This window comes from Lithobates pipiens, unplaced genomic scaffold (assembly GCF_037356315.1).
Source record: "Lithobates pipiens isolate NorthernLeopardFrog02 unplaced genomic scaffold, aLitPip1_a1.2 Scaffold_19, whole genome shotgun sequence".
Lineage (NCBI taxonomy): Eukaryota > Metazoa > Chordata > Amphibia > Anura > Ranidae > Lithobates > Lithobates pipiens.
The window spans coordinates 109,861,239-110,437,954 of record NW_027507764.1 but is presented as its reverse complement, the minus strand read 5'-3'; the positions used below and the strand labels follow the sequence as shown (position 1 = coordinate 110,437,954).

Here is a 576,716-nt window from a genome sequence, read left to right as displayed (position 1 = left end):
ATACATATATTAATTATGCGTAGAGAGTGACCTCACTACTGGGGTCAGACTTGTACTGCCCACCAACAATGGGCAATGGGCGGGGTCACCGGGTGGTGTCACATGGTGACCCCGCCCCCTTATGATGTCACAGTCCCGGAGGATGGATTGATTGGGGTTTATCCGAAGGCCAGTTGTCCATGTTTTATGCGGCCATATGTACCAGCGGAGGAATGTGATGGCTGGAGAAGCTGCTATATTATTCTTATGCTGTTTGTGACCTTCTGGATTAGGGGTCAGAATCTTCTGGTAAGGAGCCAATCTTCACATAGGTGGTGGTGGATTTTACATGGCTCACAATTTTTGAAGATATTGGAGGATGGACTTTTATTTCATCTTTTTTCACTTATTTTCACATATGGGTGCATAAGTTTTGCTGGACTTTATTCTGTGGGACTCATTTTTCAGTTTTTATTTTTTATTTATTAATTTGAGATTGATTTTCATTTATCTATATAATACCCACATTTTTCACTTGCACGTTTATTTAGCACACATGTGAATTACTGGATACTTAATTTTCTTTTCTTTTCTTGTTTGTTTTTTTGGATTTTTTGGTACAAAGTAGAATTGCAGCTTCCATTATATCTTCACAAGATCCCTCATAGATTAAATCCTGTAGCGCAGTTTCTTTCCAATTTATATATATATATATATATATATATATATATAGATAGAGAGAGAGAGATAGATAGATAGATAGATAGATAGATAGATAGATAGATAGATAGATAGATAGATAGATAGATAGATAGATAGATATACTGTATATCTATTGTCTATTAAATAGTCCACAATACTGACACTGGATAAGTCACAGAATGTTGCTCTGCATAGATACATGGTGTGGCAGCAGCATTTAATGTGATACTAAACAGAGAAAAAAATGTGTTAATTGCTATAATTCATTCACATAATTCACATATATCACACCACTGTATTTTGTTTTGTTTTTTTAAATTAAAAAAGTACCTTATTTCTGCAGTGCTGTTGTATGATCACATGATCTTTCCCTGTTATTTTGCATCTGCAGGGAATGATCCTTGAGGGAGGGGCTTCTATTACTCTTCTAATGTATGCTCTCTACACTGTGAGTCTGTGTCTGGCCAGCCCTGATTGGTGCTGTTTCAGATGCAAAATTCAAGTTAGATTATAAATATTAAATAACTGTTTTACAGCTCCCAATAAACCTTTATTGAACATCAAATGTGTATATTCTGTGCATTGATATGATGTAGACAAAATCAGGCATGAGTAACACTAGCTTTAATTTTTTCAGACGACAACCAAGGCTCGTTTTTTTACTTTACAGGTATTCACAATTACTTTTTATATATTTAATACTGATTTATATTAAAACTAAACTTATTGTGAGTTTCTTAGTGAATGTATCCAATCAGCCCCCCACCCCAATGTGTTTAGAAAGAGGAGGAAGAAGGGACGGGAGTGTCATTCACCACTGTGCATATGCCCATGTGACTCTAAAATAATGGGACATTTTCTAATCTTAATGCAGGGAATGCATTAAGGTAAAAATATTCTGGCTTTAGGACCATTTAACCCTCGAACATTTAACCTTTTCGTTTACAGATTTTGTAATGGATTCTAGAAATTGAGTGCTAATAGTTTTATGTTTATTGTGTTAAATTTGTTTTATGTTAAAGAGAAACCCCTAAACACAAATGCAATTCAGGTCTGAGGAAATCATAAAAAAATTAGAAAAAGGCCATTGCTGTGTTTTTGCATTCTAATAAAGGTTTTTTCATGTTGTCTGTGTATTATTTTCACTAGTGAAATACGTTTTTTTTTTGGCCTGCTCCACCAATTGAAAAGGCAGGGAGAAGGGATTTACTTCCCTTGGGGGTTAAGACATTACCTGTAAACCGTAAATAAAAAAGAAAGTGTTGTTTTCTTTGAAATGCTTGACTTATAATGTTAGAGGGTTGAATACCCCAGAAAGAAGGCATTAGGTGTTAAAATAAATGGAAAGATATGGGGCAGATATATTTTTGCAAGGGACACATGTAGCACAAAACACAAATACCAAATTATATTCAAAAATTCAGCCAAGTTGGTATTATGGGGACTCACCTACAAGATCTACAAGGCCTTTCAAAAGATATAAGATTTGTATTGGAAGACAGGTTAGTAGATCCAGAAGGACGATACTTATTCCTGAGAGGAAACTTAGAGGCGTTGAAGTGTACCCTTGCCAATGTGTACTGCCCTAACCGAAGCCCAGAAAATTACCTGAAAGAGATCTTGAATAAGTTGGCAGACTTCAAGAGAGGCAGTACAGTATTGTCAGGAGACTTTAATTTTTGCCTAGACTCTCGAATGGACAGTACTTCAAATGCACCAAGAACAGGAAATGGTAACGAAAAAACGACATCAATATCAGCTAGTGGGTGTATGGTGTGTCCAACATCCGCAGGCAAGAGAATATACCATCCATTCTGCTGTGCATAACACTTACACAAGGCTAGACTATGTCATGTCGGACATCGACTACTAGAGGTAATAGCAAAGTCATCCATCAAAATAACATCACTCTCAGACCATGCCCCAGTAATTGTGGAGTTGAGACCTCTGGGGACCCAAAATGGGAAAAAAAACTTGAAGATTGAACGAAGATTTGATACAAGACACAGAAGTAGAAAAATAAAACAAAAAAGGAAATAGAGCAATATTTTTTGTTGAATGGGATCCCGGAGGTCTCAATGGCCACAATATGGGAAGTGCATAAGGCATATATTAGAGGAACATTGATCTCTATCAGAGTCAAAAAAGAAGGATGGAGTAAGAGATATGGAAAGGACAAAAAAAGAAATCCATGATTTAGAACAAAAACATAAAAAAGCCCTGATTCTGAAACAGATAAAAAATTAACCACTTTAGCCCTTGAAGAATTTACGTTGTGCGTCGCTGTACCCAAACACAATTTATGTCCTTTTTTTCCCACAAGTAGAGTTTTCTTTTGGTGGTCTTTTGATCACCTCTGCAGGTTTTTATTTTTTGCACTATAAACAAAAGAAGAGCAACAATTTTGAAAAAAAATATATTTTTTACTTTTTGCTATAATAAATAACCCAAATGAAAAAAAAAAAGTTTTACCTCAGTTTAGGGCGATATGTATACTTCTACATATTTTTGGGGAAAAACAAAATCTCAATGAGTGGATTGCGCAAAAGTTATAGCGTCTACAAAATAGGGCATAGATTTATGTCATTTGTATTATTTATTTTTTACTAGTAATGATCAGCGATTTTTATCAGGACTGCAATATTGCGGCGGACAAATCGGACACTTTTGACACTTTTTTGGGACCATTGACATTTATACAGCAATCAGAGCTACAAAATAGCCACTGATTACTGTATAAATGTCACTGGAAGGGGTTAATCTAAAAGATCTCAGGGGAACAGGAAACTAGAAAGGTCTTTAATAAGGCAGCCAAAGATAGATAACACAGTGGGGCTCGAAAGTTTGGGCACCCCAGGTAAAAATGTGTATTAATGTGCATAACGAAGCCAAGGAAAGATAGAAAAATCTCAAAATGGCATCAAATTACAGATTAGACATTCTTATAATATGTCCAAAAAAGTCAGATTTTATTTCCATCATTTACACTTTCAGAATCACAGAAAACTAAAAATGGCATCTGCAAAAGTTTGGGCACCCTGCAGAGTTAATATCTTGTACTGCCCCCTTTGGCAAGTATCACAGCTTGTAAATGCTTTCTGTAGCCAGCCAAGAGCCTTTCAATTCTTGTTTGAGGTATCTTTGCCCATTCTTCCTTAAAAAAGTGTTCCAATTCTTTGAGATTTCTGGTCTGTCTGTCACGCACTTCTCTTTTAAGGTCTATCCATAGATTTTCATTAATGTTGAGGTCAGGAGATTGTGAAGGCCATGGCAAAACCTTCCGTTTATGCCTCTTGATGTAATCCCCTGTGGATTTTGAGGTGTGTTTAGGATCATTATCCATTTATAGAAGCCATCCTCTCTTTAACTTCAGCTTTTTCACAGATGGCATCAAGTTACCATCCAAAATGTGCTGAAATTTTATTGAATCCATTTTCCTTCTACTCGTGAAATGTTCCCTGTGCCACTGGCTGCAATACAACCCCAAAGCATGATTGATCCACCCCCATGCTTAACAGTTGGACAGGGGTTCTTTTCATTGAATTCTGTGCCCTTTCTTCTCCAAACATACCTTTGCTCATTCTGGCCAAAAAGTTATATTTTAATCTCATCGGTCCACAGAACTTGTTTGCAAAATGCCTCGGGAGCTTGTCTATATGTTCATTTGCAAAGTTCAAACTTTGTGGTGAAGACGTAGAAGAGGTTTTCTTCTGATGACTCTTCCATGAAGACCATATTTGTACAAGTATCTCTTTATAGTGGAATAGTGTACCACAACTCCAGTGTCTGCCAGATCTTTCTGGAGGGATCGTGCAGTCAAATGTGGGATTTGAATTGCTTTTCTCACAATCGAGCTGTTCTGTCTGATATTTTTCTTGGTCTTCCAGATCTTGCTTTAACTTCCACTGTTCCAGATGACTGCCATTTCTTAATTACATTCCGAAAAGAGAATTTTTACATCTGAAAACGCTTTGCTATCTTCTTATAGCCTTCTCAAGGTTTGTGAGGGTCAACTGTTTTCAGTTTCAGTTTTCTAGACAACTGCTTAGAAGAACCCATGGTGCTGATTTTTGGGGCAAGGTCAGATGAGTCTGGCCATTTAAAACCTTTGAGATTGACATCACCTGGTCTTCCCAGATGATGATTGAGAACAATCCATGACACTGGCAGGTCTCAGCTTTGCAAAGGGGGCAGTGCATGCTATAAATTCTGCAGGGTGCTCAAACTTTTGCAGACGCCATTTTTTTGTTTTCTGTAATTTTGAAAGTGTAAATGATGGAAATAAAATCTAACACACATATTATAAGACTGTCTAATCTGTAATTTGATGCCATTTGGAGATTTTTCCATCTTTCCTTGGCTTCGTTATGCACATTAATACACATTTTTACCTGGGGTGCCCAAACTTTCGATCCCCACTGTAAATGGGGAAATAAACCAGGAAAATATCTCGCAAAAGACCTAAAATATAAAACAAATCATCAAATTACATAGAAAAGATGAAAGATATCAAAGGGGAGATGGTGCATGAGACATCAGAGATTGCAAAAGTATTTCAAAGCTATTATAGTGTTCTCTACTCTGTAAGAGAGAAGGAGGCACAAGAAGCAGAAAAAAAGAGGGGAAAAAGTGCAGGATTATTTAAGAAAAGCAAAACTACCGAAGGCCCCAGTAGAAAAATTACAATCATTGGAAGACCCAATAACACAAGATGAGATTAGAACTGCTATAAATAGCACAGCAGGAAGAGTCCAGGGCCAGACAGATTTACAATTAAATATTATAAAAAAATGTAAGGAACAACTCATTCCAAATCTATGTGAATATCTAAATGGTTAGGGTGAGGAGGAAGAGATGAGGAGAGAGTCACTATGGGCGGATGTTACGGTAATACCCAAAGAGGGAAAAGATGCCACATTATGTTCCAGTTACAGACCAAGTGCACTGTTAAATGCTGATACAAAACTATTCACCAAAGTAATAGCAACGAGGCTAAAAAAGCTGATGCCGGAGTAGATTCGTGAGGACTAAACGGGGTTTATAACGGGTAGGGAAAGTTAAGATAATGGTATAAGAACATTACTATTGTTAAAAAAAGAGAGAAGTGGCGAATCCCCTGTATTTCTGTCTATAGATTCAGAAAAAGCATTTGATAGGGTAAACTAGAGATTCATGATGGAAACAATAGTAAATCTGGGATTAGGGCCAAAAATGATTGAATAGATCAAAAATTTATATAATCACCCTACAGCATCAGTTAACATAAATGGAGACACATTCTTACCATTTGAGATGTTCAATGGGACAAGACAAGGATGCCCAGTGTCACTTCTCCTATACGTATTGATGCTGGAACCATTTTTGACAACTATTCAGGACAGAGTGGATGTAGAGGGGGCAAAGATATGGGGAATAGAAGAAGGTAGCGGCATATGCCAACAATGTTTTATTTTACATATCCAAGTGTAGCCATGGTGTTAGCACTACTGACATACAATCCGCCAAATCACCCCACTGCCAGACTTCATGCATCCTTTCCAGAGACAATGAACAGTCTTTTGTAAGCTTTGTTTTTGTTGTTTTATTGGGGGGGGGGGTACAACTTTGATAGGGATTGGGATATGGGATGCCCATAGAATCAATTATTGCAAACATATTTACGTATTTCAGTATACTTTGATCATAGTTAGAGCCTGGTAATGGAAATGAATGAAAGCCCGCTCATCTCCCCATCATCTGCTCGTCGCAATACAGAACCTTGAACACACGGTCGGAACACAGTGAGGTGTGATGTAGCCCCCATTTCCCCTTGTCTACCTTCATCAACCAGCACTGTCCAGAGACTTGGCTCACACCATTTTCCCAGACCCAAGCAAGATACAAGCGAATAGTAAGGGGTTGTGGGGGGGGGGGGGGGTTTGACATTGCCTCAGGTATCCTTCCAGCTTCTACACTACCATATACTCTACCCCACACTGAGAGGAACACATATGGTTCATCCTTCATGTTCTGAGGAAAAACACTTACTTGATTAAGCACAGAAGTGCCCGGAGACCAGGATACATTGGGCTTTATAATGAGACCTGGACTTTAAACACGGCAGAGGTAAGCACCTACCTCCCCCAATGCCCCAACCCATCTGTGACCTTATCTGAGATATACCCCAACCCCAGCCAGGGCTTAGAAAGTCTTTTCCCATTTGATGAATCAGCTGACCTTTGGGAAGGAGCATTCTCTTCCCTTCACACAGCTCCGAGCCAGCTAACAGAGGATACACAGTCGCTGCAAGGTAAAGCCGGAGGCCCTTTCACATTCAATTGGTCCGGGCCTTCCTCTCAATGAGACTCACTTCGCAGTCATCATAGCAGGGATCCTAGTTTGATGGACACACGTTGCCTCTGACAGCCATCCCGCTGTACCTAATACTTAGGAACAGTCATTTTGTCTCCCCCTCACTCAAGGGCACCATGCCACTGTTGCGCACACCTCACTGGCAGCGCAAAACCCTACTACTGTTGCTTCCTATTGCTTAGGCTCAGGATGGAGGGTGACCCTTGTGGCCCACCGACTCTGGGACTGTGAATGTTACTGTATACTGTTGTTTGTTTTTTGTTTACTTTTGACATTCTCTCATAAATAACCACCCATAGGCCGGGATACTTCATAAGGTACCCTATGAGGTCCAACCCTGACCTATGGCTGGTTATTAGACTATAGTTGGCTGTGACCTGCGGATCTAGGAAACCCACAGCTCAGGGGCACGTGCTCTTCACCTGAGCGGGGAAGAGTACGAGCCCCCATAGTTTAACTTAATTAAGTTGGATACGATTATACAAGGTCACTTGTTCACTTTCGGATGAGTTCACTCAAGTATCTTACCTTGGAGACTCTTTGGTGGGTGGGACCCCCCACTTTGGTAGTGTCCCAGATTTGGGTGCTCCTGGGGCTGAGGGCCTCAATATACCACCAGGGTAGCTCACGTGGCAACTGGGTCAGTTAATTCAAATTTTTTAGTGTGGTATATTTAACACTTCATAACTTTTCTACAGGCTACTCTACATGTCCATAGAATGTGCTCATAGGATGTTATGGGTGGCCCTGGCTTGAGGAGAATCCTGTACTTTCCGGCGCCCAGGAAGCCAGGAAGGACTGTCCCCACCAGGCTTGACTTGTCCTGCCCAACACCCCTCCCATCTGCTGGGACGGATGTCCCCACATCAAAGCCTATGTTTGCCCTTTGGAGCCCCTGGATGGCAGAGTGCGTACCTCTGTTTTTGGTGCTAAGTTCTCACCCCACCACAAGGAGGCAGGCTCCCCCCTTGAATCGATTCGGAATACTCTTTTCTTATCCCCCCGCACCATAGCCTCCCCTCTTAGGTAACTCAGTGGGACTGACATTACCTCTGGTGAATTTGAACCACTCCCTATTAAGGTACTGGGTGTACCACACCTGTTTCAAGCCCCTCTTAGGTTATGCTAGTTATCTGAGCTGCCCCTGAACCAGGCTCGATCCCTTTCCTTATCTTTTCTGTTTTTCTACCTTCTTCTTATCCCCACTCCTTATCCCCCATCCCTAAAACTTTCCCACCCAAACCTAGGAGGTGTTATTAACAAACAGCCCCCTTTTATTAAACATGTCTCCTACAGTGCAGATGCCAGCTCCTTTATCCCTCAAGGTCTACTCCCTAAACAGAAAGGGTCTCAATATACCCAACAAAATGCAGTAGCATTCTTTCAGAGGTACACCGCCACAGAGCTCAAGTGGTATTTTTGCAAGATACACCCTTTAAATTGGGCTCCATACCCCGCCTATCCAATAGTAGATTTCCTGAGGTATTCCATGCAACTTGTGCAGAAACAAAGAGGGTTTCAATACTGCTTGCAAAATCGTTTGTATTTTATATATATATATATATACTTTACACTTTTATTTGTAACTGTAATGCCACGTACACATGGTCGGATTTTCCGATCGGAAATGTTGGATGTGAGCTTGTTGTCGGAAAGTTCGACCGTGTGTATGCTCCATCGGACATTTGCTGTCGTACTTTCCGCCCACAAATGTTTGATAGCAGGTTCTCAGAACGTTGTTGTCGGAAAGTCCGATCATGTGTACACAAGTCTGCGCACATTAGTTCACGCATGTTCGGAATCAAGCAGAAGGAGTCACAGTGGCTATTGAACTTCCTTTTTCTCGGTTCAACGTACGTCTTGTACATCACCACGTTCTCACATTCAGGATTGTTTGTCTACATTTGTGTGACCGTGTGTATACAAGACAAGTCTGAGCCAACAACCTTCGAACAAATATGCACGGTTTTGTTGGTGGAAAGTCTGATCGTGTGTACGGGGCATAACGGTTGTAGTGTTTGTAACGGTTCGGGTTTCTCAAAATGCGATGGCATCTTTGGAGACCCTGTAAAAGTGTGCCCTCGTCTGTGCAGTGCTGTACCCTACTCTAATACTCCACTAGTGTGTGGTAGCTTTCAAAACATTCATCAATGTAAAGACCAGGATGGTCAAGACAGGAGGGACGATAATAGCGTCTATATCAGTGCTTTCTACAAACACGACATTTCCTTTGGGGGGGCTCGTTGGGTAGGGGTACCAGGGAGGACATACAGAAAATGCCTCTCATGCAGCCGGCTTACTGCATTTAGATTGGGAAGTTGGGCCACAGCACCGTCTGGAAACAGAAGGGCTGTGATGAGCTCTTCCTGGAATTTAGGGAAGGATCCAGTTCATCCTGAAGCTTTGTATAGCACATAAGCAGTCAGCAAAGCCAATTGAAATAAGTATACAGACACTTTTTTGTACAAGTGACTAAAAAGTGGCACGCTCGTGTAATAATTGTCCACATACAAGTGGTAACCCTTTCCGAATAAGGGTGACACCAAGTCCCACACAATCTTACCAGCGCTCCCTATGTAGTCTGGGTAGTTCTCCGGCTCTACGTGAATATCTCTTCCCTCATAAACCATAAATTTATATGTATAGCCTGTGGCCCCTTTCACAAAGCTCTTACATCTTGACCCCATATCTGGCTCACTTGCTTGGAAGATACTGTTTGAAAGACAAGCGGCCAGAAAACGTAATCAGGGACTCATCAATGCAGACAATTTGATCGGGAGTAAATAAGGCTGCAAACTATTGGTTGAAGTGGTTTACAAGGGGCCAAATTTTGTAGAGCCGATCATATCCAGGGTCACCCTGAGGACGACAGAGTTCATTATCATTGAAGTCCATTAACCGCAAGATCTGCTCGTGTTGTGCCCTGGCCATGGAGGCAGAGAACATGGGAATATGGGGAATTGGCTCAGTGGACCAATATGACCGCAACTCACTTTTTTCTATTATTCCCATAAGGAGGGATAGGCCCAGAATGGTCTTAAATTCGCAAACTGATAGGTTTCCATCCTCTGGCAAGGGTCAAATGGGGATTAGCGGCGATGAATTAACCAGCATACAAATTGGACAATAGATCTATAGATATCTTCCATGAAAAATAGTGAATAAAATTCAAGTGATGTAAAATCAACGGTTTCTACCTGAATTCCGGGTTGGCCAGTGAATAGAGGAAGTACGGGAGCTGCAGAAGTGGTGGGCTCCCAATTAGGATTGGCAAATGCAGCAAGAAGGGCACTATGGGCTAGACGGGCCTGTGTTTGTCTTCTTCTTGGTGGCTGCGGGACACTAGTTGTGCTAGCCACCTCACCAGCTTGAACTGCACTTATGGGACTCGCCACTTCACCACGTGATACTGCAGTGCTGGTTTGACTACGACCCGGGTGTACTAGGCCGCTGGTGCTTGCCAGTTCACTCGAAGGATGAGCGGCACTAGTACTGGTTTGCTCAGAAATGTGTAGGCCTCTTCACTACTGTACCTTCGATTTGACATTTTGGTCTCTAAACTTACTAGTACAGTAGTGAGACTCACAGGAAAAAGAGCTCCTGACTGTCAGCCACTGATTCAAACGCTCCCCAAAAAACTGTTAGCGTTCATAGAGATCAGGTCTTACTCTGCAAACACTGCAGTTATGTGTGTTGTGTTTTTGTAAGTGACAGTGATCGATTGATATCTGGGCTGATTCCGCTAATGCTGCGTTTTTGGGAACTCTAAACTATTGGGGATGCTAGTATAGATCTGATCAGATCAGATATTGATCCGTTCAGGCACTATACTAAGGGAGGTATATGGTGCATGCTTGGATGTTAGCACTACTGGCACTTATCTGATGCTGCCTGGGGCGACGCAGATCCTGACTGATAATAAAACTTAACTGATATCACCCGCCGGGCGATCAGGGGGTTAAACCTTTATTGGGTAATATACGGCGGGTGCCCTGACGCTATAAAAAACAAACTAACCAGCGTCACCCGTAACACTAATATGGTGATCACTGGTGAGAGGGGGTGAAAGAGTTAACTAGGGGGCAATCAGGGGGTTAAAACCTTTATTAGGTAATATATGGGGGTACCTGACGCTATAAAAATCTGACAGTGAAACGAATGAACTAACTGGCTAACTAGCGTCACCCATGACACAAATATGGTGATCAGAAAAAAGATCTATTAGTGACACTGGAGACAGGGGGTTAACTGGGGGGCAATCAAGGGGTTAAACCTTTATTAGGGGGGTGGGTTTAGGTGGGTACCCTAGACCTAAACAGGCCTACTACTAACTGCCCTAACACTTATTACAGTCACAAATTACACCAATGCAGTGATCAGTGAAAAATCTGAAAACTGCAATTGGTGACACAGTGACAGGGAGTGAATGGGTTAACTGGGGAGGTGGGGGGGGCGATCGGGGGTGATCGGGGAGTGGCAAGTATACCTGTGTGTACTGGTGTTAGTGTAGTGTTGTGCAACTCACGGTAAGACGTCATCTCTCCTCTCACTGGAATCGAAAAGACTCCATGAGGAGAGATGACATTACTTCCTCCTGTCTGTGTTTACACTTACACAGAAAGGGGAAGGATTTCATTATTCAGGACCAATCAGCAGGTCCAGGCCAGAAAACATTGGCTGGGACCTGAGGACTGATCAATCCTATAACAAATCTGACCGCCGCGGGCATGGGGGGAGGAGCAATTGCACCCCCTGCCCACAGGGAGGGAGGGACATACAGGTACGCCCGTGCCATTCAGTCACCCTATATCAGCGTGCGGCGGTTGGCAACTGGTTAAAAAAAAATCAGGAATTCCTGTTTTTGCTGTGCATCCAAGCAAGCCATTGAAGGCACAGAGTGTACTTTAATTAGGGAATGTTCATTTACCCACTTTCCGATCGGCTCACGAATGAGTACAGTAGCAGAGTGGCTCTCCTGTACCGGATCACGTACCTAGTACATGATCCAGCAGGTAGGGGATGCGCCAGCTGTGCTGTGATTAGTTACAGCACAAGCCAATCAGCAGGTGCAGGCCAATGGATGACTGCAGGCACCTGCTGATCGGCGTGGAAGAAGACAGGACAGAGCTCTGTGTATGTAAATAATACAGAGCTCTTCCCTGTCAGCCCGGATGTGCTGGTTTTTGTTTCCTTGCAAAGCAGAGAATAAAAACAAGCACATCCCTTAGTAAAAGCACCTCACAGTAAACACACCAAACACTGTTAGGCCCACATTTAACTCTTTTATCGCCCTAGATGTTAACCCCTTCCAAGCTATTGTCATTAGTACAGTCACAGTGCATATTTTTAGCACTGATCACTGCATTAGTGTCACTCGTTCCCACAAAGTGTCAGTTAGTGTCAAACTGCTCACATTACTATCACAGTCAGTGGCGGCCTGTCCATAGTGAGTGCATGGGCGCCACCCCTCTATCTATGCATTTGACCCCCTCATCTACATATCAAGGAGCCAGATTATGGAGTCCGATGGGGGGAGTGTTTTTTTTTAAGCACGTGATTAGAGCCAGAGACTCTAATAGACTTCAAAAAAGGGTGGGCTCAGGGCAAAGAACGCTCCGAGCCCACCCAGTTGTGCGACGATAGCAAATAAAGTTTCGCTATTTGCGCACTAAAGTTCCTCCCTGCCAATCAGTAGGGAGGTTGTGAGGCCTATTTCCTGATTAGCCAAAGCATCAGGCGATCCTATTAGATGCCTAGCGCTTAGGCGGAAGAGAGAGGAGACGGCGGAGGAAGCTGCTGGAGAAGCAGACACCGAAGCCGATGCCCTTACCCCACCACATGCATGGCGGACGGACCCCGCTGGAGGACACCACAGAGCGCCAGCTAGTTTGAATAAGATTAAGGGGAGGGGGGCAAGGGGTGGTAGGACGGCCGCCCCGCTGCCTGGAGTAGTGGTTGTTTGCAACCCCCCCAAAAGAATAATTCCCTGCCAGTGACATTTATACAGTAATCAGTGGCTATTTTTAGCTCTGATCACTGTATAAATGTCAATGGTCCCAAAAAAGTGTCAAAGGTGTCCGATCTGTCTGCCGCAATGTCACAGTCCCGATAAAAATCGCAGATCGCTGTCATTACCAATAAAAAAAAAAAAAAGAAGACAAATTACATAAATCTATCCCCTATTTTGTAGACACTATAACTTTTGCACAAATCAATCAATATACGCTTATTGCACTTTTAGTTTTACCAAAAATATGTAGAAGAATACATATTGGCCTAAACTGATGAAGAAATTCGTTTTTTATTTATTTTTTGGATATTTATTATAGCAAAAATACAAAATATTGTGTTTTTTTTCAAAATTGTCATTGTTTTTTGTTTATAGCGCAAAAGAATTAAAACCGCAGAGGTGATCAAATACCACCAACAGAAAGCTCTATTTGTGGGGAAAAAAGGACATAAATTTTGTTTGGGTACAATGTTGCACGTAATTGTCAGTTAAATTGACGCAGTGCCGTATCGCAAAAAATGGCCTGGCCAGGAAGGGGTAAATCCTTCCGGGGCTGAAGTGGTTAATCACCACTGTTTTTTTTTTTTTACTTTTTACTATATAAAGGAACTGAAAACTTTTACTACTGTATAAAAAACAAAGAAAATTGAGAAAAAATTTTTTTCCTTCGTTTCTGTTATAAAATTTTGCAAATAAAAAATCTCTCTTCATAAATGTGGATCAAAATTGTATTCTTTATATTTCTATATTTATATTATATTTCTTTTGTAAAAAAAAAAAAAAATCTGTGAATATTATTTAGTGGGTGTGTGTAAAAGTTGCAGGGTTTACAAACTATATTGTGTATATATTTAACAATTGTATACGTATTTGAAAATTGATCAATCCTGATGTACTGTCTCAGTTCTTGACAGACAGTATAAATACTCCCAAAATTACCCAATTTCTGCAAAGAAGACAGTCCAAGGTATATAGTAAGAGGAATGGTGTGTTTTTTAAAGTTGTAATTTTTTGTCAAAATTGTTTGGAAAATGAAAAAAAAAATTGAATATAATGTGTTTTTTTTTTCACGAAGTTGTCATTTTAACAAGTTATTTCTCACACAAAGCATACGCATACTTACAATTCTGCTACTCCTCTGAGTATGGGGATACCACATTTCTAAGGCCGATCTAGTAGGAGCCATGTGGTCGCCTAGGTAGCAGCTTGTGCCATCCCACTTTTTAATTTCTCAATATTGGCTGGATGACACAGAATAATTTTGTCCTTCTATTAATATAGACCTTTTTTGATCTTTCGTGTCTTTCCTACAGTCACTTTATACTGCCCTGGTACTGTTGGTTGGGGTAAACCTTGGTCATAACAAAGGAAGTGTGTAGAACTTTTTGATTAAGTTATTGTGGTCTTTTTATATGGATGGCATATCTTTATCATCAACATGCCCCCTGAAAAAGCGAATGTCTGCAAAACATGTATGGAAAGTAATATCTGTGTAGCTGCCATTGAAGAAATGCTGTAAACATTTCATATTGTGAAGCTTTTATGTGATTTTAAATGACATATTATTAAAAACTGTTCATTTTTTCTTAGTTATATACGCTCAAAAAAATGAAAGGAACACTTTGAAAAGACAGCAGATCTCAATGGGGAAAAATATTATGCTGGCTATCTACACTAATATGGACTGGATAACGTGTTAGGAATGAAAGAATGCCACATCGTTTGATGGAAATGAAAATGATCAACCTACTGAATTCAAGGACACCCAAAAATCTAAGTAAAAAATTATGCAGCAGGCTAGGCCATTTTGCTGAAATTTCATTGCAGCAACTCAAAATGGTACTCAGTAGTTTGTATGGCCCCCACGTGCCATTGCCATGCATCAGGAGGAACCCAGGACCCTCTGCACCAGAATAGGGTCTGACAGTGGGTCCAAGAATTTTATCCCGATACCTAATGGCAGTCAGGGTGCCATTGTCTAGCCTGTAGACGTCTGTGCATCCTTTCATGGATATGACTCCCCAGACCATCACTGACCCACCGCCAAACTGATCATGCTGAACGATGCTACAGGCAGCATAAAGTTCTCCACTGCTTCTCCAGACCCTTTCACATCTGTTACATGTACTCAGGGTGAGCCTGCTCTCATCTGTGAAAAGCAAAGGGCGCCAGTGGTGGACCTGCCAATTCTGGTGTTCAATGGCAAATGCCAATTGAGTTCCACAGTGCTGAGCAGTGAGCAAAGGGCCCACTAGAGGACGTCGGGCCCTCAGGCCACCCTCATAAAGTCTGTTTCTGATTGTTTGGTCAGAGACATTCACACCAGTGGCCCACTGGAGGTCATTTTGTGGGGCTCTGGCAGTTCTCATACTGTTCTTCTTTGTATAAAGAAGCAGATATGGGTCCTGCTGATGGGTTAAGGACCTTCTATGGCCCTGGTCTGTCTCTTGGAATTTCCTCCAGTTCTTGAGACTGTGCTGGGAGATACAGCACACCTGCAGGCAATGGCACGTATTCATGTGCAATCCTCGAGGAATTAGACTGTTTGTGCAACCTCTATAGGGTCCAGGTATCGCCTTGTGCTACCAGTAGTGACACTAATCCTAGCCAAATGCAAAACTAGTGAAAAACAGTCAGAAAAGATGAGTAAGGAAAAAAAATGTCAGTGGCCTCCACCTGTAAAGCCATTCCTGTTTTGGAGGTTGTCTCATTGTTACCCATCTAGTGCACCTGTTGTTAATTTCATTAACACCAAAGCAGCAGAAACTAATTAACACCCCCCTCTGCTATTTAACTGACCAGATTAATGTAGCACCCTCTACCAATAGGTAGGTGCTAGTAATTTTTTTTACTAGGAACTGTCAGAACAGGCAAGTTTAGGCAGGCCTATGCTGCAAGCTAGGCCTGTCTGTTTTGATCTGGGGGCTGGGAGTGGGCTGAATAGCAGTGGGTGTGGCCACCTGTGCACTAGTTCTGAGGTACCTCCCCTGCTACCAGGCAGAATATTCTGGAAGAGGGGCTGTACCTAGAACTAGAGTGACAGGCAGCTTGTGTGGGAGCCCTGACCAATCCCCAATTGGTATTCGCGGGCCTCCTATATAAGCTGAGGTAACATTCCACTGGGGGAGTTTTCGGCTGAGTGAAGTGAGGAATGGAATACTAGGCAGCAGCAGGAGGGCACCCCCATATGGAGGGGGTGCACCAATCGCAGGAGGAGGCCTGGAGAGAGCTGTGAGGGAACTTTGTCTCTACACAGTCATTGGCAATGTCTTTATAACCACACGGACGGTGGTAAGGAACTCCTGGAGCAGAGGGGCAGGGGAAGCTGTCAGAACATATGGTCCAGTCAAGTTCTTCATCAATGACTCAGGGCAATGGAAGGTTGGTGAGTGTTACCACCATGGAGGGCTGGATGTGCCAGGAAGTCTGTGAGGGAACTTTGTTTCTACGCGGTCATTAGCAAAGTCTTCATCAGTCACACAGTGACTGATGAAGAAGAGACTGTGGGGATTTGTGTCAAGTCGATGTGGCCTGAGGGCACAGGATTTGCAAGTTGGGCTGGCTGGGAGCAGTAGTCCACCACCTAAAGACATGCTTTTAAACTACTAGGCCTCCGGGGAGAGGTGCTGCAGGCCTCAGGCCTAGTAGCGGTGAACAATCACAGCCAGGGACTTATTCAGAGTGGGTCCTTATCTCTCAAAAGAAGAAGATGTGACATTACTTTAACTCAGTAACATTAAGTTTGTGCAGACAAAAGTGATGTCTTCATCCTTCACACGGATGGATGGGGAATTCTTAGAAGAAATAGTCTGCGGAGGTTGAGCAGAGGAGGAGCAACAGTCTGCATGGAGATGCAGGAGGAGATTCATATTCAGTATAAATTCACATCCAATTTTGAGCACCTAAAAAAAATCCTGCTAACCTTTTTGTTGTATTTTACTTATTTACTGCCCTGTTTCCCCAGACAGGAAGTGAGGGAAACAAAAAGCTGATAGTGAATCTAGTCTTCGCCTACTGTAATGCCTCATACATATGATCAGAAATTCCGTGAGAAAAAAGTTGGTTGGTTTTTCCGATGGAATTCCGCTCAAGCTTGCCTTGCATACACACGGTCAAACAAAAGTTCTCTGAACTTTCGCTTGTCAAGAATGCAGTAATGTACAACACTACGACAAGCCGAGAAAATTAAGTTCAATGCTTCCGAGCATGTGTTGAATTGTTTCCGTGCATGCATGATTTTTTTGTGCGTCCGAATTGCATACAGACGAACTTTATCCGACCGAAGAATAGAGAACCTGCTCTCAATCTTTTGCTGGCTGGAATTCTGCCAGCAAAAGTCCAATGGAGCATACACATGGTCGGAATTTCTGACCAAAAGCTCACATCCGACTTTTGCTGGCAGAATTTTTAATAGTGTGTATGGGGCATGAGAATTTTCTTTCTGTCACTGGGACACTAGGTGCTGAGAAATCGAGTTCCACCCATTTTATGCACTTTCTCTGTATTGTATCCCCTTACCTTATAACTTTTCCAATGGCATTTTTTTTCTGCTTGGAAATACCTTTTTTTGTGTTATTTCTCCTTTACTTCAGCCCGTCCCTGTCTAGGCGATTACATCACAAGGTGATTCACAAGGGTTCCAGGGATAGCGGCGTCATGTATCCCAGGAGTCCTTGCGAATCGTCAACTGACAACATCTCACATTATTTGCAGACAGGAAAGAAGGAGAGCCACGCAGAGGCATTACTGTGCCTGCTGGATAACCAGCTACACAGAAATCCAGGAAATGAACACAGGAGGGCTTCAGATGCCCACAGCTAAAATGGAACCTGCCTGCTTCTGAGATCTGTAAGTAAACAATTTTTAAATAAAGTAAAAGCGCAAAAAAAATACATGTTTCAAATGTTCATGTACAGGTTTGAATAATTACAGAGCAGTCTTTAAAAAAAAAAAAAAAAGTTTGAGGGAGTGGGACTCCACTTTAAATTATCCTCCAGAATGCTGTAGTGCATTGAGGAGATGGGAAGTTAGCATTGCAGAGAGTTTACAGGTTTAGAGCCCACTAGACATGGAGATACAAGCTGGTATGTACACAACGTGTAGCTGGGCTGGTAGCTGGTAGAAAATTTGTGGATTGATCAGCAAATAAAACCCCACAAATTGGTCAACCTAAGCCCTTGTACACACGGTCGGAGATCGGACCGTTTTGTTGGATATTCCGACTGTGTGTGGTCTCCATCGGACTGTTTCCGTCCAACTCGTCCGTAAAATTTTCCCACAAAATGCTCTGATCGGACACACTCCGATCATGTGTAGCCTACTCCGACGGACAAAGTGCCACGCATGCTCAGATCAAATTCCTAGATCAAAGCTATTGGCTACTAGCCTGAACGTAGTCCCGTCGTAACGAAATAACGTCATCACGTTATGTACAATTGGATTTTCCGACAACTTTGTCCGACCGTGTGTATGCAACAGTTTCGGACAAAATCCGACGGACAAAATCCAACGGATTTGGTTGTCAGAATGTCTGACCGTGTGTACAAGGGCTAAAAGCACTGAATTACAACTCATGAATTTCCTCACCTCTGATAATGAATCTCTAGTTGTTGAGGGAGAAAGTTAACTTTATGAATTTACACTGTTTCCAATAGTATGTAATCAATAGAAGCAGAACTTTGTCTGAGGCAGGCTTCATATTTTACTCCTGACTCAAACTTTATGGAACACAAACTTGTTTTGCATTCAAAAACAAAAAAAGGCACAAGTAATAGTTTCTTGCTTTGCAAAACTCATAACTGTAATTTATATTTGGAAAAGGTTCAAATCTCTGTTATGTGTTTACTGTTCTGTTCCCATCAGGTATTTTACCCCTCACTTTTTTGTCCCAGAAACACAGGAAACAAGAAATCTTCCCAAAGTCAGAGAAAATCTAGGTCTGCCACCATGTAGTTAAGAGGAGGCAATGCCCCACAAAATAGATTATGTGTTTATTTTTTTTATAGAACTTGCCTTTATTTTTTTCATAGTAAATCAGTGATCAGTGTTCAAGAGCCAGCTTTGGGGAAATACAACCATGGCCCACTGTCACCAAAACAGGTGTGCCTTTTGGAAGATATCCCATCTACTTCTGTATCATTGACTACTTGGATTTCCCTTCACTTTTGTGTCCTGGTGACAACAGTCAAGGTAGCAATAGCAAATCTCCAAAACCTGATACTCTATCTAACACTAATAAAAATGTGTTTTAAGCCAGTTTTAACTAAAGTAATTATACATTTTGATCAATGTTCCTCCCTATTTACTTCCTTACAGAGCAAAATGAGTAATAACACTGTAATCTGTAGACCTTCAGCAGAGTGAGGGGCCACAATTGAAGCCACAACAACATAACTGGTTACCCAGTACTGATCTAGCATAGTCAGACCTTTGTCAGCTTACATTTGTCTTTTATTTATTTATTTATTTATGTGTTTGTCCATCTTTCCGGCTATAACTTAGCCTAATAGCATTGTTCACAACACTTCAGTGAACATGATCAACTTTTCTTGTCCACTGGCGGGTTTACATTCACACTTAGCTAAGTTACATTTTTTTCCTTTAAGCAAAACCCATTCCATCTTTTAAAGTACATGTAACTCTGTGTAGCTCGATAACCCAATGACAGCATTCTTCTTGCAGCAACAAAGGATAAACAGTGCACCTGAATTTTGTAGAAGAGGCAAAAAAAAATCACAAAAAAAGGATCCAATTTCTTACGAGTGTATGGAATCACTGGGGTGGTAAATATAATGATGGAACCTCATGTATTTTGGATTACTGGCTATCCAGCTGGCCTTTCCCAAGATAATCTTATTCAGCACATTATATGTGGATCTGAGGAACTGCAGCCAAACAAATGTCTTGTTTGAAAAAAAAAAAAAAAGAGAAAAAGAAAAAAAAAGTAACTGAGGGGAAGCTGCAATGTTGAATTAAAATAACGGGAAAAGCAATAATACCAAACATAAAAATATTAATACTATTTCAGCATGATGATTTATGCGATTTTAAAATTTCAGTTGCTTAATGCCTTTTATTGTATAAGTAAAGAAATTCCTTACGCCACTGGCTCAGCTTTGCAATATGGGAATACACCTCAAATTTTAGCCCTCAAGGTTGCATCACCATGAAAAGCACAGACACAAAAAAATGTTTCAGCTGTATTGGGAAAAAAAGGTAAAGAATAAAAGACTAAGGCCTTTTGTTAGAAATGGAGGGTTTGGCTTAGTTTAGAACCTTATCCATATTTTATTTCTAGGGTGCATTCAGCAAGGGAAAGAGAATCGATTCTGCCTCTTCCGCACTAAGCTACAACCTTGCCAGTATTAAACCGGAGAAAAAAAAAAATCAAACAATGCAACAAGCTGCTATAATTAAATGCATTAGCCTCAGTCTAGTACAGTACTTTCAGCTCATTGCTAAATCATAATACCACCGTATTCAGGACAGATTTATGAAATGTGTTTCAGATTTCGTAGTCACATCTTTAACAGAAGCATAGTTAAAATCACCCTCCCCTCTACAAAATGCTAAGTTTGATATAAAAAGTTTTAAGTCTATATAAAGTTACAATACATAAAGCTGCCTAGAATTAAAAGTGATCAATAGAAGTTTGATTTGACTTTGCCATTATTCCAAATCTTTTTTTTTTTTTTTTAAAGGCTTCTCCATTTTCTGAGAAAATTGTGTTTGAATAGTAAATGATACCAATGGCAGAACTCCTTGAGAGAAAGATTTGGGGAATTGCACACAATAGACCCCGGCATGCATACATCTGCATAAGGAGACTACTTTACATCCAACCATGACATATAAATGAGACCTTTGAGCTAATTTGCATACAGCTACCCAGAATCCTTATCTGCAGCTGAAAAGTGGTAAACCCTCCTTGGACAAAAGTGGCATTTTTTAACAAGTGAAATGCAGATATGCAACATTTTGACTGTCAGAGTGTAAGTAAGTAAAGTATATTTCAAAAGCAGAGAAATGCTGTAGAGGATTTCAGATACTTTGTGACTATGAAGGGTCTAGTTATAATGCTGGTTTGTTAGTCACAACAGATTAGACAGTTACTTCTGTTCTTGCTATGAATCGTGTTGGGGTTTCTGTCATTAGTCAAACACATGTAAATATATCTGAACTAACAGGCTGGAGAAAAAAAACAATATATGCAAAGCTAGAACAACCTATTTTTTCAGGTTCTGTCGCGCATCTATAAATTTCACCTAGATAGAAGGGAAAAGGTCTGTTTAGAAAGAAGATTGAGCAGTTTCTGAGTCCCCCTTAGTTTTATTTCCTTCGTGAGTAGATCCAATATTTTTCCATTTACTATAATAGGGTGACAATGCTGTTCATTCTGCACTGAAAGTTTAAAGCAGAGTTGTCACCCTGGGGATAGGGTAGACTTAGCTGAAATAAAACTGGAGTGGGAGCACTGCTTAAATCATCTTACATGGGCACAAAGAAGTTCAAACCAGTGAGCAATTTTTTAAAAAGCTTGACATGATGATAGGTGACCTGATGAAGGTGTTAATCCCCCAAACATGTAGGCCGTCCTGGACCAAGCTGTCAGGAATCCGTCCGTTCCGTGCGATCGGGTCTCCGTTCGCGCACGCGTGTTCGTGCCGCGGGTCGTCATGGGCATGCGCGTCTCCAGACGCGCGCGGGTGCACGCCGTTCGTATGTGCGCGCGGCACACGCACGCACGTATGCGCGCTAGCGCGATTGGCGCCAGTGGCCCTTTTTAAAGGTACAGCTGCAGATGTTCTGTGCTGTTCGTCTGCAGCTAGTACCTGAAGCAACCCGTTATTCTGCCTGTATCCTACCTGACACCTGACCCGGCTTCCGTTTGACTCTGCTGCCTTCTCCTGCTCCGACCCCGGCTTGTTTGACCCTTCTTGGACTGATACCTGTTGCCGAACCCCTGCTTGTTACCTGATTCTTCTGCTGGCTCCTGCTTGCTGCTGTTTCTGCTGCTCTCCCACCCAGAGATCCTTCCGGGCTTGCTTCTGCCTCTCCAGACCCGTGCACTACCCGGTCTGATACCACAGCCAGTTTGCCAATCATCATCGGCTGCCTTCTGCTGTAGAGAGCTCCTGCATCTGAAGATCTTCACCTTCACCAGCACCTGCTGCTGCATCTGGCCAGACGCTCCTACCCCGCTGTGCTCCTGTCCCTCTGTTCCCACTTCAGAGAGACTTGAACCAGAGTCGTAAGAGAGGTCTCCTTCCACCAAGTCAGACTCACCATCCGAAAAACCTAACACAAGCTCTGGCATCTTCTCCTATTGGATTCTATTGCTCTGCTGTGATCAAAGATTCTACACAGGCCGTCTGTTTTTTCATCCTCTGTTGCCCACACTGCACGGTGGAGCACTTCTGACAACTCTTGACTTCATCTCTAGCCGACGGGGACAAGCTCCGCTTGTGGCTGTCACTTCTGGGTGTGCTGGCCACGGCTGGACCTGTCCATCCACCCAGCCTCTATTGAGTTTACCGCTCACCACAGGAGCTCCAGGGAAAGAGTCATCCGCACATTCCTCTGGGCCTTGCAGAACTAACAGTGGTACCTGTGAGTTATGGTGCCTACCTATACCTCCCTGCATGGGCTTATGAATTGACCTTAAACTATCAGTATGTCAATCTTTTTTTTTTTAGTTTATTTGACAAAAAGTTTCATTTTTAAACATGTGCAAAAATAGTGCATAAAAAGGTAATGTTAAGCTTTTTAATAAATTGCTCACTGGTTTGAACTTCTTTGTGCCCAGTTAAACTCATTGGAACAGCACTCCCATTGCTATTTTTTTTCCTGTCCCTCAACTGGTCTTAAGAGTTGAGAAGCAGCGGCCTGGGTTTTATCCTTCCTTTTTCACAAGCTACTTTTGCATACACATATGCGCCTTGTTTTTTATTGTTTTTTTATAGTCTTAGCTGAAGTCAGACTTTAATGTGTTTATTTTTTATGCAGTTTGTTCAAAGTGTTATTTCACATTTACAAAAAAAAACTTAAAAGGTGAATTAACACTGTATACTGTCTCAAGTTCCCGATCCCTGCTGTATTTACATCCAGGAATGCTGAGCTGTCAGTGCCCATGTAGCCTATCCAGTGGTCTTGGGATTTGAAAGCCCCATTCTTGTCCCTCTTCTCTGTGTAGTGCTTTCAGGACAGACCAGAGTGATTCTGGTCAATGTCTGCACAGTGAATAACTCTGGTCTGTCCCAGAAATTCTGCACAGAGGAGAGAGAACACGGATTTCAAATCACTAGACTGCTGGACCGGCTGTGTGGGCAATGACAGTTCAGCATTCCCAGAGGTAAGCATAGTGGGGACGGGGGGGGGGGGGGGGGTTGGGGGAGAGGAGGATGCAGCGCTAATTCAACCTAAGATTTTTTCTGAACAGGTGAGCTATCATTTTAAGGCGTCATGTCCATCTGACACTTTGCAAACAGTATGTCACAATTTAGCCTACAGTTTTCCTGCCTGTGTAATTCCTACCTCCTTGCCCAAGTGCTTCTCCTAGTCCTCTGATTCCTTTTACATGTGCTGCTTGGCTTCTGTTCTCACCTATGGCCCTCCCCTGCTGTTCTGTGAGTTTATATTTCTTTTCGCTTCCATCACTTCCTGGGCCATCTCCAAGTTTGATTCTCTATATAACACATGCCCGCATTGCCTGCACAACTTCTCAATTCACTTTGCCTACTAATACGTGTATTCTTTGTCTGACTTCCCATGTACCGACCCTGGCTTCATCTACCATTTGTGCTTGCTTGTCACTTGCCCTGGCCTTGGCTTGTTTCCTGGATTTCCTTCTGTCTCTTGTCGTTGTACTCTGCACACACAAATGGTCTCTACATCCTCAGTTGGGGGGACCTGGAGGCCGCGATCTGGTTCCAGCTTGCTGGGGAATAAGCAAGCTGGGGCTTAGACTCCGCTCCCTGGGGAACCCCAAGTTGGTGATCTACATAACCTTGGACAGAGGTGTGGCTGTGGTAGTGGTATACTTGGATATCACATCCACAGTCACCCTTCTGTCCAAGGTTTTACTTACCTCTTCATAAAAAGAAATCAGATTTGTTTGACAACTTCTGTCTTTCATGAATCCATGCTGTCTGTTGCTTAAAATATTTTTTTTTACAGCAAGAACTCATCTACGTGGTCTTTTATTAAACTCTCCAATATCTTCCCAACTATAGAAGTTAAACTAATGCCGCGTACACACATAGCAGATTATCCGGCAGACTTAGTCTGGCGGACTTTCCGAACGAGCTACTTGCCCACACACAGTACGCTGTATTAGTCCGCTGAAAAAGTGCCAAGTCCGCCGGACTATCCACCGTACTTTTGAAATGAACGGACTCGCCCACACACGCGGAGGAAAGTCCACTCATTTTGAGCGCGTCTCCAGGTAGCCGGAGCCAGCGAAGGAGGCGTCGCTGGCCCAGTCACCTGGTATGAACTTAAAGGGGAACCCCTACGCCGAAAAATCGGCGTGGGGGCCCCAAGGTCCATATCAGACCCTTATCCGAGCACGCTACCTGGCCAGTCAGGAAAGGGCGTGGGGACAAGCGAGCGCCCCCCCCTCCTGAGCCGTACCAGGCCGCGTGCCCTCAACATGGGGGGGTGCCTTGGGGAGGGGGGGTGCGTGGCCCCCCCACCCCAAAGCACCTTGTCCCCATGTTGATGAGGACAAGGGCCTCTTCCCGACAACCCTGGCCGTTGGTTGTCGGGGTCTGCGGGCGGGGGGCTTATCGGAATCCCGGAGCCCCCTTTAATAAGGGGGCCCCTGGATACCGGCCCCCCACCCTATGTGAATTAATATGGGGTACAATGTACCCCTACCCATTCAACTGTGAAAAAAAGTAAAAAAAAACACAACACACAAGGGTTAAAATAGTTTATTGCACAGCTCCCGGGGTCTTCTTCCATCTTCGGGGGTCATCCTCTGGGACTGTGACATCATAATGGCTGGGGACATCATCCGGTGATGTCCTTATATAAGTCGCCACGCACCGCGTCCCTGCCATTGTGCTCCGAGGCAGCGAACAGGCAACATCTCCAGAAGAGAAGAACAGAAGAAGAGAAGAACAGAAGACGGCGACAGCGGCAGCGGCGACAGAAGACTGGTCCACCGCGTGTAAAAGAGCTCGAAGAAGGCGTGGTTGCCCGGCAAGAAGAACCGAAGAGGGGGGGGACAAGACCCCCGAAGAGGGGGACAAGACCCCCGAAGTGAGAAGAAAAGGGCGGCGGCAGCGAAGAAGAAAGCCGGGCTCCTCCGCTAGTGAAAGAGCTAGCAGAAGATAGCGGAGGAGTCCGGTGAGAAGACCCCTGAAGACGGAAGAAGACCCCCGGAGCTGTGCAATAAACTATTTTAACCCTTGAGTGTTGTGTTTTTTTTTACTTTTTTTCACAGGTGAATGGGTAGGGGTACAATGTACCCCATACTCATTCACATAGGGTGGGGGGCCGGTATCCGGGGGCCCCCGGATTCCGATAAGCCCCCCACCCGCAGACCCCGACAACCTACGGCCAGGGTTGTCGGGAAGAGGCCCTTGTCCTCATCAACATGAGGACAAGGTGCTTTGGGGTGGGGGGGGGGGGCTGGTACGGCTCAGGAGGGGGGGGGGCGCTCAGGGACCACAGGCTGAACTGCAAGCTCTCTATCCCGGAATTTGTCTTGGCGTTCAGCATGTTCAGGGATATTGTATGTCCCCATAGGAGGTAGGAGCTGGACCATTATCTGTATGCAGTGGTGGAGTTGGGACATATGTTTGGGGGCATGGCGTTCTATGATTACCATTGATCGTTTTCCGCTAAAAAAGCCACTGCCATGTTTGCCCAACAACAGGTAGTCGCAGTTTGGAGTGGGGTGGATACTGAGCTATTTTGCCAAAATTTTGCTGGGCTGAGGTCACTGGTTTGTGCCACATGCCAGTCATCCTCGCATACTGGTGCCTTAATACTGAACTTCCTGTTCTTCCAGGCACGTCCAGGGCTTTCCCTAGTTCCCTACAGGCCCCGGCTCAGGCGACTGCTTTTGACAAGTTAGGTCGACCTATTCGGTATCTGAGGAAATCTCAGATTCGCAATAATTTCAATCATGGTGTATGCAACTGCAGTAAGTGCTGTCTTTTGCACGTAAGCTGTTTTAGGGCCCACCCAAAGTCGGCCTGTTCTCTGAAACAGGGCAAGAGCAGTTGACTAAGCAGTATCTACGTGTTATATTTACAGGCTTGTTAGACACAAACTTGAAGAAGGTTGGGAGATCAGTTTCTGATGGAGGGTTCCATAGATGCTTCCAGACTGGGTTGATCACTTTGCCTTCAGGCACATTTGAGAGTCCAAATCTAAGATAATCAGTGGCAGATACGGAGGCAGTAGACGCACTGCTCCAGTCTGAACGAGATAAAGGGTTTGTCCTCGGTCCATTTTGTATACCACCTTTATTGGAGGATAAATCCTCTTGGGTTGGTTAAAGGGAAGTTCTCAAATAAACTGTTTCATTTATGATTTGTCCGCCCCTCATTGCTCTTAGGTACCTAGCTTAAATTCCTTTATTCCATTGGAAGAATTTTCATTAAAATATGCATCTGTGGATCAGGCAATCCAACGAATCATCAGGGTTGGGGAGGGCACTTGGCTGTCCAAGGCAGATATATTGGATGCGTTTAAGCTCCTTCCAATCTTACCATCACTCAGTGGCATTGGGTAAAGTGGAGGGGGTTGTATTATTTTACCGTCAAGCTCACATTTGGTTCCAAAAACAGCCCATTTGTTTGATACCTTTGCACAGGCGCTCAGTTGGATTCTTACTCATGTGGAAGGTTGTCATGAAGTCATTCACTATTTTGATGATTTCCACCTCATAGAGAGTTCCAAGCAGGCCCTTGCTGATTTACAGAAGTTGCTGTCACTTTTTGCAGCTCTCAATGTCCCACCAGCAGTCAAGAAGATGGAATGCCCGGTGACAGCGCTTACCTTTTTGGGATCATTCTGGATACGCAGGCCATGCGGGCTAGTCTACCTGCAGACAAGCTTGTTAGAATCGGGAATTGTATTCATACTTTTACAATCTCTCAAGCTTGTTCCAGAGTGGAATTGCAATCTTTGTTGGTCATGTTAAACTTCGCCATGAGAATCATTCCGCAGGGTAGGTAATTTATTTCAAGGTTATTGGCTTTGTTGCCATCAGCCCCTGACTCAGACTCTTGGGTCAAGCTGAATGCTGCAGCTTTGGCTGACCTGTGTATGTGGGATGAGTTCCTCCAGCATTGGAACGGGACTGCCACGTTCATCCCCGTGGAGTCAATATCCTCTCATCAGGTTGTGACGGATGCAGCGGCCACTACAGGTTATGCTGCCATTTTTGGCACTCACTGGCTTGCAGGGCCATGGCCAGAGATCTTGGCTATCCCATGGTTCACAGAGTCTTCAGCGTTGTTTGAGATCTATCCTATAGTGTCAGTGGCCCAGGTGTTGGGTGGGTTTTGGTTGGGGAAAACGGTTGTTTTCTCAACGGACACTCAAGCTGCCATGGAGATTATCAACAAAGGTAGATGTAGGTCGTTAATCATCATGTCCTTCGTACACAGGCTGATTTGGCTGTCCTTGCAGTTTCATTTTCACATGCATTGTAGGTTCATCAGTGGGGCAGAAAATGTAGTAGCAGATGCTCTGTCGTGGCTTAATTACCCGTTGGTTTTTTCACAGATCCCAGAAGCAGATGCCTACGCCACTCCATTCCCATAGTCCTCGCTACTGATGATGGATTTGTTTTCCATTGGGTTAATGCAGCAGCGTTGATTGCTAAATCTCTATCGGTCAATACTAGGAAGGCTTATGTCACGGCATGGAAAACCTTCCAGGTTTTCCAGTGCCATTATCCTTGGTTCAATGGTCATGACGTTCAGTACCTACTGGCTTTTGTTGCTTTTTGCCACTCACAACTGAAGCTGCCATATGGTACAATAAAGACATATCTGTCAGGGGTTCAGCATGTTTTGTCCTTACAGGACCCAAATAGACCGTCCATCTTTTCAGTCCATTCCGTCAAGGCCATTCTGAGGGGGATTCAGAGGAGTAGATCTCCTTCTTCTATCAGCAAACCTTGTCTTTCGGGGTAGATCAGATTTGCTGACCAGATCACCTTTCGGGAGGCTGCTCGGCGTGGTCCTCAAAGCAGCCATATATTTGCCGCTCTATTGGTTCCTCAGGCCAGACAAGTTTAGCCTAGAGGTCGACCGATATGGGTTTTTCTCTGGCCGATGCCGATGCTGATATTTAGAAATCGCGGCAGCCGATGGCCGATATATGATGCTGATATGTTAGGCCGATTTTTTTTTCCTTTTTTTTCCCCCTTCATCCCATAAAATCTAACAGACACCTTTCACACTGGGGTGCAGTGCACCAAGGCTCCCCTGCAGTCTGTGTGAAAGCCTGAGTGCTTTCACACGGAGGCGATGCACTGGCAGGATGTTAAAAAAAGTCCTGCAAGCAGCATCTTTGGAGCAGTGTATACCGCTCCTCCACAACTCCTGCCCATTGAAATGAATGGGCACCACTGCCGAAGCTCCTGCAATGCGATTTGGCAGCGGCGCTTCACTGGCGCATTTAACCCATTCCTCAGCCGCCAGCTGGGTTATAAGTGCACCGCTAGCAGCCGAATAGCACAGCTAAAATGATGGCAAAGCGCCGCTAAAATTAGCAGCATTTTACCGGCAATGCCTGCCTGTCCAGTGTGAAAGCAGCCTTAAGTAATAAGTGATACAGAAAATTTCTTACATTTAAACATTTATTAAACAAAACAGCCCTCCAATCAGTTCACTTGTATGTATAATTTAGATTAAAAAAAAACTATATATTAAAATATTAAATACACAAAAACAGGTAATCAAAACTTTGGACGAAAAAAATGGGCTAACTTTACTGTTTTCATGTTTTTTAAATCATTAGTGTGTTTTTCCCCCTCAAAAAAATGCGTTTGAAAGACCTCTGCGCAAATACCGCGTGATATAAAATATTACAAAAACCACTATTTTATTCCCTACGGTCTGTGCTAAAAAAAATATATAATTTTTGGGGGTTCTAAGTGATTTTCAAGCAGAAAATACAGGATATTTACTTGTAAGCAACAAGTGTCAGCTTTAGATTTAGTCTTTAAATGGTTAAACTGAGAACTCCTACACACAGAGTTCAGTTCATTGAAGAAGAAGAAACATTATATCTCTTTGATCTTTTCTTGGCAGACTGCCCAGAGAGGAGAAGTCACTCCGCTAAAGAATTCAGGCAACTTGCATTGACTTCTATTACAGAAGTCTTTTGCAAGTTGCGCGGAAGTTTTAATCGGCCGATGCCGATTAAGTAAAAAACTCCAAATATGGGCCGATATATGCTCTAGTTTACTCGCACAGGCTCGAGTTCCCGTGTGCTCACAATTAGCCAGTTGATTAGACATTCAGATCATTTCCAGTTACATTTGGTTGCGTGCAAGATGCAGCAGTTTGGGGCCGGTACGGTTTTTCAAGACTGGCAGTGCTTGGTACCCCGTTGCAGTGTTGGACCAGCTGATGGCGCTGGTCATAGACAAACCTAGGGATAGTCCCTCGCTACCCTTCCCTCATTCTCCCCTCACGGCGGTACAGTTTACCAAGCATTGCCGCACATTATTGACCAACCTGGGGTTAAACCCTGCAGTTTTTTCTGGTCACTCCTTCAGAATAGGGGCTGCTTCCTCAGCTTCTCGTCAGGGAATCCCAGCTCACATTATCAAGAAGTTGGGTATATGGAACTCTGCATGTTTCTCCAGATATGTCCCGGATCCACATGTTGAGATGTCTCAGGCTTTCAGGCATTTAGCTGACTGATGTTATGTTACTTCAAACAAATCTTTCTTCTCATTTATCCTACTGTCTTTATTTTTGCCCCCTTTTAGGCGTACTGACCACATGACTTTTGGCACACCCTAGGTCACTTCTTATGTTCCTTTATCATGTTTTTACTTGATCTTTCATAAAGACTCCATGAACAAATGAGAAGGCTGACCACAATTTGTAGGAGGAGTCTGGCTGTACTTAAACCCGCCCTCCTCCTTTCTCCTGTCAGCCTTCCCTCTCGTATCCCACCCACCCGGTCCCCCTTATTCTTATCTTTTCTTTCTCATTTTCATATTTGAGTATGCCCTCTTTTAGGCATACTGACCAGGTGACTTTTGGCACACCCCAGGTCACTTCTTATGTTCCTTTATCATGTTCTTACTCGATCTTTCATAAAGACTCCAAGTACAAATGTAAAGTTATGCACTTGGGAGCTAAGAATTTGCATGCATCATACATACTAGGTGGAGTATAACTGGGGGGTTTTGGTAGATCATAAGCTCAATAATAGCATTTTTATGACAAGCTGCGGTTTCCAAAGCAAGCAAACTCCTTTCTTGTATTAAGAGAGGTATAAACTCCACAGAGAGATAATTTGCCCCTGTACAAAGCATTAGTAAGACCTCATCTGGAATATGCAGTTCAGTTATGGGCACCAGTTCACAAGTGCAGAGAAGGGCAACCAAACTGATAAGAGGCATGGAGGAGCTCAGCTATGAGGAAAGATTAAAAGAACAGAATTTATTCTCTCTTGAGAAGAGGAGATTAAGGGGGATATGAACAACATGCACAAATATATAAGGTATATATAAGGTCCATATAGTGAACTGGATGTTGAGTTATTCCCCTTACAGTGAGTCAACACAGCGGACAAGGGGGCACTCTTTACACCTAGAGGAAAGAAGATTTAATGTCCAAATACAGAAAGATTTCTACACAGTAAGAGCAATGAAGATAACAAAAGAAATTAGAAATCTGCGCTTAGTAAAGTAAAATAAAATGATATAAAAACAGCAGCTGAACACTATAACCCGGATACTGGGCACACAAAAGCAGAAAAAAGTAAAAGTGCAGCGCTTAGGCTCTTAAATATAAATGTGACTTAATGGGTGTGTATAAAAAATGGGAAAAACCTAAATAATGTGAAAAATCATTAGTGAAAAATACTTTGAAAACCCAAATGTCCAATGAAGTCAAAAGAAATTAATCTGTGACTCAAATGTCCTTTAAAGTGAAAAACCAAATAATCATAAAAAATAATATGACACAATATAAAGTCCCATGTGAAATCTAAGACAAAAAATGATGGTTGATCTTGTTTGTTCAAAACAACAATAATAATGCTTGACCTCGTGGACCCTTCACCTCTGTAAACCAATAATGAATGGAGGCTTACCAGATCTCCAGTGACCCCCTGTTAAGGGAGGTCAGTCTGCGCAGATACGATCACATAGACGTTTCGATAAGGAAGCCGAAAGCCGACCCAATCGTTCGGTGCAAGAAGCCGGGAAACGATTCAATCCTTCGGATATCACGTAGTCTCCAAATACACTCGGATCCTCTCTTGGGCCTCAAAACGTCATATCACCAGAAAAAACAAAACAAAAATGCGCCCGATCGTGTAGTAAGGTTTAAGCAGATTTTTATTCAACCGAATAATTGGAGCGCTAAAGAAATGACTCCACCGAGTCACAGAAAGTAAACATAACGTTTAAAAACGAACATATTGCTAGCAAAAAAAAAATATAAAAAACTCATCAACGTGAGTGTAATAGCCACGCTCACACCCTTGTGCATTTACACTCACGTTGATGAGTTTTTTATATTTTTTTTTTGCTAGCAATATGTTCGTTTTTAAACGTTATGTTTACTTTCTGTGACTCGGTGGAGTCATTTCTTTAGCGCTCCAATTATTCGGTTGAATAAAAATCTGCTTAAACCTTACTACACGATCGGGCGCATTTTTGTTTTGTTTTTTCTGGTGATATGACGTTTTGAGGCCCAAGAGAGGATCCGAGTGTATTTGGAGACTACGTGATATCCGAAGGATTGTATAGTTTCCCGGCTTCTTGCACCGAACGATTGGGTCGGCTTTCGGCTTCCTTATCGAAACGTCTATGTGATCGTATCTGCGCAGACTGACCTCCCTTAACAGGGGGTCACTGGAGATCTGGTAAGCCTCCATTCATTATTGGTTTACAGAGGTGAAGGGTCCACGAGGTCAAGCATTATTATTGTTGTTTTGAACAAACAAGATCGACCATCATTTTTTGTCTTATATTTCACATGGGACTTTATATTGTGTCATATTATTTTTTATGATTATTTGGTTTTTCACTTTAAAGGACATTTGAGTCACAGATTAATTTCTTTTGACTTCATTGGACATTTGGGTTTTCAAAGTATTTTTCACTAATGATTTTTCACATTATTTAGGTTTTTCACATTTTTTATACACACCCATTAAGTCACATTTATATTTAAGAGGCTAAGCGCTGCACTTTTACTTTTTTCTCTTTTTTTTTAAGAGCAATGAAGATGTAGTATAGATTCCCTGGAGAGGAGGTTCTGGCCAGCTCAGTAGATTGCTTTAACCACTTGGGATCCGCGCTATTGCAAAATGACGGCAACAGCGCGGACCCACATTTCCGGGACTACGTCTATTGACGTCGTCCCGGATACGAGCGGCCTGCGCGCCCCCTGAGGGGCGCGCGCGGCGCGCTCTGTGATCGGCGAGTCCGTGAGACTCGCCTGATCACCGATCCGTGTAAGGGGTCGATCCCGACCCCTTATCACGTGATCAGCTGTCAGCCAATGACAGCTGATCATGTGATAAAACGGAGCCGGTAATCGGCTAGTATTCCTCCTCGCGCTGACAGCGCGAGGAGAAAAAAAAAAAGCCGATCGCCGGCGGCCGTGTTCGGGACATCAGTCCCGATCACGGCCAGCAATTTAAGCGGACACCTGCCCCCTGCCAGTGCCCACCTGCCACCCGCAGTGCCATCCTGAAATAAAGTAAGTGCCCCCCTGTCAGTGCCACCCAGCAGTGCCCATAGTGCCCACAGTGCCACCCAGCAGTGCCCACAGTGCCACCCAGCAGTGCCCACAGTGCCACCCACAGTGCCACCCAGCAGTGCCACCCACAGTGCCACCCAAAATCTGCCTCAAAGGTGCTGCACCCCAGTGCCGCCCATCAGTGCCCAGCAGTGCCGCCCATCAGTGCCCAGCAGTGCCGCCCATCAGTGCCCAGCAGTGCCGCCCATCAGTGCCCAGCAGTGCCACCTATCAGAGCCACCTATCAGTGCCACCTATCAGTGCCCATCAGTCCCATCTATCTGTGGTACTTATCAGTGCCCATCCGTGCCACCCATCCGTGCCACTTATCCGTGCCACCCATCCGTGCCATCTTATCTGTGCCCATCTTTGCCCATCAGTGCCGCCTTATCTGTGCCCATCGGTGCCGCCTTATCTGTGCCTATTAGTGCCGCCTTAACTATGCCTATCAGTGCCCACCAGTGCAGCCTATCAGTGCCCACCAATGCAGCCCATCAGTGCCCACCAATGCAGCCCATCAGTGCCCACCAATGCAGCCTATCAGTGCCGCCTAATCAGCGCACTTCAATGAAGGAGAAAAATGACCCGTTTGCAAAATTTTATAACAAACTATTAAAACATGATTTTTTTTTTGCATCTTTTTTTGTTTGTTTAGCAAAAAATAAAACTCCGAGCTGTAACTAAATACCACCAAAAGAAAGCTCTATTTGTGGGAAAAAAATGATAAAAATTTCATTTGGGTACAGTGTTGTATGACCGCGTAATTGTCACTCAAAGTGCATCAGCGCTGAAAGCTGAAAATTGGTCTGGGACTGAGGGGGGTTTAAGTGCCCAGTAAGCAAGTGGTTAAGAAAGGCCTGGATTCTTGCCTAAATGTACAGTATCGCACAAAAGTGAGTACACGTTTTTGTATATATTTTATTCCATCTTTTCATGTGACAACACTGAAGAAATTACACTTTGCTACAATGGAAAGTAGTGAACGGCTTGTATAACAGTGTAAATTTGCTGTCTCCTCAAAATAACTCAATACACAGCCATTAATGTCTAAACTGCTGGCAACAAAACTGAGTACACCCCTAAGTGAAAATGTCCAAATTGGGCTAAAGTGTAAATATTTTGTTTGGCCACCATTATTTTCCATCACTGCCTTAACCCTCTTGGGCATGGAGTTCACCAGAGATTCACAGGTTGCCACTGGAGTCCTCTTCCACTCCTCCATGATGACATCACAGAACTGGTGGATGTTAAACTTTGTGCTCCTCCACCTTCCTTCATCACCTTTACCCTCAGCTTCTTTAGCAAGGCAGTGGTTGTCTTGGAGGTGTGTTTGGAGTTGTTATCATGTTGGAATACTGCCTTGCGGCCCGGTCTCTGAAGGGATCATGCTCTGCTTCAGTATGTCACATTACATGTTGGCATTCATGGTTCCTTCAATGACCAGTGCTGGCAGCACTCATGCAGCCCCAGACCATGACACTCCCACCACCATGCTTGACTGTAGGCAAGACACACTTCTCACCTGGTTGCCACCACACACGCTTGACACTATCTGAACCAAATAAGTTTATCTTGGTCTCATCAGACCACAGGACATGGTTCCAGTAATTAATGTCCTTAGTCTGCTTGTCTTCAGCTTTCTTGTATCATCTTTAGAAGAGGATTCCTTCAGGGATGACAGCCATGCAGACCAATTTGATGGAGTGTGCGGCGTATGGTCTGAGCACTGACAGGCTGACCCCCTACCCCCGCAACCTCTGCAGCAATGCTGGCAGTACTCGTACGTCTATTTCCCAAAGACAACCTCTGGATATAATGCTGAGCACGTACACTCAACTTCTTTGGTCGCCCATGGTGAGGCCTTTTCTGAGTGGAACCTGTCCTGTTAAACCGCTGTATGGTCTTGGCCACTGTGCTGCAGCACAGTTTTAGGGTCTTTGTAATCTTCTTATTGCCTAGGCCATCTTTATATAGAGCAACAATTCATTTGTTCAGATCCTCAGAGAGTTCTTTGCCATGAGGTGTCATGTTGAACTTCCAGTGAGCAGTATGAGAGAGTGAGAGTGATAACACAAAAATTTAACACACCTGCTCCCTATTCACACCTGAGACCTTGTAACACTAATGAGTCACAGGACACTTGGGAAGGAAAGTGGATAATTGGGCCCAATTCTGACATTTTCACTTAGGGCTGTACTCACTTTTGTTGCCAGCGGTTTAGACATCAATGGCTGTGTGTTGAGTTATTTTGAGGGGACAGAAAATTTGCACTGTTATACAAGCTGTACACTGACTACTTTACATTGTATCAAAGTGTAATTTCTTCAGTGTTGTCACATGAAAAGATATAATAAAATATTTACAAAAATGTGAGGGGTGTACTCACTTTTGTGAGATACTGTACATAATATAACTGGGTACTGACATTTATGGGTAAAGTTGATCCAGGGAAAATCTGATTGCCTCTCGAGGGATCAGGAAGGAATTTTTTCCCCTGCTGGAGCAAATTGTACCAATGCTTTGCTTGAGTTTTTCACCTTCCTATGGATCAACTGTGGGTATAGGATTGGGTGTATGGGATTGTATGATATTATTTTTTATTTATTAATTTATTTCTATGGTTGAACTAGATGGACTTGTGTCTTTTTTCAACCTAACTATGTAACTCTGAAGGATCATAATTGCCAGTGTTAAATATTCAGTATTCAAAATCTGTTTACTGCCCTTTTCACATAACTCAGAACATCCCCGGCATCTTGTTTTCTCATGTTTAGGGACAATTGAGAGTGAAGGGCTTGACCCAATGATGGAGCAGAAGAATGCCAAGTGGTGGAGGAATGTATAAGCCAATAGGAGCAGGCAGATACATGAGTACTCCCCAGTACAGCTATAGCAGGCAGGGGACTAACTTCCTCTTTCAAATAACTCCAGGATTCTATACTGAATTTTGTGTTTTACCTGTAATTCTCCTTCAGTGCATCGTATATAAGGCACATTATCAATTGATTTAGGCTGACAGTTTTTTGACATTTTTTGAATCTCAGTCACCAATTTAATAAATGAGATGAGAGCCCCAAAGGTTCAGTGCTTGGCATAGCTGTTGCTTCTTCTGTCTTATCATCTTTATGACTATAGCTGTATATGTAACTGGCCTGTAAAATCTGGAATACTTGTGAGTTTTTTTCCTTTTTTACTATGCCTTATGACTCCTTGGAAAGCAAAGTCCCTAAAATTATCCATGTACTGAATGCTAAAGCAAAGCTGCTTAATCAGGAGGGTTCTAAGGTGAAAAAAGAGCATGCTTATTTCAGCAAATGGTATCGTCACTATCTCATTAAGACACGTGAATGTTTATAGAGTTACATAAAGAGTCTAAATTAACTTCATTTGGCATGTGAATAGCAAAATAACAAGTCAAATTCAACAAATCTTTCTGGTATTTTGTCTTTTTGCAGGCCAGGTAGCAGTTCACTCAATTTTCAAGAATCAGAATTTTCTGTAATCCCTTACAGTCAATTTTGCATAGGCCACCTCCCAGGGTCAGTAGGAGGGTAGTAGAAGTGTACTTCCTGAAGTCTTTGCTCTGTAACTATCTCTCTCTCTTTCTTTCCTGTAGAACATCACTTCCAAGACAAGTTTAAGCCTAGGTTCACATTGATGCGATTTGGCATGCGACTTGACATGTCAAATTAAATGCCAAATCGTTGGCTATTGCCGGCAATGGCACCGTCCGAATTGGTGTGGCGTAGACTTTACAGTGCCATACCAATTCCCAAAAGTAGTTCCTGCACTACTTTTGGCGACTTCAGGGTGCAATTTGTATAGACATCTGTGCAGCAAACCTCACAATGTCCCTGAAATCTCCCCCAAAGTCAGACTGACAGGTGGGTATGAAATCATACGATTTCAATCCCACTGTCATTGTGAACCTAGGCTTAATATGATTGTTTTCCCACTTGCAGCAGGATGGCAGTGGTATCATATTTAATTGGATGAGCTCCACCTGGTAAAACCTTCCAGAAGTAATTGTAGGAGACTGTTTTGTCTGTTAGACTGTTAGTTAAGCTTGGTTCATACTGCCTCAAATTGGTATTCGACTTGTGAGGCCCCAAGTCGCGTGACATGTGAAATTCCAATTTAGCCAATGAGAGCTGTCTTAATTAGCACTCGCTCCAACTTTAAAAAAAGTTCCTGTACTACTTCAAGGCGACTTCTACTTGACTTTTTCCCATAGACTTTTTTTTTAAATCTTTTTATTTTGTTTATAACAAACACATAGACAAAACAAACATACAACAGTAAAGCCTACATCTGGCTAACATCAGGAGTGAGACCTGCGCAAGGGTCACAAGTCAGGATAACGGAACCAAGAAATGTTAGATTATTTGCGACTGCCTGGATATACCATGATACATGTGCAGGCCTGGCTCACGCTCCCGGGGTAGGTTGATAGTTAACTATCTCACCTAAGTTACTGTGCTGGCAAGGGATGGTTCATCAAGACTTCAAGGGAGGCCATCAGATAGCAAGAAATCTCCTAGTCTACTGCAGCAGTGGAGGGTTCTGCCAACCTGTGTTAGACCAGACCCTGTCATATTTTTTCAGACAGCCTCTATGAATATAGGTATCTTTGTATAGGGGTATCACATTATTGACAAGTGTTTTCCATAGATCTATAGAGGGAGGAGTTTTCTGCTTCCAGCATAGGACGATGGACTTCCTGGCATACAAGAGCAAGAGACCCAACAGGATTCTCTCAGCCATCCTGGGAACCAGGTTCTCCACCAGTCCCAACAGGCATATTCTTGGGGATGGGACAATAGAGATACTTAGTAGTTCATTCACCTCCATAAGGATTTGTGACAAAAAAACTGAAATTACCGGGCAGGACCAGAAGATGTGAATGTAGTCCCCTGGAGCCTAGTCACACTGCTAGCACTCCGGGGAGAGGGAAGACCTCATCCTGTGCACCCGAGCGGGAGTGAGATATGCTCTATGAACAATCTTGTACTGAATGAGCAGATCTCTCAAGCAAACCAGTATTTTAAATGGGAAGTCCCATACATCCTCCCAGTCATCGGAGTCTAGCTCTGGAACGTCTTGGCACTATTGCTGAAGGAGCCTGGAAAACTCAGGAGATGAGACCCGGAGGAGATGTGCGTAGAGCATGGAGGTGGGTTTTTTGGTGCAGTCAAAGCACAAAATCCTTTCCAAGACTGCAGCAGCTGCCCCTCGCCTGGTGGAAACTGGGTCCTGAAAGCATGGGACAGCTGAAGATATCTGAACCTGTGTGAGGGCGGAACATTGTGGTGAGATATTAAATGATCGAAGGGGAAGATCAAGAGGTCTGAGGTGACATCTGAGAGAGCTTTGATATGGTACTTGGTCCACAACACAGGGTCTGGAATTTTGAAACGTTGATGTAGGTTGGGATTGTTCCAGAGGGGTGGTGTTCGGGGATATTGCATTAGAAGGATACTTTTCACAGGCCAAGCCCTCCCGGCAGGCCATAAGGGTGGTACACATAGAGGGAGTCAGGTCATACAGAGCCTTTGGACCCCACAAAAGGAGATTTGACAAAGCCTCCGCAGATCGTAACACCGCAGCTTCCATGGCTTTGCCCATAGATTTTAAAGGAAGTTGCCTTGGATCCTCATCTTAAGTGATGTGATTTGGATATGATATAACAGGAAGATTACACAGGCATTCCCTAAAGTTGCTTTAACCACTTCTGCCCCGGAAGGTTTTACCCACTTTTGTGATACAACACTGCGCCGCATTAACTGACAATTGTGCGGTCATGCAACGCTGTACCCAAATAAAATTTATGCCCTTTTTTTCCCACAAATAGAGCTTTCTTTTTGTGGTATTTTTTGTTCTTTAAACAAAAAAGACTAACATTTTTGAAAAAAAAAAACTCTATATTTTTAATTTCTGCTATAATACAAATCCAGAAAAAAAATGTAAAAAAACTATTTTTTTCATCAATTAAGGCCAATATGTATTCTTCTACATGTTTGGAAAGGAATGTTTTGGCGAGAGAATTTAATGGGTGGGGCACCTCATCCCTAGTTACAGATAGAGAGTATGAATGTAGGGAAAGTGGGATTATTACGGTGCCAATTTAAATATAGAGTTATGTCATAAAATGACCAGTGTCCCAAGAGTTTAAATATTATGCATAGAAGGATTTTTATAAATACAACAAAGCTTTATTGAAAAAACATTTTTTAAAATACAATATTCTGTGCAAAGCCAAATATTTTTACAGGAATTACCAGAATACATAGATAAAAATTCAATCCATTCAGTTTAGGTTGTTGGTCAAGAGAATCCCGACATGTTTCGCCAAAATCATGGCTTCTTCAGGGGAATAAATTCTTTGACCCAAAGAAGAATGAATAGTAACTAGAAATAACAATAGACAATACATGATTATTTGCATAAAATTACAAAATAGCGCACCACCCAATAACCCCCACTGGAATGGTCTACACAAAGAGATAGAGCATAGAGATTCACTTGTGGTTAGTTTTTCCAATTAAACTATAGGTGGATACATACCCCTGGCTCATACACAAGCCCACAGTCGGTGGAGCCCTCCCACAAACGGGAGAAGAGAATGGAACAGCCAAGCCTTAGGTCCCACCCATAGTGGCTGCAGGGTATTTTAGATTTCTCTTTTAATTTATATTGATTGGCCTTTCCTCTGCCCCCTGCAGCCACTATGGGTGGGACCTAAGGCTTGGCTGTTCCATTCTCTTCTCCCGTTTGTGGGAGGGCTCCACCGACTGTGGGCTTGTGTATGAGCCAGGGGTATGTATCCACCTATAGTTTAATTGGAAAAACTAACCACAAGTGAATCTCTATGCTCTATCTCTTTGTGTAGACCATTCCAGTGGGGGTTATTGGGCGGTGTGCTATTTTGTAATTTTATGCAAATATTATTCTACATATTTTTGGTAAAAAAAATCCCAGTATAGTGTCTACAAAATAGAGGATATTTTTATTGCATTTTTATTATTATTTTTTTTACTATTATTGGCAGTGATCAGCAATTTTTAGCAGGACTACGACATTGCAGCGGACAGGTCGGACACTTTTTACAATTTTTTTGGGACCAGTGACATTTATACAGCAATCAATGCTATAAAAATGCACTGATTACTGTATAAATGACACTGGCATGGAAGGGGTTAATACTAGGTGGCGATCCAGGGTTAAATGTGTTCCCTGGGAGGTGTTTCTAATGGGGGGGGGGGAGTGTTACACTGTAGCAAAAGAGAGATCTTGATTCAGCTTAGCTGAAACCTGAGCTCTCACTTTTGCTCCCTGAGAGATCAGCGGTGTGCTTTGTTTACATTGGCACAACGCTGATACATTTCTTCTGTGAATGATGGTGAGTCATGGTGGCCATTGCGAGGGCAGAATTGACTCCCGCTGTGTCCAATCACAGTGGGAGTGGCGCGCCCTCGGCATGCATGTGCCACCTAAACCGCATGCACTAAATCACGTACAGGTGCGTGATTTTGTGTACCCGGGTGGCCCTGCCACAGTGAATGTACGTGGGGCAGTCCAGAAGCCGTTAAAGTCACGTTGAAGTCGCTCCAAAGTCGCCTGGTAAAGTCCCACTGTGAGTCGTGCAACGTTCAGGTTGCAGCAGTGTGAACTGAGCCTTAGGGATGTAGACTAGCTATAGAATGCATTATTAACAAGTTTACAGGAACAGGAGCTGGAACAAACTTGTACATAGCACAGAAAGTATTATACACATAACTCTAGATTTATATGTATAGGGTAGAGATATGAACACCATATATTCCTCTCATAGAAAAAAAAATTCTATTTTTTCTCAATGTTGAAAAATATAGACAACAATATGAAGAATTGTTTCATAAAACAGTACTATGCATTTTAATTACATCACATAATTCTTGGTCCACCCACGAGGCCTTCTGATGCTTTGAATATGTTTGAGTAAATTGAGTTCCTTGTCTTCAGTTTGGTTATGAGTGGGAACTGGAAAATGTCCTTTAACAAATTGATGAGGATGCAGGATGACTGGCATTCAATATTCATTGATCAGACAGTTCACAGATATTTGGTCCACATTGACTTGTCACTCTAAGCAGGTTGGAAAATTTGGATTGTCCAAGACTAAGTAATCCAATTTTTTAACTCTAACTAGTGATTCAGGCCACATTTCCAATCAGTATATGTGTTACTTTTATCTTGTTGATCTTTAACCATCTTATCAACAGAGGATTTCTGTGGCACTGGACTTAGAGGTATAATATTTGTCTTCAGTATGTAGTTTAGAGCACACTTGTCTGCCATATAGTAGTTCAGTTGGTTATGATTATGTAGTTGCATGTAGTTGTGTAGTTGCATGTCATGTAAGAATTTTGTAGTAAAAATATGCCAAGATTTCCCTATATGATTTGCAGTCTAAAGAGCTTCCTTTGAATCTTTCAATTTCTGTTTGTTTGGGGGTAATAAACGGAGGATTTCCTATGAACAATATTTCCTTCTCAGGAAGGATTCAAGCTCAGATGAAACAAATTGTGATCCATTGTCAGGCGCTATCTCCTTTGGGTTACCTTCCCTGCTGAGGACTGTGGAGATAACTATAATTACAGTAGCAGATGTTATATTTGAGACAAATGCAATTTCTGGCCATTCACTGTAATAATCTATTAATATTATAGCAAATTGTCAGTCCACGGGTGCCTCTGTGATAGGATCCACAATATCTTTCAAATTGGGTTTTATTAAGGAAGCACTGTTTAAAAAACACATTATAATTTATATAATTTCAGTAAAGTGAAAGTACATTTCCAACAATAGAGGTAATATTGATTTACATATCTTCCCGATGTATGAATATCTAATGAGAACCTCTGAGGTTGGGTCAAGAAAATGATACAGTTTAAGAATAGGGTAAGGATAGGGGCGAGTTTAGTGGTAGTTGAATCATAAAGACCAATAGCCTAATGTTCATAGGGAAGACGTTTTATTAGAATAAGGAACAGATCAGAAAATCCTTAAATATCTGTGAATTTTTATATACTATCAAAGCTGACCATATAGTCCAGAATATACTGTATCTGTTGCATCATGGTCAATTATTCCATATGCTTTATATCAATTAGTAAATCTGGACCCAGAGTATCAATAGCAAGCTTCTTTCAAGCAGTGGCACTAACTGAAGTGGTTGAAAGTATAATGCCCCATACACACGGTCGGACTTTCCGCCAACAAAACCGTGGATTTTTGTTTGAAGGATGTTGGCTCAAACTTGTCTTGCATGTACATGGTCACACAAATGTTGGCCAACAATTCCGAACGTGGGAACGTGGTGACGTACAAGACGTACAAAGAGCCGAGAAAAAGGAAGTTCAATAGCCAGTATGACTCCTTCTGCTTGATTCCGAGCATGCGTGAACTTTTGTGTGTCGGACTTGTGTACACATGATTGGAAATTCCGACAACAAGGTTTTGTTAGCGGAAAATGTGAGAACCTGCTAGCCAACATTTGTTGGCGGAAAGTCCGACAACAAATCTACGATGGAGCATACACACAGTTGGACTTTCAGCCAACAAGCTCACATCCAACATTTGTTGTCGGAAAATCCGTTTGTGTGTATGTGGCAAAAGACAGTAGATTCTTCCTGAGTGACAAATAACATAAAGCTGAATGCCAATTAGTACTTGGACACAGTTCACATACTCTTTGCTTTGTTCTTACATTTCCTTTCCTACAATTCCAATTTTTTTGTTTTGGCATGTTTGCTATGTGACAAAATGCATGTCTTCTAACTGCTTTTGAGGTGATATTAACAATTAAAGTGGTTATAAACCCAAGTCTAGCAAGTTTCTTTTGAATTAATCAATGCAGCCTATAGTACTGCCTGCTTTGTGTTTATGTCTTCTTACCTTCTTGCTTTCTGTGTAATCTGTAGTTTTCTTCTTAATGACATCACCGTAGCATGCACTTTTAGTCCTATTTTTCTGGAAAGCTTTTAGTGTCGGGAAAATGCTGTGTATATGCTGGGGCCGCGCCATTTCCTTAGGTTGACGTCAGCCCTGAGATCCAGCAACACTCATTCCCCATTCAGTAGAAGAGCCTTAACTCCATGTGTCTTGCTATGTCACAGGGATTGTAGAGATGAAGAGGCTGAGAGACAGAGAGCGGAGCCAAAGACAGATGTACATGGGCAGGATTATGGCCACGGAGACATAGTGAAGGCGGAAATACATTACTATTGGGACGCAAAAGACAGGACTTATAATGACGGTGGCAACATACTAGCTGGAGTGTTCATAAAAAGTTTATTTGAGCAATTAAGAATGTTTTATTTGCATAATGTATTTGGCACAATGATTATAAAGCGCAACAGGAAGAAGTTCCATATTGCAGATTTGGCGTTAGATTGTCTGAGTTTACTACCGCTTTAATGGCACTGCCAGCGCGAAATGTGATTGCAGTACTTTTTCCAGGTCTCTGGTACTAGTAAGCTATGAGATCCATGGAAAACGTAGCCATAAACTAAGGACATTTAATGTATCGTCCTGTAGCAAGGTTATACACAGGGCTCAATTCACTTTCTGAATTTGGCACTTTCTTTGTAGAATGTCCTCTAAATGTACTTATACTGGGAATGCAAGACAGGCTTGTTCTACAATTTTTTTTTAAGTTTTTGGGAAAAAGCTTTCCTTACAGAAAAGAGTAAGTGTCTTAATTTATGAAACACTCTTTTCACATCTGATCACACTTTAATTTTGTGTACAAAGTTCTTTGCACAGACCTGTGAGGTGTTGTCAATAGGTGAAACTCTGGACACTGGTAGCATAGGGGTAACCAAAGCTGTTGTGATAGTTCCATACACTAAGTGTAGGTTTAGTGCAGCAAAATGATCCCTGCCCAGCAGGGCCAGGAAAAGGGGTGGACAGGAGGGGGCGGCTGCCCATGGCGCAATGGTTTATTGCAGGGGTAGGGGGCACCCTGACCCTGACCCTAAGGGAAAGGGTAGAATTCAGACTAGTTGATTCAAATTGCACAGTCTTTGGAAGCCAAACAAGCATAGAAACTAACCAGTTTCAAAATAGGACCAATAAGCAGTTAATTTGCAAAGTAACTCTGGTAAATATCCTCAAGCAATATAAAGATAGCAGATACTATATAAAGCGTTAGGATAGAGTAGCCCTTGTTGGTTTAAAGAGCAGTAATAGCTACAGTGCACAAAAGTTTATCTGGAATAGAAGCTTCATATTTATCAACACATCAAAAGTGTCACTAAACCCACATAATAAAAAAACTATCAATAAATTCTGTATTTGACTTCAGTCCCATTTGGGGCAATTGCACATACGTGGAGCTGGCCAAGCTGCAGCAGGGGCCCAGGTGGAAGGTACATGGTGTGACTGTCTCATATATTTGAAAATGGTAAATTACTCCCTGTCTCAGAAATGCGGACCAGGCTAAACGTGCCAGTTAATATGTGGTATTCATTCCCCCAGCTACGGCACACGATTGCGGCTCAGGGGGATGCTGGGGAATGGGTGCTTTCGCCCACCCTGGTGTTCCATGTACTGCAGTCGAATAGTTCAACTAAAGGAATTATATCCCAATGCTATCAAATGTTACTCACCACGCATCTAAGGGCATATCCATGCAGGGCCTTGAAAGCGTGGGAAAAGGACCTAGGCCAAATTACGGGAGATCAGTCGGAGGAAGCGTTACAGTCAATAACCACCTGCTCTCTAAATGTAGCCAAAAAAGTCTCCCAGCTGTACATAATATTAAGGGTACAATACACCCCTGAGAGACTACATAAGATGGGCAGGCTGGCAGACCCTGTGTGCTGCCTCTGCCGGCGACAAGGAGGGGACCTCATCCACCTCCTGTGGCACTGCCTGAAGCTCCACCGGTACTGGACCGAGATGATGGACACGCTTAATATGGTGTTCCAGACAAAAGTACCCAAAGACCCAACATGTTGCATACTTGGGATTCTGGAGGCGGTAGTCCCTGAAGAACTGGTCAGGGTTGCATACTCGAGGGCATTGTTCCAAGCCAGGAAGCTGCTCCTGATGGGATAGAAGTCAGCATTGCCACCTACTAGCACCTCATGGATAACACATATGGGAAACACCCTTATTATGGAAAAATACATTTATCAACATAGAGGATGCCCGGACAGGTTTGAACGTATATGGGCACGATGGCTGGATACACCAGGTCTGAGTCCCAATGAGCTAGTAATGTCCCTAGTAGGGTGGATATATTTGGGATGTAATATGAATGAATCATGTATGCTATAGACTATACTGGCGGAAGAATGGAGGGAAGGAGGGAATATGTTGGAGATGTTGTGATGTGTGACAATGACATGATACTGTATAAGGAGATGATTAAGGATTGTTAATATGTTAATATGTACATGCACATTGGAAGATATTGTAACTTGACAAGCTCAATAAAAACTTTTCTGATTTAAAAAAAAATAAATGCTGTATACCATGCTGTTCATACTCACTCTCTATCTCCAGTTTTCAGCGAGTTTCTATGCTAAGCATCCCTACCCTATTAAATATGAGCAGTCCATGGTGACTATAGAGTTAAACATTTGGGCGTACACACAATGATAAATGGTAGCCCACTCCCTCCCTCCTCCTCCATGCCCACTAACCAGCTAAACACAATGAGGAACGGTATATTACATGTAGAATAATGGTGGCTTCACCTCCCTCTTATTCTAAGACACAGGCTGAAGGGGCATGACATAGCCTGTGACTGGCAGAAGTCTGCCCACACCATGTTATTTCCAAAAATAGTTTGCAATGTGCTATATTGAACCACATCTTAAGCAGTACCTGTTCTGTGTAGGCTTCGCTCTACATTGCAGTTTATCTATTGTTATACATCTGTATTGGGCTTTGGTATGTGCCTAAGCAGAAGCAGAATTTGGAATTTACAGCCTGTAGGGTGCCAGAAGTTCCCTTTGCCTCAGCCAAAGCAGTGTCACTTTAGCTTGAAAAGCAAAAGCCTTAAAGTAGTTGTAAAGACACATGGTTTTTCAACTTTGTGAGATCTATGCATGAAGGTAAAAAACCTTCTGTGTGCAGCAGCCCCTCCTAAGACTTACCTGAGGCCCCTCTTGATCCAGCGATGTCCACAAGAGCCTTCGCTCTCCGGGGACTCGCACTCCTGATTGGCTTTTGGCAGCAGCAGAAGCCATTGGCTCCTCATGCTGTTAATCACAGCCAGTGAGCCAATCAGGAGATGGAGGGTGCAGGGCTGAGCCGTGGCTCCATGTGTAAATGGACACAAAGAGCTGTGGGTCGGGAGTACGACTGCTTGGGTGCCCCCAGAGCAAGCTGCTTGCAGGAGGAGGGACCCAGGAGCACTGGCGTGGGACCCGAGAAGAGGAGGACCCAGGGCGCAAAACTACTGCACAGAGCAGGTGAGTATGACATGTTGTTTTTATAAAAAACAAGGCTTTATTATCGCTTTATAAATGGTACACACAGTTTATTTTCTTTCAACCCAACGTTAGTGATCTCTCCCACTGAGCTGTTGTTTTCTGACAGCCCCCCACCAGTACACTCCGGTGAGCATTTTCAGCCATTGGCTGAGAGCACTGATCGGGAGTGGGTTGGCTGCTGATTTTACAGCATGATCGTCCGACAGACTGACATACATGTGGGTCGAAAGTTGGCTGTTTTTTATTGGACCGGTTAATGTCTCCTGACATTCGGCCTGTGTGTACAGGACTTTAGCTAAAGTTAAAGCCTATTCCCAGAGCAAGTTGTTTTATCTACTAATCGACCTTATTATTTTATCTATTAGAGCACCAAACTCACAGATAACAAACAGCTCTCTCAAAAGCTGTGATAAATTGTACTGTAGATTCGCCATTTAATGCAGTCGGAGCTGTAGAGGCATCCTCTTAAAGCGGAGATCCATTCACTTTTACAAGGTGGTCTTAAACTAAAGACCATGCCTCAACCGCTCGTTTTGGATATCTAAAATTATTTTTGAAGTATTAAGTGTACTATCGTCCTAGCTTGGCCGTGGAGCAGGACATCATATCCTCTTCTGCAGAAAGCCCTCCTTCTTCTCCCCCGCTGTATTCTGGGACCTGTGTGTGTCCCAAAAGATGAGCTGGACATTCACAAAGCGCCTTGAAAAAAGGAATTTTTCAAAAGTGTGTTTGTCTTATTTAACTATTTTTTACACTTTCTTTGTGAAATGGTAGGGGTACTTTTGTACCCCCTTACCATTTCAAACAGGGGGGGCAGGATCTGGGGGCCCCCTTGTTAAAGGGGGCTTCCAGATTCTGATAAGCCCCCCCGCCCGCAGACCCCCACAACCACCGGCCAGGAGTCCCATAGACTTTAATAGGGGTTCTAAAGTATGCTATATACTAGCTCCGTCGAATCTTCTTTATACATTCAACAGACACCATAAGCCTTCAAAGACAGATTCGACCGTAATTCATGTGGATTTTCGGACGAATGCAATTTTTGAACGAAAAACGAAATAAATAAAAACGAATTTCAGGAGTAACTAAATAAATTAAGTTTTCGGACGAAAACGAAATTCCGAAACGAAATATTTTACTCTGCACATGTCTAGTGCTTTATTAACAGAAACAACAATTAACATGTCAGATTCTAGAAAGTTTCATACATGAAAGAACTGTAAAGAGTGACGTCAGCAGGCCAGAGGTATGAACACCACAGGAACCTTATTGTGTTACTTCAAGTAAAATCACAGACCAGGTTTTCGTTTTAGACAAACACATATACATGAATTACTCAGATATGAATTGGCAAAAAACAAGCGCTGTGATAAAATAGAGCAAGGTATTAAAAAAAATTAAATCACAGTCAAATATTGCATTCAAATCAGAATCAGTGGCCTTAATTCTTATTTCAATAAACAAAAATGAACTCATAAATATGGATATCAGGGACAAGAAAAAGTTTAATTATTTTTCCTGTGAGGGGTGAATTCTGTTTGTGGAAAAATAACCAGCTCCAGGAGGACTATTTAAAATGCACTGAGCAGGGATTAAACTATGTCCGACAAAGGCAACATTGTTCTATACACTTCAGAGATGGATTAGTTGAAGATATCAAAGCAATTTAGTGATAAACCTCATTATTTTATCTAAAGACTACGTGGTTTCCTTTCGTAATTCATTTTTTTGTTATTTTAAATATTATTATCAGTAGAACTGTGTGACCAAAAAATAACTATAGAAAATATATTCAACAGGAATGTATAATCATGAAACAAGCATGTAAAAATAAATACAGTTACAACAGTTAAAGTGATACTAAAGCCGTATTTTTTTTAACAAACAGTTATACTTACCTGCTCTGTGCAGGGGTTTTGTATAGAGCAGCCCCGATCCTCCTCTTCTCAGGTTCCTCATTGGTCCTCTGGGCTCCTCCCCCCTGCCGAGTTTTCCAATAACAAGCCGCTTGCTATGGGGGAACTCGTTTGTGCCCGCTCCTGAGCCCTGCTCTGTGTGTCAATAAGATACACAGAACGGGTCTCAGACCAGCCACGATCATCCCTCACTGGCTGTGATCGACAGCCGCAGGAGCCAATGGTTCCAGCTGTTGTCTCTCAGCCAGCGAGGAGGCAGAGAGCCAGTACAGCAGCTGCTCTTATGCACATCGCTGGATCGGGATTGGGTAAGTATTAGGGGGGCTGCACCGGGGGGGGGGGGGGGGGCTGAATACTAAAGTTTTTTTACCTTCAGGCTTTACAACCATTTAAGGTCTCATGAACACTGGGTGTCAAAAATGGCACTTTTGAGTCCCAAAATTTGGGTTGTCCCCAGTACAGTGATAGGAGGGAAAATCTTCCAATGGGGACCATGATTCTGGTGACAACCAGGGATTTCCTTTGGAGGCATCTTTATGTTCACTTCCTGTTTTGGCTCTGGGACAGGAAGTGAGGGAAAATCTCCCCAATGGGATGCCTTTAGTTACACTTTAAGCCAAAAAATAACTCTTTCCCCAGAAAACAAATATAATAGTGGCCCTGGTCCTCGAACATTTACAGGCATTTGAAATAATTTGAAAAAATAGGAGCTGTTTGTGGCCATTTTCCCTGATCTGCAGGTCATATCACCCAATTGAGAAGCAGACACAGGGTATCTTCCAATGATCTTAAAGAGGGAACAAGCACAGAAAACGGATTATCCTGGATGCCAGGCTATGAAAATCAGATTATTCACATATTACCAGCTTTCCCAGATTCAGAAACCAAGTCAATTTTATGTTTAGAGATCTAAACTGCTCTGCCGTGAAATAAAAGATATAGAAAAATTTTGTTTAGGACAGTGTTCTTCTTTAAAACAAGTGACATTTTTAAGAAGGTAGAAAGAGTTTGTTGCTTGCCAGAATTGTGTTCTTCCTTTACCCCAGTGAAAGACATATTGGGGTCTGTTCTGCACAGAGTTGAGCCACTATTGCCAGTAGTGACATTAACTTTGAAGGAAGAAGCCAGGTTGAAATTTTGACGCTTAGATATACCGTACATGACTGGGGGCAAGGAAACTCTCTCTTGCCTTTAGGCACGGAAACATTGACATTAATTTGTAGCTTGTCACTGCAGGGACTGAGCTTAAAATATTCTATACATTAAATGCACAGAACTTTATACAGTGGGCTGCAGGGGAGCTGCTTTCTACCATTATAAAAACTGCCTTATAAAATACACTTTTGGTTTTAAATATATTTGGAGTAAGTGTCACTAATTAATCATTTCTAAATAGGATAATTGTGAAAAACTGCATACTTAGAAGAACATTTTTGCGAGTTTTGCTGATTCATCATCTTCATAAGATGGTAAAAGCTGCTGCTTTGTTCATTTCAACTGCATATAGTTTGCTAAATGTTTTACACATTCCTTGCATATGATTCAAATGTTGGTAGCAGTTTTTTAAACAAGCTGTTAAAGTGGACCTAGCTTTGGACTTTGGAAATATATATATTTTTTCAATAATACAGGTGTCAATATTGAATGACTTTCCCTCTATTCCTGGTTTTGGTGACAATTGTGGACATTTTGGATTTCCCCCTGCTTTCTGTATTGGGGACCACATTTACCGGGGCAAATAGGGTGAATCTCCCCAGCCAATACAATTTTTCCCCAGCAAAACAGGGATAATAAAAACATAACAGCTCCCGCCTGTCCAGATGGGAAAAAGACCTACACTGCACGTTCTCAACGCCACAAAAACAATGCATCATTAGTCTTGTTCTCGGAACCTTGATGTGTACTAAGATACAAGAGACAAATTTTAAGTTGCTCTCACAATGGTATCTAACACAATGCTTTCCCTCCACCTCAAACTAGTGCTGGCGCTGTAGAGAGGATGAAGGTACACTGATTTTCATTTTCTGGTCATGCTCCAAGTTGAAAAACTTCTGGAGTAATGTTAGCCACATTACCCAGGAATTTACTGACTATCCTGTCCCAGATGAGGCAGCGTTCTTTTTATTGCACCATTCAAAGATCCCTACCAAAATATACAAAAAGTCTCTAATACGACACTGAATGCAGCAAAGGCGTGCATACCCCTCTATTGGAAATAATGCGCCCCCGCCCATTTCACACTGGTTGCAGAAAGTAGAGAAGGTGAGGAAAATGGAGGATTTAATCCTCACGGCACAAGATAGGCAAGAGACCTATAAGACCTCTGGACAAATGGCTTGTCTTCCTCTATTCTGCTGAGGGACAACGACTTCTAGGGACACAGAACACCTTGCCAGCCATACCAAACCCATAACCTGGAATCTCCGTCATGCTTTCTCCCCCCCCCTCCACGCTCCCCCCATACCTACTTTAGCACTCTTCTTATATAGTTAGGGAAAAAATGGAGGAACTAGGGCCCCCGCCATCTATAAGGGAATGCAAGGTGGTGGGCATAGTTCCAAATAAGAACTGATACCTGGATTTGTATCTCATGTGAATATGTATAGCGCAGCATGATTTATCAGTAATTGCCATATTATATTATATTTGGATTGTATAACCACGATACTGGACCCTACCTTATCTGTATTGTGGGGACCTTCCCCCTTCCTCCTTGGTATTGAAGAAAGTTTATATTTGAAAAAAAGTGTACAAACATAACAGCTCCCAACTCTATTTAACATGTAAAGCCTGTCACACACACACACACACACACACACACACACACACACACACACACACACACACACACACACACACACACACACACACCTCCCCAGCTATTTGTAGTTTATGTTTTTTTGTTTTTCTACTCACCATTTCTGAAGTCTTTAGTCCGCTCACATGACAATGCAGGGTCCTTTTCATCTACGTCTTTTCTCCAAATTAGACCATCCTTACTAATGCAAACAGAGGCACTGATGTGAGGACATCCATTAGGAAGTGGGACACAAAGCCCTGCGTAAAATCCTCATACAACCTGGAAGACTGAGAACAACTTGAGGCCAAGAAAGGGTAATACAGAGGGGAGGCTCTGGATTAAAGGTGACCATTGCAGCCTAAACTACTTTTTTCAGCCACAAGGCATATTTATAAAAAAAGGTTTTCTTGTAATTGTATTTTTTTTTTAAATGGCTACAGATACACTTTATTAGAAAAAGCCACAACATTGTTCAATGAATTACTGACCTGCAGCATGGAAATGATTAACTCTCTGTGCCTTTTAGACAATAATAGCAAAATTTTATATTAGTAACTGTGATAGAGCTAATATTGAATACCTTTGGCCTGATGTTCTTTTCTCTCCCTTCTGACCATGTTGGTCTCTTCTACTTATGTGCAAAATGAATACCTAGAAACACTATTACTCTAAACAGCATGAAGCCAGCAAAATAAATTGCAATATTTTACCTGTCAATTCCTATTTATAAGTTTATTGGTTATAGTGTGAATCCTTAATTTGGTGAAATATGTTCATTTGCATACTAGATTAGCACTCTGTATGGGATTACCACAGCAATACATTTCTGCATTATTTCTAAAATTGAAAAATATGTATTACTAGTGGGTTGCAAGTCCATTTCCAAATGTGCAAAAATAAAATTTTCGTTAAATAGCTCTATTTAGGACACATAGGGGTTGATTTACTAAAACTGGAGAGTGCAAAACCTGGTGCAGCTCTGCATAAAGCCAATCAGCTTCGAAATTTTTTTCAAAGCTTAACCGAACAAGCTGAAGTTAAAAGCTGATTGGCTACCATGCAGAGCTGTAGCAGATTTTGCACTTTCCAGTTTTAGTAAATCAACCCCACAGACAATAAAGTTTCTAAACATACTTTTACATATGTACAAAGAAATTTATATGTTACCTATATTAAAAGGTAAGACCACCAAACATTATCATTTCAGTTTTTATTAGGCCTTAGAAAGTTTATCTAAGTGAAAAAGCCACCTAAGAAACTTGGGTCACATATCACTGTCCAGGGTCACAGCTAAACCTCTCCACACCACTGCTTAAACCCTCTACTTCTCCAACCAATCACTATACTGAGTCAGGTCTATATATATTCTACCCTAACTAGAAAAACAGGAGACCTCTAGAGGCAAACCAGGGAGTGGTGCCTTTCCCCACGTATTAGGGAAATCAACATAGCAATGCTCCCTATTTTATTCGAACAGCGCTTCATACACAATTTTCTAGTGTCACTTACTCCCGACACCTGCCCTCTTTCCATTATTTACTCCTGACCCCTGAACATTACTTATTTCTAATCTCTGCATCCTGTGCATTGCTTACTCCTGCCCACTGCACTTTGTGCATAGCTTGCTTTTGATTGGCTCATTTTGTGTATTACTTATTCCTGCCCTCTACACTTTGTCCATTTCTTACCTCTGACTCATACAATCAGTGGGGTCGATTTATTAAAGCGAAATTGTCTGTGCACTGAAAGTGTAGGTGCTTTAGATCTGAGGGGAACATGCAAAGGAAATAAAGGGAAATTTTTGCTTGCACATGATTGGATGATAGAAATCAGCAGCACTTCTCCTCATTTTAGAGAGGAGACATTGCTGGACCTGGTAGTAGAGGAGGAAGTACTACTGACGGTCAGTAATTACCAGGAGTCCAGGGTACCCTGACAGGAGGATTGCCACCAACACCCGGATAAGGAGGTTACATGCCTGTTACCCCAGCAGGGGTGAGACGCTCTGGTGAGTGCATTCACAAGAGGGGCCACTGAAGGAAGGAGGGGAGCACTGACAAGTCACCTGTATTTCCAGTGAAAAGTTACCTGTATTTTCAGTGGTGTTTTTTTGCACAAAAGAGATTTTTGCACTTATGGACACCAATTAATTTTTAATTTTAGCTTTTCATTTTCATTAATTTTATCCTTTTACATTTGTTCACAATCATATCTTCTCTGGGTATTTTACACTTTGGACTTTCACTTTTATGATTTTTCGGACATTTCTTTATATATTTTACTTTAATATTTTTATTCACAATTTTCTGGTTGTACACGTAGGATTGATAGTTGATGGATTATTGAATCATTTATACCATGCGATATATTAATTTTCCTTATTGATGTTGTCTTTGGATAATAATATATGTACAGTAGATATATGTATTTTTTTGCACTGTTCACTTTACACACATATCATTTTTTGCACTGTACCCAAATGAAATTTTTATCATTTTTTTCCCCACAAATAGAGCTTTCTTTTGGTGGTATTTGATCACCTCTACGGTTTTTATTTTTTGCACTACAAATAAAAAAATACTGAAAATTTTGAAAAAAAAAAGTTTTTTTGTTTCAGTTTCAAAACTTTGTAAATAAGTGCGTTTTCTCCTTCACTGATGGGCACTGATGGGGCTACACTGATGGGCACTAAGGCAGCACTGATGGGCACCAATGATGTGGCACCAATGAAGTGGCACTGATGAGGTGGCATTGATGGACACTGATATGTGGCACTGATAGGCGGCACGGATGGGCGACACGGATGGACACTGATAGGTGGCACAAATTGGCACTGATAGCTGGCACGGATTGGCATGGATGGGCGGCACAGATGGGCATGGATAGGCGGCACAGATGGGCATGGATAGGCGGCACAGATGGGCATGGGTGGGCACTGATAAGCGGCACAGGTGGGCACTCATAGGCAGCACAGGTGGGCACTCATAGGCGGCACAGGTGGGCACTCATAGGCGGCACAGGTGGACACTCATAGGCGGCATTGGTGTTATACTGTACTAATGGATGCCAATCAGTGACAAACAATAATGCATGCCAATCAGTGATGCCCATTGTGGGCACTGATTGGCATCCATTATGGGCACTGATTGGCATCCATTGTGCTGACTGGCATCCCTGGTGGTCTAGGGAGGATTACCTTTTCCCTGGTGGTCTGGTGGCGTCCCTGGTGGTCCAGTGTGGGCATCCTGGGGGGGGGGGGGCTGTGCTGATAATCGATCAGCACAGACCCCCCCTGTCAGAGGAGCAGCCGATCGGCTCTCCTCTACTCGCGTCTGACAAACGTGAGTGAGGAAAAGCCGATCACCGGCTCTTCCTATTTACACTGTGATCAGCCATGATTGGACACGGCTGATCACGTGGTAAAGAGTCTCCGTCGGAGACTGACACCCCGCAACAACGATCGCCGCGATGCGCACCCCAGGGGGCGCGCAGCGGCTCATAATCCTGATCACGTCATATGACGTCCGATCAGGATTATGAAACCACTTTGCCACCGTCAATTGTCTATAGGGCGGGCGACAAGTGGTTAAAAAAGGGAACTGGATCACAGAGTCTGCAAGACACAGGGGTTGATTTACTAAAGGCAAATCCACTCTGCACTACACTTGGAAGTGTAGTCGCTGTAGATCTGAGGGGAAGATCTGAAATGAGGGGAAGCTCTGCTGATTTTATCATTCAATCATGTGCAAGCTAAAGTGCTGTTTTTTATTTTCCTTGCATGTCCCCCTGAAATCTACAGCAACTGCACTTCCAAGTGTGTGCCTTCAGTAAATAACCCCCATTGTGTTATAGATTGGGTGAATATCAAGCACTTCTATTTTTTAATTTGCAAAGAAATACATTAGAAAAATTCAATCAGGGAGATAGCAATATGGAAGCTGTCTTTGCTAACATTGTTTTTTAAAGGTGCTGGCTTTTGGAATGTCACCCTATCAAGGAAGTATTTTCATATCTGCATATATCTGTATGAATAACCATGATCAAATTACTGAACAGCAAACAAGTAAAATCTAAAAGTCATGTCAAATGTTAATTTCAGGAAAATTTAATAACAACTCAAAAATGTGTCGGCTCCCTTTAAAAACACATGTGGCCAGGTTGGTCATATTTATACAGAACAAAGATTTTCCATCTCTTATTCAGCTGGCATTTGAATATATGTAAAATTGATTGGAGTGCGACTCTTGGCTTCAGACAGAAGTAATTAAATTAAGACAATACTTCCTTCACACTGCAAATGGTTTTTACCATTTCTGAAGTTATGGAAGGAGGTGAACATGGCGAAAGTTACCAGCAGACAATTGGGTAATTGTAAATTACCTTTATTCACAGAACTGATTTTTATTTAAACACTTTAATGAAAATAAACATAATGTTAAATTGTGTTTGCCTCTTCGCATGGTCCACAGACCCTCTACTCAAGTGTTTCTGTCTAATTAAGAGAATTATTATTTTTTCCTTATGGTGGTTTAAAGATAACTTGTATTCCCGCCTGGTGCTTGTAATTCTTATTGCTGGAACACGCGGGACCTTGGCGCCTTCATGTGAAAAGTCAACACAGGATAATTTACCATACACAACAAATGTCAGATCGAATGCAAATGGAAAGCACGACACGTTGGACATATGAGCAAGGGAGTTTTTACTGCACGAATCTGTCCTTATTTAATCTAGTTCTCTTCTGTTTTCTTCTAGTTTTGACTCTAATGAAGAATTCTGGGAAAAGCATGAAATTGACAAATATAAAAGCTAAAAACCAACTAATCTGTGTCTGTGTATTTTAACGCACTAATAAATAAAATATGTTTTTAAATGAACCTTTCACAAAACCAGGCAATTCAAGCAGTGCATATAAAAATAAAAAAACATCAGTAAAAACCATGCTAACATGATCCACTGAGATACAGGCAGCAAAATGTATTAACAAATCTCAGGGTTTCTGTAAAGATAGAGCTTGACTCTACCGGACACAAATATTTATTATCTTTCAACAATTCCATACATGGAAAAACACAATATAAAACAGATTAAGTCTCCCAACTTACAGCATTATAAATTACGCCCCCCCCCCCCCCCAACACCTCAACTTCGTTCCTATTTTATTCAGGCCCTAATCCTCCTAGAACCAGCATCTCTGCATATTTCCTCTTTTTATTTAAACTTTGTCCTACTATCCCATAGATCCCCACTTATTCCGCTCTCATCCCAGTCACTATTTGAAAGCTGTTCCATTTTACATCAACATTTAACTTTCATTAGCCATTCCCCCTTGAAATTTATTTTTGCTCAGAACCAAAAATTGTATTTTCTGTATCCTATTCTGCCAAATATATTTTGTTATAATCACTTTTATTGTTCTAAAATATTTCAAAGGGAGTGGGATTGGCAACATTTGGAATTTATATAATATTTTGGGTAATATCACTTGTATCAAGTTTACTCGTCCAATCCAGGAAATAGGTATAGTTGATACACTTTTTAGTACTGATTTTATCTCATTCAGGAATGGTATGTAGTTTGATACAGTTTTTCCAGAGTTGTCAGTTTTATTCCTAGATATTTCAGATCTGATGTCTACCATGGAAATGGGAACTCTTGTTTTAATTTCTGTTCTGCCCTTTTGCTTACGTTTATGTTCAGAATGTTTGATTTTGCCTAGTTAATTTTGAAATTCAACATTTCTCCGTACATTTTTTATGATTTTCATCAAATTTGCTAATGTTATCTTAGGGCTGGAGATGTAGAATAGGACATTGTCTGGATGTCCTATTCTACATCTCCATATGTCGCTACTTTATGCTTCTCATCTCCGATCCTAATTCCTTTTATATCTACACTATTAGGTATTGTTGTCAATAAAGGTTCCAAGGAGAGGACGGACAGAAGAGGGGATAGGTGACATCCCTGTCTTGTTCTGTTAAACATTTGGTGCTGGCGATGTTCCATTTATCCTTACTGTCACATTAGGATAATTGTACAATGTTTTAATCCAGTTTAACATCCTAGCACCTCTAATATGCTCATCATAAACACCCAGTCTACTCTGTCAAATGCTTTTGCAGCTATTGACATGAGAAGAGCTGGGGACCTATTTGCACTCATTTTATTCAGCAGTAATGGTGTTCTTACCCCATTGTCCCTCCCCTCTCTTCCTGGGACAAAGCTGACCTGATCAGGATGTATCCATTCTCTCATTAGAACCTTCATCCTTGTTGAAAGTATTTTAGCAAATATTTTAATATCTGTGTTTAGTATTGCTATTGGCCTATAACTTGAACACAACGTTGTGTATTTCCCTTCTTTGGGTATTACTGTAATGGATGCTAATAATGCTTCCTTTCTCATCTCTAGATGTGTTCCTAGCCCGTTCATATACGAGCACATTTTTGTTATTAACTATTCTTCGAATATTTTATAGTACCGGGATGTGAACCCGTCTGGCCCAGGGCTTTTCCCAAATGGTGCTCCTTTTAACGCAAGATTATCTCTTCTTCTGATATGGACTTCTCTAACCTCTTCAATTTATCTTCTGTTATTTTGGGTAATTTGACCTCTTTTAAATAGTTCTTTATCTTCTCTCGTCTGTTTATTTCCTTTTCCTGAACTCTAATTTGGGTTATGGAATATATTGTACTATAGTATTTTTGAAAAACTTCCACTATTTGTTAGGTTGAGAATACATCTCTCGTTCTTTGTCTTTTATTTTCTCCATAAAATTTCTTAATATTTTCGTTAGTTGTTTTTATTTGCCCATTGGTATCTTTCCTTACTTATTCTGTTATTAACTCGTCTCATATCTTGTTCCATTAACATTTTTAGTATATCTCTTTATTACCAATGCCTCCTACCTCCATATACATTTTTTGTTTATGTTTTTGTTCGAGTTCGAATATTGATTATAATAATATTTCCCTTTTCTTACTTCTTTCTTTTTTTGCGAGCTAATAGTGATCAATTTGCCCTTTATATAGGCCTTATGGGCCTCCCTTACTGTTGCTTCTGATGCTTCTAATAAGTTTTCATTTATTCTCCATCCATTCATCTTTTTATTTATTCCTGGTATCCTCAATTTCATTAATACTGGGGCGTGATCTGAAATAGATGTTATTTCGATATTTGATCTTTACACTAGTTCCAGAAGTCTGTGTTTTACCAATATGTAATCGATTCTAGAGGATGTCCCATGAACTGGGGAATAAAATCTGTCTAGTGTTTTCAGATGTTGCATCCTTCAGATGTCTACCATTTGGTTTTGGTGCAAGACCTTTTTAATCCTACCTATCTGTTGGTTCTTCACTCATATATGTGACGTACTATCTGTGTTTGGGTTCAGACAAAAATTAAAATCCCCCACTAAAATCACATATCCTTCTTTGAACTCTATTCATTTTCCTCTAGATATCTTATTGGATTTTTATTTGGACAATATATATTTGCTAATATGCACTCTATATTATATAATTTTCCTTCACCGGACAAAATTCGAACCAATACAAAAGTTTGGAAAATATTAAGGGGGCAGGGCTACCCCTGACTTTTACTAGAAAAGTCACCTTTTTTCATGTGGTGCTCAAGTTGAATTTCCTAGGATTGTAACAGGGTTACTTCATGTTTTGGATCTATACCAAAGTAGGAATTCTGTTGACAAAAGTATCTTTGCGACTTGCATACCAGCTACACATTACATAAAATGCAATTCTATCCAGGAAGTATCCTACACTATATTACCACAAGTATTGTGACGCCTACCTTTACACGCATATGAAATTGAATGGCATCTCAATCTTAGTCTGTAGGATTCAATATTGAGTTGGCACACCCATTGCCGCTATAACAGCTTCAAATCTTCTGGGAAGGCGGTCCACAAGGTTTAGAAGTGTGTCTATGGGAATGTTTTACCATTCTTCCAGAATCACATTTGTGAGGTCAGTTGGGCTTTAAAATTGTTTATTAGTAGAAATAAGCATGCTCGTTCTCTCAGTATTTGTGTGGCTCTCCTCTAAGGGCTGTGTTTTTCTCTCACAATAAAAAAAACACAGAGTATAAGCTCATTGGAACACAAGGTTCAATTTCCTCTGTAAAGTGCTTGAATATTATTTTGGTGCATATAAACAGGGACATAAATAAGGCTCTATGCCTGAGTCATTCTAAAATGTAACCTAGAAGAACGCCCTCATCAATGGGTTAATATTTGTAATATACTGTATGGTTAAGTACCCTGGTTACAGTATCTACTTTATTCATACAATCCGCAGAACAGGCACTAGCCTTCTTTCCTAATAACCAAGTTTTATCTCCCAGTTGAGCTAACTGTAAAACTTTTTCTAAATAAATTAAAATATTTTTAACAGCATGATTTGCAATACAAAATGTAACTGAGACAGGGGGAAATATATGGAGACAAGACTAGATGATCCTGCTGTATTCATTAAGAATTTTATATGCAGAAATGTCATTAAAAAATCATGTCCTTTCAGTGTCAGTGTTTTGTCTGACATGATTTCTCGGATTTTTGCCTTAGTAAATATTATAGACTATCACTGAGGAAATGCGTACAATTTGCCTTGAATGTACAGCAACAGAATGTAACTACACTTTTTATTGAATTTGAAAAATCCCTGTTGATTGACTAGTCTAGTGGTCACTTGGTAGTAGGGACTGTGCATTGTCAAGTTTGCACATTTTAATGTGAGCATTTCCTAATATCATAATTATGCACTTTGTGGGGTGAAACGCATTGGACAGGAGATGGACAGTTGAGACGATATTGAGAATTCTCTACTTATTATAATAAATGCTAAGTTCACTTTTTACAAAAAAATAATAAATGCACATTTCTTGCAGGTTAAAAAATGTGCATTTATTATTTTTTGACAGGAACCCTCAAAATATTGCACCTGCGATCAGCAATTTGCGGGGGCAATTTCAGGCTCCTGCACAGTTTCCCTCTAACTTTCAACCGTACCCCTGTAAGGGCTACCAGCTTGCAAGCTGGAAGGAGCGTGGGTGGACTACAAGAGCGCTAATCAGTATGCTCATGGCCCATTCAAACTACGTAGTGGTAGATGGGACTTGTAGTTTTTTCATTCACAGATTCTTGTGAATAAATGATGTGGCTGTGTGTGCTGTTTTCAAAATGTGACAGCGGGTGCAGTGTCACAGGGAAGAGAGAGAATGGGGGTGTTGGGGCAGCTAAATATGGATGTAAAGTGTAACATGCTCCAGAAGTAGTGGTGGCTGGTGCTCAAATTTCTTGGGGTGGGTGGCCTGCGGCCATCTGATCACCACCAAAAAGGACCCTCCCACCCCCTCCCCATCGTTTGATCGATCACGGCTCTATGCCCCGAGCCCACCCTTTTTATAAGCCAATTGGAGCCTCAGGCTCTAATCAAGTGCTTCCAAAAAAACCTGTTGGAATCTATGCATCCCCTGCCCTGCATGTAGATTAGGGGCTGGCACATGGATGGGGGGGGGGGGTGGGTGGCAGTGCCCTTGCACCCTGCATGAGTGGCCGCCATTGTCCAGAAGGTAAATCTATCTTTTAGAGCTGGTTTACATTGGTGACGGAGATCAGTGTGGGGGCCATTCATTTCCACTTGACAAGCTGAACAGTTGAATGGGGACTGAATGGGGACTCCTGGGCATGAACCTGATGAGAGCTAAAATTACAGAGAAAAAGGCAAGTTTGGAGCAGCATAGCTACCACTGATTCACAACAATCAGCAGCACACATATTGAAGAAATTGTAAAGACTAAGGCAGGCCATAGATGGTGCGTGGTTGCAGGAAAGAAAATAGCTCAATACCCCCCAACCCGCGATTCCTCCATCAACAGTCGCTAGTGATTATTGCTAGCTGCTATAGCCACTGGCAATAATTACATGCCGATAATCCGACATGCTGGTTTACCCAAGTCTATTGATGGATGGGTACATTAAGCCTGCCCATAGATGGTTCAAATCTAGGCTGGTCCCTGCTGAACCGACCGAGAGTCTATTTTTTTCCGGCTTAACACAGGGACACCTTGAGCGACAAAAAGGATTCACTGATATGTTGTTTTACAGTTTACCGGCTCCTTTCTCAAGAGTGGAGCACAGATGGGGACAGGAGTGAAGCACGGAGGTGGACAGGAGCGGAGCATGGGGGGGAGGGGACTGGAGGAGCACGGAGGAGGACACAGAGGGGGACCGGAGGAGAATACGGGGATAGTCAGGGGTGATCAGTGCGCGGGGGGGTGTTACAAGCACCGATCCCCCTGTATAGATTTCAATAAAGCAGCTGAAAGCCACGGGAGGGAGAGAAGGAGAAGCGAATGTCAGCTGCTTTATTGAAATCTATACAGGGAGGCCGATGCTTGTAACTCCCCCACCACCGCACCGATCATCCCTGACTGTCCAGGTAAAGGATCAAGTATCGGAACATTTACAAGTACTCAGGGAAATGCTCGGTATTGGCATCAATACCGATACTAGTATTGGTATCAGTGCAACCCTAGTGCCAAGGATCCCATTAGAAAAGGAGGCTAAGTAGACCTAGATGCAGTAAAAAGCTTTTGGCTCCTGTTTGTCAAATCCTGGTGTTTTCACGTGCCTGGGAGTTAGGAGGTAGAGTGTCCAGTCCTGCTGCCAGCAACCTGTCAAAATCTTTGGGAGGCTAAAATATGTGACAGCTGAACATGGCTGTCTAAAGAAAATAAAGAAAATGCTATCTAAAGGGATGCAGGCCCTACAGTTTTCCTCATTAGAGTCCTACAGGTGCAGCAGGACTCTAACTCCCATTAGATACACTTTCCACATGGACACAGACAAACATGGACAGACATGTTCAATAGTCCTGTATAATTTGCTTTTAGATTTACCAAAAGCCATATAATTTGAGGTAAAAACAAAACAACTTTCAACTGTATCCAATTAGGCAGGCCCTTCCACTACATAGTTTAGAATAAATCTAAAGGAAAATTGTACAAGCAAATTGACCATGTATGGCCAGCCAAACACACAGGGATTTCTTTCGAATAACAAAAGGTAGGAATCTGCAACAAAGGTTGTTATAATCCTTGCAATGCACATAGATCCCTCAGAGGGGAATGTTTTTTTCTCAACAAAAAGTGGAGTTGCCCTTTAAACTTCCCAGATAACTTGAATGAGGTCTTAGGGCTTTGGTTTAAATGTTGGCCAGAGATTACCCCAGACAATGTCATTTTATGACGAAACGCGTGTCGGGTGGACAGGATGTGCTGACGTCATCGCATTTGATCCTCTGTGCGAACGGGCATTTGCAAGCCGGCCGGCTATCCATGCTTTTAAAAACATAATTTCTTGTAAGTGTGTTTTCTATTACCTTAATTAAAGTTCATACCAGTTTTACACTATGGGAAGTTCCCTCTTTCTTATTTTTTGTTAATACCTGGTGTCCATTCATGAGTCCCCCTGGAACCTCATCATTGGTTTAGTGGCTGCACTTTGATCTTGTGCCTGGCATTCTTTGAGCTGCTTGCCCTGCATTTTGTTGGACAGAGGCCCTGGCTGGGTTTTTAGCCGCAAGCTCTTGTTGCTTGCCTTTTGGTAAAAGCATAATTTACTTGCACTTATCAGTGGTGGAAGATTGCACTAATTTATTCATCTTAGTCACTTGTTCAGATACCAAGCGTTCTATGTACATTTAATGACACTTATATTTTTTCAGTCACAGTTTCATTGTCATGAATTTTTAATACGTGTTTTTGGACTTTTTCACCAATTACTTTTGGTCACAAGTGTGCCCACTTATTCATTAATTTATTATCAATTCACTCAATATTGTTTCATTAATATGTAATAATTTTTATTGCTAGCGCAGCTATTTCTTTTTCTTTGCTGTTTTATGTGTGTATATCACAATATAGTTGCTGCTTTATTTTAGTTTCTTCTTCATTTTTTTTTCATTAGCGCGTGGTATTTCCTCCCTTGTTCCAGAGATTACTATTAGTTCTGTTATACTGGTATAGAGGCAGGTTTTTGGAGAGTACAGTATCAGAGGAAGATTATGGGGTTGATTTACTAAAGGCAAAAAGGCTGTTCGCTTTGCAAGAGAATTTTCACTTAGGTTATGAAATGTGTTAAAAAATCTCTCTGCAATGAATACCCAATTATGTGGAAGGAATATTAAAAAAAAAACACTTTTTGCATGCAAATAGTTGGATGAAGCAAATCAACAGAGCTTCACAACATTTACTAAGCTAGGGGAAAATTCCCTTGCAAAGTGCAAATTCCCTTGCAAATTGAATGGCCTGGTTGCTTCAGATTGCAGAGACCATGACAGCTTGTAGATAACAGCGTACTTTAGTTTAGTGCCAAGCAAGAGAGTGCTGAGAGATTGAATAGCATTGTATGAACTAATTACCAGCAAACGGCAAAGCCGAACATGTCTAATTATCTTTTCTTACCAACTAGCAGTCAGAATTATTGATTACCTGCCCCAAGGTCATCAAAGTTAAGAAGCCCAGGCCAGATTTAGCATTCAGTAGGCATTGGTTAACTTCACTATAACTCTCTAACTAATTTATCCACCTAAATAATTTTTAGTTTATTTTATTTCTGTACAGATCAACACACTGACAGACTACACCCTGATCTGTGCATAGGACCTACATGGATGTACAGTTGGGGACGCGTCTGGATATCCGTGCAGTGTCCATACAATTGCCCACCTATCATTATTCTCAACAGGCTGCTTGCACAGATCATAACAGAACACCTGTGTATCCCACGAGGGTGAGGACTGCCCTTCACATGGGTTTATGGATCAGTATACCAGTGTGAATGTAGCTTTACATAAAATATATCACTTGTTGCAATAAACATTGGGGGTTATTTACGAAAGGCAAATCCACTTTGCACTGAAAGTGTACTTGGAAGTAAAGTCACTGTAGATCCGAGGGGAACATGCATGGAAAATAAAAAACAGCATTTTAGCTTGCACATGATTGGATGATAAAATCAGCAGAGCTTCCACTCATTTCAGATCTACTCCTTAGATTTTGAGCGACTGCACTATTTTGAACTATCACGTATAAAACACTAAGATTTGCTGATAAAAGTTACTTGCTGATATTAAAAATTTTAACTGATAATTCATCTTTTACAAATGCATTTCCTTATTTCTGTTTTACCACGCACCTTAATATCTGCTTCAGATGACAGCTCATCTGTCATGATCCATGCTTTCCTGAGACATACTAAAGAAAATTACATAAATGTTAAAGTATACAAAGGACACTTTATCATACTGATTGTTCATTTGAATAAGAATCTGTCCTCTTTCACCCAAAGGCTATTTTATGAGTCAGCTTTCAAAGAGAAAAAGTATAAAAGAGTAATAAACAGCACTCTTAAATATATATATATATATATTTCAGGAGGCCTATGAAACAAGTTGCCTTAGGGCTCTTACAATTCCTACATAAAGGTAAATTGAGTTGCCTTTGCAACAAGCACATATAGAATGTTTCCTCCATCATATTCATTCATGGATTGGTTTGATTTGTTACCTGGTCAATGGTTTTTCTCATTAATGAGTTTAAAGTTACTTCATCACCAGGAACCTTACACAATATGTGGATTTGCAGACACTCAGATTGGTGCTCTTTTATGCTGAAGATTAAAAATCAACTTCCAACAGCTGAGGACAACTGTCTAATCAAGGCAAGTGAATGGGTAAAGTGCCTCCTCACGCTTTGTTCCCCCCATCCCCTTTCCCCTTTCCCCTTCCTTGTTTCCTCTCTCCTGGCCCTTTTTCTTTTCTTCTTTTCTCTTGCAAACCTCTTTTGGGTTTCCTCCTGATCTCCCAGTTTTTACCTTTTTCTCAGCTGCCTGTGTTATTTTTTGAATAGTATTTGTATTGGCAATAAAAAGGATAATAAGAAAACATGGGATATATTGTAATTTAGTAAACATGGAAAGGGGTATTAAAAAAGGATGAAGAAATATGACTATTTGTGAAATATCATTAATTTCCTCCATAATATTTTATAATATATATAATATGTAAAATATTTATAATATTTTTTTGTAATAAATATGTTGATTTTTAAAGTATATTTGTTTGGGACGGGGGGAGGGGGGTATACAGGTCTAATGAAATGTTTGGTAATGGCTGGAATGGTATGAATGGTAACAGGGAGAGGTTGGAATACCTTTAAGAATTAAATGATAATCAACACTGAGAGACTAAGTAATTTATTATGAATCATTTAGAATTCATATTATGGGGTGATTGACATCCTTCATTTTATTCAATATCCTTATTTTAGGGTAAATAAAATCATCATATTAATAAAACTATATGGTAAGACATGGTAAGACATCTGACATGGTAAGACATCTGACACATCTGACATATTTCATAAAGAGACAGGAGAACTCTTATACTTTTTTTTTTTATAGACTGTACCACCAATCTACAGTATACTTTGACTATATAATCTGAGCACTAATCATGCATTTGTTGATACAATTTGTCCTTCTTAAAAGAATTCAAACATAAAATAGTATAGAGTTTATTATTTTAGAAATTCTATTTATTGACATGTTCTGCATTTTTTCTGGTGTTTTTTTTCTCCTACTCTCAAGAGTCTGATTAAAGGTTTTTAAATTAAAATCGAGGCAGAGGGGACTCCAATGTAGATGTATCCACAGCATGATAGTCGATGGATAATCAAGATCTGGGTTTGAAGAAATAATTGGTAAGCTTTGACCATGCCACACACATAGTTACCTGGCTCCTAGGGAACAGCATGGCACATATGTATTCTTTACATTGAGCAATAACATAAATAAATGGTTAATATAAAAATATAAGATTCAAATGATGTAGGAAAAAAACCTCACTTTTACCAATTTACTAACATATTAAAAAGCATATAAAAAAAAAATGTTGCCTGACCCTGATTTTGGCATTGCCTTTTCTTTAAGGCAGAAAGGATAGGAGCATAAACTATTTTACATAAAAGTAAATTCATTTTCTAAGTCTCGAAAAATGGGCACATGTGGCTTCTTTGTAACCATGGAAACAATAAAAGGCATTGTGTTTATGGTAGGTATAAAGAACACCTACCATAAACAGAACTTAAAGTATAACTAAAAGCAAACCTTTTTTTTTTCATTTTTTCATTAATCCCATATTTTGGGCTGTCCCCAGAAAAGTAATAGAGGGGAAATATTCCAATGGGGACACTAGTTCTGGTGACCTGGGGGGGCCCCAAGAGATTCTCTTAATCTGCAGAGATTTCTTCTCACTTCCTGTTTGGATGTGGAACTGACTGTGTAAATCTCCCCCCAGGACAAAGATAGCAAAAATAAACCTTACAGGGGTTATAATCCTCCCTTACGCTATCCAAAAAAAATAAAAAAAAATAACATTTTGCCTTTAGTTCTCCTTTAACCACTTGCCGACCAGCCGCCGCAGTTGTACTGCAGCAGAATGGCACAGCTGGGCGAAACGACTTTGCTCTGTGGCGGTGGTGTGCGGGCCTCCTGCTTACCCACGGACCTGATGCGAGTGCCCGCCGGGCTCCCGCGATCGCCCAGGGCACATGGAGAACTGAGATCTGTGTGTGTAAACACAGTTTCTGGTTCTCTGAGGGAAGAAGTGACAGATTGTCTGTTCATACAGAGTATGAACAGCAATCTATCTCTTCCCCTACACAGTCCACTCCCCCTTCAGTTAGAACACACACTAAGGAACACGTTAACCCCTTGATCGCCCCCTGGTGTTAACCCCTTCCCTGCCAGTGACATTTTTACAGTAATCAATGCATTTTTATAACACTTTTTTATAACACTGATCGAGGTAAAAATGCCTATGGTCCCAAAAATGTGTCAACATTGTCCATCGTGCCTGCCATAATGTTGCAGTCCCGATAAAAATCGCAGATCGCCGCCATTACTAGCAAAAAAAAATAATAATAATAAAAATGCCATAAAACTGTCCCCTGCTTTGTTTTGCAGAAAACATTCAATATACGGTTATTGCGATTTTGTTTACCAAAAGTATGTAGAAGAATACATATTGGCTTAAACGGAGGAAAAAAAAAAAATTCTATATTTTTGGGGTATATTTATTATAGTAAAAAAGTAAAATTTTTTTTTTTTTTTTCAAAATTGTTGCTCTTTTTTTGTTTATAGCACAAAAAATAAAAAACTCAGAGGTGATCAAATACCACCAAAAGAAATCTCTATTTGTGGAAAAAAAGGACGTCAATTTTGTTTGGGTGCAACGTCACACGACTGCGCAATTGTCAGCTAAAGTGACGCAGTGCCGAATCTCAAAAAGTGCTCTGGTCAGGAAGGGGGTAAAATCTTTTGGGGCTGAAGCGGTTAAATTTCCATTTCATGTGATTGGATTTTTATCTCTCAGTGTTCTCCTATTATACCAATTGGACTGGAAGTAGAAAGCAAAAGTACATTTGTGTGTCAGTTTCAACAGAAACAACAGTAGGAGTGAAGGTACACCTTGAAAATGCATTAAATTTCATTTATCTCCAATTTTATCTTAACCACATAACATTAGTAAAGCTGGCCACGGACAGCGCAATAGCAGCACATTATGCTTCTAATTTTGAGAATTGTTTTCAACTACTGCAGCATGCCATTTTCTTACTACTAAAAAGAGATAACAAGGCAGTCAGAGGCGCTCATTAAGAGTTAGGGAGATTTTTCAATTTGTTAGAACATCTGCCTGTGAAGTCCTGGATTCTTTATTCTTCCTTTGAAAAAATGAAGGATCAAAATATATAAAAACATAAAAGCTTACTAAAAAGACCCATACACAAATTTATAGTGGCATACAATAAAAAATGTAAAGTCAATATCTATATTAAGTTCTGCTAGTTGTAATGATTCCACATTAAAGCCCTTTCTTGTGATTTTTACAACTATCCACAGATCTCTAATCCAGTGGTCATCAACCCTGTCCTCAGGGCCCACTAACAGGCCAGGTTTATGTATTACCTTGGGGAGATGCAAACTAGAATACTGCAATCACTAGCAGCAAATTATATCATCTGTGATGTATTTCAGTTGTCCTGCAAACCTGGCCTGTTAGTGGGTCCTGAGGACAGGGTTGATCACCACTGCTCTAATCCACTGTAAAAGTATATCTGAAAAATACATTTTCCAGGATAATACTCTATGGCAAGTTGCTAAAATAATGTTTGTTAAATAATGGAAGTATGGAGGTCACCATTGCTGACCTTCTGAAAATGCTAATTGCTTGGCCATTATGCTAGTCTTGTGGCTCAAGATTTCCAGGTGCGATAATAGATCTTCCTTGTGGAGCCTTTTCTTACTTTTAGCAAAGTAGAAATCATAGACTCAGAGACTCTTCTATCCTTTACCACTTGGGTTTCAAAAGCCATGCCCTTAACACTAAAGAATAAGAAGCAGGATGGAATATAGAGAGCCCTGAGATAGCAGGTCTGGTCTGCTGGAAATAGGCCAGGTGTCATCTGCTAGAAGTCTGAGTATGTCTGTATTCACAGTTTTCCTCTCTATTTTCTTGAGCAGAAAAGCTAAGATTTGCACCAAAGGGAAAGCATAAATTAGCCTTAACTGAGACCAGATGAAGTTTGTCGTTGAACTTGGAGGTCTGATATATCCACATCCAGAATCACCCATTTTCGGCATATCAAATGGACGACATCTAGATGAAGGGCCCATTACCTTTGATCCAGGTGATGGTGACTGGGATACCCCACTTTCTAGTTGTACACTCCTGGAATGTAGACCTCATAGAACACTGGGCAGTGAGCTTCTGTCCATGAGATCATATGGTTTTCTTCCTTGAAGGCAGCCTGACTCCTGGTGCCCCCTGGATGGTTGATGTAGGCCACAACCATTGCATTTTCTGACTGTAACCTGATTGGGTGTCCCTTTAAAAGGGGGGCCCAGTGCTGCAGGATCAATAGACTGCTCTGAGCTCCAAGATGTTGAGGAAGATCTTGGTTTCTCCCAGTGACCATATTCCTTAAAACTGTCAGGAATTGGAACATTCCTCTCCAGTCTGGGATACTTATGTTTGTTGTGATAACCCTTCAGTGATAGGGTAGAAAGGACTTCCCCACTGTTAAGGCTTGGATAGCGATTCATCAAGACAGTGAATCTCTTGCTTGGCTGGACATGAGCATGGGCAAATCAAGAAAAGATGCCTGCTTTTTGCATGTTTACAGGAATGGAGAGATCTTGAATGGAATTGGGCAAATAGCATTGCCTCAAAGAAGGCTACCATTAGGCCTAGAACCCTCATAGAGAATCTCATTGTCTCTTCGATCCTATGTACACTTAGGTCTCAAATACTTAAATTCTCTCTCATGTGAGAGATTTGAGATATATATTTTCTGGGAGAGAGATTTTGGTTGGGTTGTGTCCAGGACCAGACCCAAATATTCCAGACAAAGGGAATTTTTTTGTAATTGATAACCCTGCCAACCCAGAAAAAGACCTGGAGGATTTGAATGTTTTTTGGACATTTCTGATAGCTGGAAATGAGTACTTCTGATGAAGGCCATCTACTTGGATGCCCTGCATTCTTAGAAGGGCAAGAAGAGGTGCTAAAACCTTTGTAAATACTCTGGGAGAAGAGAAAACTGAAAGTGCTTGTCTGCCACCCTGAAGTACAGAAGACATTAAAGTGGAAGTAAACTTTGTTAAAGTTTCCACCTGCAAGGCAAGACCTTAAAACGAAGCCCTCCAGCGGTGTGTTGTCACTGCTGCAGCGGCTTCCATTTTCAGCCAGTCTTCCTTATGGGTTCGGGGACTCCGGGCGTCTGATTGGCCAAGCTGCGATGACGTCACTTCACCGAGTCTCAGCTGCGGCACACAGCTCTGAAGGAATGGTACAGGTATGCCTTTCCTTCAAAAACGCATACGCTGGGGGTGCATGCGTGGTGGCACCTGAGATGGATGCTTAGTCCGGGAGCTCCATTCTGCCCCAGCAGCACAGACCTCATTGAAGCGCCACTACAATCTCCATCCGCATGGATCGGCATCCCTAGAGGGGCGGAAGACCCGGGGAACACCTCGATGTATTCCGGAGCAGTGAGGGGGAACCTAAAACCCGCATTTGATGCCGCTCAGCATCTGACCGGGACACCTAAAATGGGGCTGCTCCTCACAACGCAGAGCCGGCCTGCTTCTCCAGCGCGCAGCCAGCAGCCTCTCCCAATATGATGCCGCATGGACTCACAGCAGGTAACCCTACGCCTCTTCCAGTATTCCCTGCTTCCACCGAATCCCTTCTTGAACAGACCCTATCTGACATGGACTTCCCCCCCATGGAAGCAGGCCCTCCCCAGACCCACCAGCTACCACAGTCTGGGGATTTGGGCCTAATGCAGCCTGTGAATGTAGCCGACCTGTTCACCAAGTTTGCTGACCTCCTGCACAATACAGCCAACAGAATCAACAGTGACATCAAAGCGGACATTCAAAACATTGGGACCCGCATAGAAATCATTGAATCTAATCTGGAAGCCACCATTTCCAGAACTAACCAAAACACTGCCTGTATACAAGTTTTGCAGGAACAATTGGAGTCTGCCATGGCTAAAATTGACGACCTCGAAAACAGGAACAGGAGGTGTAATTTCAGGGTACAGGGACTCCCAGAGTCCTATAAAGACATCCCTGAAATAATAAGAGCTCTCATTAAAGAATTGCTCCCTGACAGGCCTCAACACAGACTTGAGCTGGACCAAGCTCACAGAGCTCTCAGACACCCCAGGGCAGACGGCCTTCCCCGTGATATTGTGGGTAAGCCACACTTCTTCTGTGTTAAGGAGGATGTGATGAGGAAATCGAGGGTCATGCCCAAAATAGTGTTTCAGGGTCAACACTTACAAATTTTCACTGATCTATCCCCTTCCACCATTCAAAAGAGGAGAGCCTTGAAACCGCTCCTCCAAATCTTGACGGACAGAGAAATTAAATATTGGTGTTCCTGTTTCAACTTAAATTCCTCTTCAAAGGCAAGGCTTACACCTTCGGATCCCTACAGGAAGGCGAAAAACTCCTCCTGCACCTTGGCATCATCACCCAAGACCCGAATGTCCCACAGCAAGGCTTCCTACCGAACTTGGTAAAGAGACAACTCCCCACCAGCCCCTTGAATCTGGTCTGGGAATCGGTAAGATCGAAGAATTCCAAGGAAACCATCCCCCCTTGAAACCCACCAGCTGAACTTACTTTTTTCCCCCTTTTTTACCTCCCATCTGGCACTTGGGAGGACGTAACTTCAGTTTCGGTGTTCCACAAGATGAGCACATCTTTTGAAGTGCACTCACGCCTCTGTCGAGGCGGTCTTGCGATACACCTCACACAGGGAAAATCCTTGATTGACTAAGTCCTTTTTTTGTATTCCCTTAATGGGGGGAGGGGATTGTATAATGGATTTCCCCCTATGTACACCAAGGGCACAGATCATTACAGTCCTGTCAATCTAAAGTTTCTCATCCCCCGAGTTCTTTCTCACTTCACCATACTCTCCCTTCGCCCTTCACCCTCCCTCCTCCTTGCTCAGCTTATACGGTTCCCATTGGCCTTCCAATCTCGAGGTTACCACCATCACTCATTGTGGGTTGTTTTGTTTATACTTAGTTAACGGATATTTACAACATCTTCATCTCCAATCTGCCTGTCCCTTGGAAAGGGATACAACGGAGGCAATCACGTATCCGCAGTACCAAACGCTCACTTTTTTTTTTTTTACTATGCAAGATCTATTACACGAGACCTTTCTGCTGGGGTGGTGTTCATGCACCCCCTCCTGTCTAGTAGAACAGGTACTTTACTCTTCTCCCGACGGGACCACTCTCTGTTTTTCCCGTTTTCCTTTGTTTTTGTTTTGTTTTTTGGTTAGGAAAGGAATCTCAGAGAGACTAACATTACCTGATGGAGGAATCACTCTCCTCCACTCTAAGGAAGGCTCCCTTGCCTTCCTCTTTTCTACTCTATCCTTCGTTCCTCCCTTTTCCGCAAGGTTTTAACTATCCTTCTCTTTCAGGAGTCGACTGGGGGGCATCCCCCGACATCTACCAGTGTGCATTGACGTCTCTGACTTGCGCTTGGACCGCACCAAGTTCCCTGGACTCCTTTCAGTAAGTACCACTGATCTCCTAGATTTCCCCCCACCTCTGCCGAATGGCTAATGACCCCTCAGTAAATTTACCCCTTACATTGGTGTCTCATAATACCCAGGGCCTGAACTCCCCAGCTAAGAGATGCAAGGTCTTCCAATATCTCCACACTCAAAAATTGGATATAGCTCTCCTTCAGGAAACTCACTTTCTCAAACGATTCAAACCATCCTTCATTCACTCCAAATTCCCATTTTTTTCGTTAGCTAATGCTGATAACAAAACTAAGGGCGTGGACGTCTTTATTTCCAAACAATGTAAATTCACTCTCAAATCTGAAGACAAAGACCCAGAGGGCAGATATATTCTAGTAATAGGGGAACTAGATGCCCCTATCTCTGCAGAGGAAGTTTGTGCGGTTATTAAAAACTTGAAATCTCATTCAGCTCCTGGCCCAGACGGCTTCTCTGTACCCTACTACAAATCATTCTCTTCCACATCAGCTCCCTACATGGCCTGCTTTTTATTGCACTTAGGCAAGGAGGTGGCTTAGACACAGCAATCAACACAGCATATATCACGGTTCTACCTAAACCAGACAAAGATGCCAGTTTAGTTAGCAATTATAGACCGATATCTCTCATAAATAACGATTTGAATATTCTGACTAAAATCCTTGCAGACCGCCTGGCCTCCTTCATTAGCCTATACATTAACAAAGACCAAGTAGGCTTTATTCCGGGGAGACAGGGACCGGATCAAACCAGACGCGCAATTGACATAATCTCTCTCATCAACTCTAGGCAGGGTTGTTTGCTCTCTCTGGACCTCCAAAAAGCATTTGATTCTGTTCAATGGACTTACCCTGGCTAAAGCCTGGAAAAAGTCCTCTGTCTCAACCCTTCTAGCTAAAAGAAATATCTCCTGGATAATGAACCAGGAGAAGATGGCGGGTGTGGTCTTGGATCGCTCTGAGAAATTTGTACAAACTTGGGAACCCTGGGCGACATTTGTCGGAGTCCCTCTCCACCATTGACCTCAAGTACACTTACTGCTTGACCGTGCCCTCCCAGTCGACTTCCATGAGTCTCTACCTCTACCGTTCTATCTCATCCTATCCCTCCTTCTTTCTTTTTCTCTTTCCCCCTTGTTTTCCTCCTTCCCTTTTTTTTATTTCCTTTTTTTTCTCCTCCTTCTCTACTTCTGTTTTCTCTAGAAACTAGGCCCAGACAACACAGAAAATTAACCTAGTCAATACTAAGGTCAGATACCGCTTCCATCCTGGTTTGCGCTTTCCTATCTGATCTGGAAATATTCCTGGTCATCCTCACATTAGGGTACTCTCTAAGTTACCAATTTGCTTGTTTTCCACTCCTTCCTTTTTTTTTTACTATTATCAGAAGGGGGGTATTGGGGCGTGAGGAACTCTGCCTCAGTACGATTCCTTTCGGGGTGGTGGGTATTCTCTCGCTCTATTGCTAAGCCCCTTCACTGGACATAACTTTTGTTTGAGGGGCTGCGAGAACCCGCTTGCAGTCCTACACCACTGACCATTCTGAACACTAGGTTGGGGTAATTATATGTCACTTAGTTCGTTTGTTATAGATTTGTTTCGCCAGCAACTGTAACTGTCTTTTTTAGGGCCGGTGGCCCCCACTGTTTTGTTACTGATGTTTGTACTGTTATATCTTTCTCTTCATGAAAATAAAACCTATTGAAAGTTAAAAACGCATACGCTGGTGACGTCCCTGGCTGCAGCATGCAAGAATACCTTCTAAACCGTGTACGTTTAGCAGATATTCATTTTACCTATAGGTAAGCTTTATTATAAGCTTACTTGTAGGTAAAAATAAAATTCCAGGCTTTACTACCACTTTAATGAGGAGGGTAAATGGGAACATGCAGATAGGCATCCTGGATGTCCACAGATTCCATATATTCCCCTTGTCTCAGTAAGGCAATTACTGACTTTGCAGATTCCATGCATTTTGGAATTTGGAGGAATCTGTTGGGGAATTTTAAGTCCAGAACATGACAAATAACCTCATTGTGCTTTGGTACAGTGAACAGGTGTGAGTAGATGTGGTGGTACTGGCAAAATATCTCCCTGGGATAAGAGATGGTTTAGGTCATTCTGTAAATCTAACGGTCCTTGGGCAATTTTTGGTTGATTTGATAGCAGTAAATGGTAGGAAGATTTAGAGTTTTGAACTGTAATTTGTACCTTTTTGAAACCACAGATTGAATCCACAAGTGTGGGATGTCTGCGACCCAGAGAGAGGCAAACTGTGAAAGTCCTTCATTGTTAAGAGAACTTTGGGTATGGCTTGATGGCCATTGTAGGCCAAAGCTTGCACTAAAAGGAAGGGCTGAACTTTGAAGTTAAAGCTTAGTTAGGCTGCTTTCACACTGCAGCGGGAGCGGCGTCGGCGGTAAAGTGCCGCTATTTTTAGCGGCGCTTTACCGTCGTTTTAGCGGCGGTCTGCGGGCGCTAGCGGGGTGGTTTTAACCCCCGCTAGCGGCCGAAAAGGGGTTAAACCCGCCCGCAAAGCGCCGCTGCAGCGGCGCTTTGCCGGCGGTATTGCCGCGGTGTCCCATTGATTTCAATGGGTAGGAGCGGTATAGGAGCGGTGAATACACCGCTCCTTCACCGCTGCAAAGATGCGGCTAGCAGGACTTTTTTCACCGTCCTGCCAGCGCATCGCTCCAGTGTGAAAGCCCTCCGGCTTTCACACTGGAGTTAAAGGGGCCGGTTTTTTTCAGGCGTTACACAGGCGCTATTTTTAGCGCTGTAACGCCTGAATACCGCCCCAGTGTGAAAGCAGCCTTAGAGCGGACAGGTGCTTTGCATTTAGAGGGTTTTTTATCTGCTGGTTATAAAGGCTGACACCTATGCAGTAAATTTCAATTGACTTCTGAAGTACTGTCTCTTCAGCACCTCCAACCTTTATATGCCAAATTTCCTATTTAAAAATCACATAATTTCCTTAACTTAAAGAGGGATTCCGCCAAAAAAAAAAATATTAAAAGCCAGCAGCTATAAATACTACAGCTGCTGACTTTTAATAAATGGACACTCACCTGTCCCGGGTTCCAGCGATGCCGGCAGCCGAGGCCGATCGACGCTCGGGCCTCGGCTGCTGCCGCCGCCATTCTAGGTGAGGGAATCAGGAAGTGAAGCGAATCGGCTTCACTTCCCGGTTCCCTACTGCGCATGCGCGAGCCGCGCCGCGCAATAGGAAATCTCCGCGCTGTCACTGGGACCCGTGTGTGTCCCAGCAGACAACGCGGCAGGGCAGGAAATGGCGTAGACTCCCGTGGGAGTCTATGCCCGGAAGTGGGTGAAAATACCTGTCTTTGACAGGTATCTCCACCCCCCTCCCCCCTGAAAGGTGTCAATTGTGACACCGGAGGGGGTGGGGGGAGTTCCGATCAGCGGAGGTTCCACTTTAGGGTGGAATCCCGCTTTAAATATGATTAATAGCATACATTTGCATATCTGCAATTACAGCCTAATTTAATGTAATTATTCCTTAGTTACAACTACCTGTAACTTATGCATAATGGTGAATACAGGACTGCAATTATCTGTGTCTTTTTATATCTGCCTGGAGTCAGCTTTAACATTTATTCGGCTGCAAATCAAGTTCATTCCTTCTCCTACCATTGAGAACACTTGACTGCAATCACATACTTTTGTACAAATTTTACATGAAATCTTTTTTATTACAATTTAGATTCTATAGGGATATTTTTAAAAACACCATAATTGTTCTCTTTTTCTAAAGGTTTGTTGGACAAAAGATAAGGCAAGGAAAACACTTAGCTAATTCCTTAGTAAACGTTGCTTTGTAAACAGTGTGCACATAGGATCCCACAGTCTGATCAAAGTGTCTGAACAAATCTGCTGAATGTGGCATTTCAACTTGATCAGTTGGAAAATAAGTTTTACTTTCTCATCCATATTTTGGGAGCATTCTTTTTAGCTGGATTTAATTGGAAAAAAACGTGGATTTTACCATAATGAGAAATGAATGCCATTGGTGTTTAGTTTAAAGTAACTCTACGATTTTAGTACACGTTCATTTGATAACATTACAACTGTAATAGAAATACAAACAATAGTTAATCCAATATAAGCTTACTTGAAGAATCTGCTTTTATGCTGTAAGTGCTGTCTGCTGCCCATCTCCTGCCTCCTGCCCATCTCCTGCCTGCTTCCTCGACTTCCTGGATTCCCTGCATGCTTTGCGGATTCTACATTTCCTACAGACTATACAGTAAAACGTTGCATTGCGAGCATATTTCTTTTCAGAAACATGCTCGTAATCCAAAGCACTTGAAATATCAGAGAGAATTTCCCCATAAGAAATAATGGAAACTCAAATGATTCATTCCACAACCATTTATTCATAAGCCCTTCAGTTTATAGTCCATATAAAAAGATTATAGCAATGTGATAGGTTGTGTAACCATAAAATGTCCATCCACAATTGTCAGCCTTCACAAGGGGATTAGAAGCAAAATCCAGCAGGAGCTACAGAGTATAAAAAAGAATAGAGGTGCCACTAAGTGTAGCAGTATGGTTACATTTAATGAATCTACAACATTCAGCAACTGACATGGTTGATGATTAAAAGAGGCACATCTAAGCCCTTGTACACGCGGTCGGAGATTCCGACAACCAAATCCGTCGGATTTTGTCCGTCGGATTTTGTCCGAAACTGTTGCATACACACAGTCGGACAAAGTTGTCGGAAAATCCGATCGTTCAGAACGTGATGACGTAATTTCGTTACGATGGGACTACATTCAGGCTAGTAGCCAATAGCTTTGATGTAGGAATTTAATCTGAGCATGCGTGGCACTTGGTCCGACCGGAATTCTCTACACATGATCGGAGTATGTCCGATCGGACCAGTTTGTCGGAAAATATTTCCAGCAAGTTGGAAAATTTGGTCCGACGGATATTCCGACGGAAACAGTCCGATGCATACCACACACAGTCGGATTATCCGACAAAACAGTCCGATAGGACACATTCCGACGGATTCTCGGACCGTGTGTACAAGGGCTAAGTATGCAGGCATGCGGGGTAAAGCTATCTACATAGACCATCCTCCTCACTGCCGGCTCTCACCGCTATCAGTCTGCAATCGTGACCAGGAACACTACCTTACAGTAGTGTGGTCTGAAAGCCTGGCTTGAACCGCTTTTGGAGTGTAGAGTGGAATGGACGACGTCGATGGCAGCGAGGAGGATGGTCTATTTTGACAGCTTTACCCTGGATGTCTGCATACTTAGATGTGCTTCTTTTAATCATCAACCATGTGATTTGCCAAATGTTGTACCTTGATTAAATGTAACCATATTGCTACACTTAGAAGCACCTCTCTTCTCTTTTATACTCAGTTGTGACATAACGCTACTTGTATATCAAGTCAAATTTTATTTTAAAAAGTTTGCTTGTCTTGTAAATGCTCTTAAAGTGGAGTTCTGCCATTTTTTAAAAAAAAAGTCAGCAACCACAAATACTGCAGCTGTTGACTTTTAAAATATAGACACTTACCTGTCCAGGGCGCCCGCGATGTCAGCACCTGAAGCCAATCTGTCCCTTGGCTCTCGGGTGCTGCCGCCGCCATCTTTGGTAAGGGAATCAGGAAGTGAGGCCTTGCGGCTTCACTTTCTGGTTCCCTACTGCCCATGCACGACTCACGCTACACATTCCCACTGGTCCCTGCTGTCTCCTGGGACCCTTGTGTCTCCCAGAAGACAGCGGGGGGGAGTGTTGCAGATACTGGCGGGTGGCGCGGGTATCTATGCCCAGAAGTGGGAGCAAAATACCTGTATTAGGCAGGTATCTGCTCCCCCCTGAAAGGTGCCAAATGTGACACTGGGGGGGGGGGGGGGAATTCCAAAAAGCAGAAGTTACATTTTTGTGTGGAACTCCGCTTTAAACCAAGTTACTCTTAAACCAAGTTTTTACTGTATATCCAATGGTACCTTGTTGCATGCAAATAGTGATTCCTGTACTGACTCCACCTCCTAGAACTCCTCCCCCTCCCAGCACCTCTATCGTTCAGAAGGCAGGCTATGTGAAATGTGTGACACAGCAGTGCCTACTCATTATTCAAGGACATAATTGTGCAAGATCTTCACAAAGTAAGTTTTCAGGCTTCAAGGTAGTTCAAATTACTAGAAGTAAGATAGAAATAATTGAAATACAATGTGGAAATGAGTTTTAAATATAAACATGGCTATGCTTTAAATTCATTATATGCAAACTGCAGTGAGGGTTTGAACAACTTGTGACTAAGCTGTTGTGAGCGGTTGAAATTGCAGGAAGCAAGCATAACCAGCTAATGTGTTGTAAACAAGCGCAAACAGTGGCAATTTTTACATAAGTGTATGGCTCCTAACTTAAGTTCTTAAAAACAAGCAAACTGCTTTAGCGGCTAATGACAGAAAAACAATGTTTGCACTGACTCAGCAGTTTTCAATCTTTTGTGCAGAGTTTGCAGCAAGATATTGGTTAGAACACTGGTTACTTGGGACATTTTTTTTTTAACATTGGCTATCAAGTATTTTCAGCACTGTTTAGCAGTCAGCTTTTCTCTGCTACTTGACAGTGAAAAAGTTTGACTTTTTAATAATATAGCTTTGCTTAACCACTTCAGCTCCGGACCAATAAACACCTTAAGGACCAGAGGTCTTTTTGCAATTTCGCACTGCGCTGCTTTAACTGGTAATTGCGCGGTCATGCAATATTGCACCCAAACGAAATTTGCGTCCTTTTCTTCCCACAAATAGAGCTTTCTTTTGATGGTATTTGATTGCCTCTGCGATTTTTTTTTTTTGCGATATAAATGGAAAAAGAGCAAAAATTTTGAAAAAAAAAGATATTTTCTTCTTTTTGTTATAAGAAAAATCGAATAAACTAAATTTTAGTCATACATTGAGGGCAAAATTTATTCAGCCACATGTCTTTAGTAAAAAAAATGTCAATAAGCGTATATTTTTTGGTTTGCGCAAAAGTTATAGCGTCTACAAACTAGAGTACATTTTCTGGAATTTACACAGCTTTTAATTTATGACTGCCGATCTCATTTCTTGAGGTGCTAAAATGGCAGGGCAGTACAAATCCCCCCCAAATGACCCCATTTTGGAAAGTAGACACCCCAAGGAAATTGCTGATGGGTATGTTGAGCCCATTGAATATTTATTTTTTTTGTCCTAAGGGATTGAATAATGACAAAAAAAAAAAAAAAATTTTTTTTTACAAAAAGTTGTCACTAAATGATATATTGCTCACACATGCCATGGTTATATGTGGAATTGCACCCCAAAATATATTCCGCTACTTCTCCCGAGTATGAGGATACCACGTGTGTGGGACTTTTTGGGAGTCTAGTCGCGCACGGCACCCCGAAAACCAATCACCACCTTCAGGATTTCTAAGGGTGCAAATTTTTGATTTAACTCCTCACTACCTATCACAGTTTCGAAGGCCATAAAATGCCAAAATAGCACAAAACCCCCCAAAATGACCCCATTTTGGAAAGTAGACACCCCAAGCTATTTACTGAGAGGCATGTTGAGTCCATGGAATATTTTATATTTTGCCACAAGTTGCGGGAATATTACAAACTTTTTTTTTTTTTCACCAAGTTGTCACTAAATGATATATTGCTCACACATGCTATGGGCATATGTGAAATGACACCCCAAAATACATTCTGCTGCTTCTCCCGAGTACGGGGATACCACATGTGTGGGACTTTTTGGGAGTCTAGTCGCGCACGGCACCCCGAAAACCAATCACCACCTTCAGGATTTCTAAGGGTGCAAATTTTTGATTTAACTCCTCACTACCTATCACAGTTTCGAAGGCCATAAAATGCCAAAATAGCACAAAACCCCCCAAAATGACGCCATTTTGGAAAGTAGACACCCCAAGCTATTTACTGAGAGGCATGTTGTGTCCATGGAATATTTTATATTTTGCCAAAAGTTGCGGGAATATTACAAACTTTTTTTTTTTGCACAAAGTTGTCACTAAATGATATATTGCTCACACATGCTATGGGCAGAAGTCAAATTACACCCCAAAATAAATTCTGCTGCTTCTCCCGAGTACGGGGATACCACATGTGGGGGACTTTTTGGGAGCCTAGCCACGTACGGGACCCCGAAAACCAAGCACTGCCTACCGGATTTGAATATAAAATGCTATAAAAAACAAACTAACCAGAGTCACCCGTAACACTTATACGGTGATCAGTGGTGAAAGGGTTAACTAGGGGCAATCAGGGGGTTCAAATTTTTATTAGGTAGTATATGGGGGTCCCTGGCGCTATATAAAAACCTGACGGGGAACCTAAATAACTAACTGGCTAACCAGCGTCACCAGTGACACTTATACTGTGATCGCTGGTGAAAGGGGGTGAAAGGGTTAACTAGCAGCAATCAGGGGGTTAAAACCATTATTGGGTAGTATATCGGGGTACCTAGCGCTATAAAAACCTGGCGGTGAACCTAAAAAAATAACTAGCTACCTAGCGACACTAGTGACACTGATGCAGCGTTCAGAAAAATTATCGCTTAGTGACACTGGCAAAAGGGGGTGAAAGGGTTAACTAGCGGAAATCAGGGGGTTAAAACCATTATTGGGTAGTATATCGGGGTACCTAGCGCTATAAAAACCTGGCGGTGAACCTAAAAAAATAACTAGCTACCTAGCGACTGTAGCGACACTAATGCAGCGATCAGAAAAACGATCGCTTAGTGACACTGGCAAAAGGGGGTGAAAGGGTTAACTAGCGGCAATCAGGGGGTTAAAACCATTATTGGGTAGTATATCGGGGTACCTAGCGATATAAAAACCTGGCGGTGAACCTAAAAAAATAACTAGCTACCTAGCGACACATGCAGCGATCAGAAAAATGATCGCTTAGTGACACTGGCAAAAGGGGGTGAAAGGGTTAACTCTAGGGGCAATCAGGGGGTTAAATCTTTATTGGGGGGTGATAGGGGGCTACCCTGGACCTAACACTAACTGTCCTGACAGTTTTTACTGTCACAACTGACACTGAATGCATTGATCAGTAAAGAAATGATCAATGCAATCGGTGACACTGTGACTGGGGGGGGAGGGGGGGCAGGGGGGGGATCGGGGGGCGATCGGGGGGGGATCGGGGGGGGTTTGTGTGCCTGTGTGTACCTACATGTCAGTGTAGTGTTGGTGCACACTTACTTTTACTCTTCTCCTCGTAGTCCGGTCAAAAAGACCGCCCCGAGGAGAATGACATCACTTCCTCCTTCCTGTGTAAACAATACACAGGGGAGGAAGCTTCTCATTGGCCAGGAGCGATCCAGAGGGGGTGGCCGAAAACCAACGGCCATCCCCTCATCACGGAGCGCTCCTGGACCGAATCGGACCGCCGTAAACAGCGGGAGGGGGTCCGATCGGACCCCCCACCCGCTGGAAGGCAATCACATAGATGTACGTGATTGTGCCTGCCTGTGCCATTGTGCTGACGTACATTGGCAATACGGCAGTCCTTAAGTGGTTAAGCAACGTGAGTTTAGACATATTTTGAACCATCAAAAAGGGTCTGTATTGCAGTAAATTAAAGTAGAACTATAGGCAAAGCTTTTTTTTTTCATTTTGGATAGAGTAAGGGAAAGTTATAACCCCTGTCAGATTTTATTTTGCCATCTGTGTCCCATTGGGGAGATTTCCATCCACTTCCTGTCCCATAACCAAACAGGAAGTGAGAGGAAATCCCTGCAAATTAATCACTTCAGCCCGGAAGGATTTACCCCTTTCCTGACCAGAGCACTTTTTGGGATTCGGCACTGCGATGCTTTAACTGACAATTACGCAGTTGTGCAAGGTTGCACCCAAACAAAATTGATGTCCCTTTTCCCCCCACAAATAGAGCTTTCTTTTTGTGGTATTTGATCACCTCCGCTTTTTTTTTTTTTTTTTTTTTATGCTATAAACACAAAAAGCGTAAATTTTGAAAAAAAAAAGCAATTTTTTACTTTTTGCTATAATAAATATCCCCCAAAAATATATAAAAAATTTCGGCCAATATGTATTCTTCTACATATTTTTGGTAAAAATCAAAATCACAATAATCGTATATTAATTGGTTTGCGCAAAAGTTATAGCGTCTACAAAATAGGGGATAGTTTTATGGCATTTTTATTATTAATTTTTTTTTTTATCGTGACTGTGAAGTTCAACTTTAAAATAAAATGTTAAAGTATAACTAAAGGCAAAACCTTTTTAACCATTTTGGAAAGCATGGGGAAGGATTGGAACACCTATTCAGTTTTTATTGCTGTCTGTGCCCCCATTAGGGAGATTAATTTGTTCTGTTTACCATTATCCGAAAGTGAAAATAAAACAAAATCCCAAATTTTGGGATGTCCCAAGAAAAGTAATAGAGGGGAAATCTTCCAATAGGGTAGTTAGCTCTGGTGAGCTGGGGGTCCCCAAGGAATTCCCTTAACCACATACCGACCAGCGCACGACGATATACATCAGCACAATGGCATGGCTGGGCAAATGGGCAGCATACAGGTATGTTCCGTTTAAGAAGCAGCTTTGTGGGCACGTGCCCACCACGTGCTCCGTGATTGTTGGTCCAAGGACTCGATGTCCGCCAGGTGCCCGCGATCATGTCACAGAGCGGAAGAACAGGGAGACGCCCCTGTCATCAGAAGCAGTGATCACTGTCATGTCAGTGGTAGCCCACCCCCCCTCACAGTTAGAATCACTCCCTAGGACACACTTAACCCATTCATTGCCCCCTAGTGGTTAACCCCTTTCCTGCCAGTGTCATTTACACAGTAATCAGTGAATTTTTATAGCATTGATCACTGTATAAATGACAATGGTCCCAAAATCGCGTCAAAAGTGTCCGATGTGTCTGCCATAATGTCGCAGTCATGATAAAAAAATCTATAAAATAAAAATGCGATAAAACCTATTTTGTAGACGCTATAACTTTTGCGCAAACCAATCAATATTCGCTTATTGTGATTTGTTTTTACCAAAAATATGTAGAAGAATACATATCTGCCTAAACTGAGGAAAATTTTTTTGGGGCATAGTTATTATAGCAAAAAGTAAAAAAATTGGCTTTTTTTTTTGAAAATTGTCGCTCTGTTTTTGTTTATAACGCAAAAAAAACTGCAGAGGTAATCAAATACCACCAAAAGAAAGCTCTATTTGTGGGAAAAAAAGGACGTCCATTTTGTTTGGGTACAATATCGCATGACTGCGCAAATGTCAGTTAAAGCGATGCAGTGCCGAATCACAAAAAGTGCTCTGGTCAGGAAGGGGGTAAAACCTTCCCGGGCTGAAGTGGTTAAAATTCAAATTTGACTTGGCATCTTGTTTTTCTTTTTACAACAGAACTTAAACTGGGAGATAAAGGCAGCACCAGGACCCAATCAGGTGAGGTGTATGCAAACATGATGATAGGGAAAGAAACTGGATGAGCTTATCGGTCTGTTGCTGCTCCTTCACTGTCCATTCATAGTCAGGGGGCAGAAAAGTGAGTTGGCTTAAAGAGGAAGTAAACCCTGATGGTCTCCCTGCAAAGGTAAAGCATAATGGGCTACTATGCATCGCATAGTAGCCTATTATATGTCACTTACCTGACACAGGAGCTAGCGATGTCACCGATGTCCCCTGTAGCACGAATCGTCCATCTTCTTCCAGGTATCGCTGCTCCGGCAACTCACAGCACTGGAGCAGCGATGACGCATATCGCCGTTAGCAGCGGCATGCTCAGTGCGCTGCTGTCTACGCTGCATGCGCCGTAGACAGCGGTGCCTGTCTTTTTGCAAATATCTCCTAAACCGCGTAGGTTTAGGAAATATTTCATAGACCTACAGGTAAGCCTTAATCTAGACTTACCTGTAGGTCAAAGTGATCTGTAAGGGTTTTACAACCGCTTTAAGACCCCTTTCACACTGGGTCGTTTTGCTGGTACTATTGCACTAAAAATAGCGCCTGCAAACCGACCTGAAACAGCCGCTGCTATGTCTCTGTGTGAAAGCCCTGAGGGTGAGCTGGCAGGACGGTAAAAAAAGTCATGCTAGCAGCATCTTTGGGGCGGTGAAGGAACTCCTCCCCCGCTAATGCCCATTGAAATCAATCAAAGCTTCTCTGCAGTGGGGGGGTAAAACTGGCCTGCTAGTGGCCAAATAGCGCCGCAAATCCGACAGTAAAGCGCTGCTAAGAATAGCAGCGCTTTACCACCAACGCACCTCCCTCCCCAGTGTGAAAGGGGTGTTATTGCTGGAGTGATGTAGAAAAAGCGGTCATGCGCTGTGTATAGATAGCTCAAAACTTGACTGTTCAGCCCAAAAGAGCTTGCAAGCTTCACTTGATTCCCTCATCCATACAAACATTGAGGATTGAAGAAACTCTTTTATATTCAGACAGCCAATGCAATGCCTGCTGCCTAAATAAACGTGCGTTGTCAAGCAGTGACTGCATCCCACAGGTATTGAACCCAAAACCAAAAATGTAATATATTGCAGCTTCCCAATCCATAGATGTGGTGGCTGCATTTCTTTTCTTGTTTTAGGCTTTTCCCCCTCTGATTTCACTTGGTGATTTGGCCGGTAACACACCTCCTGTATTAGGGTGCCCCCATTCTAGATGAAAGAGCAAAGGCAGTCTCAGTCTGGGGGCAAGGTAATGTTAAATGTACTAGCAAATTGAAATACACTAACAAATTGAAGCCAAACTGCAGCTAACACTTTATAATCAGTTACAGGCAACTATTTTTTTTTCTTTTGGGAAAAAAATGACATAAATAAAAACTTATAATTCTAAGCACCCCTGTCAGTGCTGAATGGTTAAAGCATTTGTTACCCCAACACTTCATATTCCTGATACGTGCCTGCTGTACTTGTATGAGAAAGTATCCGGTTGTCTTTGTATTACTTTCTTTTGTTCCTGCTGTTCCCCTTGCTTGCCCATTAAAAACAAATAAACTAATCAGCTCTAGCTATGCTGGGAACTCAGCCTGCTCTCCTCCAAAGATCAGACTTGTTTGACACAACCCCTGCTGCACAGCCATTCACTGGGAAGCTCAGTGTGTTGCTGCTTCTCCTCCCCCAGCTCTAATGCAACTGAGAACATAGAATGTGATCACTTATAAAAAAGGAATTAATAATGTTTTTTCTATCTATACAAATATGTTTTGCCTTTTAATTCGATTTTTTCGATTTTGAATGGGTTGTTTTACAAGGTGATCGTCTCCAATCACTTTCAGTCCCGTCTCTGTGAACTGATACATCTGGAAGTCTGGAAGAGAGTTTGTTCTTTGGAAAAACAACAGACTTAATGACACAATCATCAGATGAAAATAAAAGAAAGTCTAAAAAAAGAAAATGATTGCAGCCATCCCATCTCACAAATGGTAAGCTGCAATATATTAAAAGGTTTGCTTTTGGGGTTAATACTGCTTTATTAATTAGTTAGAGAGAGGAACGAGAATTAAACAGAGGGGTGTGGCAATGTTACTTGTACTATTAAAACAACCTGTTAAAAGATATTATAGCATGTTACCTGTACTCTCAAAGCTGAAAAAATCAGCCACAATATAGGCAGCTGTGCTGTGCAGTATTACTGTAAGAATCAACTTTTATTATTGCTGGTGCCTGCACACTGAAAGGGAAATTATAATAACTGGCCACATGAGCAAGACTCCTGGCCAGCAATAAAATGCAATGTCATCTGTTATTATTTCCTGTTAAAGTATATATGTCCACGGGGACCAATAGCAACAAAAGAACTGATTAAATTCTAAACAGAGGGCATGAACTTCTCTCTGAAAACAACATGGCTTCTGTTTCATAGGACCATGTTTCCCCATGTTAAAAAAATACTACCAGGTGGTGCACTGGGCTAATGATGGACAAAATCTGTAATAGATTACATCCATACCAATATTCTTCACTACATACACAGTCTATTAAGACATACTACAGGTCTAACTTAAGGTAAAAAAAAAAATATCATATAATAATCATTTTTAACAAGTACAAAAAAAAAAAGACAAATACTACTGCCACTAAAAATACTAAAATAATTAGAGCAGTATTATATTGCAAGGATTTTAACAAAATTGATTGCAGGTTCCTGCCATTTTCTTTTCTGTGGATACTGAGCATAGGCCATAGTGCTATTCTTGCAGAATTTTTAAAAATATAATGCTAAGAGATTGTCAGAAAGGTAATTTAAAATTTGAATATCATCATTACAGTAAAATAAAACCTGGCCAATCTCTATATGACAAATTTTGCTAATGTCTTTAATTTGGTTTTATCTTGTTCTTGAAGTGAAATTACAAGCTAGAAATCCTTCCATAAAGGTTCTTTGTTCAGCCACTTCCCGGGAATGCATGAAGGTAAAGAAATCTTGAGTCTTTAAAGACACAAGATTCACCCAACCTTGAATTTTTAAGCAAGATTCAGGGAGAGAAAATTTGTGAATCTTTGGTAAAAAAAAACTAAAAATATATTGCTACGTTTCATTTGTTTTTTTTCTACAGGACCACTTTAAAGCAGCTCTTCATCATCGTTAAATCTTTAATGACTTATCATCATTTTCCTCCTTGCCCCACCCCATTACACAATAATGACTTATCATTTTCTTCCTTGCCCCACCCCGTTACACAATAATGACTTATTTTCCTCCTTGCCCCACCCTCCACAATTGAAAGTTCTTTTTATGTGAAAGAACTTGTTTTGTAGGTCCCAGCCCCACACTTGTGGCTGAGAATGATGTTTTCCCCTGATTCTGATGACACATATCACAAAAAGCTTTGGGCAATCTCCACTCCACTGCGCATGTGCTGTTCAATTTCCCTACCGCACGGTACATGCACCTTGATAGTTCATCGGGGCCAACTTCACTGGGCACGTTAGTATATTTTTTTGAGGGCAACTCTGAAGACAAAATAACAAGGAAAAATAATGTAAGGGAAGGGGGTGGGGAAGCTATGATGTTTCTCCTTAAGTCTAGTCTATTACATCCAAAAAAGGTAAACCATTTTAATGGACCTTGAAAGTAAGATATATGAAAAAATAATATCTGCTTAATAGAGAAGAACGTTTTTAAAATACATGATCTCAAGAAAAATTCAGCCACTTGTGATAAAATTTGATATTTTATAATAAAGAATGGTTCAACACAATCCTCTCCCTAAAGACTAATGTCATATGTGTCATATAGAATAAAATAGCTAAACCTTTAACTCCGACTAAAGTGGACCACATACTTAAACACTTGAGCAATGAAAAGTAGAAATTTCATCCACAACAATCAGACTCCCAATGTCACTAATTTATCAAAATTTAGAAAATGAAAGCTAAACTGCGATTGGCTGCTAAGGAATACAACTTTATCTTTCTTTTGCCCCAGTTTTTATACCTGAGCTATAATGTATTTAGGCACTTATTATCCCAGACTGCCACTTAGCCTGAAGCATCAGGAATGTCTGCATTTCCCAGTGAATTAAAAGGCTAAAAAGAAATTCCATCACCAAAATGGTAGCACACATATAGTTTAGATACAGTATCTAACAAAAGTGAGTATAACTCTCACATTTTTTTTAAATATTTTATTATATCTTTTCATGTGACAACACTGAAGAAATGACACTTTGCTACAATGTAAAGTAGTGAGTGTACAGCTTGTATAACAGTGTAAATTTTCTGTCCCCTCAAAATTACTCAACACACAGCCATTAATGTCTAAACCACTGGCAACAAAAGTGAGTACATCCCTAAGTGAAAATGTCCAAATTGGGCCCAAAGTGTCAATATTTTGTGCGGCCGCCATTATTTTCCAGCACTGCCTTAACCCTCTCGGGCATGGAGTACACCAGAGCTTCACAGGTTGCCACTGGAGTCCTCTTCCACTCCTCCATGATGACATCGCAGAGCTGATGGATGTTAGAGACCTTGCGCTCCTCCACCTTTCATTTGAGGATGCCCTACAGATGCTAAATAGGGTTTAGGTCTGGAGACATGCTTGGTCAGTCCATCATCTTTACTCTCCTCTTCTTTAGCAAGGCGGTGGTTGTCTTGGAGGTGTGTTTGGGGTTGTTATGTTGGAATACTGCCCTCAGACTCAGTCTCTGAAGGGAGGGGATCATGCATTGCTTCAGTATGTCACAGTACATGTTGGAATTCATGGTTCCCTCAAGGAACTGTAGCTCCCCAGTGTCGGCACCACCCATGCAGCCCCAAACCATGACACTCCCACCACCATGCTTAAACTGTGGGCAAGACACACTTGTCTTTGTACTCCTCACCTGGTTGCCGCCACACACGCTTGACACCATCTGAATAGAACAAGTTTATCTTGGTCTCATCAGATCCCAGGACATGGTTCCAGTGAACCAAGTCCTTATACCGCATACACACGATCGGAATTTTGGTCAGAAAAAGCTCTGATGGTTTTCCCAACGGAATTCCGATGGGATTTCGCTCAAGCTGTCTTGCATACACACGGTCACACCAAATTCCGACCCTCAAGAACGTGGTGACATACAACACGTACGATGGGACTAGAAAAAGGAAGTTCAATAGCCAGTAGCCAATAGGTTCCTTCTAATAGTTGAATCTGAGCATGCATGAGTTTTTGCGTGTTGGAACTGCATACACACAAATGCATTTTCGGATAGGAACTTTTTCCGACCGAAAAATTGAGAACATGCTCTCAATCTTTTGCTCAAAATTTCCGATCGTGTGTACGCAGCATAAGTCTGCTTGTCCTTAGCAAACTATTTGCAGGCTTTCCTGTGCATCATATTTAGAAGAGGCTTCCTTCTGGGATCACAGCCATGCAGACTAATTTGATGCAGTGAAGAAATAAGGGGAAAAAGGGGGGCAATAAGGGAAGATGGGATTTTGTATGGAGATTGCAGTCTCAGGGACAACCAACTGTCAATAGTATAAATGTAAATATATGGTACAGTGGGACCATGATTAACAAGATAAACAAAATAATTGGTAGTGATACTATAACCCATAAATTTCATCTATATACACTTACATTACTTAATCAGGTCAAGGCCAATCGGGTCATGTTTCTTGTTTTAGATCATCACCATGTGCCTGCTCCTGATGAGTGGTAACATCAAACCACGAAACGCGCCAAGCTAGTTTGAAGCCATGTTTGTACTTGTATAGTATTTTTGATGATCATGTCATACTATATACCAATCTTGGGGTGTAGGATTGAGACACCATCCACCTAGGTTCTCTTTCCTGACACAATTTGAAGTTTAGAGAGTTTGGAGGTTATTTTAATTATTGTAATTATTGCAGTCACTGCCTTGACATGTCAGTAACCAACATGTATGTACATAGCTAGTCAGGTTGAAAAAAAGACACAAGTCCATCCATTTCAACAACAAAAAAATAAATAAAAATAATATCATACAATCCCATATACCCAATTCTATACCCACAGTTGATCCAGAGGAAGGCAAAAAACCCCAGCAGAGCATGATCCAATTTGCTAAAGCAGGGGAAAAAATTCCTTCCTGATTCCGCAAGAGGCAATCGGATTTTCCCCGAATCAACTTTACCTATAAATGTAATGTACATTTAGGAAATAATCCAGGCCTTTCTTAAAGCGATCTACTGAGCTGGCTAGAACCACCTCTGCAGAGAGTCTATTCCACATTTTCACAGCTCTTACTGTGAAGAAACCTTTCCGTATTTGGAGATGAAATCTCTTTTCCTCTAGACGTAAAGAGTGCCCCCTTGTCCTCTTTTTTGACTGTAAAGTGAATAACTCAACGCCAAGTTCACTATATGGACCCCTTATATATTTGTACATGTTGATCATATCCCCCCTTAATATAGATGACATTTATGGGCTATATTACCATTATCAATTGTTTTTATTTAACTAATCATGGTCCTAATGTACCTAAATAAATACATTTATATTTATACCAATTGATAGTTGGTTGTCCCTGAGACTGCATGCTTCATACAAAGTCCCACTTGCCCTCATTGCCCCCCTCTTCTTGTACTTCTCAATATATGGGATGAGGTATATGACCTGATTGGTCTTGACTCTTGACCTCATTAATTCATGTATGTGTATAAAGATTTAATTCATGGGTTATAGTATCCCTACCAATTATTGTGTTTATCTTGTTAATCATGGTCCCACTGTACCAAAATAAATATATTTATATCTATACTATTGATAGTTGGTTGTCCCTGAGACTGCAAGCTCCATACAAAGTCCCATCTGCCCTCATTGTCCCCCTTTTTCCCGTATTTCTCAATAGATAGGGATGGAGGTACATGATTTCATTGGTCCTGACCTCATATAAAGTCCCAAACAATTGTTTTCTTTCCAATGCAATTTGATGCAGTGTGCAGCGTATGTTCTGAGCACTGACATTCTGACCCCCCCACCCCTTCAACCTCTGCTGCAATTCTGGCAGCACTCATATATCTATTTCCCAAAGACAAACTCTGAATTTGATGCACTCAACTTCTTTGGTTGACCATGGAGAGACCTGTTCTGAGTGGAACCTGTCCTGTTAAACCACTATATGGTCTTTGGCCACCATGCTGCAGCTCAGTTTCAGGGTCTTAGCAATCTTCTTATAGCCTAAGCCATCTTTATGTAGAGCAACAATTCTTCTTTTCAGATCCTCAGAGGGTTTTTTGCAATGAGGTGCCATGTTGAACTTCCAGTGACCAGTTTGAGAGAGTCAGAGCGATAACACCAAATTTAACACACCTTTTCCCCACTCACATCTGAGACCTTGTAACACTAACAAGTCACTGGGGAGAGAAAATGGCTAATTGGGCCCAATTTGGACATTTTCACTGATGCCGCGTACACATGATCAGACTATGCGCGGCTCCAGGTAGACGGGACTAGCGAAGAAAGTGAATGTTGTCCCCTTCGGCGGCGAGATCGACACCTCACTGGCACCATCACCTGGTATGGGCTTAAAGGGGAAACCCTACGTCCAAAAAACGGCGTACCCCCAAAGTCCATATCAGACCCTTATCCGAGCAAGCAGCCCGGCCAGTCAAGAAAGGGGGTGGGGATAAGCGAGCACCCCCCTCCTGAGCCGTACCAGGCCACGTGCCCTCAACATGCGGGGTGCTTTGGGGAAAGGGGGCTCTGCGGCCCCTCCACCCCAAAGCACCTTGTCCCCATGTTGACGAGGACAAGAGCCTCTTACCGACAACCCTGGCCGTTGGTTGTCAAGGTCTGCGGATGGGGGCTTATCAAAATCCGGGAGCCCCCTTTAATAAGGAGGCCCCCAGATACCAGCCCCCCACCCTATGTAAGTATTGGGGTACCTACCCATTCACATGGTGAAAAAAAGTGTAAAGAAAAAAACACAACACGTTTTAAAAATAATTTATTGCACAGCTCCGGTGGTCTTGCTTCTTGGGGGGTCTTCTCGCCGGACTCCTCTGCTATCTTCTGCTAGTTCTATTACTAGCGGAGGAGCCCAGCTTTCTTCTTTGTCGCCGCCGTCTGGGGGTCTTCTTCTGACTTCGGAAGTCTTGTCCCCCTCTTCGGTTCTTCTTGCCGGGCCACCGATATCTTCGTATATCTCTTTTACTAGCGGTGGCCCGGTCTTCTGTCTCCGCCGCCTCTTCTTCTGACTTCGGGGGTCTTGTCCCCCTCTTCGGTTCTTCTTGCCGGGCCTCCGCTTTCTGCTTCCAGCTCTTTTATTAGGGGTTCCTTGAGATGTTGACTCAACACTCTCTCTGGCCACAATGACAGGGACGCGTTGTGCAGTGACTTATATAGGGACAAGGGGCGGGGTCACCGGGTGATGTCAAATGGTGACCCCGTCCCCTTATGATGTCACAGTCCCAGCATCCTCCAGGACTGACACCATAAGGGGGCAGGGTCGTGTTTGGGCAGGTCCGCTCATTCGGAAAGTCCGGTGGACCTCCGCTTCAAAGTCCGGCGGTTTGTCCGCCGCATAGTCTGATCGAGGTGTACTCACTTTTGTTGTCAGCGGTTTAGACATTAATGGCTGTGTGTTGAGTTATTTTGAGGGGAGAGCAAATTTACACTGTAAAGCCCCATACATACTATCAGATTTTCTGCAGATTTTTTTCCTTCAGATTTACCAAAACCATATAATATGAGGTAAAACCTTAGGAGTTTCAATTTGTATGCAATCAAGCAAGCCCTTGCACTACATGGTTTTGGTAAATCTGAAGGAAAAAATCAGCAGAAAATCTGATAGTGTGTATGGGGCTTTATACAAGCTGTACACTCAATACTTTGCTACAATGTAAAGTGTAATTTCTTCAGTGTTGTCACATAAAAAAGGTCTAATAAAATATTTACAACAATATGAGGGGTGTACTCACTTTTGTCAGACACTGTAAGTTGGTTAGTTAAAAAGAACTCAAATTCAAATATATATCTCAAGAAATAACCGGCATCAATGTTTACAAATTCCCTAATATGATAAAATTTGTTTTCAGAAGCGAAGAGAATATTTTGTAGGCAGCACAGTGGTTTAAAGCACATTGAGGTGAATGGGTTCAAATCCCTTCAGGGACACAAACGGTATTTGGTTGATTTACTAAAGGCAAATACACTGTTCACTTTGCAAGAGATGTTGCCCCATAGCTTAGTGAATGAGAAGCATGGCTGACTTTGATCACCCAATCACGTACAAGCAAAAATGCTGTTTTTTATTTCCTTGCATACGATTGGGTATTATTTGCAAAGTGAAACTTTACCACATTCACTAAGCTCTAGGGCAACTTTTCTTGCAAGGGGAACAGCTTATTTAGGTTTAATAAATTCACTATTATATGCATGAAAAATCTACGCTTTCATCCTGTTTGTATGAATTTCTGTATGGTGCTGTATAGTTGTATAGTTTTCTCCAACAATCCAAAAATTGCAAGTTATGTGGCTACCTCTCAGACTGGCCATTATGAGTGAGTTTTCTTAGGGGTATGGGAACAATGAATGTGAATGGATTTAGGTAATATAAATACTTTTAAAAACTCTACCTGAAACCTATTATTTTAGATCAGATGTCTTCAAACTTTCAAAACATGGAGCTAATTTACTGTCCTTCAGACTTTAGGAGGGCCATATTGTGGCTATCAGGAGTGGAAAATGACCCAGCATCAGTTGGAGTAAACAATGCCCCACTGTTGGGGTCATTGGACCCCATTGTTGTTGTCATTGGGAGGAATTTTGCCCCATTGTTGGTGTCATTGGGAGGAATTGCACCAAATCACTGGTTTCAGTAGAAGGAATTGTGCCCTATTGTTGGTGTCACTGGAGGAATTGTGCCCCATCACTGATAGAAATAGTTTCTCATCATTAGTGTCATTGGAAGGAACTGTGCCCCATTGTTTGGTGTCATTGGGAGGAATTGTGCTTTTTCATTGGTGTCAGTGAATGAATAAAAATAGTGCCCCAAGGGCCGAATAAAAGCAAGAGAAAGGGTCACATCTGGCCCATGGGCCACAGTTTGAAGACCACCGTTTTATATAATGAGACACAATTTTATCACCCGCTTGATCTTTATTCCTGCCCATTATTAGACAGATAAATTCACACACAAGTGCATAAAAGTAATACAATTAAAGTAAACTGCACATGTGTTGAAAAGGGCAAAATAGTCCATATTAGATGATAAATAAGGTGCCCAGATTTCTTCCTTCAGTGTAGGCAGCTTCAGTGTGACAACATAAAGACAAATGGTGTACTTCCAGCCGATAGTGACCCCTCAGTGATCCTAGTATTCTCACCTTAATGAGTAATTGAATAGGCTTTTGCTTATATGTAAAACTCATCCTCTATCGATGCTAGCCCACTTGTAGTCCTTCTCAATTCATTTGGATATCCTATGGTGGTGGTCCCTTTAAGACTCCCAAACATGGGCATATCCGTATGTTAGGGTAGAAACAAAGAAGCCTCTCATAGTGTAATTTTGCTAATAATTTTGGTTTTTATTAAAGGAATAACTCTTACATTAAAAAAAAGCTGTAAAAACACCTTTGGTATCATATACACAGCATGAAAATGCTCTCCATACACCTCTTCCGGTCCAGAATGCCATACACGTTACGTCACGTCCATGTGACTTCATCAGGGGACTGTCTGATGATTTATCTATATCTCGCATAATTTGAGGTTATTCGTTTTAAGTATAATTTTATTTGATTTGCGCAAAACACTTAATCATATTTATTATTTTATTACTTACATAGTGTGGTCTTTTGCAGCAACCAGACTGTGAATATTTTTTGTGCAGGTATTAGTATATACATTATTTGGTTCACATACTATAGAGCTTTAACACAGAGGTAGCACAGAGGTATTTTTATTTATTGTTTATTCCTGCCTATTACCCCACCATGGAATACTTTTACCATCGCTACTGGGGAAACAAAGGTTTAGTTGTGAGCTGAATTTCCCAATTTTGTCTCTGGAATGCATTCTTCATATATTCTGATGGATAATCAGCTATGGGAATCATGATACCATGATTCTGGGGTCATCAGTCACTACACAGCAATATATGGAAAATGCACTTCAAAAAGAGTAAAACAAAGGTTCAGAGCAGAGGAAGATCTGGCAGCTTGCCAGAAAATCCTTACTCCACTCAAAACTAAAAACAAATTTCACTGACATGCTTCTGTAATGGAGAGCATGTTGGCATTGTGGAGATGTAGTCAATTGCCACTAAGGGCACTGTACAAATTAAAAATGAATGTTCTTCAACAAATCAAAATATACTTATAGGTTAAGTGTCTTATGCCTATACTTGCTCTTGTGTGGGCACAGAGCTTTAATACAAAATTTATGAAGAGGAACACTCTGACTTTGGCTGGGTTTGTGTTTTGATTCGTCTCCACTACGACCACAGGAATCATGATTGAATTCAGCTTTCCCTTTTAATAGGTGCACAAGACATGGTCTCACGTAAAAAAAATATATTAGTGGTTGAATTAATTGAATGTGGTTGTTTTATGGCACGCTTAAATGCATTGCTAATTTGACTGCTGTAGTACTGATTTGCTACATTAAAAAACATATTTGTATTATTATGAGCTACTGACTGGTTGCTAAGTCCGCTTGAAATACCACTTATTCTAAATATCCATCTTCCACAGTATTAATTTTTGGCTGAATATATATTCAGCTCTAAAATACTACACAATGGTGTATATAATATCTGTATTAAATGTCATACCGTATGTTAATCAGAAAAAATGGCAAGTGTTGCCAAATATATTGTATGGCAAAAAAACTACATCAGTTTCACTGCAATAAAAATGGGTGTAACTGAGAGAGTAATACTAAAGAATAAAGAGATCATATAGATCTATAATGTGGTGACACCATTATGAGAAATCATCTCTATTTAAAATAAGATCATTTTTTCCTTACTACTAGAAATTGCATTTTATAATCAATATGATGTAAATGAGCAAAGTATACTCCCTTTTACTGAGCTCATGTTAAGGGCAATGCTGGCTATTTGAGGGGTAAAGATGTGCATCAAGGTCAAACAAGGTTACTGTTACAGTAGAACACAAATTTGCCTACATTGGTACAATTAACCCCATAAATAACAGGTCCTACAGGAATGAAGGAAAATAAAATATCGACACATAGCATGGCAGACGGAAAAAATACACATTTTGTAAGTAATACTCTTTCAGTTAAAAACATCCTAATAATATCTCAGGATCGGGATTGTCCAGGAACCACCTTACACCAGACATTATTGTTCAAACTTTGAATATTACCATTCAACATATCCGCTTGTTATGATTTTTTACACAAACCTCATACAGCGATTATTTTAAATATAGTTTATTAGTAAGTGAAAAAACACTAAGTCCAAGTGTGTTTAAAAATATGAGGCTTTTTACTGGTATAGAATTTTTTTTTTTTAACACCGCTTATACACAAGTCCATTATTTTGCAGCAAACAATCTTTGGTATGTATCTCATGTCGAAGGATGACCAATCATGATTGAGAAAAAAAAAAAAAATACTATACAATTACGGTAATGCTTTGAAATAGGAAAATCTTCTAAAATGTTTTTTGGTCTTCTACAGCTCACTGTGTGGAATATCTTTACAAAAACCTATAAAAACAAGAAAAAAAAACACAGCTCAAATCATAAAAACACAACATATCATATGGTTTAAAAGAGTCATAGCTACATAAACATATTCAGTATGCTGCTAATATACTGTCAACAGTGTATTAAAAAAGATACCTATTTGATAAGGTAATATAGGATCAAAGGACATTCTATGAACTGCAATTTTAAGGTCAAGTACAATTGGCAGGTGAAATTTTTCTGCTTTATAATGAAGAACGATGACAGCAAAAGCAGTATTATAAATATTAAAATGAATGTACTCTAAAAGAAAATGCCATCTAATTTCCTTCCCAAGAGATCTAAATTTTTTTTTTTATAAAGCACCATTAAATGAGTTCTCTCCAGTCCAAAGCTTTACTTTAATATGTGACATGGCATAAGTAATTGTGCTCAGTAGATTGCTTGCAACATATATTTGGATTAGACCTGTAGATATAAAAGACTTGTGCTGATCACTAGGAAATAGTACCCCATATTAGCCTCCACATTCGCTTCTTTCATCAAGCTGTGTGGCAGGTCCACTGATCAGGATAGATTATCATTTTTATCTGGTCCACCATACATAATAAGCATTTGTGTATCTTGTTCTGTTCCTCACATTGTACCTACATTGTAAGACCACACCTTCCATTAGAATGAATGCTCCTGTACTGTTAACATGGTACAACTCACTCATCTATACTACACTGCGACAAGGAGTATAAATAAAGCTTTGTTTTACCAAACAATTGGCCTATTAAGCTACCCTCTGTTTTTTTGTTTTTTTTTGGTTTTGAAAGAGTAATTTAATCATGTTACTTTCCATACATTTTTCACGTATTCTCATTTTATGCAGCTCAACGTTTCGTGACTAAAATAACTAATTTTAAAGGTATCATCATGGAGCAATCAAAACATTGGTTTAGGTTAACGTGTTCTTTTGAATGAAAAAAATAAAATAAACACTTGTGCCAGTAAGCAGCAAACTGAAGTGCTCCAAAAACATAAGTAAAGAATTAAATTTACAAAGATTCTAACAATAAGCGCAAATAAAACACATTGACTATTTGCATTCTCTGCATCTCAATATGTTCTAAATTATATTATATTAAAGTAAAAGAGAGCTAACGTGACGTTAATCCGGAGTCTTCAACCAGCTTATGAATTTACCAAAACCAGTAAATACTCTACAATATTTTGTAACTTTATATCCAGCAAGCAATATAAACCTACTGCAGTTCAGACACTGTGCAACCACAAGACTCACCATGGCCCTAAACAGGCATGTAATGACTTATAGTTCAACAACATCTGGAAGGCCAGAGGTTGCTTGGGGATTTAGATTTGTACACTACACCTATGATGGCACGGGGAATTCTACAGTACTGTGTTAATATTTAAAAAAAAAGTACAAGTATTTCTGGTTCGTACATTAAAATATGCAAGTATAATAGCTGGTACGTCCTTTTGGAAGCAAACCTTTGTTTGCCTATTCAACTAAATTTTATCAAATAGAGAAATATTTTAAACATAAAGAAATTAAGTCATGACATTTAATCACAATGATGTGTTGTGATTTTCAAGAACAAACAAAAATAATAAAACTAATATTTTAGAGAAGCCTTAATGCACGTGGGAACCAATCATGATTAAAATGGCTATAGGGAAGGCTCGCAATATATTTTTGTACAGTTTAATTAGAACAAGCTATATGATAATAAAAACTAAAATGCAATTTGATACTCAGGGCATACTTCAGTTTAAATGAATTTTAAATGTATTTGTATCAAGTCCACTTTTGATTGATCCATGTACTGTACGCTGTTCAATAAAGGCTAGTATGCAATATGTTTGTTTTTGCCTTGTGTCTTTTATTTAACACCAATCACCTAAAAGCATCATATGAATATTTTTTTTTTTGGCGTAAACAACTGCATTTGGAGTCATTGCCATATGTCTCTGCCAAAATACAAAAAATATTCCTTGACTGGTGTACGAAGCAATAATACTTAAACGCAATCTTTTCGTTAAACTAAATTAAAAACAACAACCTGGTGATCAATAAAAATTCCTTAAAATAATTACCTGTGGACAAGCTAAACAGAAAACAAGGAATATGTTAAGATAAAGAGAAATGGCCATTGCGTAAATCAAGCTCAGGCTTCTTGGCCTATCCATATCGGCATAAAAAATACATAATTCAATAAAATATAAAGCTTTGTGGTTAGAGATTCCCAGACTTTTTAAACACACCTGAAAATTAGACAAATATTGAATAAACCTTGATATCTTACTTAGAGAAAAAGATTTTAAATGGTAAACATCGATTAACACGCATCACTTTTTTTTTTTACTTCTGAATATGCTTTGTGCTTCTGTGATGTGCGATTCAAAAACAAGTATTTGAAAATCTGCGAGTTTACCTGCATGGTTCCATAGATACAATACTGTATAGAAAAATGTCAAAACTGCTATCAACTTCATTTACAACTTGGGCTGCATGAGAGGAGATCTATAAGCACATACTGTTAGGATTAAATATTTATTTAAAACCTCAGGGTTTTTTCTTTTACATACCAAGATCTCAAGCCTTCATTTTAAGATGTCATTGGTTCTAAAAATCAATATTTTATCTTGGATACATAATGCATTCCCCCCCCCCTAAAACAGGCTGGCTCTATGTGGTGAAGCAAACTACACTGCCTGACTGCTGAACAATATAAAAGTGTGCTTGTTATTCGTTACAAAAAAGACCAAATTGTCTAGAGTGCAATACGTTCTGTTTTTTTTTCCAGGCCATTAATATTTTAAGCCATGCCACTTATTTAAAATGTGAATCACCTTCGGTGAAAGGACCAAGGGCTGTTATGGCTGGCATCTATTCCACGTTAAAGAAGCCAAGGAAAGGGCAAATGGTGGAAGTTCTTCACGTCGGCATCAAATATTTAATGGAATGCAACTGCAATTATTTGATACTTTTCCATAAAGCATATAAAGATAAAAAATAGTCTCCATTAAAGGCAACCAGTAGATAGATGTCTAAAAGTGCACAAAAATCGCTATAAAACAAATTTATTTTTTTACTTTTACAGATGAAAAAGTAATAAAAAATAAAAGCGTGAAGAGATGAGGCCTACCATTTGGAAGGTTTCACAATCAGCGAAAAAGCAGTTTTGACAATGAATTGCGATGCCATTTCAAACAGAAGAAAAAGTACACACATGCTATAAAGATTAAGACCATGCTATAGTAACTAAATGTTATGATTGTAAACAAGTAATACAATTTTAGGTATTTCTGCGAAGGGGAGGGATTTAGCTCTGATGCGACACATAGATGGCCCAACCTCTAGAACTAACAGAGCTGACATAGTAGCGAAAAATATGCAGCAGTATTGGCGATATCATAAACAGTACCTGCTATCTCAGTGCACAGCTTGTAAGCGAAATTGGAAGCCTCCTGGGTAACAAGTGAAAGTATTTCTTCATCATGCTCCTCTACAACATGTTCACACTGCAAGAAATTAGAAACCATGTGTAGTCAATACAAACTAACAGCAATCACTACATTACATTAATCAGATATTAGTGTCTTTTACTAGGTTTAATTTTTTTTTTTTATAGATAGAAATACTAAGATAATTAATGAATATACACGAGTATAAATACAAGAGAGAATTATTGAAATTTAAAAAAAGATATAAAGTATAAAAAAAACATCCAATCACTGCAACTTTATATCTGACAGAGAGATGCAACAACTTAGTAAATAAGGTTACATTTTTTTTAACAACTGCAAAGTTGTTAAAATAAATAAATAAAATATAGATTTTTTGAAGAAATCCTGCAAAAATATTGACTAAATTAATATTACACAAATTTTGGAAAGAATATTTGAACATTTTAAATATTACTAAATAACTGTTAAATTTGTTCATGAATATTAAAAAATAGTGACTGCTAAATAGAAGTTGAAACAAAATGCCTTATAATAGAAAAGGCCAAATGCTGACAAAAAAAAAAAGTAAAAAAAATAAAAAAATAAAGCCACAATGCTCTCTCTCAAATAGTTCTAAATACAGGTACACTGAAAAAAGCACTTGTAAATTTCAAAATACTCATTAGAATGTCCTATAGGATTTTGATATATATATATATATATATATATATATATATATATATATATATATATATATATACACATACATACATACATACATAACACAATAAAAAGCACCATACTGAACAACTTACGGCAAACTTTAAAGGACTGCCATCCACAGGATTGAATTGGAAATTGTTAAAGTCTAGTGAAGGAAGATCTTCGCTATCTCTTGGTGCAAACCGTTTGAATGACTTTTCTTTAGTTTTAGGGTCGTAATATAGGCTGTAGTCATCCATTTTTTCACATATGCTTTCCAAAACTTCTGTTAGGTATACTTCGGATTTCACTAAGGCAACCTAAAAAAAAAAGAAAAGGAAAGAAAGTCTGAATTATACTGCATAAAATCAAACCACACTTGCAAACATTATTCTCAGGGGAAAAAAAAAAAGTATAACCTTTAAAAATGCAATAATTGTCAATATATAAGTTATAGGATATAAATAGTTACATAGTGTCCATACTTCTTCTATGAATAAGAGTTGTATAAAGCCCACTGCATAGAATAGTTGTTGTTCGCCATCTCCAATGCAGCTGTTTTAATGCTTCCCAGGGGCTTTGTGTAGAAAATAATAGCTTACAAAATGTAACTTCTCCCAGGTTCTACTGTTTCAGCTTTATTTCATAACAGCTGGTCCATGTCTTTGTCTCATTCGCTTTCCTCCTGAATTAAGCAAGAATTCAAGAAGCTTTTACACACTACCTACATACTTAGTGAGTGCCTCAACAGCAAATACTCAAAGGGTCAAAGAGCACCCAGTATTCTTGGTAACCGGCACAAAAAGCCCACTCCCCAGTCTAGACAGGTCAAGGTGCAAGATGGTCCTATCTCTGTTGCTTCTTCCGGATTGGGGGTGTGAAGTGAAGCCAAGTGCACAGTAAACAATACTGATGCATCTTTGGGCCTTTCGGAGGCTTTCTCTCCACCCTCTGCTGATCAAAGTAGGAAGTTTTCATGACAACCACAGTCAAAGGGGTCGAATCACAAATGAACTAGATTTCTGCAATGTTGATATATCCAGTCTCTATTGTCTCCTTTCAGACACAGTATGAACCCTTCCGGTCTCAATGACTACATTATAGAGGCACTTTCACATGTGTGCTTCATTTACACAAAGGGTTTCCTTGCTTCACCACCATCTGGACACAAATCAAATAAATACAGGCTGGAGAATTAAAATTTGTGGCTAGCTTTTATTGTTTCATTCATGCTCCATTTAAAATTCAGCCTTCTGGATGTGACATTTGTTTCTGAGCTAAGTAAAAAAAAAAGACAAAGGAAACTATATTGTTTGCAGGACACATTGCATTGAATTCACAATTGGATTTTTTTATTGCAGAAAAAAAAATTCAAAGCTGTGACAAATCTAATACTACTGGCATTTGCAAAAAATATATACAGTGGATATAATATAAAAAACAATTTCAGTACTTAATGCCCGACTGTATTGTGTAGAAACACATGTTTTGGGGTTACCGGGCACCTATAAAACTTTCAGTAATGTTGGTAAATGCCAGACTGCCAGGTTGACATAATCTAAATTTTTTTTGTTTTTCTTTGCAGACTTTGTGGTGCACATTTTAAGATTTCATGAAGCTGGTAAATAAAAAGGCCAATGCGATGACCCAGCCACACATAAACCTAGCAGCAATACAAGAATACATTTAAAGCAGAAATGAGCTGGGGCAATTTTGATGTGTGTCACTATCAATTTCAAGTTGTGCGATTTATCCACACAATTAAACATTAAAATTTTTAACACCTAAATGTAATGCTCAGACAGCTGACGAAACTTAAATCCATTGAAAAGCATATGCAGACGGGGCCTGTCTGAGCTCTGCTGGCACCCATTGCAGAGGCTAAAACTGGCACCACCCACAGCTGCTTCAGTCATCTGAGAATGCGGCATTGTTACTGTGAGTGACAGCAACAGCACACAAACCTTTGCTTCCAAACTCATATCACAATATACAAATTAAAGAACATTGCCCACTGCAAGTTAGGTCACACTGCCCAAGGCCGACCACACAGACAGCATAACTTAGGTGAGTTCTGTCATAACTTTGATGTTCATTTATGGCATATGGTCTTTCTAAAACGAAGGCCCTCAGAAAATTCCCCTTTCTTCTAAATTGAACTTCTACTCTTTCATGCCTGTTGGGTGATCTTCCCTATGATGCACTTTATTTTCTCTGCTCTTTACCTTGAGGCACAAAAAATTAAAGATAACATTTTGAACCTATAAGATCTTTTGCTATGTAAAAGTAAATCTCCTGCAGACCGTCTGGTGCTCAATGAAAGGTACCCAATCATTTGTTTGTTAGGTAATTACCAGGCAATAATACAGAGACCTACAAAAACTTGAGCAGTTACCAACACATATTTTATGATCCATCCATGAATGAAGACATATTAACTGTCATCTGGGGTCATCTGGGGTGCAATGTAAAGCTGATAGAAAATATCCAACCTGGCGAGTAAATCCCAGTGTCCTGAGTTCATCAGATTTGACGGTTTGCAACCTACACTATTGTTGACATGTCAAAACTGCCATACTAAACGTAGCTTTGCTATGTGTATTTGCTGCATCTGAGCTTATGATAATTTGTCTTAAAGTGTATGTAAAACAACAAATCTAACAATTAACTTTTCTTTTTGCTTCCTGTTTGTCCGTTAAATATACCATTCAAAGTGTTTTGTTATACAAGCTCAAAAAGAACAGAGAAAAACGTATTGATCCTGCTAGAAATCCAGGAAGCTTGTATCATCCTATAGTGAAGTGCTAATGCTGCCTCTGCTGTACTGACATTCCAAGCAGTGTTATAAGCCTTACCCAGTTCACTTTAAATGAACTACTGAACCCTCCCCCATATTAGGAGGATAAGGAAATGGGGGTGTTCTATAGTCCATATCAGGAGAGAGAGGCCTACGGTGCTCCTACATGGATACAGTGAATAAGAATTGTCAGCCTAAAATAATTGTGTTCCTGGCGAGTCACTGAGAGAAAATAAACAGAAAAAGTCTAAGAAAAAAAAATCCTAATGCAACTACCTCATCCAATAACTAATAAGTTGATTTATACGTTACAATAATAGCAACTTATCAGCTATTAGATGTGGTGGCTGCGTTAGGATTTATGTATTTAGGCTTTTTTTTCTCTTTATTTTCACTTGGTGACCCTGATGTCTTGAGAAAGGCAGGCGGAGTCCTGCCGAAAAAGGTTGACATTGATTAAACTACGTTGGAAAATGCCTCCTGTTGTAGTGCACCTACTAGATGTATATAGTTAAGGTATGCTTTAATCTAAAAAAAAAAATAAAAAAAAATATTTTTTTATAGAATCATCTAAATTACAACTGAAGCCTGCTGTGCGGCCCCATGACAGGCGTGTTCTCGGAGGACGTCATACGACATCCTCCCTGAACAACAGTGCTCCCGCCTGGCCATGACTGTATTATAGGCTGGGCAGGAAGGTGTTCCAGGCTAAGTTCGCCTTTAACCACTTCAGGACCGCCGTATTGCCAATGTACGTCAACACAATGGCACAGGCAGGCACAATCACGTAGATGTACGTGATTGCCTTCCAGCGGGTGGGGGGTCCGATCGGACCCCCTCCCGCTGGTTACGGCGGTCCGGTTCGTTCCAGGAGCGCTCCGTGATGAGGGGATGGCCGTTGGTTTTCGGCCACCCCCTCTGGATCGCTCCTGGCCAATGAGAAGCTTCCTCCCACTGTGTATTGTTTACACAGGAAGGAGGAAGTGATGTCATTCTCCTCGGGGCGGTCTTTTTGACCGGACTACGAGGAGAAGACTAATAGTAAGTGTGCACCAACACTACACTGACATGTAGGTACACACAGGCACACAAACCCCCCCCCCCCCGATCGCCCCCCGATCCCCCCCGCCCCCCCTCCCCCCCCAGTCACAGTGTCACTGATTGCATTGATCATTTCTTTACTGATCAATGCATTCAGTGTCAGTTGTGACAGTAAAAACTGTCAGGACAGTTAGTGTTAGGTCCAGGGTAGCCCCCTATCACCCCCCAATAAAGATTTAACCCCCTGATTGCCCCTAGAGTTAACCCTTTCACCCCCTTTTGCCAGTGTCACTAAGCGATCATTTTTCTGATCGCTGCATGTGTCGCTAGGTAGCTAGTTATTTTTTTAGGTTCACCGCCAGGTTTTATATCGCTAGGTACCCCGATATACTACCCAATAATGGTTTTAACCCCCTGATTGCCGCTAGTTAACCCTTTCACCCCCTTTTGCCAGTGTCCCTAAGCGATCGTTTTTCTGATCGCTGCATTGTGTCGCTACAGTCGCTAGGTAGCTAGTTATTTTTTTAGGTTCACCGCCAGGTTTTTATAGCGCTAGGTACCCCGATATACTACCCAATAATGGTTTTAACCCCCTGATTGCCGCTAGTTAACCCTTTCACCCCCTTTTGCCAGTGTCACTAAGCGATCATTTTTCTGATCGCTGCATGTGTCGCTAGGTAGCTAGTTATTTTTTTAGGTTCACCGCCAGGTTTTTATATCGCTAGGTACCCCGATATACTACCCAATAATGGGTTTTAACCCCCTGATTGCCGCTAGTTAACCCTTTCACCCCCTTTTGCCAGTGTCACTAAGCGATCGTTTTTCTGATCGCTGCATTAGTGTCGCTACAGTCGCTAGGTAGCTAGTTATTTTTTTAGGTTCACCGCCAGGTTTTTATAGCGCTAGGTACCCCGATATACTACCCAATAATGGTTTTAACCCCCTGATTTCCGCTAGTTAACCCTTTCACCCCCTTTTGCCAGTGTCACTAAGCGATAATTTTTCTGAACGCTGCATCAGTGTCGCTAGTGTCGCTAGGTAGCTAGTTATTTTTTTAGGTTCACCGCCAGGTTTTTATAGCGCTAGGTACCCCGATATACTACCCAATAATGGTTTTAACCCCCTGATTGCTGCTAGTTAACCCTTTCACCCCCTTTCACCAGCGATCACAGTATAAGTGTCACTGGTGACGCTGGTTAGCCAGTTAGTTATTTAGGTTCCCCGTCAGGTTTTTATATAGCGCCAGGGACCCCCATATACTACCTAATAAAAATTTGAACCCCCTGATTGCCCCTAGTTAACCCTTTCACCACTGATCACCGTATAAGTGTTACGGGTGACTCTGGTTAGTTTGTTTTTTATAGCATCAGGGCACCCACCATTTATTACCCAATAAAGGTTTAACCCCCTGATCACCCGGCGGGTGATATCAATTAGGTTTTAGGGTCAGGGTCTGCGTCGCCCCAGGCAGCGCTAGGTTAGTGCCAGTACCGCTAACACCCACACGCAAAGCATACACCTCCCGTAGTGGTATAGAATCTGAACAGATCAATATCTGATCTGATCAGATCTATACTAGCGTCCCCAGCAGTTTAGGGTTCCAAAAAAACGCATTGTTAGCGGGATCAGCCCAAATACCTGCTAGCACCTGCGTTTTGCCCCTCTGCCTAGCCCACCCAAGTGCAGTATCGATCGATCACTGTCACTTACAAAACACTAAACACATAACTGCAGCGATCGCAGAGTCAGGCCTGATCCCTGCCATCGCTAACAGGTTTTTTGGTAGCATTTTATATTCAAATCCGGAAGGCAGTGCTTGGTTTTCGGGGTCCCGTACGTGGCTAGGCTCCCAAAAAGTCCCCCACATGTGGTATCCCCGTACTCGGGAGAAGCAGCAGAATTTATTTTGGGGTGTAATCTGACTTCTGCCCATAGCATGTGTGAGCAATATATCATTTAGTGACAACTTTGTGCAAAAAAAAAAAGTTTGTAATATTCCCGCAACTTTTGGCAAAATATAAAATATTCCATGGACTCAACATGCCTCTCAGTAAATAGCTTGGGGTGTCTACTTTCCAAAATGGGGTCATTTGGGGGGGTTTTGTGCTATTTTGGCATTTTATGGCCTTCGAAACTGTGATAGGTAGTGAGGAGTTAAATCAAAAATTTGCACCCTTAGAAATCCTGAAGGTGGTGATTGGTTTTCGGGGTGCCGTGCGTGACTAGATTCCAAAAAAGTCCCACACATGTGGTATCCCCGTACTCAGGAGAAGCAGCAGAATGTATTTTGGGGTGCAATTCCACATATAACCATGGCATGTGTGAGCAATATATCATTTAGTGACAACTTTTTGTAAAAAATTTTTTTTTTTTTTTTTTGTCATTATTCAATCCCTTAGGACAAAAAAAATAAATATTCAATGGGCTCAACATACCCATCAGCAATTTCCTTGGGGTGTCTACTTTCCAAAATGGGGTCATTTGGGGGGGATTTGTACTGCCCTGCCATTTTAGCACCTCAAGAAATGAGATCGGCAGTCATAAATTAAAAGCTGTGTAAATTCCAGAAAATGTACTCTAGTTTGTAGACGCTATAACTTTTGCGCAAACCAAAAAATATACGCTTATTGACATTTTTTTTACTAAAGACATGTGGCTGAATAAATTTTGCCCTCAATGTATGACTAAAATTTAGTCATACATTGCATTGAAGCATTGAACCCGCAATTAGTGGAATGCGGGTGCAATGTCATGCTACTATAGACACTTCCTACCTCTGTGCAAGCTTTCAGTTGGAAAGATGGAGGAAGTGTCAATGGACTACGTGTGCAGCAAATACCACGTTTGTCCTTGTGCAGTGGTGGTTCTCTGTGAATAAATGACACAACTGTGGTGGCGGAGCTCTGCACAGCCACGCCGATTTAAATGTGACAGCGACTTCGGGTAAGAAAAATCCCCTATATTTTCACGGGGGTAGCAGGTGCCTAGGCACATGTTACACCCTTAATATGGGTGTAACATGTTCCAAAAGGTGAACTTATCCTTTAAGTAGTCTTGTGATTCAGATATCACTATTAGCAGAGTCGCAGACCTTCATTACAGTGAAGCAGTACAGTCCGGTCAAAGCCACACCCTCAAGTCTGCTGACCAGACAAAAAAAAAAAAAAAACATGGATGAGTAGTCATTGCTGCGCTCTTTCATCCTGCAAGCATATTTACCATTTTCATCTGACAAGCACTGTGCTCTCCAGCAAATCACAAATGGCCCCTGAAGCTTCCATCTGTCTTCCAGTTCTATCATACAAAGGACTACAGTCAGTAAAAACAGGGATGTGGAAAGGATGTTCCCAGTAATGGGTGTCCTTCATTTACCATTATGGCAACCCTTTCGAATATAGACAATATAGACCTGGTGGTAACATGGTACTTCTATGAAAAGGTGTCATAGGCATGAGCATGGGGTGTGCCAGGTGTGCATGGCACACCCTAATCACCCTGAATGGCACAGATTCCCCCTGTTTAAATCCCTGATATTTCACAAAAAAAACCCTAATGGGGTTTCTAAGAAATGTAAAAAAAAAAAAAAAAAAAAAAAAAAATGAATGACACCATCCACTGCCCTACTGACACCAATCTCTGCCCTAATGACACCATCATCTGCTCTACTGACACCGTCAGTATATATACACATGGAACACACATGTGTTTGAGCTCTGAGGTGCACACTCTAATGCAATAGGCTGTGCACACCCATGAAAGGTGGTCATGGTCATATACAGCAAAACCTTTGATAAAAACCATACCTCTGTGATAAAAAGTTCTCTCCTTTACATGGCCCATCTTGTGAAGAAGACCCACTTATATGGAACCCCTGAAAATCCTGCACTAATCTATTTTATCTGTGAGCACTTCTATCTGATTGTATTCGTCTTTGATCTTATCAGGAAAACAGAGACAGGATTTTAGCTACAGTTATTGGGATTTTGAGTGTGTATTCTGTTTTATCAGTTAAATATGAAACACTGCACATGAATATGAAACAAGTATTGTTTCCAGCAAGGTGGATATCCTTTTCAAAGGTATACCAGGCTTTTCTGGAAAAAAATGATTACAGAACTCTTGGAAACGCAAATGACACACGTAGTTGAATGAGTCAGCGGACATATTCACCCCATAGATTTTCTTTCCTTCCACCACCCAAAAAAAAAGAAAATCGGTCGATTCCCCCATCAGCACATTTAATGTTGATAGGAAAATGCCTCCCACAGTGCTAATGTATTCTGCCAGCAAGGGGCGCGGGGAGCTTTCTCGGCCAGCAGAATACAATGATTACTGCTTGTGGCAGTAATCACATGAAGAAAAATCCGACAGGCTGGTTGTACCAAAACCGATCAACGGATCAACTTGGGTACAATCAGTCTGCCCATACATGATCGAAATGTGGCCTGTCCCTGCTGAACTGGCTGAATTCTGATCCATGCGTGACTGGATGGCCAGGGAATTTCCATTTCGTGTGACAGTCAGTAAATCTGGCCATTCATGGATCAAAATTTGATTCATCTATGGGCAGGATGGTTGTACCGATCCATTGATCGACTTGGGTACAATCTACCTGTATGATCTTTTACATGCAACTACTGCCGAAGGATATAGAAGTAATTAACTGTGTAGATGGGGGAATCAAACAACTTTCTTTCCTTCCAAATCAGATTGTACATGGTTTCCCTTAGAGAGGAGTGACTTGTTTGCTCTTGCTTTGGAAAGCCCAAAATTCTCTGCTACATCATGTTTCATGGTTAGATAGTGTGCTCATGTTTCCTTTTAGAACCCTTTCACACTTTGCAGGCGCTATAGCATTAAAAATAGCGCATGCAAAGCGCTCTGAAACAGCGGCTCCATTCACTCCAGTGTGAAAGCCCGAGGGGTGTCACACTGAAGCGGTGTGCAGGCAAGGCATCAGAAAAAGTCCTGCCATCAGCTTCTTTGCACTCACCACTCCTAAAGTGCCCCGCTCATTGAAATCACTGTAGCAGTGCTTTGTGGGCGGTTTTAACCCTTTTTCAGCCACTAACAGGGGTTAAAGGCGCTGCAAAAACGATGGTAAAGCACAGCTAAAAATAGTGGCGTTTTGCCTCTGATGCCCGGGGGAGCTCAGTGTGAAAGCGCTCTTAAAGTCTCTCCAATTTTTACCATTGCCGAAGAACTACAGTTTCTAAAGAATCCACTGTATCCAACACTTGTAAGTGTGTTAGATGCCCATTGCCCTGCTGAGCTCTGTGGTTCGATCTGTTATAGCCCTACATCACAACTGTGTCCTTTAGTAAAGGTATGCCCATAGCTATGAAGGAACAAAGTAAGTATAGGGCATCTGTGGAAAGGGAGCCAGACAGCAGGGGTTAATTATTTTTAAAGTTCTGTGGAAAGTTATGATTCTTACCTCATTGGTCGAACACATGAGGTGACTGGGAGGAGCATGTGAGGGTAGTTGGTGGGGAGGAGTGGTGTAGATTTACTTGCAGATCAGATAAACATCCCTCCTTTCCACCTTAACTGTTCATGTTATATTTGTTTTTTGTGGTTATTTTGGAGGTTTGGGGTCCTTGATGGGGGCGTCTAAATCTGGTGTTCTTGGGAAAATGGTTGGAACTTATCCTAGGTATGGTGTCTAGTTGGTACAGTTCAATTTATAGTGACCCGGTAATGGCAAGATCAATAGGTGTCTAAAGTCAGCAAACTTAGTCCCTGAGGTGATGTTTGGTGGCTGGGGACATAACATAGCTAACTGGTGCCATAGACACAAAGGGGGATTTACTAAAACTGGAGAGTGCAAAATATGGTGTAGCTCGGCATAGAGACCAATCAGCTTCCAGTTTTTATTGTCAAAGCTTAATTGAACAAGCTGAAGTTAGAAGCTGATTGGCTACTGGGTACACCTGCACCAGATTGTGAGTTCTCTAATTTCAGGAGTTTTAGTAAATCTCCTCCAATGTTTTTAGTTATATGGTACTGTCAAGGACCTGCAACCAGTTTCGACCTGGACTGTTATGTTATTATGTTTTGTTATTTAAAAACGTATATTTAAAAAAAGCCGATCCAGGCATTTTAACTGCTGAGTAGTGTTGTTCTTTCCAGGGATAATAGGGAGGAGGAGTTGAGGGAGATTTGCACAGGTGTCAGGTATTTGGGCAAGCTCTGATCTACCCTGGTAATGTAGGGGCTGCTGGAAGGAACCAACGAGTGTAGCGGAGGCTTAAAACCCTGAGGCCCCTTTCACAATGGGGCGCTTTTCAGGCACTACAGCGCTAAAAATAGTACCTGAAAAGCACCCTGAAACAGCCGCTGCTGTCTCTCCAGTGTGAAAGTCCCAAGGGGTTTCACACTGGAGCGGTGCATTGGCAGGACGCCATTTAAAAAAAACAGTTAGATACCGCAATTACTTATCTCTTGAAGTGGGATCCTTCAAAATCTGACCAAACACTTCCATTTTAGCATGCCAGGTATCAGAGGTACTGATTGTCTGACTCTGTATGGAAGCCAATCAATGCCTCTGTCTCACAGTGGCAGCGAGAAGATGCAGAAGTGAGAGTGTTTTAAATGGTAGCAGCATAAGACTTTAAGTAACTTTTTGAACTAAAGTGGAAGATAAGTCTAACTATTCTTAAACACTTTCCCTCCTCCCTCCTCCTACCCATCTTATATAGCCTGTATTAAAAAGATCAGTGTAAATACCTTTTTTATATTATGTCCTGTGATCCAGAATCTCTGTGTCGGAGATCAGCTGCTGCAGGGGAGAGGAGCGAGCTCTGACAATGGATGGGCCATGGGAGCTGGTGGGTAACATCACAGCTCCAGGACTTCAAAGCCATTGCTGAACACTCCTATGCACCAGGGGAGATGGAGCTGCTGGATTACAGACCAGACAAGACTGAATAAAGGTGTTTACACAGATCTTTTTTAAGCAGGCTATGCAGGATCAGTAGGAGGGAACAAATGTAAGAATAATTATAGTCAGCCTTTACTACCACTTGAAAGGTTGGCTTCAAGCATAAAAGGTTCTGTGTCTATAGACACCAGAGCAATAAATGTAGTTGTGGATGGAAAAAAACAAAACAAAGTTATTGCACAGAGCAGCCTCATCCCTCCTCTTCTGGAGTCCACTACTGGCACTGTCCACTGCTCCTCTTCTGCATGTGCCCCCATAGCAAGCTGTGCTGTGTCCTGAGCTGGGCTGTGTGCATCTATTGACACAAACAGTGTGACTCGGCCCCACCCCGCTGTCTCATTGCACAGTATTAGACTGACAGCAGTAGGAACCAATGGCTTCCACTATTTTTAGGAAGGCCCCCGAAAAACAACCCCAGACCATAATTCCCCTCCACCAAATGATTTGGACCAGTGCACAAAGCAAGGTCAATAAAGACATTCCAATACACACTACTAAACCTTGTGGACAGCCTTCTCAGAAGAGTTGAAGCTGTTATAGCTACAAAGGGTGGGCCAATATAATATTGAACCCCACAGACTAAGCCCCTGTACACACGGTCTGAGATTTCCACAACCAAATCTGTCAGATTTTGTCCGTCAGATTTAGTCTGACGGATTGTGTCTGAAACTGTTGCATACACGCGGTCGGACTAGGTTGTCGAAAAATCCGATCTTTCAGAACGTGATGACGTAATTTTGTTACGATGGGACTAGATTCAGGCTAGTAGCCAATAGCTTTGATGTAGGAATTTGATCTGAGCATGCGTGGCACTTGGTCCGATCAAAATTCTCTACACATGATCGGATTACGTCCGACCGGCCCAGTTGGTCGGGAAATATTTCCAACATGTTGGAAAATTGGGTCCGACGGAGATTCGGACGGAATCAGTCCGATGCATACCACACACAGTCGGATTATCTGATGACGCGGTCCGATAAGATGCATTCCGACGGATTCTCCAACCGTGTGTACGCGGCATAAGACTGGGATACAATTAAAATTTATGTGCGTGTAAAGGCAGGCATCCCAATACTTTTGGTGATTAAGTATATGTGTGAATGTGATAACCCAAAAGAAAAAAATCTGAAAGCAAAAGGTGCATCTTTTAAATAAAAAAATAAAAATCAGTATAAGTTCACCCGTTACGTAGTATACCCAAAGGCTGACCTTTAAATGTATTGCATTCTTCCACTACACAGCCTGGCTTTCAACTGTGTTTGGCAGTGTTAACTATCAATTTTCTTCCTGATGCCTAAGCTCCAGTGTGCAAGTAAGACTACATGCTCTATGGAGATGAATGGGACAGCCGAACTCCCATAATCATATCTCTAAATAGCTTAGCCTGTAATTTGTATTCCAGTAGCAGTCATTCAGCAAGTGGGGCTGACTGTACTTTCAGAGGTACAGATAAACAGTAAATTATGCACTTAATTAACCACTTGCTGACCGGCTCATGCCGATATATGTCGGCAGAATGGCTCTCCTGCACAAACTGACGTACATGTTCATCAGTCTGTAAAGGTAGGCCTGCGTGCCTGCTGCGGGGGCATGCCTGCTGATTCGATGTCCGCCAGCGGTCAGAGATCGCGGTGAGGAGAGGCAGAACAGGGAACTGCCTATGTAAACAAGGCTTTTTCCCATTCTGCCTAGTGACATGACAGAGATCTACTGTTCCCAGTGATCTCTGTCATGTTTCAGTAAGCCCATCCACCCTACAGTTAAAACACACTGAGGGAACACACTTAACCACTTGATCGCCCCCTAGTGTTAACCCCCCTTTCCTGCCAGTGTCATTTTTACATTGATCGGTGCATTTTTATAGCACTAATTAATGTAATAATGTTACTGGTCCCCAAAAAGTGTAATTTGGGATTTGTCCGCTGCAATGTCGCAGTCCTCCTAAAAATCGCGAATTGCCGCCATTACCAGTAAAAAAAATAGTAGTCTCTTAATCAATCCCGTAGTTTGTAGACACAATAACTTTTGCACAAACCAATCAATATATGCCTATTGATTTTTTTTAACCAAAGGTATGTAGAAGAATCTATATCGGCCTAAACTGATGAATAAATTATATTTTTTTAATATTTTTCTGGATATGTAGCTCTTCTTTTGTTTATAGCGCAAAAAATAAAGACTGCAGAGATGATCAAATACCACCAAAAGAAAATTTTGTTTGGGTACAACGTCGCACAACTGCGCAATTGTCAGTTAAAGCGATGCAGTCCTCTGAAAGCAACGCAGTGCCATATTGAAAAAAATGCTCTGGTCGTTTAGGAGGTAAAACCTTCTGGGGCTGAAGTGGTTAATAAACATGAAAGCTAATTATTTATAAAGTAGACTTGACAGGTAACGATGGACAATGTCTCATTCAGTGCCAGGGCAAGGCGTTCTGGCATCCCTTTCTGCCATAGTGCTACCCCACGTTCCCCTGCCTCACCCCAAAATGAGACAAAGGAAGTGAAAGCCACCGGCCCAGGAGTTACCATTTTTTTTGGGTCCAAGAACAACTGAATGGGGGTTAGAAGCTGCCACACTGGTAAACCCAGTTTGATTTAGTCATAACCATGTTACCACAGATTATTACTATAACCAATCTTTGTTTTGTTCCTTCATTTGGGTACTATAGTCATTTATACTGTACCTGATCAAAAGTGCACATGTTATGATTTCTCTCTTTTATACTAGGAGTGATGTTTCAAGTACAAATCCCATTTAAATATATTGCTACAAAAATGAAAGAATACAAATTGAAAACAATATATACAGATGAAATCACAAATGAAAGAAGAGGGAGTTAACAAAACAAGGTTAAAATGTTGTCCACTTTTTTTTTTTCTACAGATCCCTATTGACAGTAAACCTGAAGCTTTAATTCATAAATGGCGTTGAAATCACAGCCCCACAAATTGGTGTGTGGCTCTCCTAATGTAGTCAGCTGCTACTTTGACTGCTTGGGTCTGCTGTGCGCTGTTAATCACAGGAAGTGTAAACCTGACAGCAGAGCTCCACTGATTACATTTGGAGAGCCCCACCCTCTTAGGCTGCTTTCACACTGGGGCGGTGCGGGCGTCGGCGGTAAAGCGCCGCTATTTTTAGCGGCGCTTTACCGTCGTTTTAGCGGCGGTCTGCGGGTGCTAGCGGGGTGGTTTTAACCCCGGCTAGCGGCCGAAAAAGGGTTAAACCTGCCCGCAAAGCGCCGCTGCAGCTGCGCTTTGCCGGCGGTATTGCCAAGCTGTCCCATTGATTTCAATGGGTAGGAGCGGCTCCAAAGATGCGGCTAGCAGGAATTTTTTCACTGTCCTGCCAGCGCACCGCCCCAGTGTGAAAGCCCTCCGGCTTTCACACTGGAGTGAAAGGGGCCGTTTTTTTTCAGGCGCTACACAGGCGCTATTTTTAGTGCTGTAACGCCTGAATACCGCCCCAGTGTGAAAGCAGCCTCAGTGTAATTTGCAGGACTGAGCTGTCGGTTTGACAGCTTAGTCCTGTACAGTGCAGGAGATGGGCAGGCAACCTTGAGGTAGTAAAGGACCATTCGGAGCCAATCAGGAATGTGTGTTTGAAAAATGTAAGGAGAAGTAGGAGCAAAGCTTTTTTGGGCTATACTTCTCCAATAGCTCATAGGAGTGCAGTTCATTCTGCATTCCTATGACCCATTTTTCAGCTGACAGTGGGCTAAAGCCTGCTGTCACCCAATGTCTTTCAGCCGGTCCAGGCTGTGGAAAGATCCACCCAGATTCCTGGATCGGCAGCTGGCTCAACCTCTCAGCTGCATCGCTGGGAGACTGTGCCAGCCATTTCCTCCCCAACCCGGCACCCCAGTGAGTGCTGGAGGGGCAGAGCAGAGAGCTGGTGACTGAGAGTCTGGGGGGAGAACTGAGCAATAAGCGATGTTTGATCACTTGGTTCTCAGTGCAGAAGAGGTGGGGGACAGATGCTGAATCTGATCGATGGTGCATCCACCTAGGTGAGAATAAGGTTTTTGTTTTTTGTTAAACTCATACTTTTCTTTTAAACCTACAGGAAACTATAGTGTAACACAATGGACTTCAGGTCACTTTTTGATTAATACTCATTGCTTTAATGCCTGTTGTAGAGTTACTTAACCACTTCAGCCCCTGGAAGGATTTACCCCCTTCCTGACCAGAGATAGTTTTTTGCGATTCGGCACTGCGTCGCTTTAACTGACAATTGCGCAGTCGTGCAACATGGCTCCCAAACAAAATTGGCGTAATTTTTTTTCCCACAAATAGAACTTTCTTTTGGTGGTATTTGATCACCTCGGTTTTTATTTTTTGCGCTATAAACAAAAAAAGAACGACAATTTTGAAAAAAAGCATTATTGTTTACTTTTTGCTATAATAAATATCCCCCAAAAATATATAAAAAAAACAATTTTTTCCCTCAGTTTAGGCCAGTATGTATTCTTCTACATATTTTTGGTAAAAAAAAATCACAATAAGCATTTATCGATTGGTTTGCGCAAAAGTTATAGCGTCTACAAAATAGGGGATAGTTTTATGCCATTTTAATTAAAAATTTTTTACTAGTAATGGCGGCGATCAGTAATTTGGCGGACACATCGGACAATTTTGACACATTTTTGGGACCATTGGCATTAATACAGCGATTGATGCTATAAAATTGCATTGATTACTGTAAAAATGTCACTGGCAATAAAGGGGTTAACCACTAGGTGGCAGTGTAGGGGGTTAAGTGTTCCTAGGGCCATGTTTCTAACTGCATGGGGGCGTGGCTGTATGTGACACCACACTGATCACTGCTCCCGATGACAGGGAGCAGACGATCAGTGTGCTGTCACTAGGCAGAACGGGGAGATACTGTTTTCATCGGCATCTCTCCGTTCTTGAGCTCCGTGACACGATGGCGGGTATCCCGGCAGCGATCAAATCCGTGGGACCTGCGACTATGGTCAAGGAGCTCTCGGCAGGCGCATGCGGCGGGGAATTCAAAGTAACGTACGGGCATGTTACTTTGCCCAGCCGTGCCATTTTGCCAACGTATATGTGCAGGAGCTGGTCGGGAACCGGTTAAGGCAGGAAAAAAACATAAGCGGGTCTTAAATGTTTAATATGATGTTATGTAAGTAAAGGCTTATTTTTTTTTTTTTTTAAAGTGTAGATTAAAAAAAGGGTAATTTCAACAAAAACAGTCTATCTCTAAATGAAACAAATTATCTGTCAGAACATTTTCACAACAGGATTTAGGTAGCGGGTTATTTGAACCACTTGCTTACTGGGCACTTAAACCCCCCTTCTGCCCAGACCAATTTTCAGCTTTCAGCGCTGATGCACTTTGAATGACAATTGCACGGCCATACAACACTGTACCCAAATGAAATTTTTATCATTTTTTCCCACAAATAGAGCTTTCTTTTGGTGGTATTTGATCACCTCTGTGTTTTTTATTTTTTGCGCTATAAATGAAAAAAGACCAAAAATTTGGGAAAAAAACGCATTTTTCTTTGTTTCTGTGATAAAAATGTTCTAATTATTAATTTTTCTTTATAAATTTTGGCCACAATTTATACTGCTACATATCTTTGGTAAAAATAACCCAAATGAGTGGATATTATTTGGTCTTTGTGAAAGTTAGAGAGTCCACAAGCTGTGATGCGAATCGCACAAAATTGATCACATCTGATGTACTGGTGGTCTATCTCATTTCTTGTGACCCGAACAAGCCAGGAAAGTACAAATACCCCCCAAATGACCCCTTTTTTGAAAGTAGACATTCCAAGGTATTTAGTAAGAGGCATGGTGAGCTTTTTGATGTTGTCATTTTTTCCCACAATTCTTTGCAAAATGAAGATTTTTTATTTTATTTTAATTTTTTCCACAAAATTGTCATTTAATAGGTTATTTCTCTCACGTGGCATGTGTATACCACAAATAATGCCCCAAAATAAATTCTGCCACTCCTCCTGAGTATTACGATACAACATGTGTGGGACTTTTCCACAGCCTGACCACATAGAGAGGCCCAACATGCAGGGAGCACCGTCACGTGTTCTAGGAGCATAAATTACACATCTAACTTGTTGACTACCTATTACACTTTTGAAGGCCCTGGAGCACCAGGACAAAGACACGCGACACTGACGTGGCACTGATGACTGGTGGCACTGATGACAGATGCCACTAATACGTGGCACTAATGACATGTGACACTGACAGATGGCACTAATATGTGGCACTGATGACAGATGGCACTTATACGTGGCACTGGCACGTGGCACTGATGACACGTGGCACTGATGACAGATGGCACTAATACGTGGCACTGATGACACGTGACACTGATAACAGATGACACTGATACCTGGCATTGATTACAGGTGACACTGATAACAGGTGGCACGTGACACTGACAGGTGGCACTGATGACAGATGGCACTGATATGTGGCACTGATGACAGATGGCACTAATATGTGGCACTGACATGTGACACTGATATGGCACTGATGACAGGTGGCACTATGTGGCACTGATGACACGTGGCACTGATGACAGATGGCACTGTGTGGCACTGATGGCAGGTGGCACTGATGACAGGTGGCACTTATACGTGGCACTGATGACAGATGGCACTGGGGACAGGTGGCACTGGGGACAGGTGGCACTGATGACAGGTGGCAGTGGGGGCAGATGGCACTGACAGGTGGCAGTGAGGGCAGATGACAGTGGGGGCACTGGGGACAGATGGGCACTTTATTTTCCTTTTTTTATTTATTTATTTTTTACACTAACCGCTGTGAGATTTAACAGCGGTTCATCTCTCCCTCCTCACATGCTGTCTGTGTGAGGAGGGAGAGCGGCGATGAGAGATGATCTCATATGTTTACATATGAGATCATCTCTCATTGGGCACGTCGATCGCGCTGTAAACGGCCGCTGTGATTGGCTGTTTACAGCGATCTGTGACTGGCTGTGTCCGGGGGAACTTCCCCGATGCTCGCCCACGGCAGCGCGCAGAGGGGAAGTAAACAGGAGGACGTCCAGGGATGGCCTCCCGGCAGTTAGCGTCCGCTCTGTAGCCGTCTTTCAGCTATAGGGCGGGCGCGAAGTGTTTAATTACAGAGTTTTATTTTTTTGCTAAACAAACAAAAAAAAAATGCAAAAAAAAAAAAAAATCGTGTTTAATAGTTTGTTATAAAATTTTTCTCCTTCATTGAAATGCGCTGATGAGGCGGCACTAGTGGGCACTGATAGGCTGCACTGGTGGGCACTGATAGGCACAGTTAAGGTGGCACCAATAGGCATAGATAAGATGGCACCGATAGGCACAGATAAGGCAGCACTGATGGGCAAAGATGGGCACAGATAAGATGGCACTGATGGGTGGCACGGATGGTTGGCACTAATGGGCACTGATAGGTACCACTGATAGATGGGACTGATGGGCACTGATAGGTGGCTCTGATAGGTGGCACTGCTGGGCACTGGTAGATGACACTGATGGGCACGGATATGTGGCACTGAGGTGCAGCACTGTTGAGGCAAATTGTGGGCACTAATAGGTGGCACTGTGGGCACTGATAGGTGGCACTATGGGCACTAATGGGTGGCACTATGGGCACTAATGGGTGGCACTTTCTCCTATATTTAGGTGGCACTGGCAGGGGGCAGGTGGGCACTGATGAGCTGGCCCCAGCTTGCCGTGATCGGGACTGAAGTCCCTCTCACGGCCGCCGGCGATCAGCTTTTTTTTTCTCCTCGCACTGTCAGTGCGAGGAGGAAAAATAGTCGATTACCGGCTCTGTTGTGATGATCATGTGGTAAGGGGTCGGGATCAATCCCTTGCTCCGATCTGTGATCAGGCGAGTCCCATAGACTTAGGGGGCGCGCAAGCCGCTCGTGCACGGGACGACGTCAATAGATGTTGTCCCGGCAAAGCAGGTCCGCGCTGCAGCCATCATCTGGCTATAGCGTGGATCTCAAGCGGTTAAAGAACTCAAGAAAAAAAATAACAGAGGGCATTAATCCCCGACAGACCATCTTAAATCAGTGTAAAGCAGTTAAAACTAGCATATTCTTAAAAAACCTTTGTTTTTGATTGGGTGGTATGAGTTACAAAACACCACAACTTTCTGTGCTACTATTCATTTGAAAGTCCAGTTTTGTTGAGAAATACAGTATATCAATACCCTCCAGCTCAAATGGAAAATACTATTGCAGATTGTTACCGGCTTCTGTTTTGGGTTTATTGAGCTCGGCCATACTAAACAATCTGATCCAAATTTCTTCTCTAAACTGGGAAAATTCTCTAATCCCATGACCAGTCCTGGCACACCGTAAGATATGCTGTCTTCTACCAAATGCATTACATGCCTAAAGAGAAAGTGAAGGATGAATGTAAATTGGCCTCAAGTTCTGCACAGACATAAAAGAAAAGCAATAAGCCAATTACAGAATCAGTGGGTGAGAATTTTGGGAAAGTCTGCCTGCAAATTGAGTACTGTTTCTACGTTGCGAGGAAGAGAAGGGAACTTTTTTTTTTTTGGTCATGAAAACATTGGCTGTTGTAATTTGGAAAGGCCTTCTAAAAGAAAACAATTTGTAAAAAGGCAAATATATAGGTTACTAGTTTTGAGAAGGCAGTTTATTTCTAAATAAGGTCAACAATATAAAAAACAAGATGCCAAAGGCAAATCCCCTGCATAATACTGAATGCACTAGAGATCCTGGCATGCCATTGCAGATCATACCCCATGTAAAAGATTCCCTAGAAAATACCAAATAAATAAATAAACTTCCAAAATATCATCAGCTCAGGAAGAGGCAATATTTTTACCACATTTGAGTAATTGAAAAACTCCATTATTGCTCTTTTTCTATATAAAATTAAAATATGGCCTCTCTTTAAAAAATGGGTGTTGCAACACCTAATTATATAAGAATCTGCACTTAGTTTTCTTATAGTCAACTCTCTTTGTCTTGCCGGTTAGTAAACCTAATGCAGCTTCCTGTGATGGTGCAGCAACAATGCTGCACTGCTCCTATATTCAGAGCAAAGTTGCCACTCTCATGTAGGCTGTGCCTGCTTGCAGTACAGTAGGATTAAATGACGTTTATACGAATTCAAGGGGCATGGCTATTAGCATTGTTACTCCCAGTTCACAAACCTGTAGCTATTCATTTAATCCGCACTTGGCCATACCTAGTCCTGCCCACAGCTATGGCTTGACACTGGATTGACATCACTACCTGTGATGCTGAAATACTCCCAATGTTAGCTGCAGTGTCCGGAAGGGTGAGTGTGTGAGACACAAATAAGAGAGTAGTTGGTTCAGTCGGAGAAGACAATGTTTTAGGTTTACATAATGCTTGCGCATCACATAGTAACTGGGTTTGCCCCTCAGGCTGTTATACAGAAGAATATAAATGTACTTTAAAAATAATCCATGTAGTTTACATGGATTTATTTTGTAGCTTAAGCGACATAGCAAAATAGAATATGTTTTTCCCCTAAAGAGTAAAGCTCGGTTCACACTACTGCAAACTTAGGATCTGACCTGTGAGATCCAAAGTCGCAGGACATGTGAAATGCCATGTTTCTCTATGAAAGCCATTCCAACTGACACTACTGAAGTCAAAGTGACTTCAGAAAAGGTTCCTGCACTACTTTGATCCAACTTTGACAAGGTTTCAATGCCAGAGAATGTAAAAGTCTCATCAAAGTAACTTCAAAGTTGGACTCCAAAGTTGCACTAAAAATCACACAAGTTTGGAGTTGGCTAGTGTGAACCGAGCCTTAGGTGAGTTTGTAGAAGTTGTGGGATTTGTGGGACTGATATATGGAAAAGTCTGCCATAAGGAGCATTTTCTGCTATCCAAAGCAACCAATCTGCATCTACGTGCGACTTTGTTAACAGCAGAAGTTTACAAAGCTTTTTTGCTTGGTTGCTAAGCCCCACAGGAACATTTTTGTGCGCGCACTTATCATGCACCAGTCCATACAGTGGTGTGAAAAAGTGTTTGCCCCCTTCCTCATTTCCTGTTCCTTTGCATGTTTGTCACACTTAAGTGTTTCGGAACATCAAACCAATTTAAACAATAGTCAAGGACAACACAAGTAAACACAAAATGCAATTTGTAAATGAAGGTGTTTATTATTAAAGGTGAAAAAAAATCCAAACCATCATGGCCCTGTGTGAAAAAGTGATTGCCCCCTAAACCTAATAACTGGTTGGGCCACCCTTAGCAGCAACAACTGCAACCAAGTGTTTGCGATAACGTGCAATGAGGCTTTTACAGCGTCCTGGAGGAATTTTGGCCCACTCATCTTTGCAGAATTGTCCCAATTCAGTTACATTAGAGGGTTTTCGAGCATGAACGGCCTTTTTAAGGTCATACCACAACATCTCTATAGGATTCAGGTCAGGACTTTGGCTAGGCCACTCCAAAGTCTTCATTTTGTTTTTCTTCAGCCATTCGGTGGTGGACTTGCTGGTGTGTTTAGGATCATTGTCCTGCTGCAGAACCCAAGTTCGTTTCAGCTTGAGTACACGAACAGATGGTCGGACATTCTCCTTCAGGATCTCTTGGTAGACAGCAGAATTCATAGTTCCTTTTATCACGGCAAGTCTTCCAGGTCCTGAAGCAGCAAAACAGCCCCAGACCATCACACTACCACCACCATATTTTACTGTTGGTATAATGTTCTTTTTATGAAATGCAGTGTTCCTTCTACGCCAGATATACTTGGACACACACCTTCCAAAGAGTTCCACTTTTGTCTCATCGGTCCACAGAATGTTGTCCCAAAAGTCTTGGGGATCATCAAGATGTGTTGTGGAGAAATTGAGACGAGCTTTGATGTTCTTTTTGCTCAGCAGTGGTTTTCTCCTTGGAACTCTGCCATGCAGGCCATTTTTGCTCAGTCTTTTCCTGATGGTGGAGGCATGAACGCTGACATTAACTGAGGCAAGTGAAGCCTGCAGTTCCTTGGACGTTGTTGTGGGGTCTTTTGTGACCTCTTGGATGAGTCGTCGCTGCGCTCTTGGGGTAATTTTGGGCGGCCGGCCACTCCTGGGAAGGTTCACCACTGTTCCATGTCTTCGCCATTTGTGGATAATGGCTCTCACTGTGGTTCGCTGGATTCCCAAAGCTTTGGAAATGGCTTTATAACCCTTTCCAGACTGATAGATCTCAATTACTTTCTTTCTCAATTGTTCCTGAATTTCTTTGGGTCTCGGCATGATGTGTAGCTTTTAAGGATCTTCTGGTGGACCTTACTGTGTCAAGCAGCTCCTATTTAAGTGATGCCTTGATTGTGAACAGGTGTGGCAATAATCAGGCCTGGGTGTGGCTAGAGAAATTGAACTCAGGTGTGGACAACCACAGTTATAGTATGTTTTAACAAGGGGGGCAATCACTTTTTCACACAGGGCCATGATGGTTTGGATTTTTTTTCACCTTTAATAATAAACACCTTCATTTACAAATTGCATTTTGTGTTTACTTGTGTTGTCCTTGACTATTGTTTAAATTGGTTTGATGTTCCGAAACACTTAAGTGTGACAAACATGCAAAGGAACAGGAAATTAGGAAGGGGGCAAACACTTTTTCACACAACTGTATATGAGTCACACCATTATCCAAGAACACAGAGGGGTATTCTAACATAATCTTAGTTTATCTATATCAACCGCTTCCCGATTGTAAAACCTATATATACAGCGGTAAGGCAGCTCTGCTGCACAGGATCACATACCTAGTATGTGATACTTCACTCCCAGGTCTGGGGCACACAAGTGTGCTGCTGGCCACCCGCTCTTGCTGTGATTAGACACAGCAGGAGCTAATCTGCGGGTACCACAGACTCAATGTCCGCCTGCACCTGCAGATCATTAGGCAGATCACCGTTCAGTCAGTAGGGAAAGCATAAACCCTGTGTTCCTGCAAAGCAGGGACATGGATTAATACCTTCCCTTAGTAAAAGCACCTCTCACAGTACAAAAGCACTGGCTAGGCACACATTTAACCCTTTAATTGCCCATGATGTTAAACCCCTTTCCCAGCCAGTGTCATTAGTACCGTGAATATTTTTAGCACTTATGACTGTATTAGTGTCACTGGTCCTCAAAAACTGTCAAAGATGTCAGTTAGTGTCCGCTGCAATATCACAGTCCCTCTATAAGTCACCAGTAAAAGTGATCAGAAATTTTGTTTAAATGGGCATTGTAAAAATAAAAAAGTGAAATGAATTAAACAAGAAACAAAAAATTAAAAGCGCCTAATCCCTCCATGCTCGCGTGCAGAAGCCAATGCATACGCAAGTCGCGAGCGCAAATGTAAACGTGTTCAAACCACACATGAGGTATCAACGCAATTGTATATAATAATTGTAGCACAAGACCTCCTCTGTAACTCTAAACTAGTAACCTGTAGAAATTTTTAAAGCATTGCCTATGGAGATTTTTAACTACGTAGTTTGTCGCTATTCTATGAGTCTGCGCAATTTTAAAGCATAACATGCGGGGGGAGGGGAGGCTATGTGATGTGCAGGGGGGGGCTATGTAATATGCAGGGGGGCTGTGTAATGTAAAGGGGTCCAGATTATTATCTTCATTTATTAGCAGGTGAATGCAGCCCTCAATGCATTCACATACATTGAATTAGGCCCTTAAGTGGAAAACGGTTGCTGACCCCTGGTGTACAGTATTATCACTGTATTGTCACTAGAGGCGTGTCAGTTAGTCAGGGCTGGTGCAAGGATTTTTGACACCCTAGGCGAAACCTCATTACCGCTCCCCCGGCTCCACACCTGACTACAGCCCCTTTGCCCTGCCCATGTATACCCCACCTTTTTAATGAAGTGCCCATCAAATACAGCCCACCAGTGGCAATCAAATGCAGCCTCACCAGCACCCATCCAATTCAGCCTCACCAGCGCCCATCAAAAGCAGCTTTACCAGCGCCCATCAAATGCAGCCTCACCAGCGTCCATCATGCAGCCTCACCAGCGCCCATCAATGCAGCCTCAGCAGCGTGCATCAATGCAGCCTCGCCAGCACCCATCAAATGCAGCCTCGCCAGCACCCATCAATGAATGTTTGCTTGCTTCCATTTATTCAGGAGTCGGGACACAGTCCTCCACTGCAAATGCGCCTCTGACACTGTGCGAACAGAAAGGCAGCTGCCTGCTGATTCTGAGACTTAGTTGCTTACTGCAGAGAAAAAAAAGAGTAGGAACACCAGTGGATGGGCGCCCTAGGCAGCAGTGCGCCCTAGGCGGCTGCCTAGTTTGCCTAGTGGTAGCACCGGCCCTGCAGTTAGTGACCCCCTCAGCCAGTGTCTATTAGCACCAGATTGCCTGCCACACTAGCACAGTCCCACTATAAGTCACTGATCACCAGAATTACAGTATAGCGTCTATAGCTATAGTGTAAATTCCAGTATATATACCATAGTTTGTAAATGCTAACATTTTCACACAAACCAATTAATATACACTTATTGGTTTTTTTTTTTTTTTTTTTTACCAATGACATGTAGCAGAATACATTTTGCCTGCATTTAAGAACAATTTTTTATTATTTTTTACTATTATTATTATTATTATTTATATTATGATTGGATATATTTTATAGCAGAAATTGTTTTTTTTTTTTTTTTGTTCAAAATGTTCTTTTTTTATTTATATAATAAAAAAGAAAAAAAAAGTGGTGATCAAATAACACCAAAAGAAAACTGTATTTATGTCAAAATAAATAATATACATTTCATTTACATACAGTGTTGCATGACCGTGCAATTTCCAGTTAATATACCATCGTGATAAATAGCAAAAAATGCCCTGGCTATGAAGGGGGTAAAACCTTCTGGAGGTCAAGCGGTTAAAATTTTTAGTTTTTTTTGTTTTTTAGCAAACCCTAAATTCCGCTAATTTTAAATACTGCTTACTGTTTCAAGCTTACCGGTAAACCAAATACAATTTTTTAAAGAAAATCAAATAACTTTGCATGACTATTTGTTACCTGAAAAAAAAAAACACTTAAAGGGCCAAATAAGCACTTCAAAATGCTTTTGGTTTTAGTGGATGTTCTAATAGCATTTCAGAGCATGGTAACCTTTGATCTGTCGGAGAACCACTGGGGTTACAAGCACAACTGACCGGGACACTTCCTACGGTGAATGAAATTGAAACCCTTTTGTGTTTTTTTTTTTTTGCTGCTTAAGATACTAGTTTTCTATTAACATGCTTACTCATACTGTTTTAATTTAAATTAAAATGTTACTTAAAAAAATATAACATATTAGGATATTATCATTAATCCTAATAATTAAGCAGGCTCATTGTACTGAAAATGAAGAATATACATTAAAAAATATATAAAAAGCCATATAAATTATGAATACATATGGGGAGAGAAAAAAAAAATTACATTTTTATGTATAGGAGTTGTAAAATACATGTTGAAAACATACAAAATGTTTATTATACTTGATTGCACATTTTAGAAAAAAAAACTCTTTCCTATTCCATGCTTCGAAAATGCATATGAAAGCATCACCTTGAGATACCTTTATGGAAAAGCTACCTAAGGAATACATTGCAAGAGCATTTGATTGTAGCAGCTCAAATATTCAATTAACGTAAAGCACTTTTTAAAGTGATGGAGAACAGAGGATATTTCGGAAAGAAGCAAACTAATAAGTTCTTTTTAAAGCATTTAAGAGTATGAGATTTTGAATAGTGCTTGTCAATGAACAATTTCCTATTGTAATTATACCGGAGACAAGGCTTTCCACCCAGAACAGACTTTGAGAGATACCAGGCTCATTAGAATATCAATGTGGAAGGGGCCATCATTGTGGCAGCAGAAATTCCTTTTGACCAAAGTCAAAACCATTATCTTTATTTAGAGGATAAGGGCATTTATTACAGATACATTTCCCAGTTTCTCAGTATAGATTGGCTGCTTCACTAAATTGGTGTGTTTCTAACCAACTGGGAAATTGATATGAATACTTTTAGTTATAGACACTGCAAGGATTTTAGCACATTTTATTGCAAAATCTCACCTGCTTCTGCTCTGTAAATAATGACATAGGCTTTGACATCACAAATGCCGAAGTCTTTTTCCAAAACCTGTGCACAATAGGAGGTCTTCATAATCAGGTAATGCCAGTGTTGTAAACATTGCACCCCCAGCACCTCTTTAGACACACAGCACTCTTTTGATAGTATAAATACAAAATAAAAGTCTCATTGCTGGAAACCTAAGAATGTTGCAGAGGATGCCACATTCAATGCATCAGGCTGTCTGTAATTGCAAGCATATATGTTATTAGCATCAAGTTTATAATTCTGTCTTAGTATACTTTTGCCATGGTCGCAAGTAAAATATTTTTTACAGTTATAGAAATCACTGCTAGTTGCAGATTGATATGGGAAGGTAATTTGTAACATTATTACTAATAAAAACTATACTCCAACTAGATATATTCATTTTTAACAAAGGTGACGCTTTTCCTTTCTTTGGTTGAATCCCCATTTATTAGAGACTCATTTTTGAAGTTAAAGTGGCTCTAAAGGCACACTTTTTTTCATCTTAATGCATTCCCTATATTAAGGTAAAAACAATATTCCAGTGGTGGTATCGCCCTTTCCCCCCATCCCCGTCTGCAGCGGTACTGGTGTCTCTTGCTCTCTCCTCACAGGGCACAGAGGCAGTGGTGGGTGCCATTGACTCCTGCTGCCATCAATCAAATGCCGTGAGGAAGGGGCAGGGAATGGGGCTTAGCCACTCTTTGTGCATCTATAGATGTACACAGCCCAGCTCAGTAGTAAGCTTGCACGTGCATCCCCATAGCAAGCAGCTTGTTATGGTGGTGCACACAGAAGAAGAGGAGCTGAGAGCGCTGGTGGGGGAATCTCAAAAGAGGAGGTTCAAGGCCGCTCTATGCAATACCATTGCACAGAGTAGGTAAGTATAACATGTTTGTTGTTTTGGAAAAAAAAAAGCCTTTTGCAACCGCTTTAAGGTGGGGTACACACTATTGCAAATTGGATGTGGGTTTCCTCGCATCCAATTGGCATGTCAGGAGATTGTGACTGGCTCTCAATGGAGCCGGTTCACACATCTCCGGAGCGACTCTGGAGTGAAATGCACAGGAATCCTTTGCGTCTCCTGGCCTGTTTCAGATCCAAATTCAGCCAAAAATACAGACTGAAATCAGTCCTGAAATGGTGAACAGGGATGCACCGGACCCCTGCTGTGGGCCGGTCCGTACCGCAGTGTGAACCCAGCCTAAAGCATAATTGTAACTTCATAATATATACTTTACACAAACGAATGCCCTGTACACACGGTCGGACTTTCCGACACACAAAGTTTGAGAGCAGGATCTAACATTTTCTGACAACAAAATCTAATCGTTTAAATTCCAATCCTGTGTAGACATTTCCGACGAACAAAGTGCCACGCATGCTCAGAATAAATTACGAGACGAAAGATACTGGCTACTGGCCTCTTTATAGTCCCGTCGTACGTGTTGTACGTCACCTTGTTCTGAACGATCGGATTTTCCGACAACTTTGTGTGACCGTTTGTATGCAAGACAAGTTTGGGCCGACCGTGTGTACAGGGCATTAGAGTACATAAAAGATGATTTTTAAAGGGCCTTGTGTTTTTTTTCTGTATTTGTGATCCAGCCCTCACAACTACATATTCCTTCTCCTGCAGCAGGTAAAGACTGCTGTGCTCTGTGTGAGAGCAGGAGCCTATTTCCCCTGGTCTGATAGGCCCCCTGCACAATCACAACTTTTATGCTCCAATCAGCCAGGGTCATGCTCCACGCTCAGCATTGATAATTGAGGTGCAGCAATAGTGACTGTGCAGGGGGCACCTCAAACCACTGGAGGTAGATCGCTGCTCTTACACAGCAGTCTTTACCTGCTGCTGGGGAAGGGGTTTGGAAATGGGTTGGAGAGCAGTTACAGGGGAAAAAAAAAAGTAAGACATTCACAAACATATCTTCTTTATGCAGGCTAAAATTACCTAATACATTTATATAAAGGTAAAATTGAACTTTAAAATTATTGCAACAAATGAACAGCGATCATTAGGATTTTGACTGGGTAAGGTAGAAATTTATGTTCCACTGAGTATTATTCTTTCCTATTGGTAAAGAGATATGCTGCCAATATACACTACAGCTAATCAAGAGAGAGCCCAGTTTCCATTGCAAAGAAGAGCAAATCAAAAAAGGAGAGATTTTAATTTTTTTTTGAAGTTCTGATTTTTCCCATTTGACCGTTCTTTTTGGGCAGAATGGAGTAGACAATGAGTGCATTTTATGATATACGTGTTAATTTGCAAATTGTTCAGCTGCTGAAACATCCTTTTTTAACCACCTCATGCACTATTTAGGGTATACACCACAGGCTGTGAATAAAGGTCCTAGGCTTATCTCTGTACTGACAAAAAGAATAAGAAGGAACTGCAAGCATCTTTCCAGATGAGCTAATCAGCTTTTTTTTCTGGCTTTGTTGTGCCAAGGTTATCTGTCACAATTACTACCAGTGTATTCCCAGTCAGATTTTGTGTGAAGGTGTCACAATAGTCTATCCATAGTAAGCCATCAGATGTTAATGTTATCCAGCTTGGAGCAGACCTACTCCTACCAACATCAGCAGATCTTAAAACAATCACTGTTACCAAAATATATTATATATATATATATATATATATATTATATATATATATTTTTTTGTTGTTTTGTTTACACACACAATGGAATAGTGCTAACATTTGCAGCTATGGTACATAGATGGAAGTTTCCAAACCTGAACAGAAATTGATATACTGTGTATAGTCTATTGCCCTATGTGAGCTGCCAGTGGAGACAAGAACTCTTATCTGGTATTTTATACTTTGGCGATTCTTGAGAGAATGTGCTGCGCTGGGGAAAATGTATCCTTGTAACGCCAACCTATTTTTTACATACAGTTATACATTGCTTTTTGATGATCTCCTTAAACATTTACATATTTATCCATGATAACGATTATCAAAAAAATGACGGCAGGACAGTCCTAAGACTCAGCCAGGTGGGTTGAATGCAAATTTGTTGTCAAAAAACATGGCCACAGGAGAGCACAGAGTGATAGAGGGATAGCCTGGCCACAGGAGAGCACAGAGTGATAGAGGGATAGCCTGCTGCAGGCAGGTGACTAAGGTCGGTCATACAAGGTTCAAAATTTGGCGAGCTGGTATAACAGAAGCCGATCTACTGATCAACTTCTGTACAACCAGCCTGTTAAGTTTTTACCAAACGATCAGTGCCTCTGACTGTATTCTGATGGTGGGAACGTCTCCCTGCTGTCAGAACACAATAGCACAGTGGGATTGATACCCCCTTCCACCTTGAATGAGTGGATGAGGGAATCAAATCAGTTCGACAAAGGGCCACATTGTTATTGTAGACATATGTAACTATAAAATACATTTAATTAGTGGACAAAGATAAAGCTAAATGATTAACTCATTTCACACCTAAGGCCTCTTGCACACAGGATGTTTTGGAAACTATCCGAGAAGCCTTTCCTCCTGGCAGCAGCGTTTTGGCCGAAACGCCTGACGTTTGTAAAAGTGTAACGCGTTAAGGCGCATTTAGGACTCTTTACAGGCGTCAAGTCCTTGGGTGTTAATTAATTTCATTGGCCAGAAAAATTATTTATTCTGGCCATTGAAATTAAATAACGCTCAAGCACTAAACACGCCTAGAGAGCGTCAAACATTTTTTCAAGTTTTATTTCTGGATGCACTGACAGTTTTTCTGCCTCTAAAAGCCCTAACCACTAAACACTGCTATAAGCCCATGTGTGCATGGACACATAGGTTAACATGCAGGCAAGTTTAGATAGAGGCAGAGAAAAACAATGTCTGATGCCGCTGATGCCACTAGAAACAGCTGCAAAAACGTCCAGTGTGCACGAGGCCTACAAAAGCAGTTCAAAACAATTATTCCTTCTCATACATTTTAGCACTTTCTTAGATTTCACAAACTTTGAGCTGCACGTTCACATTATAGCCTCGGAACCCAACCACCTATACCACCTTCACCCAATAAAGGTGAATATTTTCTGCACATACTCCTTACAGCTCCTCTGTTACCACTGTTAATACCCTAAGATTTGTAAGTGCCATACATTTCTGAGGAAGTCTTACCTATCATTTGCACCTGAACACTAATTACTTTTGATTATTACATTTTCACAGTAAAACGTTTCAGTCCTGTTGTCTACCAGCTGAATGGGGACATGCTTTATTGGCAGTACACGTTCCACACTTTGGGAATCACTGTTCTAAGCCAGCTAGCAATGTCATGTCAGCCCTATCATGCATAAGCATCGTAAAAACCTGACACCTGAGAAAAATATGTTACATTTAGAATATCTGAAATATGTTTTTATTTTGATGTCAAGTTATCATTAAAAATAACGCAGTCAATGAACTGCTACAAAAAGTAGAAATTAATCACCCGTTATGGTTCCATAAAGATGTTCACTTCCCAATTAAACATAGTTAAAAGTCAATATTTAGGAGCTGCAATTCAAAACTTAAATGCTGTAGGCTAGAACAGGAGGAAGATGAAAACACAGTAACACTAAAGGGATGATGAATCCCATAATTAGCTATTATGTTAATTGAATCCACAGCGATTTTGTTGGGTGAGATTTCTTCATATAATATGCAAATGGCTTCTAAAGGTTTCGTTTATTAGACAATATAATTAGAAATCATCTAAGGCTGAGAATTTTAATGAGGCAGAATAAAAGGTTTGATGTGAGTAATAGAGAATGTGAAGAACATCTGGGTTCAATCAATAAGATGCCCCTTTTATAGGTGTGGTGGGTTTGATACAGGGTTTGTATAGATATGGAAATGCAGGTGTTTCCTAACTGGAGTACAAACATGCAGCTTAAAAGCCTTGAAAAATGCTCTTCAATCTCCTCGTTCAAGTCATTTATTGATTCATTTGAAGGAAGCCAGCTTTTTTTTTCTAACAGGCTGGAAGTGGAAGTGGATAAAGTACGCTTTGCTTTCAACAACTTCAAGCTCCCATGAGCAGCTAGTTTGATCACTGCATCGCAAAATTACTAAATTAATTAAAAAACGGTGCTGGAGATCATTAAGAATGTGGATATTTGAGAAATACATTGCCATACAATGTGCAAACACCATTACTGCTGTAACTGTTTTATTGCTGGATAGGAACTGTCTGCTATGCAGTGTGCAGACTCCAAGGCAGACCTGGGGTTAACAAAAGAAGCTTCTAAACCAGTGGTGCACAGCGCTCTGTACGCTGAAGATCCCACTGGCTGGAAACTGATTAAGAAAATGTTCAATTAAAAGGAGTAATATGTTTATGTCTGCCAGATAAATGCTTGCATCATCTCTTATTTTGTAATCGACTCACCCGCGCTCTAAGTAACAGTCTTAACATTTTAATTTTAAAGTCATATCCAATTAGAGAATTACAGGCATACAACCTCTCCAGAATATCGCAGATGAAATTCAGCAGGAACATTTGATTACGTGAAAGGAAAAAAAAAAATGAAAGTGAACTTATAATTTAGTTATCATGAAATTGTCATGAAAAGCACTTTCCTTATTTAATCAACGGGATTAAAAGATGCTGAAGAACCAAAGCAAATTGTTTCTAATGTATTCACATTTCCATGTTAAGTTACTTTATTAGCAGAACGTTACTAGATGAAGAAGTAAAGGAATCAAGCCCAAACCAAATGATCAGGTTGGCAGAGCAGCTAAGCGGTTAGCACTTTGGCTGCCCAGTGCTGAAGTCCTGTCTTCAGTTCCCAGAACACTATCTGCTTGGAATCTGTATGCCCTTCACCTGTTTTATGTGACTTTCCTTCCACAATCCAAAAAAATACCTGTAACAGGTTATTATCAACAACTGACCATTGAGTCTGTATAACCATTGCAGGGAGATTAGACAAATAGCTATTCAATTTATATTGGGGACAGAGACTAAAGTGAATGGTGTATGTTTTTAGTAAAATAAAGTTATTATATACTATTTACCAATCTTTCTAGTTGTCAAATATTAGTGAAATAATGCGCAAGGATGGCTGAAATATATGTTATTGAAAATTTAAAAAAAAATCTGATTTGGGAAATGCTACTCAAAATGGCGCTTCATGCTATAAAGGAACACGTTATTTTTAAAACAGTTATAAAGGACTTTGCCTAACAGTGTCATCCATACCAAATACCTGTTTTAGTGTGCCGCTACCCCATCTTCTGATTATAGCTTGAGCTCTATTGGTCACCTTAATACCTTCCCATCCTCTCTCAGTTCCTGAAACAAACAAAGCTGCTATAAAAAAAAAAAAAAACACCCTAGAGAGATGGCAGAACTAAAGTTGTCACTTATTAATGGTCTCATGTCAGTAGCCAGTTCAGGAAGAACAGTCATTTGGCAGATAGACATTAGGAAATGGTTTGATCACCAAAAGTTTGCCTATAACAATTCTTGAAAGATATATACACAAAGACTGTTGAGCCCTGAAAATGGCAATCAGAGCTTAAGGCTGGGTTCACACTATTGCAAATTGGATGCGGGTTTCTCTGCATCCAATTAGAACGTCAGGAGACTGTGACTGGCTCTCAATGAAGCCAGTTCACACATCTCTGGGGTGGCTGCGGAGCGAATTGCACAGGAGTTCTGTGCACCTTCTGGTCCATTTCAGGTCTGAATTCAGCCAAAAATGCAAACCAAAATCGAACCTGAAACTGTGAACAGGGATGCTTGGGACCCCTGCTGTGAGCCGCTCTGCATGAAAGTGTGAAAGCAGCCTAAAGCAAACCTGTGGCTTCTTCCAGTACAGCAACCTAGCACCAAGACTGCAGAGCAGGCACTTGAACAGGTGCTCAGTATAATTTGAGTGCAAAAAGTCTAGGGTGCTCTATTTTGCAAACCTCACAAAGGTTTTTGAAGGTTGTGCTCAGGACCCTTCCCTGTGTGCAGCAGCCCCCCCATACGTACATGAGCCAATCCTGATCAAGCGATGTTGCACGAGAAGCTCAGCTGCCCGAGACTCTCCCTCCTCATTGGCTGGGACAGCAACGCGGCGCCATTGGCTCCCACTGCTGTCAAAGTCAGTAAGCCAATGAGGAGAGAGAGAGAGGAGGTGGTGCTGAAATCATGGTTTCCATATCTGAATGGACACACAGAGTGGTGGCTCGGCTCGGGTTCCCCCATAGCAAGCGGCTTGCTGTGCGGGCAGTCCGCAGGAGGGAGGGGCCAAAAGTTCCAGTGAGGGACCCGAGAAGAGGAGGATTTAGGCTGCTCTGTGGAAAACCACTGCACAGAGTAGGCAAGTATGACATGTTTGTTAGTTTTAAATAAAAAAAAAACAGACTTTCGACATTGCTATAATGGAAAGCCATAGAGTTTGGGGCTTGAAACTAAACAAACATGTAATAAGGCACCTACAGATGTCTAGTCTACAATCCAGGGGTTTGTTTATCATACTGGTAGAAGACATTGGTACATTTCCATGGAAGTAGATCAAAAAGTGCATTATCACTAGAGAGACTGTTGATTTGTTTAACTTTGACAGAAATCTCAGACTCCCTGATAAAGTACTCCCTGATTTACTAAGCCTCTGGACCTATGGACCAAGGTGAGGCATGAATATAATAACGTAATTATTTATTTTTAAATATGTGATAAGTATTGTGCTGCTACTAATCATCATTTTTTTTGCACTGCACCCAGTGCAGTACAGGAGTTTAGGGCTCAATCACACCAGCTTTGTTGAGCTGCATTTCCCAGTGCAGTTCCAACACATGAATAAGGCAATCTGTAATATAGTTTGTTTTTCTATTTTGCCCCATCTGCCTTTAACTCAAAACACAATCTGAACGCCTTGAGGTTGGCATGCAGCAGTGCACTACAAAGAGACACTGAAAGAAGTAATAAAGGGGGTTGCTGGAAGGAAAAGTGCTAAAATCTCTTCCTCACTCTGACAGGAGCTAATGAAGAAGTTCTATGTGATCCAGATTCACCAAGAACCAACGTTTACTGTGCTTCTGCTATCCATCAGGTTCTATGCTGAACCCAGTGCCATTATATCACTGGTCCTTGAAGTGGCCCTGGTAATATCCCCTATCTATGCTTACTGTGTGCAAATCCATAAGAGAAGTTGGTGCTTAACCACTTGAGATCCGCGCTATTGCCAAATGACGGCATTAGCGCGGATCTACTTTTCCGGGACTACGTCTATTGACGTCGTCCCGGTTACGAGCGGCCTGCGCGCCCCCTGAGGGGCGCGCGCGGCGCGCTCTGTGATCGGCGAGTCCATGAGACTCGCCTGATCACCGATCCGTGTAAGGGGTCGATCCCGACCCCTTATCACGTGATCAGCTGTCAGCCAATGACAGCTGATCATGTGACAGAATGGAGCCGGTAATCGGCTATTATTCCTCCTCGCGCTGACAGCGCGAGGAGAGAAAAAAAAAGCCGATCACCGGCGGCCGTGATCGGGACATCAGTCCCGATCACGGCCAGCAATACAGCTGACCACCTGCCCCCTGCCAGTGCCCACCTGCCCACCGCAGTGCCATCCTGAATGAAAGTAAGTGCCCCCCATCAGTGCCACCCAGCAGTGCCCATAGTGCCCACAGCGCCACCCACAGTGCCACCCACAGTGCCACCCACAATGCCACCCACAGTGCCATCCAGCAGTGCCACCAACAGTGCCACCCACAGTGCCCACAATCTGCCGCAAAGGTGCTGCACCCCAGTGCCGCCCATCAGTGCCCAGCAGTGCCGCCCATCAGTGCCCAGCAGTGCCGCCCATCAGTGCCCAGCAGTGCCACCTATCAGAGCCACCTATCAGTGCCACCTATCAGTGCCCATCAGTCCCATCTATCAGTGGTACCTATCAGTGCCCATCCGTGCCACCCATCCGTGCCACTTATCCGTGCCACCCATCCATGCCATCTTATCTGTGCCCATCTTTGCCCATCAGTGCCGCCTTATCTGTGCCGATCGGTGCCGCCTTATCTGTGCCTATTAGTGCCGCCTTAACTATGCCTATCAGTGCCCACCAGTGCAGCCTATCAGTGCCCACCAATGCAGCCTATCAGTGCCCACCAATGCAGCCCATCAGTGCCCACCAATGCAGCCATCAGTGCCGCCTAATCAGCGCACTTCAATGAAGGAGAAAAATGACCCGTTTGCAAAATTGTATAACAAACTATTAAAACATGATTTTTTTTTTTGCATCTTTTTTTGTTTGTTTAGCAAAAAATAAAACTCCGAGCTGTAACTAAATACCACCAAAAGAAAGCTCTATTTGTGGGAAAAAAATGATAAAAATTTCATTTGGGTACAGTGTTGTATGACCGCGCAATTGTCATTCAAAGTGCATCAGCGCTGAAAGCTGAAAATTGGTCTGGGACTGAGGGGGGTTTAAGTGCCCAGTAAGCAAGTGGTTAAGAAATACAAAAAATACAGTTTATTTCAAAAAGACTGACCTGATTTCAAATAGGTATATTTAATAATGAAAATGTGTTAGTTACATAACCAATTACAAACGGTTAAGTAAGTCGTCAATTTTACTCACTATGTTATAAATACTCTATGTGCCCCCCACCTGCTCCACAGGTAGCATCAAGATGATAGCTGAATTAGTCCCCAACGCGTCTAAGATTGTTGGATGAAACGTTGTTTATATGACAGAAATCTACACGTTTTCTTCTGTCACAGGAAGAGCTTGCACCAGTTGCAATCGGTATGACCTCAGAAGCAAACGTCTTCTTAACACACACCATTCGTATGTGGGATCACAAGTCCTTGGTTAGCACGAAGAGCAGACTAGTGAGGGCTTCGCTGAAAAGCCTCTTGAATTCGTTCCACATCTTCCTCCTAAATGCGTAGTCGCTCTGGATTCTTCAAATTGTTTATACCAACGACTAATGTTCTTTGCCACTGGTGGATCAATCCCAAAACACTGTGTATTACGGACTCAGTATTGCTAAATTGGACAACACAAAACACCTTCTGTTGCATAGATGTCATCTTGTTAACGACTGAGGTTGGCATCTATTTGGGCACTAGTAGTGGTATCTAGTGGCCGTCATTTAAAATTCTAGGCCATGCCTGTTGAAGTAGTATAGGTTTCATTTACTGGCGGTGTATGGTTGCACAGATATAAGGTTTTTAAATCAGGTCATTCTTTTTGAAACGCACTGTATGGGTCACCACTGAAATCTGTGTCATTCTAACACTCTGACTTAGGATGGCCATACAATATGCAATTTTCTTTCCTTCAGAGGTTGAAGGAAAGAAAACCACTCAATTTCCCCACCAACAAAGTCAGTTTTGATAGGGGAATCCCTCCCATTGGTTATTGTATTCTGACAGCAGGAGGTTTCTCAGCTGTCAGAATACAATGATTATTGATTCCAGCTATAGTTGGTGGCAGTAATCGAACAAAAGAAAAACGACATGCTGGTTGTACAGCAGTGGATTGTTTTTCATTTTACCAGGGTGTTCAGAATCTGGATCCAGCATCTCAAGATTACTCTTTCTACACATCTATTAGGCCTATAATAGCCCAAACTAATCTGGCTATACTTCTCCTATGGATCACAGGAGAGCAGTTCATTCTGCACTCCTGTGATCCATTTTTAGATGACAGCAAGCTTCAGCTATTGTCAGCTGACGTTACAGAGTCAGTCCAGGCTCTGAAAAGATCCCGTTCTGCCCAGAAACCTTTGACTGACAGCTGGCTCAGCCTCTCACCGATCCACTGAGAGCCTGAGACAGCCCTTCCTGCCCCCTCCACATCCCAGCACACCAGTGAGCACTGGAGGGGCAGAGCAGAGAGCCCAAGACTGACAATCCCCTGATCCCTGCTCACAGAATGCTGTGAACTGCGCAATCAGCAGTGTTTGATCGCTCACTTCTCAGTGCAGAGACAGTGACAGAGACATGCTGCATCCACCTAGGTAAGTATAATTTTTGTTTTTAATCCTATACTTTTCTTTGAACGATATTAAGATATGATATTCACATAACATACTGCAGTATCCCATTAGAAGCACAAGTTGTCCTTTAATTGGAGCTGAAAGGTAATTATTTAGCTGGGTTGCTGTCCTCGCTCCAATATATCCACCCTTCCTCTTACTATGTTCAGCCCTCTTGGGCTTGTGTTTTTTAAATTGTATAGAAACATATAGAAATTGTATAGAAACTTGTTAAACTCAATTTTATCATTTGCTATATTTTATGGGTGAAAATGTCAATAAAAATTATTATGGAAAAAAAAAATCAGGGGATTTCAAGAAATCATGTTCTTAGAGTCTCAGAGATATGTAAGCAATCATCACTTCATTTACCACCACCGGTGGCAAGACAAACCTGAAATACTAGATCTGGAGCCTTTCATTTTAAAGTGGAGTTGCCCCCCAAAAAATAAAACTACTTAAAATTCTTAAAAAAAATCAAAAAATAATAATTGGCAAAAAAAAAAATTTTTACTCACCTCTAAATACCGGTTGCTAGGGGGTCCCTCGTAGTCTGCCTTCTTCATTGCCCGGGCTGGTGACATCACTTCCCCTCGCGCCGCACATTCACCTGGGACCTGTCACGTGTCCCAGGTGACTGTACGGCGTATCACGGCGCCCTGCGCCGCTCGCGCATGCGCAGTGGGTGCCTGGCTGTGAAGCCACAGCCGGGTGCCCACAGTATGCATGACGGCGCCGCGAGCGGAGCGGGGAGCGAGGGGGGGGCTTCGTTCCCCCGCATCGCTGGAACCCGGGACAGGTAAGTGTCCGATTATTAAAAGCCAGCAGCTGCAGTATTTGTGGCTGCTGACTTTTAATTTTTTTTTTTTAGGGGGTACCCCACTTTAAAAATGATATACTAAACAAAAGAAAGTGTAGCAAGCTTGTACGTTTTCAATGTCTTGCTTTTTTTTTTTTTTGTCAATAACCCCCAGGTCCAGCCAAAGTGCCTCTTAGTATTCTGCAGAAAGGGGCCGCTGTGCTTTAAGAACAGCGGCCCTTCTCTGCAGAATACTAGGACGCAAGGGGATTTTCAACTGGGGCTAGTGGCGTTTAAAAAAAAGATAAAAAAATTTAAATAAAGGCGAGACAAAAAACCTCCAAAGACAATTTTACTACACCTTGATTTTATTTTATTTTTTTTGTAGAATTTTGTCTGAGACTTTAAATAGGCTTTAAGCTGACTGGTTATAAATGCCTTCCATGCAGACCTACAAATAGAGCTTTTATTTCCCATTTTGTTTTCACTGACCATACAAGCCAACGTCACAGAACAATCTCTGAACTCGATCGATACATTGTCTTTTCTTAGATGAACTCTGAGCAGTGTATGTTGCCTCAGTGTAGTGGCAAGGGAAAGTTGATGGATATTGAATATCCCTAGAGAGGAATGCAAGCTCAGTAATTACATTTTAATCAAGACTGTTCACTCTTTCCACAGTGACTGCTTTACCACACATTAGTGTTTATCTTTTTAGTAACCACTTTGCTACTTGAATTTAATTGTCACTTGCCCCTCTCTGTAAAGGGAGCAAAATATATGTTTATGTCTATATATTTATATAAAATTCCTGTAACATTTATGAATTAGAAGGATGAAATGAAAATGTCAAATCCCCAAACTATCAAAAACACTAAAGTGTTTTCACAGACTATAAAAACTTTGCAAGTGCCCTTAACCTGATACAAGACACTTTTTTGGTGTTTGTGCAAACTGTGCTAATGTAACAGCAACATTTCTAAAGCTCTCATGCCCGCTTTTTCAACATATACAGTGGTAAAAAAATGATTTGATCCTTTGCAGATTTTGTAAGTTTGCTCACTTACAAAGAAATGGAGGGTCTATGATTTTTATCATAGATGTATTTTAAATAATAGAGACAGAATATCAACCAAAATTCCAGAAAAAAATACGAAACAAATGTTACAAACTGAGTTGTAGTTCAGTGAGTAAAATAAGTACAGTATTTGATCCCCTACCAACCAACAATAATCCTGGCTCCCTCAGACTGGCTACAGTATGTGCTCATGTGGTACACAGATTAGTCCTGTCAATTTAAGAACGTGCTTCTAATGAAAACTCATTATGTGTATAAAAGACACCTGTCCACAGAATCTCTTTCATCCGTTCAATCATCACAATCATGGGCAAGACCAAAGAGCTGTCAAAGGATGTCTGGGACCTGCACAAGGCTGGAATGGGCTACAAGACCATCAGCAAGAACTGTTGTGAGAAGAAGACAAATGCTGGAGTAGTTATTCGCAAATGAAAGAAATACGAAATAACTATCAATCACCCTGGAGCTCCACATAAGATTTCGCCTTATGGGGTAAGGATGATCATGGAAAAAGTGAGAGAATAGTCCATAACTACACAGGAGGATCTTGTGAACAATCTCAAGGCAGTTGGGACCACAGTTACCGAACAAGCCACTGGTAACACAATACGCCGCCATAGATTGAAATCCTGTAAGGTCCCCCCTCTTCAAGAAGGCACATGTACAGGGCCATCTGAATTTTGGCAATGAACATCTAAATGATTAAGAGAAGGATTGGGAGAAAGGGCTGGGGTCAGATGAGGCCAAAATTTAACTCTTTGGCATTACTTGACTCACCATGTTTGGAGGAAGAAAAATGCTGACTATGACCCTAAGAACACCACCTGCAGGGGATCAAATAATTATTTTCCCCACTATATAGTGAATATGTTAGCTTCCACTTGGTGCAAGTCCTGGACCTCTGTAAGGTTTTGACCACTTACTATTGTGTCCTACCCCTCTCCTTACATTCATATTGGTCCATCACTATGATAGGAAGTTCTAGGTCAGTGGTTCTCAACCTGGGGGTCGAATGACGATTTGCCAGGGGTAACCAAATCCTGGGCTGTTCCTGAAGCCCGCACCACTCTCCAAGCCTTTTCATGGCCGCACAGCAGGGCTGTTTCTGGGGCTGCTCAGCTGGGCTGTTCCTGGAGCCAGTGGCTGCCCATTCAGCCTATTCGCAGCCACCCATTCAGGACACGGCATGGGTGGGGGGCAGAGACTAGAGGTCAGCTGACTGGTGAGGAATGTGAAGTGGGAGGGGCTGGAGGAGACCCTAACTCCTGATATCGGCATAGGTGTCACTGCTGTGAGACACCACAGAGCTGGAGACACAGTGAAGCCGGAGACAAAGTGAGTAACACTACCTGTAATTAGAGTTGCCTATAAAGTCCCCACTACAGTTCTCAGATCAGCAGATGACCTTGTTTAAGAGCACCTAAGTTGTCTGATCAGAACTCTCCCCAGCACTGCCACTGATCCCACCCCACACCAGAACTGCCACTCATCCCAACTCCCCGCCAGCACTGCCACTCATCCCATTCACCCCACCAAGGAATAAAAATAGAGAAAACATGGGAGAGGAAAAGAGGGGGAGGAACAAAGAAAAAGGGAGAGAAAGAATAAGAGAAAGAGCAATAAACACGGTTAGAGAGAGGGATGGAGAAAAAAACAACAACAAGAAATTAGGATAGAGGGATAAAAGGGAAAGAAAGGAGAACAAAGTGAAAGAGTGGTACACAAGAGGTTTTAAAACTGTACGAGTGGAAGGGACTCTGGGAGCGCTAAATGTCCTTGGGTTAGGGGCGTAAATTACTTGTCTTGCCTTGGGTGCTGGAAACCCATGCTATGAAAATAATTTTACTGCTAGGGGTCCCCACAACTTGGGAAATTTGATCAAGGGGTCACAGCATTAGAAGGGTTGAGAACCACTGCTCTAGGTATACTATAAGAAGTAGTGAAAGTGAAACTAAATCCTCCTCTCTTTTACAGCCAAGGAACCTACCATCTTAGCCTCTGTTTGATGTGCAGTTGTCATTGATCAGTGATGGTGACATGTGATCAGTTATGATGCCAGCCATTTGATGGCTTGATAGATCAGTTAGGAGCACAAACACTTATGACAGTTATCATTCACATCATGCCTCGAATGTAACCATTAAATCAATGGGTTTCATTCCACTTTAAAACTGTGTACTTCATAATAACCAGAGATATGATTAATTTTAATAATATTGATAAACTATGCTTTATGCTTAGTGACTCCATTAGATTGTGTTATTTCTAATTTGTCTTTTGTTTTACAAAATAGCAATTTAACAATTGTAGATTACTCTTGTCAAGCTATACAGCCAGAATATGACAATTTTCAGCCTTCGAAGGCCAAAATTGAATATTATTACAGCGATGAAACACTCCCTGTGCTCTATTCATACTGTAAGTTACTTTGAAAGTTTAAAGTGATTGTAAAGTCTCTTTTTTTTTTTAAATAACAAACATGTTATACTTACCTGCTCTGTGTCTGTGCAGTGGATTTGCCCAGAGCAGCCCAGATCCTCCTCCTCTCTTGTCTCTCTTCGCTGCCCCTGGCCCCTCCTTCCTGTCGCTTGTCCCTACAGCTTGCTATGGGGGCATCTGAACCAAGCTGCAGCTCTATGTGTCTATTCAGACATGCCGCTGCAGTTTGGCCCAACCCACTTTCTCTCCGAATTGGTTAATTGGATTGACAGCAGCGGGAGCCAATGGCGCCACAGCTGTGTTTCAGCCAATCAGGAGGGAGAGCCGAGGGACTCATGGGCATAGCTGGATAGAGATTGGGCTCAGGTAAATATTAGGGGGGTTGAGGGGGGCTGCTGCATACAGAAGGCTTTTTATCTTAATGCATAGAATACATTAACCTCCCTGGCGGTATGATTCTGTCAGGAATTCCATTCCAAAAGCGGTACAATTCTTTTGCATGAAAATTTGGTGTTATGTATCATAGGCCTGTAATTCTTAGTAATTACTTACTAAAACCTGACCAAACAAGACTCTAGTAGACATCCCAGATGTGATAAAGTTAGAAACACAAAATCATGAATTATAATCTTATAAATAATATAATTTTATTCAATAAAGTAATGTGAAATAATGAAATTTGTCAAACAAAGAAAATTCAATAAACATCCTGAGTGTGATACACTTTGAAGCAGGGTACAGCACACAGTCCAACATCACAATCCGGACAATAGAACCGGGTTTCTTTTCGGACTTTTTTCCCACTGCCATCTCTCTTTGAGCAGCAAACCACGCACATCCTGGTAGGTGCTTCCTTTTTTGTGGTTGGTGGTATATAGTCCACAAAGTGACGACCTGTAAGGCGCTCTGGGTTGACAACGTCCACAGCATGTCGTCCAGGTCTGATCCCAGATCCTGATGGTGTCTGGTGTTGGAGGAAAATCTGCTCCGCCACCTTCCAGGTAAAATCCGCATGAATAAGAGGCTTGCGACTCTGTGCTCTATATAGGACATATGCGTTCCAAAGGCATTGCTCCAGAAGATGCCGGAAAATCTTTTTATAATATTTTTTTTGTTGCTTGCGCATAGCCGGATAAAATGTCATTGCCTGATCGGCTCTGTCCACGCCTCCCATAGTGCAATTGTAGTCTATGACGACTTGCGGCTTCAGCACATCTTTCCCACGTTTGGTGTGGACCATGGCAGTGGCGGTATTGTGCACGGTACTCATCAGACAAACGTCCTTCTTATCTCGCCATCGCATTGCCATCATTTTACCCTTCTGCCAGGCAACCATTTCTCCGGTTTTTAGATTTTTCCGGGAGAACAGAGATGGCATGTCACGCCGATTGGGCCTAACCGTACCATATGCATCGGTCTTGTTTCTTAGCAAAACATCAAAAAGTTCCGGAGACGTATAAAAATTGTCCAGGGTGACACAATATCCCTGGTTCAGCAATGGCTCCAGCAGTGTGAGGACCGATCATGTGGCCATCCCATAGCCGCTGTACCTGGGGTTGAACTTTGTGCCTTTACCGGTGTAAATGACCGCATTCCATATGTACCCGGTGGATGACTCGCAGAGCATGTAGGACTTTATTCCAAATCTCGCTCTTTTGGACGCAATAAATTGTATCCAGCTCAGGCGTCCCTTGTAGGCCATCAAGCTTTCGTCCACGCAGACGTCCCTTTCTGGCACGTAGGTCCGCTGGAAGTTGCTCACAATAATTTGCGATACCTCCCAGATTTTTTTGAGTTTGGGTGCAGGATGCGTGGCCTCATCAAACTCCTCATTGTTCGTGAAATGAAAATATTTCATGATGAGGGAAAAACGGTATTCCGACATCACGGTGCCAAAAAACGGAGTGGCCAATAATTTATTGGTGGTCCAGTACCATTTTTGGAGCGGTTTCCCCACCACTCCCTGAAGAATGATGAGTCCCAGGAACTGCCAGATGTCCTCTTTGGTCACAGGTTCCCACTTTCTGCTTCGGGAAAACCTGGCATGCAGCGTAGCGGATTGCTGTACCTGGTAGCGATTTGTCTCTCTGACAATTATTTCAATGACATCCTCAGTGAGAAATAATTGCAGGTATGCCAGGGGATTGTCACGTTCGACATCTACCTTCATCCCAGGTGATCCGGTGAAAGGGAATCTTGGCGGCGCTACCTGGTCTGTATCGCAGTTGATAGGGCACCAATTGCGCACATCGCTGAGGTCAGGTGCAGGATCATCACCGCTGTCACTTGTCAGATCCGTGTCAGTGTCAGACGACAAATCTCCCACCGACTCGCTATCGCTAATTTCTGCGAGCAACTCCGTGTCGCTATCACTCAGCTGGTCCAATGGCGATTTTTTAGCGAATTGGCGCTTTTTTGATGCCATGTTAGATATTATTTTATTGGAGGCAAGGGGCACTGTATGGTTTATCTGTCAGATAGAGATGATACAGTGTAATCCTCTCAGATTACAATGTATCACCTCTATTTATGTGTTTGTGTTGTGTAACTTTTTGAATTTCCCGCCCAGTTCCGCTCCCGTGCGCCGCTGCTGCTCGCAGAGAACGGAACCAGGAAGTGAGGATGGCGTGACCTCGCCGGCGATCGCGTCGGCGATCACAGGGGAGGACACGGAGGACAGCGGAGAACATCGCTGGAGCGCAGGGAGAAGGTAAGATCTCCGCTCGCCGCTCTGCAATATTACCCCGAGCGTGACTCGGGGTTACCGATAGTACAATAGAAAACCTAACCCGAGTCACGCTCGGGGATACCGCTGGGGAGGTTAAGATAAAAAACTTTCTGCCATTAAAACCACTTTAACTGGCTCACCACGCTGGCAATCCCATGCTGAACCTTAGGCGATGATTTACTAAAGATAAAGAGAGAGAAATCTGATGCAGCTGTGCATGGTAGCCAATCAGCTTCTAACTTCCCCTTGTTCAATTAAGCTTTGACAAAAAAAAAAAAACCTTGAAGCTTATTGGTTTCTATGCACAGCTGCACCAGATTTTGAACTCTCCAGTTTTAGTAAATCAACCCCTTAGCACTGGTTCACATTGGTACAATCTGGCATGTGATTTAACATGTCAAATAGCATGTCAAATCAGCGGCTATGGCTGTCAATGACACTGTCCTAATCAGTGCGAAGCTGCATTTGCGGCGCAGCACCGATTTCAAAAAGCCATTTCTGTACTATTTTTTGCAATTTTCGGGCTGCAATTTACATTGACATCTGTGCAGAAACCTGCACAGATGTCTCTAAAAATGTGGCCATAGCTCAGTGTGAACCTGGGCTTAGTGTATTAAAATGGAAGGAAAGGCGTAGGTTCAAATAACTCCCCACAATCAGTTAAACAATATAAGTCCATTGTTATGTGTACAATTTTTGAAATCTGTGCGTTTGTACCTTTTTAAATAAATTGAAGTCCATTCATATAGCTAGGGCAGTTGGTGGGTGTGTTTCCTTCATGCGAAAACATATGACATCAAAAAATGGTGTGGGAAAGGGGCGGGGCCAGGCGAGGCATGTGTGGGACTGGCCATGGTGTGGGCAGGGCTGAGCTGTGTTACTTGCACAGACACAGACAATAGTACCAAGAAGTGCCTGTGGGTGGCCACATTCAGCCGCACAGGCACACCGTTGCCGATGAAACAAAGGAAAATTGCTGAACATGTGGATTAGATTGTTATTTCTAATCAGACATTCAGCAATTATAATAATGCATAATATAACAATTGTACATATTATACATAGAAATAAAGGGTGTTTTTTCATTTTTTAACTGGAATTCCACTTTAGGGGTTTTATGGTAAGCTATATAAGATATAGTTGTAATAATCATGCTAGCATTAATTAAAAACACATGGAATGATTCTAAATATAAATAAAACTGCATTTTTTGCCTGTATTTTTATTCTAAAACATGTTTATACCTACAGATAGCAGATGATTGCTATCTGACCCTGAGGTTTGAGGGTTATGACAGGCACCCCCTTAATAAGGAATACTGGATGGGAAGTGAAAGTCTGGGAACTTGGGCCAGGATGGACTCTCTTTCCAATAGACACTGGTTTCCCTGAATGAATCTGCCTGCAGGGGTGTCTGCTGAGCACACACAGACATGCACACTGGTAAAATACAATACAGCTTGTCTTGGTGCCTGTGGGGGGGCAAGACATTACTCTGCAACTGGATAATTTCCTAATGTCAGATTGCCGTCTGCTGAACATGCCAAATGTGATCAGTGCTGCTTAATGAAATTGCAATATTATCTAAACATGCGCAAAAGTACACCTTGCAAATTGTACCCCTAACCTCATGCTTTAGTCACTAATAATAAGCTAAAGCATTTTGTGCCAATTAGCTATAACAATTGTTTAAAATTCCTGACCCAAATCATTTTAAGAACATGAGCTCAAATTGAAAAAGGTTAGTAAATATTTTTTTATTAAGTACAGACATTATAAAAGGCAAAATGTTTGTTCCACACATTTTCATTTTTATAAGTATTAATGTATCTATTGTACTAAAAACATTACTCAATGTACCTGTTAATTTTTTTATCTTTTTTTTTCTATTGTAAACGCTTCTTAAAACACATTGTGTAACTAAGTATGTGCTGAAAAAAATTTAAGTTTAAGATACGACAAAACTGCCTAAATGCTGATTAGTTTCATCATATGATCCAAGCATGTGGAAACATTTCCAACTCCTGCTAAAGAATAAAGGTCTGCATTAGTAAACTAAAGGGTTGGAGGTAAAACAATGCATAAAAAAGTAAAAAATAAATGAAATAAAAATTCCAGCCCTATACAGCTATTACTGCAAAAGGTTTGGGGACATTTAGTCAAATGATGTGATTTTGATTTTCTACACGAAAAGAAGATCATTTAACCTCCACAGGAATTAAACATTACAATATTTTGCAATTTAATTTTTATTGCACAATTATTGTATTATTATTATTTTCTTGTTTTACATTTAACAGCCTGAGAAAAAAAATGTAAATGCATAAAGTTTGGACACCCAATTGGTGAGTATTAAGCAATATCCTCCTTGCAGAAATTGCAGCCCCCCCCCCCCCCCCAAAAAAAATGTTTTGTACCTGGCCACAGTCGCTTATGGTTCAGAAATACTGCTTCAGATATTTTGCTAAATTATCTTGTATGCACTAAATGTTTGCTATCAACATATAGATTATCAGTAAACGATAATAACTAAATAAAAAAACATAGTAACTGCAGGCCAAAATTTTAAATAAGTTGATTTCTTCAATGCAAACATTTCTTCAAAAAAACATATGATTTGACCCAAGGTCCCTAAACCATTGCATACAATGACAAATAATGTGTAAATCTCGAAAATTATCACAATGAGAAACATAAAATGGTTTGGAAAAATGTACACACCATAGAAATATTAGCGATTATTCTTTAAGTATTATTTTTTAAGCTTCCTACTAAAAAGAAAAAAAAAAAAAACAGAGGGGAGAAGAGCTTCAGCTGCTAGCTAGGAAATTGATATGCATTATGTAAGAGAAATGAAAAGTATTAAGTGTTGTATTGAAGTTTGGTAGAGTGCTGTATGTTACCATAGCATGTCAGCTGCAGATTTGTGCTCTTGAAACTGTCTCTCAACTTAGGCAATAGTCCCAACAGTTTGCAGGATGAGCCGAGCGCTAAAGCAAAAGCACTTGCAGAAGAATGAAAACAAGAATGAAATTGTAGACTGAATTCATACAGGACCATGAAGTCACAGTTCACTAATGGAGGTTGCCATAAGGACAGAAAAATGGATTTGAACATAGTAACGTTACAAACCAGGTGGTATAAATCACATTTCCTGTAACCTGGGCTAACAACCTCTGATGTTGGATTGACCCTAGTCAGTCCAGCTTATGGTTAACGCTGGTGTGTTTAGCTGCTTTCGCTCAATGTTTTTCAACAATCATTCCTTTCTTCTTTGCATGTGGCCTCTGTTCTTTATCAGAGTTTGATGAAGCTGAAAAGGCTTAGCTAGGAAACCTTACATTTAACACTTAGTTTGCTCCCACCTCCAGATGCCACCTGGTCCTGTTGAGATTTCAGAAGAAAAAGAAAACTTCTATATTCTCCACCGTGTAGACACCAAATTGTAAACTAACTTAGTGTGAAGTCAACTCTTGGCTGAAAAAATGGGCCATTGCGGGTCATCAGAGTGGATGTTATTGCCCTCTAGTGCCACAGAGAAGACTCACTTTTAACTGATTGACTTTAACTAAAATAGAAATAAAAATTAGCTGTATGGAATTATAATCAACTTGCATAACGGTGATAATACAGTTATAAAAACAAATGTACAAGATCCTCCCCCCTCTAGTGTTTTCAATCAGATGGACATTTATAGCCTTTAAAAGGCAATTCACACCATACTTCACTGGTGCAATGCAATGTGCTGTATCGTAGGACGAGACACCCTGCATTAGCACATTATATTTGAAATGGCCCTAATGAAGTAAAAAAAAAAAAAAAAAAAAAACAACATCTGCAGTATTTTTTTCACAGCAGTGCACCATAATATGCTTAGTGCATTGCGATGTACAGGGGTGTTCTGCAGCACAGGATTCCTGCATATATGTTAGAGTACTATTCGTCAGTTTTGTTTGGGTACTACGACTGCGAAGTAGTATTGCAAAAAATGGCCTGGTCATTAAGGAGGCAAATCCTTCCGGCGCTGAAGTGGTTAATGCATTATGCATTAAGCTGAAAAACCTTCTTTGCTGTAGTTGCCCCTAGAATTTCCTTACCCGAGTCTGATCCGATCCAGCGATGTGCATGAGCCCAGTGGCTCCACTGTCCCTGCCACTGCCCAGCTGTCTCTCGCTTCATTGGACAGATTGACAGCAGCGGGAGCCATTGGCTCCCGCTACTGTCCATCATATCCAGTGACACGGGAGCGGAGGGCAAGTCTGACTCCCGCTGTCTGTGTTAATGAACGCAGCAGCGGGAGTGGGGGGCTGAGCCCGTAATGGGTGTCCCCAAGGTAAGCGGCTTTTCTTGGGGGCACCCAATGAAGGGGAGGAGCCAGGAGAACCAGTGGGGAACCTCAGAAGAGGAGGATTGGGGCTGCTCTGTGCAAAACCCTTGCACAGAGCAGGTAAGTATAACATGTTTGTTATTTTTATTTTAAGAAAAACTTTTACAACCCCTTTAAATTAACAATTACTATTTAAAAAACTTGCATTTACTGTATTTATTGGCGCACAAGACTCACTTTTTCACCATGAAAATCGGGTGCAAATAGCATGTGCGTGTTTTTTTTACTTCAATTTTAGCTGCCTTGGAGGGGGTTGGGACGAGCGCCATCAGATTACATACAGTGAGAATCTCCTGTTTACTTGGCGGCCTCTGTAGTAGGAAGTCCCATCTCCTAGGCCGCCATTGGACCAGTGTTCTGTCTATCATAGGAGATTCTCACTGTATGTAATCTTTCGGCACTCATCCCGCCCCGTCCCTGTCCCCTCTAGGCTGCAGATAGGCATTGATCAGGCTGCACTGATGGCAATAGTGAGGCTGCTGCATTGAAGGCAATGGTGAGGCTGCTCCATTAATGGCAATGGTGAGGCTGCCGCATTGATGGCAATGGTGAGGCTGCTGCATTGATGTGGACTGATGAGGCTGCATTGATGGTACTTGTGAGGCTGCAAATGGGCATTGATCAGGCTGCACTGATGGCAATGGTGAGGCTGCAGATGGGTACGAACGCATATTTTTCTTCATAGTTCCTTATTTAAAATTTAATTTTTTTCCCTGAAACTTCCCTCTTGAAAATGCATAAGAACACCGTATTTATAAAGCTCCTTTTCTCTTTTTAAGATAAATAGTACAATAAACACTCAAAATATGCACTCACTACACATTATATTTTACCTTCAAATTTTAAGAACTAACAAGTGTATGTATCCATCCACCCACCATTTAAATATTTGTTCACATGAGGTAACATGGTAAATAGTCATACTTTTCTATGGCACTCCAATATAAGCAATCTCCAACCTAGGCTACTATCCCACTCAATGATTTCTAAACCATGAAATCATATAGACCATACAATCATATTATTGTTTTCATCTTCCATACAATGCCTTGAAAAAGTATTCATACCCCTTGAAATTTTCCACATTTTGTCATGTTACAACTAAAAACTAAATGTATTTTATTGTGATTTTATGTGATAGACCAAAACAAAGTGGCACTTAATGGTGATGTGGAAGGGAAATGATAAATGGTTGTATTCATATCAGTATGTATTTTTATATGTATTATTATGTATTTGTAAAATTTTGTGGAACCAAATGCCTTCAGAAGTCACCCAAGTCACTTAATTAGTAATCAGAGTCCACCTATATGTATAAATACAGCTTTTCTGTGAAAGCCTCAGAGGTTTGTTAGAGAACCTTAGTGAACAAACAGTATCATGAAAGCCAAAGAACACACCAGACAGAACAGGGATAAAGTTGTGGAGAAGTTTAGAGCAGGGTTAGGTTATAAAAAAAAATATCCCAAGCTTTGAAAAGCAATGTTCAATCCATAATCCAAAAATGGAAAGAGTATGGCACAACTGCAAACCTACCAAGACATGGCCGTCCACTGAAACTGACAGGCCAGGCAAGGAGACCATTAATCAGAGGAGCAGCCAAGAGATCTGGTGGAGCTGTGGAGATCCACAGCTCAGGTGGGAGAATCTGTCCACAGGACTACTATTAGTCGTGCACTCTACAAATCTGGCCTTTATGGAAGAGTGGCAAGAAGAAAGCCATTGTTAAAAGAAAACCATAATAAGTCCTGTTTGCAGTTTGCGAGAAGCCATGTGGGGGGCACAGCAAACATGTGGAAGAAGGTGCTCTGGTCAGATGAGACCAAAATGGAACTTTCTGGCCTATAAGCAAAACGCTATGTGTGGCAGAAAACGAACACTGCACATCACCCTGAACACACCTTCCTCACTGTGAAACATGTTGGTGACAGCATTATGTTGTGGGATGCTTTTCTTCAGCGGGACAGGGAAGCTGGTCAGAGTTAAAGAGAAGATGCATGGAACCAAATACAGGGCAATCTTAGAAGAAAACCTGTTAGAGCTGCAAAAGCCTTGATATTAGGGCAGAGATTCACCTTCCAGCAGGATAACAACCCTAAACATACAGCAAGAGCTACAATGGAATGGTTTAAATCAAAGCATATTAATGCGTTACAATGGCCCAATCAAAGTCCAGACCTAAATCCAATTGAGAATCTGTGACAAGACCTGAACATTGCTGTTCACAGATGCTCTCCATCCAATCTGACAGAGCTTGAGCTATTTTGCAAAGTAAAATGGGCAAAAATGTCACTCTCTAGATGTGCAAAGCTGGTAGAGACATACCCAAAAAGACGTGCAGTTGAAAGTTGGTTCTACAAAGTATCGAATCGGGGAGCTGAATACAAATGCACACTATACTTTTCACATATTTATTTGTAAAAAATTGTGAAAACCATTTATCATTTTCCTTCCAATTCACAATTATGTGCCACTTTGTGTTGGTCGATCACATTGAATCCCAATAAAATACATTTACATTTATGGTTGTAACATGACAAAATGTGGAAAAATTCAAGGGCTATGAATACTTTTTCAAGGCACTGTAACTATCGATACACATACACTACTGTGCAAAGTTTTAGGCAGGTGTGAAAAAACTCTGTAAATTAACCACTTGCCGAACCATCGTAGCACATTTACTGTGGCAAGTTGGCTCATACAGGCGCAATCATGTAACTGTACGTCTTGGATGTATGCATGCAGACGCGGAACACTGTGCTGCCATTTGCTGCAGCACAAGGTCGATCAAAGGGTCCCAGCCAATGATTTAGGTCCAGCAGCCACTGATCAGCTTGGCAAATGACAGAAGTGAGCCCTGTGTCTCTTCATACAGCAGTGATGTGGCATAATGCATTTTGGCCAAAAGTTATGAAGAAGTTTGATTTTTTACATTTTTTGGGGGGATATAAAATGTTGTTTGGGTATAGCATTGCACAATAGCTAGTTAACCACTTTATCTTCACCCTATAGTAGTTTTACTGCTACAGGGTGGCACCTGTGCACTGGATACGCGATCCGACACATCTGGGTAGGGGAAGCCTGCTTCCACTGTGATTACACACAGCAGGAGCTGATACAATGTCCCCTAGAACCTGGACCATAGTCGGGCAGAGACATAGAACTGCAATCTTCCTATGTAAACAAGGCAGATCGCCTTTCTGACAGGAGGGAAGGGATGGAGTTTGCGTCCGTGCAAATCAGGGAATAAATTCCATCTCTTCCTCTACTAAAAGCATCTCACAGAGTTTAGTAAAACACTAGCTAGACACACCTTTTGATCGCTCCTGATGTTAACCCCTTCCCAGTCAGTGTTATTAGTACAGTGACAGTGCATAGTTTTTAGCCCTGATCACTATTAGTGTCACTGGTCCCCAAAAAATGGAAAAAGTGTCAGTTAGTGTCAAAATGTTTACCGCAATATTGCAGTCCCGCTATAAGTTGCTGATCGCCATTACTAATAATAATTTAAAATATCCCATAGTTTGTAGATGCTATAACTTTTGTGCAAACCAATCAATAAAAGCTTATTGAGATTTTTTGAATCCAAAAATATGTAGCAGAATACATATTGGCCTACATTTTTTAAGAAATTTGATTTATTATCTTTTTTTTTTATTTATTGGATATGTTTTATAGTAGAAAGTAAAAAATATTGTTTTATTTTCAAAAATAGTTTTTTTTTGTTTTTCGCTTAAAAAAAAAAAAAAATGCAGAGGTGCTCAAATACCACCAAAACAAAGCTCTACTACTAAGGACACACATTTTATTTGGGTACAACATTGCATGACCGCTCAATTGTCATTTTAAAGTAACACAGTGTCGCATCGCAAAAAACGGCATGGTCATGAAGGGGTGCAAATATTATGGAGGTCAAGTGGTTAAAGTAGCGCAGTACCGAACTGCAAAAAAAAGGCATGGTCATGAAGGGAGTAAAATTTTACAGAGCTCAATTTGTTAAGAATGCTTTCAAAAACAGAAGTATTAATAGTTTATTTTTTATCAATTCACAAAATGGAAAGTAAATGAACAAAAGAGAAATCCAAATCAAATCAATATTTGGTGTGACGATCCTTTGCCTTCAAAACAGCTTCTATTCTTCTAGGTATATTGCACACAGTTTTTGAAGGAACGTGGCAGGTAAGTTGTTCCAAACATCTTGTGGAACTAACCACAGATTTTCTGTGGATGTACGTTGGCTTAAATATTGTCTCTTCATGTAATCCCAGACAGACTCGATGATGAAATCTGTGGGGGCCAAACCATCACTTCCAGGATTCCTTGCTCTTCTTTAAGCCTTAGATAGTTCTTAATGACATTGGCTGTATGTTTGGGGCTGTTCTCCAGCTGCAGAATAAATTTGGGGGCAATCGCACACCTCCGTGATTGTAAAGCATGATGTATACAGTAAATATCTGCCTGTATCTCACAGTATTGATCCTGCCCAAATCTCCAAACTTTCAAGGAACCTCCACACCATGATTCACTGTTGCCTTTAGACACTCATTATGGTATCACTCTCCAGGCCCTCTGTGAACAAACTGTGTCCTGCAACAGCCAAATACTTAACATTTTGAATAATCAGTTCAGAGTACCTGCTGCCATATTTCTGCACCCCAGTTTCCTATGTTTTTGTGCATAGTTGTGTTACTTAGCCTTGTTTCCATGTCACAAGTTTGGCTTTTTGGCCACAATTCATCCACGAACACCACTTCTGGCCAGACATTTCCAGACAGTAGATGGGTGTACCTGGCTCCCACTGGTTTCCACCAGTTCTGTGCTGATGGCACTGCTGGACCTTTTCTGATACCAAAGGGAAGTAAGCATGATATGTCTTTCATCTACTACTTTAATTTTCCTTGGCCGACTACTGGGACTACGGTCCTCAACGTTGCCCAGTTCTTTGTGCTTCTTCAAAAGAGCTTGAACAGCGCATCTTGAAACCTATGCCTGGGAGAGACCTTGCTAATGCAGTATAACTACCTTGTGTCATGTTGCTGTGCTCAGTCTTGCCATGGTGTGTGACCTGTGACATAAAACTGCCCACAACCTCATCTTAGTAGCAGAGATTTTCGCTGTTCTTCATCCAGTTTTAAGCCTCATACAAAGCAGTTTCTGTTTCAGTTAATGACTGTGTTTCAAACTACATATAAAAATTGATGATCAATAGCAGCTGCCTGGTATAATTGGTTAATCATACACCTGACTCTGATCCTACAAAATCCCTGACTTTGTGCAAATTTAAAAAGTGTGCAAGTGTAAGAATTGATGCTAGTTTGAAGCCAAAGGGTAGTCACACTAAATATTGATTTGATTTAAAATGTTCGCTCACTTTGCATTTTGTATATTGATAAAAATAAACAAATGAATTATATATTTTTGAAAGCATTCTTACTTTACAGCATTTCACCATTTCTGCCTAAAACATTTGCACAGTACTATATATGCATTTCTAGTTCAGCCATATTTATATATGAGACATGCTAGCCCAATTTACTAAGATAAGATCTCACTTTGCTGTAGCTATAGATCTTAAAGGTGTTGTTTCTCAACTTAACCAAACCACATGTACCACTTTATGGAGGCTACATTTACAAAGTAGACCTAGTCAGAGTCATCTAATGTCAATAACAAAATAACATGTACCGTATATACTCGAGTATAAGCCGAGATTTTCAGCCTCTTTTTTGAGGCTGAAAGTGCCCCCCTCGGCTTATACTCGAGTCATCGCTGTCTGCCCGCTCGATCAGCGTGTCGAGCAGACAGACAGCGGCCATTCTATTCAAAAGCCGCGCCTCCGGCTCCGCCTTCGCCTGTGATAGGCGGAACACTGAATTTCCCAGCAGCCTGTGTTCCGCCTATCACGGACGTCGTATCATCCTCGTACTACGGACGAGGATGATACGACGTCTGTGATAGGCGGAACACAGGCTGCTGGGAAATTCAGTGTTCCGCCTATCACAGGCGAAGGCGGCGGCGCAGCTTTTGAACTTTACAATGGCCGCCGACGAAGAGGGCACGGGACGGCACGGCACGGGACGGGACGGGACGGGGGCAAGGCAAGGCACGACACGGGACGGATGCAAGGAGGCAAGGCACGGCACGGGACGGAGGCAAGGAGGCAAGGCACGGGACGGAGGCTCGGGACAAAGGTAGGCTGGACACGGACACACACACACACACACACACACACACACACACACACACACACACACACACGGATGGAGACACACACAGGGATGGATGGATGGATGGATGGAGACACACACACACAGGGATGGATGGATGGATGGATGGATGGATGGAGACACACACACACAGGGATGGATGGATGGATGGATGGAGACACACACACACAGGGATGGATGGATGGATGGACACACACACACACAGGGATGGATGGACGGACACACAGGGATGGACGGACACACAGGGATGGACGGACACACAGGGATGGACGGACACACAGGGATGGACGGACACACACACAGGGATGGACAGGCATGTCTCACCCTCGGCTTATACACGAGTCAATAAGTTTGCCAGTTTTTTTGGGGGTAAATTGGGGGCCTCGGCTTATATTCGGGTCGGCCTATACTCGAGTATATACGGTAGATATATTTATTATACATACCTCTTGTACAGTATATATACTTTTTTTTAAGCCATACATAATGTTGGCACTATACCTAAATTTCATAAAGTCTGAAAACCTTGGGTCTCACATTTCCTTTCAAATGGAGTTGATCTTCATCTACTCAACCATCTACAAAATTATAATGGAGGACCTGGGAGCAAGGAATGGAACAAGCACTTTAGAAATAATCCCACACCCACCTAACTGTCCCTGAGCCATCCCCATCAAATCATTTTCTGCAGCTATTACCTTTTGCACCACCACCCCCTACCTTTAGAATGTAAGTTCTACGAGCAGGGCCCTCATGCACCTTTTGTATTGCACTGTAATTGTGTTGTCCCCCCCCCCCCCCTATACATTGTAAAGTGCTGCGTAAACTGTTGGCGCTATATAAATCGTGTATAATAATAATATAATAATAATAAAAAATAAAAGAATCTGGGCACACATGCTTTCTTTGTACCAATCTTTGTAATTCAGTCCAGAAATATGCTTAAAGCTACTTTCACACTGAGGCGTTTTAGGGCTAAAAATAGCACCTGAAAAACACCTGTAAACTGCCTCTTCTGCAGCCCCAGTGTTAAATCCTGTCCTGAGTGCTTCCACCCTGGGGCGGTGCTCTTGCAGGACGGGAAAAAAAATCCTGCAAGCAGCATCTTTGGAGCGGTGCGGGAGCGATGTATACACTGCTCCTAAATCGCCCCTGCCATTGAATTCAATGGGTACCGCTGCCGAAGCACCTGCAAAGTGCTTCGGCAGCAGTGCTTATCGGGCACTTTTAAAGCGTCACAATTACCGCTAACGCCCCCCGCCACCCTCCGCCCGAGTGTAAAAACAGCCTTAAAAGGTAAAAATCACTCCAGCCTGACTTAGCACCCTCTTTTGCAGAGTTAGGCCGCGTACACACGGGCGGACTGTCTGTCCAACTTAGTCCGCTGAAATGTGTTTCAGCGGACTAAGTTGGACAGACAGTCCGCCCGTGTGTGGGCTTCAGCGGACTTTTTCAGCGGACAGTCTGGCGGACTAAGTCTTTCGGAATTTCCGTAATATTGTCCGTCCAACTTTGGTTTCAGCGGACAGTCCGCTCGTGAGTAGGCAAGTTGGACGGACTAAGTATGGCGCATGCTCAGAAAGGATTTACACGGCCGAAGGATGCATTGCAGTGTATTGGACGTCATATTTCTAGTCCCGTCGTACGTGCTGTACACGTCATTGTGCAAGCTTTCAACGGACTGTCTGTTCATCGTGTGTGGTCAAGTCCGTTCATTCAAAAGTAGGACGGACTGTCCGTCGGATTGTCTGACGGACTTAGTTGGCCAGACAGTCCGCCCGTGTGTACGCGGCTTTAGATTTACCAGTAACTATTTCTTCTTTTTTTTTTAAAGGCAACTTTATTGTTTGTAAAATATACCAAATGCAAACCAGAGTTAACAAAGCTTACATAGACATGTAGCATAGCATTAAACAGGGTGCCCGATAAATACAGAGCCATCCCAAAGAATTATGAACGACCATAACAAATAGACTGAATAAAAAAAAAAAGAAAATAAAAAAAAGGGGGGGCTGTCATTATATTGCGAATCATACATACCAAGTACACATTCGTAACATACGTGGTGAAAGAGATACGTTACAATATCAAGAGCTACCACACCCTTCAAGTGTTTTCGTGCATTCAGATTTTACCCAAGGGGACCAGATTTTGTGAAATTTTTTAGGGCATCCTCTGGTCTCATAGGTCATCTTACAGTATCTCACAAAAGTGAGTACACCCCTCACATTTTTGTAAATATTGTATTATATCTTTTCATATGACAACACTGAAGAAATTACACTTCGCTACAACAGTGGTCATCAACCTTGTCCTCAGGGCCCACTAACAGACCAGGTTTGCAAGATAACTGAAATACAGCCCAGGTGATATCATTTGCTGCTCAGCGATTGCAGTATTCTAGTCTGCATCTCCCCAAGGTAATACATAAAAAAACAGGCCTGTTAGTGGGCCCTCAGGACAAGGTTGATGACCACCATGCTGCAATGTAAAGTAGTGAGTGTACAGCTTGTATAACAATGTAAATTTGCTGTTCCCTCAAAATAACTCGACACACAGCCATTAATGAGGCAGATCATCTATCAATCAAGATGTGTGTTCTTTTTTAGGCATGGAGGAGGGAGGGACTAGGCTTTCATTTAGGATCTGTATACACACCCACATGCATGATGTCAATATCATGTGACCTGGCTAGCTCTGATTAACAAGGAAATGTTCTCTCCAGCAATAGAGACCAAACTGAGCATGTGCAGCAGTACCTTCACTGTGTCTTATCTGGCCTTGCCGAGAGAGACCCTGCAGGAGGGGGAGGATCTGTCCATACAGAATCAAAGAGCCTTTTTACACAATGCAGAGGATTAACCCGTTAAGTCCCACAGTGAGCATAATAAGCATGCTATGCTACACATAGACAGATTTTACTGTTGTGGGTTTAGTAACACTTTAACCCCTTCCTGACCAGCAGTTATACTGTGGCAGGTTGGCACTGCACGAGCCATCGTAGCTGTACGTCAGCTCTTTAAGACACTGTAGCAGGCGCGTGCACCCGCAGCGTGTCTCCGAAGCCGATGCACATGCCTTGCGGGCCGCCAGGCACCTGCAATCACTCGTCACAGACACACATGGATCCTGGTTCTGTCAGGGGATAGGAGACAGATCGTGTGTTCCTACTAAGTTCCTACTAACAATGATCTGTCTCCTGCTCTAGTCAGCCACAATCCCCCCACACAGTTAGAAACACACATAGGGAACACAGTTAACCCCTTGATCAACCCCTAGTGTTAACCCCTGCCCTGCCAGTGACATTAATACAGCAATCAATGGGCATTTTTAGCTCTTATCGTCGTTAAAATGTCATAGGTCCCAAAAAAGTGTCAAAAGTGTTCGATGTGACCGTGGAAATGTTGCATTCACGATAAAATCCCAGATCACCGCCATTACTAGTAAAAAAAAAAATAATAATAATATTAAAAATGCCATAAATCTATCACCTATTTTGTAGATGATATAACTTTTGCACAAACCAATCAATATACAGTTATTGTGATTTTTTTTTTCCCCAAAAATATGTAGAATACATATTGGCCCAAACTGATGAAGAAATTTGTTTTTCAATTTTTTTGGGATGTATTTATTTATTATAAATGTATTATATATTTATTTATTATAGCAGAAAATTACAAAATATGTTTATAGCGCAAAAAATTTTAAATTAAAACTCCACCAAAAGAAAACTCTACTTGTGGGGAAAAAAAGGACATCAATTTTGTTTGGGCACAGCGTCGCACAACCGTGCAATTGTCAGTTAAAGCGACACAGTGCTCTATCACGAAAATTGGCCTGGTCAAAAAGGGGGCAAATCCTTCCAGGGCTGAATTGGTTAAGATTGAACTTTGAAATAGGCTGAAAAGAAGACCTGCTTAGACCCTTTAGGAATATAGAAAGATCTAATTTTGGACAATACTCGCTTAGCCAGCCTCTCCTGGAATAAGGCTTTGAAAAATCTCTGAACTAGGAGGATTTTCCTGTAAGGATTTCTGCAGGTAAACACTGAGTGCTGCCACCTGGACCTTTAGAGTGCTCACAGATAAGGTCTGGTCAGCCCCATCTTGCAAGAACGCTAGAATAATAGGAATTCCACATAAAATTTACTATTCTGTTTAATGTGATTGTAAAGGTTTTTTTTTGCAAGGGATTTGCCCATAGCTGCCCCATCCTCCTTTTATGGGGTCCCCCAGTGACGCTTCTCCTCTTCATCGAGTGTTCCCACAGAGAGCCTAATTCCATGGGGGCACTCGTGCAGGCATGCTCCCGAGTACTGCTGCTTCGTCCATTGGCACAGACAGTAGGACTCGGCCCCACCCCCGGCTTCCGTGTCTCTGGATTTGATTGACAGCAGCAGGAGCCAATGGCTCCTGCTGCTAATAATCTATCCAATGAGGACCCGAGACAGTGGCTGGAGCTGCTGGGCTCCTTCTAGTCACTGGAAAGATGGGGTCCAGGTAAGTAAAAGGGGGGCTCTGGGGGGCAGCTGCATCACAAAAGGTTTTTCACTTTAATGCATAGAAGGCATTAATGTGAAAAACCGCCAGAGTTTACAACTCCTTCTAGCCAGGAATTGAATCTCTTCCAGACTTTCTTATATATGGTACTGGTTACTGGCTTACAACTGTTGATTAGGTTTTTAATCACACTGTCTGAAACCCCCAGACCTCTTTGGATGTCCTTCTCAGAAACCAGGCAGTAAATTTCAACCAGAGATATTACAAAAAAAAGTTTAATCAGTGCAACCCCAAGTAAATCAACAGTAAATCATTTGCAAGCTGAACACCAAGGGTAATTTCATAGAGCCCCATAAAGCAATATCAAAATAAAAACAGTGCAGCACAAATAAAACCATAAATGTCAGTGGACAGTCCAGAGCCCAAGTTGATTATGTCCTTAAATGAATATAAAATCCTTGTGTAAGAAAATCAGATCCCATGCATGAAAGCGGCCCACCACCAGCACACAGATTGCTTGCTCACCTCAAAATGTTGACCCCTGAGCCAACAGGCAGGTCGTAACACACTGAATCCTACTGACAGGAGATGAGGGATAACAAATGCAAAGCGGTCCCAGCCGCTCCAGTAGTTCCGTATAGCCAAGTTAATATGAAAAAGATAAAATAATCGAAGTGCTCTCCGTAATATTTTAAGACACACACTTTATTGTATAAAAATGTACAAATTCCCCCTCTTGTTTGCAGGGAAAAATTCAAGTACAACTTCATCGCCAAACGCCTGTCATTTCATTCGGGATCATCACGGATAGCAGCGGGTGACATCACGAAGCATCAATTTCGACCTATTCACTTGTGGATGAAGAAAATGCTCCCGAGAACAAAGGTCATATCTGAGAGATATAATTCAAGGAGGAGGTTCTTCTAGACAGCAAAGAAGAGTAAACCCATAATGAGCCAATAAGGAGTTATGAGAATCAGGTTTGTCTTCTCCTGCATGAACTTTTGGAAGACTTGTGTTAGAAGTTCTTTAGGGTGAAAAGCATAACATAGTGGGCAGGTCCAAGCTTTCTACAGAGCATGTGCTGCAAGGAAGGTTGCTGTAATAAATCCCAGGGCTGACATCACAAACCTTTAAAACACTAGCTGATTGGTTTGCACCTGAGATACAAGTAACCAGATCCTCTGTATTTTTTTCTCTTGGTAAAAGGGGCTTCTGATTGACTCTACAGAGAATGTACAGTAGCTCAAAAAAGGTGTTCTCTGAGAAGGTACTGCGCATTGGTTTTGTTCAGGTTTATTAACCAACCCAGTTTGCTCAGCCATTTCTGAATGAATAGGATATCTGTGGTTAATCAATCCTTTGTTGGCACTGTTACAAAGAGGTAATTTAGATATGAAATGACTGGTATCCCTTGGAATGTCAGGAGGTGCTGGAGCTTTCGGCCATAACCTTGAAGAAGACCCTCAGAGCTGAGCAGAGTCCAAACAAGTGCTCTTCACTGAAAATGATATACTACAGGACCTATTCTGAGAGCAACATGTAGGAGGTTCTGTGGCTTCTTCCTTACTGGTATATGAAAGTATACATCATGAAGATCCTACATGGCCGTAAAACAATCTTGATGAAATAGAGCTCTGATCAAGAAAATAGATTCCATCTGGAACTTTTTGTACTTTATTGCCTTGTTCGTGGGTCTGAGATTTAGAATTAGGCGAAACATTCCTGAAGGCTTTTTTTTTACTACCAACCTATACAAGTAAAAAGCTTCTCCTCCTATTGCTTATGGTACATGTACTAGCAGCCTTTGGTCCACGTGTTCTCTGTATAAGAGAGGCAAAGCTTTTTCTGGGTCTCCTGGCAGGTTCATTACCTATACCTGGATGATAGCTGGTAGTCAAATTCCAATTTGTAACCATGTACTACTAGATCTAGTATAAACCTGTTGGAGTTTAACCATCCCCACTGTGGGACAAAGTCCTGCAATCCTCAATGTCATCTCCCTTGTCCATCAGATCCCTGAGGATTCCCATACCTTCAAATGCAAGATCTGTTTTTTTTAGACATGGTAGCAAGAGGGGCATCCAGCCTTGAGCTTTTGTCCCAAACAAAGGCGTGTTCGTCATCAAAAGAATAACTCTAAACTATTAAAAAAAATAAAAAATGGGTTCCTCTCAGGGTTTTTACATACTTTCAAGATAGAATCAGATAATGCCTTATGTACAGGAATTAAGCCAGACATTTTTTTTCTTTTGTAAGCCCTGGTACATTAAACCATGCCTGGTTAATTGCACTTTATAGTCCTCAATATCAAAAGTGTCATAAATGACTCTCAGGCGTTCATCCACTTTCTCTAAAGCAGGATTCGCCAAACTATGGCCCTAGTTGTTCAGGAACTGCAATTCCCATCATGCCTAGTCATGTCTGTGAATGTCAGAGTTTTACAATGCCTCATGAAACGTGTAGTTTTGCAATAGCTGGAAGGACGTAGTTTGGAGATCCCTGCTCTAAAGAATAGCTTATACCTAGATGGGCAGGAGATTTCTTCCTCTGGATTCTGTTCACTATCTGAACTAGAACCAGAAAAATCAGGATCTCTGACTTCATCTCTGTTTATCTTGTCCTATGCTGAGGTACCAACATGGGATGACATAGGCAGGGAGAAGCATGCGAATCTGATGGAGGTGCAATATTAGAGGATGGTTTCTGCACATAAATTAGAAGTCCTAAACATATGAAAAGATGACACCAATTCTTTCCTGCCAACAAACTGTTACAGGCAGAAGCACATTCCAACCCCCCCATGCTCTGCTATGAAAAATAGGACTGGAAGGGGGCTGTGCTGTTAAGGCAGGCCTACCTTATGCAAAGAGTGGATGACATATAAAGGGGGGCTGCTAAAATGCAAAAGGTGTACTATAATGTAAAAGTAGGAAATTTGATGTGGAGGGGGGCTGTAGTGTAAAGGGGGACATAATGTAGAGGGGGAGCTGCTATACAAATGGGTAATTGTGATGCAAAGGGGTGTGCTGTGATGTGAACAGGGATGATATAATGTAAAGCGGGGCTATATTGTAAAAGAGACTGACTTTTATGTGACGGGGTACTGAGATGCAATGATCGGGGACTGTATTTTAAAGGGGGATGTGGTGCGAATAAGAGGCTGTGACATAAAGATGAAAGCAATAAAAGGGGTGGAATGATACAAATGGGGACCATGATGGAAAAGATTGCACTGTGATGTAAATGGGGGGACTGCGATGTAAAAATCTGCTATGTGATGTTAAAAAAGGGACTGTGATAAAAAAAGTTGCGCTATGATGTAAAAGGGGTGTCTGTGATGCAAAGTAGGGGGCTGTGATGTAAAGGTGGGCTGAGTAAAAGCAAAAACATGCGATTTGGACCTCTACTGGAAGAAAATTTTACTAACCAGAACGCCGTGAATTTTAAATCAATACCCCTGCTCTAGATGCCCTGTATCCACTCTGGCTGAAGGATACACAATAACTTAAAGCAATGCTTCCTCATTCCTCTTTTCTGGCGCTCTCTGTGGCCCTTTCAGGTCAAATACTTGCACCAAGGCAGACCAAAGAAAAAAATAATTGTCCCTGCGTTTAGTGCCATGACATCACCATGTTGACCCTGTCAGACTAAAAGGCTCTCTGATGACCATTTGGTGGATATTTTTGACAGCCAATGGGTAGCATCTATGTCAACAGGAAGTGACATGGGCACTGAAAGAAAGACCACCCCTCACAGTTAGGAGAAACAATGTAAAATGAGCATCACCATCATTTGCATTTTGTCAAACAAAAAAATTATCTCTTCAGATGTCTTTATGCCCTTACGAGAGTTATATTTCATTCTGTCTGCAATTAATTTTTAACAGGTACATTTCAATGTTGTACATTTTATTGTAACCCTTTCTTGTACCTTATATCTTTTTAAACAAGATGTAATAGCAATTACCAATAAAATAATATATTAGCTTGCCATACTGATACAACATTTTGAAATAAAATTACTTCTAGACCTCTGTGGGTGCAGGTGTTGATGTTTCATTAGATAGAGCACTGTGTACATATATTGTTTTCTCCCTTTTTTAATCCTCTGTTGCATATCCTTGCATTTCCTGTCTACATGTGTGCACTCCAGCAATCGCTGCACATCATTTCTTAGGCCCAGCTTTCTGACGGGGTCAACAGTGGATCTTGCAATGCCATTTGAAGCGTAGACTGAAAGAGCATGTGAGATGGTGACAACACGGAAAACAAATGGAAGATAGGGACACGGTGTTCTCATGTTTTAACAAGATCTGTCTGCACACATTCAGGGCTGGATCACCGGGAATTATTTTATGAAAACTGAAAGTGGTACTAAAAATGTATTTTCAAATTACTTTAAGCAGCATGCATGACTTTTTCCTGAAGCACAAAAGGTGTACTGTAAAAGTTGTAGTTCATTGCAGCTTGTACTGATTATGTTTTAACAAATTATTAATGTATGGCATTATGGCAGTCCATTTACAAGTGTGCTGGAACCTACTGTGAGAGTTAGGGTGCCATTCTAAATTAAAGATACTGCACTAAGTGCCATATTTTACCATTCGTAGTACATAATTGTAATGTATACGTTTGAGGTGAGGCTTTACATTTCAGTTATAATCTAAGCATAGTTTACTTTTTTTTCTGGTCAAAAGCCTGAATGGTGAAAAGCTTGAGTCTTTACTGACTTGGGTTCATCGACAATTTGGCTATTTACTATTAACGTACACAATTTATAATACTTAAATTTAATTGCCTACTGAATGATTTTGTTCTGTTCTTGTAACAAATCTCTGTGTAGTCTGGGATGACCATTAGGTGAACATCAGTCATTACAGACATAGTGCAGTCTTACCATCATTGATCATGGGCTGCAAGAGCATTTGAATGTCAGTTGCCTGTGAGAAGACTTCTATATTGTTATTCACCAAAAAAATTCCATAGAATTTAGTAATTTATAAAGGCTCCCAGACCCACCAAGCAGGATTATCCGTGAGCTTACATTTTACGTGGGTTGGGTGGCACTGTTATACCATATCTGCATGTCATGCATCCACAGCTGACCCGAAAACTTTTGTATTGACTGCCAAGACAGTTCACAAAATATTTTCTGAATAGATCTCACAGAAATGATCCTGCATGCAGACATTTTTATATAGAAACACAGGAAGACAGATGGGAGAAAAAGGAACAAATTGTCCATCTATTCTTCCCTTTTTTATTTGAATTTTGTTACCAGGATATCTCTATGTTTATCCCAATCATCTATTAATTCACTTATAGCAGATTAACTCCTCTGCTGGGAGTCTGTTCAAAGCTTCCTCTACTCTTTCAGTAACAAAAATAATTTCTAACAGTACTCGAGAACTTTCCTCTTGCTAGTTTGAGGTCATGCCCCCAGAGATGTTTGTCCCCATCATGCCCTTATGCTCTCTTATTTGTTCAGAGGAGCAACTGCTTGATGGCAAATACCCTACTCGACTACACAACAAATTATTCTCAAAGCTGTTACACTGCTTACAAAGCTGTTACAGCAATCGGGCTGCAAGACACAAGTGGTGGACAGTCAATGAATTACTTCATGAATCCATTCACAAAAGCATGCCTTTTGTATAAACAAGCAGAAATACAGAAGTAATTTACATTTTAAGCAATAACTGAAATTACATGGTATTCAAAAGTAAAAAAAAAAAATACACTCTTAAAAAGTATAGCATACAGTAAATATCACAAATTAAGCCATAAAGAAATATAACATGAATTAAACATCACTGACCGATTGGTTATTGTTTCCTTAAAACCCATTCCCTCAGGCCAGGAAAACTGATTTACTGCTGATGAGCGAGAAAACATACCGATCAGCAAGATATACTGGGTAGTAACTCGAACATTTGAATCCTGAAGGATGTGGCACTGTTATATTTTCACATGTGTTCTATATCAAGAAGGGCTTGATAAACACATAAGAAAGAAAGGGCTCCTTACATTTTTTTTGTACAGCAAAACAGCTAAAATAATCCCCCCCCAAACAGCTATGAAAAAAGAAAAAGACAAATTTGTGTGGATTACGCCAGACATCCTGTTTTAGTTTTGGCAAAGAAGTGAGGAGATGAACATAGCAGATCATATGCATTACATTAATCTAAAAAAAAAAAAAAAAAAAAAAAAAAAAGAATTTGACTTCAGTGGCCTTGAAAGATTCCCTGAAGGAATCCTAAAGGGCCTTCATTTGCAGATTTCAATTAGCCTTTATTTCTATGCAATTATACATTAAACTGGTGCATTGTGTCGGCTATCCTGATATCCCCTAATATGCATGAAAATCAAACAAAGCAAAAAAACAATAGTCTTCAATACATTTCCTAATGCTTCAGAAAGTGAAATAAAAGACAGTTCAAAACGGTTACCAGGAACACAGGAGTTACACAAGATATGTGAAAAGGAAGTTTAAGGTTATGTCAGCTCCCAGCGGGAGTAAATCCAATCATGAAGGCTCTAGGATTATGCCCAAACCACTGGCTTGTTAATATTAGCAGCATTTTCAATCCAGACTCTTCTTTATTTTCCTCTTACCTTATTCTGTACCTGCGTTCCATCCGGACTTATCCTGAATGACCCCACGTCAATTGTCTTACTCGGGTTCACTTTCCTAATTTCATGCTGCAGCTCATCTACCAGTGCCCTGCAGGCTGCAAAGGAGGGGAAAAGAACATCAAGAATACTGTGCAAGGATTATTTCAAAGAAAAGGTGAACTGCTGTTCTCTTAAAGGGACTCTATTGTTCGTTTTTTATGTTAGAATTTTGTACTTTTATTATTACATACTTTATATTAATATTGAATTTAATATATTATATATTCATGCAGAAGTATTTAAAGCCAAACTTCAGGAAAAAACATACATTTTTAGATTTGAGTAGTAAGCAGATTAGAAGCTCTATCACGTTTTTATTGCTATGTTCCCTTTGAGAAAATGTCCCTACTCTTCCTGCCCTCCTGTAATCAGAGGAAGGGAAGAAAAGGGAAGGGATGGGAAGGGAAAATGTCTCCAATAGACACATTAACAGCAAAAAAATAAATTGTTGAATGAAGAGATTTTTACTGGTGCTGGTGACTACTTTGGGGAGATCCGCCCTCATCTCCCGGTGATACTTTGGGGTTAATTTACTAAAAGCAAATATACTGTTCACTTTGGGAATTTTGCTCAGAGCTTAATAAATAATGTGAAACTCTGCTGACTTCAATCATCAAATCCTGTGCAAGCAAAAATGCAGTTTTTTTTTTTGTTTACATTCTCCTTGGATATGGTTGGGTATTCTTTGTAAGGTAAAATTTCACCACATTCACTAAGCTCTGGGGAAAATTTCCTTGCAAAGCAAACAGCATATTTGCCTTTAGCAAATCATCCTCTGTGTTCCAGGGTAGTAAAGCTTCAAAACAAACCCTTCCACCAAGTAAAGTGCAAATTCACCCAAAACTCCCATGTACCTATCATGTATTTCCAAGCTCCATAAAACTTCCTATAGCCATGGACTTACCCTTTCTAGTGACTAGATACTGAATATGAAACATTATGGACAGACTCAAACAATAGCTGGGCAAAGGAGTCTGGCCAGCCACTGACTTAAAGTGGTTGTAAACCCTTACAAACCACTTTGACCTACAGGTAAGCCTAGATTAAGGCTTACCTGTAGGTCCAAGCAATATCTCCTAAACCTATATGGTTTAGGAGATATTTCCCCGAAAACAGGCACCGCTGTCTGCGGTGCATGCGCCGTAGACAGCGGCGCACAGGCGCACTGAGCGTGGCATTCTCAGCGACGGAGCTGCCGCGCGTGTCGGCTCCCGTGCGCATGCTCGGGAGTGATGTCATCGTGGCTTCGCCGAATGACAGCAGCGGAGCTGCGAGACCCCACCAACAAGATGGATGCGGCGGACTACAGGGGACAGCGGCGACTTCGCTGGCTCCTGTGTCAGGTAAGTGACACATAATGGGCTACTATGCGATGCATAGTAGTCCATTATGCTTTGCCTTTGCAGGGAATAAAAGAGGAAGTAAACTCATCAGGGTTTACTTCCTCTTTAAGGAGGTATATTTAGCATTTGCATGTTACAACCTGCCTTTTGGACATCCCAGGATGCTCAGAAATACATTGCTGGGTACAACCCCCCATTTCCAAAAAAGTTTGGACACTGCGTAAAATCTACATAAAAATCGAATGCAAAGATTTGCTGATCTCATAAACCCATATTTTATTCACAATAGAAAACATAACAAATGTTTAACCAGAGAAAATGTCCCATTTTAAGAAAAAAATAATATCATTTTGAAATTTATGGCGCCAACACAAAAGTTGTGACATGGCAGCAAAAAACTGGCAAAGTAAGCGGTATTAACATGGAAGAGCTGGGAGAACATTTTGCAACTAATTAGGTTAACTGATAACAGGCCAGTAACATGATTGGGTATAAAAAGGGCATCTTAGACAGCCAATGTGTTTCAGAAGTAAAGATGGGCAGAGGTTCACCAACGCCTCCCTATACCATGAAGCAGCAGAGCACACTCTTCAACCAAGCTTTGGGTTCAGTTGGAAAGTTACATGAACCCAATGGAACTCTCCGCTCTCCCATGGACCTTGCCCACGGTCCGGTGGGGGGGGGGGGGGGCATGGCAAAAAGAAGATCATAGGAGACTTGCCCAAGTCCTTCGAGCAGACCCCACTTTAAGGACAGATACCCCTACTGGTCTGACCTCCCGACATCCCATGCAGTTCAGACTTCAGAGACAACAGACTACCTCCTACATCCAGACTTTCCCATCCATTCCAGACATCCTTGCTGATTCGACAGGATTTGAGGAACTGATCATGCAGGCAGAACCTCCAACACATGTGGTATCTCAACTTTACTCCCTCTTGCTCAACATCTCCTCCCCTGACCTGCCTCCATTTACGGTGGCCTGGGAGACTGAACTACAACACTATATCTCCCTTATTGACTGGCAAAAATGTTTTATCCTGACTCACAAACTATCCCTCGCCACTAAGACCCAGGAAAAGGGATTCAAACTGGTAACGAGATGGTACAGATGCCCATCGACTATAAACCATTTCAGCCCAGCAGTACCAGATACCTGCTGGTGGTGTCTTAGCTCCCGGGGAATCATGCTCCACATATGGTGGGAATGCCCTCCTATGCAAGGGTATTGGCGACAGATATTCAAACTTTACTGCAAGCTGATAGCAACCTCTATACACCCCTCACCTGAGGTGGCTCTCTTATCTATACTCCCTATTACGTTCAAATCCATCAAAAAAGATATATTACGACACTTTCTGGCGGCGGCCAGAGTAGTGATTCCCCGTCATTGGAGATCGGCATCCATGCCTTCCCTGGGGGATTGGGCTACTGAAGTGGACCACATAAGGGACCTGGAACGTCTGTTGGCAGAGGAATATGGTAAAGACGAACAGTTTGCTCTCTCCTGGAATTCATGGTCCATGTTCCAATACTCCTCTGAGTTTATCTCCTGGGCCGAACACGGCCTGGATGATATTGCCCTGGGACCATGATGGAGTGATCCTTGTCCCCTATCTTTCTGCCCCCTCTTAAATGCCCCTGCTCCTTTTTCTTTTCTCTATATTTAAATAGACCCCCTAGGAATCCATCAAGCCAATGTACCATGGCTTCGACTTATCTATTGTTACTGACTCAATGTGAGAACCCTATGTAATATTTTTCATACATATTTTTATATAATCTCGTCTGATGCACTGCGTAAGGGGCAGCCTTGATCCCCTTAACTGAACTGAGGATGAAGGGTACTTTAGCTTATATATTTTTTTTTTTTCACACGGATTCATATCACAAAAGGTCTCCTGGTCGCCTTTATATACATGCTTTTAATCCTTTTATCTGTAACCTGGACATGTTTTTGTTCTGACACACACGATGCCTATTGTTGGTGTATCTTGTCCTTGCTTGTAATGTTTAAGATAATGACTGTCTTTCTTAACTTTTCTTTTTAATAAAATAAGATTGAATTAAAAATGGACTGTTGAAAAGTAGAAAACTGTTCTGAGGTCAGATGCATCAAAATTTAACTTTTTTTGGCACCCGTGTGCGCCGCGGCCTCCGAACTATACAGTAGAGGGGAACCTTCCTGATTGTTACCAGCGCTCACTTCAAAAGTCTGCAGTAGTGCATATGGAATAAGGCCCAGAACCCCCCCGGAGGACCCACGGCCAGGTACATACACCGCACCTCATGCCCTGTCACACAGCGGCCCCAGCAGGGGGAGGAGGGAATGAAGGATAGGGAGAGAGGAAAGGGAGAGTGAGAGACCCCCTAATCGACCTCCCAGGGACTACCCAGCTGCTCCATCCTGCCGAAGCAGGGGGAGCCGTACTTACCCCTCCTGTCGGGACTGCTGGACACATTCCGACACATACCCATCACCCGAGCAGTATGGGGTGGCTGTTGGCCATTGCAGACTGTGACACAGACAGCAGTAGCCCAGTTATATGTGTGCCCCGGAGCATATAGCCCACCGGCCACCCCTAGACCAGAAGGGGCATGTCGTGGCCGACCCAGCGTATAGCTAGGGTCTGCTCAAGCTCAATGGCCAGGCTGGGGAGACTACAAGGATCTATATTATCCAGCCTGTCACCCAGCTGTTGATTGTAGATCACAGGATCAAAATTGCAAAAAAATGAAAAAATTCTGAGGACCAATGATTCCCTCAGGGAGCCAGGTCCTTCTCCTACACTAGGCAGAAAAAAACTAGGCTGCAGGAAGCAGGGCAATGGGCTATAGCCAGTGGGACCGCCCCCTGGGCGGTGCTGTGCAGTCTTACTGTTTTTACATGTTTTACATGTTCTGCCTAGTCCTCTCTTGAAGGTGGTGTGATAACCCTAAGGTCAAGATTAACCACTTAAGCCCCGGACCAATTGTCAGCCTAAGGACCAGAGGTCTTTTTACAATTTGCCACTGCACTGCTTTAACTGGTAATTGCGTGGTCATGCAATGTTGTACCCAAACAAAATTTGCGTCCTTTTCTTCCCACAAATAGAGCTTTCTTTTGATGGTATTTGATTGCCTCTGCGATTTATATTTTTTACGATATAAAAGGAAAAAGACTGAAAATTTTGAAAAAAGAAAAGTTATTTTCTACTTTTTGTTATAAGAAAAATCGAATAAACTCAATTTTAGTCATACATTTAGGCCAAAATGTATTCAGCCACATGTCTGCAGTAAAAAAAAAATGTAAATAAGCGTATATTTATTGGTTTGCGCAAAAGTTATAGCGTCTACAAACTAGAGTACATTTTCTGGAATTTACACAGCTTTTAATTTATGACTGTCTATCTCATTTCTTGAGGTGCTAAAATGGCAAAGCAGTACAACCCCCCCCCCCCAAATGACCCCATTTTGGAAAGTAGATACCCCAAGGAAATTGCTGAGGGGCATGTTGAACCCATTAAATTTTTATTTTTTTTTGTCCCAAGTGATTGAATAATGACAAAAAAAAAAAAAAAGAAGTTTACAAAAACTTGTCACTAAATGATATATTGCTCACACATGCCATAGTTATATGTGGAACTGCACCCCACAATATATTCTGCTGCTACTCCTGAGTACAGGGATACCACATGTGTGGGACTTTTTGGGAGTCTAGCTGCGTACGGCACCCCGAAAACCAATCACTGCCTTCAGGATTTCTAAGGGTGCAAATTTTTGATTTCACTTCTCACTACCTATCACAGTTTCGAAGGCCATAAAATGGAATATTTTATATTTTGCCAAATGTTGCGGGAATATTACAAACTTTTTTTTTTGCACAAAGTTGTTACTAAATGATATATTGCTCACACATGCTATGGGCATAAGTGAAATTACACCCCAAAATAAATTCTGCTGCTTCTCCTGAGTACGGGGATACCACATGTGGGGGACTTTTTGGGAGCCTAGCCACGTACGGGACCCCGAAATCCAAGCACTGCCTTCAGAATTTAAATATAAAACGCTACCAAAAAAAACTGTGAAGCCCCATACACACTATCAGTTTTTCTGCTGAGTTTTTCCTTCAGATTTACCAGATTTACCAGATTTAGTGTTTTGTAAGTGAAAGTGATCGATCGATACTGCACTTGGGTGGGCTGGGCGGAGGGGCAAAACGCAGGTGCTAGCAGGTATCTGGGCTGATCCCGCTAACAATGCGTTTTTTTGGAACCCCAAACTGCTAGGGACACTAGTATAGATCTGATCAGATCAGATATTGATCTGTTCAGATACTATACCACTACGGGAGGGGTATGCTTTGCGCGTGGGTGTTAACGGTACTGGAACTAACCTAGCGCTGCCTGGGGCGACACAGACCCTATCTGACCCTAAAACCTAATTGATATCACCCGCTGGGTGATAAGGGGGTTAAACCTTTATTGGGTAATAAATGGTGGGTGCCCTGATGCTATAATAAGCAAACTAACCAGAGTCACCCGTAACACTTATACGGTGATCATTGGTGAAAGGGTTAACTAGGGGCAATCAGGGGGTTAAAATCTTTATTTGGTAGTATATGGGGGTCCCTGACGCTATATAAAAACCTTTACGGGGAACCTAAATAACTAACTGGCTATCCAGCGTCACCAGTGACACTTATACGGTGATCGCTGGTGAAAGGGTTAACTTTAGGGGCAATCAGGGGGTTAAAACCTTTATTGGGTAGTATATGGGGGTACCTAATGCAATAAAAACCTGGCAGTGAACCTAAAAAATAACTAGCTACCTAGCAGCACCAGTGACACTAATGCAGCGATCAGAAAAACAATCGCTTAGTGACACTGGCAAAAGGGGGTGAAAGGGTTAACTCTAGGGGCAATCAGGGGGTTAAATCTTTATTATGGGGGGTAGGGGGCTACCCTGGACTTAACACTAACTGCCCTGACAGTTTTTAGTCACAACTGACACTAAATGCAGTGATCAGTAAATAAATGATCACTGCAATCAGTGACACTGTGATGGGGGGGCGGGGGGGGGGAATCGGGGGGGGGGGGGGTGACAGTGTGCCTATGTGTACCTACATGTCAGTGTAGCGTTGGTGCACACTTACTATGTCTTCTCTCCTCGCAGTCCGGTCAAAAAGACTGCCCCGAGGAGAGTGACATCACTTCCTCCTGCCTGTGTTTACCCTACACAGGCAGGGGAAGCTTCTCATTCGCCAGGAGCGATCGAGAAGGGATGGCCAGAAACCAACGGACATCCCCTCATCCCGGATCGCTCCTGAAGCAAAACGGACCGCCGCATCCAGCGGGAGGGGGTCCGGTCGGACCCCCCACCCACTGGAAGGCAGGCACGTACGGGTACGTGCTTGTGCCCGTGCCATTCTGCCGACGTATCATTACATGCGGCGGTCCTTAAGTGGTTAAAGGAGCTGTGTCTGTCAATGAACGAAAGAGAAATGTGGTTTTGCCCGCCTTCCTCTTTAAGGGTACATAAACATAGGACAGGAAGGTAATGGAAAGATGATCAATTAGTCATCAACAGATGGTGTTTTCCCTCTGGTAACCTTGTGGCAGCCATGTTTTTAAAGGTTATAGGCATGTACAGGGCCGCCATCAGGGGGGTACAGCCCACACTCATGTAACGGGCCCTGGCATCCCAAGGGGCCCGGATGTCCCAAGCGACTCGGGCCCCCAAGATATTTTCACCCGCTGCCTGAAGGATGGATGATTAACAGCCACTTTCAGCCGTTCCACCACACTTCCTGGTTGCCCGGGCAACGCCAAGATCACTCCTCACAGCGCCGCTGATTAAACACCTCGGGATGCACTTCTGCTGGGATTGGTGGAGGGGGAGGTGGGTGGAAAAGTTTCCGCCCACCTCCCCCTCCACCAATCGCAGCAGAAGTGTTCCCGGAGGCTTCTAATCGGCGGCGCCTGTGAGGAGTGAGCTTGCCGTTGCCCCGGCAACCAGGAAGTGTGGCGGAACAGCCGAAAGTATACAGGGTCTCACAGCCATAGTGGGACAGCTTCTTGTGACCAGGAACAGGACTGAAACTGGATGGGCACCTGCTGGTGTCATCTGATGTTTTCCTCCTGCTGCTCCCCCCACTGCCTGCCTGATCTACTTTACATCACAAGTGGCAGAGCTGCAGACACTGAGGAGATCGGGCGGCAGGAGGAGAAGACAGATTGCTTACATTAAACAGAGCTCATCCCTGCAGCAGATGGATATGGGGAGTGGAGTTCTGGGGAGGGATCTGAGGTGATTGGCAGGAGAGCAAGAGCAAGAGCTCTCCCTGACACACCCCTCCAGTCATCAGCATGCTACTTTCTACCTCTTTTCTGCAACAATGTCCTGGCTCCTCCACCCTGCAGATGCTGGTGAGTAGCTGTGTCTCTACACACATGCACTAAATGAAACGTTATGTTACAGGTTGTGTCTGAAATACTTTGATATCTCACAATTTATGTATCTTCCCCCCAGGTAACTTTTCATGTGGGTCTGCTAATTATAGAATCTGTCCTGTTAGGCCACTGTCACACTGAGGCGTTTTGCGCTAAAAATAGCACCAGAAAAGTGCCTGTAAACTGCCTCTTCTGCAGCCCCAGTGTGAAAGCCTGAGTGCTTTCACACTGGGGTGGTGCGCTTGCGGGACGGGAAAAAAAAGTCCTGCAAGCAGCATCTTTGCGGCGGTGCGGGAGCAGTGAATACACCACTCCTAAACCTCCCCTGCCATTGAAAACAATGGCCAGTGCTGCCAAAGCTGTGAACATGAAGACCAGAGACAGAAAGCAATAAAGCCACTTTCACACTGAGGCGCTGGCCGCATTGACGGTAAAGCGCCACTAGTTTAAGCTGCGATTTACCGTCATTTTAGCTGCGCTTTTCAGGCACTAGCGGGGCACTTTTAATCCATGCTAGCAGCTGAAAAAGGGTTAAAAGTACCTCACTAGTGGCGCGAAAAGCGCTGCTAAAACGAAGGTAAAGCGCTGCTAAAACTAGCGCCACTTTACTGTCAATGCGGACAGTGCCTCAGTGTGAAAGTGGCTTTAAAGAAGAGGAGGAGGAGGAGGAAGAAGAGGACAAGGGAAGGAGGAGGAGTGGGACTTGGTATGGGATGTCAGTGAGCAGATTCGGTGGTAAGGCCAGTGGTTAGGCTCTATGAAATGTTGATGGTCAGGCCTGGGGGGGCGACCTAAAGCTGTGTAAGGGGCCCCAAAATTTCTGATGGTTGCCCTGGGCATGTATAACCATATAATGATGAACTGTTTAATTAATTATTAATGATAATTCAATACATCCTCCTACTAACCAGTCCCTCCTCCCCTATTATGATTGGTAAAGTTGAACCAAATATAAGCTGTATACCCATCCAATAAAACTCAGACATTTCTTTGAACTAACACTGTGTATGTGTTTCTGTTCATTGAAATTGTCTCCCAGTACTGGGGGTCCCTCAGTGTCTTGCAGTATTAACCCTTGGATAGTCTGTCGTGTACCTGGAGTACCTGTAAATTCTCTCCATCTTCCTTAATGCAATGTGCCCAGTGTATCTGTTTTATTTTAAAAAATGCCATTCTATACTGTATTTCCGAGAGCCACTCGGCGCTCACGTGTCCGGTCGCTGCTCACGTGACTGGCCGTTGCTCCCTCTCCAGATAGGTACAGCAGGAGTGGCTGAGAATCCCCCTGCTGACGTCAGTCTGGAGGAGGAGAGGAGAGAGGCGGCCAGTTAGGTGATTGCAGAGCGGAGCTTGGAAATACAGTACAGAACAGCATTTTTTTACAGCTACACTGGGCACATTGCATTAAGGAAAACAGGTGAGTACCTGAAAGCAGTGTTTCTCAAATCCAGTCCTCAGGCCCCCCCAACAGATCATGTTTTCAGGTTTTCCATTATTTTTCACAGGTGATTTGATCAGTTTCACTGCCTTAGCAATTACCACAGCCGTTTCATCTGAGGGAAATCCTGAAAACATGACCTGTTGGGGGGGCCTGAGGACTGGATTTGAGAAACACTGCCTGAAAGTAACAGTTATTTTAGGAGGAGAGGAGGGGCAGATCCTGGCACAGAGCTGACAGGCAGGGAGGCGGGGGGGGGGGGGAGGAGAACAGAATAGGACAGGAGGGCTGCAGATGATGGAGGCATGTAAACTGACCACGGTGTCAGGGCTCAGCAGCTATGATAAACCATGGGCACATTACAGGGGGGAGGGTGGAAACCATCAGGATCAGCCAGGTATTTTAGGTGATACAGAGGCCAAATTACACAACACAAGCACTGTGCTGTTTAACATGCGTTAAGGGAACAGGATCCATTTTTTTTTTTTTTTTTTTTAGGGTAACAAGCACTTTAACTTCTGCCTTTGCAAGTTTTATTACAGTCCGTGAAGGTTAGCTAGATAGCTAGAACAGTGGCTCCAATGCCCATACTTATAGTGGTCTTTCGACTAAAAAAGCTAGGTAGGTCTGTAATGCTAGATTACACACACAAAAAAAAAAAAAAACACAAAGAAACATAAAACTTACTTTACTCCTGGGCTTTTGACAATTTTGCCATCACTGTGTCTCCTCCTCATGGGAGCAGCTGAGGATCTCAAATCCCACAAAAAATTGCTCCTGCGCAGTACTGGAGCATCTTCTCATTAGAGTTAGGATCCTGAGCTTTTGCAAAATCTTTTACTTCAATGTGTTATTTTTTATTGTTGCAATTCATGAACGTCTCACTTAATGTTCAAGTTTTGTGGCTGCCCACAAAGGTAGCTAAATTGCATTACTTGGATATTAATTACTCCAGGAGGCACATGTGGGTTCCATTAAAATCATATACCATTGGTGGACTTATTTGTTAGGCAAGTTCATCTAAATCTGCTAATGCATCTAATACTACCTTATCCTCACGTTGACAATGTTGCTGTTCAAAAAGTGTCTCCATTACTCCTCCAACCAGAATGGAGGCACCCTAAGACCAGAAAGTGTGTTAACGGCCGGATCACCAGGTTAAAAAAAAAAGCTAACTAATGCAGCCATGACATCTATGGATTGGTAAACTGCAAAGTATTACATTTTTGGGGGGTAGGATACTGCTTTGAAAATAGATGTTGGTGATGTTGATTTAGATAACAAATCTGAATGAAGGTTTAAAAAAACGCAGTCCAATATTCAGAGGGGAGGACAGTCACATGGTTTACACACAACTGAAGGCTGATAATCCCTGGGAGATATAAACTAATAAGTTATAGCCAAGATATAAGCTGTTGGGTGATTCAAAATCCCCGACATCAACCAAAAAACTGAAACAACTTACCTTTTTTATAGTCATATATGGATAATTTTCTCTAACATGAACAGATTTCTCTGATCATCAAAATCATATTAGTTGTTTTCTTGTGCTGAACTTTTTTTATCGTAATGTGCACATTTTCCAAATTCCTAATCACTGAATAAAAATATAGCATAATACCTTTCCTGTACCAGATTTAGGAATAAGCTTAATTTTCTGCTTTTATCCTGTAAAGGGTTTACACAGTTTTAGGTGGAGACGTGACAGGAAGTGTTACCCTCTGACGTGTCTTTCCAGTGATTGAGGCCAGGTAAGACCACAAATATATCCCTTGAGGTTTGTCCTGACCTTTCTGCTTGTCGATGGGAAAGGCCATCTCACACAACACTATTTTCCAGTTCTGCTCCAGTAACCTCTATATAATAGCTGTCATGTGAAGACACCTTTAGGTAATGTGCATGCTTTGGCATACTGGCTACTAAAAAGAAAGGTGATACATGCTAAATCTTGCACTACAACATTTGTAAGACAATATTAGCAAACTGAGAAACATAACTAAAGGCAAGTAAAATCTCAATTAGATAAAGGTTGTACATTTAAAGTGATACTAAAGTCATTTTAAAATAACAAACATGTTATACTTTCCTGCTCTGTACAGTGATTTTGCACAGAGCAGCCCCAATCCTCCCCTTCTTGGGTCCCTCACCTGCACTCCTGGACCCTCCCTCCTACCCCCACAGCAGGCATTCTATGGGGGTACCTGAGCCGAGACACTGCTCTGCTCAGACACACAGAGCAGCGGCTCAGCCACACCCTCTCTCTATACTCATTGGCTCATTTACTTTGACTGACAGCAGCGGGAGTCAATGGCACCCTGCTGCTGTCTCAGCCACTGTGGAGGGAGAGTCCCGGATAGCCAAGACTCTCGTGCAACATCGCTGGATCGAAATGGGGCTCAGGTAAGTATTAGGGGGGCTGCTGCACACAGAAGTTTTTATCTTAATACATGAATGCATTAAGATAAAAAACCTACTGACTAGAATTACCTTGGGGGTGGCCCATTATCTTGTGTAGATACACGCAAAATAAATAAAAATCACAGCAGTATCAGTTTCTTCATACTTTTATAGGTAGTGCTTAGTAAAAATATCAGCCCTGATCTTGCTGGATTTCAAGGCAACATGTAAGCCCTTGCAGGATGCTTCCTTTGTGTTTGTCCTGCAGGCTTTCCAGAGAGGGAGTGGAAGCCCTGCCCATATACCCTCTTAAACCCTACTGGTGAATGGCAATGGGCTCTTAGCCCAAGATTCCTGACACACAGTCTTCTTAAAGGGTAACTCCACTGCAGGCCCAGCAGATTTTCTCATTTGTGCCCTGCAGCTGCCACAGCTGACTGATATTTATGAAACCACTCCCATTAGACCCACTGAGCCCAGAAGCAAAGAAACAAACAAGGATTACTTCAGAATAACAAAAGGTAGGACTATGCAACAAAAGTTGTTATAATTCTTGCAATATACATAGATCACCCGGGGGGAATGTTTTTTTTCTTACGCTTTAACCAATTACAGACCAGAAGATTTTCCAGCTTAATGGCCAGGCACTCCGTCATTTTAACTGACACTTGCACGGGCGTGCAACTCTGTACCCAAACACAATTTATGTCCCTTTTTTTCCCCACAAATAGAGCTTTCTTTTGGTGGTATTTGATCACCTCTGCCAATTTTATTTTTTGCCCTATAAACAAAAAAAGCAAAAATTTAGAAAAAAATAAACTGTATTTTTTACTTTTTGCTATAATAAATATCCCCAAAAATGTTTTTAAAATACAAATTTCTTCATTAGTTTAGGCCAATATATATTCTTCTACATATTTTCTGAAAGAAAGAAAAAACACAATAAGCGTATATTGATTGGTTTGCACAAAAATTATAGCGTCTACAAACTATGGTAAAGATTTATGTCATTTTTATTTTATTATTATTTTTATTTATTTTACTACATTTTTGTTACTAGTAATGGCGGTGATCTGTGATTTGTAGCGGTACTGCGGCATTGCGTCGGACAGATTGGACACTTTTGACACATTTTTGGGACTGTTGACATTTATGCAGCGATCAGTGCTATTAAAATGCACTGATTACTGTGTAAATGTCACTGGTAGGGAAGAGGTTAACACTAGGAGGCGATCAATGGGTTAAATGTGTTCCCTAGTTAGTTTTTCTTACTTTGGGGGATGAGACTGACTGGGGGAGGAGATATATCACTGTTCCTACTTACTAGGAACAAACGATCTGTCTCATCTACCCTGACAGAACAGGGATTTGTGTGTTTACACACACAAATTCCCGTTCTAGCTCTCATGCCCACGATCACTGGTGACCAGCAGTCCATAAAAGGACAACGTACCAATACGTTTTTTTCGAGGGAAGGTGCCACTTTGCCGACGTATATTGGTGTGAGATGGTCAGCAAGTGGTTAAACTGACCATGTCATATCTTTTTGCTATCTAGATGTAGACTTTACCTGCATGGAGGCTGTTGTGAGGACTTTATTGCTCCCTCATGTCACTCTGAAACTCAAAGTTGAAATAGACATTTAAAGGTGAAGTTGGTTCTTAAACAGTGTGTCTGGATACAATAAATTAATTATTTCTCAATTGACCAGAACTATTATATTTTTTTCTTTTAATTTGCATTTCTGCACCATACCGAAAAGGCCAATCATCAATTTAAAGGTATTTATCTCAGATCTGATCCATGGTATTGTTAAAACACTGAGAGGCGACACCTCCAACCTATTCTCCAGCCCCCCTGCCTTCAATAATGTCTGAATGTGATTTGGTAACTAAATATTTCATGGCTTCTCAGAGGACTTTAGAGTCTTAACATTATATTGTTGATAAGATAACAAGCTGATTTTACAGCTATTCTTGTTTGAATTATTTCTTCTCCTATTGATTATTGCAACCAATGGAACAAAGCACATTACAGTTTTTTTTTATTGAAATGTGTTTCACAACTATGTTTAACCCCTTGACTAGAGACCATAGCAAATATCAAAATTTTCATGAATAAAATGTTTCTAATTTTAAAATAGGCAATGTTGCATTGATCGAAGGTGTTCCAACTGAAGTGACTAATCTCAATAAAGCAGGTTGAAGGGGTGCTGTAGTGCAGGAGCGCACACGGGAGTAGTGTAGAACCTCTATACAGCAATGTTCCACACATAAATGTAATGGATTAAAAAAAAAAAATCACATCATGTTCATATTTAACATTCCCAGTACAGACATTTGCAGGATCTCAAGTTAGACACCCCTCAAGCTAGAGAGGGGCAAAACAGAAGATTAGGACTGTAGTTGATGTTTATTTTAATAAAGTACAGAGCTGAATCATTTCTAATCACATGCATCTGTCAAGCTATTCAATACAATATACAGTATCTCACAAAAGTGAGTACACCCCTCACATGTTTGTAAATATTTTATTATATCTTTTCATGTGACAACACTGAAGAAATTACACTTTGCTATAATGTAAAGTAGTGAGTGTACAGCTTGTATAACAGTGTCAATTTGCTGTCCCCTCAAAATAACTCAACACACAGCCATTAATGTCTAAACCACTGGCAACAAAAGTGAATACACCCCTATGTGAAAATGCCCAATTAGCCATTTTCCCCCTTCCCGGTGTCATGTGACTCATTAGTGTTACAAGGTCTCAGGTGTGAATGGGGAGCAGGTGTGTTAAATTTGGTGCTAATCGCTCTCACACTCTCATGCTGGTCACTGGAAGTTCAAAATGGCACCTCATGGCAAAAAAACTCTCCTCGGATCTGACAAAAAGAATTGTTGCTCTACATAAAGATGGTCTTGGCTATAAGAAGATTGCCAGGACCCTGAAATTGAGCTGCAGCATAGTGGCCAAGACCATGCAGCGGTTTAACAGGACAGGTTCCACTCAGAACAGGCCTCGCCATGGTCGACCAAAGATGTTGAGTGCACGTGCTCAGCGTCATATTCAGAGGTTGTCTTTGGGAAATAGACGTATGCGTGCTGCCAGCATTGCTGCAGAAGTTGAAGGGGTGGGGGTCGGCCTGTCAGTGCTCAGACCATATGCCACACACTACATCAAATTGGTCTGCTGGGCTATCATCCCAGAAGGAAGCCTTTTCTAAAGATAATGCACAAGAAAGCCCACAAACAGTTTGCTGAAGACAAGCAGACTTAGAGTCCATTCACACAGGGGCAACACGACTTCCAGCGAGACTTTGGGAGGCAACTTGGACACGACTTGAGTATGAATCACAGTGCGACTTGGGGCAACTTACAAGGCAACTTGAAGTTGCCTCCAGGGCAGGGGACTTTGCCAGTGGCCAATCACATAATAATCAGCTCTGTGGGAGGGAGGTGTTTGTCTAGGAAACTATTTTTACTTCCTGGAAAGTTGCTTCAGTTAAGACAGAGGATCAGACTTGGAGGCAACTTCAATTGAAATGGGTAGAAGTTGCCTAGAAGTTGGATTGAAGTAGTACAGGAACCTTTTCTGAAGTCGGAGCAACTTCAGTAGTGTGCATTAAGACGGCTCTCATTCACTTACATTTTATCATGTTGCGCGACTTGAGGCAACTTGGGACGACTTCAAGTCGGATCCAAAGTTGCCCCTGTGTGAATGGATTCTAAGGACATGGATTACTGGAACCATGTCCTGTGGTCTGATGAGACAAAGATAAACTTATTTGGTTCAGATGATGTCAAGTGTGTGTGTGGCGGCAAGCAGATGAGGAGTACAAAGACAAGTGAGTCTTGCCTACAGTCAAGCATTGTGGTAGGAGTGTCATGGTCTGGGGCTGTCTGAGTGTTGCCGGCACTGGGGAGCTACAGTTTATTGAGGGAACCATGAATGCCAACATGTACTGTGACATACTGAAGCAGAGCACAATTCCCTCACTTCGGAGACTAGGCTGCAGGGCAGTATTCCAACATGATAACAACCTCAAACACACCTAAAAGACAACCACTGCCTTGCTAAAGAAGCTGAGGGTAATGGTGATGGACTGGCCAAGCATGGTCTCCAACATCCACCAGCTCCGTGATGCCGTCATGGAGGAGTTGAAGAGGACTCCAGTGGCAACCTGTGAAGCTCTGGTGAACTCCATGCCCAAGAGGGTTAGGGCAGTGCTGAAAAATAATGGTGGCCACATGAAATATTGACACTTTGGGCCCAATTTGGACATTTTCACTTAGGGGTGTACTCACTCTTGTTGCCAGCGGTTTAGAGATTAATGGCTGTGTGTTGAGTTATTTTGAGGGGACAGCAAATTTACACTGTTATACAAGCTGTACACTCACTACTTTACATTGTAGCAAAGTGTAATTTCTTCAGAGTAGTCACATGAAAAGATATAATAAAATATTTACAATGTGAGGGGTGTACTCACTTTTGTGACATACTGTAACTCTGTGCAACTATAAGGCCTTGTTCAAACAGGCATACTTTAAACGTTTGTTACCCCAACATTTTAAATTCCTGATACAGGCATACCCCACTTTTAAGTACACAATGGAGTTTATTTACCAAACCTGGAAAGTGCAAAATCAGGCTCACTTCTGCATAGAAACCAATGAGCTTCTAACCCCAGCTTGTTCAATTAAGCTTTGGTAATAAAACCTAGAAGCTTGTTGGTTTATATGCAGAAGTGAGCCTGATTTTGCACTTTCCAGCTTTAGTAAATAAACCCCATTGTGTACTTAAAAGTGGTGTATGTCTGTATGTGCCTGCTGTACCATGTACTTGTATAAAAAATATCCTGATCTTTGTATTGCTTCCTTTGTGTGAAATCCCTGGTGCTACTCTCAGGTTGCTTTCCTATTAAAAACTGACCACACTAAGAATGAGAGCACATCATGATCAGTTCTCTAGCTATGCTGGGAACTCAGCTTGCTCTCCTCCATTGATCAGACATGCACCCCCCCCCCCCCGCACAATCTTTCACTGGATAGCTGTGTGTCCTGCTGCTTCTGCACTCCCCAGCTCTTATGCAGCTGAGAACAAAAACAAAGGCAACAGAGGGAAGGTGATCGCTTCTAAAAATGGGGGGAAAAAAGGGTGCTGATAAGTATTGAGCCTTACCCAGAAAAAATTGAGCTAGGAAGCTGTAAATTGCAGGGTGTACTGGCCAATTTGTCTATATTCAATGGTGCAAAAATAAACTAACTTTGCTTTCTAGAGATGCAGATGTGGGACTTAAGCAGCTAATGCACTTACATGAATAGGAGAACTATATAAAAGGCAATGCTGTACGCCTGGACATATCAGATTTTGTTCTGTGTCCTGCCCTCTATTACCACAGGGTATGGTCTGGTTGCTTTGATGGAGCAACTAAATGGTGGCGATTGTTCCCAGTATTGTACCTTTTGTTTACATCTGGCTCATGTTTCCTATGACCTAAATCTGCTGCTATTGTGTTAGTGCAAAATTGATAGTGATACTAGTGTTGCTAGTGTTGTGATAGCCTCAGAGGCTGCCTGCATTGTGGTGGGGGGGGGGGAGGGATTTATTATTATAGATCCTATATTATAGATTTAGATTCTATATAGATTCTACTATATACCCTATCTTGTTACCCGTCTGATCAGTGATCACTATCACCAGTCCATTTTCTGTTTGAACTATCTACATTCAACATGAACAACAAAGATTCAACAAAGCAGCAAAAAACATACAAACGTCGAATCTTTGGCTTGTGGTGTCTGTTGAAAATTCTAAGAAGATTCTACGGAGCAGCTAAACTATACGGAGTCCTACAGTTTAGCTGCTCCGTCTAATCTTCTTTGAACATTCGACAGACACTATAAGCCTTCAATGACAGATTCGACTTTAATTAATTTGGATTTTCGGACGAATGCAATTTTTAACCAAAAAACGAAATAAATAAAAACAAATTTCGGGAGTAACTAAATAAATGCATTTTTCGGACGAAAACGAAATTCAGAAACAAAATATTTCAGTGTGCACATGTCTACTACTCACTGCTAGAGACACTGAGATCTGTACAAATGATTGCTGAGAACACTGAACAAGATTGACACCAATGAAGTACATTCCTATTGTTACTGTTATTGTGCATATTTTAACGATTAAATAAAAAAAAAAATCAATACAGCACTTACAGTTGTGATAAGGCAGCACTTTTCAGCTGCTAGCAGGGTGCTTTTAACCCCTACTAACGGCCGAAGAAGGGTTTAAAAGCACCTGTGTTGCTTAGCTTCCGAAAAACACTTTTCAGGTGCTTTGGAAGCACTGGCCATTCATTTCAATGGGCAGGTCATTTTGGGAGTGATATATACAGCGCGCCCAAACCACCCCAAAGATGCTGCTTGCAGGACTTTTCCGAACGTTACGCTAGCGCACCGCCCCAGTGTGAAAAGTCACACTGAAATGAATGGGAGGTGGTTTTCAGGTGCTATTTCTAGCACTAAAAACGCTTGAAAACCATCTCACTGAAAAGGGGCCTTACTGATAAACAACAAAGAATTGTCAATATGTAATATGGTCTCTTGCAACGTGCTAATGTGCTACAAATATGTAGAAAGTGCTGGAGTGCTTCATATGAAATTGCTGTGCCATGTACCACACTCCCCTCTTGTGTCCCCACTCACCAGAAACAATGGATCCTCAGTTTTGCAGTCTGGGGGTCAAACACGCTGTGAGGCTGTTGTTTAGGACAAAGTTCAGTTGAAGTACAATATGTGCTGATTAAAAAAGACTTTGTGGTAACCCTGAAGAAGGATTTGTGAAGTCCGTAAGTTAATTCAGATAATTCACTTCAGATACAAATTTCCCAAAAATTTAGGTGGTAGCAAAGCAGCAGTGATCATTCAGATCATGTATCTGCACTCTGCACTCTGTCCTCTGTATGGAGAGCTCTGCTTCAGTCTTCACCATTCATTCGCTATTCTTTTATTTCCTGACCCTCTTCCCTCCATACATGCAGCATGCCCCTTTATGTCACTATCTATCACTCCACTGCATTACTTACTACTAATCTCTTCACTCTGCATTACTTACTTCTGAACTCAACTTACTGCTGACCTCTGAACCCTACGTTACTTCTGACCCCTGAACTGTTCATTACATACTAATGACCCCCGAACTTTGTATTACTTACTCCTGCACTCTGCATTACATACTACTAAACTCTTCAAACCTTCCTTACTGTTCAATGGAATATTGCTAGGTTATCTCCTGAAAAAATAAACGCCGAGCCTTGGTGATCTTATATCACCCCTTTAATGCCAACCACTGCAATAAATTCAATTAAATATGAATTCTAGGCAAGAAAGTTATTTTTTTTATCTTTTGTTTTTTACTACTGATGTCACCAATAGTAATAGTAATATAAAACCTGTACTTAAGTAAAAAAAACATTGTTGCCAATAGCAATCCTGATGTAACTCAAAAACATACTAGCAGGTTACTCAAAACACAATATGTGAAGCACTCTAATTAAAATACATTAGCAGTGATAAACTACTTTATCCTAGTTATCCTCCTACCTATCTCAGTGCACTTTCAGTGTCACTCACATCTCCTCCGCTCCTCTTCCTTTCTCTGTTGGGGTATCCCAAGGCTCTGTCCTTGGGCTCCTCCTATTCTTGCTTCCAATATCACCTCTATGATGACACCCAGATCTATCTCTCCACTCCTCAATTCAATACTGAATGACAGATCGGTATGGATGTCACACCACGTTCTCAAACTCAATCTTTCTAAAACTGAGCTTGTTATATTTCCTCCTTCCTGGTCCCCCCCCCCATGAATTAACTATTAAGATTAACAGCACAACCATTGGTCCCTCCACACATGCCAGGGTCTTGGGTGTAATCCTTGACTCTGACCTCTCCTTCAGCCCCCACATCCAATAACTGGCTAAATCCTGCAACATCTCTAGAATTCGACCCTTCCTAACGACATCACAAACCAACTTAATCACTTCTTGATTATTTCTCGCTTTGACTACTGCAACTCTCCCCTTAATGGCCTACCCTTACGCAGGCTATCCCCCTTCAGTCTATTATGAATGCTGCTGTGAGACTAATACACCTGACTAACCAAGCCATGACTCCTGCCCCTCTCTGCCAATCCCTTCACTGGCCTCCCCTATCCCATTGTATAAAATTCAAAATGCTAACCACAACATACAAGGCCATCCACAAAATCGACCCAAGCTATATCCCCAACCTCATCTGCAGATATTGCCCTAATCGTCCCCTCCGCTCCTCCCAGGACCTCCTGCTCTCTAGCTTTCTTGTTACCTCCTCTAATGCTCGCCTTTGGGACTTCTCCAGAACCTCTCCCATCCTCTGCCCCCATATATCCGATCAGCCTCTAACCTGTCCACGTTAAAGAGATCCCTGAAAACGCACTTATTCAGAGAAGCCTATCCCACACCCACCTAACAACCGTCCCTGAGCCACCCCCATCAAATCATTCCCGATCTATTACCTTTTGTACCACCAACCCCTCGCTTTAAAATGTAAGCTCTACGAGCAGGGCCCTCCTGTCCCTTCTGTAATGAACTGCACTGTAATTGTGCCGTCCCCACTCTACATTGTAAAGCGCTGCTATATAAATCGTGTATAATAATACACCTGGGTGATAAAGTGACTAAGTGCTCAAAAACAATATAAATATATTTCTGCTGAATAAATAAAAATTATATATATAACTCTTGTGAAATAATTCATAAATATATAAAACACTCTAATACATATGTGCAAAAATATAAATGAGTAGGTCGATGTGCAAATATAATAAATGTCCAATAAAACAAAATAGTCCTTAAATCTCCAATTCCACCAAAATATAGTGAGTAGATCTTCTTAAATATTCACACAAATTACACCATCATGCCCTTTCACCATGAACTCCCTTAGGGTATGAGCTCACCTCATCCAGGGGACCCCTAAAATCACCTTATCCAGGGGACCCCTCAAATGAATGGGGGGGGGGGGTCATACATGCTTATCAGTGCTCTTAAAGGGGTTGTAAAGGCAGTGCTCACAATCACTGCCAGCCCCTTTACTAGGGTAACATGTACTATATAGTGCAATCGTCATTAAATGACAGCCCGTGGGGTGCTTCTGCCCTGGACCACCAGTGTAGTACCAGTCATTGGTTTGTTGGGACCGTGGGTTTCCCAGCAACCAATAACATCACATGTGTGTGCCCTGCCTCCTGTTACTCACGAGGCTCTCATTCCCGGCCTGGCGTGATGTCACGTACGCACCCCGCCCCCTTGCTGCTTGCAGCTCCCTGCTCCTGGCTCTCATGCAAGGTATATCTTGCAGGTTCCCCCCCACCCCCGCAGGTTGCCGAACGTGCTCTCTCCTGCCCTCAAGGTATGTGGGTAAATTTTTTTTAAGGTGCACACTGATGGGCAGAATGTGTTAAGGTGCACACTGATGGGCATATTTTGTTAAGAGGCACATTTTGTTGTGCCCATCTGGGTGCCCCTTAACATGAAATATGCCCATCAAAGTGTATATAACATAAAATAAGGGGCATGCTGATGGGCACATTTTATGATAAGGGACACTCTGATGGGCACAATTTATGTTAAGGAACAACGTGCCCATCTGCCTGCCCCTCAACATGCCCCTTATGAAGGCCTGGCACAGGTGATTTGGACCTCAGGCGGAAACACTTTTTAGTGACCGGACCTCCTTGAATTTTAATTCACTACCCCCAATACAGTGTATGCCGTTTTTTTTTTATTCTTCTACTAAATACCTTATTTCTCCTCGCCAATCAGCGGTCACGTGACTGCCTGTTGCTCTCTTCTTCTGATGTATGTGCTACAGAGGGAGGGGCCAACGTCTGCCGGGAAGTCACAAGACCGCTGATTGGCGAGGAGAAAGGCATTTAGAAGAATTTTAACCACTACCCTCCCACCCTATTACAAAATGACGGTTGCAAAGTGGTTTGAATATCCTGACCGGGCGCCATATGACGTTGGATAGGATGCACCGATATTGCACGCCCGGCGATCGGGGATGACGCTTGTCCCTCGGATACAGCGCATCCCTGATCAGAATAAACAGCCAATGAAATTGGCTGTTTACTAGATGATCATCTGTGTCCAATCACAGCCGGGGTCACATGTCAAAACAAATCGGATGCGTGACGAATGTGCTCCGCCGGGGGTGTGAATAGTGGCGATCGGGGACGGCCCGTGTTCCTCGGACATAGCATATCCTGATCAGGGTAAACAGTCAATGAAAGATGCTGTGTAAGTGTATACATCGCTCCTAAAGTGCCCCTGCCCATTGAAATCAATGGGCAGTGCTGCTGAACTGCTGGCAAAGCGCTGCTTGCAGGCGGTTTTAAACCTTTTTTCGACTGCTAGAGGGGGTTAAAAATGCCCTACTAGTGGCCGAACAGAGATGCTAAAATGACGGTAATGCGCCGCTAAAAATAGCGGTGATTTACCGTCCAATGACCCAGTGTGAAACCACTCTTATGCCCCATACACACGGTTGGATTTTCCGATGGAAAATGTGCAATCGGATCATGTTGTCGAAAAATCCGACTGTGTGTGGGCTCCATCAGACTTTTTCCGTCGGATTTTCAGACACACAAAGCTGGAGAGCAGGATCTAAAATTTTCTGACAACAGAATCCGATCACATAAATTACAATTGTGTGTAGACAATTCCGACGGACAAAGTGCCACGCATGCTCAGAATAAACTAAGAGACGAAAGCTATTGGCTACTGGCCCATTTATAGTCCTGACATACATGTTTGACGTCACCTCATTCAGAACGATCGGAAATTCTGACAACTTTGTGTGACTGTGTGTATGCAAGACAAGTTTGGGCCAAAATCCATCAGAAAAAATCTGACGGATTTTTGGTCGGTATTTCCGACCGTGTGTATGGGGCATAACAGAGGAAGCTCCTTCAGTCTGGAAAAGGTTGCTGTGTAATCTGTTGGCACTATATGAATAAAATAAACATGTTTTTAATAGATCTTTTGTAAGTACAGAAATGTATTATTCTTACTTTTAAATCGCATTTTGTATGTTAGACCTCTTGAATAGCTATAAGATTGTAACCAAAAGAATTATTGTTTTAATAGTATACATGCATCACACAAATAAAATCAATAAACTAAAAATCTGAATAAAAGATAAAGCTCTAATAACAATAACGAAAATGTGTCAAGAGGAAAATCTATTACATTTTTTTTTTTTACTTTGATCTATTCGTTAGAGATCTGGGAGGCAAAACAAGCAGCCATTTCATCATATTTTAGTGCAGAGAGAACCTAATGAATCCATAAGAGTATTTGACTGCAATGATGGAAGGTCATTGACTGTGTAAACTGCTTATGTACAACACCAATATATAAGTGGAAGAGGTTTGAGTTATTATATAGGATATTATAATTTACATTTTAGTGTCTTTTGAAGGCATAGCAAATCAATGACAATTCTCTGTGTACACTGTATTAAGGAAGAAAGCAACTTCCCAGCAAAGTACCGTAAGATACTAGAATGTATTGCAAATAAGATAATCTTTTATTTGCCTCAGGGCAAAGCCTCCAGCAAGTCTGACTCGGAACAGCATAAATGATGCAGGCTGAGTCTTGGTTATACAGTCGTGGTGATTAGAGAGTTTCATGGTAAAGAGTACAGCTGCATGCAACTTACATGGGATAAGGCGCACAATGTAAATGCACAGCTGCCAGCTCAGTGTCACACTGTAAGCTCTGACCGATTCTGATGATGCAGGATATACCTAAAGAATTCTTATCTACAAATGATACCAGCGCCAGACTGCAGAACAACAATGGTTCACATAAATAATGTCATATCTGAATTGCTAGTCTTTTTTTCCTCCAGCAATTAACTGAATGTATTCATTATAAAAAATAAAAAAATAATCAACTTGCAATAGATGCTGTATTCAGCAGTGTCATTTCTGACTTGGCAAAAATCAGATCCAAACTTAGCAGATATCAATTAAATGTATTTGGTTATAAATGAAAAGAAATGGATGTAATAGACATTGCTGGTCAATATTTAAATATTTATATTTTCTAAACAAAGGTAATTTCTGACAGCAAAGGCATTTCAGGGATTTAAACAATCAATTAAAAAAAATTTTGTATTAGATTATATACAGTGGATATAAAAAGTCGACACAACCCTTTTAAAATGTCAGGTTTCTGTGATGTAAAACTAATGAGACAAAGACAAAACATTTCAGAACTATTTCCACCTTTAATGTGACCTATAAACTGTACAACTCAATTGAAAAACAAACTGTAATCTTTTAGGGTGGAGATTAAGAATAAAAAAGTAAAATAATGTGGTTGCACGTTATACCTGGGGATGTAACTGTGTTCAGAATTAAGCTGCGTTCACACCTAGCGTTTTCAGCTTGTAAAATGCCCGCAAAAATGCCCAACAAGCATAATCACATTCATTTCAATGGCACCTGTTCACATCTGAGCGTTTTGTCACCTGAAGCAAAATGCCTGAAGCAAAATGCTCAAAAAAGAACATGAGCTTCTTTTTAGGGCAAATTACAGGCGTTTTCTACTTTTTACATTGGTGACCTTTTGACCTGAACAAAATTGCAGAAAATTCGCAGTAAAATCGAGTGACTTTCTGGCTGAAAGCAATACGCTCAAGTGTGAATGCGGCCTTAAGCAATCACATTCTTATTAAATAGGAGTCAGTACACACCTGCCATCATTTATAGTGCCTCTGATTAAAAACAAATAAAGTTCAGCTATTCTAGTAGGTCTTTCCTGCCATTTTCTTAGTCGCATCCTACAGCAAAAGCCATGGTCCGATGAGAGCTTCCAAAGCATCAGAGGGATCTCATTTTTAAAAGGTATCAGTCAAGAGAAGGGTACGGAAGAATTTCCAAGGCATTAGATATACCATGGAACACAGTGAAGATGTCCCTCCAAAATTGATAAAAACTATTCAGGGAGGCTGCCAAGAGGCCTGCAGCAATATTAACCATCTGACATCCGCGCTATGGCCGAATGATGGCCACAGCAAGGATGTGAATTCCCAGGAGGCCATCATATGACGGGGTTCCCTGTGCGCGCTCCCTGCGTGCGCCCTGTAGGGCGTGTGCGGAGCACGCTGTGATCACCGAGTCACTGAGACTCGGGTCATCACCAATCTGAGTAAGTGGCCAATCCTAGCCCCTTGCCATGTGATCAGCTGTCAGCCAATGACAGCCGATCACACGATCAAAACAAAAGTTCAGTGATCGTTTTTTTTTCTCCTCGCGCTGACAGCGTGATTGTTATTCAGCTGTCTTTTATGTAAGCCTTGTATTTACACTACATCAATGAACACAATTACTCAATTGTACTATTGTAAAATAAATTTTCCTTTTTTTCAATAAAACTTTATTGTGAAAAAAAATAAAAACAGTAACCAAATTAACATCTTCATGCAATGTATCAGCTTGCCTCCTATCTAAAATACATTTGGCATCATTCATGGACGACAGCATCTGCTTGGATTTTAAATTAATGAGACAGAGGATGAGCCTATTCAAGGGCTGTGTTACAGTACGCATGCTTATTTTTACAACTCTGCTGCTACTGTCCCCTGCACAATATTCACTGGCTGTGAATGCTATGCCCATGGCCTTATCTGTCAGTATTTAGAAGAACTTTATTGTCAGGATGTTGGATGATAAGATCCTACTCCAATCTCCCAATGACATCACATGCCCCATGGCCACAAACTTAGACTCCATGTTATTTCTGTCAGGTGTTCTATTCTCTATCCTATGTGTGTGTGTGTGTATATATATATATATATATATATATATATATATATATATATATATATATATATTAGCGCTGTTACTGATTAACATTTTCGTGTGAGATTAATCCATTTATTTTAAATCAGTTAACTATAACGCACATACAGATCCAACTACTTTTAGATTATCTCCTTGCATTGCAACTCTGCATTAGTTAGTGGTAGATTAAGTATACACTATATACAAATCACCCGACACTAAATAGTTTCTACAATCCATGACTTAACTTCACAGTTCACACAAATACGTTTTAAATTCAAACTGTAGCACTGACATAAATAATTTTGTTTTTCCACAGTAGCTTGACAATCCCTTCACCTCCGGTCTAACTAATCACTCTCACTTTATGGCATGGACCCTTGTGCAAACAGGTGGCCATGCAAGGGGGTAGTAAAAGGGTTAACACAGACCATCAACTTCTCTCATGTCTCCTTAGATCTCAGCAAGGATGCCAGGTCATGGGTAGAAAGAAAAGATCTAAGTGCTCACCGCTTCAATATAAGATTACATTTTTGTGTTCAAACACAAACTACTGACATAAAGATGATAAAAACACAGCATGTAAAGCTGACAATCGTGTTAGTTCCATAGGGCAGCAGCGGGTAATGTCATGCAAAGCTCCTCCCCCCGTACGCATTATGTTCAATCAGAACTTCAACGTCATCAGACTCCTCCCCCCTTCCCTTCATTAGCAGACGGAGGCACTTGGGGAAGGGGGGAGGAGTCCAGTGACGTTGATGTCCGTGACGTTACTGGATCTCCGATGGAACTCTCTGAAAACCTGGAAGGCGGCGGAGAGGTGAGCACCGATCAAAAAAATTTTGATCAATCAAAAAAATTCATTGATTAATCGAGGAATTAATCTTTAATTTCCACAGCCCTAACACACACACATATATATATATATATATATAAATAAACTCACACAGTAAAACCTTGGATTGAGAGCATAATTAGTTCCGGAAACAAACACCCTTGTAATCCAAAGCATTCGTATATCAAAGTAAATTTCCCCATAAGAAATAATGGAAACTCAGATGAGATATATATATATATATATATATATATATATATACATACACACACACATACATGCATACATACATACATATATATATATATATATACACACACACGCACACACACACAAACATACACACACAATACAGTGCAAACGTTTTAGGCAGGTGTGAAGAAATGCTGTAAAGTAAGAATGCTTTCAAAAATATATTTTTTAATTTATTTTTATAAATTTACAAAAAGCAAAGTGAGCAAACAGAAAAATCAAAATCAAATCAAACATTTGGTGTGACTACACTTTGGCTTCAGACCAGCATTCATTCTTACACTTGCACACTTTGTACACCTGCGCCCCCCCCACCCCAAAGCACCTTGTCCCCATGTTGATGAGGACAAGGGCCTCTTCCCGACAACCCTGGCCGCTGGTTGTCGGGGTCTGTGGGCGGGGGGCTTATCGGAACCTTTAATAAGGGGGCCTCCAGATACCGGCCCCCCACCCTATGTGAATGAGTATTGGGGTACCCATTCACCTGGTGAAAAAAAGTGTAAAGAAAAAAAAACACAACACATGTTTTTAAAATAATTTATTGGACAGCTGGTCTTCCATCTTGGGGGTTCTTCTCGCCGGACTCCTCTGCTATCTTCTGCTCTCTTGCTAGCTCTTTTACTAGCGGATGAGCCCGGATTTCTTCTTCGTCATCGCCGCCGCCGTCCAGGGGTCTACGCCGCTGCCGTAGGGCTTCCCCTTTAAGTCCATACCAGGTAACGGGGCCAGCGAGGTGTCAATCTCGCTGATGGAGGCGGCGACATTGACCTCCTTTGCTAGTCCCGTCTACCTGGAGCCGCGTTTTCCGTGTGTGGGCAAGTCCATTCATTTCAAAAGTCCGGTGGACTCCCGCCATAGTCCGGCAGTTTGTCCGCCGGAAAAGTCCGGTCGTGTGTGGGCAGGTCCACTCGTTCGGAAAGTCCAGTGGACCTCTGCTGTAAAGTCCGACGGTTTGTCCACCGGAATAAGTCTGCCGGATAGTCCGATCGTGTGTACGTGGCATAAGAAATATCTTCAGCTTAAAGAAGAACAAGGAGTCCTGAAAGTGATGGTTTGGCCCCCACATCGAGTCTGTCTGGGATTACATGAAGAGACAGAAGGATTTCAGGCTGCCTATATCCACAGAAGATTTGTGGTTAGTTCTCCAAGATGTTTGGAACAACCAAAAACTGTGTGCAATTCTTTTTCTGAAAGCATTTCTATTTACAAAATTTTTTTCACACCTGCCTAGAACTTTTGCACAGTATTCATGAGTCTTTCAACTGTGTAAACAGGCTTTTAAACAAAGAAGCAACTAAGAGGCTTTAAAAGGGAAAAAGGAAAAATAAGTTGCTGTCTGCCAGTTCAAAAGCAAAAGCCAAAATATTTAAATGCAATACAGTGATACCTTGGTTCACGAACTTAATTCGTGAACCGAAGCAAATTTTCCCATAGGGTTCAATGTATATCAGGTTAATCCATTCTGAACTTCTTTTTTGTTTTTGAACCACAAAAATATGAAAAATAGTACAGTACAGTATTAAGAGAGAGAACACAAACTAATACATTCTTGTCACCTTCATTACTCTGCAATTTCAACAGCATGCTTGCTCCAGTCTTATCACCTTCATTATTATTCCGCACTTTCTTCTTACCACTATGTTTGCTCTGAATTTTCTTTGAAGCCATACTGGATATCCGGTACAATACAATATGTGATAAAAAGCAAACAAAAAAGGTGTATAACAAGTGTGCATAGGAATGTATAGTACAGTACTGTACAGTATGTATGTCAGGGAAATAGTCGTAGGACTGGCGATCCTTCCAGTAACCGTTATGGTCGCACTGGGCGAATCCCTGGGTGCATGCGCGCACACAGGTGCGCAATGACGGTTGCACGCAGGTGCAATACGGCAGACACACACAGATGCGCTATGGCAGGTACGCACAGTGACAGTAGTTGGCACCTACTGCCCTATTTAAGCCTGCTGCAGATGTAGGCAGGTTGCTGTATTATCATCAGCTTCCTGTGTCCCCTGTACCTGCTGCCTGTATCTGATTACTGTTGACTACTTGGCTTTCCTGACTCCTGCTCTCCGCTTGCACGACCCCCAGCTTGGACCCGACTACGCTCCCGTCTGCACTCCTGTACGTTCGATTGTCCACACAGTGTTTAACCCCTGGCCTGGCTAGCGACTCTGTTCCTGATTTATCCTATTGTACCTCCTCTTGGACTGATCCTGTTGTGTATGACCCCTGGCCTGGCTTGATCCCGTTCTTGGTTGCTGCACTGGGATCATTCCATGCACAGTTGCCCAATTTGCTTTACCAGCACACCCCAGCTGCACTCAGCAACCCAGCAAACTGCATTCGGCATCCTGTGCACCTTTGGGCACTGTGCTCCCTGTCTCACTCCCAGAGGTACGCTGCCCTCAGCCACAAGGGGCGCCCTCTCAGCAATCCAGCCTCGCACAAAGGACTTGACAATGTGCTAAAAAGCAAACCAAAAAGCTTTTCAATACTGTAAGTGTCTTCACAGTACACTTTCAATGTCTCTCTGTGACCCCAATCTCACCTACAGGAAGTTGCGACCATGTGTCAGAGCAGGGAAGATGGCCGCGGCTCGTGTTCGTGAACCAAAGCAAATTTTTGTGAACTCTTCTGTTCGTGAACAGCAGTGTTCGTGACCCAAAGTATTGATGCATTTCATATTCACCTGATAAAAAAGCGAATTTTTTTAGTCCAAAAAATAGAACAAATTCCTCCACAGTGGGGTTTTTAGGCAGCGAAAAATTTTTTTTTAGTCCTGACCAGATACTACAGCTACTGTTGTCACTCGCTCAAATCTTACAGCTTTGCCATGAACATCCACTATGTTCAAGCGTAAGTGTTCCAGAGGCATGCGCCATCTAATGAATTAACTTGCAGCTTTCCAATCCTTTATGTAGTAGTATTACAGCTTCTGCATTTTTTTCCACAATAAACTAAACATTCCACAGTAATCTGTTATAACCCTTACCCTAATACTTGCAATTTACAACTTTCAATTGTGCTGGCTCCTGCTCTTTCAGTGCTGTTTTTATGAACTGCTGGTTTTAGCAGGTAAGAGTTAACAGTAGACTATACTCTAATGATGCACACAGTGTAGAAAGTCACAACTCTAGTCTCTGCTCCTTAGGATGCTACAAGACAAATGAACCACTTTTAAACAGGAAACCTGGGGCAGTGGTCATTGCACCAGCTTAAACTGGAACATATCAATGGAGAAAATTAATTTCTCATTGATTGTGGCTCATTAATGTAGAAAATGCTTCCAAAACCTGGTTAAGGAGGCAATACAAGCACATATAAGGATGGTTACCTTAGCTGACTTATACTATAGGAATGTCTTTATGAACTGACCAAATGACCAGTCATTTCATTAAAAAGTAATGTTGCTTTCATGGGTGGGTAGTTATATGTTACCAACTAGTCCTGTATATACAACAGCCAAAAATTTTGAATACCGTATATACTCGAGTATAGGCCGACCCGAATATAAGCCGAGGCCCCCAATTTACCCCCAAAAAAACTGGCAAACTTATTGACTCGTGTATAAGCCGAGGGTGAGACATGCCTGTCCATCCCTGTGTGTGTGTCCGTCCATCCCTGTGTGTCCGTCCATCCCTGTGTGTCCGTCCATCCCTGTGTGTCCGTCCATCCATCCCTGTGTGTGTGTGTGTCCATCCATCCATCCATCCCTGTGTGTGTGTGTCTCCATCCATCCATCCATCCCTGTGTGTGTGTGTCTCCATCCATCCATCCATCCATCCCTGTGTGTGTGTGTCTCCATCCATCCATCCATCCCTGTGTGTGTGTGTATCCATCCATCCATCCATCCCTGTGTGTGTGTGTGTCTCCATCCATCCATCCATCCGTGTGTGTGTGTCTCCATCCGTGTGTGTGTGTGTGTGTGTGTGTGTGTGTGTGTGTGTGTGTGTGTGTGTGTGTGTGTGTCCAGCCTACCTTTGTCCCGAGCCTTTGTCCCGAGCCTCCGTCCCGTGTCGTGCCTTGCCTTCGTCCCGTCCCGTCCCGTCCTGTCCCGTGCCGTGCGTTGCCTTGCCTCCGTCCCGTGCCCTCTTCGTCGGCGGCCATTGTAAAATTCAAAAGCCGCGCCTCCTCCTTCGCCTGTGATAGGCGGAACACTGAATTTCCCAGCAGCCTGTGTTCCGCCTATCACGGACGTCGTATCATCCTCGTCCGTAGTACGAGGATGAGCGGATGCCCGTGATAGGCGGAACACAGGCTGCTGGGAAATTCAGTGTTCCGCCTATCACAGGCGAAGGCGGAGCCGGAGGCGCGGCTTTTGAATCAGAATGGCCGCTGTCTGTCTGCTCGACACGCTGATCGAGCGGGCAGACAGCGATGACTCGAGTATAAGCCGAGGGGGGCACTTTCAGCCTCAAAAAAGAGGCTGAAAATCTCGGCTTATACTCGAGTATATACGGTAGTTTTTACTCTAACAGAACTGTGACAAGCACATGTCTGCCCTGATCATCTGCCAAGCCATTGGAAAATAGGTGGGGACCTTTGGAAGAGCATCTACATCCTACCTATATCTAAATATTCTTGTTACATTTTCAAAAATTATTACATTTGCTATCTATATTCCTTATCTGTAACGATATATACAGTTTGTTTTTATCTACAAGTGTTTGTGTGATCTCTCTTTGCACAACTCGAAAACCCCCAAAAACATAACCATGGTAAAACACATTGACAAGAAATAATAAAGAAGCTGCATGCCCATTACATGATTAAATGAGCTGAATTACTTAAAAAATTTAGCATTTAAAGTGTTTATTACCCCAACATTCCATATTCCTGATATGTGCCTGCTGTACCATGCGCTCGTATGAGAAAGTATCCTGTTCTCTTTGATTTGCTTCCTTTATGTGAAATACCTGGTGTTCCTGTCAATCTCCTTGCTTTTTTATTAAAAACTGACAAAACTAAGCAGAAGAACACTTCTTGGCCAGTTCTCTAGTTTGGAACTCAGTGTGCTCTCCTCCAATGGTCAGACTTGTCCTGACATGCCCCCGCTGCACAGCCTTTCACTGGGAAGCTCAGTGTGCTGCTGCTTCTCCCCCCCCTAGCTCTTACTCAGCTGAGAACAGAGGGAATGTGATCACTTATAAAAAAGGGAAAAAAGGTATTTATTTATATATTTTTTTTATATCTATACAAAAATGTCTATTTACTGAATGGGTTGTTTTACAAGGTAATTGTTTACAATCACTTTAATGTCACTTTAAATCTGGTGACTGCATTATTTTATTTATTTTTTACACCTAATGACCTGGCCAGTAACACCCTTCCTGTCTTAGCCCTTTTACACACGGTCGGACATTCCGACAACAACCGTCTGATTTTTTCAGACGGATTTTGTCCGAAACTGGTGTTGCATAAACATGGTCGGACAAAGTTGTCGGGAAATCCGATCGTTCGTAACGTGATGACGTTATTTAGTTACGACAGGACTACGTTCAGGCTAGTAGCCAATAGCTTTGGTCTAGGAATTTGATCTGAGCATGCCTGGCACTTTGTCCGATCGTAATTCTCTACATCCGATCGGATCGTGTTGTTGGAAAATTTTTATATCTAGCTCTCAAACTTTGCTGGTCGGACATTCCGACAGAAAAAGTCAGATGAAGCCCACACACAGTCGTATTATCCGACAACATTGTCCGATCAGACATTTTCCGGCGGAATGTCCGACCGTGTGTACAAGGGCTTAGAGTGGCTTGACTCTGTAATGAGGAACAACAGAGACAATTTTAGACAGCAATATTGTTAGTCTGGGGAGGGGGTACTGTTAGATGCACTAGCTACCTCTGTAGAAGTATGAGAGTGTTTTAGTTTGAAATATTAAGTAATTGATTTCTGTTCTGTAGGACTTTTGAATGTGTCTGTGTCACAGTGACAGGTAATTTTCTATTAGCACAGCCTGCCAAGAGCCCGGTATTCTTTTCACGAGAGACTCCCTTCTAAAATAATGTTGAAGGACTGAGTTCATGGATTAGCTAGTGCATCCAAACTCAACCAAGCTCTGAGTATACAATGATGCTGAGTATACAAGTCTTCTTTGAATGTCTGCCCAGGGTAAAGAACACCTTATGCCCTGTACACACGGTCGGACATTCCGACAACAAAATCCACCTGATTTTTTCCAACAGATTTTGGCCCAAACTTGCCTTGCATACAAACGGTCACACAAAGTTGTCGGAAAATCCAATTGTTCAGAACGCGGTGACAGGATTATGACAGGACTATAAATGGGCCAGTAGTCAATAGCTTTTGTCTCAATTTATTCTGAGCATGTGTGACACTTTGTCCGTCGGAATTGTCTACACACAATCGGAATTGAAACAATCGGATTTTGTTGTCGGAAAACTTTAGATCCTGCTCTCAAACCTTGTGTGTCGGAAATTCTGACGGAAAAAGTCCGATGGAGCCCACACACGATCGGATTTTCCGACAACAAGATCCGATCGCACATTTTGCGTCGGAAAGTCCGACCGTGTGTACAGGGCATTAGAATCAAAACTGGCAAACTGGAACTATGTGTTTCTACTCTTTCCAAACTTGTCATGCTTTAAAATTGTGCATGCACATGGAATGGTGACAAACTGCGGTACTGAAAAATCTCCATATTTGACACTTTAAACACCTTTACAGGGTACCCGTTTAGAGTTACAGAGGAGGTCTAGCATTAGAATAATTGCTCTCACTCTGAAGTAAGTGGTGATACCTCACATGTGTGGTGTGAATACCGGTTACATATGTGTGTGTGACTTATGTATGAGTTCGCTTCCGTGGAGGAATGGGGGCACTATTTAATCACTTTTATTCCTAAATGTAAACATCCCTTGTAATAGAAATAAGGATTACAGGTCTTCTTTATGGAGAGATCAAATGGCTCTTTGCGCTGTATGGGACTGAGAGCCCATGTGAATGATTCATAAAGTATATGCAAACCCTAACAATTAATCTTTCATATTTGTTCCCTTTTGTTCTGTTAAATTATACAATACCTTTTATGGCCTTTTGCACACTGTTCTGATGTATGAGAATCAGACATTCCTGGCAGAAAAAACAAAAGGATGGGCTGTTTATCACTTGTGCATATTTGCAAGTATGCACACACAAGCATAAAAATTATTCTAGCTTTTTATTTAATGAAGGAAGCGAGGCATATGTGTGTATTTGCGCATATTTGCACATATACATGCAAAAATACTGACCAGCAATTCAGATTTCTGTAATTTTTGTTATACTGATCTCTACACGGCACATGTTTGCACCTGTGTGTACAGGCACATTAAAAATAATGGTCTGCATTTACATCAGTGAAAAAATGCCTGCATGCAGTGTGTAAGAGGCCTAAAGGTTTATTGTTATATTTGTTGGATATATACAAAAATGCCTGTTAATCCTGCCAGAAATCCAGTGAATTCCTGTGCACTCTGCAGTGTTATCTCAAGCAAGATATTCAGACCTGTCAAATTCAACTCTGATCTACAGAACGCCTTCCCCTAGATTATGGAGTTGAGGGGATAGAGAGGTGTTTCTCCATGGAGCGTGCACTGAGAGTTAGCGTAGATCAGAAGTGTGTTACTGGCAGGATCATTAGGCAAAAATAAAGGCCTGAAAAAATTAAAACCAATGTAGCCATCACATCTAATGGCATGTAGAAAGATTTCTGATCAATATAATTTAGCTGTAGGCTTTTTTAAATACTGGTTTTCTATGGCCTACCTGCAAAGTATCAAATCTAGCCTCTGGTTGAAGTCCAAATAAAGGGTAGGCAACAGTAACATTACCTTAACAGGCCCACTGTCAGGGCTGGGCCCAGCCCTTCCTTCTGAAAGCTGGCCACTCAGCTGCCGCCTAATTGCCAGCTTCTGTCTCTCCACAGTGACTAACCTGTTGATGATATCCTACTTGTCAGTCCTGCCTACTTAAGCCATCCAGTCCAGATGATCTCTGCCTTCGCCCTGGTCACATCTCTAGAGACGTTCAGCTGTGTTCCTGTTAAAGACTTGCTTGGCTGACATTCCTTCTGGCTCCAGATCCTGCTTGCTGTTCTACTATGCTCATCTCTGGCTCCCTGACATTTTGGCTTGTCTACTATCTGTTCTGGTTCCTGAACTCTGGCTATGTTTTGACTACGTTTAATCTGTTTACCTGTTTTTATTATTAATAAACAATGTGTGAATTAACTGTACTTCTGTCTCAGTCTGATTCATGCTTTCTGGCACCCCCATAACAAGAATTGAAAACTGGGGACCGCCTGAGGCTTAAAGAGCTGCATGAATGGACCTAATGCCGACGTGTGTATCAGCTGAAGATCAAACTACTAAACTTAGAGAACAGAGGACCAAGTTGCAGCCTTGCGACAATGGGAAAAAGTAGCCTGATGTCTAAAAGCTTAAGAACCTCGCACAGATCTAATAAATTCCTTTGATAGGAAAATATGAAACTTTAGCCCTGAAGTGTATATTACCCCAAAATTTCATATTTCTGATATGTGCTTGTGTTACCATGTACTTGTATTAACCACTTAAGCCCCGGACCATTTTGCTGGCCAAAGACCAGAGCACTTTTTTTTTGATTCTGCACTGTGTCGCTTTAACTGACAATTGTGCAGTCGTGCGACATTGCTCCCAAACAAAATTGACGTACTTTTTTCCCCACAAATAGAGATTTCTTTTGGTGGTATTTGATCACCTTTGCGGTTTTTATTTTTTGCACTATAGACAATTTTGAAAAAAACGCATTGTTTTTTACTTTTTGCTATCATAAATATCCCCCAAAAACATCTAAAAAAATATTTTTTTCCTCAGTTTAAGCCGATACATATTCTTCTACATATTTTTGGTAAGAAAAAATCGTTTGATTGGTTTTCGCAAAAGTTATAGTGTCTACAAAATAGGGGTTGGTTTATGGCATTTTTATTAATATTTTTTTTTTTTACTAGTAATGGCGGCGATCTGCGATTTTTATTGTGACTGCGACAATATGGCGGACACATCGGACAATTCTGACACATTTTTGGGACCATTGTCATTTTTAAAGACTATCAGTGCTATAAAATTGCATTGATTACTGTAAAAATGACACTGGGGTTAAACGGGTTAACCACTAGGGGACTAGGGAGGGGTTAAGCATGTCCTGGCGAGTGTTTCTAACTGTTAGGGGATGGGCTACGAATGACACTTAACTGATTATAGCTCCCGATCACAGGGAGCTATGATCAGTGACAGTGTCATTAGACATTGTATAGCGCACAATGAGAACTGAATCGCCTCTAGGCGCTGTGGCGAGCTTTGATCATCTGCTAAAAGAGGAAGGTCTTGAGTTTTTTCCTAAAAGACAGGTGATTTTCTTCCAGGCGGATGTTGATTGGTAGAGCATTCCATAGCCGAGGCCCTTAGACAGCAAATCTCCGGTCCCCCTTGAATTTATACCGGGCTTTACGCACGAGGAGGAGGTTTTTGTTGGCTGATCGAAAACTGCGGTTTGGTGTGTAATGATTTATTTTCTCCATTAGGTATTGCTGAGCTTCTCTATGCACGCATTTGTGGGTGAGGCAAAGGGTCTTGAACGTGATCTGATTTTTTACGGTTAGCCAATGTAAGCTCCTCAGCGAAGGAGAGATGGATTCCCAGGGTTTTTTTCCTGTTATCAGCCTTGCCGCCGTGTTTTGGATCAGTTGTAATCGCGCAAGTTGATATTGTGGTAATCCTATGTAAAGCGAGTTTGCGTAGTCCAGTCGTGAATTAATGATTGTTCCAACTACCACTGCTTTGTCATTCTTTGGGATAAAAGGGATGAGTCTGCGAAGCATGCGTAGCAGATGGTGAGATCCACTGACTACAGATCCTATTTGCGCATCCATTGACATTTGTGCGTCTAAAATAACCCCGAGACTCTTCGCTTTGGTCTTTGGGGAGATAGTCTGCCCAAAGACAGTTGGTGGTGCTTGTTTACATTAGCATCTCCCTGTTCTTCAGCTCCGTGAGACGATCGCGGGTATACCCGCAGTGACCGAGTCCGCGCTACCCGACTCACGGAGATCACAGCAGGGTGGCGCGTACGTGACCACACTCTATATGTGAGATTCTCCAAACTGGAGTATATATAGCAGTGGATAAATTAAAGCCAGGTATGCCTGGAAGCAGCAGCTCCGCCTTACAGGTACAGTGGGGAAAATAATTATTGGATCCCCTGCAGATTTTGTAAATTTGCCCACTTACAAAGAAATTAAGGGTCTATATTTTTTAACATAGGTGTATTTTAAATGATAGAGACAGACTATCAACCAAAAATCCAAATGTACAGATACAAATGTTATAAATTGAGTTGCAGTTTAGTGAGTAAAATAATTATTTGATCCCCAAGCAAAACATAACTTAGTACTTGGTGGCAAAACCCCTGGTGGCAAGCATAGAGTTAAGACGTTTATTGTAGTTAGTGACCAGGTTTGCACACATCTCAGGAGGGATTTTTGTCCACTCTTTATTACAGATCTTCTCTAAATTCTTAAGGTTTCTTGGCTGTGACTTGGGAACTTGATATTTCAGCCTTCCTCCATAAATTTTCCATAGGATTAAGGTCTTCATGACCTTAATGTGCTTCTTCTTGAGCCACTCCTTTGTTGCCTTGGCGGTATGTTGTCATTGTTATGATGAAAGACCCATCCATGACCCATCTCCAGTGTTCTGGCTGAGGGAAGAAGGTGCTCATCCAAGATTTTACAATACAGGACCCATCCCTTGGACCCTAAAGGTCATCTAAGGGTCTCTAAGGGTCATAGTCAGCATTTTCCTTACTCTAAACATGGCAAGTCATGATGCTTTTCATTATCTGCTAAGGAAATATGTACTGTTAAGGAAGCATTTAATTTAAATGGGCACCGCAGATCACAAATATCTATTTTCCGCCAAATATCCAGCCTTATTGAAACAAATCACAAGTTTATTGTCAAAATGGTCATCAATTCCACTTTCCAGGTTAGGGAAAATCTATACCAGTCCTCCGAAATTTTTATATTTATTTAGATTTCTCCCTATACACATTCCCGCGTATATTTTAAGAATTATACAGCAGAGAGCGATACAATTCAATTGGTGACAAATTAAACCAAGATTGCCTAAAGAAACCTTATATCTCCCCAAATTGCAGGGTGGCTTGGGTTTTCCTAATTTCATGCCATATTATAAGGCTGCTCAAGTGTCACAACTGTCAAAATATCAAGTTACTACTTAAAGTGGAAGTAAACTCCCATATCATTTTCAGCCAAGGAAGCTGCCATCTTTGCCTCTGTTTAATCTTCAACTGCTATGGTGCTGCACATGTGATTCATTATGACACCAGCCACTGGATGGTTTGATTGTTTGGCTGAGAGCACAGCCAATGTGCAGTTAGCATTCCCGGCATGCCTTTTTTTTTTTAACTGTTTAAATCGATGGGTTTACTTCCACTTTAAACCCCAATAGAATCAAATCCCAATAGAAGCAGTGGACTGTGACCATTTCCCAATATATTATGGTTATGTCCAAGGGATCGTAAGAACCTTCTGAATCTGATCACTAAACATTCTTTATCACTATGGGATAGACACAGAACTATGTATGGTTTACAATCTTTACATAACCCACTCCTTTCATTCCACAAAAATCTGGCCTTCTATCCAGCATGGACTTCCCCATAACCTTCCAAGCCTGGTCAAAGGCTTGTATATCATGCTTACACAATTTGGTTTCAGATTCATCAATATTACCTTTTTCCAGATTTATGTAAATCCTGTGGGCTTCCCCAATCTGAAATATTTCAATATTTACAAATGAAAAATGTCTACACTCCCTCTAAATACAAAGATTGCTATGACAAAACTGTCAATTTTCACAAACATTTGCTTAAGATATCCACATTGTAGGGGAAATATACCACTATATTCTCAATTGCTTACCAAATCTGATGCATCCCCACCCTCTTATGTGGCCAAATGGGAAAATTATCTATGTCGTACTATTGATACAGAATGGTCTGAGATATGGTCCATAACAAAATCTTCCTCAAGAAATGTAACAGCAGTTGAGACTTGCTACAAAGTACTTACACAATGGTACTTAGTTCCAGCTAGAATCTCTAAATATGTTCCGGATCATTCGGCTTTCTGTTTCGCGGCTGTTCAGAGCTGGGTTCACATTTACACATATGGTAGAAATGTCCAGTGGTACAAGAATTTTGGAAATCTATTTTCATACTTGCCTCAGCAATGTTCAAAAGCACTATTACACCTGACCCAGTATTGGCGCTTCTAAACGTAAGACTGGAATTTCTACAACAAAAACTGTTTAAATTATTAAAACAGCTGCTAAACAGACTATAGCTAAAGCTTGGAAAACACCTACTCTAGAAAAGTCTATAGCAAACACAGAATGAACCAAACTCTGTTACATGCAAAGATAGAAGCTTTAGATAAAAACTAAAAAATCTAAAAAAGTAAAAAAAAATCTATGGAAATAATGGATTAAACATTGCTTGCCACCAGACTTTGAAGATCAAGTACTTTTACCATGGTAGATGAGGATTTAATGTGTAGATATATTACTACCCTCTGGGAGTAGCCTACCTTTGGGGGCCTCCTATCCCTCCCTCTTTCTACTTGTTTTCTTTCCCCACCTTGTTGTAAACCCCTTCCTCTACTTATTTTTCAGATTACCTTTATAATTCAGCTAAACTCCACTATAGTTGGTTGACATACCATAATATTATGCAGATATTAGGCCCAAATCAGTGGTAGATTAACCATAATGTTCCACTATTGAAAAGAGCATCAAATATACTAGTGACTCTACATAAATGTATATAAGGTAGATTCTTGTTTAGATAGATGACTATTAATTTATTGCATGGATCTGTCTTATTTTAATGGGCAGGGGCGCTACACCTCTCCTACAGCGCTGCAAAGATGCTGCTTGCAGGACTTTTTTTTATCATCCTGCAAGTGCACCGCTCCAGTGTGAAAACACTCAGGCTTTCACACTGGAGTGAGAGGAGAGGCTCTTTACAGGCGCTATTTTTAGCACTATAGCTGCTGTAAAGCACCTCAGTGTGAAAGCAGTCTAAAGGAAATGTGTAGCTCTTTAACCACTTCAGCCCCGGACCAATAAACACCCTAAGGACCAGAAGTCTTTTTACAATTTCGCACTGCGCTGCTTTAAATGGTAATTGCGCGGTCATGCAATATTGCACCCAAACTAAATTTGCGTCCTTTTCTTCCCACAAATATAGCTTTCTTTTGATGGTATTTGATTGCCTCTGCGATTTTTATTTTTTGCGATATAAATGGAAAAAGACAGAAAATTTGGAGAAAAAAATTATATTTTCTACTTTTTGTTATAAGAAAAATCTAATAAACTCAATTTTAGTCATACATTTAGGGCAAAATTTATTCAGCCACATGTCTTTAGTAAAAAAAAATGTCAATAAGCGTATATTTATTGGTTTGCGCAAAAGTTATAGCGTCTACAAACTAGAGTACATTTTCTGGAATTTACACAGCTTTTAATTTACGACTGCCTATCTTTTTTCTTGAGGTGCTAAAATGGCAGGGCAGTACAAACCCCCCCAAATGACCCCATTTTGGAAAGTAGACACCCCAAGGAAGTTGTGGAGAGCATTGAATATTTTTTTTTTGTCCCAAGTGATTGAATAATGACACAAAAAAAAATAAAAAAAGTTTACAAAAAGTTGTCACTAAATGATATATTGCTCACACATGCCATAGTTATATGTGGATTTTCACCCCAAAATATATTCTACTGCTTCTCCTGAGTACGAGGATACCACATATGTGGGACTTTTTGGGAGTCTAGCTGCGTACGGCACCCCGAAAACCAATCACTGCCTTCAGGGTTTCTAAGGGTGCAAATTTTTGATGTCACTCCTCACTACCTATCAGTTTCGAAGGCCATAAAATGCCAAAATAGCACAAACCCCCCCCAAATGACCCCATTTTGGAAAGTAGACACCCCAAGCTATTTACTGAGAGGCATGTTGAGTCCATGAAATATTTTATATTTTGCCACAAGTTGCAGGAATTAAAAAAAAATTTTTTTTTTTGCACAAAGCGGTCACTAAATTATATATTGCTCACACATGCTATGGGCATAAGTCAAATTACACCCCAAAATAAATTCTGCTGCTTCTCCCGAGTACGGGGATACCACATGTGGGGGACTTTTTGGGAGCCTAGCCACGTATGGGACCCAAAAAACCAAGCACTGCCTTCCGGATTTAAATATAAAATGCTACCAAAAAAAACTGTTAGCGATCGCAGGGACCAGGCCTGACTCTGCGATCGCTGCAGTTATGTGTTTAGTGTTTTGTAAGTGACAGTGATCGATCGATCGATACTCCACTTGGGTGGGCTGGACGGAGGGGCAAAACGCAGGTGCCAGCAGGTATCTGGGCTGATCCCGCTAACAATGCATTTTTTTGGAACCCTAAACTGCTGGGGATGCTAGTATAGATTAATCAGATCAGATATTGATCTGTTCAGATTCTATACCACTACGGGAAGTTTATGCTTTGTGTGTGGGTGTTAGCGGTACTGGCACTAACGTAGCGCTGCCTGGGGCGATGCAGACGCAGGATTGGGGGGGATCGGGGGGGGGGGGGGGTTTGTGTGCCTGTGTGTGCCTGTGTGTGCCTACATGTCAGTGTAGTGTTGGTGCACACTTACTTTCTGTCTTCTCCTCGTAGTCTGGTCAAAAAGACCGCCCCAAGGAGAATGACATCACTTCCTCCTTCCTGTGTATACAATACACAGTGGGAGGAAGCTTCTCATTGGCCAGGAGCGATCGAGAGGGGATGGCCAGAAACCAACGGCCACCCCCTCATCTCGGATCGCTCCTGCAGCGAACCGGACCGCCGTATCCAGCGGGAGGGGGTCCGATCGGACCCCCCACCCGCTGGAAGGCAGGCACGTACATGTACATGCTTGTGCCTGCCTGTGCCATTGTAATGACGTACATTGGCAATACGGCGGTCCTTAAGTGGTTAATATATACACATATATATATATATATATATACATATATATATATATATATATATATATATATATATATATATATATATATATATATATATATAAACGCACACACTCACTGGCCACTTTATTAGGTACATCTTGCATGACTTACATCTTGTGTAACGTAAATTAAACTTCTAAAGGTTCAAAGGGGTGTCTAGGGAACCTAACCTACGTGACAGGGGTAGCCCTATCTCTGGCCACCAAAAATCTTTTATTTAAAGGTTCCTGCAATATTCTAGCATCAAGAAGAACAGAAAAAGCTGCCACTTGTGTTGACAGCCATACCCTTCTCTACTCCATCCTGAAGAAATTCTAGGATTACAAGAACAGAGGTGGAAACGATCTGTTTTCATTTAGACCAAGTACAAAAGATTTTCCATATTTTAGAGTATATCTTCTGTGTTACTAGCTTCCTGCTCATGAGGAGAGTGTCTGTCTGAGAAACCCTTATCCCTGAGGATCTGGCACTCACTAACTAGGCTGTCAGGTGAAAAAACTCTGGTCTGGGGTATAGTACTGGACCCTGAGTGAGAAGGTTCGGAAGATCTGGGAGCTTTCAGGGAGGCGCTACTGACAGCGCCTTCAAGGTCACAAACCAAGCCCTCCTCAGCCACTAGGAGAAATAGGCCCGGGGACTGGCTGAGTTTCTGAATAACTGGAGGAATCAGTGCCAGAGGTGGGAAGGCGAAAGCCAACTGGAAGCTCCAGTTCTGTGCTAGGGCATCCAGGCCCCCTGACTTTCTTTCCTGACAGAGACCGAAAAACTTATTTTCTGTTCTTTTGATTGGCAAAGAGCTGTATCTCTGGGCAGCCGAACTTCTGAACCAGCACCTGATATATTTTTGGGTTCAGCTCCCATTCTCCCTGCCTGACCAGTTGGTGGCTGAGGAAGGCTTGACAACGAGACCACCTTGCACTCAACCCAGGTCAGGATCTCCATTGCTAAACCTAGAAGGGCTGTGGATCTGGTCCTTCCCAATGGTTCAGATAGGCTACAGCCATAGCGTTGTCTGAGCAAACTTGTATTTCTTTGCCTGCTTTCAAAGGCTTTTAAGACTTCGCCCACCACTCTGCGCTCCATGAGATTGGAAGAGGACCTGGCTACTCCCTTGTCTCAGGTTCCCTGAGCCTTTGTATTTCCTAAGTGCATTTAATGCATCCCTGGGCCCTGGTGTTTGTTGTGACCTTTAGTGGGTCCCACTAAGTCGAGGGTCTGCCTTTTTCCAGATTGCTTGGAACCGACCACATCTTCAGGGATGATTTTACCTGAGAAGTGATGATTAGGCTTTTGTCTAGGGATTTGTTCCTTTTGTCCCAAGAGGAACGATGGAAAAATTGAAGGTCTCTTGAGTGCAGTTGTGCTCAAACCACAGCTGGAATGCTGGCTGACATGAGTCAGAGGACCCTGAGGATCTCCCTCCTGGAACACACGGAGGCTCCCATGAGCCTTTTGGTGGCTGTGACTCCAGGAAAAGTTTTGAGCCCAAGAAGCTACCCGGTAGCCTAGGTAGGTTTGGACCTGAGCTGGTTCCAGGGATGATTTCTTCTTGTTTACCAGCCAGCCTAGCTTTTGCAGGACAGAGATCGCCTTTTAGGTGTCTGTTTCCACCTGAGCGGGTGATGGACCAAAGATGAGCAGGTCATCCAAGTAAGTTATTAACGCTATCCCTTGGAGATGGAGATAGGCTACTGCCTCTGCTAGGATCTTCATGAAGATCCTTGGACTGGCTGCTAATCCAAAAGGGAATTCCCTGAATTTCCAGTGGAAAACCTCTTCCTGGGTTACCACTGCAAATCTCAGAAATGCTTGGTGTTACAGGAATATCGGAACATGTAAATAGGCATCCCTGAGATCCAGGGTAGTCATGAAAACATCCTTTAACAGGTTCTTTCACACGGAGTAAATACTCTCCATGGAAAACCTCTTATATTCTAGGAATTTGTTTAAGTTCTTGAGATTTATGATAAGGTTATACTTCCCTGAGAGGTTGGGTGCCACAAAAATGTGGGAGTAGAAGCCTTGGTATCACTGTTTTTTTTTGGTACTGGAACTACCACCTGTTGTTCCAACAATTCCTGAATGCCTTCTAATAGGGCCTTCTTTTTAATGCATCCTTGGGAGGATGTGTTAGCGCAATCATAGGTGGAGGCTTTGATGAGAACTCTAGGCGGAAGCCTTCTCTGATCAAACTGATGTATGGACTGTCTAAAATGATCTCCCACTGGGAGATCTAATGAGGCAGCCTGCCCCCACCTTGATTATGGTGTCACTTGGATTCTTTGGTACTTTGGCCTGGAGAGGGAAAGAGTAAATAATCTTTTTGCCTACCTCTACCAGAACCCCCACCTTCTGTAGAGTTTTTTCTTGGATTTTTGCTGACTTTGTCCCGAAGGGCCTTGGAAATTAATTTCTGTGCCTTTCCCATCTGGGTTTGACAGAAAATGTCTTCCTTTTTTCTGAGGACCTGGTCAAAACCTTATCCAAACCTGGCCCAAACAGCAAAGATCACACAGCTTGGTCTTTGAAGTAAGATCTCCTACCCAGGCTTTAAGCCATATGGCCCTCCTGGCCCAGTTAATCAGGGCACCTGTTTTGGCTGAGGCTTTCACTAAATCCACAGCTGCATCTACCAGGAAAGCTACAGCCTTTCCTATTACTGAAAGAGAATCCAGAACTTCTTGAGACTTATTACCCTATGAGAGGTGTTTATTAAGTCTTTCTATCCAGAAGTCTGCATTCCTGGCAACACAGGTTGCCGCTAAGGTTGGCGTTATAGTGGAGGAATTGGCCTCCCATGCAGGAGCGTAACTAGAAATCACAGGGCCCCATAGCAAAATGTTGTATGCCCCCCCCCCCCCGCAAACATCCCCCCGCACAAAAAAATTAACTAATGCCATTGAACAACAGATTACCACACCCATGTTGCACAGTACCCAGGCAACAGCTTATATTAATAAATATCGAACAACAAAGTATGAAGTATACTGTATGCAGCCCCTGAAGGACAACCATTGCTGACCTCCATACCTTCTAACCAATTTCTGTTCTGTTATATAAAATGAAATAGTTCAACTCACTATAATGCAGAATCAGTGGGAGCCCTGAGAGTGTCACTTGCCACCATTGCCTGCCACCAGATGCAGATTGTCACTTGTCACATGTTGCGGAATGTCCCCTTGCCACATGTTGCGGATTGTCCACTTGCCATGTCCCAGATTGTCACTTGCAACGTCCTGGATTGTCACTTGCCAAACATTATGGATTGTCACTTGCCATACATTATGGATTGTCACTTGCCACACATTACAGATTGTAACTTGCCACATCACCTGCCACACGCTGCAGATTGTCCACTTGCCATGTCACCTGCCACCAGATGCAGATTGTCACTTGTCACACGTTGCAGAATGTCACCTGCCACATATTGCAGATTGCCACTTGCAACGTCCTGGATTGTCACTTGCCAAACATTATGAATTGTCACTTGCCACACATTATGGATTGTCACTTGCCACATCCTGGATTGTCGCTTGCCACACATTACAGATTGTAACTTGCCACATCACCTGCCACACGCTGCCACACATGCCACCAGATGCAGATTGTCACTTGTCACACGTTGCAGGATGTCACCTGCCACATATTGCAGATTGCGACTTGCCACGTCCTGGATTGTCACTTGCCACATCACCTGCCACATCCCAGATTGTCACTTGCCACGTCACCTGCCACACATTATGGATTGTCACTTGCCACATCCCAGATTGTCACTTGCCACACATTACGGATTGTCACTTGCCTTGTCCTGGGTTGTCACTTGCCACACATTACGGATTGTCATGGATTTTCACTTGCCACATCAACTGCCACACATTACAGATTATCACTTGCCACGTCACCTGCCACACATTACGGATTGTCACTTGCCACATCTCCTGCCACACTCTGCGGATTGTCCACTTGCCACGTCACCTGCCACACGTTGCGGATTGTCCACGTGCCACATCGCCTGCCACCAGATGCTGATTGTCCTCTGCCACATGTTGTGGATTGTCCACTTGCCACGTCCCGCATTGTCACTTGCCACATTGCCTGTCACACATTACGGATTGTCACTTGCTGTGTCACTTTCCTGCTGTGTCACAGAGTCAGGCAGCAGATTATCAGTCAGGCAGCAAAGAGATAATGTCCTCTCTCTGCTTCCCGGCTGCCTGCACAGTGAGGGGGGAACTGCACAGCAGGGATACAGGGTGGGCGCTGGCCAGTGAGAGATGATGTCATCTCTCTTCTCTCCCGCCCGCCAGCTCCCCAATTGACCAGCCCGCTCACGGCCATGCTCTCACCCACAGACCCATCTGCGCTGATAACCAGTGGACCTACCCACTCTCACCCACGGACCCGCCCGTGGACCTGCCCACTCTCACCCGTGGACCCTGTCCTCACTGGGCCCCACTCGGCTGCGGGCCCCATAACGCCTGCGTGTGTTGATATGGCGGTAGTTACACCACTGCTCCCATGCTTTTTTCAATGAGGACAGACATTTTTGATACCTGAAAAAGAGTGGCGTTCAACTTAGGGACCTTTAGAATTCTTCAGTTTCCTCTTCTTTGAATGCAAACCTTCTTTTCCAAGTCTTAGTTTTGACCAGACTCCTTTCAGGAAACTCCCATTCTTGGACTAAATCCTTCAAGGATTGGTGTAGGGGAAATACCCTTGACTGTTTTTTCACCAACACCCTGTACATGTTATCTTGTGCAGAGGTTTATTCAGCTGGTTAAGGTATCTCTTCAGTGGCATAGGTAGCCTGAAGGAATCCCTCCAAGTCCTCCAAGCCAAAGAGATGTCTGTTTAGTCTGAGATCTTCCACATCACTATCCAGACCCTGATTAGCCTCCTCTTCTGAACTGGGCTCAGATTTTGCCTGGCTTTCTGTATCCTCCACCTTTTTTTTCTCCCTGGCCTGAGCTGGGGGGAGTCCCTGAGATAGAGGCAGAAAGCTACTTGAACTTGGTTTGGCCAGCAAACTCTCCTGAGAGAAGGGGCCCTCTTTAGTTCCTCTGAGACTACTACCTGAGGGGGTGGGGGGGGGGGTGGCTACAGAGGTGTGGAAAAACTGTATAGTGGCCATCATTTCCTCCTGTACATTTTTAAGGAAATCTTTCATTAATCATGAGGCCTCTTTCCCAGCCAGTTTGTTAATGCACCGATAACAAAAAGGCTTGGTATGAGATTTAGACAATCTTTCTCCACAATTACCACACTTTTTAGAGGCGCTAGTGCTAGCGGATGTAGAAGGTGGTTTATCAGAGTCCTCCTGAGCTCTGCTTGGGGAATTTGCAAGAGAAGAGGAAACAATCAACAGTTACTCTTCCTGTCCCCTTTAACATGGCTGCAGGCCTCTATCCCCAGAGGTGAGAGCGTGGCAGTACACCAGGGACAACTAAGGGCTAGCCTGGTGTCATCCCTCATAATAGATAAAAGGCACTTAACCCTGACTTGCTTTTGCCTGTCGCCACCTGCACTGCCTTTCCATTCTCCTTTTCTATGAGGTGGGTTGTGTGCGACTTTCAGGTTCTTGCAGCTCGCTGAGTCCTGGTACAAGCAGGAAAGCTTCAGCCTCCGCAGCCATGTGGGTTTGGTGTCTTCTCCACACTTTAAACCAACTTCCTGGGTCACTTTGGGTGCACTCCACCCTCTTCCTGAGCATTGGGTATGAGGTCCTCCCCTTGATGTTTTTACACCACCCGGACTCCAGAGAAACTACGCCTGCTGCACAGAGGAGACGACAGGAGGAGACTCGAGTGGTGTGCAACGGCGGGGGATTTGGCTACACCCATGCGCCTGCACAGTGCCGTGGTGGCGACCTGTGACTGAGATGGCAGGCTAGTGCAGCCCTCACCGGCCCTCCTAAACCTGGCCCACAGGGGTACCATCCGACTCTCTTAGGCATATGGTCAGAGAAAAAAAAAAATTTAACTGTGGGAGAAACACAATCAATACTGAGGACAAGGGGTAAGGTGGGGCCTTTTAAGCAGCTGCAAACTAATTGTTTCCTGTAGGGAGGAGCCTATCAATATCTTATGTGTTGAAGGGGGCCAAACTTCCGGGGGGGGGGGGGAGGAAGCAGACAAGCGGAAGTTCCACTTTTGGGTGGAACTCTGCTTTAAGCTTTGTGACATGGTGCATTAACCTGCTGGAAGTAGCTATCAAAAGATGCTGCAGTCTTAAAGGGTTGGATGTTATCAGCAACAATACTCAGGTAGGCCATGGCCACGACCACCAGCCTGAACTGTTGATACAAGGCAGGATGGATCCATGCTTTAATTTTGTTTATGCCAAATTTTGACCCTACCATCTGAATGTTGCAGCTGAAATCGAGACTCTAGATGCCTAAATGCATTGAGTTACTGCAATGTTATTGGCTGATTATCAATTTGTGTTACCAAGCAACTGAACAGGTGTACCTAATAAAGTGGCCGGTGAGTGTGTGTATGTATATACCATATATATTTTATTGTTCTGTTAAAGCGTATATAAAGTCAAGAAGTTTATATATTGAAGCTTACCAGTCCTTAGATGTGGTGGCTTTTTTTAAACTTTATTTTTACCTGGTGATCCTGCCAGTAACATAATTCCCATCCTAGGGTGACAACACACGCTCACCATACTCTTTCTATGGTGGAGCAACATTGTTACCCTAGAACAGGGCCATGGAACACTCACCTCCCTCCTAATCTCCATAAGATGGAGAGAGGTGTTCTGTAGTCTTCAAAGATAGCGGAGAACAATGAAACTGAGAAGAGTAAACCCCATGCAAAGAGAACAAGTTAAGCGCAAAAATTTTTAGCAAGATGCACAGGTTTTTTTTAATGCATCAAAAGGATATAACAAAATTATTTCAATATTATATTTAACAACTAGGTGCACGCGCTATAGCCAAAAAACGGCTACAGTGAGGCGCTCAATTGCCAGGAGGGCGTCCCTGGACATCCTCCTGTTTACTCCTTTCCTGCACACCACCGCACATCAGGGAAAATCTGTGTTGGCCATGTCCCTTGGACATGGGCAATCACAGATCATGCTAAATGGCCAATCACAGCGGCCATTTAGCACTTGATCGGCGTGTCCAATGAGAGATGATCTCATATGTAAACATATGAGATCATCTCTCATTGCTGGCTCTCCCACCTCACACAGAGACTGCGTGTGAGGAGGGAGAGTGACCTGTGCTGTAGAGTGAGTGAAAACTACATAAAACATAATAAATACAGTGCCATCTGTCCCCGGTGCCACCTATCAGTGCCACCTGTCAGTGTCACGTGCCATCTGTTATCAGTGTCACCCGTCATCAGTGCCACATATCAGTGTCATGTGTCATCAGTGGTAAGTATTAGTTCCATCTGTCATCAGTGCCACATATTAGTGCCATCTCTCATCAGTGCCATGTATTAGTGCCATCTGTCATCAGTGCCACATCGGTGTCACGTGTCATCAGTGCCACATATTAGTGCTATCTGTCATCAGTGCCACATCAGTGTCACGTGCCATCAGCCATCATATTAGTGCCATGTCATCAGTGCCATATCAGTGTCATCAGTGGCACGTATCAGTGCCATCTGTCATCAGTGCCACGTGTCATTGTCCTGGTGCTCCAGGTCCTTCAAAAGTGTAATAGGTAGTCAACAAGTTAGATGTGTAATTTATGCTCCTAGAACATCCGATGGTGCTCCCTGCATGTTGGACCTCTCTATGTGGCTAGGCTGTGAAAAAGCCCCACACATGTGATATCGCCATACTCGGGAGGAGTAGCAGAATGTATTTTGGGGCATCATTTCTTCATTTTGCAAAGAATTGATGGAGAAAATTACAACATCAAAAACCACACCATGCATCTTACTAAATACCTTGGAATGTCTACTTTCAAAAAAAGGGGTCTTTGGGGGGTATTTGTACTTTCCTGGCTTGTTCGGGTCGCAAGAAATGATAGGCCACCAGTACATCAGGTGTGATACATTTTTTATGATTTGCACCATAGCTTGCAGACTCTCTAACTTTTACACAGACCAAATAATATCCACTAATTTGGGTTATTTTTACCAAACATATGTAGCAGTATAAACTGTGGCCAAAATTTATGAAGAAAAATTAATCATTTGCAAAATTTTATCACAGAAACAAAGAAAAATTTGTTTTTTTTTTCAAAATTTTAGGTTTTTTTTTTCATTTATAGCGCAAAAATTAAAAACCCCAAAAGGTGATCAAATACCACCAAAAGAAAGCTCTATTTGTATGAAGCAAGGACAAAAAAATAATTTGGGTACAGTATTACATGACTGAGTAATTGTCATTCTAAGTGTGAGAGAACTGAAAGCTGAAAATTGGTCTGGGCAGGAGGGGGGTTTAAGTGCTCAGTAGGCAAGTGGTTAAGAGACCAAAAAGAAGCAAATAAGAGATTTATTGTCAGGTTTTGTATACACATATACTTCTTTTTACAACAGTGTTTCTATCTGTATTTGTAATTATCTATATACATGGGGGCAGTTCAGAGCAGTAGTCCAGCAGGCTAACACCTTGAAAAGAATGCAATCTCAATGCAGCTGATATCTTAACAGTTGTTAGGCAGGGTACTTGCAGTAGCTAATCTATCTGGCCTCTAGTAGCTAACCTAAACATCTTTCCATAAAAATAAAAATAAAAAAAATAAATAAATAAAAGGAAGAGGAAGGTTCTAAGTATGCGAAAATAATGTCAAATATTACCTTAAGATAAACCCTAGAATAACTTAAAATTGTGCTCACTGATAATAAATTATCCTTTCCTTTAAAAATAGGTATGGAAATCTAGCAAGCTCGACTTTATACTACAGAAGAGCAAATTGGTATTAAAGCCAACCATGGCCTGTTCTATTAAGTTATCATATCCGTGAAGCCATCAGCAACGTCAAAAGCTTAGCTTAGAAAATAGCTTTCACAGACAAAGACCTGGCATGCTTTCTATACAGCTGCATTCTGCACATTTCTTTATTTGCCCTGTCAGATTCATCTTATGCTACATCTAAAATCGAATGTGTTTAAGCATGCCATGTTTTGAAATTTGTCAATTTCTAGTGGTACTCTTTTTTTTTAAAGACTTGCAAATCTTAAGGGACAATTTATTTCAAGATGTTGCTGAAAATATCTAGTGACTGACTGCGTGTCTCGTGAGGATCGACTTAGTGCTATTGTGCACTGCCATCTGTTAAGAAATGTATCCTCTTGTCTTTTGGTTCGGGACCACAGATGGAAAGTTTCCCCTTGCTTGATAATGCTGACAATAACTGCCAACAGCCATTTATTTGTGGTCAATAATGTTAGAATCTTAAAATACAATAGTCAAATGTGGACTGGTTTTTTAAAAAATAAAAATGTTTCAAAAAGATTTTAGAATCCCCAGCGGGATACCTTAGAAGCCAAAATGTTTCCCATTGGCATAATAACAAGAGATGTCTACAGAGAGTTAATTAATTAAATCTCTAAAGGCAATCAAATATGTTGACGGCAAGTAGTTGGATTACCCCCAGTTAAAATTAAAACTGACATGTTTAGGCTTTTATTCTCTCTGCCTGGAGTGACCCAAAATCAACAGGACACTTTCTCGGGGGAGCGCACACTTCTCGGATGTATTAAATGTTATTCACATTTAATAAATACACAGAAAACAGTACTGTATATTATGAGATCCATGCAGTATTTTCTTCTCCCTGGTCATGGAGTATGTTATTATACCTTTTACCAACCCCCCATTATCTACACATATTTTACAAGTCATTTCCCATATGTCCATATTATACCAATTATCATCATGCCATACCAACAATTGCAAATATGCTTAAATAAAACACAGGAACTGCAAGATGACAATGTTATGTTCCATTTCAATATTTTGTATTAAAGTTTCAAAAGATTAGAACAGTAGTGTGAATATTATTCAAGTGCAAAATTAAGTAAGTACTTGCAGCGCAGGTGGGAAAAACCTTTGAGTAGCATATGTAAAAGGCATTAATGACAAGCAACATTGAAGTTTGCATACAAAAGCAGGGCAAAAATACCATCAACGTAAGTTAAGGAGTATAGGAATTGCTGATGGTCTCAACCATGTGGGACAAACCCCAATGAGCAAATGCGAGGTGCCAGCCAGATGCAAAACACAGAAATATGTTAAAAATTACCATCCTCGTACAAGATGATCTATATCAATTTTTAAGCAGTCAAAGCATCATCAATGGAAAAACAGGAGAAGAAAGAAAAGGGAAGAAGAGAAAGGAAAGGAAAAAGAAACAATCGCAATAGCCATCTTAGCTGCCAAGGACATAAAGTATATCAAGGTCTGAGTGTGTCAAGGTATCCCATCAATTGGTTTATTATGTAGAGCTGGGGTTTTTTAATATAATTCTCATGGTCACAGAGTGTATCAGGCATTGAACTCTTATCTAGAAACGCTTCACTTTATTGTACGATCACCACGTTTGGTACATTGTTCCCACCTGCCTGCATCCCTGGAAGCAAAGTGGCGATGAGCCCATATACATTTTCGACAAGCACTCGGGTATAATCAAGAATGTTCCTTGTAGCCTGTTTCAATAAGGGAGACATTCATGATGCCTTTAAAAGTTCTAACTGACCAGGCCCTCCAATCCTCCTCATCTATCTCCATTCCCACATCCTTTTCCCATGCAAACATGTGGGTTAGTTTGCCAGTGGAGTTAACAATTGTCTATATAATTCTGAGATTCCACCCTTCCGAGACTCACATCAGTAGCACCTGCTTTTGAAGGCTGTCCATGCCACAATATAATTTGTAAGATATTGCAATTAACGGAGATAGTGTAAGATTTGTTGTAAAACAATAAGATTCGGAGGCTGGCATCTCAAGCTGCTGAGTAAAATGAGAAGCAGGATAAATGCCCCTATGGTCAAGGAAGTGTCCTTTGCAATAAAGGCCTTTATTCAACCACCACCTAAAGTCAACGGAGGCCAGGCAGAAATATTGGGTTATTAAAAATAGGCACAACAGGAGTGTGAGAAGATTAGATATATTTGAGAGTATTGGATAAGCTGGGTGGCCCTGAAATATTTTCTAAGGTCCAGAACTCCCAACTGACCTAAGTCTTGCAATGTGTAGAGTGTACACTGCAACAGTCTGTGACCCCTAGGGTCCAAATAAACCTCATGAGCTTATTTTGAAATATATGAAGGTTAACGGCTGGGACAGATAATGGCAGCATGAGAAAGTAGTGCTTGACTGGAGGAGACTACTATGAGAAACAATGGAAATGGGTTTAGGGGACGAGAAGCAGCCGTAACAAATGGTACGCATAAAAAGAGCTTACCCCTGAAGGCTTAAGATTATTAATTAGAGTGCGGGCTGTCCATGGCGTTTGGGGCAAGGCAGGTGGGTAGGAAGATGAAAGAGAAAAGAAGAGAGATCCACTGAAAAACAGGAAGAGAGAGCCAAAAAAAATTAAGTTTTCAAACAGTAACACAGATGCAGGAAAACCTGGAGCAGACATATAGCATAACTTCTCAGGACTCAAAGGTCAAGAAAAAGTATACCTTCGCTGGGGTGGAGTATGTTCTGAGTCCATGTCAGACAAAAAAACAGACCAGCAGAGATGGAGTCAGAGTGGGGTATTGTGCACACATACAAGGCCTATGCTGAATATCAACAAACATTATATGCTTCTATATGATATCAATCCTCAGACTGAAACTAAAACATAAAAATTAACTGACTTAAAAGTAAAACTTACAGGACTGGCCATATCCCAATTGTGTCAGAGAACAAGTTGTTCCTGATGCTTCAGCAAAAACAGGCTGATTGTACACAAGTTGATCTGTAGATTGACTTGTGTAGACCAGCCAGCCCATACATGGATCAAAATTCAACTAGTCCCTGCTGAACCACAAATTTCTGTCCATGTATGGGTAGATTTAATATTTACATTTTCAAAGTTGAATATGTGAATTATTGTCAAATCGCCAGGGTATTGATCTTAATACTTAATATTGTGTTATATGTGGAAGACAGATAGTGACAAGTCCCTCCACCTTCATGCATATTTTATGCCTTTTGCCAACCAGTTGTCCTCTCTGTCTGAATTTGAACCTCACTATCCTCAAATTAAGGTCTCCTTAATTAAGGTGAAAAAAACCTGCTGAATTTTAACCTGTAGAATAAGACTATTTTGGGCCATTTGCTTGTTGAGAGGTTATGTCTCCCCAAAGTACAGGTTTTTGCATTCTTTGGTACACTGCACATAACCAGTTATTTCACTGGTGTTTGGGGGGTGGGGCTTTAGGATGTACAAGCTTTTTAGGATGTCACTCAGACACTCTGTCTACATACAAGATTACTATATTGCTCTGTGTGTTCTGCTTCTCCCCTCTGTTCAATGGTCCCATGATTTGGTTTAACCTTATGGATTTTTTACCAAAAGCACTGTCTGGGTAGCCACAAACCTTTCCTTTAAATTATGTGTTAAAGGTTTCCATCTCAGCCTATTGTTGGAGTGTTTGAATAACCTTCAGTTTGTTTTCCAGTGGGTAGGTCTGCTGTAGACCTAAATGTCACCTCCCTCTTTGACATGTAACATACAGTCTATTTGGTATTCTGTGCCTTTCCTATGCAAATTTGATATTCTTGTGCATTGAGTGCATGTGTTTGCTAAAAGCTTGTATTTACGATGATCTATTGTTGACTTGCAGATCATCCACATACCTGAATCAATGACTTGCCACTTTTCCTCCTAAAGAGTTCTCATATATACTTTAACATCTCTACCTCGCTAACACCTATGCAGACTTCCTGAAACCAAGGATAAGACTATGCAACAAGAACAGGCTGGTTCCACAACTTTCACAGCTACCATCCTGTTCTTGGACAGTCAACATCCATCTGCCCTCACACTCTCCATAGTGATTGAATTAGGATGTCTGTGCTACCTGTGTGAATATAAATGCTGAGGTATATTCCTGACAGTTAAATTCAGTTGAATTTGACAAAATACTAATGGCTACATAATGACTTTAATAAGTGAGGTTTTTTTTTTTTTAGAGCAAACTTTTTCATGCATACAATTCTTCAATTTTTTGTCTTATTTAGAATCTGTTGAAATTAAGCTGTTTTTGTAATCTTTACCCAAGGATAATTTTCTCATCTAAGCATGCATTTCACCCACAAAACATTTGTACATGCGTCAAATCCTTATATTTTCTCATATAACAGTTGTTTAATCACTACAAGCCTCATGAATGAATTGGTATTTTATCTCATGAAGCTTTATTTTGTCTTCACCAAGCTTTCCTTCAAAAAGGCCATTTCGTTAAAGGTAGACACCGACTTTTACAGTGTCTTGAGAAAGTATTCATACCCTTTGCAATTTTCCACATTTTGTCATGTTACAACCAAAAACGCCAATGTATTTTATTGGGATTTTATGTAATAGACTAACACAAAGTGGCACATAAATTGTGAAGTGGAAGGAAAATGGTTTTCAACATTTTTTACAAATAAATATCTGAAAAGTGTGGTGTGCATTTGTATTCAGGCCCCTTTACCCTGATACCCCTAACTAAAATATAGTGGAACCAATTGCTTTCAGAAGTCATCTAATTAATAAATAGAGTCCCCCATGTGCGTAATTTAATCTCAGTATAAATGCAGCTGTTCTGTGAAGCCCTCAGAGGTTTGTTAGAGAGAACTTAGTGAAGAAACAGAATCATGAAGGCCAAGGAACACACCAGACAGGTCAGGGATAACGTTGTGGAGAAGTTTAAAGCAGGGTTAGGTTATAAAAAAATATCCCAAGCTTTGAACATCTCACAGAGCACTGCTCAATTCATCATCCGAAAATGAAAAGAGTATGGCACAACTGCAAACCTACCAAGACATGGCCGTCCACTTAAACTGACAGGCCAGGCAAGGAGAGCATTAATTTAGAGAAGAAGCCAAGAGGCCCATGGTAACTCTCAAGGAGCTGCAGAGACCCACAGCTCAGGTAGGAGAATCTGTCCACAGGACAACTATTAGTCGTGCACTCCACAAATCTGACCTTTATGAAAGTGTGACAAGAAGAAAGCCATAAAAAGTCCCGTTTGTAGTTTGCGAGAAGCCATGTGAGGGACACAGCAAACATGTGGAAGAAAGTTCTCTGGTCAGATGAGACCAAAATTTTACTTTTTTGCCTAAGAGCAAAACGCTGTGTGTGACAGAAAATGAGCAATGCACATAACCCTAAACACACCATCTCCACTGTGAAACATGGTGGTGGCAGCATCATGTTGTAGGGATGCTTTTCTTCAGCAGGTACAGGGAAGTGGGTCACAGTTAATGGGAAGATGGATGGAGCCAAATACAGGGCAATCTTAGAAGAAAACCTGTTAGAGTCTGCAAAAGACTTGAGACTGGGGCAGAGGTTCACCTTCCAGCAGAACAACGACCCTAATATACAGCCAGAGCTACAATGGCATGGTTTAGATCGAAGCATATTCATTTGTTAGAATGGCTCAGTCAAAGTCCAGACCTAAATCCAATTGAGAATCTGGGGCAAGACTTGAAATTTGCTGTTCAGACCCTTCCATCCAATCTGACAGAGCTTGAGTTATTTTGCAAAGAAGAATGGGCAAAAATGTCACTCTCCAGATGTGCAAAGCTAGTAGAGAGATCCCCAAAATGACTTGCAGCTGTAGTTGCAGCGAAAGGTGGTTCTACAAAGTATTGACTCGGGGGGGGGGGGGGGGGGGGCTGAATATAAATGCACGCCACATTTTTCACATATATATTTGTAGAAAATGTTGAAAACCATTAATCATCTTCCTTCCAATTATGTGCCACTTTGTGTTAGTCTATCACATAAAATCCCAATAAAATACGTCGGCGGTTTTGGTTGTAACATGACAAAATGTGGAAAATGTCAAGGGGTATGAATACTTTTTCAAGGCACTTTATGGTACTAATTAAACATTTCTGCCTGGTGTTCTGCTTTTAAAAAAAAGGCTTTACGTGATGTATAACCTTTAAAAAACTGAAAAAACAACTAACATGGATAAAGGCAAAATACTGTGTGTTAAATAAGCTTAGATACCAATGATCCCAATCGTAAAACAAAAGGGATCAACCAAATTCCACAGCACCGGAGCACATTTTAGCATGCCTCTAACTAGAACCAAAATGTGCCAACATTTCTCAGTATTAACAAATATGAAAGTCTCATCCAATAGCCTATGGCAATGACAATGAAGTGTGAAAGGACAGTTACTCCTGTGCATAGATGTTCAAGATAAAGCAGGTTCTACCTTGGTGCTACAGTGCTTGTACTGCGTCCAACTTATAAAACCAAACCATTTATCTCCCAGCAGGGAATGATTGTAGCAACAGATTGACATATTTCAGATCTTTACCCCCTTTTTCTGTAGCGAAAATGGTGCTTAGAAAGTACCTTCACTGAAATGGAAAACGGGTAATGCACAAATACAGATTACAACATCTTGGTGCCATAATTTTGTTTACTACTATAAAATGGTGCAGATTTAAAGTAAAGAAAGAGAAAAAAATGAAAACTTTGATATTTTTGTGGCAGTGACTTTTAACGGCTCGCTATCCTGACAAGGGGGCCCTGGAAAACCACAGGTAGGTCCCTTTTCAGCCACTTAAAACGCCTTGTGCTGCTTGCTAACTGTAAAGAGTCAGAGCTCATTCCCTCTCTGTTCTCATGCCAGACACAAGGGAGGGGTGGCAGGCAGGCTTCCAAAATGACAGGTGGTGAGGGGGAGGGAAACAGAGCGGAAATCTTTTTATCCACCTGAAAACAGCAGAAATACGCCACAAATGTATCCGAATGGGTCCAGACGATCTGAAACGTGTGAACTCCCAGCCTCTTTAAAAAGTAGGACATGGTGTTAAAATGAGCAGTAGCTACTGGAATCACTAAATACAGCCATTTAACACTTGTGCTTCCTTTTCCTAGGAGAGCAACTACCACGCAGTCCAGTACCTGACAAACAAAATCATACAGATTGACAGCAACGTTTACATGTAGAAAAACAAGAACCAGTGTATAATGAAAGCCGTGGTATTCCCCCAGATTCAGGCCTATTAAGTTGAGACATGAGGAGGAGGAGGAGGAGGAGGAGGCCACACACGGGAACAAAATCTCAACTTGCTCCAGATTTCTTGCCAGAGGCATTAGGGCACCTTAAAAAAGTTTATTGTTCTAAAATTATAATTGAATTACATGGTGTGACTGTTCTAAATACAAACAGTGTTTAATGAAGCCCTTGTTTAAAGGGAACCGGTCAAAGCTACATATTTGTAAGACCCTGTTGCCCAACCTGGGGCTTGGGAGTAAAATGCAGCTACCGACAGACACCCCAACACCTCCACCCCCAGCAGTCAGTAGTGGGGTTACAAGCATGAATTAGTAGAGACAGTAATGGCTGTGTTCTCTAACAGTCTCATTAAACACACACCTAGGCTTTCATAGTAAGTAAGGTTGAATAAAGACACCAGTCCATCCAGTTCAACCTGAGTGTCTACAATTGTCCCTATCCCTGTACATTACACACTCACATTGGTCCCTACCCTCAAGGAGCCCACAATCCAAGGTCCCCATTCATATACTAGGGCCAATTTTGGACAGAAGCCAATTAACCTACCTGCATGTCTTTGGATTGTGGGAGGAAACTGGAGTACCCGGAGGAAACCCACACAGGCACAGGGAGAACATGCAAACTCCAGGCAGGTAGTGTTGTGGCTGGGATTCGAACCAGCGACCCTTCTTACTGCTAGGCAAGAGTGCTAACCACTACACCACTGTGCCGCTTTGACAGGCTCCTGCAGAGTTTTTAGCCTTCAAACACTTCCATACCCTATCTGCGGGCTCTGACTATCTAATCTAGCATGTCTAAAGTCTCAGACAGTCCTCTGTAGCATTGCATTAACTGGATATTATGTATAGCTCTTTGGTGCTGTCAGAGGCCACAGCTGAAGCCCCCTATACCTTATAAGTTGACAACCACTGATGTCAAGTTATTATAATTATAGGGGCTTTCTTTAGAAGGATTCCTATTCTCCCTTATTAGTTTTACTGGTATCGGAGGCTGACTTCTCTGAGCTGTCTGGCTCCCTGAGATCTAATAGTTGTATTGTCTCCTAGCTCCTGATTGTGGATAAGGCCTCATGCCCACTGGGAGTTATTACAGCTGCTGTTTTGGGCGCAAGATTTTTTTTTTTTAACTGCCTCTAAACTCCCCTGCATGTTATCCTATGTGTTCATAGGCTTTTATCAGCATTTTTTGGCACGAGAGTTTAGTGGCAGAAAATAAAACCCTCTGCCAGCGTGTTCTAGAGCAGCAACATTTTGGCACAAAAAATGCTGACAGCTTCTAAACTCTATTAAACTCTCCTAAACTATGCTAAATGCCAGTGGCCAGTGTTTAGCAGAGCTCTCTCTTTTTTTTTAACCAGAGACCGCAGCGTTCTTAACAACCAGTGAATAGCTGGTTGTTAAGGAGCGGGCCAGCAAGCCCGCTGACAGCTGAATGTAAAAAAAAATGTCATATTTCAATATTTTAATTGAAAAAGATCTGACAGTAACAAACATACCATTTAAATGATAGGCTGTTCTTGGGTTGTCATTATATCAAAGACATAAGTCCATAAAGTAAAACAAACAAAGATAATATAGACCATCTTCAAAGAAACAAACATTAGCAATGGGTTTTTCCAGGTAAGTATTCAGACATTAAAAAGAATATTACTCATTATCAGAAGGTAGGAAACATGGACCTGATCTACAAAGGACCAAGAACATAACAATTCTAAGCAATAACTTGGATTTCAACCAGGTATAAAGAGGTACAGGAATAAATTCATAGTATGGAGAAAAAGGGAGGGGAGAGTGGGAGGGATGTAGTGAATAGGGAATAACGGGAGAACTCCTGTATCTATCACTGAGAATACTGTCAAAAAAAGAACTATATAAAACCCCAAAGACAACCTCGTATAAACAAGATTAAGCAATGGAAAAAAAAGAGAAGGAAAATCAGAATGAAGATAGAAAAAGAAAGAGGAAAGGAGGGTCTACCCAGGGCTCATTAGGGAACCGAGATATATCGGATCCACGGATCTCATATTTTATTGAACTTTTTAGTGTTGTTATGAGGTATAGGAGTTAGTTTGTCATTGACCATAATCCAGTTAAATTTGCTCTTTACATAATCAGGTGGAATTACTGACTGTTTCCAAGGTCTATCAATAGTAATTCTTCCGACGAACAATATACTGTATACCTGATCAATTTCATTGCCTTCCTTTATCTGGTAGCTTGTGGAAGAGGGCTGCCTCTGTGGATCTATGCATATTCACCCGTCACCAAATTAATTGAATATCCCAATCCAAAACATAGTTACGAGGGGGAATTGCCACCAGACATGATGCATTGACCCCAACTGCCCACAATGTAGAAAACAGGTAGGCGATGTAGACAGATGTAAAAGTAGAAGTGTTTTATAATTGGCTTAAATTAATGTTGTATTAATGTTGTATTCATGGAAACTTTAGATAAAGCATAAGCAATATCTTGCCACTCAGACAAATCAAAGGTAAGATTCAGATCTCTTTCATATTGATTCATGTAAGGAAGCTTTGAATTTGCCTCAGTGAGGGAAGCATACACTGAAGATACTTGTCCCTTCAAAGGGCCCCTTGTTTGGCAAGATAGTTCAAAAGTCATGAGTGTAAGAGGCCCAACTAACAAATTAAGTTTAAGTTTAGATCTGACAAAGAATGCAATTTTGTTATATCTAAATATTTCACTAGGGGCATCTACATTGTATCTTTAAAGTGTTTTAAGAAATATAATTGGTTTCCATTAAGGTAATCACCAATCTTTAATAACCCCTTCTTGAGCCATCACTGAAATGATCAACCCAACCCAGGTGGAAACTCCAGGTTGCAGAAAATAGGAGCTAACAGTATATAAGGGGATGATAGAGATTTACGGTGATACACTCTGTCCCAGATGGCTAATAAGTGTGAGAAGGTGGGACATAATATCGGAGGGCAAACAGCTAGGAAGCCACAGTAATGATCCTCTACAGTGCCTTGCGAAAGTATTCGGCCCCCTTGAACTTTTCAACCTTTTGCCACATTTTAGGCTTCAAATTTAAAATAAAAATTTAAATTTAAATTTTTTGTGAAGAATCACCAACAAGTGGGACACAATTGTGAAGTGGAACGAAATCTATTGGATAATTTAAACTTTTTTAGCAAATAAAAAACTGAAAAGTGGTGCGTGCAAAATTATTTGGCGCCTTTACTTTCAGTGCAGTAAACTCACTCCAGAAGTTCAGCGAGGATCTCTGAATGATCCAATGTTGTCCTAAATGACTGATGGTGATAAATAGAATCCACCTGTGTGTAATCAAGTCTCTGTATAAATGCACCTGCTCTGTGATAGTCTTAGGGTTCTGTTGAAAGTGCAGAGAGCATCATGAAGACCAAGGAACACACCAGGAAGGTCCGTAATACTGTTGTGGAGAAGTTTAAAGCCGGATTTGGATACAAAAAGATTTCCCAAGCTTTAAACATCCCAAGGAGCACTGTGCAAGCGATCATTTTGAAATGGAAGGAGTATCAGACCACTGCAAATCTACAAAGACCTGGCCATCCCTCTAAACTTTCAGCTCAGACAAGGAGAAGACTGATCAGAGATGCAGCCAAGAGGCCCATGATCACTCTGGATGAACTGCAGAGAACTACAGCTGAGGTGGGAGAGTCTGTCCATAGGACAACAATCAGTCGTACACTGCACAAATCTGGCCTTTATGGAAGAGTGGCAAGAAGAAAGCCATTTCTCAAAGATATCCATAAAAAGTCTCATCTAAAGTTTGCCACAAGCCACCTGGGAGACACACCAAACATGTGGAAGAAGGTGCTCTGGTCAGATGAAACCAAAATCGAACTTTTTGCCCACAATGCAAAGCGATATGTTTGGCATAAAAGCAACACAGCTCATCACCCTCAACACACCATCCCCACTGTCAAACATGGTGGTGGCAGCATCATGGTTTGGGCCTGCTTTTCTTCAGCAGGGACCGGGAAGATGGTTAAAATTGAGGGGAAGATGGATGCAGCCAAATACAGGACCATTCTCGATGAAAACCTGTTGGAGTCTGCAAAAGACCTGAAACTGGGACGGAGATTTATCTTCCAACAAGACAATGATCCCAAACATACAGAAAAATCTAAAAAGGAATGGTTCACAAATAAATGTATCCAGGTGTTAGAATGGCCAAGTCAAAGTCCAGACCTGAATCCAAACGAGAATCTGTGGAAAGAGCTGAAAACTGCTGTTCACAAACGCAGCTTGAGCTGTTTTGCAAGGAAGAATGGGCAAGAATTTCAGTCTCTCGATGTGCAAAACTGATAGAGACATACCCCAAGCGACTTGCAGCTGTAATCGCAGCAAAAGGTGGCTCTACAAAGTATTAACGCAAGGGGGCCGAATAATTTTGCACGCCGCACTTTTCATTTTTTTATTAGTTAGAAAAGTTTCAAAAATCCAATAGATTTCGTTCCACTTCACAATTGTGTCCCACTTGTTGGTGATTCTTCACAAAAAATAAAAATTTTATATCTTTATGTTTGAAGCCTGAAATGTGGCAAAAGGTTGAAAAGTTCAAGGGGGCCGAATACTTTTGCAAGGCACTGTAGTAAAGGGACAACAGAAGAGTGCCTCAATAGAGACCCAAAGGGGTGTAGATCCTTTAGCAGTAGTACAGGCAGGTTGTGCAATTTGAGCGGCTTGAAAATAGCCTTGTAGTTTGGGAAGACCGAGCCCACTCCGTGGTTTTGAGGCATATAATGTCAGTTTATTCATCCAAGGTTTTCTTTTACCCCATATAAAATGGAGGACCTCAGCTTGCAGATGCAGTAGGCCTCCTCCCGGGACTGCTATTGGTAAGGTTCTGAAATAGTAAAGTATCCTGGGTAAAAATGTCATTTTGATAGAGTGGATTCTGCCAAACCAAGATAAAGAATAATCCGCCCAAGGACGAAGGTCTTCCCGAAGTCTTTTGAAAAGAAAGGAATAAATTAGTCCTGTAAAGAGTCTCAATAGAGGATGTTAATTGAATCCCTAAATATGGAAGGAAGTGTTGCACCCATTGAAAATTATAAGTATCCCAAGGGCCTTTACCATTGAAGGGGGCAATGAAACATTAAAGTGTTACTAAACCAAGGACCCTGCATTCACTATATATGTCACTATATCTCATCAGCGATATACAGTGGATATATAAAAGTCTACACACCCTTGGTAAATTATCAGGTTTCTGTGATGTAAAACAATAAGACAAATATGAATCATTTCGGAACTTTTTCCACTTTTAATGTGACCTATAAACTGTACCACTCTGTTGAAAAACAAACTGAAATCTTTTAGGTGGAGGGAAGTAAAAATAAAGATAAAAATAATATGGTTGCATAACCCTTGCACACCCTTAAACTAATACTTTGTTGAAGCACCTTTTGATTTTGATTTTATTACAGCACTCTTTTTGGGTATGAGTCTTGACTTGGCAATATGTGCCTATTCTTCTTTGCAAAAACACTCCAAATCTGCCAGATTGCGATTCAGATCACCCCACACATTTTCAATGGGATTCAGGTCTGGGCTCTGGCTGGGCCATTACAAAACTTTAATCTATTTCTGGTGAAGCCCTTTCTTTGCCAATTTGGATGTATGCTTTGGGTGGTTGTCATGCTGAAATATGAAGTTCCTCATAATATTCAGCTTTATAGCAGAAGCCTGAAGGTTTTGTGTCAATATTAACTTGTATTTGGAACTGTTTATAATTTCATCTACCTTGACTAAGGCCCCTGTTCCAGCTGAAGAAAAACAGCCCCAAAGCATGATGCTGCCACCACCATGGTTTACAGTGGGTATGGTGTTCTTTTGGTAATGTGCAGTGTTGTTTTTGCTCTGAGCATCTTTTAGAACTGTGGCCAAAAAGTTCAACCTTGATTTCATCAGACCAAAAAACATTTTCCCACATGCTTTTGGGAGACTTCAGAGGTGTTTTTGAAAAATTTAGCCAGCTTGGATGTTTTTCTGGGGAAAAAATGGCTTCCGTCTTGCAACTCTACCCCATAGATCAGACATATGAAGAATACGGGAGACTGTTGTCACATGTACCACACAGCCAGTACTTGCTGGATATTCCTGCAGCTCCGGTAATGTTGCTGTAGGCCTCTTGGCAGCCTCCCTAACCAGTTTTTCTTCTCTTCATTGCATCAATTTTGGAGGGGTGTCCAGTTCTTGGTAATGCCACTGTTGTGCCATAATTTCTCCAATTGATGATGACTGTCCTCACTGTGTTCCATGGTATATCTAATGACTTGGAAATTCTTTTGTACACTTCTCCTGACTGATACCTTTTAATAGGGATGCACCAAAATTTTGGCCGCCGAAACATATCGGTCCAAAATGCCCTTTTCGGCAATTTGCCGAAAGGAAAAAATGGCTGATAATTGAGCCGGAAATGGGGCGTGGCCATGGAGCACCACCCCCGCCCCCCTGTGCCGCCCATCATGGGAGATCTATAACGCAGGAGAGCCGCCTCTGCCGGCACTTCCCACACTTCCAAAATATGTGACCTGCATGGCAGGTACATTCCCCCAATATTTGAGTCGTGGTCCCTTTAAGACCCCTTTAACACTGGGGCATTTAAAAAGCGCTTGTAAAGTGCTTGAAAGAAGCCTCATCTGCAATCCCAATGTGAAAGCTTGAGTGCTTTAAGGGCCTTTTCACACTGCCAACACCCAAAAAACGCTGGTAAATCGCTGCTTAAACTAGCGGCGCTTTACCAGTGGTTTTCAATCGCTAGCGGGGTGCTTTTAACCCCCACTAGTGGCTGAATAAAGGGTTAAAAGCGCCCACAAAGCGCAGCTGCCAAGGCGCTTTGTAGACGCTTTCCATTGATTTCAATGGGAAGGGGCACTTTAGGAGCGGTGTATTCACTGCTCATAAAGTACTGCAAAGAAGCTGCTTGCAGGACTTTTTTGACGCCCTGCCAGTGCAGTGCCTCAGTGTGAAAGCACTCGGGCTTTCACATTGGGATTGCAGATGAGGCTTCTTTCAGGCGTTTTACAGGCACTTTTTTTTTTTTTAACGCTAAAGCGCCTGAAAGACCCCCCAGTGTGAAAGGGGTCTAAGGGGGACAGTTTCAGAGTCTTCAAACACTGATTACTAGGACTTTGGAATTGAAGGGGTTAAGTCCCAGGGGAGGGAGGCTTGAAAGACAGCAGAGGGAAATATGCACCTGTGTCAAAGAAGTGAGAGAGCGAGAGTGTCTCACAAGCTGTGCAGCCAGTGTGAGCTCTTTGACCTATGGAGACACTGTCTGCTGACCCCCTCTAGCTGGCCTACCTGGCACCCTTGCTCCGGAGAAGCCTAACCCCTGTATGGGACCAAAGAAAAACTAGCGGTGAGCCTGCTTAAATTACCAATACCAGGATTTTGGCCTGTTATTTACTATGGCTGAAGTAAGCTGTCGTTTTGTTTAGTTTTGATTGAAATACATGAACTGTTTGCTTTCAATAAACTGGCTGGCAGTTATTACAGAGCTACCCCAGGTTGCACTTGCCATTAAGCCTCTCACCCAAAGTGACCCATTCATGCCAGGCACCACTGGTGTCTGCAGCATCAATTCTCGCAATGTTCCTTGTATCAAATATTCTATCTTGTTCTATTTTCCACCCATTCTCTGTATCCTTAGTTGAGTCTTATCTCACTGGAGAAAGGTTGTGGTCACTAAAGGGAAGGAAGGCCCTCTTTCCCCCAGGTCCATTTGGAGAGCTACACCTACTCACATTCAGGATATCCCTAAATCTTACAAAACTAGCCTTCTGATATTTTAGTCATATCTTGCTGATCATTACTTTTCCAAATAAAATTAATGAGTGAAAAAAAATGTTCATAATTTGCCAGTAGTTATGCAAAAACCCTTGAATCCTAAAGGAAAAATGCTGGGGTAGGATTCTGTGTGGTATATCTAACTAGATAAATCTCTTCCTCTGAACTGAGGAGAACTGGAAAAAAACAGTGACATGTCACATAAGCAGTGACATCCCACAGGTGCTTCAATTTCACATTATTTCAAGGCTTTTTCTAGAGACAGATCTTATAAGACAATAAAAGCTGGGGAAGTAGTCTGCTGTGGCACAGAGTGACTGGAAAGGAAAGGAAGAACTAGCACAGAATGCAGCTTTCCGCACGATTTCTGTCAGAAATTTGTGAGGGCAGAACATTAAATGAACATGTCATAGCGGTGAAATGAAGTATCGGTGGAGTGAAAAAAAGTAAATAAAAATGAAAACGCTCCTTCATTCTCACAGACCTGTCTGCATCATTCTCGCACCTACAGCACACGCCAGTCAGAATTAGAACATCCAGTTAATACATTTCCATAGCTGACAGCGCGTTGCCACAGTGTTGCAGCAACTGTGCCAGGGCTGCCACACTCACTCTGGATAAATATACTGCTACAAGCTGCAGACAGGGAACAATATTGGCCTTTGAGGCTAATTGGCACAGTTTAATCCAGCCAACAACTATTCCTTTGGTGGTAAGTTGACCTCTTTTAGCCCCATCTGTCTGCACAGATATTTGAATTGCATCGATGGCTTACTTACAAGTTGTCAATTAAAGAAAGAAATGATGAAGTCTATAAAATTAGCTCATTTCAAACACATAAGGGCTCTGTGCCTCATTTAGAACAGCATCTGACAAGGAAAAAGATGTGCTGATAATTTCCATCTAGTTGTTACGAACAACATGGTGACCTTCCTTTCAGGCACGTGATTCAGGAAGTTTCCCAGTGCTCTCCTTTCATATCCACATCACTAAAATGTCTCATATACGGTATTATATGAAAGGTATTTGTAACAGTTTGTGTGCTAACCCAAAGACGTTCATCATCTTTGGGCAAGTAAAAAATGAAATCTAGCTGGTTGTTACAGCGGACCTGAACTCAAAATATGAAAAATTGCTATCCCATAGGAGACATTACAGTTGTGCACAAATACTTTCATACCTTGGCAGAAATTGTGAAATTTTGGCATTGAAATTGAAAATATGACGGATCGTGCCAAAAAACTGTCTTTTATCTAACCACCTCCTACCAGCCGTACTGACAAATGACAGGAAGGCAGCAGCTCTGCTGATCTGGGGCGACGTCATATGAGAACCTGTCCCTGGGACATGGTGCATAACCGTTCTTGGTAAAGAGCCAATGACGAGACTCTTCACCTATGTGATCAGTGATACCTGTCAGGGCAGCCACTTATCAGTGCCTCATCAGTGCCCTTCAATGCAGTCTCATTAGTGCCCACCAGTGCAGCCTATCAGTGCCCATAAGCGAAGAAGAAAAGCTAATTATTTACAACATTTTATTACAGAAACAAATTTTTTTCCATTCAAAATTTTCGGTCTTTTTTCTTTTTTGCAAAAAATAAAAAAAAAACAGTGGTGATTAAGTACTAGGGTTGCACCGATACCACTTTTTTAAGTAAAAACACCAATACTTTTTTTCAAGTACTTATCGATACCGATTACTGATACTTTTTTTTAATGTCATGTGACAGTGGAATGTGTCTGTAGTTGTTGTTTTTTTTTAATTTTTTTTTACAATTTATATTTATATATATATTTTTTTACAATGCTTTCTTTTTTGTGGGGGTGGGGGGGGGAGTGGGCGGTGAAAGTGTTTAATTTATTTATTAATTTTTGTAACACCATTTTTTTAACCTTTTAAATGTTTATTACATTTTGTTTTTATTATTATTATTTTTTTTTTATCAGCCCTGTTGGGGGTGGCTTTGGTGACCCCAGACATCTCCCCTTTGAGACAAAGAAAGGGACAGAGGACAGAGATTCCCCAGTCCCTTTCTCTGCAGCCTCAGCTGCACTGAAAATGACAGCAGCTCCTGTTGATTCATAAACTGAAACACAGTTTGAGTTCATCTGAGTACCCGAGTACCTGTCACAGTCCATATGAGTACCTATCACCACCCTTCAGAGTACCCGAATACCAGTCACCAGGCAATCAAAGAACCTTTCACCAGGCCATCAGAGTACCCGAGCACCTGTCACCAGGCCATCAGAGTACCCGAGTACCTGTCACCAGGCCATCAGAGTACCCGAGTACCTGTCACCAGCCCATCAGAGTACCCAAGTACCTATCTGCAGCCCATCAGAGTACCCAAGTACCTATTTGCAGCCCATGCCTCATAGAATACACATTGGGGTGTTTGCTTTCCAAAATGGGGTCATTTTGTGGTCAATTCCATTGTCCTGGTACTCCAGGGCCTTCAAATGTGTAATAGGTGGTTGTGAAATGAGATGTGTCATTTTTGCTCGTAGAACATCTGAAGGTGCCACTTCAATGTTGGTGCTCTGTATGTGGCCAGGCTGTGTAAAAGTCTCACACATGTGGTATTGCCATACTCGGGAAGAGTAACAGAATGTGTTTTGGGGTGTAATTTGTTGTATGAATATGCTGTGTGTTAGAAATAACCTGATAATATGACAATTTTGTAAAAAAAAAATCAAAAACATCTTAATTTTGCAAAGAATTGTGGGAAAAAATTAGAACTTAAAAAAACTCACCACGCTACCTACTTAATGCCTTGGAATGTCTACTTTCTAAAAAGGGGTCATTTGGGGGGTATTTGTACTTTCCTGACTGTAATGCCCCGTACACACGATCCGAAAATCGTACGGAAAATACCGCTTTCGAAGCGATCGTACGATAATCGGATCGTTAGTACAGAGCTTTCGAGAGCCGATTAGGACAGTACATCCGATATTATTCTATCGGACGTGCACGGAATTTTTTTTCCTACGATGCCAGATCGTACGATTTTCGTTTAATCAGTACAGCTATCGTTCGAAAATGCAATACAAATGCATTACAACACATGACATCACTTCCGAATTTTTTTTCTGTCGTGCGGGAATTTTCGTGACTTTAGTAAACTCATCAGATTCGATCTGAGATTAGCATGCAATAAAAAACGGACGATCATTCGTCCGATAATCTCATCGTGTGTATGGGGCATTAGTGTCTCAAGAAATGAGATACACCTGATGTACTGAAGGCCTGATCAGATGTGATAAATTTTCAGTGATTGGCACCATAGTTTGTTGACTCTATAACTTTCACAAAGACCAAATAATATACACTAATTTGGGTTATTTTTACCAAAGATATGTAGCAGTATAAATTATGGCCAAAATGTATGAAGAAAAATGACTAATTAGCAAAATTTTATGACAGAAACAAAGAAAAAGGCATTTTTTTCACAATTTTTTTTTTTTTTTTTCATTTATAGCACAAAAAATAAAAAACCCACTAGTGATTAAATACCACAAAAAATGCTCTATTTGTGTGGAAAAAAGGACGCAAGTTTCATATGGGTACAGTGTTGCATGACTGAGTAATTGTCAAACTGTGAGAGCGCTGAAAACTGAAAAATTGGTCTGGTCAGCAAGGGGGTGTAAGTGCACTGTATTGAGGTGGTTAAGCAGCGCTTTTCTGCTGCAAGTGGTGTGCTTTTAACCTATAAAAAAAGAGTTAACAAGGAGTTAAAACACCTGTGTTGCCGCGCTTCTGAATCGCTTTCCAGGCGTTTCGGAAGCGCTGTCCATTCATTTCAATGGGCGGGGCAGTGTAGGAGGGGTGTATACACCCCTCCTACACCGCCCCAAAGATGCTGCTTGCAGGACTTTTTTCCTGTCCTGCAAGCGCACCGCCCCAGTGGGAAAGCACTCAGGCTTTCACACTGGGGAAGCATGAGAGGCAGTTTTCAGGCACTATTTTTAGTGCTAAACCGCCTATAAAAACTGCCTCAGTATGAAAGGGGTCTATTAAACTATGAGAAATTCCTCTCTTACATTCCTTCTGAGAAACGAGGATTAACATTAATACAGGGAAGGAGGTCTTCAGTTGATTTTATATATCAACAACCTTCCTAATACAAGTTTGTTTTTCTTGAGAGAGATAGGCAAGTATAATTGGTGGGTGCATGTCCAAATGCTGGTGGAAGGAAGCACTTTTGTGGACACGTTATTGGTTTCAAGAAGATTGATATGAACACTTTTTGGGATGGATCTCACATTTAACAAAGAACTATACACAACATTTCTCTCATTTATTTTTAGAATACTGGGCTTGAGACTAAGTGGATTGCTGTTTGGATTAAGAGACACTGTTTTGATTTTTTTTGTATTTCACTGCATATTGTGAAGATAGTTTGGTCACTTTATTACTGGTGTACATTTGTGTGGAGTGCTGTACAGATTGAAGTTCCACATACACCACATGTACCTCTTTGAAAACAAGAGCCGCAGCTGAGATAGAAGTTTCCTCGATACTGTACAATGGAAAAGAGAATGTGGAGTATGCACCACACTCCACCCAATGGATAACATCAGCGAACAGGCCACCAGCATTAACCTCTTCTGCAGCAAAACCAGCAGAAATGGGGAAAAAATTTGTCCAACAAAGTAAATTATGTAACTCCTGGTATTCAGCTTGACCAGCTCATTTGGTAAGTAAAGTTAGCCATAGATGGATTCCCCATCCACACATTCAAGATGAATGAAAGAATAATAGGTTTAACACGTTACAAATGGTGAACTTATCCTTTAAAGTCTTCCAGTATTCCTCAATGGACAAGAAAAACAAAACAAAAAACAAACATTTTAAATATTCATAAACCAAGGCATAAACCTAATAGTTCATTCCATTCTTCACCTTTAACTAGGGATTAATTAAAGAATAAATAGTATACAAAGTATTTTCATTTGGATAAGCCTGTCATTTGCATGTAACAGCTACAATAAAATTACAGAATAAAAAATATTTGCAGTATGTGAATCAAGGACTATGGTGGCAAGCTGTAACTCAGAACCGAAGAAGCTGCAAATATCTATGCTTGCTGACCAAGCCCTATGCTGTTAAACTGATACCAGGCCCCAGTGGGGAAACATGAAAGAACATGCACAGCTTTGGAAGGGGACTTAACTGATAGCATTCAAGTAGCACTAAAGGTAAAACCTTTTTTTTTATTTATTTTTTATATACAATAATGGAGGGTTATAATCCCTTTCAGTTTTTTGTTGCCATTGGGCAGATTTACCTTCACTTCCTGTCCCACAGTCAAAATAGAAAGCGATAGGAAATCTCTTCAAAGTGAGTAAATACCTGGTAGTCACCAAAACAAGTGTCTCTTTTAGAAGATATCTCCTCTATTTCTGTTGACAACCCAAAATTTGCGATTCTCTTTCACTTTCACTCTAGGTAATAACCGTAAACAGGACAAATAGAGAGGATGACTTTCCCTAACAGGTTCACAATCAGCAATGAACACCCGGCAGGTCCTCTATTCCCTCTCTACCCTACCCATAACTAAAAAAATCCAAAAGTGGTTAAATATAATTTTATAAAATAATCATTTTTTTTCTCTAGTTTTTGTTCAGTTCTTTTATAGTTTTTCCCATTGAACAAATCTATGGGCAGTGTAAATTCGATATTATTGAAAGTGAGGATATTTGCAAACCATTTTAAAAACATCTTTTCCACTAATGCCAGAAAAGGAAACTACCAATTACCATACAGTTGCCTCCTGTGGTCACTTGTATGGAGCAATAGGCTGTACAGATTTTCTACACAAATGTCAAGTCAAAATATCATGTCAAAATATCAGGCAGGGCAACTTTTACATGCATAGTTGTGATCAGTACTATATTGCAGTCTCATAGCGGTCCTCTACTACTAAATGTTAACAAGCGAAGCTCAATAGTTTTATTTTATTTTAGAACCATCTGAAAACTGATACAGTTTCTGCTTTTTACAAATGACTAGCTAAAAAAAAAAAGAAAAAAAAAAAAGCCCAAGACAAAATTGTCTGAAACAAATATTTGTGCTGTTGCCTGTTCCCGTGCTGCTGACTGCTCTACAGACAATCATTCTGGCTCTGAACGGTTTTGTTTCAGCAATTTATCATGCTTCTTTTTATCCAATGCAGTGTACATTGCTGGCGGGGCACGCCAATGACCCTGGCTGCTCTGTTTCTTTAGCATTAGAGTGACAGCTGTAACCATGCCTATTTTGGGGGCACAGTCTGGAAAATGTGGTTTTTAAATGTCCCCCCCCCCCCCCCCCCTGATATTTGTTTTGTTACTTCACCTTGTGTGAATTACTTCTTTCACTATGCCAGATACAGAGGAGATTGGAAGTGTGAGATAAATATCTAATTTGTTCCACTTTCAACAATATTTGTTGGCGATCTGTTTTCTCAAACCGGCATGGCACATTAGCTAAATACAAAGACCTCTGACATTTATTAATTTATTAGTAATCTTACGTCCGGTTTATACCATTAGGCTTGTTACATGGTTCATAATGCTTGGTTTATGAATACTACAGAAATTCTGTACAGCATCAATTGAAATTTTTTTTTTCAGATAAAATAGGAAATTTGATTGTCTGCTACAGGTAAAGCTCCATTTTTGGACAGATCAGATCCATGGAAGCCCAATGATCCAGATTTTTTTTTAAAAGATTAGGGCCAATGCACACTATTGTGCTCTGGTTACATGTGCGCTATTGCAGCGCATGGTAGCACACGCAGCATGTTTTGCTCCAATTAGGTGCCATTAATTCTGGCACCCAGGGCACTCTGTTGACAGACATATGTTGCAGCACAGCGTAATGTACAGCAATACACTCCTGTGCTGCCACAAATGTCGAATGCAACTTTTTGGTGTATTTTTGTGCATTAGGCAGCCGATGCAAATGAATGGGCTTCCTTAAAACAATTCATATTAACTTGCACGTGCTAATGCAAAGCAATATAATTGTTAATGGGCCTTTTTTAAAGCTGCCTATTACTCCAATGGTGACTGTATCAATTGTGGATATTTTTAACTGATTCATGACAAATCTCCCCATACATGTGTAATAATATCTCTCACCCACAGGTGGTGTGTGAGCAAGCCGACATTGTGTTTTAAAGATGGATTTAACCACCATGTCGCAGGCAGCTGGTCTTGCCTAGGAAAGCAAAATAGCCTAGCACCGGCCCTGACTATGTTTTTTTTTTACGTGGCATATTCCCAAATAGTTGTTGGCTGCAATTGTGTTCTTCACAGGTCTTTTTTTTCAAATGGCGAAAGCAATGGAATATGCCAGCGCAAGGTGCATCACCACAGCAGCCTTCAGTTTCCTTTGGGTGTGCCTTTGACAGGATACTTTACAGGCAGGAGGTTGTGGGAAACAGGGAAAGTGCATTGACACTGTACAACACAAAGTGCCCAAACAAGGACCTTTATATTAGTATCACCAGCTGTTATTTTCATGAAAACTAGCAATTGTCACAATCTGAGATCCTGCTCCTGGATGTAGCTGCTTTTCATGAGAGTAGCGTCTAAGAGGTAGCTGGTGTATCACCAGGGACACCTCCACAGAAGTTTGGGTTAGCAATAGGCTACTTCCAGGTCACTCAACAGGTACTCACAGATGCAGCTGTAGGTGTTGGGTAACAGGGAGAATCTGGAGGCTGCAGGTGCAGAGATGGCACAGCGGAGGTTCTGAATGAAGATGCCACAGAGACTGTGGGTATAGGCATGGTGCAGCACAGGCTCAGACTATTGATGTGGAGGACAGTGGATACAGCTGGGCTGAAGCAAAGATGCAGAAGAGCCTGTGATAGCTGCAAAGGTGCAACGAGGCTGCAAGTGCAGTGAAAATGCTCCAGAGTCTGTGGATTTTGCAGAGGTACAGCAGAAGCTGCAAGAGCAGTGGTGATGCAGCAGAGACTGCAACTGTAGCCAAGGTGCAGCAGAAGCTGTGAGTGCAGTGGAGATGCAGCAGAGTTTGGATGTTGCAAAGGTGCAGCGGGGATGCAAGTGCAGTAGAGATGCAGCAGAATCTGTAGATGTTGCATGGCTGCAGTGGAGATGCAGCAAAGTGAGAATGTTGCAGAGGTCTACCAGAAACTGCAAGTGCAGCAGGGATGTAGCAGATTCTGTGGGTGCCGAGCAGTTAGACTGGTGGTGTTAGGCAGAAGCAAAAACACTTCAGTAGCTTAGGGGAGCAATATGAACTCCATTGTTGAGCAGTGACTACATATCTGGCTGCTCCTAATGGTGCGCATACACGATTGGAAATTTGACCAGCAAAAGACCGATGAGAGCATTTGGTCGGAAAATGCGATTGTGTGTATGCTCCATTGGACTTTTGCTGGCCAAATTTCGGCCAGCAAAAGTTTGAGAGCATGTTCTCAATTTTTCGGTTGGAAAAAGTTCCTATCCGAAAATGCCTTTGTGTGTATGCAATTCCGACGTGTAAAAACTCACGCATGCTCAGATTCAACTACGAGGCGGAAGCTACTGGCTATTGAACTTCCTTTTTCTAGTCCCGTCGTACGTCACCGTGTTCTTGATGGTCAGTATTTGGTGTGACCGTGTGTATGCAAGACAGCTTGAGCGTCGGAATTCCGTCGGGAAAACCATCAGAGTTTTTTCTGACCAAAATTCCGATCGTGTGTACATGCCAATAGACTCTGCACTTAGGGTCTTGGGAAAATGAAAATTAGCAAATTTTTTAAAATTCCTTGGCCCATGTCAGTGGACACAAGTACAGTAAGGTAATGATTCTTGTCAAGTTACAGTATGACATCAGACAAATATACTGCTTTTACAAAGCCATAGGAAAGGATAGTTGCAGTTACAATCTAAAGACAAAAAGTCTCCCGAATGCAAGTTGTTGGGAGCAGCTGGGAAATATTACTTATCAACTGGAGAACCGTAGCTTGTAAAGGATTGTAAACAAACCTTAAAAACTATGTGAAAGGTAAACAGAAGTGTCTAAGCATACGTGAACCTGGTTTTAGAAATTGAAAAGGAGAGAACAAAGGGTCTGGGACTAGAACATGAGGAAAAAGAGTGACAGGTCAGGGTAAGGGAAGGTGAGGTAAAGAAGGAGGAAAGAAAGAGAAGAAAAGAAGAGGTGGGGGAAAAGAAATTGAGGTGCAAGAAAAAGCAATGGGATAGGAGCAGAGAGCTTACAAAAGAAGGTCTAGTGGTTTAGGTTAGGTAGAGAATTCACTCGTTACACAAATAAATGCTTGATAGGAGAGTATTCAATAGAAATTTTTTTGTTGGAATTTTTTCTCATGATTGTAAAGGGTAGAGTTGAGATCTTCCATGTGTATTGTGTGGTTAATTGTGCCAAAGTTCAAAAGCTCAAAAAACAGGCCTCAAAGTGTCTAAGCAGAAAGTCAGAGGGACCCAGAATGGAAGATAGCTTGAAGGGTGTGAATACAATTTTGGTGGAGTGAAAAAGTTGGCAGTCTATGGCACAAGTGGGGCCTATCAGTGGGTGAGTCTTGAACTCAGAGGGGGGCATTTACCAAGGACAATCCTCTGAGGGGATGGGTGCTGAAATCTTGTTCTAAATGGATCCATTGCCTGTGTCGGAATGCTGAGCACCATTCAAGAATCCTGGCCACATTGGTGGCCTCGTAATACTGGGTGGCGTCTGGCAACCCTATGCCTCCTTTGGTCTCAGGGAGTTTCAATAAGGATTGTTTTATTCTTGCCCATTGTCGAGCCCAAATAAAGTAAAGGAAGGTGGACCTTAGATCTGAGAGGCTGGTAGTGGGCAATGCGATCAAAGTGTTTGTTGTAGTAGGTGATTCTTGGGAGGACATTTATTTTTATGATATTATCCCTGCCAAAGCAAGTAAATACACCTGTAATCACATTCTCAATACAATTACTAGGCCTAAATTGTGAAGAGACAAGACAGTGAGAACAAGGCCAAATGTCGAGGCAGAAGGCACAGAGAGTTTTTGTCCAAAAAAGCAGAGCTTCAGCTCTTTGTTAATTTAAGGGAATCATTTTTTTTCTTTGGCAAAAGGAAAAAGGGAAAGGAGAAGGAAAAGAGGTGCCAGGAGGCAGAATGTTGGCATCAGCGGCAGCAACAGTGAGAATAGGGAAAAAATCTTTACTTGATCTTTTCTTAGTTAAAAGGATTCATTTTAAAAAAATGTAAAAAAAAGTTAGCCTCTTATTCACAAATTCTCTCTGACATGACACTTGCAACAGAGCAGGCCATTACATACACTGGCACCTACAGGCAGCAGTATATCCTAAATTGACATTCTTGCTATCCTCAAGCTTACCATTTGTTTGAGTAGGGAAGGGATGGCATTACAAGGAAAAAAAAATATAAAGACAAAAATAGTTTAAAAAAAGTAAATATGTAAAAAAATTACAAAAATGATAATACATAAAAAAATGGTGTGGGGGGGGGGGGGGGGGGGGTAGGAATGTGCAACTACCGAAGTAAAAAACTTGAGGAAAGGGGCTGTTTTCACCAGCTCTTTACCATGCATTATTCCTTTTGCTTACTCCAATGAGTTACAGTGCCTTGAAAAAGTATTCATAACCCTTGAAATTTTCCACAATATGTCATGTTACAACCAAAAAAAGTAAACAGATTTTATGTGATAGACCAACACAAAGTGGCACATAATTGTGAATTTGAAGGAAAATGATAAATGGTTTTCAACATTTTTTACAAATAAATATCTGAAAAGTATGCCGTGCATTTGTATTCAGCCTCCTTTACTCTGATACCCCTAATTAAAATCTAGTGGAACCAATTGCCTTCAGAAGTTACCCAATTAGTAAATAGAGTCCACCTGTGTGTAATTCAATCTCAGTATAAATACAGCTGTTCTGTGAAGCCCTCAGAGGTTTGTTGGAGAAGTGAACAAACAGCACGATGAAGGCCAAGGAACACACCAGACAGGTCAGGGATAATGTTGTGGAGAAGTTTAAAGTAGGATTAGGTTACAAAAAATATCCCAAGCTTTGAACACCTCACGGAGCCCTGTTCAATCCATCATCTGAAAATGGAAAGAGTATGGCACAACTGCAAACCTACCAAACTGACAGGCCAGGCAAGGAGAGCATTAATCAGAGAATTGCCCAGTACCCAATCCCTCCCATTGTGCTTTTGTATTGTGACAGGGGGAGGTTTCCCCACTGTCAGAATTCAATGATCACTGCTGGTAGATATAGCTGCTGGCAAGGATCACATGGGAAAAACCCGACTGGTTGTACTAAAGTTGATTGATAGATTAACTTCAGAACAACCAGCCTGCAGAAAGATGGATGGAAATTTGGATGGTTTCTGCTGAACCAGTTGAATTTCAATCTGTCTATGGCCAGCCTATATAGCTGCTGGCAATAATCGTGGTTGTACCCAAGATTCGAACCATCTATGGCTGGATTTAGTAAGTGGTATCATTGCAAAGAAAGATTATAATTATTTAAAGTTATTTAAAACAAAGTCTTTTTTTAAGTTACATAAACATTCAAAACCCTCACTTGTGTTACACAATGAGTGATTTTGTTGTAGTGGTGATTTAGTTGCGTTGAGTACTTGAATGCACTTTTGGAAGTTAAACGTTCTGTTCCAGAGTTTGGAACACAGCACCAGGGCTTGTCTCAATAGGCTTCTTAAATAGACCTCAGACACTGCTGGCTAAATTGTACTTGAACGGCTTAACTGCAGGCATAAAAGCAAATCAAACATGCTACTAACCGCCACAATATGTGATTGGATCTCGCTTTCCCTCCACGTGACTGCAGAAAAAGGTTACCAAGAGAACTGCAACCTGGATCACACATAGGGACATATTTAATACCTATGAAAAAAAATAAGAATTTGTGACTAAAATACTTGTTAATGCAAGCTTTTTTTTTTTAATATACATTGTTATAAAGTTAAACACATGACAAATTGCAACTATATTTAAAGGCTTTATTCCCTTCTTAAAGGAGTTGTAAAGGCAAAAGTTTGTTTTTACCTTCATGCATTCTATGCATGAAGATAAAAAAACCTTCTGTGTGCAGCAGCCTCCTCCAACACTTAACATGAGCCCCTTCTCTATCCAGTGAGGTCTTATGCCGCATACACACGAGCGGATTGTATGGCGTACTTAGTCCGTCATACAATCCGACGGACAGTCCGTCATACTTTCCACTGAACGGACTTGACCACACACGGATGCACAAACAGTCCGTCGAAAGCTTGCGCGATGACGTGTACAGCACATACGACGGGACTAGAAATAGGAAGTCCAATACACAGCAAAGCACCCTTCCGCCGTGTAAATCCTTTCTGAGCATGCGCCATTCTTAGTCCGTCGAACTAGCCTACTGACGAGCGGATTGTCCACTGAAACCAAAGTACGACGGACAGAATTTTGAAAAATCCAAAATACTTAGTACGCCAGACTGCACGCTGAAAAAGTCCGCTGAAGCCCACACACGAGCGGACTGTCCGCTGAAATGTGTTTCGGCGGACTAAGTAGGCCATACAGTCCGCCCGTGTGTACGGGGCTTAAGATTCCCTCAGCCGTCTGGGACTCTCCTCCCGATTGGCTGGGGCACAGCCGCGGCGCCATGGGCTCCCACAGCTGTCAAAGTCAGTTAGCCAATCAGGGGAGAGAGGGGGCAGGGCTGAACTGCAGCTTCATGTCTGAATGGACACACAGAGCTGCAGCTCGGCTCGGAAGCCCCCCATGGCAAGCTGCTGGTCTATAGGGCCACTCGTCAGGAGGGAGGGCCCGGAACAACGAAGAGGGACCCCAGAAGAGGAGGATCCAGCTGCTCTGTGCAAAACGAACTGCACAGAGGAGGTAAGTATAACATGCTTGTTATTTTATTTTTATTTTTTTAAGCAAGACTTTACAATCACTTTAAGGCTAGTTTGACATGGGCTTCGACTTGCATAAGAGAAGTGTGAACAGCAATCTTTGTCGAAGCTTTTAAAGTACCATTCAATTCCAGTTTTTAAACTTTGAGAACAGACCCTAATGGGAGTGCCGACTGCCACTTTAACCACTTCAATACCAGGCACTTCCACCCCCTTCCTGCCCAAGCCAATTTTCAGCTTTCAGCACTATCGCACTTTGAATGACAATTGCGCAATCATTCTACACTGTACCCAAACATTTTTTTTTATCATTTTGTTCCCACAAATAGAGCTTTATTTTGGTGGTATTTGATCACGGATGGGGTTTTATTTTTTGCACAACAAATAAAAAATAAAAAAAAATGTGAAAAAAAAAAGTTTTTCTTTGTTTCTGTTAATTTTTTTTGTAAATAAGAACATTTTCTCCTTTACTGATGGGCACTGATGAATGAGGCGGCACTGATGATGGGGACAGATAGGCAGCACTGATGGGTACCGATAGGTGTCACTGATGGGCATTGATAGGCAGCACTGATAATCAGTATCGATGGGTACTTATGGATGGCACTGTTATGTGGAACGGATGGGCACTGATGGACACTGACAGATGGCACTGCTGGGCGTCACTGATAGGGAGACATCTGTCAGGCATTGGTAATGGGCATTGACTGGCACCATTTGTGAGCACTGATTGACAGACTCCCCATCAGGAGAGGCGCCGATCGGCTCTCCTCTACTCATGTCTGTCAGAAGTGAGTGTGGAAAAGCCGGTATACACTGTGATCAGCCGTGACTGGACACAGCTGATCACGTGGTAAAGAGCCTCCATCAGAGGTTCTTTATTGAGATTGGTGTAGCGGTGTGTGAGAATGACACGCTGCATCACTGATCGCCATGCTGCGCGACCCCACAGGCATGCTCCGGCAGTTATCCTGAAAGACGTCACATGATGTCCAGTCAGGATAACTGAACCACCGCCCAGCCATCATTTTGCAATAGGCCAGACGGGAAGTGGTTAAACAAGCTTCTAGCAAGCTTCAGAACTTCTAGAAGCTTGCTGAAGCCTGCTAGCAACTTGCTTAAAGTGGCAATCAACACTCCCTTTAGGATCTGTGTTCAATATTTACAAATTGGTGCTGAATGGTACTTTAAAAGCTTCAACAAAGCTTGCTATTCACACTGCTCTTATACAAGCTGAAGCCCGTGTGAAACAGGCCTAAAAAAAGTGCTCAACTAGAATTACACAACTGCTTTCTTTGAAATCAAAGAAAGTGGAGTCTGTGATTCCATGACGGAGGGTCCATAGAGAAGAAATTCAGGAAGAACATCTCACCACTGTAACTGTCACCCTTCATTCAAACCATTCATGACCATCAAATTATTTGTCAGGCCTCAACCTACAAGCATTTTAAATCCCTTCATATCTTCTTGAAATCTAAAATGTAAGGTTGTCAATTACTTTTTGGATTATTTTTCAGTTCATGTTATACCTCACATTGAATAACCACCCTGTCCTCTAACTCAGAACCTTGACAGTGTTAGTAGATGGGTAGCTTGTGCCAAGCGTCTTATGAAGGAAAGCAATTGAGATATCTCAGGAAGCACTGAGAAAGCAACAAGCAAACTGGAAAGACATCAACAGTCACTTCCGGTTCATGTCTATATATTCTGAAAGTGTCTGGTGCAGACATCACATCTCATCCAGCGTGGAGTAGGAGGAAGATGAGAGGGATTCAGAGGGAGAGGACTGAACAACAGAGGATCAGCAGAGTTGGTGGACTAGAGCAGGAGAAAGTAGCAGATGTTACACATGGTGAGCAGCATGGGAGCGATATACTGTAGCGGGTGGTGAGCGGAGGAGTATTAGCAAACCAGAGGACCAGCAAAGCTAGGGGTACTACTGAGTGGGGCATCAGCAAAGCTGGGGGTACTACTGGGCAGAGGATCTGCTGAACAAGGGTATTAATAAGCTGGGGATCTGCTGAACAAAGGTAGCAATAAGCTGGGGACTTGATGAAAAGGGATATCAGTGAGCTGGGGATCTGCTGAGTGGCGGTACGAATGAACTGGAGTTCTACTGGGCCCCTTTAAAACAAAGAGAAAATCAACACACACACAGCATTTGCAAAGTTTCAAAAAAGCATCACTGAAGCATCAAAAACACATAAAGAAAAGCATGCTGAAGCAGTAAATGCTTTATTGGGTGCTTTAATGGGTGTTAAAGTTAAAGCAAATGTAAATGAGCCCTATAGGCAGCTGCCTAGTAGCAAAACCTCTGATGTTTTACAGTGGTCTGATGAGCACTCATTGACCAGTAATTCATTAATGACAGTGACATTTAAAGTTTGAGTACTTTTCCTGCTAGCAGACGGAGGTAGTCAGGAGGTAACGCAAGGCAGATTTGACTAGGTTAGATGCTACCAAATAATAAAGATAAGAGGAAGCGCTTTGTTGTGTCTGCTCTTAAAGTGGCTGTAAACCCTTACAAACCACTTTTCACTACAGGTAAGCCTATAATAAGACTTACCATGTAGGTACCGTGGATATCTCCTAAACCTGCATGGACATGTCATCGGCACATGCGCACTGAAGCAACGGATCATTCGTGCCGTTGCTTCAGCCGATGTGATGTGACATCACCGTGGCTTTGGTCAATCACAGCGCAGGAGCCCGCAAACCGAGAAGTAACATTCTGGAGACATGTCGCCGGTCACATCGGTGTACGGGGACCACTGCACCAGCTTCGATCTAAGGTAAGTATTTCATAATGAGCTAGTATGCAATGCATACTAGCTCATTGTGCCTTTGTCATGCAGGTTTTTTTTTGGATGGGTTTACAACCACTTGAAGCACAAGCTACAGGTTTGTTTTAAAAGGACAACAGGTTTGCTTTTAGGTACTCTTCATATTACAAAAAAGAAATGGATGTAGATTATTGTTAAGAGGTAGATGTTTAGGAGTGAAGCTACTTGTACTACCTAATCAAAATCAGCTTGGGCAAAAATGGATGCAGAGGAAATCCTATATCAGTGTCACTATATATACCCATGGTGATTGGCTGAATACAAATGTTTCCAAAGTACCCAATCCCTCAAATCTCTGGAAGACTTTGCCCCCAACACTGATAAATGATTTTATCTACTATTGTCAAAGTAGTTCCAAAATACAGAGAGGCAAATTGTCAAAATGTCAGGGTCAGGGCATGATAAAAAATAAAAAAACAGATGTTAAATAAAATAAATAAGATTTAGCTACTAAAGTTGGTGTGCACAAAAATTAAAATCTGTTTAATCATAAATATTTCCTGGACTCTGGGGCTGATTTATGAAATATCCGGAGTAACAAAAAGCTAAAGTAGACCCTATTTTTATTTTTTTTTATTGAAATAAATTTTCTCTACAGAAAATAAAATATCTGATTTGTGTCCCACTTTTATACAACAAAACACAAGACAAATGATGTAATTATGATAAAACATTACAATTAGAAAACAGCACCTGTAAGTTCACAAAGAAAACAACATCTTTGCTTCCCTCCAACCACTTTGCATATTATTTTAGATATACTGTAATTCTCTACTTGCCAAATATGCTGCAGAAATTTCCCTCCATGGAATCTGGCTCCAGCCATTTTAACTGTGGGTAGCTGAAGCTGCTGCCTGTTCACTTCCTGGATTTAAACCGAGGCACACCTCCAGCTCTGCAGCTCTCATTGGCCCTCTTATGACTCATTCCTCCTACCTTCTTGTCAAACTCTCACAAGAGTGAGAGGGAGAGCTGTGCATGATGTCATAAGCCTAGGCTTTTTACCAGACAAGAAACAGGAAGTGGGCTGTATAAGCTATTTACTGGCAGGAAAAAAAAAGTTTTACTATCCAAAGTTAAAAAAACAAGGGCAGAAGATTTAATAGATGGAAAGATGAAAACATGACTGAAGGTCCGCTTTAAAGTGATATTAAAGTTTTTTTTTTGTTTAAAAATAACAAGCATGTTATACTTACCTGCTCTGTGTAATGGTTTTGCACAAAGCAGCCCCGATTCTCCTCTTCTCAAGACCCCTGCCGGCGTTCTTGTCCCCTCTCTCCTGCAAAGTGCCCCCACAGCAAGCAGCCGCTGCTCTGAGTGTCCATTCAAACACGGAGCAGCAGCTCAACCCCGTCCCCTCTCTCTTCCCATTGGCTCACTGACTTTGACAGCAGACAATGGCACCGGACGCTGTCTCAGCCAATGAGGCAGAGTCCCAGACAGCCAAGGCTCCCGTGCAAAATCCCTGGATCGAGATGGGGCTAAGTATTGGGGGCTGCTGCACACAGGTTTTTTATCCAAATGCATAGAATGCATGAAGATAAAAATAAAATTCTGCCTTTAGAACCACTTTAAATATAATAAAGAACAGATCACGCGGCTACTTTCTTTAAAGGCCTCATGCATACTGGACATTTGCCCAGCTCTCCTGAACACCTTTCTCCTTGCAGAATAAAAGCAGCATCAAAAACCTGCCTAAAGCTGTGTTTTTGTGAACATATTTATGCTCATGTTTAGAGACAGGAAAAAAGGCTCCTAAAAGTGGCGTTTTTAATGCCCAGTGTGCATGAGGCCTAGCTTCCACCACCACACATAGGAATGCCACTCACAACAGAAGGTTAGACCTCGCTCAATATAAGAGGTCAATAAGTGTTATGATCCCCTTATCACATCTCCTTCTTGGATATAATGCCAACTAATCTCCAAACGTAGGCTTAAAAACACCCCTCCACCCAACACTTATCTTTCCTTCTCTGTCAACCTTCCTCTATTAATCCTGCACATAAAGAAAAGGATTCCTGAAAAGACGACTTTTTCTCAAAGCTTTTTCTTTTACAATTTTTTTTTACAGCAATCCTTTATCATCTCAAGAACGTTCTGAAAATATTTGTGGACCAAAAGATTTGTGATGGTCTCAAACCATTTCGAGACCAAAAACAATATGTTAACACATGGTAAAAATGTGTGACTGGGCCCTGAGTGTTATTATCTGCATACTTGTTTTGTTGGTGCATTTCAGAAATATAGAAGCCAAACACAGCCAGATAAATTACATTTTAAGAGGGAGGTGAATAATGGCATTTTCCATATTTTATTCTGACATGCATACTTTAAAATGTGCATATGAAAAGTAAATGCATTGGGCTCAGTTCGCCCTGTGGCGGCTGGTGCTCAAATTTTTTTTTTTGGGGGGGGGGGGGGTTGGGGTGCGGGGGGCAAACAAACTGAAAAATACTGAACCACCCCCCCATCAATTGCAGGCTCACTGTGCCCATCATATGCAGCCACTTGTGCCAATCAAATGCAGCCACTTGTGCCAATCAAATGCAGCCACTTGTGCCCACCATATGCAGCCATTTCAGCCCACCATATGCAGCCACTTGTGAAAAATCAAATGCAGCCACTTGTGCCCATCAAATGCAGCCACTTGTGCCATCCAAATGCAGCCACTTGTACCCAGTATATACAGCCACTTGTGTCAATCAAATTAAGCCACTTGTGTCAATCAAATTAAGCCACTTGTGCCCAGTATATGCAGCCACTTGTGGCAATCAAATGCAGCCACTTGTGCCCGTCAAATGCAGCCAGGCTCGGCTGTCACTTCGCTAACCCTACTTGGCCAATCGGGAGACAGGTCTCACTAACCTGCCTGCTGATTGGCAAGGAGGGATGTTAGTGTGAAAATAGCGAAAATTCATTCGGTATGCCACACAACAGGGTGGGATCGAGATGCAGTGCACCCTATTTTAAAGCCTTTTAGAGCCTCTGGCTCTAATCACATGCTTCAAAATAACCCCTCCTATCCCTGCCATAGTGTTTCATGTGTCCGGCATCCTGAAAGGGGCCAGGCACATGAATAGGGACGTGTCAAGGGGTGCATCGCCCATGCACCCACAATGCACGGGCCACTACTGTGTAATTGACATGATTTTCAGTGCGATTATGTAATGCAACTTTGCATATTGGAATTCACTATTCCCAAAGCATATGTTCTTGTAGAAATGGCTGTGTATAAGTGGATGCTGAAGTGACCACTGGCTGGAACCATAAATAGTAATAATGAGAAATGTCACCAGCACACCATGAATCTCCAGAATGGGTCCTAAGCTTAAGGCTTGGTTAACATCTATGCATTTTTTTGTGCGTTTTCAATTTTGCAGAAACACACTACAGTCCATTTAACATGGTTTCCTATGGATGTAGTTCACATCTGTGCCTTTTTTAGGAAATTGCCAGAGATTTTTTTCTGGTTTTTGGTTCCATAGACTTCAATGAATCAAAAACGTGTGTTGAAAAACGCAAAATGCACCTGCAATATGCAACCTGCATAGATGTGAATCAGGCCTTATGCCACCACATGCCTGATGAAGAGGTCCTGCGAGGCTGGGAACTGTTTTACTTTTTGTGGTAACAATGTGATTGAATGCTGAATATAGCTTTGGACCCATTCTGGAGATCCATTGTGGAGATCCATTGTGTGCTGGTGACATTTCTCGCATCGAAGCCCTACCAAAGGTTCATTGAAGCCCCCTCGAAGCCTCATTGATGCACAAAGCAAAAGCAAGGTGTAAACAGGACTGTAAGCTAACCATTTTATTTAGTGACAGAAACTTTGACTGGCGTTCAGGAAGCTTTAACAAAGCCTGTCCGAAGCCATGTTTTGAAGCAAGTGTAAACTAACAGTTAAAGTGCGTTGAAGCCGTAGCAAATGTAAATGAGCCCTTATAGAGCTTTTTATCAACAAGTGTCTATATATTTTTCATTTCTACATTTACACCCCTTTTACACTGAGGCTTTCAGGTGTTTTAGCACTAGAAATAGTGCCTGTAAAGCACCAGAAAACTGCCTCCCATTCATTTCAGTGTGACTTTTAACTTTTCACACTGGGAAAAGTTAGGAAAAGTCCTGCAAGCAGCATCCTTGAGGTGCCCTGCTGTTGAAATTAATTATTTGGAAGCGCCACAACACGGGTGTTTTTAACCCCTTCTTTGGGGTTAAAAGCGCCCTGCTAGCGGCTGAAAAAAAAAAGAAGAAAAAATATGAAGCATTGGTTTGTGAAGTGCACTTAAAATGCAGTAAAATAGGAAATACTGTTGATAATGTTAATAGCATTTTAATACTTAATAAAGCCAGCTCAGTGATAGTTTGCAGCTAAGCAAGTATCAAAAAGCAGCTTAAAACATGACTTGTACTACGATTCACACAGATTCTATCCCACAGACAGGTACAAAGGACAATAAGCTTACCTGAGTAGCAGCACTGGTGTACGCTCTATACCTGTCTTTCCAGTCATTCACTAGTAGGCTAAACAGGCTTAAAAGACCTCCCAGTTATTATAGCTTTCTGGCAGAGCATTGTAGGATGAGAAGTTTGTCATGGGTCACGTGGTGTTTCCTACTGCTGCCACGATACTTGTGGGAAAGTGTTATTTAGGTGACTGACAAAAAACAGAGCCAATCAGAAGGGACACAGGGACAGGTGAATGATTCATTAGGCTGTGTGAATGTCCCATCTGGAATGCAACAGGAAAACCTTGAAATTCAGCCATACGTGTAAGAACAAATACATGATTTAATAATGCAGCAGCAACAGCTAAAAAGCATGGTTTTGTATTTATAACTTGCTTTGTTCTAGCAATACATACTGCAAACAGTACAATATTTCACACGGATTGAAAATAGTTTTGGACTTTTAGTATATTTAAACTGTATGTGAAGAATACAAATTGAATTTACAGTGGAACCTTGGATTACGAGCTTAACCACTTCAGCCCCGGAAGGATTTATCCCCTTCCTGACCAGAGCACTTTTTGCGATTCGGCACTGCACCACTTTAACTGACATGCGATGTTGCAACCAAACAAAGTTTTTTTTCCCCCACAAATAGAGCTTTCTTTTAGTGGTATTTGATAACCTCTGTGGTTTTTATTTTTTGCGCTATAAACAAAAAAAGAGACGACAATTTTGAAAAAAACGCATTTTGCTATAATAAATATCCATTAAAAATATATAAAAAAAAAAAATTTCCTCAGTTTAGGCTGATATGTATTCTTCTACATATTTTTGCTAAAAAAATAAAATAAAAAAAAAATAAAAAAAAAATCGCAATAAGCGCTTATTGATTGGTTTGCGCAAAAGTTGTAGCGTTTACAAAATAGGGGATAGTTTTATGTCATTTTTATTCATTTTTTTTTTTTTTACTAGTAATGTCGGTGATCAGGGATTTTTATCGTGACTGCGACGTTATAGCGGACACATCAGACATTTTTGGGACCATTGTCATTTATACAGCAATCAGTGCTATACAAATGCACCGATTCCTGTATAAATGACACTGGCAATGAAGGGGTTAACCACTAGGAGGCAGTGTATGGGTTAGGTGTGCCCTGGGGAGTAATTCTAACTGTAGGGGGTGTGGCTACGTGTGACACGTCACTTATCTCTGCTCCCGATCACAGGGAGCAGAGATCAGTGAAACTGTCATTAGGCAGAATGGGGAGATGCTTGTTTACATTAGCATCTCCCCGTTCTTCCTCCCCGTGAAGCGATCGCAGGTATCCCCGCGGCGATCTAGTAAGCGGGACCCGTGACCCGGCTCACGGAGCTTGCCACGGGTGCGTGCCCGCTGGCTGCCTCTTAAAGGGCCACGTACAGGTACATTTGTTTGCCTGTACGAGCCCTTCTGCCAATGTATATGGGCGTGAGGCATTCAGCAAGTGGATAATCTGTTCCAGGAGAATGCTTGTAATCCAAAGCACTCGCATATCAAAGCGAGTTTCCCCATAAAAGTCAATGGAAACAAAGATAATTTGTTCCACATTGACTTCTATTACATGCAATACCGCATGTGGCCAGAGGAAGGGGGTGCCGGAGAGCCACGGAAATACTCGGGGACAGCTCGGCTGAACTCGGAAACACTCGGGAACGGAGTATTTCCAAATGGTTACGAAGCATTCTAAGTGTCCCCAGCGCCCCCGCACCTCTTATTAGCTTGAATTCTGCTCATTTACAAGACAACACTCACAAACTGAGTCAGAATTAAAAAAAAAAAAAATGTTGCTCATCTTTCAAAACGCTTGTTATCAGCGTTACTTGTAAACCAAGCTTCCACTGTAGTTACATTTTTGTGTCTTACCCACTAAATAATAAGCAATTCTGTTCAGCAATTTTTCCAATCTAGACACCGCTGCTTGGCAGGTGCCGACTTAAGTATATCTCTAGGTAAACCTTTTTTATTTTATTTTTGGTAGAGTGGGGAAGGGTTAGACCCTCTGTCAAGATTTTATTTCTGTGTCTGTTTTTATTGGCAACATTTACCATCTGTATTTGTACCAGTGTTCATTTTGACATCAAATTTTGATTTAGTTTTAGTCAGTCTTTTGACTAAAATGCCATTTTATTTTTAGTCATATTTTAGTCATCTGAATTGTTTGAGTTTGGTTGTATTTTAGTTGACTAATCTAATGGGTTTTTGTTAAATTGTAATGCGCTATTTAAGCATTTCTCTAGAATTTCCAAGCTCATCATTTACTCCTGGAGTAAAAATCTAACATGGTATTATTTATGCTTTTAAAGCTGAGTTCCACTGTTGTGTACGTTTATTAACCACTTATAGACCGCCCACCGTCGTTTTACGTCGCTACTTTGAAGAGGAATATTGTTGGTATAGCAGCAACTAGCTGCTATATCTCCAGTATCCTCTTCTTTAGCGGGCAGTCCGCTTTCAGATAAAAGTGGTCTCTGCAGCAGATTAGCCTCGAGATCCCTTTTATCGGCGGAGGGACCCCCCTCTCCCACCACGCTCTGATGCCCTCCGCCACTTACTGTAACAGTCGGTAGCAGCAGAGGCAATCATGTCCTCTTGCTGGCTTGGTATGGAGATGAGTGAGGGGAAGATGGCCCCCACCCATCTCCATATCATTTCAGGGCGGAAACTACATTGAAACGTAATTTCTGCCTAAAGCTCTTAAAAGGGACTTTTTTTTGCATTTATTGTAAATATGAGATCTGAGGTCTTTTTGACCCCAGATCTCATATTTAAGAGGTCCTGTCATGCTTTTTTTTCTAATTCAAGGGATGTTCACATTCCTTGTAATAGAAATAAAAGTGGCACAATTTTTTTTGTAAAAAGAACAGTGTAAAAATAAAAAATAAAAGGTAAAATAAGAAAAAAAAAATGTAAACGCGCTCCGTCCCGCCGAGCTCATGCGCAGAAGCGAACACATACGTGAGTAGTGGCCACATATGAAAACGGTGTTCAAACCACACGTGAGGTATTGCCACGATCAGTAGAGCGAGAGCAATAATTCTAGCCCAAGACCTCCTCTGTAACTCAAAAAATGCAACCTATAAAAAAAATTAAACTACGCCTATGGAGATTTGTAAGGGTAAAAGTTTGTCACCATTCCACGAGCGAGTGCAAATTTGAAGCGTGACATGTTGGGTATCAATTTACTCGGCATAACATTATCTTTCACAATCTAAAAATAATTGGGCTAATTTTACTGTTGCCTTATTTTTTAATTCAAAAAATTAATTTTTTCTAAAGAAAGCATTGCAACAACCTCCATTTTATTCTCTATGGTGTTAGAAAAAAAATGTATAATGTTTGGAGATTCTAAGTAATTTTCTAGCCAAAAAAAAAAAGTTTTTAACTTGTAAACACCAACTTTCAGAAAGAGGCTGGGTCCTTAAGTGGTTTAATAAACAGACACTCACCTGTCCCACCGTCCGGCTGCCCGAAGCCTCGCTCCTCTCCCCCTCCTCTGCATGGCGCTGTCATTACTACTGTGGTTCCACAGACAGGTGCGTACTGTGCATGTACAAGTTGCACTTAGCTCTCCTAGTGGCCAGGCAATCTTCTGGGACCTGTGACGTGTCCAAGAAGATTGCAGAGAGGGAGGAGCCACCTAGAGGGGGAGGAAGAGTCGCATAGGTGGCGAGACAGCGGAGGAGGGAAGTAGGACAGCAAGTACCTGTCAAAATCAGGTACCCACTCCCTCCCCAATAAAATGACATGCCAAATGTGGCATGTAAGGGGGTGAGGAGTGCTTAAAGCGGAAGTTCCACTTTTGGGGGGAACTCCACTTTAAGGTTTGAACATGCACTACAGACATAGATTTAGCCGTATAAATGAAACCAAATTTCATAAACAAACAAAAATATTGCTTTTTGACAAAAAGAAGTGAAACGTAAAAAAAAAAAAAAAAATATATATATATATATATATATATATATATATATATATATATATATATATATATATATATATATATATATATATATATGAAAAAAAAAAAACGTAAACTCTATTGGCTGCAATTTCATTGCACATATTACCTTTACAAACAATAACTATTAAAAAAAATTATCAGGAAAGCCGTTTTTCTTTTTCTTTTTCCTTTCAGCAGCTTAGTAGATGGCCCGTACTTATTCTTATGCAATACATGTTTGATAAAACGTCCCAACTGCCCACCACACATTTACTGCGGCAGGGTGGCCGTTCTGCGCCAGATCACGTACCTTGTACGTGACCTGACACTTCTGGATCTGGGGGCGTACGCTGCTGGAGACCCACTCTGATCACACACAGCAGAAGCCCAGCGGCGGGTACCACGGACTCTACGTTCACCGGCAACTGCTAATTGTTTAGTACAGAGGGAGAACGGCTATATATATATATATATATTTTGACACAGGCACAATTTTCATGCTTTTGGCTCTGTATGCTACCAGAATAAAATTAAAACAAAACAATCCAAATTAATTTGAAGTACAGACTTTCAGCTTTAATTCAAGGGGTTCAGCATAAATATCAAGTACAAATTTTAGGAACTGCAAACATTTTTATACACAGTCCATTTTCAGGGGCTCAAATGTAATTGGACAAATGAATATAATCATAAATAAAATGTTCACTTTTAATATTTTGTAGAGAATCCTTGGACATTAGACAAGACTGGGTTCCCCTCCTTTCTGATGCTTTTCCAGGCTCGAACTGCTGTTGTCTTCAGTTGTTCTTTGTTTGTGGGTCTTTCTGCCTTTAGTTTTGCCTTGCGCAAGTGAAATGCATGCTCAGTTGGGTTGAGATCAGGTGATTGACTTGGCCATTGCAGAATATTCCATTTCTTTTCCTTCAGAAGCTCCTGGGTTGGTTTTGCAGTATGTTTTGGATCATTGTCCATTTGTAGTGTGAAGCGCTGTCCAATCAACTTTGCTGCATTTGGCTAACAGTATATCTCTAAACACTGCAGAAGCTGATCTGTCTTTTGTCACATCATCAATACACACCAATGACCCAGTGTCCCTGGAACCCATGCATGCCCATGACATCACACTGCCTCCACCATGTTTTACAGTTGACGTTGTATGCTTTGGATCATGAGCGGTTCCAAGCCTTCTCCACACTTTTTTCTTCCTGTGATTCTGGTACAGATTAATCTTAGTTTCATCTGTCCAAAGCATGGTTTTCCAGAACTGAGTCTGGCTTTTTTAGATTTTTTTTTGGCAAAGTCTAATCTGGCTTTTCTATTCTTCAGGCTTATGAATGATTTGCACCTTGTGGTGATCCCTCTGTATTTGTTCTTGTGAAGTCTTCTCATGATTGTAGACTTTGACAATGATACGCCCATCTCCTGGAGAGTGTCATTCACTTGTCCGGATGTTGTGAATGGGTTTTTCTTTAGCATAGAGAGGATCCTGCAATTATCCACCACTGTTATCTTCCATGGACGTCTAGGCCTTTTTATGTAGCTGAGCTCACCAGTGCATTATTCTTTCCTCAGAATGCACCAAACTGTTGATTTGGCCACTTTTAATGTTGTTGCTATCTTGCTGATGGATTTGTTTACTTTTTTAAAGCCTTACAATGGCCTGTTTCACTTGCATGGACCGCTCCTTTGAATGCATGAGGTAGGCTCACAGCAATAGATTCCAAATGCAAATACCACACTTAGAATCAACACCAGACCTTTTATATGCTTAATTTATGAAGAAATAATGAAGGAATTACAGAAACAGCTTTGGATTCAATTGTCCAATTACTTTTCGTCCCTTGAAAAAAGGGGGGCTAATTTTAGGAGCTGTAATTTCTAAACCCTTCCTCCGATTTGGATGTACACACCCTCATATTAAACCCGAAAATGTGAACTTTCAGGCCATAGCCATTATATAACTATAGCTTAAATATGTTTTGGTAAGTACAAGAAAAAAAAAAAAAACGAAAAATGTGCCTGTGTCCAAATATATATGAATCAAACTGTATGTAAACAAGGCAGACCACCATTCTGTCAGTAGGGAAGACATTAATCATGTGTTTCTGCTAAGCAGGAACATGGATCTTTGCCTTCCCTTAGTAGAAACACCTTCCACACAGCGACTAGGCACTTGCTGGGAACACATTTAACCCTTTGATTGCCCCTGCTGTTAACCCCTTCCCTGCCACTGTCATTAGTACAGTGACAGTGCATTTTTTTAACACATTAGTGTCACTGGTCCCCAAAAAGTGTCAGGTGTATGATTGCTTGCGCAATATTGCAGTCCTGCTTTAAGTCGCTGATTGCCACCATTACTAGAAAAAAAAAAGGAAAATCCCATAGTTTGTAGACGCTATAACTTTTGCACAAACCGAGATCAATATTTATTAAAATATGTAGCAGAATACATGCTGGCCTAAATTCATGAAGAAATTAAATTTTTGTATTGGATATGTTTTATAGCAGAAAGTACAAAATATTGATATTTTTTTCAAAATTTACGGTCTTTTTTTGTTTATAGCGCAAAAAATAAAAAACTGCACAGGTAATCAAATACCACCAAAAGAAAGCTCTATTTGTGGGAAAAAAGTACATCAATTTTATTGGTCACGAAGGGGGATAAATCTTCCAGAGCTGAAGCGGTTAAACTCTAATGTGCTATTATTATAGGCTGGGGATGGAATTAAAGTTGCTGATTTAGAAAAGGGCAGCAGAGGGCGCCAAAGAGTGATAGTGTGAATGAGTGTAATGTGTGGAACTGCATAGGAAAGGGAAAGGTTTGATGGAAGCCTGTGTCTCTCAGCCAATACAGCTTGTCAATAGAGTCAGGGGGCTGGGTCTTTAACAGACAGGTAGAGCTCTGAGGAAAGAATAAGTTCAGATGGGTAAACGTCCCTCCCTCACATTTTCATTCATTCAAAAATTGTAATTGATTTTCGTCATAGTTTTTGTCAATTGATTTAATTCTAATTTTATTTTTAATTTAGATTTCGTCACTGAAAACATGAAGCTGACGAAAATATTTTTGTTGACGTAATTAACATGGATTTGTACTGGAGACCAGTGAGGGAAAATCCAAGAATTGGCATTCCTCCAAGAACAAAAGGTAAAGGAAAACCTTCCAATGGGGACATCTGTTTTGGAGACAAATGTCTTAGCCCTTGTACACACGGTAGGAAATTCTGACAACTAAATCTGTCAGATAAATTCTGATGGATTTAGTCCGGAACTGGTCCGGAAGTGGTGTTGCATACACACGGTCGGACTAAGTTGTCGGAATTTCCGGTTGCCAAGAACGGCAAAAGAAAAGGGAAGTTCAGCACCACGTCCGGCACCCTTTGGGCTCCTTATGCTGATCTGGTGTTTATCGCGTGCTAGTAGAAGTTTGGTTAGAGACAATTCGCGCTTTTCAGATTTGTGCTTCATTTCGTTACTGATCTTCAGTTTGTGCTTGTCGTGTTTTTCTGCTTATTAGTGCATGTAGTCAGTTAGCATTTGTTGCTCATTGTGGACTATTAACTTGGTATAGTACACTTTGATTTTCATTGTTTATTGTCTGCTCGTTTCTGGTTTTCAGGTCGTTCTTTCAGGCATTGCTGTTTATCGGTGCTTTCTGTTGTCCGTTCTGACCAGCTGACCGTTTTCAAGCCATGTTTCGTGTACGTACTCGTCGTAGAGTTTGTGCTGTGCAGGGGCTTGGTGTTGGGCTTTTAGCTTTGACATAAACCCGGTCCATGAACAGGGCGAGGAGGAGTTTGTGGACCAAGAATTGGTTGCGCCCGAGTGACCAGTTCTCGCACATGCCTTTGCTCCGTGAGAATAATCCTGATGATTTCAGGAATTATCTCTGGATGACGGACCCCGTTTTTCACTGTCTGCTGGCTTTGCTGTCCCCTTATATCAGCAGGCAGGATACCTGCATGCGGCAAGCCATCACTCCGAAGCAGAGGCTCATCGCCATGTTGCGCTACTTGGCGAAAGGGAGAAGTCTTCAGGACCTCAAGTTCTCGACAGGCGTCTCCCCCCAGGCTCTGGGAATCATTATTCCAGAGACCTGTTCTGCCACCATTCAGGTCCTGCAGAAGGACTATATGAAGGCAAGTTTTCTCCTTTAACATCACATTCTATGTATTTAATGATTGCTAATGTATTGGATTTATTTCCTCCTTCCCTAATTACCATGATTGGAATATACTCTAATTGATATGCTGTGCCCCTTTGTCCTCATGCATGCTGGAAGCTTTTCAAGTTCCTTTTTTGTCCTTCATGCATATTTGCCTTCACTAACTTCCCCAGCATGCTCTTCTGGGGCCATAAACTTATAGTCTAGTCACTTAGCAATGTATTTTGTGAGCTCCATAGTATTGCTTTCCCCTAAACACTCCCTAAAATGTGTACAAATGTTATGTGTGTGCTTAAATTCATGCAGAGTGGCAGAATTTTTTTTTGCTTGGGCTAAACTCATTAGGAATCCCCCTCCCCCAAACTGCTAGGTCAGCTGATAGCAATCCTCTATCTGCTGACTTTGCCAAAGCCAATACACACTATACCTACCTTTTTTCTGGTCAGATTTATGGATGAATTCACCAAAGCATGTAGTGCAAGGGCCTGCCTCAATACTTTCAAATGCTACAGTTTTAAGTTGTTTTTCTCCTATTATTATCTTGATAGGTAATAGCAGAATGTCAAAATGTGCTTCCATTTGTTCCTTTTTTTTGTATTATGACACCTTTTTACCGGTGGGCTACCAATAGTGTAAGTAAGGAGGGGCTGGCCAAAGTATCACACATTATTTATGCATTCAGCTCTCAATGAAGTAGAGAGGGTTACCTGTCCAAAACATCCCCCCCTCATTTTTTGCAATGGCCCATCAGATGGGGGGGGGGGGGGATGAATCTGATAAGGGGACCTTATACTTTAGGCTTTTAATACTCATTTCCAAAAATGTTATACTGATATTGTCCAAAAATGTTTGTGTCTAATCTGCTTGCAATGTTGATGTGCAATATTACAAAAAAAAATTTTTGACTCCAGTTTCCTTCAACGCCACAGGAATGGCAGACTGTGGCCTCCCACTTTGCCAGCCGTTGGGATTTTCCCAATTGTGGAGGTGCAATTGATGGGAAACACATCTGCATCTTCCCACCCCCCAACTCGGGGTCGTACTATTATAATTACAAGGGGTTTAATAGTATCATGATGTTGGCGGTGGTGTCAGCAACCTATGACTTCCTGTATGTGGACATGGGGCAAAATAGCCGGATGTCGGATGGTGGAGTGTTCGCATGGACGGAATTCTACTGGCGTCTCCAGAGTGGCAGTCTGGGCTTGCCACCTCCAGAGGAGAATCTCGAAGGACTCCCGTTCATTTTCGTCACTGATGAGGCGTTTGCTCTGGCAAACCATTTGATGCGGCCTTTCCTGATGAGGACCCTCACCCCGGATCAGAGGATCTTTAATTTCCAGCTGGCCAGAGCCAGAAGAGTCGTGGAGAACACTTTTGGGGTAATGGCCAGCCAGTTCCACCTATTTTTGATGCCAATCCACATGGCGGAATATAAACTAAATCACATTGTGCTTGCCTGCTGTGTTCTGCACAATTTTTTGAAAAAAACATTCAAACTATGTGGCCTCAGTTGGCTCTGAGGCAGACTTGCTGGAAAATGTGAACCTCATGGCCCTTGAAGCTGCTCGTCCTGGCTTGCCCCCCGAAAGCTCCCGCGAGGTCAGAAACCACTACATGGAGTACTTTGTGGGTAGGGGGGCCATTGATATGCCAGACAATGTCTGAGAGGCATTATTTTAATACATTTTTCTTTGAAACTCCAAAAATCTTTGCTTTCATTTACTGCTTGGCTTTGTTTTAGGTGTCTCATAGGTATTTTTGATGGTTTTTTTGGGGCCTTTTTTTAACAACAGTGCAAACCCAAGTTCTGAGCAAGATGAGATGACAGTCTCTTCTTCAGATAATCTTATTATGTTGTGGGTCTGCTACACACACATCTTGTTTTTGTTGATAATGTATGTAGTGCATTACTGACAAAAATATTGCTAATTTTCAGCACCATGGCAGAAATATGTGGGGTCATGAAAATGGCGTGATTGGGGAAATTTAAACATTACTGTGGGTGTTATTTACTAAAGGCACATCCACTATGCACTACAAGTGCACTGCAAAAGTGCACCTGAAACTGCACTTAGAGTGCAAAATGGATTTGCCTTTAGTAAATAACACCCATTGCCACAGAAAACAACAGCTTTACTACAAATACTGCTTTTGCGCATTGAAAAAGGAAGCCACACATTGTTGACAATTTCACTTTTTACTCCAAGCACATTCACATGTGCGTTTATAAAAGGGTTTTACAACAAACCAACATATTTGGTGTATAGAAAACATTATTTTGGGTAACATTTTTATAACTTGGCGTTTTTGTGTAAACATGCATTTATCAAAGCATAACATACAGAACACAGCAACTTACAAAATTCGACTTTGAAAAGTGAAGACAATATCAGACATGAGTATGTACAAACTGTGCTGATATTGCCTTCATCAGATGGGCTGTCACCCCTGGAAAAGCCAAATTTGGAAGATGCACACAAATTGAGAATCAAAAAGTATCCAGTTTCCTCCTGATCCCATGCCTAATGTCAACATCTGCTATCTCCCATGATGGGGTATCAATGTACATGTTTTGGGGGTGCAACCCCTTCATCTCAGCCACTTTAGTAGCAAGGAAGGGGTTGCACCCACAAAACACGTACATTGATCCCCCATGATGAGAGATAGTTTTTTTTTTTTTTATATAAAGTGTTTTTAAATTTAAAAACTATGCTAGCTAGTTTGGGATGTTTCAGACTCTCCCCAAAACATCAATGATGTTCTTCATTTTTTGTTGAACATCATTGATGTTTTTCTGTATATTCTCTAAATCGCCATTGCACCCCATTATCTCCCCAATGAGGATCTGGGCACTTTCACTGGTAAAATGTGATTCTTCTTCCACATCACCTAAAATAAAAAACACCATGTATTATAAATATGGCGACATACATTGATTAGCTTACCAGAAGCTGTGGTCTCCGACACTCACCTGCTGTGGTGACAATTTGGCCAACTTCAACAATCTCTCCTTCCTCCTCTGCTTCTGGTGTTGGTATTTCCCTTTCTTTAGGAGGTGTGGGGTCCCTGGTGTCCTCAGACGTCCCGAGTCTTTTCTCCCCTATGAGAATGTAAAAAAGGAATACTTAGCATACAGAGGGCAGAAATAGGAATATGAAAAATTGCTTGGAAGTGTCGTACAATTGTGTTTTTGGCAGAGTTCAAAGGTGAAAACATAATTTTTGACACTTTCGAAGAATAATATATACACACGACAACTACTTACTTTTTTGAAGAACTCGCTTGATCCTTCTGTACTGATCGTACTCCCTCAGTTTCAGGTCTGACCAGCATTTTCTCAGTTGATCCCTGGATCGTCTTACCCCAAAATTCTTCTGAAGACTCTTCACAACTTTAGTCATGATCTTGGCCTTTCTGATATTTGGGTTTGGGTACGGTCCATACTTCCCATTATAGTCATTCCTCTTCAATATGTCCATCTCCAACATCTCTCCAAAAGACATAATTGAGGCCTTAAATCTTCTTCTCCAGGATCGGGACGTTTCAGGCTCCGGGCTTTCCTCGCCCTCCTCCTCGTTAGTGGAACTATTAGTGCACACCTGCTGTGTCTCCGCCATGTGCTCTCCCCACTGCGCCAAAAGAGAAGGGCCGGGGAATAGTCTAGAAAGAATGTCAGGGGCGGGCCGAGTTTCACGCATGCGCACTGTATATAAAACGCCACGCGCGTGTGTTGTACGTACAATCTGTACGTACGATCTGTGCAAACAAAGGTACAATTTTTAACTTTTGTACATCACTAGCCTATACTGCTTCTAGATTGAGGCCTGCATTGGGACAAGATTTAGTCAAGTTTAGCCTGACATTAGGGTTTGTCTTGTGTTGTGTCTTGCAGAGAATATGGATGGGTTTAATAACCACAGTTTCCTCTCTCTGTTCATCGATAAGTACAGGGAGCTGCCCTGTCTGTGGCAAGCTACGCATCCACACTACAGTAACAAATTAAAGAGGCAGGCAGCGATGGAGAAATTAGTTGAATTTGTGAAGCCGGTGGTCTCCAGGGCAGACATCAACTATTTAAAAATGAAAATTGGTGGCCTCAGGAGTATATATCTGAGGGAGCGAAAGAAGGTGCTGAAGTCCATGCAAACTGGACCTGCAGCAGATGACGTTTATGTCCCCAAGCTGTGGTATTATGACAGGATGCATTTTCTGTCAGACCAGGCTGATGTCAGGGAATCCCTCTCTACCCTTCCTTCCACGCATCCTTCTATGCTACATTCCACCCCTGCTGAGTCTTCAGACGCCCAACCTGGGCCTTCCACTCGGGAAGAACTGGAGGAGCCCAGCTTGAGCCATGTATAGTATTGTTTTACATATTTTGGGAGTAAAAATGAATGATGTTAACTTGATTTTTGCTCACTAATTGCTGATTTTAGAAAGTGTTTCACATATCAATAGACAGTAGTGGCCAAAACCTTTGGGCCAAGAATGAAAAATGCTGGGCTCAGAATGATAGTCTTTTCTATTTGTTAACAATTTGCAACAGTCTTGAGCTGAAAATTGTGTGCGTGTTTGATGAACCAAAAACTAAAACTATGTCCCTTTTTCATACACCGGAAGACCTCAGCCAGGAAGCGGAGGGTGTGTAATGCAGCAGCCAGAAGGTGGCTGTGGAAAGTGGCAGCCAGGAGGAGGCAGGGGTAAGCGGCAGCCAAGCGGTGGGCGGGCGGAGGAGCCTGACTGAATCACAGGTCCCTCCCCTCCACCTTCCACACAAAAGGGCCAGAAAGGGGAGGAATGTGGAGGAGTCGGCTCTGAAGCTTATCGGGGAGGCTTCAGCGACCCTCAAAGCCCCCCCCACATATCAAGAGGCCTTTGCCACCTTGGCTGCCTGCAAAGTCCAGCAAATGGAGGGCAACAGATCTTGTGTGAGGAGCTAATTATCCACACCCTCAACAAGGGGCTGTTGGGCCAAATCACACAAGCAACACACTTGTGTGATTTGGCTCATGCCCCTCCTCCTCCTTCTGCCACACCTGAAGCACCACAGCCACAGCCTGGAAGGAAGCGTGGAAGGAAGACCAGAGTGTGATAACCTGGGTTCAGTCTGGTCTGACAGAAGATACAGCCTCTTGTAGGACCACAACCTGGGAACATAGATGTCATCTGCTGCTGTTCCGGGTTTCTTGGACTTCAGGACCAGACTGCTCTCCCTCAAATATGTTCTCCTCAGGCCACCAATTTTTGTGTTTAAATAGTTGATGTGTGCCCTGGGGGCCAAAGGCTTTGCTAATCTCATCAGTTTCTCCAGCGCTGCCTCCCTCTTTATTTGTTACTGACACCTAAATAAAGTTTTTTTTTGGTTGAAGAAATACTTGCCTATGTGTTTTACTTCAAAAAGGAGGTTTATTTGTGAGTAGGCAGGTACATTTCAAAAATACAAAGTCAAATGAATAACAAGGGGCACCAACACCAAACAACCTCCTCTAGATTAAAAAAGAAAACAATAAAATAAAAAGATAATGGAGATGTGACGAATTAAAATATTGTATTGATGAAATTAGTAAAATGAATAAAGAAATAAGTTTGGGAGAAGTGTGTGTGAATATGAGCAGCAAAACAACTTCATTCTTGTAGCATTGTAAAGAAAATGAGAATGCGCTGCATGAAAGATTTTTTAACATTGCAGCGTGAGGAATGTGTGCTATATCGATTACGAGTGGTAGTTTTACCTGACCGAGCGCTTCCATCTCAGAATTTTATTGTGAGCGCGCGTGGCACCTTGTCCGTCGGACTAGGCTACACACGATCGGAACTGACATGATCGGATCACGTTGTCGGAAAATTTTATAGCCAAGCTCTCAAACTTGGTCCGTTGGATATTCCGACGGAAAAACAGTCCGATGGAGCCCACACACTGTCGGATTATCCGACAACACGGTCCTATCGGACACTGTCCATCGGAATGTCCGACCTGGTGTACAAGGGCTTAGAGGGAAATTCCCTTCATTTTGGGAAATTTTCTCCAATTTTCTGCTGCATCTCTGTGACAGGGAGTGAAGAGAAAACTCCTCAATGATACACAGACTGTAAAATAAATAACCTTGCTGGGATTTGAAGCCTTTCCTACTTTCCTTTTTTTTTAATCAAATACTTTTTATTGAAATTTTGACTTTGTTTCCAAAATAGGATCCAACATTTTTATCTCCAAAAAGAGCCCCTCACCCTCCTAAGAATCTCCCAACAGCAGGCTTATACATAGAAAAAAACAATTACATTTACAAACAAGTTCAGGTACAATTTGAAATAACTAATTGTATGGCATAGATAATCATTTATTTTAATCATTTCATAATGAAGGAACAATTACCACAATAATAAAGGTGAGATACATATTTAATATCTGATGTCACCATTATATTGTCTGAGCAGCCAACAAAAGGTATATCACCCGACTCGTCTCCTAACAGAACATCCACTATCTTGTCAAGCATTAGAAACTAATGAGTAAGAGTCAATGCTACAAGACTATTATTATCTCAGTGCAATAAGATAGTAAGGTATAACCAGAAAAAAGGGGTGATAATTACAAATACACTAGGAGCTATACCTAGAGTGCTTACCCTTCCCTACTTTATCCAAAAGAAAAAGTTTTGGGTGTACATATACCTTTAATTTTATTCTGCTATAGTCAAGCAATACCATGTGGTCAACACTGATTGGATAGGGAAGGTGCAGCAGCTTACTGAAGATAATGAGTCTTATTTACTAAAAGATTTGACAATGTTCACATAACATATTGTGTGAATATTCACTTCAATTATCCAGTCATATGGCACATGAAATAAACAGGAATTTTCTTTTTGTATGACTAGATCAGGGTTTCTCCGTTGGGGTGCTGCAAACACGGGAGGCAGTTTTACCTGTATCAGTGCCACGCATTGAAATGGTACGGGTGGGCCAGTCGCCAGCACCACAATAACCAATAATGCTCTAGGGCTGTTCCTGGCTGCCCCCACAATGACAATGCGTGCAGGGCAGGCAGCATGCAGGGCAAACCCCAACATTAAGGAGAGGGTGGAAGTACGCATCTGTCCAGATGAGCTCCACTTGCTGCCCTCTGCAATGCTGCTGAAGCTGTAAGGCAGGGGTGCCCAACCAGTGGCCAACGGAGCCCTCTGATGTGGCCTGTGACCGCCTGCTCTGGGATGGCTGACACGCCGTATCTCCGATCATGATAAGAAGGCTTCTTACCACGTGATCAGCTGTGACAAATCACAGCTGATCATCATGAGAACCAGGAAGTGCCGGTAAACGGTATTCCTCGGTTCGTGCTGACAGGGAGATTATTGATCAGCACAACCCCATCAGATGTGCTAATCAGTGCTTCAATACATTTTTTTGCCAGTGTCCATCATAGTGCCAATCAGTGTCCAGCATTAATACCTGTCAGTACCTACCTAATCAGAGCTTCCCATCAGTGCCCTCTATTAGTGTCCATCAATGCCACCTGTCAGTGCCAATCACTGCCACTTATCAGTGCCACTGGTCAGTGCCCATCAATGCCGCCTGTCAGTGCCCATCAATGCTGCCTGTCAGTGCCACCTCTTAGTGCCCATCAGTGCTGCATATCAGTGCCTCATCAGTGCCAACTCATCAGTGCCCGTCAGTGAAGGAGAAAACAACATTATAGAAAAGAAGAAAAACTTTTTTTTTCAAAAATGGTAATTTTTTAGTTTGTTTAGAAAAAATAAAAACCGCAGAGGTGATCAAATACAACCAAAAGAAAGCTCTATTTGTGGGAAGGAAATGAAAAAAATTTAGCTTGGGTACAGTATTGTATGACGGGGCAATTGTCATTCAAAATGCGACAGTACTGAAAGATAAAAATTGTTCTGGGCAGGAAGGGGCGAAAGTGCCTGGTATTGAAATGGTTAAAGTGATTTGTAGAACTTTTTTTTAAATAACTAACATGTTATACTTACCTGCTCTGTTGCAGTTGGTTTTGTACAAAGCAGCCCAGATCCTTCTCTTCTCCCAGGTCCCTCTTCACTACTCCTGGTCCCTCCCTCCGGTCGAGTGCCCCCACAGCAAGGAGTTGAGTCACAGCTCCGTATGTCCATTCAGACAAGGAGCCCCGGCCTCCTCTCTCCTGATTGGCTCACTGACTTTGATTGATAGCCCCGGGAGCCAATGGCCCCGCTGCTGTGTCTCAGCCAATCAGTAGGAGAGTCCCGGACAGCTAAGACACTCATTGACATCATTGGCGTGGTGCTGGGGATGCTGCTACACACAGAAGTTTTTTTTTATCTTAATGCTTAGAAAACCTCCTGCCTTTACAACTCCTTTAGGCTCCATGCACACTGAAGCTCATAAATGGCCGTTTTTGGGATTTTAGGTGTTTTTCTTTTTTTTTTTAACAGCCCATAAACTCCCCTCTATGTTATCCTATGTATCCATGCACACATGGACGTTTTTGGAGGTTTATCAGCAGGGGCGTTTATGGGTTTTTGTCTGAACCCCTTAAAATCATGTTCGAGAGCAATTCTGAAAATGCCAGGCGCCGGTAAAAGCTGTTAAAATGCGGGTTAACGCATTTCTCTGCCTCTATTCAAAAATAAATGGTTCCCTATGGGAGCCCATTGTCTTGAATAGAAGTCACACCAGAGGTCGGATCATGCTGATCTGACTTGCGGTGTGGCTTGTGTGCTGAGGATGAAGGGGAACCTCTGCCAAAATGAAAAAAAATTGGAGGGGGGTTCCCCCCCTGGACGATACCAGATCCTTGGGGTCCCCTCAAAATCCATATCAAACACGCAGCCCGGCAGGTCTAGATTGGGGGAATGAGTGAGTGTCCCCCCTACTGGACCATACCAAACCACATGTCCTCAACATGGGGGTGGAGTGCTTAGGGGCAGGGTGGCCCTGCACCCCCCACCCCAAAGCACCTTGTCCCCATGTTGAGGAGGAAAAATGGCCTCTTCCCGACAACCCTGGCAGGTGGTTGTCGGGGTCTGAGGACAGGGACTTATCTGGAAGCCCTTTTTTTTATTATTAAGGCGGCTTCGACATCTCTTCCGATTTCTCCTTTCCTCCTTAGCTCTTCTCCCTCCTCCGGTTCTTCTACCCTCTCGGGTTCTTCTCCCTCTTCTGCCACGCCCACTTGAAACATTGTACCATCATGCTCCAGGTGGTGATGTCATAAGGAGGATGGATACTGCAAGAAGGGCCGTGATTTGCCCGGGTGACGTCAGAGGGAGATCACGGCCCGTCCTGAAGCATCCATCCATTGGAGCTGTATAGTGGCCGCAAGTCTTGTGACCGGCCTGAAGACAGCTCTAAATCAGTATTTACAAGGCAGGTACAGTGTACTATGCCAGGCTCTAATAGAGGGGCTGGCATTCCTTATGTTATATGGATTAACAAACCCTTTATTGCATAGAATGCATTATGATTAAAAAAAACCTTCTCTCCTTTAATTAGGTTTCTTCTTTTTTTTTTTTTTCAAAACATTTTATTTCTCATAAAAGTTCTTTACATACACAAATATATTACACATTATAAAAAAAGTTCAGTATCTATATCAGTGTTTTTCAACTTTTTTTTAGTCAAGGAACCCTTTAAAATGATGCACACTTTTAAGGCATCCCATTCTAAAATGTATAAAACTAAATGAATTGTTTTACATAATGCAGCGACATTCACACACATTGGACACCCAGCATTGGAGATGATTTATTCTTCCTAAGCAAGCACACCTTTGCACACTGGTACGGACTTGTATGCCAATGTTTCTAGGTAATTATTATTATTATTCAGGATTTATATAGTGCCAACAGTTTGCGCAGCGCTTTACAATATGAGGGCAGACAGTACACTTACAATACAAATCAATACAGGAGGGATCAGAGGGCCCTAGGCCTCTGATCCCTCCTGTATTCATTTGTATTGTCATTATCATTTTTATTATCATTTTTTTTTGTATTATCATTTTTCATAGGTAATATGACTGTAGTGCTGATGGAGGGTGCAGGGTAGGGGCAAACAAGGATGTGCAGGTGCCTGACATTCTCCTTATCAACCAATGATTTCACGGATTGTTAGAATGCCAGCGGCTAGAAGGTTGTAATGGTGCACAATGAAAACCTGCAGTTCTGTTACTAAAAGGAAGACTTGATCGACCCACTGGCTTGTATACAAATTTTGGGCAATTTTTAGGCATTTTGCCAAGGCATCCTTGAAAAAAACCTGAAAACACCCCAGAATTGCCTGGGTACCCTGGTTGAAAAATGCTGATCTATATATTGTTATATCTCCAATATAAAATATCACAGGATATTTATACTTTTCCTCAGTATTTAAAAAGTATAACAATAGTATAAATTATCCCAATCTTTTTTACTGGCTCTAACTCTCAATAACTCATCACCAAACAAGCCGTTTCTTTTTTCTAGGCCAAGTATATTTTTTGCAAGTACAGAAAAATATATGTTCATTCCAACAGAAAATCACTATCCTTGAAACTTCTTCAGTTCAGTAGTGAACTGAAATCTCAATGTTATCAGTTTTCCTAGCTATATTCTGTGAAGTACACAACCCCTTGTCCCTATGTAATGTACACAAGGAAAGGGATAGGTGTTTTTAGAACAAATTAGGAGAACAGCCTAGGGTGACACCACTGCACCTTAACAGATACAGCCCAGAAAATGAACAGTGCCACCATAGAACAGGAAATGTGTTACTAGGAGGATCACAAGGTGAAAATAAAATAAAAAACTAAAAAGGAAACATGCAGCTACCACATACAAGGACTTGTTAGCTAGAACAACTTTTTATACATTAGATATGCTTTAGTGTGAGTTCTCTTTTGTTTGCAGTGACCACATTCCAGAGGGCACCTCACTGTCTTTGAGAGTATACTTCCTAAAGCATGTGCTGTTTGATTTTCAATTTCTCTCTACTTTTCTATCAATAATCACTTAGTAGCTGGGAAAAACTTCATAGTACTGGAATTTTGCACATGAGACTTTCTGTAAGCGAGAGGCGGCAAGTTGCCTGCAGTGGCAGTATCCATCCTCCTGCTTAAAACCTCTCATGATTTACAGCAGATTTAAGGTGAACTATACGCAGAAACTTTTCTGTGAAATGTACTTAAAATTCAGGGAACTGCACAATCTTTTTATGATCACCAGAGACCAAAGTTCAGACCTGTATTTGTACAATTTTCCTTCCAAGCAGGATTATACTGAACAGATAGTACGTTTTCAAAAACAGTTGAAAATAACAGTGACTGACAGAGCTTGAAGAACTTGGTTGTTTGTCATTTTTTAAGAAAACACTATAATGAATTTCATTTTATTTCTATGTTTATAACAATGTTTCCTGTAATTTACAATGCATATGTATACAACAAATAAATATTTGATAAGTGAAAAGGGATTCAAAGAGCACTGTGATTATATATTAGTTAAAAACGTAGTACAGTTGTAGCTCCCTTTTGTTTGTTTTTTACTTTGGCTAAAACCCCAGATGTAGTCTAAAAAAATAAAGCAAAAAGACGTTGTTTTTTTTAAGTCCTGAGCATAATAAATTAAAATAGAAAGCTATGTACAAAACCGCTAACAATTAATTTAAAGCCCCTATCCCCAGGAGCATACTCTACTTTGCTCTCCCATCTTTCTGTTCAGCACAGAGAGATCACAAAAATGTGTATATTAAAGTGGATGTAAACCCACGACCCATCCAGTATAAACTAATGGCACAGTATTAATGTATATATACATGCAAGCCTCCTGCATGTATCCTGCCTTGAAAATGTCACCCCCTTCAGCAGTAGGAGCCCTGCAAAACTCTGGAATCAGTGGGTCTATTTGCCAGAGCTTGGTGGGTGGAGTCCTTATGTCACAAGACTCAGGAAAGGCACCACATGACTACAGCATGCCCAATCATGCTACGGAGTGGAGCAGCCAATCCTGGGAGAGCTGGAGAAGAAAGGAGGGGGATGTTAAGCTTGAATTGTAACACACACACTCTGCTCTCTTCTAGTTAATGAGATAAAGAAATCACATGTCAGTCACAGAAGTGGGGATGTGGGGACACAAAATTATCCCTGTCGTTTTTTTTATCTTATTACAAAAAGACAAGAGGTTTACTCAGCCTCAGATTAACGCTTAGTGGCAAGACTGGGCACAGGTGACTTGACATCCTCTACTGTACCAGGTAGAAGTCTTTATTAAAAAAAAAAAAATAAATTCAGGTTTACATCCAATTTAAGTTTAGTATAACATTTATTAAAAGTAATAACAGATACAGATACATAATATTAGAAAATATAACAAGAATAGTTACATAGTTGGTGAGGTTGAAAAAAGATACAAGTCCATCAAGTCCAACCTATGCGTGTGATTATATGTCAGTATTAAAAATTAATAACACAAAATTAATAAAGATATTAAAAGCATATGATGACAAAATATAAGTGAATGTGCAAATCAAAAAAGATTGCAAAAAGCAAAATCATAAAAATAACGTCCAAGCAATCTCTTGTTAGTGGTATGAACACCTATAGAAACTAATATGGGTGATACAAGTGCAGTCTTCCTTCACCAATAAGTGCTGAACACCGTAAGGATTTCACGCTTAGCAGAAGGCAAGCAACAAAAGCTTGTGGCTAAACGCCCAGCCAGGCCCTTTATCCAGGGAGTCCGGGGAAAGCAAGTAGAGTGTCAGATACAGGAAGACATTGCAGCCAGTAAGCCAATAATAGGATATTCCAAAGACTCGCGAATATTCATCAGGTGTCACCCAGAAACAAAGAAAAGGGAACTTCCCATAGTGTAATACTGATAGGTATATTTATTATAGAAAATTAAAAGTTACACTTACAAAAGATCGGAGTAAAAAAGCATAGCATAGATGACTGTCAGGCATGCAAATGCCGTTCGCTCAGAGGATCTCAACGCTATGATGTTAGCTCGTCCTGTCCACCCGGCGCGCGTTTCGTCATAAAATTTACATCGTCTGAGGCAAGATAATTCTCCCGCTACGTGCCACAGATGACATCAATTTTATGGTTTTCAGCACTTATTGGTGAAGGAAGACTGCACTTTTATCACCCATATTAGTTTCTATAGGCGTTCGTACCACTAATAAGAGATTGCTTGGACGTTATTTTTAAGATTTTGATTAATCTGCTTTTTTTTATCTTTTTTGATTTGCACATTCACTTATATTTTGTCACCATATGCTTTTAATATCTTTATTCATTTTGTGTTATTCAATTTTTTGTCACATTCATGTACATATAATCAAATTCTTTTGCACTGGTTGATCACTGGTGGTTTCATTGTTAGGAAAAAAAAAAATTGTTGCACTTTCTTGATTATATATGTGTGTATTTCATATATTAGTTGCTGCTAGGTAGGAAGCCCGGTATTCCCCCCTTTCTAATATGTCAGTATTACATTGTATGTCCCTGTATGTTCCGGTTGTTCAGGTGCTTATCTAATAGTTTCTTGAAACCATCAATGCCCCCCACTGAGATCACTGCCTGTGGAAGGGAATTCCACATCCTTGCCACTCTTACAGTAAAGAGTTTAAGGTTAAACCTCTTTCCTTCTAATTTTAATGAGTGGCCACGAGTCTTGTTAAACTCCCTTCTGCAAAAAAGTTTTATCCCTATTGCGGGGTCACCAGTATGGTACTTGAATATTGGAATCATATCCCCTCCCAAGCGTCTCTTCTCCAGAGAGAATAAGTTCAGTGCTCGCAACCTTTCCTCATAACTAATATACTCCAGACCCTTTATTAGCTTTGTTGCCCTTCTTTGTACTCACTCCATTTCCAGTACATCCTTCCTGGGGACTGGTGCCCAGAACTGGACAGCATACTCCAGGTGTGATCGGACCAGAGTCTTGTAGAGCGTCAGAATTATCGTTTTATATCGGGAGTTGATCCCCTTTTTAATGCATACCAATATTCTGTTTGCTTTGTTGGCAGCAGCTTGGCATTGCATGCCATTGCTGAGCTTATCATCTACTAGGACCCCCAGGTCCTTTTCCATCCTAGATTCCCCCAGAGGTTCTCCCTCCAGTGTATAGATTGCATTCATATTTTTGCCACCCAAATGGATAATTTTACATTTTTCTACATTGAACTTCATTTGTCATGTAGTTGCCCACCCCACTAATTTGTTCAAATCTTTTTGCAAGGTTTCCACATCCTGCAGAGAAGTTATTGCCCTGCTTAGCTTAGTATCGTCCGCAAATACAGAGATTGAAATGTTTACCCCATCCTCCTGGTCGTTTATGAACAAATTAAATAGGATTGGTCCCAGTACAGGACCCTGGGGGACTCCACTACTCACCTCTGACCATTCCAAGTACTTCCCATTCATCACCACATTCTGAACTCGATATTGTAGCCAGGTTTCAAACCATGTACTCACCCTATGGTCCATGCCAATGGACCTTATTTTGTACAGAAAAAGAATTATGGGGAACTGTGTCAAATGCTTTTGCAAAATCCAGATACAACACCTCTACGGGCCATCCTTTATCTAGATGGCAACTCACCTCCTTATAGAAGGTTAAAAGATTGGTTTGGCAAGAACGATTCTTCATGAATCCATGCCAATTACTGCTAATGATACCATTCTCATAACTAAAATCTTATATGTAGTCTCTTATCATCCCGTCAAAAAGTTTACATACAATTGATGTTAGACTAACTGGTCTGTAATTTCCAGGGATGTGTTTCGGGCCCTTTTTAAATATTGGTGCTACATTGGCTTTTCTCCAATCAGCTGGTACCATTCCAGTCAGTAGACAGTCAGTAAAAATAAGAAACAATGGTCTGGCAATTACTTGACTGAGTTCCCTAAGTACCAGCCACCTGGTCCCGGTGATTTATTAATGTTAAGTTTCCCAAGTCTAATTTGAATATGTCCTCTGTTAACCATGGAGGTGCTTGCTGTGATGTGTCATGAGGAAAAACACTGCAGTTTTGGTTACTGAAGCCCCCCAATTACCTCGTGAAGACTGAGGAGAAGAATAAATTCAATACCTTCGCCATCTCCCCATCCTTTGTAACCAGATATCCTTCCTAATTCTTTATGGGGCCAATATGGTCTGTCCTCCTTTTTTACTGTTTACATACTTAAATAATTTCTTAGGATTTTTTTTGCTCTCCTCCACTATTTGTCTTTCATGTTCTATCTTAGCCATCCTTATTGCACCTTTACATTTCTTGTTCCATTTTTTATAAAGTCTGCATGCTGATGATGATCCCTCAACCTTGCATTTCTTGAAACCCTCTATGTAGTTTAAGGTTAAACCTCTTTCCTTCTAATTTTAATGGAGTGGCCACGAGTCTTGTTAAACTCCCTCCTATTAGCTTCATCCCTTTGGAGCTCTACCCATAAGGATTCCCTAGCTCCCTTAGTGATGTCATCTCTCACATTCACTTTTACATTATTCTTGATATATAGGCATACCCCTACCCCTTTTTTATCCTCTCTATTCTTGAGATAAAGGGTATACCCTATAATGTTTGGCAGCCAATCATGAGAGCTGTTGAACCAGGTCTCTGAAATTCCCACAAAATCCACATCCTCCTTGTACAACAGTATCTCTAGTTCACCCATCTTGTCCGCCAGGCTCCTGGCATTGGTCAACATGCCACGTAGTTTAGACTGGTCGCATATTATCCTCTTATTGGATGTTCCGAGATTGCAACTAGGACTTGCTACTATACTTACCTTGGGTTTATGTGCTTTGGTCAACCTACCACTAATGCCCCCAATACTACCCTCTGGAATATGTTCCGCTCTATCTCAACCTCTGGACCCTCCCCCCATCGCCTAGTTTAAAAACCCCTCTAACTTTTTGGCCATCTTCATTCCCAGCTTATCTGCACCCTCCTTATTTAGGTGCAGTGCTTCACTTCTATAGTACCGGTTATCGACTGAGAAGTCGGCCCAGTCCTCCAGGAACCCTCCAGGAATACCCTCCTTACTACACCAGCTCTTCAGCCACTTGTTTACTTCCCCAATCTCCCTCTGCCTTTTTGGTGTGGCTCGATGTACCTCAATTTAGCTCCTTAAAATCGTTCTTTAAGACACTCCATCTGCCTCTGACATTGGTGCCAACGTGCACCATGACAGCTGGGTCTTCCCCAGCCCCTCCCAGTAATCTGTCCACCAGATCTGTGATGTGCCAAAGCTGAGCGCCCGGGAGACAACATACTGTTCGGCGCTTCAGGTCTTTGTTACAGATTGGCTTCTCTGTCCTAAAAATTGAGTCCCCTACCACCAGAATCTGTCTTTCCTTTCCCTTTCGCTTCCTCCCCACTCTCACTGGAGGAGTTCTTCCCCCAGGAGCTAGGAGAGTCCCTCAGCTCCAGCAGTGCTGGTCCCTGAATGGTTTCACCAATGGAGCGTACTTATTGGGATGCTTTAGCCCTGGATCGGCCTCCCTGGCACTTACCCCTCTACCCTTCCTATCACCCATCTACTCTTTGTTAGTGCCTGCACCTCTTTGTCTCCACCCTGCCAGCATCTGTCGTGTACGTTCCTGGCTCTCCTTTAGTATGGAGGGACTTCTCAGTGCTGACCATTGCTTCCCCAGATTCAGAACCTGGGCTTCCAGGGAAACAATGCGCTGCTGTATTCAACCTCGATCGGATGATCAAGGAACGCATACATGCCGCAAGATGTACAATGAGTCACCTCTCCACAACCGCCGGGCATTGTTCCTTTTAAATTTAATGAGGACTGGGGATTATACCCTGTCCAAATGACCTAACTAGCTTCCTGACACTAATACTCAAAAGACAATACACAAGTACTCAACAAGACAATACAAAGGTATTCAACAAGACAACACACAGGCACTCGCAGAACTATGTGCACTCACAGACCACTCACAGAACTACGTGCACTTGCAGACCTACGCGCACTCGCAGACCACTCGCAGCCCTATGTACACACGCATTACTATGTGCACTCGCAAACCTACATGCACTTGCAGAACTACGTGCACTCACAGACCAACTTGCACTCGAGGCCAACTCGCAGACCTACGCGCATTCGCAGAACTACACACATTTACAGAACACAAGTACACAGTACACAATCCAAAGATGCTGTTTCGCCACGGAGTATCCCCATAAATGAGGCCAGCTAATCAGACAAGATGCTTGCATGATACCACTCTGGAGATGAGACTGAATGTTCCAAGTGATAATTGTAGTATATAGACTTGTGTGTAAGGAATGGACAACCCCAAAGCCAATTCCCTTTGCAAGCAACAATGTGACCTGCTAAGAAAAATGGCACATTCCTGAAAGGAGATGAATGGGCTGGCTTGACCATATAGTCAATTTACAATCACATCCCTATCACGAGTCAGCTAAAAGTAACCAGAATAACTGGATATTAGAGGCTTTATTAGATATTTGTGAGACAACTAGACAACAAATAATAAGGAAATATGTAATATGCAATTTTGCCATCAACTGGTGGGCAAAGTAAATAACTAGTAATTCTAGGTATGGAGGGGCACAAGACTCACCATGTGACAGTGCCAGGCCAATCATCTCTTTCTCAAACTGGGAGTCCATAGCTTTGTGTAAACTATGACTACAGAAATGCAGAGCTTACATAGGGCTTTGCTTTCATTACCAGTGGCTGAATAGAGAATCAGGTGAGGGAGAAACAATTAAGCATATGCCGCTGGAGAGATCTGCTGAGGAGGGGGGATTGCTGTGGAAGACTATAACAGCAGTTTCTGACTCAGGGACCTTGGCTTACAGTCCCTATTTGAAAGTGGGGGGGGGGGGTGTTATTTTGATTGTACAAAAAGCTTCCTGTCCTCCTTACACTGCTGGGGTATTTTTCTGCATTACACAAGCATGGAATATTATGCAAGCTTTGAATATTTAAGTCACCAGTGGCAGTAGATCAAAGGGAAGTGGGTGGGTTAGGAGGCACTTGTGTCAATTAAAGAATCTCACCGAAGTGTATGTCCATATACTGCAACTGCTTCCCATCACTGCAAGCTGAGCTCTATGGTGGCCTTGGAAGTGGAAAATATGGAAATTCTGACCTAGACTAAGGCATTGGAAATCAAATACTGAGAATTATAAATTAAATTATAAGGAAGGGGATCCTGTGGTAAAATACAAGTATAAAGCCAAACTTTTGTTAAATAGTTGTTAAAACCCCATGTGAGTTTTTATTTATTTACATTTTTTGCCATTTCCCTTTACCACCTTTCCTGGTTACACAATAGAAAGCAAGTGGAGATGGAGATCTCTCTAAATTGAAGAGCCATCTCATCTTAAGACAGTTTTTATCAGAACAGAAAAGGATTTTATCTGGCAGACCTCCCATGCAGATTAAAAAGGAGCATGTGATACCCCCCTACATATGGGGGTAATGTGACATGTAATAAGCTCCAGCTCCCCCCCCCCCCCCCAACCGTGGGGCTCTGCCAGAACCGCCACATCATTCATTCATGGGAATCTGTAAATTAAGAAACTACAAGCTACAAGTCCTGTCTTTTGCAATGGCAGATGGCTGTAGTTCTCAATGAACTGTGAGGGCACTGATGAACTTTCCTGCACTTCATTGACACTGTCTATTTTATTTATTTTTAGGTTCCATGCCAGATTTAAAGGCAACCACAGGCTTCTTTCGGGGGAGTGTTGTAGAGCTCCTTTGCTCTTGGCATAATGATATCACGCATATCAATAGCAAATAGAACACCAGATCCTAGGTACTTATGGTTTGCATAGGACAGGCTGAGCCCATCCACCTAGGTCTCCTTAAGAAGGTTCTAATCATTGACATCTAAACTGGAACATGATTTTAATTACATGGATTTGAGGTGGTGGTAAATGCAGGGGTGTGCTTATTTTTTATGTGACAAATCTGCTTTTTGTCAATTTAGCTTATGAGAATGAATACACCATGTCAATTATACGTCATTTGTTCAGGCAGTTAGGTAAATTTCCAACAGAAACACAGACAGAAATATGCAAAAAAAGGTTTATTTTTATAAGAATAGGGAAAGGCTAGAACGCTTATCAGTGTTTTGTTTCAGCTGCATACAGGCAGTCCCCGGGTTACAAACAAGATCGGGACTGTAGGTTTGTTCTTAAGTTGAATCTGTTTGTAAGTCGGAACAGGTCCATTTTTTAAGTGTAGCTCCAGCCAAAAATCTATTTTGAAGCTTTTTGGATAACATAGGGAAGGGTTATCACCCCTGTACCATTTGTTTTGCTGTCTGTGCCCCTGTTCAGAAGATTCCACCTCACTTTCTGTCCCAATGACAATTAGATTTTGAACATTTTGGGCTGTTAGGGAAACATGGACTGGTGATAAAGCATCAGTGAAGACACCTTTTTTCCCATATTAACTCTAACTGGAGTGAATTTCCCTTCCTAGGGGTAGATTTCCTCTTACTTCCTGTTGTCTCCCTTCCGTTTGTAAGTAGGAGTTGTTTGTAAGAGGGATGTTTGCAAGTAGGGGACTACCTGTACTTTCCTTTACTTCCTGTCGAGTGAAACCACTGTCAGCATAGAGCTGGACAATTCTGGGTCGCCAAAAAGGCCCTCTGGTGACTTAGTCATTGAGAGCTAGTGGGGTAGGTTCTGGAATGGTGGGATAGGAGTGAACTGATAGGGCAGAGAATGTGGTGGGGAGAGCTGCAGCTCTCCTGTATAAATGTAAACTAAAGTGCTTGTTAATTCAGGTGTGCTGCTCATCTCCTGGCTCTCCTCTCCCTGTCAAGCCAGTTGATAATAAGTAACACAAAGGGCAGGAGTGCAAAATGTATGAAGTGCAGGGGTCAGGAGTAACTAACATACACAATGCAGGGGCCAGGAGTAACTAAATTACAGAATGCAGGGGCCAAGAATAAGTATCGTATAGAATTCAGGGGCCAGGAATAAGTAACGTACATAATGCAGGTGCCAGGAATAAGTAATGTACAGAATGCAGGGGCCAGGAATAAGTAACGGACAGAATGTATGGGCCACAAGTAAGTAACCTACAGAAAGTAGGGGCTAGGAATAAGTAACGTACAAAATGCAGGGGCCAGGAATAAGTGACGTACAAAATGCAGGGGCCAGGAATAAGTAACGTACAGAATGCAGGGGCCAGGAGTAATGTACAGAATGCAGGGGCCAGGAGTAATGTACAGAATGCAGGGGCCAGGAGTAATGTACAGAATGCAGGGGCCAGGAGTAATGTACAGAATGCAGGAGCCAAGAGTAAGTAATGCACAGAATCTTTTGGGATGAAGCTGGTTGGGTGGAACCTATGCACTGTTATGCTGCTTTTCTAGGATCCAGGCAGCCACTCTGCATGTGAGTTTTATGTACTGTCCTTAGAGTTTTGATTTTTATGGGATGACGGTTTGGTTTCAAATAAATATACTACACGGTGATCTCATTTCATTTGCTTTGTCTATGAGAGAGATGGTGAAACATTCCTAGGTGTGGAAATATCTTCATGGCAGCCAAAAGGGAAAAGACCAGTCTGGAGCGGCTTCTATTCACAATGGAGGTGAACTAGGAGATACACCTGTTGATTTTTCTGTGCTGTGTAGTTAGCAGTTTGGTGAGTTTAGTTTGTACTCATTTGGTGGTGTTGGGAAATACACCAGAAGATTTGGCTTGTGATTCAGCCTAGAATACTGTGGTGAAATATTGCTGTGAAGAGCTCTTTACTGGGAACTGATATGCAAGACAAATGTATTGTTTAAATATACTGCATTTTCACAGATTGAGCTCTTTGTATCTATCAATACCATTACTGGTTGTAATTTTTGCACATATATATGTTGAAATTTATTGCACATTTAGTACTTTGCACTTTCTCTGAAATTTATAGGTGTTGCTATTTATCAGTATTATTATTAGGACTTTATGTACTGATCCTTTAGCTAGCTGCCTCTTTTAACAATTAGCAAAGATTTTTATTTTATTTTTTAGGGGTCAGGAGTAAAGCACAGACAGCAAAGGTCAGAAGTATGTTATACATGGAGAGCAGAGGTCAGGAGTAAGTATCGCACAGAGGGCAGAGGTCAAGACTCAGTAACATACAGAGTGCAACAATTAACAGCAAGTAACAAACAGAACGCAGGGATCAGGAGTAAGCAACACACATAGCAGATGATACTATTAAGCAACATTGAAAAACAAACAATTACATATTGCCCTTCAGGGCTTCCGGTAATGCAGAAATCAATTTTTCATAATAAATAGAAGCCTTTTCTAATGTCTTTTCTGACAAACCCATCCCAAAGTGCTCATCTCTTACTAACCTAGTCCATGGCAGCTTTGAATTTTCACCTTTCTGTTCAAAATTTTTAAAAAATGCATTCTGAGCCCATCACTTCCTGCAGCATCATATGACCATCCAGAAAACTTCATATCCCACCATGCACTGCCTTACTGCATCACAAAATGGGGCATGTTTTACCTCATTACTATAACACCCCTTTTTTTTTATTTCCACCCACTTTCCTACTTCTTCCTTTAGGTTGCCATACACTTTACAGTCTGATTTACCATATCCTTTGATCTGCCATCAGCTATGTAGTGCATAGGCCTGTCTGATTTGATGTAAATTGAATGGATTGTTCAGGTGGGTACTCCAATTCCATAGCTTTGGTAAAGCTAAAGGAAATTGTACAGAGATTGTACAATCAGATTGCATAGTGTGAGCAAGACAAAGGTAAGGTACAAAAACAATAGATCAGCAGAGGAAGACACTGGCTATGTTTTAATGAGAATGGTGCTCCTTAATGTCTCATGTAACTACAGAGGTGAATTGGAGCAATCTCCTGGACCAGAACAACTAGCTGAAAGTAATGGAGGAGTTTTCTATCAAAGTCACTGGAGGCTGAGGTAAAGCCTGCTCTAGAATATAGAGAAAGCTTTTCCTTTTCTGAAACAGAGGTACGGTACATCAAGGGTATACTGGCACATAGGGAAGCTGGAATTTGGGGAGAAAAAAAAATGTGAACTTAGTCTTTAACCACTTCCGACCCACGATATAACTGAAAGATGGCTACAGCGCAAGCTCACATTGCCAGTAGGGCATCTATGGACATCTTCCTGTGATTGCGTTTCCTGCGCACCCTCCGTGGAGCGCATTGGTAGTGATCCCAGATTGGTGTAAAGAGCCAATTACAAAGCTCTTTACTATGTGACCAGCTGTGTTCAATCACAGCTGATTACAGTGTAAACAGGATTTGCTGGTTATCGGCAGTCCTTTCCTCATACTCAAAGCCAAAATGTTCAGAATTTTTTTCTTTGTTTAGCAAAAAATAAAAAAACGCAGTGGTGATTTAATACTCCCAAAAGAAAGCTGTTTAAAAAAAAAAAAGATAAAACGTTCTGTTGGGTACAGTGTTGCATGACCGCGCAATAGTCATTCAAAGTGAGATATTGAAAATTGGCCTGGGCAGGAAGGAAGTGAAAATTGCCAGTAGGCAAGTGATTAAATTAAGCTTATAATTCCAAAATCAGTCTTTAACTGAACTGGCTATGCAGACCTTTACAGAAAAGGGACTGTGTGGGGAGGGAAGATCCTTGCTGATAAGCAGAGCCTGAGGCATGTCCCTGGCCACAAGGCAGTGCAGCCATACATTATACAATTGTCTTATTCAAATTTCTTTTAGATTTACCTTCAACTATGTAGTGTAAGGGCCTGCCTGATTCCATACAAATTGAAAGTGTTTAGGTTTGACCTCATTATATTATTACATGGTTTTGGTAAATCTAAAGAAATTGTATAACGTATGACCAGCCTTAGGAGCCTTGGCCACCCAATGTATCGTTGGGAGCCTTGGCCACACAAAATGATGTAATCTTTGGAAAAAAAAAACAGAAAAGGAAAACTGACCCACAACAGCACATGTGCAACTGGCTATAGAGTTCAGCGGTGCCAGTTTGGGGTGGCTGAGGCACCTGCAAATTGTAGTGGGGAACACTCATTTCCTAGGGACAGACCCCTAAAAACATGGACTGTCTCCAGGTAACTTGGATTAATTGCAACCTTATTTCAGACCTGTACATGGCTTCATTCCCAGGCTGAAGGAACCCATGTTGTTCCATTTGAAGGGTGAACAAAGCAGCTTTGACTCCAGCCACATCAATGTAGTTACCTATATTTGTATTATAGGTAGTAATATCTAGATCACAATAGGGATATTTTCATTAGTGGCTGAATTGAGAAATGGTGGAAGGAGAATTAAATAACTACATGCATTACATTCTCTAATACCTGTAGCTCTGAGTGTCTTATGTAAAATGCACTGGCAGCAAATGAAGAAGTAGTCACCAATTTTAGCAGAGAGGGTTGAAACTTCATAGATAAAATTCATGCAGCTTCAGGGTACAGCTATGATGGGCTTGATATATCAAATGGTCAGTTCTAAGAACTGACACTTCCCTACAGCTACTGATTAAAGATTGAATCTGATTGGTTGTGGTGGAGAAAGCACTAATACATTCATATGTAAGGTCCTTTCGAGTGCTGAGGACTAAATAAATACAGGTAATACAGTAGTTACTGTAATCTCCTAAAATGTGCTTTTTCTGTCTGCCTGTTCCTTAAAACAGAAAAAGTTCTATATATGTGCTTCTGCCTGAAATAAAACTTAATGTAACATTATTTTTTAACTCCACCGAACACTAATGCATTCTCTACATGATGTCCAATCACCTTTATTCTTCCAGCTTTCACGCAGGCTCCTTCCAGGCAATGAACAGAGAACTTGAAAAGTCCGATCACATGCGGTGATCATAGCCACAGTTCACTTTCTGTCTGCACAGGAGCTGCGCTTGGCAAACAAACTTGCTGACAGAGAGGACTGTCAGAAGGATGTACTTGGCACCACATAAAGGCCACATATGTGCCTGATAATTTTAAGTTTCTCTTTCTGGTTAGAACTTAACACATTTATCTTTTGAAAAACATAAAAGGCATTGAGGAAAGGCTTTGGAATTTTGCAGGGTTAAGATATTTGTACCAAGCTTTAAACACTATGCATAAAAAGTCTTTTGTTTTGCACCCTGGGTCTTTTTTGTTTATATTTTCTATTCATTCATTGTAACTTATTTCGTAAATTTATAGCGATGAATGGTTTCAATAGCCACAATAAATTCATTTTTCATTATGGAAGCTAACACTGCTAAAAATTCAGAGCCTGCCGAGTGTAGTCACTAAAAAGGAAGGAAGCATCATACATATAATTTATATAATGCATTAGAATGCTGAACATCTGTAATATATAGATTCCCCTTCAGCACTTGGTTATTTACTGTTTGATTGGAGTTCAACAGCAGTATTCATTTTGAGGAAAATATTTTCATAAACTAAATTAACATTATTTTAATTTACTAAAATACGACTAAAACTAAAATAATTCAGATGGCTAAAATACGACTGAAACTAAAATGGCATTTTAGTCAAAAGACTACGACAAAGCTTAAATCTAATTTGACATCAAAACTAAAACTGCACTACCACATAAGAATAAGCAGGGGACATTTACTAAGCTGTTAAAAGAAAGGGAAAAATTAAGAAAAAGGCTTTACTTATTTTTTTCTTAATATTTATTTCCGATAATATATTTAGGTAAAAGTTTTTTGGGTTTTTTAGATTTTAAAGTTGCACTTCTGTTTGTCAAAAAGCAATATTTTTGTTTATGAAACTTGTTTTTATTTATTTAAGGCATTTATATATCACAAATCTGTGTCTGTAGTGCATGTTCAAACTTTAATACCACAAAACATAACATGTAATCAGATTTTTACTTCAGAAGTCTATAATGAGTTTGGCAATTCTAGAAAAATGCTTAAATAATGCATTACATCTTAACTAAACCCATTCGATTTTAGTTGGCTAAAATGTACTGGAGATTTTAGTTGACTAAAACTAAAACAATTCAGATGAATAAAATATGACTAAAACTAAAAATGGCAAAACTGATCAACAGCTAAGAACTAGTGTTACAGGCTGTCAGTTACCCTCATCACCTCTTCTAATAATGAAAGATTGGCCAATACTAGTGTTCACAATCTTATAAGCACATGTAATGAATTTCCATCCTGGCAGACAGGTTTTAATGTAGCTTGTACGTGTGTTTTACCTGCAATGGGTCAACACGGCAGGCTGACTCCTGAATGGGTGGCCATACTCAAACCCCTCTATTGCCAAGTGCTAGATTTTGCCATACACAAATTAGAGGAGCACCAAATGTAAATTTTGGTGCAGAAACTGAAAATGCAGGATGCATTTGGCCGAAAAGTGAATATTAGTTAAAAAAAATTAGTTAAAAAAAAAAAAAAAATATTGAATATATTTATATATATATTATATATATATATATATATATATATATATATATACACATACACACACACACACACACACACACACACACACACATACAGTGGGGACGGAAAGTATTCAGACCCCCTTAAATTTTTTGTTATATTGCAACCATTTGCTAAAATCATTTAAGTTAATTTTTTTGCTCATTAATGTACACACAGCACCCCATATTGACAGAAAAACACAGAATTGTTGAAATTTTTCCAGATTTATTAAAAAAGAAAAAACTGAAATATCACATGGTCCCAAGTATTCAGACCCTTTGCTATGACACTCATATATTTAACTCAGGTGCTGTCCATTTCTTCTGATCATCCTTGAGATGGTTCCACACCTTCATTTGAGTCCAGCTGTGTTTGATTATACTGCTTGGACTTGATTAGGAAAGCCACACACCTGTCTATATAAGACCGTACAGCTCACAGTGCATGTCAGAGCAAATGATAATCATGAGGTCAAAAAGGAACTGCCTGAAGACCTCAGAGACAGAATTGTAGCAAGGCACAGAAGATGTTTGGGATGACCAGAACCCTTCCTAGAGCTGGCTGTCTGGCCAAACGGAGCTATCGGGGGAGAAGAGCCTTGGTGAGAGAGGTAAAGAAGAACCCAAAGATCACTGTGGCTGAGCTCCAGAGATGCAGTCGGGAGATGGGAGAAAGTTGTAGAAAGTCAACCATCACTGCAGCCCTCCACCAATTGTGGCTTTATGGCAGAGTGTCCTGACGGAAGCCTCTCCTCAGTGCAAGACACATGAAAGCCCGCATGAAGTTTGCTTAAAAAAAACACCTGAAGGACTCCAAGATGGTGAGAAATAAGATTCTTTGGTCTGATGAGATCAAGATATAACTTTTTGGCCTGAATTCTAAGCGGTATGTGTGGAAAAAAATAGGCATTGCTCATCACCTGTTCAATACAGTCCCAACAGTGAAGCATGGCGGGGGTATTTTTGAGCTGCAGGGACAGGACGACTGGTTGCAATCGAGGAAAAGATGAATGCGGCCAAGTACAGGGATATCCTGGATGAAAACCTTCTCCAGAGTGCTAAGGACCTCAGACCGGGCCGAAGGTTTACCTTCCCACAAGACAATGACCCTAAGCACACAGCTAAAATAATGAAGGAGTGGCTTCACAATAACTCAGTGACTGTTCTTGAATGGCCCAGCCAGAGCCCTGACAAACCCAATTGAGCATCTCTGGAGAGACCTAAAAATAGCTGTCCACCAACATTTACCATCCAACCTGACAGAACTGGAGAGGATCTGCAAGGAGGAATGGCAGGGGATCCCCAAATCCAGGTGTGAAAAACTTGTTGCATCTTTCCCAAAAAGACTCATGGCTGTATTAGTTCAAAATGGTGCTTCTACTAAATACAGAGAAAATGGTCTGAATACTTAGGACCATGTAATATTTTAGTTTTTCTTTTTTAATAAATCTGCAAAAATGTCAACAATTCTGTGTTTTTCTGTCAATATGGGGTGCTTTGTGTATATTAATGAGGAAAAAAAATGAACTTAAATGATTTTAGAAAATGGCTGAAATATAACAAAAAGTGAAAAATGTAAGGGGGTCTGAATACTTTCCGTCCCCACTGTATATTTAATAAAATTGTATTTTATTCAACTTCTTAATTAATATTGTGAATTTAAATGAATATGAATTTATTGTCTGCCATTATCGGTACCTTTAGCGCAAGAAAAGCTCAAGAAAAATGCATCCCTTTAAATTTTATGTATGTCTTTACACTGGTCCGTTGCACTTCTGTTGTGGTCATAAAAAATAAAAAAAACCCTCCCAGTTGAAATGCATTGAAAAAGCAGCAAGAAGGCATCAACAACGCACCTTAGAGCTGCACGATTAATTAAGAATCGTTATTGCGATTTTTTTCCCCATTGCGATCTTGAAAAAAGTATTTCCCGATTCTTTCTATGCAGAGAATTCTCTCTGCTCTGCTAAATCCAACAGCCGTCAGGAAAAGAAAAAAAACGGGCAGTCTGGCAAGAATCCCAACATTCTTTAGCAGTGAAACTAAGACCGAGTGCACACTGAGGCGGCACGACTTGCAACGCGACTGCCTCAGGCGACCGGGATCCGACTTTAGCGGCGGCTTGCAAAATTACTTCTGTATAGAAGTCAATGCAAGTCGCCCCAAAAGTCGTACAGGAACCTTTTTTTAAGTCGGACCGACTTGAGTCGCTCCGATTAGAACGGTTCCATTGCACAGAATGGGACGCGACTTGTCAGGTGGCTAAGTTGCCTGATGAGTCGTCCCTGTGTGAACCGAGTCTTAAGTATAAGCATTGTAACAATTTGTCCTTTAGATCAAAGGAACACACTTTGGTGTGAAAATGAGGGAAGTTTAACTACTTAAACACTGAGGCTTCATATACATGGGACGTTTTTACAACCTCTCCTGAACGATTTAACTTGACAGATATTAACCCACGTTTAACCTGTTACCGACGTCGGCAGAATAGAGACCCTAGAGAAAAAAATGGGGGTTGTTGCAATATTTTATGCCGCACTGTATTTGCGCAGTAGTCGTTCAAATGCAATTTTTTGGGAAAAAAATGTCACTTTAATGAATTAAAAAAAAAAAAACTAACCAGTAAAGTTAGCCCAATTTTTTTGTATAATGTGAAAGATTTTACGTCATGAGAGAATCGTGATCTTTTTATTCTAAGCAAAAAAATTGTGATTCTCATTTTGGCTAGAATTGTGCAGCTCTACACCCACCTGTGTTACGTTTTTGACTCACATGCCCCATGACAAACATACCATAAGCCCAGTAAAATCTCATGCATTTTCTACACCATTATCTGCAAAATCCTGAAAACACAATTTTCGCCCGCTGAAATTTTAGTGCATCTCTAATACATACCACAACATTTGCCACAAATACCAACTATAGTTCTGATTATGGGTACACGTTTTAAAAAATATATATATAATTTTTACACAGATAGAGAAAAGGAAGATTTCTATTTTAAATCAAACACCTAGCAGCAGTAGATCTGAGATGAAAGAGCGTAAGCTGCAGGTAAGGCTCCTCACAAAAGGGGGTCACTGTTAAATTATAACTATAGGAAAAAACTTTTTTTTTGTGTCACTATCTGTGAATTTCTCATTGTAAAATTGTTATGGATAAACAAAACTGTCATATACATATGTACACCAGTTGCCATAACTATGAACTGTCACTCCAATACTCTCGGGAACAAACAGACATTGAAAAACGTGAAACAATCACGTTTGTTCAGCAAAATTACATCAAATGCATACATGTGAAAATGACAAAATATCTCGTCAAAGAATGTTACAGTTTTGAAAACTATTTTTTTTATGTAGAATTTGTAATGATATATGTACAGTATATGTTGCTGATAATGTCTCCCTGATTAAGTGCCGGTTCACAATGAGTTGCATAGGAACGTGCTGCACTTTCCTCTGTGATTCAGTGTGCTTGCAATTTATAGCCCAATCAATTGAATAGGCTGAAATCGCACTGAATCACACTAAAAGTGCATGCATTGAATTTGTGCACAAGAATCTTAACCCTGGACCTCCTGCTTTTCGGACAACCTGCCTTTGCTAGGAGGCAGCCTTACCAGCCTTACCAGAGCCACTGTGCCTTATCACAATCAGATTAATCTACTGCCAATTTTAATCCACTTGTTTTGTACTGTTTCTGTGTGGAGACAGTCATCTTGTAGAGGCAAGGCTTGGTTTCCTCATGTCAGAGCAGTGCCTTAGATCTCACACTGCAGATATACAGCTATACGTCTGTAGGCACAGGACAGCCTAGGCTCCCTTGCATACCAGAAAATGCACTGCTGTTTTTAGGAAGAATTTAAAGCGCACACCGTGGTCAGTTCTCTAGCTATGCTGTGAATTCATTATGCTTTCCTCCAATGATCAGGTACTCCTTAGGTACAATCAACATTTCAAAAGTGTTCCCTATAAGGCCGCGTACACATGGGCGGATTGTCTGTCCAACTTAGTCCGCTGAACCGTGTTTCAGCGGACAATCCGCTCGTGTGTGCGCTTCTGCGGACTTTTTCAGCGGACTGTCTGACGAACAAAGTCTTACGAAATTTCCGAAATTTTGTCCGTTCAAACTTGGTTTTGTCCGTCCAAACTTGGTTTCAGCGGACAGTCCGCTCGTGAGTAGGCAAGTTGGACGAACTAAGTATGGCGCATGCTCAGAAAGGATTTACACGGCCGAAGGTTGCATTGCAGTGTATAGGACGTCGTTTTTCTAGTCCCGTCGTACGTGCTGTACACGTCATCGCGCACGCTTTCAGCGGACTGTCTGCTCATCGTGTGTGGTCAAGTCCGTTCATGCAAATTTTGAACGGACTGTCTGTCGGATTGTCTGACGAACTTAGTTGGCCAGACAATCCGCCCGTGTGTACGCGCCCTAACACAGTGAATCTGCACATTGTAAGTTCAGGCCCACTTTAACCACTTGCCGACCAGCCACCACAGTTTTACTGCAGCACAATGGCACGGCTGGGCGAAAACAATGTTGTTACATTGATTCTCCCTGTGGCCACTAGGGGCGCGCGCACGCCCGCTGATGCGAGTACCCGGCGGTCACGATCACCGCTGGCTCCCGCGATTGCTGCTGATACACCGAGAACTGGGATTTGTGTCTGTAAACACAGTTTCCGGTTCTCTGAGGGGAGAAGAGACTGATCGTCTGTTCATACAGAGTATGAACAATGATCTGTCATCTCCCCTACACAGTCCCCTCCCCCCTTCAGTTAGAACACACACTAGGGAACACAATTAACCCCTTAATCGCCCCCTAGTGTTAACCCCTTCCCCGCCAGTGACATTTTTACAGTAATCAGTGCATTTTTATAGAACTGATCGCTGTATAAATGCCAGTGGTCCCAAAAATGTGTCAAAAGTGTCCGATGTGTCCGCCATGTCGTCACAGTCATGATAGAAATCGCAGATCACCCCCATTACTAGTAAAAAAAAAAAATAATAAAAATGCCATAAAACTATTCCCTATTTTGTAGACGCTATAACTTTTGCACAAACCAATCAATATATGCTTATTGTGGTTTTGTTTAGCAAAAATTTGTAAAAGAATGCATATCAGCCTAAACTGAGGAAAACTTTTTTTTTTATATATTTTTGGGTGGATATTATCCACTTTCAGACCGGACCAATTTGCTGGTCAAAGACCAGACCACTTTTTGCGATTCGGCACTGCGTCGCTTTAACTGACAATTGCGCGGTCGTGCGACATGGCTCCCAAACAAAATTGAGGTCCTTTTTTTCCCACAAATAGAGCTTTCTTTTGGTGGTATTTGATCACCCCTGCGGTTTTTATTTTTTTCGCTATAAACAAAAATAGAGCGACAATTTTGAAAAAGACGCATTATTTTTTACTTTTTGTTATAATAAATATCCCCCAAAAATATATAAAAAACATTTTTTCCCCTCAGTTTAGGCCGATACGTATTCTTCTACATATTTTTGGTAAAAAAAAAAAAAAAATCGCAATAAGCGATTATTGATTGGTTTGCGCAAAAGTTATAGCGTTTACAAAATAGGGATAGTTTTATAGCATTTTTATTAATAATTTATTATTTTTTTTTTACTAGTAATAGCAGCGATCAGCGATTTTAATTGTGACTGCGACATTGTGGGGGACCCATCGGACATTTTTGACACATTTTTGGGACCATTGTCATTTATACAGTAATCACTGCTATATAAATGCAGTGATTCCTGTGTAAATGACACTGGCAGTGAAGGGGTTAACCAGTGGGTGGCAGTGTAGGGGTTAAGTGTTCCTAGGGGCGTGTTACTAACTGTGGGGGGGTTGGGCTTTCATTTAGTGAACACTGATCTCTGCTCCAATCACATGGAGCAGAGATCAGCGTCACTAGTTGCTAGGCAGAATGGAGAAATGCTGTTTACTCGGCATTTCCTCCATTCGGCCGCTCCGTGAGACGATCGCGGGGATGCCCGCGGCGATCGAGTCCGTGGGTCCCGCAACCGGACTCACTGGGGTCCCGACCAGCGCGGGAGCGCGGTGCCGGCGGCGCGCTCCCAATGGCAGGGCAACATTGAATATTGGACGTACCTGTACGCCAATATGCCTGCCCGTGCCATTCTGTCGACGTACATCGTCGTGCGCTGGTTGGGAAGTGGTTATACAAAGTAAAACATTTTATTTTCTAAATTGTCACTTTTTTTGTTTATAGTGCAAAAAATAAAAACCGCAGAGGTGATCAAATACCACCAAAAGAAAGCGCTACTTGTGGGGAAAAAAAGGACGTCAATTTTGTTTGGGTGCAACGTCGCAATTGTCAGTTAAAGGGACGCAGTGCCGAATCGCAAAACATGCTCTGGTCAGGAAGGGGGTAACATTCTCCGGGGCTGAATCGGTTAAAACAATGACAAAGTTATCGCTGGTTAAACAGGTCCATAGCAGAAATGTCAAAATTCTTCTCATCTATACATGTGGGAGGGGTGAAGTGGTTAGAAACATATACTACAAAGAAATAGCTTTGACAATTTTCCATTGTTTTAAAACAATGTGGATTTCCCCTTTGAGGCATTCATGCTATTTGTACATCCTAAATGACGCCCCTCATCAAATTCTATAGTAACTTGACATCCAGTCTCATTGGGACCTGAAAGTTTGACAGGGTCTGCTGCATGTTTGCTTTAACGCAGGCCATTGTGGTTTTCTGTCCTTATGTAGCTATAATTTCTGGTATGGAGCTTGTAAAATCCCAATTTCATTAGGCAGAGAAAAAATATTGTTGTCCATAAAAAAAAAAATAAAAAAAAAGAAGAAGAAAAGAAAGTGTGAGCTAACCTACAATGCCTTATACATGTATCTACTGAGAGTAGTTACAATTTACTGATACATTTTCAGACTGTACAAAATAAAGACACATGATGCTATCACAATCAAGAACAGACAATTCACGCAATCTCTTTGTAGAGCCGCATGAGAGCAAAGGGTCAACCTCAGCCTGCTCTCTCTCTGATTAAAGAGCCCCCATGAGGTTGGTGTTTTGTTAGGGTTTATATGCTGCATTGGTAAAAGATGACAGTACGTTATGGGACGTTTATTAGAGCTCTTATCACCTACCACAAATTAAAATGCCTTATTGGACAGCAGAACCCAGCTGAGTTTTGTATAAACTTTTGTATGAGCACTTACACCTGTCATGTTTTTGCCAAATATAGAATCCCAGACTTTTTTAAAAAACAGGATGATTTGGGCACGTTTTCTAATATTCTGTAAAAAAAAAAAAAAAAAAAAAGTGTCTGTGGGTTTCTGTATAAGCCTCTTTATTTTATTAAAGCTGAACTTTGGGATGCAAAAAATATATAATAATAATAATAATAATAGAGCAATCTGTACACTAACCAATCTAAAACACTAAACATTTAGGTAGAGGTGCACCGAATGGAAGATTTGGTGCCGAAAACAGAAACCGAAAAAAAAATATATATATATATATAATAATAATAAATTTTATATATATATATATATATATATATATATATATATATATATATATATATATATATGTATGAATATATATATATATATATATATGAATATATATATATATATATATATATATATATATGAATATATATATATATATATATATATATATATGAATATATATATATATGAATATATATATATATATATGAATATATATATATATATATATATATATATATATATATATATATATATATATATATATATATATATATATATATATGAAAAATGTTATTATATTTTGACTTTTTAATCAACATCACAAATTTTAATGAATATGAACTTATTGTCGGCCATTATTGGCACCTTTAGCGCAAGAAAAGCTCAAGAAAAGTGTATCCTTTTAAAATCTATGTATGTCTTCACACATTTTTGTTCAATTAAAAAAAAAGCGCAAAAAAACGCATCTCCCTGTTCAAATGCATTGAAATCATTAACACACCCCTGTTACGTTTTTGAGTCACATGACCTATGAAAAAAAACATACCATAAGCACAGTAAATCATGGTAAAATCAGCTCAAAATTGCAGTAAAATTGTAACAAAAATGCTATGCGTTTCGGTGCCATTATCGGCACCTTGTCTTTTATCGACTGAAATGTTTCGGCCGCTGAAATGTCGTTGCATCTCTACATTGAGAAGCTATGTTTATAAACCTCAAAATACACTTCAATATCTGTGAGGTCATTTTTCCAATTCATAAAATAACAATTTCAGTAAGCTCTGGGAGGAGGTGCAAATCCAGGCATGAACATCACATCCTGCTTTCTCACACTGCACCTATGAGAAACCACAATTCCCATCATACAGTGGGAATTGTAATGAATGTGCGCGATTGAGGACAGGTACATTTTTTACGTAATTATTGGACAGACAGAGCCTGCTCGGTCACCTGTGAACCTCCAGCTGTGTCTCTTTGCCTTCTGTGTACTCTCCATGGAGAGCTGTGACAGACCAGGAGACTCCTGTAATGTCAATCAAATGATGCCTTAGTAGGCAATTAGGCCTGGGTCTCAGACTCCTAGGTCCGCCCACTAAAGCGAGCAGCGACATACTGTAATTATGTCACCACTTACTTCAAAAGAATTACAGCAGGGCAGGGACAAGACTGGTGGCTAGGGGGATACAATGCATAGCGGTCACTGGTCTTGTAACACGGATGTCACAAGAAATGAAGCCATAGCTCAAATAATTCACACCAGATTTCTCAGTGATAAAACAACAAGCATATGGCTGTAAGGTATGAAGCACCAATACTAAGTAGGACAAATTTTCAGCTTTAAAATCTTGCACTCGCAGGCAACCGGTCACAATCAGGGGTCTGAGAACAGTAGCTATAGCAGTTGAGAGGTTGCAACCAACGCAGGCTCACCCAAGGTGCAGGGTCTAAGCACTAGCCGGTAATCACTAGAGCTTCTGATGGTGGGAATGGGTTTCACTGCATGTTAGTACCAGGTCGCAGTGTTCAGGATAGCCCCACCAGGAGGCAAGAAGGCCGGGGTCCCGTAGCACATGTAGAAGGTAGGGATAAGAAGAAGTGTAGTCATTAAATTTGTTGTAAACCTCACTTAGTAATTTTCACCTACAGGTAAGCCTATAATGAGACTTACCTGTAGGTAAAATGAATATCTCCTAAAAGTGCACAGTTAGGAGATATGCACCTTGCATGAAGCATGCAGTCATCGTGGCCCCTGGCCAATCACAGCGCCGGAGCCCGCAAACTCAGAAGAAAGACAGGGGGAACATGTCAGCCCTCTCAGCAGTGACCTTACAGTGCTGGAGGGCTTTGTTCCAAAGTGAGTATTTCATAATGTGCTGGTATGCAATGCATACTAGCATATTATGCCATTGCCTTGCAAGGTTTTTATTTTTTTGTAGGTTGAGATCAAGTGGAAGTGTAGTAAAGGAACAAACCAAGGTCAGTAAGGTGTGACAGTAAAGATATGGATGGCAGCAGGACCGAAAGGAGCATGATTTTGGCTAAATAGCACAATAACCTGGCAAACAGGAAGTGCAAAGGCGTGGCTTAAATAGGAAGTTCATGGGAGGAGAAAGGAGGTCAAGGTTCACCAGAAACAAGACAGGACATATGTTTATCCAAGAATTCTGACAAAGAGCTGTCCAGTATCTCAGGTGGCTCAGAAAGAACATCTACTGACAGATGCAGCAGTGGTCGTAGGTGCAGATCCCGGTCCTGACACAACCTTTAACAGAGCCAGCATTTTTATTTATTTATTTTATTTATGAAAAAGATTAAGATTTATATTTTATCTTTGTAATTCACCAATATTTTTTTCTAATCACTTCTGGAATTTATGTAGAAACAAGGTACAGTTTATTGCATGCACCTTCCTGTGATGGTGAGACAATCCACTGTTGATTGTAAATCACGACTAGTCCTGCCTGTTGCTTTCTGGATTGACAGCACTACCTCTGTTGCTGAAACCCTCCCACTGTGTGCTGCAGCCTCTGGAAGTGGGGGAGTGTCTGAGACACAATAAGAGGAGAATTTGTCTAACTCAAAGAAGGTGAAACAAGAAGTTTATTTTTGAGGTTAATAAATCACATAGTAACTGAATTTTAGAACCGTTTAGACACAGGAGCCTTTCAATGTACTTCAGTATCTGCTTCCAAATAACTGACAAGGAACACCTCTATTTTTGTGTTAAACATAAAACTTCAGGATTCAGAAAAAAAACACCCTTGCAGTGGGTCCCCCAACACTGCAAAGATTAAATTGCTAATTTAGTCTTAGTGGTAGAGGTAAAGGCTGTTATACTTGCCTAAAGGCCCGTACACACGGTCGGACTTTTTGACAACAAACATGCAAATTAGCTGTTTTGGAGCAACATCCGACTGTGTGTACGCTCCATTGGACAAACTTTTTCTGTTTTCATCGGACTTTTGTTGGCTGTGTGAACGGACAAACTTTCTGGCAACAAAAGTCCGATGGAGCAAAGTCCGACCGTGTGTACGCAAAAGCATCGGACTTTTGTACAAGGTACAAACACGCATGCTCAGAACCAATGCAAAAGATCAGACTACAATACAGAAGTTGACCAAAGGTGGCGCTGGAGTCATTGAAGTCCTCTTTTGAAGTGGCGTCAGTACGTTGTGACGTCACTACGTTCGTGTTTGTTGTCAAAAAGTTCGACCGTGTGTATGCAATACAAACTTGTGGACCACGCCCTTTGTACAAAAGTCCACGGAAAAGTTTGTACAAAGTCCGACCGTGTGTATGAGGCTTTACTCTTGACTCTTCCAGAGCCCTTTTCTTCTCTACGGCACCCTAGGTTGTTGGCATCATCCTCAACTACAATTCAGGACTGTTGGTCCTGCATTGTACTTGACACGATCACTGGCCAGACTAGAGGCTTCGGGGGATGAAAATTCTACAAATACCCCATAATGACAATGTGAAAGAAATTAGTTTGAAATCTTTGCAAATTTATTTAAAAAAAATAAATCACATAACATAAGTATTTATAGCCTTTGCTCAATACTTTGTTGAAGCACCTTTGGCACCCATTACAGCCTCAAGTCTTTTTGGAGAATGATGCAACAAGTTTTGCACACCTATTTTGGGCAGTTTCTCCCATTCTTCTTTGGAGGACCTCTCAAGCTCCATTAGGTTGGATGGGGAGTGTCGGTGCACAGCCATTTTCAGATTCTACAGAGATGCTCAATTGGGCTCAAGTCTGGGCTACTCAAGGACATTCAGAAAGTTGTCCCGTAGCCACTCCTTTGTCACCTTGGCTATGTGCTTAGGGTTGCTGTCCTGTTGTAAGATGAACCTTCGCCCCAGTCTGAGGTCCAGAGCGCTCTGGAGCAGTTTTTAATCAAGGATGTCTGTACATTGCTGCATTCATCTTTCCCTCGATCCTGACCAGTTTCCTAGTTCCTGGCCTTGAAAAAAATACCCACAGCATGATTCTGCCACCACCATGCTTCACTGTAGGGATGGTATTGGCCAGGTGATGAGTGGTGCCTGGTTTCTTCCAGACATGAAGCTTGTCATTCAGGCCAAAGAGTTCAATCTTTAGTTTAGAGAATTTTGTTTCTCATGGTCCGAGTGTCCTTCAGGTACCTTTTGGCAAATTCCAGGCTGGCTGTCATGTGCCTTTTACTGAGGATTGACTTCCGTCTGGTCACTCTACTATACTGGCCTGACTGCTGGAGTGCTGCAGAGATGGCTGTTCTTCTGGAAAGTACTCCTATCTCAACAGAGAAACGCTGTAGCTCTGTCAGAGTGACCATCGGGTTCTGGGTCACCTCCCTGACCCTTCTCCCCCAATCACTGTTTGGCTGGCTGGCCTGCCCTAGGAAGAGTCCTGGTGGTTCCAAACGTCTTCCATTTATGAATTATGGAGGCCAATGTGCTCATTGGGACCTGCAGAAAATTTTCTGTACCCTTTCCCCAGATCTGTTCCTCGATACAATCCTGCCCCGGAGGTCTACAGATGATTCCTTGGACTTCAAGACTTGGTTTGTGCTCTGATATGCACTGTTAACTGTGAGCCCTTATTTAAACAGGTGTGTGCCTTTTCAAATCAGGTTCAGTCGACTGAATTTACCACAGGTGGACTCCAATCAAGTTGTAGAAACATCTCAGGGATGATCAGTGGAGACAGGATGCACCTGAGCTAAATTTTGAGTGTCATGGCAAAGACTGTAAATACTTTTTAACAATTAGAATTGCTTTATTGGAGTCAAGTGCAACAGAATATAAGAAACAACTCAGATGATCAGAAAAAACAATAACCAGGTGACATGGTATCATAGCAATATACATTAAGTCATATGGTAAACAACAAAATTCAGTATCATTCCAGAAAAGGCAGGTAAAAGCAGCATAGCTATAGGCAAATCTTAACACAATTACTTCAACATGAAATAAAATTACTGTACACCAAGGGGGAAATAAAGGGCAATGTGAGGGGGAAGACAAGGGAAAGGAACAGCTAGAGGCAGAAGTTAAAGCGGAGGTCCACCCTAAAATGGACCTCCGCTCATCGGAATCCCCCCCCCCTCCGGCGCCACAATCGGCACCTTTCAGGGGGGAGGGGGGTGCAGTTACCTGGATAATCCAGGTAACTGCACCCACTTCCGGGCTAGCTCTCTGCGGAACGAGCGTAGGTTACGCCCCCGTTCCGCAAGCGCCCGCCCCCTTCAGCAAGTGCCCCGCTGCCTGCTGGGAAACACACAGCTCCCAGAGGCAGCGGGGACCGTCCGGATTGCGCCGCGCGGCTCGCGCATGCGCAGTAGGGAACCGGGAAATGAAGCCGAAAGGCTCCATTTCCTGATTCCCATACCCAAGATGGCGGCGGGACCCGGCAGCCGAGCGAGCGATCGGCTTCGGGTGCCGACATCGCGGGCGCGCTGGACAGGTAAGTGTCACTATTTAAAAGTCAGCAGCTGCAGTATTTGTAGCTGCTGGCTTTTAAAAAAAAAAAAAAAAAAAAAAAAAACGCGGAGTCCCGGTGGACTCCCGCTTTAAGGCTGTGAATACTTATGTACATTTAATTTGTTCGTTTTCTTTTTTTTAATACATTTTCAAACAATTCAAACATACTTCTTTCACGTTGTCATTATGGGTTATGGTTTGCAGAATTTTGAGGAAAATAATGAATTGAATCCATTTTACAAAATGTGGAAAAAAGTGAAGCAATGTGAATACTTTCCAGATGCACTGTATCCTATTCTCTTTGTATTGCTTACTTTATGTGAAATCCTTGCTGTTCCTCCCAGTCCTGCCTGAACTCAGTGTGCTCTCCTCCAATGACAAGATTTGTCTTGACACACCCCCTACTGCACAGCCATTCACTGAGAAGCTCAGTGTGCTGCTGCTGTTGCTTCTCTTCTCCCCAGCTCTTATGCAGCTGAGAACACAGGGAATGTGATCACTTTTTTTTATTTTATTTTTTTATATCTATGCAAAAATGTTTTGCCTTTTATTTCTATTTTAAAATGAATGGATTGTTTTACAAGGCAATTGTTTACAAACACGTTAACCAACCCAGCCCTAGACTTTTATACTGCCTGGAAAGAGGCTTTAAGCCAACATTTACTACATCTGTAAATATAAGGCTGGACAAATCCCCCAAAAAAGTACAGCTGGCACCTATATTCTGAACTTTTTTTTACAGTATAGTAGTCAAAGTATGCAGCTCTTGAATTTTACATTAAAAGATAACTGGCCTTTAGATAAAAGATGCAAGCATTCACCGGGCAGCTGACATGCTGCCAAACTAGAAATATAAATGTATTCCTGTTCGCAGCGCAGATTCCTGTTCCAACTGTCCAACCTGTATGGGGCTGTTGCAATGTTTACATCCTCTGCAGCTCCAAACTGTGTTACAGCAAAGGCTGAGATGAGACTGCATTAGGTTAATCAATAACAAATACACTTGACTTCAAAACCATGTGTACTTATTAAACTGCAAAGGAAGCACATATATTTGTAAAAAAGGCAACATGTTCAAAAAACCTTTACAGCTTATTTATTCACAGTTGCACCGGAATTATATCTAAGGCCCCTTACACTCATGATGGGCTCAGTTGGAGGACGCTTGTTCATCGGTAAACCTGTCTGCTGATCCCCGCTAAGCAGGATGGCCGGTCCATTCCATTTATGCAGAGTGGACACAGACTGCTCTCCTCCATTGGCAGTTGGATATAAACGGACCGCCTGTCTGTTTACACCCGACTGCCATCCGATCTGCGAATTGGGAACAGATCTCCATCTGTCTGTTTTTAGCAGATAGAATCGGATTGGATGTCCGTTGACACACGCCTCTCCACAGAGGAGACTGAAGGGTCCGTCTGAAAAACTGACAGGTGGACTCTATCAGTCTGTCCATGTAAAAGGGCCCCAATGGCAAAAACACAATTAAAGGGCAAATTCACTTTTGTGGCATAAAAAATAGCAAATATAAAAAAAAAAAAAAACAATATATACGATTGCTACAAAGCCATACTGTAAATTAATGTTATTAAAAAAAACTTCCTTTTCTTTTCAATCTTCAGGGTTGTCATCTTCTGTAGATTTTAATGTAATATGGCAGCCTGGAGGGATTTCGTACACACTTGGTGTTCAGAACACCCCCAGAAATTACTTGGGGGTGCCCTGCTTGCGTGATTGGCTCACTGATTTCCCCAGAAGTCTGCATTAAGATACAAGTCAGATTTTAGGTATCCTCTTCATCAAAAATTTAATTTTTGGTGAGATACTCTGAGGTTTGATCATTTCTAAAGGGATGCAGACCCAGCATGTTCCTTATTAGAACAATGCAAGTGCATCAGCTGATTAAAGTGATTCTCCTGTCACTTTAAAAAATATAAAATGTCCGTTGCTACAAATACTGTAGCTGCTGACCTAAGAATCAGACACTTACATGTCCAGAGATCTGTGTTCACTTTGGTGGGTTCTAAATTGCTCTTCGTGTGGCAGCACAGCCGCTGACTGTGAAGCCTTGCAGCTTCTCAGCTGGCTCCCCAGTGCACATACACGAGCCAATTTCTGGGGGAATCGCCTAGGGGATTGCAGCAGATGTGGGGAGAGGGTAGCTGTCAAAAGTAGGTATTCACTGCTCCCCAAAAAATAAAATGTTGCTCCATAAGTAGAAGAGGGGGGGGGAGTGGAACTTCTGTCTTTCAGTGAAGTTCTGCTTTAATAATGAAAAATTTACTTTCATTCAGATTCAGTCTGCAGACAACAAATAGCTTTTTCTTCAGAGCACAAACAGGTGGGACTCTGGAAAAAAGTGGTGTTAAGATCCTTGCAATGCACATTGATCACCTAGAGGGGATTTTTTTTTTCTTAACAAAAGTGGAAATACTCTTTCAATGAAATTGGACCATTCCACCGAAACCCAAAAAGCCCTGCTGTATGCAGCTCTGCATGCTGATTACTAAAGCTTTATTTTTATATTTACATTGTTGCACTTCCTGGTTTCCTGAGGCACTGACGGCATAGATAAGACTTCATAGCTGCACCTGGAAGTGCCAATCCAGTATTAAGAATCCTGCGAGATCTGGGGGTTCATTTTTCTTCTGGAGATCTACCCAAGATTTGGTGCTGAATTCATGTGTGGGCCAAAACAGAAAATGTGGAGGAAGTTGGCCACTGATGATGTCTGCTTTCAAGATAGCAGCACAGTATTACAGTAGGGGATGGAAAGGAGAATTAGAAAATCTATCTATTTATTTTAGCATATTGATTCAAGCTATGGTGGCACTTTTATATACAGAAGAGGGGGTTCCCTTTAAGAACTGGGAAAGGAATGGTTAAAACCAATATTTTTGGTGTCCCATAGGGGAGATTCCCCTTCAATTTCTGTCCAATAGACACAACATGAAGTTATAGGAAAGATATACAAGGAAAGGCAAATCCCCTGTGAATTGGATGTGGATTTCCCCACACTCAATTTGCATGACAGGAGATTGTGACCGGCTCTCTATGGAATCGGTTCACATATCTTCAGGGCACTTGCAGAGCAGCTTGCACAGGGGACCTGTGAGTCTTTGGCTCAGTTTCAGAGTCGAATTCAACCAACAATTCAGCCCCGATTCATCCCTGAAATGGAGAACAGGGACGCATCGGACCCCCTGCTGTGAGCCGCATCCAGCAGCAGTGTGAACCTAGCCTTAAAGCGGGATTCCACCCTAAAGTGGAACCTCCGCTGATCGGATCCCTCCCCCCCCCTCCGGTGTCACAATTGACACCTTTCAGGGGGGAGGGGGTGGAGATACCTGTCAAAGACAGGTATTTTCACCCACTTCCGGGCATAGACTCCCGTGGGAGTCTACGCCATTTCCTGCCCTGCCGCGCTGTCTGCTGGGACACACACGGGTCCCAGTGACAGCGCGGAGATTTCCTATTGCGCGGCGCGGCTCGCGCATGCGCAGTAGGGAACCGGGAAGTGAAGCCGATTCGCTTCACTTCCTGATTCCCTCACCTAGAATGGTGACTACAGCAGCCGAGAGCCGAGCGATCGATCGGCCTCGGCTGCCGGCATCACTGGAACCCGGGACAGGTGAGTGTCCATTTATTAAAAGTCAGCAGCTGTAGTATTTATAGCTGCTGGCTTTTACTATTTTTTTTTTGGTGGAATCCCTCTTTAAGCAGTGTCACTGGGTAATTTATAAGGGTTCAAACAGAGTGACAGAGAAGCTTGGCAAAGGTGGGTACAATGGTCAGGTAATGTTTTTTTTTTTCAGAGGCTTGGCCACTATGGCCATTTTATGTAAACAATTACATAAACTGGGAAAGTGGATATGGGTGTTATAGTAATCATGAGCATTTGTGTCTTTCCTAACAAGGACGCACTCTGCTTCCAGATTTTGTTACACAAAGCAATGGCAGCTGTGCAGACCTGAAACACAGAGTGATCATAGAAGCCTCTCAAACCGATACCAAATGCAAGTGCAATACAGCTGCAAATGAGCTGTATTTGTACAACACAAGCCCAAGGTCCGTAGACACAGGCCTTTAGAAATGCTAGTGGTGTGACTTATTTCAGATCCTCTGGTTCCATTGTTTTCTGAGTCACTGACAAGGAACAAGTATGCAGATCAGGACTTCAGATTTCAATGTACACCTGCTTCTGGCCACCTTTATTCCACTGAAGCTCCTGCTTTCTTTGCCCAAGATTTATGTCCATACAAAATGGTTTGCAATTTCCCCCACCGCTTCTGTGTGTGTGAACCCAGTAAAGAAAGCGAAGTGCCATTTGGTGCAGCAATAGGCAGTTTATGTTATAACAACTCACATAGTAAATATCTAATCAAATCCATATCTGCAGTGTCCCCGTCCTGCCAATGATAGCAAACCACGGCTGCTGGAGGTGCTCACAGGGCTGGAAGAGAAGTTCTGGCACTCCTGTGGGTATAGGGAGGAAGTGATGTCTATTTGGGGGCAGACACCTCCTCCAGTCCTGTAAGCACCTCCAGCAGCCCTGGCTTTGCCAACATTGGCCGAACTGGGAACTTGGAGAAATGGATTGGACTATATATTTACTATGTGAGTTGGTATATCATAAACGGCCTATTGCTGCACTACATGGCACTTCGCTTTCTTTACTGGGTTCCCACCCACAGGAGCGGTGGGGGGGGGGGGGGAAATTGCATGCAATTTGGACAGGAATCGCGCTGCATTCTCGTTCAAATCAAATGCGATTCTTGGCAGTGTGATTTGCTCCCATTCATTTTGCATGGATGCAAATCACAATGCAAAGTATCGTTTCCGGTATTGGAAGCATTTTCATGAGTACTCATGAAAATGCTTGGTATCGGCATTGATATTGGTGCATCCCTAGTTTTGATCTTCCTGAACCACAATTGAAGAAGAGGAATTGTTTAGGGCCACACATAAAATACACTAACAATAAGAAAAGGTGATGAGCAGAAAACGTTGGGCAGATCACAAGTTAACGATTACGGATATAGATAATGTACCTGAGTAATAAAACGTAATTTTTTTTGTAATATTTTTTATTATAAAAGTGAGAGGGCAACATACAACTAGTGGGATATTTTGATAAACAACAATAAGGTTAGCTCTCAGCGAGTAGGTGCAGCTGCCAGCCCCGTTCACTTTAATAATAGGTCCCTGGTGGCCGCACCTATTTGCGGCTCTCTGCACAGTCAGCAATTACCTGCGGTGATTGCTGCTGGACACAGAAAAAGTGCGTCCAGCAGCGATCACCATAGGTAATCACTAGCTGTGCAGAGAGCCAACAGGTGTGGCTGCCGCCGACCTCTCACTATAGTAAACAGAGCCAGCAGCTGCACCTACTTACTGAGAGCTGCAGGAGGAACTGCCAGTGTGAATGTAGCCTATAGCCTATATATGTGATGTGTGGGGAGGTAGGGGGGGCGCAGGATGGACATTCCAGTTGTAAACAGGATAGCTTGCCTAATCCATCTAGCAATAGTCACTTTGGAAGCCTGCATTTTACAGCTGTAAACAGGACCAACAGATGACTAGATCTTTTCAAATCTTTGGTAGCCTCTAGGTAGTTGAGAATACATCCTCGAATAATCAGAGTGTAATCTTTCTTCTTGGAGGTTATTAGGATCAACACAGAAGGATGGAAGAAAAATTTCCTAGAACCTATGAAATACTGTTGCAACTTTGAGTAGGTGAATGGTTTTATTGAGATGAAAAAAAAAACTGTCTTGCAAGTCAAGAATGATCATAAAAACGTATTTCGAGGAGGGACATGCGGACTGACAATGTTCTCCATCCTGAACTTTTTGTAAAGTAGAAATCTGTTCAGCTTCTTCAGGTTTTTGCACCTGGGAACACAAGGACAACATGAAATCCCTGGAAAATCTATCTTCCTGAACAGGAACAAATATGCTCTGAATGAAGAAGTCCAGCCTGAACTCGTTTGGCTGGGCTTCTCCTATGGGTCACAGGAGTGAAATTCATTTTTCACTTCTGTGACCCGTTTTCAGCAGAGAGTGGTCTGAAGATTGCTCTATGATAATGTCACACAGATCAGTACAGGCACGGCGTCATCCCCACTCTGGGAGTCTGGATCCGCCAGGTGCCTGGACTGATGGTTGTCTCAGTCTCTCAGCGAGTATCTGAGACGGCCACTCCCCACCTCTCTACAGCTCATCGCTCCAGTGAGCTTGGAGGAGCAGAGCAGGAGAGATGCTGATTGACAGTCAGCAGCTCTCTGCTCGGGGAGCTGAGAGAACCGAGCCATTGGTGGTGTTCAATGGCTCAGTTCTCAGTGAAGAGGCGCCGGGAGACAGATGCAGCATCGTATGATTCTACCATAACCTCCAAACCCATACTTCTCTTTGAAGGACAAAAACCGGTATGCTGGTAGCCACTCTTTGGATCCTTTGAAGGTTTACGGGGGAGGAGTTACAAATTCTAGGTTTTGACTCTTTTAAATCACTTATAGAATATATGGCCTGTACTAGATTTCTTCCCAAGAATTAATATATTGGAAAAGCTTCCCCACCAACCTCAACCTTGGCTTCACCCAGCACCATTATTGAAGGACTCTGAAGAAGTTTACAAAAGATCCGCTTTTGGCTTAGGCCAGCCATACACAGTTCGAATTGGCTGAGATTCGAACCATTAATGGGCAGGCTGAATGTACCAAGTTGATCGATCAAACAACTTGGGTAAAACCAGCCTGCCAGATTCTCTTTGAGATTATCTCTAGCAGGTCGTATAGCCTCTAACAATATTCAAGGTCTTCTCCTAGCAGGGATGGCTTCCCCCGTCAGGAGAAGACAATTGCCCAGAAGGAGGGATTCCCCTGTCAGCACTGTCTGTGTTAATGGGGGAAATCGAGTGTATTTCATTCCTGCAACCAAAGAAATTTGCTCCGTGTATGGCCAGCCTTACCATACTGAAGGGTCACTTTTTCTATTGGTCCTGAGACTTCTTCCCCTGTTAAGTTGGATTTATGACCCCTGGAGGACAGGGCACATTCTCTGGGGGTTCTCTCCTCTAGCAATTAGGGTACAATTATTACATCACTAAGGAGAACAGGCAAGCCCCTAAGATACGGCAGGAAATCAAGGAGTCAGGTGTCAGAGATCTTCCTCAGAAGGGCAGACTGCCCAGCTAACATCCATAAAGTCAGAAAAAAAACAAAAATTGCTTCAGGATGGTGGGATTCACAATCTACGCCAAACTCCAGCAAACACTTTCTAAGCAGTCAGAGAAAACCCTTTTCTTCCTTTTGGGATAAAGATTTTACATAAAAGAATAAAAGCTGATAATTGTAAGCCCCTCCCCCCGTCAGTGGTAAATGGTTTGCTTCAACACCGCCACTTTTGCTGGGCAGGTTGGTCTGTTAAAGGAAGTTGCAAAATAATAGACTTACTATTTGGATCAACAGACAAAAATAAAGGAAAGAAACATTAAAAAGAAAAGGAAGGCAGCCTACACATTTAAGAATTGATAAGCTGTAATATAAATGTTTGCTTTTGGATTTAATACTGCTTTAAAGGCTAATGTAATTTTTTTGCTCTAGATTACAACCCAAAGGCCCACTTCTGGGACAGTGTGTAGGGCTTCAACACCCCCCCCCCCCAACAATTCCCCCTACAGCAGCTGTCGGTGTGGCTGTGTGGGCAGAGATTTGGGAGTGAATGAGCTACAAGTCCTATCTACTATCACAGCAGGAGGACTTGTAGTTCTCAGTGAAACACCAGTGCGGTAGATACCATAGAAAACGAACGTCGGAAAAAGACTGAGTAGTCCATCGAGTGTGCCCATTTTTAAGTGTATTTATTTATTTTTATTGTTCTTGATTTTTTTCCCCCTTTTTTTGTCTGAGTATAGATCATGTTTGAAGCCATTTACTGTTGACTGTCTCGCGAACTCTGATAGAAGTTTATTCCAAGAATTAACTACCCTTTTGTCCTTTCTGTCCGACATCTTTGCAACAACAGCAGCATGCCACCTAAAGACGACAAGAAAAAGAAGGATGCTGGCAAGTCTGCCAAGAAGGATCAGGACCCAGTCAATAAGTCTGGAGGCAAGGCCAAAAAGAAGAAGTGGTCAAAAGGAAAAGTGAGGGACAAGTTGAACAATCTTGTGCTCTTGGACAAAGCCACTTATGACAAGCTGTGTAAAAAAGTTCCCAACTACAAACTTATTACTCCAGCTGTGGTGTCTGAGAGGCTGAAGATTAGAGGCTCACTGGCCAGGGCTGCCCTCCAGGAGCTGCTCAACAATTGTCTGATTAAGATAGTGATAAAAAATGGTGTTGCGCTCCACACAAAAACTAAATTAAATTCAATAATGGTGAGTAGATAATCGCATACAGGATCTAAAACACACCTATGCGATTAATACAGATCAATTGATTTAAACTATATCAATACCCTATATACATAAATTCAATATAAAGTGACCAGTATTCAAGTAGTACACATATTCCTAGTAAAGTGCAAGTGAAAAAATAGGTAGCAAAGTCACAAATAGTAATGATAACAGTACAGACAGTGTACGATCCAAAATGTGTCTCAATCCATAAAGTGCATCCAAGTGAAACAAATATTAAAAAGTATATACGTAGAAAAAATTTATATAAAAGTAAAATTCAATAAATAAATAGACAAAAAAAGTAAAAATAGATGTAAAAACACAATCCAAAAAAAAAAAATCCTTAAAGTGTCTCTATTTATAGAAAAAATAGCAATCCATATCAGGTCATGCAAATAAGTGAGTCCACACTGTGCTGTGTAATAGACTAGTTCTGTGAACAAACCCGGGATAATTCCACCGGTGATCTCCCAAATCCTCAAGACAGGTGCTCGCACACTGAGTGCAGTGGGTACCTTACCTCACTGCTGTCAGTTAAACAGCAATACGTTCCAATGGTTAAAGTGTATGTTCTCAGCTGGTATAGATACCCCAGGCAATCCCCTCTAGGTACTCAGCCATGGACCATAGATCACACCCGGAAAAAAGAGAAGGGGCTCCAATAGTGAAGTAATGTCAGACAGGTTTTTATTATAAAAAGGACATAGTCCTGGGTACTCACATTTAGTAGCACAGTTAATAGCGAAAATTACAGCTAATAATAAAAACCTGTCTGACATTACTTCACTATTGGAGCCCCTTCTCTTTTTTCCGGGTGTGATCTATGGTCCATGGCTGAGTACCTAGAGGGGATTGCCTGGGGTATCTATACCAGCTGAGAACATACACTTTAACCATTGGAATGTATTGCTGTTTAACTGACAGCAGTGAGGTAAGGTACCCACTGCACTCAGTGTGCGAGCACCTGTCTTGAGGATTTGGGAGATCACCGGTGGAATTATCCCGGGTTTGTTCACAGAACTACAGTACAGACCAAAAGTTTGGACACACCTTCTCATTCAAAGAGTTTTCTTTATTTTCATGACTATGAAAATTGTAGATTCACACTGAAGGCATCAAAACTATGAATTAACACATGTGGAATTATATACTCAACAAAAAAGTGTGAAACAACTGAAAATTTGTCTTATATTCTAAGTTCTTCAAAGTAGTCACCCTTTGCTTTGATTACTGATCCGCACACTCTTGGCATTCTGTTGATGAGCTTCAAGAGGTAGTCACCTGAAATGGTTTTCACTTCACAGGTATGCCCTGTCAGGTTTAATAAGTGGGATTTCAAGCCTTATAAATGGGGTTGGGACCATCAGTTGTGTTGTGCAGGAGGTGGATACAGTACACAGCTGATAGTCCTACTGAATAGACTGTTAGACTTTGTATTATGGCAAGAAAAAAGCAGCTAAGTAAAGAAAAACGAGTGGCCATCATTACTTTAAGAAATGACGGTCAATCAGTCCGAACAATTGGGAAAACTTTGAAAGTGTCCCCAAGTGCAGCGGCAAAAAACATCAAACACTACAAGGAAACTGGCTCACATGGCGACCGCCCCAGGAAAGGAAGACCAAGAGTCACCTCTGCTGTGGACGATAAGTTCATCCGAGTCACCAGCCTCAGAAATCGCAGGTTAACAGCAGCTCAGAGTAGAGAACAGGTCAATGCCATACAGAGTTCTAGCAGCAGACACATCTCTAGAACAACTGTTAAGAGGAGACTGTGTGAATCAGGCCTTCATAGTAAAATAGCTGCTAGGAAACCACTGCTGAGGACAGGCAACAAGCAGAAGAGACTTGTTTGGGCTAAAGAACACAAGGTATGGACATTAGACCAGTGGAAATCTGTGCTTTGGTCTGATGAGTACAAGTTTGAGATCTTTGGTTCCAACCACCGTGTCTTTGTGCGACGCAGAAGAGGTGAACGGATGGACTCTACATGCCTGGTTCCCACCGTGAAGCATAGAGGAGGTGTGATGGTGTGGGGGTGCATTGCTGGTGACACTGTTGGAGATTTATTCAAAATTGAAGGCATACTGAACCAGCATGGCTACCACAGCATCTTGCAGCGGCATGCTATTCCATCCGGTTTGCGTTTACTTGGACCATCATTTATTTTTCAAATAGGACAATGACCCCAAACACACCTCCAGGCTGTGTAAGGGCTATTTGACCAAGAAGGAGAGTGATGGGGTGCTGCGCCAGAGGACCTGGCCTCCACAGTCACCGGACCTGAACCCAATCGAGATGGTTTGGGGTGTGCTGGACAGCAGAGTGAAGGCAAAAGGGCCAACGAGTGCTAAGAATCTCTGGGAACTCCTTCAAGACTGTTGGAAAGCCATTTCAGGTGACTACCTTTTGAAGCTCATCAACAGAATGCCAAGAGTGTGCGGAGCAGTAATCAAAGCAAAAGGTGACTACTTTGAAGAACCTAGAATATAAGACATATTTTCAGTTGTTTCACACTTTTTTGTTCAGTATATAATTCCACATGTGTTAATTCATAGTTTTGATGCCTTCAGTGTGAATGTACAATTTTCATAGTCATGAAAATAAAGAAAACTCTTTGAATGAGAAGGTGTGTCCAAACTTTTGGTCTGTACTGTAGTCTATTACACAGCACAGTGTGGACTCACTTATTTGCATGACCTGATATGGATTGCTATTTTTTCTATAAATAGAGACACTTTAAGGATTTTTTTTTTTGGATTGTGTTTTTACATCTATTTTTACTTTTTTTGTCTATTTATTTATTGAATTTTACTTTTATATACATTTTTTCTACGTATATACTTTTTAATATTTGTTTCACTTGGATGCACTTTATGGATTGAGACACATTTTGGATTGTACACTGTCTGTACTGTTATCATTACTATTTGTGACTTTGCTACCTATTTTTTCACTTGCACTTTACTAGGAATATGTGTACTACATGAATACTGGTCACTTTATATTGATTTTATGTATATAGGGTATTGATATAGTTTAAATCAATTGATCTGTATTAATCGCATAGGTGTGTTTTAGATCCTGTATGCGATTATCTACTCACCATTATTGAATTTTATTTAGTTTTTGTGTGGAGCGCAACACCATTTTTTATCACTATCATAATCTGAGGGGAGGGTTTGCACCTCTGTCGGTGTTTTGCTGCAACCATATTAGCTCTTTTGTTTAACCATTGTAGCGCGAGGATAACCAACAATTACAATGGTCTGATTAAGTTGGTGTCCAAACACAGAGCCCAAGTCATCTATACCAGAAACACAAAGTGTGGAGATGCACCTGCTGGAACTGAGGAAATGGCCTAATGAAAGGATCCAACTTTTCTATGTACATTAACAGAAATAAATACGTATCAAAAAATAAAAAAAATAAAAATAAATACCATTTCAGTAAAATAATACTTTCCACATTTTGATCTTCCCTCCAGTTAGTTTGAGGTCATGTCTCAATGTTCTTTATTTTGGTTTCATATGGAAAAAAAAACTGCCTTCCTGAACCTTATTCGCCCCCTTGATGTACTTAAAGGTTTAAATCATGTCTCCCCTTTCCCTTCTTTCCTCCAGACTGTACATATTACATTCCTGAAATCGCTCTCAAAATCTTTTATCCTCCAGACCTTTCACCATTTTTGTTACCTTCTCTGGACTCTATCTTATCAATATCTTTCTGTAAATGAAGTCTCCAAAACTGTCAAAGGAAAAGATCCATAAACATCATGAAGCAGACCCAGGCCCATCCAGCCAGGCCACACCCCAATGCGTTTCGCTCCACCCTTTGGGACTCATAGTCCACTGACAGTACTTCCAGGTCCCAAACTGAAACGTCCAGTCCTTGCAATGAATAGGGAACTGGAGGAAGAGTCTGCAGGAGCCTGGCTCTTATGGAGAATAGATAAATGCACACTTTTTATCCTGCAACTGTACATGTCCATTTATTTATTTCGACAAGGTGGATTTAGCCTTAAAGTGCCTATTCACACCACAAAAACGTCCTCCAGATCTGTTCCAGATGCTTTTCTGCATGCATCTTTTTTTATGCAATCTGGTGCGTTTTTGTTGCTTTTTTTTATGCATTTCCAGATATATTCCAGAATAATTTTTCTTCTTTTCTTCACTATACTGGGTTTCAGTGCGTTTTTATGTTTTTTACCACGTTCCAGTACAGTTCTGTGCATGAAAAAAGCAGCATTTTTTTTCTGGATTCTGGAACTGAAACGCACTGCTCAGTAGTGAACTATGCCACTGGAATCCATATAACCTACATTCCATGCTTTGATGCAGAAAAAACAAACAAACCCCACTGCACGTGGTGTGAACAGGCTCTTAACCAGTTCAAGCACACTCAAGCGTCCCTTTAACCACTTGCCGACTATAGCTAAATGATGGCTACAGCGCGGCCGGCTAGTTCTGGGATGCCGTCATATGACAGTGTCCCACGATCGGGCGGCATGCTCTCTGATGGCAGTGTTCTCTGGGCACTGCTGATCACAGATTGAGGTTAAGAGCAAATCAGGCGCTCGTTACCATGTGATCAGCTGTATCCAATCACAGTTGATCATGGTTGCAAATAGAAGCCGGTTATCAGCACTCAACAGTGCTGCCAATCAGTGCCCCCTCATCAGTGTCGCCTATCAGTGCCCCCTCAATGTCACCTTTCAGTGCTGCACAAGAGTGCCCCCTCATCAGTGTCACCTACCAGTGGCGAAAAATTACCTGTTTGTTTTTTTTACATTTTTCGGTCTTTATTCGTTTAATTGGCCTGGGCAGGGAAGGGGTAAACGTGCCCGGAATTGCAGTGCTTAAAAGGTTCTAAATGCCCAGGGGCAGGAAGGATCAGCGATCATGTGATGGGCTGTCACAGTTGATCCTGCTAGATACTGATCATTGGACAGCTCAGTACAGAAACATCAGTCGCTCAGTGACACATACGTGCGGCCAGGGCTGGTGCCGGATTTTTGACACCTTATGTCGCGTACACACGACCGGACTTTTTGACAGCAAAGGTCCGACGCACAATTCGATTGTGTGTGGGCTCCATCAGACCTTTGTTTGCCAAAAATCCATCAGACTTTAGAAATAGAACATATTTAAAATTTTCCCGCCGGACCGAGAAATCCGTTTGTGTGTATGCAGACAAAAACAGACGCTAGGGCAGCTATTGGCTACAAACTTCCTTATTCTAGTCCAGTCGTACGCCATCACGTTCAAATCCGTTGGACTTTGCTGTGATTGTAGGTGTCCAAGTCCGTTCATTCAGAAAGTCCGCCGGAACTCCGTCGAAAGTCCGTCGGGAAGACTGTCGGACCTAGTCTGTTGAAAAGTCCGGTCGTGTGTACACGGCATTAGGCAAAACCTCATTTTGCCACCCCCTTTGCCCTGCCCATCTAGACTCCACCTTTTTAATGAAGTGCCCCTCAAATTCAACCTAACCAGCACCCATCAATGCAGCCTCACCAGTGCCCATCAAATTCAGCCTCATCAGCGCCCATCATATGCAGCCACACCAGTGCCCATCACATGCAGCCGCACCAGCGCCCATCACATGCAGCCGCACCAGCGCCCATCACATGCAGCCGCACCAGTGCCCATCACATGCAGCCGCACCAGCGCCCATCATATGCAGCTTCAACAGCGCCCATCATTTGCAGCCTCACCAGCGCCCATCATATGCAGCCACACCAGTGCCCATCAAATGTAGCCTCACTAGTGCCCATCATATGCAGCCTCACTAGTGCCCATCATATGCAGCCTCACTAGTGCCCATCATATGCAGCCTCACCAGCGCCCATCATAAGCAGCCTCACCAGCGCCCATCATTTGCAGCCTCACCAGCGCCCATCATTTGCAGCCTCACCAGCGCCCATCATTTGCAGCCTCACCAGCGCCCATCATTTGCAGCCTCACCAGCGCCCATCATATGCAGCCTCACCAGCGCCCATCATAAGCAGCTGCACCAGCGCCCATCAAATGATGTTTTCTTGATTCCATTCATTCGGGAGTTGGGACACAGGCACAACCCTCCACCTCCATGCCTCTGATACAGAGGCATGGACGGTGCGAATGGAGTGTCGGCTGCCTGTTGATGCCAAGAGTTGTTTGCTGCCGAGAACAGAGAGTAGGCACACCAGTGTCCGGGCAGCTGCCTAGTGGTAGCGCCGGCCCTACTTGAGGACATTACAGCCCAAGCTTTTGCCGTCGCACATAAGGGTTATCTAGGTGGCAGAAGGTATAACTAAAGATTTTCAGCTCACTTCATGCTGTGGCTACAGGACAGGAAGTGAAGGGAAATCTCCCCAGTGGGGACACAGAAGACTTTTCCTTCAACCCCTCAGCTCTGCAACATCCAAACTTGTTCTAGTTCAGTTCTGAGTGACTTGTATGCCTTTCTATGTGAATATGAAGGGTTAGCAGCCTCTGTCTGGATAGGACTTTTCTGAGGAATACAGGTTGGTGGCACAGAATGCTGGGACTTGTAGTTCTATAGTATGTAGCGGGGCACATGAGGTGCCAGTCTGCACACAGCAAGAACGCTCTTCCATCTCCCCTCCCCCGCCCGCTCTACTCACTGCTCTCTTTCCGGGAATCACCACCACTGCTGTGCGCGCTCCCGATCTCCCGGCGGGCACACGCAGCCGCGGCAAGCTCACCTCAGCCGCACAGCCCAGGCGTCGCCCCGCCCCCTCCAGGCTTCCCTGCCTACCCAGCATGCCGCGCGGTCCCGGAGAGCGGCGGCCATGTTGTCATGAGCCGAGACCTGTTTCTGTTTGTAACCGCCATCCGTACCGGGACCGTTTGGAGCTCAATACCGCAAGAGACCGGACCTCGCCCATGTGAGAACGGAGAGCCCGAAACAGCATGGCCGCCATGTTAGGAGGTATGAAAGGACCGGGCCCAGGCCGCATTGTCATGAGGAGGCGGGGGGACCATTATAAGCTGGGATAGAGGCCTACCCGGGGTACCGAGCCCCCTTCTCCTCCTCTATACACAACATCGGAGGCCGGATCAGGCCTGACACTATATACAGGGACTCGTCTCCATATACTGGCACTGTATACAGAGGATGGGTCACCCCCATAGACCCAATACACAACCCACCACCATAGACCCTGATATAGAGAGATATATAATCACACTTTCATTCATCAGCCATAACATAATGACCACTGACCAATGAAGTAAATAACATTGGTCTCTGGAAGTGGGTGAGATATATTGGGCATCGGGTGAACATGTTGTCCCTGATGATGCGTTTAATGTGGGAGTGAACTTCCTTGTATGATTCTTACCTATAGATAATCCTATAATAAGGCTTACCTGTAGGTATAGTAAATATCTCCTGAATGTGCCCCGTTTAGGGCTCAGGGGATCTCAAACTGGCGGCCCTCCAGCTGTTGCGGAACTACAAGTCCCATCATGCCTCTGCCTGTGGGAGACATGCTTGTAACTGTCAGCTTTGCAATGCCTCATGGGACTTGTAGTTTTGCAACAGCTGGAGGTGCCGCCAGTTTGAGGCCTCTAGTTTAGGAGATATCTACTTATGAAGCCGCCGATGACGTCACCGTCACATGCGCTCTGAAGGAACAACCACTCAGGCCATTTCTTCAGAGCCCTGTGCCGTGAACGGTGACTCCTACGTGCTTACACAGGAGTGACGTCATTGTGGCTCGTCCATTCAAAAGACCGGAGCCGCCAACCTGGGTGAAGAACGCTCTGACAGCAACTGGAGGGCTTTGATTTAAAGGCTGAAGGTTTTTTTAACCTTCATGTATTCTATGCATGAAGGAAAAAAAAAACCTGTGTGCAGCAGCTCCCAATTCCTTACCTGAGCTCCCTCCAATCCAGTGACGTTCACAGTAGCCTTGGCTGGATGGGGACCCTCCCTCATTGGCTGAGATGGCCCATTGGCTCCCTCTGCTGTCAGTCATGGCCAATGAGCTTAGAGCAGTGGGCCGAGCCACAGTTATATGTCAAAGGACAGGTAGAGCAGTGGCTTGGATGTAAGTCCAATCCATGGAGGGCCCACCTCACAACTTACAGGCCTTAAAGGGGTTGTAAACCCTTGTGGTTTACACCTTAATTCATTCAATGCATTGAGGTGAAAAACCTTCTTTGCTGCAGCTGCCCCCCCCTTTACTTACCCGGACCCGGTCTTTCCAACAATGGGGACCAGCTCCAGCCGGTGTCTTGGGTTCTGATGTCAGTCAAATCCAATGTCTTGGCCTAGTCATCTTATCTGTGTCAATAGACGCAGCAGCGCACCCACGTGAGTTTCCTCGAGGGAGAGCGGCTCTCCAACTGAGCACTCGAGAAGAAGAGGAGGAGCCAGGATCGCCACTGAGGGACCCCAGAAGAGGAGAATCGGGGGCCACTCTGCACAAAACCAACTGCACAGAGGAGGTAAGTATGACATGTTTGTTAAACAAAATGGTCATAATGTTATGGCTGATGAATATAAAAAGAGATAAAGATGAGCCAAAACCACTTAACATTGCGCAAAATTAGATATCACAGTATATCATTTCGATTAGACACCATTGGAGTTGATTTGCTAAAAGCAAATAGATCGCTCGCTTTGCAGGTGAAGTTATGTTCATTTTCCTTAGGCCACACTGAGGCGATTTACAGGCGTTTTAGAATTAAAAATGGCGCCTGTAAAGCACTTCTGTCACTCCAGTGTGAAAGCCTGAGTGCTTTCACACTGGAGCGGTGCCCTTGCAGGATGTTAAAAAAAAGTCCTGCAAGCAGCATCTTTGGGGCGTTGTAGCCACCTCTCCTAAAATGCCCCTACCTATTGAAATGAATGGGTACCACTGCCAAAGCACTTTGGTGCTACACGGGCAGTATTAATCCCTTCGGCCGCTAGCGGGGAGTACAATCACCCCGCTAGTGGCCGAAAAGTGCAGCTAAAACCAACGCTCCCTTAGTAAATGTAATGTGGTAAAGCATCATTTTGTAAAGAATACCCAATCGGGTGCAAGGAAAAAAAAAAAAACAGCATTTTTGTTAGTACATGATTGGATGATGGAAATCGGCAGAGCTTTCACCACGTTTACTAAGCTCTGTGGAAGAATTAGTATAACTGAATTTACAGAGTGCAGTCTATCTGCCTTTTAGTAAATCCACCCCATTATAACATATTGACGTTCGATGTACAAACAAAGCAAAACACATTTATTTATGAAAAACATCCAAAGCGTATAACCCCCAATGACCAGGCATATTTTAATATCCACCATAGGTGCAAAAATCCAACTAGGACCAAATTGTGGGTGTGTATGTGTGTGTGTATGTGTGTGTATATATATATATATATATATATATATAATTTTTTTTTTGGGGGGGGGGTTAATACTGTTTGAATTTCTCATTTAGTTCAGGGGTGCAGGGACAAGGTTTATCACTGCTCGGCCTCCAGTGCTGTTCTCTTCTTCCTGCTGTTCTGGGCTGTGCACAGTCACTTGCTGCCATCATGTACAGTGCAGGGCTGTTAACCTTGCATTGTAGGTGGGGGAGGTGAGCACACGACTGCAGCTGATGTCTTTCCTACTACACAAGATGAGATTATCGGACGAATGATTCTGTCCTTTTGTTTTTGTTTTTTTGCATGCTGCAGTAGTATCATATCAAAAGTGAAGAGGTTACTAAAGTTAGGACAATTCTTGTATGGCAGAATTTAAATTTGGTGGTTTTGTATTGTATTTTTGGACAAAAAACTGTACTGATTTAATGAAAATCGAATCGTACGATCTGGTTTTGTGCTTGTCCCATTGGGTAACTTTGTATGCCGTGACCTGATCAGCTCTCGAAAGCTGTTTACCAACAACCAGATTATCATACAATGGCTTGGAAAGTGGTATTTTTTTCATACAATTGTCTGGTTGTGTTTAGGGGCCTTTAGAGAGGTGATGCCTGTTTATGGTACATGATGCTTTAGTAAACAAATCGTCTTTTAGTCAGTGTTTGCATTCTACCTTTTTTTTTTGGGTCTCATATACCCCTGTAAATGTGCCCTCTAACTAGAAATCATGTAATGTTGGACCAACCTCTTTACTTGGATGCTAATTTCTTCTATTTGTTGGTTACAGATGTCAAGTGTAAGGCGATGCAGGAATTGCTGCGTTTCCCAAATCGCACTACATAGTAATCGCACTTCATGTTCATGCAATCTTCTGTGGGTGTCAATTGAAAGGTAATGACACCCCAAAAGCAAGTCGCAGGATTGGATCGCATGTGTATGAACACCTATGCAATCTGATTCCAGTAGGGCAAAAAAGGTTCCTGCGCCTTTTTTGTACGAATGCGGTGCAATTTGAGCCACACAAAATAATAGGTTCAAATCGCACCATGCAGAATTGCATGTGATTTGTTTAGGAATGCGGTGCGAATTACATGCGATATGACACGTGGCATGAGTGGGATACTGTACTAAAGCAACGGCTGCCATAGACATCTTGAATTTCAGCTGATTCACGCTTGACGGAAATTCCAGCTGTGGGCGGCCCAGTTTTTCAGTTTACTTTTGTCGAAGCGCCCTGGTCAAAATTTGTGAGTCAAACTGTGACTGTATCGGATTCAGTTGCTGTTTGGGTATTTTGACAGCCGCAAGTGCCGTTTATGAGAATACAGTAGTTTGCAGTGGAAATTCATCCATCCACTGAATGGATGGTTCTATTGGATTTCTCTCGATCACGCTGGGAAAAACAAATCTGTGTGTGTATGGCCAGCCTAAATCTTAGACCCTTGTATATTGGAAGTCACTTGCCGACCCCCCCAACCCGACCCTATTTGATAGCATTCAGACTTGATAATTGGCCGCTCAGGCCCCCTGTGCATTGTGGCCCGGTAGGATAACATGTCACATACTTTCATAGCCAGATGTACTCTAAGCTTTACAGAGAGGCATTGGGGGATTGGCACACTGGTAAAATGATGTATAGGCATTACAGGGTGGGGCATTGGTTTAGGGTTTTACTGTAAAGGCCAACTCCAAACAAGTCTTCTCACTAAGAGGCTGCCTTTTTGTCTCTGTGGCATGCATTCTCTTTAGCTGAGGCTGCAAGATATTGTTGTCATCGCTGGCAATCAAGAGAGTGTGTCTATATCCTCATAGGTGGTATCTGCAGTGTGAGATCGAAGGCACTGCTGCCTCTGACTACTAGTCTCACCAGATTTGGAGTCCCTACCTGTGCTGTGGCAGGGCAGCCTTCCCTGTTTTCCATCACTCTGTAAAGGTGAGGGATGCCCCTGGGCATCATGTGATGAATGTCTGTTCTGTAAATTGTTACATGGGTTCTAACGAATAAATCTTGAGCCCTCTAGCTCCTGAAGAAGCGTAATGTTTTAAGTCTGAGAAATGTGTTGAGCCATATGGCCCATCACAACCGCTATAGGAGAAAATGAAGGCTTTATGGGGAAGGCCCACTGTCTGTTGAAGGCTTTGTTAGAGTGGAGGATAGCGCAGATTTGATTTTTGGCTGGTTGTTGTTGTTATTATTATACAGGATTTATATAGCACCAACAGTTTGGGCAGCGCTTTACAACACAAGGGCACACGTTACAATTCAATACAGGTGGAATCGAAGCGCCCTGCTCATCAGAGCTTACAATGTAGGAGGTTATCTGCACTGTTTGTTTATATTTTTTTTACCCAAGAAGTTTTTTTTTAAATAGTATTGCACCAATATCAATGCCGATACTAAGCATTTGCACGAGTGCACTGATAGCTGAAACGATTTGAGCCCATACAAAATGGGCACAAATTGCACTGCAAATAATTGCATGTGATTTAAACAGAAACGGTGCGATTCCTGTCTGAATCGCATGGGCTTTCCCCCACTGCTCCTGTGTGAACTCAGGTTTATCATAGGTACTTCAGCCTGGGTTACCAGGGGAGCAGTGCGAGAAACTGCACACAATTCGGAAAGGAAATGCACCGTGTTCAAGTTGAAATCTGATGTAATTCTTTGCAGTGCGATTTGAGCTCATACATTTTGTATGTGTTTAAATCGCAATGCAAAAGTATCGGTACTCTGTAGTGGGCCGGCGAGTACTTGACCAAAAATATCGGTACTCGCGGGTAAACAAAAGAAAAATGGTTTCGGCTCAACCATACTTTCTGAGCACGTTACATTATACACCAGTATTTAGGGGTTTAACATGTTGAGCAACCTCCCTGACATCCCCTCCTCTTCTCCTTTCCCATGACAGCGGGCAGAGGATTGTCTCCCCGCACCTGCTGTCACATTTTGAAAACTTCGCCCACACAGCTGTGTCATTTATTCACAGGAATCTGTAAATGGAAAAACCTGCTTACAAGCTGACTGCCCATACAGGGGTACAGGCTGAAAGCTGTACAGGAGCCTGACATTGCACCCACAATCTGCTAATGGAGAGTGCAATACTTTGCAGGCTCCTATTTAAAAAAACAAAACAACAAATAACGACTATTCCTTGCACTGTTGCACCAGGACAATTTTATTTTTCCATTGGCCACAGTCTGGCCTCCCCTAAAGTTTCAGGGTCAGCTTATTCAAAGTTTGGAGACCCCTGAATTCTAGACAGATCGTCTTGGATTGTAAGGGAAAGTCTCGTGGAAGTTCAGTACTTCTGAATCTGCAGTCTGATAATGATCCTAGAAGTCAGAGTGAAGTAAGAACTACTGATCTGGTTTTGTTTTATTAATGAATGGATTAATAGCCATTCAGCTTGCATTTTCAGAAGGAAAAGTAAAAATCTGTTGACTCAATATTGGCATGGGCTTTGGTTGCAGAGCCATAGATCTAAGTCATCATGTTGGTGCTGTGCAGAGATATTGCTTGTAGGCTCCATGCACACTGGCTTAAAATGCTGCTTCTACAGGAGTTTTGTGTAATGCCTGTAGAAGCAACTCAATGTTATCCTATGTGTCCATGTACATTAGGATGTTAAGAGCCATATTTTGAGTTTAACGCTTGGAGGCAGAAAAAACATAAAACTCCTAAACTTGTCCAAACTTTTATTTTAAGCCCAGTGCGCATGGAGCCTTACACAGAGTAAGGGTCCTTCTGTACAGTATGTTGGCCGGGGACAGGCTTTGTTACTCATGATGTGGCTCCTTTTCAAACTTTAGAGGTCCAATAAAATCCTTTGTGGTGCGTTTTTAAAGCTTCCACATTGTGTTATGGTAGCCTATCGCACCACAATGGACCAAATATTGTGCATGTATCATTTTTTCACACTGCAATTCTTGGTAGTGCATTACTGTCCATTGCAGAGCACTGTGATGCAGGTGCTCTGGGAAGATGCATTGGGGTGACGCCTCATCGCGGGAACTTGCGTTAAATGTGCATCAGTCATGGTAACATGCGTTATTGCTCCTCTGTTGTGAATGAGTCCCCTTAGATATAGAACATCTTTTGTTCTTATGCACCTGTATTGCATTTAGTTGCTTTAAACTGAAAGTTTAATTGGGCATTCGAGTGTGTATATATAGCCAAGTTAGGTTTTTATTTTATTTTAAGGTCCTGGGAAATAAAAGCAAATTTCTCCAAAATAAATGGGATACCCATCATCTAAAGTTGTCATAGAAACAGGCATTTCAATTCCCTTACTTGCTCTAACAATCTTAACACTTTAGATATGCCATCACTTTCTATTTTGGTTTCACCAGGACAAATGGTGTGAATCTTCCCACAATACAATGACAGTTACCAGGGGTTCTAACCCTTCCACACTTTATCCAAAACATAAAGAATACAAATTTCCCTTACACACACATTAACCTCTTGCTGACTCTAACTCCTATATGCTGCAAAAAAAGTGGGCTTTAATGCCTGGCCTCTGCAGATATGCGTCAACGGCAACCTGAAATTGAGTGCTGATGCCACGTTCCAGGCAGAGTGGCCAACCTGTCACATACAATTCTAGGTCACGGCTTCTGATCAGGAGCAAATAGGATGATCTCTGTCATGTGAGGGCCAATCACAGCAGTCAAATGACAAAGAAGCTGCTCACATTAAACCTACTTAAAATGCTGCCTCACATTAAATCCACTTAAAGGGCTGCTGAGAGGCGATGGAAGAGGTTAATTATTACTTTTTTAGTTTTGATAGTTTATTTTGGGTATCTTTGTTTCGATACTATATAGCGGGTAAAATAGGTATTGAACACATCACCATTTTTCTAGGTGAATAATATTTCTAAAGGCACTATTGACATCAAATTTTCACCACATGTAACAACCCATGCAATCCATACATAGAAAGAAACAACACAAGTTCAGAAATTAAGTTGTGTTCTAAAATGGACTGACACAGGGGAAAAGGTAATGAACACATGAAGAAAGGGAGATGCAAAAAGGCATGAAAGGTTAAGACACCAGCTGAAATCTATCAGTAATTAGAAAGAAACCTTGCCCATTGTCAGAGCAAACTAATAGCTGGTTCAGTCTCAGCTGATGGCCTATAAAAAGGTGTCTCATTACCAAGGTGACACACAAGAAACATCTCATGCGTAAAGCAAAGAGCTCTCAAAACCTTTGCAACCTTATCATTGCAAAACATAGCGATTTGCATTGGTTCCGGAAGGATTTTTACATTTCTGAATGTTCCAGTGAGCACTGTTGGGGCCATAATCGGGAAGTGGAAGGAACATCATTTCACCATAAACTTGCCATGACTCACTGCTCCTCGCAAGATTTCTGGCAGGGGTGAAAGATATCAGAAGATTGTCCAAGAGCCAATGAACACTTATGGAGAGCTTTAAAAAGACCTGGAATTAGCAGGTACAATTTAAAAGAAAACAATAAGTAATGCACTCAACCACCAAGGCCTGTATGTACGCTCACCACATAAGACTCCAATGCTGAAGAAGCATGTTGAAGCTTGTTTAAGGTTTACTGCACAACATTTAGACAAGCCTGTGAAATCCTGGGAGAATATAGTCTGATCGGATGAGACCAGAATTTAACTTGGATGCCATAAAACACACAAGGAAGTATGAATGGAAAAATGTACCTATACATTCTTGATAAAAATCTTCTGCCATCTATCAGGAAGATGAAGATGAAATGAGGGTGGACATTTCAGCAAGACAATAATCCCAAATACAAAGCCAAGGAATATCTCAATTGGTTTAACCACTTTCAGACCGGACCATTTTGCTGGTAAATGACCAGAGGTCTTTTTACACTTTGGCACTGCGCTGCTTTAACTGGTAATTGCGCGGTCATGCAATGTTGTACCCAAACAAAATTTGCGTCCTTTTCTTCCCACAAATAGAGCTTTCTTTTGATGGTATTTGATTGCCTCTGCGATTTTTATTTTTTGCGATATAAACGTAAAAAGACCGCAAATTTTGAAAAAAAATGATATTTTCTACTTTTTGTTATTAGAAAAATCCAATAAACTCAATTTTAGTCATACATTTAGGCCAAAATGTATTCAGCCACATGTCTTTGGTAAAAAAAAAGTCAATAATTGTATATTTATTGGTTTGCGCAAAAGTTGTCACATCTACAAACTAAGGTACGTTTTCTGGAATTTACGCAGCTTTTAGTTTACGACTGCCTATCTCATTTCTTGAGGTGCTAAAATGGCAGGGCAGTACAAAACCCCCCCAAATGACCCCATTTTGGAAAGTAGACCCCCTAAGGAAATTGATAAGAGGCATGTTGAGCCCATTGAATATTTTATTTTTTTGCCTCAAGCGATTGAATAATGACAAAAAAAAATTTTTTTTTTTTTTTTTTACACAAAGTTGTCACTAAATGATATATTGCTCACACATGCTATGGGCGTATGTGAAATGACACCCCAAAATAAATTCTGCTGCTTCTCCTGAGTACGGGGATACCACATATGTGGGACTTTTTGGGAGTCTAGCCGCGTACGGGGCCCCGAAAACCAAGCACCGCCTTCAGGCTTTCTAAGGGCGTAAATTTTTGAGTTCACTTCTCACTACCTATTACAGTTTTGAAGGCCATAAAATGCCAAGATGGCACAAAACCCCCACAAATGACCCCATTTTAGAAAGTAGACACCCCAAGCTATTTGCTGAGAGGCATGTTGAGTTCATGGAATATTTTATATTTTGCCACAAGTTGCGGGAAAATTACAAACTTTTTTTTTTTTTTTTTTTTTTTTTTCACAAAGTTGTCACTAAATGATATATTGCTCACACATGCCATGGGCATATGTGAAATGACACCCCAAAATAAATTCTGCTGCTTCTCCTGAGTACGGGGATACCACATATGTGGGACTTTTTGGGAGCCTAGCCACGTACGGGGCCCCGAAAACCAAGCACCGCCTTCAGGTTTTCTAAGGGCGTAAATTTTTGAGTTCACTTCTCACTACCTATTACAGTTTTGAAGGCCATAAAATGCCAAGATGGCACAAAACCCCCACAAATGACCCCATTTTAGAAAGTAGACACCCCAAGCTATTTGCTGAGAGGCATGTTGAGTCCATGGAATATTTTATATTTTGCCACAAGTTGCGGGAAAATTACAAACTTTTTTTTTTTTTTTTTCACAAAGTTGTCACTAAATGATATATTGCTCACACATGCCATGGGCATATGTGAAATGACACCCCAAAATAAATTCTGCTGCTTCTCCTGAGTACGGGGATACCACATATGTGGGACTTTTTGGGAGCCTAGCCGCGTACGGGGCCCCGAAAACCAAGCACCGCCTTCAGGCTTTCTAAGGGCGTTACAGTTTTGAAGGCCATAAAATGCCAAGATGGCACAAACCCCCCCCCAAATGACCCCATTTTGGAAAGTAGACACCCCTAAATTTAGGGGTACACTAGTGAGACTAGGTAATAAATGGCGGGTGCCCTGAAACTATAAAAAAATAACTAACCAACCAGCGTCACCTGTAACAGTTATATGGTGATCACTGGTGAAAGGGTTAACTAGGGGGCAATCAGGGGGCTTTATGCGGTAGTATATGGGGGTCCCTGGCGCTATAAAAAGCTGCGGCGAACCTAAATACCTACCTGCCTAACTAGCGTCACCTGTGACACTAATACAGCGATCAGAAAAACGATCGCTTATTAGGCTGGGTTCACACTGGAGCGATGCGGGAACACCACGAATGCGCGGCGGGTTCCCGCATCGCATGCCTCCCGGCGGCAGTTCACACTGCCCTATGCGAACTGCTGGGAGTGTCAGTGAAATGTTACTGACACCCCCAGATCAGTTCGCATATCGCAGTGCGATCTGCAAACTCGGATCGCATGGTGTGAACACCCATGCGATCCGATTCTGCTGCGGGCCAAAAAAAGGGTCCCGTGCGAATTTGCGGCGGGTGTGGCGGGTGCGGCGAATGGCTGAACTCGAATCGCACAGAGATCGGATGTGATTTGCACTGCAGTGCGGTGCGAATCACATCCGTTCTCAAACCGCTGCAATGTGAACCCAGCCTTAGTGACACTGGCGACGGGGGGTGATCACGGGGTTAAACCTTTATTGGGGGGGTTAGGGGGGTACCTTAGAACTAAAGGGGGCTAACCCTAACTGCCCTAACAGTTATTAGTCACAAATGACACCCGCCGGGTGATCAGGGGGTTAAACCTTTATTAGGTAATAAATGGCGGGTGCCCTGAAACTATAAAAAAATAACTAACCAACCAGCGTCACCTGTAACAGTTATATGGTGATCACAGGTGAAAGGGTTAACTAGGGGGCAATCAGGGGGCTTTATGCGGTAGTATATGGGGGTCCCTGGCGCTATAAAAAGCTGCGGCGAACCTAAATACCTACCTGCCTAACTAGCGTCACCTGTGACACTAATACGGCGATCAGAAAAATGATCGCTTATTAGGCTGGGTTCACACTGGAGCGATGCGGAAACGCCGCGAATCCGCGGCGGGTTCCCGCATCGCATGCCTCCCGGCGGCAGTTCACACTGCCCTATGCGAACTGCTGGGAGTGTCAGTGAAATGTTACTGACACCCCCAGATCAGTTCGCATATCGCAGTGCGATCTGCAAACTCGGATCGCATGGTGTGAACACCCATGCGATCCGATTCTGCTGCGGGCCAAAAAAAGGGTCCCGTGCGAATTTGCGGTGGGTGCGGCGGGTGTGGCGGGTGCGGCGGGTGCGGCGAATGGCTGAACTCGAATCGCACAGAGATCGGATGTGATTTGCACTGCAGTGCGGTGCGAATCACATTCGTTCTCATAAACCGCTGCAATGTGAACCCAGCCTTAGTGACACTGGCGACGGGGGGTGATCACGGGGTTAAACCTTTATTGGGGGGGTTAGGGGGGTACATTAGAACTAAAGGGGGCTAACTCTAACTGCCCTAACAGTTATTACAGTCACAAATGACACCAATGCAAAAAAAAAAAATGACATTGGTGTCACTGTGACTGGGGGGCAGGGGTAATTGGGGGGGTGATCGGGGGGTAAAGGGGGGGTGTGAGTGTGCCTGGCATGTTCTACTGTGTGTGTAGAGTGTTGGTGCAACTCACCGATCCGCTCTCCTCCGTGTCGGAACGAAAAATACCGACACGGAGGAGAGAATACATCACTTCCTCTCCTGTGTTTACATTACAGGAGAGGAAGTGATGTCACGGGGGATTTCCATTCGTCGAGAGCGATCGCGAGGGGGTGGCCATGAATGAATGGCCGCCCCCTCATCCCGGATCGCTCTCGAAGGAATGCCGACCGCCGCAGGCACCGGGGGGGGGGGGCCCGATCGGGCCCCCCACCCGCGGGCAGGCAGGGACTTATATATACGCCCATATGCCTGCCCGTGCCATTCTGCCGACGTATATCGTCGTGCGGCGGTCGGCAAGTGGTTAAAAGAAAATAAAGCTGCTAGAATGGCCCAGCCAATCACCTGACTTGAATCCAATAGAAAATCTATGGAAAAAACTAAAGATCAGAGTTCATAAAAGAGGCCCAACTTAATTTTTGAACTTATTTATTTTGTTGTCTTTGTATGGATTGCATGGGTTGTTCCCAACCCTGTGGTGAAAACTTTGTCAATAGCACCTTTAGAAATATATTTACCTAGAAAAAGGGTGATGATTCCCCCCCACTGGACATCATGTTGCTGCCTTTGTGTTCTATGCAGGATGTTTGCTTCCCCTGTATAGTAAGTTTTGCAGGAAGCCCTAAAGAGGGATTCCACCTAAAAAAAAAAAAAAAATATTAAAAGCCAGCAGCTATAAATACTACAGCTGCTGACTTTTAATAAATGGAAACTCACCTGTCCCGGGGTCCAGCGATGCCGAGGCCCGATCAATCGCTCGGCTCTCGGCTGCTGCCGCCACCATTCTAGGTGAGGGAATCAGGAAGTGAAGCGAATCGGCTTCACTTCCCGGTTCCCTACTGCGCGAGCCGCACCGCACAATAGGAAATCTCTGCGCTGTCACTGGGACCCGTGTGTGTCCCAGCAGACAGCGCGGCAGGACAGGAAATGGCGTAGACTCCCACGGGAGTCTATGCCCGGAAGTGGGTGTAAATACCTGTCTTTGACAGGTATCTCCACCCCCCTCCCCCCTGAAAGGTGCCAATTGTGACACCGGAGGTTCCACTTTAGGGTGGAATCCCGCTTTAAGGCTTATTCAGACAGTGCGTTGGGGCTATGCTGTTAGCAATTTCTAGCACAGCCCCAATGTAAAGACAATGCAAAATGTGTGGTTTCCTATGCTATGCCATTTATGGTGCGCACTAAAACCAAGATTGCATGCTATACTACCCCCCGCCCCCCCCCCGCAGTGGGTTGCAACTTGAACCACTGCATCTCCTGCATCTCATTGCTGCTGTGGTGAATAGAACTGTATTGATATGTCACTCAAGTTGAGCGCATCAGAACTTTTCTCTCCCAGTGGTCCTGCAGTCAGCGCAGCTTGCGGAGGTAAATGAACTCTAATACAATTTGGATTAAAGGGGTTGTAAAGGTTTGTGTTTTTTCACCTTTAATGCATCCTATGGGCTGCTCTGGGAGTGAGAAGTGAATGGGAGGAGGAGCCGCTGTGGGACAGAGATGACAGTTGTAACGGAAGTGACCTTTTGTCGTTGCCATCTTGCTACACCCAACACTCGTCCACAGTAACAAGACAGTGAGAAGGCAGCAAGCAGACATCTTGTTATACCCACTGAAGTCTTGCATTTCACACTTATTAACAGTAAACAGATCTTATATGGTGAAATATATTATTTAGATATTGAATTTTAAAAGCGGCGGCAAGCCTGCTGATCTGTCAGATTTGCAAATCTGTCTGACACAACACCGCTGCTTTTTAATTCAACATGTAAACAGTCCGACAGATTTCTAAATACTATATTACACCATATAAACTCAGTTTACTGTTTAAAAATAAGTGTGAAATGTAAGACTCCGGTGGGTGTAAAAAGATGTCTGCTTCCCACCTTCTCACTGTATTGCTACTGTGGACGAGTGCAGATTGTGTGTGTGTGTATATAATATATATATATATATATATATATATATATATATATATTAGGGCTGCAACTAACGATTATTTTCATAATCGATTAGTTGGCCGATTATTGTTTCGATTAATCGGTTAATAACCTTAAAAAAAAAAAGTGGGTCAAATTGACTTTCATTTTCAACCACAGTGATGGAAAAATTTAGAAATAATAGAAAACTTCTTAGTCAAAGGAAATTTCAGACAGTGTATGTGGTTTTCGTTCAGATATTACATTAATTTTAAAAACAAGTGAAAATTTCAAACAAAATTCTTTCATTAAGCGAATGTACAAAGATTTTTCGTGAATATTCTCATCCAAAAATTGATCTGTGTGACCAGCATAAGGCTCGATACACACCTATGCAGTTTGCGTTTGATCTGTTTCTGCGGTGCCTTTTGCAGTGCGTTTTGATTTTTGCGCACGTGATTTTACTGCAATTTGCATTTTTGCATTTTTATTGGGCAGATTAAAAAACACAAATTGCTGCAAAAACGCATTACATTATTTTCTGCAGCTTCTCCAATGAAGTATATTGAACCAATAAAGCACCATTTTGCGTTAAAAGTCCCTGACCCTTTCAGATGTGAACGTGTCCCATAGGAAACCATGTACAGTGCCTTGTGAAAGTATTCGGCCCCCTTGAACTTTTCAACCTTTTGCCACATTTCAGGCTTCAAACATAAAGATATAACATTTTTATTTTTTGTGAAGAATCACCAACAAGAGGGACACAATTGTGAAGTGGAACGAAATCTATTGGATAATTTAAACTTTTTTAGCAAATAAAAAACTGAAAAGTGGTGCGTGCAAAATTATTCAGCCCCTTTACTTTCAGTGCAGCAAACTCACTCCAGAAGTTCAGCGAGGATCTCTGAATGATCCAATGTTGTCCTAAATGACTGATGGTGATAAATAGAATCCACCTGTGTGTAATCAAGTCTCTGTATAAATGCACCTGCTCTGTGATAGTCTCAGGGTTCTGTTGAAAGCGCAGAGAGCATCATGAAGACCAAGAAACACACCAGACAGGTCTGTAATACTGTTGTGGAGAAGTTTAAAGCCGGATTTGGATACAAAAAGATTTCCCAAGCTGTATACATCCCAAGGAGCACTGTGCAAGAGATCATTTTGAAATGGAAGGAGTATCAGACCACTGCAAATCTACCAAGACCTGGCCGTCCCTCTAAACTTTCAGCTCAGACAAGGAGAAGACTGATCAGAGATGCAGCCAAGAGGCCCATGATCACTCTGGATGAACTGCAGAGAACTACAGCTGAGGTGGGAGAGTCTGTCCATAGGACAACAATCAGTCGTACACTGCACAAATCTGGCCTTTATGGAAGAGTGGCAAGAAGAAAGCCATTTCTCAAAGATATCCATAAAGTCTCATCTAAAGTTTGCCACAAGCCACCTGGGAGACACACCAAACATGTGGAAGAAGGTGCTCTGGTCAGATGAAACCAAAATCCAACTTTTTGCCCACAATGCAAAACGATATGTTTGGCGTAAAAGCAACACAGCTCATCACCCTCAACACACCATCCCCACTGTCAAACATGGTGGTGGCAGCATCATGGTTTGGGCCTGCTTTTCTTCAGCAGGGACAGGGAAGATGGTTAAAATTGAGGGGAAGATGGATGCAGCCAAATACAGGACCATTCTGGATGAAAACCTGTTGGAGTCTGCAAAAGACCTGAAACTGGGACGGAGATTTATCTTCCAACAAGACAATGATCCCAAACATACAGCAAAATCTACAAAGGAATGGTTCACAAATAAACGTATCCAGGTGTTAGAATGGCCAAGTCAAAGTCCAGACCTGAATCCAATCGAGAATCTGTGGAAAGAGCTGAAAACTGCTGTTCACAAACGCTCTCCATCCAACCTCACTGAGCTCGAGCTGTTTTGCAAGGAAGAATGGGCAAGAATTTCAGTATCTCAAAGTGCAAAACTGATAGAGAATTAAAACCAAGCGACTTGCAGCTGTAATCGCAGCAAAAGGTGGCTCTACAAAGTATTAACGCAAGGGGGCCGAATAATTTTGCACGCCCCACTTTTCATTTTTTTATTAGTTAAAAAAGTTTCAAAAATCCAATAGATTTCGTTCCACTTCACAATTGTGTCCCACTTGTTGGTGATTCTTCACAAAAAAAATTTTTTTATATCTTTATGTTTGAAGCCTGAAATGTGGCAAAAGGTTGAAAAGTTCAAGGGGGCCGAATACTTTCACAAGGCACTGTAAATGAACTGTAGTGCATTTCTGCAAAAAGCACCAAAAAACACATAGATGTGAAGCAGATCTAACACGTTTAGTAACATATTGGGGTTAAAAAAAACTAAAATTAGCCCTTTATAGTAGAAAAAGCAGATAATCACTACTGAAAGTAATATTTACAGTATCGATTATTTGCTCTTTTTGTACTATAAAGGGCTCATTTTATTTTAACCTATTATGTTACTGGCCGATTAATCGATTATGAAAATAGTAATCGATTAATTTCATAATCGATTAGTTGTTTCAGCATATATATATATATATATATAATTTTCCAGCCAGCAGATATACATGTAAGACTTTTGTAGGGAGATTTGTTTCATCCCTGTATATCATCTGGGGCTGTTTCCTTCACTGGGTATATGTGAGGGTTTACATCCACCTTAACCACTTCCCGACCAGCGCACGACGATGTACGTCGACAGAATGGCACGGGCAGGCATATTGGCGTACATGTACGTCCAATATTCGATGCCGCCCTGCCATCGGGAACGCGCCGCCGGCGGCACGCTCCCGTGCTGGTCGGGACCCCCGTGAGTCCGGTCGCGGGACCTGCGGACTCGATCGCCGCGGGCATCCCCGCGATCGTCTCACGGAGCGGCCGAATGGAGGAAATGCTGTATAAACAACATTTTTCCATTCTGCCTAGCAACTAGTGACGCTGATCTCTGCTCCATGTGATTGGAGCAGAGATCAGTGTACACTAAATGAAAGCCCAACCCCCCCACAGTTAGTAACACACCCCTAGGAACACTTAACCCCTACACTGCCACCCACTGGTTAACCCTTTCACTGCCAGTGTCATTTACACAGGAATCACTGCATTTATATAGCAGTGATTACTGTATAAATGACAATGGTCCCAAAAATGTGTCAAAAATGTCCGATGGGTCCCCGACAATGTCGCAGTCACAATAAAAATCGCAGATCGCAGCCATTACTAGTAAAAAAAAAAATAACAAAAAATTATTAATAAAAATGCTATAAAACTATCCCTATTTTGTAAACGCTATAACTTTTGCGCAAACCAATCAATAATGGCTTATTGCGTTTTTTTTTTTTTTTTTTAACCAAAAATATGTAGAAGAATACGTATCGGCCTAAATTGAGGGAAAAAAATGTTTTTTTATATATTTTTGGGGGATATTTATTATAACAAAAAGTAAAAAATAATGCGTTTTTTTCAAAATTGTCGCTCTATTTTTGTTTATAGCGCAAAAAATAAAAACCGCAGGGGTGATCAAATACCACCAAAAGAAAGCTCTATTTGTGGGAAAAAAAGGACGTCAATTTTGTTTGGGAGCCACGTCGCACGACCACGCAATTGTCAGTTAAAGCGACGCAGTGCCGAATCGCAAAAAGTGGTCTGGTCTTTGACCAGCAAATTGGTCCGGTCTGAAAGTGGTTAAAGTGGTTGTAAACCCTTACAAAACACTTTGACCTACAGGTAAGCCTAGATTAAGGCTTACCTGTAGGTCCAAGAAATATCTCCTAAACCTATACGGTTTAGGAGATATTTGCCCGAAGACAGGCACCGCTGTCTACGGCGCATGCGCCGTAGACAGCGGCGTGCAGGCGCACTGAGCGCCGCATTTCCAACAATGGAGCTGCCGCGCGTGTAGGCTCCCGTGCGCATGCGCGGGAGTGACGTCACCGCGGCTTCGCCGAATGATAGCGCCGGAGCAGCGAGACCCACCGAGAAGATGGATGCGCTGGACTACAGGGGACAGCGGTGACATCGCTGGCTCCTGTGTCAGGTAAGTGACACATAATGGGCTACTATGCGATGCATAGTAGTCCATTATGCTTTGCCTTTGCAGGGAATGAAAGAGGAAGTAAACTCATCAGGGTTTACTTCCTCTTTAACTCCTGCTTGACAGACTTTTGCAGTGGTGGTATTTAAGCATTTAAATGAAGAAGGTGAGCGTGGGATCTTTGGTGCTGTAGCCTGGTGTAGAGTATGGACATTGGTGAAGTATAGTTCAAGGATCTCCTGACTACCTCTATACTGAAAGTAGCGGTGAAAGTCCTGATCTTTGGAATCTTCTGGTGCTGCTGTGTTAGATAGTGGCAGGGGGAGTTCTGCCATCTCTGAGTAGAAACCAGTTCCTTCTGAATGTAGTTTGAGGTCCTGGCAAAGTAGAATAAGCCTTGAAAAAAGAAGAGGGGGCTTGTTGGCGCAACTAATTTTGTGCTCTTGATAAAAGAGGATTCTGCAGCTATTTAACAGTCGAGCAAGTTAATATTTCATAATGACAAATTTTTATCAGTGTCTGAAAATTTGTGTAGCACATAGTGACCGGATCAGGACTGTTAATTCTTGTGTTTAGCCTAGGTTCACATTGGAGCGATTTGTCATGCGATTTGAGAGATCATAACATCTGTGCATGAAGCCACCCAGATGTCTATCAAGTAGCGCCTGAACTAGCGCTGACTTTGCTACTTTGTAATTGCGTTTTTTCAAGTGAAGTGGGTGCGATTTTCAAAGTAGCATCCATATTAACCAGGGCTGAAAGACAGGTCATTTTTTATTTTTTTTAAACTTGCTACCTGGTATAGGATGAACCCCTGCTGCTGTGTAATAGGCTCTGAAAATGAATTTCCTTGTTAAAATGCTAGCTTTATTTACATCGCAGTAATTTTGATTCATGAATGGGCACCCTGGTTGTACAAAAGTCAATCTATCGATTAACTTCTGTACAATCGCTGTCTGTTTTTTTTTTTTTTTTTTTTTTTTTTTTTTTGGAACGATCAGTGCTGCCAGCTATAGCCGGTAACACTGATCCTTGTATTCTGACAGTGGGGAAGACTCTCCAGGAGGAGAGCAGGAGTATTTCTCCCATCCACCTTGAATTTTTTTTTTTTTTTTTTGCGTTCAACCCGCTGATTAAATGGAAACAAAAATAGTTGTGTATTGCCTGCCCTTACACAGGGGCCAGAGCTACAGGATCACTTGACTGGACCCAATTTAAAAATCGTAAGTATGCAGATCTTTTTTACACTGGGTATTCTGGATAGGAAAAAGAAGGGAGTAGAGAACATTTTTAGGAATAATTGGACCCCTTTCACCGTAGGGCGCTTTGCAGGTGCTATAACACAAAAAATAGTGCCTGCAAAGCGCCCTGAAAGGCGCTCCTGTGTCTCCAGTGTGAAAGTCCCGAGGGCTTGCACGCTGAGGCGCTGCGCTCGCAGGACACAAAAAAAAGTCCTGCTAGCAGCATCTTTGGAGCGCTGTGTACACTGCTCCTGCCCATTGGATTCAATTGGGCAGCGTGGCTATACTGCCGGCACAGCCCTGCTGCAGCAGCGCTTTGCGTTGGTTTTATCCCTTTCTCGGCCTCTAGTGGGGGGTAAAAGCAGCCCGCTAGCGGCCGAACAGCACCTCAAAATTGACAGTAAATCGCCGCTAAAAATAGTGGCGTTTTACAGCTGGCGCACCCACCGCCCCAGTGTGAAAGGGGCCTTGGTGCTAAACTTTCCTCTCACTTTGAATTCTCTTATTTGCTTCTTTTAGGTCTGAAAGTGTTTTATAAAAGTAGGCAGTCTCCGGGTTACAATTCAGGTTCTGTAGGTTTGTTCTTATATTGATATTGTAAATCAGAACAGATACACACACACACACACACACACACACTTTTGTTTTTGTTTTTTCCCCTTTTCCAGGGTTTGTTTTGCTGGCTGCCCCTGTTCAGAAGATTTCTCCTTACGTTCTGTCCCTGTGACAATTGGATTTTGAAAAATTTTCTCCATGATAACGCCTACCGGAGTAAATTTCCCTTCCTAGGGGTAGATTTCCACTCCCTTCCGGTTTTCTCCCTCCATTTGTAAGTAGGAGTCGCAATGTAAGACGGATGTTTGTAACTCGGGGACTGCATGTACCTGTTTTGGTTCTGCCACAAATCCAGTGAGCTGATAACTTCCTGTGCTCTCCGCTGCACTGTTATCAGTTAGCATTGCCCTGTACTATAGAACATCTAACTCCTATGTTTTGCAGATAGGGAGGTGTTCTATAATCTTCATACACCCCCCTAGGGTGACAGCACTATTATTCCAAAAACAAAGTATCAGTATGGTGAGCGTGTGTTGTCATCCTAGGACAGAAAGTGTTTTGCTGATGGCATCATTGGGCTAAAAAGGAAAAAAGCCTAAAAAAAATAAAACTATTGAAAAACACCATGTCTATGGGCTTGTAACACTGCAATATGTTACGCAATCTTTGTCATTGTGAATCTGTTGTATTAGTGCAGTGCTGATATTTCCCCAAGTCCCCAAAATGTAACTTCACATAAACATCTTCTAAGAACCTGACAACCAGTCAATAGGAGAAGATGCATATATGATGAATTCTAATTGTCTGGTGAAAAGAGCAGGAAAACTATTCGTTCCATATGTGTTTGTACGCAATCGGATGCTATCATGATGATTCCGCGTTATTGATTATGTAAACTAACCCTGTTGATTGACTGAAAACAAGCCGATACCTGCGTTGGAGTAATCCTTGGGGTCCTGGTTTCTGCTGCTTTTTCTTTCATGACTTTTTTTTCTTTTCCTATCTAGCGTTATCTTTGGTTCCAGGGGAGTAGGGGGTCTGAGAACTGGGAGTTCCCAGCTTCACAGCTGAAGGTCATGAGATCTGGGAATAAACATCTGCATTAAACATTTTCAACTGATGTTAGGGCAAATTATGAATAAAGGCTTAAATCGATTGACTGTGCAGTTTATGACATTGCATACATCTGCTTGTCATGCCTATTTGATTCCCATACTGTCAATTTAAATATTTATTTCCTTGCATATTCGGATACATTTTGACAAAAGATTAACTGTTGCTGATGCACGTGCTTGTTTCACACAGGCGTTTAAAAATGGGTGGTTCGTGTGCGTTTCTAGTGCCCACCGAAGGTCTAAGGGCCGGTTCACACTGCAGGCGATGCGAGGCGACACCGACTTGCCTCGCCGCCACCTGCCGCGACCTCAGCGGCAACTTGCAGATGACTTCTGTATAGAAGTCAATGCAAGTCGCCCCGAGGTCGCCCGAAAGTAGTACAGGAACCTTTTTTCTGAGTCGGAGCGACTCGAGTCGCTCCTCTCAGAACGGTTCCATTGTACAGAACGGGGGCGGCTTGTCAGATCGAGGCGAGGCAAGTCGTGTCGCCTCGCATCGCCCGCAGTGTGAACCGGCTCTTAAAGGGTGACCGGAAAGGAAAATAAACATGCTGCGGCAAATTTTAAATGTTTGTTACCCTACACTTCGTATTCCTGAGACGTGGCTGCTGTACCATGTACTTGCACAATAAAGTATATGTTCTCCCTATATGGCTTCCTGTGTGTGAAATCTATGGTGATCCTGCTATCACCCTTGCTAGAGACCCTTGCCTTCCTATTAAAAACTGACCACACTAAACAGGAGAGCTCACCATGGTCAGTTCTTTTGTTATGATGGGAACTTTGTGTACTCTCCTCCAATGTTCAGACACCCCCCCCCCCCCCTTACAAACAACCATTCACTGGGAAGTTCAGTGTGTGCTGCTGCTTCTTCTCCTCCCCCCAGCCTTTTTTTTTTTAAATGGGTCACTGGGAATGTGGTCACTTATAAAAGAAAAAAAACAAAAAGGGGTGGGTTGGTCGAAGATTATGCACTGATTATTGAAGACTCTGTCTTCAGTGAAGCCTAAAAGGTGCCAGTACATGTAGACTCTGCACTTCATATACTGGCACCTTTTAGGCTTCGTGTACATGGGAATTTTCTCCTGAACAATTTTTTTTTTTTATTATTTTTTTTAAATTAGTTTTTATTGGAAAAAAGAAACCTAGTATACAAATCATGTCCTGTTAAACACATGCATATATTGGCCCTTAAAAGTGGAGAAAACATAGTCGACAGTTAAACAGAAGTGACTATGGTGTATATCGGGTGTCATGGCATAGAATCCAGAACACTGAGGTTGTCGGCTATTATGGGATCGCTACACCTCAAAATTTACCGTGAGGGCCCTCACATAGCCATAAGACATTTGCAAAAAACACAACATAGAAAATAAGCAGGAAGAGGATGGAAAAGGAGGGTTAGACATAGGAGAAAAATAGTGGGGAGGGGGGTCTGCCTCGGTCCAGTCCCCTTGTAATGATGGCGTCAACCTATAACACATTATTTACTTATTTTGAGACATAATATCCGTGTAGGCGGATGTGTATTTGAAGGCAAACCAACAGGACCGTATTTTCTTTACCAGGCCATTGGCATAATGAGGGTATGGTCCGTTGTTTCCAGTAACGTGGAATGAGAGCTTTTGCTGCATTTAGCAAAAGTGGTGTTATAGATTATTTTTTTTTTTTTTTATTATTTTTTTTTATATGGTCCTACTGGTGAGCCTGTACAATGGAGTAATATAACCCATGGGTCATTGGGGATCTCATATCCTTGGATCTCCTTTGCCCAGTGTAGAATAGCTAGCCAGTATGGGCGGATAAGTGGGCAATACCACCAGGTGTGTGTGGCTTGTTCGCCACATCCTCGCCAGCATATGGGTGACGTTTTTTGGAAATGTCCTGTGTAGAACTTCTGGGGTATAATGCCATCTCCTTAGCAGTTTATGGTTTATTTCTGCCGTTTTGGAGGCCGTAGATTCTCCCGAACGATTTAACTTGACATAGTAACCCATGTTTAAAACGTCAGTTTTTGCTGTGTTTAGTGGAGTTTTGCCACGTTTGTGTTTAGAAGCGTTAGGAAAAAAAAAAATAAAAAAATGAAAAACGCCTGTAAACGAAACGCGGCTAAACACAAGTTACCACTTGCCACTTGAAATGCCTCTAAACTCAGTGTCTGAACCCATTTTTATTTTTTATTTTTTTGTGTGTTCCAAAAAAATCCTCTAAACTCAACTAGAAACTACCGTAAATGAACCTGTTTACATGGACTGATAAGATAACAGAAGAAAGTTCAGGAGCAGTTGAAAAAAAATGCCCAACTACTCCTAAATGTCCGTTTACCAGCAGCAGTGTACATGAGGCCTTAAATTGGATGTGGGACATTATTATTTTTTTTTCACTATTTAAAGCGGTACTGTACTGGGGAAAAAACTATTAAAAGCCAGGAGCTATAAATACTACAGCTGCTGACTTTTAATAAATGGACACTCACCTGTCCCGGGGTCCAGCGATGCCGGCACTTGATCGATCTCTCGGCTGCTGCCGCCACCATTCTAGATGAGGGAATCAGGAAGTGAAGCAAATCGGCTTCACTTCCCGGTTCCCTACTGCGCATGCGCGAGTCGCGCAGCGCAATAGGAATTGTCCGCGCTGTCTCTGGGACCCGTGTGTGTGTCCCAGCAGACCGCGCGGCAGGACAGGAAGAGGCATAGACTCCCATGGGAGTCTATCCCCGGAAGTGGGTCTTTGACAGGTATCTCCACCCCCTCCCCCTGAAAGGTGCCAATTGTGACTCCGGAGGGGGGGAGGGTTCCGATCAGCGAAAGTTCCACTTTAGGGTGGAACCCCGCTTTAACTTGCATAAATTAGTGGTGCACCAAAACATATCGGGCAAAAATGTTGTTTTCAGCAAGCAGCAGAAAGGGAGAAAAAAAAAGTGCTGATAATGGAGCTGAAAAAGGGATGAGGCTGTCCCGCTGGGTGCCATACATGGATTATCCCCGTGCGCCCCTGTCAGTCTCCCCTCCCACCTGCTGTTCTTACAAGTGTCATTATATGCAGTCTCCCCAGTGTCTAGTAGCGTGATCTCGCGCTGCGTGTCAGATCTGAATTGCCGTGCAGCCACTGTAACAATGTCCCACCTCTTGTGATAGACGGCACACTGATCCAATTCTAGAGCTGCACAATTAATCGTTAAGATTGCAATCTCGATTCTCCCCCCTCTGACGATCTGTATTGCAGTGTTCCCCCGATTCTTTCATGTAACAAGTATAGAGAGTTCTCTGCTTACTCTGGCAGTCTGCCAAGTTTTTAACTACATGCTTCTGTCTTCAATCAAAGGGATAAAACTTCTTTGAATATGCAGGAAGTTTAACCACTTAAAGTCTAAACCAAGGGTGGCCTGGGAGCCACATGTGGCCTGCAACCTCCTGCTCTGGAATGGTGGGTTAGCAAGCCCAAATCACGGGTTGCCAACCTGTCATACCACAGCATCAGTGTTGTAAATGAAGCTGGTGGTAGAGGAAGAAAGTCCCTGCAGAGCCCCATAAGCTGATGCTTCCTGTACAGTGCCGGCTTTTGCCAAAGGCAGAGTCTATGGCAAAGTTCAGTTAACCCACAGGATAGACACAGGTGCACTACGCTGCAGCCTCGGTGTGGTTAAACCGCAGCACATCATTGTGAAAGCAGTTTAGGCCCTTTTCACGCGATTGGCCCTACCCAATCAATTCACCTCTACAGAGCAGCAGATGTAAACAGACTTTTGTCCATTTACTCCCACCTGCCTCCAATCCGATCCTAAAAATCCGATTAAAAAAAAAAATAGAAGGGAATTTTATCCCCTTCCATCTGGGTGGATTGGAGGGCCTATAGAGTAGCTGCGACCTGTCATCCATCCGCTCCGCTCATTGTTGCCCATGACTGTTTACCAAGTTGCTTAAGTGGCCCTCGATCTTAATAAGGTTGGGCACCCCTGGTCTAAACCTTTTTCTGACACTTGTTTCCTACAGAAAAAAACAGTTTTTTTTGCTAGAAAATTACTTGGAACCCCCAAACATATTATATATTTTAGCAGAGGCTCTACTAAATAAAATAGCGATTGTTGCAATATTTTATGTCACTCTATTTGCACACTGGTATTTCAAATGCAATTTTGGGGGAAAATACACTTCAATGAATAAAAAATAAAAAAAGAAACCGTAAAGTTAGCCCAATTAATTTGTTTAATGTGAAAGATTTTCAGCCATGAGAATCGTTATCTATATTCTAAGCAAAAAAAACGTGATTCTCATTTTAGCCAGAATTGTGCAGCTTTATCCAATTCTAGGAATTGTGCCGTGTGTCATAGGAGGCGGGACATCATTACAGTGGCTGCACAGCGATTCAGATCCAGCTCTGACACACAGCGTGACATTGCATTACCAGGCACTAGTAGGCTGTCGATGATGGGCACTGGCTTGCTGCATGTCATGGGCCCTGGAGGGCTGCTGCATCTGATGGGCACAGGCACTGGTGAGGTTGCATGACAGGCAGGCTGCTGCATCTAATGGGCACAGGCACTGGTGAGGCTGCATGAGGGGCACAGATAGGCTGCTGCATCTGATGGGCACTGGTGAAGCTGCATTGATCTCTTGTATCAAGTCTGCAGTCTGACAGTCTCCTGTATCATATCTGTTAGAGGTGCACCGAATAGAAATTTTGCTAATGTTATTAGCAATGTGTTTAAGTAAGCGATTGCAGACATGATAAAAGAGATGGTCAGAGACTGAGGACATGATGCAGTCTGTGACCATCCCTTGTATGTTTCTCGACATTTCTTGCACTAAAGGTGCCAATAATGGCTAACAAAAAATTCATATTAATTTAAATTAATATCAGCTCTTCAAGTTGCAGTAAAGTTGTTGGTGTCCCACAGGTGGTCGTCTCTGCATTTTTGCATCCCTTCGGTCTGGGAAGTAATTCCTTCCTCTTCTTTGGATGGTGATCACAACGGACGCCAGCCTGACTGGTTGGGGGGGGGGGGGCGGCGGTGGAGTTTGGGGTATACAGTCAGCCCAGGGTCAGTGGACCCAGGTAGAATCCCGCCTGCTGATCAATGTACTGGAGCTTCGGGCAATCAGGCGGTGCCTCTCCACATGGTCACAGAGGCTGCAGGGGCATTCGGTCAGGATCCAGTGGGACAGTGCCACGGCGGTGGTGTATATTAACCATCAAGGAGGAACAAGGAGCTCTGCTGCAGCACTGGAGGTCACTCGCATCATGCGTGTGACTACTCTGTTGGCCGCGTACATTCCGGGCATAGAAAACTGGCAAGCGGACTACTTAAGTCGTTAGATGCTGGGCCAAGGGGAATGGTCGCTACATCTGGATGTATTTTGGCTCCTTTGCCTAAGGTGGGGCATGCCAGATGTGGATCTCCTGGCTTCTCGACTCAATCGGAAGAGGGTTTGTGGCCAAGTGAAATGATCCCTGGGCGGACGCGGCAGATGCGTTGGTGGCTCTATGGGGGCTTTATCGGCTGATTTATGCCTCCCACCCCACCCCAACCCACTCAAACTTCTACCACCTCTGCTTCGCAGAGTGGAGGCCGAGGGGATTCCGGTGATTGCCCCAGATTGGCCTCAACGTCCATGGTATGCCGAGATAGTACAAACCGTTGCGGATGTTCCTTTGCGACTGCCGATGCAAGAGGACCTTCTGTCGCAAGGTCCAATATTTCATCCTCTTTTACCGTCCCTGGCTTTAACGGCATGGCTGTTGAAAGCCAGGTGCTAAGGGACCGAGGTCTGTTGGGTTCGATTATATCCACTATGTTGAGGGAACGGAAGTCGTCTTCTCTGAAGATTTATCATCGTACGTGGAAGGCCTACATCACCATTTGTGAGGAGATGGGGTGGCGTCCGCGTACATATCCAGTTTCCAGGATCCTACTGTTTTTGCAGTGAGGAGTTGATCAGAAACTTGCATTGAGCACCATTAAAGAGGAAGTAAACCCTGATGAGTTTACTTCCTCTTTCATTCCCTGCAAAGGCAAAGCATAATGGACATAAATAAATTGCATAGTAGCCCATTATGTGTCACCTACCTGACACAGGAGCCAGCAAAGTCACCGCTGTCCCCTGTAGTCCGGCGCATCCATCTTCTCGGTGGGGTCTCGCAGCTCCGCCGCTGTCATTCGGCGAAGCCGCGATGACGTCACTCCCGCGCATGTGCACGGGAGCCGACACGCGTGGCAGCTCCATTGTTGGAAATACCACGCTCAGTGCGCCTGCGCGCCGCTGTCTACGGCGCATGCGCCGTAGATAGCGGCGCCTGTCTTCGGGCAAATATCTCCTAAACTGTGTAGGTTTAGGAGATATTTCTTGGACCTACAGGCAAGCCTTAATCTAGGCTTACCTGTAGGTCAAAGTGGTTTGTAAGGGTTTACAACCACTTTAAGGGGCAGATATCAGCTTTGGCTGTCTTTTTTATTTATTTTTTCTTAGCTTCCCCTGGGCGACTCATTCATTGGCGAGTGCGTTTGTTCAGGGGGTTCGACATGTGGCCCCTCCGATTCGACCACTGCTACCTCCGTGGGATTTGAATCTGGTGCTCTCGGTGCTTCAGAAACCGCCGTTTGAAAACATTAGGGAAATTCCCTTATTGACACTCTCTCAGAAAGTATTCTTTCTAGTGGCCATTACATCTGCCAGGAGGGTTTCTGAGTTGGCGGCCTTGTCTTGCAAGTCTCCCTAGTTGTTCATTGCTCTCATTGGTCGTGGTCCGGGTTCTGCTGGTGTATCTGCTACGGCTCCTTTTCGGAGGTTGGACTCGCTGTTTTTTTATCGGTGGTTGGTCAGAAAAAGCAACTGGCTGTCTCATAGGCCACCATCTCTCAGTGGATCAGACCGATTGTAGTTCATGCTTATGCCATAAGGGGACGGGCGCCTCCCTTTCCTGTCACGGCCCATTCTACCAGGGCAGTTGGTGCCTCTTGGGCTTTCTGACATCAGTCGTCTGTTTCTCAGGTGTGTAAGGCGGCCACCTGGTCGTCTGGTCACACTTTCACTAAATTTTACAAGGTTGATGTGAGCGCATCTTCGGATGCGTGCTTCGGCCACAAGGTTTTGCAGGTGGCTGTTTAAGGTTGCAACTCCTCCGTTGAGGAGCTCTGGTTGTTATGGGTGGAGGTATTGTTTGCTGTTCCCACCCCTTGTTTTTTTGACACTGCTTGAGGTCAAGATGAGCTGCTGTGTCTGTCAGTGAACGATGGAGAAAATAGGATTTTTGTACTCGCCGTAAAATCCTTTTCTCTGAAGTTCATTGACGGACACAGCACCCGCCCCTCATATTTCCTTTTGTACTACTTTTGAGGAACTGAGCTGCTGGATGCAGTGTGAGGGGTTATAGGCAGTAGTACTGCCTCCTGGGCGGTACTGTGCAAGTGTTGCTGTCTTTAATATTTTCTGCCTAGTGCTCTCCTAAAGGGGCGATATAACCCTAAGGTCAAGATGAGCTGCTGTGTCTGTCAATGAACTTCAGAGAAAAGGACTTTACGGTGAGTGCAAAAATCCTATTTTTATACTTGCCTGCTCTGTTAAGTGGTTTTGCACCCCGGATCCCAGAGCAGCCTGGATCCTCTTCTCAGTTCCCTCGCTGGCACAACTGGCCCCCCCCCCCTGCCGAGTTCCACCACAGCAAGCAATGGGGGCAGGTGAGCCACCACTCTGTCCATTCAGACATGGTGCTGCGATTTGGCCCGGTCTCCTCTCCTCATTTGCTCACTGACTTTATCAGCAGCGGGAGCCAATTACGCCACGCTGCTGTCTCAGCTAAGACTCTCCTGCAACATCTCTGGATCAAGTTGAGCTTGGGTAAATATAGGGGAGCTGAGGTGGGGATGCTGCACACAGGTTTTTATCCTAATACATAGAATGCATTACGATAAAAAACCTGATGACTTTATGACCATTTAGGCTTTCCTTCGACTTTAAAGTGTTACTAAACCCGCAACAGTAAAATTAGTCTATATATGCAGTAAAGCATTCTTGTTATACTCACTGTGGAACCCCAGGGGTTAATCCTCTGCATTGTGTAAAAAGGTTTGATGTTGTCTTCTCTGATTCTCCTCTTCTTCCACTGACTCAAAAACATATCTGGATAAGACAGAGTTACTGCAGTCACTCTGCACATGCTCAGTTAGGTGTGTGTGTGTGTGTGTGTGTGTGTGTGTTTTTTTTTTTTTTTTTTTTTTTTTCCTAGGGAGAGTATATATCAGCCCGGGGCCAATCGGCACTGTCCAGGCAGAGGGTCAGGGGTCCTGCATCTTGATAGGACAGCCAGTGCATTATGAAAACTCCTTTTACAAGCTTTTACCAGGCACTGATCCAAGTCACAACACTGTTTTTAAAATCTATTAATGTCATTTAGCGTTTTGCTGCGTTAGCGTTCTTTAGCGTGGTTTTTTTTATTTTATTTTATTTTTTTTCAATGGATCAAAAATGTTAACTGCTGGTGAGCCACGTTTTTGAGCGTTTATCGGCGTTTGAGAGTTTGGCATTTTTTGTGGACAGAAAAAGACTCCTGAACGCGATTTTGTGGTGTTTAGAAAACGGCCCATAAACTCCACTGCTGATAAACATCCAAAACGTGCATGTGTTTAGAGGGGAGTTTATGGGCTGTTGAGAAGAAAAAAAACGGCTATTTATGAGCTGCCATCTGTCACAGGAGGTGGGACATTGTTACTGCTGCGGCCTAGACAGTTTAGCTCCGTGACGAACTGAGATCACCGCTCTGCGTGAGGAGGACGACTGGGGCGCACCAAGATGACACCCCTGCAGTGGGTGGCTCCCGGGGCGGACCATCATCTGAATATTTTTTTTTTTCTACAATTTTTCGGCTGATAATTTTGAGTTTAGGATTGGAAAGATTTCACTTTCATATTTCAGTAGCCTTTTATTTTACTTTAACTGTTGTTTCATGATTAATATTTGAAGTGGTTTCTATCTGAAAATGGTTTTGAATTGCATTATTAATATTTGAGTTAACAAGATATTCCTTTTCACAGATGATGACTTTGATCAATTTGATAAGCCTGGCGCAGAAAGATCTCGAAGAAGACGACCTACAGATGATGACTGGGACAGGTATTTACCCTTTCTGAAGTGCTGTATAAGGATTAATATCTCTATTTGATATCGTTTTGTATTCATCTTGGTTTCTGGTTAAATTCTGAATCTAATGAAGATGTCATTGCGCATGTGTCATCATGCTTAGGAGACGCATGTTTTGCCTGGAGACACACAAAAGCAGCACTCTTATATAATCTAAATGTAAAAGCCCCACAAACCTTTCCTTTTAAACTACAGAAAAACCATAAATTTAAAAGCTGTTTTACCATCAATGTTGGCTAATGAACGTTAAATTAACCACTTCACGCAAATTAACATACCTGTACATCAGTACTTTGACGTTAAATACCAGGGTAATGACAGCAGCCAGCTGAAAGATGAAAGTGGTCTCTGCGGAGGATTCGCAGCGATGCTGCAGGGATTTATTTATTTATTTATTTTTTTATTTAAAGGACGATGTAAAAAAATATATATATAAAAGGTAAAATAAATATGAAAACATTTTCTTTGCTTAGCTCGGCGTTGGCGACATCCAGTGCAGGAAGGGGTGTTCTAAAAGGCACCATTGTTGCTGTTGCAAGCTGCGGAGGGACACGAGCAAAAGTGGCATGCAGGAGGTTTTGGTAACACAGGCATTCCTTTTGACACATTTACTACTGCATCAGGCTGAACATTAATAGCAGCAGCAGAGCTGGACTATTGCTCAAGCAGTGGATGCATTCCTTCTGGTAGTGCCCCTGCTTTATGCATCGGGCTATGGTCAGAAGGGGGGTTAAAAACACCTCAAAAAAGAGCTCTAGAAGGACTATAGTCACACGGCAGCCTAGAACCATCTAAGAAAACATGGCATCCTCCCCGGGAGTAATATGGCTGGTCAGAGTGAGCCATCAGGAGGGACAGGTGTTGTAGCTGCTCTTAACACTGCAGCCCCTGTGTATATTACTAAGGAGGTTTTTTTTCTTCAACCATTTGAAGTTTGGAGCAAAAAAACGATTGCATCTCAGAGTGCGACTAAGCATTGAAGATCCCCGTCCATTGCTCAGGACCCTCATGCTGAGGAACAAGGTGTGAGAGATGACAGCTTTCTCTCAAAGGACCAGGAAGAGGCTGATGCCTCCTCTTTCGAAGAACCTAATATGGAATCGGGTTCACAGGAAAGGTTGTTGGTACAATCTCTCACTGAATTGGTAATTTTACTGCCAAAAACGCAGTCAGTTGATGAGCCCACTTCTGGTTTGGGGTCACTAAAGCCTCCCCAATCTGTTCATGCTTTTCCTATCCTTTCTAAAGGCTCCTTGGCTAAAAAAGCTCATGTATTCTGAGTGGGAACACCCAGATAAAGTTTTTCCTTACAAAAAAGTTTTTAAGACTTTATCCTATGGCGGAAGAGTCTATAAGAAATGGGGAATTCCAGCAATTGACGCTGCTATATACTCTGTAAACAAAAACTTGACTTGTCCAGTAGATAATGCTTATATGTTAAAGGATCCAACAGATAAGTTGTAATTCCTTTTTAAAACTACTTTGCTTGCAGGTTCAGTCGTTCACCCTGCGCTGGCAGCGATCAGAATATCCTAGTCCTTAAAGGACCAGTTTATAGAGGTACTCAAGGTTATTCCTGGTCAGGATATCAGAAGTGTTGTGTTTTACAGTAGACGCTATGAAAGATTCTATTCTCTAGGCGTCAAGGCTCATGCTAAGGCTGGTACATGTTCGTAGAATCCTATGGTTGAAATATTGGTCAGCCGAAGTGCCATGCAAAAAGCTTTTGGCCAGTTTTCCATTTCATGGTGAATGGTTATTTGGAGACGATCTGGATAAATATAGCCAAAGAATTTGTAATGGGAAAAAGTTCCCTTTTTACCGGTTCTAAAACCAAACTGGGATGTCGGACCCATTTTTAGATCTCAAAAATCGAAACCAGATTTTGAATATCCGTTCCTTTCGTGTGGAGTCAATCTGATCAGTAGTCTCCATCCTACAAGGGGGAGAATTTCTGGCGTCAATCGACATTAAGGATGCTTATCTCCATGTGCCAATTTTCCCCGCTTACCAGAAATTTCTGCGCTTCAAGGTAGAAAATCTTCATTTTCAGATTGTAGTTGTACCGATCGGTCTAGCTACTGCACCTCGAGTGTTTTACAAAGGTCCTTGATCCTCCTTTTAGTCAGGTTAAGGGCTCAAGGTATAACTTTACGAGCCTACTTAGATGATCTACTCTTGATAGATCCGTTAGTAACCTGCTTAAACCAAAGTTTGGTCACCGCAGTCAGCTACCTAGAGTACCTAGGTTGGATCCTCAACCTAGAGAAATCCTCCTTAAAACCATCAAGCAGATTGCAGTACTTGGGGCTGATCATAAATACAGTTCAGAAGAAGGTGTGTTTGCCCTGGGAAAGGATTGGTTCCATAAAGAAACTGATTCAGTTAGTCAAAACAAAGTAGAATCCTTCTATTTGACATTGCATGAAGTTATTGGGAAAGATGGTGGCTTCTTTCAAAGCTGTTCCTTATGTGCAGTTTCATTCAAGACTGCTGCAGAACAGTATCCTGTCAACTTGAAACAAGAAGGTCCAAGCTCTGGACTTCCCAATGCATTTATCCCCCAAAGTGCATCAGAGCCTTAATTGGTGGTTGATATCCAGGAATCTTCAAAAAGGAAAATACTTTCTACCATTCACCTCGAAGGAGGTGACAACAGATGCCAGCCTCCGGGGCTGAGGAGCAGTCCTGAAAGAAGCATCTGTCCAAAGGAAATGGTCCGAATCAGAGAGTACCTTGCCCATCAGTATTGGAGATTCGGGCAGTATGCCTGGACGCTCAGACTATGGAATTGTCCTGTCAGGATCAATCCGACAATGCCACAACAGTGGCCTATATCAATCATCAGGGGGGCACAAGAAGTCGTGGGGCCCAGAGAGAGGTGAATCATATTCTATCTTGGGCTGAAAACAACATTGCTTGCCTATCAGCAATTCATTCCAGGAATAGAGAATTGGCAGGCAGACTACTTGAGTCGCCAACAATTGTTCCTGGGAGAATGGTCCCTTCACCCCGACATCTTTCTGTCAATATGTCAAAGATGGAGTTCCGGTTGTGGATCTGTTTGCGTCCATGTTCAACAACAAGATCAACAACTTTGTCAAGGACAAGGGATCCGTTAGCATAAGGAACAGATGCCTTGGTTTTTCTATGGGATCAGTTTCACTGATCTATGTGTTCCCTCCTGTTCTGCTGCTTTCACGTCTCCTACGCAGGATAAAGCAAGAGGGGAAAGGAGGTGATTCTGGTGGCCTAGGAGATCTTGGTTTGCCGAGATCATAAAGATGGTGGTAGGGGACCCTTTGACCCTACCACTGAGGCCAGACCTTCTCTAGCAAGGTCCGGTATTCCATCTTACCTTACAAACGCTAAATTTAACGGTTTAGCTATGGAGACCCATATTCTTTTTTTATTTTTTTTATTTTTTATTTATAACTGGAAAAGAGGACCAACCAGGCCACAACATGGATACAGACAAAATAACACACCATACAGGCACAGTCCAGAGCAATACAAAGAAATAAAAGAAAAAGGAAACCAATCCCATAACAAAGTATCGATAGAAGTATGCCCTGGGACCTATAGTCCATGACCAGTTGTCCCGGCTCGGCGGGGCCTCCCCCCATATTTTTTTTTTGGGATATATAGAAAACAGTAAGAGCTTGTAGTAAGCCCTGGAATGCTAAGAGAAGCCAGAATAGAAAAGGAGTGGAGAACGAAGAGAAGAAAAAAGAAAAGGGGGGGGTGGGGGTGCATGAGAGAGAAGGGCGGGGGAAGGGTAAGGGAAGAGGGGATGGGGAAGGGGAACTCACGAACATGGGTGTCCTGTTTATGCTCGAAGAAGGCAGCCCATCTCCATGGTTCAGCCTGCTGCTAGTGGCCTCACGGAGGGGTACCAATGGACCCTCTAAGAGCCTGCCCCTCTTGCGAGTATTTAAACATATTCCAGAGCTGCCATGTTTTGGAGTACAACGCTTGTCTATGCTGACTCGTCAAGATCAGGTCTTCCATCTTATTAATATCTTCCACTTTCCTAATCCAGACATCTAGAGTCGGCGGAAGCTGAGACTTCCAGAGAAGGGGGATACAAGCCTTTGCCGCATCCACCAGATGCCGAACTAAAGATTTTTTGTAGGAGTGTGTAGGTATATCGGTTGCATGCAATAGAAAAAAAGCTGGGTCATTAGGGATATTGTGATCAGTAAACTTCTGTGTGATTCGGCGCACTTCCCCCCAGAAATACTGAAGTCTGGGGCAGGACCAGAAGATATGCAGCAGCGTACCTCTGTCCTCCCGGCAGCGCCAGCACACCTCTTCCACCTCCGGGAAGAACTTGTGCAGCACCTCCGGGGTTCTGTACCAGCGCGTGAGAAGTTTATAATTCGTCTCCTGTATCTTGGTACAGATGGACGATTTGTGTGTAAACGTGATAATTTTCTGTTTCTGGTGGTCCGTGAAATTGCATTGTAATTCCCTCTCCCATTTAGAAAGGCTGGGGAGTTGGTAGTCCGTCGGTGGTGCATTCAGTATCGCATAAATCAAGGTCAGGGTATGAGCCACCGCCCCCGTCCCAGAACACAGCTCCTCCATAGTCGTGCAGGGGGAATCCCCGGCGTTGGGTGGCGTCAGGGTATCTAAAAAATGGCGCAATTGGGCCGCTCTCAAAAAGTCTAGGCGATAACCTCCAGTCGGGTCTGTCAGTTCCGCAGTCGTTCTCCACCTGCCCGCAATGCTGAAATGTGCCGCCCTAGAAATCCCCGATTCCCCCAGGGCCCGGAATACTATATCATTCGTACCAGGAATGAAGCGGGGGCTATCCAGGATTGGGCGTAGCGGTGAATTTCGAGGGAATACGGGAGCCCGGGACAACAGCCGCCCACATATCTTAACAGTGGTGCCTATGAGCGGATGGCGTTTAATGGCCAGCGGCACCTCATCATAGCACCACGGAACAACCCGTAGAAGAATTTCGCTCTGGGCTTGCTCAATTTGCGTCCAGAGTTTAACCTTCTCATGGCGGCACCAATCAACCAGTCTACCGAGGTGAATCGCCTTGTAATAGGTGTGGACATCCGGCATTGCCAGACCCCCGCATCGCTTTGGAAGTGACAGTATCTTGCTATGTATTCTGGGTTTCTTCCCAGCCCAAAGGAACGAGATAAATGCGGAGCGTATTTGGGTGAAGTAGGACGTTGGAATCTGTATCGGGAGTGCTTGGAGTAAATAGAGAAATTTCGGGAGTATCATCATTTTAAGAATGTTACAGCGGCCAATCCACGAGTGCAGACCGCTGTTCCATTGGTTCAGCAAGGCTCTAATTTTGTGGAGTAGGGGCGGAAAGTTAAGCTGGAAGAGACGGTTTAGTCTTGGAGGGATATAGGCGCCCAGGTATTTCAGGGCCCCATCTGTCCACTTCAAAGTAAAACGAGTTTGTAAAGTCGCCAGCTGTGGCGCAGGTATACCTATGCCCATAGCCTCCGACTTGCCGAAATTTATACGGAGATTGGAGAGTTTGCCATAAACGTCGAATTCGCGCATTAAATTAGGGAGTGAAAGGGACGGGCTGGCCAATGTAAACATCAAATCATCCGCGTATGCCGAGACTTTGTACTGTGTTCCCGTCGTTCCGATCCCGATAATGTCTGGGTTGTTCCTAACGTGACATAGAAACGGTTCCAGGGTCAGAGCAAACAGCAGGGGAGAAAGTGGACACCCCTGCCTGGTCCCATTGGCAATCCCAAATGAGTCCGATAAAACGCCGTTCGCTCTGACCCTGGCCGTCGGGTTAGAGTACACCGCGGAGATCCAATGCATCATCCTATTACCTAGACCTATATACTCCAATGTGGAGAACAAAAATTGCCAGCTCACTCGGTCGAACGCCTTTTCAGCGTCCGTCCCGAGGAACACGCACGGAATGCGTTTATCGTTTGCCATATGGAGCAAGTTCAGGACCTTAGTAGTATTGTCCCTCGCTTCTCTGGTTGGAACAAAGCCGACCTGATCCAAGTGGATCAGATACGGCAAATGTCGCTGTAGTCTAATAGCTAAGATTTTCGTAAATAGTTTTAAGTCCGTGTTCAGTAAGGAGATGGGACGATAGCTCCCACACTGTGACAAATCCTTACCTTCTTTCGGTATTACCGATATCTGGGCCTGTAACGTGGAATCATGCAAGCGTGAGCCCGTGCTCAGGACATTAAATAGGTTAACCATATGGGTACCTAGAGAAAGGAGTAGGGTCTTATAATATGCGGCAGTGAGACCGTCCGGGCCATGTGCCTTAACCGATTTGGTAGCGCTTAGTGCCGTCTGAAGTTCTGGTAAGGTGATGGGCACTTCTAGCAATTCTATATCCGCTGTCGGTAGGGTTGGCATTAGGGAGGCAGCTATGTATCGAGAGGTATCAGTCGCAGAGGGCGGGGGCGTGTTCAGGTTATACAGGGAATCATAGAACGTTCTAAATTCCTGCGAAATTTTTTGGGGCAGAGAAACTTTCTGACCTCGTGGAGAGGTTAGGTGCGGTATATAGGAAGCTAATTTCTGTTCCTTTAGGGTACGAGCCAGAAACCTCCCGCATTTATCTCCCGATTCATAAATTTTTTTCCGAGAGAGTTGAATCATTGCCTTAGCCTTGAAATGAAGTAGGTCGGTGACCTGTCTGCGAGCGGTGTCAAGCTCCGCACCCAGTTGCGGAGTGGGGGCGTGTTTGTGGCGCAACTCGAGAGTCCGCACTTGATGTAGCAACGTCTCCAGCCGCGCCATCCTGTGCTTGTGTATCCTAGAGCCATGTTTGATAAGTACTCCGCGGATCACGGCCTTGTGCGTGCGCCTCCCACACCACCCCGGGGTCGCTCCCTGTAGTCGAGTTAGCCTGAAAGTAGTGGCCGATTTCCCTACTCACGTCCGCGAGGACCTCTGGGTCTTGGAGTAAACTGTCATTTAGGCGCCAGGGCGGTCTCTGTGTTTCGTATATATCCGTCACGGCGTACCGCAGGGTGATCGGGGCATGATCCGACCAAGTGATCGTCCCGATCGTGGTGCCCTTTACCGCGTGCAAATGTCTGTGGGGGGATTAGAAAATAGTCTATGCGCGAGTAGGTCTGATGCGGATTGGAATAAAATGTATAGTCCCTCTCTCCGGGATGAAAAAGACGCCAAGCGTCGATAAGCTGTGCCTCATGCAAGGACGTTGAGATTCGTTTGCGCATCTCTCGAGAGGTAGCAGAGAGACCCGTGGAGGTATCCTCCGCAGGCGTAAGGGGTACATTCAGATACCCGCCAACAATAAGCTGTCCTTCCGCGAACCTTGTAAGGTGTGTTAGTCTACGTTTCAGAAAGGTGTCCTGACGGTCGTTTGGGGCATAAATGTTCGCCAATGTCAACATCGCCTCTCCTACCTTCCCCTTCACAAACAAAAACCGTCCCTCCTGATCAGATTGAATGTCTATGCACTTCCATGGCACTGAAGCCGACATCAAGATAGAAACACCTCTGGACTTAGCCTCAGTATACATGGAGTGGTAGACCGTAGGGTAGAATCTATTCTTGAGTATTGGTAAGGAATTGGCCCTAAAGTGGGTCTCCTGCAGAAATACAATGTCCGCCTTCATGCGTCTCATATCATGAAGTAACATACGCCTCTTCTCAGGGATGTTCAGCCCCTTAGCGTTCAGTGAGACCACAATAAGTTCAGCCATGTTCGTGATTCCGGGGGGGGGGGGGGGGGGGGGCAGGGAAAGTCTTAGGCTAAAAAAAGGGGGTGGGGGGGGGTTGAAGAAGGAAGAGGAGAGTCAGCAGGTGGGCCTCTTGTTCGGCTCGAAGAAAGAAGGAACAAAAGAAAGAAAGGAAGAAAAAGTAGTGAGAGAAAGAATTAGGGAGCTGTCCAAAGAGGAGAACAGCGCCGAAAAGTGTCTAACAGTGCTAAATGTAGCTAAAGCGCTCCCCAGTGGTGTACTGGGAATTAAGCGTGGGCCTAAGTGGGGTAGTGATTGGACAGGGCCGAGGAATGAGTCCCCCGATCCCACCCGCCACCCCCGGCAATCAGATATAATATAATTTGTCACAGCAGCAATCACAACCCACTAACTATAGAACATAATACATAACATATGACATGACATAGGCTGCGCTAAAAGCCAAAACATTGGTAAAGCAAATCGCATCTGAAACCAGAGAGAAATAGGACCGTAAATATGCAGAAAAATAAACAAGGAAACAATTCTAGACAAACACCAACCTAGCAATGCGACCCCCACCCCACTCCGCGACAATATATGCAAATAGTGCTCCATCCCCTCCCTCGTGTCCGCACCAGAGTGGGAATGATAGGCTCCGTGCAGTATGTCGATTCCCCAGTCCCTCAGGTGCTCCGTAGGTGCTTTCAAAAAACAATAATTAGATCTTAAATCCGCCCCCGGGCGACAAACACCCCGCCCGCCCCCCCGGGGAGCACGTAAACCCCGCCAGTCCGCTACCACCAACGTCCAGCGGCTAGCCGAAGCCGCAATGAGTCAATTGAAGGGCTGGTTCCAGCATTGTCCCGTGCGGGTAAACTGTGATACAACGCCATCGCTTGGGCAACTCACCCCGCCTCAAGTCTTCATCGGATGCGGGGAGCTTGTAAGCCAGCCGGCCGGTTATCCATACAGTAGGCATTAAAGGCGTCCCCCCTCCCAGCCCCCAGTGTCCCGATGGAGCCAAAATCAACCCCGGCCAACACACAGGGGTCCCCCCAGGTGGGGTTAAATCAACCCAAATCCTTGGCCAGAACACTGAAGGGGGGAAAACCCCAAAAAGAGACAAAAAAGGGGGGAGGGGGGGCACCCAGGGCGCGCGGGGGGGAAACGATCCAAATGTCACCTTCCCGGGGTGGAGCCATCAGGTCATGGGGGGACCGAGTTCTCAGGTCACGGTAAAAAAGTTAACATGGGGGACCTGAGGAAAATCGGGGCTCAGGCGTCATGTGGGAGAAATCTACTCACGGTGTCCTGGGTTTTCCCTCTGGGCCAACCGCGGCCTTCTCCTGATCCGCTGAAGTCTAGGTTGCAACGGGCCCCGGTACATAGAGAGTCCTGTTCTGCCCATCGGGCGCGGGAGTATCTGAAGCCAATCCGGAACCGGGATCTGGTCCACGTCCAGGAACCGAAATAGGCCGGGGAGGTCCGCCGGCGACTGTAGGGTATATATGTTCCCTTCCTTACGAAAGATAACGGCCAGGGGGTAACCCCAGCGGTAAGTACAGCCCTTCGCCTTTGCCAGGTCCAATACGAGTCTGAGCATGGCTCTGCGTCTCAGTGTCGCCCTGGATAGGTCAGGGAGGATGGTGACGGGAACCCCTTCCACATCCATCTGCCCTTGTTCCCACGCCCTCCTCAGGATTTCATCCTTCTGCGGGAAACGTAGTAGTTTGCACAGCACATCTCGCGGGCGCTCTGGGTCAGCGGTTCTGGGACCCAGGGTCCTATGTATCTGTTCAATCTCCACCACACAGGAAGGGTCCTCTAACAAGTTGCGGAAAATCTCTAGCACCGCAGCCTCCATGTCCTCCCCTTCCAAAGATTCGGGCAGACCCCGGAGCCGCAAGTTATTCCTGCGACTCCGGTCTTCAACATCTTCCAGGTGGAGCTGGAGGGCGATAGCGGTGTCTCGGTGGTGGTCCCTGGCTCTCTCCAGCTCCGACACCCGGTTCTCTAAGGTAGAGAATGAGGCCTCCCCCACAGTCACCCTCTCCGTCAGAGCCGACACATCCTCTCTCTCACCTCCTGAATGTCCCTGCGATGTGTTTCCTCTAGGCGGAGGATCAGGGCCTCGATGTCCGTTCTAGTGGGGAGGGCCTGAATCAAAGTCCTGAGGTCCTGCTCCGCCCGATCAGGCACTCGGGAGCTCTCCGATGCCTCCATGGTTAGTGCTGCGGATGGCTGGATAGCTGAGGCTAACTGCGGGTTCGCCGGTACCGCCCGGTCAGGGCCGTGATCAGAACGCTGAGTGGCTTGTGCGGGGGCTCCGCTCGGCGAACCACGTGGCGCCGCCGAGTCCGCGCCAGCCGTGCGCCGCTGTGCTGGGTTGAAGAAGCGGTGTAGGGACCTGGAGGAAGCCCCAGATCGTTCTCCCTTGACGGCGGCTCTCGTCTTGCAGCCCTTGGCTGGTTGCATGCCGGATGCAATGGCGGATTGCCGCGGGAAACAGACCGGGACCGGGAGCTCACAAGAAACACAGCCTTACTCCGCCATGTCCAGGCCACGCCCCCCGGAGACCCATATTCTTAAAGAACGTGGGCTGTCAGCTTCAGTAGTTTCTACTTTGGTTAATGCTAGGAAGCCGGCTTCCAGAGTCATAGACTATAGAGTCTGGAAGGCATATGTCTCCTGGTGTGAATCCAGAGGTTGGCATCCCAGGAAATATGTCATGTCATAGGTAGGATCCTTGAATTCCTACAGATGTAATTAGAAGTGAAGCTGGCCTTGAGTACTATCAAAGCCCATTAAGCCCTTAAATTTAGTCCTGTCGGCATTCCAAAAACAGCCTTTTGAGCCAATATGAGAAATTCCCTTAGTCCTCTTGATGAGGAAAATGGTTTTCTTGGTTGCCATATCTTCTGCAAGAAGAGTATTTATGCCCCGTACACACGAGCGGATTTTCAGTCGGAAAAAACTTGGATGGTTTTTCCGACTGATTTCCGCTCATGCTTGGCTTGCATACACACGATCACACAAGTTCTCTGAACTTTCGTCCGTCAAGAACGCGGTGACGTACAACACCCTGCGACGAGCCAAGAAAATGAAGTCAAATGCTTCCTAGGCATGTGTCGATTTAGGAATTTTGCGTGTCGGAGTTTGTACAGATGATCGGAATTTCCAATCGGCACTTTTTCCAACCAAAAAATTGAGAACATGCTCTCAATCTTTTGCTGACGAGAAATTCCGCCGGCAAAAATCCGATGGGGCATACACACTATTGCATTTTCCGCCCAAAAGCTCTCATCTGACTTTTGCTGGCAGAATTTTCCGATCATGTGTAGAGGGCATCAGAGTTGGCTGCTCTTTTTCTTGTAAAGAGCCATATTTGATTATTCATAAGGATAAGGTTGTATTGCGGCCTCATCCTAAATTCCTACCCAAGGTAGTGTCAGGGTTTCATTTAAACCAGGATATTGTTCTGCCTTCATATTTTCCAGAACCTCGTTCTGTGGAAGAGAGGTCATTACATTTTCTTGATATGGTGACAGTGGTCAAGGTCTATTGGAAAGTGACTGCTCAGATTCGTAAAACAGATGTTTTGTTTGTGTTGCCAGAAGGTCCTGAAAGAGGACAGGCAGTGTCAAAATCTACTATTTCTAAATGGATTTGTCAAGTGATTGTTCAAGCTTATGGTTTTAAAGAGGAAAATTCTTCCTTTTCATATTAAAGCACACTCCACCAAGGCTGTTGGTGCTACTTGGGCAGTGTATCACCAAGCCCCCATGGCTCAGATCTGCAAGGCCGCAACTTGGTCTTCAGTCCATACATTTACCAGATTCTGTCAAGTAGATGTAAAAGGTCATAAGGATATCTATCGCCTTTGGGCACAGTGTACTGCAGGCTGCAGTATAAGTCCTCTAGACTCTTGGTGCACTACTTTTTGTTGTCTTCCTCCCTTCAGTTGGCATTGCTATGGGACATCCCCCATAGTAACTACTATGGCTCTGTGTCCCATGATGTACGATAAAAAATAGGATTTTTATATCAGCTTACCTGTAAAATCCTTTTCTTGGAGTACATCACAGGACACGGAGGTCCCTCCCCTCTTTGGTTACATGTGTATTGCTTTGCTACAAAACTGAGGTACTCCCAGTAAAGGAAGGGGTTATATGGGAAATGTTTACTTCCTGTCTAGGGTGTGCCAGTGTCCATTAATTGAAGGTGCCATATAACCCATACAGTAATTACTGCGGCTCTGTGTCCTGTGATGTACTTCAATAAAGGGTCTTTACAGGTAAGCTGTTATAAAAATCCTATGTCTTGCATGTGATTGCTGCCGACAACTACAGCCAGCAGCAGTAATCCTTGTGTTCCACTGGCAAGGAGCCACAATGGCAATGCAGGAGGGGTTTCAGTTAGTGTTGATGGGGAATTTGAGTGATTTTCTTCCTGCAACCCATGGTTGTTAAATTTTTTATTTTTCTTGTTATTAAACATTGAGTGTTTGCTATTGCATTTCATGTTTAGGAGAGTTGTTCAGCCAATCAACCCTGAGTCAAAGATTTTTAGTTTTAACAGTGTGGGTCTCTTTTTTTATATTGGCATTGAGAATTTCTCAGGGAAGGCAGCAGCTCTTAGCAAACGGTGAAATTCCAACCCATGCAGGAAAATGAGAGAATGAAAGTTGTGGTCTGGTTTCTCTGAATTGTCTAAAAGGATTTTACTTTGTGTTCTAAATTACTGTGATGTTGCTCAGGTTTTTTTTTTTTTTTCTTTACTGGGATGTGAAACCAGGTTGTTTCCTCCTGTGATATTTTAGTTAACATGGCAGATTGAGGTTGTTAGTTACATTATGCCAGTAATGATGTGAATTTTATGTGTTTGCTTTCAGTGAGCTGGAGGATGATCTGCTTGAAGAAGACTACTTGCCTGGAAAAAAGGTATTTCAATAAAGATGTCTCCAGTATTTTTGTATAGCTCAAAAACATCTAGGGGGAAAAAAAATATTTTTTATTTTTTTCCTTGTGTTATCAGACTTCACCAGATCTTTCTGATGAAGAACTTAATGATGACCTTCTCCAGAGTGACGAGGAGGAACAGGAGACAAGCAACTATAGGTATGTTTCACTATACTTTTCTGTATCCTACAAGCCCCGTGAGGGCAAGATCACTGCTGTCCTTTGTCAATCTGCACAGATGATGGCTACTATGCTGTACACCCACATCTCAGTACGGATGGGCGCATATATTCTAGAATCCCTCCCCAGACCATTGGCTGTTCTACTATCTGCAATCACAGCTTGATAGGAGCCAAACTGTGTCAGGCAGCAGTATCCTATATAAAAATGATCTTTGCTGTGTCTGTACTCATTTGGACATTTGCCCCATATATGTCCAAGAGCTGAGATGCACTGCTGCTGCTCAGGGTCAAAGTCTGCTGATTGCACACTGTCTTTAGTCATTCTGTGCATATGCTACTGACGCATCAATGACTCATTTAGGACTGACATGCAAACATCAGTGGTGTGTAATGGGCAGCTTAGGTGCAGCTGACTATTGACATGTTGGCCTGAGCAGTAGCGGGCAATAGGATCCCTGTATGCTGGACACGTGTAAACATGAGCTCAAACATTTTTTTTTTTTTTTTATTTTTTTTTTTATGCATACAGCATAAATGCGATTTTGTTTTGCGCCACACATGGCGTTTTTACCTTTAGGCCAAAAATTTTAGTCTCATCTGATCATAGAACCTTCTTCCACATGTTTTGCTGTGTTACCCACATGGCTTCTCGCAAACTGCAAACGGGACTTCTTATGGCTTTCTTTCAACTATGGCTTTCTTCTTGCCACTCTTCCATAAAGGCCAGATTTGTGGAGTGCTCGACTAATAGTTGTCCGGTGGACAGATTCTCCCACCTAAGCTGTGGATCTCTGCATCTCCTCCAGAGTTACCATGGACCTCCTTGGCTGCTTCGTTCACTTAATGCTGTCCTTGCCTGGCCCCTCAGTTTAGGTGGACAGCCATGTCTTGGTAGGTTTGCAGTTGTGCAGTACTCTTTCTGTTTCCGTGTTTGGCTGTAACATGACAAAATGTGGAAAATTTTAAGGGTTATGAATACTTTTTCAAGGCATTGTATATGGCCAGCATAGGACATTTTAGTAGTCACATAAATTGGTCCTTAATAGTCAGTGATAAGGAAATGATGTTCAATTAAAACATGGTTGCAGCTCTCCTAAAGAGGATTGGATTGCACACTTGAATCTGTGTAAAAAGAAAGCATTGGAAGCACCACCATCTAAGTGTAGATTGTTGCATGATGATCAAACCAAATATAAAAATTACACTGGTATTTATTGAGAAATTAAAAGCATACTTCCACTTTAGAAACCGCAGAGCTTGGCAGGATCACTGCTGGGTCGGCAGAGCTAGGATTGAAAGCATGTAGTCAGGCTGTGGAGGTACTGCTAAAGTGGGTGGATCAGTCCTGAGGCAGCTGAGGTTAGCAGGGGTGTGGAGGCCAACACCGATGGTAAGCCACAGCCGATGCAGAGAGCATCCAGAGGATGATGTAGAGATCGTGGGGGTGTGGTTATGCGTTTCGGGCACCCCGAAGCCCCTTTGTCATACCGTGAAGGAGGATTGGGTAGAGCGCTTTTAAGAACAAGGTGGAGGGAACTGGGTAGGCTATATGTAAAAGTTTGACAGATCACCAAGAACTGCTGTCAAACAGAATCCGAAAGCCACTCTGTTTTAGCTGTGTCCCACACACTCACCATAACATATGAAATGGGACATCTATACAGGAAATGCCAAACATTATGTGAAAATGACTACAGGGAATGGAGAAACATACAGAATGCAAAAAAAGGGAAGAGGAGTGCATGGCCAGCATCTGTTCAAAAAGCAGCAGCCACGCACATCTACAATCCTGCACAGATGGACAAACAGACGGGCAAAATGCAAAACGACTGAAGGAAAATTAGAAGTATCTTTTTTTGTTTAAATGCTTGTGTACGTATTCATTAATGTGAAAATCCAATAAGTATGTACAGATGGACATTGTATAAATGGATAAAAATGATGAAGAATTTTTGATGATGATTAATGTTGGACAATAAATACACATAAAAATGACAGGTTGAATAAATGTAGCACATATACTACACCAAGTACATAATTGGCTAGTAAATAAATTATATGGAATATTTGTGTAAGTGTGCCCATGTACAGATGGATGAAGTATGTATTAAGGAAAATAATTGAAAAACAAATTAGAATTTAATTTAAATCCTAATGTTTAAAGTGGTTGAAATATATACATATCCTAGTGATCATGATGAAAATACGGTTAAGATTAATAGGGATTAGGGAACAATGAATGCCCATAATTTAATGGGTGCTGGATAAATAAATGGCAACTGATACAAAAATATGTGTAAATGTACCCATGTACAGATGAATGAAACAACAAAAGTGTACAGATGGATACATTTGTGTATTTAGGCAAAATGATTCGTAAACATGATTGAGTTGGAAAATTGCCTTTTTTTTTTTTTTTTTTTTTTTTTTTTTTAGAATGTTATTGGGGAAAAAAGGGGAGAGAGAAAAAGCATGTTGATATTTTAGTATTGGCCCTCATGCACACTGGATGTTAAAATAATGTTATAAAAAGCCAGTAGCTTTTGCAGTGAGTTTTTCAACATTTTTGCAATAGCTCTTTTCCCTTGTTAGGGTGTTTTTACTTATCTTTGTAAATTTATTTTTTTTTTTTAATGGATCAGAAACGACAAATGCTAGTGAGCCGCATTTTTGAGTGTTTGTCTGTGGTTTTTCAGCGTGTTTTGATGTTTAGGGCGTTTTTACAGCTGAAAAACTCCTCTCGGAAACCCGCTATTTTTATTTTTATTTTTTAAAGCCAGAAAACGCCCCAGCCAAAAACTGTTAACAGCCTATGTGTGTATGGACATATAGGCTGTTAACATGATGGGGAATTTGATTGTAGAAAAAAAACGTCTGAAGCCAAAAACAGCTGCTGTAAAAACATCCAAAAACGTCCAGTGTGCATAAGGTCTTAATTTCTTAACTTCTTCCCGACCGCCGGCTGTCAAATGGCGGCCAGGCGGCGGACCTATTGTGGCGGGAGGCTGTCATATGATGGCCTCCCGTTTAAACAGGGAATGCGCGCGATCGTGCGCGTGCATACCCGTTTCTTCGGTGGCGGCCTGTCACGGAGACACTGCTTGCCACCGGCTGTTTACCATGTGATCAGCCGTGATGAAGTCACGGCCGATCACAGATGGTCACACACCCACTGTGCACGGCGCATGCGCGCAAGCGCGCTGCACGTGCACGTTGGTGGCGGCGTGTTCCCCGGGAACGCTGCTCGTCACCAACGCTGGTAAACAGCCATTGGCCAGCTGTTTACCCACGTGATCGGCTGTGATCGTTTCACAGCCGATCACTAAAATGTAAACAAACCGCGGTAACGAGATGTTACCGGGTTCTCCTCCTCACACACCCATCGTGTGTGAGGAGGAGATTGCGGTAACATCTCGTTACCGCTTACAGTGTACACCAATGACACTGATTGCCCCCCCCAACCAATAAAGAAGACCTGTCACCACCCCTCATAGTACATGTCACTCAGTCCATCAGAGTACCTGTCACGGCCCATCAGAGCACCCGAGTACCTGTCACGGCCCATCAGAGCACCCGAGTACCTGTCACGGCCCATCAGAGCACCCGAGTACCTGTCACGGCCCATCAGAGCACCCGAGTACCTGTCACGGCCCATCAGAGCACCCGAGTACCTGTCACGGCCCATCAGAGCACCCGAGGACCTGTCACGGCCCATCAGAGCACCCGAGTACCTGTCACGGCCCATCAGAGCACCCGAGGACCTGTCACGGCCCATCAGAGCACCCGAGTACCTGTCACGGCCCATCAGAGCACCCGAGTACCTGTCACGGCCCATCAGAGCACCCGAGTACCTGTCACGGCCCATCAGAGCACCCGAGTACCTGTCACGGCCCATCAGAGCACCCGAGTACCTGTCATGGCCCATCAGAGCACCCGAGTACCTGTCACGGCCCATCAGAGCACCCGAGTACCTGTCACGGCCCATCAGAGCACCCGAGTACCTGTCACGGCCCATCAGAGCACCCGAGTACCTATCACCACAAAAAAAGGCAATTTTTTTTCACAAAATTTACGCTTTATTTTATTTATAGCACAAAAAATAAAAAAAACCCACTAGTGATTAAATACCACTAAAAGAAAGCTCTATTTGTGTGGAAAAAAGGAAGCAAGTTTCATATGGGTACAGTGTTGCATGACTGAGTAATTGTCATTCAAACTGTGAGAGCGCTGAAAGCTGAAAATTGGTCTGGTCAGGAAGGGGGTGTAAGTGCACTGTACTGAGGTGGTTAAAAAGATAAAATACTCTTACAAATTTCAAATTGAAAGCAGCAAATAAAGCAGCTGGCCGGCTTGTGCCAACGCCTGTCCGCTAGACTGTAGCATGCGATGACGTCAGCAAGTCAGCTCCTCCCAACGTGCGTTTTGTCACAGAATGGCGTTGTCTGGGGCACGGGCGACTCACTGACGCATCGCATTAAATATGCAGCCAGATTAACCAAGCCTCAATGTGAATCAGGACTGGAAACCATTGAGCGTCATGTAAGGAAGACTGGCAATTCAAATAAAAAAATATTAATAAAAATGCTATAAAACTATCCCCTATTTTGTAAACGCTATAACTTTTGCACAAACAAATCAATAATCGCTTATTGCGTTTTTTTTTTACCAAAAATATGTAGAAGAATACGTATCAGCCTAAACTGAGGAAAAAACATTTTTTTGTATATTTTTGGGGGATATTTATTATAGCAAAAAGTAAAAAATAATGTGTTTTTTTTTTTCAAAATTGGGGCTTTTTTTTGTTTATAGCTCAAAAAATAAAAACCGCAGGGGCGATCAAATACCACCAAAAAGGTCTATTTGTGGGGAAAAAAAGGACGTCTATTTTGTTTGGGAGCCATGTCGCAAAACCGCGCAATTGTTAAAGCGAAGCAGTGCCGAATCGCAAAAAGTGGTCTGGTCTTAAGCCAGCAAAATGGTCCGGTCTGAAAGTGGTTAATTGCGTCAAATGGAGCAAGGGTGTTTAGAGTTAAATATACAGTAAAACCTTGCAGACACACTAATAGTTTTTTTTATTTTTTTTAATCGTTCAACCCAGCATGACAAAAAAACTGATGGCTCAGGAGGAGCCGATGTACTATCTATCCGACGTTACTACAACAATCTTCCCTGCTGTTCTATTGTGTTCTTGCAGGGGGACAGCCTCCTGTCAGGGCTCAGCCATTTCCTTAGAAAGCTGATCGGCGGCAGACCTTTTTGGTCATGCCCCTTCGATAATCCAAGCCAAACTGACAGCTTCTGTCGGACCGACTCCAGTACCCATGGGTCGAATGTTGGCTGGTTTCTATTGAACCGGCCGATGCCGCCTGAAATTTCAGCCAGTGTGTACTAGGTTTTAGTTCCTAGTTCTTAATTTTTTAAACCTCTCTGCCCTGGAAAAAAATATTGGGAATGTGGTCTATTCATGCTTGAAACCCACTTGTTGGATTTGTTGTGAGCAGCTTTAAAGTGTCTGGACACACTATTCCTCCTCCTTGCTTAATGGCATGTCTGTGTTCACCAAATCTTACCCTTAGGGGTTGAATGGTTCTCCCTATATGTATACTAATAATCCACAAGGGCACATATAAAAGAATGGAAAAAGTTAAACACTGGGAAATATTGCTACAGGATCCCAAACTTGGAGCCATAATACCTCTCCAATCTAGCTTGGCTTTCCTTCTATCCCTTAACATTAAAAGCAAGATGGCTCCCAGTAAACTCAAAGGGAGAGGGGTGTACCCCAATACGTCAAGAGATCTCTTTCCCAATATGACAGCCATGTATGCAATGTTATAAGAAGCAATGTCTAACATGTGCATTCGTACAAAAAAGGTCAAGTCTTTTAAGACCAGTGGAAAAGAATACCCTCAGGGCTTGACAAATTTCTCATGACACAAATCTCAGGGCTTGACATATTTGCTTAGACTCTAGATTTGCAAGCATGTGGAATGGCTGGCTTCTGTCGGACCGACTGCCATGCAAACGGGCCGAGCAGCGGCCAGTTTTTTTTTTTTTGCAGCGGCCAATTTGGCCTGTGTGTACTTGGCATGATGGGCAGTGGCTCAATAGGGAAGGACAGTGCAGCCAGGTGGGGGAGATGAGAGATCCAGTAACTCATGTCACCTTTAGGCCCCTTTTAAACGGGCGCCTTCGTTAAACTGAATCTGCTGGCTCAGCTGGGATTTCTCCTCTTATCCCTGCTGAGCAGGTGGCTGACAGGTCTTGTCCGCTATGCAGAATGAAACGGACAGTCTCTTCTATGGGCCAATCTGGTGGAAACCGACCATGTGTCCATTTCCACCCAATCTGCAGGACTGATGGAAAATAGGACCACCATCTGTCTGTTTTTGGCAGACAGGATCGGATGGCGGGTGTCAGCAGACATATGTCCACTGCTCCATGAAGGAGACTGGAGGGTCTGATCAGGTCTGCCTGAAAAACTGACAGGCGGACCTGATCAGACAGGCCGTGTGAAAGGGGCCTTCGGCTGTGTGGCTGTGGCATGACAGGGAGAAAATGAAAAATAATAAAACCTTTTTACTTGAATGAAAAAAAAAATTATAATAATGAAAAAAAACTTTTCCATCTTTGTGGAGGTGTAAATGAAACTATTCCAACCAGCTGTCCCACACTCCATTTCCACCCACTGTTAAAAGAGAAGTAAAGGATTTTTTATTTTTTTTTGCAGGTTTATATTTACCTAGGTGGATGCAGCATGGGTCCGATGCTGCATCTGTTCCCCCGGTGCCTCTGCACTGGGAACCAAGCGATTGAACACCACTGATCACTCGGTTTTCAGAGCTCTGTGAGCAGAGAGCTGCAGACTGTCAGTCACAGCTCTTTGTTCTTCTCCCTCCTCACTCATTGGAGTGCTGGGCTGTGGAGGGGGCAGATTGGCCATCTCAGGCTCTCGGCGGCTTGCTGAGAGGCTGAGCCGGGTTTCAGTCCAGGCACCCGGCAGATCCAAACTCTGTGGTCAGGATGACACAGTACCTGGACTGACAATGGTGACGTCAGCACAGAGCGGACTTTAGTCCGCTCACTAAAACAAGTCCCAGGAGTGCAAAACTAATTGCACTCCTGTGATCCATAGAAGTACAGGCAAAAAAGCTTTGGCTATACTTATCCTTTAACGACAGGGCACCAGATCAAGCCCTTAAAACCTCTTCTCTTGGAAAGGAGTGCGCAGTGAGAACAGGCAGGGGAAAACTTTATTACCAGTGCCCTGATGTAAGCGTCTCTCTCCAGCAAGCTGCAAAGCCGTGGCATCTTAGTCCACGCAGACGGGGGCTGCATGGGGACAAGACACCTGCTGCAGTGTAGCCCTGGAGCCAGGCCGCTAATTCTAGTTGCCATTGCAACCTGGTGCTTGTTAAGCCCTGCCCTATCTCCAAATTGTATACTTGCTCCACTGGTTTTGTGATCTATGCTTTTACGTGCCCTTGTGGATTCTTGAAGGTAGAACCATTTAAACTCGAAGGGTAAGATTTGATGAGCACATATGTGCCATTGAGGAAGAAGGAAGCAAGTATAGTGTTCCCAGACACTTTAAAGCTGTCCACAAGAATCCAAAAGCATTCTTATAGTATGGTTGATGGGCCACATTTCCAATATTTTTTTTTCCCAGGGCGGAGAGGTTCAAAAAATTATGTGAATAAGAAACTTTCTTGATATTTACTATAAACACACTTGCTTAATTTGGACTTAATTAAAAATTGAGACTAATACTATAATATGAACATGCTACTTTTCTCTCCCCTTTTTCCCCAATAACTTATTCTAAAATGGTCTGTTTTCCAGCTCAATCATATTCAGTAATAATCATTTTACCTAAATATACCCAAACACACATTTATCCAGCTGCACATTTGTCTTTGTCCATTTGTAAATGGGTACATTTACACACCTTTCTTTATTCTTTCTATTCTATTATGGGTATTATTGTCCCCTATTTAATTTTAATCCCCCCCTATAATTGAATAACAAATTAAAATAATCTTAAAGTGGTTGTAAAGGCACAAGGTTTTTTTTACCTTCCTGAATTCTATGCATGAAGGTAAAAATCCTTCTGGGTACAGTAGCCCCCCTTAATACTTGAGATGATGTCCAAGAAAGCCTTGCCTCTCCCTGGACTCGCACTCCTTATTGGCTCTTGTCAGCAGCGGAAGCCATTTTCTCACACTGCTGTCAATCACAGCCAGTGAGTTAATCGAGAGATAAAGGGGGTGGGGCAGCACTATGTGTGTGTATACACGCAGAGCTGCTTATCATGAGCACGCCTGCTTGGGTGCCCCCATTGCAAGGGAGGGGCCAGGAGCGCCGGTGTGGGACCCGAGGCGAGAAGGATCCAGGCTGCTCTGTGCAAAACCACTACACAAAGCTTGCAAGTATACCATGTTTGTTGTTTTTAAACCTTACAATCACTTTAATTACCCTTAGTACATACATCATCCGTCTATACTTCTCGCTGTCCATTGGCACACTTACACAATACTTCATATAATTTATTAGGGGTGCATCGAATGGAAATTTTGGTGCTGAAAAGTGAACCCAAAAATGACAATATTAAATATATTTTTATAATTGTATTCCACTTTTCATATCATCAATTTAAATTAATATGAATTTATTGCTGCCTATTATTGGCACCTTTAGTGCAAGAAAAGCTCAAGCAAAATGCAGTCTCCATCTCTTGTATCATGTCTGCAATCTCTTACTTAAACTTACATATTGCTAATAGTATTGACAACGTTTCCATTCGGTGCGCTTCTAGCAGATACGATACAAGAGATCGTTGCAGCCTGGTAGTGCGATCTCGCCCTGTGTCACAGAGCTGGATCTGAATCGCCAGGCAGCTGCTATAGCAATGTCCTGCCTCCTATGACACACGGCACAATGATTCCCGTCCATTAGATCAGTGTGCCAGCTATCACAAAAGTCGGTCTAGGATGTTGTTACAGCGCTGCCCGGCGATTCAATCTAGCTCCTTGATACAGCGTGAGATTGCGCTACCAGGCACTGGTGAGGCTCTATCTGACACTTGCAAGGAGAGGAGGAGGGAGGGGAGGACTCTGACAGGGGTGCTCCAGGATGACACATGTGCGGTACCCACTGGGGTGGATAAATACACATTTATCCATGTATACAATGTTTATCTGTAAATATGGTAGTTATTGGATTTGCACATTAATAAATATGTATACAAGCATTTGTACATAGATGCTTCTAATTTTCCTTTATTAGTTTTGCATTTTGTCTGCAGGATTGTAGATGTGCGTGGCTGCCGCGATTTGCACAGATTCTGGCCAGGCAGTCTTCCCTTTCCTGCGTTCTGTGTTTTTTCTCCATTCCCTGTAGTAATTTGTACATAATATTTGGCATTTCCTGTATAGTGTCCTATTTGGTATGTTATGCCGAATGTGTGGGACAGTGAAAACCAAGTGGCTTTCTTATTTTGTTTGACAACAGTTCTCAGTGATCTGGGAAACTATCTTACATAATTCCCACCCAGTTCCCTCTCCCCTTTTCCCTTTATGAGCACTCCATCCAATCCTCTCACGTGGTTTGTCAAAGGGGTGGCCCGAAACATGTAACTACACTCTCCACGTCATCCTTTGGATCCTCTCTGCATCTCCGCCTTGGCTACGGCTTACTATCTGCGTTGCCTTCCACACTGCTCCAGCTCACTGCTGCAAACCTCGGCTGCCTCGGGACTGATCCGCCGCCATCAGTGGTGCCTTCACAGTCTGATCGACATCCGCTTTCCAGCCGCTCCCAAGCGCTTCAGTTTCTCCATGTGGATGCGTTTATGCTTTTAATTTCCTAATAAATGTGAGTGCAATTTTTATATTTTGTTTTATTCTCATCCAGCAATCTACACTTAGATGGTGGTGCTTCCTATGCTTTTTATTTTTTTAATGCGGATATCTGGAACCTCTTGGTAGACGAGCCTTGGGCTCTTCCGGATTGGGCCGATTTGCTGTCACAAAGTCTAATTTTCCATCCTGCTTTTGGTCGCATGCTTTAATGGCATGGCTGTTGAAACCCAAGTCCTGATGCATGAGGATGTTTTCAGTCTGTAATCCCTCTCTGTAATCCCTCCTCCTGAAGAGACAGCTGATCATCAGAAAGGGTGTTCCATCTTTCCATCCTTCATGGAAAGCTTTCTTTGGTATGAGGCTTGTAAGTTTCAAATCCAACAGTATGTCATGGGGTGCATTTTGGCCTTTGTGGGGAAATGTATCTGGCTTAAATTACCATCAGGTGGTCATTCCGTTTTAAAGACCTATTGCTTCTCATTCTTTGGTACACACAGATTGTTTGGCCCCCTATTTGGACCTTAATTTGGTTTTGATGACATATATTTGAGGTTACATACTGTAGTTAGGTTGAAAAGACACCAGTACATCCAGTTCAACTGAGTGTCTACAATTTTCCCTAACCCTGTACATTGCACACTCACATCGGTCCCTATCCTCAAGGAGCCCACAATCCAAAGTCCCCCCCCTTCATATACTAGGGTCAATTTTGGGCAGAAGCCAATTAACCTACCAGCATGTCTTTGAAGTGGGAGGAAACCGGAGTACCCCCATGCAGGCACAGGGAGAACATGTAAACTCCAGGCAGGTAGTGTTGTGGTTGGGATTTGAACCACGACCCTTTTTACTGTTAGGTGAGAGTGCTAACCACTAGACCATTGTGCTGCCCACAGGTTCTTCAGAAGATTCCCTGGTCTCTCCCAACCTGGAAGGTTGTGGTTTATTTTTTGTCTTTTTTTTTTTTTTTGTTACATTACTTCGGCTTGTAGGATGTCAGAGTTAGCTACACTTTCCTGGTTCTTCATCGGGATAATGCATTTAGACTTTGGTTCTCTTTTGATACTTGATTACTAGGTGGTTTCATCAAATTATTTCTCAGATATTAAGTTGCCTACTCTTTATGTTCAGTGCTTTGGAACATCCTAAGTTTTCATTAAAATGAAATGCGATTGTACGATTTAAGGAACTGAGATTTTTGGTTTACCTGTAAAATCTTTTTCTTGGAGAACATCACAGGGCACAGAGATCACTCCCCTTTGTCTGTTCCTCACTGCTTGTTACTAAATTGAGGCTTAGCACTAATAGGAGGGAGTTATTCCTGGGGAGGGGGGGGGGGATTTCCTAAATTCTTTTGCCCAGTGTTCACTGGAAGGTGGCACTATAGACGAGGTAGTCATGAATATGAGGTACATTGTGTGGTGTACTCTAAGGCTGGCCATAGACTGTACCTGCTGAACCTCCCGACATTCAAATCATGTATACGGACAGGCTGAATGTCCCAAGTTGTTTGATCAACTTGGGTACAACCAGCCTGCTGGATTTGCAGGGAATGAAATTGCTCAGTGTATATGGGCTGCTTAAGAAAAATTTTACATTTTTTTCCAATTATTATTTTCCATGTTGCATTCTCCAGAGATTTTTACATTTGCCTTTTTTTTTTTTTTTTTTGTATAGTACCCAGGGAGTCACTGTTAGTCTGAATGCAACTGCAGGGGGCATGTCATCATTTGACCTCTCTCAAAGCATGAAAGAGGAAGAAGAGGAGTCTCCAGCTGTAGAAGCTGATCTTCAAGAGCCTGAGAATGAGGAGGTATATGAGGAAGTGGAAGACATGGAAGCTACTGCAGAAGACTTTGTGGAGTCCTATGAAGACAATTACGAGGTACCTGATGAGCAGATAGAATATCAGGATGACGAAACCACTGATGAGGTTTTAGACCTTGAGATCACTGAGCCCCTGGATGAATTTCAAGTAAGTTGTCCTTTCTATCTGCTGATTGTGTCGCTTCATCTGCCTGGAGTTTAAGAATGGTTTGAAATCTATTCTCCTTCTGGAGGAGAGATTAAAATTAGACCTATTATCAGTGTCTGCCAGTTTCTTTATCTAGATTGTGACAAACTTTGTGTTGACAGCTTGTTTGTTGGCAAGTAACACTCTTTGTCGTGATCGATGGTAAAACAGAATCATGACCTTGAGGATTGTATCCTCGTGGCTAGAAAATGCTTTGTGTCTTGGGTCCACTGGCAATTGTTCATACTGTTTAATGCAAAAGCTATTATCCATGCTTTTGAGCAAGATCTGATAAAGTCATCTAAAGCTAAAAGATTATTGACTTCCTAAAGACATCTTTAAGGTGCTTACGCTAAAGGAATGATTGATTGCTTTCGCCAGTCATCTTTGTAACTAATAGCTGTCCAAGTCTGAATGAAGAGATTGAAGGGACAGTGTTTGCCTGCAGAGATAATAGATTAATAAAAAGGATCACTTAAATATAGAATACCTTTACTTAAATGTGATCTGAAATGCAGAAATAAAACATGTAATTGCAAAAAGAAATCTAAATTCAGAATCGTGTGTGTATATGTGTGTATATGTGTGTGTGTGTGTAATATATATATATTATATTATATTATATTTTATTAGAATTGCCTTCCATCCCCCCCCCCCCCCCCTTTCAAATTTCCATGGTTCTCTGTTGGAAGTCGTTTCCAAACATCTACTTTTTTTCTTTTATGGTAGAATTAATACTCTTGAACATCCCCTACTACTTTGAGGTCATGCCCCCTTCTTCCTAATCTCCATTTTTAGGCTGGGTTCACATAGCAGGATATTGTGAGCGGCTCTCACATCTCCGCAGCGGCACCGGTGCGAATTGCACAGGAGTCTTGTACGTCTATTGGTCCATTTCAGCCAAAAATTCGGGCTGAAATCAGACCTGAAAGTGAATGGGGACGCACAAGAATTCGCCTGTGAGCTAGATCTTGCTGCAGTGTGAACCCAGCCTAAATCTTACTCGCACCTTAAAGCCCTGTACACACAAGTCGGGGGGGAAAAAAAAGCCCACATTCGGCCCATGTGTATGTCGGTCTGTCCGGAAAACCAGCAGCCAACCGAGTCCCGATCAGCGCTCTTAGGAAATGACAAAGCACCGATGGGAGTGTTGTGGGGTGGGGGGCATCCCTAGTCTCCAGTTGTCATCCTGTCAGAACACAACAGCTCAGTGGGGGAGATCGCTGAACTAACCTTGCATGGTCAGTACAGCGGCTCAGACCAGAGCTGACCATTTATTTTTATTTTTTTCGACTTGTGTGGTTGAACGAAAAAAAAAAAAAAAAAAAATTAGGAATAGTGTGTACCCTGTTTAAGTCCTATTTCCAACTGCCCATTTTCATGCTGCAAAAGTTGTGCAGTTTACTGCATGAAAATGCATTTCATGACAAAATCCCATTCATTCTTTTGTGGTTGGTTCACGCCTATGTGCTGCAGTTTGTGTTTTGGAAAGGGAAACCCTTATACCCCTCTTCACATGTGCATTACCACACATGTTTTAACATACACGCAACAGTGTTAATCCAACCTCTGTATTTAAGGGTTTCAATCTCGCCCTCTTTTGTTAGCCTCAGAAAAAGAAGGCAAATTCTTTTGCAGAGGCTAGTGACATCTAGTTTGACAATATATGCATTGGTATTTATATTTTTTGCATTGGATTAAAGCAGAACTAAATGTTTTATTTGGATGGTGGAGAGGGTTAAAAACACCTAGTCTGTGTCCTAGTTGGGGAGATTCATCCTCTATTTGTCCTGTTTAACATTATTGTTGATGGCCAGTTCACACCACAGGCTGTCCAGTGTTTTTTTTTGTTTTTGTGGGTTTTTTCCCAAGGGATTCTGTTAATTTGGAGGGATTTCTGCTCCACTTCCTGTTTTGGCTATGGGACAGGAAGTGAAGGTATATCTCTCCAGTGGGACAAAGATGGCAAAAAAATGGTTATAACTAGGAATCGACCAATACCGTCTTTTTATTTGTTTTTTTTGTTTTTTGGTGCCGATACCGACATTTCAGCCACCTTTTTTTCTGATATTTTGTATGTTAAAAAAAAACAAAAAACGTTCTACAATGTAATTTTACATATTTTTTTTTTGTATCACTGTTATTGCTGTCACAAGGAATGTAAACATCCCTTGTGAGAGGTACTCTTTATGGAGGGATCTGGGGTCTATAAACCCCCCCCCCCCCCCCCCACCGTACTTCCATGTATTCAAAACGTCAAGATCTGCGTTTTTGAATACTTACATTTTTTTAATTGGCGCCTTTAAGATTCCAGTAATCTGGGAAGTGATGTCATGAGATCGCTTCCGGATTACTAGATTGGAGACTCGAACAAAGCATCAACTTTGTTTGGGTCTTTGGGCAGCCGGCGGAAGTGCCGGCTGGTTGCTCGGGCCTCCCGGTGGGACAGGAAAGCCCAGGTGAGCAGCAAAAGGCAATGGGGAATGTCCCCTTCCGTTGCTTGTAATAACAGCCGAGCCGCATCGGTTGTTATAATAAAGCCGACCGCCGGTCCCGGGGTGATGCATGCAGCTGCATGCATCACCCCAGTAAAACCCCTTGAAGCAATATTGGTAATAGCAGTCACATTTTTTTGACCAATACTTCTAAAAAAGGGAATATCTGAAGCTGATGATCGGTCGATCCCTAGTTATAACCCTCCCTTACTCTATCCAAAAAAAAAAAAATTGCCTATAGTTCTACTTTAATGCTAATAAAAATAAAAAAACAAGGTTTTAATGTCAGAATAATGTATAATGGTAACAAGTGAAGCTGATTAACTTTAATCAAGGTTAAAAGGGCCAAGAGACCTGGCTATTGTGTAAAGTGGGGAGTACAAACACGGATTAGATATTTATACACCATAAGTTATAGGCGACTACCTTCAGGTGATTAGACACTGGCAAAGCTTTTGAACGTTCCCTTATAACACTACCGCACTCCATATGACCTGGTGTTTTTTTGCTTGCTGATTCCCTCCTGTCCTTTTGCCACGCTAAAGGGCAATTGACACCTGGGTTTCTGTATATCCTCCTTGAACACAATTATCCCATTTATGTACCCTATTCTGTGAGTAAACCCCATAGGGAAATATCCTCATTGATGGAAATGGCAGAAACCAGGTTCAAGGCAATCGTGACAAAATCTCAGTTAAACATTGGCTGCAAAGGACTCGCACTTGTATGACCTGAAATTTGCGTAGCAATGCCAGTGTAATCTTGAGGTCTGTGGATCTCGAGTCGGACCAAAGTAGTGCAGGGACTACTTTGAAGTTGCACAGATATGGACGGTACTCATTGGAAATCATGGGGTATGACTTTTCATGTGAGATATTTCTTCCCTTGCAGCAGAGGAGGACCTGGTTTTTAACACTGGTCACTGCATCTGATTCTGCCTCCCTCTCAAGAATGTAACCAGTTGCCTATCTAATAAAATCTGAATTTCTAAGATGACTAATGGCTTTAGTCTAGTCATGCCTTTTCAGATCCAAAAAGCACCAGGTTTCTTCTTCACCCCCACTTTCTCCTTCCAAGTCAGAAGTGAAACTACCTCCGTTAGGCCTGGTTTATGCCTATTCTTTGGTGCTTTTTGCAGAAATGCACTACAGTTCATTTAACATGGTTTCCTATGGGACACGTTCACATCTATGCTTTTTTTTGTTTATCTGCTGCATTTTTGAAAAGGGTCAATGACTTTTTCAAATGCAAAACAGTTTTTTTTTTTTGGTTCATTAAGCTTTAGTGGAGAAGCTGCATAGAAGCATGCATAGTGATTTTGTCACAATTTGCATTTTTTAAATCTGCCCAACAGCAAATTTCTCCAAAAAAAACATAAAAAATGCAAATTGTGCTAAAATCGCATGTGCAAAAAACGGTTTTTATTTTTTGCTAAACAAATGAAAAAAGACCTACATTTTTGAAAAAAAAAATTTTTTTTTCTTACTTATAAAAAGTTTTTTTCTCATTCACTGACGGCACTAATATGTAGAATTGATGGACAGCACTGATGGGCACGGCTGATGAGCTACTGGGGGGCAAAGGCTGGCAGCTGATGGGCACTTCTCATGGGGACTGCCCTGATAATCAATGTGTGATTGGTCACAGCTGATCACATGGTAAGGAGCCTCTGTCAGAGGCTTCTTGCCATGATCGGAGGTGCCGCTTGCACGCACCGGCATGTTATCCTGAAAGACGCCATATGACGTCCAGTCGTCATTCTGCTATAGGGTGGGAAGTGGTTAAAGAAGATCTTTTGGTGGTGGTATAGAAGCCTGTAGAAGATTTCTCACACCCTAGCTCCTATTTTGCTGATGATATGGCTTCATACAATATACTTGCCTAGGTAGATACATGTTTCATACATATACCCTTTGAACAAGGAACTTTGTTTGGTGAGACACTTAAGAAGATATTAAGGATTTGAAGGTTCTCTTTCCACAGCAGAAGTTTGCAAAACTCCCATCTTTAGGGGTTTCTACTGCCTCAAAAAGATGGCGTACCCCATTGCTTCCCCCTTCACGTGAGCGGTCACCGGCTGCTTCTCTCCTCTCTCGCTCTCTTCTTCCTCGAGGCAGCAAAGCGAGTGGGGCTGACAATACCACGCTGATGTCAGCAGAGACGTGCCTGGTCACATGACAGCCGCTATAAGTGGTATACAGCGACACCGGTCTTTTACATGGGATTGTAACACTTGGATGGATGCAGGACTTAAAAAAGGCAGGGAAGATGGTGCGTGCCGTTAGCAGACCAACTAATCGATTAATCGTTTCAGCCCTACACACTTGATATTTCCGAGTATTTAAATTCTGCTTAAAAATAAAATAAATGAAAGTTAGCAGCTACAAATACTGCAGCTGCTGACTTTTAATAATCGGACACTTGCCTGTCTCAGGGTCCAGCGATGCGGGGGAACGAAGCCCTGCTCATCTAGCCCCACGCCCCCCTGCGGCGCCGGCATTGTCACTGGGCGCCCGGCCGTGACTTCACAGCTGGGCATGCACTGCGCATGCGTGAGGTTGGGGGGAGAGGTGAACTGACTTCCAGTGCCTCGGAGCCCTGGGAGGAAGTGGGAGCTGGAACCCTCTAAAAAGAGGGATCCCCCCCCAAAATGACATGCCAAATGGTCACCTTCCCTTAAAGCGGAGGTTTCATTTTTGGATGGAACTCCACTTTTAAGGAGATTTTTTGGGTGCAGCAGTTTTACACTTTTTGCACAAAGTGCAACCTTATCGAATTTTTTTTTTTTTTATTCCTTTTGCAAGGAGCCCCCCTTAATTCTTCCCAAGGTCTTGCGTCCAAGACCATCCTTTCTACCTAGGGTGGTATCGCCTTCTACCTTAAGGCCCCTTTCACACTGGGGCGGGGGCAGTGTCAGTGGTAAAACAGTGTCGGCGGTATTTGGCCGCTGGCGGAGTGGTTTTACCCCCTGCTAGCGGCCGAGAAAGGGTTAAAACCACCGGCAGTATAGCTGCGCTGCCCCGTTGATTTCAACGGGCAGGAGCTGTGTATACACCGCTCCAAAGATGCTGCTAGCAGGCTAGAGAGGCCGAAAGCCGCCCAGAGGCTCACAATCGGCGGGGGATCGCACCCACGATTTTCCCCTGATTTTAAGGGGAAAAAAAGTGCGTCTTATACTCCGATAAATATGGTAGGTCTTCCGGGGCAGGAACTGTTCAGTGACACTGAGTTGGGTCCTTGACCTTTTATTTTTTTGTTGGCATGGTTATGTTTGCCTTTTTATCGCCCCTTCGACTCATTGGGGATGTCCCGGGTCTTTGAATATCCAGCCTGTGTCGCGAATAAGATAAAGGGAGTTTCGACTTGCCTGTAAATTCCATGACCTGGAGTACAGGACCCTCAATTCCCCCCAATTCCGGTTTTACTCTGTATTGCTTGCTAAATAAAACCCTGAGGCCTTGCAAAATGAAGTGGGGTTATAGGGATGTGTCCTAAACCGTTGCCAGTGTCCAATCATAAAGGTAGTAACGTAGTGTCTATAAATATCCAGTCTGTGTCCTGTACTCTACTTCAAGATATAGAATTTACGGGTCAATTTGTTTTTTGGGGGGGGGGCGGGGTTGAGCTGGAGACAGACACAGAGGCAGATGACGGAGGAGGGGGTGAGGGGGGAGAGAGGAGAGCAGAGGGGACAGCGTATGACAGAGGGACACACTTAGAACACAGTGATCAGGGCGGAGCTACCCTGGATATTGTGGTCTGTTTACAGAGTGGATACAGGAAGTGCAATGTTCAGGGTTTTTTTTTTTTTTTTTTCAGTTTAGTGGGGGCCAGATTACACAGCACAAACACTGTATAATCTACTTTAAGGGACCAGAATCTACTTTAACCCAAAAAAAAACAAAAAAAAAACTTTAAGTCTGATATACTTTAGTTATTGATATGTGTTATGCATCAGACTAATAGACCACCTGCTTTATAGCTGCAAAATGTACATTTTATGTGCTCTCCTTGTAATTGTTTTTCTTCTTTGTCTGCCAAGGAGGAAGACGTCTCACAGGCATCCAAAAGGCAGAAATTGAGTAATGAGCAGTATGTGGAGGTTGTGGCCGAGGAAGCAGAAGAAGCACCTGAGGAAGCGGAAGAACAACAAGATCCTGCCAACAATACTGAAGAAGTAATACGCTTTTCTTTCTATTTTAAACAAATACCTAGAAATACTTCTTTCATACATGACAGGTCACAGAGGATTTTATATATGTATCTTCTTTGATTAGGCTACCTTCAGGTAAATGGACATGGGCCAAAAGAGAGAAAGGCAGAAATCTCAGTCCATAATCCCTCCCAGCTCTAAGTCTCAGTTTTGTGCCAGTATTTTAAAGTGATGGATGTACCTGCTTGTCTCTCTGAAGATGTCTTTTTTTTTTCTTTTAATTCTGTTCTTGCGACTCCTGGCATAGGCCCCTTTCACGCTTGTCGATCATTTGTCCGTTTTTAATCATTGACTAACGAAAAACGGACATCAATGCATTTTTTTTGGAACGGATCAAAGCCCTATATTTCTTCTGTTTAAAAGAAGGATCAGGCAAAAAAACGGTCTCTTTGCATGAAAAAAATGGCTTTGTCACTCAATTGGTTAAAGTGGCACTTCAGAAATTTTTTCAACTTTCCATCTATTAAATCTAACTTTGGATAGTAAAACATTTTTTTTCTGCCACTAAATACCTTATACAGCCCACTTCCTGTTTCGCATCTGGTAAAAAACCTAGGCTTATGACGACATGCACAGCTCTCTCCCACTCTTATGAGTTTGCCAGGAAGGGAAGGGGACATGAGTCATAAGAGGGCTAATGAGAGCTGCAGATCTAGAGGTGTGCCTCTGTGTGTTTGTGTAAATCCAGGAAGTGAACAGGCAGCAGCTTCAGCTGCCCACAGTTAAAATGATTGCAGCCAGATTCAGTGGAGGGGGATTTTTGCAGCATATTTGGTAAATACAGAATCGCAGTATATATAAAATATGCAAAGTGGTTGGAGGGAAGCTTCAGAATGGCAAAGATATTTTTATTACAAATTATGCAAGCAGACTGCTGTTCCTCTCTAAGGCTTTCAGCTGGCAGATGTTAAAAATAGATGAAAAACATCATCCGTTTTTTTTCTTCGGAAAAACATGTCTGAACTGATGACATGAACAGAAATGCCCCTTTAACACGAGAGTTCCATCATCGGTTCCGTCACGTTTTTTTTTTTTTTTCAAAGAAAAAAAAAACGTTTTTCTTCAGTTTACGTTGTGTTTTTTGTTTGTTTTTGTTTTTTCATCCGTTTACATCAGTTTTTCAAAGCCACCAGCTAGGGTGCTTAACCACTTGAGTCTCATGCCATTTTTTTCAGTTTTCTTTTAAAATTTTGGATTACCTGATAAAAATAATAATTGTAGGCCTGAAGATTACGTAAAGCGGAGTTCAACCTATTTAAAAGTCAGCAGCTACAAAAAGTGTAGCTGCTGACTCTTAAAGTGGTTGTATACCCTGTACAACCACTTTCACTTACAGGTAAGCCTAGATTAAGTTGGTAATGGTGGGTTATCCTCGCGCTATAGTGGTAGAATTTAAGCAGGCTGGTGTGGTTGCAGCAAAAACACCGACAGAGGTGCAAACCCTCCCCTCAAAGTGATAGTAAGTAAAAAATAGATGGTGTTGCGCTCCACGCCAAATAAATTAAATCTAATAACACAATTGATAAATAATCGCATAAAATCTTGAAGACGCACTCATGCGATTAAAATTACTATTAATTATAACTACAAACTTTAGTGCAAAAAATTAATGCCAAGTGATTAATACAGTGCTCGGAGTAAAGCTAGTTCCTACTATTATTCATGAATGAAGGAACTAAAATGATCTATACAATCATAATAAAGTGCCAGATAAAAAACGCAGATCTTAATAGAAATACTTCAAAAGAATCGTGACATCAAACAAATCTCTGTCAGTCCATGAAAGTGCATCCAAGTGCCAACATGTGTGCAAAACTTATATATAAAAAAACCATATATAATAAATACACAATAAAAAGAATATAGAACGGTGTGTGAAAAGTATGTATCACAGAGTACAAAGACAATAGTCCAACAAACGTGATTGCTAAAAGTGTCTCTAAATTAACATAAAAAACGTAGTAATAAAGTTCATGCAGGAAATAAAATAAATCCACGCTGTGCTATGTGAAGAAATTAATCCTGTGAACGACCCTGGGATAATTCCACCAGTGATCTTGCAGCTCCTTAAACGTGGGTGCTCACACACTGAGTGCAGTGGGTACCTTACCTCACTGCTGTCAGTCAGACAGCAATATGCTCCAATATAGCGGTTGTGTCCTCAAATGGGATGTATGTCCTCAGTGGGTGTAGGGATACTCCAATACTTTGCGGTGTATATCCTAAATGCAGTATGGGCGCCCCCAAAACTTTTCCTCCAGATACTCCGCAAAGGATCGCAAGTCAGACCCAAGAAAGAAAAAAGGGGGCCTCCAATAGTGAAGTACGTCACACAAATACTTTATTATAAAAGGACCAAGTCCTGGGTACTCACATTTATGCAGTAAAATTCAAACGTTTTTACATCTAACAAACAACGAACGGCTTCCTCGTTCGTACCCCGGACGTCACTTCCGGTATCCTCCTAGGCCAATCCTACGCGTATCGTCATTGATCACGTGACTTCATCAGGGAGTCCCTGATGAAGTCACGTGATCAATGACGATACGCGTAGGATTGGCCTAGGAGGATACCGGAAGTGACGTCCGGGGTACGAACGAGGAAGCCGTTCGTTGTTTGTTAGATGTAAAAACGTTTGAATTTTACTGCATAAATGTGAGTACCCAGGACTTGGTCCTTTTATAATAAAGTATTTGTGTGACGTACTTCACTATTGGAGCCCCCCTTTTTTTCTTTCTTGGGTCTGACTTGCGATCCTTTGCGGAGTATCTGGAGGAAAAGTTTTAGGGGCGCCCATACTGCATTTAGGATATACACCGCAAAGTATTGGAGTATCCCTACACCCACTGAGGACATACATCCCATTTGAGGACACAACCGCTATATTGGAGCATATTGCTGTCTGACTGACAGCAGTGAGGTAAGGTACCCACTGCACTCAGTGTGTGAGCACCCACGTTTAAGGAGCTGCAAGATCACTGGTGGAATTATCCCGGGGTCGTTCACAGGATTAATTTCTTCACATAGCACAGCGTGGATTTATTTTTTTTCCTGCATGAACTTTATTACTAAGTTTTTTATGTTAATTTAGAGACACTTTTAGCAATCACGTTTGTTGGACTATTGTCTTTGTACTCTGTGATACATACTTTTCACACACCGTTCTATATTCTTTTTATTGTGTATTTATTATATATGTTTTTTTTATATATAAGTTTTGCACACATGTTGGCACTTGGATGCACTTTCATGGACTGACACAGATTTGTTTGATGTCACGATTCTTTTGAAGTATTTCTATTAAGATCTGCGTTTTTTATCTGGCACTTTATTATGATTGGATAGTTAATTTTAGTTCCTTCATTCATGAATAATAGTAGGAACTAGCTTTACTCCGAGCACTGTATTAATCACTTGGCATTAATTTTTTGCACTAAAGTTTGTAGTTATAATTAATAGTAATTTTAATCGCATGAGTGCGTCTTCAAGATTTTATGCGATTATTTATCAATTGTATTATTAGATTTAATTTATTTGGCGTGGAGCGCAACACCATCTATTTTTTACAAGCCTAGATTAAGGCTTACCTGTAGTTCCAAGAAATATCTCCTAAACTTACACGGTAGAGCTGCACGATTCTGGCCAAAATGAGAATCACAATTTTTTTTTTTTTTTTTAAGAATAAAAAGATCATGATTCTTGCAACGTAAAATCTTTCACATTATACAAAAAAACAAAATGGGCTAACTTTACTGGTTAGGTGTGGTTTTTTTATTTTTTTTTATTTTTTTTAATTCATTAAAGTAATTTTTTCCAAAAAAAATATTTGGAAGACCGCTGCCTGAATACAGTGACATAAAATATTGCACCAGCAACCATTTTATTATCTAGGGTGTCTACTAAAAAAATATATATGATTGGGGGTTCTAAGTAATTTTCTAGCAAAAAAATAAATAAAATGTAACCACTTGCCGCCCGCCAATTGTCAAATGACGGCTGCAAAGTGGTTTCAAAATCCTGACCGGACGTCATAGGACAGCCTCAGGATTTTGAGCGGCTGCGTGCCCCCGGAGGCATTGCGGTGATCGTTGTTGCAGGGTGTCAGTCTGACACCACGCAACTATGATCTCGGTAAAGAGTCTCAGACGGAGACTCTTTACCACGTGATCAGCCGTGTCCAATCATGGCTGATCGCAGTGTCGATTATCAGCACAGCCCCCCCCCCCCCCCCCCCAGGATGCCCACATTGGACCACCAGGGACACCACCAGACCACCAGGGATGCCGAGCACCAGGTATGCCACCCTAGACCACCAGGGATGCCAGTCAGTGCCCACAATGGGCATCACTGAATGGCATGCATTATTTGGCACTGATTGGCATCCATCAGTACAAAACAATGCAATAAAATGTCGCCTATCAGTGCCCATCCGTGCCGCCTATCAGTGCCCGTCAGTGAAGGAGAAAACTTATTTACAAAGTTTTGAAACTGAAACAAAAAAAAAAATGTTTTCAAAATTTTCGGTCTTTTATTTGTTTAGCAAAAAATAAAAACCGTAGAGGTGATCAAATACCACCAAAAGAAAGTTCTATTTGTGTGTAGCATGACCGCGCAATTGTCATTCAAAGTGCGACAGCTGAAAGCTCAAAATTGGTCTGGGCAGGAAGGTGTTTAAGTGCCCTGTATTGAAGTGGTTAACTTGACACCAACAAATGTCAGAAAAAGGTTTAGTGTTTAAGTGGTTAAACTTTTTTCACTTGCACAGGAAGTCCATTCCATTAACAAATTGTTACAATGTTTATACTTAAAGTGGTTCTGCACCTAAAAAAAAAAAAAAAAAATATTAAAAGCCAGCAGCTACTAATATTACAGCTGCTGACTTTTAATAAAATCACACTTACCCAGGGTCCAGCGATGTCGGCGGCAGATGCGCGAGTTGCGCTGCGCGCCTCTTCTGGTCCCCCCGCTGTGTCCTGGGAACTGTGTGTTTCCCAGAACACAACGGGGGGGGCGTCTGCGGCGGTCTGCCCGGAAATGGGTGCAGATACCTGGATTATCCAAGTAACTGCACCCCCCTACCCCCTGAAAGGTGCCGATTGTGGCACCGGAGGGGGGGAGGGATCACATGAGCGGAACTTCCCCTTTAGGGTGAAGAACCGCTTTAAATTCAACTGATAAAGAATGTTTTGACACTTGGCAGACTGCCCAGTTTATGGCTGTGGCTTCAGAAACACAGAGAGAATTCTTTGCATAGAAAGAATCAAAAAACACTTTAGTCAAGATCGCGATAAAGTTTTTTGACGATTAATCGTGCAGCTCTAGGAGATATTTACAAACCCCCGCACGATGAGTTCTTCTGCGCATGTGCCGATGTATTTGGCGCATGCGCACTTTAGTAATGGCACTCTGAGCCGTTTCTAGCTGGGGTCATGCCGTGACTGGCGGCTCGCGAGTGATGTCTCTCCCCAAAAATGACAAATGTGGCATGTCGGGGTCACAATGGCTTAAAGCGGAAGATCCATTTTTTAGTGGAACTCCACTTTAAAACCCCCAAACATTCTGAAAGCAGACACCCCAGAGTATAAATTGGTGGTAACAATTTTTTATGTCACATATTAGCTCAACAGTTAACAAAATGTAACATTTCAGTAAAACATACAGTAAAGTAAACATACAGCAGAAATGAGTCACTGGTTGTTAGGACGCCGGATGGTGCAGGCTCCTTGCAACCAATCAAAAAGTTTGTTCATTTACATCCATTCATGGCTTTTCTCTGTTTAAAAAAGTGATTGTAAATTATAATCTGTTTGCCCATAGGAATGCATTGCTGTTCATTTTTCATCCGTCAGCAGATTCAGAAGCAGAAATAACTGTGATTCTGCCTGCTATCTCAAAATGCACTATAATCGTAAAATGCAGGTTCAGGTGTCATATTTTCAATGGCACCTAAAGTGCGGTGTAGCTTTGCCGCTATTGCTGCGTGACTTACTGCGTGGCAGTCAAATTGCATTGCGTAAAGCTTATTGCTCAAAAAATAAGCAGAAGTGCAACAATTGCGGCAAAACCACACGTCATTTTAGGTGCCATTGAAAACAATGTCCCCTTGAACCTGCGGTTTGTAATTGTAATGCCTTTTGAGATCGCGGGCAGAATCGCAGCCATTCTGCTGCGATCCCAAAACACCTAGGTGTGAATGGAGCCTAGGCCCTGTTTCACACATTCTAGATGACAGTCTAGATATTGTGTACCTGTTGGGTTGGTTCACACAGATGCGATTCACACGCAGTGCGATTACACAGAGGGTCCTATGCAGGTTTGGAGAGTGCGTTCCAGACTTGTAAGTGATAGCGTATAGTAGCATGCAAAGATAAATGTTCTCATAGGATTGCTATTGACAGGCATTTTGCATTAAAGTCAATGGATGGCCATCTTGCATTGAAGTGAATGGTAGGCGATTTTGCATTGAAATCAATGATGGGCAGTTGTATAGAGAGACAGACAGAGAGCGACTTGGCAAAATCGCACCTGTACTGAAATCACACAGAAACTGGAATGGTATTTACAAAGAACCTCATGCCTAAAACACTTTGCAATTTTTATACACATATGTGTGAACCCAGGCTAAAGGGGCTGCTTGCTACAGCAGGGTTAAGGGGCCGGTTCAGGACTGTAGATTATATGTATTCCAATGGCCTAATTCAGGCTAGTGCAGGCAGTTCCAGTGCAGAAAAAAAGTTGAACGTGCTTTTTATTTTTTTGCACAGAACTGTATTGGAAAGCATCAAAATGCATCAAGAAAGCATTACAGCAAACCCCGCAGTTTAAAGGAAAGAGTAATGATCATTTTGATTGTGTTGAAGGGGGAATCTCTCTTGCTGCACTATTGCATTCTGACAGCGGGAAGTTTCCCTGCTGTCAGAATACGATTACTGCTGACAGAAAAAAAGACAGGCTGAATTTATTGAATTTGATATCAGTGCAACCAGCCTGCCCATAGATGGATCAAAATTCAGCCAGTTTCTGCTGAATTTCAATCTGTCTTTGGCCAGCTTTAGCTGTGGAGCATGTTCTAGATCTCTTGACATTGCCTTTTGTGTTTGCACTGTTTCTGAAGACCAACTATGTGAGTAGGCCTGTTGGGCCAAGCACTCAAACCTATCTCAGGTACTTAGGTCATTAAATATCTTTATTACGTTTTCCTGCTAATTTTGTTGCAAAAAAGGTTAACGCTGTGGGACCGAGTGCTGAGCTTTGCATATGTACTCTGTGTTCCCTTTTAAGACTTTCCAGAATGTTGAGAGTATCTGCTGCTTGCTAAAGACTTACTTGGGTCCTTGATATGCAACCCATTCCTGCTGCCAGACTACAATGACTTTGGTTCCTTCTGGTCGTCTGACCCTCTCGCTTGCTGATAGTTTTCTGGGTTTCATGAATACCTAAGGCCTTGCCTCTTACCCTGAACCTACACGTTGGGTTGCCACTCTGCTGTTGCAACAATTCTAAAGGCCGGGGTAGGGAAACAGTCCAGCTATATAGAGTGCCCCCAGTTCACATTCTGCCAATGGCTCTGGGGCTATTGGCAGCGTGTCTACTGATGGTTGTGTTGCCTGCAGCCTTTAATCAAGTTATCTTCTGTTCTTGGAGCCCTCTTTGACTCTGATGTGGTTGGACCTTCTTCCTTCTCAGCTGAGGATTTTACCTTGGGTATGCAAGGCTTTATGACCCATATCAACCCATTATTGCTGACTTTGATCGGACAAGCCTCCAAAGGCTTCCCTACCTTCACCTGTATCTGATTTGTGTGTGGCCTAAGTGACTACCCTGGGCTACAAAGACTCCTTTTGCAACTGCTTTTCCAACCATTTCCCTATGGAAGGTGCAAGCATCACCATGCTCCGTACTCTTTCTATAAGACTCTGCTTATTAATTATACATTTAATTAGTGAAGAGTTTCTGCAAAAGTGGTCTATTCCCACTGACTTAGCAGCGTTCTGCCTTAAGACACTTAAGATTTTATTAGAGGAAGTGGACGCACCTATCTTTAGAGAGAAGTTGCCTTCGATGGGCAGCATCACTTTGTTCCAGCTCTTGCAAACATTATCATGGTTGCTACTATTGGCAAGGGCACCCATCTTGGTGGAAAAAACCTAAGGAACAGGCTGTAAAGTCTTCTCCCTCTGTCAAGGAATATACTTTTCATTCTTCACTTCCTGAAACCTCTGTCGAGACTGCCCAAGCTTGACTCCCCAATCGCCCACATGTCCTGGCACTTGATTTGGCCAAATACTCAGACAAGCGTTCCCATACATGAAGGTGTGGGCTCTCTTTAACCACTTCCCGACCGCCTCACGACGATGTACGTCGACAGCATGGCACTGGCAGGCATATTGGCGTACATGTACGTCCCTGCCTTCCCGCGGGTCGGGGGCCCGATCGGGCCCCCGCCCAGTGCCTGCGGCGGTCGGCATTCGTGCGGGAGCGATCCCGGACGAGGGGGCGGCCATTCGTTCATGGCCACCCCCTCGCGATCGCTCTCGACTAATAGGAATCGTTCGTGACATCACTTCCTCTCCTGTAATGTAAACACAGGAGAGGAAGTGATGTATTCTCTCCTCCGTGTCGGTATTTTTCGTTCCGACACCGAGGAGAGAGGATCGGTGAGTTGCACCAACACGTCACTACACAGTAGAACATGCCAGGCACACTCACACCCCCCCCGATCACCCCCCCAATTACCCCTGCCCCCCAGTCACAGTGACACCAATGTCATTTTTTTTTTTTTGCATTGGTGTCATTTGTGACTGTAATAACTGTTAGGGCAGTTAGGGTTAGCCCCCTTTAGTTCTAATGTACCCCCCTAACCCCCCCAATAAAGGTTTAACCCCGTGATCACCCCCCGTCGCCAGTGTCACTAAGGCTGGGTTCACATTGCAGCGGTTTATGAGAACGAATGTGATTCGCACCGCACTGCAGTGCAAATCACATCCGATCTCTGTGCGATTCGAGTTCAGCCATTCGCCGCACCCGCCGCAAATTCGCACGGGACCCTTTTTTTGGTCCGCAGCAGAATCGGATCGCATGGGTGTTCACACCATGCGATCCGAGTTTGCAGATCGCACTGCGATATGCGAACTGATCTGGGGGTGTCATTAACATTTCACTGACACTCCCAGCAGTTCGCATAGGGCAGTGTGAACTGCCGCCGGGAGGCATGCGATGCGGGAACCCGCCGCGGATTCGTGGCGTTCCCGCATCGCTCCAGTGTGAACCCAGCCTAATAAGCGATCATTTTTCTGATCGCCGTATTAGTGTCACAGGTGACGCTAGTTAGGCAGGTAGGTATTTAGGTTCGCCGCAGCTTTTTATAGCGCCAGGGACCCCCATATACTACCGCATAAAGCCCCCTGATTGCCCCCTAGTTAACCCTTTCACCAGTGATCACCATATAACGGTTACAGGTGACGCTGGTTGGTTAGTTATTTTTTTATAGTTTCAGGGCACCCGCCATTTATTACCTAGTCTCACTAGTGTACCCCTAAATTTAGGGGTGTCTACTTTCCAAAATGGGGTCATTTTGGGGGGGTTTGTGCCATCTTGGCATTTTATGGCCTTCAAAACTGTAACGCCCTTAGAAAGCCTGAAGGCGGTGCTTGGTTTTCGGGGCCCCGTACGCGGCTAGGCTCCCAAAAAGTCCCACATATGTGGTATCCCCGTACTCGGGAGAAGCAGCAGAATTTATTTTGGGGTGTCATTTCACATATGCCCATGGCATGCGTGAGCAATATATCATTTAGTGACAACTTTGTGAAAAAAAAAAAAAAAAAGTTTGTAATTTTCCCGCAAATTGTGGCAAAATATAAAATATTCCATGGACTCAACATGCCTCTCAGCAAATAGCTTGGGGTGTCTCCTTTCTAAAATGGGGTCATTTGTGGGGGTTTTGTGCCATCTTGGCATTTTATGGCCTTCAAAACTGTAATAGGTAGTGAGAAGTGAACTCAAAAATTTACGCCCTTAGAAAGCCTGAAGGCGGTGCTTGGATTTCGGGGCCCCGTACGCGGCTAGGCTCCCAAAAAGTCCCACATATGTGGTATCCCCGTACTCAGGAGAAGTAGCAGAATTTATTTTGAGGTGTCATTTCACATATGCCCATGGCATGTGTGAGCAATATATCATTTAGTGACAACTTTGTGTAAAAAAAAAAATATATATTTTTTTTTTGTCATTATTCAATCACTTGAGGCAAAAAAATAAAATATTCAATGGGCTCAACATGCCTCTTATCAATTTCCTTAGGGGGTCTACTTTCCAAAATGGGGTCATTTGGGGGGGTTTTGTACTGCCCTGCCATTTTAGCACCTCAAGAAATGAGATAGGCAGTCGTAAACTAAAAGCTGCGTAAATTCCAGAAAACGTACCTTAGTTTGTAGATGTGACAACTTTTGCGCAAACCAATAAATATACAATTATTGACTTTTTTTTTTACCAAAGACATGTGGCTGAATACATTTTGGCCTAAATGTATGACTAAAATTGAGTTTATTGGATTTTTCTAATAACAAAAAGTAGAAAATAGCATTTTTTTTCAAAATTTGCGGTCTTTTTACGTTTATATCGCAAAAAATAAAAATCGCAGAGGCAATCAAATACCATCAAAAGAAAGCTCTATTTGTGGGAAGAAAAGGACGCAAATTTTGTTTGGGTACAACATTGCATGACCGCGCAATTACCAGTTAAAGCAGCGCAGTGCCAAAGTGTAAAAAGACCTCTGGTCATTTACCAGCAAAATGGTCCGGTCTGAAAGTGGTTAAACCTTATAGATGGAAAAATGGGAATAAGGGGCTTGGACTTTTTAACAAATAGGTAATTAATACATAAAAAGATTATTAAACATAGAAAACACATTTAAAAGATATCGACATTTAAAATAAGTCGGTATAACAAAGTTGTATAGTTGATACTGGTACATAGTCATAGGAACATAACCTGAAACATTTACACACCAAAGTGAAGCCAATCAATATAAAGCACTCTAAAAAGGGATAATGGTGCTGTTCAAATATATGGTGAGTGCACTACACAGGCACCGGGGAATCTGTAATCTGCACACCACTAAGAATGTGTATGTAAATGGTGTGTGTAAATAGTGAAAACAGCACTAAAAATGAAGTGCAATGTGCATAAAAAATATTAAAGGGAAAAGTGCAAATGCAAAAAAGATCAATACAAAAAGACCCTTTGCACAGTGATAAAAAGATCAATACAAAAAGACCCTATGCAAAGGGTCTTTTTGTATTGATCTTTTTTGCATTTGCACTTTTCACTTTCATTTTTTTTTTTTGCACATTGCACTTTATATTTATAGCTGTTTTCACCATTTACACACACATTCTTAGTGGTGTGCAGATTACATACACATTCCCCAGGGGCCTGTGTAGTGCAACCACCATATATTTGAACAGCGCCATTATCCATTTTTAGAGTGCTTTATATTGTTGGGACATTATTTTGCACATTGTTTGTCCATATTTTATTATAGATGGACTTTTGGAGCTGTTCATATTTTTATTAGCATTGACATTATTTTCACATATCACGGTATTGTATAGTGTTTTAGTGCTGCATTTTTTTCCATTTATAACTTTGTTATACTGATTTATTCTAAATGTCTATATATCTTTTAAATGTGTTTTTATGTATTCATTACCTATTTGGTCGTGCCTAAAAAGTCCAAACCCTTTATTCCAATTTCTCTGATTCTAAGTATAGGACGTGGCACTGTGTATTAGGGCTGCAGCTAACGATTATTTTCCTAATCGATTAGTTGGCCGATTATTGTTTAGATTAATCAATAACCTTAAATGAAAATGAACGTCAATTTGACCCACTTTTTTAATCACAGTGATGGGAAAATTTGTAAATAATATCTTGGTCAAAGGAATTTTCTGACAGTGTATGTGGTTTTTGTTCAGAAATGAAGTGAAAATTTAAAAAAAAATTCTTTCATTCAGCGAATGTACAAAGGTGTTTCATCTGAATATTCTCACCTGAAAATTGATCCGTGAGGCCAGCATAAGGCTCGGTACACACCTGATCTGTTTCTGCAGTGCTTTTTGCTGTATGTTTTGATGTTTGCGCACGTGATTTTACTGCAATTTGCGATTTTTGCATTTTTTTGGGCAGATTAAAAAAACACAAATTGCTGCAAAAACACATTGCATTCTTTTCTGTAGGTTCTCCATTGAAGTATATTGAACCAAATAAGCACAGTTTTGCGTTAAAAGTCCCTGTCCCTTTCCAAATATGCAGCGGCTGAAAAAAGTCCCATAGGTAACCATGTAAATGAACTGTAATGCGTTTCTGCAAAAAGCATCAATAAACATATAGATGTGAACCAGGCCTGAGACATTTTGTAACATAATGGGGTTAAAAAGACTAAAAAAAATAGCCCTTTATAGTACAAAAAAGCAGATAATCACTACTGGGAGGGGTTCATTTTTTTTACTGTTGAACAGTGAAAGTAATATTTACAGTAGTGATTATATTTTTGTACTATAAAGGGCTCATTTTAGTTTTTTTTCTTTAACCCCATTATTTTACTGGCCGATTAATCGATTATGAAAATAATCAATTTCATAATCGATTAGTTGTTTCAGCCCTACTGTGTATCATACAAGTATCCACAGGATCACTCTGTGGTGATACCAAAAACTTGCCTTCTTGTAGATAGTTGGACATGGTGCATCAATCTGGGCTTTTTGGCATTGGTCTGCCGAGACGTGGCATTTGGACTCCCTTTGGGGTCTGAGTTGTGGAATGGCCAGTACCATTATTCCGTGCGGGGGAAGGTCTTATAACCTTTCTCATGCACAGGACAGCCTACTGGCGCTCACCACCTTGGACCCTCTTCCACACACATGCTACAGTTTCATACAACCAGCAGCCACAGGTGGCAGACATAAGGGGGAGTACAAGTCTCAGCAGGTACTGTCAGGTGCTCTCAGACCATAAGCCCCCCCCCCTTTTTTTTAACCTGGTCTTTAGTTTATTCCTTTTTGAAGTTTTACCAGCTGAACCTTTTAAGCCTTTGCGGACATGACCTTTGGCCTGTGGGTATTGCAGGCTGCTGCGTTAGATTCTAACCGGTTCTGGTTTGGTTGTTTGTGGCCTGTGGGCTTGTTTTGTGTTGGCCCTCCCTCCTAATCAGTGCTTTGGATGTTCCTGTCATGGATATGAAGATACCTTGTGACCTGGGATGTATGATGAACAAAATTTGTATTTTTGGTTTACCTTTTAAAATCCTTTTCTTGGATTACGGACACGGCGACCCCACCCATTTTCCTTAAAGTGTTACTAAACCCAATATGATATGAAGATAGTTAATCCCCCCCCAAGTGTCTGATCACCTGAGACATAACTCTATCGCAATGGATATGAAGATACTCTTGGTCCTTTGGTGTATTCCAAGTAGAGCATTTTACACTACAAATCCACATTTTTTTTGTACTCCTAAATCTTTCCAGGGGTCCATTGAAGGATATAGGAAGTTTTTACCATTCAGGTTATATTGCTGCCTACAGGATTAAACTCAGGCAAGCAAAACTGTAGGCTGATTATAACCAGTCTTAAGTACAAGCATGCCACAGTTTTGTAGCAAAACAATACAGAGAGCATGATTATAAAAATAGGAGTGGGACCTGTGTCCTCCAATAGACTCAAAGGATTTTATGGAGAGTATAAAAATCTTATATTCCTTATACTGTGTAGGTCAATTCTTGTAAGTGGAGAGTACCGGGTAAAAGTTATCAGGATTTAAGTCAAGTTGATCAGGTTTTGTGCACCATATACACCAAACTTTGGTACATTTTATCATCAGGGGTATACTTTGTGTTCTCTTTTAATGTGAAGAATTTATACTGACCTAAGGGCTTCCACTTGGAGCAGATAGGTTTAGCATGAGTTCTGTTGTAGCCTGAGCTCTATATACAGATTTCTCATTCGTTCATTGACACACAATGATCTGTTATTCAGAATCATAGGGTTTAATCGCCCCCTACAGGAGTAGGACACTAGGCAAAAAAATTACTTTGTTGCGACTATGGGTAGTCCTGGGTGATATACCCCCTCTTTGCTATAGGCCTTCAGTTTTTTCCTTCTGCCTAATCAGGAATAAGGACTTGGTTCCATGCTGGGATCTCCGGTTCTGGCAATTGTTCGTTTTTGCTTTTTCAACTACTTTTTTTCTCTTGGATTTTTTCCTGTGAGATCTACAATCAACTGCCGGACTGGACACTAAGATCCAATGGTCTCCCCAGTCTGGTCAGCGAATGCAGACTGCAGCTATGCGATAGTTTGGCTCTGACATAGCCCCACTGGATGGGGTCTGGCCCTGCTAGTTAAACATCTCACGTGGTCACATACAACCGGGTCTCAGCGTTCCTCAGGGCCAACAGCCCCCCATTTTGTTGGCGAGGAGGATCTGTCTGGGAGCGTCAACCGTGCACTTGCTGGAGCGATAAGTAAGGGGGTCCCTCCTCTCCTTCCCTGGAGTGGTGTGGGGCAAAAGAACTCCCCGGAGTGGTCGATCCCTCTGGGGTTCTCCTCCACATCTCCCCTTCCCTGGCTTAGGAGTTTAGGACACTCTGACCACCCCCCTCCTCCCCAGGGTTGTCACTATGGGGATGGTAGACCTCGGCATTTGATGGTTGGGTGGGCGGCTGAAAATTTGGATCACGGCTTTTACGGCCTGCCAACCGAGGCAACGTGCGGGGCAGCCCTAAAGTGAGCAGTGGAGGTTGCGGGCATCTGCCCTCCTTCCTTGGCTCTAGCCTGGTCCGGGCCCCCGCGACCTGTGCACTTGGGGCGGGTGGCTGAAAATTTAGGTTGCAGCCTAGGCCGCATGGCCACGCCGGACCTCTTCTTCCAGAGGGTGCAGTGGGTGGTGCTAAAGGTGACCCCCTTTTGGGGTGGTTGTTTAAGTGGATGCCCCCTGGGAGGAGGGCCTCAGCGGATGCCCCCCGTGCGGGGTTTCCGTAGGCTCCCCCTTGTGTGGGGTCTCAGCCAACTGCCCCCTGTGAGGGGTCCAGTGGTGCCCCTGTGCGGGGCATCTATAGGTGCCCCCTGTGCAGGGTCTCAGCCAGTGCCCCTGTTAGGAGTCCTTTGGTGCCCCCTGTACGGGGTCTCCACCGGTGCTCCTTGTGAGGAGCCTGGGTCAGCGCCCACCTGTGCGAGTCCTCAGTCAACGTCCCTAGTGTGATAACTCGGTGACGCTCCTGTGCGAAGCCTAAGTCAACTTAGGTCTCAGTTTGTGCCCACCTGTGTTCTTTGCATTTTCACAGGTGGTGCTTGGGCATATAGGCTAGTAAATGGCGCCCCTCCGCCCTCCCCTGCCTCAACGGTCTGGACTGATTCTATGTCTGGCTCTGCCGTCACAGCTGTGGCCTACCTTGCAGGCTTAGTGAGCTTGTTCCTACACAACTGCAGTGGCACACAAGAAGGGGATGCTGGTCTCCCTTATTACATCTGTGTGGGAAACTAAAGATGGAGGATGCAGCTGCGGCTGAGGTGCATGTCCCCTAGGCACCCATAAACTGTTTCGCATGGCAAAAATGTTCCTTTCTCCCTTCTATTTTGAAATATTTGTTTGTAAAGACTGGGAGGGTCCAAAGCGACCCTTTGTGATTCCAAAGACGTGGGGGTCCCTCCTTAAAGATTGCACTGTTCCGTCTGTAATGGATCCCCCTGGTTATGCAAGGCGACCATGATTCTGGTGGAAGAGTCTCCGGCTTTTAAGGATCTGGCTGACATACCTGGAGGGGGAGCAAATTCCCTCTGCTTTCGCTGAGGTGGAGGACCAGTTGGTCTGGGGGCTGCAGTTTGTATGCAATGCCTCTAGGGCGCAGTTCCCTTGGTTGCTAAGCTCTCTGTTTCTCCAGTGGTGCTTAGACATGGATTGAGGCTTAAGTGTTGGTCTGCGGCCTGGGCTTCTAAAAAAAAAAAAAGCTCTGACTGGGTTACCAATTCAAGGCAATTGTCTGGGGCTACCCTACATGACATTGTTACGAGTCTCACTGGAGAAAAGTGTAAATGTCTTCCCCAGTCTGAAATGGGGGGGGACCTTGTAGCAGATGCAGTCCTTATTGGCACACAATGGACCTGGTCTGGCGAGCTGATAGCGGAACTTCCTAGACCACTGACAAAGCCTCTTCAGCAGGAAGACACGCCCTCACCTATGTCCCAGTGTTCCGGCCTTCAACCCTGTTTTTTTCCTTCCAATTGCCATCTGTCACTGGACTGTTGGCAGTACTCCTTTTGGATTTGCAAGCCCTGTTGCTTCAGGGTGTGCTTGTCCAAGTTTCAGTGGGTACAGAAAGGAGTCCATCTGCACAGTGGTGGCCTCCCTTCATCATGGGGACTTTTCAGGCTTCTGTTGACATCACGGATGCTTATTTACGCACTCCAGTATGTGCCCAACACAAACACTACTTCCATTTTACTGTGGGAAAAGAGCATTTTCCTCTTGCGGTGTTTACTTTTGGTCTCTTCTCCACCCCTCGCGTACTCTCGAAGGCAGCCAGGAGCTCCATACCATCAAGCGTATTTCTTTTCAAGCCTTCACAGTGAGTACAGTCTGCAGCAGACTAGTTTCAGCGATAAGCCTTGTTCATGTACTCACAAAAGTGTTGGCTCCAGTTCTGGTGTGGTTACTTAAGCGGGGGATTGCGGGCCTGGGCTGCTTGGACGATCTTCTGCGAGCAGAGTTCTTGGCTACCCTGGGGGACGATGTAGCTCGCTATACAGACCTCAGTTTTCAGTTGGCTTCTATACTGCTCTGGCTCCTTCCAGAAGATTAGATTATCTGAGCCTGACTCTCTCGTTTCATCTCTGGCCAGAGCGTTTCTTCCTCGGAACAAACTCCATAAGTTGCATGCTGCGTTTCAACTACTGTTGTCTCGTAGGTGGGCCTCCTTGCAATTCTGCAGGTGGGTGCTGGGCCTGATGGTATCTACCTTCGAGGCAGTTCCATACAAGCTCCTTTCAAGTTAGACCATGGCGTAAAGTTTCCGAGAACTCTGGGCTATCGGATTCGGCCGAGTCAGAAAACTGGGGGTCCCTTGGTCTGGTGGCTTCGCTCTCCGGGATTTCGGCAGGGCACATCCTTTCTCCCCTTGTATTGGACAGTAGTCACTACCAATGCCAGTCTGTCCAGTGGGGAGGTGTCCTGGGACTGCTCAGGGTCATTGGACCATGAAGGAATCTGAACTGCCGATCGATATCCTCGGACTTCACGCAATCTACCACTCTACTAGACTATGTATGGATCATGGAGGTAGACTTTGGGGGCTCCAGGTACAGATCCAGTTGGACGATGCTACGGCGGTTGTCTGTCATTCACCAGGGCGGAACAAAGAGTGTGTTGGCAGCCCTGACAGTAGCCAGCATCCTCCGGTGTTCCAGGCTTCTCCGCCGCATTCTAGGAGTGGAAAAATGGCAGGCGGTTTCCTCAGTCGGCTAATACTGGTCCACGGGATGGTCCCTTCACCGGGACATGTTTCATCAGATATGTCTCCGATGGGGCACTCCTGAGGTAGACCTGTTGGGGTCCCTGCTTAACGGAACGGTACTGAGGTTTCTGGCAAGGTCACAAGCTCCTCTGGTGGACACTGCAGCCGCTCTGGAGGCCCCGTTGGGCCGGTATAGTCAGATCTGCACCTCTCCTCTCAAGGTTCTGCCGCGGCTTTTGGGATGTCCCTATGGTTCTGCATAATGGATTGCTGTGTCTGTCAATGAACGAATGAGAAAACAGGATTTTTGACTTAACGTAAAATCTGTTTCTCTGAGTTCATTGAGACACAGCACCCACCCCTCTAAGGCGTTTGCTTCTGACACTGCTTGTTACTAAACTGAAGGACTATAGCAGGGGTGTATATCACCTAGGACAGGGATCTGCAATTAGCGGACCTCCAGCTGTTGCAAAACTACAAGTCCCATCATGCCTCTGCCTCTGGGTGTCATGCTTGTGGCTGTCAGTCTTGTTATGCCTCATGGGCTTTGTAGTTCTGCAACAGCTGGAGGTCCGCTAATTGCATATCCCTTACCTAGTACTACCCATAGCCGTAGCAGTCTTTTTTTTTTTTTTTTTTCTACCTTGTGTCCTACTCCTGTAGGGGGCAATATAACTCTGGTTCTGAATAATGGAGCACTCTCTGTCAATAAACTCAGAGAAACAAATTTTACGGTAAGTCCAAAATCATATTTTTCAACTTGTAAGGTGTTCTGCAAAAAGTCCTATATTTCCTGTTTTTCAAACAGAATCCCTCCTTTTGTATTTTCCCTCATAGGCTTTCATTGAATCTCAAGAATTTCCCCCAGATGTTAAGGAGGAGTCGGATGATGAGGATGAAGAAGAAGAAGGTGGTGGTCGTATCCGTTTTAAAACAGAACGAAAGGAAGGGACCATTATCCGGCTATCAGATACTCACCGTGAAAGACGCAACATTCCAGATACTTTGGGTAAATGTTTTTTTTTTTTGTTTGTTTTTTGTTCATGTGGTGTGTTTTCCCTTTATTTTTTACATGTTATTTTTTTCATCACCAACAGGAGTGGGTAAACATCTTGTTGCTTGTTTAGGATCCTTGTTTTTTTTGTTTTTTAATAAAGTTATACCAAGTGAGATTTGTGATCTGATGCATTTCTTTTGATTTAATGATCCAGGATCTCCACAGTTAAATATGTAGGATGGGTCATAAAATTGACAGAAAAATACTTTTAGTTTAAGCCACATTTGCCAAAATGTCTGTTGTTTCATGCATTTCAATGTGTTAATACCCGAAGTTTGCAATGTAGCATTTCAATCTGTCAGCCGTATTTGTGGAGTTTTTTGAAGTATTTGCTGCCATTGTCTTGTTTTTTTTTTCTCTTGCAGACACTGTTTTTTGGGCTTTGTTATTTTGCAGAGTTGAACTGCTTATATTACTGATTGATTAGATAATTGCATGTTATACTGGAAATGTGCCAATATATTGAGTGAATGATGATCAGGGATTGGCTAGTGCAATAGTGGACGCATTTCAGGTTTTTGAGAATCAAAAAGTGTACTTTGTGCATACCAATTTTAATTTGCCTTGTAGTGTTTTCTAGGCAGTAAAGTGGTTGTAAACGCATGTGAAAAAAAAGACCTGCAAGACAAAGGCATAATGAGCTAATAGTCATAGAATACTAGCTAGGGTTGCACCGATACTAGTATTGGTATCAGTGCCGATACTGAGTGTTTGCACAAGTATCAGTACTCGTGCAAATGCACCGATACCTCAAACCGATACTTTCAGGCTCGGTTCTTTGAGCTTTCAGGGGGTCTCCCCTGTTGACAGCTGAAGTGTTAAAGAAGTCCGGTAATTGGAGCGGTCAAAAAAAAGCAGCCAGCAATGTTTATTAACAACATTGCTCAAGCGCTGAAGCACTAAAATTAAAAGAAACATTGTTTCTTTTTGTAGCTTTCTGTTATTTCATGTGCAGATCAAAGGGATGAACATATGTTCCTGAGTTTAACCCCTTACTTAACCTTAATTAACTCCCTATTCTTCTCCATTTAATATTTTCCTTTTTTGTTTGCTTTGTTAGTGAATACTTTTACACATATATATTAACTTATATTTTCACATTTCACAAATCGCAAAATTAAAAAAAAAATCGGTTTAATTTGTAAATAACTTTTCAATGCTTTGTACCATTGCTGACAGCTGAAGTGAAAACAAAACAGTTGCGGTAATTGGTATCAGCAAGTACTAAAAAAAAGTATTGGTACTTATAAAAAAAAAAAAAATGGTATCAGTGCATCCCTAATAGTAGCTCATGTAATACTCGTCTGAGATCAAAGCCCCCACTGCGGTACCCGCACACAGCACTGGCCGATGACATTTTTCCCTGTAGTTGCTTCCGGTTAATGCGGCTCCAATGCTGTGATTGGCTGGAGCCGCAATGATGTGACTCTCACGCATGGTACACTGAAGCAAACGGCACGTGCGCATGTGCCGATGACGTTGGCACATGCAGATACAGGGGATATCTCCTAAACCATGCAAGTTTAGGAGACTTCTGGGGCAGCTACAGGTAAGCCTTATAGGCTTACCTGTAGCAAAAAGTGGATTGTAAGGGTTTACAACCACTTTAACATGGCCATATAAAGTAGTTGCTCATTAAGAAGCAGTGTGGGGATGTGAAATGTTGAAATTGACAAATTTGAAACCACAGGGGTTAGTAGGGGTGCAATGGATCGGCACTGATCCACAATCCGAACGGGTCACCTCGCTCGGATCGGCACACGCTGCGCTTCGCGGTCTCGGCCTTATTAAAGGCCACGACTTCGGCCTAGTTCCGGAGCGGTGGCCATCTTGGTACACCCGTCAGTGTTTACTATGTGAGCGCTCCAGTAAATGACGGAGCGATCACTTTCAAACAAACCGGCATCATGATGACGTTGGTTCCTCTCCCCCCTCTCTGTACCGATCTGTACAGTGGAGGAGAGAAATCGGATGGCAGCCACAGCCATCCCAGCAATACCCTGCCAATACTCTGCCATACATACCCTGCCAATACTCTGCCATACATACCCTGCCAATACTCTGCCATACATACCCTGCCAATACTCTGCCATACATACCCTGCCAATACTCTGCCATACATACCCTGCCAATACTCTGCCATACATACCCTGCCAATACTCTGCCATACATACCCTGCCAATACTCTGCCATACATACCCTGCCAATACTCTGCCATACATACCCTGCCAATACTCTGCCATACATACCCTGCCAATACTCTGCCATACATACCCTGCCAATACTCTGCCATACTTACCCTGCCAATACTCTGCCATACTTACCCTGCCAATACTCTGCCATACTTACCCTGCCAATACTCTGCCATACTTACCCTGCGATACTTACCCCGCCAATGCTCTGCAGTACTTACCCTGCCAATACCCAGCCATGCTCAGCCAATATTACATTGGGGGAGATGACGTGGATATTACAGTGGGGAAGATGTATATTGCAGTGTGGACTATATAGTGGTGGCATTTTCACAGGTTTTTGCAAATTCAATTATTTGCTGATCCGAAAAAAGGTCCGATCCGTGACTCTGATACAAGGAATGATCCTATCCATGAGTTTTTTGATCCTTTGCACCCCTAGGGGTTAGGGATCTTTTAGACTCTTTGTCTTTATTGTTTTAGATGCAGAGATCAGCCTAGGCTGCTGAAACAGTTCAGGAGTGGACAAATATTGATGCTATCTTTAAAAAAAAATAAGGAAAAATACTTTTCAACTTCAGAAATTATTTAGTTGCATCCTCATTTGCAGACTGGTGAAGATTTTTCTTTAGAAACATATAAGTAACAAAGCTAGTTGGATTATCTTTATTCCTTAGCTGTCATTTTTGTGTTATTCATTTAGCATTGTTCAATTTCAGAGTTGTTTTAACCACTTCAGTACAGGGCATTTTCACCCCCTTCCTGCCCAGGCCAATTTTCAGTTTTCAGCACTGTTGCACTTTGAATTAGATTTTTTTTCCCTTCACAAATAGAGCCTTCTTTTGGTGGTATTTGCTCATCTCTGCGTTTTTTTTATTTTTTGCACTATAAACAAAAGAAGAGCGACACATTTGAAAAAAAAAACAATTTAAACTTTTTGCTATAATATCCCAATGTTTTAAAAAAAATATATATATTTTCCTTATTTTCGGCCGATATGTATTCTACATATTTTTGGTAAAACAAATCACAATAAGCATATAATGATTGGTTTGAGCAAACGTTAGTGTCTACAAAATAGGGGATAGTTTTATAGCATTTTAATTTTTTTACTAGTAATGGCAGCGATCTGCCATTTTTATCATGACTTTGACATTGCGGCAGACAGATCAGACACTTTTGACACCATTTTGGGACCATTTATACAGCGTTTAGTGTTATAAAATGCACTGATTACTGTATAAATGTCACTGGCAGGGAAGGGGTTAAAACTAAGGGGCGATCAATGGGTTATGTTTGTTACCTAGGGAGTGATTCTAACTGTAGGGGGAGGGGACTTACAAGAGGAGATGACCGATCAGTGTTCCTCTATACTGGGTGCACATGCTCGGCTTCCTCTCACCTGACAGTATGTGGAGCTCTGCTAACGAGCAATCCAGCAGTCGTCGGGCACTTGCATCGGCTCCAGAGTGACACGGCGTGCGCCCCCCCCAGATGGCTGGAAAGCCCAGGACGTCATATGATGCCCGCCCAGGATGGAGATCCCTCCTGCGGAGGCCATATGATGATGGGCAGGATGTGAAATGGTTAAAATCATTCAAATTTAATTTTTACTCCCAGAGTTAAGATATTAACCAGGGCAGTAAAATGTAATTGCAACAAATCGGTAGTGAGCTAAAGTGAATATCTAAATGCAGACTTCTTCACTTCCCCAAGCGCTGCATTTTTCAGTGAGTGGTTGACCAGCCCACACACCTCATAAGGACAGTCTGCCCAGGTTTTTTTTTATACCCTATTACTCTCAGGTGCCCTCTCTTTATATACTACAAACCCTCAGCAAGACGTTTCCATGGGTTACAAGTTGGAGTTTTGCTGCCTTTCCCCTCTTCACTATGCTTTCAAGGGGGTATCTTCAGAGCCTCCAAAAAAAAAAAAATTCAGCTCTGGAAAGGCTGCTGTCTCGGGGGTTATTGCACCTCAACTGGAAGCAGAGGTAACAGTGCTTCTATTTTGGCCTGTTTACAGTTCGCAAGCCAAGCAGGGCCATCTGGCCTATTCTAGACCTTAAACGATCTCAAGTTTCTGAATGTACAGAAGTTCAGGATGGAATCCATCCTGATCATTGGTTTCTCTGCTTCATCGGGGGGATTTCCTGGCATCAGTGGATATCAAGGATGCCTACATACACATCCTGATTTTTTTTTTTTTTGGCCTCACCCAATGATTTCTGCTATTTACAATCGAGGATTCCCACTACCAGTCTGAGAGATTCCTGTCTGATCTTAGATAACGTCTATGAGATCATTGGGAAGTCCCTTGATTTTGGCCTGCATGAAGGTTCTGGGAATGATGGTAGCTGCCTTTTGATCCCCACCCCCTAGAGCTTTTAATTTCATTATCCTGTTGGTATAGGACAAAGGTGTGGAATAATTGGATCTGCCAGTGTATCTGACTCCCAAGACCAGGTCAGCTCTGGAGTAGGGATATTGGAAAGTTTTGATGACTTATGCCAACCTGTTGAGCTGGGAGGTGTTTTTGGAGTACCTCTCGATTCAGGAAATGTGGTCATCAGAGTGGAAGTTGCCAATCTACGTCCCGGAGCTTCAGTCAAATCAGCAGGCTTTTCCACACTGGTAGGTTTACCTTGTCAGAATATAGTTGAACAATGCCAGGACTGTGGCAAATACCAACTATCGAGGCGGGACAGGGAGTTGAGCTGCTCAGGAAGATGCATGGCGCCTTTGGTGAAACTTCACGTTCAAGGGCTTTCTGCAGTGCACTTTTCTTGGCGTGGAAAATTGACAGTCAGACTTTCTCTACCATCAGCAGTTGGATTTCCTGGAGACTGGACACCTCACCTGGAGGTGTTTGCAGAGATTTGTCCCCTGTGAGGGTTACTAGATCTTTTGACAACCAGATTCAGCAACAAACTGGGCAGGGATCCTCCGGTGTGTTGCGATAGATGCCCTGGTGACTTCCTGGGATCCGTTTTCCCTGATCTGTGTCTACCCTGCTACCTGGCATTCTGGGGATTCTGATTGCTCCGGTTGGCCAAGAAGAACATTATATGGAGACAACGTAAATCTCTTGACGGGAGAGGCGGAGGCTCAACTCCTAAGGGGATGTATTTTTTCTTCTGTAATCTCTACCTACCTCAAGGCAAAAAAGTTGACCACCTGGTAAGTGCATCACTGTGTGCATCACTGTGTGCAGCCTTTTGTGCCGGGTTTGAGGCTTGTAAGTGTCATCTCTGACAGTAACTCATAGGGCATATTTTAGCTTTTCTACCGTCAAAGGACAGATCTTGACCTTGGTTGTTCTGTTTCAAAGATCTATTGCGTCTCATGCCTTAGCCTTTGTTCAGGATTGTACTGCCTGAGGCTTAGCTGAACTGGGGGAGGGGGGGTGTTATGTAGGGGTTCCCCCCTTCTTTTTTTTTTTTTTATTTCATCAAATGTCTATTTACTTTAAGATGTTTTCATATGAAGTCCTCTGTATCCTGTTATGTACAGACCACCTAATTTCTTAATTGTATAGTACAGTACACAAGTTTTCATTAAAGAAAATGGGTTATATGCTGGCACCTTCAGGTGAGGATGCTGGCAATTAAAGTTGTTACGGCCTTCTTTATAACCATCTCACCCCTAGCATTCCTCATATTTTTCATCCACGTTTTATGGCTTATAATTCCAATTTTCATCTTGCCGATTGAGAAGGGTACGCTTGGTTCTTCACAAGGAGAGGTCCTTTTTTCTTCCAGCTGCAAATATAGCTGCTGTAGCAAAATGGTTGCAGTTTCTTGATCCGGCCTGTACTAATGGCTTTGGCACTGGGTTCTGGGTTTGACACTCGCCCTTGGTGCAGCAGTGCAGTATGGTACAGTTAGCTGCATGGTGCTCTAAAAGTCCAGGGCAGTGAAGATCCACACAGGGGTGACCCTGTCTCTGAAGAATCCCCTCCATGAAGCAGGAGGTATATGCCTTCCTGAAGCAGGGAGAACCTCACCTGCTGGGTTCTCCTTGGTAGGAACCAACACCCTGGTTTTATTAGTCAAGGGCTTTGCCCATTTCCTTTTGTTTGATGCTCTCCCAATGCCTCACCCCCCCCCCCCCCCCACCTTCCTCCAATTTAGGCCCCTGACTTGTGCACTATGGGGTGATGTCATAGTCCTCCACTAGCTCTGGGTGCCATTTTGAGCACCTTGCTCTTTTGCCGACTAGCACATTAAGGCTGGGTTCACACTAGAACACGCAGCGACTTACAGCAGGGGTTCGGTGCCTCTCCATTCACAGTTTCAGGTCCAAGTTCAGTCCGAATTTTGGACTGAATTCAGACCAGAAGCAGGCCAAAAGATGCACAGGGCTTCTGTGCAATTTGCACCGGAGCTGCTGCGGAGAGGTGTGAATCTAGCATTAAGCTTCAGCTGCTACCCTGCTTTGGATTGTGGCCCAGATCTCTGTCTCAGCTTTCACCGGGTTATATTTAGTAGCCTTCTGTCAAGAGGAGAAGTGGAAGGTGATTCCCTGGAGTCTTGTGTATGGCGTTAAGGCTCACTCTACTTGTTTTGTTGATACCTCTTGGTCTTTTCAAGCTTCAGGCATCTGTTTCTCAGATTTGCAAGACCGCATCCTGGTCCTCTGTTTACACGTTTTACAACCTCAATTCAAAAAATTTTGGGCGCTGTGTAAAATTCAGATAAAAACAGAATGCTATGATTTGCAAATCTCATAAACCCATATTTTATGTACAATAGAAAACATATCAAATATTTAAACTGGGAAAATGATCCAGAAAAAAAGGTCATTTTGGAATCAACAGCTCTTCAAAAAGTTGAAATAGGGCAACAGCTGACAAAGCCATACTAACAAGGAAGCACTGGAAGAACATTATGCAACAAATTAGGCTAATTGGCAACAGGTCAGTAACATGATTGGCTATAAAAGGAGCATCTAAAAGAGGAAGTAAACCCTTCCAAACAACTTGGACCTATAGGTAAGCCTAGATTAAGGCTTACCTGTAGGTCCAAGCAATATCTCCTAAACCTATATGGTTTAGGAGATATTTGCCCGAAAATGGGCACCGCTGTCTACGGCGCATGCGCCGTAGACAGCGGCGCGCAGGCGCACTAAATGCGGCAAATCCAAGAATGGATTTGCCAAATTTGTCGACTCCTGTGCGCATGCGCGGGAGTGACGTCATCGCGGCTTCGCCGTATGACAGCGGCGGAGCTGCGAGGCGCGACTCCCGTGCGCATGCGCGGGAGTGACGTCATCGCGGTTGCGCCGCTGTGATTCGTCGGAGCTGCGAGACGCCACAAGCAACATGGATGCGGCGGACTACAGGGGACAGCGGCGACTTCGCTGGCTCCTGTGTCAGGTAAGTGACACATAATGAGCTACTATGCGATGCATAGTAGTCCATTATGCTTTACCTTTGCAGGGAAAAAAAGAGGAAGTAAACCCATTAGGGTTTACTTCCTCTTTAAGATTAAGAGTGTCGGTGTCTCAGAAGTCTGGGTCCGCCAGAATTCAAGATTGGCAGAGGTCCATCAATGTGTAAAGAGTGTCTAAAAACTGTCAAACTATTTTAAATTTTCCTCAGCAGAAGGTTGCAAAAACATTAAATATATCATCTACAGTACATAATATCGCAAGATTCTGAGCATCTGGGGAAATCTCTGTGCGCAAGGGACAAACCTGATTCTCATGATCTTCTGGTCTTCAGACGGCGTGGCATTAAACTGGTATGATTCTATGATGAACATCACTGCATGGGCTCAGGAATACTGCCAAAAATCACTGTCTGTGTACAGTTTTCCGTTCCCTTTAAAAATGCAAGGTAAAGCTAAATGCAAAGAAGAAGCCTTATCTGAACATAATCCAATAATTGCAGCTGTTGTCTTTGGGCCAAAGCTCTTGTTGGTCTGTTGCAAAGTGGAAAACTGTTCTGTTGTCAGACAAATCAAAATCTCTGACTGATTTTTTTTATTTATTTTTTGTTAACCATGGGCACTGCATCCTCCAGACTGGAGGGGAGGGACCATTCAGCTTGTTATCGGTGCTCCGTTCAAAAGCCTGATGGGGCTTGGCCCACACAGACATGTTACTCATTCACAGATTTGTAAATGTATAAACTACAAGTCCTGTTGGCACTGCAGCAGACAGACTTGTAGTTTTCAGTGGACTGCAAGCGCACTGATCAGCATGCACATAGTTTGTTCATTCTTTCTCCCAGTTTTCTAACAAAGCTGTTGGTAATTCACCTGCCATTGACTGATCGCCGGTGCAGTACTTTGCAGGCTTCTGTTAAAAATAAATGCATGTACTTTTTTTTTTTTTTCTCTACAAAATCATGTGTATTTCTTTTTTTTTTTTTTTTTTTTTTTTAAAGGTGAACTTCTCCTTTAATCATTGGTTGGATTTCTGTATCTAGATCATGATTTTAAAATAATTCATTTTACAATTTATCATCTACTTCTCTTGTGGAGTGCTCTAAAGAAACACTTAAAGAATGAATTAACATTTCAGTTGAAGTAACAAACATAATTTTCGTCCTGTCACATATCGGTGACCTTTTGTGACAGCTTGTCTCTATTGGAGGGAAGTATTTTTATGTGCTGATTAAAGATGTCATTTGAAACCATTTTATTACTAGGGATGGTGAAATTAATCTTGACACTTAGAGCCAGATGAAAAATAATTGCTGATTCACGGCATTAAGTGTGAATGGGAGTCCAGTGTAAGCAGAAGCAAGAGGGGGGATGGGAAGGTGTTGGATGAGGTAAAGATCAAATTTACCATGTTTTTGTGTTTGATTTCTAATTAACCCCTTTTCTATATAATGACATTTACTGCATCTGGTCCACCAAAGCAAAATTATACATTCATCCTTGTCTAAAGCAGAAAAAAATAGATTTGTCCTTTAAAAAATTTCTGAAAAAAATGTTCATTTTATCTGAACTTTTTTTTTTTTTTTTTTTTTTAAACATTTTAATAACACGTTATGTATTTATTAAAATCACGTAACGGGTCATCCCATCTAGTATGAAAATTTTAATTACAAATGACTGAGTTGAATTACCTCTTGGGGACTCTAGTGATTGCTGTAAGAGTGGTCTCCTCATTCCACAGTAGTTTCCCTGGTGTAAGGTTATCCACTTGAGTACATACCTGTATAAACCCCTTCATTACCAGGCAATTTTTCTGTAATTTTGTAGTTTGACAATTGGTCATGCACGTCTTTACTTGACTGAATTAAATTTAATCCTACTGTACAGGATAAAGGCTTGATGTTAATACACCCTGGGTTTTAAGCTGGTACCTTCAGGTGGTTGGACGCTGGCAATGCTTTCGAGAACAAGCCTCCTGAGTGTTCCCGTATAACCCTAGCCTACTCTGAGTCTTTCGTTATTTTGTTTTTGTCCTGAGGTGATGGACCTCTTCTCTCTTATGGACAAATAACTCTTGGTTTAACTAGTTTATATTAGATTCTTTGATGAATTTCCTCTGTCTTCTAATACAACAATAGAAGCGGTGCATCTGGATCAGTGCAACCTCTGTAAAACCTAGGGAGTAGTACCCGAACCCCACGCCATGGGGACATCCTATATTGTTGCTTCAGGCACTGGATCCTGCGTGGGCGCTCACCTCAGCACTTAGTGCAGTGTTTCTCAATTCCAGTTCTCAAGGTGCACCAACAGGTCATGTTTTTCAGGATTTCCCTCAGATGAAACAGCTTGGGTAATTACTAAGGCAGTGAAACTGATCAAATCACCTGTGCAAAATAATGGAAGGCCTGAAAACATGACCTGTTAGTGGGCCTTGAGGACTGGAATTGAGAAACACTGACTTAGTGCAACTTGTGGTTATCTGCAGGGTGCTATGCAGGCCAAGTACCGTGGTCCATCCCTATGGTTCCCATACCCATAAATCCTCATATGTATGCATTGAAAGGATAACATCTTTTTCTGAGGTACTTAAAAAATTAATCAGAGATGTCACAAGAGGAAAGGACCTCCTTCCACGGCAAGGGGGCTCTACATCCTCAAAATGCATAGCCCACCAAAGCTCTACCTAGGCTTCAACTGCTAAGCCAAATGTTAGTCCTTCCTTTTGGAGTGAGACTTGAATTTACAAATGTACCACGCCCCAAAGCCATCTTCCCAATAAAGGGTTGCACTTGCTTACAGAGGTTCCTGACCTGTAGGTAAGTCGGTGGTTTCAAAAGGGCTGAAAATAGAGTTCTAAACGCTTTCCCCTCATTGCTTTCTTCTCTCAAATCAACTAAAATCTGCTCAAGGACACTCGGATTTGCAGTGGTCTAAATCATATCTTGTTCCAAGCAATAGTTGTGTTCCATTGCCTCCTGTGGACAGGTTTAAAAGATTCTCTTCAAACTTGTATGTGCCAAACCCAAGGAGTGTATTTGTCCTATGCTGAACCTAAAATGCCTAAACAAGTGTGTCCTAGTTTTGCATGTATCCCCCGCAAGGTCAGCTATTGTATTTCTAAGACCAGGGGAATACCTTGATTCTGTTTTCATCCAAGATCTCTGCATTTACCCACCTAATCGGCACTTTGTGTTTTGCAGTGGGATGCAAACTTTTCCAGTTTTTCACACTGCCATTTGGCCTAACCTCTGCTACCAGAGTATTTAAAGCACTTATACCCCTTCTCGCCATCATACATTGCTAAAAACAAGGAAGGCCAATTCAAGAGAAGTCTACTATCTAATCTAGAAATTCTTTTTTGCCTGGTGTTCACAAAGGAGTTTTTATCTCAGAGATTACATCTAGGCCTTGCATTCTGAGCTTCCTAATGTTGGGACTTGACCTTGTCTGCTCCTTTATAAAACATCTGGCTTTGCTTTCCTTTGTAAAGACCTTGTTTCAAAGTATCTCTAGGATTAGACCACCCTTACAGCATCCTGTACTTTGTTGGAAATTTAATTTGTCTCTCTGCTCTGCAGAAAGTACCCTTTGAACCCATCAGGGAACTCTTTGGATGCTCTCTCCTTCAAGGTTTCTGCCTTGGTGGTCATCACAAGGACAAAGTAGCCTTTCGATCAAGACCCACCTTCCACCATAATGATGACATAGTCCTTCCTTTGTGGCCCACTGCAAAGCACCAAAAGAAGATGGTGCTTCACTGTCTGGACATATTCAGAGGCATCGTGGTTTACTTTTAAAGCTACAGCTTCCATTAGGAAGACACATTTTGTCCTTCTCTCAGGGACTTGCAAGGGACATCCTCCTTTAAGATCCAGCATCACTAGGTGAATAAGATGACTGATCTCAAGAGCTTACACCCTAAAGGACAAAGCTACACACTCCGCTGTACCAGATCAGTAGGAGTTTCCTGGGTATTGCATGATCACACTGCTGTTGACTGTCGTCTGGTCTTTTGCTCATACCTTTTCAAAAGTTCTGCCAGGTAGAAATCCAGTCTTCTGCTCCAAGGTTCTTGAAAACACTGAGTTGGGTCTGTTGACGCTTGTTGTTGTTGTTGGGCCTTTTAGCACAGTTCTGTTGCCTCATTGTTGCCCACCCTTTATTGCTTGGGGACATCCTAGGAACTATGAATATCCAGCCTGCGTCCTGTACTGTACGTTTTAAGATGAAAGGAATTTTGACTTGCTTGTACATTTGTATCTTGGAGGCAACCCTTCCCTCTGTTCTTATGTTACTATACATTGCTTGCTAAAAAACCAAGGTCTCATGGAGTGGGGTACTGTTATAAGGGAATGCCTAGAGGGCATGTTGCCAAAAGTCCTACCACCTGAAGGTACCAGCCTATAACCACCTGACTGTCTAGCCTGTGTACTGTACTTCAAGATATAGAATTTACAGGAAAATAAAACTCCAATTGTTTTTTGATTTCTATTTTTTTTTGGCAACACACAGAGCTGTGTTTTGGTCACTTGTGATTAGTGCTAGCAAATGACCTATATCCCAAATCATTGGCAGTCTGTTGCATAACAGTCCCATTCCCCTCTAATCCTCCCCCACCATTCAGTTAATGGCAGTGATCGTAAATACACTATTTACTTATTTTTGTGAAACAAGGTGAGAGCTGGATAGTGTAAATGCATAGCCAGCATTTACACTTGTGACTGCTATGTACCAAGCCACTTTGAGTGGCTCTTCTCATTTTGACTTCTATTTGCTCTGTCTAATGATAGTTCACAAGCATTTAAAGGATGTGGGGTTTTTTTTTTTTTTGCATCCACTAATCTGCTTGTTTTTTTTTTTTTTTTAAACTGGCGCAGCATTAATGTGATTAAAGAAGGACTTGTCAACAACCTACTGTTTCTACAGAGTTCTTAAGAGCTGTAAATATAACTTGCTAACAATGTTTGTTCTGGTTTCTAAAGAAGATAATAGAGTTGCTATTCTGCACATCTCCTAAACCAGACACTTGCATTAAGCGGCTATGTGCACTATGATCTCTTGGAGTCTGTGTGAACTATACTGGGTTGGTCCCTGCTGTCAGAGCTGACAGCTATTATATGATAAATAGAAGTGCCCACACATGCATCTTGTTTCTTTTTATTATGTGTAAGGCAGCTCATACATGATTCGTTTTCTTTCGTTCAACCAGCGGGTTGAACTAAAGAAAATTAAGTTATTTCCCTCCCACTGCTCTTCTGTATTCTGATAGGGAGAGTTCCCTGTCTTTAGAATATACTCATTGGCACCATCGGCAGCACTGAATGAGTGAAAACTTTACAACAGGTAGGTTGTACAGAAGTTGATCGAGAGATTGATTTCTATACAACCAGCCTGCCTATATGTTAGAGCTGCACGATTCTGGCTAAAATGAGAATCACAATTTTTTTTGCTTAGAATAAAAAGATCATGATTTTCGTGATGTAAAATCTTTCACATTATACAAAGAAATTGGGCTAACATTACTGGTTGTGTGTTTTTTGTTTTTCCAAAAAAATTGCATTTGAAAGACAGTTGCGCAAATATAGTGTGACATAAAATTATTGCAACAACCACCATTTTATTCTCTAGGGCAGGGGTGGCCAACCCGCGGCTCCCGAGCCGCATGCGGCTCTTTGCCCGGTTCCGTGCGGCTCTTACGTTACTTACGCTACTGGCTATGAACTTCCTTATTCGAGTCGAGTCGTACGTCATCATGTTCGAATCCGTCGGAGTTTGGTGTGATTGTGTGTGGCCAAGTCCGCTCATTCGGAAAGTCCGTCAGAATTGCAAAACGTGCTTCAAATTTTTCGGCCAGAACTCTGCCGGACCCAGTTCCTACCGAGAAATTCGCTAGTGCAGCTATTGGCTACTCCTGGCTATGAACTTCCTTATTCGAGTCGAGTCGTATGTCATCACGTTCGAATCCGTCGGAGTTTGTTTCAAATTTTTCGGCCAGAACTCTGCCGCTCTCATACACACCTCCGCTCACCCCTCACTCTCACTACCCCGCCCCCTTGCTCTGTATTTACGTCAAATGCACACGTGGGCAGTTTTTCAGTAAGAGCAAAATGGCAGGGAAAAAATGCACAGCAAAACGAAAATATGAAGAAGAACACAGGACGTTTTTAACAGAGTGGGAGAGTTTATATTTTTTTGTTGAACGTAATGGAAAGCCATTCTGCCTTATATGTCAGGTGTCCTTGTCGCATTTCAAAGCTTCAAACCTTCAGCGCCACTTCAGCTCACTCCATGCTAACATCGACCAGGAATTTCCAAAAGGGACTGAACTTCGCAAGCACAAGTTGGTTACTTTGAAAAGTCAGACAGAAAAGCAGGCAAAGTTTTTCAAAAAACTTGCAAAGCACACAGAGACTGTAACGCTTGCATCGTATCAACTGGCTTGGAACATTGCACGGGCCAAAAAGCCATACAATGAAGGGGAGTTCATTAAAAAATGCCTCTGTGACATTGTTGAAACCTTGTCTCCTGAAAACGACAAACTAAAACGAATGGTATCAGACCTCCAACTGTCCCGCCACACTGTTGAGCACAGAATATCAGACATTAACATGTCTATTCAGTCAAAGTTGCACTCTGATCTTCAAGCTTGTGAGTATTTTAGTGTCGCATTGTATGAGAGCAAACGTATGTGTGTATGAGGAAGGGATGGGGTGATGATCATGTGTGCCCATGCGTATGATGTGGCTCTTTGCGGTAACTTGGTAAAAAATGTGGCTCTTGGTCTTTGTCTGGTTGGCCACCCCTGCTCTAGGGTCTCTACTAAAAATATATAATATATAATGTTCTAAGTAATTTTCTAGCAAAAAAAAAAATATTTTAACTTGAAACCAACAAAGGTCAGAAAAAGATTTAGTGTTTAAGTGTTTAAACTTTTCTCCCTTACACACAGGTGTATTCCATTGACAAATTGTTACAATGTTTAGACTTAGTTCAACTGATAAAGAATGTTGTGCATCTTGGCAGACTGCCCAGATTTTTTCTTCCTTTTGAGGGCTGTGGCTTCAGAAGAGTAGAGCGAATTCTTTGCATAGCAAGAATCATGAAACCCTTTCATTAAGATCGCAACGGAGAAAGAAACACAATAACGATTCTTGATGATTAATCTTGCAGCTCTACTATATGCTTTAAACAGACACAGAAATTTATCTTATAGTTTTTTTTTTTTTTGTCATTTCTCTCAAAGGTTGTTTTTTTTTACTTATTTTTGCTACTAACTAAAAATTCTTAGTGGTTAGTAGAGTAAGATCTTTTGCAGCATTCATCACTTATATGTTCATGCTCTTCCTCGTCAGTCCTTATGAATTTAAGCCGATGGGTATCTACCAAAGTATGTGTAAAGTGAAATTATCAACGCTAACCCCAAAAATTTGAAAATGAAAAAAAATGCTGCTGCTTAGAAAAGCCTAAATATTCAGCTCATAGAAATTAACAATAAGCCCCCCATCTCAGAAAAAACTTTTACCTTACTGCAAAAGGTGACATTTGGGTAAAAAAATGAACATCTTATACAACTAAAGTCCATAAGTGTTCGTTAATGTGCTTATAGAAGTAATTGAAAGATTTGTGATGTCCACTCAGTGCTTCTTAGGCAAAACACTCGGTGCCACTTCAGAGATGCTCATACAGAAAAATGACCAGCAAGCGATGTCCTTTACAGGCAACTGCTGCTGGCTTTGGAAACTCTGATAATCCTTTATAGACACGAAGGAGGCTTCTCCCAGTATTCTCCGATGGTGTGATGTGTCGGAGTATAAGAGGCTTTGATGGTGCAGTATCTCAATAGATGAATTGCAAAAACAATGTGGACACTTGTGTCCAAAGTCACAGAACCAAATTAAAAAAAGCCACAGGTCAAGCCAGTCAGCTGGTGTGTGATGATGTGGAGCAGCAGTCATTGAAGTTGCCTGAAAAGGACATCATAGTTTGCTGTATGATCTCTATAATTTGGGATCCAACATCTCTGTCAAGCGGCGCTGAGTGTTTTGTTTAAGGAGCACCGAGTGGCCATCACAAATCTTTCACTTAATTCTTCAAGCACATTGAGGAACATTTTATATATTGTACATGGTACATCTACCAAAAGTTTGAATAGGTTTTGGCTTCACTGAATATACAGACTGGTCCATGCACTAAGGGATCTGATTATTCATGTATACAGTATATTTCTCTCCTGATGTTAGGTGCTCTCCCTATTGCGAGTGTACTGTAGAATGAATGAAGACTTGTCAGCAATGAACAATTGAGAGCAAACCAAAAACCACCAGACTTTAGAGTTTGACAGTCATCTAGTATCATTTAGATTGTTGCATTGTAGAAACTTTTCTTAGCCTTGTGTGATGCATCCTCTAAACAACCAATGTTTCCATATTTGCATCCTATTTTGTATTATCTGCATTCCTCAAGAAACAGTTTTGCCTTCCCCGGGACTTTCCTGCAGTTTCCGGTTTCCCATTGATGTGGCAATTGATTGAAAATCTACCAACACATTGCAACTAATCAACTTTATAACATTTCTTACTGTTCTCATTTCAATAACTTGAAGTCTGGTTGCAGTTACTGTGTGTTGTACTTTTTCATTAGACTTTGCTATGTCCTATTGCCAGTTGTCTAATTGGAAACACTATTGTATTCTAATGGTGAATACATTGATCAGCACTGCAGCCGATTTGGCCATAGATGGATCAAAATTCAGGCGGTTCTTGTTGAATGGGCCAAATTACAATCCGTCTTTGGCCAGCTTTTGTCTCAACAGCAGATCTATTTTAAGCCATGTATAGATTTGTTTACTATCTTGGTTTCCCTTTTCACCTCAGAGCTCTCTGCTGAAGCAAAGGCCTCCTTAATGGAATTTGAGGAAATGGAGCGTCAGCGCAAATTAGGGCGATATGGCACTAGAAGAGGTGGCAGGAGAGGAGGCAACAACTCGATGCACCGTGGAATGGGTGATCACAGGCATAATCAGAATGACAGGAGGAACCCTAGAGAGCAAAGATCAAATCAAGAGGTAACTTCGTTTTTTCTCCCTCAATATTTTACCTTTAAGTCATGCCTAAAGCCCAGTGGTGACAGTAAACCCCAACTCCAGCCAAAACTTTATAGTTTTTTTTTTTTTTTTGTTTTGTTTACAAAGTGAAGAGTTACAACCTCTGTTAGGATTTTATTGCTGTCTGTTTCCCCATGAAATAAAAATTTGTGATGGGTTTCAAACAATAGAGAAATCTTTTTTTTTTTGTAAGGACACAAATGGCAATTTAAAATGTTCCGAAGATTAGATTTCTAAGGTTTGTTTGATAACCGTTTGTATTTAAAAAAATAAATATGCATATATAAAGAAAAAGAAAATATTAAGGTCTCATGTTAAATCACTATTTGATAATGCATTTAAGAAGAATATTTGTATAATCAAAAGTATACAGAGTTCCATACTACAAAAGAAATGCCACTATTCATAAACACAATAAAAATGTGTTCAAGCTGTTTTGTACTCCCTTAAATTTATTATACTAGTTATCGATCTTCCATGTAATACAGGAACCAAATGAAAATAACAGCTTGTTAATTTGGGAGAGACTATATTGTGGTATCTCTTATTTTATACTTGAAGGTTTATTATTTGCCTTTGAACTAGGTTTTAATAAAGCAGACTTATAGTAAGCATGCAGCAACATCCCCCCCCCCCCCCCCCCCAAAATCAGACACCCCAGTTTCTAGCCATAAGTGATTTAAAGCTTTTTTAATTCCCACCTTTGTTGTAAATAATGGTCATCTTTGTCATTTCACCCCTTGATGGTATAACCAAGCATTTTCTGAAGTGATTGCCGATGAAGATTTTCTGAAAGTGATGTTCAGACAAAGCCAGACCTTATTTATTATAATAAGGAGTAGGATTGTCTGCAAGGTGGAGGGTTGTTGTGTTTTTATGCTGTGGGTCCACTTGAAATGGTTAATAAATGTAGGTATTTTTTTTTTCCACAGCAGCCCATTCGAACTTTATTCCAGCAGCAGCAACAGCATATTCAGCCTCTCCTGCCTATGCAGAGACCCCAGCATCCTTCGAATGATGGCTCATCATTGCAACAGGAGAAGACTAGACAACAGTCCACACATGTATCAACGCCACCCCATCAACCAAAAAATATCCACATTAATCCTCATTTTAAGGGGAATGTGACATCTGTTCAAGGTTACTCCTTATTTCAGTACTTTCTTTGTCATATATATTATACTCTTTACTGTTAATCATCTTTGCAGGTGGGAGTCCACTGTTTTGTTTGTGAGAAGCCCATTATAGCAATGACCCTTTGAGTGACTGTAAGGGCTCGTAAACACATTTTGCCTTTCCGTTTAACCACTTGCCTACCCTAGGCCAATTTTGACATTTTTCTCTCACTTGTAAAGATCTCCGTTTTATTTTATTTTTTTGCTAGAAGCTGTCTGAAAATGTTGTTACTGGGATCATGCCTGTAGCTGCAGGCATCATTCCAGTATAACCATTTAATCTTGAAGATGAGAAGACTTGGGGTCATTTTATTTGCTTTACTATTTATGGATTTCAAAAGGGAATGTGGAGCATTGTCTTGTGTTTTTTGTAGAAAAAGCACAGCAGCATTTGTTTGCTTTCAGATTCTATATCTCTGATTGAATCTCCACATGTCCCCATTTGAATACAGTGAGGCTTATAAGTAAAAGCTTATTAATTATTTTACATTAATAAGCTGTTACTTTGTAAAATTATTCGGTTTTCCTTTTCCTATTTAGATGTGCATGGCACTTCTGTAACGCTACAACCTCATGGCGTTGTGCCCAAATTCTTCTCTAACTATGGTGTGAAGAGAGGGAGTTGATCAGGTGGGATTCAGATTTATTTAACTGCTAATGTTACCATTTCTCTTCCTCTTTATAAAAACTGCTGGATATAGAACTGCAGCTAAATTTCTTGGCTCCTATAGGAAATACATAGGACAGTTCCCTGCTGTCACATGACCAATGGAGCCTCTCCTACAGTTGTGCATATATCTGCAGGAAATGGGAAGTTACAATTGGAACAGAAAAAACAAAACTGTGTGGACTCGGAACACATAATGCTGCTTAGGAGAAAGCAGTCACCCTTCTCAGATAAGCAGCTCATGCGGTGAAAGCAGCATATCTGGCAGGCTATGACATGTACAGTAGATGAAACGTTTGCTTTCTTTTTTAAAAGGCTAGTAAACTCAAAAGCACAAAATTATATTGCAGCTTGCCAATTCTTAGATGTGTTGGCTGCTTTGGTTTTGATTTTGTTTGGGGGCTTTTTTCTTTATTTTCACCTGGTGATCCAGCCAGTAAGTCTGTTAGTTTTCAGTTTCCTTTACCAGACCAAGCTGTTAGAAGTTTGAGACAAACCATTTAGCATTGACGGTGCTTGTAAAACTGTTGCTGTAACTTGCTTAACCACTTGCCGACCGCCGCACGACGATGTACGTCCTATTTTTGAAGAGGGATATCTCGGTAACGGCAGCAGCTGCTGCCACAACCGGGATATCCATCTCTTCAGGCGGCGGTCGGCTGTACAATAACGGTGGTCTCCGCGGCGGATTCGCCGCGAGATCACCGCTATTGGCGGCGGGAGAGGTGCCACCCCCCCTCCCGCCGCCCTCCCGCACCTTCCGCCGCTTACCGGAGCCGTCGGTAGCGGTGGAGGCGATCGGGACCTTCCGTCTGCTGGGCATAGAGACAAGTGAGGCTAAGATGGCCCCCACTCGTCTCTATACCATAGGAGGGCGGAAGCGACGTCAAAACGTCACTTCCGTCCATACCTCTTAAAGGTATATTTTTTTTTTAAATGTCAGATTTTCTTCTTTTTTTTTTTTTTTTTTTTTTGTTGCATTTTAGCCCAAATATGAGATCTGAGGACCTTTTGACCCCATATTTAAGAGGACCTGTCATGCTTTTTTCTATTACAAGGGATGTTTACATTCCTTGTAATAGGAATAAAAGTGATCCATTTTATTTATTTTTTTTAAAAAGTGTAAAAATAAATAAAATAAATTAAAATAAATAAGAAAAAATTTTTTTTTTTTAAAAACACCCCGTTACGACGAGCTTGCGCACAGAAGCGAGCGCATACGTGAGTAGCGCCCGCATATGAAAACGGTGGTCAAACCACATATGTGAGGTATCGCCGCGATCGGTAGAGCGAGAGCAATAATTCTAGCCCTAGACCTCCTCTGTAACACAAAAAATGCAACCTGTAGAATTTTTTAAATGTCGCTTATGGAGATTTTTGAGGCTAAAAGTTTGACGCCATTCCATTGGGCTAATTTTACTGTTGTCTTATTTTTTTATTCAAAAAAGTGAATTTTTTCCAAAAAAAGTGCGCTTCTAAGACCGCTGCGCAAATACGGTGTGAAAAAAAGTATTTCAATGACCGCCATTTTATTCTCTAGGGTGTTAGAAAAAAAACAATATAAAATGTTTGGGGGTTCTAAGTAATTTTCTAGCAAAAAAACCTGTTTTAAACATGGAAACACCAAGTCCGAAAAAGAGGCCTGGTCCTTAAGTGGTTAAAAAGTGTTAGCTGGAGTTCAGCTTTAATTTATTTGTCATTTGTATATTAAAGTCTATCTAAATCTGCTAGTGCACCAAATACTACCATCTCCCCAGATTTACAATGCTTTCCAGTTGTATCTGTGTTGCTCTGGCATTCAGAATGGAGACACTCTAAGACAGGAAATGTGCTGCTGGCTGGATCGCCGAGTTAAAAATAAAGGATAGAGCCTAAAAAAAAAAAAAGACACGGGCAGTGGGGCACAGCCCTGCTCCTTCATCACTGGCTTTGATAGCAGTGGGAGCCAGTTACTAATAGGTGAAAACCTTGTGAGCTTATAAACTTAATACATTTATTGAAAAAAAAATAATAAACTAGTATAAAATAAAAATAGACAGCTGCTAGCACTCCCCACACATCCCTAAGGCCTAATGTATATGGGACGCTGAGGCAACATCTTCTGAACGATTTTTTTGATAGCTTGAAACTGGCGTTTAAAAACATCCGTTTAGCTGCTTTGCATGCCACGTTTAGCGGTGTTTTTCTGCGTTCGCATCTAGGAGTGTTTAAGATAACAACATAAGACCCTCCCAAAGCACAAAAAGCAGTATTGAACTATTTCAGCCATTCTGTGAGACCAGCGTGAATAGCAGCAGCTGAGAGAGTAGCAGTGTACTTGTATCTACCTCAATTTTGGTGCTTTTACTAAGGATCCATAATGAGCATATGTGAGGAAATTAAAGAAGCCAGATATTAAATTTCATGCAACTATGTTTGATCAAGTCAGTGGTCAATGGTGGGATTATCTGGTTCATCTAACAACATATAGGTCAAGTTCCAATTCTAATTTGGCTAACAGCAATGCTAGTGGTGGATTGGATCATGGGCTCATTAGTGGTATATAAATGGTCCATGAAACATTGCAAGCAATTACAAGTTTTAAAAATATTTTTTTTAGTGGTTTTTCATCATTTGCTATCATTTTTAAGTTTTGTAATGTAAAAAAAAAATAGGACACCTTTTAAAAACGCGTCTAAACACCGGTACCGCGTTTGGCATCAGAAATGTCAGAATCTTCAGTGTCTGAACTAATTTTTTTGCCTTTAAAAGAAAAGCTTCTAAACTCAACTGCCTAGAAGAAAGGACTGTAAACTAGCCTGTGTACATGTACACATAAGATAACATTGGATGAGTTCAGGGATAGCTGAAAAAAGCATCCAACTTCCTCTGAATGCTCATTTACCAGCAGCTGTGTACATGAGGCCTAAATGTGACAATACAAAATTACATAACAAATGTGTAGCGCTAAGACCAAACCGTGAATAACTAGATTAAATCACTATATAAAAAATATATTGTCCAAATCTACGGAAAAATATATTAAATGAATGTATTAAATATATCCTATCACACAAATCCAAAAGCATGCAAATTACATTGTTATTTATAATGTCCAAAAATAAAGTGCACGTGCTTCGTGTGCTGCACAATATTCTGACAGTCCATCCTAAAACCATAGATAAGTGATGCTAATGCTTGCATGCAGTACGCACACAATCCTTGTGTACCCCTCCACCAGATATACCATCACCTTAAGGTGGTTAATAATGCGTTTATTTTATAAATATAGGTAAAAGTTAATTTTTATGATTTCAGTCTTTAAAGTGGTTGTAAACCCGAAAAATGTAAATGCCCAATCTACCTCACACAGCAAAGCAGCAAAAGTCATCTGCCCCCAGTCTGGTCAGGAAAGGAGCAGCCAGTTGTCTACAATCCTCTTCCCTAGAGTGAAAAAAATTGACATACAAAGAATTTGTGTCGCCACACCTCCTCTCTTGTGACTGACAGACTAATTAGAAGGAGGTGTGTCCCCCGCAGCCATCCATACAGATCGCTCCCAAAAGAGCTCCAGCCTGAGGAGACACTGAAAGCAGTTGTCTCCATAAATGTTTGGGCAGCATTTGAGGCACAGGGGGGTTCAGACTTGCGTAGGCAGGAGGGAGCTAAGCTCATCTCTACTAACGGAGGAGGAGGAGGGGAGAGACATGATTTCACTGTCATCATCAACAGAGACAAAAAGCCTCTCACAGATTTAACCCCACAGCTGCCAGGCAGCAAACTGAGCTGGAGGATCCCAATTAACCCCTCAATGGCAGGTCACTTTAACTGTGTAACTAACGGGCACTACTTGAATGTAGGGCACTACAGTAAGTGTCCAGCCATTGAGGGGTTAATTGTGATCCTCCTGCTCTGCTCTCTCCCTGGCAGCTGTGGGGTTAAATCAGTGTGAGGCTGTTTGTCCCTGTTAATAATGCAAATGAACGCATGTATTACCCAACCCCCCCCCCCGAAAGTCTGTACCCCCTGTGCCTCAAAATCTGCCCAGTGTTTAGGGGAATAACAGTTCTCACAGTCTCCAGCTCGGCGGTATTCAAGCCGCACTACTGTGATTGGGGGGTGGAGTCTGGTGATGTCAGGACTCCGCCTCCCATGGTTTTTAAGAGGCACATGGATAAGAAAAGGCGGGTACAACTAATGAGCTTTCGATTTTTAAAGAAAAGGCTAAGACATGGTGCATTTCTTTTGTAATTAACATGAGATTTACAACCATTTTAAGGGATGCAGATATCTCCTAATAAAGGATTTAATTGACTGAATCCTGTGTAGTAATGGTTCATATGGGCAGCACGTGCAGTTGGTCCGTTAGATATCAGGGCTATTGCTGCCATGTTAAAATCTACTCTATGCCTGCATATAAGATTTCTATGTTCTGGAAGTTGAATTATTTTTCATGTTGAAAGTAAACTTATGTGAAGTTTTGATTAAATGCTGACCTCCTAAAATTGCTACTTGCCTGGTTGTTATGCTGACCTGACCCTCTTCAGTACTTTCAGACCTTGACCTGAAACATGCATGCATAATGACTTCTAATCTGTGTACTTGTTCCAAACACTGAAGAAGTCAGTAAGTAACCGGTCAGAGTAACACTGTACCCATATGAAATTTTTATCATTTTTCACACAAATAGAGCTTGAGCTTTCTTTTGGTGGTATTTTGATCACCACTGTTTGTTTTTTTTGTTTTTTTTATTAACAAAAAAAATCTGAAACAAAAAAGTACAACATTTTTTAACAAAATATGAAAAACAGGTGATTTTTCTCCTTCTCTGATGGGCACTGATAGGCACGGAGAGGTGGCACTAATAAGTGACACTGATGATTAGGCAGTGATGGCCACTAATGGGTGGCACTGATTAGCAGTACTGACTGGCACTGGTGGGCACTGATTAGTAGCACTGGAGGGCACCTATTGACCGATGCCCTCTAACAGAAGCCAATTAACGTCTTTCTTTTCTTCATGCTTATAGCGTGAAGAGAAAAAAGCCAATAACTGGCTTTTTTTTTACTTCTGTGATCAGCTGTCATTGGCTGACAGCTGATTATGTGGTAAAGGGCCCACTGTCATTGTCCCTTTACCTCAAACCCAGTGACTCAGCAATCGCTGAGCATGCCAGCAGCTTACATTGACACCCTCCCAGCATTTTAAGCCCATGTTGTAGTAGTCTTTCGGCTATCGCGTGGGCACCAAGTGGTTAAAGGTTAACTAAACTTTCGGGGGGCTTGGGGTTGGCAAATTAAAAAAAATATAGCATATACAATTGCTATTACCTTTCCTTTTCAATCTGCAGCACTGTATTTTTCTGTAAAAGGCAATGCAATATGGCTACCTGGAGGTGTTCTGTACACAGAATGCAGCAGTTAAAATCACTGATAATCATGGGGTAGATAGCTGCTGCTGACACCACCTCCTGTGGATGTTGTGCCAAGTATGAAAACCTGTCGTGAAAGAATGACTGCTGACTTCTGACAGGGTGAGGGGTGACTTTAAGATGAAATATTTTAAAAATAATTGGCATAAATTAAATTGACCAGCTAATTAGTACTGCCCTCACTGAGCCAGTGTAATTAGGTCATTGTAAATATGATTTTTTTATGACCATTGTAAAAATAAAAATTGTCTAGAACTAATGCTGTTTCTTTTCATTTCAGTGCCACTGTTACCAGTCCCAAATCAGCCTCGTCCAACAATGGGGTCACCGAGGTTTCCAGTGAGTATTAATAGTCTGTAGCCAAAGTGTAGATTTTGCTGTAAAGACATTCCAGAGCCAATACTATACTTGCAGCATCTTTTTTTCCTCCTCAAGCCATTTGGACTAAATTAATATGGGGATTTGTTTGTTTTGGTTATGACCCTTGAACATAAGGATATGTGCATTAATGTTGCATTTTTTTGATTAACCCTTTTACTACTACTGAAGTGCATCCAGTGGCGGCGGCGGGAGGGGTGCTTACATGAACTGGTATGTGTGCAAATCCGACAAGCCTGTTTCCCTTTAGTATCCAAGAAATCTACGTGCGCAGGGTGAAAATCCACTCAAAATGGATCAAAATTTGACATGGAGACCAGTGGAACCCCCAAGGGTGTATGCTCACCTCACAGATGGGCCAGTAGAGCCTCTAAACAATGTGCCCCGATGTCACAGAGACTGCACCTGTTGGGCGAAGCCAAACCATTCAGGAGAGATAGAGGTACACAGTGGGCTGCTAACTGCTGCTAGCTCCCACTTATCTCTTTAACAGTGTGGCTTGCCTACACATTTGATTGGTCTGTAAGGGGAGGTGGCAGCTCCGTACTTTTTCATACCTGCTATTCCTGTTTAAAAGTGAGTGCATATATCTCTCTTCATCAATACATTTTTTTTATACTGTATACACCATGAAGCATTTTTTTTTTGAACTGGGGGTGTGATGCTTGTTTCTGAGTCTGGGTGCGCTACTGTGTATACTGTGGCCATCCACAAAGTGTGCATTGATGTCCATGGGATATCCACCTGCAGCTGCCATTAGAAATCTTTGGTTCATTGGTTAAAGGCTTCATTAACCCCTATAATGAGGGCCCATCTGTGAGGTGAGCGAACACCCTTGGGGGTTCTGATGGCAGTCTTTTATGTAAATTTTTGATCTGTTTTGAGTAGATTTTCATCTTGTGCACGTAGATTTATTGGGTATTGATGTGATTTGATCCACTCTGAGCAAACTTCACCCTTTGCACATAGACCTCCTGGATACTAATGATTGTTTAATAATCAACCACTTGCTGACCAACCACAGTACAAATGCTGCTGTGGAGCAGCACATGCAGGCACAACAATGTACTTGTATGTAATGTGCCTGTTTAGGGCTTCATTCATAACTTCTGTGTTTCCTATGCTGTGATTGTCCCGCAGCTATCACTCTGTACCATGTGATTAGCTGAAGCCAATGAGTGATCACAACTGTCAAGAATGTTTAACCCATTCATGACAGTTGAAAACTTTGCTATTAAACTGATCTTCGTTGGAACAGCTAACAAAATGTAAAAAAAATCCCTGATCACCCTCTGGACATGCATGTGCATTCCTACCCTTCTTGCTGACCAGAAAGCAACGTGTAAAACATTTCTTCCAGGTCACCATGTCCATTTCCTTGGCCAGCATGACCAGGAAAAAAAAATCTATTGCAAAGCGATATGCACAGCACTGACCTATAGTGGGCTTTTAAAGCATTGCCTATATAACAAAAAAAAGAAAGAAAAAAAAAAAATTATATATACTGAAGTTTGTCACCACTTCACGGGCACATGCAAATGCAAGGTTTAACGTGTTTGGTGTCTGTTTATTCGGTGCAACTTCGCGTTTTATAGTTTACCAAAAAATTGGTTAATTTATTGCATTTTTGTACCCTAAAATTAAAGTGGTTGTAAAGTAAATTTTTTTAAAATAACAAACACGTTATACTTGCCTCCACTGTACAGCTTGTTTTGCACAGAGTGGCCCTGAACCTGCTCTTCTGGGGTCCCTCGGCTTCCCCCAGCAAGTACTTCTCACGTTCATGCAAGCTCCCTCGCATGGTGAGAAGCACTTGCGGGCGCTCCCGTAATACAGCCGGCGGCTATAGCCTCTCACTGTACCGCTCAGCCCCGCCCCGGCGCGCTGTGTTATTGGATGTGATTGACAGCAGTGCGAGCCAATGGCTGCACTGCTTTCAATCCATCCACTCTAGCCAATCAGCGGCCAGGCTGAGCGGCGAAGAGGATGTTGGAGGCGAGCGTGGGAATTTCGAGGGGTCAGGTAAGTAAAACGGGGGGGGGGCTGGGGGCGCCGGCACTGTCACATGTTTTTTTAACTTAATGCATAGAATGTATTAAGGTGAAAAAATATTTACCTTTACAACCCTTTAAGTGCCCGTTCACACAGGGGCGATACGACTTGCAGCGCGACTTCAGCAGCGACTTGCAAAACGACTACTCTATAGAAGTCAATGCAAGTCGCCTGAAGTCGCCTCAAAAATAGTACAGGAACCTTTTTCTAAGTCAGAGCGACTTGAGTCGCTCCTATTAGAACGGTTCCATAATACAGAATGGAGCGCGACTTGTCAAGTCGCGGTAGTGTGAACGGGCACTAACTTTAGTGTATTTGTTACTGATATTTTGTGGTAAAAGGAACCATTTTACTCTCCGGGCTGTCTGCTTTTAGAAAATAAGTTTTGCGGGTTTATGCAATCTTTAGGCCTACAATGATTGAACATGTGAAAAACAACAAACTTGGCTTTGGCTGTGATAGTGTTAAAGGATAAGTTTTTCCCTTTCTAAAAAAATTTAATAAGTGGATACCCTTTTGCAGGTAAAATGTGCATTTATTTTTACCTCGCAGCCTTTAAAGCATTGCACCCATGATCAACAGATGTTGGTGCTCTCTGTCAGCCAGGTGTGGTATCCAGGGTGTGCTGTGAGTTAGCAGCCTTCCCCTTGCATGATACCTTTGGCCCTGGGAGGGCCGGAATTTGAGTGTGGGGCAATATAGGGACTGGGTTCCCGTCTGTACCTTGCAGACCCTGGCTAGTGTCCCTCAGGAGGTGACAATGCTTTTCCTCCCACAATTTTGGGAGGGCAAGGAGCTAGGACCCCCAAGCAAGGACCTTTTTTGTGTATCCGGTTCTTTTAATGCCCTAGTACTTATAGTTGTATGCAAAATTTAGGAACCCCTGACAATTTCCATGATTGTCATTTATAAATATTTGGGTGTTTGGATCAGCAATTTCATTTTGTTCTATCAAATAACTGAAGGACACAGTAATCTTTCAGTAGTGAAATTGGGTTTATTGGATTAACAGAAAATGCACAATATGCATCAAAACTAAATTAGACAGGTGCATACATTTGGACACCCCAACAGAATAATCACATTAATATTTCGTAGAGCCTCCTTTAGCAGAAATAACAGCCTCTAGACGCTTCCTATAGCCTATAATGAGTGTCTGGCTTCTGGATGAATGTGTTTTGGACAATTCCTCGTTACAAAACATCTCCAATTCAGTTAGGTTTGGCTGCCGAGCATGGACAGCCCACTTCAAATCGCCCCACAGATGTTCAGTGATATTCTGGGATGGCCATTCCAGAACTTTGTACTTGTTCCTCTGCATAAATGACTGAGTAGATTTTGAGCAGTGTTTTGGGTCGTTGTCTTGTTGAAATATCCAGCCCTGGCGTAACTTCAACTTTGACTGATTCCTCAACATTATTCTTGAGAATCTGCTGATATTAAGTGGAATCCATGCAACCCTCAACTTTAGCCAGATTCCCAGTACCAGCACTGGCCACACAGCCCCACAGCATGATGGAACCTCCACCAAATTTTACTGTGGGTAGCAAGTGTTTTTCTTGGAATGCTGTGTTCTTTTGCCGCCATGCATAATGCCCCTTGTTATGACTAAATAACTCAATGTTTCTTTAATCAGTCCACAGCACCTTATTCCAAGATGAACCTGGCTTGTCCAAATGTGCGTTTGCATACCACAAGCTACTCAGTTTGTGGCGTGTGTGCAGAATAGGCTTCTTTCGCATCACTCTCCCATACAGCTTCTTCCTGTGCAAAGTGCGTTGAATTGTTGAAGGATGCATATTGACACCATCTGCAGCAAGTTGATGTTGTAGGTCTTTGGAGGTGGTCCGTGGGCTGTTTTCGACCATTCTCACCATCTTTCACCTTTGCCTCTCCAGTATTGTATATGGCCTGCCACTTCTGGCCTTTACAAGAACTGTACCTGTGGTCTTCCATTACCCCCCACTATGTTCCTCACAGTGGACACAGACCGCTTAAATCTCTGCAATAACTTTTTGTAGCCTACCCCTAAACCATAATGTAGAACAATCTTTGTTTTCAGGTCATTTGAGAGTTGTTTTGAGGCCCCCATGTTGCCACTCTTCAGAGGAGAGTCAAAGAGAACAACAACTTGCAATTGGCCACCTTAAATACCCTTTCTCATGATTGGATGCACCTGTCTATGAAGTTCAAGGCTTAATGAGCTCACCAAACCAAGTGTGTGTTCCAATTCATCAATGCTAAGTAGTTACAGGTATTCAAATCAACAAAATTACATGGGTGCCCAAATTTATGCACCTGTCTAATTTTGTTTTGATGCATATTGCTCGTTTTCTGTTAATCCAATAAACCTAATTTTACTACTGAAATATTACCATGTCCTTCAGTTATTTGATAGATCAAAATGAAATTGCTGATCCAAACACCCTAATATTTATAAATGACAATCATCGAAATTGTCAGGGGTTCCTAAACTTTTTCATACAACTGTAAGATCCAAGTCGCCTGTGACCAATGCTGGTGTTTCTAAACAACCATCCTTTAAGCCTGCGGACCGGTCCTCGATGGCCTGGAGGTTGACCTTACCTGTTCACACCTTGACGTTGGGGTAGTCTTTTCTGGTTCATAGATCCTTGAATTCTTTCTATTCTGATTCATGGGTTTGTGATCTGGTTCCATTGGGGTCCTCCCTGTGGGGACTGAGGACACTCAGTAGAGTTCAAATCATTACTGAGATAGTTGGCATTTACCCTGCATGAGAATTAAGCGAATGATGTAGCCTTGACCCCACCACCTTTCTTATCAAATTGACAGATTTTTTTCTTCCAGTCTCTGGCTTCCCCATCTTGGTTATGTGACCTTTTTCTTGGCAGTCGAGAGGCTTACTTCTTTTGGGGGTGATCACACTTGGTCCTTGGAGGTTCAGAGTTCTCTACTTCATCCTGTTTATGGTACCATAGGCAGGCTGGGTGCAGCCTATCTGGTCCTCCTAGCCTTTATTACTTTGGTAAGCCCCATAAATCTTGGACAGCATGTTCCTATATTGTTTGAGGCACCAGCGTTTTTTAAGCACTCCCGATGATATTTGCCATAGTGCTCTGATCCTGATATTACTGAGACTGCAGGAGATTCCATGGTGGGTTTCCTGGATAACCTCTTTACTGGGTGCAATCCCACTCTGTCCTTCCTGAACACCCTTGCACTTGCTTGCACACTCTGATGGTCTCAGCTGAGGCGATTCAGTTCGCATTGTGCGCTATACAAGTATTTCATTCATTCATTCATTCAATCCTGCACTTCCAGGGGCCCTCCCTGGCTTCATATATATGGTCGGAGTGTCTGAGTCTGATTCTGAATTGACACATGCCACACTTTTTCTCTTGACGGACCAGATCTAGAGCTCTGTCCTCAGTTTAGTTGTTCCTGTCCTATAGGTGGTCCTCTCTGCTTTTCTGCATGCAGGTTTCGGGTCTCATGGTTTCCACATCTGAGGCGGTTCCATATGCGTAGTTAACACACTTGACTTCTGCAGAAGTATTTCTGTCCCAAGTGGAGGAGCTTCTCCAACCCAGTCTTCAGGAGGGCAATTATATTTCCTCTGACCATTAACCTAAACAAGATTGATATGACTCCTTTCCATCCACTCCAGAAGGGACCCTTTATTGTCATTATTCTGAGAATTAATCCAAGCTTCAGCCTCATCATTGATCACATTGTTGTCCATCGTTGGAGAATGATCTGCTCACTCTGTGGGAACAGAGGCTGAGCTGAGCTCTTTTTCCATGCTCTGACCGGGAGAAGCAGACAAAAATCCCCAGTCTCTTCCATGGGCCTTAATCAGTGGTTAGGCTAGCCCCCTCCAAAAGCCACAGTGGTTACCGTGACACCTATATTGCCTGGTTCATGTCTTCAGGGTTCCCGCCACACACCACCTCTGTGATTTGGATTTTGGCCTTCAAAAATTAGGTGTTTGGGCTGTAACTGGCTTCAGTGCCATTGTGGGCTAGGCTTTCAATTCCTTGCATTTTTTCTTCAGGCCCCTCTGGCTGTACATTCCTTGACTTGTTTCTTCTGTCAGGGGTTTGATATGTAGCACTTCCAGTGCCTTTCTTCCATGCTGTGACACTTGGGCCTAGTTTGTCAGCCCTTCGGGGGCCACCTTTAATACTTTTTGGTGCGCTTTTCCTTTGGTGGTGACGCTCCAAGATCATTTTTTTGGTGTCTCTCACTTTTTCACAATGTTGTCTGCCCTGGTCATTGTTGAGTTGGTGGCTAATTTTTATTTTTGGCTTAGCAGATGTTCTGGCCTATGCCGTTAGGGTTCAGGCTCTGAAGAGGGTACAGCCCTGCAAATGGGCATCATTCCAGTATCTGTACTGAGTTAATTCTTTGTGCCTGAAGTTTTATTCTTTTGTGATCATATTGGAGTATTTATTTTACATCATTACATCATTTTTATGGTGATGCACTCTGGTGCACCCTCCCCCCTTTTTTTTGTTTAGGCTTTATTTGGTCACTATTGCCTTCAAATAATCTTTGTAGTATAATGTTTACATTTGGATCTTTTTTAGTGTGCTGTCAATTTTTGTACGTTTTTCTCACAAAACTGAAGCATGGTGGGAGGAGATGGGGTTACCACTGTCCCAACCTTCCGTAGGTTGGCAGTATAACCCTTGACTGTTCAGGAATGTCTAATATTTCTGTGTCTACTTCTGTGTAAACTTCAAGAAAAAATTTCACAGTAAGAACAAAAATGCTATTTTTAAGGCTTACTTTGCAGTGTTTTTACCTTTCCATTCATTATTTTTATGCACTTGCAACATATCTCTGAACTTACTGGAAAATGTGACTTCTTTAGGAAAACATTTCCATACTACACCCCCTCGCACTTTTCACATCATAGTGCTGTCTTCTGGACCGTTTTGGCCCAGCTACTCAGCCCCTTCTTGAACCTCTATACATAAGCTTATATGTAGCTGCTAGGGGAAGAGCAAAGGGTAAACTATGGTGTCACCTGAGTGACCGCTGGAGCTGCTGATGTTGCATCCAAGATGACTGTTCCCAGCAGTAGTCTCCAAAGGAGGATTTTACAACTTGGCAACATGTATAATGTATTACTATATAATGTAGTAACATGTTAAATGCATAGATATTAAAATGTTTGTAGAAATTATGATTTGATAGCAGGGCCTCTTTAAAAAAAATAAAAATAAAAAATTCTATTGGGTTGTTATATTTCTTCTATCAGCTGTGTGAAAATATACATGCCTTTTCTCAATTTTTTATATTTCATGTGAATGTTTTTTTGTTTTTTTATATTTATGATTCCAATAAGATCCCTAATGAATGACTTGAACATTTTGAACTGGGGCCATGGTATCAGGTGGGAATGAGTGACATTTCCTTCTCAATGCGTTACATGGCATTTCATGGAAATTATGCCTGAATGAAGCTGCTATTGTGATATGTGCAGATAAAGGACCATGCAGACACGAAGCTGAGCTTCTGCCCTATTTACCACAAAGCACCTACAGCAGTAACGCAAAGTGTAATGGTGATGCTGCTGTTCGAGGTAGTAAAGTAGTGCTTGGTGGTGTTTTTTCTTATCTGATGTGTAAGTACTAGTGAACAGATGCAACTTGAGATTCGTCCAGCTGTCACATCTTGTCAAGCTAGTACAGAGGGGATGCAGTTTAAAATTCAGCTTACACAATATTGAACATTTTCCATTTGCTAGTGAGCCACTGATTAATTTCAATTACCATACATTATCATACCATCACATTTGATCATATCAGAAAATTCCCTGCTGCTCTTGGCTGATCTTAATATGACTGCCTTCACCATGCTATTTAGAGCAAGACTTTTTTTTTTTTTTTTGTAAATCTTGACTGCACCTTGATTAAGAAATGACACTTCTGTGACTTTAGTAATGAAGAGGTTTTAAATTGACTGTTTGCAGTATTCGTAATGGTGGGCTTTTCAGGTAAATGGGAAGTAGTGTTATAGCATTACCGTGCAAAAATGGAACAGATGGTGCTTTGACATCATTAAGGGTTTAAGAAAGCAATGTCTTGGTCAGGCTTATGCTCTTGTTATTTAAATCAGCCTTTCCTTTATGATGGTTTCATCAATTTTTCTGTTTATAGCTGTCTCTGTGTATCTCTTAATCTATAGCACCAACCCTAATTGCTAGTGTTGGTATATGATTCCATAATTAAAGTAGCTTGACATAGTGGTCCTCTTTCCAAAAAATCTTGTACAGTGAATATAAAAAGTCTACACACCCTGTAAAATTTCAGTTTTCTTGGATGTAAAAAAAAAGAGACAAAGATGAATCTTTTCAGGAATTTCCACCTTTAAGGTGACCTATAAACTTTACAACTGAACAAACTGAAATCTTTTAGGTGGAGGGTAGTAATAAGTGTGCACACCCTTAAACGAATGCTTTGTTGAAGCACTCAGTCATTTTGGGTATGAGTCTATCAGCACGGCATATCTTGACTTGTCAATATTTTCCCATTCTTATTTGAAAAAAACACTTCAAATCTGTCAGATCGGGAGGGGATCTCTTGTGCACAGCCCTCTTCAGGTAACCCCACAAGTTTCTGAGCTCATCTCCTGTTCAGTCACATGTGTAGAACACTTTGGGTAAAGTGTAGGTTTGCACAGTCTGCCCCCAAGAAATGGTTATCCTGCATGGCTTTATAGGAACAGTGTCTCTTGGGGTCTACTCCGGATGTCATCAAGGACGCCACAGGTGGCAAGAGTGTATCCTCCTTTCTTAAACTTTGCCTTTGATCCCCCTACTTTTTAGGTTTCTGCTCCTACCATCTGAGCTTTCTTTTGTGCCCTGGGTATTCACCAAGCTTCTGACTGCAGGAATGGTCCCGCTATGTTTTTGGGGCAATCCCATACGTTTTGTCATGTTACAACCAAAAATGTAAATGTATTTTATTGGCATTTTGTGATAGACCAACACCAGGTGGCACATAATTGTCGAGTGGAAGGAAAATAAGTGGTTTTGATTTTTATTTTATTTTTTTGCAAATATCACAAAAGTGTGGCATGCATTTGTATTCAGCCCCTTTGAAATACTTTGTAGAACCACTTTTTGCTGCAATTACAGCTGGAAGTCTTTTTGGTGCTGCCACCACCATGTTTCATGGTGGTGGGGATGGTGTGTTCAGGTTGATGTGCAGTGTTACTTTTCTGCCAAACATAGCATTTTTTGCTTTTAGGCCAAAAAGTTTGATTTTGTTCTCATCTAACCAGAGCACCTTCTTCCACGTGTTTGCTGTGTCCCCCACCTGGCTTCTCACAAACTGCAATCATGACTTCTTATGGCTTTCTATCAACAATGGCTTTCTTCTTGCCACTGTTCCATACAGGCCAGATTTGTGGAGTGCACGACTAATAGTTGTCCTGTGATTCTCCCACCTAAGCTGTGGATCTCTGCAGGTCCTCCAGTGTTACTATGGGCCTTTTGGCTGCTTCTCTGATTAATGCTTTCCTTGCCCGACCTGTCAGTTTAGATGGACGGCTATGTCTTGGTAGGTTTGCTGTTATGCTGTACTCTTTCCATTTTCAGATGATGGATTCAACAGTACTCTGTGAGATGTTCAAAGCTTGGTATTTTTTATTTTTTTTTGTCCATAACCTAACCCTGCTTTAAACTTCACTCGGCACGGGTTCTGGTAGAAAATGCAGGTTTGACTGTAGACCTTAGAGGTTTGGGGGAAACTTGAACCTTCATAAATCAGTGCTGGAACAGACTCTTTGCTTGGAGTATCTTAGTCTAGTTCTGGACAGTTTTTTTTTAAACAGTTTACAAGATTTCTACATGGATGAATGTTTTTTTTTTTTTTATCTCAAACACCATCAGTGGTATATTTAACAGACCAAAGGGTAGCAAATGAGAAATGTTTTGTTTTACATATGCTTTAACACGTTCCCGCCTGGCCAATAGTAGAATGACGGCTGGGCGTTGACTTTCCCATCCTGACTGGACATCATTTGACGTTTCTTCAGGAAGCACCACTCACTGGGCCACGCAGCTGCACGATCGGTCACTGGCTGTGTCCCTAGGGCACAGTCGATAACTGATCAGTGTATCAGCTCACTGCTGGTAATGTGATCGCCGTGACTAATTAACGCAGGTCACATGACAGTTGTACACTATGTTGTCTTACCGGTATTAACTTACCTGCGGTTCAATCCTTCATTGCAAGTCTTCTCCTGAGTGCCTTTGGATTCGTGACAGAGACCAGGGCATTACAACATCTGCTTGCGGCCATATTTAAGACCGCAATTTTACAGCTTGCACACACAGTTTAGAGTGCCGTTGCACTCGGCTCAGATTGGTTGGAAATGTTCATATAGTACAGAGATCACAACACTTCAGTGCTCAGACATTGTTTTGCCCTGTGCGGGCTACCCTTCACTGGGCTTAGAGAGGGGGGAAGGGTTGTGGATTAATGAGTAATGTGCCATATTTTAAATGCTCCGATGCGCCGATATGTATCTTCCATGGCAGGGAGGATGAATGTGCTAATTGTGATTTTGTGGAATGTTAGGGGGCTTGGCGACCCCCTCAAGCACACAATGGTTTCTACATCTGAGAAAGTGCATTGCAGTAGACTCACCCCTGACTCACTGTCTTGCCTTAAATTCAGGTGGGTGGGCAAGGCCTATCACTCCACTCACATCTCCTTTTCCAGAGGGGTGAGTGCATTGATACATGGTTCACTAGACTACCAGGAACTGGATTGTGTGGTGGACACTGAGGGAAGATATGTAATTTTACATTGCCACCTGTTCTGTTTGAAATGTATACTTGCTTTTGTATATATCCCACCTCTGTATAGTCATCAGGTTTTGCGGGCGGTGCTGGAATTTCAGTTGGGCCATCCGGATGTACCTATGTATGTCTTGAGAAACTTTAACTGTTACATGGACCCCCAATTAGACAAACATCCCCCGGGATTAGGCATATGCCGAACGGCCTTGAGAAATATAGCCAAGGAGGTGGGCTGGTTAGATGTTTGGAGGAATAGGAACCCTAGGAAATGCCAGTACTCATGTATGTCCTTGTCATGCATTGACCTATGCCTCTGTTCGGATACAGCTGTCTGGTGGCAGAGATAAACTATGGGCTAAGGGGGATATCGGATCGCTCTCCACTGATTCTTCATCTGGAGGTCTGTCCTCCCTCAGCACTACTTGGAGCTCCCTGGAAGCTAAATGCCTTCTGGCTCAATCTTCTACCGTCTGAGGCCCAGATAGCACAGAAAATTATGTATTTTTGGTGTGATCAGGCAGGGTACACAGATGTGGGGGTGGCATGAGAGACAGTCAAGGCCTTGCTTAGGGGGGCTGTTTATAAGAGAAGTGAATGCATTCAAAAGGGTGTCAAATGCACAAAGGGAGGGGGTGGGGCAATTGGTGCATGACCTGGAGATAAAGTATGTCGCTACTCCCACTGAGGATTGTAGGGACACATGGTTGAGCCGGCTCACCTCCTCTGCGGCAAACTTGCATTTTTCAAAGCGATTGAACATACTGGTCAACTTTTTTTTTTTTTTTTTTTTTTTTTTTAGCCAAACTTTCTCAACAGACATCACCATCTATCTGTGCCTTAAGGGCATCTGATGGAAAGGTGACCAATTCCCTTGGGTGTCTGCTAATAAATAAATATATATATATATATATATATATATATATATATATATATATATTATTGTCCGATCCAAGAAGTGTGATGCTGTACTGTGTAGAAATTATTTGTTGCTGCATACCAAAGTTTTTGAAGGTGTAAGCTTAATATGTACAAGATTTTGTAAACTGTACTGCTTATTTGCATCTATTGTTCTTTCAATAAAACTCTATTTGGTTTAAAAATCATACAGTTTGTAGTGAACATAGATTTGCCAAACAATGGGATAAAGGAATATTTCTGAACTTTGTTTTTTCTCATGGTTACTGTGAAATTGGGTGAATGCAGTGCATGTTATATCTCAGCTTGCAGAGCTTGCATTCATTAAATGCGTTTACCAAAAATGTATATATTGCAGAATATACAGCCTCCTGCTATATGACTAAGCTCTATTTCATGATGAATAAACTAAATTATTAATGTATCTTAAATGGAAAACCAACTTTAGATAGATTTTTACTCCAAAAGCATTTTATTAAAATAAATGTTATACAAATCAACAAATCCCCAAAAAGTTTTTAAATAAAAATATATATATATCAGATTTAAATAAAAAAAAAAATATATTTTTTGTTTTAAATCATTGATTTATATCCACCCTGGCAACAGCGCTGAAAGCTGAAAATTTGTCCTGGGCAGGAACGGTGTAAAAGTGCCCAGTATTGAAGTGGTTAATAAGTCATTTATCACCTTACTGCCTCTGCTGTGTTGTTGCTGTTTAAACCTCAAAACTGGATACACAGAATTACAGATCCTTTGGCAGTTAAAACAGCTCCTGTATATGTATTTCAGCTGAATATTTGTTTTTTTGCATGGAGTTCAGTTTTTAATTCAGCATTTGTTTTAGTGTTGCTGACACATGAAGATTTCACCCCAACCAGGTTCCCAGTCTTGTAGTATGTGTCAGATAATCGCACATCATTCGATTTTCTGTTATTCCAGGTGCGAGTTACTGATAATTCAAGTGGTATTAAACACAAAAGCAAATGTGTATTCTATTGCAGTTTACCAATTCTTGGATGTGATGGGCACAATAGTTTTTTCTTTTGTTTTAGGCTTTATTTTATTTTTGTCTGGTGATCCAGCCGCTAAGTTTCTTGTTTTTCAACAGAGCACGCTCTCCTGCATTTGAACAGTGTTGAGATAACTGTTTACCACTGACAGGCACACTTAGGCTCGGTTCACACAGGGGGCGATGCGAGGCAACACGACTTGACGTGCCGCGACCTGACAAGTCGCCCCCGTTCTGTACTACGGAACCGTTCTAAGAGGAGCGACTCGAGTCGCTCCGACTTAGAAAAAAGGTTCCTGTACTACTTTTGGGCGACCTCGGACGACTTGCATTGACTTCTATACAGAAGTAATTTGCAAGTCGCCGCTGAGGTCGCAGCAGGTCGCGGCGCGGCAAGTCGTGTCGCCTCGCATCGCCCCCTGTGTGAACCGAGCCTTACAATGGTCAGCTTTTATTTATTCTTCTAAAACCTTTATCCCAGAAGAAGAAAAAAAACTTGCTGTAACTAGTGTAATCTAGTGTTTGGTTTCAATTTGTGTCTAAATCTGCTATTACATCTAAAACTCCCCTCCCCCCAGAGTAACAGTACTGCTGTGGAATGGTCCCCCTTTGCTTCATCTAGATTGGGGGGGGGCACCCTAATACAGGAGGTGTGTTACTGACCAGCTCACCGGGTGAAAACGGAGAGGAAAAAAGTTTTAACATAAGGAAAACCAATGCATCAAAATTACATTTTTGGTTTTAGGGTTAATACTGCTTTCAGTACAGCGTCTAGTCGTCTTGTACATACTCACAGGAGTCTCATCCTGCTTCCGTAGCCTGTTGGTCAACACAGTTACGTGCATGTGATAAGTCTTCTATAATTTGCCATCAACCATGTTTCCCAATGTAGGACCCCCGTGGTCAGTAGCGAGGCTTAAAAGTACATTTTTCAAGCGTTATCATTTTTGATGTAACATTATTGCTTTTCAAAAGACAGTGCCTGTTAATTCAAGAGAAAAATTGGCATTGGTAAAAAGTTAAAGTGCAAATACTTTGAAATTTAATACTCATGCTGGCGAATAGAATGTGCGTACAGGGCTATATTGGTCATTAATCTCTAAGCTCTGTTCTCAATTGTCTGCCTGACCCTGCTTAACCATCATTAGAATTTCTAATAGAACACTTGCATATGAAATGAAATTAATGAAAACATGTTGTAGATGTTGGAAGTAATTTATTGAAAGATTCATTAAGTTACAAAGACTTTAACATATTTAGTCTTCTGGAAGTATGACTGACCCTTTCTGTAAGTCACACAATAGCTGTTAGATATCCTTTATTCTGTTTTCTCTTTAAGATTAACTTTGTGCTAAGCAATTTATGCCAAGTTTCATTTCTTTTCACCAGTAGGCCAAGTTATCTGCAGTCCTTGAATAGATTACTGCAGATAGCATCATGTAATTAACAAGAGATGTGGAAATGTAAAGTATAATTTGTGTAGTGATTGTGTGCAAGAGAATGTTAATTTCTTAACTAGATGGATATTTAAGGGGATAAAGAAGCTCAAAAATAGGGTATAATTCTGTAAAAGGATTAGGGCCACCTTATCTTTTGTTGAGGAGGTGGGCTGGATGGAGTATAATGAATGGAAAAGAGGAGCTTAATGAGGAATTTGTAGTTCATTTAAGACTTGGCTTCTTATAATGCTTTTCTTTTGATTCAATAAACCAAACTCTGCAGTAGGTGATAGCCTTGAATAAAGTCACATTAGTGTGAAAATTCTGTCAGGCCCTTGCACTCCGCCAATGGTAAATCTAATGCAAATTGTATAGTATATGCTCACCTTAATTCTTTTGTATAAGAGTTGCTTACTTTTTCAGTGTTTACTTAACTGTCTACCACTATGCTTTTATCCTTCATAATCATGCTATTGTGTTTAAATAGGGCATGCCAGACTTTCAACATGTTTCGGGTCCTGTGCCTGGCAATTTCAATCCACCTCCAAGAATTCAAGAACCTTGGAGGAACCCACCACCACTCCAGCCCGAGCGTGAGCCATTCTTCCTTGGAGGTACATGGTTTTATTGCTCTTGTCTTATGTGATTGGTAGAGCTCAAGAAAAACATTTTTTCATTATGTTCCCAAACCAGTCCATATATGGGAGATTTCTTTTTACTTCTGTCCCTCTGACCCATTCCCCAAAAAACTATTGTTAAGGGAAGTTGCAACAGAGACTGAGCTGGTATAGGTTTTATCTTTTTCTTACTCTGCCCAGATCCATATTTTAGGTGAATGGCTTTATTCAAACTCTTTCAAGTAAGCTAAATTGTGTTCCTTTGGGAGAGCATACAGAGCAGAAACTAGTCATGGACAAGAGTGTAGTGAGGAAGCCCATTGCGAATTAGGAACAGGGATAAGGAATGAACTGTTTCTTTCCTCGTACCATTTCGTCTTTGTGTATAAAGTCTTCGTGCAGCCAGTGCCATATCAGCCCTGACGAGGGCGGCACTATAGTAGTCAGAAAAAAGAGATCAACAGATATAGGATTTCTGCATATGTAAGAAAGAATTGCTTAAGGGCTACCAACTTGAAATTTGGTGTTCAAATTTTGATCTTTACATTTCTGTATTGCATTGCATATATACACCATCACGGGAATTTACCAAGACTTGAGCAGCCAGAATCGAGCTGTTGTGCATGGCAACCATAAATTTTCAAAGTTAGAAGCTCAGGCTCAAGTTGGAAGCTGATTGCTACACACAGCTGATTTAGATTCTGTTTACGCTAACTGTAGTAAACCCCCCCCAACGTTTTCTTGAAAGCACGATATTTACAATACCAGACACCTTGATAATTATACAATTCTGTATGAAGAATTAACCCACGTGTATTCATTGTCCACAAAAATACCAGCCCCAGCCACCCCCTGCAGACAACTGCACTCCACGAACCACAGCGGCCCTTTTGTTCCTTTCTTCAGCCTCCTTTACTTCCTGGTCAGTGAACGTGGCATTCCTGGGGGTAGCCATGTACCAGTCGTCTAGCCTTGCTTGGCTTATAGGAAATGGGACTGTGGGTAATGCTACACCAAGCTATATTCCCTGACCACTTGTATAGAAGCGTCCATTACAGTACATTGATACAATTTGTTGATTTCTGTGATACACAAGATGCAATGACCAATATATTTAGTCCAAAAAGTGGAAAAGTCTCACACTTGTGTTATTGCCATACTAGCAGTAGTAGAATGTGTTTTGGGTTATAATTCTAAGTATGCCTATGTTGTGTATGAGAAAAATCGTATTCAATTTGATAACTTTGTTTAAAAAAAATTTATTTCGTTTTTTTTGTTATTTTTCCCTGCATCTTCCAATAACCTAAGGCAAAAAAAAAATGAAGGCTTCAAAAGACTCACTATGCCTCTTAAGATACCTTGGAGTCTTTACTTTCCCAAATGGGGTCATTTTGTAGGTGTTTCAAAGGCCCTGGTGCTACAGGGCCTCCAAAAATGTGTTGGGTAGTCAGGAAATTGGTTGCGTAATTTGTTAAAATCCCAAAGGTGTTCCTTGGATTTTTGGCCCCTCGATGCATCTAGGCTGTGGAAGTCTCACATGTGGTATCCCCATGTTCAGGAGACATAGCAGAATCTGTTTCGAGGTGTAGAAGTGTGCCAATGATGTGTGTGAGAAATCTATTGTATTCTGTCCTGTCTGTAAATTTGTACCATGCTGCCATTTTGGGACCTAATACCCTGGCAGAATTTATGATTTCTTTGCCATTTTTCAGAGAATATGAATAACATGAGAACTTTTCTTTCGCTCATGGTTAGTGTTCCTGGTGCTTTTGACCTGATAACATGCACACAAGTTGACACAAAGGGGTTTGAATGGACATTAAAGGTAACCATCACCTGTGATCTGTTTGACCTTTTATACACACACAAAATTACAAGCAATGAGTTTCTGGACTCCTGACAGACCCTTGCATCTTTCATACCCTGCTGCACTGATGTTTCTGGATTCTGAGTCATGGGGAAAGCAAAAGAATTGTCAAAGGACTTGCGTGAAAAGGTAGTTTAACTGTACAGGAAAGGGGTATAAAAAGATATCCAAGGAATTGAGAATGCCAATCAACAGTGTTAAAACTCTAATCAAGAAGTGGAAAAGAGTGGTTCTGTTGAAACCCAACCACAGTCACGTAGACCAACTAAAATTTCAGCCACAACTGCCAGGAAAATTGTTAGGTTTACAAAGAAAAACCCACCAATAACTTCAGGTGAAATACAGGAGTCTCTAAAAACATGTGGTTTGGCTTTTTCAAGATGCACAATAAGGAGGCACTTGAAGAAAGGCTGCATGGTCAAGTCGCCAGAAGAAAGCCATTACTACACAAATGCCACAAAGTATCCCACTCACAATACACCAAACGACACAGAGACAAGCCTCAAACCTTCTGGCACAAAGTAATTTGGAGTGATGAGACCAAAATTGAGCGTTTAGCCACAACCATAAACATGACATTTGTAGAGAAGTCAACAAGGCCTAGGATGACAGGTACGGAGGTGGATCGCTGATGTTTTTGAGTGAGCTTCAAAGGCGCATGCAATTTGGTCAAAATTGATGGCAAGATGAATGCGCATGGGACATACTTGGACATTCCAACATGACAATGATTCAGAATAGGCCAAGTCAACCTGTCAGTGGCTACAGCAGAATAAAGTGAAGGTTCTGGAGTGGCCATCTCAGTCTCCTGACCTCAATATCATTGAGCCACTCTGGGGAGATCTCAAACGTGCAGCTCAGGCAAGACCTCCCAGAAATTTACATGAACTTTTTGCCAAGAAGAATGGGCAGCTTTACCCTATGAGAAAATAAAGAGCCTCATCCACAAATACCACACACGATTTCAAGCTGTCATTGATGTTAAAGGGGGAAATACAGGGTATTAAGAGCTGGGGTATGTAAACTTTTGATCAGGCTCATTTGGCTATTTTCTGTTGCCATTGTGATTTAAATAGTTGATAATAAATGGCTTCAGCCAAGCAATAACCATGAGTGAAAGAAAAGTTTTTGTGTTGTCATTCGTATTCTCTGAAAAATGGCCAAGAAATCATAAATTCTGCCAGGGTATGCAAACTTATGAGTATAACTGTATATACCATAATTTGTAGACTCTAAATTTCACACTGACTAAAAAAAATATACACAGATTGGGGTTATTTTAAAATAGAAATGTAGCAGAATGCATTTTGGGCTAAATTTTTGAAGAAGAATTATTTGCTTAATTTGATTACAGAAACTAAGGCTTTTGGCACAATTTTCAGTATTTTTTGCTTGTATTACAAAAAAACTGACAAAAAAAAAAGATGGTCCTCAAATACCACCAAAAGAAAGCGATATCTGTCTCAAAAAATGGTAAGGACTTCATTTAAATGACAATTAGGCATGCAACACTGTATCCAAAGTGGAAAATTTGGCCTGGACAGGAAGGGGGTTAAAGTGTCTGGTATTGAAGTGGTTAAATTGACAGGTGTGGGTGGAAAGGATCCTTTACTGTCACAGGGAGAGGGATCAGCGGGAGAGGATGTAGGAGCCTTTAAGAAAAAAATACACCTATTTTAGGTGCAGTTCCATCTCCCTGAATATTTTTGCCCAATATCTGTCCAGCACTGTGGCCAGTAGGAGCAGCGCAGCCTGGATCCTCCTCTTCCCGTGTCCTTCTTTGCAGCTTCTGGCCCCTCCCTACTTTGAGTGCCCCCTCAGCCAGCAGTTCTCTATGGGAGCACCCAAGCCGAGTCAGAGCCCCGTGTATCAATGCAGACAAGGAGCTGTCTCAGCCAATCGGGAGGAGTGTACTGGATGGCTGAGGGGATCGTGGACCTCGCTGGGGAGAGAAGGGGCTCAGGTAGGTAAATTAGGTAGGTGCTGGGGAGGCTGCTACACACAGGTTTTTTTATCTTAATAAAAACCTTCTGCCTTTACAACTCCTTTAAAATGTTACAAAATGTGACCTTAACCTTTAAAACTGTCAAATAACCAAAGCTTCTATCTCAGACCCCCCTTTACCATCCTGCTTCTCAGTCATGGGATTTGAAGTGGTTGTAACCCTTAAAAAAGAAATAAGTCTCCTGTTCCCTTATAGCAGATTAAACAGCACAGTGCTTGTGCTGTCTAATCTGCCCTTCTGTAAGCTGTAAAATGCCTGTCTGATCCTGCCTGTTCCTGTGTCCCCCTCTGTGCACTTACCATAGTAATCAGGGCTGCCGAGCCCTGATTACCGTGGTCAGTTTACAATCCAATGTCATCTCCAGCTATTCTCTCTCCCACTCCCTCCCTCCCTGCCTGTCAGCTCGTGTGTGTGTGTGTGTGCTGTAAACTGTAACCCACTGTATAAGTATTGAAAACGAAGCTTCTAAATACCCTTTTTGAGATCTCTTCAGGCTAGTCATGTGACTCCCGGCTCCTCTCCTCCCCCATCTAAAAGCTACAGCGGTAGGGGCTGAGCAGCCAGCACAGTGGTTACGTGACATCCCTGGCTGGCATCACGGGGAGATCTTCGTGGTCCCTCCCACTGTAGCCCATAGATGGACTAGGAGAGTGGCTGAGAGTTGTGTGACAAGCCAGAAGAGATCTGAAAAAAAGGGTACTTGGAGGCTTAGTTTCAACAAACACTTAAACTGTTATGGCTGTATAAAAGAGAAGGGCTGGCAGTGAATATTTTTTTTGAAGGCTACAAACGCTTCAACAGCATGGCTGTTGAAATCCAGGTCTTGGGGGTCAGGATGATTCTGTTGTACCTGGAAATCCTATAATTGCATTTCAATCCCAGAGATTTCTCTGTGCCTCATTCTGGCCATCCTACAATCAGAATTTGGTCTCAGGTACTTGTAAGGGACAGGTTTCAGCCTTGTCCAACTTGTTCTAAAAACCGCCTGGCTACGTTTTTTTTATTTTATTCAAGGTGTTTCTCGCATTAGACCTCCCTTACAGCACCATGTGCTTTCTTGGGATCTTAATTTGTTTTCTCTGCCTTGCAGAATCCACCCTTTAAACCTATCGGAGAATGATCTTCAGATGATATTTCCTGCAAAATAGCTTCCTTTAGTGGCCATCATGTCTCTCTTGTAAGGAGCCATACCTGATCCTTCAGAAAGACTAAGTAGCCTTGCACCCAGGACCTACCATTCTGCTTAAGGTGGTACCTAATTTTCATCTCAACGAAGACCTAGTTCTGCCTACCTTGTGCCCTGCTTCTTTGTACCCCTAAAGATATTGCTTTTCATTGTCTAGACCAGCTTTTTTCAACCAGGGTGCCTTGAGGTTTCTTCAGGGGTGCCTTAGCAAAATGCCTAAAGAATTGCATACCACCTGGTGTGTGGCTGTGGGCTGCCTTTTTAATTACACTAAGTCACAGGTTTTCATTATGCACCATTACAACCTTCTAGCTACCGGCGTCCTAATGATCAATAGCTAAGGACAATGTTATTTGCCTCCATAGCATCCTTGTTTGACCCACCCAAACCCCTCTCCATCAGCGTTGGGGTCACATTAGCTGAGTGATGGCGAAAAACTGAGGGAGAAGAGAAACGTTGGAATAAATCACCTCTAGCCTTGGGTGTCCTACTTGGACTTGTGGATGTTGATGCATTATGAAAAACCATTAAGATAGCTTTTACATTTTAGTAAGGGGTGCCTCGAGACTGTCCATAATTTTTAAAGGGCTCTTCGGTCCATAATTTTTAGAGGGTGTCTTGACTGGAAAAAGGTTGAGAAACACTGGTCTAGATGTTATCGGAGCTAGCAGAGTTTATATAAAAGCCACAGCTTCTATAAAAAAGACAGGTTCTTTCTTGTCATCTGGGCCTCTCAAAGGACATCCTGCTTCAAAATATACAACTCGGCTCGGGAGCTGTAATTCTAAGTTTCAGCACTTACATGCTCATTTGCCAGATCAGTGGGTGTTTCCTGGGAATTCGATTATCAAGTCTGTATTGCCCAGCTTTGCAAGACCACCTCCTTTTCTTCCATTCACACCTCCCTCAAGTTCTACCAGGTGGACGTCCAGGCTCCTACAGATACAGATTTTGGCTGCATAGTTCCTGCAACAGCACTCATGAGTTGGGTCTGTTGACCTTTGTTGATGGACCTACTCTCACTCCAGATATCTGCAATGCAACATTCTGTTATACATTGCTGCTAAAGACCAGGCTATCATTGGGTCAGGTGCTCAGCTGTCCGGCTCTGGAATAGTAGAAGTCCTTTCTTCCTGCTTTTTGGAAGAATCTTAAAATGGCTGCCAGCCTACTGGGCTGAAGGGGAGTCCTGGAGCACCTTGTCAGTGTAGGAGGATCTTTGTCCCCCTGATAAACATCCTGGAGCTTTGGATATTTTGGCTGTCCCAATAATGTTGGAAAAAACAAATCTCCCAAAAGCAGATTCAGTCAGACAATGCATTGGAGTACATGGGCCATCAGGGAGGAATTGGAAGTCTTGCTGTGGAAAAAGGTAAAGCTGCACCTGTCCAGAACTTCATTTTCCAGACTTTTCCATCATGTACATTCTAGGTAGACACTTGCCAGGTGGAATTTCTCAGCTGGCAGCGCCTTGAGCCTGGGCAGTGCTCCCCACCCCTGGAATAAATATTTCTTGACATAGATGGTTAATGATGGGGCAACCATGGGTAACCATCTGCAACAGGGCATTTTATTGTTTCCCAGGGGGGACTTCTCTTTAATAGGTCTGATACCAATTAAAGCAAGGCTTGTGAGAAGTGTAATTGAAGAGGCTGGCTGAGGTTGTACTGTGGCATATTGTAAAGGGGAGGTGAATCAGTAGGTTAATTGTTTTTTAAACAAAGTTCAGTCATGCTCCCTCTTTTGACAACTTGAATAGTTTGAATGAGGTCAAACTACAGGGCAATACCCTGTGTAATGTATGAGGCAAATACGTGATATTGTTAAGTATGTTTCCACTGGAGCCCTCAGAGTTATGTGATGTCAGATATTTTGACAGTATAGGACAAAACAAAAATAAAAGTTTTGAGTAAAGTTGAAAGTCACCTAATACACTGAGTTTGAGAGTGAGCCGTGGATAAAACTAGTTGCTTAAGGCTGTCCCTGCTCATCACCCCGTTTATAAATGAGGTTTCCTGACATTCCGAAGAGGTAATAGTAACATGAAATTCTATTTGTTCTCTTGTTAGTGTTGTGCATGGGCTTTATACTGTTATGCATTTGTATATTCAATTTGAAATCCTTTTGTTATAACTTTAGTAAATTTTGTTAAATGTCGAATTAACAAATATGTTTTCCATTGCTTGCAGAGCCACGGTTTCCTAACCATCCTATGTTTGATCAGAGAAATCCTCCTCCAATTCCTCCACCTCCACTTCTTAACAATAACCTTCCTGTTCCCAATCAAAACCCACCACCACCTTTCAGTCCACCAGGGCAGGGCTTTAACCAGCCAGGCCAACAACAGAGATTTAATCAACCCCCGTCTAACTTTAATCCTCCCGGACCTGGTCAACAAGCGGGCTTTAATCCCCCTGGGCCTCAGACAGGCTTTACTCAACCTGGATTCAACCAGCCAGGATTTAATCCATCTGGTCCTCAGCCCAGCTTTAATCCACCGGGCCCACAGGCTGGTTTTAACCCACCCGGCAGTCAACCAAGTTTTAATCAGCCGAATTTTAACCAATCAGGTCCCCCTCCTGGGTTCAATCAGTCTGCCCCTCAGCCACCATTTAACCCGCCAGGAATAAGCCAACCTGGTTTTAACCAGCCAAGCCCTGGGCCTCAGCCAAGATTCAACCAACCAGGAACCGCTCCACAACCAAATTTCCCACAACCTGTCCCTGGACCCCAGCAAGGATTTAATAACCCAGGATTTACAAGAGAGCGACCTGTTCGGATTAACCTGCCATCTCCAGGGCCAATGGGAATTCCACCATTCAGTCAACCATCTACAAATATAAGGCATTTTCCTCCACCAAGGCAACAGTTTCCACCCCCTCCTGGACAACCCTTCATGCTTCACAGTCAGTCGAATATGCAGGTTTGTTCCATATGTTAGTATTGTGTTAACTAATAACAGTCAAGTTACACGGTCAAATGGCATTTAAATGGAAAAATGGAAAAAAAAAAAAAAACCTTCAGTGTGTTTGCAAGTCTGTCAAGATGCAATGAAAATCTATCTTGTTTAACCACTTCCCGACCAGCGCACGACAATGTACGTCGACAGAATGGCACGGGCAAGCATATTGGCATACATGTACGTCCAATCTTCAATGCCGCCCTGCCATCAGGAGCGCGGCGGCACGCTCGCGCGCTGGTCGGGACCCCCGTGAGTCCGGTCGCGAGACCCGCGGACTCGATCGCCGCGGGCATACCCGCGATCGTCTCAAGGGACGGCTGAATGGAGGAAATGCCATGTAAACAGCATTTCTCCATTCTGCCTAGCAACTAGTGACGCTGATCTCTGCTCCATGTGATTGGAGCAGAGATCAGTGTTCACTAAATGAAAGCCCAACCCCCCCACAGTTAGTAACACACCCCTAGGAACACTTAACCCCCACACTGCCACCCACTGATTAACCCTTTCACTGCCAGTGTCATTTACACAGGAATCGCTGCATTTATATAGCAGTGATTACTGTATAAATGACAATGGTGTCAAAAATGTCCGATGGGTCCCCCACAATGTCGCAGTCACAATAAAAATCGCTGATCGCCGCCATTACTAGTAAAAAAAAAAATAATAAAAAATTATTAATAAAAATGCTATAAAACTATCCCTATTTTGTAAACGCTATAACTTTTGCGCAAACCAATCAATAATTGCTTATTGCGATTTTTTTTTTTTTTTTTTTTTTACCAAAAATATGTAGAAGAATACGTATCGGCCTAAACTGAGGGGAAAAAAAGTTTTTTTTTATATATTTTTGGGGGATATTTATTATAACAAAAAGTAAAAAAGAATGCGTTTTTTTCAAAATTATCGCTCTATTTTTGTTTATAGCGCAAAAAATAAAAACCGCAGGGGTGATCAAATACCACCAAAAGAAAGCTCTATTTGTGGGGGAAAAAGGACGTCAATTTTGTTTGGGAGCCACGTCGCGTGACCGCGCAATTGTCAGTTAAAGCGACGCAGTGCCGAATCGCAAAAAGTGGTCTGGTCTTTGACCAGCAAAATGGTCCGGTCTGAAAGTGGTTAAGCAATCCTGAGCGGGTTCCAATTTACCATGGACACTTTTTTTTTTTTTTTTTTAGATTATTTTTTTTTTTTATAGCCACTAGAACTTGTTTTAACCACTTTAAGACCACCTACTGTTCTTTTAGTGTGGGCCATCACTGTGTGTGTGTGTGTGTGTGTGTATCCATAAATATCGGGACATCAATTTCATTTGAAATGAAACTAACAAGATGTGCTTTAACTGCAGACTTTCAGCTTTAATTTGAGGGCATTTACATCCACATTGGGTGAACCGTGTAGGAATTACAACAGTTTGTATATGTGCCTCCCACTTTTTAAGGCACCAGAAGTAATGGGGCCGATTAAAAATCAACCATCAAACTTTCACTTTTTAATACTTTGTTGCGAATCCTTTGCAGTCAATTACAGCCTGAAGTCTGGAACGCATGGACATCACCAGGCGCTGGGCTTCATCATTCTGCCAGGTCTCTACTGCAACTGTCTTCAGTTCCTGCTTGTTCTTGGGGCATTTTCCCTTCAGTTTTGTCTTCAGCAAGTGAAATTCATGCTCAATCAGATTCAGGTCAGGGGAATGACTTGGCCATTGCATAACATTCCACTTCTTTCCCTAAAAAAACTTTGGTTGCTTTCGCAGTATGCGTTGGGTCATTGTCCATCTACACTGTGAAATGCTGTCCAATGAGTTCTGAAGTATTTTGCTGAATATGAGCAGATATTGCCCGAAACACTTCAAAATTCATCCTGCTGCTTTTGTCAGCAGTCACATCATAAATATAAGAGAACCAGTTCCATTGGCAGCCATACATGCCCACGCCATGACACTACCACCGCCATGCTTCACTGATGAGGTGGTATGGTTTGGATCATGAGCAGTTCCTTTCCTTCTCCATACTCTTCTCCTCCCATCACTATGGTACAAGTTGATCTTGGTCTCATCTGTCCATAGGATATTGTTCCAGAACTGTGAAGGCTTTTTTAGATGTTTGGCAAACTCCTAATCTGGCCTTCCTGTTTTTGAGGCTCACCAATGGTTCACATCTTGTGGAGAACCCTCTGTATTCACTCTAGTGAAGTCTTCTCTTGATTGTTGACTTTGCCACACATACACCTACCTCCTGGAGAGTGCTTTTGATCTGGCCAACTGTTGTGAAAGGTGTTTTCTTCACCAGGGAAAGAAATCTTCCCTGTTGTTTTCCATGGTCTTCTGGGTCTTTTGGTGTTGCTGAGCTCACCAATGCATTCTTTCTTTTTAAGGATGTTCCAACAGTTTATTTGGCCACACCTAATGTTTTTGCTACGTCTCTGATAGGTTTGTTTTGTTATTTCAGCCTAATGATGGCTTGCTTCACTGATAGTGACAGCTCTTTGGATCTCATATTAAGAGTTGCAGCAACAGATTGCAAATAGCACACTTGAACTCTGGACCTTTTATCTGCTCCTTGTAAATGGAATAATGAGGGAATAACACACACCTGGCCATGGAACAGCTGAGCAGCCAATGGTCACATTACTTTTGGTCCCTTAAAAAGTGTGAGGCACATATACAAACTGTTGTAATTCCTACACCGTTCACCTGATTTGGATGTAAATACCCAAGTTAAAGCTTGTTTGTTTCATTTCAAATCCATTGTGGTGGTGTACAGAGCCAAAAAGGTTAGAATTGTGTTGATGTCCTAATTATGTACCTGAAAGTATATATATATATATATATATATATATATATATATATATATATATATATATATATATATATATATATATATATATATATATATATATGAGAGACACCGCAGTTTACTGTTCCTGGTACCTGGCCACTTTGGGTGGCTGGACAATCACATGATTTTGAATACACAGCAGTTGGAAATGAATTTCATTCATAATGGCTGTACTAATGCTGTGATTGGCCCACAGCTATCACTTGGTACCTGTGCCAATCACAGCACCCTGTACAATGTGATTAGCTGTAGCCAATCACAGCATGTTAACAGAAAGAAAACTGTCATAAATGGAAAACCAACCATGACAGTTCAAATGATTGCTCATCATTGTAACAGCAATCACAGTGTAACCAAAAAAAAAAACAAAAAATCTGATCCTTTCCAAACCCACTGATAATTACATATCCAGCATTTCCCTGCCACACCTTTTTCTGTTGTAGCCACCACCAAACTTCTTTGTGATAATTAGTGTCTTGTCACATGACAGTGCTTAATCTGTTTGGCTGCTTGGCTATATCAAAGTGGTAACTTGTCACTTAAGAAGTTGTAAACCTCAGACATGAAATGTGAACAAAGCATAGCCCTCTATAGTGTGCACTTATCTCAATTAAGAGCACCAAGGAGGATTTGTTTCATCTGTCTATCACCTGAGACCAGTCACTTTACAACCACTTTAAGAATTCAAGTGCAAGTTAAAACCTCATCCCATCTTTATATGCTGCCTTCAGTCTGCATTGTCTTCACAATTTGGGTATAGTGCTTTTGGGTAGGTCGTAAACATTAGCAAATGGTGCTTGAACTGTACTTGATATGTATTGATGCGGATAGTTTATTAGATCCATGCATGCCTTAACCCCTCAACCACTTCAGCCCCAGAAGAATTTGCCCCCTTCTTGACCAGGACGTTTTTTGCGATAGAGCACTACGTCGTTTTAACTGACAAATGCGTGGTCGTGCGGCATTGGTACCCAAACAAAATGTGTCTCCTTTTTTTCCCTACCAATAGTTTTCTTTTGGTGGTATTTGACCATCTCTACGGTTTTTATTTTTTGCACTATAATCAAAATTTAAAAAGTGAAAATTTTGGAAAAAACACAATACTGAGTACTTTTTGCTTTAATGAATATCCAAAAATGAAAAGAAGAAACAATTTCTTCCTCAGTTTAGGCCAATATGTATTCTTCTACATTTTTTTTTTTACTAGTAATGACGGTGATCTGCGTTTTTTTTTTTTTTTTTGCGGGATCGCGACATTACGGCGGAAAGATCATATGCTTTTGACACTATTTTGGGACCATTGACATACAGCGATCAGTGCTATAAAAATGCACGAAATACTGTGTAAATGTCCCTGGCAGGGAAGGAGTTAACGCTGGGGGCAATCAAGAGGTTAAATGTGTTCTCTCAGTGTGTGTTCTAAGTGCGAGGATGGGACTGACTGGGGGAGGAGACGGATCGCTGTTTCTAAATACTAGGAACACACAATCTGTCTCTACTCCCCTGACAGAACTGGGATTTGTGTGTTTACACACACAGATCACCATTCTGGCTCTGTCAGGAGTGATCGGGGGAGAACGGCGGAAATTGCTGCCGCCGGGCACACGCATTGGCTCGTAAGTGACGTGGCGCGTGCGTGCGCTCCCCCTATACCCCTTAAAGTGGCCGCTATACAGCTATGGCGTTTTGCGTAAGGGAGCCAACCTGCCGCCGTATATATCGACGGTGTCTGGTCTGCAACTGGTTAAAGACAACCAGTAGTGAGAGGAACGCGGGGAAATTTCTATTGTAGACGACATTTGAAGAAAAATAGTTGCCTTTGGCTTGAATTCATTGTATTATTGACCTAGAACAAGCATACAAGTCAGGACCCTTTCTCACTGTATATCTGTTACAGGCCCGAAGTATTAAAGGCACTCGAACAGCATAATTACCAAGTAACCAGCAATTTTTTAGACCAAGAAGTGACCAGTAAGTGCTGAATTGGATCTGGTAATTCTAGTGACTGTGACGCCTATTTATCTTTTCACAGGGACCCATGCAACCTCCCCTTCAGCCTTTGCATCAACACCATCCGCCTGGAGGACAACAAAAGCCCCCAATGCCTATGCAACAGACACCTTCGTTTAGAGCGCATTTACAAAATTCTCAAAACCCATCACATAGAATGACAGGGCCTCGACACCCTGCTCTCAAACAAAGACAGGTATGAGGTTGTTAATATGCAATTTATAGTGTGTTGTGTGCTTTTTCAAAATTCTTGAGTAGTGATGGTTAATTTTATCCATAACTCCCAAAGATTATCTAACGTTTAAAAAAAAAAAAAAGAAAAGAAAAGTGACACATTTTGTGTTTATTTCCAGGGTACACCAGGCCAGAACATGGTCAAGGCTCACAATCCAAGAAACAGCAACTTGCGAGAGCTGCCTATAGCACCGTCTCACTCTGTAGACCTGACTATGAGGAAAGCAACGTCGGCTCCTGCAGCACATGTCATTCCTGTGGCCACCACAGCACCGCAGCCCAGATCAGTGAGTGCTGAAAGTGCACAAGAAGCCAAGCCAGTAAACACCACCAACCCAATAAATACCGAAGTTAAGAGTGAAGAACAGGTACATGGAATTAAAGTGTGTGTCTATCCAAAACTTTCAGTTTTAATCCTCGCCCGGTCTATTGAAAATTATCAGGTTCTTTCTGCTGTTTGGGGCTTAGAGATATTTTCCTCTAACTTCCTCTTCTAACCATTTTTTTACCAAGCAGGAAAAAATGTTTTTGTAGTAGAGTAGGGGAAGGTTAGAACCCGTCAAATTTGTATTTTTGTCTTTGTCCCCATTGCAGATTTATTTTTTTTTCTCTGTAAACTTTTGTCACTGAAAAAGTAAGCAAAAGAAAATCTCTAACAGACCCCTGAATGACAGTTATTACTGTGAGATTGTAATATTTCCCCAATCAAAAAATTCTACTTTTTTTTTCTCACTGTGCAGTACAGGACACAGGCTTCTTTCATTCTTACATCTACCTTCAAGTGATTCAACACTGGCAAAAATACTACAGGGGACATCCCCTATATATCCCTTTCATTCCCAGCTAGCCTCAGTTTTGTGTCCTTAGGCACTGGGCCTGCTGCTTTTGGCATGTGGTGCAACATGCAACATTAGCTACAGGGTACTATATAGGTCCAGAACTACAGTCTGCCATGTGCAGAGCCCAGTCCCTGAATACCCCTGTGGGGGTAAGCCCATCGTAGAGGGTGACGCTAGGAAGGAGTAAAAGCTCCCTTATTTCTGAAGCTGATTGGTAAATTCAAGTTATCAGTCCTTTTAACTACTTAAGGACCAGCTGCCGCAGTTGTACTGCGGCAATGTGGCTGCTCCCTGCGAATCGCTGGCGTATTTGTCGCCTCGCACATGACTATTTGTGGGTGTGCACATGCCCTCAGGCCAGGGGGGCGGGGCAATCAGAGGGTGGGGTGGACTTGATGTCCGCTGGCCACCTGTGATCGTTCCCCACAGTGACAGAATGGGGATCTGCCTGTGTAAACAAGGCAAAAATCTCCATTCTGATAGGGGAGATCATACAGATCCTGTCTTTCTGCTATGCAGAAAGTCAGATCTGTGCATTTCCCCAGGCAGCCCATCCCCCATACAGTTAGTAAACACACTGAGGGAACACATTTAACCCCTTGATCACACCTGATGTTAACCTCTTCCCTGCCAGTGTCATTAGTACAATAACAGTGCATATTTTTAGCACTGATCACTGTAATATCACTGGTTCCCAAAAAAGTGTATCGCAGATCGCTGCCATTACTGGTAAAAAAAATTTTTTTTTATAAAAATACCATAAATCTATCCCCTATTTTCTAGACACTATAACTTTTGCACAAACCAATCGGTCGATTACTGCAAAAAAAAATTCTGCCGCTGGCCTAAACTGATGAAGACATTTTTTGTTTTGTTTTTTGGGATATTTATTATAGCAAAAAGTAAAAAAATATATATATATTTTTTTTATTAATTTATATAATTTTTTAAATTGACACTACTTTTTTATTTATAGAGCAAAAAATTTAAACTGCAGAGGTGATCAAATACCACCAAAAGAAAGCGCCATTTGTGGGGGGAAAAAAAGTGCCACTTTTGGGTACAGCGTCACACACAATTGTCAGTTAATGCACGGTAGTGCCGTATTGCAAAAATGACATGATCATTAAGGGGGAAAATCTTCCGGTCCTTAAGTGGTTAAACAATCTTCTTGTGGTTCCCCCTGCCTGGAGTAATTTCCAGTATTGTCCTCCCTTTGAAGAAAGGTCTGTTCTACTCCTGATGTTCAGAAAGGTTCTTTCATCCCATCCTGTCTTCCAATGACCGGTCTAGGAGGAGTATGTTCTGTCTTAAGACATGGCCTTTCAAGCCAGCCAAGTCTGGTGCCAAGGCCTTTACACATAGGGCATTCAGACTTCTCAGGATGGTGGGAGATTTGTTGGCCTTTGTAACTTTCTGGTCCCTGCACGTCTCGGACTTGGGGGTTTCAGGGTGTCATTTCTCAGGTTTCCAACTCCCTTCTCCTTATCCCTTATTCCCTTCTTCCCCAACCAAAATTCTCTTCCTTGGGGGATTCTACCTCAACTACTTAAGGACCGCCTCCTGTATATATACGTTGGTACTTTGAAGAGGGATATCTCGGTAACGGCAGCAGCTGCGGCCACATCCCTCTTTACAGGAGGAGGTCCTGTTAACTTTGATCTCGCGGAGACCTCCATTAACGTAATCAGTGGCGGGAGAGGTGCCGCTTACCGGAGCTGTCGGTAGCGGCGGAGGCGATCGGGTCCTTCATGTTGCTGGGTATGGAGATGAGTGAGGCTAAGATGGCCCTCACTCGTCTCTATTCCATAGGAGGGCGGAAGCGACGTCAAAACGTCACTTTCGCCCATACATCTTAAAGGAAAAAAAATTTTCAATGTCATTTTTTCAAATTACTTTTTATTTTTATTGCATTTAAGTCCAAATATGAGATCTGAGGACTTTGACCCCAGATCTCATATTTAAGAGGACCTGTCATGCTTTTTTCTATTACAAGGGATGTTTACATTCCTTGTAATAGGGGATAAAAGTGATCCATTTTTTTCCAACAGTGTAGAAATAAAATCAAGTGAAATACATAAGAAAAAAAAATGTTTTTTTTTTTTTTAAAACTCCCCATCCCAACGAGCTTGCGCGCAGAAGCGAGCGCATACGTGAGTAGTGCTCGCATATGAAACCAGTAGTCAAACCACACATCTGAGGTATCGCCGCGATCGGTAGAGCGAGAACAACGATTCCAGCCATAGACCTTCTGTAACTCAAAACATGCAACCTGTAGAATTTTTTTTTTAAATGTCGCTTATGGAGATTTTTAAGGGTAAAAGTTTGATGCCATTCCACAAGCGGGCGCAATTTTGAAGCATGACATGTTGGGTATCCATTTACTCGGCATAACATTATCTTTCACAATAAAAAAAATGGGCTAAATTTAATGTTGTCTTAATTTCTTATTCAAAAAAGTTAATTTTTTCCAAAAAAAAGCTCGATTGTAAGACCGCTGCACAAAAACGGTGTGAAAAAAAAGTATTGTAATGACCGCCATTTTATTCTCTAGGGTGTTAGAAAAAAATATATAATGTTTGGGGTTCTAAGTAATTTTCTAGCAAAAAAAAATGTTTTAAACATGTAAACACTGAGTCTGAAAAAGAGGCCTGGTCCATAAGTGGTTAAATCTCAGCGCGCCTCAGCACTTTTCTAAGCTTCAGCTGGTAAAACCAAAGAATCTGTCTCAATTTGCCTCTCTGGGTCACAAACACTCAAAACGTGTGGATTCAATCAGTGGTTTCAAAGGGGTACAATATAGTTTCAAACACTTTCCTCTCACTGCTTTTGTCTCTCAAATCAACCTCAATCTGCTCAAGCACATTCTGATTTTCAGAACACTCTAAGCTATCTCTTGTTCCAAGAAGCGGTCAATCCAGGAGGACAGGTTTGAAAGATTCTTGGATGCTTTCTGCATATTCCCTTCTACCCACCTCCTCAGCTCTTTTAGTGCTTTGCGATTGGAAACAAATACTTCATGTTTGTTGCACTAAATTTCAACCTATTCCTGGACCCAGGCTATTCACAAAGGCTCTTGCACCCCTTCTTGCCCTCTCAGAATCTCCAGGCATTCTGGTCACAGGGCATTGAGATGACTTTCTTCTGAAGGACTCCACTCTCCTGCACCCATCTGCAAATGTTCTCAAGACTCATTCCCATGATTCAGGCTCCCAGTTGGGTAATCCACTTTCAAAAGTACTCTCTCCAATCTTCCCTTCGGCTGGATTACTTGGGCCTCATTCTAGACAAAGTCCAAGCAAAGGTTCTCTTCCAGAAAACAGACTAGTCTCGAATAATCTTGAATCTCACTCTTGGGGCTTAAGGTCAAAGGAAAATCCCTCTGTGAGCTACTTCATGAGAGTATTGGGCCTTTTGATGAGCTACTTCGAGGCTGTTCCATTTGCCCAATTTATTTCAAGGCCTCTCCCAAAACAGCATATTGGCATAGAAAAGATACTCTTAAGCCCCATACACACTATTATACACACTATACTAATGAGGTCAAACCTTAAGAGTTTCAATTTGTATGCAGTCAGGCGGCAGGCCCTTGCACTACATGGTTTTAGTAAATTTGAAGACAAAATTCTGCAGAAAAGTGTGTAATGGGGTCTTACTCTCAACCCCTCTATGCTTCTGCCTGGTGGATTTCCAACCTAGCGTTGACCATGGGAAAGTCATTTCTTCCATCTCAATGGAAAGTGATAACAGATGCTAGCCTCTCGAGCTAGGAGTGTTCAAATCCCTCACAGCACAGGGAGGGAGTATGATCACCCAAAGAAGCCAAACCTCCCAACAACAACTTTGAGCTCAGAGTGAGAAAGCATCTGCACTACTGGACCCCCTTTTCTACAGGGTGCACACAGACAACACCACATTTGTGGCTTGCATCCATCACGGAGGGTACCAGGAGTCAGGCAGCCTTGAAAGAAGCAAGCCTGAGGGGGGAATGGGATTTTCACCCTGAAATTTTAAACCTGATGTGTCAGAGATAGGGTGACTCTAGCTTTGTATATCTTGGCTTACATGTTCAGCTACAAGTTGACCTCTGTCTGGCCATGACCAGAAGCCACCTAATGCCGCAGTTCAGGCTAATTTATGCTTCTCCTCCAGAGCAAATATTGCCTATACTGCTCAGCAAAATATATCAAGATAAAAGTGAAACAAGTGGTCCTCCTTAAACCAAGCCGGTACTCAGACATACTCAAGACTTCTATGAAATGACCACTGGCCTCTTCAAAACAGGCCAGTCCTGCTTTTGCTGGTTCGCTGTTCCATTCCCAGTCTTTGGCTGTAACAGCATGACTGTTGAAGCCCATGTCTTGCGGGACTGCATCCCCACAATGCTAAAAGCAAGATAAGCCCATTCCAGATCTGCTTTTCTACTTGAGTATTCTCCTGCGCCTGCACTTAAACCCCAGAGATTACTCTGTGCCAAACATTCTGTGCCGCCTTACAGTTGGGGCTTGACCAGAGCTGGCATTAAATACTCTTAAGGGACAGGTTTCAACCTTTTCCATTCTTTTCCAAATTTTTGGCTTCATCTTTCCTTGTAAAAGCCTTTATTCAAAGTGTTTCTAGGATCAACCCTGATTTACAGCACTTTGTGCTTCCTTGGGACCTAATATTGGTTCTTTATGTCCAACAGAAACCATCCTTTGAACAATCAGGGAATTCCCCTTGGATGATTTCTCCTGCAAGGTAGCTGTCACCTCCTCAGGAGTGCATCTGAGCTAGAGGCTTTCTTGTATGGAGCCATTTCTAATTTTTCACAAAGATAAAGTAGTCTTGTTCCCAATACCCTCCTTTCTTCCTAAGGTGGTTTAAGCCTTACACCTTAAAGAAGACATAACCATTCCTTGTGGCCTGCTCCTAAACACCCAAAGGAAATTGCTGTACGCTGTCAGGTCAGAGCTATAAGAGTGTACCTCAAAGCTACCTCGCAAAGGGATATCCTGCTTCAAGATCTACCGTTGCTAGGCAGATAAGACAACTTGCCTCAAGCTTGTACCCTACAGCAGGGGTAGCGAACCTCGGCTCTCCAGCTGTTTTGAAACTACAAATCCCATCATGCCTCTGCCTCTAGTCGTCATGCCTGTGATTGTTAGGGTCTTGCAATGTTTCATGGGACTTGTTTCAAAACAGATGGAGAGCCGAGGTTCCCTACCCCTGCCCTACAGAATAAGGCACATACCACACTAATACCTTCTCACTCCACAAGGTCGGTAGGGGTTTAATGGGCATTTGCATCAAGATTTTGTTGCCCAGCTTTGTAAGGCTGCCATGTGAGCTTCTGATTATATCTTTCACAAGTTCTATCAGGTTTACATCTCATTCTCCACAGATGCAGCTTTCAGCCACAAGGTTCTTGGATCAACACTCTGAGTTGGGTCTATTTATCCTTGTTGTTAGGCCTGTTAGCACAGTTTTATTTGCCTTGTTGTTGCCCACCCTTTTTATTCACTGCTTGGGGACATCCCATTATCTCTGAATATCAAGCCTGTGTCCTGTACTATTAAGATCAAAGGAATATTGTATCACCTATAAAGTCTATCCTGGCGTATAGTACTAGACACAGGCCACTTTCCCATCTGTTCCTGTGTTCCTCTGCATTGCTTGCAAACTTAGGACTCACGGAGATGGGGGGGGGGAGGGTTATAGGGGTGAACCTAGGGGGCATTTACTAAATAGATTTGGATACCAGCCTATAATCCAGGGTCAATGAATTTCCAGCCTGTGTCGTACTGCAAGACTGCAATTTACAGGCAAGTCAAACTTTTTATTTATTTTTTTACCATTTATTTTGTTCTTTTTTTTATTAGGGGCAATAGGGCTGTCTAGCAGTTTGTGAATCAGTACCCCTCGGTGCCATGGGCTCCATACCTGGACCCTACTGTGTGGGGATGGCCTGTGATGAGCTGAATCCTGCATTGTCATCCACTTTGGCATAAAGTACAGTGTCCATCTGTATTAAAATTTGGCTTTTTTTTTTTTTTGTCCCACCGTCCAGTCTCAGGAGGATGCTGTTATGATATGTCTCATGTCTGACAACTCTTCTACCCTGCTGTTATCAGCTGAAAAATGTGCACAGCATGTTTTATTGCTGCCTTCTGCTTCATAAACACAGCCATAGGCACTTGGTCAGTGCATGTGTAATGGAGCCTCCTGCATTTCAGACATGCAAAACCCCATTTTTTTTTCCACACCGTTCTTCGAATACCCCACTGAGATCCCCACACTTCTGCAATAAGAATAGGCAGATGATAACATGCAAGGGAGCCTGGACAAAAGGGTGGAATAGCACATGTTCTGTTGTTGGCCAACAGGAAACTAAGAACACCGATCAGGCTGATAACTTTGTTTCTTGCGCAATGTCCTAATATGATACCGCTCCCCTCCTCAGACTTTTATTCCCTCTCAGGCTCAGCCTGTCTGGCAAAAGCAGATTTCTATTCCACTTTAAGTTCTTTGGAAAACTTGACACCTGTTTTAGGTATAAAATGGAAGAAGCAAGTGTAATGCAGGTATTATAACAGAACAGGCAGACGATTTTGCAGTGCTTGCATTTTTGAGCCACAAGACGTGGCTTCTTGACAGATACTCTCCACAAAATAATTTGCTATTACCTGCGCTGTGGAAAAGATAAGTACAGTGAGGGGAAAAAAGTATTTGATCCCCTACCAATTTTGTATGTTTGCCCACTGAAAAGAAATTATCAGTCTCTAATTTTAATACTAGGTTTATTTTAACAGTGAGAGACAGAATAAAAAAAATTACCAGAAAAACACATTTCAAAAAAGTTATAAACTTATTTGCATTTCAATGAGTGAAATAAGTATTTGATTCTTTATCAGCCAGATTTCTGGCTCCCAGGTGTCTTCTATACAGGTAAAGAGCTGAAAATGGTATATCTTTAGTAAAGACAATTATAACATTTTTAATGCAGCTTAGCCACCAGCCAGAATGTCATTTTGTACTACTGCTCAGTCCTCATACAGTGCCTTGAAAAAGTATTCATATCCCTTTTGTCATGTTACAACTAAAAAACGTAAATGTATTTTATTGAGTTTTTATGTGATAGTCCAACACAAAGTGGCACGTAATTGTGAAGTGGAAGGAAAATGATAAATTGTTTTACAAACAAATATCTGGAAAGTGTGGTATGCATTTGTATTCAACCCCCTTTTAATCTGATACCCCTAACTAAAATTTAGTGGAACCAATTGCCCTTAGAAGTCACTTAATTAGTAAATAGAGCCCACCTGTGTGTAATTTAATCTCCGTTATCAATATAGCTGTTCTGTGCAGCCCTCATAGGTTTGTTAGCGAACCTTAGGTTATTAAAAAAATAGCCCAAGCTTTTAACATCTCATGAAGCCCATCCACTTAAACTGACAGGCCAGGCAAGGAGAGCATTACTCAGAGAAGCAGCCAAAAGGCCCATGTTAACTCTGGAGGAGCTGCAGAAATCTATATCTCTTGCGGTAGAATATGTCCACCGGACAACTATTAGTCATGCACTCCACAAATCTGGCCTTTATGGAGGAGTGGCAAGAAGAAAAGCATAAGAGGTCCCTTTTGCAGTTTGTGAGAAGCCATGTGGGAGTCTCTCTGCAAACGTGGAAGATGATGCTCTGGTCAGTTGAGACCAAAATTTAACTTTTTGGTCTAAAAGCAAAAAGCTATGTGTGGTGGAAAATTAACACTTCACATCACCCCTGAACACACCATTCCCACCGTGAAACGTGGTGGCAGCATCATGCTGTGGAGATGCTTTCCTTCAGCAGGGACAGGGAAGCTGGTCAGAGTTAATGGGAAGATGGATGGAGCCAAATACAGGGCAATCTTAGAGGAAAGCCTGTTAGTCTCAAAAAGACCTAAGACTGGGGCAGAGGTTCACCTTCCAGCAGGACAATGATCCTAAACATACAGCCAGAGCTACAATGGAATGGTTTAGATCAGGTATAAGCAATTAGCAGACCCCCAGCTGTTGCAGAACTACAAGTCCCATGAGGCATAGCAAGACTCTGACAGCCACAAGCATGACACTCAGAGGCAGAGGCATGATGGGACTTGTAGTTTTGCAACAGCTGGAGGTCTGCTAATTGCTTATCCCTGGTTTAGATCAAAGCATATTCATGTGGTAGAATGTCCCAAAATCCAGAACTAAATCCAATTGACAATCTGTGACAAGACTTGAAAATTGCTGTTCAGACGCTCTCCATCCAATCTGATGGAGCTTGAGCTATTTTGCAAAGAAGAATGGGCAAAAATTGCACTCTAGATGTGCAAAGCTGGCATAGAAATCCCCAAAAAGACTTGCAGCTGTAATTGCAGCAAAAGGTGATTCTACAACGTATTGACTTGGGGGGGGGGGGGGGGGGGGGGGCTGAATACATATGAACGCCACACTTTTCACACATATATTTGTAAAAATTGTAAAAGGCATTTATCGTTTTCCTTCCACCTCACAATTATGTGCCACTTTGTGTTGGTCTATCACATAAAATCCCAATAAAATACATTTACATTTTTGGTTGTAACATGATAAAATATGGAAAATTTCAAGGGGTGTGAATACTTTTTCAAGGCACTGTATGTTTGTGAACTTCTAGATTGGGTGGGTTTAAAGGATATGTCCACCCAAAATGAAGAGGTTTTAGAGAATACAATGGCTTGAGTGCTCTGGAGATCTTGTTTATGATTTTAGATTGGGAAGTCACCATTGAGGCTTTTGCAAGGGCAATCAAATTCCACTCCTCAAGCTTGTCTTTTTTATCTTTTGTAATGCAGCTGGATAAAATCATGACACTAGGGAGTCTACATGTATGCATTTGGAACCTCATTCTTTTTCAGCTTTTGTGTTATAGCCAGTACATGTTCTCTTGCTGCATATTGCCTTTTTTTTTTTTTTTTTTTTCTTGACATTTTGTTGAAATCAAATAATTGTCAACGCCTAGTAAAGTATTGATTAAAAGGCAAACCTAGTGAGTGATCAGTGAGACCTGCAACATGTGGGGGAATCTCAGATTAAGGAGGAAAGTTCTTGACACAATTCTGTTAGTAGTGATACAATAACAGAGCTTAGCCATTACACGTTTACTTTTGCCCTTCTTCATAGTACCTTGGGCACTATAAAAAAGGCAAGTATGTACAGAGTTGATTAGCTCACAAATGCAGGAATGTGGTGTGCTTACATCATTAGCCATCAGTCACTCTGGCCTCCTATTAATAAACTGTATTACTGTAGAGTGGAGATGGTTGCTTATTAGAGTTCCCAGACCGAAAAAAAGGTTATTTGATGCTTATTATTTTCATCCAGAGGAGACATGAGCACAGAATAATAAGTCTTTGCAGTTTACCATTAATATTCCAGCTTTGCAGTTGACGACATTTCGATTCTTGAGAGGGCGCTCAAGTTCAAGGTCAGCCACTTGGCTTGTGGTGTTCATTATAAGCAATTATTGTGTGACAAATGAGTTTGAGATCAAGCTTTAAAATTGTGTAAGAAAAATCAATAGTTCTAATGAAACCTTTTCAGGTCACTTACCTCACTACCTATTGTTAGTTTGTCAGCAGAGAACGAGATAAAGCGATCTGACAGAAAGGCTCTCTGTTATCCACATAGTTGTTTCATCCTATGTTTATGAAGGGCTAAAAACTGTTTGTGCGTGTTTATACTACTAATCAGCCCATTTGTGTCGAGAGAGAAATGGCAGTAGCGTAGCCAGTGATTGCAGAAATTAGCTATTATTACTGAGGTATAAAGGCATATGTTTTCTTTCCGTTAAAGTTCCCCGATGAGGACGAGGAGACCAGGAAATACCGCTTAAAAATCGAAGAACAGAAGCGTTTGAGAGAGGAAATTTTAAAGCAGAAGGAACTGCGTCGCCAACAGCAGGCTGGTGCCAGGAAAAAGGAGCTTCTGCAGAGACTCAGTCAGCAGCAGCAGCAGCAACAACAGCAACAGCAGCAGCAACAACAGGCTAGCATTGCACAGCAAAGCCAGCTCGAGATGGACAAACAGACTGTAAAGTCAGAAAATAATAGCAGCCAGATTCTGCCTCCCGCCACTGCGCAGGCGCAGCCTAATGTGAAAAATAGACTGACTCCTAAGAAGTCTGAGGCAGCAAACCCTCCACAGAATATCCCCCCTCTGCAAACTTCTGTAACCAATGTAACATTTCAGGGACAACAAAAGAAGATCATTAAGCAGGCAGTGCAAAACAAAGTGTCAGAGAGTTCTGCTCCGAAGGTTCAACAGGTCCGGCCTGCAAGGTCAGCCCCATCGCTGACCTCCCAGCATGCTGTTACAGTAGCTCCAGTCCAGGGCAAGCCAATAGAGCAGAGACTTGCTGGCACAAAGAGAACTGTCATGCAGAGGTCAAACAGCAGCTCTGGAGAAGCAGCTCATATAGCACCAAAAGTCCGTGTGATTAAGTTATCCACAGTGGTAAGTCCACATGACACGTGACACAGCACATAACCACTTCTGATGCTGAAATGTATGTTTCTTCACTGTTGCCGACTGACCCTGGAATATCTTTAATCATTTATACATTGAATACAAAATGCATTTTTTTAATTTTTTTTTTTATAAATGTTACATTGTAGTCTTGCTGTCCGTTTCTTTTTTTTTTATGCTCATCTTGCGCATTAAAGACAATAGAGGTAGGCAATTGTAAACATTTTTTAGCCCAGTTTAACAAATATTTTCATGGTGTGATTGAGGTTTTTATTAGACTTGCATGAGGGTGTCTTGAGTTATTTCAAAATGCTGGTGAGTTTGATAAGTCAGCCTATTTTGTTATCTAGGGAAGCATATTTGGTAGGTGGGTATGTAACCTGGGATTGACTTCAGCAGTTGCAACTTCAGTTTTATTAAGTATGGCAGGTGAAAGTCTAACCATAGCAAGGTTTACATTTTCAGTTTTATCAAATCTGGATGATTTTGTATCGCCCCCCCCCCCCCCCCGTGGGTTATTTTTGTACAAATAAGTATATATCACACAAGCATAACATATATATATCTATATATCTCAGACACTAGTGCTGTTGCTTATCTGTGTGGTAAGAGAACTTAAGTTGTAGAGTCCTCAGAGATCACTCATATAGGTTGGCACATTTTGCGAGAGCCCGCTTCTTCCTTACCTTAGATTTCAATGTAAAACATGGATAGTCACTAGAACAGTATCATAAAATGTATAATCTATATATGCGAGAACATTTTTACAATGATTGTTACAATATCAGTTCATTACAAAACATAATATATTCATCATGTAAAATATCCCAAGCCCTTTTCACAGAGAGGCAGGAAAAAACGTAAGGGGGGGAGGGGGGTTGTGGAATCTGGCATCAAAAGCAAGTCCTTTTCATTGGAAATGGTTTAAGCCGCCTTCCCTTTCATGTTGACTGTTATGGCAAAGAAAAAAGCTTTTTAAATAAATGTCTTTTACACACAAGTAAAAGATTGACAAAACTGCTGTTCATTTTGCAAAGCTTTGTATTTTACGCCTTCTAATGTAAACAAGACAGGTGCTGTTAGCTGTTACAGGTGGACTGCAGCTTCACTTCAGAGTCTGTTTTCTTTGAGGTTTGACTTACTTAGTGGTTGTTAACCCACTTTCCCATTTTAATACTGTTTTGTTTCCTAATACTGTGCCCCCCTTGTGTTTTATTTTAAAAAGTCGTCCTTCGCCGTGCATCAGGGTGGCTCCCGGCTCTCATGTTACCAGCTGTGTCTCCTCTCTGCCCGTCTTGCGGGGGGCGGGCCAAGTTTTCTTAGTTGACGGCAGCGGGATGAGAGAAGAGGAGACACGGCTGGTCATGTGACCAAAGGGAGCCACCTTGAGATACAGTAACAGAGGTTACAGTGGGGCACAGTATTTGGATAAAAAATGGATAGTATTAAAATGTGTATATATATATATGTGTGTGTATTTCTGCAGCAGGAGGGGGATGGGGCGGCCCTGCACAAAGAGAGGGGAGGAGGGGGAACAGAGGAGACAGACACAGGCGAGCAGGGTGCGGCTGTCGGAGGTACGCAAACAGACCACAGTGTCAGGGGCTCAGCAGCAATAATTATCGTTGTCTGTTTGCAGAGGGGAGGAGAGAAACTGGCAGGATTAGCCAGGTTTTTTACATGTTACATGGGTCCAAATTACACAGCACAAGCACTGTGCTGTATAAAATGCTTTAAAGGAGCTGGATCCATTTAAAAAAAAAAAAAAAATGTAGCGGGTAATTAACAAACGCTTTAACACTGCCAGTGCCTTCAGAGGTTAGTGATTGTTTACTTCAAGGAAATTTCCCAAAAAAGTTTGGACCTCTACATATTGAAGCAAAGTCCATATGGCTTATAGCCTCTTAGTAAACAGCAGGGCCCATATCCTGCTTTTGCTTAACTTGGTAAGTTGGGGTTTAGCCAGATAGATGCAGTCCTGTCCATGTAGGTGTTTTTTTTTTCTTTTCATTGAGCGATACAGGAAGTCTTAAAATGTCATTGACCACTTGCCAACCGCCTAACTGGCAATTTACGCCATTCATTTGATGTTAAATACCGGGTTTATGGCTGCAGCTAGATGCCATGACCCTGGTATTTTCCTTTCCCCCAGGCGGCCGGCTTTCATAAAAGTAAAAGTGATCCCAGCAGCGTATTCGCCATGGGATTACTTTTAGAAGTGACAGAGGAGTCACCTCTCCAGGGCTTGCGTTACCAATCGGTGAGCCTGGGAACCATCTGGCATCGGTAGCATTTTTCCCATTCAAATGAGCGATGTCAAGATGGCCACCTCTCATCTCTTGCCCTTGGAAGACCGGAGCGGCGTTACTTCCGATTCTCAGGCCATGTAATGTGTTTTTGTTTCTTTTTCTTAAAGCAAAAGATAAAAAAAATAAACAATGCTGTGATCTTGTGCTTTTAAGAGTCGAGCTGACTCTTAAAAGAACCTGTCATGCTGTATTGTTATCACTAGGGATGTTTACATTACATTCCTTGCTATAGCAATAAAAATGATTTAAAACAAAATGTTTTAAAGGGCCGGTGTTAAAATAAAAAAGTAATAAAAACATTTTTTAACCCCTTGCCACCTGCCCGCCGTCAAATGATGGAAGAGCAGTGTGGCTTTCGTTCTGGGTGGATGTCAAATGACCGCAGCCATGCCATGTCCTTCTACCAATTGGTGCCCATTAGTGACACCAGTCAGTGCCGTCTTTCAGTGCCCATTCATGCCTGCTCATCAGTGCCGCCTATCTCTGCCCTCCAGTGACACCCATGAGTGCTCTCCAGTCAAGCCCATCAGTGCGGCGTATGGGTGCCACCTAAGCAGTGTCCATAAGTGTCATCTCATTAGTGCAGCCTATCAGTGCCATCTCATCAGCGCACATCAGTGAAGGAGAGAACTTTCTTAATTACAAAATGTACTGACAAACTAAAACTTTTTTTTCTTCAAAATTTGTTACATTTTTTCCAAAGAAAAAAAAACACAGCAGTGATTAAATGCCACTTAAATAAAGATCTATTTGTGTGCAGAAAATTATTAGAAATTGTTATTAAAGAGAAAAATCCTGATATGGCTCACACAGTTACATTGCTCCAGCTTGGAGCAGTGTAGCTATGTATAAACCATACCTAACCGATGCCTTGGGAAAGCTGAAAATAACTGAAGTAGACACTGGGTTCTGTGCTTGGAGGCAGGCCCGATGCATCGTGAACACAGCAGTTCGGCCGCTAGTGTCTTTGCCCCGGCTCGCCATCTCGTCCAATCGGAGAACACTTTTCATTTATTCAAACAATGCAAAGCATTCTCTGAATGACGGCTGTTCCAAACGGGCAGCCTCCTGTGTTCCATAAGCAGGAGTGCAGCTACTTGACATGGGGACACAAAAGCAGATGGAGATCACCGAAGCAGAGTAGTGTCTACTTCAAAATTTGCAGGGGCATTGGCCAGGTATGTAAACCAGTATATGGTATATGTGGACCAGTGTAACCATGTATAATGCCATGGCTGGAGTTATTCTTTAAAATCTAAAAAAAATGTTTTCCCATTTTGGCTCCATAATTTTTCCTGTGTGTTAAGCAAAAAAAATAGATTAATAGAGAATAACTGCCTGGAGATTTGGCTTGTTTATTCAGCACAGCAGCACTATGCCAGCCAGTCCTCTGTCTTCTGGGCTGCCACTCCCTCTCTGCATGGTTAATTTTCAGTGTTGGGAAGCCCTGTGCTTTTTCTTCCCCCAGCCGCCTCTCATGACATTACTGCACGTCATGCAAAGTGGCTCTAATATTGTAGTTGACAGCCAAGCTCTCTTCAGCCAGTCACACGACTGTTGAGAATAAAATCGATCTAAATATTTACATTCTTTCCAAAAAAAACTACATCATGCTTGCTTAGTTAAGCTACCATTCATTCACATGAAAACAAAATTCTTTATTATCTTCCTTTCTGCTCCACATGACACGTGCACATTCTGGAGTGTCACCTGGAGCAGCTGATGAGGAGACGTCACTGTCTGACAGTTCTAAAGGTGTGTCACGTGGGGCGCCTGAGAACATAGTAAATGTGAAGGAATGGTTGTTAAACTAAGCAAGGTTTACATGTATAGCTTTTTATTAAGAATGGTATTGGTTTTTAAACCCCCCCTACATATTGCCCATCGAGTTGCATAGGAACTTGAAAATGATCACGTGACTGTATTACAGAACATCTAAAAAAATGCATTTAGAATCATTCAGATTTGTTTATGTGGACCATGATGTTAATGCTAGTTTTCATTATGTGTATGTCAAAGCTTGCACAAATGGGTTTAATATCACTTTAACCTTTGGGTTATACCACCACATACAGGAGGATTGAACTGGGGCAGACACAAACTGTAGGCCAGTCCAGGATAACCCCTTCCACTACCAGGCCTCAGTTTTTTGCTTGTGTTCTAGGAGCCTGGGTAATTTCAGCTTGACTGTGGAAAAGATTAATCTGTTTTTGCTAGCATCTTTTGTTTTTTTTCACTGTTATAGCTGGTCTCTTAGAGGGCACGTTCACACGTGGGCCAGTACTGTGTTTAGGTGCCATTTATTGCCTTCTAATGCTTGCCATGAATATTACAATGGGTACCACACGGTGCAGTATACACCTCCGTTTATTTCAATGGAAAAGTGCCATAACTGCTCCTTACCTTCACCTCTATAGCATTTATGGCCTGTTAGACCCCTTTCACACTGAGGCACTGTTCAGGCGTTTTAACACTAAAAATAGCGAATGCTTTCACACTGGGGCAGTGCGTTTGTGGGATGTTCTGAAAAGTCCTGCAAGCAGCATGTTTGGGGAGGTTTGGGAGCGGTGTAAACACCGCTCTCAAAACGCCCTGCCCATTGAAATGAATGGGCAGCACTGCCGAAGCACCTGCAAAGTGCTTCGGTAGTGCAGGCACTGCTAACGGACCCCTGCCCCAGTGTAAAAGTACCCTTTAGTGAGACATTTATAAAGTGTTAGCTGAGTGCTGGGAGCGTGGTAGTGGAGTTTTCTGTTACCCAGAATGCATTGAGAACTAGAACAGAGTAGCTCCAGCCACTTTCTGTTTGTGCAGAGCATTCGTCTGGTAATAGCATTTGCTTCTGTGTGCAGGTAAAAGCATCAATCCAGCCATAAGTACTGACAGTGGTAGATAGAGCATTGAGAATTCTCGCCAGTGGCAAGGCTTTTTGTGTCGGCAAAGATCAGCTGGACCATGCCAAGTGTCAGAGACCAAAGCATGCAAATCAGTTTTGCAGCGAATTAACAAAAATGCCTGCTATTACACCATAGCCTTAATATGGCTCAAGGCAGTTATTTGTGTCTACATAATTTCCCCCTAATTAACCACTTGCCACCCAGGCCAATTCTGACATTTCTCTCCTACATGTAAATATCCATATATATTTTTTTTGTTGCTAGAAAATTACACAGAACCCCCAAACACTATATATGTTTTTTTAGCAGAGACCCTAGAGAATAAGATGGCAGTTTTTGCAACTTTTTATTTCGCACGGTATTTGCACAGCAATTTTTCAAATGCATTTGGGGGGGGGGGGGGGGGGGGGGAACAGTTTCAGGCATTAAGAAAAAAACAGTTAAGCTAGCCCAATTTTTTTGTCTGTGAAAGATGTTACGCCGAGTAGATGGATACTTAACTTGTCACGCTTTAAAATTGCACACACTTATGGCATGGCACCAAACTTCGGTACCTAAAAACCCCCATAGGCAAAGTATTAACATTTTTTTTTTTTTTTTACAGTTTTTTTTTTTTTTTTTTTTTTTAAAGCTACAGAGGAGGTCTAGTGCTAGAATTATTGCTCTTGCGCTAACGTTCGCAGTGATACCTCACGTGTGGTTGGAATGCCGTTTGCATATGTGGGTATGACTTAACATATGCATTCATTTCTGCGAGCTAACACGCGTGGACAGGGGCGCTTTTCATTTTTTAATAAATTTTTTTATTTTTAATTTTTTTTATCGTTTTATTTTCGATTTTGACGCTTTTTTTTTTTTTTTCTTTTTCCTCCTTTTTTTTTTTAGCACTTTTATTCCTATTGTAATGTGAATAGTGCTTGATAGGTCCCCTTTACAGTGAGATCTGGGGTCAGTAAGTCAGATCTCACCTCCTAGGTTGGAAAGCCTGAAATAAAAAATAAATAAAAAATCTCAGCTTCCCATTTTTTTAAATGCAGAGGTCGGGCATGACGTCATATCATGCCCGAACCTCCGAACGATCATAGAAACTCCTGCCGGAAATCTTTATGGTCAGCATCTGGGGCCGGTCGATTGCTTCTCCAGTTTGCCGATGGTAGGAGCGAGCTGGGAGGGGGGACTTCCCATCCTGTTGCCTGTAGGAACGATGAACAGCCGATATGATCATTCTTATGGTGAAGGGAATCCCCGGATCTAAAAGATGATATCTGAATGATGCCTGTAGCTGCAGGCATCATTCAAATATCACTACTTAAAGTCCACAATGTCATTTGTTATGCGGGTGGCAAGCGGTTAAACACCACTATCGTAGACATTTGACAAGCATTTTTGCAACACAACAAAAACTCCTCATAAATCCTATAGGCACGTTAATGAGCATTGCTTCGTTCATAACACACGTGTGAACAAGCTCTTAGCATCCATCCTTGGCCTGGCTTTTGGAGTATCGTAGATGGACGCCACTGAACTTTGCACCATAGAAGAAATTAAAGTGATTGTAAATTCTTGTTTTTTGTTTTTTTTGTTTCCTATAAAAATAACATGTTATACTTACCTGCTCTGTATAGTGGATTTGCAGAGAGCAGCCATGCTCCTCCTTTTCTCCGGGGCCCTCTTCTGTGGTCCTGGTCCCTCCCTCCTGTCAAGTACCCCCACAGCAAGAAGCTTGCTATGGGGGCACCCGAGCCAAGTCACGGCTCACTGTGTCCATTCAGACATGGAGCCACAGCCTGGCCCCGCTCCCTCTCTCTTCTGATTGGCTAGCTGACTTTGACAGCAGCAGGAGCCGATGGCACTGCTGCTGTGTCTCAGCCAATCAGGAGGGAGAGTCTCGGATGGCCAAAACACTCGTGGACATCTCTGGATAGAGATGGGCTCGGTTAAGTATTTGGGAGGCTGCTGCACACAGAAGGCTTTTTTGCTTAATGCATCAGCTGGGTAGTATATAACTCATGCTGCATGCTTTGATCCCTTCCTGCCCACCTACAGTGACTTTGGTCATCTCTGGCCACTGGACCTTCAGTTGCTACCATGTTTGGTTTCGTGAATAGACAAAAGTATGCAGCTCACCCCTACTTGTACTTCCTCCTAGTGCACTGAAAGTGTCAGTATCTTTCCATAGGGTAAATGCGATCAGATATTCAGCACTAGAAGCTTGTTCACAAATCATCTTTTATTAAATAGGCATAAGAATCATACAGTAGAACCCACTAGTGTTTTTCAGTCCTTCAGGGCCTTAGTCATGGTTGGTTATGAGGTATACAGACGTAATTTAATGAGTCTGTCCGTTCAGCATGGAGCCACATCTAACATCTAATAAAACAGACATATGACCATATTAACAGGGATGAAGAAAAAGTGACATGTTTTAAAATCAACACACAACATAAGTTAAAATGACTCTTGCCGGTTCCCATCTGCATTGGTTTTGTGAATACCTGAGGCCTTCCCTCTTAGCCTGATCTCCACACAGTCTAAAATCAACAAACTACGGTGATGGACTACTACAGATAGATGCGATACAAAATGAATAAAATACACTGTAAAACAACCTCAAACGTAAAACACTAGCATCAGCTATGTCCTCAAAATTACAAAAAAAAAAATACAGGTATACTTAAGCCCCATACACACTATCAGATTGTCTGCTGAGTTTTTCCTTCAGATTTACCAAAACCATGTAGTAGAAGGGCCTGCCTGATTGCATACATATTGAAAATCCTAAGGTTTGACCTCATATTATATGGTTTTGGTAAATCTGAAGGAAAAACTCAGCAGACAATCTGATAGTGTGTATGGGGCTTTATCCACAATAAAACCCACCCCATGCATTCCCAACCTCGTAATAATACTCCTTGTTTACTATAAATGGCAGCATTGTCAATATGTTCCCTCAAGGCACCTAAACCACCTGCCCAACGAAGATGACACGTATGAATTTAAATGCACTTCTGTTTTAGAAATCCTACACAAATATAAACATTGGATCCTACTACTGAAGGACACATCTTAAGGCATGTACGATAATAATGTCAAACTTACACATCTGAACTTGCAACTTTGTTAATCCTTCCAATGTTCAACGCCAGTAGCTTTGCAGAGAGTTTTTCAACGTTTTTGTAATAGCGTTTTTCCATGTTAGCATTTTTCAGCTTTTTTTTTTCTCCAAGGGCCCAAAAACGTCAAACGCTGGTGAGCCGTGTTTATCAGCGGTTTTTGGCGTTAGAGTGTTTTTACAGTTGAAAACAGTTGAAAAACTGCTCTCAGAACCCAGTAGTTTTGTATATTTTTTTTTTTTAAGTCAAAATATGCCCCAGCCAAAAAACAAACAGCCTATGTGTGCATGGACACATAGGATAACATGTTGGGGAGATTGAATGTAGAAAAAGTCTAAAGCCAAAAACAGCTGCTGTAAAAACGTCCAGCGTGCATGAGGCCTAAAGAGTGTTTAACATGCCTGACCTTCAAGGGACGATGCTTTGTGGGATTAAACCCATAATACTGTTATCAAGTATGCTACTGGTTGCAAGAGCATCCTCCTTCCTCAGTGGAAAAAGCTTAAGGGCTAGACTGCAAATTCTTGTCCTCTGTCCATCCCATTTGTTTTTCCACTTCCATGCTCTGCTTGTTAAGACCTACCCTTCCCCATCCCAAAGCGTGGCTCTCAATCTGCCAACATAGTATCAAGTCAGCAGCTGCCAAATCTTTAGACATGCCTACCTTGAAAGAAAGATGCTCCCCCACTTTTCCACACTAACCATTGCAGATCCTTGGACTGCTTTAATTTCTGCTGCTTGGGTGCAAGAAGTGATATACCAGGGACATATACTGCAGTTTTTCTACATTCCCCCTTCTCAGTTTCTCACTCTAAACATTTGTTTCACTGCACAAATTACAAATCTCCATCGAGTGCTCATGGTTCTTGTGGACCAAGGTGTCATTTCCCTAGTTCCTGTGACATTTCAAGGATATTATTTCAACCTGTTCACTCTCCAAAACCAAAATGGGCTTGTGCCTTCAGAGTTATAAATGTGTTTATTCAATCCCAAAGATTTCACATGGAGCCACCAGGTCTGTCATCGTCTTTTCTCATCAGGGAGACTTTCTATATCATGTTGATATAAAGGGCATTCACATGCTTGTGCTCATCTTTCCAGTGCATCAGTGGTTGCTTCATTTTTCTTTGTGGCTTCTAACCTACCAGTTCCTGGCCCTGCCTTTCGGCCTCTCTTATACACCTTGGGTGTTGGCCCCAGTATTATACTGTTGTACTCTTTTGACACCCCCTTTGTGGTATAGATGGCCACCTGTGAAGGTAATAGTTGGCGTGGCTCTGTTGGACAGCATGGCTTTGACTCTTCCCCTAGAGAAACTTAAGACTTCCCAGTCCAAGAGTAGTCCAACTTTCATTTTTGCTTGGGACCTAATTCAGGGTAGTTCTATTTGCCAAGGTTCACTCAGTACATCTATATTATAACATTCTGTCACTGTGGGAGAAGCCAATCAAATACCTAGACTTAATGCTTCGCTTGGCACTATAAACCAGATTGCCCCTAGTTTGGTGACTCAGGAATCCAAATCTGGGGTCAGCGAAGACTTTTCTCTGTCTTTTGGAAGATCCTCACAAAGGTTGTTAGCCTTTTAGGCAGGAGAGGGGTTCTGGGCACCCTGTCAGTGCAGGGGACTTGGTTGTCAGAAGAGTTTTGTCTCTCCATCAACATCATGGATCTTCTTACAATGTGGCTTTCTCTGCCGCGTTTGACCATTTTGCTGGATTCTGGTCTGGATTCACTCAAGCAGTGCTATGGCATACATTAACCATTAGAAAGAAACCAGAATGCTTCATGATAAGTATATCAAATACAGTCCTGCCAGACTTCAATTTCAGCACTTGTGCCTGGATGAGTGGCTCTACACCCAAAGATATTATATGACCTGTGTTGCAGATGGGTGATGCCTAGCTGGTAGTTCCTGGCCTCCAGGTACAAAAACAGACTAAACAGAAAATCCATCAAATATTTCACAAGCCACTCCAGGTGAGATTGCTCTCGACAATGCTGCACGTTGAGAAGCAAAACTTTGTTCCTTAAAACAGCCAGCAGTAACTTTTTCTATTGTTACCTGCTCTCTGCTAGGCACAAAGTTCTCTCCAAGAATGCCCACGTGGCCTTGTTGTTTTTTGAAAAAATGTTGTGGATGACACAAAATTTGTCAGAATAGAACTTGCTCCTACTGGCTGATTAAAGGAAGAATATTTTGCACCTCTGTGTGTATGTTGCTGGTACAGTTTACTGACTGCACAGTTGTCTGTTTAGGTACAGGGATTCTTTAGTGGTTCTCTGAGATCAGTACAAAATGAGCAATGTGCTTTCTCCCTTGGAACCCCTTCCTCAATTGTTACATAGGATTTAGATGGGGGCCATTCTTCTCGTCATTGCTCCAGACCGGTATAGTTGTATGCAGTATGCCAACCTGGTAACACTCCTGGTGGATGCTCTATAGACTCTTCTAGATCGTTGGGATCTTTTGTCTTGAGAACTATATTTTCATCCTGCTTCAGTCACTGACTTTATTGAAGCCAAGGTTCCTATTATGCTTAAAGCTAGGAAGTCCATTTCCGCAAAGGCCTATCGTCAATCGTTGAAGGCATTATTCTCTGGCCGTGAGTCTTTGAGCTTCCACCCTAGGAATTTCTCTGTGGCACAAATCCTCTCCTTCCTAGAGCTGGGCCTTGACTAGCATATGGCTCTCAGCACTATCGGGATGCAAATTTGGGCACACCTTTTCAGAGACCTCATATTTCTTGATTAATACCATTGGGCATGACGTTTCCAGTGTAGCTCTGTTTTTATCTCTATTTGGCATCTGAATATGGTTAAAGTGGATGTAAACCCGATTCATGAAATTTGAGCTGGGCACATATATCTGCAGTGTTTTGTTATCTCTCTTTAAAGCACTATGTTCCATGGCTGTTTCCTGCTCCAGTCTTCTGTTATCAGCTGGATAATTCCTGACAAGTTCTCCATCACATATGATAAAAGCAGAGCCTGATTTTTGTGTTTGGGAGGATGTTCTAAATTAGAGCCCTGAACTATTCAAAGATCAGACCTGAAAGCCTCTACTTATGTGGAGAGGGGGTGTGTGCCTTTCCTCTAATCGGCTGCCTTGGCTGTTTGTCCAGGCTTCACTGCAGTACTAACCAGGAAGAGAAAATCTAACGTGCACTTTCTAAACCGTATATAAAGCTGAAGACAGCCGATGTACATGTAACACTTTATGTAGGGAGATTTGTTTCATCCCTGTGTATCATCTGAGGTTGTTCACTACACTGGGTATATGTGAGAGTTTACATCCACTTTAACAATTAAATTTCATGTGTGTTAATGAAAAGAGAGTTGGTACTGCTGTATTCAAATACACCTGAATGGCAGGTTTAAAGTGACCATAAATCAGAAAAGGTGCGATGTCTCCTTAAATAGTAATCCTATTGGAAAAACAACTCTGTGTAATACATTGCTGAATGAAAAAAAATCACATCTACAACATGAAAAACAATTTGCTCCTATAAAAATATTCCATAAACTAATAAATGTACATCCTAAGTGCAGAATAGGTAGTTGAAGCTAAAATGCATAAGTCATAACACATGGAAATCATATGTGAAAAAATAAAGTCCATATATAAAATTGCTGAAAAAAATGTTCTTGTGCTTTTCTATACACAACAAATGAGAAACATGCTGCAAAAGTGCCTGCGAGGTAATTCAGCCTCCTACCTGACCAAAATGATCCCAAATTATTATAGAGATCATTACTGCTTGAGTTTATCCAGGTAGCCAATGTGCATAGCCTCAGCTGTTAAATCAACTGCGCCTGCAGATAACCCGGCAGCCCATTATCCATCATCTAGTAAGCCTCTATCACACCATCCAGATGGACTCCGAAACTCAGAATGGTAAGCATAAAAAAAAGGATCTAATAGTGCAACCCGACTGGTAACAATTATTTATTAGAATAGTGATGTATTTACATGAACCGAAGAGATAAAAAGCATGTAACAAGACAGCTTGCAATGAAACTTCAGATGCAGTATTATTCGAGCAGCTTCAGCGTGATGACGTCACAGACCTGACTCCACAGACCTGACTCCACAGATCTGAATATGGTTATCTCTGTATTGAAGAAACCCATGAGACATTCCTTACTGTACTGATGCCCGCGATTTGTTTTTCCCAAGTCATCTTTCAGGACAGCTACCTAAGAGATGGGCTTCTCCCACCAGAAAACACGATTCGCTTCTGTTAATAAAAATAACATTGCACATCACCTCTGTTTTATGTGTTTTCTCTGTCCTGAGAGGATGATTATTATTTTTTTTAGGCTAGCTTGATAGTAAGCAGAGACCTGTTGGCTTCAGCTGTCCCTGGAAGGGGCTTTTTTTTGGGGGGGAGGGGGGGTATTCTAGAATTTAGTCCCTAAGAGACCTTTGTCTTTTTTTTTTTTTTTTTTTCCGCTTACAATATTTTTGAGTTTACAATGATAAATATTACATGTTAAAGCAATAGCAGAGATGGTATAACTAAAAACAGTCATGTACATATGAAGAACAAATATCCCTTCAAATGTGTGTAATGGAAGTGGAGACTTCTTTCAGGCCTGAGGTTCACTTTAATCTGATAAGTGAATGACTGACCAGATGCCTTAGGTCTTTAGAGGAGGATAAGAATCACTGGTAGATCAGCCAAGAGATTAGGAAACAAAGTTGGCGAGATCAGGCCCGCCACCCCAATGGGATGTGTCTGTGGACAAGGTGTCCACGACAAATAGATTCAGCTGTTGTTAAAAGATGGGTTTCTCAGGCCGATGAGTTTAAGTCCTTGATAATGAGTGAGCCAGATCGAGAGATCTGGATGCACCGCAAATTGAAAATTTTCTTCAGTACTTTGTAATGAAACCATAACACTGTAATGTTTTATGAGAACAAATTTCACTCAAACCTAGTGAGGAAAATACCATAGTAAAAATTCAAACAAATTATAAGTTGGTGTGGGTCTGGCGATATCGTAAATCGATAGTCACATCCGTTTCCATATATCGAGCAGAGTAGAGCATTGTGACTATTATTTTTAGGTATCCAGGGTGGTGTAGGCGATAAGCAACTAAACATTTATTTATTGATTACCAATGCCCCACACCTTGACATGAGAAATCTTTTCAAATACCCCCAATTAACGCCAACCAAGAATGAAAAGGGCAAACTAGAGACAAGTCCTCTTGAGAGGAGAAGTGGAGGGAAGAGAAGGTACAACGAGAGGAAAAAAGGGTAGAGGATGGTCACCTAGAGTTATGACACGTTATGACACGTGTGTGGTGAAGCCTCCAGGGGATGGAGCCGTATGGGTGTAGGCTGCCCAGGGTTCCTATATTGATTCAAACTTATGAACTCTGTCTTGGAATAGGCTTCCTATTTTCTCCTGGGCCATGATCCAGGAGATCTTACATTTTTCTGCGGGGAGTGTGACTGATGGTCTTTTCCAATGTCTTGCAATAGTGATTTTAGCACCTAGGAGTATGTAAAAGTTCAGTGCTTGTGTGTGTTTATGTATCTTCTCCACCTTGTGGTTGAGGAACGCTACTTCAGGGTTCTGAGGAACAGACACCCCTTTGACCTTGCATATTAAGTGGAAAAGTCTGTTCCAAAAGCTTAAGATACATTATTATACAGGATTTATATAGCACCGACAGTTTACGCAGCGATTTACAACATTAAGATTCATGGGCAAGAACACCAAGTGTGGAATAGAGCCCAAGTGATTACAGCCCCTAAAGCACATTGGAGAAGAGTAGATTTTAGCAAGCAGGGTGGAAACCCAGAACCAACGTGAAGATTTTCATGTTCGCCTCCATCAAAGAAATGTTCAATATGCCCTGAAGTTATTCATAGCCCTTGCCAGAGAGGATTAGATAATGGATATACCCTCCCCTCTGATCCATGATATTGGAGCACCATATTTCTTATACGAATAGTTTGGGGGTTTGAGCTTATTAGGTCAAATGGACTGAAGGAAGTGTGATATTTGGGCCACTGTATACCGCTCCAAGGAGGACATGTCTAGTTTGCTTACACAGTATCTGACCGTAAGAGGCCCCATTGAATTAATAGTGTCCTATTCTGAATAGACCTTTATTAAGCCACCATTTAAAAGCAAGAATGTTTTGACCCATGGGGAAAATCTAGGTTGTGGAATAGGTGCGCTAGAGGTGGGAAATCTGATGTCAATGAGGAGTGTTTCTGTAAGCGATCCCCGAAGGCCAGAGAATAGGAAAGAGTGGGAGCTAGTATCGCTGGTCTAAGCCTAGAAGGAATCCAGAGTAGATAGTCTGTTGTGTGGTGGGGAACTGCCTGTCATTCCATTAGGAGCCTATCCGGCTTTGGGCCTTTAGAGTATACAATCGAGACCTGGGCTAATTGTGCTGCCTGAAAATACCACCATATGTTGGGTAGACCACCTTGGGTTTTGAGTATAAAAAGTATGTCTTTAGAGCAGAGGTCTCAAATTGGCGGCCCTCCAACTGTTGCAAAACTACAAGTCCCATCATGCCTTGCGGGACTTGTAGTTTTGCAACCGCTCAAGGGCCACCAGTTTGAGAACCCTGCTTTAGAGCCAACACCTACCTTTGGGATTCCCAGATAAAGTTCAAAATTTAAGGCTGAAATTGTGATAATTGTGTTTTCCTAATCAAGATCAGAAGTAATCTAAAGACGTAAAGGAGGCGTGGCAGAAGCGTCATTTTAACTAAATTAACCTGACCCAGCCAGGGTAGATCATGTTTGGACCACATTGATAGGTCTGCTAATAATTTTTTAAACGTGGGAGGGTAATTAGTTGAGTATAAAATGTCAAAGAGGCTAAGTTAATTCCTAAGTTAGATGAAGCACTCCAGGAAAATGAAGTGTGCCTGCAAGCGCTCACACAAATTGAGAGGTACAGAGATGTTCAAAGCTACGGATTTAGTACATTTTATAAATATATTTACTTGGAGACCCGAATCGTTTCCAAAACGGTGACGGAGGTTAAAAATATTTGGGGTTGAGATAAGGGGGGATGTGACGAGGAGATCTGAAAGAGCGTATTTTTGCTCTTGGGGACAGCACATAACTCCATTATTATCTGGGTGGTTTCTGATAGCTAAGGTTTCTATGACTATAGCGAATTTTGGGTGCGAGAGTAAACAGCCTTGTCTGGTGCCTGTCTCAGTATTAAAAACCCCGCCTCTCTAGAACTCCAAAAATATACTGCCACTGTCAAAAGCTTTTTGGAGGTCTGTGAAAGCAAAAATCTTTCTTGGGGAGTGCCTCCATCCCATTGTGTTTTAAGTAAGGTGACAATGTCAATAGCTCTCCTTATTTGGTCCAGGCCCTGCCTCTCTGGGATGGACGTAATAAGCCATGAAGAATGATAATCTGTTGGCTAGTATTTTTGTTAGAAGTTTGAGATCATTATTGATCAAGGAAATTGGGTGGTAATTGCTAACTTAGCTTGCATCCTTGCCTGGCTAAGGAAGGACTGAAACTTAAGCCAAGTTTAAGGATTTTTCTAAGGGGAGGCCCGGTTTAAGAGAGTTGAAGAACCGGACCAGATGGGGTCAAACTTTTTGTAATAGCATACCGAAAACCCATTCGAGCCAGGGATGCAACCTTGTTTAAGGGATTTAATGGCATCCAGGACCTTGATATTGGTGATAGTTTTTTTTTTTTTTTTGTTTTTTTTTTTAAGATGGCAGTATGATTTGCTGATAGTTTTGGGAGAGGTGTGCTATTAAAGAAGTCTTCCAGTTGTGCCTGAGAGCATGACATTTTTTTTTTTTATAAAGGTTGCATAAAATTCATGAAAGCAAGCCATAATTCGTTGAGGGTTTTGCATTAAAGTCCCAAGGGTTGAGCAGACTTTGGGAAAGGTTAGAGAGCAGGGTTTGGGGGATAGTTTTGCCACCAGTTTAGATCCTATCTTGTCCTTTTGGGAATAAAACCTGGCCCCTGACCATCTGAGGCATTTTTAAGCTTCTGTGATTAAGTTCAAATTTAGGGATAGTTGGGTACTGCCTCTACTTGTCTAAAGAAACTTGAGTGGGGTTACATTTTGCTTTCTTGCTATCTGGAATGCCTTGTTAAGTTTGTCAACCGTAGCTTGGTGTTCCCGTTTTAGGTGGGGGGCCATCTGGATGATCTTGCCTCTTATTACTGCTTTATGGGCTGCCCACAGAGCAGCCTGGATGATTGTATCTGTGTCATTTGTAAAGAAATAATCCTTCAAGTCTTTTTCAATGAGGGTGCATTGTACCAGGTCACTTAAAAGAGCCTCATTGAGGCGCAACATATAGCCTCTGTTTGAATTGTTGGAGTGTTGCAGGTAAAGCAGTACCATGGAGTGGTCTGAAATAAGAGTCTCGTATGACTGATTTGATACCAAAGATGTTTTGGGAAGCTTGAAGAAAAATTTGATCTGTCCTGGCATAGGTTAGATGAGGGGGCAGAATGTGTATGGGGGGGGGGGGGGCATTTAGTACGAGGGAGGCCTGGTCCAGACTTGTCTAGTAATTGGTGAAATGCTAAGTTTGAGTCCCCACCAAGGATCATCACACTCTCCAGCTGCTGTTTGAGGGATGGCAACATGGAGGAGAAAAACTTAGCTTGGCCAATATTTAGTATATAAAATAAAGGAGTAGATTGTACCACCTATCGTGCCTTTCATCAGAATGCATCTACCCAAGGGGTCTCTAATGACTTCCTATGCGTAGTGTTGGAGAGGTAAGATTATCTGCGTGCATGGATCAGAGGGTTGGATAGCCGCATTATCAATGAGGGACTTAACCTGAGCTGGAAATCCGAATACCTCTGGTCTGGAATCAGAGCCTGTAGATGCTCTGGTGCCCGGAGAATATGTCTAGGTCAGTGGTTCTCAACCCTGTCCTCAAGTACCCCCAACAGGCCATGTTTGCAGGTTTTCCTTTATTCTGCCACAGGTGCTTTAAATCCAAGTCAATGGCTTGGTATTGGAAAGCTGTTTCATTTAAGAGAAATTCACAAAACATGGCCTGTTTGGGGGTACTTGAGGACAGGGTTGAGAACCACTGGTCTAGGTGACCCACAGAGGAGGGGAGAGGAAAAGAGAAGATATGAGAGGGAGACCTGGAAAAAGGCAAAACTTGTAATAAACCCCATAGTAGAACAAATCCCAAACCCAAATATGAGAAGGTCCCTGCCCATTCTCACCATATAACTTTCCCCAGAAATAGGGGACAAGGGGCAGTCACTGAGCGGGAAAAATAAAGCAAATCCCCAGGAGGAGAAAAGTGAGCAGCCATGGCGGATATTCCAAGAAACACTGTGCATCCTCTAAATAAAAAAAAATATTAAATTCCAGCTCTTAGAACAAAGCCATATGCAAACATTGCCTGGATAAACTCATGAAAAAAATAAAAATATCAAGCAGTATGCTCAATGGTTTCATGCAACGTTTAAGGCATTGATTGGCACTTAAATTTCAGTCCTTTAGAACCCTGATGGATGAGTCTGTACATGGAGACACCGTTCCAAGTACTTCAGGTGCTGGGTTATCCACAGCTACTTCTAGCCCCACTGTAGTGAGGAAGGAGCAGCACTCTTCAGATGATTTGGAAGAGAATTTGGGAAGCGATTCAGATTCCGAAGAGAGGGAAATTCATAAAGGGAAGCAAAGTAAGTTGCAAAACCTACAGAGGAAACTGAAGGGCTGTTGAAGACCATTCATGATACCTTGGTATTCGGGGGGAAAATAAAAAGTCCTCACGCTTCATGATCAACCTTCTGCTGGGCTCCAGAAAAAATAGGTCCGTACCTTGCCTGTACATCGCACTTTCAAAGATATGATGCTGCGAGAGTGGCAAGAGCCGGAAAATAAGGTTTTCTTCCCTAATAAGCGAAAAAGAAGATTCCCTTTTAAGGAGGAAAACTAGGATATCTTTGAGAAGTGTCCTTGTTTGGACGACTCTTTTATCAAAAGTTTCTAGGAAAACAGACCTGTCATTTGATGGTGGCTCTCTAAAGGATCCCATGGATTGCAAAGCAGAAAGATACCTAATGTGTGCACGGGAGGCACATGCAGCCAACTTAAGACCAGAAAGAATGACATGCGTTGATTGCACACTGTGTGTATGGCTAGATTAGCTAAGAGCCCACCTGCTCAAGGGTACCCCACGGGAGCAGATACTAACATTCCTTCTTGTCTTAAAGCTGTGGATTATATGGCAGATGCCTCGGCAGAAATTATCAAACTTTCCGCCAGATCCACTGCTCTCTTAAATTCAGCCAAAAGGTTTATTTGGCTGAACACCTGGCAAGGTGACCAAGCATCCAAAGCAAACTATGCAATTTTCATTCTAAGGGAACCTCCTGTTCGAGTTGGACCCAACTTCAGTGCTGGAAAGGTCAGCAGATAGGAAGAAGGGGTTCCCGCCCACCCAAGAAACAATGGGGAAACACACCCCCCCCCCCCCCCCCCCCAATTAGCAGCAGCCAACCAGGGGGCATCAAAGTCAGGTAAACATGGGAAAGGCTGGGAGGGGAAAAGACGGGGGAGGGGGTTCTTTCTATTAGAAGGATTAAGCCTCAACCCCAATGACTTGGAACAGTGTGGGAGGAAGATTAAGTGCGTTCCTGCCACAATGGATCGATCAACTGAAAAACCGTTTATCCTAGCCATAATCGAATACGGTTATTGCATAGAATTTGAGGGGAAGCCTCCCTAAAGGCTTTTCGCTACTCCACTTCCCAGACAACAGGACAAAAGGAAAGCGTTACTATCTCTGTTTCTATGAGATGCCTGGACAGAACTTAATTTCGTATGTAACAGACGAAGAGCTTGAACAAGGTTTCTATTCTTGTGTATTCCTGAGAAAGATACCTTTGGTAAGAAGTTGAATGTCAGTAGCATAGAAGATTTTATTCTGGACAGAATGAAATCTGATATCTCTTACGGCAATGTACCTAACTGGGGATCTGAATTGCTTGGCTGAGTCGCTTTCAGTTGACAGAGTGGTGTCTGACTCTGAACCAGGATGCCTTCACTTAGATTTCCAGAACTCCCCACTTTAAAGTGGTTGTAAACCCTTACAACCAACTTTGACCTACAGGTAAGCCTAGATTAAGGCTTACCTGTTGGTCCAAGAAATATCTCCTAAACCTACACGGTTTAGGAGATATTTGGCGAAAGACGGGCACCGATGTCTACGGCGCATGCGCCGTAGACAGCGGCATACAGGCGCACGGTCTCGGAGATCAAATCTCCTTCACCAGGCAGGGGTGTGTCATCTGGTAGTGGGAAGATTAGCCCTTTCTACATCCCTACTGAAAGGGAGCTCTTAGTGTTTTGTTTTTTTCCACTGGGTAATAAATACCATTTTGGAAAGTAGAAAAAAAATCCAGTAATTCTGTTTATGGAAAAGTTTGGAAAAAATGTGTACACGTGGCAGCTTTATCCAAATTCCTTGGAAAAAAAAAAAGCCTTGCTGAGGTTCCCCTAATTAAGTGTTTTTTTATTTCTGTCGCAAGCAAAAGTCCCATCTTGGGATTTGTATACTAGTCTTAAAGGATTTCAAAAAGTTTCTTTTGAACCATTGTTCCATCAAGCTTCTTACATTAAAAACTGTACTTCTGGTGGCACTAGTTTACATCAGAAGAATTAGCGAAATCCAAGCTCGATCAGTGTATGAACTATACTTATAAATTTTTATGGACAAAATTGTTCTTTGCCTTGATTCGGCATTTCTTCCCAAAGTCATCACAGATTTCCATAGGTCTTAAGAGGTCATTAATCCTTCTTTTCATGACAACCCTAAGGAACAAAAAGTGACGATTCTCAACAGGTGAGGAGATGTCTGATTGCTTATATTGAAAGGAAAAAAAGAATGGAGGAAATCCACTAATTGATTCATCCTATTTAATGGGCCTTAGATGGGCATGAAAACATCCAAAAACACCATGGCAAGGTTTATAAAATTGGCCATAGAAGAAAGCTAGAAAGCTCAATCGCTGGAAAGCCCATTCAACCAGAGCAGTCTATGGTCCTTTGGCAGAAAATGCTCTAGTCAGATCTGTAGAGCAGCCACCTGGTCGTGTTTCCTCACCTTTTGCGAGGCACTATTGGCTGGAACGTCATTCCAGAGCAGATCAAGCCTTCGGTAGGAAGGCCCTGCGTGCTAAGTCCCACCCTAAAATCCAATTCTAGCTTGTCCTCTTGGGTAGCTGTCCTGGAAGATAATTTGAGAAAACAAAGTTAATGCCTGTTAACTGTATTTCCAGGAATCTTCCAGGACCACGTTAGTTCCCTCCTGATTTATTTCTGCATTCAGATGTACATTCTTTAGCCTGTGGAAGCCTTTGGTTTGGTAATTTTCTAATACCGCGGGCCTGTATGTGTGATGGTTTTTTACCTAATGTGGATTATGTGTTTCCTGTTAGGCGGGAGGAGACTATCTCTCTAGTAGCTGTCCTGGAAGATTCCTGGAAATAAAGCAATAGGTAATATAAAGAGGAATACTCGTCTAGATCTTAAGGTTTAAGGTCCTGTAGGCAACTTGTTCGTGCCAAAGGTATTCCACACTTTCCTAGTTTTCTGTGTTTTTTTTTTTTTTTTTTTTTTTAAGGCTTGCTAGCATTTTACTGTGTTGCCTACCCCTCAGTTGTACTGCTTTTGAATTTCCGGTACGTTTAAAAACTTATCGCTTTTACATTTTTTTTTTTTTTCAATTTTTGAGTTCCCGATGGGACAAAGTATGTGTAAATGTCTTTATAAATGTCCTGTAACTCTAGCTGCAATGTTGGACAGGAAAGCTCTCCTTGGCCCACAGCTGTCCAACACTGCAGCTAAAAAGACTGCTGCTTTACTGATGAGCTCCTGTATGCAGCGCCTAGCACTTGCTTGAAGAAAGCACTGCCTGGCATGAGGAATGCATAGGGAGGTGTGGCTGATACGCTTCACCTCCCTTGGCATTGCTCTTGCCGATGCTTGCCTCAGGCAAGTGCTGAGAGCTGGAGATCTTTTTACTTTGATGTGCTTTTTCTATATAATGTTTAGGAAGGGACTGGGGCATTCTGTTTATCATAAATATCCCTATCTGTACTGTGTACTAGATGTACACACTGTCTGCCCTAACAAAGGGTGTTGCATTGTACTGTCCCTCAATCTATACTTTTCTTGCAAGCTATTTCTTGTGAGCTATTCTAAATATTAGAAGTTTCCTATAGAGTCTTATGCATAACCCTTCTCCAAGAAAACAAGAAGAATGAAGAATGTTAAAATAAAAACATAGCATAACAAACGTATTGTAACATATTGAGGTGTGGTGGTTCACATTTGACTGCAAAGGTGGAAATACACTTTTAACCACTTTCAGACCGGACCATTTTGCTGGTAAATGACCAGAGGTCTTTTTACAATTTGGCACTGCGCTGCTTTAACTGGTAATTGCGCGGTCATGCAATGTTGTACCCAAACAAAATTTGCGTCCTTTTCTTCCCACAAATAGAGCTTTCTTTTGATGGTATTTGATTGCCTCTGCGATTTTTATTTTTTGCGATATAAACGTAAAAAGACCGAAAATTTTGAAAAAAAATGATATTTTCTACTTTTTTGTTATTAGAAAAATCCAATAAACTCAATTTTAGTCATACATTTAGGCCAAAATGTATTCAGCCACATGTCTTTGGTAAAAAAAAAGTCAATAATTGTATATTTATTGGTTTGCGCAAAAGTTGTCACATCTACAAACTAAGGTACGTTTTCTGGAATTTACGCAGCTTTTAGTTTACGACTGCCTATCTCATTTCTTGAGGTGCTAAAATGGCAGGGCAGTACAAAACCCCCCCAAATGACCCCATTTTGGAAAGTAGACCCCCTAAGGAAATTGATAAGTGGCATGTTGAGCCCATTGAATATTTTATTTTTTTTGCCTCAAGCGATTGAATAATGACAAAAAATAATTTTTTTTTTTTTTTTTTTTTTACACAAAGTTGTCACTAAATGATATATTGCTCACACATGCTATGGGCATATGTGAAATGACACCCCAAAATAAATTCTGCTGCTTCTCCTGAGTACGGGGATACCACATATGTGGGACTTTTTGGGAGCCTAGCCGCGTACGGGGCCCCGAAAACCAAGCACCGCCTTCAGGCTTTCTAAGGGCGTAAATTTTTGATTTCACTTCTCACTACCTATTACAGTTTTGAAGGCCATAAAATGCCAAGATGGCACAAAACCCCCACAAATGACCCCATTTTAGAAAGTAGACACCCCAAGCTATTTGCTGAGAGGCATTTTGAGTCCATGGAATATTTTATATTTTGCCACAAGTTGCATGAAAATTACAAACTTTAATTTTTTTTTTTTTTTTTTTCACAAAGTTGTCACTAAATGATATATTGCTCACACATGCTATGGGCATATGTGAAATGACACCCCAAAATAAATTCTGCTGCTTCTCCTGAGTACGGGGATACCACATATGTGGGACTTTTTGGGAGCCTAGCCGCGTACGGGGCCCCGAAAACCAAGCACTGCCTTCAGGATTTCTAAGGGCGTTACAGTTTTGAAAGCCATAAAATGCCAAGATGGCACAACCCCCCCCCCCCCAAATGACCCCATTTTGGAAAGTAGACACCCCTAAATTTAGGGGTACACTAGTGAGACTAGGTAATAAATGGCGGGTGCCCTGAAACTATAAAAAAAATAACTAACCAACCAGCGTCACCTGTAACAGTTATATGGTGATCACTGGTGAAAGGGTTAACTAGGGGGCAATCAGGGGGCTTTATGCGGTAGTATATGGGGGTCCCTGGCGCTATAAAAAGCTGCGGCGAACCTAAATACCTACCTGCCTAACTAGCGTCACCTGTGACACTAATACAGCGATCAGAAAAACGATCGCTTATTAGGCTGGGTTCACACTGGAGCGATGTGGGAACGCCACGAATGCGCGGCGGGTTCCCGCATCACATGCCTCCCGGCGGCAGTTCACACTGCCCTATGCGAACTGCTGGGAGTGTCAGTGAAATGTTAATGACACCCCCAGATCAGTTCGCATATCGCAGTGCGATCTGCAAACTCGGATCGCATGGTGTGACCACCCATGCGATCCGATTCTGCTGCGGACCAAAAAAAGGGTCCCGTGCGAGTTTGCGGCGGGTGCGACACGAATTCAGCCATACTATCTGTATGGCTGAACTCGAATCGCACAGAGATCGGATGTGATTTGCACTGCAGTGCGGTGCGAATCACATCCGTTCTCATAAACCGCTGCAATGTGAACCCAGCCTTAGTGACACTGGCGACGGGGGGTGATCACGGGGTTAAACCTTTATTGGGGGGATTAGGGGGGTACCTTAGAACTAAAGGGGGCTAACCCTAACTGCCCTAACAGTTATTACAGTCACAAATGACACCCGCTGGGTGATCAGGGGGTTAAACCTTTATTAGGTAATAAATGGCGGGTGCCCTGAAACTATAAAAAAATAACTAACCAACCAGCGTCACCTGTAACAGTTATATGGTGATCACTGGTGAAAGGGTTAACTAGGGGGAAATCAGGGGGCTTTATGCAGTAGTATATGGGGGTCCCTGGCGCTATAAAAAGCTGCGGCGAACCTAAATACCTACCTGCCTAACTAGCGTCACCTGTGACACTAATACAGCGATCAGAAAAATGATCGCTTATTAGGCTGGGTTCACACTGGAGCGATGCGGGAACGCCACGAATCCGTGGCGGGTTCCCGCATCGCATGCCTCCCGGCGGCAGTTCACACTGCCCTATGCGAACTGCTGGGAGTGTCAGTGAAATGTTACTGACACCCCCAGATCAGTTCGCATATCGCAGTGCGATCTGCAAACTCGGATCGCATGGTGTGAACACCCATGCGATCCGATTCTGCTGCGGGCCAAAAAAAGGGTCCCGTGCGAATTTGCGGCGGGTGCGACACGAATTCAGCCATACTATCTGTATGGCTGAACTCGAATCGCACAGAGATCGGATGTGATTTGCACTGCAGTGCGGTGCGAATCACATTCGTTCTCATAAACCGCTGCAATGTGAACCCAGCCTTAGTGACACTGGCGACGGGGGGTGATTACGGAGTTAAACCTTTATTGGGGGGGTTAGGGGGCACATTAGAACTAAAGGGGGGCTAACCCTAACTGCCCTAACAGTTATTACAGTCACAAATGACACCAATGCAAAAAAAAAAAAAAGCAATTGGTGTCACTGTGACTGGGGGGCAGGGGTAATTGGGGGGTGATCGGGGGGTAAAGGGGGGGTGTGAGTGTGCCTGGCATGTTCTACTGTGTAGTGTCGTGTTGGTGCAACTCACCGATGCTCTCTCCTCGGTGCCGGAACGAAAAATACCGACACGGAGGAGAGAATACATCACTTCCTCTCCTGTGTTTACATTACAGGAGAGGAAGTGATGTCACCGGACATTTTCATTCGTCGGGAGCGATCGCGAGGGGGTGGCCATGAATGAATGGCCGTCCCCTCGTCCGGGATCGCTCCCGAACGAATACCGACCGCCGCAGGCACCGGGCGGGGGCCCGATCGGGCCCCCGACCCGCGGGCAGGCAAGGACGTACATGTAAGCCCTTATGCCTGCCCGTGCCATTCTGTCGACGTACATCGTCGTGCGGCGGTCGGCAAGTGGTTAAAGTTCACAATATGGACCATTTATCAACACAAAGGGATCATCTCCCCTTTTAAACACACCTTCCCATGGGAGAATGTCCATATTCTGCTCAAATTTTCGTCGTATTCCTGCTAACTCGGCCAAAATATGAGCCATCTTGCCCGGTCCGCACCACCCGGGTCGACAAACTTTTATTTGATTGCGGAATCTGTTAAAAAAAAAATAATAATTCAGATGCGATCACTGTGCCAGGTATTTTGACAGCTGCCAGAGCTATAGCTGACTGAGGAGATTCCTCTATTTGTGCTAATCAAATTATTTCTCTGGTTCAGTCCTTTAGGACCGAGACAGACAAAATCTCTGTTTTATGGCTAGCCTTATACTTTTCTTTTTAGCTCTGAGTCCCCAGTTCAGCTTTCATCTTTGTTCCTGTTTCTAGTTGTGCTTGTCTTTTTGTCCATTTTAATCTTTTGTTCATTTAAAAGGTTACTAGTTTAGCTAAGGGTCAATAAAATACATCATTGAGCTTTACTGATTTCTGACATGGAAAGCTTTCTTTTTTTTTTTTTTCCCATGCCACTGTTTTGTTTTTTGTTGGCTTATCAGCAGAAAAAAAGCACACAGATGTGACAATATTTGGTGGATGTCTGTTAGATGGGGAACCTGCGAAGATCACCAGCCAAGTGATTGCAAGAGAGAGTGAGACTCAAATCTGAAGAGTGTAGAGGAAAGCCTTACTGACAGACAGATTGTGTTTTAATTGTGCTCCCCACATGAGGATGTCACTGCTCTCCAAATGTTTTAGATTGATCACCCATATGTTTTCAAAGATACTTGGCCCCACAGGAGAGCTAGAGAAGGTAATCGCCAAGTGGAATTTATGTATAAATTATCCATTCTATATCGAGGATCTATTAATTCACGTTCCTTCTTCTGTCCATAAAGTTAAATCTTTGTGGCTGTTTATTTTTGCAGAAAATTGTGCTGCTGACAAAAGGAAACCCCTACAGAGTTTCTTCCTTAAGGCCACTGGGCATAAATCTGTTCTTTTGATTAATACATTACCTTTGCTTGAATAGACATATTCTCTGAATGTGAAGGCCACTTTCTACATTATGTTGTCTCCTTGTTTTTGGGAGGCATTTTTCTGTTTAATATTAATTTTCTTATTTAATGAAAATTGCCATTCCACACTGTCCATCTGTTTTTGGTGTTTGCTGGGTTGGATAGATGTTGTATAATGTTTGGTCAGATTGATAGCATTAAGGTTTGTGGGATGTGTTTCCACTAGTATCTCCTTAATTTGCAGGTGGTGGTTTTTTTTTTTTCTTTAAAAAATGTCAAAAGTAAAAGTTTCAGATGTTTTATTTTTTTATTTTTTCAGCTTATAAAATAAGCCACCAACTAAATTTCTCCAAAGTTTGATTTGTAAGACTAAGGGCTCATTCATAGCAGATATGTTGGGGCTACACTGGCAGCTATTTCCATTGCAACCCCAATATGGAGACAATATTCTTATTTTTTTCATATACTGACAGTTCCCAAAAGTACTACTTGCAGTACTTTAAGTGCAGCATGTTGTATCATGAACCACCACATTGCAACTTTTCTGCGGTAGAACTATAATGATACAAGACACATGGCGTTTTATTAATCTGCAGAAAAAGTAAACACTGTGATGCGCCAGGATCGGTGCATTAGCACGGTCACTCTGAGCACACCAGCATTTAGTACTGCTCACTGGTGTGAACATGGTTTAAAGCAGGGCTCAAAATTTTAAGTCCTGAGATACTAGCCAGCTCTTAAGAGTTACTCGCCACCAGTTGCCCCGCCTATAATGCTGCCCCTAAACATGCCTTCATAAATTATCTCATGACATGACACTTAAATGTTTTATGCAGAATTAAGTTACAAAAATAAATATTAACAACTTTATCAGGGCAGCCTCACTTGTGCAGAGGGATGAGAGAAGAGGATTGCTGACCGGATCATCAGAGAGTGGGGAACATATCTAAAAGCTTTCATTTGAATTGCTGAGTGTTCCCTACAATTGCTGTCACATATAGCCCGTCTTTATTCAGCCATGTGAAGACTTGCAACTCTCTCATTGGCTTTGTTGAGCAATAATCTTTTTATACATGAAAATGAGGTGAAACAAATAATGTAAAAGAGAGAGAAAAAATATTAATTAGTAGCGCAGTACCTGTACTATTTGGAGAGTGACACCACAATTTCCTGTGATTGATTACATGCCTATATATCATTACCTTCTGGTAAGCAGATTGAATTCAATTTGGTTTATGCCTTTCCGTACACACAGAAGTTGGTGAAGGGTCCTTTGTATCTTCTATCCATTTTATTGAAAGAACTTTCATGTAAATTCAAGCGCTGCATTTTGGACTTTTCTATTACAGAACAGGGCACATGGATCAATTCCTAGACAATGGGTTAGTGGACACTGGCAACAGCTTCGTCTGGTCTGCCCCTAGTGTCAAAGTTAAAAGCCTGCCCTCTCTGCAAGGCTCCATTCTTTTGTTAGAGCCCTCAAGTGATATGTTTGCGGGCACTGGATATTGTGTTTAACGCTCACCTTGGCACGTGGCGCAGCAAGTGTAGTTATCCACAGGGTTATATATACAGATCCAGGGCATTCGTCCATTCCATTTGGGGCTCAGACCCTAAAGACCCTTTCGGAATTATGCCCACTGTGATGGATGAAGCCTGGACCCTGAACGGGACCAGTGACATTGACAAGGTAAGGCAAGGTTAACCAGTACCCATGGACAATCCAGTTCTTGCCTTGCATGTCTTGATGGCTCCATAGTATACATTACACCCTTATCCTACAAGGCAAAGGTGTAGGGGGACTTCTGGTGTTTTTCCGTAACTTTGTTTCACTATTTGTTCTAATAGGTAATGTTATACTCTTAAAAAAAAAAAGTACTCTTAAAAAAAAGTTTTGCTTATATTTCTAATTTAAGAAAAATAATAAACATGTTATACTTAACTACTCTGTGCAATGGTTTTGTACAGAGCAGCCCCAATCCTTCCCTTCTGCAGTCCCCCGCCAGCACTCCTATCTCCACACTTTCGGCAATTGGCCTCTTCTCATGGAAACTAAATCCTGAAGCCTTGCTGTCTGCATTATAGACCCAGTCCGACTCTTCCCTGCCACCCTTCAAAGAATTTGATGGCTCCCAATAGCTCCCCACTGAAAAAGTTTTTTTGCGTTAATGCAGAGAATACATTAAGGTAAAAAAATGAAAAAATCTTAAGCCTATAGAACCACTTTAAAGCTTGGTCAACTGACCTAATGTGGGAAAGATGTCTTTCTCTTTCATTCATTGATGGACACAGCTCCTTTAAATCTTGACCTTAGGGTTATCAATCCACCTTCAGGAGAGGACTAGGCAGAAGATGTAAAACGTGCAAAGACTGCACAGCACTGCCCATGGGGCGGTCCCACTGGCTATAACCCCTCGCCCTGCTTCCTGCAGCTCAGTTTTTTTCCTGCCTAGTGTAGAAGAACCTGACTCCCTGAGGGGACCATTGAACCTGGGAATTTTTTCATTTTTGTTCTGCAATTTTGATCGCGTGATCTACAATCAACAGCCGGACTGGGTGACAGGCTGGATAATATAGATCCTTGTAGTCTCCCCAGCCTGGCTACCGAGCGTGAGCAAACTCTGGGTTGGCTACGAAATGCCCTTTCTGTCCCAGGGACGGCCGGTGGGCTATATGCCCCGGGGCACACATATGACCGGGCTACTGCTGTCCGTGTCACAGTGTGCCATGGCCAACAGGCACCCCATACTGCTCGGTTGATGGGTCTGTGGTGGACTATGTCCAACAATCCAGATAGGAGGGGTAAGTACGGCTCCCCCTGCCTCAGCAGGATGGAGCAGCTGGGCATTCCCTGGGAGGTCAACTAAGGAGTCTCGTTCTCCCTTTCCCTCCTCCCCCTGCTCGGGCTGCTGTGTGACTGGGCATGAGGTGCGGTTTATGTACCTGGCCGGGGGGGGCTGCGCTGGCTGCCAGGGTCCGCTCTTTTTTTCCCTGCTTTTTTCCTGTCAGTGTGGTATTCAGGCTGTTTGGCATGAGGGGAGGCCACCGCACGGGCAGCAGCCATTTTCCTGTAGCCTTATGTAGTGTATAGGCTGTCAGCCATTTTCTAGAAGCTCAGCGGCCATTTTCTTGGTGATTTTTTTTTTTACAATAGAACGAACGGCTTGTGGCCATTTTCTTGTAGCCTTAGCACAGTTTACCTCTAGTGCTTGTGTGTGTATACTTCAGAACAGTGCTGTTTTTACTCTGAGCACTTCGTGACTGACACAGTGGGATTTGAATCTGGTGCTATCGGTTCTTCAGAAACCGCCGTTTGAAAATATTACAGAGATTCCCTTGTTGACTCTCTCAGAAAGTAGACTTTATAGTGGCTATTACATCTGCCAGGAGGGTTTCTGAGTTGGCGGCCTTGTCATGCAATTCTCCCTACTTGGTCCTCCAGCCCTCTTTTCTTCCAAAGGTGGTTTCGGCCTTTCATCTAAAGGAGGGCATCGAGTTAACATCCCTATGTCCTAAGCTGACACATCCGAAATAAGTTGCTTTACATTCCCTGGATGTGGTCCGGCGCTATATGGGTGTATCTGTCTGCTACGGCTCCTTTCCGGAGGTCAGACTCTGTCTCGGTGGCTGGTCCGAAGAAAGGTCTCCATCTCTCGGTGGTTCAGGCCTATGCCTTAAAGGGACAGGTGCCCCCTTTTCCTGTCGGCATCATTATTTACTGCAGATGATTGGCTTTAAAATAAAAGTGGTCTCAGTGGTGTAATTTTCTAGCAAGAAATACAGATTTTTTTACTTGTAAACAACCAATGTCAGAAAAAGGCCTGATCTTAATGATTAAAGCTTGGACCCAAAGTGGGAAAAGATGTCTTTTGCACTCACCCTTAGAGAGCCTCTCAAAACAGCTAATCGATTGTCAACTATTTTCATAATCGATTAATCGGCCAACCGATTAGTTGGCCTGCATACAGAATGCATTATTATTTTATATATCAGGAAATACTGTGCAGCACACATACAGCTCAGTGCACTGTCCATACATGACGAGAAGTGCCTGAGACCTGTGGGGAGCAATGCCTCATGGGACATGTAGTCCTGGCAGAAAGCCAGTGGTTCTAAAGGCAGAATGTGTTTTTTTTTTTTTTTTTTTTTCTTTTTCTTTTTCTTTTTCTGTTTTTTAACCTTGCTATAGGGGCACTCTTTACTATACTTTGCAGCTTGCTATTGAAGCACTCTGAAGGCAGGAGGAGCCAGAAGCATCAGAGGTAGGGTGACGGACCCCCAGAAGAGAAGGATCTGGGCTGCTCTGTGCGAAACCGTTACACAGGGCAGGTAAGTATAGCATGTTTATTAAAAAAAAAAATCACTTTAAAAAATCTGTGCAGGGAACATCAGAATCTGAACCCAGAGAAGGTGGAGGCTGGTAGATTGGAGGTAATATAAGGCATTGAGATTACTGTAGTTGGATATTTATATTTACTACTCCATATGGATATTTAAGAATAAATTGCCTTTTATTTTAGACTAGAATATGTATTTACGACAGATTATATCCATTTGCTTTGCTGAGGTGAATTCATCATCTACTGCGGGTTCTTTTGGTCATGGCAAACCTTCCTTCTGTAAGCCCACCGGAGCTGCTAAAAAGCCTAGTCTATCTCAACTTAAAGTGATGTCTGACTTGCTGCTTAGCTGCGGGCTCGGTCTATGTCACTTCCTGGTTGCTGTGTCCCAGAAGTGACGTAGACCGAGCCGGCAGCTCGTTTATACACTGCTTGTACAGACTGTTTGTTTGTGAGTATTTTTAATAACAATAAACCTGTTGAAGCATCTTACACTATGGAGTATTCTTCCTCCATCTCTGCTTAAACCCATGTATATGCCATACCACTGAGGAACCCTGACTGCAATACCACAGAGGAAACCCCCTTAAAGGGACCATATCAATTGGTCAGGACCTGGGCACCCCACATTAAAGGGAAAATTCCGCTAAAGGATCCCAAAAAGCTCTCTATATAAACGCTGTTACCTTACAGCGGTAAGGTAAGGGGACATCCATTACTGGTATATACGGGACCACCAAGGCCACATCCCCTTCCACCAGCACCACTGCCCTTCCCATTGCAACAGCTCCACATCGTATATCTTGTTGAAGAAGTCACATCCTATGCGATTTTGAGAATAATCCCAGCACTTTGCACTGAAAACTGACTTTTTGTCTGATACACTTATATTTTTTGTCACTGAATTATTATTTGTTTGAAGGTTTGCCTATGTGCACCACAGCAGAACACCTGCACTTTATGCGATTTTAGGATCGCAACACGCTGCACTTTTGAATGTTATATTGTGTTTTTTCTTCTTTTTTCTTGTTTTTATTATTTCACGGTTTTATGTTGTAGATTTTACACTAATAGCAACAAACATTGTTTTATCAGCCACAGCGGCACATTGGAATATTTGCACTTTTCTGCGACTACAGGATCGCAACACGTTGCACTTTGGATTTTATATGAATTTTCACTATTTTATGTATTTATGTTGTGGACTATTAGTAGAAGTGAGTGTTGCTGTTTAAACTAGTCACATAGACATACCCAGACCTGTATTGTTTACTGGATATCCCCCCATTGCGAATTTTATATACTGCTTTTATCAATAGATATATCCTCCTTGTGTACAGCGCACCACTACCCTTCTTACTCAATTCTCACTATGTTACAGTGGATGTCTTTTTCTCCTTTCCGATGTTGGTAAAAATGTAAGGACTTGCCAACTTTTACACCCCTGTCCTTGAAGGCTATACATACCCAATTGCACAAGATGCATTGGTATGATTTATTTTAGTAGTCGGCTTTTCTAATCTGCATTTAGACTTGAAAAGACTCCTGCTTATCTGTATCTCTTCTGCCAGGGATTTTCTTCCTTGCTATCTAAGGCAGTTTGACACAGTATACTGCCTTCCTGGCCACTTGTTCCTGTCAACCTTTTTTTTACTGACAAGTTTTGTTTATTCCCCTTAACAATGTATTTGGGGTGCTAGATTATCAAGGTTATTTCTCCAGGGGATCCCTCAAAAAAGTGTGGCTATAGGTCTGAAAAATATGAATTCTTTCATCTAATACCAGTCACTGCTCTCCATATTCCCTTAAAGTGTAACTCCACTTTTGTTGAGAAAAAAAACAAAACATTACCCTCTGGGTGATCTATGTACGTTACAAGGATTTTGTTGCAGGTTTCTACTTTTTGTTCTGAAGAAATCTGTCTGTTTCTCTATACCAATGTGGGAAAATGAAACTAATTGGAGTGGTTTAATAATTATCAATCAGCTGTGGCACCTGCAGAGCACTAATGTGGAAAATTGCTGGGCCTGCATCCCTTTTAGATGTGTTTTTATATTGGAAGTTTCTCACCACATAAATTAAATTTTTGTTGCACGGGATGCTTGAAATCTGATTTGTATCTTAGGGCAGACTTCTGGGAAAAAACGGTGAGCCAATCACGACTTTTAGGCGACTTGAGTCAGGCAACTTGGACACGACTTGAGTTGAGATCACAGCGCGACTTGGGACGACTTCAACACGACTTGTGATGACTTCAACGCGACTTACAAGTCGCCCCAGGCCAGGCGACTTTTGCCGCGGCCAATCAGAGAATGAGCTCTCAAGAGGGCACTCCACGCCAAATTTATGAATAAAAATTTGGCGTGGGTTCCCCCTCCGAGAGCATACCAGGCCCTTAGGTCTGGTATGAATATTAAGGGGAACCCCCTACGCCAAAAAAAAACGGCGTGGGGGCCCCCCCCAGATCCATACCAGACCCTTATCCGAGCACGCTACCCGGCCGGCCAGGAAAGGGGGTGGGGACGAGCGGGCGGCCCCCCCCTCCTGAGCCGTACCAGGCTGCGTGCCCTCAACATGGGGGGGTGCCTTGGGGGAGGGGGGGCGTGCGGCCCCCCCACCCCAAAGCACCTTGTCCCCATGTTGATGAGGACAAGGGCCTCTTCCCGACAACCCTGGCCGTTGGTTGTCGGGGTCTGCGGGCGGGGGGCTTATCGGAATCCGCGAGCCCCCTTTAATAAGGGGGCCCCCGGATACCGCCCCCCCACCCTATGTGAATGAGTATGGGGTACAATGTACCCCTACCCATTCATCTGTGAAATAAAGTACAAAAAAAACACAACACAGGGTTAAAATATTTTATTGCACAGCTCCGGGGGTCTTCCGTCTTTGGGGGTCTTCTCGCCGGACTCCTCCGTTATCTTCTTGTAGCTCTTTTGCTAGCGGAGGAGTCCGGCTTTCTTCCTCGCCGCCGGCCTCTTCTTCCGACTTCGGGGGTCTTGTCCCCCTCTTCGGTTCTTCTGCCGGGCCACCGCGCCTTCTTATAGCTCTTTTACAGGCGGTGGCCCGGTCTTCTGTCGCCGCCGCCTTCCGTTCTTCTTCTTCTCCAGGAGATGTTGACCCGACGCTCTCTCCGGCCACAATGCCAGGGACGTGCTCCGCTGCCACTTATATAGGGACAAGGGGCGGTGTCACATGGCTTTATGTCACATGGATCCCCCACGCCGTTTTTTTTTTCGGCGTAGGGGGTTCCCCTTAATATTCATACCAGACCTAAGGGCCTGGTATGCTCTCGGAGGGGGAACCCACGCCAAATTTTTACTCATAAATTTGGCGTGGAGTGCCCTCTTGACAGCTGATAATTCTGTCAGTCGCCTCCGTATAGACGGAGATCCGACTTGGAGGCGATCTCCATTGAAATCAATGGGTACCGGTCGCCTACAAGTCGGATAGAAGTAGTACAGGAACCTTTTCTGAAGTCGGAGCGACTTCAGTAGTGTGCATTAAGACGGCTCTCATTCACTTACATTGCTTTTTAAATGTTGTCCGACCTGAGGCGACTAGGGGCGGCCTGAAGTTGCCCCTGTGTGAACGGACCCTTAGAGTCACAATAAAAATCGCAGGTCACCACCATTATTAATAAAAAAAATAATACGAAAGCCTTAAAATGATCTCCTACTTTGTAGACGCTACAACTTTTGCGCAAACCAATCAATATATGCTTATTCCGATTTTTTTTTTCTTTTTACCAAAAATATGTAGAAATAAATATCGGCCTAAACTGAGGAAAAATGTGTGGACATTAGAGAGCGGACCCAGCAAAGCTTTTGCCAGTATCCAATCACATGAAGATATTTAAATTTATCACATTATACAGTTGCAAAAAAAAGTATGTGAACCCTTTTGGAATGATATGGATTTCTGCACAAATTGGTCATAAAATGTAATCTGATCTTCATCTAAGTCACAACAATAGACAATCACAGTCTGCTTAAACTAATAACACGCAAAGAATTAAATGTTACCATATTTTTATTGAACACACCATGTAAACATTCACAGTCCAGGTGGAAAAAGTATGTGAACCCTTGGATTTAATAAATGGTTGAACCTCCTTTGGCAGCAATAACTTCAACAAAACTTTTCCTGTAGTTGCAGATCAGACATGCACAACGGTCAGGAGTAATTCTTGACCATTCCTCTTTACAGAACTGTTTCAGTTCAGCAATATTCATGTCTGGTGTGAATCGCTTTCTTAAGGTCATGCCACAGCAGCTCAATCTGGTTGAGGTCAGGACTCTGGCTGGGCCACTCCAGAAGACGTATTTTCTAATGTTTAAGCCATTCTTTTGTTGATTTACTTCAAAGCTTAGGGTCGTTGTCCTGTTGCAACACCCATCTTCTGTTGAGCTTCAGCTGGTGGACAGATGGCCTTAAATTCTCCTGCAAAATGTCTTGATAAACTTGGGAATGAATTTTTCCTTCGATGATAGCAATCCGTCCAGGCCCTGATGCAGCAAAGCAGCACCAAACCATGATGCCCCCACCACCATAATTCACAGTTGGGATGAGATTTTGATGTTGGCGTGCTGTACCTCTTTTTCTCCATACATAGTGTTGTGTGTTTCTTCCATACAACTCAACTTTGGTTTCATCTGTCCACGGAATATTTTGTCAGTACTGCTGTGGAACATCCAGGTGCTCTTCTGTAAATGTGCAGCAATGTTTTTTTTGGACAGCAGTGGCTTTTTCTGTGGTATCCTCCCACAAAATCCATTCTTGTTTAGTTTTTTGCATATCATAGAGTCGCTAACATGGATGTTAGCATATGCCAGAGACTTGTGTAAGTCTTTAGCTTACACTCTAGGATTCTTCTTCACCTCATTGAGCAGTCTGCTCTGTGCTCTTGCAGTCATCTTTACAGGACGCCCACTCCTAGGGAGAGTAGCAGCAGCGCTGAACTTTCTCCATTTATAGACAATTTGTCTTACCGTGGACTGATGAACAGCAAGGCTTTTGGAGATACTTTTATAACCCTTTCCAGCTTAATGCAAGTCAACAAGTCTTAATCGTAGGTCTTCTGAGAGCTCTTTTGTGCAAGGCATCATTCACATCAGGGAATGCTTCTTGTTAAAAGCAAACCCCAAACTAGTGCGTGTTTTTTTTATAGGGCAGGGCAGCTGTAACCAACACCTCCAATCTCATCTCATTGATTGAACTCCAGTTGGCTGACACCTCACTGCAATTAGCTCTTGGAGATCTCATTAGTCTGTGGTTCACATACTTTTTCCACGTGCACTGTGAATGTTTACATGGTGTGTTCAATAAAAACATGGTAACATTTAATTCTTTGTGTGTTATTATTTTAAGCAGACTGTGATTGTCTATTGTTGTGACTTAGATGAAGATCAGATCACATTTTATGATCAATTTGTGCAGAAATCCATATCCTTCCAAAAGGGTTCACATACTTTTTTTTGCAACTGTATATGAATCTATTCCTGTGTCCTGTACCAAGCTCCAGGAATTTAAATGAAATCTGAAACATACAATGTAGCATGTGCTTAAATTCTAAACTTGCAGCATTATTAAAATGTCAGAGTGTAGATGTTGCCAGCCTTAAAGTGGTGATGCCACCAAAAAAAGGCTTAAAATTCATTAAAAAAAATTTTTACTCACCTCTAAATGCCTGTTGCTAGGGGGTCCCTCGTAGTCTGCCTTCTTCAATGCCCGGGCTGGTGACATCACTTCCCCTGGTGCCGCACAGTCATCTGGGACCTGTCACGTGTCCCAGATGACTGTGCGGCGTATCACGGCGCCCGACACCACTGGTGCATGCGCAGTGGGTGCCCAGCTGTGAAACCATAGCCGGGTGCCCACAGTAAGAATGCCAGCGCCACGAGCGGAGCGGGGAACGAGGGAGGGCTTTGTTCCCCCACATCGCTGGACCCTGGGGCAGGTAAGTGTTCGATTATTAAAAGTCAGCAGCTGCAGTATTTGTAGCTGCTGACTTTAAATTTTTTTTTTTTTTAGGGGGCACCCCACTTTAACCACCTCAATACCAGGCACTTAAACACCTTCCTGCCCACACCAATTTTGAGCTTTCAGCGCTGTCGCACTTTGAATGACAATTGCGCGGTGATGCTACACTGTACCCATTTTTATCATTTTTTTTCCCAAATAGAGCTTTATTTTGGTGGTATTTTTTTTTTCAGTTTCAAAACTTTGTAAATAAGTTTTCTCCTTCACTGATGGGCACTGATGGGGCTGCACTGACGGGCACTGATGAGGTGGCATTGATTGGCACTGATAGGGGGCACTGATGGGCAACACGGTTGGACACTGATAGGTGGCACAAATTGGCACTGATAGGTGGCACGAATTGGCATGGATAGGCGGCACAGATGAGCATGGATGGGCGGCACAGATGGGCATGGATGGGTGGCACAGATGGGCATGGATGGGCGGCACAGATGGGCATGGATGGGCACTGATAGGTGGCACGGACGGGCACTGATAGGCGACATTGTATTGTATTTCTTTGTGCTGATGGATGCCAATCAGTGCTAAACAATGCATGGCAATCAGTGATGCCCATTGTGGGCACTGGTTGGCATCCATTGTGGGCACTGATTGGCATCTATTGTGGGCACTGACTGGCATCCCTGGTGGTCTAGGGTTGCATACCTGGTGCTGGGCATCCCTGGTGGTCCAGTGTGGGCATTCCTTGGGGGGCCGTGCTGATAATCGATCAGCCGATCGGCTCTCCTCTGCTCGCGTCTGACAGACGCGAGTGAGGAAAAGCCGTTCACCGGCTCTTCCTATTTACACTGTGATCAGCCGTGATTGGACACGGCTGATCACGGGGTAAAGAGTCTCGGTCGTAGACTCTTTACCGAGATCGTAGTTGCAGGGTGTCAGACTGAGACACCGCAACAACGATCGCCGCGATGCGCTCCCCCGGAGGGTGGCACAGCGGCTCCAAATCCTGAGGACGTCCCATGACGTCCGGTCAGGATTTTGAAACCACTTTGCAGCTGTCATTTGCCTATAGGGCATGCAGAAAGTGGTTAAAAGCCATTATAAAGAATAGGCTTCATTGAATATCTCATTATCCAGGTATAGGGTTTTCTTTTTTTAACTGAATGCCCTTGGCTAACTTTTTCATAATGCAGATACTACATATATGTTTAAAAAATATTTTTTGTGTGTAGTGGTCCTCGAAGATGATTTTCCATTGTATCTATTATCTTCTGTTTAGTACAGCTTGCTGATTAAAGTCCGTTTCTCTAAAAACTGCCAGGCTGCTGAAAATGATGCAGTTTCTATATTATATTGTTCAGAGACCGCTTGTTGGCAAAGGTTTAACATCTCCAGCAGCATTGTCCTGACTGTTGAGGGAACGTGTTTATTGCAAGGCCACAGCATTGTCAGACCTCATAGAAAGCTGTGTCGTCAAATTTTCCAAGATCAGTAACAGCGCCAATGACAGTGAGGTACTGGCCTTATCACAGCGCAATTCATAAGATGCTGCCCTGGGACACCGCTTCAGTGTCCTGCTGTGTATCCTGACAATGTTATCTGTCCTCTCAATATGCACTATCAAATGTCTGTCATGAGCACCAAAATTAATTTAATGTCACCTGAAGACATGCAATTAATCTTTCTGAGTTTTTCATAATACCTTTACAGAAAAGAGGAGTCTGTTTGAAGGATTTGGATTTTGGGGCTTAGTAGAAGATAAGGGAAATTAATTTTTCATCTGGGTTAATACTGGTGACAATAGGCTTCAGAGTGAGGCGGTTTGGGAATTTGTCAAGTGTTGTCACTTCAGAATAATGCCGCTTAACGTCTTCTAGTTGTAATCAAGAGATGTGATTTCTGTTGAGCAGGATTAATCAATTTGTTCACCAGCGAATGTACGTTGGCAGTATCTGTTCTTGGGGTTTGAGGAGGAAAATAAGATTTGATCTGTCAAATTGGAGGAACCTGACAGCAGCAACACTTTGTATGTGAACAGTTAACGCACTGACTGAAGGCTTGGCAGCTCTCTTCATCTTCATTGAAAAGCACCATCCATCCTTAACATGCTCAGCTATGAGCTATTGAAAACATCTTTATTTTTCTCTAACACGGACAGGCTGCATCTCTTGTACATGTTTGTCTGAAGTAATAACAAATTCCGTATTCAGTGCTATGCTAATGTTTTCTGCCGCAGAAATCAATTCATCTTTTACAATCATACATTTGATCTGTTTATTTAAAATGTGACCTGTCGTTCACATATTCTTCTTTGGTGTGAGCAGACTGGGGGTGTTTTTAGCTATTTTTTTGTTTGATATATATATATATATATATATATATATATGTATATCAATCAATCAATCAATCAATTTTTTTTTAGTTCAAATTGAAAATACTCCATGGAGCACCATATACTCTCTATCCAATTTTATCCTCCTAAGCCCCTGTACACACGGTCAGAGATTTCCACAACCAAATCCGTCGGATTTTGTCTATCAGATTTAGTCTTGACGGATTGTGTCCGAAACTGTTGCATACACACGGTCGGACTAAGTTGTTGAAAAATCCGATCTTTCAGAACGTGATGACGTAATTTCGTTACGATGGGACTAGATTCAGGCTAGTAGCCAATAGCTTTGATGTAGGAATTTGAGCTGAGCATGCGTGGCACTTGGTCCGATCAAAATTCTCTACACATGATCGGATTACGTCCGACCAGCCCAGTTGGTCGGGAAATATTTCCAAGATGTTGGAAAATTGGATCCGACGGAGATTCGGATGGAATCAGTCCGATGCATACCACACACAGTCGGATTATCTGACGACACGGTCCGATAAAACGCATTCCGACGGATTCTCCGACCGTGTGTACGCGGCATAACACCAATGAAGTTTTAAAGGCCGGCTCCACCAAAAGCCAGTATCTTTGTTTTGAAACTTACTTGCTTATGTGTCAGCAACTTCAGTGGCAACGTATTTTTGCCAGTTTTCCCACTTCTTCCAAAGATTGGGGGTTTTTGCAAAGCCAATTGGCAGTCTCAAAATCCCATGAATTTCCATATTGAAGAATAAAGAGTAAAAGAATCTTGCTGTGGAGTAAAAACGTGCATATAATTTGGCCCACCTTTCCCCAAACTATCGTTCTCGTTCTTTTGCATGTTTCTATCTACCATTTGTGGCTCACTTTGAAGTTTTTCTGCAGCTCAGTGGCCAAAAATGGTTTCCATGCTGTGTTGGGAGCTTTCTTTTGCTCTGTTTCTGCATATGTTGTGCTGTCAGAGTGGATTTTGTGAAGGGCCTGAATGATGCCTGACCAAAGATGGTATCATGCTTTAAGGGAGGAAGATAAAAGCATTGTCAGACACTGTACCATGAGCTGATTAAAAGGTAATAAATATGTTCACATTTACTTGGCATGTAATATCTGGGGCTAGGTCTGCTTCAGCCAAATTTATTGGGCCTTGTCAAAATGTTTTATGTGTATACAAATGAAGTATCGTGTATAATTATTATACACACTTAACCACCTGAGCCCCAGCAGTATTTTTAAAATTGCACTGGGATAGAACATCCCAGCACAAACTTAAAGGGTTTGTAAAGTCAGAAGGTTTTTCAGGAAATAAAAATGTGTCCAAATTTGCTATCAAATTAAACCAGCTCAATACCGGACACTTTCATCTCCTTCCTGCCCAAGCCATTTTTTCGTTTTCAGCTCTGTCACATTTTCAGTAACAATCACTCATGCAGCATATGAAAGGTTTATTCTTGGAGACAGATTGCTTTTGGTGGTTTTTAACCACTTACAGACCAGACCATTTTGCTGGTCAAAGACTAGACCACTTTTTGCGATTCGGCACTGCATCGCTTTAACTGACAGTTGCGCGGTCGTGCGACGTGGATCCCAAACAAAATTGACGTCCTTTTTTTCCCACAAATAGAGCTTTCTTTTGGTGGTATTTGATCACCCCTGCGGTTTTTATTTTTTGCGCTATAAACAAAAATAGAGCGACAATTTTGAAAAAAAATCATTATTTTTTACTTTTTGTTATAATAAATATCCCCCAAAAATATATTAAAAAAAACTTTTTTTTCCCCTCAGTTTAGGCAGATACGTATTCTTCTACATATTTTTGGTAAAAAAATTGCAATAAGCGATTAATTGGTTTGTGCAAAAGTTATAGCGTTTACAAAATAGGGATAGTTTTATGGCATTTTTATTAATAATTTTTTATTAATTTTTTTACTAGTAATGGCAATCAGCGATTTTTATTGTGACTGTGACATTGCAGCGGACACATCGGACATTTTTGACACATTTTTGGGACCATTGTCATTTATACAGTAATCACTGCTATATAAATGCAGTGATTCCTGTGTAAATTACACTGGTAATGAAGGGGTTAACCAGTGGGTGGCAGTGTAGGGGTTAAGTGTTCCTTGGGGCGTGTTACTAACTGTGGGGGGGTTTGGCTTTCATTTAGTGAACAATGATCTCTGCTCCAATCACATGGAGCAGAGATCAGCGTCACTAGTTGCTAGGCAGAATGGGGAAATGCTGTTTACACGGCATTTCCTCCATTCACCCGTCCCGTGAGACGATCGCGGGACCCGCGACCGAACTCACAGGGGTCCCGACCGGCATGCAAGCGCGTTGGCGGCGCGCTCGCGATGGCAGCGCGGTATTGAAGATTGGACGTACCTGTACGCCAATATGCCTGCCCGTGCCATTCTGCCGACCGTACATCGTCGTGCGCTGGTCGGGAACCGGTTAACCACTTCAGCTCCGGAAGGTTTTACCCCCCTCCTGACCAGGCTATTTTTTGCAATACGTCACTTAGTTGATTTAACTGACAATTGTGCAACGCTGTACCCAAATAAAATTGATGTTCTTTTTTTTCCCACTAATAGAGCTTTCTTTTGGTGGTATCTGATCAGCTCTGTGTTTTTTATTTTTTTGCGCTATAAACAAAGATTGACAATTTAGAAAAACTGTTTTTTTTGTTTGTTTTTTTCTTTCTGCTATAAAAAATTCCCAATTAAAAAAATCCAACTTCTTAATCAATTTAGGCCAATATGTATTCTGCAACATATTTCTGTTTAAAAAAAAACTCGCAATAAGAGTATATCGATTGGTTTGCGCAACAGTTATAGCATCTACAAACTGGGATAGATTATGTAATTTTCTTTTTTTATTGTTTGTACTAGTAATGGCAGCAATCATAAATTTTTGGCGGGACTGCGACTTTGCGGCGGACAAATCTGACACGAAGTGACACTTTTTGGGGACCATTGACACCAATATATTGATCAGTGCCAAAAAAAAATCACTATCAATTATACTGGCAGGGTAGGGGTTAACACCAGGGGTGATCAAGGGGTTAAGTGAGCGCCTAGGGAATGCTTTCTAACTGCGGGGACAGTTGATGCACTGGAGGAAAAGACATCAGCTTACCTGAAACACAAGATCTTTTTACTCCCTGACAGAACAGCAGTCTGCCTTGTTTGCATAGGCAGACCGCTGTTCTGCCCTTCCTCCGAACAATACACATATACTGGACATTGTAGTTGTATCTTGTATATCCAATGGTCCAAGTGGTTAAAGCAGGTGGTGAGGAGGCAGTATGTCGTCTGTTCACTGCCTGTCAAATGCTGTCTGAAGAGCAATTTGAAGATGGATGGCACTTTAGAGAGCATCATGCATGTGATTAAGTCTTTATGGGGACACTGACTGGTGTGACGGTGAGTAGGACAATATGACTGGGGCATTGGTTATTAAGGGACACTAAGTGGGTGGCAGTGATTGGGGAATATAAAGATAGATCTATCTATTAGGGTTGTCCTGATACCACTTTTTTAAGACCAAATACTGATACTTTTTTTCAAGTACTCACCGATACCGATTACCGATACTTTTTTTTTAATGTCATGCAGTGCTAATGGGCACTGAGAGGTGGCACACACACTAATGGGCACTGGTAGGTGGCATGCACTGATGGCTGGCACTGATGGCACTGACTGATGAGCACTAATAGTTGACACTGATGAGCACTGATATGTGACATGCACGCACTGATGGACACTGATAGGTGGCACGCACTGAGGGCTGGCACTGGCTGGATGGGCACTATCAGATGTCCCTGATTGATGGCTGGCACTTATGGGCACAAGAGGATTTATTTTTCTATGCTGCCTCTGTGATGCCCATCTTGGTACACCTCACACTCTGCCTCAATAAAGCAGCAGAGGACATCTTGTTACACCCAGCCCGAACTATATGGGCTGGGTGTAACAAGATGTCCACTGTTGGCATACTGTGGCCGAGTGCAGGGTGTACCAAAATGGGCTTCGGGATTTTCAAGCACTGAAGGTGTAATGGCAACACGGAGCGTCACTTCCATTACCGAATGTGACTGCTCCAGTTGCCGATCTCGATGCATGATGCAGCTGTGCCCTGCACTCTGCACTACCTTCTTGAGGACTCGCTCTCCGATCCGTCCTCTGCTTTCCGCCAGCTGAATTCCTGTCTCTCCCATTCCAAGTATCGGTTAAGGCACCGGGAGCATTTGTGCGAGTACTCGCACAAATGCTCAGTATTGGTACCGATACTAGTGTTGGTATCTGGAAAACCCTACTATCTATCTAATAATTTTTTTTGTTTTTTTTTTTGTTTTTTTACATAGTGTCACTGTAGTACTCAGTGGTGATCAGGAATTTTTTTTTTTTTTTTTTTTTTTTTTTAACTGATTGCTTATTACAGTGATCACTGTAAAAGCAATCATTTTAACTGTCATGAATGGCTTTCATTCATGATTTGTTTACTATTGTGATTGGCCACATGGCACAGGGCTGCTGTGATTTGTCATGACCAGTCACAGAGATCTCAATAGTAAATAATGCTATCATGTATAGATGCCATTTATGACCATTGTTTACTGTGGACATGTGATCACATGGTATCTGGGCCATTCACAGTGCCGACAACTGTTATCTGGTGTGTCTGCTGTTTCCGAGGGGACATAACCCTCGTTCTGGGGTTATGTCCCCCTGGAACGAGGAGGACAGCTGGGGAAGTGGTTAAAGCCATATTTGACAATGTATCATGCATTAGGACACACACTACAAAGCCTAAAACAAAAATCGCTGTGAAAGTTGGAGATCTATAGTCCCATTAGTACATTGCATAGACTTGCATTTTGAAACATCAGCATTGTGATAATATAGACGCTAGTTATTTTTGACAATCAAGTATAAGCTTATATGAAAAATCTCCATGTTAAGAGTTCTGCCTATCTGTTAGCCATCTCTTTCCACAACTTACTGGATTTCTTGCCTGCTTGTGTGTGTATATGGAATGTGCTTGGGAGAAGAGATTTTTTAGGAAGTAAGGATAACCTGGTTGGAGAAGTCAGTATAAAAAAATAAAATAAAAGCACTTATCTCATCCAACTTTTAGGAATTGCTTATCTAATGCTACTGTAACTTCTGTGAGTAAAGTTGCATCAAAGTCACATCCAAGTTGTAGTACATAGTTGCACTTGAAATCGCATGAAAATTGCAACTGTGAACTGAACCTTTATTCTCTGAAGAAAGTTATTCCCAAACCTTTTTTTACCCCCACAATTTCTTATGTTTAGGACATGCATGCTAGTTGCAGCTGTGCATTCCCTAGGGAATCGCACACTGACTCCCAGCGTGAGCAAGGGAGATCGCGGCTTCCACACAGCCCATACGCAAATTGTTCCTAGTGTTGGGACACAGGCATGAATAAATGTAAGCAAGCCATTTATGTTTTGTCCTCATTTTTAAATAAAAATAGAAATACGCTATTGGTGCTTCCTTATTTTTCTCATCCCATATGTCAGATTGTGGAGGAGAGGAGAGCACACTCTGAAAACTTCCTGATCCAACATCAGGTTGCAAGCATACCCAAGCGCATTTAGACCTTGTTTTTAGCTAAAGAGGTCGTGGCTATCTGGTGAGCAGGTTGTACTACTTATATGGTCATTGCACTGAAGATAATGGGCTGTTTGATTTATACCTTTTTCACTGTTAATTGTATGTCACGTGATTTATTATATTTTAGCTTTTTTATCGAACTATATGTTGACATAAACACGTTTATTATTTTAGCGCCCCATATCCACACTACACACTTTGCACAGTAGAATTTCTACAGTTTGGGGAGCAGCTTATCACCTTTTACAATAATTTATTCCGTTTGGTGTGAGGTTATTCACAACACATTTATTGGATATAGTTGGTTTAATTTTAGCTAGACGTTGAGGAACCAAGTACCATCTCATGAGCAATTTATAGTTAGGTTCAACTGCAGCTGTATTAATAGAACAGTGGGAAGTAGTATAACAGATATGTTTCCAATCATTGTCCGTTATAGGTTTACCAAGATCATTTTCCCATTTTCAATATGTATGAATGACGTTTCTTTTTATCAATTAGAGATGAATAAATCAATGAGAGAAGACCTTTAGTAGTGGGATCATGTTTACAAAAAATAGTGAGGGATTTTAGATTGTAAGAAGATCCTATAGTTTGAATAACAAATTGTTTAATTAGAAGGTATCTAGAAAATTCTTGATGAGATAATTTTGGGAGTATGTTTCGAGGAGGAAAGAATTAATACCCCAGAGAGTGTTATTGGATCATAAATTGTATAAAAATTCTTAGAAGCCTATCATTTGATATGGGGGTTATTATGAAATCCTGGTACAGACATTGGATTGTGTATAATTGATAGTATAGGAGGACATTAAGTTACCTTAAGTTTTTTACTTATCCCAAATTATTAAGGAATGATTGATAATGGGATTATCAGTAGGCTGTCTAAATTTTTTAGGAATCCAGAGAATAGTATTGATGGATATAGGGTCTATCTGGGAGGCCTCTAGGAAAGTCCAGAGGGGAGGGTTGGAGAAGTTATGATAACCCGTAATCCTGTAAGATTTTTAAGAATGGTTTAAAGTCTTTTCTCTTTTGAATAGTAGTGCCAGATCAGGATAAAGTTGATATGTTTGACCTCTGTAAATTGAATGTCTTTCTTCTTGCAATAGTAGTTCTTTAGTTTTATAAAAATGCAGTTTTATTAAACTATCACGTGGTGGATCATTCTGACAAGATTTACCAATGGCTCTATGAGCCAGATAAGTCACCACTCTCTCAGGAGGAATTGAAGGACATAAATCATGAAATATTTCATTTTATAGTAGTAGTGAGATTAGTAAATGACTACGGAATGCCTCTAATACGTAGGTTAGATCTGCCTGCTCGGTTTTCAGCATCTTCCAATTTATAGTGAAGTATGCCAATTTCATGTTGTAAATTTTCAGTAGTATTGTCATATTTCATAAGCAGAGAGGTATTATCCAGTTTTATTGTGCGATCATTGAGACTGATCAATACAATCAATAAGTGATTGTAGCAAGTCTGAATGATTATCATTATCAGAAGGTATCGTTGGGGGGTTTAGCGATTGCAAGTAAAAGCTCTGACGTAGTAGTAAATTCAGTGGATGTGTCACCAGCAGGAGAGTGCGCCATGGTGTCAGAAATGCCACTCTGGATAGAGCCTGAAGATGGGTGGTGGATGGGATCTAGAGCGACAGGGAGGAAAAAAAGAATGGAAAGGGCCAGGGAATTAGGAGAGTCAAACACTGTTTGCCCATGGAGTTGGTAAGCTCAGCCCATAGTTACCAGTCAGTGTATCAAAAAGAGTGCATGTGGGATTTAATGTTTTGGATAATGGTGTCTGATTTCTTCAAGTTGAAGAGAGCCATCAGAGCTTGTTTCACTGCATCTAAATGTGATGGTGTGGGATGAATCCACAATTGCATTAATGCCCTGTGGGCCACCAGGAGGCATATGTGAATACGTTACTGTAGACGTCCATTGTTAGAAGGCTGTGTTGAGTCTGTTGATGCCTCCCATCTCAAAATACAGAGTATAGGGTCTTTGAAGATGTTAGTTTGAAGGACTTGGCCAATATACTGCAGGGCTTGGTCCCAGAAAATGGGGACTGATGGGCGTTCCTATAGCCGCCGAAATAGGGTGGGCAGCACACCACAGGCAGGTTGATTGTGAGGCGTCAGTGTGGAAAGGGTAGTATTCACGATTAATGATTTTAAATTGGGTTTCACGCTAAGAGTTGGACTACTAGAGAGCAGAGCCAGAATCTTTTCAGGAACATCATCCTTGCCAAGAACCAATATCCATGTTTTGAAAAGGAGTGAGGTGGGTACGTTGCCGCTTGATGTGTGAAGAGATGAGAGTAGATATCCAAGATTGAGTAGTGGTCACAGTGGAGCACTACCTCAATGAAGTATGTCAGATGTAAATTTTAAATTGAGCGTTTTTACGAAAAGGTGAGAATCAAACATATGCAATAACTTATCTCAAAAATGGCAGCGAAAGGGTTAAATCAGTTTAGTGTCACTGTAATGTAACATGTATACCAATCCCATTTCATATGCCTTTAGACGTGGCCCATACATCATCTCGAGCATTAAACCCAGTGTAGGGCAAATTACTTTTTATACTCTATAATAATACTGATAGAATTATACACTAAAAGTTTGCTTAGAGAAGAAGAAAATATGATGGTTTGCACAATGTTTTCATCAGTGTTTACTTTGGTCATTCTGGTTTACTGGTTCACAGATTTTTCAGAAGTTGAATCTTCAGTCTTCCGCAGCATATTGTTTTAAAACACTTTCTGGTATTAGAAAATTAGTTTTTTCCCACTCAAATGGTGACATGCTAATTGATGGCACCAAAAGCACAGTAATGGAAAAAATCATTTCGCATCATGGAATTTTTATTTATTTTTTCTTGTCAAGACCTTTTCAGCTTTGACATGCTGAGAGATGGACCAACAGATCTAAATGTTGTTGTGTGGAGACCCAATAAACATTAGGTGTATCTTTTACGGGAAAGGTTCATTAAAAAAATATGCTAGGCCATTTAATGCAACTAGTTCTTGGTGAAGTACTTTTTTGGTAGAAAGTTGAACTTTACATTACAGATAAAGTTGCTTTACACAGGAACACTGTTAGGTTAATTGTCTAGTGTTGTAATGGTAATGATTTGTTAAATGTTTTCAACAGGCTGACAATGCACTGGAGCCTGCAGAAGGTGATAACCAGCCACAGGTTCCTCAGCAGAGAATTGTCTCCCAGCAAAGGCTTCAGATGCAGCAGCAGAGACCGCAGCAGCAGCGACCACAGATGCAGCAGCGGCCACAGATGCAGCAGCAGCGGCCAAGGATGCAGCAACAGCAGCAGCGGCCACAGATGCAGCAGCAGCGGCCACAGATGCAGCAGCAGCAGCGGCCACAGATGCAGCAACAGCAGCAGCGGCCACAGATGCAGCAACAGCAGCAGCGGCCACAGATGCAGCAACAGCAGCAGCGGCCACAGCAGCAGCGGCCACAGATGCAGCAACAACAACAGCGGCCACAGATGCAGCAACAACAACAGCGGCCACAGATGCAGCAACAACAACAGCGGCCACAGATGCAGCAACAACAGCGGCCACAGATGCAGCAACAACAACAGCGGCCACAGATGCAGCAACAACAACAGCGGCCACAGATGCAGCAACAACAACAGCGGCCACAGATGCAGCAGCAGCGGCCACAGATGCAGCAACAGCAGCGTCAACAGCAGCAGCGGCCACCGATGCAGCAGAGGCTACAGATGCAACAGCATCAGCGGCCACCAATGCAACAGAGGCTACAGATGGAACAGCAGCAGTGCCCAGAGATGCAACAGCCACAGATGCAGCAGCAATGCCCTCAGCAAAGAACGGGGCCAGTGCGGAAAGTAACATTAGGAAAAACAAGTGTTCAACAGCAGCAGTTTCAAGCAAAGCCTCGTACGCCGCTTTCAGAGTCTACGGGCCCTCAGGCTGTAACCAGTGTCCAAGGATATCACCCTACAAATAAGGTACAGTGCAATTTATTCCATTCTGGATCTCCTTTTTAGTTTCCGCCATTTCATGTTTAAAGAAAAAAATGTATTTGGCTAGATTCGGTAATCAGGGACACCATTGCTTTGATGAATGATTTTGTGATAATGAAAATTATTAATACTCTATGCTAAAAAAGGATGCTTTTACAGGTTCTGCTTGTGCACAATGTATTTCCTTTATTGGATTGTACTAGCTTATCTACCATGATTATAGTGGTTAATACATAAAGCTGGCCACACACCAGTAGGTTTTCGAACGACCGTTCATATGAACATTTGTACGAAAACTTTTAGTACAATTGACTTGACCACTGACTCTCAAAGCTACATAAAAATGTTTGCTTTTAACAATCAGTGTTGAAATTAATGGACTTCCGGAACGATCGACATTGTTCAATAAAAACCATCCAACCTGCTTTTCAAATATTTTCATCACTGCAGCTTTACTGAACCCACTGACAATTAAAATTTTAACATTCTTAACCTTTTAAGGACTGAGCCTCTTTCTAAGTGGAGTGGGACTAACACCACAGGGAAGAGCACACCTACGTCATCAGTAGGTCCTGATGAACCTAGTTGTATCCCTAATGTTGTATCCCCTGAAAGACCAGAGGCTCCTGGCAATCTGAGCTGCTGCACCTATCTGGTATTGTGCCTACAGTCAACGCTGTTGCTTCACCCTTTTATCACTAAGGATGAACTGTCCTCAGCCCTAGTTGGGTTAGAGCACAGGATTCCCAACGTGATTGCCTCCATCCTGCAGGGTGACAGGAAACATGACAGAACCATCCCCCTGGAGTCTCCTCGTCTGCAGTAAGAATGGGTTGAGGATGAGGAAGAGCTTAAAGCACAGGATTCGGTGGAGTGCCCGGCAGATGAGTCTGTTTCAGAGCAATCTGGACAAGGAGATATCCACTCCATGTCTGCCTCTCAGTCGCAGAGGTTTTTTGATCCTGACTGACCGAAATGGTTCTGCTTTTAAGTTGTCTCTTGCAGAGGTGACTGAGCCCCCCTGGTTCTCTTTGGGATCTCTGTCGCACAGACTTTCCCGCTACACCCCCTGTTGGAACAGGCGTTGTATGCTGATTGGGAACATCCTGACGTGACTTTTTTGTTTCCTAAAAGGTTTTCCCTTTTATATCCCATGGATTAAAAGTTTGTTAAATGGAGCATGCCAGCCGTAGATGCAGCAGTCTCTTCCTTAAACAAGAACTTAACTTGTCCGGTAGATAACACACAGGGCTTGAAAGACCCTTCATTTTCTTTGGCCAGTTCAGCCATTCAGCCAGTTGTTGCAGCAATTGGTATTTGCCAGTCTGTAAAGGATCAAGTCAAACTGCCGGAAAGGCCTAACCAGGAGGATGATCTGCCTGAAATTAAGACAGATATTCCTCAAGCGCTGTGTTTTTGCTGTTGATGCTTTAAAGGATTGAGTACAGCAAGTTTCTCATCTGGCGCTCTTGTCTGCACATATGCGCATACTTTTATGGCTTAAGAACTGGTCAGCCAAGCTTTCTTGTAAAAAGTTATTGGCAGGTTTCCTGCTTCATGGGGAACATTTATTCGGTGATCACTTGGACAAATATATCCTAAAGGTTTCCGGAGGGAAGAGCACTCTACTTCCTGAGAAGAAAACTACCAAACGTCCCTAGTTTAAAAACACAGGTACTGCTTCCTCAAATGTCTCAGTGTGAGGGCGATTCCACTGCCATAAGGGCGCTAGGGCCAGGGGCAAGCCGCAAGGCCTAAATTCTATTAAACCCAGCATGAAGCCCTCCTTTTGAGGGGATGCCCCACTCCATTGGGTGGGGGAAGGCTGCTGCACTTTGCAGACATTTGGAAAACAACAATTCAGGATGAGTGTGTCACCTCAAATATATCTCGCGGTTAGAAGCTAGAGTTACGGGGGGTGCCCCCTCAGAGGTTTCTAGGATCCAGCGTTCCCTCGGATCCTCCAAAAAGAAATGTATTGCTTCAGGCACTACATCATCTAAACCAAGAATGTTCCTTTTTTTTAAACCAAGAATGTTCCGGCACTACATCATCTAGTGCATCAAGGAGTGCTTGTAGAGGTTCCGGTATCCAAAAAGGGCACACGCTTTTACTGAAACCTGTTTACGGTTCTGAAGTCCCATTGTGGACCTAAAGTCCCTTAACAAGTATCTATTGATACAATCCTTTCAGATGCAGTCTGTCTGCTCATTAGTAACCTCACTCCAGAGGGTAGACTTTTTAGCCTCCGTCGATATAAAGGACGCGTACTTGCACGTACCGATCTTTCAGCCTCATCAGAGGTTCCTACGTTTTGCAGTAGAGGAACGTAATTTTCAGTTTGTGGCTTGCTACAGCTCCCTGGGTGTTCACAAAGGTCCTAGCACCAGTACGGGGCCCAAGGGTTCCTGGTGCTCAGGTATCTGCAAGACCTCACTCAGTACAGGCTCTAGAACTGAGCATAATATACATAGTGATGTATTTGAAAAGCTTAGGCTGGATCATACCTACTGAAAAGTCAGCCTTGAAATCAGCTCAAAGTCTAAAATATATTTAGGTCGGATTCTAAACACGGTCCAAGCAAGAGTATTCTTGCCACCTGTAAGCATCTGTGCCCTGAAAGATCAGGTGCGTCAGATAAGGCGCACCATACAACCCTTCATTCGGCTCTGTATGAGTCTTCTAGGGAGGATGGTATCCTCCTTTGAGGCAGTGCCCTAAGCCCAGTTCCATTCCAGGCCCTTACAACAAGACATCTCTTTGGTTTGGAACAGAGTAAGAAAAGCCCTGGATTATCCAATATGCTTTTTCCTCAGGCATTCTTAAGCCTAAACTGGTGGTTGCAGGATCAGAACCTGTGAAAGGGAAAATCCTTTCTTGTGGTAACTTGGAGAGTACAGACTAGATGCCAGTCTCTCAGGCTGGGGAGCAACCCTCGACTGGCTCACAAGCCAGGGGAAATGGTCAGGGACAGATCAGACCCCGCCCATCAACATCATAGAAATACGGGCAGTACGTCTGGCCCTATGATCCTGGAAGGTGGAGTTTCAGGACTGCCCCATCAGGGTTCAGTCCAACAATGCCAGGGCAGTGGCCTATATAAACCACCAAGGCAGTACTGGGAGTCGTTTGGCTCTGAAGCAGGTGAACTACATACTAGCCTGGGTAGAGGGACATGTGCCAATAATATCGGCAGTCCATATCCTGGGTTTTTTGCTTTGCCTCCAATCCCTCTCCTTCCACATTAGTTGCGCAGAATTCGGAGAGAGGGGATTACAGTCATTCTGGTGGTACCAGCTTGGCCCAGAAGGCCCTGGTTCCCGGAGATTGTGAGACTGACAATAAATAGGCTATGGACGCTTCCACGTTGCACCAATCTACTGTGTCAAGGTCCTATATTCCACTCCATTTTACAGTCTCCAAATTTGACGGTATGGCTATTGAAGCCAGGGTGTTAACCACTTCAGACCTGGAAGAATTTACCCCCTTCCTGACCATAGCACTAATTGCGATTCAGCGCTGCGTCACTTTAAATGACAATTGTGCGTCGTGGCTCCCAAACAAACTTGATGTCCTTTTTTTTTCCCCATAAATAGTATTTGATCACCTCTGTGGTTTTTATTTTTTATAATTGCGTCAATTTTGAAAAAAACGCATTATTTTTTACTTTTTGCTATAATAAATATCCCAAAAAAACACATTATTTTTCCTCTGTTTAGGCCGATATGTATTCTACATTTTTTTGGTAAAAAAATTGCAATAAGCGTTTGGCTTGCGCAAAAGTTATAGCGTCTACAAAATAGGGAATAGTTTAATGGCATTTTTATAGATTTTTTTTAAACTAGTAATGGCGGCGATCTGCGATTTTTTTTTTTTTTTTTTTTTTTTTTTTTTTTTTTTCCATGTCTGCGACATTATGGCGGACACATCGGATAATTTTGACACATTTTTGGGACCATTGGCATTAATACAGCAATCAATGCTAAAAAATTGCATTGATTACTATAAAAATGGCAGTGAAGGGGTTAACCATTAGCTGATTTTAACTATGGGGGGAGGGGCTATGTGTGACACGTCACTGATCAGCGCTCTTGATTACAGGGAGAACTGATCAGGGACCGTGCCACTAGGCAGAACGGGGAGATGCTTGTTTACATTAGCATCTCCCCGTTCTTCCTCATCGCGAGACGATCGCGGGTATCCCCGGGGACATTGAGTCCACGGGACCCGCAGTCACAGAGCTCCCGGCGGGCGAGCGCCCGCGAGCCGCTCTCTTAAAGGGCAACGTACAGGTTCGTTAATCTGCCTGTACGTGCCCTTCTGCCGCAGTATATCTGTGTGAAGCAGTCGAGAAGTGGTTAAAGAACCGTGGCATCTCGGGACCAGTATTGTCTATGCTAGTGAATGCTAGAAAAGCTATCACTAGGAAGATTTATCATAAGGTCTGGAAGACTTATATTGCTTGGAAAATGGCATCCTCGAAAATATGTGATTAGCAGAATTCTCCCATTTCTGCAGTCAGCTGTGGAAATCAAATAGACTTTGAGTACAATAAGAGGTCAAGTTTCGGCCCTATCAGTATTCTTCCAAAGGCCTTTAGCCTCCCATTCACTGATCCGAACCTTTATGCAAGGGGCAACTCGCTTGCTTCCCCCCAAGGTCACCTATGTGTCCTTGGGACTTGAACTTGGTTCTGTATGTGTCACAGAAACAACCATTTGAACCTATTAAGGAAATTCTATTAGACTTGCTGTGACGCAAGCTAGCCTTCCTGATGGCCATCGCCTCGGCTAGAAGGGTTTCCAAGTTGGTGGCCCTTTCATGCAGGGAAACGTACTTGATCCTTCACCATGAATCGTGTTATGACCTGTTCCATCCTTTCTGCCAAAAGTGGTGTCAGCCTTTCATTTAAATCATGACATTATTTTGCCTTTTTTTTTTCCTCTCAGCCTCATTTGGCGGAAGAGAGACGACTGTATTCTTTGTACGTTGTCCGGCAGTCAAGGTTTATTTGTCTAGATCTGCAGAGATCCGAGGATCAGACTCCTTTTTTGTTTTACCTAAAGGACCCAAGAAGGGGCAGGCAGCTTCCATTGCCAATTGGGTCTGTCAATTGGTCATTCAGGCCTATGGTCTGAAACATTAAAGCGCCTCCCTTTAGGGTGAGGGCTCATTCTACCAAGGTTGTACGAACCTCCTGGGCTTTTCGCCATCAGGTATCTGTGGCTCAAATTTGTAAGGCTGCTTCCTGGTCTTCAGTGCATACGTTCACAAAATGTTATCAAGTGGATGTTCGAGCAGCCAAGGATTGCTGTATAAGTTCTGATGGCTTTTGTTTGGCGGGGTGTCTCCCTCCCCTTAAGGCTGTTGCTCTGGAACATCCCAGCAGGTAATGAATATTAGCCTGACTGTGTCCCATGATGTACTTTTACAGGAAAGTATGATGTAAAAATCCTATGCAATACTTTGTCACACAGTATGTGGATCGGTCTTACAAGTGCACTTTTTGGGGGAAAAAAAATAAGACAACAGTTTTTTTTTTTTTATATACTGTGAAAGATAATGTTATGTCTAGTAAATTGATATCTAACATGTTACGCTTCAAAAGTGCGCCCGCTCGTGGAATGGCGACAAACATATACCCTTAAAATCTCCATAGGCCACATTTGAAAAATTTTACAGGTTGCATGTTTTCAGCTCCGGTAAGTGGCGGAGGGCACCGGAGTGTGGCGGGAGAGGCACCTCTCCCGCCGCCGCTAAAAGTGATTTTGCAGTGAATCCGCAGCAGAGATCACTTTTATCTGAAAGTGGACCGCCCGCTGAAGAAGAGGATACCGGGATTATGGTAGCTAGCTGCCGCCATAACAATGATATTCCTCTTCAAAATACTGACATATAACGACGGCGGGCGGTCCGTAAGTGGTTAAAGGATACGTTTACCTTTGAAACATATCATGTTACACTTGGGTTGTAACGTATAACGTGCCAAGCCTCCACACACTGTCACAGAGGGTGGGGTTTATTTTTCCCTCAGCCACTGTCACATTTAAACTTGGATCGGCTATGCAGGACTGTAACTGAAAGGTTTGCTCATGAAATGGCAACAAATTTGGTATCTTTATATTTTTCATGAGGGAAGGTTTAAAAGCCCTTTCAGGTCATCAGTTGATGTTTTTGTGCGTAGGCACCCCCGATGCCTTCATTTATGCTTGTTTTTTAGGGGGTAGGAGGGGGGGATGGGTTAAGTGCTTGGGTGGAACTTTACTTTTTTGTATTTAAAAAAAAAAATAGTTTTTCTTATCGTACATCACGGGACACAGAATTTAGTCCTGTCGGCTTTACAAAAACAGCCTTTTGAGCCTATACGGGATATTCCCTTGGTGGTCTTGATGAGGAAGATAATTTTTGGGGAAAATTGGTCAGCTGAAGCGCCATGTAAAAAGCTCCTGGCCAGTTTCCCATTTCATGGTGAACGGTTGTGTGGAGACAAGATATGTATATCCAAATAATTTCTAATGGGAAAAGTTCTCTTTTGCCAATAAAGAAGACGGTTAAATATTTTTCCTTTTAAACGGCCATCTTCTCCAGTGCCAGGAGCATCTTCACTTTCAAATATCTGGCAGGAACATTATCAATACAGATGGGTGGCTTCCTCAATTTCTCTAGGCTACAAACTAGAATTCTGAGAATTCCTGTCTCCTCGTTTTTTAAGATCAAATGTTCCCAGAGACCCAGGGAAAAGGAAGTCTCTTTCTGGATCATCTCTTGTCTTAGAAAGTGATATCAGAGGTTCCCACAGAAGAGCAGGGATCAGGGTTTTATTCAAAACTCTTCACTATACCAAAACCAAATGGGGCGGTAAGACCCATTTTAGATCTCAAGGATCTAAATCGGCACTTGAATATCCGTTCCTTTCGCATGGAGTCAATCCACTCGGTTGTCTTCATTCTACAAGGAGGAAAATTTTCGTATCGATCGACATCAAGGATGCCTATTTCCATGTGCCAATTTTCCCCGCTCATCAGAAATTTCTGCGCTTCGAGGTAGAAAATCTTAATTTTCAGTTTGTGGCTCTGCCTTTCAGTCTAGCCACTGCACCTTGAGTGTTCACAAAGATCCTGGCCCCTCCTTTAGCCAGGTTAAGGGCTCAGAGTATAATAATTCTAGCCTACTTAGACGATCTGCTCTTAGTAGATCAGTCAGGTTACCTGTCTAAATCAAAGTTTAGTCACGGCGGGAGTTAACCTAGAATTCCTAGGCTAGATTCTCAACCTAGAAAAATCCTCTTTAAAACCATCAAGGAGATTGCAGTACTTGGCGCTGATCATAGATACAGTTCAAAAGAAGGTATTCTTTTTTTTAATCTTTAAATTTTTTTATTTTATTTGCGTTATATTCAAATTCACAGATAATGCCACAAAATAATCACATACAATCATTCCCCTTACAAACAAATTTCCCTTATCACCCCCTCCCGTCCCCCCTCCCCCTATCAGCCCTCTCCCCCTCCCAATCCCTCCGCCGATAATATTCAATTCACAATTATACAAAAATTTTAAATAACATCAAACTTAAACAAATTACTCATTCCCTTCTCCCATCCCCCTCCCCACCTCTCATTCATTCCCTCCTTCATCCATCACTCTTACATCTTACTCACCCTTTCTCATTGCTCACCCCACTTTCCCCATATTTTAACAAACTTCCCATAATTACCTCTTTTCCTATATATGTATTCCTCCTTTTTTATGTTGTCTTTCACCCTTTCCATCCCTTCCTTTACTGTAGGCGCTTCCCTCTTCTGCCATTTAAACTCAATTGATTTCCTCCCCTGAAAAAGGCATCTAATAACAGCTGTGTGGGTATCCCCTCGTACCTCCTCTTCTTCTATCAATCCCATTATACAGATTTTAGCTTCTACTTCCAGTGATAACCCAAACACTTTATTAATTTTCCCTATTATTCCTACCCAATATCTGTATAATCTTGGGCATCGCCAAATCATATGTATTAAATCTCCTCTTCAGTCTCCACACCTTTTGGCATTCTGCGTCCTGTCTACTCCCAAATCTAAACAATTTAAGAGGAGTGTAGTATACCCTATGGATTAAATACATTTGAGATATAATATGTGATGGAGATAAGGAAACTTTCGCCCCCAATGCCAGAACCTTCTCCCACTGTTCTACCGATATTGGGCCCACCTCTCTTTCCCATTTTACCTTTTTTTTTCTCCTCTATTACCCCTTCTTGTTCTGTTCCCTTTAGATACCTATAGATCTCAGAGATAACTCCTTTCGATATATTACAACTTATAATTCTCCTGAGTACAGGCATCTTACTCCATTCCAACTTCCTGTCTCTAAATTGTGCCTCTAACGCATGTTTAATTTGTATATAATTAAGGAGGTAATAAGCCGGTAACCCATATTCATCCCTTAGTTCCTGAAATGTTTTCAGTCTCCCGTCCCTATATAGTTGCGCTAAGAAGTGTACGCCCCTCCGATCCCATTCTGCTAATCTCCCCATTTTCTTAATTTCCTCTAAGTTTTTATTTTCTCATATTGGTGAGAATTCTGTATATCCTCTATACCCCAATATTACTTTTACCTCCTCCCAACACTTTACCATCAGTTGGACTGTGGGGCAACTGGTCCTAAATGAGTCGGCTTCCACTGCTTCCGCGACCGTATTATGTGGGGTATCCCTCCCCAGGGGACCACCCCCCTTTCCTGTCACTGCTGATAGGTTACCTCCCCTCATATACTGTAATTGGGCAGCCAGAAAGTAGTATCTCATATTAGGTAGTGCCATCCCACCCATTTCCCTTGGTCTCTGTAGTATTTGTAAGCTAATTCTTGCCACACCGTTCTTCCATATCACCTCTCTAAACAAACTTTCCATTTTTTTAAACCAATATTTTGGAATCCAAACCGGTGAATTTTGTATAACATATAATATTTGAGGCATCCACACCATCTTAATTAAATTGGACCTACCGGCTACTGACAAGGGGAGGTTCTTCCATATTCTGATTTTACGCTTTAATTTTGACATAAGTGGAACTAAATTCCCTGCTATATACTGCCTTGGGTCTGCCGTCATATTCACTCCCAAGTACTTCATTTGTTTAACTATTTCTATTTGGGATACCTGTACCGGCAATGGGGTATCGAGGGGATCGACTGGTAGGAGAGCAGATTTTTCCCAGTTGATTTCGAGTCCAGAGAAATACCCGAATTCTTTTATCAGGGTCATTGCCGCCACCAATGAGGGCCCCGTGTCCCCTAAAAACAACAGTACATCGTCTGCATACAAAGCAACCTTTTCCTCTTCATTCCCTCTTTTAAACCCCCGGATATCTTGCGCCTCTCTCAAGGCTATAGCCAGAGGCTCCATCGAGAGGGCGAAAAGCAGGGGCGACAAAGGGCACCCCTGTCTTGTCCCCCTCTCCAAATGGAACCCCTCTGAACATTCCCCATTTATTCTCACTTTCGTCCTTGGACCTGTATACAGTACTCTTATCCATTGCATAAATCTCGGACCAAATTGAAATTCCGCTAGCACCCTCCTCAAATAATGCCACTCCACACTATCGAAGGCTTTTTTCGCATCTAAGGACATAACTGCTCTATTCCCTTTGTTTTCTAAAGGAATCTGAATGTTTAAATAGGCGCGTCTCACATTCATATTTGTGGACCGCCCTGGTATAAACCCAGTTTGGTCCTGATGTATTAATTTTGATATTATATTTTTTACCCTTGTTGCAAGTACTTTTGCCAAGATTTTAACATCTGAACACAGTAGCGATATAGGTCTATATGATGCGGTCTCCAATTGGTTTTTCCCTTCTTTTGCCAGGACCACCACTGTGGCCTCCATCATTGATTGCGGCAACTGCCCCTCTTCAAAAGCCCCATTGAGCACCTGTAGGAGAGCCAGTAAGAGTATCTCCCCAAATTTTTTATAAATCTCTATCGGCAGTCCATCCGGACCTGGGGCTTTCTGATTTATCATTTCTGCTGTTACTTTTTGCAGCTCCTCCAGGGTCAATGGTGCTTCCAAGCCCTCCCTATCTTCCTCTGACAGCCTGGGTAATGTTATTTTCCCAAAAAATTCCTGCATCTCCCCCTCTACTTCGGAGTTTGAAACTTTATATAGTTCCTCATAATATTTTCTAAACTCTTCCACTATTTCAGGTGTTGACTTCCTCATACCTCCCTCCCTGTCCAATATCGCCGGTATTATTGGGGACGAACTATTTGATTTAGCAATCAATGACAATACCCTCCCCACTTGTTCCCCTTCGCCAAAGAAGGACTGCCTCTGGAACTGCCTTTTCTTCTCCTCTTTCTCCCATATAAGTCTTTTATATTCTACCTGATTTTTCTCCCATTCCTTAGAGCTTTCTTCTGAAGGGGCCCTTATATACCTCTCTTCTGACCTCCTTACCCTTTCTTTTGCTTCTATTTCCTTTGCTAACCCATTCTTCTTAATCTGCGATATCTTTTTTATTAGTTCCCCCCTTAAGAAGGCTTTCAAGGTATCCCACATTATTCCCAGGGACGTAGATCCCACATTTATGCTCAAAAATTCTTTTAGATTTTCTTTTACCCCCTCCATGTTATCCATTAGTTCTAACCAAAATGGATTTATCTTCCATTCCCTTCTGCTACATCCTCTCCCTATTGTCATTAAAAACATTACCGGTGAATGGTCCGAAATTCCCCTTGGCTCGTACTCCACCTTCTCCACCATCCCCAGCGCCTCTTCATTACACAGCACCATATCGATCCTGGACAAGGTGGAGTGCGTCTTAGAGTGACAAGAATACTGTTTTCTTAAGGGGTTCCACCTTCTCCATATATCCACAAAACCTGTTTCTTCACAGAATTGAAATAACAACCCATTAGGTCCCTCCCTACTACCAACCTTCTGTGGGAACCTATCTATTTTTTGATCCATTATCATATTAAAATCCCCTGCTATTATGACTGGGATTCCAGGCTTATCCTTTATAAACTTCAGTAGTTCATATAATATTTCTGCATTAAATGGTGGTGGGATATACACAGTTGCGATCACACATACTCTTATCTTCTATACCACAAAAAAGGAACACATATCTCCCTTTAACATCTATGATGCTCTGGCTGCAGGTTAGACCCGACCCAGGATCTATTAAGACACTCACTCCCCTTGAATAGGAGGTGTATGTAGAATGATATTGTATCCTATATTTCTTGTGTCTTAGCACACTGATTGTATCTCGGTCCAGGTGGGTCTCCTGCAAACAGAGCATCCCATAATTACCCATATTCCCCATGGAAAATAACGCACGTCTCTTCAGCTGTTCCGTCACCCCCCGTACATTCCAAGAACAGATTTTTACCTTTTTAGTGAAGTTCCCTACCTTACTGCTTACTCCCATATTTAAAACATAAATCACAATATCATACTTTTATTCTCCATTCTACGTGCTTTCTCTGTGTTTTCACACGTGATCTCCCCCTTACTTTTTTCCCTGTGCTCCAAAATTTTAGTCCCACACATATTTTGTATCTCAAATTTACCATATTTCTTATACACATTTTACACACATTTTATATAAATTGGACAATTTATTTCCTTGTGCCTCACTTAATTTCATTTTCTTGTGCCCTTTTTCACTGACCACCGTATTTAATGCAATTTCACACATCAACTTTATACTTAAATATTTTTTGCGCAATTAATAATCCTTTACCATGCCTACCTATATCCTTCCCTATCCTTTCAACCTCCTTTCTCTCGCTATCATTCATCCATTCACACTCCCCATCCCTTTTTTCTTTCCCCTCCCCAACCCTCCCATGCCCCACTTGGGGCCCTTCTAAGGGGCTTCCAACATGACCGTTTTTACCTCCCAGGGTGATATATCCTCCCCACCTACTCACCCTACCCACCCACTCCCATTCTCTTATTTCTATAACAAAAAATAGTCCACATTACTACCGAGGGAAAAAAAAAAAAAAGGGGGAAGGGGGGGAAGGAGAAAGGGAAGGAGACAAACAGAGCAATATGGGGGCATTCCCTCTTAGTCCGGAAAAAAAAAAGAAAGGAAAAAAAAATGTCCATTTTCTCTCTGTTTTCATATTACAACATTCCCCTCTGTTGCAGCAGACATTTATTTTCCTCCAACCACATCTTAACTTCTTCTGGACCATTAAAAAATATGTTTTCCCCAAATGCTGATACCCTCAACTTTGCCGGATAAAGCAATGCATAGTTCACTTTAAGACTCTGCAATTTCTTTTTGCACTCTATAAACTTGGCTCTCTGTCCTTGCAGCTCTGGGGAAAAATCCGGATACAATGAAATCTTTATCCCATTATATTCAAGATTACGCAGTTCTCTTGCTCTTTGAAGGATAACAACTTTATCTCTATAGGACAGCAATTGGATGATTATGGGTCTAGGATGACTTCTTCCTTCCACCATCCTAAACGGAATTCTATACGCCCTTTCAATTGCAAAAAATCTTGATAGCTTCTCACTCTCTACTTTATCTTTTATCCATATTTCCATAAATTCAGCAAGATCATTGCCTTCGCTTTTCTCCGGGAAACCTAAAACTCTGATATTTTTCCTGCGTATAATATTTTCCATATTGTCCATTTTAGCCATACACAAATTTAACTGGCCCTTCATCATTTGCATCTCCTGTTTCAGCGGGAGCACATCATCCTCCACCTGGCTGACTCTCTCCTCCATATCTGATATACGAGCCGCAGTTTTCTGTACTTCATTTTTAAGATTTAACCCATCTTCTCTTATCTGCTTTAATTGATCTGATACATCATCCAATGATAATTTACATGTATTCACCGCAGATATAATTTCTTTTAGTGATGGTTCTTTACCTTTTGCCCAAATTTCTCCTTCTGTACCTATCTCAGTGTCCTGTCCAGTCCCCCTCTCTATGGAGAGATTACTCACGGACGCTTGTGCTTCCGATATTCCACCCATTACGCCCGCAGTGTCCGACCGAACTGCCACACATATTGCTCTAATTGAACTTGTCGGCTCTATTTCGGGCGTCAAGCCCTGGCTTTTCCTTCCGACCGTTTGCACGGCTGCAGTACTCTGCGGCCGCCCCTCTCCGACTTGTACGTTCTTTTTGGGTGTTTGGTTTGGAGTCTGATTAGGCGTATGGGCATATCGCTCCAGTTTAGAAGCGGCGGCAGCAGCAGCAACGCCTGTCAGCCCGGTCGAGTGACCAGCCTTATCTTTGGAGCTGCGTAATGTTTGTGATCCATTATGTGTGGTCGCCTCCTCCACCCCCCTTTTCCTGGTCATACCTTCGGGTCTTACGTCTCTTCCACCGGGGGGGGGGTAACGCTCAATCCCTCCCTTCGCTTTGATTCCCTCTCTCACAGGGTTTCTTACGTGGGGATCGATGTTCCTCTATGGGAGAGCTTCCTGTGGCGACCTTCACATACCTCCACTGTTGCGCCGTTCGGTCAACCGATTGTACCATTACTCTCGCTTTGGTGGCGTCACAGCTTCGCAGCGTCCCCTCGTTTCGGCACCTCAACGCTCGGCTTCTCCTTCCCTCCTCCTCCTCCACACTACCTCGGCAGCATTAGTCTCTGGAGCGAGCGGTAGGACTGAGCCCGCCGCGACCTCTCACCCTGACATCCGGTCACGCCCCTGAAAAGAAGGTATTCTTACCCCAGGGAAGGATCAGTTCCATAAAGGAACTGATTCAGCTTATCAAAACAAAGAAAAATCCATCCATCCGGCTTTGAATTAAGTTGTTAGGAAAGATGGTGGCCTCCTTACGAGGCCGTTCCTTATGAGCAGTTTCATTTAAGACTGCTGCAAAACAGTATTCTGTCGACTTGGAATAGGAAAGGTCCAGGCTTTGGACTTTCCAATACGCTTATCCCCCGAGGTGCATCAAAGCCTCAATTGGTGGTTGATATCCAGCAACCTTCAACAGGGGAAATCCTTTCTACCAGTATCCGGGAAAGTGGCACTGTTTCACCGTGGATGCGATAAACCGTTTTCTCTCCAAAAAAGTTTTCTATACTTTATCCTATGGAGGAGGAATTAGAGGGTCTGTTGTTTCACGACAACCTAGATTCATATCTAAAAAGATGGCATCCTCCTTTGAGAGTGATGTAGCCGGTCAGAGTGAGCCATCAGGGGGGATTGGTGTTGCAGCAGCTCTGGACACTACAGCCCCTACATATATTAGGTTTTTCCTTCTGCCATTTTAAGTTTGGAACAGAAGATTGATACTTTATTCGCTTCCCGGAGTGGGCCTAAGCATAGCAGATCCCCATCCATTGCTCAAGAGAGACTGTTGGTACATTCCCTCACTAAGTTGGTCCGCTCAACTTTTTTACTGCCTGTAACGCAGTCAGTCGATGAGGCCCCCTCTGGTTTGGGATCACTAAAGCCTCCCCAATCTGTTGATACCTTTCCTATCCATTCATGGCTAAAAAAGCTCATGTATTCTAAGTGGGAGCACCCAGTGCCATATCCTCTGCCAGAAGGGTAACAGAGTAGGCGGCTCTTTCTTGTAAAGAGCCATATTTGATTATTCATAAGGATAAAGTGATATTACGGCCTCATCCTAGATTCCTACCAAAGGTAGTGACAGGTTTTCATTTAAACCAGGATATTGTCCTACCTTCTTTTTTCCCAGAACCACGATCTATGGAAGGTCACTACATTCCCTTGCTGTAGTAAGAGTGGTCAAAGCCTATTTAAAGGTGCCCACTCAGATTTGCAAAACAGATGTTTTGTTTGTATTGCCAGAAGGACCTAAAAGAGGACAGGCAGCGTCAAAATCTACTATTTCCAAATGGATTCATCAAGTGATTGTTCAGGCTTATGATCTAAAGAGGAAAATTCCTCCTTTTCATGTTAAAGCGCACTCCACCAGAGCTGCAGTGCTTCTTGGGCAGTGCACCACCAGGCCTCCGTGGCTCAGATCTGAAAGGGCGCAACTTGGTCTTCAGTCCATACATTTACCAGATTCTATCAGATCGATGTAAAGGTCATGAGGATATCGCCTTTGGGCGCAGTGTACTGCAGGCTGCAGTATAAGTCCTCTAGTCTCTTAATGCCCTACTTTTTTGTTGTGTCTCCCTCCCTTCAGTTGCCATTGCTATGGGACATCCCACATAGTAACTACTATGGTTCTGTGTCCCGTGATGTACAATAAGAAAATAGGATTTTTATTACCGCTTACCTGTAAAATCCTTTTCTTTGAAGTACATCAGGGGACACAGAGGTTCCTCCCTTCTTTGGTATACACGTGTATTGCTTGGCTACAAAACTGAGGCACTCCCAGTAGTGGGAGGGAGTTATAGGGAGGGCACTTTTTGTCTTGGGACGTGCCAGTGTCCATCACCTGAAGGTGGCCTATAACCCACATAGTAACTACTATGGCTCTGTGTCCCGTGATGATTTAAAGAAAAGGATTTTACAGGTAAGCGGTTATAAAAAGCTTATTTTTTTTTCATCGTATAGGAGAACAGTCCACTATGTGATTATTTTTTGATGGCAGGTTCTCTTCAATGAGCCATGTCTAATGCCTCACCTGTCCTCCAGTGAACAAAGCAGAATGCAGATCCATGTTCCATTATCTTCTCAGTGACACAGGGACCAGGTAGTGAGCTTCCAGGTCATTAACGGGAATGGAGAGTGTTTGGACAAATTTTCTACAGACTGTGCAGCGCTATAGTGTTTAGTACAATACTGAATACAATTGATAACAAAAATTAACATTGAAAAATATCAAACAAATTACATGAATACAGCGCAGTCCAAAAAGAGAGAAAATGTGTCCATGCAAATTGAAGAAACTTCCTTCTCCAAATATAATCCACAAAGTCTTGTATTTACTCTTTACACTCCTTACTGGTGCTCGAATAGCCAAAACAAAGCATCACTATAAACGTGCTCCCCAAGCCGTCAGGTTTATCTCACCTGGTGTAATGTGACCACTACAGCTGAGTAGGGTCAATAAAAGCTTTTTAGCCTCTCTTGGGCTGCAGACAGAGTCCTCTCCGCAAGCCAGTGACATCCAATGTATACATACAAATAAAATGCTGATAGTGCTTATATTGTTTTAGTTTAATAGGTACAAAAAATACACAGGGTACTCACATTTGTATGGCGCTTCCAGTGCAACAGGCATAAAAACTCTGTTTTGTGGAGGTCTCCACTCACTCTGCACAAGTCTCACAGATAGCCCTCTGGCAGCCAGGTCTCATCACCATCCTTTGTCCCTCGCCTACGCGTGTCGGCACAGGGTCATGTGTTGTCTTCAGGGAAATATTCTTTATTCTTTGCAGGTTCATTTGTTATTAGTGTGTGGACACTTGCTGGTTTTTCTCCCCTGTACATTGTGGCAATTCTATTAGGAAGGCTAGCAGAAGTGTCCTGTCTCCTCTCCTGCTTTTCTTATTCTCTCCCTAATCTGTGTTCCCTCCATGCAGTCTGTGTCATTCCTTTAGCTTTTTTCAGCAGCAGTAAATCTTAAAGCTGTCAGCTGATCTGCCTCTACTCTTCACTGGTTTTCAGCATGCGCCTTGGTGCATGGCACAACCAGGGTCTTTGCTGCAGAGTGATATACAGGTCCAGGGCTATTCTAGCATTGCACACTGTTATCGGTGCCGATGCTAAGCATTTGCACGATTACGCGTGCAAATGCTCCAATACTGCAATTGATACCTTCAGACTCGGTTCACATATGTGTGGGCCAGTTTGTAGTGCGATTTTGTTCAGCGGTTCAAGAGATTCCAGTGCGAATTGTAGTGTATGAGATTAGAAATTGCACCTGAACTGGACTGAAATAGCACAGGACTTTTTCATATCAGTGCATCTCTAGTCTATTCCAATGGCAGCCAGACCCTGAAGACCCTTTCGGGCAGAGTATGACCACCTGGATAGCAGAGGCTTGGATCCTGGGTGGGACCAGCATCGTGGATAGAGTTGCCTTGCACCTTTTAACATATCGGTTTCTGGCTATACATGTCTTGTTGGGTCATTACTTGAACCTGTAGTACACATACACTGCATTTTATACTTTCATCCTACAAGAGAGAGCGCAGTGCAAAGCACACAGGTGGATTTGAAAGCACAGGTTTTGGGATAAACTACACATTTTTACCTTGACTGCTATTGTTTTATTTTATTCAGTCTATAGGCAATGTTGTTATACCATTAACCTTTTTATTTGGTGGCCTTTTCTTCCACCTTACTACTGGGAGTTCCTCTGTGGCACTGATTAGTGACATAGTACTCTCAAGACTACTACATGCATGCTTCTAGAGGCCATTTTCCACTGACGACTCAAGCTGATTGTTGGCTGTCTGACCTGTTGTCTGATACCCCAGAAACAACATCACAGAAATTGGGTTATTGTGATTCCTTCACACTGGACACACTGAACCCTCTCGGACCAAATCTGTAAATGCCCCACAGAGGAAGATCCCCACCTTACAGTGGTGGATTATAGGCGCTTGGTAGTGGAAGCACATGGAACAAACAGCTGGGATTCTGTTGCAGGTCCTGAGGAAACTCCAGATAAGTCTACCTGCCTGACTAAAGCAGAATTCTCTGCCACCATGATTTCTCTATTAGCACTGTCTATGGGCAGCCCTGGCTTATATAAACCCCTTCTTTGCATCCAGTTCTTTCTGCCTATTCTGGTCAGTAGTGACCTAGTTCCCTGCTGGGACCTCTTGTTTGGCCTTTTTCCTTTCCACTAACCGCACACTCCACTAGGAGTGCTTAGTGCCTCTTGGGCCTTCAGGCATCTGTCTCAAATTTGCAAGGGGGCTAACCGGGCATCCGTGTACACCTTCACTAAGTTTTACAAGGTGGATGTCTTGACCTCTGCGGAATGCGTGTTTTGGCCGCAAAATTTTGCAGGTGGCTGTTTTGAGGTTTCTGATCCCTCTTGGGGGGATTCTTTTCTGGTTGAGATCCTGTGATTCTGTTGCGTTCCCTTTGGCCTGATTTTGCCTTTTGGGTTTCGCTTTGTTTTTTCGCCAACCCCTCCAACAGCACCCACCCATCCATCTATTGGATTTTTTTCCTCTTGACACTGCTTATGTTTAACTGGATTGCCTATGCGGAAACAGAGTTTATATCAGTCAGGACTGCCCATAGGCGGTTCTGAGCTTTTTTTGTCTAGTTTCCTGCTCCTGTAGGTGGCGCTATATACCTGTGGTTGAGATTAGAAGAGGCTGTGTCCAACAATGAACTCGGAGCAACTGATTTTACCATGAATGACCAAAAAAAAATCCCGTTATTTTTTATTGCTTCCTTTCCACATCTGTCTGCCCAAACTCCTGGGATAAGGGGACATTGTCGATAACATTGCATATATCATAGCAACATGTAAGCAATATCATTCCCTGACTAGTGTCCCATTCATGTGTACTCAGCACACTGGCCAGGGCACCATCTTGTTTACACATTATGAACAATAATAATATTGTGTACACATAGTATCGACAACGCATACATTTCCCAGTTAGAGCGCTGGATGTGCATGCACAGGATTGGTGGCAGGTCATCTTTAGGGGCCAGCTTTGCAAATAAGAAAATCGTCCCTGGCTCATGATATGCCCTTACAGAAAGTGGTGGTGCAGAAGAGAAGAGGCAGGAAGGCATTCTGAAGAATGCAAGAAATCGTGAACCACATGGAAGGTTAAGTATGTACTTTCAACCCTTTTTTTTCAGTGCTATTTTTAGACTCCAAGATTTGAAGTGTCTCTTTATAAATACTGTGAAAGGACAAACTAACTTTGTGCATTTTCCTGTTGGCAGGTCATTATGCGAGGGAGAGGCAGAGGAGTTGGTGGACAGATGGGCCGCGGACGCTTGATGCCAAATAAACAAAACCTTCGTGTGGAAGAGTGCAATCCTAAGACTTGCATAGTGTCAGTTGAAGGGCTTTCTTCATCAACCACTAATAGCCAGTTGAAAAACTTGCTGATGTCAGTAGGACCAATTGAGGTAGGTCACCCTTGGAACCTCGTTTGCATCTTTTAGAATTGGAACCTTTATATACAATTTCAAGGCACATTTAAATAAATGTTTGTCACATTTAGGAATTAATCTTGTTTGTTTTTCCAAAAGGAATAATTAAAATATGAAGAATTGCACAAATAGTAAAATTATTTGAAGGGAAGGTTTTTGAAATATAATTGACATTGTCTTCTATAGATTTGCACATCCTCCTAGTTGCTAGCTGTATGTTGGTGAAAATTTTGTTTAAAGTTGCCTCCTTATGGTCATTATTATAATGCAAGTTTGACTATAATTGTAATTGGAATAGGTTAGGCAAATTGTGTACAACCAAACTGCTCAGGTCGGTCATATAAGCTGAAAGCTCTTCCTAGTAAATTGCCAGTGGGGTCCTTTGAACCGTTTGGCCTCTTTCACACGGGGCGGATCAGTAATGATCCGCCCCGTGATGATCCGCTCGCTCAGCGGGGATCGCTCCGTTGTCCCCGCTGAGCCGGCGGTGGACAGGGCGGTCTCCGCACACTGTGCAGGGACCGCCCTGTCAGATCTCCACTCTCCTCTATGGGGATCGGACGAGCACGGACCGTCTGTCCGTGTTCATCTGATCCGCTCTGCAGACGGATAGAAAAATAGGATTTTCCTCCCGTCTGCAGAATCGGACAGTAGCGGAGGCGAACGATATCGGGTGTCTGCGGATGCTCATCCACAGACACCCGCTATCCCATAGGGATGAATGTATGCCCGTATTTCATCCGCAAACGGATGGATGAAATACGGACATATCGTCCACATGTGTGAAAGGGGCCTTTACTGAAACTATATGAATAAACTTTCCATATTATGTTGCCCCACTTCTTATATATTAAAGCTCCTTGTTTTGTGTTACAATCTGTATTCATAAAAAATGTTGACACAAATCATAACCAAAGAATATATCCAGATGATTGCCGATTGCAGTAGGATTTTACTTGTGCATTGTTCTGTGTCTTACTGAATGTGTTGGAAAGAATTTACCTCTCTTCCAAGGTAAAATTACCCATAGAGCGGAGATGGTACCGTAAGTTAAAGCATTCAATTACTAACAAACATTTTTTAGTATAATGGTGACATAAACAAGGCAGTTGGGAAAATCCAGACTGGCAAACCAGTTCTTTCTAAGTATGGGGCTGACAGATATACAATAGACATTTCATATTTTTTCTGTCTAGTGAGCTTCTTTTGATGGATAAAGGTCTGCTTAATCTGTGCAGCTTTCTGGATCAGTTGTTTTCAGTTACTCACTCCTGGTGGGCCACAAGGCCCTAATTTACTGGGCTCAAAGAGCCTTATGTGTCCACTTTTGTCTGCTGGAAACTGAAGGGATGTGCAGTGTGTACTGTCTTCCCCACCCCTTATTTTTCTAGCCTAGTATCTCACAGATCTTTATCCCTGTACTTATCCTTTCCTGGCGTGTTTTTGTTGCTGCCTTTGTCTCTACTGCCTCTGAGGCACCAGTAGTAGGGTACACTTGGAGAAACCCTGGGAGGAAAGTAGCTGAGCCTCACTTCCCTGCTGCTGCACCCTCTGTCTAGGCTATACCCTTTGTTCTTTGCTGCTAGGGTCACTGTGTACCCTGCATTGGTATGGATGCTCTGTTACTTCCCTGAAAATCAAGGTAAAAAATGATTTGACTTTGGAACCACATTAATTACAGGGGCAAACCCTTCTCCCACCTCTCAAGCTGTTGAAAATTAACATTTGCTTTGCACACACAATGCAAAGCAGCACACCCTCTTTGCACCAACGATCTGTGGTTCACATTTCGGTCCTCTTACAACCAGGACTTGGTCAGAATTTAGTCTTAAGTACTCAGGGAACAGATTTTGTTCTTGTTCCTTTTTGTTCAAAAAACCTCTGGCAAAGTTTTCAGTTGTAAAAAACCTTTATTCAAGGTGTTTGTCAGTAAGGATGAGCTCCAGCGTGTTCGGGCAATGTCTCACTGCCTGTGATTAGCACAGCACTTCGCCTGACTTCCTGGCGGGCTCTACACATGTTCCATGCGAACACGCCTGAGCTCATCCCTATTTGTCAGATTAGACCACCCTTACAGCTCCCTTTACTTCTCTGGGATCTTAAAGAGGAGGTCCAGCCTCCCACGAAAAAATACTACAGCTGCTGACTTTTAATATACGGACCTGTCCATGGAGCCCACGATGTTGGCCCTCAGCTGATCTTTGGATCAGCTGTCAGTTGCAGCCGCTGCCATTCCTGGTAAGAGAAACTGGCAGTGAAGCCTTTTCAGCTTCACAGCCGCTTCCCTACTGCTCATCCACGAAGCGCGCTGTGCTTTCTAATTGGCCTAGCGGAGGAGGAGGGGGCCAAGCTTCCAAGAGACAATGCAGTCTCTGGAAGTGGGGAACGGTACCTGTCAAAAACAGGTACCCATTCCCCCCTCCCCCGAAAGGTGCCAAATGTGGCACCGAAGGGGGGGGAGACAGATAAGCGGAAGTTCCACAGGAACTAGCTTACAATATTTGTTTACCAGTGTCCTAAACTCCGGTAGGTGGCAATATAGCCAAACTGTTTCTGAATTCCTGCATTCCTCAGTGGATATGAGAGAAAAACTTTTTAGGGCTTGTCTGCCTTCACATATTTACTGGGTTATATTGGAATGCAATTGGATACATAACCAGTGATAGTAGAAATAAATGGTTAACGATAAATACTATATCCCGAGACCGATTAAGGTAACATCATACGCAAGGTAGCAGTTTTGGCCCCTAAGTTGTCAACTAACATTGACAAGCATTGCTATTTGCTTTGTCTGTATTGGCATAGCCCACCCACTCAACTACCTTCAAAGCCCCCTGGCCTTCCACTGGATTCTCCACTTCTGTCTAGGTTGCCTTGTGAATAATCTGGCTCTGTCTATGAGGCTGTGGTAATGCTGCAGTGGTTCAATATTTTTTAGGCGTTTCCTCCTGTCTTTAGGAACAAAGGTTTTGCAAGTTGTTTTACCAATGAAATTACACTTCAGATTTTCAATGCTTCATGGTACAGTGCCTTAAAGTATTCATACCACTTGACATTTTCCACATTTTCTCATGTTACAACCGAAAACCTAAATGTATTTTATTGGGATTTTAGTTGAAAGACCAACATAAAGTGGCACATAATTGTGAAGAGGAAGGAAAATGATAAATGGTTTTCAAAATTTTTTACAAATAAATATGTGAAAAGCGTGGTGTACATTTGTATTCAGCCTCAATACTTTGTAGGATCAACTTTTGTTGCAATTAAAGCTGCAAGTCTTCTTGGGGGATGTCTCTACCAGCTTTGCACATCTAGAGAGTGACATTTTTGCCCATTCTTCTTTGCAAAATAGCTCAAACTTTGTCAGATTGGATGGGAGAGCATCTGTGAGCAGAAATTTTCAAGTCTTGCCACAGATTCTCAATTGGATTTAAATCTGGACTTTGGGCCATTCTAACCTATGAATATGCTTTGATCTAAACCATTCCATTGTAGCATTTGCAGTATGTTTAGATTGTTGTCCTGCTGAAAGGTGGACCTCCATCCCAGTCTGAAGTATTTTGCTAACTCTAAGAGGTTTTTTATAAGATTGCCCTGTATTTGGCTCCATCCATCTTCTCATGAACTCTGACTATCTTCCCTGTACCTGCTGAAGAAAAGCATCCCCAAAACATGATGCTGCCACCACCATGTTTCACGGCGGGGATGGCGTGTTCAAGGTGATGTGCAGAGTTTTCCGCCACACATAGCGTTTTTGCCAGTGAGACCAATTTTGGTCTCATCTGACCAGAGTACCTACTTCCACACATTTGCTGTGTCTCCCACCTGGCCTCCCCCAAACTGCAAATGGGAGTTGTTATGGCTTTCTTTCAACAGTGGATTTCTTCTTGCCACTCGACAGAAAGAACGGTAACACCCCCAAAATTAGGGTCAGAGGGCGCTGATCACCCCTGGTATGTTATAAAGAAAAAAGAAAACGGTATCCCCAGAGTGGGGCTTTTTACCAGCAAAAATTTATCTGTATAATATAAATAATATTGACATGTAGAAAGTAGGCTAATGTTGTAAATATTTATTAATAAAAAAAGAGGATAAAAATAGGTAACCCAGTGGTCGAGGACTGAGCTCCACTCTATAGGTAAAAATGTATGGTATTACATGTATAAACAGAAATACACATATACATATGATTGTGATGCTTGAAACATAATATCAATACAATAAAAGATATATGCGTATAGATAGTAAGAGCCCTTTACGCGTTTCGACCCTCCCAGGGGTCTTCTTCAGAAGGTTACTATCTATTGTGAAAAAGGGAAAAAAAGGACAAGCATAAATATATATCAATACATGATACACTGTGTTGTGCTAAAGATATCTGCTGTAGGCAGAGTATATATCAAAACATTGTAAGATTACACAGTTAGCGATCAAATGATACACATTATAACAATAGATACCTATATTGATCACAAAGGAAATCCTCTTTAACAGACCGGACAAGATTCCGTCCACTCTCCCATAGTCTTCATGGATGTGCCGACCTTATGTAGATGGAAAATGATGGCTAGCTCTACCCAAAAGGGAGAGCAAGGAAAATGGATCCAAAAAGTAAAAAGCTTACAAGGGATCACATCCCTATTACCACCTCCAAAATATAATAATGGAGGAAGGTATGGGTATGGGTAAACAGGATTAGGAGAGATGGCAACCTACAGGGAAAGAAAGAATATGAGACATATGTATATATATATATGTATATATAGAAGGACCCTATTCAGAAACTATCACCTCTGTATAGAGAGATAGAACATACCCGCATGCAGTGTCAATAGTATACAAACGTCGGGGATACACATATGTCACAGTGAATCCTGCCATTTCAGAATGGAATATTACACTCAGTTAGAGTGTGAACAAATGCCCAGAAGAGAAACCAACGCCAAACCGAAACACCATATGCAAAAAGAATGAGAAAGGAGGAAGAACAAGGGACGAGGGAATAGGAAGAAAGAAAGGAAAGAAAAGGAAGGAAAAGTGGGGTGGATACAAACTGGTGCCAAGCAAAAACGTGCCACTCTTCCATAAAGGGCAGATTTGTGGAGTGCATGACTAATAGTAGTTCTGTGGAAAGATTCTCCCACCTGAGTTACGGATCTCTGCAGCTCCTCCAGAGTTACCATGGACCTCTGGGCTACTTCTCCAATTAATGCTCTCCTTGCCCGGCCTGTCAGTTTAAGTGGACGGACATATCTTGCTAGGTTTGCAGATGTGCCATACTCTTTCCATTTTCGGATGATGGCTTGAAAAGTGCTTCATGAAATGTTCAAAGCCTGGGATATCTTTTTTTTTTTTTTTTTTTATAACCTAACCCTGTTTTAAACTTATCCACAACTTTATCCCCAAACTGTCTGGTGTGTTCCTTGGCCTTCATTATGCTGTTTGTTCACTGAGGTTCTCTAAAAAAAAAAAAAAACACCGGGTGGCTTCACATAAGAGCTGTAAATATATATATATATACACAGAGATTAACTTACACACAGGTGGACTCTATTTACTAATTAGGTGACCTCTAAAGGCAATTGGCTCCATTAGAGTTTAGTTAGGGGTATCAGTAAAGGGGCTGAAAACAAATGCACACCACACTTTTCACATATTTATTTCTAAAATATGTTGAAACCATTTATCATTTTCCTTCCACTTCACAATTATGTGCCACTTTGTGTTGGTCTATCACATAAAATACTTTTACATTTTTCATTGTAAAATGACAAAATGTGGAAAATTTCAAGGGGTATGTATCATTTTTCAAGGAACTGTATCGTGAGTTTAATGTATAGGTAGCACTTTAGTACTACCCAGTGGTTACACATTTAATGAAAGTAACACTGTGCAGTTACATTAAAGTGGATGTAAACCCACTCTCATCCTTTCTAAACTACTGCCATAGTGTTGATCTATAAGGATTTGCATGCCTCCTGCATGTATCCTTACCTGTCAAATGTCTCCCCTCTGTCTGTTATGAGACCCAAAAAAATGCAAATTCTGTGGGTGGGTCTGATGTTCAGAGCTCAGTAGGTGGAGTTGTGATGTCAGTAGACTCCCCTATATATTATTCTGTACACTCCCCTTGTCTACATGCATTTTCTTCTCTGTATTTTTTACACTGAACTTCTGCTATGATCACCAACATCCAGTCAAAACCCAGAAAAGTCACCACATGACTTCAGCTTTCCCAATCATGCTGAGGTGTGGAGCAGCCAATCCTGGGAGGGGTGGAGAAGAAAGGAGGAGGGGATCTAAAGTACACAGTATGCCTCTCTCAGGCTTGTGCATGAGATATGTAAATCGCCTGTCACTCACAGCAAGGGGGAAGAACTGACTCCTATTTCTCTGTGTGTCAGTTTTTATCTCACTGAAAAAAAAGGACTGCTCAGAGCTGGATTAAACCTTCATGGCAAGCCTGGGCACAGATGACATGAAATCCTATACTGTACAAAGTGCCAGCCTTAATTAAACATTTTTTTTTTTTTTTTTTCGGGTTTACATCCACTTTAAGTTCTCAAATATATCTTACAGTGGATTACATACTGATTTGCCTGCTGAAATGTAACTTTTTTTATTTTATTTAAGTGATAACCTCATAACTGTTCTTGAATAGGTCTGATCATTTAAATGCGAGTTGAGTGTTACAAAAGGACAGCCTGTTATAAACATGACTGTGGAGTGATTGTTTAAGCTTTTTGTCATTACTGCAAATCACGTTGCTGAGTTCATCTGACTTGCTATCTGCCTTTCAAATTGGTAGAATGGAATCCTGAAATCTTTATTTTATTTATTTTTTTACCCCATACATATTTATTTACCATTAGGAACAAACCAGCACAAATATGGATGGCCATCTAGGTGTTTGATAGATGAAGCAGTATTTACACTCAGTGTTTTCAGCTAGTCTGAATAGACTTGCATTGAAGGGACATAGAAAATAGTCATTGTATCGTATAGTAAAGTATGAAACAGCGTGTTCCTGGGCATGAGCATGTCTTGCTGTCACAAGTGCAGATGCGAACTTACAGAAAAATTGTGTTTTTACAATTTTAAATGTTTAATGTAACCTTTTATTTAGAGAAATATATAGGCTGCTGCTGTTAAAATGCTAGTTACCTGACTGCATTTTGTCTCGTATGCATCTGCAGTCCAAACTTCTAGGTTAGTGACTAGGCCTCATGCATTTCTCAGCTTCTCTGGATGCTTTTTCCCCTGGCAGGAGAAAAACTGCCTAAAAGATGTGTATTGCACACACATTTATGGGCATTATTGCATTCTCTTGGGCAGAATATTATATATTCTGGCAATTAGAAAGCATAAACGAGCCTAAACACGTCTAGTGTTTATGCACGTGCCTCTTTTTTTTTTTTCTGCCCTAAAGCTCTCTGCCTGTAAACGCTTATATATGCATGCACATGCAGGAAAAAAAATATGTTTAAGCCCAGTGTGCATGGGGCCTTAAAGTGATAGTAAACTCTGCTTTTTAGATTGCACCTAGAGGTAAGCCAATAATTAGTAGTAAGGTTTACCTGTAGGTACAGTGAATATCTTTTAACCACTTGAGATCCACGCTATAGCCAAATGACGGCTACAGCGCGGATCTCCTTTTCCGGGACTACGTCGTCCCGTGCACGAGCGGCCTGCGCGCCCCCTCAGGGGGCGCGCTCTGTGATCGGCGAGTCTACGAGACTCGCCTGATCACCGACCCGTGCAAGGGGTCGATCCCGACCCCTTATCACATGATCAGCTGTCAGCCAATGACAGCTGATCATGTGATATAACGGAGCCGGCAATCGGCTATTATTCCTCCTCGCGCTGTCAGAAAAAGCCGATCACCAGCGGCCGTGATCGGGACATCAGTCCCGATCATGGCCAGCCCTGCTAGTGCCCACCTGCCCCCTGCCAGTGCCACATTAAAAAAAGTAAGTGCCACCCAGCAGTGCCCATAGTGCCACCCAGCAGTGCCCACAGTGCCACCCAGCAGTGCCACCCAGCAGTGCCCACAGTGCCACCCAGCAGTGCCCACAATCTGCCTCAACAAAGGTGCTGTACCCCAGTGCCACATATCCGTGCCCATCAGTGTCATCTACCAGTGCCCATCAGTCCCATCTATCAGTGGTACCTATCAGTGCCCATCCGTGCCACCCATCTGTGCCACCCATCCATGCCACCTTATCTGTGCCCATCTTTGCCCATCAGTGCCGCCTTATCTGTGCTCATCGGTGACGTTTTATCTGTGCCTATTAGTGCCGCCTTAACTATGCCTATCAGTGCCCACCAGTGCAGCCTATCAGTGCCCACCAATGCAGCCCATCAGTGCCCACCAGTGCAGCCTATCAGTGCCGCCTCATCAGCGCACTTCAATGAAGGAGAAAAATGACCCGTTTGCAAAATTTTATAACAAACTATTAAACATGATTTTTTTTTTTTTTGCAGCTTTTTTTGTTTGTTTAGCAAAAAATAAAACTCCCAGCTGTAATTAAATACCACCAAAATAAAGCTCTATTTGTGGGAAAAAAATTATAAAAATTTCATTTGGGTACAGTGTTGTATGCCCGCGCAATTGTCATTCAAAGTGCATCAGCGCTGAAAGCTGAAAATTGGTCTGGGACTGAGGGGGGTTTAAGTGCCCAGTAAGCAAGTGGTTAAATGTGCACCGTTTAGGAGATATTCAGATGTGTAGCAGCTGGTGATGTCAACAGTGCACTCGAGTTTGCCATCCACTGAGAGTGCTGTGCCACGACCGTGACTGCTGCACACAAGCACGATTGACATGCCATTGTAGCTCAGCCCTTTAATTGGCCAGAGCCTACTAACCTGTAAGGAAGACCTGGTGAAGGTTTCATCCCAGTCAGTGGTGAAAGCGTGCCGCTAGAGGGATCCATTTTATAGGTAAGTAGTCCGTCATAATGTGCTTGTATATGTCCTGGTCTTGTACATGTGTAAAGTTATAATAGCCTCCTGTACTCCTCATGGATCATTGTGCGCAAATACCTCCTTCGGAACAAACCTAACATACGCTCATATAATGCCATCATAGTTCTATGTATCCAGGTTCAGTAAAGCCAATGAGCACAAAATAGTAGGTGGAAATGATACTCTCTTCACTCCAAGGATTGACAGGCTGCTTATTGAAGAAATAGTAGATCTTTCACTTACTCATGGATACTGAGGCAGGGGTGAATAGAACAAGGTGCACTGATGTATAACCCCAATTTCACAAGTTGGGACACTGTGTAAAACACAATGCAATGACTTTCAAATCTCATAAAACCTGTATTTTATTCACTATAGAAAATAGAAACATATCAAATGTTAAACAGAGAAAATGTGCCATTTAGGGGACGAAAAAGGGTAATTTAGAAATTGATAGCACAAGTACAATCCCATTTCCAAAAAAGTTGGGACAGGGCCATGTTTATCTTGGTGTATTTCCTCTTTTAATAAAATGTCTAAAACTGGGGAAACCTATTGCTTGAGTTTTGGGTAAAGAATGTTCCATTCTTGCCTGAGCGTATGCTGCTTTAAAACCTTGAATACAGGTGCATCAAAAAAATTAGAATATCATCAAAAAGTTAATTTATTTCAGTAATTCAAAAAGTGAAACTCATATATTATATAGATTAATTACACACAGAGTGATATATTTCAAGTATTTCTTTCTTTTCATTTTGCTGATTATGGCTTACGGCAAGTGAAAACCCAAAATTCAGTATCGCAGAAAATTTAGAATGTTACTTAAGACCAATAAAAAAAAAAGGATTTTTAATACAGAAATGTTGGCTTATTGAAAAGTATGTGCAGTATAGTATGCACTTCATACTTGGTCGGGGATCCTTTTGTTTGAAATACTGCACCAATGCGGCGTGGCATGGAGGCGATCAGCCTGTGGCACTGCTGAGGTGTTATGGAAGCCCAGGTTGCTTTGATAGTGGCCTTCAGCTCGTCTGCATTGTTGGGTCTGTTGTTTTTCATCTTCCTTTTGGCAATACCCCACAGATTTTCTATGGGGTTTAGGTCAGGCAAGTTTGCTGGCCAATCGAGCACAGTGATACCATGATCATTAAACCGGGTATTGATACTTTTGGCATTGTGTGCAGGTGTCGAGCCCTGTTGGAAAATTAAATTCGCATCTCCTTAAAGCTGGTCAGCAGAGGGAAGCATGGAGTGCTCTAGAATTTCCTAGCAGGGGGCTGTGCTGACTTTTGACTTGATAAAACAGTGGACCAACACCAGCTGATGAGATGGCTTCTCAAATCATCATGACTGTGGAAACGTAACATTGGACCTCATGCAACTTGAATTCTGTGTCTCTCCACTCTTCCTCCAGACTCAGGGGCCTTGATTTCCAAATGAAATGCAAAATTTAACTTTCGTCTGAAAAGAGTACTTTGGACCACTGAGCAAGAGTCCAGTCCTTTTTCTCCTTAGCACAGGTAAGATGCTTCTGACATTGTCTCTGGTTCAGAAGTGACTTGACACAAGGAATGCGACAGTTGTAGCCCATGTTCTGAATACGTCTGTGTGTGGTGGCTCTTGAAGCACTGTCGCCAGCTGTAGTCCACTCTTGTGAATCTCCCCCAAATTCTTGAATGGCCTTTGCTTCACGATCCTTTCAAGGCTGCGGTTATCTCTGTTGCTTGTACACCTTTTGCTACTACACTTTTTCCTTCCACTCAACTCTACATTAATATGCTTGGATACAGCACTCTGTGAACAGCCAGCTTCTTTAGCAATTACTTTTTGCCACTTACCCTCCTTGTGGAGGGTGTCAATGACTGTCTTGTACTGTCAGCACGACTGTCAAGTCAGCAGTCTTCCCCATGGTTGTGTAACCTACTGAACCAGATTGAGAGACCATTTAAAGGCTCAGGAAATCTTTACACGTGTTTTGAGTTGATTAGCTGATTAGAGTGTGACACACTGTGGGGGTCGTTTACTATAGCGCTGTGCGCTAATTAGCACTCAAATTACCACAATCATGGTAATTAGCACCCAAACGGAATGCACAATAGTGCTGGGGAAAAAATACTCCCAAAATCAAATTTACTATAGCGCCCAAACAGATAGTGCCCAAACCCTTACTCTTGCTAGGACCTACATGGAAATAATGTTTATTATTAATATGCAATATTCAAAAGTTTGCGCAGCGCTTTACAACATGAGGGCGGACAGTACAGATACAATTCAATACAGGAGGAATCAGAGGGCCCTGCTTGTCAGAGCTTACAATCTAGGAAATGGTACTGAAATAGTTGTATGGAAAAGTATTTGCCCCCTTCCTGATTTTTTATTTTTTTTTGCATATTTCTCACACTTAAATGATTCAGATCATCAAACAAATTTTAATATTACACAAAGATAACCGAAGTAAATCCAAGATGCAGTTTTTAAATTTTTATTACATTTATTAAGGGAAAAAAGCTGTTCAAACCCGCCTGGCACTGTGTGAAAAAGTAATTGCCCCCTCCCATGCAGAATCATGAATGAATTGGGATTAAGCACAATTTTTTGGAAAGCTGAGTTAAATTTCACTTGCCCCACCCAGGCCGGATTACTGCCAGACCTGTTGAATCAAGAAATCACATAAATAGAAGCTGTCTGACAAAGTGAAGCACACTAACAGATCACAAAAAGCCACACATTATGCCACAATCTAAAAAAATCAAGAAAAGATTAGAAACAAAGGAATGTACAGGTATTGGTCTAGAAAGGGTTTCACAGCCATTTCTCTTTGGAACTTCAGTGAGCCACGGGGAGAGCCATTATCCACAAATGCAGATAACTTGTCACAGTGGTGAACTTTCCCAGGAGTGGTCAGCCTAGAAAAATCACTTCAAGAGCATGACGACGACTCATACAGGAGGCCATAAAAGAACCCAGAACAACATCTAAAGAACTGCAGGCCTCACTTGCCTCAGGTAAGGTCAGTCTTCGTTATTCAAAAATAAGAAAGAGACTGGGCAAAAATGGCATCCATGGAAGAGTTCCAAGGCTAAAGCTACGGCTGACCAAAAAGAACACAAAGGCTCATCTCACATTTACCAAGAAACATCTTGATTATCCCCAAGACTTTTAGGCAAATATTCTGTGGTCTGATGAGACAAAAATTCTATTTTTTGAAAGGTATGCATCCCGTTACATCTGGCATAAAACTAATACAGCATTTCATAACAAGAACATCATACCAACAGTCGGACTTGGTGGTGGTAGTGTGATGGTCTAGGGTTGCTTTGCAGCTTCAGGACCTGGATGCCATAATTGATGGAACCATGAATTCTGAGCTCTACCAGAAAATCCTAAAGGAGAATGTCTGGCCATCAGATGCTGTATCATGACCTTACACAGGCCATTCGTACTGGAAAACACTCCAATGTAGCTGAATTAAAACAATTCTGTAAAGAGTGAGCCAAAATTGCTCCACAGCAATGTGAAAGACTCATTGCCAGTTATCGCACATGCTTGATTGCAGTTGTTGCTGCCAAGGGTAGTGCAACCAGTTATTAGGTTTAAGGGGCAATTTCTTTTTCACATAAAGCCAGGCAGGTTTGGATACCTTTTGTTTGTTTTTACTCTGGTTATTTTTGTGTAATATTTGTTTGATGATCTGAGTCATTTAAGTGTGACAAATATGCAAAAAAAATCAGAAAGGGGCAAATACTTTTTCACACAACTGTATGTGGTATATTGTTTAAAGATAATCTGCTTTTAAACTGTGTTATATTCACTGAAATATCTTTAAAAGCCTGAGAAGAGATAAATTCCCCATTTCTTTACAACTAGGTGCCAGTACAACTGAGTCAAGGAAATATGTAAAAACAGTGTAGCACTGTAAACCATCATAAAAGCAACATATTATACAGTGCATAAAAACATATAAACATAAAATGCTTGTATATAAGAAAACTGCAAAGCCTAGTGGCTGTAGCCAGTGATAAGTAGAATCACCAATGTAATGAGTTCATAAAGGCAAATAGTCCAAATAAGGATTTTTGATTCACTCTTAGAAAAATACTTTTGGTGGTGAGATGAAATAAAAATGATTGATGTAATACCAGGGCTAGTGTATCTTCCACCCAGGGAATATAGATGAATACTCTTACCAGACGTGGTGGACTCACGTGCCAGTGGCAGTGTGTCAATCAAACTTATGGCGAGCAGAGCCTGGAACTCCAATTCTGTACTCTGGAACTCCCACAGGACAGGATGGAACTGGAACCCGGTTGTGAAACAAAGCACTCTCATCCAAACCTCGCTGACCACAGTAACTTCTCTCTTCCGGATCCACAGACAAGCAGCAAGAACAGATCCTGAACCCCCCCCCAATGCGAATCAATACCCATTCACAAAAAAAAGTAGTATAGTGCAAATAAGACAATAGCCAGTTTTTGACAAATCTTTTAATAAAAACATCTTCTTCTTTCCCCGCCTTTTCCTCTGGTCGTCTTCCTCCGGTCTTCTCTTTCCCCTGCTTCTTCCTCCGGTCTTCTCCTTCTTCCTCCACCATTACCGCCAACGACCTGCTGAAGATGCAAAAAAGACCCTCCTCCGACGCTGCAGCCTGCCGATCTGTCCGTTCAAATGGTGCACATTTCATATATAACTATGGGCCGTAGCCCCCGGATGGTGTCATCTGGAGACCCTGCCCCCTTGTGACATTACGGGCCCCTCGTGTCCCGGCAGTTAAGTCACAAAGGGCGGGATCTCTGGATGATGTCATCCGCAGCATCAGAGGAGGTTCTGTTTTTACATTTTCAACGGGGCGGACGAAGAAGATGACCGGAGGAAGAAGCAGACGTTTTTAATAAAGGACTTGTCAAAATCTGGCTATTGTCTTTTGTAACACTACACTACTTTTTTGGTGAATGGGTGGGGGAATGATGTACCCCATACTCATTCACATGGGGGACAGGATCTGATGGCCTCCTTGTGAAAGGGGGCTTCCAGTTTCCGATAAGCCCCCCGCTCGCAGACCCCAACAACCACCAGCCAGGATTGTCAGAATGAGGCCTTCGTCGTCTTAAAGATGGGGACAAGGTGATTTGGGTGGGACCCCAGAGCACCCTCCCCATGTTGAGGGCACGTGGCCTTATACAACTCAGGAGGGGGGGCATGATTGCTTGTCCCCATACTCCCCTTTCCTTACCTCCAGGCTGCATGCTCGAATAAGTGTCTGGTATGAATTTTGGGGGGGCCCCATGCCATTTTTTTCTTTATTTTATTTTGGCGCAGGGTTCTGCTTAAAATGTACTGAGGGGGGACCCCACGCCATTTTTTTTCTATTGATTTTTTCATTTATATTGCCACAAGCCAGAAATGCATTCCATCCGTGAGCACAAATGCGCCACTTTACAGGCAGACTAAGAGGGGACCCCCCGGCACGATATGTAAAGGAATATTTCATTTTTATTTCACTTAAAGCATCATTAAAATCCCTGCTCCTGAAAAAACAATCATTTTGAAAACTTACTTTTTTTTGCATTGATACATGTCCCCTAGGGCAGTACCTGGGTCCCCATACACTTTTTATGGCCAATAATTTACATACAAGCCTTCAATGTGGACTTTTGCAGGTTCGAGCCCCATTGACTTCAACAATTCCTATACATGCTATGTGACAGGCATGTTTGCCGACAATAGCGCGCTTTCCATTTGCATGTCCGCCCAGTCGAAGTCTTAATTGACTTTAATTGGGCAATATTAAATGTACATACTTCCTGGGAATCTTCATAAATGACCCCCTATGAGTCTATAATAATGAACTTTTTCACAATATTCTAATTTTCCGAGATACAGAATTTTGGGTTTTCACTAGCTGTACACCATAATCATCTAAATTAAAATGATTAAAATACATCACTCTGTGTGTAATCTCTATAAATGAGTCATTTTTTAAATTAAATTACAGAATTAAATCAACTTTTTGATCAAATTTTTTGATATACACCTGTATATCTTTCAGCATTGATGGTACGCATTAACGTATCCCCATAACTTCACAGATGCATGCTTTTGAATTAAGTACTGATACCAAGACAGAAAGTCCCCTCTGTTCTTTGGTATGGAGAATGCAGCCCCCATGTTTCCCAAAAAGAATGTCAAATTTAAATTCATCTGACCTCAAACCAGTTTTCCATTTTGCAACAGACCATTTTAAATGAGCTTTGGCCCAGAGAAGACAGTCCTGTTTCTGGATCATGTTCAGATATGGCTTTGTCTTTGGACGATAAACCTTTACCTTGCATTTTTGGATGGCATGTCGATCTGTGTTCCAAGATTGATTTTTGAACATATTTCTGAGTCCAGTAATGTCCATCACAGAATGAATCTAAACTTTAAGGGGCCCTTTCACACTGATCGGTTTTTGGTGCACTTTTGGTGTTTAAAAAAGTAGAACAAAAATCCATGAAAAATGTATTCCTTTAAATCCAATGGAACTCTATACACCAATGGTGCCAGTACGTTTTTAAAAATCCTGCATGCTGCATCTTTGGTGCATGCTTGATAAATTCACCTTCTCATTGAAGTGAATGGAAAAAATGCACCCTGTTTTTTTGAGTCACATGTCCAAGTGTCACAGGTCCATGATGAGAGTTGGGAATCCAGAAGACGCACCAAAACTGCATTAAAAATGTGTAAAAAATGCATAATGCTTTTTTAAGCACACCGATGTGAAAGGGTTCTAAGTGTTAAAAGTGCACTTGTCGATTTGTTATGTCAGTTGTCAAATGGAGTTAAAAAAGAGCAACAGTTATGTTAAGGAATGTAGTTAAGTCTTTTAGGAATGTTGGTGAAGTGATCCAGTATCTGGCCACTTCTAAAGTCAGATGTTGGAGCTGCTCATAGAAAGGAAGACAAATTCTGCCATTAGTGTCTTTTTTTTTTTTATGTTAGTAGTTGAAGTTGGATTTAGTAATATCAAGCTTATGTTTTTTGTTGTATGATTTGGCCTGCGATTTTGGATGGCACACAGTTATTGTTCTATGGCAGGGGTCTCCAAATGTTTCAGTACGAGGAAGGCATTGTATATTTTGCAGATAACCTTTTTCGAGTCCTGCCCTAAATCCTAGTCCCTAATAAATGAGACTCCCCATCAGAGTCCCCCACTACATTAGGGGCCACCTTACATCAGAGCCCCCATTATCTCAGTCTATATTAAGACACCCCCCCATCCTTTATATTAGGGTCCCTCCTTCCTTACACCACAAGGACCATAGGCAGCCTCTGCTGACCTTAATCCTGAGTTAGTGCACATTGAAGATACACCACTGACCCTAGCTGTGGCCTGGATAAAATCTTTTAAATTTGGAGACCCCTGTTCTAATAAAATGTATGAGTTTGCCTGCCCTAATAATTTCATCTGTGTGTTTTCATAGCATGTATTTTTGGAACACCAAAGAGAGATTACTGTAACGTAAGTTTCCCCACAATTGCACATACGAATGTGTTTTAGATCTGACTTTATTTGTGAAAAAACTGCAAAGTAGTTTTACAGGTGAAGTAAATTGAGGACCACGGCACCTTGACTGTACAGAGGTGCAACTTGCACAGAATTTCAGTAATTATTTTATAAGAGATAAACCACTATTTATAACTTGTGCCCATCGGCCATAGGGAGAGACAGACATGGCACATCATTTTTATATTTTGTAGTTTAAATTGTCTTGGATGCTGAAATTGGCAGCCTCAATTTCTACATTGGGAAATGGTTACTTTAAAGGAATTTTTCAGAAAATTCAAAGTTTGATAGGGTTCACTCAAATAACCTGCAAGTTTACAAGTGAATGGCTTTTGGGCACACAGGTCCATCATTAGACTGTGTTGTAAAATGTGCCTATTAGCCCTTGTACACACGGTCGGACATTCCGATGGACAATGTCCGATAGGACCGTGTTGTCGGATAATCCGACAGTGTGTGGGCTCCATCGGACTGTTTCCATCTGAGTATCCGACGGACCAAGTTTTCCAGCTAGGCTATAAAATTTTCCGACAACATGATCCGATTGTGTGTAGAGAATTCTGATCAGACAAAGTGCCACGCATGCTCAGATCAAATTCTTAGATTAAAGCTATTGGCTACTAGCCTGAACGTAGCCCCGTCCTAACGAAGTAACGTCATCAAGTTAGGTACGATCGGATTTTCTGACAACTTTGTCTGACTGTGTGTATGCAACAGTTTCGGACAAAATCCGTCGGACAAAATCCGACGGATTTGGTTGTCGGAATGTCCGACCGTGTGTACAAGGGCTTAGAGAGCACTTTCCTACTGCTTTCCATGGAAATCTGTAATTTTGCTGTGAAAATGGATATGTGTTAAAGACTTTATCTAAATCTTGTTCTGCTATTTTAGTCCTGCTCACAATTTATTGCCCAGAACCTGGAAAGCAGCAGTTCAAAGTTTTATATGCCAATCATGAAAAACTACTTTGCATTTATTCTACAAGGTACTTGATAAATGGATAACTAATGTTGTGTTTAAGTCATTCCCCTAGGCTTCTCCTTTGTTGCAGCTAAAATCCTCACCTGGTGACACTTTGAAGTATGATGGATTATGTAATCAAAGCCATGTCTATTAAAGGGGAACTCAAGCCTTCCCTTTAATCTTGCACAGGTGCACAGGCTTCTCACTGTACTGGAATTGCTTACTCGGATTTTACCACACAGAGTTTTTCATGTGTATTAGAAGCTGCAGCAAGTCAGATAAAGCCTGACTCATTCCTGGTTGGAGGACATCCAGCTTTATCTAGCGCTTTCCTCTCTGACCTGACTATCCCTGGCCTCCCACTTTTTTTCCTTGGATTTCGGTTCTGCCAATCATAGAGGCTCATCTCCACATGTGGGAATGCCCATTCCTCCAGACTGATGTTTACTTTTCAATGCACTTTGATATTTGCATAATTCTTCCTTCACACACATGAGGTATTGCCATGAGCAACAATTCTAGCTCAATACCTCCTCTGTAACTCTAAAATGGTAACCTGTAAAAAATTTTAAAGCGTCGCCTATGGGACTTTTTAAGTAACAAAGTTTGTCTCCATTCCACAAGTGTGTGCCATTTTAAAGCGTGACGTTGGGCATCTATTTACTCAGAGTAACATCTTTCACATTATACAAAAAAATTGGGCAAATTTTACTGTGTTTTTTTTTTTTCCCCAAAAAAAGCATTTAAAAAAATTGCTGCGCAAATACCACATGAAAAAGTTGCAACGACCGCTATTTTTTCCCCTAGGGTCTCTGCTAAAAAATATATATAATATTTGGGGTTTCTGAGTAATTTTTTTAGAAAAAAATATTTACATGTAGGAGCGAAGTGCCAGAATTGGCCTGGATGGGAGGTGGTTAAAAATCTCCATAGGCGAAGCTTTAAGAATGTATTACAGGTTACTTGTTTAGAGTTACAGAGGAGGTCTTGCACTAGAATTATTGCTCTCGCCCCAATGATCATGGCGTTAACTCACGTGTTGTTTGAACACCGTTTACATATGTGGGCATGACTTTAGTATGCGCTTGCTTCTGCGTGCACGCTCGGAGCCAAGGGATGCTTTAGAATTTTTTTTTATTATTTGTTACTTTTTATTTTTACACTGTCCCTTTAATTTTTTATTTTTTTGGATAATTTTTATTCCTATTGCATGGAATGTACACAGCAATTTTTATAGAAATAAACATGACAGGTCCTCTTTATTGAGAGGTCTGGGGTCAAAGACACCGGGTCTCCCATTTACCCTTTTAAAAGCAAAAAAGAAATAAAAAAATGTCGGTTTTATCTGCCCAAGAGGCAGAAGTGACATCAGATGTCATATTGGTCCTCCAAGGGCATAGAGCCGAATGGGAGGCTATCTTGCCCTCACTTGGCTTCCTGCCTAGCTATCAGCCGCACTGGATCAGTTCCTGGCTTACCTCCTGCCACCTATATAGGTGATCTTGCAGCATATCCATCGCTGGGACCATTTCTATCTAAAAGCCTGACTGAAAAATAGATACCAGGGTTATGGCTGCTAGCTGCGGCCTTGTGTGTAGCAGTTAATTTTAATTGTAGTTCCAGTTGTCTTTAAATATTCCATCTATTTTAATGAATTCCATCACTTTAATCTGTCTACTTACCACTTGCACTTTTTGCACATCTTTTACACATTTTGTAAAAGTTCTGGTATAAACTCGTTATGGATGTGCTAATAATGATATCCTTGAAGCCCTTGCTGTAAAGGAACCAAAAGTCCCACGTCAGATATTTTTTTCCATATGTCTTAATTTTTTTATTCACTTCTAAATTGCATTATACATTTTGCAATATTTAAGTCGCCATTGGCCATGATACAGTACTTAACCTTAAAATGCCTGTATGGATGACTTGCAGCTTTGATGTGCTGGAGTTACATAATCCACCATCTTAGTTTGGTTATGTCAGTTGAGTTTCTCTGCAGCATTTGAGATCAGAGTTGTTTAGCTAATTTCAGGAAGGTAAGTTGATTTTTTCAAATGTTCTTGTAAGTTTTAGTTTGGGCACTTTTTTATTAAAGAATGAATACAAATATCAGTCACACGCACAAAGCTAGTTGGCATGTAATTGCTAGATATTGAATACATTGACATCTTACCTGATGGGGTGAAGGAGGAGACCAGAGCAATACGAGCCTGTGCTCCTTCACACTAGCCGTAAGTTTGTAGAGTCAGGCGTTATTTAAGTACTTAATCTTCTTAGAATTAATTGCAAGGAAATGTCAAATGAGTTGGATGGAAATTACCCTGATATTAATATGTTTGGATTGATAGGCATCAAGCGTATCCTGATTAAATTGTTACAAATTAGTTGCCTCATAAAGGAGTAAGAGGGACTGCAGTCTTATGAGACTTGGAATACTCAGAAGCCAGAAAACCGGTCAATAGATTGCATTGTTCCTAATAAATACAAATATTTAAAAACATTTTTTTGAAAATGTCATGGTCCAAGATTTTTTTTTTCCCTAAATACATATGCTGTAAAATGAATTCTAAACACAGTTTAACAAACCCATGGGGAATTACCACATAAATTAAAGCCCTAATGATGGTTGGACCTTCTCCTCTCCAGGTCTAGGCTGCCATTGTATGAAGTATAGCAGAGGTATGTCTGCTTCTGCGATTCATTGAACACCTCTGTCTTCATGCCATTCAAATGCATGATTGCTGCTTAATTAGTGGTTGATGCAAGTGGATGGGACCTATTTGCATTCCACTCTGTTCTGTAGTGCCAGTGAATACTGTGCACATGCTGGCATTGGTATTCGGTCAACTGAGGAAGCCGCATTGTGAAGCTCAGTGCCTCTTGCTTTGGAAGGAGTCTTGTGCAGCTGGGACTTTGTCTAATACCTGTGTATACAAGCACTAAAAGTGCCTTCTAGTGATTAGGTGAAATACTGGATTCTGAATTCTGCAACCATTTACCATTGTGGTTCTAACTCATTTTACCTTTCCTTGTTTAATTCTCCTACTACCATTTCCATTCTTGGACGTCAGGCTACAATGCAATGGCAATTTTGTTTTCAGTAGCGGTCTAGGTATGTGGTAATGCTACATCAAAGGCACATTAACAGATTTTTTTTTCTCTAGTGAAGGTAAGGTTCTTGACTTAAAATACACACTTCTGAAATATTTTTTTTACAAAGTATCCTTGGTAGACTGACAAAGAAGGAGCAGGCTAAAATATTATGCAATTGATCAATCAGAACATGAGGGCTCAATCTGTTTATGGCTCCCCGCACTAAGCTATTCTATAATCATTTTTTATAATCGTTTTTTCAGTTGTTGGATCTATTGGATAGTAAAAAAAAGCTAACCAAACAGCACAGAAGCTGCAGTCACTCAGACCATGGCTTACATGCTGCTACGTTCCGGTAATTGGACAATGACAAAATATTGAGGAAAGTGAGGTTTATACAGAAGAAGATTTTGAGAAACAAGCTAAAGCTTCTTGCCATATGCTTTCTTCAGTGAGCTCACTTTTGATGCAGTATATACTAGCCTTTGTCTAACAGCACTGAAATCTCCTCAATCTAAGGCCCGGTTCACACTGGTGCGACATGCGCTCCTACTTTGAGAGCATGTCGCATGACATGTAAAAATCAATGTTTCCCTATGAGAGCTTTCTTAACTGGTCCAACTTTGGAAAAGGTTCCTGCACTACTTTGATCTGACTTCTGTCATATTTCAGCCCATAGAATTGAATGGAAGTTGCATCCAAGTCGAATCGTCATCTTAATTGATATGATTGGGACCTGACATTACAGGAAGATTACACAGGCATTCCCTGAAGCTGCTTCTCAATTGCACCACTTTTATGTTGGAGCAGTGTGCACCTGGCCTAAAGCTGGCCATAGACTGTTCGAAACTCAGCCAGTTCAGAACCGACCAAGATTCAAACGCTGCATGGGAAGGCAGAATGTACCCAAGTTGATCAATCAACTTGGGTGCAAGCCTGCTAGATTTTGCATGTGATTATTAGTAATGGCTGTCAAAGCTGCCAGCAATAATTGCTGTGTTTTCAAGACAGGGATGGCTTCTTGCTGCATTTATTATTTTATTTTTTATTTTGCATTCTCCCTAAAATTCTTTTCCTGGAGTATATTGAGTAACACAGGAAGTTTTAAATCTTCAGGCTATACTGTTGCCTATTACAGACGAACAGATGCAGCACACTAAGCAGGGGAACCTCCTTTAATTCTAATATAGAGTCCACAGATAGATGCTCTGGCTTTGATGTCCTCCAGACATGTGAGCAACAGAATCTAGGAAGAAAGCCGCAACTTCAAATCCGTAGGAAAAGTTTATTGGTTACGTATTAAAAGAGTTTACAAAGGGGGTAACGCGTTTCGGCAAACCACCTTGGTCACAGCACAACAGTTAAAATGAGATACAAAGTATCTATAGTGTGCATAAAGCTCCACCTACCCAGCAATCAGTGAAACTATCGTGCTAATTGAAAATGCAAGATTGCTTACCAATCAAGCAATCTTGCATTTTCAATTAGCATGATAGTTTCACTGCTTGTTGGGTAGGTGGCGCTTTCTGAACATTATATATACTTTGTATCTCATTTTAACTTTTATGCTGTGACCAAGGCAGTTTGCCGAAACATGTTGGCCCCTTTGTATACTCTTAACATGTAACCAATAAACTTTTCGTATGTGTTTCCCAGCGAGTTCCCGACTCTTACTGGATCCAATACTGTTGCCTATTTGGAGGATTGGTCGCTGATTAACAAAACCTGTTGACTAGCTTACGCTTTAACACCTCCCATTATCAGCATGCCTTGGTTGTGCAGCAAAGTAGTGAAAGCATGATCATAAACCTGTGTCCCCTTGGACGCCATAAAAATAATTTTACAGTGAGTACAACTATTTTATAGGGGACACAATAAGTGATGTACAGAAACAGTCCAACTCAGGGGTGGGAGACATAGCAAACAATTGCTAATAGGCTGAATGTAAACAGGAATTCTGAGGACTGCCTGCAACTCAATGACTTGTCTCAGATGAGGGTAAAACATCCACTTGGTAGAGCTTTGAGGATATGTAAACCAGCCATACAAATCTGTAAAATGTTTGGTTGCCTGATGCTGAAAAGCCCAAGAGGATCTTACAGATCTGGTAGATTTGGCCTTAACAGGGGAGGAAGAAACCCAATCCTTGAGACCAAATATTAAATCCTAGTATCTCCCTGAGGCCCTCGCAATCATTTAACAAGAAGCTGGAGGCCTTTCCAGGGCCAATTTGGAATGACAAAACAGTAGTTATGCTTTCTGAAAGAAGCAGTGACTGAGAGAGACTTGCATAGCCCAAGCCACATCCAGACAATGGAGGGAAATTACCTTTTGCTGAACCATAGCTGGACAAAGGGATGGGAGAAGAACCTGCGATTATCGCTAGCTGCTGCTATAGCCACTAGTGCTAATCACTGTCTTGTCCTGGTGGGGGTTGCTTCCCCTTCTGGTAGAAGACAATGACTTGGCAGCAGGGATTCCCACATGAAAACGCTGTCTGTGTTGATGGGGGCATCAAGCTAATTTCTTTTCTGCAACCCATGGTTGCAGGAAAGAAATTCGCTCTGTGTATGGCATGCATATATATTCTTGGACTTCAACACCACCTCCCCTGGTGTCTCTTCAAGAATATAAAGGGTTCTTTGAATGATAAGGCTGCAGTTCAGACTCTCGATTTTCAGAGGTGAGAACTACAAGAAATGCTACATTATGGGTGAGAGTAGAGAAATGTGTCTAATAAATTCAAATGACCATTTCTGAAACACAGAGAACCAGATTCAGATCCCAGGCAAGCAAAAGAAGGTCAGATGAGGGACCACCTGGGAGATCCTCTGCACAAAGGTCTTAATGGAAGAGCGGAAAGTTGGCAGTCTCCTAAACAGAATAGAAAGAGCAGAGACTTGTCTTTTGGTGCAGCATGAATCCATTACAAATTCTGATCCAAACCTAGCTGCAGGATGGGGAAGATTCGTCCGACGGTGTCTCTTTTTTTCAACCAGATGAATCCATTAAAACTTCAGAGCATTCACTGTTTCCTCTAGGGGAAGCCTGCAGTCTAAACCTGTTCAGTTTCTTATTGAACCTGGGGGTGGTCCACTTCTGGTGTCTGCCACCTCTGACAAATTTCTTGAACATTTTCAAGTGTAGCGACCAATGGCCCGGGTCTAGATTCTGACAGTTTTCTGCTCATGGTATACAGTCATCCAATAAAGCTGAAATGTGGAGATCTGCTCAGATAATCTGATTTACCTCTCTTGCTGCAGTGACACTTATAGTTCCTCTCTGTTGATTTACACAAATATTGTGGCATTGTCTGATGGAACCTGAATTGGATGGCCCTCCAACCAGTTAACCCAATGCTGATGGGACAAATTGCCACAACCTTCAAGATGTTTAGCTAGAGATGAAATTCCGCTGACAACCAAAACCCCTGCAACAACAATGTGCCAGGACACCTCTTCAGCCTGACCGGCTGGTTTCTATTCTGAAAATCTTCCAAAAGAAGAAAGGACTTCCTGACTCTTAAGCTAGAGATAGCTTGGTCCTTGTTGATAACCAAATCAGCCTGTCCAGAGATGGGACCAATTTGCCCCACCATGATAGAACATTTCACTGTAAGGTCTGGAGTGAAAATAGGCAAAGGGAACTATCTTGAAGGAGACTACTATTAGATTCAAGGCTCTTAAGTACATGACCAGTGTAGTCCAAATGTCCCCATTTTACTCACTGTTAAGCACCTGTACTCCAACCCATTTCTCACTCGCCTACAATGATGAGACCACACCTTGAATTTTGGAGTATAAATGGCCATAACAGCCTTTTATTAAAACAATCTAAATCAATAACTCTGATCTATATATAACATGACACAACTTGTCATTTAACCCCAGTCTGTTGGTCTCTGACAGCGACCCATATACCACCAATGCACTGCGGGACCTTTTCCAACCTGATAGGCTTCCAGCTGTAACCGCTCGGAGACAACCCCCTTCCCACAGTTCAACCATTACCGTATTCCATCAACCTTTTTGATGGAATACACCGGAGGGGCATATGCTACCGATGAGCCCCCCCACCCCTTTTAATCACCTACGTTTACTGCCATCGTCAAAGACCAACAACAAACACAGCCACAGCCCGCAAGGGTGACACCCTTACACTTGAGAGCACCTCCACACCTGCAGGGCTCGTTGGATCCCCTCCTGCAAACCCGTAGTCCAGAGATCAATCCCCACATCGGAGAGGTGAACTCCATCCCTCAGCATATAGAGAACAACATTCGTCTCCAACTCTGTGCCGGATCACCATGCCCCCATTCTGAGGCACAAACCTCCCCACCACTTATTAATGCGTATGCAGGTCTTATTAATTTGCGCCATGTACCTAGCCCTTCGCCAAGTTGTCAGAGCGACGATGTCAGTCCACAGCAGCACAGTGCTAAGGAAATCCATGCACAACTGTATAAAATCTGGCTTGATGTCCGCGATCAGATCTGACTGTTCGGACCCCCAAATCATTCCCCCCGGCATTTATAACTAAAACATCGGGTGGTCTATCCAACCTCTTGTACCTCTCCACCTCTGCTACCACCCTGCCCCACATCATCCTGGGCATTCCTAGCCAGCACACATAAGCCTTCCTCCTTGAGTTACCCAGTTGTCTGCCATCTGGTCTGACATCTCTCCTGGCCCCCCAACAAACATATGAGTGACCGGGGATCCAGTTGAGGCCTTATGTAGGTACGGAATCTCCGGGATTCCCACCCCCCAATCCTTCGCACAGCCGCCTCATCCAACCCACGTCTGGCAGCTTCAGTAGCTGCCCCGATGCGGAAGGAGTGTGAAGCGTATTACGCCCAATCCAACCCAGCCCCTGTAACTGCATTTCCTGAACACTGAAATTAACTGGAACTTCGACAAATACGACCCATCCTCGTGCCTCAGGAATGTCACTTCCCCAGCTGTTCTAACCTTCAGAAATTCCCATACTGCTTCCACAGGGCATACCCTGGACCTCGGCAATGCGAACAGCAACACATCCACCCCTTTACCCTGCTGATCCATTTTGGACCTACACAGCCATAAACGCACCCTGTCCACGTCCACCCGCACATCCCGCTCCAAAAGCCCCCCCCCCCCCCGGATGGGCTCACTAATTCCCCGATACAGAATGCCTGTAAAACGCCAGTGAGAACGCCACGGAAAAAGCAAAACCTCAAAACTCGAGGTACACACTGAACTTAAAGTCCCACATATGGACATTAGATTCACAAAAGTGACAGGCCGCATTTTTTTTTTACTTGTTTTCTTTACGATAACCTTTTATTGCTTGCCTCACCCAGAAATCTTTTGTCAAGTCACTCCCCCCCCCCCCCCCCCCCCCCCCCCCGTAGTTTGAAAAAGAATGATAAACCCACCATCTTCCGCTCCATGGAAGAGACAGATCCCCCCCCCCCCTTTCAGGTTCCTAACCACAAAATACAACACCAACAATCTTACATCCGACCTCCCCCTTGCCAATCCCGGCTTCCTGTGCCAGAGACAACCATTCTTTCTATACCTTTGCGTAAGCCGCCCATGTGAACTCACTCACTGACTGCCAAATCCATCCCACGGTGACTCCAAGGCCAGCTCCCAGATCCAACCCGGACAAGGAACGCCTTCCTTCTCTGCGCCCGGAGCCAGCTCTCTGAACTTATCCCACTGAAATCGAGACAAGTAGTCGGCCAGAGTGTTGTCAACGGCCGAGATATGAACAGCATAGATAAAAATGTTCAATCTCAAGCACCTCAACACCAACTGGCACAAAAGCCTTATGACTGGTTGTGATGATGCTGACGTGTGATTGACCACTTAAACCACGCCCATGTTGTCACAATTCAGTCTCAATTTCAGGTTCCGACATGCCTCCTCCCACAGTTTCATAGCCACCACCACTGGAAAAAATTCCAATAGCACTAGGTTACGAAGGAACCCTGCTTCTACCCAGGACTGAGGCCAAGGTTCCGCACTCCACCGCCCCTAAAAAAACGCACCGTAGCCTGTGGAGCCCGCCCGCATCCTTCACCAATTCCACATCAAAATGACTCACCTGGCCAGTCATCCACACAGATCTGCCATTGTGTGTGTGTATGTATGTATGTATGTATGTGTATATATATATATATATATATATATATATATATATATATATATATATATATATATATATATATATATATACCTACCTACCTACATACACACACACACACACGTATATGCACAATAGTCTGTTTTTTTATTTTATTTTTTAAGACAACAATCTTGAGTGCATACAGATTCTCCACTAAATGTCCTCTGATATTGTCAGTCTAGATCTTGTTAAGTTTGTGTAATTATGAATTATGGTAATTGCCTCTTTATTGGAGAAACTTTACCTTTAATAAATCTGGACTAGGATGGAAACATTTCTGTGCAGTATTTTGTAGTCTCTGGTGAATCAGACAAACCTATTAAATCAACAGACCATGTTGGTCCAGTAAAGACTTAGCTGTCATCCATATACATTGCACAAATACATTTCTCCAGCCTGTCAATTGCTTAGGAGTTGCTGTCTTCACTTTACACTGACATTAAAAGTCTCTGGTCAACTGATGGATTCTATTTTCTACAATATTGGTTTAGTGTAGTGTAGCAGAACTGGCTGTCCTACCTCTTGTCAGCAGTTTCTAAACTTGGCTCATTTGTATGTTATGAGCCTTTTATACCTCCTGTGACATATGATCAACGGAAGAAAGGGGAGGGTCTTACCATTATGTATAGTGTTTGACACTTTAAGGTTCATGCACACTAGGAGCAGAAAAAAAACAGCATAAAAATGCTCATAGTGGCTTGTATTACACAAGAGTTTAGTAGAGTTCATGGACATTTGCTTTTATAAGCTTTTTTCCCCAAAACACTCCCCTCTGCTAAATTTCATTATCAATGTTCGCCATGATACCTCCACATGTGTGGTGCGAACACCATTTACATATGTAGGCATGACCTACATATGCGTTCATTACTGTGCATTACATTAAAAAATTTAAAAAAATTCATACTGTCCCTTTAAAAAAAAAAATTTCAATCACTTTTATCTCAAGGAATTGTAAACATCCCTTGTGATAGCCAAACAACTTGACAGGTCCTCTTTATGGAGAGATCTGGGGTCTAAAAGACCACAAATCTCTCATCTACCCTTAAAAGCAAAAGACTTTTTGACGGTCGCTCCGGTCCTCCAAGGGAATAAAGATGAGTGATAGCCATTTTGCCATCGCTTATCTCTATTGCAAGCTGGCACTGGATGGGTCCCCGGGCTCAGCAATCGGTAACTTAGTCCCGAGAAGCAGCGGGGGGGGGGGGGGGGCGGTGCCCTTCCTCAGGACTCACGAGTCCCATTGCAGTAGCTTGTCTGGCAAATGCACAGTTGGTTCAGGCTCTCTGCTGTGTTTTTCCCACCATGTTGCTGGAATTTCCCAGTTAGTCCCAAAAGAGATTGGATAAATTATAGATACAATGTCGTAGCAGATGGAATAGATGATCCTATACCCTCCAAGAAGGATTTTTAGGCACACTGTGTGGTGCTGACTATCCTGAGTTGCCCCTCTCATGGGCCAGCGGGCATATTGAACTGACAACAGCTTCTTCTATTGATTTTGTCTGGCCCTTATCCCAGATTATTGTGGGTGGTACTTTTATGATTGTGATTACCAACTTTGTATTCTTGTCCTGAGGAAGTGGTGTGGCAACAAAATGTGTAGACCTTGTTTCAAGAACATACATTGAAAGGTGTATGAAACAAACCACCGTATTGCAATTTTTATGACATTTCAACATTTCATCAAATGTTTTTAATTGTCAATAAAATCTTTTGTTATACAAGTTGGATGTTATATTTGATGGTCACCAGAGGTATAGTTAACGTCCCACTATATTACATTGTACATTTTGGGTTGATACCCTGTTAGACCATATTTTATCTATCCTTACAGCACCCAATCCCATTTACCATTATCACAAGTTGTATTTCATGTACAGTTAACTCTACAGGTGCGCTGTCTAGTGGTTATCTCTATATCAGGGTATATGGTTAGAATAGTGAGGGAAATGTAGTCATTGTGCAGCTCTACTAAGCAAGAAGCTAAGCCTGCATATGCAGCGATCAAGTACTGCTCTCTGTTGATATATATTTAAAGCAGTATTAAACCCACAAAACAAAAATGTATTAAATTGCAACTTACCAATTCTTAGTTGTGGTGGCTGCATTCATTTTTTTTTTTTGTGCTTTGATTTTCAACTGGTGATCCAGGCAGTAAGTCAGTTATTTTTTAACTTGCAGACCAACCTACCTAGAAAAAGTAGCAGAGGGTTAGAAGCAAACCATTCTGAAATGAGTATACTTGCAATGGTCAGCTTTTATTCATGATAAAACCTTTATCCCAAAAGGAAAAACAAAGTTGCTGTAAGGTCTTGTTAGCTGCAGTTTAGCTTTGTTTGTCAAATCCACCAAGGAATTCCCCCACCAGGACATTGTATGCTGACAGTGGTACTCTCTGCTGTCAGAATACACTGATCGGCGGCTGTAGCTTCTGATTGACAAAACGATTCAACATTCCCATTCTACAGAAGTCAATCTAACAAGCAACTTCTGTCGAAAAGAGACAGCCACGGTGATCAAACAATGTGGGATGCAGGGATCTCTCCTGCTGAGCTTATTGTAATTTGGCAGGGGACTGAACTGGCTGACTTTTGGTATGTGTGTACCAAGCTTAAAGGTGAACTTATCCTTTAAGAACTACTAAACCATAATTGATGACATTACCTAAAATGGTCCCATTCACATTTATCTTTCAAACACAAAGCTATAGCTCCCCTTTTACATTCTGTTTTTAGTTTTGCCTAACATGATTATGTATAAAGCAGTCTGTTTTTTGTGACTTTAACAGGAATGAGGAGGATCTTATCGTATATGGAGAATGCGCAGATTTATATAAGACCAGAACCTGTCCTTCAAATATTGTTGTGAGCTTTTCATTTTAGAAAGCCTTTTAGGAAAAAGAGACTTAAGTTGAATTGTCAATCCGTTTTTTGTTTCTCAAGCTGTTTTGCAGTGTTTATTATTGACTTGTACTTAGCTGTTCCTGTAGCATTTGTTGAGCATTTAGAAGGTCTGTGGTTCAGTTTAGACCCTTTTCACATGGATAATTCTATCAGGTCCACCTGTCCTTCAGGCGAACCTAATCGGCAGGTCCATGCATTCCTGTGGACAGGCGGGTGTAAACCGACTTGTGTCCACTTTCACCTGCCTACTTCCGGGTCTATGCCGCTGCTAAAAAAAACAAAAAACAGAGGGGATCTATCTCCCTCTGTTTAAGTGGATCAGATCAGAGGACAGGTATAAATGGATAGCATAATCCTTTACTCCTGTCCGCACATAGAGCAGAGCAGGCTCTGAACGCATCCGCTTTGCAGAAACTGAGCGTGTACAGACGTGTCATCCGCCTGCTCGGCTCCAATCAGCAGGAGATCTGTGAATCCCCTTCTGATAAGAAAGCATATTGCCCCATTTAAAAGAGGCCTTAAACTCTTTACAGTTGAAGAAATCTGCAGGGCTTAGGACAGTGCCCATCTTCACAGGATTGCAAGGTTTTACGTATACTTTATATCTGGCTTTGTAGATTGCATTAAATCTGTTTTGTAATAATTTTCCAGGGCACTTGCAAGCCAGATGCAGAAATAAGAGCAAAAAGTACTAATATGCACCACTATAATACCATAAGAAATGTTATTGCATTTTTAAAACAACAGAAGGGTAGATAAACAAAACATACAAACAATAGTCATCTGTTCTGTTCATTTGCAAAGTTTGTACATAACCTTAAACATTGCTTCAAAATAAAGGAGTATGTTATAAAGACATGGCGGTGTGAGTCGTTATTACACCTTTCCCTTACCGTTCTTTCTGCATTTGGGTGAATGACGGGGGGCTTAGTTTTTTCTGTCATCCGTAAAAGTTATCACACACTAAGACGGCTACAGCGCGGTCATGTTTTTCTGGGTGGACGTCCTCCCAGAATGTTTGTCTCGTGCACCCCCTGGGGCATGCTCCCGCAAACATCCGTGACCGCCGGGTCCGGAAGACACCTGGCGCATCACGGATCGCATTAAACGGCCGCTGGTAGCGGCCGTTTACCATGTGATCGCTCCGTCAAATAACTTGTAAACCGACATGTCATGACGCCGGTTCCTCCCTCCCCTCTCGCTACCGATTGGTACAGTGCGAGGGGCGAAGCGGAGAGATGGCAGCAGCGCTGCGGGCTGGATGTGTAGTGCCCACAGCACTGCTCAGTGCCAATACTCTCCCCATACTGTGCAATACTCTCCCCATACTGTGCAATACTCTCCCCATACTGTGCAATACTCTCCCCATACTGTGCAATACTCTCCCCATACTGTGCAATACTCTCCCCATACTGTGCAATACTCTGCAACACTGCGCCAATACTCAATGAATACTGCAATAAATTTTAACAGAAAAAACATTTTTATTTTTTTAAGGAATTTTCAGTCTTTTTTGATTTATAGCACAAAAAATAAAAAACCCAGCGGTGATTAAATACCACCAAAAGAAAGCTCTATTTGTGTGAAAAAAAAAAACTAAATATCATGTAGGTACAGTGTTGCGTTATTGAGTAATTGTCGTTCAAGGTGTGAGAGCACTGAAAGCTGAAAATTGGTCTGGTTAGGAAGGGGGTTTAAGTGCCCAGTTGTCAAGTAGTTAATGAGAGTGTTGATAGCCACTTTAACCACTTCGGTCTCTAGCCTCTTTTTGAGATCTGTTGTTTACAAGTTAAATACATTTTTTGTTTTGCTGGAAAATTACTTAGAACCCCCAAACATTATATATATAATTGTATTTTTTTCGAACACCCTAGAATTATTGCTCTCACTCTAACGATCGAGAAAATACCTCACATATGTGGTTTGAACACCGTTTTCACATGCTGAACGACTTGCGTATGCATTCGCTTTTTTTTTGGTCACTTTTTTGTTCTTATTACAAGGAACGTAAACATCCCTTGTAATAGAAAAAAAAATCATGACAGGACCTCTTGAATGTGAGATCTGGGGTCAAAAAGACCTCCGATCTAACATTTAGACTTAAATGCAATAAAAAATAAATGTAATTTCTTTCTCACACATCAGATTTATTACCTACTGGGTTATACGCCATCTCTAGATGAATGGACACTGGTACACAAAGTCTTAGACAGGAAGTGATCCCCTGTATAACCCTGTTTGAACCTATTATAATGATAGTTATGCGTTGCACCCTCTGCAGATTGCAATGATATAAACTTTAAAATCCAAAAAATAACTAAGTGATAGAAATTGTATATACGCTAACTAGTTATGCCAAAGAACACTATGCATATCCACTGCAAGATGCGATATTCAATGAACCATGTGCTGATGAGTGTGTTACCTCTGCCTGATACAACAAGCCAGGACAGAAGCCCTTGGAGGAACGTTCAGTAATTAGTGATATCACTTAAGGGAATGAACCAAATTGGGAAAGTGCCGCCCCTTTGGTATGAATGTGCTTATGTACTACATCCTCTACATAAATGTAATGTAATTAATCTTAAACTCCACGTGGTAGAAGAAGGAATAGTGAATTGAACCTTAGTGTAGATGGTGTGGGGGTTATATCCTCAGCCTAGGTGGAGTGTACAAAAATAAAAATTGATTAAAAAAAATTAGGGCTATGAAAATTAAAGATTTATTCCTCGATTGATCGATCAAAATTCTTTTGATCAGTACGCACCTCTGGCGGCTTCCGGGTCTTCATGGAGTTCCGTCGGAGATCCGGTGATGTTACGGACATCAACGTCACTGGACTCCTCCCCCCTTCCCCAAGTGCCTCCGTCTGCTAACGAAGGGAAGGAGGGAGGAGTCAGGAGTTATGGACAGTACATCTTGCCCTACTGTCCTGGATGGTGGAGCTTCAGGACTGCCCTATCAGGGTTCAGTCTGGCAATGCCACTGCAGTGGCCTATATAAACCACCAAGGCGGTACCAGGAGTCATTTAGCTCTGAAGGAGGTGAACCACATACTAGCCTGGGCAGAGGGACATCTGCCGATTCTATCTGCAGTCTATATCCTGGGAGTAGAGAACTGGCTTTTCGCCATCCGGTATCTGTGGCTCAGATTTGTAAGGCTGCTACCTGGTCTTCAGTGCATACACAAAATGTTATCAAGTGGATGTTTGAGCAGCCAATGATTTGGCTTTCAGTCGCAGTGTACTGCAGACTGCCGTATAAGGTCTGATGGCTATTGTTTGGCAGGGTGTCTCCCTCCCCTCAAGGTTTTTACAGGTAAGCATGACAAAAAAATCAAATTTTTTTTTGAAAAAAAAAACCCTTTAAGACCATTGGGTGGAGGGGACATTTGACGTTGCTTCTGTCCTTACTTTGCATCCAGGCTGTGAGGGGAATAGAGGTGATCGCCTCCACTGCTACCGACAGCTCCGCTAAGCGCCAGAGACGAGCGGGGGGGGTCAGCTATCAGAATGTTTTTAATTCCTTTTTTTTTTAGCAAAGAATGAATGATTTAAACGAAACTGAAAATTTTGGTGCCGAATCTGAAGCTGAAAACGAGTTTTTAAAAATATATATTTGTTTTTATATATTGTATTGTATTCAACTTTTTAATAGGAATTTAAATGAATATGAATTTGTCGGCCATTATCGGCACCTTTAGTGCAAGAAAAGCTCAAGAAAAATTGGATCCTTTTAAATTCTTTGTATGTCTTAACACTGATCCATTGCGCTTCCCTTGTTGTGTTACAAATCTTATTTGCTGCAAACGAAACGCATCAATAAGGCACCCATTATGTTTTTTTTATGCAGTTTTTTCATGTGCATGACCTTTGAAAGACATGCCATAAGCACAGTAAAATCGCATGCGTTTTCTGCACCTTTTTCTCTATCTGCAAAATGTTGACCATATCATTTTTGGCTGATATGTTTCGCCCACTGAAATTTCAGTGCATCTCTAAATTAAATGTGCCTTATAGGTATAATTGGTGTACATATTTAACCACTTTCAGACCGGACCATTTTGCTGGTAAATGACCAGAGGTCTTTTTACACTTTGGCACTGCGCTGCTTTAACTGGTAATTGCGCGGTCATGCAATGTTGTACCCAAACAAAATTTGCGTCCTTTTCTTCCCACAAATAGAGCTTTCTTTTGATGGTATTTGATTGCCTCTGCGATTTTAATTTTTTGCGATATAAACGTAAAAAGACCGCAAATTTTGAAAAAAAATGATATTTTCTACTTTGTTATTAGAAAAATCCAATAAACTCAATTTTAGTCATACATTTAGGCCAAAATGTATTCAGCCACATGTCTTTGGTAAAAAAAAAGTCAATAATTGTATATTTATTGGTTTGCGCAAAAGTTGTCACATCTACAAACTAAGGTACGTTTTCTGGAATTTACGCAGCTTTTAGTTTACGACTGCCTATCTCATTTCTTGAGGTGCTAAAATGGCAGGGCAGTACAAAACCCCCCCAAATGACCCCATTTTGGAAAGTAGACCCCCTAAGGAAATTGATAAGAGGCATGTTGAGCCCATTGAATATTTTATTTTTTTGCCTCAAGCGATTGAATAATGACAAAAAAAAAAATATTTTTTTTTTTTACACAAAGTTGTCACTAAATGATATATTGCTCACACATGCTATGGGCGTATGTGAAATGACACCCCAAAATAAATTCTGCTGCTTCTCCTGAGTACGGGGATACCACATATGTGGGACTTTTTGGGAGCCTAGCCGCGTATGGGGCCCCGAAAACCAAGCACCGCCTTCAGGCTTTCTAAGGGCGTAAATTTTTGAGTTCACTTCTCACTACCTATTACAGTTTTGAAGGCCATAAAATGCCAAGATGGCACAAAACCCCCACAAATGACCCCATTTTAGAAAGTAGACACCCCAAGCTATTTGCTGAGAGGCATGTTGAGTCCATGGAATATTTTATATTTTGCCACAAGTTGCGGGAAAATTACAAACTTTTTTTTTTTTTTTTTTTTTTTTTTCACAAAGTTGTCACTAAATGATATATTGCTCACGCATGCCATGGGCATATGTGAAATGACACCCCAAAATAAATTCTGCTGCTTCTCCTGAGTACGGGGATACCACATATGTGGGACTTTTTGGGAGCCTAGCCGCGTACGGGGCCCCGAAAACCAAGCACCGCCTTCAGGCTTTCTAAGGGCGTTACAGTTTTGAAGGCCATAAAATGCCAAGATGGCACAAACCCCCCCCCAAATGACCCCATTTTGGAAAGTAGACACCCCTAAATTTAGGGGTACACTAGTGAGACTAGGTAATAAATGGCGGGTGCCCTGAAACTATAAAAAAATAACTAACCAACCAGCGTCACCTGTAACAGTTATATGGTGATCACTGGTGAAAGGGTTAACTAGGGGGCAATCAGGGGGCTTTATGCGGTAGTATATGGGGGTCCCTGGCGCTATAAAAAGCTGCGGCGAACCTAAATACCTACCTGCCTAACTAGCGTCACCTGTGACACTAATACAGCGATCAGAAAAACGATCGCTTATTAGGCTGGGTTCACACTGGAGCGATGCGGGAACGCCACGAATGCGCGGCGGGTTCCCGCATCGCATGCCTCCCGGCGGCAGTTCACACTGCCCTATGCGAACTGCTGGGAGTGTCAGTGAAATGTTACTGACACCCCCAGATCAGTTCGCATATCGCAGTGCGATCTGCAAACTCGGATCGCATGGTGTGAACACCCATGCGATCCGATTCTGCTGCGGGCCAAAAAAAGGGTCCCGTGCGAATTTGCGGCGGGTGCGGCGAATGGCTGAACTCGAATCGCACAGAGATCGGATGTGATTTGCACTGCAGTGCGGTGCGAATCACATCCGTTCTCATAAACCGCTGCAATGTGAACCCAGCCTTAGTGACACTGGCGACGGGGGGTGATCACGGGGTTAAACCTTTATTGGGGGGGTTAGGGGGGTACCTTAGAACTAAAGGGGGCTAACCCTAACTGCCCTAACAGTTATTAGTCACAAATGACACCCGCCGGGTGATCAGGGGGTTAAACCTTTATTAGGTAATAAATGGCGGGTGCCCTGAAACTATAAAAAAATAACTAACCAACCAGCGTCACCTGTAACAGTTATATGGTGATCACAGGTGAAAGGGTTAACTAGGGGGCAATCAGGGGGCTTTATGCGGTAGTATATGGGGGTCCCTGGCGCTATAAAAAGCTGCGGCGAACCTAAATACCTACCTGCCTAACTAGCGTCACCTGTGACACTAATACGGCGATCAGAAAAATGATCGCTTATTAGGCTGGGTTCACACTGGAGCGATGCGGAAACGCCGCGAATCCGCGGCGGGTTCCCGCATCGCATGCCTCCCGGCGGCAGTTCACACTGCCCTATGCGAACTGCTGGGAGTGTCAGTGAAATGTTACTGACACCCCCAGATCAGTTCGCATATCGCAGTGCGATCTGCAAACTCGGATCGCATGGTGTGAACACCCATGCGATCCGATTCTGCTGCGGGCCAAAAAAAGGGTCCCGTGCGATTTTGCGGCGGGTGCCGCGAATGGCTGAACTCGAATCGCACAGAGATCGGATGTGATTTGCACTGCAGTGCGGTGCGAATCACATTCGTTCTCATAAACCGCTGCAATGTGAACCCAGCCTTAGTGACACTGGCGACGGGGGGTGATCACGGGGTTAAACCTTTATTGGGGGGGTTAGGGGGGTACATTAGAACTAAAGGGGGCTAACCCTAACTGCCCTAACAGTTATTAGTCACAAATGACACCCGCCGGGTGATCAGGGGGTTAAACCTTTATTAGGTAATAAATGGCGGGTGCCCTGAAACTATAAAAAAATAACTAACCAACCAGCGTCACCTGTAACAGTTATATGGTGATCACAGGTGAAAGGGTTAACTAGGGGGCAATCAGGGGGCTTTATGCGGTAGTATATGGGGGTCCCTGGCGCTATAAAAAGCTGCGGCGAACCTAAATACCTACCTGCCTAACTAGCGTCACCTGTGACACTAATACGGCGATCAGAAAAATGATCGCTTATTAGGCTGGGTTCACACTGGAGCGATGCGGAAACGCCGCGAATCCGCGGCGGGTTCCCGCATCGCATGCCTCCCGGCGGCAGTTCACACTGCCCTATGCGAACTGCTGGGAGTGTCAGTGAAATGTTACTGACACCCCCAGATCAGTTCGCATATCGCAGTGCGATCTGCAAACTCGGATCGCATGGTGTGAACACCCATGCGATCCAATTCTGCTGCGGGCCAAAAAAAGGGTCCCGTGCGAGTTTGCGGCGGGTGCGGCGAATGGCTGAACTCGAATCGCACAGAGATCGGATGTGATTTGCACTGCAGTGCGGTGCGAATCACATTCGTTCTCATAAACCGCTGCAATGTGAACCCAGCCTTAGTGACACTGGCGACGGGGGGTGATCACGGGGTTAAACCTTTATTGGGGGGGTTAGGGGGGTACATTAGAACTAAAGGGGGCTAACTCTAACTGCCCTAACAGTTATTACAGTCACAAATGACACCAATGCAAAAAAAAAAAAAAAAAATGACATTGGTGTCACTGTGACTGGGGGGCAGGGGTAATTGGGGGGGTGATCGGGGGGTAAAGGGGGGGTGTGAGTGTGCCTGGCATGTTCTACTGTGTGTGTAGAGTGTTGGTGCAACTCACCGATCCGCTCTCCTCCGTGTCGGAACGAAAAATACCGACACGGAGGAGAGAATACATCACTTCCTCTCCTGTGTTTACATTACAGGAGAGGAAGTGATGTCACGGGGGATTTCTATTCGTCGGGAGCGATCGCGAGGGGGTGGCCATGAATGAATGGCCGCCCCCTCATCCCGGATCGCTCTCGAAGGAATGCCGACCGCCGCAGGCACCGGGGGGGGGCCCGATCGGGCCCCCCACCCGCGGGCAGGCAGGGACTTATATATACGCCCATATGCCTGCCCGTGCCATTCTGCCGACGTATATCGTCGTGCGGCGGTCGGCAAGTGGTTAAAGCGGACCTCTATCCTAAAGTGCAAGTTCAGCTCATCTGAACCCACCCCCCCCCTCCGGTGCCACAATTGGCACCTTTCAGGGGGGGGGGGGGGGTGCAGATACCTGTATAATCCAGGTATCTGCACCCACTTCCGGGAATACCTAGCCACAGATGCCCCGCCCCCCCGTTGTGTTCTGGGAAACGCACAGTTCCCAGGACACAGCAGGGACCAGTCTCATTGTGCTGCGCGACTCACACATGTGCAGTAGGGAACCGGGCAGTGACGCCGCAACGATTCACTTCCCGATTCCCTGACAGAGGATGGCGGCGGGGGCAGCCGAGAGACAAACGATTGCTCGTCTTCTGCTGCCGGCATCGCTGGACCCTGGGACAGGTAAGTGTCCATTTATTAAAAGTCAGCAGCTGCAGTATTTGTAGCTGTTGACTTTTAATATTTTTTGTTTAAAGGTGCCCTGATGAGTTTACTTCCTCTTTGTTTCCATGCAAAGGTAAAGCATAATGGACTACTATGCATCACATAGTAGTCCATTATGTGTCACTTACCTGACACAGGAGTCCGGGAAGTCACCGCTGTCCCCTGTAGTCCGGAGCGTCCATCTTCTCGGTGGGTCTCGCTGCTCCGCCGCTGTCATTCGGCGAAGCCGCGATGACGTCACTCCCGTGCATGCGCACGGGAGCCGCCACTCGCAGCATATTGCCCTAGACAGAGGTGCCTGTCTTTCGGCAAATATCTCCTAAACCGTGTAGGTTTAGGAGATATTTCTTGGACCTACAGGTAAGCCTTAATCTAGGCTTACCTGTAGGTCAAAGTTGGTTGTAAGGGTTTACAACCATTTTAAGCTTCATTAGAACACTGGCATTGATTTGGTAACTGCACAAAGTGTTCAAACCTTGCGTTACCTGTACAGGCAATCCCCGAATTACAAACCTCCGTCTTACATGTGACTCATACTTACAAACGTAGAGAGACAACCAGAAGTGAGAGGAAATCTAACCATAGGAAGGGAAATTCGCTCCTGTAAGAGTTACCATGGGGGAAAAAAAGGTGTCTCCACTGAAGCTTTATCATCAATCCTTGTTTCCACAACACCAATTTTTTCAAAATCCAGTTGTCACAAGGACAGAAAGTGAGGTGAAATCTTATGACCAGGAGCACAGAAAGCAAAACAAGCATTACAGGGGTGTTAACCTATCCCTGTGCAATCCAAAAAACATGATTTTTTTTTTTTTTTGCCTGCAGTTACACCTAAAAAAAAAATGTACATGTTCCAACTTGCATACAAATTAAACTTCAGAAAAATCTACAGAACCAATCTTGTTTGTAACCGGGGACTGTCTGTATATCAAACTTTGGAAGGATGACTGGTTAGTTTTGATAGTAGCAGTTGACATTACTTATAACATTTTAGAGACCTGGCCAAAATGGATGTTCCGTACGTGGTACATCCCTTCAGTGGTGTATAGGGATTATCTATGGATACGTTTGGAGGGAGTTTCATAAGATGAGACTCCAGCACCCATTCTTTAACTGTGACAATAAACACCAGTGTACATTCACCAATTGTGAGGCAAAAAAAACAGTATCTTTGTGGGATTTGAGAGCACCAAGCCAGCCTGAGACATTGGGAGCTGTGGTATAAAAGGGAGAATTTTGAGGGCTTCAGATGCAAAATAAGTTATAAGTAACTCCATTCTTGAAAGGTAGATATGGAGAGATATATAGGAAAGTTAATTCTTCCATCCAAGTTAAGATACATTAAAGAGGAAGTAAACCCTGATGAGTTTACTTCCTCTTTCATTCCCTGCAAAGGCAAAGCATAATGGTTTACTATGCATCGCATAGTAGCCCATTATGTGTCACTTACCTGACACAGGAGCCAGCGAAGTCGCCGCTGTCCCCTGTAGTCCGCCGCATCCATCTTGTTGGTGGGGTCTCGCAGCTCTGCCGCTGTCATTCGGCGAAGCCGCGATGACGTCACTCCCGCGCATGCGCACGGGAGCCGACGCGCGGCAGCTCCGTTGCTGAGAATGACACGCTCAGTGCGCCTGCGCGCCGCTGTCTACGGTAGACAGCGGTGCCCGTTTTCGGGCAAATATCTCCTAAACCATATAGGTTTAGGAGATATTGCTTGGACCTACAGGTAAGCCTTAATCTAGGCTTACCTGTAGGTCAAAGTGGTTTGTAAGGGTTTACAACCACTTTAAACAATAATCCACTTCTTAAAGCACGAGTCTTCTTTTTTTTTTTTTTTTTTTAAGGCCCTCTAGGTTATGCTATAATGTACTAGTAGGGAGTCAAGTGAAACAGATTGTTACTTGATTGTTTCTCTCTAGTTTGTTGCCAGTACGCTATCCTGAACAAACCCTTGTTCTGAGTTGCTTTATGCATATGAACAGATATTTTAAAGGGAAAGCACTTGCAAAAATAGGATTTTTGCACTCACTGTAAAATGTATTTATTTTGCAGTCCATTGAGAGACACGGGTCTCCACCCTCTGTTTACAAGCAAGCTTTTGGTACTGATTTGCTACAAAGCTGAGGCATTCCGTTAGTAGAAAGGGTTATATCCTGGGCTGATCTACAAGTTTTTTTGTTTGCCAGTGTCCAGTCCTCCTACAGATAGCAGTATAACCTCAAACTTTAAGGCTTCCTGTGTTCCTCAATGGACTCCAAGAAAACATTTTGATATAAAATATGTATTTTTATGCATAAATTAACACATAGCTTGCACCAGGGTTTATTCAGGATGAATTTTTGACCATTGCTGTAGTATCACAGAAAGTATGAGGCATTCTATTACTGTACTTGCTTCACACTATATGTATCCTGATTAGAATGTGTTTTACTTGTTAAAACTCCTAAACTGTGAATGTTTGAAATGTATTCACTACCACCTAGAGTCCTTTTGCCACAAGGACTACAGTATGGTCAACTCCCAGTCTGCTGTGTTCTCCTTGAAAACGCGTACCTCATTTTTGCACCATACTCCGTGAATATCCTACAGGAAGGAATATTTCCCCCTGCTGTAGAAAATTGGATCCTGCTTTTCTTGGGGGGGGGGGGGGGGGGTTGCTTTCCTCTGGATCAACTATATGTATAGGATTGGGTGTATGGGATTGTATGATATATATAGGTATAGATATATATATATATATAAATATATATATTTTTTATATGGTTTAACTAGGTGGACTTGCATCTTTTTTCAACCTTACTAATTATGTAACCCTCACATATGACAGTGGTGGAAACCAGGCACAAAGGAACTACAGCAAAAGCTCAGGTGAACATTCACTCTGCCGAAATCTTGTAAAACACAAACCACTCATACTGACAATGCTTCCACCAGAGCACGACCTTGTTTTAACACCTATTCTAGCTATTTCTCGGGCACAAAACATGTGGTTCACTTGACTAAGACATAAACAAAAAATTCCCTGCAAGCCAATGGCATAATGTGCTAGTGTGCATTGCATACTAACACATTATGAAATAGTTACCTTAAAAAGAAGTCCTCCAGCAGTGCACTGTCACCACTTACATGGCTCCCGACTTCCTCCAGTCTTCCGCCTGGGTTTCACACTTTCTGGTCCTTTAAATGGCTGAGCCACGATCACGTCACTCGTGCATAGGAGTCACAATTTACGGCACAGAGCTCTAAAGGGACGGCACGGGTATCCCGTCCCTTCAGAGCACATGTGCCTGTGACGTCACCGGCTGCATCCAGTGTGAATATCTCCTAAACACCGTAAGTTTAGGAGATATTCACTGTACCTACAGGTAGGCATTATTATAGGCTTACTTGTAGGTAAAGCCATCACTGGCCATGGATCAAAAGTTCCAGGCTTCTGCTCAACCACCACCATCTCTGATTGTGATTTCTATATGCCTGCTCTAGTAGAGGTAGATAGGGGGGTGGGGAGGAGGACCCACAAGTGGCGTGGGAGGAGGCCACGTTTTCACCCCTAGAACCCTAAATAAGATGTTATGGCTTCACGCAATATAATTATTGTTGTTGCTATCTCCATTCTGCTGTGTACAAATGTTTGGTATCGTCACACTTGATTTTCTTCTATCTCACCATGCCCCTTTGCATACTAAGAGACCTGCTAAATCTAAAAATACCTTCCCCATTCACAAACAAATAGAACGGGCAATCTGTGACCGTTGGGTTAAACCAGAAAAGGTCAGAACCATTATTGAGCTCCATCCAATGGAAAAAAAATTCACAAAAAATTGTCTGTTCTGGTAGTTCACCCTTCAACATCTTATTGTACCTATAGAAGATGTTCCTTCACTGAAGTTTTTTGCTTTGTGGGGAAAAAATATATAGCATATATAACATATCATTTACAAATGCTACAGAAGCTATATTGTAATTTATTTTTATTAAAATAATGTTTCCTGTTCAATCTGCGGCCGCTCTAAATTTCTCTGCAACGTATTATGGCAACCTAGAGGCATTCTATAACACAGATGGTGTACAGAACACCCCAGAAATGTAATTTCCTTGTGTGAAGAACTTTACACTAAAATACAAGTCAGGTTTTAGGCAGCCTCTGCAACAAAAAAAGTCATATTTGCTGAGATACTCCCTAAGGCTTAATACCTTCTAAAGGGATGCCTCGCACTATGCCTTTTGAAAAAGGGGAGTCTCTTTGGTGAGGCACTTGGAAAACTCATTAAATAAGTCACGGTAGGAAAGGTACTTTTTCCACATGGAGGGTTCCAAAATTCCCTTCTTAAGGGCCTTCTACCTCCTCAGAACACAGAGCACCACAACACACTCGCCAGGCTTTTACTGCCAAGCAGCTTTCAGCCTTGTCCATTCTATTCCAAAAAAAAGCATCTGGTTTTGCTTATCATTGTAAAGACCTTTATTCAAGGTGTTCCTTAGATCAAACCACCCTTACAGCACTTTGTGCTTTTTTGGGACCTCAGTTTGGTTCTCTCTGCCCTGCAAAAAACACAATTTTAACTGATCAGGGAGCTCCCTTTGGATAATCTCTGCATGGTAGCCTTTTTGGCTGCTATCGCATCTGTCATAGTAAGGGCCACCTTTCAGTTTTTCAGGCGTTCCTGATCGGACCCTCCATTCACCCCTATGGAGCAGCAGATGTCCACTGACATCCGCCGCGATCCGATCCTGTCCGTAAAATCTAGATGGATGGTGGTCCTATTTTCCCTCCATCTGGCTGATTGGATGAAAACAGAGAGGTCAATTTTCACCCGATCTCCCCATAAAGGAGAGCGGAAATGTGTCCGTCTCCGCTCTGCACAGTGAGCGGAGAGGGACCTGTCATCCGCTTGCTTAGCGGGGATCAGGGGAACGATCCTCCACTGAGCAAGTGGAATCCGCCAAATGGAGGTGCCCGTGTGAAAGGGGCCTTAGCAAATCTGTAAGGGACCATTCCTCATTCTTCACAAGGACAAAATTGTCTTCTGCCTAGGACCCTCCTTTCTTCCTAAGGTAGTGTCAGCATCCAGCTGACTGAATGTTTTTTGGACTCCTGATTCCAATCATGCACCTGTGAAACTTGGACATGTGACTCACCAAACACCAAAAATGAACAGCAGGTTTATGCGTTTTTTTTTCTTTCTAGAAATAAATGGTAGATGTGTTTTTGGTGCACTGTTGAAAAGCACACCAAAGATCCAGTATGCAGGTCTTTCTATAGGATTTAATGGAATGCATTTTTCTACACTTTTTTACTCCAAAAAATGGATGAATGTGAAAGGGCCTAAGTCCTTCCTGTACTGCGCTCTACTTCAAAGTACCCAAAGGTCCTCAAAAATGTTACCAGTGTTCAATCACATATATATATATATATATATATATATATATATATATATATACATACACACAGTGGATATAAAAAGTCTACACACCCCTGTTAAGATTATAGGTTTCTGTGATGTAAAAAAATTAGGCAAGGATATAATTTCAGAACTTTTTCCACCTTTTTAAAGTGACCTATAAACTGCACAACTCAGTTGAACAACAAACTAAAATCTTTTAGGCCGGAGAGAAGTAAAAATAAAATGGTTGCATAAGTGTGCACACGCTTAAACTAATACTTTGTTAAAGCACCTTTTGACTGTATTACAGCACTCAGTCATTTTGGGTATGAGTCTAGCAGCATGGCACATCTTGACTTGGCAATATTTGCCCACTCTTGCTTGCAAAAACACTCCAAATCTGTCAGATTGCGAGGGCATCTCTGTGTACAGCCCTCTTCAGATCACCCCACAAATTTTCAATTGGCTTCAGGTCTGGGTTTTGACTGGGCCATTCCAAAACTTGAATCTTCTGGTGAAGACATTCTTTTGTTGATTTGAATGCATGCTTTGGGTCATCCTGAAAGATGAAGTTCCTCTTCATGTTCAGCTTTCTAGCAGAAGCCTGTAGGTATCATGCCAATATTGATACTGGTATTTGGAACTGTTCATAATTCCCTCTACCTGGACTAAGGCTCCCATTCCACCACCATGCTTCACTTGTGGGTATAGTGTTCTTTTGATGATGTGCAGTGTTTTTGCACCAAACATACCATATTTATCGGTGTATAACGCGCACAGGCGCCCCTTCATTTTAAGGGAATTTTCAGGAAAAAACCTTACATTTTAAATAAAGAACTTTGAAGTAAAATAAGGGTAGAGTGCCCATCAATGCAGCCTCATCAATGCCCATCTGTAGCTTCACAATTGCCCATCAATGCAGCTTGATCAATGCCCATCTGCAGCCTCACCATTGCCCATCAATGCCCATCTGTAGCCTCACAATTGCCCATCAATGCAACTTGATTAATGCCCATCTGCAGCCTCCCCATTGCCATGAATGCAGCCTGATCAATGCCTATCTCAGGGAGGGGGGCAGGATGAGCGCCATTAGATTACGTACAGCGAGAATCTCCTATTTACTCTGCGGCCTATTTAATACAAAGTCCCGCCTCCTGGACCTGCTTCTATGATAGATCCAATGGTCCAATGCCAGCCAAGGAGACGGGACTTCCTATTACAGAGGCCACCGAGTAAACATGAGATTCTCGCTATATGTAATCTGACGGAATTCGTCACACCCCCCTACTGGTTCTCTCCGAGGCAGCCCAAATTGCAGTATTGGCATATAACACGCACGTACTATTTGCAACTGATTTGCAGGGTGAAAAAGTGAGTGTTATACGCCAATAAATACAGTATCTTTTGGAATTATGGCCAAAAAGTTCAACATTGGTTTCCTCAGACCATAACACATTTTCCCATATGCTCTTAGGATACTTCAGATGTGTTTTGTCAAACTTTAGCCTGGCTAGGATGGTTTTTCGTCTTAAGAAAAGGCTTCCATCTTGCCGATCTACCCCATAGCCCAGACATATGAAGAATACAGTGGAGATGGTTTTCACATGTGCCACACAGTCAGTACTTGCCAGATTTTCCTGCAGCTCCTTTAGTGTTGCTGTAGGCCTCCTGGCAGCCTCCCTGACCAATTTTCTTCTCATATTTTCATAAATTTTGGAGGGACGTCCGGTTCTTGGTAATGTCACTGTTCCATATTTTCTCCACTTGATGACTTGTCTTCACTGTGTTCCATGGTATATCTAATGCCTTGGAAATTATTTTGTACCCTTCTGACTGACACCTTTTAACAATGAGATCCCTCTGATGCTTTGGAAGCTCTCTGCGGACCATGGCCTTTGCTGTAATGTCAGGAGAGACCTACTAGAACAGCTGAACTTTTATTTGGGGTTAATCAAAGGCACTTTAAATGATGGCAGTTGTGTACTGACTCCTATTTAACATGAGTTTGAATGTGATTGCTTAATTCTGAACACTGCTACAGCCCCAGTTATAAGAGGATGTGCACACTTATGCAACCCCATTATTTTATTTTTTTATTTTTACTCCCCCACCCCCCTTAAAAGATTTCAGTTTGTTGTTCAAATGAGTTGTACGGTTTATAGGTCACATTAAAGGTGGGAAAAGTTCTGAAATTATATATCTTTGTCTCGTTTTTTTTTTTTTTGTTTTTTACATCACAGAAACCTGAAATTTTAAGAGGTGTGTAGACTTTTATATCCACTGTAGATTAAAAGTGAATTCCAGGTAAATGGCTGCGCATTCTGAAGCATGTATAGGGGAACAGTGTTACGAAAGGATTTTATAGTCTTGAGAGCACATCCAGATTCCTGTTCCCCACCCCAGCAACAGCAAAAGTATACTTGAAAACTCACCACCAGCTTGACGGAATGAACAGTGATAAAAAAGCAGCACGCCAGTGATGTTATTCCTCTGTAGCAGAGCCTAATTCTGAGTGCTGCTGCATAGGAGATTAGAACATGCCAATATCAAGATACATTTGGGTAATTACTGTGGTTGCATTTATTAACTTTTAATGAACATATTACTACATTCATTGGTACTTTCATCTCTGCCTAATGTTCATCTTTTAAAAAGATCTTGGCTAAGTCTTTAATAGTGTACATTTCTGCAGGTTTTTGTATAGTAACATCTGAATCATGCTGTGTATCCTCTGATGACTAAATTCTGTTGATGCGTCCCTGCTATCATTTTAAATTTGTGTTCATAGAACACTAGTTTATTAATATGGATGAATAATTCTGAAGTTGCAAGTGTATAGAAAATGATTAGCATTCATTGAACATTAACTGGATGTATAATAAAAAAAAATTCTATTTGTCTACATCTTATTAATATATCCTATTGTTTTTGCAGGATCTTGAGATGTTCCCTCTTCAGAGAAAAGCTGTCGCAACTTTTGGGAGTCCGCACCATGCTTTGCAGTTCCAGCAGAAGTACCACAGGTAGGTGGTTTTTGGTGGAGGGTTGGAGGTTGTCAGATATGCATAGAATTTAATACCTATCAAAGCACTGTAGCTGATTAAAAACATTATTTTGCGGTTTCCCTAAAAAACAAAACATTACTTTAAAAAAAAAAATCTATCTATATTTTTCAAGCATGCATGAATGCTTACTTTGCAAACCAGTTATGATTAGGCTTCTGCAAGAATCTGGACATTCATAGATAAGCCCAATGACTAAACTCTCACATAAGCTTGACAAGTTTGTCAATGATTGTAAAAAGTTCTTTTTTACCTTAATGCGGAAGGTAAGGTTAAAAAAAAAAAACCTGAATCCTTTAGTACAACGTTGGTGTAATTTCAAAAGTAATTTTCATTATTTAAATTCTGTAGCTTTCATCAAAATACTGGGTGATCCATGAAAGTTCTTGTTCAGGTACTTCCTTTTATACTGTTACAACACTTTGTGCCAGTTGTGCTCCTGCGTCATCATTATGTCACATGCGCAACACACATGGCATGGTCCACTGTTGGTCAGAAAGCTCACCCTGAGAAATGCCATATTGATATGATTTCTGGTTGCATGTATGTAAAAAGGAAGTGGCTGCAGTAGTTTCACAGCACTGAAATACTACAAAGGATTGAAAAAAAGGCAAAAATAGGGATATTTTGATAAAAAAAAATTTGGGGTTTTAAGATAATTTTAATGTTGCACAGTTAGGGTTTAAATCTATTTTAAATTATAATGCTGCAAGCGTTACATTTACATCCTTTTACTTGGATAATACTTCTCTTATCAATGCTTATAGGATTTTATGTTTCGCAGTAACTGTCCTTTAAGAGAAGTGTAAGCGAGAGCAGGGCTCTGTTTTATACTGCTTTGGTTATTTAGATGCTGGAACTGCAGCATATGAGTCCATGTATTTGATAGGACAAATGTTAGAACTTGGGGGGGGGGGGGCCTCTTGGCCCTGACTTATTGCTTTGGGTTATCCCCAACCAAGCTTGAAAGTGGAACTTTATTGGAAAAAAACAGTTGTTGACATTAAGTGTTTTTTTTTTGTTGCAGAAGAAACTATTTATTTTTCTGCAGTAAGGCTTCTTTCACATGAGAATTCGAATCAGGTCCACTTGTCCATTCTTTACGCAGACTCGATCGGACCCTCCATTCTCTTCTATGGGCAGTCAGATAAAAACAGACTTGTGTCTGTTTACACCCAGCTACCTCCAATCAAGCAAAAACAAACAGAACGGCATCCGTTCCCCCCCTGTCTAGCCAGATCAGATCGGGGACAGTCGGGTGTAAACAGACAGCTGGTCCATTTACACCCATAGAGCGGGGTATGTCTGTGTCTGCTCTGCATAAACAGAGTGGGCATGGATCTGTCATCCAGCCGCTTCACTCAGCTCAGCAGGGAATCAAAAGATAGATCCCTGATGAGTACAAAATGTATTTGGCCTGTGTAAAGGGGCCCTAAAAATGGAAATTCCAGCTAGAGGGTCTCTAAAGAAGTGCATCTTGGTGTACAATCTCAGCATGCCTTAACTAACTCTCATATGCATGGGAATTGCTTCACCCAAGGAAGGCCAAACAAGATGACTGAAGACGCCAAACACAAAGACCATAGATGTCAGTGGCAACCAGGGAGCTTCTGAAAATATAAGTGCTACGACTGTAATGATGGTCAAGGAGGCATTTGAACCTAGTAACAAAGACATTTCTTTGTCTGTATTATTCAGGCTCTGCATCAAAAACTCTATTTTTATCAAGATGCTAATGAATAAACATCACAGCCAGGCAGGGCTCATCAAGTTAAACCAATTGTAAGGCCCCTTTCACACTGGGGCGGGAGCAACGTAGATGGTAAAATGGTGCTATTCTTAGTGCCGTTTTAACTGCGGTATTTGGCCGCTAGTGGGACAGTTTTAACCCCCACTAGTAGAAAAGGGTAAAAACCACCCGCAAAGTATAACCGCGCTGCCCCATTTAATTCAATGGGCAGTAGCGGTGTATTTACCACTCCAAAGATGCTGCTTGCAGGAGTTTTTTTTTTTTTTTAATGTCCTGCAAGCGTAATGCTCCAGTGTGAAAGCCCTCAGGCTTTCACATTTTAGACACAGCAGCGGCTGTTTCAGGGTGCTTTGCAGGTGCTATTTTTAGTGCTGTGGTGCCTGCAAAGCGCCCCAGTGTGAAAGGGGTCTAAAGGTAATTTTTTTTTTTAAGTTGTTTAAAAAATAACAAACATGTCTAAACTTACCTGCTCTGTGCAATGGAATTGCACAGAGCGACCGCAAACCACCTCTTCTCGGGTCCCCTGCCAGCATTTGTGCATGCTTGCTGCCTAGACCCATGCTCCCTTTTCACTGGCTTTTTGACAGCACTAGGAGCCAATGGCTGCCAGTGCCCCAGCAAAGTCAATGAGACCTGGAAAGGAGAGAAGAGCTGCAGGCATGCACAATACAGGATTCAATGAGGGCTCAGGTAAGTAAAAGGGGGGTGTGCTGATGCCTAAACATTTTTTACTTTAATGCAAGGAATGGGTTAAGGTAAAAACATGTTTAGTTTTTAGTACCACTTTAATGAGTTGCGGCTTATGAAAATACTGTAAAACTATTTCTGTGACCTGTTTTGCTATGTAATTGAACTGATATATGGATTAATGCAAAAGGTTGTACCCTAACAATGTGTTCTTAAAATATTTTAGGCACATGATAGACTTGTCGCACATCAATGTATCACTGATTGCAGAATGATTTCAGCCGCGTTCACAGAACATAACCGGACACTTGGCTGCAAAAGACGCTTAATGAACTCCGCAGTGTCTCACTGTGTACTTCGGATATCTTGATTCAGGACATCATCTGAACAGGACAGACCTGTTTGTTTCTATACTATTCTGTGTTCTTTCTGAACTGTGATCCTTGCATGTAGGTCTGTGTGAAAAGGCACTTTTCAGATGTGAATGAAAAAGACTTGGGAAGAGGGGAGAACACAGTCTTTATTTGTAGAATAGAGATACATGTTAATGGTTGCTCTTATCTTCATTGCATGGTATCCACATTTTTGTTCATTTCACTCCATCTGGTATGTCATGCTTTTTGTCCCCCGGGCTTATTTAGAAATATGTAAACATCACCGTTAAAGTGTATCCGTGCAATATTTTGGCTAAACATTCAGCCACTTCTGACTTGTCTTCAAAGTAAAATAAAGACCTCAATTCCTCCCCAATCTAAATGGAGCCATATCACTATTATTCTCCAACTTCACTCTAAGGTGAAACCTGGCATTGCAGCCCATTACTTTAGATATGACACCCTGTAATTATGCTTCTATATCAGCCTGCTGAACAGATACAAACATCAGTAAAGTATCAGTGCTAAACAGCAAGATGCTGGATTTGGTGGGAGCGCTCCATGTTCTTCACCTAAAACATCTATCATCATTTTACTTTTTTGCAGTTCAAATATTATTCTAAATACACTAACAGACATCCAAGTGTGTTTCCCCCAAAATTATTTTGGATTCAGTTGTGTACCTTTATAGTGATTACTTGCAGAGGACAGGTTATTTATTTTTATTTTTTTACATAATGAGAATTATGTGCAATAACCCCTATCAACCAGAGATCAGCTTTCAGCAGCTGAATGTAGTGTAAAATTTTGTGATTGGATATTCTGGATTACTACATATGCCTCTTAACATTTAATAAAGAGACATTGGTTAGAATATAAGATAGAAATTAGTTTCTTCTGGGCATACTGTTTTAAATGCTGCTATGGCATGCTTAAAGGACAAGTGCACAGAATCACATTTCTAGATTGGAGGTTAATGGATTAAAATAAATACACTTACCTCTGACCTCCAGGCTTCTGAACTGGAGATCTGCTCCTGACACCAGTGTACCCCTACCCACTGTTATGCGCAGAACCAACTTATGGCAAAGTACCCATAGACATTTGTAGCAGGGATGATGTTCAGGCGAGTTCTAATCCTAATCTGAACCCACCTGAGCGATCCCGCCAGAAGGCTGTCATTGTACTGAGCCAAACATAACCTGCCAAGGTATTCCTCTCTCTGTAGGCACACGTATAGAAGGGGCTTGTGTATGTAGGGCTGTGGGGCAAGGAATGTCTCAGGTGCTTCTGATAGGTTCAGTACAGTGATAGTTTCCTGACAGGATCACTTAGATGGGTTTGGAATTGGATCTGAAAACGTCAGAGCTAATTCCTATTCTGTAGACCAGCAATTCTGGGCTTGGGCAGCACAGTTGGCATGGGTAGCAAAGGTGGTGCCAGGAGCAGATGCTTTGAAGATGCAGATCTTTGGTCCGAGAGCTAAAGGTAAAATGTAGTAACACCATCAAACACACTGTCTGGAGTTCTATTGTTCAGGTGCTTGTCCTTTAAAGAAGACAAAGTGTAATTGTCCTGCTATCTGCTGCTTATTTTCTATAAGGTGGCGCCTTTCAGTGACTTGCATTATAGAGCTTCTTTCACACCCCAGAAGGTCAGGTGATGTCTGCGTCTTTCAGGCACTTCAGTTAGAAAGTTTGCTAGGAAATATTACATAATGGTAATTATAGGTACCCATTTCATTCTGTAAGTATTTATGGTAGAACCTTCTCTGATGCACTCTAGTCTTAGCTAGTTTCATATAATGGATTAGACTTCACACATACCTCAGCTGTTTTTTCCTCTGGAAGTAAAGGAGGCAATGGTGGTAACTCGTTATGCAAAAATCTGTAACTTAAGCTGGCCATACATGGCTCTGCTTCTTTCTTTTTTTTTTTTTTTTTTCAGCCAGCGGGCTGAATGAAAAAAACTGAATCAATTCCCCTTCCCATACATTCAATGTGAATGTGGGAATCCTCCCCGCTGTGTCATCTTTTTCTGACTTCCTTGCCATCAGAATACACTGATCAAAATTAGATTTTCTAACAAGCTCATTCATAAAAATTCAGTCAATAGATTGGCTTCTTATTAGGGGAATGGTCATTCATGGATTGAAATTCAGATAGTACCTGCTGATCCAGCAAAATTTCAATACATATATGGCCAGCTTCACAGTTTGAGTAAGCAGACATAATCTGAAATCTTTTAGGTTACAAATTTGAGAATCACTTTTGCGGACTTCAAAGGAGGCAGCTATAGACCAACCATCTTTATCTTTGTCACATAGACACTGACCTTGAACCAAAATTTAGATCGGAGTTCTGGCGGAATGACTGTTCTAAATAATAAGACCCTCCAAATAATGAAGCAAGGATGAAAGTTAAACTAAGTTTAGCTCTTTTTTTTTTTTTTCATTTAGAAATCATACTTACCTAGGTGGATGCAGCATTGGTCCCCTATTGCTTCTAAAACTGAAGTGAGCGATGAAACACCACTGATTGCTCAGTTCTCAGTGCTCCATGAGAAGAAAGCTGGTGACTGTCAGTCACCTACTCTCTGTTCTGCACCCCCACGCGCTCACTGGAGTGCTGGGCTGTGGTAAGGGGG

General features: G+C 42.3%; 2 protein-coding genes and 1 pseudogene across 5 annotated transcripts; 2 read left to right on the top strand and 1 right to left on the bottom strand.

Moving 5' to 3' along the window:
• Positions 1 to 96,260: 96,260 nt before the first annotated feature.
• CNPY1 (canopy FGF signaling regulator 1) lies at positions 96,261 to 313,880 on the bottom strand. Of its 2 annotated transcripts, none has more exons than XM_077491159.1 (6): positions 313,775 to 313,880; positions 243,830 to 243,932; positions 166,333 to 166,448; positions 100,808 to 101,014; positions 99,971 to 100,067; positions 96,261 to 96,554 (listed from the first exon to the last, which is right to left on the bottom strand). In XM_077491159.1, exons 2-6 carry the CDS (start codon positions 243,921 to 243,923, stop codon positions 96,520 to 96,522), a joined length of 549 nt encoding a protein of 182 aa, XP_077347285.1. In that variant the 5' UTR covers positions 243,924 to 243,932; positions 313,775 to 313,880; the 3' UTR covers positions 96,261 to 96,519. The 2 variants fall into 2 exon arrangements, with proteins under 2 accessions (XP_077347285.1, XP_077347284.1); XM_077491158.1 differs by lacking the exon at positions 313,775 to 313,880 and adding an exon at positions 252,255 to 252,415.
• Positions 306,782 to 307,144, top strand: LOC143998023 (small ribosomal subunit protein eS25 pseudogene; annotated as a pseudogene).
• A 12-nt stretch (positions 313,881 to 313,892) lies between the features above and the next one.
• Positions 313,893 to 574,452, top strand: RBM33 (RNA binding motif protein 33). Of its 3 annotated transcripts, none has more exons than XM_077491155.1 (19): positions 313,893 to 314,082; positions 343,614 to 343,692; positions 356,290 to 356,338; positions 356,433 to 356,515; positions 368,073 to 368,370; positions 374,947 to 375,081; positions 393,459 to 393,630; positions 410,133 to 410,323; positions 411,295 to 411,502; positions 417,895 to 417,953; positions 432,698 to 432,824; positions 440,075 to 440,808; positions 445,717 to 445,890; positions 446,048 to 446,296; positions 456,600 to 457,259; positions 504,787 to 505,626; positions 524,479 to 524,667; positions 571,132 to 571,220; positions 573,923 to 574,452. In XM_077491155.1, exons 1-19 carry the CDS (start codon positions 314,064 to 314,066, stop codon positions 573,969 to 573,971), a joined length of 4,404 nt encoding a protein of 1,467 aa, XP_077347281.1. In that variant the 5' UTR covers positions 313,893 to 314,063; the 3' UTR covers positions 573,972 to 574,452. The 3 variants fall into 3 exon arrangements, with proteins under 3 accessions (XP_077347281.1, XP_077347282.1, XP_077347283.1); XM_077491156.1 differs by lacking the exons at positions 571,132 to 571,220; positions 573,923 to 574,452 and adding exons at positions 541,116 to 541,153; positions 554,220 to 555,131; XM_077491157.1 differs by lacking the exons at positions 571,132 to 571,220; positions 573,923 to 574,452 and adding an exon at positions 554,220 to 555,130.
• The last annotated feature ends 2,264 nt before the right edge of the window (positions 574,453 to 576,716 follow it).

Coding starts and splice junctions, on each gene's coding strand:
- CNPY1 (XM_077491159.1), bottom strand. CDS start 243,923: ATGTCCCTATGTGTGATCCAGGTTGCAGTTCTCTTGGTAACCTTTTTC. Junction 166,449..243,829: donor TCCAATCACATATTGTGGCG/GTTAGTAGCATG, acceptor CCTCCTTTGCAG/CCTGCAGGGCACTGGTAGAT. Junction 100,068..100,807: donor GCAGTCCTTTAAAGTTTGCC/GTAAGTTGTTCA, acceptor AATTTCTTGCAG/TGTGAACATGTTGTAGAGGA.
- RBM33 (XM_077491155.1), top strand. Junction 393,631..410,132: donor CAACATTCCAGATACTTTGG/GTAAATGTTTTT, acceptor TTTTCACCTCAG/AGCTCTCTGCTGAAGCAAAG. Junction 571,221..573,922: donor TTCCAGCAGAAGTACCACAG/GTAGGTGGTTTT, acceptor AAAATATTTTAG/GCACATGATAGACTTGTCGC.